The sequence below is a fragment of the Aythya ferina genome (genome assembly GCF_964211825.1).
Source record: "Aythya ferina genome assembly, chromosome: 2".
NCBI lineage: Eukaryota > Metazoa > Chordata > Aves > Anseriformes > Anatidae > Aythya > Aythya ferina.
This window is the reverse complement of record NC_140297.1, coordinates 104,415,994-104,992,709: the sequence shown is the minus strand read 5'-3', so window position 1 is coordinate 104,992,709 and position 576,716 is coordinate 104,415,994. Positions and strand designations below refer to the sequence as shown.

The 576,716-nt window shown below is 37.1% G+C and overlaps 3 long non-coding RNA genes across 3 annotated transcripts; 1 reads left to right on the top strand and 2 right to left on the bottom strand.

Moving 5' to 3' along the window:
- Positions 1-166,069: 166,069 nt before the first annotated feature.
- LOC311431916 lies at positions 166,070-170,125 on the top strand. Its single transcript, XR_014689705.1, has 3 exons — positions 166,070-166,323; positions 167,997-168,171; positions 168,553-170,125. It is a non-coding gene; the product is annotated as an uncharacterized lncRNA (long non-coding RNA).
- Positions 170,126-328,762: 158,637 nt separating this feature from the next.
- On the bottom strand, positions 328,763-331,166 carry LOC311432917. Its single transcript, XR_014690423.1, has 3 exons — positions 330,919-331,166; positions 330,216-330,326; positions 328,763-329,750 (listed from the first exon to the last, which is right to left on the bottom strand). It is a non-coding gene; the product is annotated as an uncharacterized lncRNA (long non-coding RNA).
- A 64,935-nt stretch (positions 331,167-396,101) lies between these two features.
- On the bottom strand, positions 396,102-401,495 carry LOC311432810. Its single transcript, XR_014690352.1, has 3 exons — positions 401,355-401,495; positions 398,444-398,610; positions 396,102-396,610 (listed from the first exon to the last, which is right to left on the bottom strand). It is a non-coding gene; the product is annotated as an uncharacterized lncRNA (long non-coding RNA).
- Between the last annotated feature and the right edge of the window lie 175,221 nt (positions 401,496-576,716).

Sequence of the window (576,716 nt, the reverse complement as noted above, 5' to 3'; positions counted from 1 at the left end):
GAATAGGGTTGTCCAACTATCAGATAGGAACTTTCAGTTTGAGGCTGAAAAGCAGCTGCAGGATTCACAAACAGTACACCTACAGACACAAGAACTGTAGCTGTAAGTCAGACAACTGAGAAATAATTGAGTAGTTTAGTGCTACAAATATTTCAATATTTAATGGCATGAAGGGCTTTTCTTAAAACCTTTTATAATTTCATAGACTCTTTCGGAGCCCCACAAAGTACAGCTGTAGCTGCTATACAACACACACAAAAAAACACATACATGCAATGTGTAGGGTATAAAGTTAAGGCATGTTATCCTGGATGAAACGTTTCCACAGAAATTCTCTGTCAAATTATGTTGCTGTGTTTTGTTTGGTTTGCTTTTTTGTTTTGGTTTTGCTTTTAATAAATTAAGGAAATTAAGTATAGCCGCACTTTACTACTTTCAGAATCATCTGTTTGCCTTTTACTTTCTAAGAAAATCATAGAATCATTTAAGCTATAAAAGACCTTCAAAATTACCAAGTCCAACCACCAACATGGTTCCATCAGTAAACCATGTCCCTTAGTACCATGTCCTCACATCTCTTAAATACTTCCAAGGAAGGGGACTCCACCACTTTCCTGGACAGCCTGTTCCAATGTTTGGCCACCTTCTCCTTGAAGAAGTTCTTCCTAATGGCCAATCTAAACCTCCCCTTAATGCAACTTGAGACTGTTTCCTTGCATCCTATCACTTTTCACCTGAGAAAAGAGACCAACACCCTCCTTACTGCAACTTCCTTTTAGTTAGTTGTAGAGAATGATGATGTTTCCCATCAGCCTTTTCTTCTCCAGACTACATAACACTCCATCACTCCTCATAAGTCTTGTTTTCTAGTCCCTTCACCAGCTTTGTTGCTTTTCTCTGCACTTGTTCAAGCAACTGAATATCTGTGTATTGAGGGACCCAAAACTGAACACATTTTTTGTGCAACTTCACCAGTGCTGTGTACAAGGAGACAATCACTTACTCTTGCTAGCCATTCTATTTCTGATGCAAATCAGAGTGCTATTAGCTTCTTGGACACCTAGGCACACTGCTGGCTCATGTTCAACCATCTGTCAAACAGCACCCCTTTTTTGTTTTGTTTTGTTTTGTTTTGTTCTGTTTTGTTTTCTGGCAGCTTCCCAGCCACTCTTTCCCAAGTCTGTATCACTGCGTGGTGTTGTTATAACCTAAGTGCAGTTATAACCTAATGCTTTCAACTTAACATTGTTGAAAGTCATGTATTTGGTCCATTGATCTTGCCTATCCAGATCCCTCTGAAAAGCCTTCCTACCCATAAACATATTGGCAGTCTCACCTAACTTGGTATTGTCTGCAATCTTATAGAGAGTGCACTTGATCCCCTTATCCAGACTATTGATGAAAAATGTTGAAAAAATATGGCCCTGATACCGAGTCCTGGGGAACACCATTAGTGACCAGCTGCTAACCAGATTGATTCCCATTCACTGGGACTCTTTAAGATTGACCATCCAGCCAGTTCTTCACCCAATGAATGGTACATCTGTCCAAGCCATTAAGGAGCCCTTTTTTTTTTTTTTCCCCTGGAGAATACTGTACGGTGTCAAATGTTTCGCCACTGTATATTGAATAATACTGCTATTGAACCTGGTGGTATTTTCAAACATTCAAAAAAAATAGACTTTACCCTAATAAATTCAATTATATTTTAAAAAATACCAGAGAAAATAACTTATTTTTCATGAACATACGTAGTTTTAGCATACCCTAGATTTAAGTCTACTATGATTTTTATTGCTTTTTAAATGGAAATTCTCAGTGTTATTTGTCTTTGAAACAAATCAAGAAGGAGAACATATGCATTACTTCAAACTGTCTCAAAATGTGGCTTCATAAGCCCTTATTTCAGTTGAGAGAGGATAAAGAGAATCATTTATTTTCATAATGGCTCTATTAGGGCAGACTATACCTCTGCCTAGAAATGCCCTGTTAGCAAAGCTGTCATCCAACAATGAACTCTGGGAAGGTGAATGAAAATAACACAGAATTCTCTTGCATTCATTTTAGAATAGTCAATAACTTCCCCATGCCTCCACTATTTCACAAAGCATCGTAATTTCTTAGGGTTTATTTTTTGTTTAATAATAATGCCCTCTCATGGACCACAATTCGATCCAAAGTGAAAACTTGCCTAAGCATGGAATTATACACTAGAGAAATATTTATGAGATCTATTGTAATTTCCCCTGCAAGCAGTCCACAGAGTCATTTTTCAGATTACTGTGTGAAGCTGATATACTGGATTTCTTCTCCCACTACCCCTGGTCATATTCCAGGGTGATTTATGGCTGCTCAAGACACTAATGGGGTAAGAACAAGGAGATCCAGTTTCAGAAGTAAATTCTTCATAGGACAGTTGGGAACAGGAAATGCTAAGAAGAATAGGCCGAACAGCTGCCATGTAAAAGTGTTACTTGGGAATACTCAAAGCTAAAGTGGTTCCAGGAAAGGATAACTTTTAAATAAGAACCCAAGCTTTATTAAACTTAGAATGTTCTTTGAGCTAAAGGCTGGACTTTGCATTCCATGTTTCACTACTGGAAAAGAATAGTCAGTCAAAGATGGACTATTCATTTTCAAAGTTAAAAAAATGGAAGAACACTTTGGAAGATGTTTGTAGAAGTTTTAGCTTATTGCACCTACTTAAATACAGTTCTCAATTCTTGTTGGGATAATGGGAATCCTGGAAACTGTTTCAAGGTACATCATCAACAAAGAAATTGTCAGGAGTAGTCAGCGTGGATTCACCAATGGGAAGGCATGCATGACAAACGTGATGAGCTTCTATCATTAAATGACCAGCCTGGTAGATGACAAGAAAGCAGTGGGTTTTGTCTGCATGGACTTTGGTAAGGCTTTAGAGAGTGTCTCCCATAATATCCTTATAGACAAACCATTGATGAATTTGCTAAACAAGCAGACAGTGAGGAGGATAGAAAACTGGCTGAATGGCTGGGCCCAAAGGGTGGTGATCAGTGGCACAAAGTCCTGTTAGAGGCTGGTAGCTAGCAGTGTACCCCAGGGGTCAATACTAGGTCCAGTCTTGTTCAACATCTTCATTAATGATCTGGATTATGGTGCAGAGTGTACCCTCAGCAAATTTCTAGATGACAGAAAACTGTGAGATTGTGGCTGATACACAAGAGAGTTGTGCTACCATTTGAAGGGACCTTGACAGGCTGGAGAAGTAAGCTGACAGAAAACTAACACAGTCAACAGATTCTTTTCATTGGTGCCCACTGACAGGACAAGAGACATGGAGCACAAATTGAAACATGGGAGGTTCCATCAGAACATTAAAAAACACTTTTTTTTTTTTTTTAATATTACGAAAGTGACTGAATGGTGGTATATGTTGCCTACAGAGGTTGTGGAGTTTCCCTCCTTGGAGATCATACACTCATAGAATCACAGAATGCTTTGGATTGGAAGGGACCTCAAAGAACATTCAGTTCCAAACCCTCTGCCATGGGCATGGATGCCACCCACTAGGTGGCACAGGGCCTCATCTAACATTGTCTTAAGCACTTCCAGGGATGGGATATCCACAACCTCTCTGGGAAACTTGTTCCTGTGTCTCACCACCTTCTGAGTTAAGAATTTCCTCCTAACCTGTAATCTAAATCTCCCCTCTTTTAGCTTAAAACCATTTCCCCTTGTCCAGTCATTACCTGATCGAGCAAAGAGTCATTCTAAATCTCTTTTATGTCTCCTTTAAGTACTGAAAGGTCATAGTGGGGTCTTCTCTGAGCCTTCTCTTCTTTTCTGATCCCATCCCTGTACTTCTGGACAGCATCCCTGTACTCTTTGCAGGCCACATGTCCCTGCTTCCACTGCCTGTGAATTTCCTTCATGTGCCTCAGTTTGCCCAGCAGGTCCTTGATCATCCATCCTTGTTTTCTGCCCTCTCTGCTTGCTTTCTTACTCAGGGGAATAGAGAGTTCTTGTGCTCCAAGGAAAACATCTTTAAAGAGTTGCCAGCTCTGATCAGTTCCTCTGTCCCTAAGGACAGTGTTGCAGGGGATTTTGTCCACTATGTCTTTAAATAGCTTGAAGTTCAGTCTTTGGAAGTTCAGAGTCTTTTCTTTGCTCTTTGCCATGCCCATATTCCTTGAGATCACAAACTCAACCAGGGCGTGGGCACTGCAACCCAGACAGCCTCCAGTCTTGACCTCTATAATGAGCTCTTCCAAGTTGGTGAGAACCAGGTCAAGTAAAGTTTTTCATCTGGTTGGTTTGTCTAATACTTAGACCAGGAAGTTATCCAAGTGCATCCAAGGTCATAGAACCCAAAACCTTGAGCATGGCACCAACACTCAAGCAATCATTCACTAGATCCATTTGTCTCCTTCTTTGGTCCCAGTCACCTGCAGGGAGGATAGAGAATAAATATGTCCACAGTGGGTTTCATTTCACAATTTAGTGACAAGGAAGGGTGTAACAGGATGCTAAACCCTGTAAATGAAGGTTGCTGTGCTTTTGGCTTCCCAGCTTAGTTGACCAGTCTTAAAAGTGGGAAGACAAGGTTCAAGCTTGTAAGATCTGTACCAGTGCCCCACATGGTCATGTCCTCTGCCATACCTACCCACCCACCTGCAATGCATTGGAGAGAACAGACAAACATCACTTGAGGGGAGGCAGCAGTCAAAAGCACATTCCTCTCAGGGGGCTTTAGCTGCTGAATGGTTCAAACGTGGGACTACTACTGTATTTTTGTTACTGTCTCCAAAACCAACTACTTCAAGTTATTTACTTGTTCTGTGCTTCCCTTACACTTGAGAAATCTTCTAGGGCAAGGATAATGTGTATATGTAGGTGTATGTAATATATATATGTACAAAGCAAAGCAAATGAATACTATTAGGCAAATGTTAGATCAGCCTCATGGGTGACTAGACACTGTGCCCTTTGACAACTAACTGCAGTACTTCTGTAGGCACAAATGGAATTAAAATTGCACAGATGAGGCTGAAATTGTTGAAGAATACAATAGCTTAAAAAAGTTGTCCCTAAAAATTGTTTCATGTGATTTCGGAAGTATAGCTACAAAAGGTTATTTGAAACCTGCGCTTTGATCTATACAACTTCAGGTTATGACAAATCATCTCTGTGGGTTTTTGCAGGTTTTTCTTTTTTTTTTTGAGGATTGTTTGTGTCATTCTTAAACTAGTAATAATAATTAATAATTGTGGATACACAGCTCTAGCCCATTGTAAATATTAGGCAATCTCTTTGCTCAAAGTTTTTCTCTTAGAGCTGCGTAAGTCTTATTATCTTGTGTAGACCTTAACTAAAACAAGTACAGACAGGTAACACTATGGCATAGTCAACAGGCAATAGCTAGTTAAAACAGTGATACCATGATAGTGTACTTCAGTCCCTCTTGAAGAATTGTCTGGAAAAACTCACTGTAAAATCCACTGAAGGTCTCTCTAAGGAAGGAAAAATTAGAGGAAGGAAGGAAGGAAGGAAGGAAGGAAGGAAGGAAGGAAGGAAGGAAGGAAGGAAGGAAGGAAGGAAGGAAGGAAGGAAGGAAGGAAGGAAGGAAGGAAGGAAGGAAGGAAGGAAAGAGCTGGAGAATTTCTACTTAGGAAAATTTGAAGACAGAAGAAAAGGTTTCTTGTGTTCAACAAAAATAGATAATCAGCACCAGAAACTGGCACTTCTCAGAACTTCTGTCTTTAAGCCTCACACTGAACACAGGACAAATGATCATCTAGAGACACATCTGTTTAGCAAACAGCCAGAGTAGATAGGTGAGTGTCTGCACCCAGTGTGTGCTTGTCCTACTTAAAAATGTCAGTTTTGAAGATGGATGATTAACCTACCCTGTTTATGTTTCACCATTAAATGCACAAAAGGAACATGCATTAATCACTGACCTGGTACAAAGTCTGGTGTTGCATCCTGAAAGAGAAAATCATTATTTTAATTGGAACTAATGGCTTGTGGCCATGATAGGTCATGGTGAGGCACAACATTAATGTCACTTTTTCTGGTGACAGAATATCTTATGCCCACTTATGCCACAGTGCCAGCTGATGCAAATTGACACTGTCTTCAGGCCAGATCCACAAAAAAGTCTTTGTTGCCTTTCATGCAAGAGAGACTTGAACTTCTTATGTCCAATGTCACTGAAAGTGACAAATCCAAGTACAAACTAGAACTACTCCTAGTCAACCCTTAATGAAGAGTCAGTAATTACTTCCATACATTTATACTCTTTCCATATTCTGTGTGTTCATGTTAATATCAAGAATAAGTAGATGGACAGTTCACCCAGGAAAATGTACAGTTAAGCATAAAAAGAAAGAGAATTTTACTCCTGCCCCTAAGTGTAATTGGTGTATTAATAAATAAAACAGTACTAGAATATCTGAAGAAAGAATACTAATTTTACTTAGATATGTAAAGATTCTCTTCTGAAACACTCAGAAGTTGTTGGCTTTTATAGATCTGTTGTTGTTATTTCTGTAATTTGAAGAATTCTAAAATAGAGGTTGATTTAACCCTTTACAACTCTCATGGTTTATTATTATAAGAACTGGTGTCTGAAATGACATCTGAACTGGAATTGTTTATTTATCTATTTATTTATTTATTTATTTATTTATTTTTGTAATAGGACCTGGTGGTGGATGTGGTGAGCATTTATTTTCCATTCTTGACTAGAGGAGATGAGACCATGAAGAATAATGGCTCCATGCCATATCAACAAAGTAACAAAGTCCATGCTTAGTAATTCTGGGTTTGAGCTAAAACCTTTCTAAGCCATCAGTTTAAATTCCTCCCTCCTCGAAGATTGATTAGATTTCTCCCAAGAGATTTCTCAGCTCCTGAAAACCTGTTGGTTTGTTTGTTTGTTTGTTTGTTTTAACCACTTTCAGAGTCAAATCACAGATTTAAGAATAATAAATTAAGTTTAAATGCATTGTTCTACAGGAAAATTTTGCAGTTTGGTGAAATAATCAGCAACTAAATCACACAATCAAAGTATGAATCTTAAAACATAGAATTTTTCTTCAGTCTTTCCATTTCTTACCTAAACAGTTACCAAATACTTATGCACACAAGGAAACCCGTAGATTGTGAGACTTCTGAATTCTATCACAGTAGAAATATGTGACCACTAGTGAGTCATAGAAGTTTCATTACCAAGGTATCATGCGGTAAACTTAACCTATTTTTATTGATACTGGAATGTGCAAAAGATATTTCTCATAACAGTTTCAAGCTCGTCAGCTCTTGTTGATATTGTACAGTAAAAAAAAAAAAAAAAAACTTTCGAATTTCAACACGAATCCAAGTAATATCTAACTCTTTCCTTTAACCTTTCCTATCACACTTTTATTACACTTTGAAGTAAATCTGTCTCATTATAATGTACCATCTCATAATCTTCCACATATACAGTGGTCCATGTTAAAGTAATCATTACACTTTTTTTTTTTTTTTCTTTTTTACTTCATATATGTATTTTTTTCATTTGAAAATAAAATGGATGCATTTCTCGACTGTCTTGCAAACAACATTGATCTATACTACTTTTGGGAGGTTTTCCAACTGAAATCCATTTTTCCCCTTCCAGTCTTATGAAAGAAATTTTGTATATATATACAGAATACATGAAAGCTGTAATATGATATACATGACCAGTTATCACAGAATCACAGAATGGATGATCTTGGAATGGAATGCTGGAGACCTGCTCTAGCAGGACCACCCATTGTTGGTTGCCCAGAGCCATTTCCAGACAGCTTCTGAGTATCTCACTGCCCAATGAAGGGGAGCCTGTGGATGAGACACTCTTGCTTCAACTACAAGAAGCATCACACTTGCACACTTTCATCCTGATGGGGGACTTCAACCACCCAGATGTCTGCTGAGAAAGCTACACAGCAGGCCATTAACAATCCAGAAGATGCCTAGAGTACATTTAGTATAACTTCCTGGCACTCAGAGGGTGGTGAGACACAGGAACAGGTTGCCCAGAGAGGTTGTGGATGCCCCATCACTGGGGTTGTTCAAGGCCAGGTTGGATGAGGCCTTGGGCAACCTGATCTAGTGGGTGGCATCTCTGCTTATGGAAGTACAGTTGGAACTAGATATCTGTGTCTCTTCCAACCCTAGCTGTTCTATGATTCTAAGAAAAGATTCTGTTCCACTCTTAATATCACTATATTTTCCTCATTGTGGCAAGATCAGCCTCCTAAATAAGCAGCGTAGTTTTCCCAGACATCTGGAGAAAAAGTGTGCCCAAATTCACTGTCATATAGTAGAGCTGACAACAGATACAAAATTAAGAAAATCTGTACATAAGGTATTGAGAAATGATTATTAGGCACCATCTTTATTAAAATGGCAGATCTAGTTTTACCACATCTGTCAATTAGTATCAGTACATAGCTCATTTTTAGTTCCAGAACCAGACATTTCTCTCTCATTTCCATTCCACTGTGTCCTAATATTTTCATAATATATGAAAAGATGGATAACATCGATCAATAATGCCAGAGACCAAGACTTCCTCCCCAACCCCCCCACCCAAAAAAAAAAAAAAAAAAAGGTTTTAGAAAGAGGCTGTTTACCAGACAGGGGATTTTCTTTATTTGTTTTGGAGGAATGAAACCTTAGTCAAAATTCAGCCAGCAAAGTGAGTTCTCAGGTATGGGGTTCTTCTCCCCAAAGAAGCCAAGAAATGAATCCAACAACCAGGAATTTGCTTTGTCTACTAATTCTCTTGGGAGTTTAAAAAAGAAGGAGGAGGGGGCACAAAATAATCAAAATCCTTAAGGCATGCTACTGGAGAGAGAAAAATTGCTGAAAACTACTCTGCAGTATCTCCCAAAGATCTCTTACATCGTCTCCTACTTAAGCCATTATTTGTTAGAGAAACTGTGGAAGGCTGATCACTATAGTAGTATGCAGAGAAGCACCTGAGTTTTGCTTGTCATGAGGAAAGATGTCATCTGTTGAGACCATTACAGTAACATGCAGTGTATTTGGGCAATGTATCAAGCAGGAGTTTTAATACACTGCTGAGTTCATTTATGGAATACTAAAATCCTCGCAATCTTTTAAATAAAGGAAGGGGGAGAACAGTGGCTAAATACCAATTATTCCAGGTTGCTTGACCTATGCCATCTCAAGCAATAAAAGCAAAGCCTCCTCTTCATGTTTATACCACTATTCCCAGTACCCTCATCTCTTTTTGGATACTTGTGCATGTTGGAGTCTTTAAGAGCAAACTTGTCACACCAGAAGTACTGAACTGGAACTAAAGCAGCAGCCACACAACTGTGAAACAAGATTTCTACACGTACCATTGGTGTTTCCTTTGATAATCTTACATTCCTCAAAAGAGAGTCTTTCTTCCACTTATGAATGGTTCTATTATCAAGAAAGATTTTTTGTTTGTTTGTTTGTTTTCACCAGACCCTCCAGATACATCATTTTTGTCAGTTAAAATATTGTTGTCTCCCAGGATTAACTATAACATTAACAGGGAAGAGCCTTTGTCTTTTCAGGACTGCCTCAAAACAATTCTTTTCCTTCCTCTTCAAATTGACAGAGAAAATCAGGGTTCAGTCCATGCCCACAAAAAAATAATGAATGCTTTCTCTGCTTTCAGTATTTTCTAGCTCAGTCTATTTTCCCCAGTCTTCTTCCTGGACTGTTTCTTCTTGTGGGTCTCTTTTCCTGACACCCCAATATATACCTTTTCTCCCCAAGACAGGTTAGTATACACAGTCTCAGTTACTCTGAAGGAACCACAAGACCGCATTTCTAAATATCTGCAATGCAATTTGCTTTTCATTCCCTTTTTTTATTCTAAGATGATATATGCATTGCTTTTACACTCAGAAAATATCACTGGTTTGAAACCAGACAAAGTAGAATTAATGCTTATGCTAACTGGTCTGCACCTATGCAAGATGATCCTTTAGAAGAAAATGTTGTTTCTTCTCTATAAAAATCCAGTTATATTTTTTTCATCAACTGATGGAAAACACAGAAGTACTCACTAATGCAAATTCTTTCCTTGAAATCCTGGAGATGTTATGATGCAAACACTCCTGTGATAGTACATACAGTATAACAAATTCTTAATTGAAGTGTTTATTCATCAACTACTCAAGTTTGGCATGATATTGTGACTTAAAATTCTCGTCTCAAATATTCTTATTACCATAATTATCTGAGTATGGCAAGGAGGCAGGAAAAGGAACAGCAGAAAGGAAGTAGCTGCCTACTTTCCCAAAGCAGAGCATAATCTGGCTCTTTCAGCAATCCCCATGACTCTCCAGAGTTCTAAGAGTCCCTCAGCCACCAAATATCAAAAGGCTGAAGTGCTAGGACTCTGCAGGGACTGAAGCATCTCTGTTAAAATGAATGAATGAATGAATAAATAAATAAATAAGAAAAACTAAGGCTGTGGTGGCTTAGAGGTTGTAACCAGGCAGAATCAACTGTGGCCACTGCAGCCCTTAGGCTTGGACAGTGATCTTACTTTCTAGTGGTCTGTGTTGAGGGAGTTACTTCTCCTTTTATTTTCCTCCATTGCATTACTCCCTTCTGTACAGCCTGGACAAATAAGCTAATGACAACAAAAATATCTGCTTAATAAGCAAGCATTTTGCATAAGGTACCCATCTTGCTGGAAGAGCCCCAGCCTCTGTCTAGGAGGAAAATATCTGCTCTTGATATGATCACTCAGTTGACTACAGTGGTATTAAAATTGCTTTCATGTAGGCCTAAAAATGTTTGTCTGACTCTCTGATACAAATGTTTTCTATAATGAAAAGGGAATAACCCATTAAAACCTTCACATTTCTGTTTCATATGTACCATCCTTTTTAAAAGAAAGAGGAAGCTAAAGAAATTAAAGAGAAAAATAAATTTTAAAAAGTTTGAGAAAAAATGTTTGCTGATGTTTATAAAATGATTATTAAAGCAGTTAGTATCAAGAAAAATTGCTACTGTATATATACCCATGCTACATGAAATTTTTTTTGTAAGCATATTGAATGAAGACTTTCAAAATTTCCATTTGAAATTGTTTCTGTATGACAATGAAGAATGGTTTTGTTTCAAGCATGGCAACTGGTCATTTTTTTCATGTTACCATTACAAAAAGAAAATTAGACAAACAAATACAGTGAGGTGATTGTAAAAAATGTGAGTTAAAAACATTTATTTTAAAGACTGCTTTTCTACATGTGAAAAAAAAATTATATATATATATATGTATATATATATATACTTTTCATCACATGGAATCTGCATGCCTAAAGATGCCATAAATGCTAAAATAAATGATAATTATGTTAAAGATGTGTTTTGTTTTTGTTGTTTTTAAGATCAAAGTTATATGTTATTAGTAAACAATTTACACTGAATTCCATTCAATGTATTAGTTTCATCACTAGTTTCATCACATCCTCTCTCTATATCTGTTCCACATGTAACTAACAAAAGCTAAAATGTTGCAGACACTTTGCATTTGTGACAGCTTTCTTGTTAGTGTCAAGTGACAGTCTTCTACAGATGAGTAGGAGTAATTGTCTTCAATTTACAGTAGAGATAAGAAAGTTAAGGTCTTCAGTTTCCTGGCAGGGTCTCTGTAAGTGATCCATTGGATCACCGTAGGCTTCAAAGTGATGCTACCTGAAGCCTCCTTGGGGTCCCCGCGCCTCTTCCACCCATTCTGTTATGCCAACCTGTTCTGCTCTTCAGTCTTAGACTCAGCATTCAAAAATTGTGCCAGGATGGGCAGCTGGACCAAAACACAGACCTTAAAGGTTTTCATGTTCTCCCTACAAAAGGACTGCAGAATGTTGCTTGTGCTGGAGCTTGTTTTTCCTTTAGCAGTGCAGGTGTTACAAGCATTTGCTGAAAGAGGGCCAAGGTCAAGCCAGGACCAAGCAGTATGAGTTTCTAAGTAAGTGAGCTTTCTCTCATGTTGGATCTTGCTTTTTGCAATGATGCCATGCAGAAAATGGTTTAGCAAGTCCCTAGACAGAAAAATCTCATGCTGGTATATTTAAACTGTTACCTGTTTATGCAAAATATTTTCCTTAAGGAATTAAAAGGCCACCTAAGTCTCTAATAAAAACACAGCTTAAAAACAACATGCATCATTGTTTTGTTATCTATTGCTGCAATAACATCCCTACAACAATTGCTAGTCTTTTCTGGGCCAAACTTTATTTGCAGTGTAAAGGCTCATGGAGTGGTCCATCTGGCTCCTGGCTTGGAAGAGAACCTTATGTGCCAAAATGCACCTCTGAGACAAAGCACGGGAGATGTGTAATGGGGCTCAAGCTAGAAATGTCAAAACATTTTGCATATCCTCATATTTGTGGCATCAATCATTAAAAAAAATCTGGAAATCCTGTAGTCTTAAAAATATTTTAACGTTATGTAACTATTTATGAGTTCTGTCTTATTCTTTGCTCACAAGCAAGAAATTTCATCTAGCCACCTCAAGCCTCTACATTCAAGCCTGTTGATTTCTGAGTGAACAGACGTTTTGAAGAAAGATATTCTCAAAAATTTGAAAAGCAGGTGAAAACTCTGCCATGTTTTGGATGTCAGTATTTTTTGGGGTGTATGTTGATTGTGACAACAGAACAAGACATGCTGTTATGAAGGAAAATATTAGTTGGAGCAATAGTGTTCTTTAGTTTAACATGAGCAAATATTAGTGCAGAAATCTCTCACGAATCTACCGTCCAGAAATCCACAAAGAAGTTGTATTGCAACTGAGAATCTGAACCTTGGTGAGTTTACTGGACTGAATTTAAGCTTGGAGGTTTGTTCATCACATGCATTGGTGTTTCCTACCTGACTCATGTCATGACACAGAGAAGAATTAGTTAAGGGAAGCACATGTGTGAGGAATGTTTTAACAATTCGTGTCCATAAAGAACAATTCTGTTTGAAATGTTTGAATCCTGTCTGCCTCTGGGCCCTGCACTGGCAATTCAATGCTTGAACCACAGCTGCAGTGTGTCCCAGTCTCCCCCTCATTCCTCATTCTAGCCAATTTATCACTTCTTAAATTTATGAACCTGTTTGCTTTTGTTATTCCGGACTTCTATTTCTAACACTGCTATAGATGTGTCTGTGAATGGCTGGGGAAGAATGTTTTAATTACCCGTGTGTCTGGGAGTTTCAGAACAACTGATAACAACTAGTGACTGTTATGGGATACTATGTGGATCTTTGGTATCTGGTTAGGGGGGGGCCGAGAAAGAAGCTGAAAAGCGGCTGGGAGACAAGATTTGAAGAAGGTGTTTTGAAGAAGGTGTTCTGTAAACTTGGGATGGTGCCCAGTAAGTACAAAGGGGAAGAGGAAGACTGCGAGCCTTCAGCATGGAAGACCCCTAGAGACCCCCAGAAGAGACCCCAGAGGAGACTGCGCATGCTCCAGTAGGAGGGACTGCACCCCGGAAGCTAATTTTAATAATCTATTTTTTTAGAAGTAGTAATGAATATGTATTAGTCTAGGAGCATAAAAATCAGCTGCTTGATGTAACTGGTGTGCGTCCTGGTGGAGCGGAGACTCCCGGTGCACCCAGCGCTGTTTGCTTACCTCTATTCCTTTATATTCTTTCAATAAATCCTATTTTTTATTTAATCCTAATTTGAATCCTGAGCCATTTATAACACATGTATGAGCAGTGGGAATGTACCCTCACTGTTGACTTAAATTAATCATGCTAAAGGCAAAAGCTTATACTATGTACCTGACCCTGAAAAATGTTAGCTGAGAAGAGAAAAATAATTGTTCAAATGAGCAAAAAGTCCCTGTACTCGCAGCGTTTACAGGAAAGAAAGGGTACAGGAAAAAAAAAAAAAAAAAAAAAAAAAAGGATAAAAACTATTAGCTTATATCTAATACCAGATTAGCCAGCATGCTTAGTGTTTATGAACCTTATGTGAGGGGCCCAAAGGTTGCCACATATGGACTGTACTCCTTTCTTAAAAGAGTGACAAGCAGGAAATGTTCTATTACTGCTCCAGCTAGGTCTGTAATGACTCCTCTGCCTTTTCTCCTGCTGTAGGTAATAGCTTACCCATGCAATTACCTTCTTTTGTCTTCACAGAGTTGAGGATAAATTATTTCAACCTCTTTGTGGGGGGCATTTGAAACAAAAGTTATTTTTAGGGAGAAATAAATTCTTTCATGTAAGACGCAGGAGTTGTTGCTCCTCAGGCAGCTGAGAGAAAATGAAAGGCACTTCAAGTCTTTTTAAAAGCAGGGTTCTGATGTTTAGCTTGAGATCAAAGAGAGAACAGAGAAAGGAGGGGAAGCTGAGTTTCTACTAAGCTACCAGTATATACAGCCTCATATATACATCCTTTGAAGGATTTGCCATTATGTTTCTGATCTTTGAACTCTTTCTTATTTTATGAAGGTGAGTTGATTTTTTTTTTTATTATTTTTTTTTCAGTTGTCTTATTGTAAAACTAATGACTATGCCATAGATGGTTCAAGAAGATTGTACTAACCTGAAACAGAAGAACGCAGTGGCTGGAGCTTGATAATTGCCGTCACACTTTTGTTTGTGGGAAAAATGTCAGAGAATATTTAAAAGATTAACAGAGTAAAATAATATTTACCATTAAAAACAAACAAATAAACAAACAAAAAAACAAAACACACACACAAAAAATGCAATTCAGTATTTTGATGTCATACTATAATTCTTTAAGGTCAGTTCTGTTACCTTAGTATATTTATTTTGTATGCAGTAAGCCCATTTATTTTCTTTTCAAGCTGCTTTATTTTTGAAGGTGATACATTTCAAAATCAGAATTTGTTTTGTTGTTTCTTTTGCATATACTTGCAAAGCTACTGCTAGATTGTGTGAAGAATAATATCCAAGCTAAATGAGCTACTAGTAACATTTGTAATTAATACAGATGCTAGAACAATGTTCTAGCCCATTAGAATAACAAAACTTTTTTTTTTTTTTTTTAATATTATTAGGTAAACCACTTTCCGACACTGTGAGGAAAAACATATCTAGTAGTGTGTAGCTGAGGGACTGTCTATTTATCACTGTACGTAGACAAAGAGATTGGTTGTGGAGTTCAGAAGGAAGCTGTATTGATCTCGGCTACAGTACAGTCTTACTGTTTCCTACACTAATCCAATCTGATGCTGTTCACTGGGACCAGGAATCACTTAGGACTTATAGCCTTGCTATGGAAAAATAAAAGATATATTTCTAATGCGATGTGGGATGCCACATATTTGAGGTTCTGACAGGAATGTAACCAGCAAAAATAAACAGGAAATTCTTTTAATAGTTTAATGTGGTAGTAAAAACATTTGTTAATACAAATCTTTTCCTCTGTAGATCTTTAAGATCTTTACTAAGATGGGGAATAAATGTAATTCCCATTATTTAAAGCTTGCAAAATTGATACAACAGAGAGAAGAGCTGCCTTGCTCGAGGGGAAAGAGTTGGTTGAAGTACGAAGAGTGGAAGCACTCTTGCAACAGTAGTTTGAGTGCTTATAAATATTGATGTGATACTGTCTTACATTGTGATGCTTTTTGAGCAGCACAAATTCATGTGAGATTCTTGTTATGTTGTATGGTTTTTTCAATAGAGAATGATAGTTTTTAATACAAAAAAACAATGCACTTGCAAGCATATGGTGGAACCCCTGGAGAGGTTCTGATTTGGATCAAATGAGCTGAGTGATAGAGTCAGAGATGATAACATGAGGAATTTGTTTTTGCTCAGTATGTTGAGAGCTGTTTGTTTCTTCCTGGGACAAAGACTAAGTGGTTGCTCCCTTACAGGCAACCATGTTTATTTGTTGCAGGCCTATATCCCCATTGCAGGAATGGCATTACAACAAACTATTCAACCTACAGACAAATCAAGTTCTTCAAGTAGGTTTTGTTGTCACTGTCACTCAAGAAGCCTCACTGAGGGAAAGTGCAAGGCTGCAACAGAAGGCAGAAAATTTGGCTGTAGGATCAGCACTGATTGTAGCACAGGCAGACTGCTGAGTAAAAACAGAGAACATAATTTATGTTTCTGGGAAACACAGACGGTCAGTTCAACTGATGCAGCTTTCTGTAGGATCTCCTGGTGCTTTCTTGGCATGCATTAAGTGGGAAAAGAAGAGAGGGAAGCTTTGTGAATCTTTAGAAAATCACCCACTAAGCTCTCCTCCTTATCAAATATCCCTTCTTTGTGGGGAACTCATCCCTGGGAGGGAGCCTGGGTTGTGGAACCCTGTGGGAACATCCCTATGATTTCTGGATATATCAGGAATGTGACTGGAAACACCATGGTTTATACAGGTGTGTCCTTCAAAGGTTTCACAACACTTAGACTATTTTAGCTATTGAATCACCTTAACACAGAAGAGAGCAAGCAGTTATAAGGCACAGACACTGGAAACTGAACAAATTATCATACTGTTACTGGATGACAGTGCAAATACACACTGGAGTAAAATAGAGGTCAGTACTGATATAGGTGGATGAGCTGTGGGAAAAAAAAAAACCATCTTTGTGTCATCCATACTCCCAAAGCTCCTGCCTATTATTGCAATAGTCTGGGACCTGGCCTACTTAGCAGGCTGACATAGCTCTGCCAAACAAAATGAAGCCTACACACTACCCATTTCTCTTCCATCTCGTTTCTACTGCACTGTAGGTCCCAGTGCTCCTGAACTGCCAAATAAGACCATTACCTCAGCAAATCTGTCGTGGCTCTCTTTGACTACAGGGCTAGAGATGAGCCATCTTTGCTCCCTAACATCTCAGAATAACAAAAGCAATAATCCCTAGAATCTCTCACTTCCTTCTCCTATTCCCCTCCAGTGCTCCCAGACACTACTGTGACACCCAGGGCTGCCACGGCTCCTTCTGATCCCTGTGTCAGGAAGAGCCCATTGCTCTAACAAGAGGTAGAAGAACCTTTTGGGCAGACTGAATACTCCCTAAGTCTGAACAGTTGCCTTGGGTGATGAGAATTTGTATCCTCCTTGTGGGTTGTATTTTATTTTGTTTTTCTCCCAGTTTTCACCTTTGAGCTCTTCCACCTGGTGAACTGAGGTGAAGTATCTCAAGGTGAACATACTGGATCCTCTTTATCACAGCCCGGTGGCTTTCTCTAACCACTTGCCCAAGAACCACTCAGGACAAGCATAGCTCCCAAACTTGCCTCAGCTATAAAACCAAAAAAACTACCCTAAGCCCTGATGGCATTGGTCTCTGTCTTCTTTATCCCACCAGCTACTCTGAACTCATGGTTTTTAAAAATCCTGGGGAAAATCCAGCTTTTAGTAGTTACCTGCCTTTCTCACCTCATTCTTATTGCTAACACCAAAACAGATATGAGTGAGATGATAATCAAATCCCATGGGTAGTTCTGGAGGCTTTGTGGTAAGCTGCTAAGACAAATTGTCATGAAATAGGCATAGCTAGGGCTGAGTGGAAGAGAGGGAGATTTAATTTTCTGAGAAGTGGGAGCTAATCGTAACAGACCAGGCATGGGTATGACACCTAGGCTGTCAGGGATTGCATATTGTACCTGTGTGATGGGATGCCCCAGTTGTAAAGGTACTTAAAGATGGTACTTACAGATTTGGATGCCAAAAATGCAGAACAGGCTTCTAGGGATGAGAAGTTGGTCAGGGGTTAGTAGAGAGAAACTGCACATAGACTCTTAGATTTAAAACATCCCTAGACATTTGAATAATGGCAAATGAATCTCACTGACTGGACATTTTATGGTAGGCAAATTAAACAATTCAAAGTCTTTTTTATATTGCCAGAACAAAGTTACATCCTGAAGCAAAGAAGGATCAGGCTACAATAGGGAGAAGGAAATAAGAATGAAGGAGACTGAAACTGGTCCAAAAGCTAAAATAACTTGTTCATTCTGATAAATACCATCTCGGCTCAAGTAGAAGACCTAAGGGATGAAGATGAGAAAAAGAAGTCAGAGTTTGCATTTTTGAGTTTTGACAATGATTTTGATTACATAAAAAAGGAGAGGCAGGCTTTATGGGTTCTGTGAAAGCAGCAATCTCTCTAGTTTAAGAAAAATCTGTTGTATGGCTTTTCTACTTTCAAATCATATTTGATCTTTCAAATTCACTTCTATGCCAAAGGTTTTTCATGACCACCAAACAGAGGAAACAATAAATATTTGTCTTCTTCAGACAGTTCAAAACAGATGAGTATGCACATAATAAAGAACGCAAGTATAAGCAGTAAGCAATTTTGGAAATATATAGAGAGGAAAATACTCATTTGTTCATATCAATGACCTGGAAATATATTAGACATAGACAAAATCAAAATTCTTGCTTGTGGCAAGAAATATCATGAGGTCTGTAGCAGAGCCCTGGAAAGTCTGTCTTGTTACTCTTGCAAGTGCCATTATGGGGAGAAATAGCAATGTAGTCACTGCTTCTGAAGGGTCAATAGCGGCATCAAGTTTTTAACTCCCCCAATGTTTTATGCTTCAGGATACAACCATTCAATGTGGTAACCTAACTTAAGTGCATGGATTTGTTATAAAGGACGGCTGTATGGATCAAATCCATCTTTAACCCCAATCTCTTACCTTGAATAATTCATCAAATTTTGAATTTATACCTGTTTTTCACATGTAAAATGAAATCAGACATACCTATCTAAGAAGTTATAATCAGCAAAATAATGTAAGATATAATCAGGTATTCCGACATCATAGTAAGAAGTATTCTGACTATATCAGATGTCACACAGCCCCACATATGCCCCTCAGACTTTACTGTTGGTTTCACTAGAAAGAAACTGCTGTGACTATTCTGGAGGGAAAAAGCAGGATTCCCCTTAGGAAGTCCACACTGAAATATGCAGAAGGAATGTATGACCAAATTGCTTGCTTTGCTATACATGTATATGATTCATATAGAATTTGCAAGTAAGGCTATTTAGCTGTCTGTGTATAAATAAAGAAATGGTTACAATCTGAAGGTCCTTTTTTTTGACTGTAATTCTCCTGGTAAAGAGCATGCAATTAAGTTTCTAGATGACTATAAATTTCTAATCTGTATAGAAAATTTGGATTGAGTTAAAACAAAGAAGACTCTCCGTGCTATTCACACATTCACAAACTGCTGACATATTGAAATATTAAAGACTTTATTCAGTACAAGAAACATAAAACAGTTAAAGTGAATGACCACAACAATGTCCTTCTCTGCATTTTTCCAAGTATGACTAAGAAAAAATACTGGACATGTTGCTAGAAAATCCAGTGCTACTTCAACAGCAGTGCAGCTTCCAAACCAAAATATAACATATATCCAATATATTTTACTATTTTTAAATACTTCTCCAAATCCAATCTCAGTTTCTTCCTAGTGACAGTGTTTTTGATTTAAGCTTTTTCAGAAATTTTGGGTTCTTACTTTCCTGTACTTATAGCTATGGATTTGAAGATTATTTTCTGTGATTGAATCCTGTCTGTACAGAATAAAAACAAGTACCAGTGGATGTAAAGCAGCTGACTAGCAGGCAGAATACACTATTTATTTATTCATTCATGCATTTTACTTCACTGAATTCATATATACTTGTCTGCCTGACCTGGTTTGGCAAAGACTGTATACAGTAGATGTGAGAAACATTGTAATGCAAACTATCCTCAGAACAAGTGTCTATTTCCAAAAAGGAGTGTGTATAATTGCAGCTAGACATCATCATCAAGTAATTTTCCTTAGTTAATATCTCTTTATTATAAATCCAACCAGAATGAATATGTGACATGATCCTATATGTACAAACATCCATTATTATTAGAACAGCACTGTTCCAGAGAGCTTTTTCTAGATGTTAACTGTAGAAAAAGAGCACAGCATTTACTCCTGACATAATTCTCATAGAATTTTTAATTACAGTAGTTCTGTTTTCTCTGTCTTCCACCTTGTTCTTCTTTTGGAGGTGGGTCCTTCAGTATACCAGTAGTGCAGGTATTAACATGGCTGGGTCAAGGCTTCTTGTAATAACATCCACTTAAAACGATAATTAGGGATGGACAAGCTGACTCTTACTTTGCTCTGATGATCTCAGTTCCATGAGATGTCCCCACAAAAGGTCTAATTTCTCTGTCTATGTCACAGAAAACCTGGGCTACAAGCTACACCTAAAATGAGAGATCAAACAGCTTCAGTAAAATGCCTGAAATGTTCTCTGCTTTCCACAGTTTATTTTTTATTACTTTGTAATTTCCCACTTGCTATTTACATTAACAGAGAGCTGCATCCTTGTGAAATTAACCTGAAAACTTTCCTTTACTAGCTTTAGATGTTACTGAGGAGACTGAAGGTTAATTTGGGGATTTTTCTTGGCTTGCTCCATTGCTCACCTTACTTTCAATCCCTTTTCAACCAAAGCTTATTAAACTCAGAACTGAATTTATTCATATAATCATCTCTGCTCTCAGGAAAATAAAGTGGGCTTTAGTCTAGCACTCAAGTTTGTTCAGAAGATAAATGCAAGTGTTTTTTGTTTTTTTCTTTCTTTCTTTCTCTCTCCTTTTTTTTTTTTTTTTTTTTTTTGAAAGAAGACACACAACATCAAAGACCAAAGCAAACAAACCTGTAGCTTCTTAGTTTTCTTTTTTGCAAGTGAACAGTGCAATTCAGATGGCGTTTAGGTTTCCCTCCTTTCCCATATTGAAAGTATCAGTTTGTGTTTTAATTGCTGATTTCTTTGTGGTAACTGTAACATATCAGATGAAGGCTTTGAAGGAAGAATTCTAATGTCATCTTTTCAACTCAAATACTGAACACTTGATCAAAAGCTCTTCCATCTTGTCACTTAATCTGATTAAAGCTCATTTAAAAGATGTGTGCAAAAAATGAGAATTTAACTATCAGGCCAGATACCTGCACTGAATGGTCAAAAATATTTTGTAGTGTCTGTAGGTAGCACAGATTTTACATGTCTGTGCTGTAGATACTTGGTGCATAAAAAACAGATTCAATCCTTGAATCATGTTCTTGTATTCTTATTTCTGTTGTTTGTGCTTTACAGAAAAAAAGACTTTCTGGCTATTTTTTGCACTTTAGCACATCCCTAGTTGAAGAACCTGTGGACATTACCTCTGCTTGGGTGGCCTGCTGCTTCAGATGCAGTCTCATAAAACGTATCTGCTGGACAAAAAAAAAAAAAAAAAAAAAAAAAAGATTAAAAACAAATCTCACAGTTTCAGGACATACCGATAAACTAATGATTTTTTTCTTCCATGTGCTTATGTGTTGAGGGACTTTTCTTCTATCTACATTTAAAAATAAAAAGGATAATTTGTCTCAGTCCTTGAAAATCTGCCTTGGGATTCTGAGTGCTGCAATCACAAGTGCATAGGGGCATCATTCTGGAGGCCAGGGTGAAGGACCAGAAAGGCACACTGCATATGTGAGTTGGCAGCTTACTGTGGGAGTCTTGCCTCTGTCTCCCTGCTGTTTAGGGATGGTGGGTGCCACAGCCCATACAGTGGGGGAATGGAAGAGGAGCAGGCAACCAAGACAGGCACTGCAGCATTTGGCTTAACAACTAGCTTTTAGCTTTGATCCACGTATTTACTCAGTATGCTTCACAGTCCTGCAGCACGAGACAGAGATGAATCAGAGAGGGCTGTGGAAAGCACACTGAATTACCCTTTCTCCAGACACAGAAATCATATTCTCTTCCCCCTCTTCCTCCCACCCTCTTCAGAGAACAAGTGGAAGAATTCAGTTCTTTCTTTCTACCTATGGTTACAGTGACTCTTGGTGAGGCTGCAGAGATGGATATCCCCATTAAAACATTTTTGTTTCTCAGAGTACATTGATAATTTTTTCTCTGCTCATACATTATTAGAACTGTGGGACCAGATTCTCAGTGGGGGCAAAGTGATGCAACTTTGGAAATCAATTAAATTATAAGGATTTAAACAACAGAGAATTTCATCCCTCTGCCTCTTGCATCTTAGTTACTAGTATGATTGTTTTTATTCCAAATACAATTGTACACACATTTCCTAAGAATCATGGCTTACAGAAAATGAGAGGTGGTAGGAAGTATTGCCATATAGAAAAATAAGAGAAGAAAAACAGAGGAGAAAAAACAAAACAAACAAACAAACAAACAAACAAAAAAACAGCAACAATCTCTCAGTGTTTTAGTTTTCCAGAGTAATGATACATAATTTTAACTTCTTTAAAAACAAATCATGGTAATGGAGACCCATATTTATATTTGTTTTATTTTATTTAATAATATGTTTAAATATTTATTGCAAATAAAGACATTTATATATCACATTCTGCAGCAGCCCTTCACTAGCCAATAGCTTCTTGCATGTCATTTGTTACTGTAGAATTACCACTACCACCATACACTAACTAAGGGGCATCATAAACATCAGAATTTAACATTGTTACATTTTCTGCCTCTCAAATGGGATTTGTGGTATGTTCCCAAATTCTATTACTGCATGCATTTCCCTGGCTCGAAGGGGGAGAAAGAAGAAGAAAAAGGGAGAGCGGAAAAAGTATAAGCAACGTTTTTATTAAACCTTTCTTTTAGCTTTACACAAGCTTTTTTTTTTTTTTTTTTCCTTTTCTTTTTGTAGACTGCATGTATTTTTAATGATTTTTCTGTTGCTTGTAGAAAGAAGAGAGGATGAGAGAGAAGGAAAGAGAGAGCACTCAAATAGAATAATTCAATTTTCTACTTTGTGAAGAGAAAAATCTGTCTCTGGGCTACATCTGAAAAAATAATAAAAAATGATGTTTTCCCTTTGTAGCTTCTAATACATTTTATTTTAAGAAAAAAGCCCTTTTTAATCTCTGCCTCCTTTTTGGAAAACGAAGTCATGTGCTTTGCAAAATCACAGTACAGGTGATGCACTTACTTGAATTTATAAGGAAACAGGAATATTTTACACTGGAACAGAAGATAGCTTACAAGAAGCACACCTCTCTGACAAATCAAAGTCACAGAGCCAGTATACTTTGCCTTCTTTAGCATCACATAGAGGAAGTAGGGATGAAGGAAAAAGGAGCTGAGAAAATAATGTGTCTTTCTCCTAGAAGATGTAAGTAGATGGCTTAGTAACCATAACCATGATATAAGTAGATGGCATAGTAACCATTTGCTTAATGACAATTATTTTGGTAAATTATTTGGTGCTATCAACTTTTACAACGGTTTTCTGTGTCTGTCAAAGGCAACATTTTACACAGAGGAGATGGGCTTTTTATCCCTAAGTATATTCAGGTATTAGCTTTTGGTGGAAGTTTGGAGCTGAGGGAACAATACAAACTACTACTCAAGGTGAAACCACTGCTCTCCAGACCAAGTTTGGGAAGGAAATTCTTGGTGCTGGTGATTGCAGAAATCTCGTGTTGCCTATGAGATGAGATAAGAAGTCTACCACTGTCATTGTGAAAGCATATGGAGGGGAAGCAATTGCTGTACCCATTGAAAGGCTCCAGGTGGTATTTCTCCTAACACAGGAACTGCATCCAAAGTGATAGAAATTTGATATCCTGAGGGACAGAAAAACCTAGGCAATTTTCACAAATTTAGTGAACCTTACCTATCACACTTACAGCACTAAAGGAAACATATGTACACTTTTAATAATGTAGAAACATAGGATAGGGGAGAAATTTCCAGGCTACTCCTCTGCGTTGCTCAGACTTGGAGGAACAGAAAGATGTGACACAACAAAGTATAGGATCATCTCTGCTCCACCTATGCTGTTTTACATACTCTTTAGGCTAATGTGAGGGGAGAACTGACTCAATGCACTCATTTGGAAAATTGGAGCAGGAAACATATTCCAGCATTTATCCATGTTCATATTTGGCTTTTGCAACAGAAAGTATAATTATGTTATATGTGCATCTAGAAGTCTTTGTACTGGTGTCCATCAAACCAGTGACAACTCACACAGTGGAAGACTGGTGGCTAAGAGGAAAATCAGATTCAAATCAAGGAGATCACTATTAAATAGCTAAGTAAAAAGAGGTCTGAACTTGATAGAACACTTTATATTTCATAACTTGCTTGATAGAGCTCAACATTGTTCCTAGTTCCTATTGCAAGTAATTCCTTATATGGAAGTAGTGTGGGTAAAACTCAATGCCTGAACCATTACTTGGTAGAAGAGCTGTGGTTTCACTGCATACAATTATCTCATTACATTAATGTTTGTTTGAGTTGAACATCGCTTTTTGCTTAGGGGAGATTGAGAGCTGAGCACTCACAGATATCAGCAGGATTCAATTTGGATGTAAAACCAGATCTGTGCCTGAATTTTGGTATATTTATCCACTACTTAGTGTTACAGGGAAAAACATGCTCAGCTCATGTAGTTCAAATCAAATCAGGTTTGAAAGTTTATTCGTCTTCTAACAGCATGAGATTAACTCGAGAACAGTGAACTATATATTTGGGGTCAATATCAGCAGTGCCTATCATCAGATAAACATTCAGGAGACCTTGCCTTAACTTGCCACACAATCTTTCCATGCCTATGAAGTGTTCTTAGCCAGCTCATGGTGGCTTCTGGTGATGCTGAAAGGGTTTTGATGAAGGGACTCACTGACATCTTAGCAGCCTATGTTTTGAAATGCTGTAGCAGAGAACATGTCCAGGACTAGCTCTGTGTTATGACTGCTGTTGAGAAATGAAAACTCCCTGGCTCCTGACAACTGTGTTTTAGAGAAAGTGAATTGTGCTTATTGATACTTGAAATACCTATTAATTTTCACTACTGATGAAGACCACTTTGAAACTGCAGCCAGCCCCATGCTGATGCTAATAGAACACACAAATGAAGAAGAGTATTTTAATAGCAACACTCAAGGACTAATGCTTTTAGCTGTCATTAGACCTGATAGTTGTTCACATGAATCCATGTATATCGAGAAGTGAAGAAGACCTCACATATAAGGAACTTAAGCTGTCCAATTTAAAGCAAAGTTGAATGGTTTACTGAGAAATGGAAAACCTGTAACAGGATGGCAATTACGGCAATCTTTTTCCAGCTGCAGACTCTCCACTTTTCAAAATATCTACTATTTGCCACCGTTGACAAAAAACATCTAATTTTTTTTTCTTCAGTTGTTTTTTAAAGGGACTCTGATTTATGTCAGCCTGTCTTTTCAGCCAGGAAACAATATGTTTGGTGCTGAACTGCTGCTGTCAAATCTACCTGGTGTCTTAAATACAGGAGGAATTCCTGCAGCACTGTAAACTTGTGGGGTGTTTGGTTGCTACTTTAAGGTATGCTTCATGAGTTCATGAGTTAAAAATAAACTGAAAGGTCTGAAAGGTTCTGTGAGTATTTCTTGGGGGTTAACATAGAGACCCATACTTTTAATGAGGTCTTACCCAAAGGAGTGAAGGCTCATTTTAAATTCTGTTTTCCGTAACAACAAAACAAAACAAAACAAAAACAAAAACAAAACAAAAAATCCCTTCTGTTGGAGGAATTTAAACAGGATCAAGTTAGAATGGAAATCTACAAATCTACTGCTGACCTAAGGTCCTCCTCTCATTTCCTTCTCAAGTTGTTTAATGAAATTAACAATGCTATCAAAGAGGGGGAACTGAGCTCCAAGTTTATTATCTGAATTGATGGGGATTGCCCATTGTTTCTTGTTCAATTGAGTATTTTCATTTTACCTAAGGCTAATAATCTTCTAAAAGATCTGCTATTTTGGGGAAGAGAAAAAATTCCCCAAAAGAGAAATCTCCACAAAGAGAACAAGTGGTTAAGCTGGACTCCAGCTCTGAATTGCCATTTTGAGAGCAACTCTCTCTTCTCTGATGTCTGCAGATGGATCTCAGGGAGAGGTAGCAGCCTCACAAGGCAAAAGTTAACTTATAGAAATACCCACTTCTGTGTCTTACTGGCTCTCTAAAGGGCTGCACAGTAATGCTGTCCAAAGGAGTGACTTTTTTAACTGTTTTTGGCCAAAGGAGTCAGATTTTCTTTAAATATTTAGAATTTGTTATGATGGTCCATGTTGGTTTTTCCATTAAAATTATTTCAATATACTTAATAAATCCAGTTTACTGTATGTTAGGGAATACTTCTCAGGAAGAGCATGACTTCTATACTCTACCAGGTAAACATTTTTTGTTTGTTTGCTTTATTATTTTGGATAGATATTAATACATTGCTTCTGTGCAGTCTTAATGATTTAGCTCCATGTATGTTAGGAATCATTGGGCTAAGCACAGGAGAATGTGATAAATATCATAGTTAGCCTACAAGTAATACTGTTGGAAAGTATGCAGTATACAAATAAGGCAGTGCCTGCTTCAATGGACTTGTGTCCTGAAAGACAAGGTGTTATAGAAAACGATTTGGGGAGAGCCCACATCCGATATATCCACCAAAATCAATGGTAACCCATGAGGCCCTCAAGAGACTGAATGTCACACTGAAAACATCATAAATTTTGTTTCCATCAAGAATGTCTATTCTGAATACGCTTTCAACTGTAGCACTAAAACCACTCTTGTTAGATAGCTAGGAGTAATCTTCTCCTGTTGATGGTCTATGCCCATTTATCTCTATTAATTTTACTGGATGAGACTGCCCTGTTTGATACTATTGACCATGAGCATAAAACTTTTTAATTATGATTCAGGCAATATTTTCTTCTTTCTGACACTGCATATCCTTTTAGGTTCCATTTATTTTTAATTAGGATGCTGGCATTTTCCAGTCTCCCAGCCAAGTGAGTGCTTAGCAGCATGAATAAATAGTGGCATGTACATATTTTGCCATCTGCTGAGCAAGGGGAAGAAGAAGACTTAGTGTAACCTTTATACTTTTACAAAGGATGGATCAGGACACTTAAATAATGCTCAAAAGAGCAGTGAAGGAAAGACCTACACAATGCCCAAATCAGATTTCTACTTCTGTTTCAGGATGCCTGAAAGACGCAACATGATAGCTCATCTGTTTTAATTTGCTGTGTTTTGGACCACATTAGTCTGAGGTGTTTGTAACTTGTTCAGAAAAGAAGCCCAAGTGTATTCAGTCAGATAGTAAATGCAGGATAATAGGCTGGATAGTTTTATGATGGTAGGATAATATATATCTGGTAGGATAATAAATGGCAGATAGCACTCAGCTTAATTCTGTTCCACTCAAGCCAGTGAAAAAGTGTTATGGCTTTTCACCACTGAATAAAGGGTTAAGTCAATGATAAATGAATCTTCAAAATCCTTAGTGTATAAAGTAAAATCATTTGTTTCTTGCATTGTCTGATTCATCTGATTATTCGTACCTGTCTTTAGCAACATGTTATAGCAGAGCTAGCCAGACCAAAAGTAAAACACCTTCCAGGTTAAGCAGTGTTTTAGTCATGAATCAGATGCTTTGTCAGGACGCTATTTGTAGCAACCTAAGTTGTTCACAATTTGATGTGAAATTTTGCTACTTCATAGACTTCTGTGAATTAAATTTTTCAAGACATCTTAAGGTGTTGGCTGGTCTGCAAATGTACTGTTTGACAACTGTAAATATAATGTCCCCAACATATTCTAAATTTGAAAGTATTGAAAGTTTCAGAAGTTATCTAGCTAATAGTTAGTTGTCAAACTGCTAGAGGTTTGGAGTATCTATTCTAATAAGCATCTCAAATTTATCCAAATTCATAAGCTGCAAAAGGAGTCTGTTAGTACTAAAATTAAGTACTAAAATCTTTGTAATTCATTAGCTTTCCGTTTGGCAGGAAATACATCACTTCTAAACATTTTCCATTACTTCTTTGATAAAGTAATGGTTAAAATACAGCAGCACATAAAGTCTAACTCTGAAACAGTGCCTTTTTTCTGACTCCTATGCAAAGTATTATTTTACTCTCAGGAGTTCTTCTAGTCTCAGAATGCTGCCACCAGTACACCTTAGCAAAATGTATTTGCTCAAGTTGTGGTGTAAATGCCTGAAGTAACTAGGAAAATAAAACTAACATTCACATTTTTTAAGGAAAAGGTACAGCATTGAAGAGGCTTTCAGGGTAGGGCATAACTGCTTTATCAGAGCGTTCCCTAGGCTCCCAGCCTTAGATGCTATCGCGCTGGGGAAACTTGGTGTGCTAGCTCTAAGGAACAGCACGGAGCATAGAGTGGAGTGGAGACACCACGGCTAGGCTCTGTAATCAGATGGGACCTCGATTGTTCTTGTGCACAAAGCTGCACCTTTTGCCACCCTAAGCCAAAGACCTGTCATGTTTTGACAAATGCTGTACCCTAGTGTACTTTTTGCTCATTATAATATCATTATAATACCAAAACACACCTCCATCCCAAAAGCTACCCGCCTCCAAGGTGCGACCACCCCTCACTGAGCATGCGCTCTGAATTCCTCGGAGCCTATTACTTTAAACGGAGACGGGAAAACTTTACACCAATCATAACTAAGATATGCTTGACTAGAGCCACTCAAGCTCCACCTAAAAGATAGAAAATAATATAAATTGGCCCAAGAGAAAGGGGATGTTAGGGAAGATACCACCGTCAGGGGAGATACCATCCCGAGGACAACATCCTTAGGACCTCCTGACTCCTGGGATCAGTCGACGGGCTGAGCCTCTCTTCCCCCCCCATTGGGACGCCTTTGGGTGAGATCTAAATACTTGCTTATAAATCTCTATAGAGTCTCTGATCCTTTTTAACGCGTTTATTTCTAGGCTGCGCACCTGCAACATCTATAACATCTGTAACACCTATAACACCTATAACACCTGTGTATTTTATGCATACTAGCTTGCTTTGCAGACAGTCACTATCGCCGGCAATCCAAAAGAACCTGATTATCTGTTGCTGTAATAAACCATACTTGATTGCATTGTGATAACTCTCATTGAGTGCAACGAGGGTGAGGGTGGTTATCCGTGGTAGTTCAGTGTTCTGAATCTAACCAGACCCCCAGGCGGTTAATGCATTTTTGGTGAATGTCCGAACGGACCCCCAGATGGTTAATGCATTTTTGGTGAATGTCTGAACGGACCCCCAGGCCGTTAATGCGTTTTTGGTGAATGTCTGACTGGACCCCCAGACGGTTAATGTGTTTTTGGTGAATGTCCGACTGGTTCAGTGTCCTGAATCTGACCGGGCCCGTAACGGTTAATCAGCTACACCCCTTAACGCGACACAAGTGTCAGGAACCTTTGTTTTTTCATCAGGACATGACAAATTTGGTAATTGAAGTATAGGCTTCTGTTTAAGTGATTCTTCCCAATATTCATGTTCAAAAACACAGAAACATTACTGTTGGAATCCACAAATCTTTTTTTTTTTTTTTTTTTTTTTTGTAACTTTACATTGGATTGCTGAATATGAGATATTCTTCTGAAATGGAACAGAAGCTTATTCTTAAAAGCTGCTTACATATTTCCCATTTCAAAACTGTATTGATGCTAAATCAAGGCTCTAGGCAAGAAGCAGGAAAACTGCAACTCTTAGGAAATGTTCATGTTTTTATTATGATTCAGATGGTTAATATTACTGGTTCTGATGCTGTGCAGACTGTATGGAGGTGACTTGCAGAATCCATGCAGGAAGGAAGCTGAGGCCAGCTGGCAACAGGTCACCGGTGCTGTTCCCCAGGGGTCAGTGTTGGGAGCCATCCTCTTTAATATCTTTATTGATGATTTGGATGAGAGAATTGAGTGCACCATCAGTAAGTTTGCAGATGACACCAAGTTGAGGGGACGTGTCGATCTGCTGGAGGGTGGGAAGGCCCTGCAAAGAGACCTGGACAGGATGGGTCAATGGGCAGAGACCAGTGGGATGAGGTTCAACAGGGCCAAGTGCTGGGTCCTGCGCTTTGGTCACAACAACCCCATGCATCGCTAAAGACTTGGGGCAGAGTGGCAAAGCTGTGAAGAGGAAAAGGATCTGAGGGTGTTGGTCAATCCTCACCTGAGCATGAGTTAGTAGTGTGCCCAGGTGGCCAAGAAGGCGAACAGCATCCTGGCTTGTATCAGGAATTGTGTAGCCAGCAGGACCAGGGAGGTGATCGTTCCCCTGTACTCAGCTCTGGTGAGGCCACACCTCGAGGACTGTGTTCAGCTTTTGGTCCCTCACTACAAGAAAGACATTGAGGCCCTGGAGCATGTCCAGAGAAGGGCTATGAAGCTGGTGAAGGGCCTGGAACATCAGTCCTATGAGGAGCAGCTGAGGGCACTGGGGTTATTTAGTTTGGAGAAGAGGAGGCTTAGGGGAGACCTTATTGCTCTCTACAGCTACCTGAAAGGAAGTTGTGGGGAGTGAGGGGTCAGCCTCTTCTCACAGATGTGACAGGACTAGAGGGAATGGCCTGAAGTTGCACCAGAGGAGGTTTAGTTTGGAAATTAGAAGACTTTTCTTAGAAAGAGCAGTCAGACACTGGAATGGGTTGCCCAGAGAGGTGGCGGAGTCACCATGGGGTGTTTAAGGAAAGTGCAGTACTTAGCGATGTGGTTTAGTGGATAATACTGGCGTTAGTGAGTTGGTTGGACCAGGTGATCTTGGAGGTCTTTTCCAACTTTAATGATTCCATGATTCTGTGAAATGCTAAACCAAGGGAGCTTAATTTCAAGGCAAGGCATTATCCCACGATGATAATATTTTATTACACTGACAAGATGTCTGTTATACTGCAGCATGTCTATGTGGTTGGGTGTAAACAGTTGGACATCCAGTTTTCCCTCCTCTGAGTGGGTGCTGGCCAGCTCTGGCCTGGAAGCTGTAACTGGTAGCACCTCTTTCAGAGCTGTGACCTAGTTAATAACCTCTGCCAAGGTTGCATTGTCATATTAACTGGTGTTCTGAACCATGCTGGTACATTTCTGTGGCTTCTAGACTGAGCTGGGCTCACTTTGACCAGCTGCAAGCATGAAGAGTGCAAGCATGCATCTCAAGCTGTCTCTGTAGACACACCTTGAGTAATTGCATAAAGTTTTTCCTCTGGAAGGCTGTAGGTGCAAGAGCTGGACAGTTTGGTCCAGCTATCATTATTCACATTAGTCTGTTTGGCTCAGATAGGAGGGTAATGTTCTATTTTGCCTAAAAACAGTCCAAGAGGGGTTGCTTGTATTCTGCAGGTTTCTTTATAATGAAGTAGTGTCTAGGACTCCCAGGTGTGGCTTAGCACTCTCTGTACTAGGGGGTGGAATAAAACAGAAGTTCTTTGGTAAACAGAAATCTGACTTAAATTTGATGTTATCACAATTACTAGTCAGTAAATCTCTGGTCTAAACAGCTGGTCCAGATGTGACTTGAATTCTATCTACAGTCTGCACATTTCTGAAAACAAAAGTATTTGAGTACTTCAGAGATTTACTCATATCAGAAAGCTATTTTGATGCATTCTGGAGTATGAGCTAATTAAGCTCAGCTTTGGCTTCATTTAATTTTGATAGAAATGGATAAATTACATGTTCAGAAAGTTTTATTTAGTAAAACTCAATTATTGTGGGTGAAAGAAATATGGGGCAATGATTCATTCAGACAAAAACCTTATCATGCAGTTTAATGTAAAAATCACTGCCTGCTGCCTAGTTAGGACATGAAAAAGCCAACACACCACTTAAAGCATATTAGAAGCAAAAAGACAATATTGCTCAGAAACTCTACAAGAGAGCAGAAACTTTTTTATAGAAGAAGAAATAATATATATATTTTCATCTAATGGAAACTGCAGAACACATCAAAATCATATGTTTTAAATTTTAAATTAGCAAGAGATACAGTTCAGGGTGATTTTTGCCTGCAGGAAATCTTCCAGGCCGTTTTCTGACATTCTAAATATAAGATACACCATGTAAGAAATGCTGCTTCATTCTGTGATTCATGTGATGAATGTTCACCAGGAACCAGAGACTATTGCCTCATCTCAAGCGGAATCAAATCAGAGCTTTCCTGGGGAAAACAGAGATAGACCTCTGAAATTCAGTCTTTAATCTAACTTCTTTGTACACCCTTAATCTTATACAAACAGACAAAGTAAATTTGTCTTCACAGCTTGGTGAGAGATGACCACTGAGAACTGCACAGTAATTCTGTAATTGTGGAAATATGTTAGTGGGTAAACAAGGACAGCAGGTTGTTAGGAAAGACACATTTTTTATTTTTTTTTCTCATTCAAAATATTTTCTCATTCAGAAGAATGAAAAAAATACCTTTTGTTAACTCAAAAGACAGGAGGATTCTGTCTTTTGAATATGATCTTTGGAGAACTGCCTCATTCTTTTTGGAACAGAAATTTCAGATAGATGTCAAAGATCTGCTGTTGAATGCCAGAATACTACAGACAAAAGAACAGGTATAAAACTCCACAGGTGTGCCTTATTTACAGACTATATATGGCCAGAAAACATGCACACAGTCTTCAGCTATTTTGGAATATTACATAGCACAAAAAGAATTCAACTGGGATCCCAGACTGAGTTAAACTTTTTGAAGTATGGCATCATAAACATTATCCTCTGATACAGAGTTTAAATTGCAGTTCGTATCACTAACACAGTGTGTACTACTGTATCACATCACTAAGTTTAAACAACAATAATAGATAACAGCAATGTCTAAATTTGTGATGCTTGCAGAGTTGTAACCCAGCATTCATGCATATATTAACACCTCAAACATTATTTATTTATATATATATATTATAAATAGTAATGCAAAAATGCAAAATACATGCATCTCCTGTTATTTAAGAAAAATCTGGGTTTATTACTGGCTACTGCTTATATTTTATTTTTTCTGAAGCCTCTTTTTCTTCCTCCCACAAAAAGAAAAACATGGGAATTTCAATTTAAAAGGTCAAGTTAGTATTTGTTGCCTTTTAACTACAGTCTTCTATTATAAATCATTACTGAGAAATTATCTGGAAAAAGCCAGGAGGGTATTCTTTTTGACATTATTCCAGGGCTTAGTTTTCAAGCTGTTTACTACAGAGAAAACACCACGTTACAAGTCCTGTCCACATGTAAGATAGCATGCACTGGGGCATAGTGATAAGCAGATGGCATTATTTGCAGTGGAAGTAATAGCAACCAGAAGCATTGCTGCCTACACTATTTTGCAAATGCTTTTGTATTATGTTGTGTTAAAATGTGAAACTTTGTGTGCTTTCCTTTTGCAGGGCATAGGTATTAATAGCAATTGGAGAGAGAGCTGGTGGTGATAAGTAAACAGAGAGTAGTTATTTGGAAGTATGTGGTATTTAAAAAACACAACCACCACATTCACTAACAAAAGACAAAGCAAGACAGAACAAATACTAGTGACATGTTCCAGGAAACGGAGGGAAGATGAAATTGGATGTTAGTTCTGTCATTAAAGATGTTGTTTCTAAAAGTCCTTATATGTATAAGCCATTCAGAAAATCTGAAGCTTCTAGGTTTTATTACCAATAATACTTCCTAATTTACCACCACCATCTGCCTGGCAATTATGGCTGGAAGAAGTGCATCCAAAGCAGATTATTTCTGAAAATGACATGATAGGACATGAGTACATTGTGAGATGTAGTGTGATATAGAGATTTGCAGGCTATCACAGACCCAAGTTAGATAATTTCCATACTACTTTGTTTGTTCCACAAACAAACATATGCAGGTGTGTACATAGATACACAATAAGCACATATATATATACCTATTATGCATGTACAGATGCATAATAGTGTAGAAATGAGACTTAACATTATTCCATTACGGAAGAGCTTCATCAGATTAGGGCAATATTTCCCTCTTGAGTCTAAAATATAGCTCTCCATGATTAAAAAATAACAAAACAACCAATCTATAGTATTATTAAAATTACTTCCTTTGGAAGAAATTTTTGTACAAACTTGGAGTTATAGTTTTTCCAGATATATGCCCTCATTGCCTTTTGCACTTAGAGCTAGACTGTAACTTTTAGAGCCGACGATACATTGAAAGAGATGGTGCAGAAGGGACTTCCATCTGTGGCAAGTCCCAAAGGCATTCAGCCTCCAAAAGCACAAAGAACCATATGCAACAGTGGCAATGATACCTGCTGGAGGACTGCAGCGTGCCTTCCCTCTAGCACTGACTCCAAACAGCTGGTGTGGAAAAAGGATGGGCAATGAGCACAACTCAGACTGTTCCCTGCTGTGCTGTAGAGCAAAGCTAGCTCTTTCTCCTTATCTCTGAAGAACAGGATGTTGTGACTCTGTGGGCTGCAATGAGAGAACTTCTGGCACTGCAAATTCACTGAAAATGCCGGTTAGGAGGAAGGACACCAGAGGTGAGAAGCTACTATGCTACACGTGGCTATACCGTATAGAGGATACAATCAGAAGACAACCATGTTCTTGGGAACTGAGGTTTTGAATGTGAAAGGAAGAATGTACACCCAATCAGAGTGAAAATGAATTATTTGTATCACAGTAATAGCAAGAGATCTGAACACCTAGAACAGGCACTCAAGTAATGCAATGCAGGGTGCAGTCCTTGCACTAATGAGCTTACTGTCTGTCTAACCAGATGAAACAGCCACGAGATGCGAGAAGGAAATACTTTCACTTTTTTTTTTTTTTTTTTTTCCACGTGAAATAGAACTTCTGCCCAAAATCTCAGATTTGCTTATGTCTAGTATTTGTATTAGGATGTGGAAGCACACAGCGGTATGTGCTCAAAACTATGCAGGAAGCTCTCTAACATTGGAAACTGGACCCCAAAGTTCACGATATTTGCTCCCATGGGTTGCTCAGAAATATAGAGGGCAGAATTAGAAATTAAACTATGATCGCCAAAAAACTCAGCTGTAAGATCAACTTCTGAAAGGGTTTCCTCTCTAGGGTTCAGTTAATGTCACTGTGGCTGTAAAATGGTGTACACAAATGTGGGAACTCTAAACTCGTTGTGTTGGGTACTCTTATTCAGTTAGCCTTGTAAACACAGAAAACAACAGTTATGGTGTTTAGCTCCTCATGCTGGCCTTTTGTGCTGCCAAAGCTAGATTTTCCATTCTGCTAACTAGTTTGAAACTAGCTCAACTGCGTCTGCTGCGCACATGTGCCACAATTTCAGCAGACACATTCTGTGGAAACAACAACATAGTCAGAAAAGTTATGCTACAAGGAAATACTAGCTAAAGTCCTGAGGAAACTGTTGCAATCATTCACACTCCTAAGCTAACATGAAGTATTGTCTATGTCTATGTCTATGTGAATGGAACAGCTGCAATCATAAAAAGGCTATTACAGAATGAAAAGAGGGTGACTCTGTTGTTTCCAGAAGAAAAGAAGAAATCAATGTAGAAAAAAAAAAATCGATTGTAAAGTGTAAAAGCTGTACCAATTAGTTCTGTAATATATGGCCTTTTGAAGTGCCAAAGAGCATTTTTAAGTGGTACATTTTTTCTTATAGTTGAATAGATGGACTGCTTAATGGTAAGGAAACAATAAAGTAAAGCCAAAAGACTATCTGAAAAGAAAAAAGAAAAAAAAAAAAAAAGCAAAGTGTTAGAAATTCAATGTACTCTATTTTCATAAAGGATGCTATGCATACTAGCTTTCTACTCTAACCTAAACATTGCTGTTACATTGAGCTTGAAATCAATGAGGGTGCTTCACTGTAAACAAGGGAAATGTTTGACCCACTAAACACAATTAAGTTTGTTTTAGTCTGGGATGTGAACTGAGGTCTGTGAAAATCTTCTCCTCACAAAGCTTCATAGTATGGTACATCTGTTTCTTTCATCCAGTTTACCTCATCCTGAGTAGCCAAGTATTAGGTTAAAAAAAAAAGTTTTTAAACATGTACTATGTTTCAATGCAATAAAAGAGCAAAAAGCTATTTTTCACACATTATCTAGCTAGTGATCTACAGTATGTGATAATGATTAAAATTAGTATAGAACTTATTAACTCATCTGCATATGAATGTAAAAGAAATCTGCTGCACTGGAGATGTAACTTTCATTATACAATTCAGAAAATGAATTAATAATGGCTTTGAAAGCATCTGCATATATGAAGGCACATACAACAGTAAGTGAGAAGACCAGATGAGGAATTAGTCCATGTAGTCCTGAACACCACCATCACTGGGATCACTAAAATCTTTTCTCCCTTGATATCTAATGGAGATACTCAGAAAATTCTGGGCTACCTGTGATTTTCCAGCAATTTTCGTGACTTTCAGAAGATAAAGTTTGTATCCATATGTTCTTCAATTTTTCACTGCAGTGTCTTTTGCAGTTTTAAGTGTAAAATGAATTGAAATGTTTTTTATAGGAACATGTGGGTTAAAACTGGCTGAAAGACTATAAAAAAAAGATTATGATAGCAACTAGGGGAAAAATATCTAGTAGGGTAATGAAGGGTGCACTTTCAGGATTGTTTCTATTTAACATCTTCATTAGCAATCTGGAAGAATGAATAAACAGCATGTTAATGAAATTCACAAATGAAGAGTCACAAAAACTAGTGAGGACAGAAATATAATGCAAAGGCCCCAGGGAGAAATACAGGCAGAAAATAACAAAATGAGCCACAACTTGAAAAAAAAAAAAGGCATACCAATACATTAAAACTAGAGCAGTATGAATCAATATGAGGGAAAATCCACAAAAGTAGTAATGCTGGGAGACAGTTAGTGAGTAACATATTAGATATGAATTACAATGTGATATGCTGTCAATAAAAGCCAATGTACTCTGGACTGGAGTACAAAGGAATAAAGTTATGGAACAAAGAGGCAATAGTTCCTCTAAATGGTTCCGTGCTTACTGAAAATGGAATATTCTGTTATGGCAACAGAGGAGTATTGATACTGAAGGAGACCTCTAAATCAAATCAACACAGCTGTACTTGGATGTAGTGGTAGGTGTGGTGGCTAAAAAAAATTCTGCAAGAATGCACGTAGTACAGCTTAATTGTAGATTAAAAAAAAAAAAAGACATAAAAAAAAGGCATACTTGTGAGTTGTAATAGTATTGTATGATGACACATTTGGTCAATAGACACAAAGACAAAATTAAGCTTTTTTAAGTGCTAAAGCACAGCTGGGCTCTACCAAGAATAGAGAGACAAGAGGGGCCTTTCTCGGCAAAGACAAAATCCAGCAGATGTTCTTGGGTGTGCATAATTACTTCTATAACTTACCATGGGTTTAAGTGTTATTCATCTGTCTAACTTCACTGCCAGGTAGGTGGAGGGGAATGTGTTCCCTGCATTGTGCATCACTGGAAAAATAGGAAATATTGGTTGAAAGCCTTATTTTGAAGGAATGTTACGGATTCCCTCACCCACAACAACTTGTGATGGAACAAGGTCCTCTCATTCCATCTTACAATGCTCCACAAACGTTGAAAATTTTCTTAGAAATATCACATGTTGTTGGTAGGTTACATATATGCTTTAGTTAAATATGTATTACGGTCTTACTTGTCAGGGGAGAAGAACAATTTTAGAGTTAGAGGCTCTTATAAAGGAACAAGTAGCAAATGTATAAAAATAAAGACTTATCTTATGCACAATCTACACTATGTGGCGTGATCCCAGGGGAAAAATTAAGAAAGACATCATAAAATCCAGATTCTAGATTAGTAATAAGAGGTTAGAGAGTTCTTTGAGAATTGATTACCAGGTTATTTAATTATTAAAATTGTTTGCCTTTCTTGCCCAATAAGTCCTGGCATCAGCCATGAACTGTAGATCATAGCAGGTTCTGATTTTTTTGTTTCCTGAAAAGTTAAAGAATTAAAAAAAAAAGAGAGACTGATGTGTACATACTTTATTCACTTGCCCTTTTCAGTTAAGTAAGGAGCAGAAGACAGGGAAAACTTACATAAAATATGTTTATCACTGTTTTGTGATTATCTTATGTACACAGTATACTATAACCATAACAACAGCCACCTCTATATAAATGCAACAAAACTCTGGAGTAAATACATGCTAAATTTAGCAGAGAGATGTAATGAAATAATACCCTTGCAGAGGACAGAAGATCAAATTATTACTCTACTAACTGTACATCTTTTGTTTTTTCTTCTGCTACCTAATTTTCACTACAATTTCTTTGCATTTAGCACATCTACATAGAGTATCCCAAGCACAATGCTTGATACTTGCTCAGTAAGATTCAAATGACACTAACGTATCTATATGTGTATGCAAATTTACATTTAGATAAAATTATGAATAAAATTCTTATTTGTACTTAAACTATTTTAGCCTGCTATAGAATTTAGAGTGATATAACATTTGTTTACTTGTGGTGCCTTTTTCACCCTAGCACAGTGGTGTAAAATTGTATTTGTATTATGTATGTATGTGTAAAATATTGTAAATGACAATCCTGTGTATTGTACCTACTTGCTGAAATTGACTTAATATATTGTTTCACTGTATCAGAATGTTAAAGACATCACTATTTATTAAGACTCAAGAGAGAAGTTGGTCATTTCTTTATATCCCTTCAGTATATTCAGTACCTTTTATAGTCCTTGGGAATTATGCATAGATATGAATGGAAAGATTGATAAGCAAAAATATTAGAAACACATTATCTTGAAGTTTTCCATATGCCTTGGAAATGTATAGCATGTGCAGGTTGGATATGCGGAGAAAATTACTCTCAGAAAGAGTAGTTAGGAATTGGAACAGGTTGCCCAGGGAGGTGGTGGAGTCATCATCCCTGGGGGTATTTAAGGAAAGGCTGGATGTGGTGCTTAGGGACATGGTTTAGTGGGTAATATTGGTGGTAGGGGGATGGTTGGACCAGATGATCTTGGGTGTCTTTTCCAACCTTAATGGTTCTATGATTCTCTGACTGTGTGAAATAATGGATATGCTTTTGGATAGCTTATCAGTAAGAATAAACTAGTCCATAGACGAAGAACAAAGCTTTATATGTTTCAAGAAACTTATCACATCTAAAGTACTATGAGACTACGAATTGTTAGAAATACACTTTGCCAGGAAGTAGACATCCTAAAGTGTATGGATAAAAGCAACCTATAGCTACATGTTGTAAATGTGTAAGTAAAGAAGCACAAGCATACCATTGCTAAAATAAAAATATATAACACTAATAAATGATGTGTAGATTACGAATTTGTAGCAAATTTGTTCTACTAGTTACAGTCTTCAGAGCTGGAAAAAAAAAAATAATAAAACAAACCACTCTTGTGAACTATATCTAGGTAAGTGTAATATATATATTGTGGTTTAATCAAAATTTGGTAAAAAACAATTTGTGCATCTACCTTTCTGTTTCAGTACAACAGGGCTGCTAGTCTATAACAACAGAGCTTAACTCAGCAAAAGTCTATGTTTGCAGCTTATTTAGAAAGCAGTACCAAAGCAGACATTGCACTGGCTTCAAAGGGTATAAATAAGCACATGCTTTAAGATAAGCATGCCTCAGCATTGATAAGAGTAGCATATTTTCTCTAAATTTAGATTAATTACCTGCAATCTGTTAAGTGATATGATTGTATTGTAATCTATTTCCTGCTGTATACATAGCTTAGTGAAATTTAGTATGGTATATTCATAAAATTACAGAAATTAACATTTGACTAATAACTGCATAATAAATATATCGTAATAAGAAGTTTTGTTTGCAGTCCTGCAGATACAGTCTTGTGAGACCCTGATGACACACTGTAATCCTATTAATTTCAAAGGACTTAAGACTTCATTTTGATGTGTATGCTTGTAAAAGGGGGTTCCTTCTTATATATACCTCAAGTACATAGAACCAAATTATCTGTCTGTAAAACAGCTTTGGAAAAAGCCTCTTTGCTTTGACTGCTACAACTTCAGAGTGCAGTTTACAAATGCACCATTTTCCAGAAGGGAAATCCCTCTGCTTCTAATGTTCCAGTATTAATAAAGTCAGTCATTATCAGGACCTAGAGACAGCTTCTGTTTATTATTGCATATCATAGAAACATCCTGTTTATCCCTTTTTGAGTAATAGAGAATATATTTAAAAAGGCACTTAAAATCCTTTGGGTAACATCCCCTCCTTCAATTCATGTGAACAAATCCTCTTCTACTAGGAAAAAATCATATCTCAATGGTTTTGTTACTACATATATACTGGTGTCCAGTCTTCAGATAAGCATGGGGGGATGTTGTTAAATACATCATTCAAAAGTTTCTTTCTTAATGTCACCGTAGAACTATGAAATAGCTGTTCACAGGCATATTTCTATGTAGAAAGTAAGGCATAGATAGGAGGTGCAGAATGAATGGCAAGATCCCATTCCACAGACCAGAAACATTAACACTGAGTTAATCACATTACATTACTATTAATTACATTAAAAGGCAATTGAAATAAAATTGTAGATTGAGAGTAGATGACATGAGGGGCCTTGATGGGGTAGCAATAAGCAAGGCTGCTTGACCCAGTGTGTTTACCAGGATGAGAAATTGGCCTGACTAACGTGAATGGATGAATGTTGAGCACAACTGAAATTACTTTCATCAGCTATTTACCCGGGCAAAGGCATGGTAAAGGAGAAAGTTCTCAAGAGACATTTTTTTAACTGATGTGCAGCTGACCAGGGAAGAGATGACGTCTTGGCACTACTGCCACAGTGTACCCAATAATATGTGCAGGGTCATAATTTGGGGAAGCTACTCTGTGCTGCGTCCTGTAACACTCCCGAAGAGGACTCTGAAGACTCTCTTCCTCCAGAAACATGGGGGAAGTTCCTCTCTCTCTCTTTCTCTGGCAGCTTCAGGACAATATGGTGACCATCTACCCTGACACTGGGCAGAAGGTAACTTCATGGCTATAGAGAAATATTGAATGAAATCCTGGTGATGAACTTGGCATATTCCTATTGCTACTGAGGCATAAATTATCTCTAAAAGCAGATACCTGAAGTTCTTTCTAATACAATGGAAAAACCTAAGCTGAGTGCGTATGGAAATACATACACACAAACACATACACACAAACATCTAGGTTCTTGTGACAGAGACAGACATATCTACAAAATATAGGTAGATTAATATTAATCTCATTAAATAAAAGTGCAATATGGTAATGTGGAGGATTTATGTTACAAAGAAATCCAGAAAATTAAAAGCATGAACAAGAAATGGAGAAATCCATACAGATTTTTAATAATGTTTATTAATCTTTGATACTTGCTGAATCTCAGATACTGCAAACACTTCTGACAGTAAATGTAATGTTATCGAATTCCTGTCAGTTGAATGAGACCGTTTGTCTGGGTACAATTATTTCCATGTATACATGTAAGCAGGATGAGGACCCAACACATACTAAAGTCATCAAGTACACTACTGCTGACAGCAAAACTACTATAGGTAAAGTGAATGAAAAAAATCTTCAATATGCAATAATTAATCTCACAAACATGAAACAGAGCAGATTGAATTATCTGTAGCACAACTCTGTAGAGAATTAAAATTCTTTAGAGATAACTTTGAATGTTGGGATCCTTAAAGGATAAATTTCAGCTCATAACACCAAATCTGGTTAATAGAAAATGGCATTACAAGGTATCACATGATATCATCTGATAGATTATAATAGGAAATTAATTAAATGGTGATTAATTAATTAAAAGCAGAGCAGATGATAGCAATATCTGTAATCAAAAGTGATTACATTATAACAATATCAAATAACACAGTGAAGATATATATTTGAACGAATAATACTGGCTAATAAGTACCATTTCATTTGTCTTCTAAATAGGGCAAAATGAACTCACTGATTTTTTTTTTTTTTTGAAAAATTGGATAAACATTAAAGAAGCATTCTAGTTTTCATCTTTACTGAAGTACATCAGTACTTTAATTTTTTCTGTCATATTAAAGGTATAGCTACTTCAAGCCAAAGGACTTTTGGTCCTTTTGGTTGTTGTTGCTCAACTTGTTTCTGTGCAATTCAATGAGAAAAAAATACATTTTGGGAAAAAAAATAAATTTGGCATCACTAAATACAGGAAACAAGACCTACTTTTTTTTTTTTTTTTTTTTTTTTTTTTTTTTTTTTTCTCCATAAATGAAGGAGTTTGGTTTTGAATTTACTAGTTTTGTGAAATATTTAATCAGTATTATTTGGGGGGCTGTTGGACACCACCCAGATGTGTAAAATTCCTTCAGTCAGAACTGTTATAAAACAGTGTATCACTCCTGGTTTAGGTCTCTTTCAGCACCTTGAAATCATATCTGCTTTCTTACCTTAGGCAGCTCAGCCTAATGACTGCCTTTCCTCTACTGGCACTTGCTTTCCTCTACTTCACACAAGATGACATATATATGCAGCTAGGTAAGCTAGGTAAGCTAGCTATGCAGCTAGGTAAGCTGAGTAAGTCCTTACAAATGCACTTAAATCACCTTGCTCCTAATTTTTCTGTTCTTAAAAAGATCCATGTAGTTACATATAAAAAGCATTTGGAACATATACAGATTTAATCTCTTTAAACATTCTTAAACTGTGCATCCCAAGAGAAACATCTAAAATCACTTTTGAAAATTTTAGGTCAAGTATCTAATTAGAGCCCCAAGTTACCCAAGAATATCAAGTTTGAGCTGTGTAATGTCAGACATGTGTGTTGACAGTTTGGCTATATTCAGTGACAGTTTGAAATTCCAAACACAGGCCTGTGAAAATAGTGGGGAAAATAAATTCCTAAAAATCATGAAACACTTTGTCTGTTTGTTCTCCCTTTGTATGCTTACAGCCAACAGTTTTTACCAGATATATTTAAAAGATATTTTTAGTAAATTTTGTGAACCCAACGCATTCATGACAAAGTACAAACTTGTCATAGTACCCTTCAAGTGTGAAAATGTAAGTGAGAGAGACTAAAGAGCAAGATACTTCTCTAATCATGTTTCTACTTAGAATTCATGACACAAAGTGGAAAGAAAGACAAAAATATGAAAAAAAAAATCTTTCAGTCTCCTGAGATAAACCCATTAATGGTTTGACTGGAGAAGGACTGCTGTGGCATTGTTTTGTCCTAATGCCATCTCTAAGACCTGTGGGCATTGGAAATTGGCATGCCTGAAAAACAGAGCTCATTGAGAAATGGCTTTGGTCCGACACACAGGGAAGTCATCCTTCAAGTTCAGATACAAGGATGCAAAGGTTGACTGTATAACTATTTAGCCATCTTACTCCTGTGACCGTGCCTCAAGTACTTGCTCATTGCATATGTTTAGCATATACTTAGACAAATCTGGCAGCTTAAACTCTCATTTTAATCTTTCCTGTGACTTCTTGAAGACCAACTCAGTATAATAGACATGTTGCTCAACTGCAGTATGGAACATATCTCCCCACTGCATGATAGGAAAGTGTTTCACACCCCAATATTGCAAGAATGAAAGGCAGTGACAATGATTTACTTCTTAAAGCACTGCAACTTTATCAGTGAGAAGTATAATAGAAGTTCTGTGATCAAAAGAATAGAGTGAGGCTTCCTGTGGGTATCTGTCTTAGCATAGGGTTTGTTTCTGTCTGATAAGAGGTAAATGAGAAATGAAGTTTTATCTTGCTTTGATGCAGTTATAAGGTCTCTCTCAAGCTTAAATCTGATCAGGGCTGAGTTATACTTTATCTTTTCCTTAACGTGGGCACCAATAGGACCTCTTTTCACTCTGCAAGCGCTCAGTATTTATACATCTGGTAGAAGTGAGCTGTTTATGACATATCTCCCCTACTGCAAAAGGTGCCTGAATATGGTTGACTGGTTTGAAACCTTTCAAAGGGACTCACATAGACATATGCAGTCAATGCAGGATTACTGAAATCTCATATCTGCAAGGAGCCAGCTAAAAAATACATACAAGGAAAACACCATCCCTGATATGTAGCCGTTCCTGAACTTGTACAGGCTGGCTGTACAAATCAGGTTATCCCATTTTACTGTGAATTTTATGTTGGCATTCATTACCTTAAAAAAGAGACCTGAACTCACTGTCTTCAGTCTATTTTAAGTGCATTGTGAAACAGAAATTTGCTTCTATTTGCAACTTACTGCCATGGAAATTTTCTGCACATTGATTCTAGATGCATGTATTATACACCTGTATCAGTGCCACATACTTCTTCCTCTCTCCATATCCTTACTCCTTTAGAAAGAAAGCCTTTTATATTTCAGGCTTAATCCAAACAATGGCCTTTAGTTGGAGTTTAAGTTGTGAACTCTCTGGTAGGTTTCTGAAGTGAGCAGGAACAGTAAGCAATGTTTCTTCTGATAAAATGCTTTAGATCAAATAAACTGAAGGCTTCTTTTAGGTCAGATACACTTACGTTGTCTTAGGAGGGGTAAGGAACAACATTTTGCATCAGACAAGCCCTCTATTCAGTAAGTACTAGTGAATAAGTGACCTCTGGCTGTCTCCCCAAGCACTCTGCTGATAGCATAACTGAAGCAGGTTCAGATGTTTTTTAAACTTTTATGTTTACATGACCTTTATTAGCCTCTGAAGCATTCTCCACATAATTTACTTTTCCAGGGAGTTTGTATATATACTCACACACAAACATAAAAGTGCACCTTACACAAATGCATATACACATAACTAGCAGAAAACATTTGTTTCTTTGTAATCATTGTCCCATCTTTCCCAGTAGCCTAACTCTACAGGAATGTCTTCTATGACACTTGTGCTTTCAGACCTAATTAGAAAGACTGTTTAACACTTATTTGAAGACTGTTCCTTGGCATATGTCATAATTCTGACTTCTCAAAACAAATTTTAGAGGAATAACTTGATATAGGACTGTCTTTTTGCACTCCAAAAAGTTATGAACACCCATGAAAACTGCTTTGAATAAAACAATAAATTGCTAACTCTAATGTCTAGAAAAAGTACAGCTCTTAACTACAAGAATCTTCAGGAAAAAAATCATCATATTGATCTTAAAAGTGGACAGTGAATTCACATGATTGATTTTACTTAATAAAATCAGTCCAGTGATAAGGTCGAATCCTCCAATCCAAAATCAATAGGATCAACAGATCCAAAGGAAGTAGAGTAGCACACAGTCCTACATAATTTTGATACCCTGAAAATCTGTCTAAATCTATTCTATTCCTAGTTTCCTATTTTCTATACTATTACTAATTTGACTTACAACTTTCTATACAGATCTGCTTCAAAAAGCTGTTCAAAGTAAATTTTGAAGACCACCCCTACTAAACAAGCAAATATTCAGTGTTGCCAAGCTGCTGGAAAAAAAAGTGTAAGTGAATGATAGCCAAAGAAAATGAGTATGCTTCTTCTAGTTGCCAAAGCATGTTCTAAAATACTACCCTGTGCAAATAATTTCTACTATATTTTATTTTGTAACCAGTTCTTAGGTTCATTTCACTTTGTCAGTCACATAGGCTTCAAGTTTAGCTATACAAACACAGAGCACAACAAAAGAACATACTAATCTTATACTGTCAAAAGTAGATCCTATTTCTTACTCCCCAAGGCCAACCAAAGCAAAGCTGGGTTAAAACATATACAGCTAAGCAAACAAACTTACAAAAAAACAAACTTCTTATCTCTTGGTAAAATACAGACCTGAAATGCGAGACAAGATATTCCACATATTTTTTTCTTTCTCACAGCTTCAGCTGATTGCAAAAACACACAAGTAAAAACATTCACTTAAAACCACATGAGCAAATTTTCAGATGTTTCAATGCAACCCATAATTCTGAAATTGGCTGAGTCACCTCCTGCCATTTTGCTGTGCATTACTTATCTAGTAATTTGTGCATTGCATGCACAGTCTAGGAAATGGTGTGATCATTCCTGAATCTAATAACATTCTTTCTGTCAGCTTCAGCAGAGCACGTTGCTTAAATATGTAGTTATTCAGATACCTGATAACTTTGGAAAAAATGTTGGGAAGTACCTCTTGGCTGCAGACTGCCCTGACAGGTAGTCTCTGTTCTGTACACTCATTGATGCTGAGGACATTTAGGAGACATAGGTTCACCAGTAGTTTCTCTACCCATTTGAAACTTTTTCAGTAAGTTTGGTTTCAGTAATTTTTGTCCCAGAATTCATTTTGTAGGGCCAGGTTTCCACTTTGACTTGAAGGTTTGCCTACCTGAATCTCCTTGAAAATGCAAAATAGGCGTAAAGGATTTTCATTTGGCTAATTAACTCCTCAGTAAATGAACTCCTTTGATAAACTCAGGTCTTTTGGACTTCCAGCCCTTTGGCTCACTTTCAAATACACTCACATAAACAATTGTAGGTAGAACTTGGAATGTATTTTTAAAGGCACGCTATTCCTGCTAAATACCACATATAATATATCTTTTTTTAAAAAAAGTATTGCTTTTTCTTTGATATATTTGCTACAGCTAAGTGTAGGCTTGAAATTTGCCTGCTGGACAAATTTCCTAGGAACTATAACTGAAGAACTGGAGTTCTTAAAAACTTATTATCTGCAAAGAGACGCAAGGCTAAAGGACAAACTCATCATTTCAGCTGAAGATCTGTAACTGTTTCATTGTTCTTATTGTCTTTTCAGTATACTAGATTAACACTGTACACTAATTCTTTTGTTTGTTTTTTTTGCTTGCTTTGTTTTTTAAGGGCACAGTTCTATGCCTATAGTCAGGAAAACACTTTCTATTTTAGAAGGTTCGAACAGTTAAAAATGTAGTATAATGGATGAGTAATGACAGTAGAATAAATTTGCTGGTTTTCTTTGGAAAAATAAAACAAAAAAAAAAATAAAGAAAGGGTGAAGCCATGGCAGAACAATTATACACTAGCTCACTCTTCAAAATGGATTTCTCTGGATTCTAAAAAGACCTTTTTGCAATAGAAACCAGATTAGTGGTAAGATTTTGAAATACCATTTGTGCTACTTTACCTATCATGAAGGTGCTTTTTGTGTAGATGTTTCTGAAGGATTTATGAGACATGTTTACCCTTATCTGTGCCAAAACAGTAACATCAGACCTCAAGAGGGAAAGGTTAGCACATAGCACACCATGCAGATAACTTGTGAAAAAGGAAGACAGTCTTCCAAATTTGCCACACAAAAAGAATCCAATGGGTTCGTAACAGAAACACAGATAATTTGGAAAGAAGTGACTGGACTTATTTGGAATGATTTTATTTATGTATTTATTTATTTTTGCTACAACACCTTAGAAAAGTATACATATATGCATTAACAAATACATGCTTTTGTGCACACACCAAAATGGGCAGAGCAGTTTGAAGAGCACTGCTGACATATAATGTGGCATCCAAGCAGAAACAAAATGACTTCTGCTGTTTGTGCATAAATAAGGTCATCTTTCCACCCCCTTTCCCTTTTTCTTTCCTGAAATACTCAGCACTGTTATTGCAATACTCATAACATTAAATCTAATCATTTAGATTAGAAATGAAAGTACTAAAGAAATTATATATATATATATATATATATATTTTTTTTTTTTTGTCTGAGACATATGTGTAAGTATGTGCTCTTTTCACAGTGTTTGAGTGATTGCCACACCAAGTGCCCTATTGTTGCCTGAGTACACATTACGAGTATATTGCTACACTGGCATAACTCAAAACTGGAGGAGTTTAAATTGACAATACCTTTCTTTCTTTTTGCCAGTTGAAGATGATGGGGAAAAGGGAACATGCTTCAAGTGGCAAACATAGTACTTTTTCACAAAACACCTGGAGATTTGTGGATGTCTCTCCAGTTTGTTCAGCTCCTTTGATGAAAATGAAAACAAATGTTTTAAGTTCTGCTTCTCAATACAGATTACACAAAATCAGACAGTGGCTTTGAAATCCTTACAACTATCAGAATATGGATCAAAAATATGTCTGAATTTATAGAGCTAGGGCTAAAACTTCTTTTAGATTTTATCAACTAAGATGTTAAGCAATGTATTCTCAAGTGCTTGAACTTTTTTTGAAACAAAAACAAAAACATTTAAAAAAATGCATACAGTTTTCGCAAATTTAATATCACTGAGAAGAATATTAATTTATCTGCCATAGAAAATAAAACACTAAGAATCAGTAAATTAATTGTATGGCTATAGCCACAGTACTAGAAATTGTTCAAGACAGAAAAAAAAATAAATAAATTTGGCATAACAATGGTTGCCATTTTGGTATACTCAGTGGGGAGAGAAGGGTCAGAAATCTGTTCTTCATTTGAGCACTCAGTTATGACACAAGTTGTTTTGGACATTAAAGGTGATCACACACACCTACAAACTAATAAAGGTTGTAGGAATATGGAATAGACTGAGACTATCATCTGAAGGATAATGATATTTGAAAGTCAGATATTCTCGAAAAAAAAAATAAAAAAAAATAGTTCAATAGTCCTGATTCAGGATCTCGTTTAAAATTCATGGACACGATAGAAGAAGAAAGAAATCTACAGCACATTAACAGTGTTATTTTCTGCTGGTCTGGAATCTACTATCAAGCTGAAGCATGAGCCTTTCACCTGAGAAACAGTTCACAGATGAGTGCATAAAGTGGACATAAACAATTACACAGATCTTAAGCATAAGTGCAGGAGATTTACAAAGCAAATATATTTCTTTGGAAGTAAATTAAAACTGCTAAAAACTAACCTCAAATATGTTAGCTTTGAAATAACTGGGGGAATGAGAGAGAAAAGAGCTGCACTCCTTAGGTCGTGTCCTGAGTAACATTTGATATCGGTCTGTAAGGAATTTATAGGTCAGATGGCAATCTCCCCTCCTTGCTCCCAGTTCACTGAAGGGAAGAGGTGGGTGAGAGAATCAGGTGGCAAAGAAGGATGTACAGGATGCAGCAGAGGAACAGAACAGATGGGCGTGGGAGACAAAATGAGGAGCAAAAGTGACAGCAAAATCATTGCATTCTAGACAACTAAAAATACACAAATACTTTTCTGTTTGTTTCACTTGCAGTAGTTGCCAGAAAGATGTCACATAATCACAAGTAGAAAGAGGAGGCAGAACATGTAAATCATTCAAATAGAAGTAACAGTGAAGGAGATGCACTAACCACTCTTTGCTTTAAATGATGCTCCAGCATCTGAAAGTCAGAAGGCCTGTGGCTTATGAAATTCATGACTGCTGCTGTGGTTTTGTCTGGGATGGAGATAATTTTCTTCATAGAAGCTCACACAATGCTGTGTTTTAGATTTTTGTTGAAAATAGTAGTGATAACACAGGGATGTTTCAGTTGCTGCAGAGCAGTGCTTGCACAGAGCCAAGGACCTTTCTGCTCCTCATGCTGCCCAACCAGCAAGGAGGCTGAGGGTGCACCAGGAGCTGCGGGGGAACACAGCCAGGGCAACTGGCCCAGGCTGTCAAAGGGATGTCCCATACCATGTGGTGTTATGCTCAGCAATAACAGCTGGGGTAAAAGAGGAGAAAGGGGAAGGGTGGGGTAGAGTGGAGAGGAATTTGGAGTTATGGCATTTGTCTTCCCAAGAAACCATTACGTGTGGTGAACTCTGCTTTGTTAGGAGTGGCTGAACACCTGCCTGATGATGGGAAGTAGCAAATGAATCCCTGGTTTTGCTTTGGTTGTGCATATGACTTTTGCTTTACCTAGTAAACTGTCTTTATGTCAACCAGTGAGCTCTCACACTTTTACCTTTCTGATTCTCTCACCCATGCCACCAGGGGAAAGTGAGGGTGTGCCTGTGCGGTGCTGAGCTGCCTGACAAGGCTAAACCACAACAACTCAGACAGAAAAGGCATTCCCTCCAGCTCTCCTGTGACAGAATGTGTGAAGACGTTAACAGAGTTGCTTTGGACAAACTCATCTGTTATAACAGACATGAGGAGAGGAAAAAAAGAAAAAAGAAGAAAATAGAAGAGATATTTCAGATCTTCAAGGTTAAATCTTACACATCAGGAATCATAAAGTTCAAAATTTTATTTTATGAACAGAATCATTGCACATGTCAAAAAAAATAAGGCTTATTTATAGCTAAATGAAAAGGTATTAGAACAACAGCTCAGATGTAAATTGTGTGGCTAATATGGCATTATTAGATAGTTAGTTCCTTCTCTATTTTGCTGCTGTTAGCAGAAGGCACTGAGCCTAAAGGTGAGAAGAAAATGGAACAATAGAAATACATCTTTCTTTTATCCAATGGTTAAAAAAATCATCTGATAAATGTGAGCAGTATCTGTGCTTTAGAGATTGTTTTGATATTTATTGTAAACAGACACTGGATAAAATCTACATGCATACTTGGGAGTGAGGACCAGCATCTAAGCCTCTCTATCCTTGGCTAAACATCATAATGACTAGATGAAGTAATACTCTGCTTCCCATCACTTATTGTGATGGGATGTCCTTCTTCTCTGAGAAGGATTGCTGCTTCAACAGACTTCAGAGGAAACACTCTTTTTGCCTAATTCTGCTAGAAATATAGATTAGACTTGAGAAGTCCAAAAGCCTCTACACAGTCTTTTCATTCCTTCAGGTGCAATTAATTCTCTCCCTTTGCACACTGCCATAACTGCCCTTGCTAGGGGACATTAATATCCCCTCCAGCCGCCTGAGATCAATCACCTTACAGAAAGTAGGCAGGGTATCACCTATAGCCCCAACAGGCCTGGGTAGCAGAGCCTGTATTAGAAGGCATGTGCTGAGTTCCCATTTGTTCTGTGGAAATGAAAAAGTGCATGTAAGCCTGTATGAACACAGTTGGAAATCAACACTTACATAATAACAGTTCACTAAAATCTCTGAACATTGAGTATGTAACTGATGAAGTATTTTGAGATAGATATGTAAACATTGTTATTTATTAACAGAATCATTAACTTCCATGCCCATGTTCCTGTACACTTCAAAAGAGAAATGTTGCTGGCAACTTTTATGTAAGTTAGTCAGCAGCAATGCAGAAATATAACTGAAAGGAGGTATGGTATGCTTCAGTTACACGAGGCAGCATAAACTTGTGGAGTGAAGCATTAGAAATCAAAAATCATATAAACATGGTACAACAAGCAACCTAAATTTGCTTGTTTAGGTGATGAGTTATTTTTCTATTTTAAACATATACATATATAAAAACAGAAAATCAAACTTTCTATAATGTAATACTTTTTTATATGTTTGCTCATTTTACAAATAAAACATTTAAAATAACATTTTAGACAAGCTGTCTATTTTAAACTTATTGGAGGACGTGTGTCACCAAATCCATCCACTCTTCTAGCTGTATTTGTTCTCCCAGTTAAAGAAGCTCTCTCTTCTTACGGAACTTAACTTTCTTATGTCCTTAAACACCCTGGCTAGATGAAAACAATCACTAACTTAATATGTATACTTTAAATATTCCTGTTTGTGTTCTTATTTTCATTTTAAAGAACAAGGAAGATAGGCCAAAGGTAAAGGACTTCTGATCCTTAACTAAGAACTTCAGGAAGTCAATAAAGTTCACAAACTAGGGAAAATATTTGAGCTGGTTCAGGGAGAGTCCTAAGGACAGAAGCATACTTGATCCTGTTTTTCCTCCTGCTCAGTAAATTAAAGGTACAATTCTCTGATTAATTTCACCAAATGCAATTTTATCCCCAGCTATACCCTCAAATGAGCCTGCAAAGCAAAGAAAATTCAAATATGCAATAGAATCAAATACTTATTATTATTATGCATGTTGCAGTTAGGAAACAATTCAAACAGATGAAGGCACATGTACTGGGTTTACATGGTAAGGGTTTGGTAATGGGGGGCTGCAGGTGGCCTCTGTGAGAAGAATCCAGCAGCCATGTTAGATCAGCACCACCTTCAACCAGCTCCAAAACGGACCCACCACTGGCCAGAGCCTAGCCAATAAGCAACAGACTGGGCCTCTGGGGAAGCAGATTTAAGAAACGTGAAAAAAATGCTGCACAACAGCAGCTGGGAGAGAGGAGTGAGGACCAGCCCTGTGGACACCAAGGTCAGTGAAGAAGGAGGGCAGGAGGTCCTCCAGGCACGCAGCAGCAGTTCCCCTGCAGCTTGTGGAGAGGCCCCTGGTGGAGCAGGCTGTCCCCCTGCAGCCCATGGGTCCCCCATGGAGCAGATCTCCATGCTGCAGCCCCCCCATGGGTGGAGGATCCCCTGGTGGAGCAGGTGGATGTGGCCTGGAGGAGGCTGCAGCCCATGGAGAGCCCCCACAGGGGCTGGCCCTGGGCCGGACCTGCAGCCTGTGGAGAGGAACCCATGCAGGAGCAGAGGGTCTGGGGGGAGCTGCCGCCCACCTGTGGGGGACCTGTTCTGGAGCAGTTTGCTCCTGATGGATGGACTCCATGGTATGGAGCCATGTTGGAGCAGTTCTTGAAGAGCTGCTGCCTGTGGGCAGCTCTCTCAGGATCAGTTTGGGAAGAACGGCATCCGCACGTGGAGCAGGGGCAGAGAGTGACCATGAATGAGCAGTGGAGACAAAGTATTACGGACTGACCGCGGTCCCCATTCCACATTCTTTTGGTGCTGCTGAGGGTGGGGGTGGGGGAAACATAGAAGAGTGTGGATGGGGGAAGATTTTTTTTTTAATTATTTTTTTTTTTTTACTTCTCACTGCTCTAGCTTGTTAGTAATAAGCAATAAATTATATTAATCTTCTTACGCTTAATCTGTTTTGCCCATGACAATAACTGGTGGGTGATCTTCCTATCCTTATCTCATTCCTTAACCTCTTTTCATCGCATTTGCTCTTCCTTTTCCTTTGAGGAGAGAGTGGGAGAGTGTTGTGGCAGAGTTCAGCTGTCCAGCCGGATAAAACCACGACAGTAGAAAAGGGTTTCTGTGTAGAACAGAAAGGCTGAATATTGGGGTGGAAAATCTGAGCGCCCTTATTTTCCCATGAACCTGATATCCTCTCTATTCTTATTTTCCAGGCATATGACTATATTATGTATGAAACGCTTCAGTTCTCCACCTATTCAAAGTAAATAAGTGTATCTCAACACAATGGAATTTTTTTTTCATAAAGATAAGAATAATACCACAAAGAGGACTTGTAATGGGTATGAAGTAAAATCATGCTATTCTGGTTTACTGGAGGGTTTTTTTTGCAGTACACAAAAGATTTTTCTACCAATTTTCTACAGATGCAGTGGGGAAAGATGTGATAAGCAAAAATGGACAAATAAGGAAGATGAAATTATAATGGTGTTTTTAAGAATGGATTATAGGCTTAGGTATCATCTCACCAACTCCCCAAACATAGAGGCAACCTTGATTCCTCCATAGAGTACTTTAGTACAGCCACAGGCAAAGACTTGAGACTATACTGTCCAGCTGGGAAATGTTAGCCCATCAGATGACAACTTTGAGAATAATTTAGATGTTTGCAGTGCACAACAAGCAAAATGTGAGTTCCCAAAAGGAAGAGTTAAAAGTATAGACAAGGAAATCTTGTGTAAAACTAGGGAGCAATACCATTTTAGGACAAGTGCAAGCACTACTGGAATGCAGTGCCCTTTGTGGTAGTTGAAATAGGAGAAAGTTTGGAGAAAATCCAGGAGAATGATTAAAAGATTTGAAAACATGCCTCTTTGAGGTTTTAAATCTGCTATCAAAGAGATAAAAGAGAAATTTAAGGTGGGGCATACATGCTTGCTTGTGTGGGTGAATGACTGTCTCTCACACTGGCAAACACTGACTGTATCTCCTGGCAAACAGAACTTTGATCAAGTGTTCTACAATACAGAAGACAAAATTGTAACAAAATCAATGGCTGGAAGCTGAAGCAAGACAAATTTAGAGTGATAGAATAAGGTTCCAATTTTTAACAGTTAAGATATTTAACTAGTGAGTACCTTGACAAAATTGTGGTTGGTTATCTCTGCCAATTTCATTTTTTCTCAGCAAACTAATCTGCTGCAATTAATTCTAGTAAATCCTATAATCCTGGTTATTTATGAGGTCAGTTTAGATTGTCATAATAATAATTTCTGGCTTTGCTATCTGCAAACTTTTCTCCTACGTTGTTAGTTCTTTCATACAGACATTTTAATTCATCTCTTTTTTTCCTAACCCTCCATTTTCTGAACATAGCTTTTCCTTGTCCACTGGCCTCCATTCCCTGGGACACTGTACTCCAGATTTCTGTTCACATGTATGCTGTATTTTTTTTTTTGGCTCAGAAGCTAACACAAGGAAATCAGTAAATTCAAGCTGTAACAGGTCAATAATTTTTTGTCTCTTTGGTCAATAATACTGCCTCCCCAAAGAAAAAAATGGTAACTTGTGTCAGAAAATATACTCCAAGTGCAAATAAACCAAGTAAAATTTAAGACAGGTTAGACAGAAGGTTTATGAACTACAGTCATATTGAAAGAACATTTGGACAGCATTTCTTCCTCTGCTCCCCTGTTCTCTGCCAAGTGATTGCAGATACCTGACTTATATACAGTTTCAGGAAAAAAAAAAAAATGTGAGGAAAAACAATCATTCCAAAGTTAAGAAAGCCAGGTATCCATTGCCAAGAGGGATGGACTCCAGACAATGATATATTTATCACCAAGGCCAGGTGCCCATGCCTGGAAGGGATGGACTCATTATGTAGCTTGTTAACTGCCAGAATTTTAAGAAAGAACCAAGGAGTGACAATAGAGAAAGATGACTCTGTGTGTAACTTGTAGGAGTGGCAAACCCAGAATTAGATGTGAGGGTTGGAAACAGTCACAGTTTTTAGTTTTAGTTTTTATTGGAAAGAAATGTTCATTTAGCTAGAATAAAATTCTTAAGCTGACCCCTCAAATCTTAATAGTTTTACCACCTTGCTTTGTGTTAGTTTATTTAAATATCAAGAGTCCTAAAGTACATGCAAATGAGTAGAAGTATTGTTTGAGCGTGCAAAGCTTTTTTAACGTTTATTTTGTGAAGCACCTTATTTTTTCAGGAGGGTTGTATCTCTGGTATGTCTGTCTCCAGTGGTATCCAATGAACTAGGTTTTTTGTTTGTTTTTCATCTAGCACTCCTGGTCTGGTCTGTTTTCAAATAGAAGAGAAACCTTTACTACAGCAGAAATGCTGGTGTGATGTTTTCCGAACACTAAAGAACAGATCAAAGTGCAAATTAGGTCTTCACTGTGTCAGGGGCAATGGTATCAGTGAAACAAAACTATCCCATAGCCTTAGGTATGACAGTGTGTTAAATGAATCTGTATGCACACAAGAAGAGTCTTTCTGAAACACAAAGATGCCCAAGAGAGAGACTCTGGAAAGGTTTTAGAGACATTTAATAGTTTAAGACATTATTTGTTCAATAACGAAAGAAAAAGGTTTCAAGAGCGATCAGATTTTCATGGACAAAACAGCAAAGCTTTTGTACTGAGGGGAGAAAAGATCATAGGCTATGATTTTTGTACATGTCAAGAAGAAATGCAGAAAAAGAGAATGATAACTGGTGAAGGAAGTGAAGAGAAAGAGCTGCTCATTCTCATATCTCATCTATTTTGTATGCTTTTATATTCCGTTTTCTCTGAGTGTGATTCCTATTTTTTTCTTGTTCTCTCTCTTAAATTGGTTCATTCTTTCTTTTTGCTCTCCTTAAAAAAAGTCTGTTGTCAAATCCCTGAATATCCCTGATCAGTGCTTTTTCTGTCTCACTGGACCACCTATACAACTCTCAGCATTGTACCACATTTCCAAAACTTTTTGCAAGTGTATCCCCATTTTGGTCACATCTGCATTTACAAGACTGCTGTAGTTTCCCTGAAGTCCACTGCAAGCATTTCACTGGTTGTGTAGAAGCTGGTGCAAACTGATTTCAAGCACGAATATCCATGCTCTGGAGGTACCTGCCACCACGTAAAAATAAATAACTTTTTCCCCAAGTAGCATTTACTGAAATCCTCAAAAGGTTATGAATAATAAATCTACCCTAAGAATAACCACCCTAGTAACCACGTTGTGGTGGTGTGGCCAAAAGCTGATCATGCACTGAGAAGAGTGCCTTGAGTTAAGTAAGTGTTTATTGGGGAACTCCAAGAATTATAGGAGTGCCAATACAAAGGGGAAGGTACTAATCTCTAAGGGCTCTCACAATTTCACTAATTCTTCCACCTTAATACACTTTTCTTTTTTTTTTTTTTTTTAATGAAAGTGAGGGGACAAGCCTACAAAACTCTACCAGTTTTGAATGAGACAAGATAACCTCTATCTATTCATCTACAATGCTAGGATATGCAGTTGGACAAAAATAGTGTCACTAACTTATTCATGCCAGTTATAAGTGTGAAAATACCCCCCATCCCTAATCAGAACAATGCTTCTCCTCCTCAAAAAAAACAAAAAAACAAAAAACAAACAAACAAAACCAAACAAACAAAAAACCATAAATGTAACTAGTAACGCTTGCTTGCTTATTTATGTTTTTATTTATTTTTCCCAGATTTTGTTCTTCATGGGACTTGGTTTAAGACAAATAGTTGAACTGAATCTCAGCTGGCCTGGGTTTGCTGTACACACTACTAAATTTTTTTCATATAAACAAATGCGTTTTACATGTTGACATCCATGGACACATTCCAGTCCATGGGTGATGGACTGGAACGTGTATTTTCACTTTTGACAGGGATTGGGATAATTGGAATAAAGGCATAAAGCTTTGTTGGCTTTGCAAAAAAAACCTGAGTGTCGGTCTCTTAAGCATCATGGAGTTTTCATAGGAAAGATTTTTATTAGGAAATGTCAAAGCAAATATCTAAGCATGGGATGGCTCAAGGCTGCCTGTCATACACACAGTATTGATGGATTCTTGGCTGTGTCTTTTGTTAAGTAAATGAGAATACTGGCTTCATGAATTGTCGTTACATATCTAAATGCAAGAGCTACCCACGCAAAACCTGTGTTGGAACTTTTCAAGCTGACATGGTCGATAGAAGTGAGAAGTTCTGATTCAAAATAAAGAATCAGGACATCTGTTTCAAGTTTCATGCTTTTGGGAGGATATGATGGAGGGGGAACATATTACTTTAATGTGACAAATACTGATCAAATTATTTCAAGCTTTACTTTGATGATAAAGATGTAAAGTATAGATACTCTAACATTTGCACTTTTCTAGAAACTAACCCTTTCTTTTACATTGAGGTTAACATTCCCTGAAATGATTCAGGCTTAGAATGTGGAGACCAGGAATAAGATGCAATAGATCTTTCCAAAAGTTTATATGAGGAAGAAGTACTTACACAGTTATGTATAAAACTGACTTCTTGGTGGTGATAAAAAGAAAAAAAAAATAAAGCTGAGTACCAGCATGAATGCTGATGCAACTTCTTAATTGTGCCTGAGTTTTTGAAGACAGAAGTATATTTGTTAAGCCTGCACTCTCTTTGAGTAATATTTAGGTATATATATCAATCAATATCTTGATCTTACAAAACTTGAGAGTTAATTTTTAAAGAAGATACATTGAGAGAAACAAAGAAACACCAATTTTATGTATCAAAAGACAAATCATTGAATGAGGCACTGGAATAATTGAAAATAACATTTCTGTTTTAGTACATTTAGAGTTAAAAAGTGAAATCTTACCTTCCTTTCTCTCTGTACTCAGTTTAAACTCTATGTAATTTGATAAATATCAGTCTCCAGCAAAAGCTATAGAAAAGTGGCATGAGTAATCTCACATTTTTGTCTAGCATTTCATTTGTCATCCAGGTAAATTTAATTAAAGACAAAAAAATTCTGGCAGAAAAATAAGTTGTATAAATATCTCCAACTTTGGAAATGTTTTGAGGGGTTATAATAAGTCTTGATTTTCCTAAAGTAAATTTTGTTACATATTTTCTCTCTCCTTTTCTAATCCCAGATTTGATTGGGGATTTTGCTCTGCCTATTGTGTGTACTTAAACTAGAGATGATGCTGGCTTGGCACTGGAAACAAAGCTCATTTTTAAAAAGACTTTACTTTTTTGTTTTAGTCGCATTGTACAAAAAGTTCTGAAGGTGAGCTGAAAGTGTGTGTCTGTATAGTTGCAAAGGATACACAAACACTGAGCTAGTTCAGACCTAGAATGATGACTTGCTAAACTGCTATAATTTGACTGCATTTAATTTTGTGCCATTAGTGTTGAACTAACATCAGCTGTGATGGGTGTTGTTATCCTACACCTTATGAACTAAACTTGCACAAAATCATTTCATGAGCCCTAAAACATAGTAGAATGTGTTTTTACACATTATTATGGATGTGCTACCCTAACTCCCCAGATGCGAATTAGGGCTGCAATTAACAAATTGCATGCAATTTAGCAATGGGTGCTGAATGTACTTCTATTTCCTTCGGCAGTGGTATGGTATTTACTGAGCATGTGTTGGAGTTGACTCTGGGTGGGGCAGAGCAATTAAAATTGTGGTAGCTTGTCTGATCTTTTCCTCCCTTGAGATTCCTCTGAAAGTATTAAAAATAAACAAACTGTAATATCAGTTCAAAATGGTCCACGGATCTTGTCATCCAGTCCCTTATTGAGGGAACTTTTCTTGGGAAGAGTCATTGACATGTCAGGAGTTTTTAAATTGCCCCCTCAAATCTGCATTACATCTGTAGAAGAGCTTTCAACAATCTGGGTTTACTGTGATAAAAATCCTCCAGCAGGTAGCTGTCTGTCATGAAGAAACTTTGCACTAAAGTTGTACAGTTGTAATTTATAAAGTAGGTAAGGAATTAAGTACACTTCAAGCTGAAGCCTTTAAATAATAAATGTCAAAATTCCATTTCCAATATTAATAGTTTATTGAGAGCTTTATGTTTTAAGATTACATTTATTTAGTTTTGGTCTGCTGCATGACTTTCGCAACTCCCACACTTATGCAAATCTTATCCATGGGATGCAAAATACAGCTGTCATACATATGTTACCCATTGTTCCTGATCTACTTCTGTGTTGAATGCATTAGCTAAACAATAGGACAAGCTTTAGTATAATGATGTTAATCAAGTTATAATATCAAAGTACAAAATGAAATGTGACATTGTACAATGGTGTTTGATTTGAAATATGTCCAAATTGGTATTGCATTATACTTTTTTAATTTTTATTATATTTTTTTTTAAAGGAGTTTAAATAGGCAGAAAGTCCCTTTTCTAAATGATAATGTCAAAAACAGAAAAGTATTTTATCTATATTTTATCTATGGGAATAATAATGTAAGATGCTTTTACACAAAGCAAAATGTGCCCTCAGCAAAAGGCTGCTACTGTGATGAGGCATCACTTAACATTAAACTTCTCAAATCAAGAGTTAAATAGGATTTAAGTGAGGCACAGTTTTTCAGTTAACAGATTTTCATTCACTTAGCAAAATCTTTGGATTCTTTCACCTTCTCATAACAAAAACGAAGGGCATATGTGTTGCAAATAAAAGTCAAGTCATCACACTCAACAGCTAGTATCTGTCTGTTAGTAATTTCACGGGCAATAACTACATCTGCCTGGACTCAACACTGAAGACAAAGATTTGAGAAAGAAAGAGCCTTCAGTGTCACCTTCAAGAAAATGTAAGTATTACATTATGTGGCACACTGAACCTTTAGACCTTGTTGAAGTTTCCCTTTCCATAATGGCTAGAAAGGAGTTTATTTTTACAGTTTGAAAAACAGTCTCCTTGCTTTTTGAGAAAATTGAGAGGAGGGAAGTAAAAAGTAGTATATATTAGCATAATAGAATAAATATATAGAATAATAACAATGTAGAATACTCCATCTGTGTTTGTTCATACCTGTTCAGTAAAGATTGCCTTGAAGAAAGATGCACGGCTGACTAAGCAGGACTTCCAGATTCAGGTGGCTCTAGTTCTTTCACTTAAAATTAATAAGGATGAAAACCCATGAGGTATTCATCGTCAATGAGGTATTGCCCACCAACCTAAAAGCTGATCTTTGCTTAATGCTCTGTCTATTTCCTACTGAGACTGCATTTTGTGTGTGGCCTAGAGAAAGAAAATAAAAAAGATTTTTTCCTCTAAAATGTAACAAGGAAGTATATGTAATGTACAAATGTAATGTACAACATAATTACAACAAATGTTACGATTTTGTTTTTGAAGACACTGAGAACTGAGGTATTACCATTAATATACCATTGATAATGGTATTACCATTCAGAAAGCATTCCCTTCATTTTATTTTTTTTTCTTCCAAATTAGTATAAAATAAATGTATTCTATCTGTACACACAAGATATATTAGTTTTTTAATGCAAGTCATCCTATGTCAATTAATCATCTTTTACTAGAGAAATAAATACTCTAATTTTCAGGATTATACAGCATATCAATTGGTTAGACTTTTAAGTGACAGTTTATTTGGACTGTTAGTAGGCTCTCTACAAAGAAATGATATGGTAATTGTTAATTTATGATGAGAACTATTATTTCATGATCAATATTTGTTCCCTTGAAGCATTAACATTTTAAGATTCAACAGAAATCCAATTGCCATCAAGTTTTTGTGACCATGTACATGAGCTGTGAAAGAATGCTTATTAAAAAGGACTACGGCTGTTTCTTTTAGAGAGAAACACTGCACATTGCCTTGAGACTTGATTAGAAATTTCCTTTAGAATTCTAAAGTTTGTGACGTGTTTGAGCCTATAAAGTCCTAACTTTGGTGGGACCTACAGAAAGATACCACAGGGGGAAAAAAATGGCATTTTAGGCTGGAAAGGTTTGACTTAAAAAAAAAAAAAAAAAAAAAAAAGTTAAGCTATTAATTCTGCAAGCTTTCACCTTTACCGTCTGTGCGAAGCACAACATAGATAATAACTTCACAGATCTACTTTAAACGACAAATCATTCATAGAGAGTGTCTGAGATTCTTGAAGAAAAATATAAAAATGCCGTATACTGCCTGATTTATTAATTTAAGTCATTTCTAAGTGCTGCACGAACCTTTCAGTGTGCTCCCTAAATCAAGTTACTTTATTCTATGAACACCAATAGAATTTGCAGTGCTATTTCAAACAGGAGTGGGATTTCCCAGCTGGCAGATGGTCCACTGCATTTGGAAACTAATGAGCAGAGCAATATGAAACAAATCTTTCACACAGCTGAATGCTGTCATTTAAAAAGTCCTGCTTATCAACAACATTAGATATCTAATATTCAAGTCTCTTGGATGTTGGGCTTTTGAAATACCTTAAAGGAATAAGTGAAATACTAATTTTTATTGAAAAGAATGGCCTCTACTGATCTATGTGCCTCAGGCCAAATCTGATTCTTAGTTATACCTGAAGAATGTTATTCAAGTCAATGGGATAATAAGGACGTAGATGAGAGACCAGGCAGATAATGTTTTAAGTAACCAAAGGCCAAGTGAGATGTACTTTAAAAAGAATTTTAAACCAAACAGCCTTTTCTTCAACTAAAAAGTATCTTTTCTTTCACTTTTTGATCACTTTTATCATAAACAAACAGTTTTTTCTTTGCTAAGTAAGCAGAAAAGTGATTCTTGTTGGACAAAAATGCAATGGCTGGAATTTTAAGTGAAAATAATGTAAGTGATTTCATTCTACTTAACACAAGTAAATTTGCTTATGGAATTTCAGAGGACATTGAACAAATACAGAAGTTAGTCAGAGAAAATGAATATGATAAAAGGAATAGTCAAACAAAGCACAAGTCAAATTATTGTCTCATTCTTGCCCTGGATAGATATGAGGAATTTAGACTTGATTAATAAGATAGAAATGTTGTGATGTTAGCTTGAGTCCTGCAGATATTTCTCACTTTCTACTTTGTCAGTAACTTTATTTTCAGGTGACAAGACATTGTGTTGGAAAATTCCCAACAAGCTCTAGATGCATATTTATTCTGAGATCAGATGTCTTAACTCTAATGAACTGTTGCAAAACCTTGCTACTTCAGGAAACTGCCACTATATTCTGGAGGTTAAATAAGGAATTGGAATCAGCAGAAAGATAATCTTGGGTCTTAACCTTTCTGACTTCCCATATAATTTTATAGCAGCTATTTTTTTGTTTTTGTTTTTGTTTTGAGGGAAAGGAGCTGGAAACGAGTCAGTCTTTATAAAGCTCTAAACCTGGACCAATTTTATTCTGTTTGTCATGAAAATGTAATTTTTAACATTTTATCTTTGTTTACACAATGTTATGTCATATAGACATATTACAAATTCAATGAGGAATATTTGTTTGGTTTTGGAAAACTAGCACTCTTCACCAAAATAAATACAGTACTTTCCACATCTAGAGTACTAAACTTGGCAGACTGGTCCCTTGACAGTTCAGAAAATAGTGATAGTCCTTTAAATAAGCTACTTTGTTCTGTTAGAACATTAGTGATTCTTATGCTGTCCTTCACCTATTGCAGTGCTCTGTAGTATAGTGCATGCTCCCTCTAAATATATATAAATAAAAGGAGGCATGAGGCATGGTGGTAGAAAGGAATTGTATTGCTGTGCTTTTTCTTAGTCTCCAGCTTATCCATGTAGTCCATGCACTTTGCTCAAAATAGATCATGCCTTTGTCATTATTGCTGTTTTGCGGTTTTCGTTTGTTCTTTGTTGTTGTTGCTGTTAAGGGTTTTTTTTTTTTTTTTTTTTTTTTTTGTTCAATTTCAGGAGCTATATATGAAATGACTTAGTAAATTACCCTGTTTTCTTGGATAGATCTGATTCACAAGAATTAAACCACATCCAGCTGAGATCTGAATATGAATCAACATATTCCAATATTTCTGCCACATGGCATATGAACTTGTATCCCTATTTCTCTAGAAAATTGAAAATCACAAGAAAAGCTGCTTTCTAAAATACATATATCCATAAACAGTTTTCTGGTTTAGACAAAATTTTGCTTGTAAGCCCCTCCATAAGAAAAAAAGATGTTTTTAATTAAGAGTTTTTCTAAATTAGTTTCTGAAGGGTAGTTAATGTTATACATGTAATAAAGTATGATATTTTTTTTTAGTTGAGACAGTGATTTATTAATTTCAGCATTAAACTCCTGTGCTATTCCTACTGAGCAGGAAATTTTCTCAGCTTTACGACATTTTATCAGGAGCTAGGGTTTGAACTCAGAGCTCCCTGGTGAATGCCCTGTTTTTCTAGCAGGCTGTAGGACTGGACTGTTTCAAAGGCCATTGTTAAGACGAATTTTTAAAAAATATTAAGTCTGTGTTTTATGTCCCTGCCGTTGAACCAGTTGTACAGATAACCATATATAAAAAAAAAAAAAAGTGAAGCTTTCTGTGTTATGTAAATGCATTAGTGGTTATGAGGGTATATACATCAAGGAAAATTGAGGTTTTATCTGCTGCTGGTGGGTGTTGTACTTGTCTCAGAAAAAGCATTATTTTATTTTCCAAATACCAGAGTTCTAGTTTTGTATGTAAAATCCTGATTAGTTTCTTTAAAAAAAAATAATAAAAATCTGGCTCTTACATATATGTTTCACAATCTGGGTTCAATTTCTCAATAGTTTTATCCTTTCATCAATATTTGTAATGGAGTTTCAATAAACATCTTCCATGTCATACATATGCAGAACTGCTATTGTTGATAGGCAGATCCCTCTTCCCCTCCCCTTGAACTCTTTTCCTTGTCTATCTATGTATCACATACAATAGTTCTAGGGTACCTTCTCAAAGACTAAAGAGTTTAAAGTTAAAAGAAAAAGTTAAAAAGACAAAGAAGAATCAGACAGTAGACTAAGAAATCTTGAAGAGCAAAAGATCATCTACTTCAGTTCTTATTTGAGACACCACATCAGGCAAACTGATACAAACACCCAGTCCTATGTTTTCTAATTTTACACAAACACACACACACAGGAAAAAAAAAAAAAAAAAAAAAAAAAAAAGTGATGATTTCCAGAAAGCAGGGTTCTAGAGAACTTTGTGGAATGTGAAGCCTTGTTCAGAGTGTCAAAGTATTCTTGGCTTTTTTTTTTATTATTATTTTATTTTTATTTTTTGACAAGATCATCTCAGTCTAGTAGTTCGTGCTTTTGGAGCAGGAAGAACTGCAACCTGTTTGAGGCTTGCTGGATCTGTGCTTAGCTACAATCTGGAATATACTAACACAGATAAAAGAGTGCTCATACTATCATTGTAGCAGTATGAAGAGATCCTTTGCTTTTCTGTATGAAGAGCAAGAAAGTTAGTTTTTATAGTGACTGAGGTTCTCAGAGGTCCTTTTCATTCAAATATGTGGTCTGGAAAAATAAATCACACAAGTGGGGCATCTAAAGCCCCCAAATTTAATTGTAAGATGGAGAGAGGGAATTGTGATGAGATCCAGCAAAGCATGACTAAGGAAACAAGGAGTAAGGTCATTAAGGTCTGAAAGGATCAAAGTATTAAAAGTCTTTTGCATGAGATATGTAGTCTTGTAATTGATGTGATTTTTAACACAATGATCAAATCTTTCAGTGCTGAGAAAATATATTCTGATTCAATCCAGTGATAAAACTCACTGTTATATTCTGGAAACTTCAGGACTTCTACAACAATTGCTGTATCAACAGAGGCTTCAAGTGCAACAGTGCACTAGTTCCATCTCCCATATACGAGTAATGATGTGCAAACCTTTGTATAATTGAGCTACAAAAATGGAAGACTGGCTTAAACAAATTAACAGAAAAGTCTGTTAGAGAAGATATATCTCTACTCATTTCAGCTAGCTCAGTCAGAAGAATTTGTCTCTGTGTTTTCCTTACTATGTTCCTAAACTGAAACTCAAAATTCTCATTAGGAGAAGGAAATCGAAACAGAGACACAACAGCAGAAATTATTCCAGTTATTTTGTGTTGCTCACTCTATAAAAAGTAACACAGTGGAGCTAGGGAAAATTCAAGCTTTCTCAAATTTTAGGGGGAAAAGATACAGGGTGAGCATAAAAGTAGAGGAAATTAGCTTGAAAGGTAGCTGGATAGATAATGACGTTATTGAGCACTATAGCGACATGACTCTTGTTTCTCTGCCTCTGTATTTTCTTGACAGTCAGCCCAGTTTATTAGAGAACAGTGTAAAGTATACTGCTGCAAGTGAATAAGACAATTTAGGAATTCACAGCTATTGCTAGCCTTAATGCATTTTGCCTTGGTAAAAAGGCTGAAAATATAGTGTGGAGATATGCAATGTGATAAACTGTTCTATGCTAAATATGTTTTACAAGGCAGCCACATAAAGCCAGCACTTGATGCAATACTTTGAGTAAACACTATTATTACTACCTGTTATGCTCAATTTTGTGTATTCAAGCAGCCCAGGGACCTCATGGTCTAAATTGGGGGGTAGGTGAGTGGAAGGGAACAGGCAAAAGGAATTATTGTCTTTCCTCTATAGATAGGTAATTTTGGCAGGCTGAAAGTAGGTGCTTTGGTGCCAAAGCATAAAATAAAATCAGATTACCATGTCACTTCTCTAAAATAATGCCCACTTTTACTTCCAGTGAAACATCATCTTTGAATCACATGGCTATTATTAGATGGTGCCACTGTCAGTATTTGTGTGACAGGCACTGAATGCTTGATGAAGTTATGGGTACCTAAGGCTGCTTTCACTATGTATAAATTCAATCTAAGTATTTATTCAATCTGAAACACACTTCTGAGCTTAAGTTTTTCTTTATGACATGTTTGTCTCTATATTTACTAAAAATCCATATCCCTAGCACATTTCCAAAATGCTTGTAGAATGAGCAAAAGCCTATTCTATCACAGACTTTTACTAGGGAAACCATTCTGAGAGTGGGTTGGTGAACAGATTCGGTATCAAAACAAGAAGGGTACATAGTTTACACAGACTGGAATACACCACTGGAATACTTCAGAAAGCATCCTGACTTATTTGTTTGGTCAGATTTCTGGGTTTATTCATGTGTATTTCCTACTCACTAAGTCAGCAAGATTGCATGAAGAGAACTTACACAGAGAGAAGGTAATATAGACACCCTAGATGACATTGACTGATATGTGAATGGATTATTTCATTTCAATATTGTGAAGAATATTTGACAAAAGGGACAGAGAAGAGGAGACAGGATACATAACATTTATGGTATTCTTTTAATGAAGAATCTATTTTTTAATTTGTTGAAACCAATAAATAAATAAATAAATAAATAAAACCAAATATAAAATATAGCTACGTTGTTTTCTATTAGCTCTTTTAATCTAGTGTCAGAGCTAAATCTCAGAGTGACTATTTCACAGAAGAACCAAGGAGACAATGACAAAGTTTATCAAGCAGCCTTTTTATAATTTGGACAGCAGATAGGACTATTGATGGCAGTAAAGTCATAGAACTCCCTGAGGCCTTCAGAAGGAAATGTGGTGGAGTGAGCAAGCTAGGAAAGGGATATTTGCAGCAGAGAAATAATTACTACGTAGCTATTAAATGTTACAGTGAAGGCCATGGGATAAACTAAACACTGCCATCTTCAGCACAGGGCTCAATGGCTATATCATCATGAGAATTGCATCTGGATAGGGTTTATTGTATGATCAGACTTGGAGAAAAAATACAGAGAGATTTTTCTCTTGATAAGACTGCATAATAATGAATTGACCTACATGTCAGTAAGGTGAGTGAGCTCTACCTAAGTCACAGAATTTCACATCCAAGAGAGTTAAGAAGGAAAAAGAAAATACTACAAAAAATAGTATTAACCTATCATTAATTTTCAGAGGCATTATGAACTTGTGTTCCCTGTGAATGGGATGTTGTGCATTTCTCACCAGTGCTGTCCAATAGGTGGATGCTGACACATTGCAGTATTGCTCCTTATTTTGTTTTCTACAGCTTAGAAGCCAGTGAAGAAATTTGTTGCTTGAGGAAATTTGAGTAAGTGTTGTTTCTGAAGATGACCATCAGGTTGTCAAGCTGAGATGCATACAAAATGAGCATGCAGAGAGAGTAAACTTAGTGAACTAAGAACAGAATTGCTTTCATAAGGAGAAAATATTTTTCAGTGAAGTGCATATTTGGTTTCACTACTTCTGATGGTCAGTGAATACGTAATAGACACTTCAGTAGCAATTACTATTCCAGCAGGGCACAGTTGATCAACTTCAGGTTAATTCCCTCTTGCTGAAAGTGAAGCCATCAAGGGGTATAATTAACAAGAACAAATTTTATTATACCTCTGTGTGGGATTGGATATATTTAGCACATTATCGGAGAAGATCGGAAGCTACGGTTCAAATTCTCCAAGGCAGAAGGGGAAATTAAAAGTAATCTCCCCCAGAGAGACATTTTCTCTTTGAACTTTGCCTTCTATTTAGTTACTTTTTTTTTGGAACTTGAAGAATTAAGTTCAAATTTTGTCTGTTTTAGTACATTTTAACTAGTATGTTATTCATCACAATAAAACTTTTTCTTCTTGAAAGTTAGTGGCTGGATGAAAGGGAGAGGAGAAACAGATTGTTGAAAAGAAAAAGAAAGTATGCCATTTTCAGTGTAAAAATAAGACACTGTCATTCTGGAGCCGTCCTGCAGTTTTGAAGTACTTGAATTGAAGTACTCAGGTTTAAATACTTGATGGAATCTTGACTTTTGAAATTTTCTGAAAGAAGTACTTATTTCTAGTTTAGTTGGTTCACAGCACCCCAACATTCTTGTTGCCTCTTTTTTTGTTTGTTTGTTTGTTTGTTTGTTTTTAACAAATATTCAATAGTTAAATGTTCCATATGTTTTATTTGAATGTTTAGAGGGGGAGATAAATTATGCCGTCTTACTCTGCCCAGTTTTGTGATTATGCTTATGATTTACTGCAGTGGAAATAAGTGGACAATAAAGCAGATAAAAAAAAAATGTGGGAGCAAGTGAAGGAAAAGGAAAAAAAAAAAAAAGAGGGAATTGTTTATCTTTTCACTGAAATAATTAAGGCTGTGAAATCACTTATTGCAACATTAATTTCAATCAAATTTCTTGAATGAAGGTGACATCTTTAAAACACTAAAAGGCTCCAGGAGTTTATTTCAGGTGCCAGTGACTGATCTTATTTACATTTTCAAAAACAAGAGTTCTAATTGACTGAATTATTAAATTGAAACACCCAGAGCAAACATTTCACTGAGGACAGATCCATGTACTTTTTCTACTTCCAAGAACGCAGGCTGTATTTTTTAAAACCATACAGAAAGGAGAGAGAAAAGAGAGACTGAACTACTGAGCTTATATGTATATGAAAAACAAACATTAAAGCAAAAGTTGCTCTCAGACTGAATCATCTCTGGAAGAAATCAAGCATAAGCAGTGTCAAAGTGGGTTGCCACTGATTTAATGGAATTCCAGATACTGTGAATTTGTTGTTACAAGTCTAGGTAGGCCAATGGTGCTGAAATATCTGTGGATGAATAAGCTAGATAAATGTGCATACCCATCTTGGGGCTGGTAAATAGACATTCTCATGTATTTATCAGAAAATAATGCTGCTTTTTCTCTTTGAGAAATCTCTATGAATGGACCAACATTGTCTTGAATTGTGTAATTTTGACTCACCAGAGGGCTGTGCAGCTATCCAGAGGGACCTTGACAAGTTTGAGGAATGAGCTGACAGGATCTTTATGAAGTTCAGCATGGAGAAGTGCAGAATCATGCATGTGGGAATGAGCAACTCCAGACACCAGTACATGCTGGAGACCACGCAGCTTAAAAGCAGCTTTGCGGAAAGGGATCTGGTGATCCTTATGGAATCATAGAATCATAGAATATCCCGAGTTGGAAGGGACCCATAAGGATCATCAAGTCCAACTCCTGGCACTGAACAGGTCTACCCAAAATTTTAGACCATGTGACTAAGCACACAGTCCAATTGCTTCTTAAATTCAGACAGGCTTCATTCAGTGACTACTTCACTGGGGAACTTTTGTCTTCTGCGTAGCAGGAGACACTTGTGTTGTGGCACACTCGTGAATCTGTCTCAGAGAGGGTAGGGCACACCTCCACCAGTCAATTTCCCTCTCTGACTCCCTTATGCTCCTGAGCCTACTCACCTCCTCCTGAAGCTCTGCTACATGACTGAGCAGCTCTTAAACCTGGGCACATCTCCCACAGGCATACCTACTGCTGCTGCTGTCGGATACCAACAGAAGACTCGGGCACACCCTGCAGCCCAAGACTTGGACAGAGGTGTGTTTCCCTGAGCCCTCTGTCTGAGTAGCCACATTGGTGACTATGGCTGGAGAGGCTGCAAGAGATGCAGAGGCCATGTTTTTTTCTGTCTGGTGGATACCATGGCCAGGTTTCTCGCAAGCAGGTTTCAAGTTTTGATGGGAAAGATAGCTGCAAAAGAGTGGCGAGGGGCCCTCCCTGCTTGCCCTGCCTGCGTGAACTGCTGTGCAAACTGCCACGCCATGCCCTTCTGACACGCCATGCCCTGTTTGCCCATCCTGTTCCTGGTCACTCGTGCTCCCTGCCTTTGAGTGGCCAGGGAAGGGGCACTGCTGGCTACGCCTACGCCTCATCAGCCTCCCTCATGAGGGCTCCCATGTCCTGGCGGCTCCCTCGGCTGCTTTGAGTGGCCTCGATGCTGAAAAAAAGCCCTTCCTGTCTTGATTCCCTGCTCCGCTGCAGAACACATCTGCCCCAGAGCTGATCGCCTTGGCAAGTTGACACCAAGTTAAACACAAATCAGAAATGTGCCCTTGCTAGTAAGAAGGCTAGTGGTATTCTTGGCTGTATTAGGTGAAGTATCACCAGCAGGTCAAGAGTGGTGATTCTTCCCCTCTACTCCTCATTGGTAAAGCCTCACCTGGAGTGCTGTGTCCAGTTCTGGGCCTCCCAGTACAAGAGAGCCTTGGACATACTGGAAAAAGTCCTTTGGAGGACTACCAAGATGATGAAGGGACTGGAACATCTCTCCTGTGAGGAAAAATAGAGAGCTGAGACTCTCTCTGTTCAGTGTGGAGAAGAGAAGGCTGATGGGGGATCTCATCAACATATGTACATAACTGAAGAGAGGGTGAAAAGATGATGGAGCAAGTCTCTTTTCAGTGGTGCCCAGTGCCAGGACAAGAGGCAATGGGCACAAACTGGAATATGAGGGATTCTGTCTAAACACCAGCAAGCATTTCTTTACTGTGTGAATGATGGAGCATTGACACAGGTTGCACAGAAAAGCTGTGGAGTCTCCTCCTTGGAGATCTTCAAAAACCATCCAGAAATGGTCCTGGACAACCTGCTGTAGGTGGCCGTGCTTGAACAGGAGGTTGGACCAGATGACCTCCAGAGGTACCTTTCAACCTCAACTATTCTCTGATTCTGTAATGAGCACTGAATACTGGCTGACTGCTGTGAAAATGTTCTCTGGCTTGTTTGCTGTTCTTTATTAGCTACTAAGTATTTAAATCTCCAGCTGTTTTAATACAGCATTTAGGACAGGTAGGTTTCCTGATTGAGATAAATAGTGCAATTTAGACCACCTCTGTCCTAGAGGTGGTGTACACGAATCATTGTGTGGTTAAATACATCTCTGTGAAGAAAACTAGCACAAATTTTATGCACTGTTTAAATTCAAATTGTAAAAGAAAAATGCACAAATGACCTCTAGGCATCAAACTGTCCTGGTACAGAACTGGCTGTCCTGTACTGTGGAATGCTGGACAGGTTCTTTTTGCCTATGTTTGTTAAAATAATCACCAAAACCAAAGAGATCACAAATTAAGAATTCATTCAAATAATGTCCTCCCTCAGGATTTCAGCTTTATTTCTAACACTGACTGTTAGCAGAGGTCTGCTGTATGACAAGTTAATTGTGTCATCCTCAGCTAACAATAGTCTGATGTCCTAACGGCAAAAGATATCACTGCATCCAGTACATACTTCAGTACATTTACAATGTGAGTAATCTTTTTCAAGTCATCATTGTGTTGAGTTGCAGAGGTAGTCAAAACAGTAAAAATTGTTTCTGTAACTTGCAGTCAAAAAAATAAACAGTACTCAAGGTTGCAGGATGAAATCTTGAATTATGTTATCCCCAGCATTCTTCTGGAAAGAAAACATAGCATTGTCGAAAAACTTGCCTGAAGAGACAAGACTTGATAGTTTCCTGCCTGCTGACAGCACACAATGATGTGTGAACCACAGTGCTTGTAGGGGCAACCTCACTCATGCAATTTTCCAGTTTGGCCTTTCCACTGCCATTTAACACTATTGTTTAATTCCATATTTCCTGAGGTGTGAGGTAAAATTTATTGTTTCTCATTACCACATGCTGTTCCTTCCTTCCCCCTCTAGAGTTATGAAAAATTACCTTTCGGGGCTGCAAATAAACATCTATAACTAAATTTCTTGACCTAGACACCCTCAATGTTAAGGTCACAAACCTTTCCAATTTTAGTCTCATGTAACCTCCACACAGGTATTTCACAGCTTTCAACTTATCGTCAGGCATCAAGTAACCATGTATGCCATGTATGCCATGGGTTGCCTGACAGCTAATGAGCACTCAAGATTAATTATCATTGGCTTGAATTTCCCCTGTTCCTTATCTCCTTTAAAAATCCAATTTAGCTACAGCAGTCATTCTGAAATGAGTATGCCTACTGCTGAGCTTAAAAGACTGAAAAAAAGACTGAGCTTAAAAGATTGAAAAAAAAAACATAACAAAAAAAAAAAAAGAACCACAACAACAACAACAACAATAAACACAGAATTAAAACACCATAAGGTTTTCCCATAGATATCACAGACTTGAAGTTATTTTAGATGCTGAGGCCTTAAAACCTTAAAGATCCTCAAGTCTGGGCTAAAAAGAAAATGTATACATGTGTTTTCATTTGAACACAAGCTGCTGCTGCATCTTTGATTTATCTTTGAAACAGATGTGTTTTGAGATGAAGTTAAACTTCAAAGGAGAAAGTAAATGCTCAATAGAAAATACTTTTCTTATTGAGGGTAGAGCCTGAAAGTGTAAATTTTGCTCTGAAAAGATAAAATTTTATTCTAAATGTTCCATTTAGAAGTTCAGAAATGGTTTGGAATTTTAACTTTGAAAAGTACAGAAAATACAGTACAGTTGTGAGCCTCACCAGCATTTCTTCTACTGGCCAAGTTCACAGTGTGAGGTCAAAACATATAATATCTAGCTGATGTGATAATTAACATATCTTTGTACTTGAAATGCTTAATATCCTATCTGTAAAGTTGTTTAACCAGTTTTACTTCCTTTCCGCTACAAAGAGACCAGAAAGTCTGAAACTTCTCTCTTGTTCTTCAACCCAAACTCTTAACATCCATGCTCAAATTTCTGATGTTTTTGCATTTGCAACAAAACACTGTCCTGATACATGTCCAGATAGTTGGCTACCATGCTAAAGCTTCATATCTTCAGTTAAACTCTAGTTTAGCTCCCACAGTTTTCACCTCCTCCTCAGCATGTGCAAAACATTTCCTCTCACCTTTCAGCTTTGCCCAACTGCTTTCTACCTGCAGATTTGCTTGTGCTCCTTTCTGCTGTTTTACTCTCTCATTTGTGCAAATTGCAAGTTTCTCTTCTTTTCCCTTCCCTTATACTTCCTCAGCTTCACAGCCAATTTCTCCTATGCTCAGCCTTGCATTAGGACCTCCCATTTTGTTCTGTTCTGTCAAATTACTTTCCAGTCTTTCTACTGATGGAAAACATACTTACCCAGAAGCTGGTTTTACCAATAATCGGCTGTATTATTATATATACAAAGGAAATCTGCCTTCTTCCTAAATTGTGGTTTCCAGACACACATCCTGTTGCCTATTAATAAGATCAATATCTTGTATGAGCAACGAGCAGGGTCAGGGCTATGGATGTCAATGCTCAGTTCCATTTTAACTCTCTAAAGCTGTTAGCTACATATTATGATCCAGCTTCATGATCACACAAACTGATGGACACAGAGAATGCTTGATTTTTTTTTTTTTTCTGTGTGAAAAGTCAGCAAGAAGAGATTTATAACCATGAACTTAAAAATATCAGCTTCCTAATCCCTTTGGGGATAGAGAAATATTATGTCTACGTAATATTTGGAAAGACTGATCTTGAGTTATTCAAGGTCAAGATGGAACATGTATTAGGGAAGTGATTGTATGTTTTATCTTTAACTTCACATAGTATTTTTAGTACATTTCCTTCTTTTGTATCCTCACTATGAAGACAACAGTGGTAGTGATACAGAAGATAAAAAACTATCAGGCATTGAGGTTTAACCACTTTGTCATTTAGGACTACTCTCAAGGACTTTGTATAAATGAGTTTTGAAGTGAATTTGACCACCTTTCTTTTAGTCTGAAAGAGTGGAAAAAAGCAGGAATAGGAAGATTTTAGCTATTTTAGCTAAAACTACCTATTACTATATTCATTTGTGGCATACATATTATAAACATAAAACTATACAAACCTAAATAATACTGTATACTGTTATAGTTTATTGTATGTATAAATATGTTATTAATCTCCACCATTTAAATAGTTCACCTATTTAATAATATAGCTGTAAATACTGAAAATAAATTGGATTGCTACTTTATATAAAGCTACACATTTTTGTCTTAATTATGAATAAACTAACCTGGGCTAAAATAGCTGTCAGAAAATAAATGAGTTTGCTGTAAGCTATACGTATAATTTGAGTTTACAGCATACTGAATGATCATGGAATTCTTTTGCCGCCTATCACATCTGCTGTGAGTCCCCGCACCCTCATTTATTTAATGCAAAAGAAAACAACAATAACAACAATGAAAAACACAAAACAACCAACAAACTCTTTCCCCCAACAAACAATCAAACAAACAAACAAACAACAACAACAACAAAAAACACAAAACACTAACTTCTAGATAATTCAGAAAATCTGTTTTTCTGTTGCTGGTTTCATCATCCCTCCTGTTTCTGCTTCCCATGTCTGAATGACTCCTTATTTCTAAAGGCTTTTGGAGTGGCTTGAATAGTATGAAAGATTTCACTTGCAGGATAAATACTTTAAGAGAATTATTGTTATTACTATCTCTCATTATTCTAATAAGGTTTCTGAGCTTTCTGCATCTTCATAACTGCTTTCCATTGCTGTTATGCACAATGATCTAGGAGCAAGGAAACAGTGCCATGTACCAAGACACAAAATTGTGTGTATTTATTCCATAATTAGTGTACAGTAATTGTAGCAGGTGGCAACACTGGCAAAATCGAGATGTTCTCTTGTTTCCCCTTCTTCTTCAACTCTTGCTTTTGTTCCATCAGCATGAATCTCCAGACTGCAATGTCAGTGGCAGGGAGGAGAAGCCTATTACTTAGCTATCTGTGGGGAGCCTTCACAAGGCTGAAGGCTGGTTTTGCATATGCATATGGGATCCTCTCCAGAACTAAGCGGTATGATCAACTATTGCCTTGCAACCTGGATCTGATTCAGCAGTGTGGTGTAAATGCCTGAAGTAACTAGGAAAATAAAACTAACATTCACATTTTTAAGGAAAAGGTACAGCATTGAAGAGGCTTTCAGGGTAGGGCATAACTGCATTATTTGAGCGTTCCCTAGGCTCCCAGCCTTAGATGCTATTGCACTGGGGAAACTTGGTGTGCTAGTTCTAAGGAACAGCACGGAGCATAGAGTGGAGTGGAGACACCACGGCTAGGCTCTGTAATCAGGTGGGGCCTCGATTGTTCTTGTGCACAAAGCTGAACTTTTTGCCACCCTAAGCCAAAGACCTGTCATGTTTTGACAAATGCTGTACCCTAGTGTACTTTTTGCTCATTATAATATCATTATAATACCAAAACACACCTCCATCCCAAAAGCTACCCGCCTCCAAGGTGTGACCACCCCTCACTGAGCATGCGCTCTGAATTTCTCGGAGCCTATTACTTTAAACGGAGATGGGAAAACTTTACACCAATCATAACTAAGATATGCTTGACTAGAGCCACTCAAGCTCCACCTAAAAGATAGAAAATAATATAAATTGGCCCAAGAGAAAGGGGATGTTAGGGAAGATACCACCGTCAGGGGAGATACCATCCCGAGGACAACATCCTTAGGACCTCCTGACTCCTGGGATCAGTCGACGGGCTGAGCCTCTCTTCCTCCCCCATTGGGACGCCTTTGGGTGAGATCTGAATACTTGCTTATAAATCTCTATAGAGTCTTTGATCCTTTTAACACGTTTATTTCTAGGCTGCACACCTGTAACACCTGTAACAGCTGTAACATCTATGACATCTATAAACACCTGTAACATCTATAACATCTATAACACCTGTAACATCTGTAACACCTGTAACATCTGTAACACCTACAACACCTATAACACCTGTAACATCTGTAAGACCTATAACACCTGTGTATTTTATGCATACTAGCTTGCTTTTGCAGACAGTCACTATCGCTGGCAATCCAAAAGAACCTGATTATCTGTTGCTGTAATAAACCATACTTGATTGCATTGTGATAACTCTCATTAAGTGCAACGAGGGTGAGGGTGGTTATCCGTGATAGTTCAGTGTTCTGAATCTAACCAGACCCCCAGGCGGTTAATGCGTTTTTGGTGAATGTCTGAACGGACCCCCAGACCGTTAATGCGTTGATGGTGAATGTCTGACTGGACCCCCAGACGGTTAATGTGTTTTTGGTGAATGTCCGACTGGTTCAGTACCCTGAATCTGACCGGGCCCGTAACGGTTAATCAGCTACACCCCTTAACGTGACAAGCAGCCAGTTTTGTACATGCTTATTTCATTTGCTCATCCAGTTTCAGGCGCTGATGAACTCAGTGCAAGACTTTAAAAAGATGCCAGTGTGTCTTGATGACTATCTATTTAGATAGTGCTTGGCATATGTACTACACATGCTGGAAGGGGATTGCAATATCTGGTCCTAGCTCAACACATTTGCTTGTGAGAAGAGAAGATAATCAAGCAATAGCTCCTTCACCAGCAGTTCTTTTTATGTGCATGGGCCCTGTTTCTTTCCCAAACTGAGGATGGATTTGTATGTATTGTCCTCGAAGCTCTTAGATTCCCACAGTATTGTTTTCAGCCTGGTATCTGTTCTCTGAATGGGTGGAAGGAGCAATGAAGGAATTATCCAAGCTGGAAAGGACCTATACACAGCTTCTGGTCTGTATCTATTAGCCAGTATTGGCTTCTTCCCACCATAAGTCTCACATGTGGTCAGAGCAGCACAAAAGACACACGGAAAGGATACAGTCTCTAGACAGAAGAGTTTTTAGTCTAAACTAACAGAGGAAGACTAGACACACAATTTCACTGTGAGACTAGTAGACAGATCTGACTTCAGGTATCTTCAGTCTTCTGAATGAAGTTAATGGCATGAATCAAAGGATTATTTCAATTTAAACTGTCTTGTGCTAGTGTCTCACTGACCTGAAAGATAAAGAAATGTAAATGGTATTCAAACCTCTTAATTGCTGCCAATAGCAATTCTTTTGTTAGTCTGCAAGGGAAACAGTGGAGGCACAGCTTTTAGAGAACAAAGCCCCAAGTAAAAAAGCAGTAAGTACCTCATTAGCAATACTGTGCTACAAGTATGCCTAAGACCCCACAGACTTCAAGCCAAGTGTTAAAATAGGTTACCTTGAATGGATGACTAAATTGTTCCAATGACAGTCTCTCTTTGATGAAAGGTGCCTCCAGCTAACAGTTCTTAGGTTTGCCTACCATACCCATCTGTCTTTTACCATTCAATATAGTTCACTTCTCTCTCATTTCAGTATCTTCAAGGTATCTGAAAGCTGGGAATTAAAGATTATGAAATAATAGCTCTTGCAGTAGCCACTCACAGTTAGGGATTGTTAAAGTGATTGGGTATTTATTTTAGTGAACATCACAGAGCACTAAAACAAATAAAAAATCCATTACATGTAAGTTACTGAAGGAGACATTTTGAACCATTGAAGGTGGGTGAATCAAGCCTAGAAAATTTAAAATATTCTTTGTGTGTGTGTAGATATATATATATATTACTTTCTAGATATACTCTAAACCAGACTGCAGGCATTTCCCTTTCATCTTCTGTATACTTAATAACTTTCTGAAATGCATTGAATGATATGATAGAGAGAAGCCATAAAAGAAAAGTGCCTGGCCAATTCCTGCTTGCCTTGCTCATGCAATTATGTAGTGCCTGCATCTGTAAATCAAACAATGGTTTTTCAGGCACTAGAGGAACTGATTTCTCAGCTGTCTTCAACAACCAAATGAGAAAACTTTTAGGTCTCTTCCATCTTTAAAATGTTCTAAAGTAAAAAATAAAAATAAAAAAGAGAGTGCTCACTGAAAAATCCCCCCCCCCTTTTCTTTTAATAGATGCAGCAGATGGGACAAGTGAAGGCCAGAATGGTAACTTCTCAGACCAGCACTGTAATTCAAGGCCCAAATTAGAGTTTGTGCCAATAAAAAGTAGTGCATAAAATTGAGTCATAAATTTACAAATGAAAGAAATCATTAAATAAAATGAAATGCATCTAAGTAAAATCCAAGGGTTGGTTTAAAAATAAAACAAAAGAGTCTACTAACACATGTTTTTTCAGCAGAAAGGAATGAAGACAAACTTCATGTTTGATTCTAGTCACATATCATAGCATTCAGCTACTGGGACAAGGAATGAAGTATAGAAATCTAATCAGAAGATTTTTTTTTTTTTTCTCTTGCTAATTCTTTGCTTTACCACAGTCTTTCACAAGCAAGAGCATTCACTGAAGTCATTCAGTGCAAAGTAAGTGGCATTTAAAGGAAGATACCTTTTCAAAATGTGTCTATGCTTCATGTAGTTGTGTAAGAAAAGGAGTTCACTTAAAATATCTTAATACCTATTCCTGAAGCATATGCTCAGCATGGTCTTTCTGGAAGGATACTGCAGACTAAATATGTCATAGCCTACATCTAATCCAGTTCTATCAGTAAAGCTGGGGAAAGCTACTGGACATAGGGACTCTATTCCTTCTGTCATGATGTGATAGCACAGTCCTGCCACCAGCTATAACTCAGGCCAGCTATAACCCTCCTGTCATGGTTTAACCCGGCTGGCAGCTAAACACCACACAGCCATTTACTCACCCTCCGCCCTCCCTCTCTGGGATGGGGGAGAGAAACCGAAAGTGAAGCCCGTGAGTTGAGATAAAGACAGTTTAATATGACAGGAAAATAATAATAACAATAATAATAATAATAATAATAACAATGATGATAATAGTACTACTACTAATAATGTGTACAAACAAGTGATACACAATGCAATTGCTCACCACCCACTGACTGATGCCCAGCCTAACCCCAAGCAGTCCGGCCCCCTCCCCCGGCTAGCCACCCCTATATATTGTTTAGCATGACGTCAGATGGTATGGAATACCCCTTTGGCTATTTTGGGTCACCTGTCCTGGGTCTGTCCCCTCCCAGCTCTTGCTGCACCCCCAGCCTGCCCGTTCGCAGGACAGAGCAAGAAGCTGAGACGTCCTTAGCTTAGTATAAGCACTGCTCTGCAACAATTAAAACAGCAGGGTGTTATCAGCACTCTTCTCATCCTAAGCCAAAACATAGCATTCTACCAGCTACAGGAAGAAAATTAACTCTGTTCTAACTGAAACCAAGACACCTCCCACTGAACCTCTTCAAGTCTATGGACTAAAAGAATAAAATAAAATAAAATAAAATAAAATAAAATAAAATAAAATAAAATAAAATAAAATAAAATAAAATAAAATAAAATAAAAAAAAAAAGTTACTGACATGCATGTTGGCTTTCCAGCACAACTGGTCTTATCTGCAGGGACCAGTGCAGAGCACATTTATAATGATACAGTCGTGCATGGTGAAAGCTGTCCTGTTGCATTGCCCCAGGACAGGTTTTTCTCAAGGGAGATTGTAGTTCTGGCATGTCTTGGGTAAGAATTTTGACAGTGAGTTTGCTATTTGTGGAGAGCAACCCAATAAAGAAAGGAACATTTAAGGTGTGGTCTTTGGCTCCTAAAACCAGATATCTCCTAAAAGCTTGGCTTCCCTTGGCCAGATTTCTCCTGGGATATTGATTTGCCTTGTTGCTACAGCAGTTTAACTGCAGTCAGTATTGAGGTAACACTAAAGGGAGCTACCAGCTCAGATAGTAATGTGAGAAATGTTCCTTCATTCCCTGCTGCCTTCTTACTGGCCTCCTTACCTAAGGCACCACAGTTACTGGCCAAGTGACAGCATGCTCTTGAGCTGCCTGCCATGTTTACATGTCTGTGCTTATTAGTCATGGCTTCTTATGACTAGTGTGGATTTAAGCACTAGCTGCAGCCTGTCCTAGGTCGGCTTGGAGTCTTTACCAATAAACTGTCTTCCACATATACTACTTTTTTTGTACCAAGTTTTTATTTTATTTTATTTTATTTTATTTTATTTTATTTTATTTTATTTTATTTTATTTTATTTTATTTTATTTTATTTTATTTTATTTTATTTTATTTTATTTTATTTTATTATTATTTTTATCTGGTAGGACCAATGTCTGGCCCTTGCATGAAGTGCTTGCTACCAGAAGGTCAATGAAATGTGAAATGGTTGGTACCACCAGTTAAGCTTCCACCAACTTAAAAACCAGGTTGAGAAGATCATAACCTTAAAGGTTACTGAAGGCACATAGAATATATCTGATTGTTGGAATGCATTTTCACCCATACACATAATAACCATTATAATGCATTGCAGTGGTGTCTAATCAATATGCTTGATGTATTTCTCCAAATATGGCCCATCTAAAGGTTTCTAAAGAAATTTCAAAGTTGACCTGTATTGATAATAGGAAGGGAGACAGATAAGATAGTTGAAAATTCAAAAAGAGTGCTGAACATGCTCAAAATTTCATTGTCAGTTTGGTAGTGTTATATATGTGTTATATTATATAGTGTTATATAATTCGTGTCGAGAAAATGGTTGATATTAATGAATCACAGAATCACAGAATTTCTAGGTTGGAAGAGACCTCAGGATCATCGAGTCCAACCTCTGACCTAACGCTAGCAGTCCCCACTAAACCATATCCCTAAAAGGGGATCTCCTGAAGAAGGGGGAGATTTGGGAATGTGGCCATGGGGGTTGGAAAGCCCCATGGTTGAGATAGCATTAGACTCTTAACGACGAGGCCATCAGGAATATAAAAGAGTTTAGAGGGAACAAAGAAGGGCGATTCAGGAGACTCCATGCAGTCTCCGGTTTCTGCAGGCTGGCAGAACGGAGAGCAGGACGGGAACAGGCACTTTCACAGAACCACACATAATCTTTGATTGCCTCATGAAGATAGGTTCGGCCAAACTCAGCAAACTGCTCAGAGAAGCTCGTACAGAAAGTCGCTGGAAATAGGGGCACTGGAGCTGGAGAGAAGCTCGAGCTGGAGAGAAGCGGATCTGTGCACACAACTGCCCCTCTCTGGTAAGCAGTTGCGCATTATGGGGAATCATACGTCCTTAGGAACAAAGACTGTCCTGGTAACCTTGCAGCTTATTCTCCTTAACAATCGGACAATTTATGAGCCTGAAATACGGGACGAAACTGAGGTCAAGGTGTGGGACTCTGCAACTAAAAACGACAAGGTTGCAGTCGGATTGCTCAGCACCTGGTGAGCAGTCTCTGAGGCCTTAAAGAGACGTGTGGGACCACAGTCAGAAGCATGTGGTTTGCCAGATAGTGAGGGAGCTGCGGGCTCCTTTACTGATCTGACTGCTATGCCATGGGCCCCTCTGCTGCTACAGCCATCGAAGGCTTTTGCTGTTATGCCCCCTGTTGACCTGAACGTGCCTTTTGACCCAGGCCTATTGGCCTTGAAAAGGAGATGGATGTGCTTTTCTTCTATCTGGGAAGAACGGGATACATAAGGCCTGAAGACCGAGTTGCTTGACAACTTAAAGCGAGACATATTGTTCAAAAGGAATGGAAAATGGAGACTTGTTAGTAATCAAGAAAATGAATGGAAAATGGAGACTGTTAAGTCATGGAACTTAAAGGATTGTTTGTTACCTTTTCTGATTGTACATATGTATTGGTGTACTTGTGTTTAGTATGTAAAGCAATGTTCTGTATATTTAGATTTTTTTATGTTTGTGTGTGCCTGTTGGTGGAGCGTAGACTCCCCGCACACCCAGCGCAGTTTACTTGCCTTTTATACTTTTTATGAATATTCTTTTTATGAATATTACTGAATTCAGATTGAGTTGAGACTTCATTTATAACAAGAGTGATCAGTAAATATTTTATCACTGAAACAACAAATAATTTACGCTTTAACGTTACACAAGCATAGCATTTTCCAAAGACATACAAGAGTCAGAATCAAAATATCACATATCAAAGGAAAATGTGATTTTAGGAGAAATCATTTTTTTAAAAACAGACTTATGAATTACACATGATCTGAAATTGGATCTTTAAAATCAGAATTTCTGTACATATTTATTTGGTATAATGTGAATAGATAATACAATGTCATTTTGAGGCATATCACTTTTTTTTTTTTTTTTTGTACTGGCAATTTATCTGTTCATTGCTTGGCCAAGAAGTATACTAACTGGTAAATAGATGTTTACTTTTTTTTTTTTTTTTTATTATTATTTTTTATTTTTATCCTGTGCATGGTAAACTGGTTCTAATTAAGCAGGATTAGAGTCGTGTTGATGTTTCCCTGTAAAATAATAATAATAATAATAATAAAATAAAAAAACCTTTACCATCAAGGGCCAATTTGCATTCTTATTATTCAACACATGTGAAAATAGAATAGCTTTGGCATGATAAATGAGGATTCTTTGTCAGCAATCCGGTGTCTGCAATACATTTGGAACTGCTTCCCTTGCTCAAATTGATAACAAATATCTGATCTGAAGAAAATGCTGTCTTTTGGTTTTTCAACATGCTATGCTATTTCACACTGAATTATGTTGCATTAGATCATGAGCCAAGCAGCGGGGGTAGAGGGAAAGGGAGGAGGGGAGAGGGCTGGGGAGAAGAGAGAACGTGTGACATAATCCAAAGTGCTTTAAAATAGCTGGACATACAGAGGAAGCAGCAGTAAATCAGAGGCCCCCGTTGAGTCCTATGTCTTGGGTTAAAAAAGATCCTGACCCTTGTCTTCTTCATCACGTATTTATAGATTTCAGAAACAAGATTACGTAGGTAGGCTGTGACAAAATGCAGAAGCACAGCAGCCACAACTTGATGGCTGGCAGATCCTAAAAGCCCAGCCACAGAGAAGTTCTTAGTGCATGAAGCACTGTTATGAACAAAGAACAAAAAAGCAAATTCCCTGACTGCCCCTCCTCACAGCAACATACATTAGACTAGACAGTTAATAAAGAATGAGAAGAAACTACTACCCAGCACTTTATAGTTTACCACCAGTTTATTATGCAGTTACATGATATGACACTTGTGTAATTTATTTTTCTTTAAAGTTGTATAATGAAACCCTATTTTGTAAATCTAAGTTACTATTTTTATTTTTTTTCCTGCAGAAAGGAAGAAAAAGATTGTTGGGCTAAAAGAGTCTAAATAGATGTTTAACGTGGGTGGCGAGAAGGAATAGTAATAGAAATAGTTGTGGAAACTGGTACAACACCCATCTGCTTGCAGAGATCTCAATTTCTTATAAACTAATGGCTGAAAATATATATATATTTTTTCAAATGCTAGTACAGACACCTATTACAGATTCAGAGTATGACAGCCTATAATAAGTGTGCTAGGCTGGAGGGGGTGGGGGGAGGTGGGGGAGGTCTGATGAGGTTGTTACAGTCTCTCTTTGTCTAGACTCTTCTGATTACATCCCATTTGCTTTCCCTTTTTACTGACAAACTTGACTTCCAAATTATGGTAATGTTATCATGCTCTTTCTCTAACTGGTTGTATTTACATTTCGTTATCTCAGGCTGAGTTTGGAGATATTCAGCTGAAAACAAGTTTTCCTTGTTAAGTTTTTTCATCATCCGGCCAGTTGCTGAGACAGTCGCTTGCTGGCTACTTGTTATTCTTTTGTCCTTACTTGCATCCAGACTTCTCTAAGCAGTATTTAAGAATAGTTAGATAAAAGATTAAGAGCTACACCTTAAGCACTATTGTGTGCTAGGCAAAAGAGGAATAGACAGGAAGTTTAAGACCCAGAGCTCAACTGAAAACTGTTCAATGTTTGTGCATTTCCTCTATTGGAAGTCTGATATGAATTGTTTTAAATGCTAGGAAGCAGTGCTATGGCCCTCATCATGAGTGTTTATTGAGGAGTATCAAAAAGAGGTGTTTTTTGACCCAAGTCTGATTTTCTGTTTCTGTACCTTAGAGCTTTGGTTTCTGAATGATATAAAAATTGAAATTTTCTATACAGCTTATAAAACAAACCGATCTACTGCAATATTATTTTGCAAAAAGGAAACAAAACAAAACAAACACAAAGCCACCCCCCAAAACCCAACCAACCAAATAAAAGACAAACAGCCAAAAAACCTCCACATGCACTACAGTGTACTTTAAAACACAAGGGACATTTTCATCTCACTAAATGCACAAAATGAGAGCAACGTGGCTAAAACAGATGAAGTTCTGAGACAATGTCCATCTCACAAAAATGGCTCTGGTACTTTTGTTACAGCAGAAGATCCCAGTGTTCTCTTTGCAAAGGAAACTCTTTCATCTCTGAATTTCATCAAGGAAATATTTAATATATTTTGATATGTCTGAGACCTCCACCCTACTTTTTGAATTAATTTTGGAATTCACATTCCTCAGGTACACATTTAGAGACACAGAAGGACCCTTTCTCTTTCAAAAAAACAATGGCCCTGGAATGGTAAATAACTGAAACCTTAACTGCAGGTAAATGAGAATACCAATAAAAAATGACACTCATCAAACAGGGAGAAAGAGCAGAAGAGAATTTTCTTTTAGCTAACCTACAATTTAAGTTATGGCAGCAGAATGTCTCTGGCACCTGGCTCATTGAGACTCCAAAGATAAAAGAAAACTTGGTATAATAGAGTGGGGAAAAATCATGATAGGAAATTTCTATTTTTTCATTTTGATTTGGAAAACCCAATCTTTTTCTATTTTAATGCTGACATTCTTCACAGTATGAATATTCTGCCTTCCAGCCAGCTATGCCAATCCTTGAGGAGCCTTTCCAGAATGCCCTCAAAATGCAAATGATATCGTAAAAAACATTTTGCTTGAGTATGCAAATCTGACATACATCTAATAATCATAAGCCAGAAACATATTTTCACTGAAATGAGAAAATCTGTCAGCAATGTAAGCAAAGCAAAAACCTGATTTAGGTCTGTTTGGCTCTAACTGTGCAAAACCAAGCTCTACATTGGGCTAGATTGCTTCAGATTCTTGACTTGTTACTCACATGCTATTTACTTGCTTTATGTAATGTAACTTGCTTTTACTTCTTACATTTCTGCTGTCTCTAGCTTTCTCTGCTTTCTCTTGTGTTGTGGATTGCAACAGACATTTGGACTGCAACAACTTCTCCTTCTTAACTCACTATTAATTATCTTGCTTGTACAAGCATTTACGTTCTAATTTCTACTTTTTTTTTTTTTAATTAATTTTATTTTATTCTCTAATGTTATTTGTCCTATTTCTTCTACAAGTTAAGAAATATTTGTCCTCTTTTTATGATAATGTCACCTGCTTGGTGGATGAAGGGAAGGTGTGGATGTAATCCTTCTGGATTTTAGTAAGATGTCACTGCATCCTGGACAAATTGTTGAACTGTGAAATAAACAGGTTCATACTCCAGTTCAGAGGGTTGAACTAGCTCAGTGATAGAGCTCAAAGAGTTGTAGTGAATAGGGCTATATCTGGTTAATAGCAGTGTTCCCCAGGGCTCAATTCTAGGGACAGTCCTGGAGGCTAGGAATGAACAATAACCTAAATGCTATGCACAGATGGAAACTTTATGAAGTCTTAGAAAAGAATAGTTTCTCAGAGGTGGCCAAGATATAACCATAGTGTCCATTTTATGGTGATGAGCAAAAGGCAGGAAAGGGGAAGACTGTATTGCAAATAACGGATTGAAATCAGACTTTCAATATTATTTACCATAACCTTTGTGTTTTCGTTTGCTGTTATGTACATCTTTCTGCACATTAGTCTGAAAATGAAGCAATAGCATTTCTGTTCATTGTGTCTGATGGCTTTACCTATCAGTTAGCTGCAAATGATTCATGTAGTCTAACAGACTTTCTTTTTATTCTCTAACACCAGGATGTTTATGTTTAATTTACATACAAAATGAGAAAGGAGATTCCTTTTACCAGATGAATGAATTAGATCTGAATGGCAAATCATCTTGCTGGTTATCGGATCTCACTGCCATTGCCCCCTTATGACAAAAGGCTTTTTGTTGTTAATGTTCGAAATTTTAGGGCTTTGAGGCCACTTTTTCTTTTTTTCTTTTTTTCTTTTTTGAAATAATTTCTAATGAATAATTCAAATGTCATGGGAAAGCAAAGCTGTTAGAAACTCACTTTCTCATTATTAATTGTAGATTTCTTCTTCTATTAGTAACACTGAACTGAAAGTTTGTACTGAAAAAATCTAATGAGTGTGAGTTGGAGCATTTTTAATTCTTCAACTTTTACCAAAGGTGCAAAGAAATAGCCTTTGGTTATGTGCACAGACTTTCCCATGAGACATAGACGTAGCTCTCTCCGTTTCTCAGAAAGAATTTATTTTACTTCAAACATGAATAGCAACACCAGGGATTTTCCTTCTTCCTCTGCAAGCACAAACTTAAATTTCTTCATGATTAACTTCAGCAACATAAGAACATTAATCCCAGCACATGAATAGCACACTTTGATGTTGCTCATGGCCAAAATGCACCACCCATTCATTTAAATATCACAGAAGAAATTGTCTATTTTGGGGAACATTAGATTTCTTTTTTTTTTTTTTCTCTGACATTATAACAGGTATGACAAGATTTTAATGAGATTTAAACTTAATTTATTTTATTTTATGTAAATAACTTCAAGCCCATTTTTCTGAAAGATCAACATTATTTGCATATTCTCATCTTCATTTAATCTCACAAACAAACATTTTCATAGGATTTTTTTTTCCCCCAAGCATTAACATCTGAGAGAAATTCCAGAAAACTATCCCAGTCTTCACACATATGAGAGAGAGCAGATCCTCACAAGCTATAAATTGTCACAATATACTGCAAATTTGCACTGGCTGAGGACTGGATATACAATAAATCTGTGTTTATCTGACAGCTTAAACTCAACTTTTCCAGTAGCGATAAGGAATGACTAAAATTTTAACGGCATGTTGCATCTGTACTGAAATGCATGAAGAAATATAGCAATGAGATTAGATAAAATCCCACCTGCTTTTCCCACAGTAGAATAAAAGAAGTGGCCATACTTCTATTAGTATCTACTAGTACATACATACTAGTTGCTATATCTCTGGCAGCTAGACCTTGTTTTTGAGGTACCAGCTGAATCTTTGTGCATGTAGTTGAGTCTCATGGGTTTAGACACAAAGATTTGAAGTCTGTAATTGGAGGCTCATCCAGGAACAGGAATTTATTACAATAAATAAATGAGGATATAATGGAGATAAGTTGTAACAAAATAAGATTGTGCAAAGTTTTGAATGCCCTCCACTGGGAGTTGCAGCTGTAAGTGTCAACTAATTGTAAAGTGTCAACTAACGCCAGTGTCAACTATTGTGAGAACAATAATAAGGCTAGGATTGTAGATTTTTTATATTATTATTATTTTTTTTTTAGATTTCCCTTCCCTGCTTGTTATATTGTTATGTGCTCTATAAATGATATCTAAGCACTATGTACAAATATAAGGATCTTCAAAACTGCATGTGTTCAGAACTCTTATCAGTGCTAGAAGCAGTCCCTGTTTTGAATGGGAAGTTCTAATTTTAAGAATATTTTTAAGAACCTTGAGTAAGCACAAATTTGTTGCCATTTGTAAATATATATATATATATAAAACATATATAAAACTTTTACTGCATTATTAGTGTAAAGTGAAGTAAATCAAAGCTAAACTGTTCATAGATGTCTAAAAGCAAATCCAAGATTCCTGCCTCTAGTTCTGCTGCTCTGATAGATCTGTGACAATGTATTATAACCAGTTAATTTACAAAAAAAAAAAAAAAAGATGGTGTCAGGCTCAACTCATTTCACTATGTACTGTCATTATATGTGCCAGGAAATTACAGCACACATGAACTAGAAACATTGCCTGTATTACACATAAATGAAAGGATTCAGTAAAAGGATGGTTTAGGTAAGCTGGAAGGTGACATGACTGCAGCATTTACTAAAACAACTACTATTAAATATCTGTTTTACATGATAATTAGTAAGTTTGAAAAATTTTGATTTTTTTTCTGACAATTTTGTGGGTACTAGCATAACCCAAACTTTTACACAGTCTTTGTTTAGAAAGGATTTGCACAATAAGTTTTTTTTTAGGAGGTGAATCACTGGTCTGCCATAGGGAATTATGAAAGATATTCATCTAAATGGTTGGAACTAACAATATGATCCATCATCTAATTAACTGTTCCTAAACACAATGATGTTTATGGGATTTAGTGGGTCCTCTTTGAAATTCACCTACCAGCCATTGGATATGGATTTTCACATTTTCACAGCTACCTGCTAGTACACTCAAAGGCATCCAGAATCTTTCACGTGAATGTGTCTTACACAGTGGGCCCTGGCTGCTGGAGGTGCAATGTGATAATGTGAGAATGTGATAACCTCAAGGTTACCTGCCTTCTGTTTCAGCCAGATTTTCCAAAGAAAACATAGGCACCCTGTAGAAGAAGTCCAGTTTATGAACTTAGCTGCAAAGTCCCATCAAGACGGGATAAAGTGAAGCATAATAAAGTGAGATTTACAGATTGTTCTGGATAGTAAAGATGATCACAGAGAAAGGTGTTTTCATAAATCAGGCATCATTAGGAGGACATCCTTGAGCTGAGAAAGAGTTCTGAAGTTAATACAGCTGATGGGAAATGATCAGATACAGTGGGGCACCTCAGAAATGCCCAGATGTCTTTGTGGAGATAACCCAACCCCATTCCCTCCCTGCAGGTGCTAACTTTACTAAATATCACCTGTTCACCCTAACAGTTTCAAAGGCCGTTAAAATTATTTGCAAGACAGAACAGACTCAGCTTCAGCAAGCAGACATTTAGCTGTTACCTAGGTCTTGTTGGGACTCAGAATCCAAGCAAGATTTTCCTACACTGTTATTCATAGTCAAATTAATATATCTAACATGCTTAAATACCAAATTCAGTGGAAAGTCCTGAGGGTCCTAGGAAGCTGGAAACATCATTACTGATTTCTCAGACAAAGCTGGTAGATAGGAAGGTTTTTACTAAGTAGGGGACTTATTGTCGTGTTTCTCAGTAGTCTGAGGGATTTTAAATTCCAGAAAAGGTTTTCTAACATTTAGGTTGGCTGAGGGTGTGCTCCATCTATCCCAGCCTCTGCTTAGAAAATAACACAATATTCCTGGATTTAAAAGGACAGTAAACCAGAAGTGGACTGGGTGTGCAACCTATTGAGGGGGGATTTAACTGTGCAGGGATGGAGGACAGTGCATTTGAAATTCATGTCACTAAATGAAATAAGAAAAAGTCTTGAGAAAGGGAACTTCAAGTCTTTTACTGTAATTCTTATAAGCCCTCTATTTGATCTGAGCCTTGAGTAATGTTTAATATTTTAAGAAACATCTTGACAAAATATGTTACAGCACTATACTGTTAGCACTGCTAATATTAGCTGACACAAGAAAGTAAAGTGATCTTAAGCAACATTTGCTGAAGACTTCTGAAATATTCTAAGGTCAATTGAAAACTGATTGGTGCATTTACAATGCACCATTAAAGTGCTTATTAAAAGGTTAGATATGTCTAAAAGAATAAAAATTCAGTATTGTCACAGAATCCAAAGCTGGCATCACAGCCATGTTAAATCACTCCTACTCCATGTCCACATGACAACAATCAGAAGAGACAGATTCAGACTGCAGGAAAATAGTAATATTTGACAACATTAGCACTAACTCAAAGAGGTTAGTGCCTCTAAGAATTTGTTCACTTCCCAAAGTTTGCTTAATATCCAAGTCTTCCACCAGATAAATAAAGAAGTGGCTATGAGAAGTGTCTGGGAACATGCTAAGAAGAAAGGTATATGGGTTGCTGAAATGAATCATTAATACACATACAACCCAGTACCTCCAAAACAACAAAGAAAAGATCAGACATGGGGAAGAACGTGGAGATAAAAATAGGATTATTATTATTTTCTTTTTTCTCTTAGTAACAGCATGGTAACTTACTTCAGTGATGCATTTGTCTGATGTCCTAATCTCTGCTAGAAATCTTCCAATAAAACTCAGTTAAACTCATAAAAATTTTGTAATGATAACTTTCCTCTGTAGGAGAAAGAAGATTTTCTGGATCAGCATCAAGTGTCCTTTAAAAATCAGGGTCACAGGGACAATTAGAAGCTTCAGTGATACAGTTCTTTGTATGAAAATCAAGAGGCAAGTAGACTTTCAAGAGATATGGTCAACTTTCATATGGCTTTAGGCAATTGATCATTCCATTTTCAGAGTTAAAACAAAATTCACTTGGGAAACAGTTTCCTCACTTTAGGCATTTCCAAATTTGTCTTTCTTTTGGTGGATGTAAAATAGTTCCTGTGAAATCTTAAAATAAACTCCAAGAAATGTTGAATAATTTGCATGAGTATACCAAGAGAGCCTGCAGAGGGTTATGGCTAAATAAAATTCTTCTTCACTCAGCACTAATGTACTACCCATTGCTGCTGTATTTCTTTGGAGCATGATTATTTTCAAAGGAAGAGTTCTGCCCATTGCCTTCAAATCCAAGATGGAGCTATTAAGAAGGTACAGCTGCCACGATGTACTAGCCATAACCTACAGGTGTGCTCTTGCATGCTCTTTTGTTTAACTGCCCTACTAGTGTCACCACTCTTCGAAGCAGGTCTTTGCCATCCTGTTACATAGCTGAGATGGTGTGCCAAAAAAACATTAAACATTCAGGTACAAATGTTAAAAGCTCTGTCAAGTTATGGTACTTTGTGTTGTATTGAGAAAAAAAAAAAACTTATATACAGAAATAAATGAATCTACCATTTTGTCTTCCTGTGAATATACATACTGGATATAAACCAGTGTTATTTATGCCTACACTGTAGTGCTTTAGCACTTAAATATAAATCTATCTAAGAGAGTTAGGGAATTCTCATAGACATGATGTTCAGATATATTTTTGAAAAATGACAATCCAGTAGCCATTTGAGGCTATTTGCGTAAAATGTTATGCTGTTGAAACCATCTGCTTAGAAGTAGATCAGAGGGGAAATATATTTGCATGGCTTTAAATCTACAGAATGGGGCTCCAAGAATTCAGGATACATCAATCAGTAGCTTGCATTGCTACCCAAAGTGTTTTTAACACACAAAGACTTGGATAATTTTTTTGGCACAGACACACACACTAAGCCTGTCTTCAACATAATGCATCATCTGTAAACATGCAAATTACTTGGCTTCCAATGAGTCTCCTATAGAAGGTGCATTCTAATTAAATTTTAAGGCAAACTGGGGTTTTGTAATTAGGATGAATTATAAAAATGTTACTGTTTATGGTAGTGTTCTTTATGCTTTACAGTGTAAGAACAAATCACAATTTCTAAAATTACTTCAAACACTGGTAGCACATTTTATTTATGCCTCTGCACTGCATTAAAGCCATAAATGGTTGGTACTGTCACCAGAATGAGAAAGCGATAAACATTAGTTAAATTAGAATATACGAGAGTGTGAGAATGCGGGTGTGCATGTACTTGTGTGTGTGCATTTGAGACAAAGAGGAGGTCAGACAGAAGATAGCAGACATATGTTAAAATGATTTTCTTACTTAAATGGGCTGTGCCATATTACATTTATTAAAATGTATATATGGAACATTAACTATAATACCCATTTCTGATAATTAAAATAAATTAAAAAATGATCCAGGCTACCAATCAAGAACACTTGTGCCTCTAGACTGTGGAGTGAATTTCAAGTCCCTATTACATTGGTTAAATTTCATGAGACCCAGTGCGTCATTTGAAAATGGGAAATGAAAGGCAAATTCATGGCTTTGTAACATTTTCTATATTATTAACCACTAAAATTCACACTGCACAAAATATATAACCCCTTCCTCTCTCTTTTCATTATTTTGTACTAGATAAAGGTGCAACTATTTTGAGATGTTAAACACCTGGTACATTCAAAGCTTATTATCTATTAACCACATTCTTGCAGTAACCAAAGGGGAAAACAACAACAACAACAAAACAACAACAACAAAATGGAAGGGGTTAGGGAAAGGTGGAAATTGTGGAAAAATAAAAAAAAAATAAAAAAAAAAGGAAAAAGAAAAAGAAAACAACACCAACAACGAAACAAATCATAAAACAACCATCCTTCCCATTTTGCCAAAGCAAATTCCATCAACATGAAGGCCTGCCAGGGTCTTCTGAGTCAGACTCCATAACAGAGCTGGAGGGTGTCATGGGTGAGGCAAAGTTAATTTTCTTTTTGCAGGTTCACACAATGCTGTGTTTTAGATTTCTGATGAAAATAGTGATGATAGCATACTGATGGTTTTACTTGCAGAGCAGTGCTTGCATGGAGGCAAGGACCTTTCTGCTCCTCGTGCTGCCCCACCAGTGAGGAGGCTTGGGGTGTACCAGGAGCTGGGAGGGGACACAGCCAGGACAGCTGGCCCAGGCTCAACAAGGGGATGTCCCACACTGTGTGGGGTCATGCTCAGCAATAACAGCTGGATAAGAAGGAGGAAGTAGAGGACATTGGGGGTGATGGTGTTTGTCTTGCCAGGAAACCATTATATGTGATGATCCTGCTTTGCTGGGAGTGGCTGAACACCTGCCTGATGATGGGAAACAGTAAATTAATTCCTTGTTTTGCTTTCCTTGTACCTGATAAACTGTCTTTATGTCAACCCATGAGTTTGCACTTTTCTTGCACTTTTATCTTTCTGATTCTCTCCCCAACCCCACCTGGGGAAAGTGAGCACGAGGCTGTGCGGTGTTGAGCTGCCTGCTGGAATTAAAGCACAACAGAGGGAAACAGTGGTTTTGTAACCATTCATTTCCCTGTCAGAGGAAATAATGGGAATTACTGGTAAAACATTACAGCATCTTCAGACTGCTAGCTGTAATGGTTATAACACATTTCCCTAGAGGTATGAGGTAGTTTTGTCATGAAAACTGCAGAGGAATTGTGTACTGTGGTCCTGGGTGGACCTGTGAAGACAGTCCAACTTTGTTATGGTTTAGGGAAAAGTAAGTAGGTTTTAGGCTTTACTAACTGGCTTATATATTTAGGATATGAGTTTATGATGTGCTGTATTACTTTCCCTTTATGCCATTTATGTCTTGCATCTTTTGTTCTCATATGTTACAATAAATGTCAGAAAACACACACAATACAAGGTTATCCCTGCACAATACTGTAACGTTTCTTCATTTTTTTTTTAATCTTTATTATTATTACTATTTTTTTAACTGCAGCTTGTTCATTTTTTGCTTCTTATTTAAGTCCTTTGTTTCTTGCTGTATTTTCATCATTGCTGCCATATTTTCCTTAGCACTTCTGATAGGACTGTGAAACAGATTTAGAATTCTAATCCCCATCTTCATGTTTTTTCATGGACTGTTGCGTGTGTTTTCTCTATAGCTCTTTGACAAAAATAATGACCATCACCTTCCCCTTCCTGATGCAGCAGACCTCTACCCTCCAAAGGGAATATGCTACTTGTGTAGGAGATCAATATTCTCTTCTGTTGGTGCCAGATATGGAGTTAATTCTTCCAGAAGGTGCCTTCATAATATCTCACTGTTTTCTGTCCTTTACAAAATGCTCTTCTCTCTGATCTTGCTCTTCCTCAAATAACAATATATATATATATTCATAGGTAACACCCCAACCCTTACCCCAAAAAAGTTGCAGCAAAAACACTGCTGGCATACATTTCTCCTCTGGGGCTGGAGATAAGATAGGAAACAACATATGACAGATGTGATTTGCTTATAGGAAGGTTCTTAGACAGCACTGATAAGCACTATCTAAATCTGTATAGAACGGAGGGAGTAAACCTGAACTTTAACTAATCCCTTTTTTTATCTTGTCACTAATTACTCTGCACAGAGAATAACTCATTATTATTTAAAGCCTATAATATTCAAAATCAAGCAGAACACCTGAAGTAAAACACACAAACAAACAAACAAGCAAAGAAAAAAAAAACATGATTAAGAACTTCCTTTGTCTTCACCCTGTGCTATGTTAATCACTCTATTTGTGGTTATCATATTTATACATTTATAATCATTTCAGTTTAGGGTGTTATAACAACACATTATTAACAAGTTGTTTTCAAATCAAAAAAGTAATCTCTCAAACTGGAAGAGATTACTCAAATGTGTAAATGGAATGGATGGAGGAGTAGAGAGAGTATCAGTGACTATGAAATGGCATGCTTACATAGGTAGGAAACTGATAGGAGATGGAACCACCTGAGTTGTCCTTGGAATACAAAATATGTAAGAATAAGACAATAGGCAACAAGCTCTCCAGACAACCCTGTAAGTCCTAGATTTCCAGGTCACCCTCTGTTTAATACATGGAAACTTATATTTGCACTTGTCAGGTTATGTTGTATGAACAGTCAGGTTCATAGTCTCTTGCACTTATTGCTTTGGATTTTGAAGACCAGATATCCCATAACACTATGGATATTTCTGTCTTCCATTTGCTCTTTAAGACTGGTGTTGGGTGTTATTGTATATTCAAAGCTTCTTAAACTCCATACCCTTGACTTACATATAATGTAGTATTGTTGATAAATCTTCTCAGAACATTAGAAATAATACTGCTAAAATATAATTGGCATGTGGTCTGTTACATTGGGCTGTTCTAAATCCATGCTCCTTAACAATGGACAAACTTGCAAGAATATAGAAAACTAACTCTGCCTCATCTCATCTTCCTTTCTGCTTTTGTGCCTGGGAAATTCTCAGCTTCTGAGAAACTTTGAGGTCATCTCTATCACCCTTCTTGGTGATTGTCTTTATTTTTCACATCTCTCTATCACAAAGATACATTCATCTTTAATCATCTATGACACTTTGCATGTTACTTCAATCATCTATGACACTTTGGAATGGCTTCCAGGTGGACAATTATTACAGAGTCACAGACTCACAGAATGACCTAGGTCAGAAGGGACCTCTGGAGATCCTCTAGTTCAACCCCCATGTCAAGCAGGATCACCTAAAGGACATTGTGCATGGTGGCATTCAGGTGGGTTTTGAGTATCTTCAGAGAAGGAGACTCCACAACCTCTCTGGGCAATCTGTTCCAGTGCTCTGTCACCCGCACAGTAAAGAAGTGCCCCCTCATATTCAGCTGGAACTTCCTGTGCTTCAGTTTGTTCCCGTTGCTTCCTGTCCTGTCATTGGGCACAACAGAAAGGAGGCTGGCTTCATCCTCTTGACACCCTCCCTTCAGATATTTATATGCATTGATGAGATCTCCCCACAGTCTTCTCTTTTCCAGGCTAAACAGGCCCAGTTGTCTCAGCCTGTCCTCATATGACAGTGCTCCAGTTCCCTAATCAGCTTAGTTGCCCTCCTCTGGACTTTCTCCAGTAGCTCCATGTCTCTCTTGTACTGGGGAGCCCAGAACTGGACACAATGCTCCGGGTGTGGCCTCACCAGGACTGAGTAGAAGAGGAGGATCACCTCCTGTGATCTGCTGGTAACACTCTTGCAAATGCACCCCAGGATACTGTTGGCCTACTAGGCCACAAGGGCACAGTTCTGGCTCATGATCAGCCTGCTGTCCACAAGGACTCCCAGGTCTCTCTGCAGAGCTGTTCTTCAGCAGGTCGGTCCCCAGCCTGTACTGGTGCTTGGAGTTATTCCTCCCTAGGTGCAGGACCCTGCACTTGCCCTTGTTGAACTTCATGAGGTTCCTCTCAGCCCACCTCTCCAGCCTATTGAGGTTCTTCTGAATGGCAGCACAGCCCTCTGGCATATCAGCCACTCCTCCAAACTTTGTGCCATCAGCAAACTTGCTGAGGGTGCACTCTGTTCCATCGTCAAGGTCATTGATGAGTAAGTTGAAAAAGACTGGCCCCAGTACTGACCCCTGGGGGACACCACCAGCTAAGGGCCTCCAACTAGACTCCACACCACAACTCTGTGATTGGCTATCCAGCCAATTATTAATCCACCTCACCGTCCAAATACTGCTAATGATAGTTTCCCTTTTGATATTATCTATCTATCTATCTATCTATCTATCTGTGCTGCAGCACAAGCCAGAATATTTAGGTTCCATTTAAGAATAAATTAATTGGAAGGCAGAAGTTAAATACTGTCTTCAGGCATGCCTTAAAACATTGCTTATCTTTATTTTAGTATATATATTATGTAGGATGTATTTGCTAAACTAAAGCTAATATACAAAAATTACAGGAGGGATATTCAGAGATGTTTTTATTACCATAAACTGAAAGAATAAGTGAATCTTTGAAAACCGTAATCAAAGACATTCTTTGGCTTTTCAGTGAAAGCCATGAAATCTTCAGATTTTTCCTTTATAATTTTTCCAGAGTTATAAACACCTTCTTCCTGTATAGAAGGAAAACAAAACTTTCTTGTGTCAGTCAACACAGCCTCACATATGACTTCTGAAATGCCAAGTTAAAATAATGTTCACTGTGGACAAAAACCTACTCATTAGGAAGCATAAAATGATTTTGCTGAAGTGTGATCTTTCATCATTCTGTCACTTTGAAATTGTTGCAGGTTCACAGCTGGACTACAACAACCCGAATCGCATTGTTAAGTGAAAGGAGAAGGCAGGTGACAATTACATGAAAAGTCACTACAAGTAATTTTGTTAGGAGAAAGCTGCTAACAATAAAGCAACACTTATAACTCAATATGAAAAAAAAAAAAAAAAAAAGGCAGGACACCCTGCAGAACTTTCCTTAATCCTCTGATAAGAAAGTATCTCCTAGTATTGGTCAAAACAAGAGATATGCTTAATAAACCAGCTGCTAAAACAAAAAAAAAAAACAACAAGGAAGCTGGAAGACCTAATATTGAAGGATTGTCTTGAGTTATACTTTTACTGAGGCTGAACTGTCTATGTAAATACTTGATAAGTAAGCATAAATAATGCCAGCTTGCACATCTAGTATTTTAAAGACTGCATTCAATAAATGTTGCAAAACATAGTCAGAAATATATTGAGAGTGTTTATTTAGATACATTAAATAATTTATAACCTCTACTACCATAAGTAAAAGATGTATACTATCTTAATTATATTGTCAGATTTTAATACTGCTGTTGAAGTTGGTTGAGGCAATATTCATTTTAAATATTAATGATAGGATTTTTTCAGACTTTGTTTCCATATAACATGTACAAATTGCATTTTGTCTGTGTGACCAGGATATTAATCTGAAAACTGAGGTATGCTAATGTCCCATTTATTTTTGTTCTTCTGACTTGTGTTCTCAATATTCTTTCAGAACTACAACAAACATTTTCTATGTATAGGTTATGCTGTATTATTAGTGCTGACTCCAACATTAATCCAAGGGAATCACCTATTTTCCTAGATGACATGATGGTAATAAACAGCAAAATGAGGCAACCCCTCATTAATCTGCTCTATTCTGATTTTACCCTGTGCTCCTCGCCTTTGTACCTTAGTACCAAATCCAGAAGACATGAGTATTCAAGGTATGATTCACATTAAATTTAGTTGTCAGAAATTGCTGTTTGGAAAACCCCCAATCAATCTTTGTGAAGCGCTTAATTTTACATTGCAGAAACATTTTGTTTTCGCATTTTAAAGACTCCCTGGTATTTAGAGTTTTGCATCTCCGTCTCCCTGGATATTTCTTGTGGCTGACAAGGCTGAGTATATGGAGCTTAGCTAATGTCTAAGCTCTAATAAAATCCAGACACTGTAAGTCTTTAAAAGTCACCTGATTGCCTGCATCCTGTATGTGCCTTTGGAGCAAGTTTAACATACTGTGGCTTCCTCAGTACAATTTTGCTACTATGTTTCCATACACTACAGCTCCATTCAGTTACCTGACTTAGTAAAATGAAATACAAGATAAAATTGTATTTTCTCATAGCTTTTTGTCATTTTCTCCCTCTGATTTTTTTTCTTAGTTTCTCTGTATCTCTATATGCCTTCCACAAATGCACTTATATTAATAATTTCTGTTCAGATTTCTCATTCTTCATTACAAAATAAGATTTGGATATCAAAACTAAATGATAATGCGAAGAAAATACATAATTTCAGAACATTTGGATTGATTTAATTCATTGAAATTCCAAAGGAGGGATTAGATGTAAAGATTCAAGTGTCCTGTCATAACTTATTTTATATGTCTTTTTAGAATCAGAAGGTACTATTATTAGAAATGACAGAAATAAATCTGATCCTCCTTTTGTTCTTGTGAATAAGGGAAACCTTGAGTGTACAGCATTTATTTATTAGTCTACAAGAGAAAAGGCACGTGATAATTTAGCAACATTTATTAATTTATTAATTATATATTTATTTAATTTCATTTATTATATCAATTTTCAATACATCTTACAAATAATTATGTTTTTAGCCCCACTATATGTGCAACCATGTTAGCATTGGATATAGGAGAATTGATGACCTTATTTCTTTAAATACCATGTACTGACATGGATATTTCCAACAGCTAGCCTCTTCTACTATTTGTGTCCAACAAAAGCCGCTGGCTTAGCAAGGTACCTTTCCACACACATTTACCAGCATGTAAAATTGCTATGGCCCCTTTCTTCTCCGGCTATCCAGTACAGCACCACTTTTGTGAAATATTTGATTTATGTCATTTAATATAATTATGCTGCATGTAATGGATGGAAATAACTATACTTTTGGTCTATGTATACATATGTATATGTACACATCCTTGTCCTCCATCCTTTAGAACTTCCTTTTCCTCAGCTGTTATTTAGTGATTGGAGGGGACTCTACTAATTAATCATAATGCTTATCGAGTGCTGAGCATAAGTCTGAATTTGGGTTGTCTAGATGCCATATGGCCTATTAGTAATGAAATTTATTAATGATATATTTTTGAAACTTCAGAATAAGTAAAATGTTAAATATAGATATTCATTTTTCATATGTCCTAGTCAGGAAGGAAAAAAGGAAAAATATCCTAATCACTTCATCTCAAACACAGACTATAACTACTCTTTAAAACATATGTATAAGCAAACATAGAAACAGTAGAAATTACTCACATGCAAAGGGATACTTGTCTATTTGTCCTGAGGTAAAAGAAAACAGTTCTACAACCCTGTGCTGTTATAAATGTATGGCTTCTGTCTTTGTTTTATTTTTTTTTTCCTATATATATATATATGTATGTAAATATATATATACACACACACATATATATATATATATACTGAACTACAAACAGCCAAACAGTTCAGTCAAATTCAATTCACTTTGCTTAGTCTAGAAACTAAGACATCTCTTGGGCTGTTAGTTATTTGGACACAAGGAATAGTTTTTTTTTTTTAAGGATTTGGTATAAAGACTATTAAAGCAGAGTGCTGGTATCTTTCTTGGTTTCCTATTTATTACTGTGAATGAGCAACAACAACTAGTGTCTCAAAATATGTTATTGACATTTTCTCCCTGTCATATCTCACCTCAGAGCTTGACAGGCCCTAGATGGCTCTAAAATGTATGGGCTTCAACCCATCAGCTAACCTGGATTTACTTGCAATACTTGCTTGAATTCCTTGCTGTATTCATGGGTCAATAAGTACCTGCTGTGCATTTACACCACATTATTCATTTATGTTTTCTGCAAGTTGTCAATGTTGGGGAAAGGGAGCTTGCTTTAGGACGTAATCAATTAAAGGACCATCGTGCTCACAAAAAAATCATGACAAACTTTTTTTTTTTTTTTTAATATATAACAGATATGTCATTAACAGTGCAGATCAGACCCGTTAGGTGATTGTTCTCAGTGTATACAAGCCAAGAACTATATTAACTTCTGAAGGCACCTGACAGTGCCCACACAAGTACTGGCACCAAGACAATTCACTACATGTGGGAACAGAAGTGAGACTACGACTACCCCATTGAAAGACAAATACAGGTCATATTTATAACCTCACTAAATCAGCTGAAGACATGGGAATTGCTGAATATATTTTGCAGTTGAAATTGGAAGGTTGTGTATTTTACAGCCTAGCTATTTTTAAATTAATTTGCTCAGTCTATACTTTTTTTTTCTTCTTTTAAATATGTTTTCTTGTTGAAACATTTGAATGAAGTATAGCTATCTCAAACACTGCTGCAATCTTCAAGCACAATTGTTTGTTATCTGCAAGAGAGAAGACACAAATGAGAGTCTCTGCTGAAAGAAAGACAGTACTAAGCTGTGATGTGCTCTGTCAGAAGCTGCCCAGCCAATGCTAGCAGTATATCTGTCTGAGTTAGGACATGTGGGGTTATTATGGGAAAGAGAAAGAAGTGGGACATTCAGAAGAAGGACCCAAAAACTATAGAAAATCAAGTTTAGTTTCTCTAGAGCTTTATCAACCTTCTAAACTGTACTCTGATAGTTAGATTACTTTAAATTATAGGAAAGCACTAAAAGGAAAATATTTTAAATACAACATTGACAAGCTGCCTGGACTATACAGAATGATCAATCTATCATTCTCTTCAAGAATTTTCTTCAACGATTGTTTTCATAATATGTGAGCAGACCTTCACTAATCCCATCCCTTTTGTGTTCTGATCCTTTCCATGACTGTGCAGTCACAAGAACAAAACACAACTGCAACAGTAGAGAATAAAAGTAATCTTGGGTACGCCGTACTCTATTTCTTGAATGTGTCCTGGAAGTGTCAGTCTGTTTAGTTTATGGTGTGTTGAGATAAAGTCATAGTATGCTGAAAGAACAATAGGTCATGACAGTGCTGCACTGTCACGTGCAGCATGATTTTTGACTCATCTGAAAATTGATGTCATTTTTCAGTGGTGGCTTGATTATGTGTAGTGCATAAATTCATTACCAAGTGAATCAGTCTAAATAGGCTGATTGTAAAAGATTTTTTTTTTTTTTTTTTTTTTCCCAGGAGGATCATGATCAACCACTAGTAATTCAAGATTTACCTAAAATTTACTTTGTCACATGTGGGTAAATATATTGACATATGAGTCCCCAGCAATATTAATATTTGTCTTGTAATCAAACAATTCAGGATCTAAGACAGATGTTCAGGCAATATAAAGTATCTCTATGTAGCCTAAAACATGAAAGAATAATACTACAAATGTATTATTATGACTGCTAGTTGCTAGCATGCTGTGACTTTATCACAACTTCAGTGGTAGCTATAGAACAGTACCAACAATAATGCTTGTGCACAACTGATGAACAGGTACTTCCTCAAGCAGGCAGCAGCCATGTTACAGATTTTTATGTATTATTTTGCTTGTGCTCATTCTGAACCTATATTCACTTTCTTAATGTACTCTGAAATTATTTGACAGAAGAATATTTTTTAGGGGTGCAAAGTTTCTGTGGATGCTGAGTATTTGCAAAAAATGCATTTTCAATTCCAAATAACTTTGGATATTATATAAATGCATAAACATAAGCATAGACTTGGAGTATGGGTGAATTATAGTCTTGATCCAACAAAAACCTGTAAGTGCAAAAGATCTCAGAATGATCCACTGCAATCTAATCCATGTTCCTAGGAATGACAGCCAGCAGTAGCTGTATTCAATTTAAAGACCTAAACATTGTTAGATATCTAAACTATAATTATTTTATAAAATATGTAGTCAATTTATTTGCTCTTTATTTGCTACAGAGTATAACACATACATGTTTTTCAGTGAGCTGATATTTCCACATCATGATTTAATTACAACAGCTAAGTTCTAAGACAAGCATCGTCACAAAACTTAAGATAAAATCATTACACTTGACAATATTGCCATTAAAATATGTATTACAATTACAATATCATATTACAATATGGCTGAAATTTGCACTTGCTATTGCTATTCTAATCATAAGAGGTATATGTTTACAGGTCAGAATTTGTTTCCTTAAACACAGTCCTCAGGAAAGGGGAATGAAGCTTGGAAGTGTTATAATTTACAACTCTGTAAACACAGAATTTTACAAATTTAGCTATTTCCTAGCATGTTTTGATGCTTATACAACAGATAAGAAATGAGAGATGGGTAGAACAACAACAACAAAATATTCCAACAAATTAAAACAGCACTTTCTTCTACAGCAAAAACAGTTTCATGGCATTTTGAAATAAGTGAAAACACAAGCAAAAAAAAACTGACCCCCCCCCCCCCCCCAAACTATTTACTTTCAAGAACTTTGTCAGTTGGATACTGACAAAGGAAATCAAGGAAGTAATTTTTTGTTCTCTTTCTCCACAGCAGTCAGAGCAGCTGTGCTGTCCTGATCAGCATCACAGAGAAATAGTCTCTGCTGAAATTTGTGACCTTCTCAGTAGTACGCTATTAAGAAGCTCTTTGTTGCTTCAGGTTATTTCCAGTTCATTTCTCCATGGATATGAGCTTTTTATGGCATTTAATAGACTGAGTTCTAAATACAGAAGTCAGGTTACAGTTCAGAACCACATGGTCACTCTCTTGAAGGGATAATTGCTGGAGAAGGATGGTGATCCCCGTAGCACCAGATGATGAAATGGTGCTTCACCCTTCCCTAATGCAGTTGTTCTAGTCATAGCATTCAGTGCCTTGCACTTGGTTTATGTTCTCTCTGACTGGAGGTCGTTTCATGCTATAAAATTCACATCACTAAAACTATTGTTCATTGATGCAATCATGAAGAAAAAGTCAAGTATAAACACCACAGAAGATTGTTTCCAGTTCAGTGACCCAACATTGGTTAACTGAATATAACTTGACAAGTCATGTTTTCAATTCTCTAACTAAAGACTTCTACAGAAAATGCAGTAGAAAGCATGGAAAAAGTTTTCTCTGTCTCAAATGTGCAGTTTCAATCTTCAGCAAAATTAATTGTGCATATTTCAGCCCCTATAACTGTCAGAATATGTCCTCAGGCTTCGAACATGACATGATTTTCCTGATGGAAAATGCTTTCAAAAATATAATCTTTGTACTTAATTTTAGTGATATTCTGAAAGTAACAAATATCAATCGGAAATTATGTTCTGTTGGAAGTTAAGATCCTCCATGGGAACTTCTGATGAGCTGTTCCTTTAAATAGCATTGGTCCTAGCAACTGAGCTGCCCTTGTAGATGTAGGTGTAATGTTATCCTCAGGCCTTTCAGAAAAGGTTCAGAGAAATGAATGAAGAATAACACTCCTGAATAGAGGGGTATGAGAACTTTTGTGCAAACTGCTTAGATATTCAACTCAGTTCCAAATGAACTTTAGGAGAATTCATAGTAGCCTGATATAAGAAGCATATAGAAATTAATTAAGTAGACTATGTCAATTTTGTTACTGATTGCTTAATATTCATGGGTTTCAAAACCTAAAACCATTTCATTAATATAACACTTTCTCTGGCAACTTCAATGAATTCAGCTATTTACAGGAAGATTACTGTCATTCATGGAAAACTGACATTTTGCAGGGGATCCAGCTTGCTAGATGAGTGCCAAATTTATAGGGGAACAGAAATCATTATTAACGTTGATTTTTTGAAGATTCCAAAAAACTATGCAACATTATCTGATATCTTTTTATGGTACAACAATAAAGAAACATTGGAATAGGTATGGAATGCTGTTAATGTTCATAGTGGTTGAATTTCAAATACTTTGACAAGTTATGGTTTCTTGTAATTAAATTAATTACTCCCCCAAACAGTAAAATTACTTTTAGTTGAATTAATTGTAACACACATCAAATACATAATCACATTCCCAGTTCCATTGCCCTTTTGCACTCATTTCCCCTTGATGTCAACTGGAATTTTGTTTAGAGAGGGAACACAGGAGCAGACCATTAATGTGTTATTAAAGTAGTGATTGAAAAACACACCATGAATTCTTTAGAGTTGTGGAATGCTAACTAAATGTTGTTTTAACATTTACATTTTGTAAATGTAACAATGCTAGGTAAGCTAAAATTTCAAAAGAACACTACGGGTGAATCAATAATTTCTTATTGCATTCTCTCTTGAATACTGCTATGGGATACAGATTTGTTGTATTCTGTTATATAGTTCATGACTGCAAGCACTTCATATCTGGAAGACTTTATGCCAACCCATGAACTGTATTAATGATGTTAAAAATGGTAATTTAATTGGTCTGATAGGAAAAGCTTCATTTCATAAGACTGTTTCATTCCAGATACCTCTTGATGCATATTTTATAAATGCACACACACACACACACATATATTCATGGAAAAATACGTATTTTTCATGGAAGTATTATTTGAAAGAAATAATGAAATTTGAAATGCTATTTAGCTAATATCTTTGATCAAGACCCAATGACAGGGACTCACAGAACTATATAGGTAGTGAGAAATTTTTCATGGGGATTAGGTAGTGCAGAACCTATCCCTGTACACACCTCCACAGAACAAAATATTCCCATATGTTTATATTAGAAGTTTACATGATCCCTTAAAACATTTTAGGTTAATGGACTAAAATGAGATATTTTCTCTTGTGAAATAAGAGTTAACTTTTTATACACATCTATTATCAATTCACTATAAACTTCCCAACTCCATACACAGTGATTCATAAAGATCTAGGATTCAGACAGAACAAGAGATTAGAATATCCTTTGAAAAGTTCAGGTCTGACTGCCTGGCTAGCATAAAGAAATCAGATGCCTGATTTCCTGGTCCTAAAGTGAGACTGTTGTGCACTTCTGTTTTGCATCCACAGATATAACCGGTGTCAGGCAAACTTCTTATGCCTCATTCTAAATCATTGCAACACTCTTTAAATCCTCAGTTACTAACAGGTCACTAGAAATGGGTAGTGATGCTTTGAAATAAGGTTTTCTGATCAGCTGCTTGAATTTTCCAGTGTTGCAGAGCAAATACAAGGAAATCACAAAGATATCAATGATTAGGGTGCTAAAATATCTTAAAACAGATACATATTGATGTGATCATAAATGCAAATATAAAGAGTATGGTCACCTAGGAACTACATTAATTTTTATGTGAAGTCTCTCTGTATATCCATGACAGTAAACCCATTTCAGAACAGAAACTTTTCACCACTTGTATGCTTATTAGCGTATGCTTATTAGTGATTTTAGATTGATGCAGTGGGAGATAAGAAAACCCTACTGTTAGAGATTGATATTTTACATCTCTTTCACAAAGCAGTATTTTACCATTGTTTAAATAACACTCCATCTGTTGAAACACCATCAGTGCCTTCAATCTCCTGCTTCTGCTGAAGAAAATTCTGAGTACTAGGCTTGTACTTTGGGATAAACCAGATCAAAATATATTTTTCAAATACCACATGCAGGGGAACACTCAGATCTCTAAGATTGATCCCTCCAGTATTTCTGCCTCCTTCCTGCATTTTTGCCACCTAACCTTACCCATAAAAGTGGCCTAGAAGAAAGCTGGAGAGGGACTCTATCAGGGAGTGTAGCCATGGACCCAGGAATAATGGCTTTGAACAAATGAGGGGGAGATTTAGACTAGATCTGATGTGAGGAAGAAATTCTTCAATCAGAGCACAAAGCGCACATGGGAATTAGGGCTGTAGATGCACTTTGCTTCTGTTCTTTTCTGTAAAGAATAGAATGAAATTACCTAAAAACCAGTGTTAAAAATAAACCCAGGGCACAGGATGGAAGGTGCAGGGCAGTTTCTTGGCCAAGGGGCAGCCTTTCTCTCTGGCAAGCCAAATGGCCTGGGGGAGCCAACCCCAGAAAAGGGGTCCTCAGCAACCCCAACCCTCCTCCTTGTCCATGTGAAGGCATCTTCCAGGCTGCTCTCAACCCAGTTGCCTTTGGTCATGTGTGGGCCACTCCATCACAGAAGATTACAGTCACAGTGGCCACCACTGCCCTGCCTTTGCTGCGGGCCCTTTGAAACAGGCCCCCTGCAGCTGGCCCACCATTTGCTGAGCATCTAGGCCCTCTGACTGCCAGCTTGCGCGGCAGGAAGAAGACTAGAAGAGCAAGGCGAGCTGCAGACCTCCTTGGTGTGTGAGGACAGTGATGCAGTCCAGTGAAGCACCAAGAAAGAATGCACCTGACCAGAAGGAGAGGTGTTGTGGGTGGAGGAATAGTGCAGGTGGCACAAGAGACACCAGTGTCTAAGGGACCTCTGGCACCCAGCCCACAGACACATACAGGCAGTAGCATTGGCACCACAACGATACAGGGAACAGGCCAGCTCAGTGACAGGGGGCCTGGGCCTTACCATAGGAGCAATGGTGGCATGGGGTGAAGGCGGGAGCATCAGGCAGACTGCCATGAGGAGCAGAGGCATACCCATAGTCTGGAGCACAGTGCAGGACCCAGTAATGGCTGTAAACCAGACGGCAGTGTTGGACCCATGCATGAAAATCAAGCCGACAGTGGCATGGGACCAAGGCGTGGGACTGAACAACCCCCTGGTTCGGCACCCTGGCCTGAGAACATTCCAGACGGAAGGCATCCCACTTGGGCAGCCTTGGGCAAGGACTGGCTTAGCCGTCTGCCCAACACCATGGAGCCCATGGAGCTGGATCCACCAGATGTGGAGGAACAAATGGAAGTGGATCCACCTCTGCCAGAAGACACCTGGGACTACTGCGGCATGTCTTTGTGCTCTGCCATCTGAGAACACCAACAGCATCTCAGGAGTGCCCAGTGAGCCCCCTACTTGTTGCTCAGGTTCCATCACAAGCATTAGCTTGGAGCCACCAAACACCATGGACATCCTGCAGGATTGCCTGCAAATGTCCCGGCAAATAAACTCTTGCTGATTCTCAGTGTTTCTTTTTTTGGAGGGAGGAATGGGCTAAAGTTGCACCAGGGGAGGTTTAGGTTGGATATTAGGAAGAACTTTACTGAGAGGGTTGTTAAGCATTAGAATGGGCTGCCCAGGGAAGTGGTGGAGTCACCATCCCTGGAGGTCTTGAAAAGACGTTTAGATGTAGAGCTTAGTGATATGGTTTAGTGGAGGACTTGTTAGTGTTAGATCAGAGGTTGGACTAGGTGATCTTGAGGTCTCTTCCAACCTAGATGATTCTGTGATTATGTGATTCTGTTTTTAGCCTGCTAAGCAGCTGAACTCCACCACAAAAGCTCTCTCACTCCCTTTTCTCAAGGGAAAAAGGGGGAGAAAATATGATTGAAAAAGCTCAGGAGTTGAGAGAAGGACAGAGATCATTCAACAGTTACTGTCATGGAAAATAAATAAATAAATAAATAAAACATCATGAGCAGATCAATATAATTTATTGCCTATCACTAACAAGTTGAGCAGTAAAATACTAAAAACAAACAAACAAACAAACAAAATAAACTAAGAACACCTCTCCCTCAAATACCCTTCTCTACCTCCTCCCTCCCAAAAGGCACAGGGGAAGGGGGAAAGGAGGCTGCAGTCAGTCCCTGAGGCTTCATCTCTGCCCCTCCTTCACAGTCACTCTCTGCCCCTGCTCCACATGGGATCTCTCCCACGGGATGCCGTCCTTCCTGAACTGAGCCTGTGGGGGCTGCCCACGGGCAGCAGCTCTTCAAGGGCTACTCCAACATGGCTCCATACCACAGGGTCCCTCTGTCAGAAGCAAACTGTGCCAACACAGGTCCCCCATGGGTTGCAACTCCCCCCAGACCCCCTGCTCCTGCGTGGGCTCCTCTCCACGGGCAGCAGCTCCAGCCTGGGGCCTACTGCTGCAGGGGCTCTCCATGGGCCGCAGCCTCCTCCAGGCCACATCCACCTGCTCCACCGGGATCTCCTCCACGGGCTGCAGTGGAGATCTGCTCCATGTGGGACCCATGCAGGGGGACAGCCTGCTCCACCAGGGGCCCCTCCACAGGCCGCAGGGGAACTGCTGCTGCGTGCCTGGAGCACCTCCTGCCCTCCTTCTGCACTGACCTTGGGGTCTGCAGGGCTGGTTCTCATTCCTGTCTCCCAGCTGCCATTATGCACCGTTTTTTTCCCTTCCTTAAATCTGTTCTCACAGAGGCACAAAAAAATGTCTCTCACAGGCTTGGCTCTGGCCAGCAGCGGGTCCCTTTTGGAGCCAGCTGGATCTGGCTCTGATCTGACATGGGGCTGCTTCTCAGCTCTGCTCAGAGGCAACTCTTTCAACCCCCCTGCTACCAAGCCCTTGCTATGTGTGAAATATGTTCATCTGATTTGTGTCAATAATGAACAATGCTAGGGCCTCATGGTGAAATGAACTTCTGTCTTACATACCCTTGTATAACCACAAGTCCAAAAGAAACAGAGTGGTTAGTGCATATAGTTCTTGTATGTTGCAAAAGAATGGTCTAGGAGTTCGTGTTGATAGAGGGTTTGAAGGGTAAACCTTGAGACTCGGGTCTGGGAGATAAGAGAACAGGGGGGAGTTTTTTGAGATAACTGATGACTATTGCACGAGACACAACTTTCTGACATCTGGCCCAGAGACTACTAAATAAGGAGAGGGGGGAAGCTGAAGAATGACCAAAGGACAAAGCCTGGGAGGAAGACTATGAGCCTTCAGTACGAGTGACCCCCAGAGGGACCACCAGAGACTGATACACCTGTGTCTGTGGGATGGTTTGGGTCCCGGGAAACTAATTATAATAACCCTGCCTTTTCCCAAAGTGGTGATGAATATGTATTAGCCTAGGAGCATAAAAACCAGCCACCTGATGTAACTTGTGTGCATCTTAGGGGAGCAGAGACTCCTGGCGCACCCAGCGCTGTTTGCTTGCCTCTATTCGTTTAATAAATTGTAAACTTTAATTGCAATTCTATTTGGGACTCAGTCATTTATTACATATGTAAACCAAATACAGTGCTCTGATATCTAAATGTATTTATTTATTCTTGACTATTTCTGTAGGAAGTAAAGGAAGAGAAAGATGAACATCAAGGTCTACTATTGAGTGCGTCTCCCTGTGATATCACAGTAAGTTATGAAATTTCTCGGGTAATAAAAAGGAAAGGAAATTGTTAATGTGGTAGAAGATTGAAGGAGAGGGAATCTCAGTATTATACAAAACATGTACTGAAGAAAATGCCAAAAGATAGTTTCCTCTTAGGAATTAAGGCAAAATCCAGCATAGTACACCCACAACAATAGTTCTACTAAAAACTGGGATATAAATTTTAGTTGCATTCACCTGTTAGTTCTAACTTTTATCCATCGACTTTGCCACAAGTCTAGTTATGTGATATCTGTATTGAAAATACTACCCTTTTCTACAGAAATGGCCCAAAGCACTACAGAGCACCTGAAGTTGTACAGCAAAACAAACAAGGGCAAAAGTAACTGTATCAACCATGTAGATCAACCCTCTAGAGGTCTTCATGTAAGTTTTGCTGAAAATGTGGAAAATTGAGAACACGTAGCTTCTCACAAGAAGCTCTGCATATTTTGTAGAAGTAACCACAGAAGATTTTGTTTAATTTACTCGGAATGTAGGAGTCTCATGTGTGGTGGAGTAGAGGAGATTTTTCTCTCTCCATCTGTGGTGGGTTGACTTTGGCTGGCTGCCAGGTGCCCACTACTCCACGCTGTCACTCTCAGCAAGACAGGAGGAGAAAATGCAATGGAAAATCTTGTGGATAGAATTAAAAACAAGGAGGTCACTCACCAGTTACCATCATGAACAAATGAGACTCGACTTGTGAAAATATTAATTTAATTTATTGCCAATTAATAATAGAGTAGGCCAGTAAGAAATGAACAAAACTAAAATTCCTTTCCTCCCACTGACCTCTTCATCCCTAGCTCAGTATCACTCCTGATTTTCTTTCATCTCTGCCCTAAGAGCATCTACCCTGAGAGCAGCACAAGAGAGTGGAGGTTGTGTTCAGTCTGTAATGGTTCCCCTCTGCTGCTCCTTCCTCTCCACTCTCTTCCCTTGCTCCAGTATGGAGTCCCTTCCACTGGATTCAGTCCTTCATAAACTGCTCCAGTTTATGGGTTCCTCCTATACAGTTCTTTAAGAATTGCTCTAGAATTCATTTTTTCCATGGTGTGTGCTTCAGGAACAAACTTCTCCAGCATTTGTCTCCCACAGACCACGTTGTTGGTATCTGCTCCAGTCCAGTCTTCCATAGGCTGCAGCGTGGAAGTCTGCCCTGACATAGGCTGCAGTGGGAAAATGTGCTTTACCATGGTCTTGTGGGGATTCACAGGGAATGTCTGCATTGGCACCTGGAACACCTCCTCCCCCTCCTTATTCTCTGACTAGTGTTTGCAGGGCTGTTTCTCTCATCTTTTTCTCATTCTCTCTCACAGCTTTTTTACAGTCTCTCTGTACAGTTTTTTTTTTTTTTTCTCTTTCTTTTTAAACATGTTATCACAGATGCTCCACCAGCTTGGCTGATGAGCTCACTGTTGTCCATTGGCAGGTCTGCTTTGTAACCAGCTGGAAGCAGCTGTGTCTGGCACAGGGCAGCCCCTGTCCTCTGCTTACGGAAGTCATCCCTGCAACCCCACCCCTACCAAAACTTTGTCATGTAAACCCAAAATACAGTCTGAAATTATATCTATCTATATCATCTATCTATATCTATATCTAATCTATGTCTAATCTATATCTATCTATATCTACATCTGTCTGTCTATATATATCTTCAAGCAGTTTCACATCAAGAAAATCAACAATGGCAAATAATATTTTCATCTTTGCATGGCTGAGCAAATTATTTTTGATTGTTGGCCTTAGTTACTTAATGTTCTTTGTAAAATAATTTGGTAATTTTGGTTTGAAAAGCAGAACAATGATTACTTTGCTCATGAAGACAAGTTCTATTTTGCTTCTTTCTACTTCTCAAACTCCTTTTGTCCTTTGCCTAAGCTGTTGCTTTCTGCCTTCCATATGTAAATGATAAGTCATCAAGTCAATCATAGACATACCTGTCCAGGTTTAAATATATGCTTGTAAAAGTGTACCTCTGTTTGCAGATGAACAAGAATTTGTTCAAAGCTCTAAATGGTGTTTTCACTGTAGATATTTTGCATATATAAGTTGGACATGAGGAAAGACACACAGTATGATCTAATCAGCAATTCTGATATTCTTTTCTGATTTCAACTACATTTTTCACATCTGGTGATTAAAAAAAAAATAAATTAATGTTGTATTTGTTAAGAAATAAAACAAGGGGTACCTTAATTGACTACTGTTAATCAAGGATGGTGCAAATTAAAAGTATATTTATAGAATCATAGAATCATTAAGTTTGGAAAAGATCTCCAAGATCATCTGGTCCAACCGTCCCCGAAGAATACTATAGTAGATTGCATATCCACTATGCATTTACTAAGCCTACTGATAATTCAGATTAATTTGATTTACATCAAGGGTCCTTTTGGTGTGAATTAGGTGTAAACAAAAAAAAAAAAAAGAACAAATCTTATGATCATCAACAACACTGACATAAACTGGGCTGAGATATTCACATTTAAGTATATGAACATTATCAGAACCACAGATTTCATTTTCTACGTATCTTACTGTGTAACGACCACATGACCCAAGCATAACCACAATCGCACCCCAGCCAGTGAGCTATTTATGACTCTTAATGCATGTTAATGCAGTTGAGTGTTTTCCTTCTCATGCCATTGCAGAAATGCAAGAAAAGTCTGAATTACTTGCAATGCTTAGCAAATAAAGGGGAGGAAATTCCATTAATAAGGAAAATAATGATATTTGTTGTTTCAAGTATAATTATAAACTAATCAAATCAAACTCCACACAATTTAGAAAGTTGTAGATCTATGATCAGAAATTATTGGCTACAATAACCAGATGGCATAAGGAAAAAAATAAATATAGATACAACTTTAAAAAAAATATTTTTAATGTAGGAATTGCAAAACCTATCCCAGATGTTTGTATAAGCATTCAAACTGAAAAACTGAAGGAACTGATAAAACTGTGGTAGTTACTGATGACAAATATTTTAGGTTCTGTTACTTAAATATTGAAGCATATGTACATACAGTCCATACAAATAGACTAGTCTAGGAAAAATAAAATACAAAACACCACCAGTGAGTGACTGCTGTGGTTGTACACTATAGACACACCTATCTTGGGTTGATAACCTTCTGGAAACCCAACATTTGTTTTACCAACTGAGATGATGATATGTGTCATTTACTGAATTTTACATATTAATGAAGTTTAATAATAAAACATAATAGGACATTCATAAATCTTATGTGTTGCATATTCTTCTTTCTTCTTTCTCTCTTGAGCTTCAATTGTAAAATGTAAACTGCCAGGGGAAAGTGAGCTTTTCCTAATCTGAATTGCCTAATGACTCAAAACCGGGTTAACCGAAATAAAAGCAAATCAACTATTAGAGGTTTTCAGTCTCCAGGTTCCCACATTATCTAGTTGTGTATGCCTAAATTGCCACTGAGTCATGCTGGTTCTTAAAATGAGATGCAATGCTTTTTTCATTTCAGCTTTGGCCATTTTTGAAGGAGAGTGGTACCCTACACCAGTTCACTTACTTGTCTTGAGAGGAAAGGATGTTACACTATTTGCATACATGTCATGGTATTGTGTTTACGCAGTCTTAACCATAAGAGGAAGGCAGAATGGAATGATTCTACTTTTCTAATGCCATTTCACAGTCTTCAGCTTGTAATTTCCAAGTCCATGCTAAGTCTAGTTTTAAATGTCAACCCATGTCAGTTTTACATAATTTCTATCTCTTCCCATTTATAACTGCATGTAGGCTATGAATCTAGCTGTGGAGTTTTGGTGTTTTTCCTGAATGGTACCTTGAAGAAACCTGAGTTCTATGGCTTCTTGACTGCTATCTGTATAGCCTTGTAAAGCAAATATTTGGAAAAGGAATATTCTTCTTCATGAAGATGAATTGACCAAAAGATGAAAAATCACAAAATGTTATTTTGTCTTCAAAGGTAGAACAGAAGAACAAGTACCACACCTCAGATTTAATTCACACTATAAATAAAGAGAAGTGTGTATAAATTGCATTGCACTGTGCCTAGAAGGAAGTCACTCTAAAGAAAATACAGCTGATGGTTTTACTGAACTGCCAATATCCACTGACTATCTTTGCTTGTGTCCAGATTCTCCTGAATCAGTGAGAATACCTGTAGCTTTTGGGAGGACACCTACTATACTCATATACAGGATAGCAGGATAGTAGCAGGATAGGGCTGTGAAAACTTGCGTCCTTTTCTAATCTCAGTCTACCTTTCTCATTGATACTAACATGAATTTCATTCTAGGAACTGCACTTTTTTTTTTCCTCTTTTTTTTTTTTTTTTTTTTTTTTTTTTTTTTTTTTTCCCCCCTCACGTAGAGCAAATAAAAGATCTATATGCACAAGTATGCACCACCAATACCAACACAATGAGTAGGATCTCTCTGCATAGGAACCCTATCAGGTATACTGTTAGCTACTCATTAGCTTGAATAGATCCAAGAGTGTGTACAGATTGTATTTCCGCCTTAGAGTTTAGAGTTCAGAGATTTCAAGTCACTGAGCAGGGTAGGGGAACTAGGGAACTAGGAAAGTCTGAGCCATAAATTCACTTTTGGCATTAAAATTGTTCTACGATATTGGTATGTCTTTTCAAACCAGATTTTACCTCACCTTTCTTTGACTGCAGTAGAGGAGTAGATATGAAATATTGCCCTCCCATGTCATCAGCCTTGGGTTGAATGCAACATGGCTAGGCAGAACATTATCTTCTATGCTGAAGAAATCATCCCCTCCCTGATTTGAGCAGTGCAATACTCTCACTTCCTTGCCCATCTCTTATTTACATCCACTGGCAGGTATGGTGGTGAGTCCAGAAGGTTTTAGGATATACCATGTGGTAAGGAAAAATTAGAAATCAGTTTGGCAAAGCTAAGCAGAATTCCATCTTCGTCTTGTGAGTGGCATCTCTCTTATCTCTAGATAACTGCCCTGTGCCAGACTAATATATGGCACAAATATCTCTTAGAAGTTCTCCAACTCTCTCTCTCAATCTTGTCTTTCAGAAAAAGTAACTAAATTCATTAAAAGTTTATTAATAAAAACTGTAATAATGTCACAATAATCTTGGGCAGAATAAAATCTTTATAAAACATTTAGAAGGTAAAACACACTAAATAAATGATAAGTACTGTAATTCAAGGAATTTTTTGATTTTGTCTGTCTGTTCACCCCCCCACACCCCTCACCCCCCAATGCTAAAACCCATCAATCTGGTGGATTTTATTTTACCCAGACTTTTAAGCATCTTTATTAGTGGTTTTTAAATTATTTTTACAATCTTGATCTAGTTTTATGAGTTATAACACTTACCACTGTATCACTTTGTTTCCCTGTTAGGGTTTCTCACACACATACCAGAAATGCTAGTGGGACCTAACAATATACTAAAACTGTGGGCTCTGTTATACAACTGACCTCACACAAGAAAGTCTGCTTTAAAGCTGACATAATGATATGGACTGTTGTTTTGTCCTTTCTCATTACTAAAGCAATTACTCCACAAATAAATACTGATTCATTATGGTCACTCCATGGAGCTAAACACCAGCTCTGTAATGCTCAGATACAGAATCGGAGAGTCAGGCTAATTAAATTGGCCCAGACACTTTAGCAAGCAAATGGGGCCAACTTAATTGGCACAGAGTGAGATAAGGAAATTCAGGCACTATTCTGTGAAATACTGTTTTAATTATATCTAAGGAAGAACATTGCCCTTAATTTCAGATTTCTTAATTAGGAACATGAATAAGCAGCAATAATAATCTTTGTAGTCTACAAACATGAAAATGTCAGATGAACTTTGCTTTGTCCAAGCCTGTTAACCATTGAGCAAATATGACTATAATTATTATTAGTTACATTTGTCTTACATGTAGACCTATAGCTCCAGATGAACGGTTAATGTGGTGGATACGCATCAAAAGGAAGATAAATCTGACAAATGTTTTAACAAACACTGTGTCTGGAGTATTCATTTGCATTAAGGTGTTTTAACATCAAAAGTCAAGAAAATATATACCACAACCAATGCATTTCTCAATGCAGTTCTGGTTTCAGTTGAGGCACACCTGAAGACATTTAGATTTGGTTTAGGTTTGTCTTCAAACACTTCAAAATATCAGTTCAGGTTTAACTTTAAGAAAAGAACAATAGTTCAGAGCAGTTTTCAGTTTTCAGTTATTTGCCTCTGATTATTAACAAAAGTTTGGAGCAGCTGTAGTAACTACATCAAGTCAGTGGCTCTGTGACCGTTTTTGGCAGCTGAAGAGCTTATCAGTCTTTCTCCACTATTGCTTGACTTTGAAAGGTGCAGACTATAATACTGCTGCTCATGATATTCACCATACAAATGCAATCAAATGATTTACACCTCCCAGTTGGTAAAAATAGTGTTGTTAACTTTATACTCTGTGGTACACACCAAGAAATACCAAGGAGCTGTACAATTTCTAGCTATCTGTTCATGTCATACCTTGCACTAAGAGACTGATTTCTGTATTATTAGGTGTCAAGGCTTTTCCTGTTGTGTAACTTATGGTCTCTTGAGCCTTTCCTGGCAAAACAACCAGTTACTGGTGTTGTGGGTTGGTAACAGGTGAGTGAAACTGTCACTGACTCGTTTAGTTGCACGTGTAAGCAAGGTCAAAATATGTTCAGTACAATTCAGAAGCCATGCACTTTAAACTCCAATAATTATTCTCCAGCACTTAAAATGAATGCTAAAAAGCTATGCATTAAGAATATTAAGAATATGGCAATGAACAAGACAAAAAAAAAGTGTTACAACTAATGTAAGTGTGAAAATTGTCCATATGTTCTCCACTTCCCAGAAGCTTTAAAAAAAAAAAAAAAAAAAAAAAACCAAACCCTCCACATTCTACAACAGCTCCGATTAAAGGACATCCCATTGGGAAAAAGGCTGAAGAATTATGCATATCCTAGTTTTTGGTAAACAAAACCATATTCAGTTTGTTATTAAATTAATTTAGTCTAGATGGATTAATGTATGGACTACAGTGGCAAAATCATGAAAAAGGCATTTAACCAGGCATTTCACAAGCCAGACCTGTATAACACATAAACACATACAATAAATAATTCTGTTGAAAAGCATTGGAAAAATATTGATTAATTAAAAAAAATAAAAAAAAAATCTCATGCAATACTGTAGACCTTAAATGAACCGCTTGCTTTGTATCATATTAAGGTACACAAAGGAATGACTACAGCACTTGATTTTACATACTACATCTTCAGATAGTTTAATTCTGTCAGGCAGACCCATTTCTAACTCTTGTTCACTGGAACAACTATTAAACCAAAGATCAACGAATAGTGGCTCACCTCCTAGCAAAACTAATACTAGCTGCATTCAGTACTCTTTTAAAGAGGACATCTGAAGGCAGCTGAAAGCTTAAGATCATAGCTGTGGTTTACTCATCTTTTTTCTGGTTCCCATTTGACCAAACATCACTTTTGGCCTGAGAATGCATTAGGAGTTTTAAACAGGTCTGGATGTGGCAAATGACTAACGGGAAGCAAGCAGTCACTCAGAGCACTAAGATTGCTATACTGGGCAACCCTACCAGAGCTTGATTCAAGAACCGGAAGAGTTCTACTGAGAACCTAAAATCCTTGCTTTGGTCTGCTAAAACTGCAGAACCTTTCAAGTCAGGTCTCTTCCTGCATGGGTGCTGCCAAGTGTTGACAATGACAACAGCCTGGCCCCTCTCTTCGAATCTTTAGAACAAACATAAGGCTTTGCAGGAAATATTTTCAGAAGACAATTTCAAAGAACAGAATTATCACACAGGGTCTCTCCTTGTCTAACTCCTCTCCCTGTTCCTTCACTAAGGCAGAGTAACCTCAGTCTCAGAGATGACCATGGATAGAGATTAGTCCATTGCTAATAACACCACTTTGGTATTATAAACAGATGAGCAGAGAGGAGATGTTGAATCAGGTATTTTGGAATTATATCAGCACAAGCAGATCTATGCCTATACCTATGCCTATGCCTATGTTTATGGGGGATGTGTTTACATATATGTTTACGTATATGTGTATATAGAGATGGTGATTAAACATAAGTATGTATATAAGTATTTATATGTGCAACTGCATATATATTACATATATACACATATATGTGTAGATCTAAACATCTTTTATCTTTCTGCACATGGAACAAAGAAAATGAATACTATTGATATATTCAGACTTCTGTGAAATGGTATAACCTTATTTATTTATTTATTTATTTAGTAAATGTGAGTTTGGAGCACAGTATAAAGTATGGCTATAAAATCCTGAGAAAAAGGGGTTTATGATGTAAGACTAATACAACCCTCACAATAATGTTGTGAAAGCAGTATTATAATATCAGTACTATGGCTGGTAAAAGTGGAATTATTTTTAGGTTATCTCCAAGTCAATTTGAGTGCACTACCATGTGTATAAATATCTGCTATAAGAAAATAAACTAGCTTTATTTTACAGGACCAGTGCTTTGGTCCTACAGTGAAGTCATGGAATCTGACAGCACTGTAACATGGACCTTTGTAAAGTTATGTCTTTGGCATACTCTGAAAAGTTGTTGCTCTTTATTAGCATGTTTAATAAATATTTGTTTTAACAGAATATACTGATTCAAAATGATGCTTTCAAGGTACAATGAATGAGAGTTGATTTTATATCTGTTGTAACAGAAGCTAATACTTTTTAAATTAATTTCCTCTCTCGAAGAAACAGTCTAAATGAGTAACCAGAGTATTCTAATAAGTAGCCAGAGATGGTCTGGACGTGTGGCACACACATACAGCCTCACAGGAGTGGAATGGGTAAGACTGCCATTTCAAGTTGCTTCCAGCTTACTCCCCTTTGTTTCTCTGAAGTGTGATCTCTAGTTTACAAAGCAGTACAAAATAATGGGCAGAAATCAACATTTTTAAGCCCAGCTTTGCAAATGAATATGGTATTTAAAGAAGCATCTCTGCCCTCTATTTTCATATAATGATGCCCCTTAGAAATATCTCATTTTGAAAAAGAGGGACTTCTCAGGCATATAGAGAACACACAAATTTGAGTGTAAAAGGTTTTTTCACATGTAGCAACTCCGGGGAGTTCCTTAGAGAAGAAACTTTTAAAAGACCAGTAGCAATGCAGCACTGCTTTACAAGTACATAAACACGATTTAACACATAGTAATCTAGACTCCAGGTGTTTTGTGGCTGCTGACAATTTTTCTGAACTCAGAAAATAAGAGGCAATAGATTTGGCCACAGCGGTTAAAATGTGCACTGTTAATTGTTAATTTTGTGGGGGTTTTCTCCCAGTCTCATGCTTTTCCCCAGTAATGTGTCTAATTTCCTTGGATAATGATCTGATGGCACAGATATCCACAGTAGATTTACTCAATTTCCCTGCTTTTTGCTGAGATTCATGGTGTAATGAAAGCATTTGTTTCACGGTGTCCCTAGAGATCTGCTTTGAATTGACCTCTTAGCCAGAGTTTTATTATGGACAAAGCCTAAATGAGGATAATACAGAAATCTTTATTCATTACTACTGCCTTAGTTTCATGTTCAGCTGGAGAGCCACGTAATTATCATAACTGATATATATCTGAAACAAGGCATGGAACACATTTTGAAGAATATTCTTTTTCTAATCACTTTCATCTAGGCAGCACCCTGGCTCTGGGAAGCTGTTTACTAACAACTCTCTGGGAGTGTTTGGGACCCTCTCACACCACACACAAGGGTTATTCTTCTGATCAGGAGGCTTAGCAGGGCACAGGGTCATTGGAGCAGGTGAGAAACAGAAGAGTAATCAATTTCCCTCATGTATGAAGGACTGTAGGGGGGAATTTTCCTCCTGATAAGGCAAGGGAGCACTTTGGTGTCCTCTGAAGGACAATGTTTTTATCTTTGAGCTCCTCTTGGGGTATTGGAGCTGAAAACCAAAACTATCCAAAACCACACAACTATTCAAAGAGCCCTGATTACTGTAATAGGGGTGCACAAACAGAATTATTAAAAAAAAAAAAAAAAAAAAAAAAAAAAGATTCCAGACCTCTTCTGCATGCAGACTTAGTGCAACCCTTGGTATGCCAACTGACACCACCAGCTGAAATTGGGAATTTCTGTTTCACTGGAAATTCCTGATCTTTATCAGAATTCACTCCACCTCCCCAAACTGTGGAATAATTTGTGTTTCCTTTGATGTTTCAAAATGTTTCAGAAATGATCAGAATGTTTCACCGAATGGTGGGAACATTTGCTAGCAAGATTCAAGCTTTCATTAAAAATGTAGTCAGTGGAGGCCAAAGTATAATTTAATATTTATATATTAAAATTTAATATTTTTATATTAAATTTTCTATTTACATATATGTATTAAAAAAGCCTACAGTTAAGTTTGTATCATCTCTAGTAGACCCCCTGTGACATCTTCCATCTAACCGTCTCCTGTTAGTTGTGTTTCTCCAGTTGTTTTATACTTTGTCTATCTCTGTCTTTCCCCTGCTGTGACTGAAGAAAATGTTTCTAATCAGAGGGAGAGAGGGAGGGACCCTCTACCACCTGCTCTGCCCTGCTCAGGGAATCCTCCGTGGGAGGGTGGGAGAGACTGGAGGAAAAAGCCTCACTCACCACTTGCAGCCTTATGTAGATGTGACATTTTATCTGGCAGAAGCACAGACAGCAGGGGCCGATACCTGACTGTCACTCCAGATGAATACTTGGTTGGTGTGTGAGTGAGAAGAGCCTCTCAAGCCTCAATTATTACAACACACACACACACAGTCCAACTGTGCTGGTGGCTCTGAAACTCTCCAGGCTAACCCTCTGGTGCCCAAACACAGACAGAAGGACTTCAGTGTGATGATGATCTGCTTCTCAAACACACAGTCATTAGGCTTTTCCAGTTCAGCTGATTTTATGTAATGTATCCAGGAACTAGTATCATTTGAGAAACTGGTATAATTGGGATCCCAAGGCTTGGGATCCCAATCCCAAAAGAAAAACATGGGTATGGACTGTAAGCAGTACTCCAGGTATGATCACTTCTTAAATGAGTGTCCAAAACTGGCCTGTGCTGTTCCTGGTAAGATCACTAGCACCATGACCTTAGGAAAGAATGCTAGAATGGACTTCTATCCTCTTCATGTTATTGAGTTACAAAGCAGAGCCTTTATTGATATTTTCATGGAACCAAAGCCCTTCTCCACCTCCAGACTTACAAGTTTTGAAGAGTTAAATTCTAGCTTAGAAAAACATTGCCACCTGGCAAATCTTTGAGGAAATGAAGCCAATTTAAACCAAATGATATGGAAAGATTGTCTGAAAATAAGGCATCATAACACAAGAATGCAATGAATACAACTTCGGCAGTTTCTGGGAAAACACAGTTAGACATTACTTGTACTTTCTATTTCTAAAATATATATATATTAATTTAGTATCATGCTTGTAAAGCAGATCACAGATACAAACTTCTGCTCGTTCGAATAAGCTTAGCTCAAAACACTTGGGAAAAAGGTAGGAAAGGATAATGTGTGCCGTTGTCCATTTTACTCTGTTAGTACCTTCCCAGAGTATCTATTATCTGCCTTTATCTGTTTGTAAAATGCATTTTTTTTAAAGATTCAAATAATACTGTAGAACTTTCCGCTAGTTTGTAACAAATATAATACATGGTTTTATATTTTATTGACATACCATATTATTTGCATGAGTTTTAATTTATGGTTTATCCTAAAATTCTTTAAAATATAAAGAATTTAGTAATAACCATATTCCTCAACTACATTCATTACTAAGACTTTTTTTCTGTTGTCATTGAACTGGCAAAATGAAATCAAGCAAAGGATTTCTGTGGTGGTGGTGTTATGATTTATTTTTTCTTCTTAGCTTATGGAATGAAATTTGAATTACCTTTCTCTTCAAATAGGTTTATAACAGACCTGCAAGAGAGTACCATAATTCTATGGCATTAGATTCATGGAAAAAATGAGGTTTTTTTTTTTTTTTTTTTTTTTTTTTTTTTAGCAAAAAGGAAGACAAGTTAAAATCTAGAACTTGAATATTGCTCAACTAATGTAAAATGACAAAAGGCTGATTTAGAGTTCAAAAGTATTTGGAAAAGGTATGAATACAGATTACTATAAGGAAAAGGGAAAAAGAGTGGTGTTTCTGTGCCAGAACTGAATGAGTGACTATCTGCTTTTTGGGAATACTTCTGGTGTGACGGAACACCATACTGCTGAGAACAGGAATCATTGATTCTGAAAGAATCACAGACCTTGTTAAAGAGAATAGGTGTGCCATTCACTCTCTCTTTTGCAGACCAAAGGCAGAACTGATTAAGTACCTTTATCAAATGAAATATCTGTAGATGGTAAAAGATTGCTATTGGAGGCATTAAAACAAATGGCTGGGCCTGTGCAGGCTTAATACAGATAAAATCAAATCATTAAAAGCATGTTTTATTGAAATATGTGAATTAGAGTGGGGAAGGCAGGAGATGGAATTCTGAGAAATGTTTCTGAAGAGAGACAGTTCCTCAAGTACTGAATTTATCGAAGATGCATACAGGAGACTTGTGATTAAGAAAAAGAACATTTTGCTTGCTTTCTACTTTATTCAAGAAAACCAGACTTTGCATACAGAAGGGAGTGATATTAAACCAAGAACATTTTAGTCTTTTATGTAAAGAAAACTGAGTCCAGCATAATCACTGATTCAGCACTCAAATGAAAAGAAAAACTATACTGCAGTATTTTTCTTAGAAAACATATAGTTAGCCCAGAAATATACAGATTAGATCCAAGATATAAATTTAAATTATTCTTAGATCCAATTATGTTTGAATAATTTCTTCCTGTTGACTTTATATAAATATGAAGGAATAAATAGGTATCTGCTCATTTCAGACTCTTCCCTTCATCATAGTACTTAGCTGCATTTGCTTTAGGAACAGTGGGAGTAAGAAAACAAAACCAAAAATAGATTGGCATTATTTATCATTGCAGTGGTGAATTGGAGATTAATTTTCCTCAGGATAACTGTTCTTAAAATAAAAGTAGATGCACTGGCATTTTAATTAGTCACTTCCAGTTAAATCCCCATTGTTTTTGTTTGTTTCTGTTTGTTTGTTTCTTTAGGTGGGAAATTGTATCAGTCATCCCAGAAAGGATACATTCTCAAATGGTGTTTGACTTTGTAAAATGAAGTTATGAGGGAAAGGAAGGAGCCAGTCCTAGGTATAAACTGGACATTTTATATCCTGGCCAAGATCCAAAATGTGGAAATGTCAAATACCCCTAATTGCAGAACTGCCCAAGAGCCAGCTATCTTCTAAACATATTTTTATTAATTCATTTTTCCTTTCCTTTGTCTTGCAACTCTGTGGTACAGAAGAGAAAAAACAGTCAAACAGATGAACTGAAAATATAAGAATTACGAACAGCTAACATACTTCTGCAGTTCTTTTGCTGTATGTGCTCTGTCCTGTGCTGGTTAGTGGCTCCCTTTGAACATCACCCAAATTCTGTCCCTTATTTCATCTACCTGACTTCTTCTTCCTTGGTTTCTTATAATCCTGTACAACTAATTTCCTCCCACTTTTCTCCTCCTCCCTTGGTTAGTTCATTAAGCAACATCCACCATAATTATGGTACTGACACTGCTTGACAACTATCTCTGTTCTTTCAGCATGCATGAGCAAGTGCTTTTCAATAGTCCTCTTTCTGGGGCAGGGACAGTCTAACTTCTCCACATTTTGAAGTACTTAACAGATGGCTCAATTCTCAATTTGTTTATTTATTTATTTATTTTAATCCCTGAAACACTTATCTAAGAACTTAGTATGTTCTTCTCTATGTTCAAAGCTGAACTGAAAGTATCTTTTTACTATATCTGGAGCTTAAATTCAGCAAAGCAGTGAAACACTGACTTCAAACATCACTAATGGCCCTGAATACCATAGCAGTAGTTGTATGAGTAAAATTATAGTTATGGTGCATGTTCTTGAAATACCTACTCTTTCCAGGGAAGCCGTCCTAGTGATTTTGCAGCATGATATGAAACCCACAAATTCATTTCTTAAAAAAGAACCATATTGAAACAGAAACATAATGACATTCTTGATCCATTAATAATGCTTGTATTTTGTGGTCTTTGACACCCATGATATTTTTTTCTTATTTGCTATTATATTAAAACACTATATTTTTCTGAAGAGGTGAAAATCTGCACAAAACTTTTCTAAAATATATTATTTTTAAGGAACTTATCCTGTATTATTTGCTGGAAAGTCTGTTGTAAACAATTATCTTCTCTGAGGTGAGTTACTAAGTTGTTCATTTTTTAAAAGAATCCTTTTAAAATTATTTCAAATCTTGATAAAAGTTATTCAAAGTTACTCAAAGTTTTATAAAAACAAATAACACAGAATTACAGAATAAAATAGATAACCATTAAACTGAAGATATTTTTACTTTCAATGGAAGCTAGTAGACCAAAGGACACAATTAGTATATCCAACTGAATGACTATGCATAAAGTAGGAAAAATTGCAGAGGTAAAATAAGAGAATTAATATTATTTAATATGCATCTATTAATAATTTATTAGTTTGCATCAAAAGGTTTTTGAATGTTTGAACATCTCTAAAAAGGATTCGATACAAGCTAGTAGTCAGCAATGGCTGTAAACTGGTGCTCTGGTGTTCTACATGAGAACGGGATCATTCATTCCTTAGGCACTTGTTTGTTATGTTTATATTACATATTATCATAAAGTAGTGTAGCCTAAGTGGTAGACGGTTGCATTCTTATGATGCAGAGCTTCCTGAATGTTTTAAGAATTACTAAAGAATCTATTTAATAAATTGAAAAGTTTTGCTTATAATCATAAACCTCATACGAACAGAAAAATTGCTGATAAGTAAGCTAAAAAAAATAAAATGGTAGTGTGAGTGAAAGCAACCATGGTTTGTCATGCTTGAGCTGTGAAGTCCTTTATATAAATCCATATTTAAGATGAAAGCTTTAGCAGATACAATGTCACAAAACCATGAAGAATTCTTATCCACGTTTATCATCATTAGAAATGTGAATGATAAAAAAGAATTGTTTAAATATATTTAACTTGACCCTTGTTGTATTGAGGAGGAAGTCACATACAAAAAAAAAAAAAAAAAAAAAAAAAAAAGGAAAACGTTCTTAGGGTTCATTCACAGACCCATCTTTTTTCTGGTATAACAACAGCAGTAGAACTCTAAGATGTCTCAGTCCACAATTTAACTCACGATGTGTGAAAATTAAGGTGAAAAACAATGAAAATTTAATGGAAGAAGGGGGAGCTGTATTTCTGGGATTGAGCTTCCCCCAGACATAGGAGGTGAGCAAAACTTTGCCAAATGCTTGGGGATTAAAAATGCTGACAGAATGAGCTGAGAAACAACAGCTAGATTATATGTATATTATATGTATATAAGTTAAATTGCTGATATGGGGCTTAGGCTCTTGTGTCTTAGAAAATACATGCAGAGCACTATAGTATACCATAAGAAAAAAGGCTGGAGAGTGTGAATGGAGGGGGACCTTCACTGCAAATGCGAGGATATATCATATGCGTTGAAACATGGGAAATCAAACAGAACTACTGGTTATTTTATATCCAGGATGCAAATATTACACACCTAAAATCTATTGTAAATCTGTTTTGCTGTTATATCAGAATCACTTTATATTCAGATAAATATGGTATATAACAACAGGCAAAATGGGGTCACTGTTAGTAGTGAATATAAATTAGAAAATAAGAATGGTAGAAAGTTGATGAAGAAAAAAGAGAAAAAATAAGGAAATGCTTACAACCTACAATATGAAAGAGATTTTAACTACATCAAGGAAAAAGGTAATCCTAACAATATTACTTTTCCCTTACTATTGAAATATTGCAAATAAAACATCTTTCCATTTAATACTGAAAAAATATTTATTCTTTTTAGTTGAAAAAATGAAATAAATCCAGTCATTTCATATGCTGCTGATGAAATACTTTTCACACTGATAGTAAATCAAAAGCTGCAGCTCCTATAACTAGCTATTTTTAAAATAACAGATCTGGCCAACCTCCTGTCCCAAAGAGTAAAAAACAAAAATATGAAAAGCTTTCTTGATTCTCACTGTTGATTTCTAATACAAATTAAAACTGTTAGGAAATTTCACATATTTGAAAAGCAGTTAAAACAAAAACAAAACAAAACAAACAAAAAATAACAACCAACCACCATCACAACAAAAGATGCCGTGTTTTATTTAAAATAAAATAAAATAAAATAAAATAAAATAAAATAAAATAAAATAAAATAAAATAAAATAAAATAAAATAAAATAAAATAAAATAAAATAAAATAAAATGTGATGATTCCATTAACTATACAATTCTCACATTGATTCTGAGCAAACTTGTCTAGGTGAGACTTGATTCATAAAACATGCTAAAGAGAAAACAGTTAGCTCGGATTAACATTAATTTAAGGAAACTAGATATTGCCCAAAATAAAGTAATATCTATTTCTGTTGAGTTTACAAGTTAGACTGATGGAGGGATAAATGAAAATTTTATTTAGCATAGCTGAAAATACTTTTCATATACACAGTATGGAAACAGACTTAAAAACTAGAGGGGTTTCAAGACAAAATTATAAACAATTTGGAAAAGATAGGTATTATGATATGGGTCTCTAGGTATCTAGGATATCTGGAAAGAGACTGATTTAGAGTACATGAAGAACAAAAATAAGATAAACAGAGGAGTCTGTGATATACCAGACAAAATATCTATTGGTTAGAAATAAAGGAGCAGTATCAAGGCAAAATTTTTACAGGGGTTATGCATTTATGCTATAATTTTTTATGTTATATTATGCTTTTTCAAATATATATAGTCCAATAAGGAATAGCAAAAAAATGAAACAGAATTTCCATATCAAATCTAAGTCAAAAGATCTGTGCAAAGATTTTTGGAAGTGTAAGGGCTTTCAAGTGAATAGAGCAACACCATAAATCACAGAGAACTTAACAGAGCACTTTTATTTGAGAAAGCCATGCAGTTACAGCTCTGTGCGGGTATTTGTCTTGTTTATCTGACAGATTAATAGATTTTTAAAAAGCACAGTAATTTGGAGTTTAATGTCAGGAACATATAAACATCCTTACCCCATAAATTTAGAAGAGTCACAACACAGAAAAGAATAAGGGGATGTAGATGTAGTAAGGGAAGGCAGAGTCACCGGTAGTGGAATACAGCCAAACAAATGTGTAACTGAACCAGAGTGTTTGAAAAAGTCACTGGCTTTTATCTCTGTTGTGGGTTCACCCATGTAGTGGCTAAGCACCAACACAGCTGCTCATTCACTCCCTCCACAACCCCAGTGAGAAGACTCTGCTCTTTCACATGCAGTCATCCATCCACACAATTGGACTGCTGGAGCAAAGTTTAAATTTGGCATTCTGGTAATCAGTTATTTCCAAGAAGTCTTACGAGTGGTTTTGCACAGCTAAAAGAGCCTGCTTGAACAATAAAGATCCAATTATGGGGCATTAACAACCATCTTGATATATCTTAGTCTGTCTACCAGTTGCTACTTCTGGCCATGGTAGCTTTTATTTTTATTAGCACATATCAAGATCCTAGTTTATTGTAAAAATTGTCACCATGATGCTGCTCTATATTTTACAAGTTATATATGAATTTACTGTGGGCTGGAAGGATATCTGCTGACTTTTGTACACTGACTTGTAAGCTATAGAATTGATGAAAGATTAGCTGATCTCTGCTATTTCTTGTAATTTAAAACGAACCCTTTCTGAAATTTGCTTTAAACTTGATATGAAAAATATATCTGAGGAAAATGGTTGCCTGATATTCAGAATGTTGTACAGTTTAAAGATGCAGTAAATCTACACTGACTATGCACTTTTGTGTGTGTAATGAAAAGCCAGATTTGAATTTAATTGCATGTTTTTACCAAAACATCACTTTATCATATTACTGAAGGTTATAAGTTAACCTTTTGTTGTTTACTGCTTTGTCTTCTAAACATGCAGGCTTGATTGCAGGCTGCTTTGTGTTGTCATTCTGAGACAAACACTTTGAGCTTGTTTATTCCTATTGACAACAGGTTTGAACAGGTTGGCATAGCTATACTGTGATCAAAGAAGTAATCATTCATGGAATGACAATGCACAGAACATTCACATTATGCACTGTGCTTTTATGGGTGCTGCACATTAAACTGAATATCATACTTGGAGGAGATCATTCAGAATCAGAAATGAAGAATCATAATGTAATTTGCACTGACTGGCTATCAGGAAATTATATGAATGACAGTGAAAGTTGGCACTATAACACTATATAAACCTCAATCATGACATTCATTTAAGCATGACTTCCTGATTGCATGCTGAAAACTTAGGAACAGTGAACCTCCTGAAGCAGAAACACTAGAAAAACAAGCACTTTATAGATCAGAGAACATTTAAGGGCATGTAGGTCTAATTGTTTATTTCCAGCTATTGTTGGTGTGCTTTTTATAATTAAATGACTACATTAGGAGGGAAGACTTCTTAACAGGAATAAAATGAAATTTTATTTGATATATACACAAAATGGTGTGAATTACATTGCAGTCCAAAAAGGACCAGAAAGAAGCATTTATAATGCATCAAGGGAAAACCAAACACAAGTAATTAAATGAAAAGCACTCCTTGGAGCTGATGGTTCAAAAGTTACATGTGGCTTTACTTTGTTCAGGGGTCAACCATTCTTAACTTTCAGTTTGCTTCCCTTTTCTAATCTAAAATTAGCATTTTAACAGTCAGGAAGTTGGTCAAACAGAATGATCTTAGAGCAACTTGTTAGCCACTAGCTGAGAATAAATCTAGCCCCTTTCCCACCTGTGTGATTTGAAAGAAGGGGCTCCTCTGGGAGTATCAGATCCAGTTGTTACTGCTGGAGGTATCTGGCTGTGCTGTAAGTCTAGGAAGTAGTGATAGTTGCTTATGTTTGGGTGTACTTTCCTCTTGGTGCCCAGACTAATGTGCTGTAATTTGAAAGAACTTGCAACCTTCCCTTCATTTGTGCCTCAGTGCATCCACTCTCCAAGACAACAGGTCTGGATGTGACCTTCTTTCTGACTGATGCCCCTGAGGTGTCTGAGAACTGGACTGATACTAAGGCCAGCTTTCTGAAAATGGAGAGAATGGAAGTGTGAAAGACAATCATTTTGTGAAGCATTGAAGTGAAAAGGACTACTCAGCATGAAAAGACTTCTGGATGACAAGGGATTCAGCAATTCCTGACTTTTCCAAAGAAATGACCTAAAGAAAGAGCTAAATCTTTTGGACTGAAATATTCTCTTTTAATCCAGTGCCTCAAAGTGCATCAAACGTGTTCACCTTGGGGTTCCATAGCCAATATGCTCTAAATTTCCTCTCATGGTAAAAAGTTGTTTTTGAGCAAACCCATCAGTATAATTCAAATAGAGAAAATGTCACATGGGATTAGACCAATAATCAATCTAGACTGGTATCCTATAGTGGCCAACAACAGATGTTTCAGAGGAAAATTTCTGAAACCTCTATAGTGGAAATTTTATAATGCAATGCAAGGATTTCTTTCCATCCTAGGCAGGAAATCTTGAAATAAATTGCTCATTTCTTATAAAACACAAAATGAGATTGACATTTCGCCTACTCTGAGGTAGGAGAGACATACAATGTAAAAAGTATTGCATCTTCATTCCCTTTGATCATTCAGAAGGTGATTTTATAAGCATTTGAATATTTGAATGCTACTGAAAAAAAGAAAAAGACAAAAAAAAAAAAAAAAAAAAAAGGCTTTGTATTCTTACCAGCCTGGGACTTTTTATGCTGACTTGCTGAGTTAGATCAGACTTGTGGGAACCTTGAAGCAAGCATGAAGCATGCTCAACTGACATGAAAGGATGCTCCTCTAAACTTGTGGGAAGATGAAATAATATGGTCTTTCTTGGGGTACTGCTAAGTCTCATACTTCATTTTGTCAAACTATTGCAAACATAACCAGTATTCTGTCAGTCCATTTAGATGCCATAGAAGTACTGTGCACTATGTCTCTCACCTTGCTGTCTGACAATGATCTACAGACGTATAAGATGTATGCTTTGATGAAGTTATTACCTCTTTATAATAAAAATCTCATCTGTAATTGTGAGAAGCAAGTAAGCAATGTTTTGATGTAGTGAAGACTAACTCTTTAGTTTAATGGGAAATATAGAATATTTTGACCATTATTTTACACTACTTAAATTGCTGCTACTTAGTGTAATATACATTACCTTGCTGCAGTAACTAGAGGTTAGCCAAACCTGTGAGTTCAGCAAATCTGGGATGTATCCAAATCTGCAGATAGCTGAAGGGCATTTTACCTGTTTCACCCTGAAAAAGAGGCAAAAGCTTTAAAAAGAGTCCCCATTTGCTTAAAATACACCTCTTCTTGAAATATTTGATTTAAATATGTATAAATTCTAGATTTGTTTTAGTCTTTATTAACCTTCAATTTAAATGAACAAGCAAATATGCCACCAATGTACTGTATTAGTTCGCTAGTACAAAATATATAAAATCTTAAATATTAAAGAAATCTGAACTCACTACAAAAGTATCAGGAATTGGTGCTACTGCTTCCAAAATAAATAAATAAATAAAAGCGAGACATAAAGAAAAAATGTTGTGTTCTTGTTTTTCTGGTTACAGAGAAAAAGGCTTCACAAACAGCACATCAAGAAGAAATAGAAGGCTTATTCCTGTAGAGGCATTAGGGGAATTGGGAACTCAAAGGACCAATGAATATGCTATGACACTCTTCCTTGCACTGGATTTTGTTTTCTTGATCAGCGCCATTTTCATATGGCACTAAGGGGAACTCAGAGACAGAAGGAAATACATTTTACTATAGCTTAACTGCAAGACTTTGCTATTCTATATTTTAAGGTCACACATGAATTAGCAGTATTGCTTGCTATATCTTGCTATCTGGAACCATGAGATGCTTCTTGAGAGATTTTATATCAAAAGTATTGAAAAGGGGAGGCCCATGGTGACCTGTAATTATTCTCAATTTTATGTACCCCTTTGACATCACTGTCTGTTATTAATAAAAAGATAGAAATTTTGGAAGATGCTATGATGTGCACAGTCTGTAAATGGAGGTACTTGAACATTGATTCATATTGATTAAACATTGATCAAACATTAATTCAAATGTTTGCAAATCCATTGGTCTTGTAGAAGTACCCTTCTGATTTTCATCTTAAGATAAAGTATGTATTACACACAGGTTTCTAAATGCACTTTCTGGATTGTATTTGATGTGCAGGGACATCAAATAAGTGCAGATTAAGCTGCTCTGATTTTCTTCTATTCTGTCTCAATTACCCTGCTGACTTGTACATTTCCTAATTGCTAGTGGTAGATGTTACAATGTTGTTATGCAGATGCTTTATGTTGTGTTATAAAAGGTATAAAGAAGGAAAAAAAATAAATAAAGTCCTGTATATAAACAAAAAGAAAGGGGAAAATTCATCTGAGGAGTTGCAGTACAGTTTCTCCTAATTATTATAGTTTACAAGGCTTCCATAGGTATTAAACAAATGAAGCCCTGAGAAAGTCCACTAATTTCTGATTTGGGTCTGAATATATGCACAGTGTAGAGATTATTTGGAAAAAGTCTGAAACTTCTAGAAAGAGATTTGCTAGTTATTGCATAATCCCAGTAGCCACTCTTGAATGATATGCTTTAAAATGGCCAGACTATGTGTGAGAAAACAGTATCTCTTACTTCCATCCTACTCTATTTCAGGAATATGTGCAGAGACGGAGAGAGAACTAAGCTAGTCAAAGTGCAATGAAGAGACAATACTTTAAATGATGAAAAGTACCTGCAAATAATGAGCGTGGAACTGAACAGTATGTGCTGCAAAAGAGTATCTCTGATCATTGCCTTTATAATAGTCCCAAAGCCTGTAACATTTTGAATATACCTTACACATTTCTATTTTAACAAAATTTAGGAGTCCAGTCAGCTGTTAACCAAAATAGTTAATGTCTTGTACTGTGGAGACCTCAGCTAGTTTAATGGCAGCCTTCTAATATATTTAGGAATGGATGAAATACTACCAAGTTCTGACAAGACACCCACTGTATGTTAGGAGGTCTTCTGTAAAGGATGAGATACTATCTCTGAACAAAGATAAGTCACAAATTAGTTCATATGCATGTATTAAAATATAGTAATAAAAGTTAATTAAATATATATATAAGAAGAAATGTGCCAATTTGTGTTATAAAATCAATGAGATCTAGTAATAATTTTCCTTACAATTTATCTATAAACCTGTTTATTTTAAAGTATAATTTCAGTGTTTTCTGTATGTATTGAATGTTTTGTTCCATGGAGTAGATTTTAATGTCTGAGAGGATGGTCAAATTAAAAAAATAATTCACCTGATTTTCTTAGAAAGTGAAAAAATGTGAGTGAAGAAACTGACAACCATAACATTTATATGGATATATTTTTGTGTCTGAACACACATGTGGCACATACATAATCTCTAAACATGTTTTATAAAGATTCCCTGGTAAAAATTTTGATTTGCACTGTCCCCTAAGAGTCTGATAAAGCTGCAGGAGAGAGTATGTCACTTTTAATTATAAGGGAAAATGGAGACTGTCAAAGAGCACAAACAATATTATAGTATTAAAAGGGTTTAAAGCTTCCAGATGTGAAACAAAAGGTTGCAATCAGTACTTAATATACTCAGCTGAATTCCTTTGCTTCACTAGACAAAGTGTGCCTCAGGAATTTACAAAAGATGCTTGATGTCATGTCTATGCATGTACATGTACATATGCGTATACATAAACATATATGTATCAAGTCCTCTTCTCTTCTTCATGTCATTTTATGATATTCTCTTTGTTTTCATCCCTCTAGTCAGGAACATAACCTTTAATTTTACTGGAATCCAAATTCTGGTCTTTCTGAAGACTGCCTTGAGTCTACTGTGGGCATGGGTGAAACAGACAGAAAAAGTGCTTTCATGCTTTGGAAATTACAGTGTCAGCTGGCAACTGTTTACTGTCTTTCAGGGGAGCTGATACAGCTCTAAGTCTCTTCAGGAGTTGAGAAATATTTCCTGTCATGCTGCAAAGGTCAGGGTGAGGGCAGACAACACCATTTTTTGGATTCTGAGGAAATATTTTTATGAGTGGAGGTAGAGAAGAGTCTGACTGGTAAAAAATGGGAATGGGCAGAGTTCACATCAGATGTTTTTTCCCCCCAGCTCTCTCTTTTTTTTTCTAGACCATTAGAGGCAATTTCTAGGGCAGAGGATCTACACCCCAGCCTGATCTGAGGAACTGAAGAAAACCTCTGGTGCCTCCCAGGAATTTAGCAGCAGGTGCCAAACACTGATGAGAGACCACTCATCTTAGTGGAAAATATCTACCCTCACAACTGACTTTGATGGCATGCATATTCCTTTCTCCATGCATATTCCTTTCTCCATGCAGGACAGCATATTGATACTTGGGGGAGTGCTCACCTATGCCAGCTTGGTGAGAAGAAAGAACTGAGGTTACCTGAGTTACTTAGCCATTTTATTTGCACTCCCCAAAAAGGATACATCCATTTTAATTTTCCTGAACATTCATTTTGTGCTTGTTTCCCCAACTATCAATCTAAGCAAAATTACAGAGAGCTTTTAAGAACAGTGTAGTTAATGTAAAAAAAAATGCACAGAAAAAAAAAAGTACAGAAAAAAGTACAGTTTATTCTATTTTTCCAATTTTCCAGGCTAGAAGAAGATACTATAGGCAAATATTTATTCCTGCAATTAACAGTGGTAGCGGCACCCTCATACGTAAGAGGTCATTTTTTCTGCTTTCATATTTGCAAGTCCTCATGCAATTCATATTTCATTGGTCTCATTTTATATACACAAGTAAACATACAATTTGGAAGGCTTACAGAAACTGTTAAATAAAAATCTATAGGCATAAAAGAATTTGAAATCACAGTCTGGTAAAGAGGAGATAGCTTGGAAAACAGCAAGTATTTTAAATTACTGAGTCCTTTACTGGTAAGGACTTTGCCTTGCCTCTAAAAGCATTCAACATTAAATTTTTTTGGAGATTCTTGCTTTTGTACTCACACTGATTTCTGTAATTAAGTTACTGTTGGTTTTGTTTGTTTGACTATTACTCAGGAAGCTCTACTGAATTTTGAATTATGTATTAACTTCAAGCAAATCACAATAAATGTTGATAGGCCTAACATATTCTTAATTGTCATCTAAACAACAGATAACTTTATGAAAAATGTTTTAATTAAAATGACAGTGTTACAGAATGTAGCCTTCATGTTTAAGTAATCTTACTCTATGGCCTTTTGTTTCTGAGGGAAGAACTCTTTTTGTTTGTTTATTTTGGCTATTACATTACATGGAGCCCATAAAAAATGGATAGCTCCCCAAATCTAAGGGAGATCTTCATCAGACAGTGACAATTCCTCTAAGGCTGGCCAACTGGCTATTCCCTCTCCTTCAGGACTGTTAGGCCCGCCAGGATAGAGGAAGACCCCTCAGCACTTTGAACATACCCAAGAAGGGATTCTACTATAGAGCTTGCCATACTGGTGAACAGTCTGCTCCAATGGAGTAACTCTAGTTCTGTCACAATCTTGCAAAACATCTTGATCAAAGAGTCTGTCTGATTGCCTGGTCATGACTGGATGGACATGCCAGAAGTGTTTAGGCTAGCCATCTGTTTCTAATTCAAGGCTTGTGGTCCAAATCTTTGCAGGAGATATCTTCCCAGAGATGTGGGTATTAAATGAAAGAAATTGAACTTTCTGTACTAAACTATGTTTGCACAAAATACAGGGGATGGTACTGGTGGCTCTACAGAAAACAAAATTAACAGATTAAAAGTTGTTTTTAGGCCAAAACATATAATTATTTTTTTTTCCCTTCACTTCTTAAAATGCCCATTAGGAAAAGACCAATTATTTTGTAAAAGTAAAGGTAAAATGACTTTCTGATAGTTCAGTTGCAGTTTTCACGGCTACTGTAATATCTACTTCTCTTCCAAACAGCTGACATACTGAACAGCATAGAGCTGACTTTTTCCCTAAGCGCTTAGGCCTAAGTATTCAAACATGACAGCTCTTTGCAGTATTTAGTCCCTTAAATAACCATGATTCAATTTTCACAAGTGCTTAACATTCACAACTCACGTTGACTCTGAGGGGACTCACAAAAACTCCATCACCCTAAAAGGTGTTCTGTATTTAATCAAAGGTACAAATATGCTGCATGCCTACCCAGTTGATCTATTTTGTATTTATATATATATAGTTACACATATATGTACGCTTACATATACAAAAATCAAACAAAAAAAACACATTTACAAATTTATACTAAAAGTAGTTTGAAAACACAATGAATATGATATCACAAAAGAAATCAGATCTGGGTTCTGTATCTTTCATTTTCCCCTGTGAAAATGTAAGTGATATTTGGTCAAGCAATCCATCTGTTGTGATTGATTTCCTCATGTGATGGTACTGGCTGGTATCATTTAGCATGCTTGAAACTGGGGAGCTGAGTCCCCACTGTGTAATCATTTTTCAGTAATAAACAAAACCTTACCGTTTGTTATAGGAACTCCTTACTGTAGTTCTGACTTTTGAGTATGTTGCACATGCCTTAAATTAGAAGAATCTCAGTTATGCCCTGAGTTGAGTAGCCTTAGGATCAGGGAAGTGATCTGTCAGTTTTGAGCATCTCTTGTGCCTTAGCCTTTGCCTGATATCCCCTATCCTCCAAGATTTCTTTCTTCCTTTGTAATATACCTACAAAATATTGGATAAGAATCTTTTGCTGTAAGAATTTGCAAAGTAGACATTCAGGTATGCGGATACATCCAAATAACAGATCCTATATATAATCTTTAAAAATTGTAGGCCTGTAGTAAGAGTATGCCAATTGAAATATGGAGGCCATAAACACCTACTGAGAACACTTAATTTTTAAAAACATTATCATGTAAGCAATGTGTCCCCAGTAATTCTGGATAATATATTTCTGATTACCACTTTGCTTCTGAGCTCCACAATATGAGAATAAATGTAAATATAAGCCTTTATCTATTCTTATAGTCATATGTCATCCTATCCAATTGAGCAATAAAACAGCAGGACTAGGCTGCTGTTAAATAATACAAAATGTGATGCATGGATATGGAGGTAAATGTGTGTTTATATGTTATTTCCATCCGGTATTGTTCTGCTTTGCATTTCTGAAGTAAAAGAAAAAAAAAATGAATAGAATAAACATGTCCACAGTTGGCCTAAGTCAGCATTCTCGGTGACATTTGAAATTTATTAACAGTTGCTCTGTGTCTTCCAGAATTGACTTAAATGCTTGTCAGATTTGTGGTTTTAATATATACATTGTGGCTGATGTTGATAAATCAGGCAAAATGTGACAAAATCAGAGCAGTAATAGAGAGTTTATCAATATTGTATTACATATACTTAGGTACACATATCAAATACACACACACTTATGAAAACCTAGAGATAGCAGGGGGGCAATGATCCTACAGTTTGGTATAATAGGACCTACTAATATACCTAAAAAAATATAATAGTCTAAAATAAATGGGAACTTTTCAGTAACATCTGAATATAATATCTGAACTAGAGAGCTTAATATCTATCAGGAATATAAAGACATCACAAATATACACCCACAAGCAACTCTTTTTCTCTAACTGTCACTAATTATTTTTACATGGTTGTAAAGGAAAGGACATGATAGGTGTTAATATTCTGTCCTTCATATTTTTGATCACCTCTGAAATTTCCAGAAGAGGCTTAGCAATGTATCAAAGCTATTCTATTCAAATCAATGTGATATAACACAATCTTTTGTATGCTCCTGTTTAGTAGTGATTCAGCTGTGTAGTTGCATGACAAAATCTCAGTTATGATAGGTCGGTTTGCATTCACAAAGCAAGGCATAGGGAACACAAAGCAAAACATAGGGGACAACAAAGCTTATGGAACAACAAGAAGTTACAAAGTTTTCTGTAAGAAAGTGCAGTTTTTTTTTTTTTTTTTTAATTAATTTATTTTTGTGAAGATGCAGAATTGCTTTTCACAAAGGTAAGGTAATAATGATTACAAATATAAATCCAGAACTATAATTTATCTTGCAGTTGTATCTACAGAAGTATTTGGCAGGTATGCAATAATCATTCTGATGCTCCATTTATTGTAAGTACATATAAGAGCAACTCACAAATTCTGACAACCCTTCATGTAATGTCTTTCATTTTAGCTTGATGATGATGATGATGATGACAATGCTGATGATGCTGATGATGCATGTGAGGGGGGAACATTGTTTGTAAATATATGAAAAAGCTTTCCAAATAAATTCTTTATAAGGATGAATTAATGAAAATCACTACTTCACAGAACAAAAGACATCTGGAAAGACTGTTAATTCTCACTTAAATAACATACATTACTGCATTGCATCTTTCCAACATGGAATAAACTGGGGAGGCTTGAAAACTGTATTGGATCCAGACAAAAAGGAAACTGGAGTAGGAGTGCATATATATGTATATATACTTATATGTATATATGTCTGCCTAAAAACAAACATTGAAAGACTAGTATTTGGAAGGAGTGTGCCTCGATGTGGTACTCAACAACCCCCCAATTAATGTCTTATTTCCACTCACAAATACCCCCTGCCATCTTCTCCTGTATACCGACTCTGGTTTTCCTGGTACCTCATGATGAACCAGGTCAGCTCACCACACTGGCATAAAACTATTCATGTTTTATATTTCCCCCCAGCTTGTTCAGGGGGCTCTGCTGGCTCACAGGTATGTTAGCACCACCAAAGCTGGCACAAAGGAAGAAATCACACCACACTACGCAATGGGATGAAGGAACTTCACCAGCATGTTGGACAACATCCTGCTGACAATAGGGTAGCCTCTGCTATTTCCACATAGCTCCAGATGCTTTATCAAAGTGCTCAAAAGTCTTCTTTCAGTCAAGATATTGCAATTCTGTCAGCAAGGTCCTGTACAGTGAGTAAAAACTTTGTCATTGACTTCAGTTATGATAGGCTCCCAGAACTACTAAATTTAAGTATGTATCTGAACTTGTGTTGGGTGAAGGCTTAAGTTGATGCCCTGTGTTGGATCAGAGTTGAAGTGCCTTAGCATCTTGCAGAATCTAGGATTTGGAAACAGTGGTGGTCTATCTCTTCTCTATTGAAGGGCTGACTCTCAAAAAGCATGGTACTACCATAGGTATGTGAAGGACATGACTTGAAAATTAGACAAATGCAAGTAGTTGATCATCAGGGATCACCTCAAATGAATTTTAGTTCCATCACTTTTCGGATTTTATTCTCTGAAGGTGGAAAATGTTTGCATCAAAAAAAAAAAAAAAAAAAAAAAAAAAAAAAGGCTTTATGCAGCAGTATGTTTCACCTGCTGCTTGTTTTCTGTGTTGCAGAATTATTTAGTGAGTCAATTTGAGTTTGAAGCCTGCAGAAACAACACCAGAGACATAGTGTTTCATTTTAATATTCTATACTGTGCCTGAAGTCAGCAAGAGCTCAGAAGACCTGAACTTCTGAACCTATTCCTAACAGGAGCTGATTATCATCATTCCTGCAGTGAAACAAAGAAAAGATGTTAACCCTGAACTCAAACAAGAATAAAGGAAGACACAAATTGAGATAAAGAACAGCAAGGTTATGGAAGTAAAACAAAAATAAAGGGAGATGAAGGGAAAACAAAGAAAAAAGAAGCCTTAGTTTGAAATATTGTCTATTGCTGCTTTTCTGTGTGCACTTCCATTTTACAGCTAGTATTGTCCCTGGTGATTCGCTTCTCTCACTTAGGCATGCCAGTACTACTCTGAACACTGACTATAGAGCATCACAAGATGGGTGTAATGAGAAATCTGCCAGTGTGTCACTTCTGTCTCTGCCAAAATAGAGGTTAAAATCTGCTTTCAGGCTGCTCACTCTAAACTGAATAGCTTTTCTGTCCTGCTTCAGAGCTGCATGACACCAAGAGTGCCAAGCACAGCTAAGGAGCTTGGCTTCAGTACTGCTGTTGCTCTCCTGCCTGTTTGCATGCTGCCTGTGGTGGCCCAGCTGCTCGCCATGTTGTGGGCGTTCCTGGAGGGCTCCTGCGGGTAGTGAATAGCCCTCAAGAAAGAATTAAATCCTTGAGAATGTAGCAACACGAGGCCGTAACTCTCTGGATGCATGGGATTTTGCAGAGTTTAATCTGTACATGTGTCCTGCTGATTAGAGTAATTCTTTTTAGCAAGTAGCTAGAATTTGAAGTCTTAAATTAATTTGAAAAGATAATTAAAAAGTCCCTCTAATGCCATATTTCTCTCTATGAAGAGTTAAACCAAACAATCTAGAAAATGACCCAAGTCTAAAGCAAATTGTGTGTCTCAACAGATCTCTCAGGTCTATATATCAGCCACTGATATAATGACAGTATGCTGTGTTTCTCCCTAAGAGGGAGAAACAAAACTCAGATAGCAGTGAACAATGTTTTCCTGTATTCATATTATGAAAAAATCTGAGAGCCTGAGTGGGCAGAATTACCATGGAGAATGAGCTGCATCTTTGGCCTCTACTATTTCAACTTCGTACTTTTAAACCACTATTTGGTAAAAATGTTTTCCATATCTTTAAAAAGAAATTTCAATTAACATCATCTTGTCCATTTGATTATGTGGTGGTAGCATGTTTTATTTCTTACTCTGGTTATGTAATGAAAGTACCCTTAGTGCAAGTCCATACTATTTCCATTTTCTCTTCACCTATTCTTCATGTGTGATTAACACAACTTTAAGAAAATTTTGTCACTACAGAACACCGTATTCTGCGTAAATTAATTTTCTTGATCTAATGTTTTTGTGTGCTTGTAATTCATTGAATTAGATTATTATATTATACTTATTTTTCAACTTCCAGATCACACAGCAAAGCCCCAGGTGATGTTTCATAACATTGCCTGTTGGATGTGCTTGAAGCTTGATATCATTTTACATAAATTCTTCACATTATTTTTAGAAAATTGCTTCTGTGTTATATATGAATTTTTATGGAGCTATATCTTGGACACAGTTCACTATTAAATATAAAAATGTAAAAGTGAATTGTCTCCTTAAACTGAAATGCTATTTTATGAAGTATAGGTCATTTTTTTTATATGGCAGTATTGGCAGAATGACTCATCCTTCTAAGAATATAACTAAATTGTCCTGTTGTTAACTGAGTGTAAGGGTTTTTTTTTTTATTTATTTTTCATTTTTTTCCTGAATGCTTTGCCTTTTACATCCTCACCTCTTGTCTGAAAATGATCTCAGATGAGGTGCAGTGTTTCAACCTATCATTCTACCAACTATGTCTACCAATTATCCACCTGCCACATGTAATGTGAGCAAAGAGCATTTCCCAAATCAAAGTATGGAATGCAAACACCTTACACTATATTCAGCAGGGCAAGAAACAGGTCAAGCTGAGCAAACAATAATACCCAGTGAATATTAGTTCAAACTTGAAAGTCAGTTTTGATATGACTATCTATCTGAACTTGTTATACCCTCTTCAGGAGAACATTTAACCATTTGAGCTCAGTAGTGTGTACATTCAAACAGTAGAAACTTAGCTTAAACATTGACCCTAAAACAGAATTCTGAATTTTGTATTTGATTGCCCATGCACAGATGAAATAAACTTGGTAATAAACTGCTTATATGCACAGATCTACATCATTGGCTGTGTTCAAGATTCTGCATGGATAATGTCATTTAAATAGCCTTCACTTTGAGGTCTACTTCAAGGGTCTCTACAAGGCTATTTCCTTATTAGTTAAGCTGTAAAGGGCTGCTAAAATTAGCTATATTTTTTTTCTGTATGTCACCCAAAACAGCAGAAAAAAAAAATATCTAGGTCCTCCTTCTTCCTTCATTGCTACAAGCTAGGTGGAATTCTTAATATTTGAAGCTTTCTGCCACACAGACAAATGTGGTAATCAGCAAAATAAATTGTCTTTTTTTTTTTTTTTTTTTTTTGAGATTAAAAATTGCTGTCAACAGAAACAGTAATCAAATAGACTGCATACTTAAATGCACAATGACAATCATTCTATCAGCATTGTTTAGTATTTAATGTTCATTATGATTACCACAGTAACAATAACAACAAAGAAATTCTTAGTGAACCTCACTGAGTCTCTTGGATATAGTTTCTATTTGGCATATAAGCTCCATTTTTATATTTGACTTTTACTCTGAAAAAACTTATGAAATCAAATTCCATTAATTTCTCATGGAAATTTGACATTATTTAGCAGTGAAATTTGGGGCCTTCCATGGACAATGCATGAAGAAAAAGAAGACCAGTTTCCTTAAATAAATTAATTGAAAGATACAACTTGCTTCTAATTAGTCTACCAAAAATAGTAGTGGGTGAACTTCCTAGGTCTGTCTCAGAAGTCTCAGATGAATGAGACTCCCACTGATTTTTCACACATAGAGGAGTGCAGGGTAGAACCCTTAAATGAGTTATGTGCCTTTAATCATAAGGGAAGTACCAAAGGACACACAGTTTAACGGAAGATGGCAAATAAATTTATGCTAACACCATCGGTTATTTGGGGGAGACAGTCTGACTAGGACTACAGTAAATCATAAGAAGAATTGCTTTATTACTATATCACTGAATATGTTTATAGTATGGTGCATATATTTTTGCTGTCTTCTACATTTCATGGACCACTACCACTGAGCCATAGGATTCTATTCTAAGAATTTTAACAAATGTAGCATAACTTTTCCCTCATCCTTTTTCTCTGAAGCCTGGCAAAGAAAGACGAGCTTGTTGCCCAAGAAGAAATTTAGTTTATGGTATTTGAATATTTACCAATGAAATTAAACTAATTAGTTATTAGTTTAGTCTTTTATTTTATACTGAATAAAGGTTTGAAGCATGTTGCTGTTTTTAATTTATCTTCTGAAATTTTCCTCCAAAATAATTTGAATATATGCAACTATTTTCAGTCAGAATAAAGATTCATAAAATTGTTTTTGTGTAGTTTCCACCTTTCTCTCTCACTTTTTGTTGGCTATTTGGATTGGCTCTGTTAGCATATTAGAAGGTCACTCTTTTCCTTCTGAACCAAAATGAACACAAATAAACACTTGTAGTTAATGCTGTTTGTATTGCCAAGTAACCATTATGCATACTGAGGGCCTGATGATTTAAAATAGTGAATGAAACCCTATTTTTGCTTTGCTTTCATGCACAGCTTTTGCTTTTCTTATTAAACTGTCAGTACCTCAATCTACAAGTCTTCTCATCTTTGTATTTTCTTCCCATCCCTTGGGAAAGAGAAGTGAGTGAGAGGTGGGGTGGGTGTTTGGCTGCTGACTAGGATCAACTTACCACACAGAAAGATACCATTTTGTATTCAAAAAGTCCAAAGATCCTACGTTCCTACTTTGGGCAGTAGAAAATTGATTTATTTGAACATTAATATGTAAGACAATAGACAGTACTGTTCTCTCTAACATCCCAGAGTTTGCTTAACATTCAATGGTGCACTAGGCTAGGGTGAAATACCAGAAAAGAAAATAGTGGAACAAAGCTTTGTGACAGTTATTTCAGCCACATGCTCTAAGGAATGTATATATATATATATTTACATATATATATATTTGTACTAATAGCTTTCAAATATTTTACACATTAAAAAACAAACAAACAAAAACCACTTGTTTCCTGTGGGAGCATCAGGTGGCATCTGCCCATAATAGCAGAGCCACCAATGAACTGAAGTAGCAATTTGATGAGCTGTTCCTCTCTTATTTTATTGCACCACATAGCCATTTGAAAAATGTATACAAAACTGTTTGTTTTGCAGTGATATGATGTAAATTAATTATTTCAAGGAATCAGGATTAGAATATGAAAACTGTAAAAGAATGTTTTACAGGTAAAATGTGAAGGAGGTCAGGTAACCTATATGTAATAAGAGAGGATTTTATCTTCTCCAACTTATAAAAAAGGTAGGTTTTAATATTTTTAAATATTTTTTATAGGTTTTTTTTTTTTTTTTTTTTTTTTTTTTTTTTTTTTTTTTATAAAAAGCTAATCACATGGCTTTGCCTTTTCATTGGTAGCAAAATAAAACAACATCTAAAAGGGGATTAATTCCACTTATCCCTAATGACAGACTTAAAATTGGATGAACCAGTTTGGGGATTATTTTTTTTATTATTATTTTTTATTTTTTGGCTGCAGAAGATGCTAGGGCAATTTGTTTTATTTAGTTGCTTAAATGACTAAAGTGCAGTGAGATGGATTCTAGCCTACCAAAATAAAGTCTATTGATTTCTGGCATACTCAGAAGACAATAGGTATATAGACATTGGAGTTTCTATTTACTTACAACTTTTGTGCTCATGATCTGGTTCTGTTTTATGCAAGGTGGATATTAAAACATCTGCTGTTCTTTTTTTTGGATCTGGATCCTCATTTTGCACTCTCCAGAGAAGTCAGCAACTGGCAAGATGGAAAGAGAATGCTCATAAATGCTCATTTGAGTGCACCTTCAGTAAGTTTGCAGATGACACCAAGTTGGGGGAAAGTGTAAACGTGCTGGAGGGTAGGAAAGCCCTGCAGAGGGACCTGGAGAGGTTGGATTGGTGGGCAGAGGCCAATGGAATGAGGTTCAACATGGCTAAGTGCCAGGTCCTGCACTTTGGTCACAACAACTCCATGCAATGCCACAGGAGAGGGGTGGAGTGGCTTGAAAGCTCTGCAGAGGAAAAGGATCTGGGGGTGTTGGTCAATGCTTACCTGAACATGAGTTAGTAGTGTGCCCAGGTGACCAAGAAGGCCAACGGCATCCTGACTTGTATCAGGAATAGTGTAGCCAGCACAACCAGGGAGGTGATCGTCCCCCTGCGCTCAGCTCTAGTGAGGTCACACCTGGAGTATTGTGTTCAGCTTTGGGCCCCTCACTACAAGAAGGACATTGAGGCCCTGGAGCATGTCCAGAGAAGGGCTACAAAGCTGGTGAAAAACACAAGTCCTGTGAGGAGCAGCTGAGGGAACTAGGGTTGTTTGGTCTGGAGAAGACAAGGCTCAGGGGAGACCTTACTGTTCTCTATAGGTACCTGAAAGGAAGGTGTGAGGAGCTGGGTCTCAGCCTCTTCTCACAGATAACTAGCAATAGGACTAGAGGCCTCAAGTTGTGCCACGGGAGGTTTAGGTTGGAAATTAGGAGACATTTCTTCTCAGAATGAGTAGTCAGGCATTGGAACGGGTTGCTCAGGGAAGTGGTGGGGTCACCATCCCTGGGGGTGTTTAAGGAAAGTTTGGATGTAGTGCTTAGGGACATTTTTTAGTGGATGACATTGGTGGTAGGGGGACTAGATGATATTGAAGGTCTTTTCCACCCTTAATGATTCTTTGATTCTATGGTTTCCAGTGTATTGTATGACAATTAACTTTATGTTTTTGTATCTCAATTTTCGTATTTTAAATACACCCTACACCTTTTCTTCTGTCATCCTGGCTTAGATTGCAAAGTATTAAGGCAACATATATAACATATAATTTCAAGCTATTCTCCCATTATTTTCAGACTTGTGATTGTCCTGACTTATGCAATGGTAATAAATATTTGTTTCCTGTAGTCTTCTCCTCCTGGCTCACTGTAGACCCCTTTCCCCCTATAAGCAAACTCAGCAGTTTATCTGAGGTGACATGAGGGCTTTTGCTCTTCATCTTTTAGGATGTAGAACCTCCCTTTATAACTCATTTACTGCTGGGAGGAAGGGTAATAAAGAAGCATGAGGATTTTAATCACTGAATAATTACTAATACCGTAGTTGGCAAAACATAGCTCCCTGAAGGATTGGAAAGAAACAAATGTCTACCTGCAAGAGTAGCCAGCGTGAATAGTGGTAGGGTCCTACAAAATCATTTTGACAATAAAATAATTTAAAAGCATTTGGGGGTATAGATGAAAACAGTACTTTATAAACAAATATTGATTTAATACATTGACATTTTGTACATCCTAAAATTATTGAAGTAATAATCTTGAAATGGGGAATTAGGTACCATATGTTGCATTGGTCCTGTTTTGTTCACAAGAGGACTTTTAGACATGCATTGAAAATATATGACCTAACTAATAAATGCTAGATTTTTGTTACACTTGTTAATTCTGATGATTAAAGTTTATGTCCTGAAATGTAAACAGTGACTTTGCAATACAAAAGAACTTCCACATAAACTCTTATGTGTCACATTTAAAACATGTTGGTGTTTCCCCAGAGAAAATTTGGTAGTACAGAGGAAAAAAAAAAAAAAGTATTTATGCTACATTGTACATTTCACACAGAGTACAATAAGGCTGAAACTTTGGTTGGGTCGCCATCCCTGGGGGTGTTTAAGGAAAGTTTGGATGTGGTGCTTAGGGACATTGTTTAGGGTGTGATATTAGTGATATGGGGATGGTTGGAATGGGTGATCTTGGAGGTCTTTTCCAACCTTAATTATTCTGTGATTCTATGATTCTAGAGTCATGTCTAACCTAAGGTAATGTAGGTTCTAGGACACTGACTTTTACCTTGGCCTGGGTCAGAGAAGTGTGGGTTTAATCAGTTAGCCAATGTATGGGACAAAAGGAGAGGGCTTGTCCCTAAATGGGAACTATTTTGACCTTTGCAATTTTGGACAGACAGCTAAAATCAAGGCACAAATAGACAAAGCACCCCAAAATGCAGAATAAATAAATGAAGAAGGAAGAAGAATATATAAATTATATAAGGAAGTGATGCCATCCGTATGGACCTGGGCAAGCTCGAGAATTTGCCCCCTTGAACCTAATGAAGTTCGACAAGTGTAAATGCAGCTAGTAACGCCTGGACTGGGGAAATCCTGGATGTGAGTATAGACTAGAAGTAAAACTCTTTGAGACCAGGACTGCTGGTCCAAGGAGGACTTGGGGGTTTTGATGGATGAAAAGCTCAACATGAGTCAGCAGTGCATGCTTGCAGCCCAGGAGGCCATCTGCATCTTGGGCTACATCAACAGAAGAGTGGCCAGCAGGTTGAGGGAGGTGATTGTCCCCTTCTATTCAGCCCTGGTGAGGCCCCACTTGGAGCACTGCATTCAGGTCTAGGACCCCCAGCACAAGAAAGAAGTGGGGATGTTAGAGCTGATACAGAGGAGGGCCACAAAGATCATCAGAGGGCTGAAGCACCTCTCCTACGAAGATAGGCTGAAAGAGCTGGGGCTGTTCATCCTACAGAACAGAAGACTCCAGTGTGACCTCATCGCAGCCTTTCAATACTTAGAGGGGTCTTATAAAAAGGATGAAGGACTCTTTTTACTTGGACTCTTTTACTCTTTAATGATAGCACAAGGGGGAATGGTTTTAAACTAAAAGAGGGGAGATTTAGATTAGAAATTAGAAGGAAGTTTTTCACTCAGAGGGTAGTGAGACACTGGAACAGGTTGCCCAGAGAGACTGTGGATGCCCCATCCCTGGAGGTGCTCAAGACCAGATTGGATGAGGCCCTGGGCAACATAATCTAATTGGTAGCAACCCTGCCTATAACAGGGAGGTTGGAACTAGATGATCCTTGAGGTCTTTTCCAACGCAGGCCATTCTATGATTCTATGATTCTGATATGAAAAATAAAGTCACTTCAATAAAAATATCAACTGGTTTTCAATATATGCAAGAGGACCTACATTCCTTCCTCAGGGAGTGTAAAAGAAATACTCAGCATCTTATTTTGAAATTAAAAAACGTGGAAAACATACAAATGAACAAACAAAAACAGACAAAAACAACAATAAATCTAGGATTTTTTGTATTGTATTATTTGAAATAAATAATTGCCTATGCAAATACAAATTACAAGATACAAATACAACATTTCCATAGTATCCTAGTACCTTAAATAATTTTACAAGCAACCAGTCATACAATCCAGTTGTCAATTTTGAAGTTATTACTATTTTCCTGATTGGCAAGGAGAAGCCTGCATTTTTCTAAGAAAACTCCATAGCTGTTCTGGGTTAGAACAAATATAATGTGACTTCAAATCTGTATTTATCTACAGATCTATATCTACAAGCTTTAATGTTGTTTTCATTTTTCTTCTATGTTTTTTGTTTGTTAATTATTCATCAAAAGAAAACCCTATTAAGTTATTATCACTCATAATTTCTCTTAACCAATTATCTTACAACAGTTTTTTACTATACTGCTGCTGAAGCCCTGTAAATCTTCATTTATTGTGCTATTGTAGAAATTTCTTTCATTCTGATATTTCACCAATTAATTGGATTTATTTGACTGAGTAAGCACGTCAGAATAGAGAAAAAAAGAGAAAGTATGTCATTAAGTGAGATCTCTCGTCTTATGGACTAGTCTACCAGATGTGAGAGGTTCACTACTGGAGTTTAAAACTTGCTGAGAATCAGCTTTATCATGATACTGATGTTTTGGACTCTCCAAACATTTAAGTTACTCATGTGACACAAGTTTATTTGAGTTTTCAGTTCCTAGATGTTTACTACAGGAAACAGATCCTGAATATAATATTTGCCTTTTAAAACTTTACTAAATAACAGAAGAATTAGTGAAGAATTTTCCATCTGGATTAGGAGATGAGCTCCACATGAAAAAATAATTAAGTATCCACTTTTGGAACAGAGAATCCTTTGCCAGTTGTGTACCTCTGCTTGCTCCAATCAGCCCCATTAACTTTTCAATGATCTGTTGCAACAGCATTGTAATTGGAAAGTGCATTACAGGAGACTAATTGGATGGATGACGTATATTACTTGTTCTAGTCTCATGAATAATAAAGTTTCTTGAAAAGTGAGATGTAGAACTTTTGCATGTAAAAGCAACTTAACTCAATGAAGTTTGAAAGCCACAGCAGAGAATCATGGTCAAGTATTACATGGGAATCATCCTGATCATCACAGAAACCACAGCCACAAAGATGACAAAGGAAAAGCAGAGAATATTAATGCTATTCAGGTGTCAATCTAGGTTTGTCCATAGCTGAGATATCTGGGATAAAATCATCTTAGTGAAAGAAAATAAAGTTTATTTTCTATTATAGAAAGTGAATTTTCCCTTCAAATCTAATACACTAATGGACCAATAGAATTTTCATCAATACTTTTACATCAAAAGCTTTAAACCAAAACAGACCTCCTGGTTCTTTTTTAATGTGATAATATTTCTTCAGGCATTTCTAGAAGGTGGAAACTGAAACTAGAAATAGTGAAAGATTCCAGAATTCACACACATTTACCTATCACTCTAAGTACAATGTACCTTATAGTGAAGTGACAATACTATACTAATATATATACTAATTCTATATATTATATATACTATATATATACAACTATACTAATATAATACTAATAATATAATAATAATTCACCAGAACTGTTGCTGCTCTGTTCATATATAGAAGAGCCAAAGAAACTGTGCTTTTAGTGGCCATTCTGTTTTCTATTTTGCTTTTGTCTTTTAGTCTGTAGGATATTGTTTTGGTTTGTTTTTTATTATCTTGCTAGCACAAGATCCTAGGAAGTGTAGATAAGGCATAAAATGTATCCTCTAAATGTAGCCATGTATCCTCTGGGCTACAGAGGATATACAGAGGATATATGTATGGTCTAGAATTTTACAGCAGTTCTTACAAGCCTAAAATTTATTTTGTCTTATTTGAAATCCATCACTGCAAGTAAAGATGTTAATTGTCCATGTACTGAAATAGATAAGTCAAAATACTTTACAAATGACTATTTACCAAAGTAACTGGAGTCATGGCATATTTATTGTTTCCAGTCTTGAATATAGATGAAGGTCAAGACATTTTCAAACTTGATAGCTGAACCATTTTGTGTGTACTTCACATTTAAGTTCACTGTTAAGTCCATTTGTACTTTGGAAATCATGTTCTCTGAGTTCTTTTCTTATGACAATTCTGTGTTGGTAGATAACTGATATACCTGATCAATTGGCAGTATTTCTTAAGACCGCTCCTTCAGTCCTTATGTTAAACATATCTTAAAGGAAGAAGAGATTAACTTTTATTCTGAACACCAGATATGATACTTTTCATTTGTGTTGACTTTCTCTTTGACTACATTTAACTAATTTGCTTATGCTTCAGTTTCTATACATAACATCACAATTGTTCATTTTCTCAAGTTTTCTGAAGATGCAAAATGTTCACATGCATGAGAAATAATATAAAAAGAACTTGAAATTGTCATACCAAGAGAGTAAACAAGGAAGCCAGACTTTTTGTCCTCAGTTTCTTATGGAATCATTAGATTGTTAGCATAATAATTACCCTAGTATATCTTCCATTCATGAGCAACTTCTAAGCTACCCCTTCATGAAAATCTGTACACTATGCATTCCCTTCTTACAAATTTCCTCATATCAATGGACTTCACAGGCTAGTCTTTACATGGCACTGAAGACACATGAATAAAGTGGCAGAAAATTATTAAAAATTGGTGATGATATTTGATAAGAAAATAACTTTTTATAGAGGTGACTTCATATTGAAGAAGCACCTAAACTAAATCATGGAAATGCTCATAAAGTTACAGCATATTTTGGACAGAAGTATTTTTTTACTATGAGGGTTGGTATTCTTGTAACTGGACTAATGATAAATGTTGTCTTTTCATTAGGTTATCAATATTTTAATTAGGCTAATAAGTCAGTTTTTAGTGCTGTGCTCACTTTTACCCATAACAATATATTGACTGTAACACAAGAGACATAAAGAGGTCATTTGGACCAAGGCCCCAGTCATTGTAGACCCTCCTTAGTTCAGGATTCTCAGGGATACTTAGTCACATTGTGCATATCTCCAAGGCGGACATCCAAATCTCATTGGGCAACCTGTTCCATACTGGACTACCTCCGTTGGGATTTTTTTTTCCCTAGCACCTAAGTAGAATTTGTGTTGATGCAACTTGTGTCTGCCATCTCTTGTTCAGTCACTTTGAATCTCGGATAATAGTCTACATCCACATTATCTGTCAGCACCCATCATGTAATTGGAGACAGCAAGTAAAATCATCCTTAGCTTTCTTTTCTTTAGGCTGAACAAAGAGAGCTCTTTCAACATGTCCTCACACATCAAGTGCTCCAGCCCACAAATCAACTTTGTAGCTCACCCCTGGACTCAGGCCAGGATATCAGTTTCTTGTACTATTGAGAACAAGACTGGACATGGTGCTCTAGACACAGACTTACAAGTAATAAAGATGAAGAATTGCTTCCTTTGGTCGCTGTGCTATAGAACATATAGCCAAAGATGCAGGTGGCATTCTTAGTTACAACGATGTGCTTCTGACACATATTCAACTTGTTCATTAGCAATGCTGCACCCACAAAAATTTTTCTCTATCTCGTCTTGAGAGTGTACTGTTGCATGGGCTTATTCCATCCAAGATGCTGAACTTTACATTTGACTTTTTTCACCTTCTTGAGGTTTCTTTCAGCCCATTTCTCCATCCTTCCATGGTCCATCACAGTGAGCCATGTCCTCTACTGTACAAACCACTCCCACCTCAGTTTGCTATCATCTGCAGATTTGCTGAGAGTGCTCGATACCCCATCATGCAGGTCATTAATAGTGAGATTAAACCTTACTCATACTCAGCCCTCTCCTTTTGTCCCATACACTGGCTAACTGATTAAACCCACACTTCTCTGACCCAGGCCAAGGTAAAAGTCAGTGTCCTAGAACCTACATTACCTTAGGTTAGACCTCTAGTCCTATTGCTAGTTATCTGTGAGAAGAGGCTGAGACCCAGCTCCTCACACCTTCCTTTCAGGTACCTATAGAGAACAGTAAGGTCTCCCCTGAGCCTTGTCTTCTCCAGACCAAACAACCCTAGTTCCCTCAGCTGCTCCTCACAGGACTTGTGTTTTTCACCAGCTTTGTAGCCCTTCTCTGGACATGCTCCAGGGCCTCAATGTCCTTCTTGTAGTGAGGGGCCCAAAGCTGAACACAATACTCCAGGTGTGACCTCACTAGAGCTGAGCGCAGGGGGACGATCACCTCCCTGGTTGTGCTGGCTACACTATTCCTGATACAAGTCAGGATGCCGTTGGCCTTCTTGGTCACCTGGGCACACTACTAACTCATGTTCAGGTAAGCATTGACCAACACCCCCAGATCCTTTTCCTCTGCAGAGCTTTCAAGCCACTCCACCCCTCTCCTGTGGCATTGCATGGAGTTGTTGTGACCAAAGTGCAGGACCTGGCACTTAGCCATGTTGAACCTCATTCCATTGGCCTCTGCCCACCAATCCAACCTCTCCAGGTCCCTCTGCAGGGCTTTCCTACCCTCCAGCACGTTTACACTTTCCCCCAACTTGGTGTCATCTGCAAACTTACTGAGGGTTAATATCAAAGTAGTGTTGGAGTTGGGTGAAGGGGTGGAATCCTGATTCTGGTGACATCACAGATCCTAACTCACCATCTCACCTCTGCTGTAAAGCACTACTCTGCCTTGCTCAGGCATTCATACTGCTCTTTATGGATGACACAAGGCAACTAACTTCTGGTGCAGAGTTCCCCTGATCTTATTCCAAAATTTTATGAAGACTACCTCAGGGAGAAAAGCCAATCACTCCTCAGAGACTTTTACTATGCACTAAGCAATGTCATTAACTACTTACATATGTGTGTGAATAAATATATATAAATACGTGTGTTTGTGTGTGTGTCTAAGGGGGGTCTCAAACTCTTTCCAAAAAAAGTTGCGTTCAAACTTAAGAAAGCCTTTGCAATTTCAAAATAGACTACTTGGGAGAGTAAATTACTTAGATTTGTTAGGAGAGAACTTTCTGGAAAAGAAGGCTGAAAAATGAGCAGTTGAATCCCCAGTGACTTCAGACAGTATTAGGGAATTCTGTAAATAGCTGGTCACAAGTTGTTGTGCTAGCTTGATCATCCCTAGGAGACCTTCTCTGCTTTCTATTTTTCCCATAAAATGTCCGCTAACTCCAAGGACAGTGCATCAAGGGGCAGAACTGTGACCTACATGTATAATACACATGCCAATGTTCAGGCATGATAAAGTTTGTGTGCTTAGTATAATTACTGCAAATAGTCTTCTGAGTCAAGGTTGAAGGAATTAATCACTTCAGATGTTGACTGCTGAGGACATTTTCTATCTTCTGTCAATGATTTATAAAGACAGCTCATGGGTGACAGTGAAGATTTTGCTTTAGATAACATTTGAATGCACAGAAAGTATGTTATATGATAAGATTTTTATTCTTTCCATTTCTTGTATCATTCTTGTTATCTGGGTAATAAAAAGATAGGCAGTATCTATCTACTTATAAACAAAATAGTACAGCAACAGCAACACAAATTCCTCACATTACTTTTTTACAGTAGCCTTAATCAGATAATTAATACCAGCTGTCGTGATGGTCTTTGCATGGTGATTCCCATCTATCTGAGCTACACCGAGGCCAGCAACTCATTAATCATTAAGCCAGTGATTGCAGCTTTGAGCAGGTATCAGCTCTTATAAGGGCTGAACGGAAATGATATGATGTATCAATCTAAGAATCACAGAATCACAGAATCACAGAATTTTCTAGGTTGGAAGAGACCTCAAGGTCATCGAGTCCAACCTCCAACCTAACGCTAACAGCCCTCCACTAAACCATATCCCTAAGCTGTACATCTAAGCGTCTTTTGAAGACTTCCAGGGATGGTGACTCCACCACTTCCCTGGGCAGCCTGTTCCAATGCCTCACAACCCTTTCGGTAAAGAAGTTCTTCCTAACATCTAACCTAAAACTCCCCTGGCTCAACTTAAGCCCATTCCCCCTCGTCCTGTCACCAGGCACATGGGAGAACAGGCCAACCCCCACCTCTCTACAGCCTCCTTTAAGGTATCTGTAAAGAGCAATAAGGTCACCCCTGAGCCTCCTCTTCTCCAGGCTGAACAAGCCCAGCTCCCTCAGCCGCTCCTCGTAGGACTTGTTCTCCAGGCCCCTCACCAGCTTCGTCGCCCTTCTCTGCACCCGCTCAAGCACCTCGATGTCCTTCTTGTAGCGAGGGGCCCAAAACTGAACACAGTACTCGAGGTGCGGCCTCACCAGAGCTGAGTACAGGGGGACGATCACCTCCCTAGCCCTGCTGGTCACGCTGTTCCTAATACAAGCCAGGATGCCGTTGGCCTTCTTGGCCACCTGAGCACACTGCTGGCTCATATGCAGCCGACTGTCCACCATCACTCCCAGGTCCTTCTCTGCCTGGCAGCTTTCCAACCATTCCTCTCCCAGCCTGTAGCTCTGCTTGGGGTTATTGCGCCCCAGGTGCAGGACCCGGCACTTGGCCTTGTTAAACTTCATGCAGTTGACCTCAGCCCATCGGTCCAGCCTATCCAGATCCTCCTGCAGAGCTTTCCTACCCTCAAGCAGATCGACACACGCACCTAACTTGGTGTCATCTGCGAACTTACTGAGGGTGCACTCGATGCCCTCGTCCAGATCATCGATGAAGATATTAAAGAGGACCGGCCCCAGCACCGAGCCCTGGGGGACGCCACTAGTGACTGGCCTCCAACTGGACTTGGCTCCATTCACCACGACTCTTTGGGCCCGGCTATCCAGCCAGTTTCTAACCCAACGAAGCGTGCGCCAGTCCAAGCCAAGAGCAGCCAGTTTCTTGAGGAGAATGCTGTGGGAGACGGTGTCAAAGAAAAACACAACTTTGATTTATTCCAGTGTGGAATCATCTGTAGGGCCTTTATCTTTAGTACTTGCCTTTGAACACAGTTATTACTTGAAAGCAGTGACCAAAAAGTCATACCGGTTCCCTGATCCAGTTTGTTACTTGGACTACTTTGGTGCTTGTCATTGATGCATTGGTGCTTGACATCTGTCTTTCAGTGTTAAATATGTGAAATATAGAAATGTGTTTTAAGATTGATCTGGTTTTAGCAATTTTAAGACCAGTTAACATCCCAGAAATACTGCGTTTTTCTTATTGAAAACTTCTAGGTGTCTCTCTCATTTTCCATACAGTTAGCTGATCATGATGTTATATAATCAACACAGTTTAACATCCTTGGAGAATGAAATGTTTCCACAAACGTGTTCCTTAAATGATTCATTGCCAAATAGAATTTTCTCTTGCGTATCCTAACTTCTGTAAGACAAGGATTTAAACTATAAGGTACATAAGAAAATTTGAAGTCTTATCTCCTTCTGCTTTGCCACTTAAGGATTATTCACTCTGGGGAATATAGTGCTGATTAATCAGAAGTGTGTGTTCTATTCCAGAAACGTTAATTTCACAACAGTGGATTTTTGTGCAGTTACATTTAATCTATAGAGATGACACAGAAGATGTTAATTCAAGTTTCATATATGATTTGAAGATCTTGTCAAAACTTACATGTGACCTGAATTCCATAGATGGAGGATGAAGGATGTTATCATGTGGTCAACTTCCAGTGTTGGGAAAATGATAAACTGCAAACCAGTGAGATACAGTTTTTATGTGGAGATGGAACTTTAGGTTCTTCTCTATTTTCACTATTTTTTAAATTTGTAGCTGCAGTCATCTGCTCAGTGTGAAGAAGAATTTTTTGCAATCTAGCTAAAGCCAATGTTTTACTCTGTGGGTGGTTTCCTTGGCCCTCCCTGTGGGTTATTTATAAAGTAAAACATTATACAGTAGTGGTTAAGTCCTAAAAATGGCAATGTGTCATTGGTAATGATACCTGTTAGCAGTAATCTCTTTGGCAATGTATCACTGTCATTCTTGCCTTGATATGAATAAAATGAGGTTGTCTTTTGACCTGGTTAGTTATTGCTGTTCCAAATGTAACTTTAAAGTCAAAGAAAGGAACAGGGCTATCAAAGCAATGGTTCCTCTTTTAATCATAATGGCTTTGCATTCACTGGTAGATAACTATAAGGTACATACTTTTAAGAAGTTACATGACAGTTATTCAATTTACAATAGAAAGTATGATTGCATATTGGAAACAAAGTCTGAATTTAACATTTTTCCTATTTATAAAATAAAGGCAGCTTTCATATAGCATTAAACTTTTATTGATTGGTATGATGTATTTTTTGGATTAGCAGATGAACAGATACTGGAAATCCATTTTTACGGTAAGAAAACCTTCCCTGGTTGTCTTTTAACATACTCTAGTTATCTTCAGTACATATGAATCTACGTATGCATTTTAATACCCTGGATTACCTTATTTTATTGGTCAATCCCACATTTATATGGCTTTTGCATCACACAGTAAGAATCATAATTATTTCAAATGCTGCCGTTCAAGTTATCTGAGAAACATAATGTTATCTGGCAAATGTCTCAGAAAAATAGTTGATACTAAAATACTTCCATTATATAAGTGACAAGCACTTTACTGCACCACATTAGCACATTACAAGGTTATTTGCTTTAATTGATTCGTTAACAGAAATCACATTATTTATTCTAAGTTAAATATAGAATGTAGTAATGTTATATCCAAAGTCATATCTTTATTTTTTGCTATTGCAAGCATACAGATGCTTTTACACCTATCACAGAAACTAACAACTTTTATCAAGACTTCTCTAAAGCCCAGCAATTTTACATGTATGTTTGGGTAGCAAGTTAGTGAGGTCTGACACAAATAATAAATATTTTAGCTTGGGAAAAAAATTATATTGCCTTTGTTATCTCTCAGAAATCTTTGAGCATATTAAAAAGGAGGCAGTTAAGGAGAACCAGTCAGCAATTCATGCTCATTTCCAAAGTTTTACCAAAATCCACCTCCCAATATCTACTATAGAAGATAAATGGTCCTCAGAAGAGACAATATACTTTTTGATCAAGGCCTGACCAAGTAACAGAATGCAAAATATAAGATTGTGTATGTTTTATTTTTATTTTTTAATGCCTGTATTAATAATCTGGAAAAGAATTTGGATGAGAGCTAGACAGAGCTCCAGATACAATAATGATCTTTAGATAAGTGAGGTCAGGGAGAACTGTGAGAAAGCAGTTGGTGTTAAATAAGGTGAAAGGTTTATACAGCGGCAAGGAAAGTAAGTGTTGGTACATATAAATTAAACTGTCTTGAAGCTGTGAACTACTGTGAACTACTGCTGCACCTCACAGGGGTTCTTCATTGACTGTGGCAACTGAGGAAAGGGAGACAGATACCACGCAGGGAGCCCAATTAAATCCTTTTAAAAAATCGGTGGCCAAGATATGCATAAGTATTGATGTTTAGCACAAAACATATTCTAGTGCTTTTGCATAAGTCCCTAGTAGAAACCCTCATCTGGAATACCACACACAGGCAGCCCACCCCAGAATGGGAGCTGTAGAGAAATTAGAACTTCTATCCCATTCATTAGCAAAGGAACAAGGATGAGTTAAAGTACTAGGAAATGAAAGTAAAAAACTCACTGATGTTGGACTATTCTACCCCTTCCTCCCTACTCCCAGGTCAGTAAATCTTAAAACTGAGAATTTAAGATTTCAGAGAGGAGAAGAGAGGAGAGGAGAGGAGAGGAGAGGAGAGGAGAGGAGAGGAGAGGAGAGGAGAGGAGAGGAGAGGAGAGGAGAGGAGAGGAGAGGAGAGGAGAGGAGAGGAGAGGAGAGGAGAGGAGAGGAGAGGAGAGGAGAGGAGAGGAAAGGAAAGGAAAGGAAAGGAAAGGAAAGGAAAGGAAAGGAAAGGAAAGGAAAGGAAAGGAAAGGAAAGGAAAGGAAAGGAAAGGAAAGGAAAGGAAAGGAAAGGAAAGGAAAGGAAAGGAAAGGAAAGGAAAGGAAAGGAAAGGAAAGGAAAGGAAAGGAAAGGAAAGGAAAGGAAAGGAATTGACACTGAGGAGGGCAAAACCAAATCCAGACTCCATCAAAAACAATCATTTCCATTTAATTAATTTTCATAGAATTATAGAATCACAGAATGGTTTGGGTTGTAATGGACCTTTAATCCAGTTCAAACTCCTCTGCCATGGGCAAGGACATCTTTCACTAGGTCAGGTTGCCCAAAGCCCTATCCAACCTGGCCCTGAACACTTGCAGGAATTGGGGGCATCCACAGCTTCTCTGGGCAACCTGTTCCAGTGCCTCACCACTAAATAGTTTGTTCCTAAGTCTGTTTCAGTTTAAAACCATTACCCCTTTTGCTATCACTACATGCCCTAGCAAAAAGTTTCTTCCCATCTTATAAATTCTCTTTAAATATTGGAAAGCCGCTATAAGGTCTCCTTGGAGCCTTCACTTCTCCAGGTTAAACAACCCATGTTCTCTCACCCATTCTTTGTAGGAGAGATGTTCCAGGCCTTTGACCATTTTTGTGGCCCTCCTCTGGACCAAGTTTAATAGATCCATGTCTCTCTTGAGCTGGGGGTCCCAGACCTGGATGCAGTACACCACTTGGGGTCTCACAAGAGTGGAATAGAAGGGAAGAATCACCTCCCTTGACCATTCTCCCTTGGCCGTTCTTTTTATGCAGCTCAGGATACAATGCCAAGTCCTTCTCTGTATGGCTAGTACAGACTGGTCCCTCAGCCTGTACTTGTACCAGGGGTTGCCTCAACCCTGGTGTAGGACTTTGAACTCAGTTTAGCTGAACAATTTATATGTGCCCTCTTCTCATGCCTGTCAAGCTCTCTATGGATTGCATCCCTTCCTTCTATCATATCAGCTGTGCTACTCAGTTTAGTGTTATCTTCAAACTTTCTGAGGGTGTACTCAATCCTCCAGTCTTTGTCATTAATATAGATATTAAATAGTTGGGATCCCAAGACAGACTGCTGACAGACAGAACTCATCTGGTCTCTACGTAGATGCTGAGCTGTTGACTAGCAACTCTCTGTACACAGCCAGTTCCTTATCCATCAAATAGTTCATCCATCAAATCCATACCTAGTAATGTTTATGAAAACCATAGATTATATTTAAGAAATATGCAGTTCACAACATTAAAATTATTATTATTATTTAATATAATGTATGACTATCTTTGCCAAAAGGACTGAAAATAATTCATCCTGAAGGGAAAGTCAAGACGAAAGAAAGAAAACTAGTTCAGGGCTGTATTCAATCTGTCTGGGATAGAGTTAATTTCCCTCTTAGTAGCCTATATAGTGCTCTGCTTTGCATTTGGGTCTAAGACAGTGTTGATAACATGGCAGCATTTTGGGTATTGTTGAGCAGTGCTTACGCAGCAGCAAGGCTTTCTTGCTGCTATCACCCTTCCCCTCTGCTCTTTCCCTCCCTCCCCCCCTCAAAGGCTGGTAGGCGCATGGTTGACTAGAGGCTTGTTTCATAGCTGAAACAAGCTGATCCAAACAGACCAAAGGGATCCATATGAAGTCATGCTCAGCAGTAAGAGCTAAGGGAAAGGAGGAGGCTTTGGGGACATAGATGTTTATGGCATTTGTCTTCCCAAGCAACCTCCATGAGGCTCTGTTTTCCAGCAAATGGTTGGACATCTGCCTGGCAAAGTGAAGTAGTGGATGAATTACTCTTTCTGGTTCCACATGTAGATTTGTTTTTCTTATTATAGTGCCTTTATTTCAACCCACGATCTTTTCCACCTTATTTTCTCTCTGTGTCCTGTTGAGGAAGGGGACTGAGGGAGCAACTGTGGGTGTCTGGCAGACAGACAAGATCAACACACCACACATTTTATTTTTATTTTATTTTATTTTATTTTATTTTTTTATTTTTTTGGTGAGTTAGTTTGCTCTTCTTTTTGTAGAAATGGTGAAATCACTAAGGGAAGTTTGTGTAGTTTTAATATATTTTGAATTTTGAAGTTTAAATAAACTGAACTTAATTTTCAATTCTTTATTTTGACATTCACCTTTTGTTTCTTAATTGTGTATATGTGGTGTGGTTTTGGTAGTTGTGGGCTGCAGGGGTAAGCTCTGTGCGCAGAGCGCAGCAGCTGCCCCATGTCAGATCAGAGCCAGCTCCATCCGGCTGCAAAAGGGACCTACTGCTGGCCAGAGCAAAGCCAGTGAGCAGTGCTGGGTGGGCCTCTGGGAGAACAGGTTTAAGAAAGGGAAAAAAAATGTGCAACAGCAACTGGGAGAAAAGGGTGAGAAAATGAGAGATAACCAGCCCTGAGGGCATCCAGGTCAGGGCAGAAGGAGGGTAGGAGGTGCTCCAGGTGCCAGAGCAGAAGATACCCTGCAGCCTGTGCAGAGACCCCCAGTGGAGCATGTGGATGTGGCCTGGAGGAGGCTGCGGTGCACGGCTAGCCTCTGGAGGAGCAGGCTCTGGGCTGGAGCTGTAGCCCATGGAGAGGAGCCCATGCAGGAGCAGGTGGTCTGGGGGAAGCTGCTGCTCATGGGGGACCTGTGTTGGAGCAGTTTGCACTCAATGAATGGACCCTGTGGTATGAACCTATGTTGGAGCAGTTCTTGAAGAGCTGCTGCCTGTGGGAAGCTTATGCAGGACCAATTTGTGAAGGACGGCATCCCATGGGAGGGACCCCACACTGGAGCAGGGGCACAGAGTGACAGAGTGAAAGAGTGGCGGAGATGAAGCATTAAGGACTGACCACTGCCCCCATTCCCCATTCCCTTGTGCTGCTTGGGGGGCAGGAGGTAGGGGGGGTGGAGGGGGTGTTTGTGTATAGTTTCCCACTGTTCTAGTCTACTAGTGATAGGTAATAAACTATATTAATCTCTCTATGCTAAACCTGTTTTGCCCACAATGATAACTGGTGGGTGATCCTTATCTCAGTCCTTGAGCCCTTTTCATCATATTTTCTCCCTCTTTTCCTTTGAAGAAGGGGAGTGAGAGAATGGTTGTTGTGGAGTTTGTCTGTCCAGCTGGGTGGAACCACCACAGTTTCTTGCAAATCAAAAATATTATGCCTAGATAAACTTTCTCTAATCCTGTTAATTTAAGGCTTATCTGCTCCAGATCACAGAAGTAATAGTGATTTAAAAGGTTAGCTAACTGATTGGCTTGGTTTAGATAGGGACGTTGATCCTCATTTTGCTTCTGAAGACATTAAGTGATATGCTAAAATACTTAATCCAGATCAACAGATTGTTTCATATATTCAGCCAAGTCTCTAAAATGTTATATTGTCTGACTTCACATAATTTGCATATAATATGGAGAGCAGACATTATTTACCAATTCATTACTATTTTCTGCAGATGCTTCTCTTTTCCGCCCATTGCTCCACTCATTCCTTGGTCTTTTTTGTTTTCTTCTTTCAGAAGACAGTTCTCACAAGGCATTACTTCTGTGTTTCCACACATAATGACACAGTTGTGTCCATAGTGGTGGGAACAGCAAATAGGGAAAAAACCATTATGATACCATATACAAAGAGGTACAAAAATACCTTGGGCTGAAATAGTACATTCCAAAATGACCACTCTCATCATTGCAGAACTGGTCATATCCTAAGTTTGAACTTTTTTTTGTTTGTTTGTTTGTTTTTTTTTATGATTTGAAATGCAGGCAGATGACCAATGGTTGGGCACTAGACTATAAATGATTGTATAGGACAGCAAGACATTTATCGCCTTATGGTGAAGATTTAGGTTAACTGTGAGACTTAGTAATAACTGCCAGACTGACGCAAGGATGGCTGTAGCATGTATAAATGCTGAAGTTTTAATTAAGGCAGAAATGTCCTCTTGCTGGAGTTGTAAAATAAATAGCTTACTAAAGAATCACTTTAATATGAGCATATTTAGGATATATGGAGGGAAATATATCGGACTGCATTAGGAAGAGCATTGCTGGCAGGTTGAGGGAGGTGGTATTTACACTCTGCTTAGCTCTGGTGAAGCCTTATCTGGGGTGTCAGGTTTAGCTTTCCAGCACAAGAGGACAACCTGCTCTTGGTGACCCCACTTAACAGTGGGATTGGACTACATAATCTTAATAGGTCCTTTCCAATGCAGACTACTCTGTGATTTTATGAATCTGTGAAGAGAATTTCACACACATGGACATACATTTTCACACACATGGACACACATTTGCCAGGGAAGCTCATGGAGCAGATTATCTTGAGAGTCATCACATGGCACTTACAGGGCAAGCAGGTGATAAGGCACAGTCAGCATGGGTTTATGGAAGGCAGATCCTGCTTGACAAACATGATCTCCTTCTGTGACAAAGTGATGTGCTTGATGGATGAGGGAAAGGCTGTGGATGTGGTCTACCTTGACTTCAGCAAGGCTTTTGACACTGTTTTCCACAGCATTCTCCTAAAGAAACTGGCTGCTCATGGCTTGGACTGGCGTACGCTTCATTGGGTTAAAAACTGGCTGGATAGCCAGTTGTGGGCCCAAAGAGTTGTGGTGAATGGAGTCAAATCCAGTTGGAGGCCATCCACTAGTGGTGTCCCCCAGGGCTTGGTACTGGGGCCAGTCCTCTTTAATATCTTTATCGATGATCTGGATGAGGGGATCGAATGCATCCTCAGTAAGTTCGCAGATGACAGCAAGTTAGGTGCGTGTGTCAATCTGCTCGAGGGCAGGAAGGCTCTGCAGGAGGATCTGGATAGTCTGCACCGATGGGCTGATGTCAACTGCATGAAGTTCAACAAGGCCAAGTGCCAGGTCCTGCACCTGGGGTGCAATAACCCCAAGCAGAGCTACAGGCTGGGAGATGAGTGGTTGGAGAGCTGCCAGGCAGAGAAGGACCTGGGAGTATTGGTTGATAGTCGGCTGCATATGAGCCAGCAGTGTGCTCAGGTGGCCAAGAAGGCCAACGGCATGCTGGCTTGCATAAGAAGCAGTGTGGCCAGCAGGGCTAGGGAGGTGATTGTCCCCCTGTACTCATCTCTGGTGAGGCCGCACCTCGAGTGCAATGTTCAGTTTTGGGCCCCTCGCTACAAGAAGGACATCAAGGTGCTCGAGTGAGTCCAGAGAAGGGCTATGAAGCTGGTGAGGGGTCTGGAGAACAAGTCTTATGAGGAGTGGCTGAGGGAGCTGGGTTTGTTCAGCCTGGAGAAAAGGAGGCTCAGGGGCAACCTTATCACTCTTTAAAGGAGGCTGTAGTGAGGTGGGGGTTGGTATATTCTCCCACGTGCCTGGTGACAGAACAAAGGGGAACGGGCTAAAGTTGTGCTGGGGGTGTTTTAGGTTGGATATTAGGAAGAACTTCTTTACTGAGAGGGTTGTGAGGCGTTGGAACGGGCTGCCCAGGGAAGTGGTGGAGTCACCATCCCTGGAGGTCTTTAAAAGACGTTTAGATGTTGAACTTAGCGATATGGTTTAGTGGAGACTGTTAGTGTTAGGTCAGAGGTTAGACTCGATGATCTTGAGGTGTCTTCCAACCTAGACAATTCTGTGATTCTGTGATACTGGAGCAGTACCTGTGAAGGCCCATAAAGATAATTAAAAAATTGGAGTGTCTGAAATATTAGAAGAGGCTGTGACTATGCAGGCTGGAGAAGAGAAGGTTCAGGGGGATATTATTAATGTGTATAAATACCTGTGGGGGTAGGGGTGTAGAGATGATGGAGCCATAATTTCTTTGTGGTATCCAGTGACAGGTCAAGATGGACACAGATAGCTATACAAGAAATTTTGTTTAAATGTTAGAAAAAAAAAATACTGTAAGGGTGATTAAATATTGGAATGGGTTGCTCAGACAGGCTGTGAAGTCTCCATGTCTGCTCACCTGATCGAATGTGACCCTGAGCAACCCGTTGTAGCTCATACCTTTGAGTTAGAGGTGTTAAGATCACCTTCCAAACTCAGTCAGTCTGTGATTCTGTGATGCTGTGATGGGAGGAAAAAAAAGAGGAAATAGAAAACCCAAGGAGTCCTCTGATAAGTGGATACATTTGGACTGTCTAATGTGTAGAAAAGATATTAGGGAACTGTGGCGTAACAATACAGGCTTCTGGCAAATGCATATAGGGGAATGGAAATTTATTGGAGGAATGAATAAGAGGAGGGGGAAGGGAACATAGCGGTCTAGGGCAGGGGACAGAGGTAGGGTGCATACACAGAATCTGGATTGTGTGAGTACATGGTGTTTTAGGCATCAGGAAGGGAGTCATGCAGAATGTTATTCTGTTATTAAAATGAAGGAGATAGGTAAGCAGTAAGAGAGAAGTATCTCACTCCTCTTTTGAGAGAAGTATCTCATGTATCTATATGGGTCCAACAGAAGAGTGTGGGGAATCTCTGGGAGGTATTTTACTTCAGCCTCACAAGGCAATGATATGGTTGAGACAATTGTGTATCAGAATATTAACTAACTCAGCCTTCCTGATTAACCATAGATGGAGAAGGGTCATTATAAGAAAGGAAAATAAATTAGGGTAGGAATTTGTCAGGATGAAGGCAGCAGGTTTCATTTGCAGATAGATAAGGAGCTACTGGATGCTAGGCAAGTAATGCACACTATATAGGCAACAGATATACAAACAGCACAGATGGATTAACAGGTGGTGTGGATACAGCACAAGGAAAAGATGAATAGAATACTGATAGAAGAAGAAATAGGACCAGATACAGTAAAAGTAAACTGAATTTTAGTTCAAAATACTTCATTTTGGAAAACAGAATCAGAAATCCACCTGGGACATTTGCTGTTGATCCAGTACAGTTAGTAAGACCTGGTTTAATACAAGGTAAGCAGTAAATAAAACAAGACTCAGTTTTGGCTTATCAAAAATCTTGATGACTGCATAACTTATTCTAGACTTAGAATCACCTCTCAATCTGCTCTGTGCAAATTTAGGAGTGTAGCTTCCCAGAGCTGACAGCTAATGAAGGACATACAGTTTTAGGATAGATATAGTCCAAGAAGCCCAATCACCATTGCCTCTTCTAGCGAGTCAGTAAATAATAGTTTTTCATCTAAACACTGGTCTAACACCTTTAGAAAATGAAATATATTAACTGTAAAGCCTGCTAATGCAATGTGGTCAAGAAATGCCAAAAGCTTTAGACCCCACCCTCACTCCTCAACCCCTCACTCCCTTCAACACACATACACTCTCCTGAATTAAAAATCAACATTTTCTGCAGGCTGGACAAGAAGAAAAAAGAAAGACTGAAAATATTTTTATATGTATTTGCATAATTAGCACATGTTTTCAGTAAGAAACTCAAGTTGGCAGCTGTTTTTTCCCGAGGGGTAAATTTCCTGGCAGCTGCGTTGTGGGACAAACCATACTCAGCTGATTCATGTCAATAGTCCTTTTTAAGAAAATACTTGTGTAGGTTCATTTAAAAAAATTTTCATCCTAGTCAGAATGCACATTATTTGTCATAACCATATTCAAGGTAGCTATCAAGAATAATCCTATGGCTATTTATAAGCACAGTAATAATTTTACCATTTGAATGTAACACAATTAAAGTCAAGTATATGTCCATATATTCCCTGTCACGCAGCATGACATCTGCTCAGAAACATTTGGACGAAAAATCTTTCCACTGTGAAATATTGATTGAATAAACTAACATATTTAATGGGCATATCTAGATTTACTTCATAGTTCAAAAATAATATTAATGAATATTTTGTTTTGAAACAAGAGCACAAAACAATATGTTTCAGGCTTACTGAAATGTTTTGATTTTTTTTTTTTGTATAAAATAGGTACGATACAGTATTGTTTCACTGAAAATATTTTATTTTTTCAAAGTTATAAGTGAGTTAGTACATATTACATAATCATCCAAATGCTGAAGCCCAAAGCAATCTACTTCCAAATAACTTTTTGAAAATACTTTTCATTCCAGTTCAGAATTTCAAAGTTCAAAAGTAAGAGTTTTCCAGGGAAGAGAACCCAGACTGATTGTGATTTATTATAGAAGCAAAATAAATAGGGAAGGGAGACAAAAAGCACACATTATCCATTATTTTTTTTTTCCTGATTGTTTGCCTTTTCCCTTCCCCTATTTAGAACTTGTTGTACTTCACCAGATGCTTCACTGCAGCTCCTCTTTCTTTATGTAATCACCTTTCTTGCCTTTTCTTCCCACTGTATTTTGTTTCATCCTTATCAGGACCTCTCTTTGTTATTGCCTCAGTTGTTTGGTATCTGAAACATATTTCTCATTCTCACAGCACTAATTGGCCACTTTGGGATGGACAATAAGCCCATAAAGCTCTGTAGAAATGCTGTTAAAGTTCTAATCTTCATCACATTTAAACAACAGGGTTCTAAAACTGAAGGTAATGTGCTTTAAGAACACATAGTTTTGCTCTATTTTTATATTTTCTCTATGATTTTATAGTGACCATCTTAGTTATCTCACAATGACTCTTAAACTGCTAAATTCAGACTTACTTGAATTTAAGAAGAGATTTGGCCTACATGTATGTCAAATCTAAGACATAGGCATTATGTTTTAGATCAGCAGCCCATGGCATCAAAAGTTTATATTTTATTTTATTTTATTTTATTTTATTTTATTTTATTTTATTTTATTTTATTTTATTTTATTTTATTTTATTTTATTCAAGCAGCTCCTCCTGTTATCTCTGTTGTCCTGGTGACACGGTGCAGGCTATTCACAAAAATTCATTCATAGCTCATAACAGACAAAACCCTTACTGTCAGGAAATAGTTCTGTTCCAGAGGGTGGATCAGGGAGAGCACAGCATGGTCTGTGCTCTCAACCATGCTGTGTCTCTCTCTTTCCTCCATTCTTTCCTTTTTGACAGCAAAGGATGTACAGGCAGATTACCTGTGATGTCTTTCTGTTCTGTCTGTGCCTGAATCCACAGAACAATTACATTTTCTGCAGTCATCTTTATAATTCTCTTAGGTTAAGCTGGGGTTTTATGGACATACACAATTGTTTGCTGAATTATTATAGCTAGAGAAACTGTTTTCATAATGCAAATGAACATCACTTTTATTTCAGGCCTGACTATATGTTGATTACTTCTTACAAATTATGTTCATCTACAGTTGTCTTGTGATATATTTTCCACAGTACCTTGCTAATGTCCAGATTAGTAAAATGGAAGATAATAGTAAAAAATTGAAGGGACAGGAGCAGGAGTGGACAGATTCATTTAATGAATGAGTCACACAGCAGAATCAACGGGTTAAAAATGTAGCAGCTCCATTACATTAAAAGTTCATGTTTCTTCATATGGAGCCTGGATACATCTAGATGCTGATGCCCTGACAGTCAATTCAATAGTTGCATATAAGAACAAATGACTTTTTGCAAATGATATTTTTACAGCATTTTAAGTCAGCCCCGAAAACTGAATGCATATGACTGCACTGTATATGTCATATATATTAGCTCTGCTTTATGCCCAAATTACCCATTTCCAAGGAAAGAGCCTTTGGCTCTTTCCACTAATGTAGTCATGGAGAGTTTTAGATCATTCCTACTGCATTCATGACATATATGAGTTATTCTCAGCAACTTTTAGACCTGTGATAGTCACTCATTCTAGAGCAGAGAACAATGGATCACTGTATACTACAGAAAATTTCCTGAGAAAGTTGACATTTCCTATTTGAAAATATATAACATTCAAAAATTTGAATTAATAGAGGTCTCATCAAAAGTTATATTGTTATCTGTGGTGCAGATGGGCACCTTGCTGGGCAGCTGAACTACATCACAACTGTTCTTACTCTCCCTCCTTGAAAGAAGAGGGAGAGAAAAAAGTTTGATGGAAAGAAAAAGGCTCACAGGTGATTAAGAATAATTTAATCAAAGGGAAATGAATGAGGGAAAAACAAAACAAAACAAAAAAAAGCAAAAGGTGTATGGGAAAACAACAACAACAACAACAAACAAACAGGGAAAACAAAAACTAAAACACTTTCTCTCTACTTCTCATCAACAAGACCCTTTTTTGCTAAAAGTGAAAAAATAATTGGTGAGGCACTAGAATAGGTCGCCCAGAGAATTTGTTAATGGCCCCATCCCTGCAAGTGTTCAAGGCCAAGCTGGATGGGGCTTTGATCAACCTGGTCTGGTGGGAGGTGTCCCTGCCCATGGCAGGGGAGATGGAACTGGGTGATCTTTAAGGTCTATTCCAACCCAAGGCATTCTATGATTCTATGACTCTAAAAGTTGTGGAAAAGTATGTATTTGGTGATACTATTTACAACAAATTTCTACAATCGCATTGTTTATTGAAATAATTGATTTAATTTTAATTTTAATTTTTAAAATATGTTAAAGGTTAGAGGGTTAATTCTTATTGCCAACAACAATTACATAAAACTAGGGGAAATAAAATAATGAATGAAAGAGTGAACCTCCTCTCATCTGTTCTCCAGCTCTGTCAGGACAACAGCAAACTCCTTACAGCTGTGTTGAGTGCCCTTTGGCTCTCCTATACCTGCCCATCTCTAAATATCCCAGGGGCTCCCCCAACCTGGCTAGGCCCATGCCCCTGTATTAGTCCTAGGGCTGTCAGTCCCAGCCCCAGTGAGGCCACAGCAGGGTCAGGCTCCAACTCCCCACAAGCTGCCCTGATATGGCCGTCTCCCAGCCGGGCTCACCTGCAGGCCTGTGGCTCATTGCGGTCTCCTCCCAGCCCTGTCCTCAGGGAGGTGCCTGGTGGCTGAGGCTGGGACAGCCTGCATGCCTAGTGCCACAGACCCTTCTCTCTAGGGTGCTCCAGGTTGTCAGTGACTGCTCCAGTGACACAGAACCAGCAAAGGTAATATGGTTCAAGGGAGAGAGATCTTTGTGAAACTTCTCTGTAATTTGTTACTGTATCTGCTTTTTCCAATGTGAAAGTTTTTCCAGCTTTCACACTTGGTGTGAAAGAGTGCTGCATGGTTATCAGCTAATTCCAAAACGAAACAAAGGTACTTTTTACTTCTCCAGTGCTCTGAATGATGCATCAGTCATGCAGTTCAAAATAGTGTGGCAACTGGTTTGCATTTTAAGAGAAAATACATATAAAAACCTTACTTTTTGGTAACTGGTTAAGCCTATTCCTGTTTGATAGTGAAGATTGACTTGTTACACCTTAATAATTTAGTATTTAATTAATAAGTAATATTTAATAATTTAGTATTTTCTAAATAAAATTTCTAAAAACTCAAAAGAACACCCCCCACACTCCTCCAATACATCTTCTGTCTCAGTCCTAGTCTTTTTTTTTTTTTTTTTTTTTTTTCCAGATGCTTTTTTCTAGTAGGATTATTTGGTTTAATTTCTGTATTTGTTAACATAAACTCTACCAGTATAGCTAGAAGAAAAGATCTTGTGTCTTTTTGTAGCATGTACAATAACTCTTGCTGGATGTTGTATCATTTTCTCTACCTCTCCCAGTACATATGGTCTCCCTCTCTGTATATGCTTGCATGAATAGATTCTTTCAGTATTCATGTCATATGTGCTTATTTATTTATTAACAGTTGATAGTTCTGGACCTCATAGGGATAGTAGCTCTTTTATGGAGAAGGGATGACATTTGCAGATAGTATAGGAGTGTAACAGGAGTTATATAACGCCTCCTTCCATCACGTTCTACACAAGATAAATATCCTTGGGTCTAATAATGAGGATTTATGCTTACTGAGTCAGAGACAGACCTGAAATATGCCAGTGAGTAGCATGGTCAAGAAAAATAAGACAAAAATTCAAGATACAAACAGCTATTTCAGAAGCAAAACATACTAACAAAGACCTTGCAGATGCTGAGTGGTAGTATAAGGACCAATAACTGCACGACAATTCTCTAGGAAGTCCGCTAAGCTATTCGAAGCATGCAAGCTTTCCAAATGCTAGAGTTAGATAAGAACCAAGAGCCCTGGGAAACAGTCCCAAGTCCTCAGCTTCTTTATAGGGATTTGGGCTTTAGAGGCAACAGCTGAATTCTGGTTAGTACTGGAATTCCTGAAATCCTTGAAGTTCCCATTGAACCTAGAAAAACCGTGGTGGTTGCCTGCCCTGGGGAAACATGATGGGGGAGCATAGCCTGTCTGGCACAGCTTTTCTCAGCCGGCAGACCCTAGAAATATGCCAGAAGTCCAGGCAGGAATTGCTGTCTTCCATCTGTCTGGTTAAAGTCTAGCCATCTGGACAAAGAAACCTTTAGTTTTTTCTTTGTAGCTTCTTTTAAGGAAAAAAAAATAATAAAATGCAGATTTAAATGCTATTAAAAGAAGTTTAAAATGAACACAGCAATGAGCCCATCAACTAACATGCACAACTCAAATTGTGGTACTTGGACTTATGTTTAGTGCCTGTTCATTCTGATATTCACAATGGGACTAGTAAAGTGTTTTTTATTCATTGTTTCTAAAGTGGACATCAAACTTGAGGTCTCCAGAAGTGGAGAAAGAGTTTCTGGATGTTGCACGCATTCTGATTTACCTGCAGGTTTTATGCCTGGCTGTCTTTGTGAGGATATGGGGAGATCTGCCATCATGCTGCCCTTTGACAAGTCTCTCAGGGCCGTTCTCAGGTCAGAAACACACTTACAAAACAGATAGTCCCCTGTTTTGACACTCTACATCAGGATACAAGCAAGGTTGTGAAAGAAAGCTGCTGAGAGGTAGGTGTGTGTGTATTTTTTGTGTGTATTGGGGAGCTTCAGATGCCCATGTTCATAGTTCTAGGGCAGACCAGACTGAAGGCTGTTTTGTGTACCTCAGATTTCTTTAATGGAATGGGGAATCTGGCTGACATGGAGTTTCTGATTCCTCAGTGTGGACCCAGGTAATCTGAAAATGCCAACTGTAGTAATTTGGGCATGCAGTTTTGTAAGGGAGTATTTTTATTTCACAAAACTGACTATGCCATTTCTTTAGAGTATAGCTAGTTTGGATATGCAAATATTATTGTTATAAGTAAGAACAGACATGGGTAGCTGCTATGGTCTAAAAGATAGCTAGGAGAGGAAACAATTTTACTTATTTATTTAATCTGTCCACAGCCTTAAACTTTGGCAGTACTGCACTGCTAAGGACGTGGCAGTACTCAAAAATGTGCACTCCTTGGAGACAGGCATGGTGGACAATTCCTGTGTTGTGGAGAGAAGGAACGACACTTGAAAAGATCAAATCAGCATTATGCTAGAGAAGCGTTGAGATTAGGGTACTGAGGGAATCCTAGCAGCTGACTACTGATTTAGGCCACTAAGAAGACAGATGGCATCCTAGATCTTATTTTTTTCTGTCCCAAGGGGTGAAAGAACTGCATCAGAGCTGCTGATGGTTCCATCATCATTTTCAAGCTGATAACTCATGGGGCTCTAAAATTAACTAAATGCTTCTGTAATTAAGGAGGCTATGCTTACTTTTTGGCCTTTGAGATACAGCATTTCTGGGCCTGTAGACTCAGCTTCAGAGATGAACGTTTCACAAGCTGGTTGAAGCTTGTTATTGTTGTTTCACGGTTATGGATAATCTTTCAGACAAGACAGTTTTGAAAATGATGAAATTCTGGATTTTTCCATCCTTAACAAGATTCTGTTGAATCAGTATTTAAAAATATGACAGGATTGTTAATGTTGTGGACAATTCATAGGAAAGGAACATTCTGTAAACAAAAGGAAATAGTATGTGTATCCATGTCATGCATAGATAGTCATAGAAATAAACTCTGCTTATAACCTCTGATTATTGCATGTATGGCAAGACTTCTGGGAGGATGATGAAGAATTGTACTAGGCTCCTTAAAATGTATACTGAATAACCTCATTGCTTACACTCCTCAACAAAAGCAAGGTGTAAATTCCATTCAAGCAAAGCTAACACTTTTCATTCTGTTTTAAAGCAATCTCTTACCTGGCAGATGGGTAATTTTGTCTTCACTTACATGTGTTGAGGTGCAAATTAATTTTCCCTCCATACTGCAAGCTATCCCTTTTTGTAAGAGAAATTGTGACACTAAGATATAAATTCATTTCTGGGCTAGGACAATACATTTACTGAAAGTAGAAATATGTTGGACTCCACAAATACAGAGCTGTTCTAAGTTTGTGCTATTCTAATACTAAATATACATGGAAGGATAAAAACAATTATATTGGTACAGGTGATTGAATGTTTAATATTTTTTGTGACTTTTCCTTAGAAATAAACTATACATTGTTGTACCATTATATTAATATCACTTAGTATAGTTACTTTTAGGTATGACGTAGCTACTTATAGAAGTAATCAAGCAGTTGGTAGACAGCATGATATAGCTGACTGAAACTTAGAATTCATTTAATAAGAGATGTTAACATTAGGTAATTTTCCTGTGAAAGGAAGCTTCTTTGAGACTGGTGTTCATTATGATTAATTGTATATTTTGACATACATTCTGTCAAAAAGTATTATTATGAAAGTGTAATATGACATTAAAATACCAGTAGATTATATATTTTTTTCACATCAGAAATATCTCCTAGTATGTAGAGATCCCAAATTATTTTCTTTTCTGCTTCAAAATGTGCCCTGTCTTTTCCTCACAGTCTTTGGGAGTAAAAAATGAAATTTCAGAATTTAAACTTCAACTATTAAAACAAGATAAAATATTTTTAACAGAAATAATAATAAAAATTATGTATTTTCACAAGTAATTTATTTTTATTCAAACAGCTTTCTGATACCAATTGTTTTCAAAATAACTTTTATTTATTGTCACATTTTTACCTGTGGTATGGTGCCAGAACAGTATTGCAGGGAATTTAAAAGAAGATCAAATATTATCAGAATGGAATACAAAAACATGTACATTTTTGTCTTTTAACAATAACAACCACAAATTAAAAGTGCATGATCAGTTTTCTAAATTAGTATGAATTAGAAACACAAAATTTGATAGATTTGAAAAGCAACTCTATTTTTTTCCAGAAACTTGCACGGTTTTATAACTTCATGCATACTGAAAATATTAAGACATATATTAAACTTTTAATTATTCTAGAATAACTACAAAAACATTTAGTTTTAGAGGAAAAATGCACTTTGTAGGCCTAACAGCATAGTTGGCACAGGCAAAAAATACACTTTTGATAGAGAGCAACAAGGTTTAGTAACATTGATACCAATGGAAAGCAGTCACAATTTTACCTAAGCATATGTTCTTTCTATCAGAATGAGTGGTAAGATGCAGGTTCTTATACCTGTTAAAATTTTCTGCATGCAGACTACTAAATCATAGAATCATAGAATGATTTGGGTTGGAAGGAACCTTCAAGACCATCTAGTTCCAACCTTCCTGCCATGGGCTGGGACACCTCCCACCAGACCAGGTTGTTCAAAGCCCCATCCAACGTGGCCTTGAACACTTGCAGGGATAGGGCATCCACAGCTTTTCTGGGCAACCTGTTCCAGCGCCTCACCATCCTCTAATCTAAATCTACCCTTTTTTAGTTTAAAACCATTGCTCCTTGTCCTATCACTACACTCTCTGACAAAGAGTACCTCTCCAGCTTTCCTGTAGGCTCCCTTTATGTACCAGAAAGTCCCTATAAGGTCTCCCTGGAGCCTTCTCTTCTCCAGGCTGAACAACGCCAGCTCCCTCAGCCTGTCTTCATAGGAGAGGTGCTCCTGCCCTCTGATCATCTTTGTGGACCCACTCTAACAGGTCCATGTCTTCTGTATGCTGCAGACCACAGACCTGGATGTCTGTGACTTGGACCTTACTCCAGGTAGAGTAAGGTCCTTACTCCACAAGAGAGGAGTACAGGGGGAGAAAAGCTTTATATATATATTTTTTTCAGTGTGTAGAAATGTCTTAAAATTGAAAAAAAATATTAAAAAAAGTATTTTTTCTTAGTCTTTAAGACACATGTTGGATATAGCCAATATTTTTATATGTGTATACTTATTAGCTATATATTGAGCATATAAGTAAATAGTCCACCAGCCATATTACAGATACATAAGATCTTCAAACCAAATTATGCCAGCTATAAGGAATTATGAAATGTTATGTCTGTCTTTGATTTATTGCTTTTTGCTGTTGGAATTTGTTTCAAACTGGATCAATCCTGTCAACAGCCTGTGCTTTATAGGCTCTGTAAATAATCAAGCCTAAATACATTTGTAGCTACCCATCTTGTCATATATACCTAGTGAGCAATCTATTTCTTGTGAGCAATGAAGAAAGAGGATGTATTTTGAAGGACTTCTATTTGGTCTGTATTTGTTGCTGCCTTTGGCTTCAGCACAGCAAAACATTTAAACACACTTCATTGCTTTCCTGAATTAAGGCTTCAGAAAATAGTTTTCCACTTTTGAAGAAGTCTGAAGAAAAAAAGCTTAGGAAGCTTTTTTCTTTTCTTTTTTTTTTTTTTTTTTTTTTTTTTTTTTTTTTTTTTGTTCCCAAACCCACGTGCAAATAGCCTCTATTCATGTTATCCAATTCATGCAGTAAATATGCATGCAATGCATATTTGAAGCTCTTAAATTTGGCCAAACCAGAAATGAAATGAATATCCACACTAAAAGTTACTTATTAAAAATTCTCTTGAAATTTCAGTCATCTCAATCATTTTTATGCTGAGGCTTTTAAAAAATGGGGCATAAGTGTTTTTGTAAGAGGAAAATGAACTCTATTAACTTCTTTGAGAAAAGTTTTCTTAACAACACTTCCGTAGTCATCATTTTTGGGTATGTTTTAGGCCTGAAAAAAGTGCAGGCTGATGAATGCTATTTCAGAAAACACTGAATAACTGAAAGTATTTTCAGTTTGCAATACAATTCTAAATGTGACCTTAATAACAACTGTTGGTAGTGTTTTATCTATAAAATACACTATTTACACCCATTTCTGCTACTGTGTTCAGAGCTGTTATGACTACAGTACCCATTTCGCTCAACAATCCACTTACTTCATTATGTTTTTGTTTGAGGACAAAGAACTTTGACCTCACTATGTAGCTGAAGAATACATATTTACTTTGGTTATTAAGAATTCATTTTTACTTGCAGGAAAATAAAGGTGATTGTGGAAGTGAATATGGCAGATTTCATCGACATGAAATCTGTTCTTTTTAGCCAGTGTCAATGAGTTGTGTAGTGGAAAAATTTTTGGCCTTTCTGTGCTAGCTATGGTCAAATAGACCATAGCTAGCATTTGGCTGATAGAGCATTTAGTATATGTGATCTCTTTGCATTTTCTTTTTGGATTTTTCAATACAGTTTCTTACAGTATCCTGCTGAATGAAATGTCCAACATGCAGCTAGACAGCCATATAATATGATAGGTAAAAAATCGGTTGATGGGGTAGGCTCAAAGGGTTATAGTAAATGGGGTTACATTGGGCTGGTGGCCACTCACTAGTGGGGTCCTGCATGACTCTGTTCAGAGACAGTTCTCTTCAGTGTTTTTATAAATCATCATGATGCAGGAGTCAAATGCATGCTAAATAAGCTTGCAGAAGAAACTAAATTGGGAGGAATGGTTGATTCTCTGAAGAGTAAAGAGGCCTTGCAGAAAGATCTTGACAAATTAGAGAGTTGGGCAATCATCAACAATATGAAATTTAACAAAAGCAAGTGGGGAAACCCTGAATATATGTACAGATGAGGGGACAAGATGCTGGAGACCAGTCCTGCAGAAAGGGATCTGGGGGTTCATGTAGGTGGCAAGTTGAACATAAGTCAACAGCTTACTCTAGCAGCCAAAAGTGCCAACCATATCCTGGGTGCATCAAGCACGGCACTGCTAGCTGCTCAAGGGAAGGGATTGTCCCACTCTGTGCTGGTACAGCCTCATGTTGTGGACTGTGTGAAATTCTGGGTGCTACAGTGTAAGAAGGAAATTAAACAATTAGAAAAACTTCAAAGGAAGGCAATGATGGTGAAGAGTCCAAAGAGCAAGATGTATGAGAAGTGGCTGAAGTAACTTAGTTTGTTCAAACTAGAGAAGAGCAAACTGAGGAGGGGCCTCATAACAGCCTGCAGCTTTCTCATGAGCTGAAGGGCAGGTGATGAGTTCTGCTGTCTGGGGACAGCAACAGGTCCAGAGGGAATGGCATGGGGCTGTATCAGGGGAGGTTCAGGTCTGATATTAGGAAAAGGTTCTTCATGAAGAGGGTGATTGGGCACTGGAACAGGCTCCCTAGGGAAGTGGTGTCTTGTCCCAGTTGGTGGGTTGTGAGAGAGGTGAATCTTCACTGCTGAAAGGGCTATCCCTGGTGTGGAGGGGCTGTGGAGGTGGCAGAATCACAGAGATGACTCAGAGGAACACTACAAACAATTTGTTGGTTCTTTCTAACAACAATCAATAAAGGTGTTTGGCAGAGGTGTTAAACTGTCACCAATTGCTTTATGGGAAAAACTGGGTGGTGTCCAACAGCAAATGCCGAACATTGCAAATAGAGGTATTTAGCACAGGCATTAAATAGGGGAAAGTTAAAGGAAAAGAGAGCAAAGGAGAAACAGAAATAGAGGTAGGAAGGGTGTGTATGTCTTCACCATTAGATCCAGCACTATCATCTCTAGTCAGGGTCTTGATCTGTGGGTAGAGGGGTCAACACTGGCAAATGTGCATGCTCACCTCTATATAGTCTCATTGGTCCAGGACCACCCTGGGGGCAGCAACTGTATTGTGCATGCATGGTTTGTTCTGGAAGCTTCGTGAGGGTTCTTGGTGATTCCCCAGCAAGTTGCCCAAATTGATGTTCCCCAACCAGAAAGGAGATGCAAAGAAAGGTGGTCTGGCATCCTGCCTCCTCAAGGCTCAGTTCATCGATCTCCTATTCAAGTTGCTTAAAGAAAAAAACAAACAAACAAAAAAAAAAACACATCAAGTTCCTGGCCAGTCTTAGACAAGTGGTCACAGCACTGAGCCTGACAAAGCTCAAGTGTTTAGACAGTGATCTCAGACATGATTGCATTTTTGGGTGGTCCCGTATGGAGCCAGGAGTTGGACTTGATGATCCTTGGGGGTCCTTTTCAACTTGGGATATTTTATGATTCTTAACCAACCGAAGAACCAAAACTTACAGTGCAGTGTATGTCTTTCATACAATTGCATCCTGAATGCCCTGAATGTGATTGCATGTAATCACGTGCTACAAAAATCAAACTTGAGAGACACTGCTGGGCTGCGCTTCCTCAAATTGATTTTGCATTATGTTTGCTTTAGAAGATCAAGCTGATTCTTGAAAAACTGGTCAGTAATGCATCAGCATTTTATGCTGAAGTACTCAGAGATAGGACTGCATAACTGGTTGCACAGTGTCATTCCTCCACAGGCTTTTTCTCATATACCACCATTTTGTTAAACAGACATTCAGCCTTACAGCACCTCTGTATATACTGTGAGGAAAAAAAGCAAAAATGGAGTGCTGCTAGTGATGTACACTTGGCAACCAATCTTCTCTAGAAACCCTAAACATCCTCTGAACCTAACATTAGTGGTAATGATCAAGTCAGTAATCAAGACATATAGTACATGATTTGCAGAATGATCATTGCATTAACCTGGATTGCTTATCACATTCTTTCAATATGGGATGAAATGACAAAATGAATACTTACATAATAAATTAGTTGCTTTTTTGGGAGTTTATAAATTATGGGCAATCTGGTTCTTCCCAGAATAGATACAAGTTCTCAGCTCAGTAATATAGCAAGTAACTTATCTAAACTGATAGAAAACGAGGATGGGGGGGGGGGGAACAAACTCCTAAATAATCTTTCTTTTCTACAACATTTTAAATGGGGGAAAAAAAAAGCTATTTCAAAGTACAGACATCTGGAATGGAGGTTTATAGTGTATGTATACATGTACTTTAAAAAAATAATAATATATAGAACTAGTCTTTAAAAAGTTCTCACGGAAAACAAAAAAGAACTGAAAATATAAGTAAAGAAACTTCTGTTCTAAATATTACTTTATTTTATGTATCCATCACAATTTTCTTGAAGTTTTGAGTGTCTAGAAGACACTTCTACTCAAATACTTTCAACAATTCCTCCTGAAATTATTCATTTCAAATTAAATCCAAGTGGCTGCAAAGGTTCGGCTCAGTACTGGGATATGCTGAATAGTATTCTGTCAGCTAAAGAGGAACTTCAGTTTAGCTGTCAACCCCAGCTGTGGTTCAAAAAGTAACAGGATTAGGATGAGAGACAAGGGGCAGTTAAACCATTACCATATTTAATGATTTCCCTTCATGAAGGAGGGCCTATACTATATTTTCTTTACACTTTGTGCTCATGCTAAAAAGACCAAAGAGATTTTACTTTTACTTTGCAAGATATTTTATATAATTGTGGAATCTTCTTAATTCCTCAGGAATATACATATGAGTTATGCTAAAAATTATTAGAATCCATTCCTTTTAGGATTGCAACACAGAAATCTGAAAAAACAGAAGGGATAGAAGGGATTAGTTCCTGCTCAGTTTCACAAGCTGACACATCTCCTGTCATTTATATGGTGTGAGAAGTTAGTTAATCTGTGATTTTTTTATTTTTTTTTTACCCCTAATTGGACATTTAAATTAATAAACGGTAATTACCTCTTCCTGAGAAGACCTCCCTTCTCTGAGCTGCTCCCTGCTCTATCTTGTGCAATGAAGTACCTGTCACTGGTTTGCCAAGATGTGGATGTTCCTACAGAGGTGGAATGTCACCCTTTATATTGGAAGGCAAGGGCAAAAGAGACTGTTGAAGACTACATATCACCAGATTTATTCTGATAGGCAACAGAACGCTTAAAAAAAAAAAAATGATTTAGCCATTTAAAATCTAAAAATTCCAGTACTTAATAATAAAAGCAACAAGAAGAATAATTCTTTGGAAACATGGGGATTTTTAGAGGACTTTCAAGTGTTACAGTTGTATAAAACTCCTTACACACATTCATGCTAAGAGCAACACATTAATGCTAAGAACCAAGCACCAAGTTGAAGGTATGTTCAGAAGATGATTGTGGAGATCTTACAGCCTTCAAAAATAACCACAGGAATCCAAGGGCATTTTGTATGTTGCATGTCACACCTCTCTTTGAACATTATCCATGTTATGTCATCATTTTATTTTTTTTTTTTTGTACTTTTCCTTTACTACTTTCTTACATAGCCTCCTGAAACAAGGTTAACAGGAATGAATTTTTGGATTGTAACTTATCCTTTTTTTTTTTTTTTTTTTTTTTTTTTTTTCCTGGGAGCAAAGCAAACCCAAACAAACAGCATTCACATAAGCCTTTTTATATGTGCAATCTGTTTGCATTGTGATTTAAGCAATATTGAAATGTTAAGCCTCTTTCTGCTAAATCAGAGCTCTAAACACAAAATCTTGGGCTGCAGGGACATCAGGTATTTTTCTGGCATACTACAGAGAGCTTTGTCTGCTAGTCAACTAATACATTGATTATCTATATACCAGCCATTTTTTAGTACTGTAAAACATAAAAAAATCAATAAAATTCATTAGACATTTTCTGCTGTTACCCCTTTCAAGGCATAGATTTATCTGTTCTTCTCTATTCATTTAACTGAATCAGAAAAATAGAAGTTTCTGATATAAGAAGTGAGAAATACTTGTGAGTGGTTGGATGCATGTTCATTAGGCAAATTCTGTTGCTGGGCTATTGTAAATCTTGTTATAAACTTATGGAGGTAGAATAGGATCAAACATGAAATCAGTTTTTCCATAATTTCTTCCTCAGAGACAGCCTTATTTGTGTCAGCTCTGCTCTCAGCTAAAAATATACTTGCTTAATATTTTTTTTTCCAATTATAATATTTATTTATTATTTTGGAATGCAATATTTACATTACAAATATCTTGATACAACAAAATTAGTGATATAGGCTTTTTTTCATACCCTACTTCAGCTAATTGTCTCAGACCTCTGTCTGGTTACAATTTAAAATCTTCCTTCTGAACACAAACTACTCTATGGTTAATAGTTTGTAGGCTAGTCAAAATTAAAGTCTGTTCTAGAAAAAAATCTTAGCTTATTATTAAAAAATCATAGCTTATGTCTAAATAAAGACTTTATAGGTACAGACTGGAATGTCATTTAAGCTGCAAATTTCTTTATCTATATTTTGCTTAGAGACCAAAGGGAAAAAAGTTTTTTTTTTTTTTTTTTTTTTTTTTTTTAATCTCTTCCTTAATCATTGTTAAATCCCCCTAAAATTCAGAGCTTTGCAGACAAACTCAGATGTAAAAGAAAGAAAATATTTAGAAACCTACAAATCCTTATGGAGGATAGCATAAGCATCCTAACTGTGGTGATGATTCAGCTTCTAGTGCTTGCCTCTGTTTACCAAATCACATTGTCACTCCATCTGAAACTGATGGTCCTGATACCCCTGCAGTAGCTGCAGCAACAACTTGCATTCCTGCTTCTTCCTTTCTGTGACACATGGTTGCCACAGCTCTCAGGAAAGCTTTTAAATAGAAAGTTAACAGGAAAGGCATTTTTTTTTCCTTAGAGTCAGTCTACTCTTATTACTGGACATTTCTGCACAACTTTAACTTATGTTAAGTTCCAGTTACACTTCGAGTGGACTGGGTGCAATTCTGGTTGTACAGTTTGATCTTTCTACATTCAAATCTGAGAAATGTATTTCATCTTCAAAGGGTATGTATAATGGATAAAACAGACAGACAGAATGCTGGTAAAAGGGAGTTCAATGGAATACTTCTGGGAATCAAAGCCAGCCTGAACTCAGTAGGGATTTATGTCTACTGGCTCTTGATACTTCATATAGTTTCTTAATGGAAATGGCATCTGCTGGCATCAGAAGGACATGCTCTCATTATAAAATATATACATGGGTAGCTAAGATGTGGGAGCACAGAAAAAAGAGACTAATATATATTGCTGGGAAATCTGGAATTGCTCCCAAAGAACCCATACCTGTATTACAGAACTGGAAGGGAAAAAATACTGATAAAAGTCAAAACAAGGAAAAAAGGTCTGTAGCTCATTTTTGAGACATAGGATGCATTTTTTTTTGTTTGTTTTTTCATTGTGCTATTCAGGTCTCACACTTTTCTTACTGTTCTCTACTTTCACTCAAGACATGCACGTTGTATAAATAAGGATGAATGTCATAATTCAACACAGCTAACTTAAAAGAAAGCGGAAAGGATACTAACGGCTTTCTGTAGATTCACCACAGATACTAAGCATATTGTGTTAGCTGGATTTAGAAAGGCAACTTATTGATGGGGAGTAGATCTGTGGATGACTACTATTTATCTGTTTTTATTTAATGTGACCTGAATTGCTAGAATTACATGAACTCAAATATTCTAGGCCACAGTCTTCCTCAGTTTACACGCTATCGTGAATGATACTTACCTCTTCATGGATATTCATCTGGTTAATCTGGAGAAATTCTCATAAAATAAGAAATATTAAATATAAATTGAATGGGCAAAAATACTGGGATACTGTACAGTATTACTCAGAATTACAAAGAGCAGAAGAAACTAAAAGTAAATTGTTCAATTCCTAGCCCTTCTGAAAATAGCCTAAACATAAAGGATGGAGAGACTTGGTCTCTGAGAGGACACATGGAGTCTCAGTTTTTACTTGTCCCTCTTTTGCAGCACTTGTTCACATTGTTCAGGCATAATCTTCAAGTTCATATGAGAACTGAATGTTCTGATGTTCTAAAGAAATGTGTAAACCCTACATTTAGATCAAAGAAATTGAGATTTTGTGCTTCATAATTCATAATTTCTTAGTTATCCTTGTCTGGTGAAAAATGGGCAGTTTTATTTTTCTGATTGTTTCCCAGGAATTTTTTTGAGCTCTCTCATAGTGCATTTGACATAGACCAAACAAACATGTAAGAATTAAACTTACCAAACAATATTTTTTTCTAAGAATTTCAAATATAGGCTATTTTAATTTTATAAAATGACTTTATAAATGTACTAATTTAGCACAAAGATGATATCTTAATTCAAAACAGCTAGCTGAGTATGCATTTACATCTAGCTTAATGTTTGTAATTGCAATGAAGAACATTTTTCAATAAAATTATGGGATGTGTGAATCACCAAGAAATGATTTTTCTAGAATGTCCTTTTGTAAAACTTGATGTCCTTGTTTAGACAGTATGTGAGAGAGAGTTGTAAGATGTACAGTGCATAATATTTTAGTGGATAGATAAGCTTTCTAAACACTTTTTTTTTTTTTTTTTTTTTCTGATGAAGAAACAAATCCAAAAACCTGCACTTAGATTGTTGGCCATGGCCTCAGCACAAGTTTGTTGAGAAGAATAATATGGTCATGATGTACTCAGATGCATCTTGAGGCTATTGCAAAGATAGTTTTAATCTACTGCTTTGGCCATATCTTTGCATACTTCTAATTTCTCTGACAGCAAAGCTAACGTAATTATCTCCACTCAAAGGACTTCTTATAGGTATTTCCATGAGAGAGAAATGAGCTACCACCTCTGTTGGACCTATGGTACTATTTTCTGTTTATTACTTGCTCATTACTTACCCTGCCTGACAAAACAAACCAGGGAGGGTGGAGAGTGTTGGAGACCTAAAATAAAATTAAATTAAAAAAAGTAAAAGTTATAAAAAGTGAGGGTTCCCATCCCCCTTCTGGGAGCAGGAACTCACAGGAAAGATTCCCTGATACTCACCAAAAAAGCTACAAGGTCCTAAACACACAGAAAAAAAAATCAAATCTGAAGGAAGCCTAAGGACAGGAAGTAGGTAAAGAAAAAATGGTATGTTCCATTTGGTTTTCAGATAAGGATGCTTTCTAATGTAATTCATTACCAGATTAATATACCAGAGTAATATCCTTCAACTACTTTTTATCTTTGAGTTCCAATATTAATCTGATATCACAGAATCATAGAATGCTTGAAAGGACACCTGGAGATCATCTGGTTCAACCCCCCACCTATAGCAGGTACCCCAGGACTGTTGGCTTTTAAGTATCTCCAAGATGAGAGGCTCCATGTCTCTGGGCAACCTGTGCTCAGTCACCCTCACAGGGGCATGTGGTTTCTGGTGTTCAGACAGAACCTCTTGTGTTTCAGTTTGTACCCATTGCCTCTTCCTGTAGTGGGTTACCACTGAAAAGAGCCTGACTCCGTCTTCTTTGAACGCTCCCTTCAGGTATCTCAATATATATTGATGCACCCCTTCCCACCCCCACCTTCTCTCATCCAGGCTGAACAGTCCAAGCTCTCTCAGCCTTTCTCCACAGGAGAGACACTTCAGTCCCTTTATCATCTTCATGGCCCTTCAGTGATGTACTCTAGTCATTATATTCCTATCTCAATGATACTGGAAAACCCAGAACAGGACACAGTACTCCAAGCGTGGCCTTGCTAGTACTGAGTAGGGAGGAAGGATCTTAACCTTCTGGAAACACTTCTCTTAATGCAGCCCAAGACACTGTTAGCTTTCTTTGCCACAAAGGAACATTCCTGGCTCATGTTCAACTTGATGGCTAGCCCAGGCCAGTCCTTCTCTGTACAGCTGCTCTTCAGGTGCTTGGCCCACAGCATGTACTGGTTCCACCCAAGCTGTAGGACAGTATTCATAGACCATTGAGTGGCCTCACAACAGCCAACTCCTTCACCACTTGCAGTTGCATCCCATCAGGGCCTGAGGACATAGATATGTCAAATTTGCTTAAATATTTTCTGATGTGATCCTCTTCCAGGAAGGGTACATCTTCCTTGCTCCATCCTTTCCTGCTTTATCTCTGGGGCCTGGGATTCCTGAAGGCTGGCCTTGCAAGTAAACCTGGAATGAATAAGACATTCAATACCTTAGCCTTGTCCTATGTCACCATATCCCCTTCCCCATTCAGCAGGGAGCTCTTGTGTTCCTTAATCTTCATTTTGCCACTTAAGTACTTAGAAAAGCCCTTCCAGTTACCTTTGATAACCCTCACAAGATTAAATTCTTTTTACATCTACAAGAATGAAAATAGCTGAGGACTTCTAAGTGTGTTGAAAATATAATTTCAGTAGTGCTTATTAGCCACATGGGTACCTCAAAGACTGCAATAATTATTTTGAAACAAAGTAGCCAGGTTCCCTTCTGAATTGTTGCAAGTATGTTGGGGTACAATTTAGGCAAATTAGGACTTCTCAGTAGTAATTAATTTTGTTACTTTTTAGTAAGTAAAATATTTGCCACATAAAGAATTAAATTTAATTTAATAATGGATAGTGAGGTCAAAAAATAGGGGGGCCTGAATTAAAAGAATGGATCTAGATAAGCTACTTTGTAACCTCTAAGGTTGTGAAGAAATGATGGCAGGACAAGAATAGTTCTAGGAGTACATCAGACAAAAGAACTATCATAGAGTTAAATAACAGACTGTAAGATGTAAAAAAAAAAAAAAAAAAAAAAAAAGGGTTGTATAAGGAAGCTGTCTTATGATACTATTGAAATTATCAGGAAATGGCTATCTATCATCCTGGGAAAATAAGAAACATTCCTGCAGAATTTTTTTTTTTTCTCTTTTACTGTGCTTCTTTTGCATAGCTGATGTTACTTGTGTAACTATACATTAGCTAATTGTAAAGCTTCTGCAGAAAAGAAAAGACAGGTTGTTAACAGACTCATTGAACAGGCATCATTGATGCGGAAAAAAAAATACACAGTACAAGAATGGGAGAAACACGTAATTCTGTGTTTGGAAAGGTAGATGATTGGAAAGCCAACTCAGAGGCATCACACAATGAACAAAGGTTCAGCTGTCTCTGAATGGCATTGTTGTCTAAGAGCTTCTGTTATGTTCTCTTATAGATAAACTTTAAAAAAAAAAAAAAAAAAAGCACTACAGCACTGAGATGAATCAAACCTGAGATGCCATCCTTTTCCTGTATCACAGAATTGATGCAACATGCTGCAGATTATCACTGGTAGGACTTACAAAACACAAATAATCAGCTTTTGGTTGTTTAGTCTTGAGAATCTTCTGTTCCCTTCTACCTTTCATCCATGTACGCTGCTTTGCTGTTTCAATTACATATAAATTATTATGTTCTAAAACCTAAATAAATTCTGATTAGGGGAAATGCCTGTTCCACTTCTTTCAGGGTTTTACTTTCTGGCTATTGTGCCTTATTGCACCTGAGCCATAAATAACATTTTTCTTATAAAAAAAAAAAAAAGGGGGATGCAGGAGGCAGAGTTACTCTCATGGCATGCAGTTCAGTAAAAAACAAAAACAAAAACAAAAACAACAACAACAACAAAAAAACTGGCTTAAGTAATATCTGGATTGTACTGGACAGACTGAAAACTTCAAGTCAGGGGGTCTATCCTGACTTGGTGACTTCCCACCTGGACAACGATGTTCAATTTCATGCCCTTTGAAAAGGAAAATAACAGCAACACAAACAACAGAAACAACAACAAAAGACCATTTTAGAAAACTTCCACATTCTACTCTGCTGATTTGCCCTGAATTATTCTGGAAAGAAAAGTTAGAGGAAATGCTTAGGGATTCACCTGAGTGACTTTTTTATTCAGAAAATGATTATGCAAATTTTGGTCTTAAAGAAAGAACTCCTAATAAATACACAGGTTGTAGAAAAATAGAAGCTCAATAGGGATTATGTTCACATGCTGTACTGTATGATCCCTTCTACTCTCCTTTTGGGAATAAATACTTGGATGATTAAAACTGATCTTACGTAATGACCTTCTGAATGGTTCTCAAAAACATGCAGGTGAGAGATTTAAGTGGTATACTAAGTACCTGTAAAAGCAAGCAGAAAGTGGTAATTACACTGAAAGCTATTGTAATTGTTAGGGGATCAATTGTCAAATGCTGGCAAACTTATGAAAAGTTAATGAAAGATCAGTACACAGACTCATGTGACTTCAGTGATTTGCAGATAATTAATTTGCAGGTTAGAAGGTAGTGTGAGCAAAATAAAAAAAATAGTTTACTATCTTAAGTGACGTTTGTGGAGATGCAGGATGTAAATATTTTCTTTAAAGAGCAGTCAAATTTTAAAAATTCCTTCCTTCTCCTCAGTTATGACATTTAGCTGTTAAGAAGTGATGCCTTTTAATTGAAGTAATGATGAACTGCTTCCCCCTTTCACAGGAATAGGAAACCCATTAGAGCTGCTTTGCCACTGGAGAAATTGCATCATGAAGGTTAAGGGACAATCAGCCTCTGATTAGTTTTCTTCATTAGGTTTCCATTATAAAACTTTTTTTTTTTTTTTTTTTTTTTTTTTTTTTTTTTAAGGAGGATGGAGGAGAGTATTTTTTTCCTCTTACAGAAGGGAAATCCCCATTGTGGACTTCAGTTACTCTAGACAGCAGGGTGCCAAATATGTCTGCAATAGGGAATGTTAGGAATATTACATCTTCGCAGTGTGCTTGATCTTTGCTATCTGTACTCAGTCTGGCTAATTCCTGTGAAGGAATTAATATCCTTCATAGCAGCCTGTAAGGGATTGTGCTTTGCATTTGCGTTTAAAACAGTTCTAATAACACAAGTGTTTTGGCTGTTGCTAAACAGTGCTTATACAGCATCAAGGCTTTATTTTTCCCTGACTCTGCCCCTCTAGTGAGTTGGCTGAGGTGCACAACAGTTTGGGAACAGGCACAGCTGGAACAGGTGACCCCAAATGACCAAAAAGACATTCCATACCATACAGAATCACAGAATAATTTAGGTTGGAAAAGATCTCTAAGATCATCAAGTTGAACTGTTAACCTAGCACTGCCAAATATCCCAGTAAACCATGTCCCTAAGCACCACATCTACATGTCTTTGAATATCTCTGGGGATGTGGACTCAACCACTTCCCTGGGCAGCCTGTTCCAATGCTTCACAACCTTTCAGCGAAGAAATTTTTCCTAATATCCAACCTAATCCTTCCCTGGCACAATTTCAAGCCGTTTCCTCTTCTCCTATTAGCTGTTGCTTGTGAGAAGAGATTGACCCTCCACCCCACTACAACCTCCCTTAAGGTAGCTGTAGAGGGTGATAAGGTCTCCCTGAGCCACCTTTTCTCTAGGCTAAATAACCCTAGTTCCCTCGACAGCTTTTGTTGTTCTAAGGCTAGCTGTTCTAAGACTTGTTCTCTAGACCCTTCACCAGCTTCATTGCCCTTTTTTGGACACATTCCAGCACCTCAATGTCCTTGTAGTGAGGGGCCCAAATCCAAACACAGTACTCGAGATGTGGCCTCACCAGAGCTGAATACAGAGGAACAATCACTTCCCTAGTCCTCCTGGCCACACTATTTCTGATACAAGCCAGGATGCTGTTGGCCTTCTTGGCCACCTGACGTATGACCTTGGCTATATGACATAATGCTCAGTAATAAAAGCTCAGGGAAAGGAAGAGAAAGGGGGGACATTTGTGGTTATGACATTTGTAATGTAATTATTAGACAAAGTGAGGTCCTGTTTTCCAGAAAGTGACTGGACATCTGCTGGATGATGGGAAGTAGCGAATAAATTCCTCTTTTTGCTTTTCTTGCACATGTTGCTTTTGATTCACCTATTCAGCCATTTTTATCTTAATCCACAAGCCTTCTCATCTTCCTTCTGTTTTCTGTTTTTCCCACAGGAGAGGGGAGCAAATGAGCAGCTGTGGGTGCTTGGTGGATGGCCATGGTCAAACCGCTACACTCTCCCCTCTCTGCTCCACAGCAATACAGCTCCTAGGAAAGGGTTTTGTGACTTGTTTGATAGTAGGACTTGTCCCTTAGAAGGAGGAATGTTTTAATATTTTTCTTAGCATGACAATATACTGCCTTTTCTACCTGTTATAAATGAAGTCTCAACTCAATCTGAATTTAGTAATACTTATAAAGGAATATTTATAAAAGGTATAAAAGGCAAGTAAACAGCACTGGGTGTGCGGAGAGTCTACGCTCCACCAACACGCACACACGAACATCAAACATTAACATTGCTTTTACATACTAAACCTGAGTATGCCTATACATACCTACAATCAGGAAAGGTAACAAACAATCCTTTAAGTTCCATGACTTAACAGTCTCCATTTTCTATTCCTTTTGAACAATATGTCTTGCTTTAAGTTGTCAAGCAACTCGCTCTTTGGGCCTTATGTATCCCGTTCTTCCAGAATCGAAGAAAAGCATACCCATCTACTTTTCAAGGCCAATAAGCCTGGGTCAAAAGGCACGTTCAGGTCAACAGGGGGCGTAACAGCAAAAGTCTTCAATGGCAGTAGCAGCAAAGGGGCTGATGGCATAGCAGTCAGATCAGTAAAGGAGCCCGCAGTTCCCTCACTGTCTGGCAAACCACACTTTTCTGACTGTGGTCCCACATGACTCTTTAAGGCCTCAGACACTGCTCACCAGATGCTGAGCAATCCCACTGCAACCTTGTCGTTTTTAGTTGCAGAGTCCCACACCTTGACCTCAATTTGGACCCATGTTTCAGGCTCATAAACTGTCCAATTGTTAAGGAGAATAAGCTGTAAGGTTACCAGGACAGTCTTTGTTTCTAAGGACGTATGATTCCTCATAATGTGCAACTGCTTACCAGAGAGGGGCAGTTGTGTTCACGGGTCTGCTTCTCTCTGCTTCAGCTTCTGTCCAGCTCCGGTGCTCCCATTTCCAGCGGCTTTCTGTATGAACTTCTCTGAGCAGTTTGCTGAGTTTGGCCGAACCTATCTTCATGAGGCAATCAATGTGCCTGTTCCTGTCCTAGTCTCCGTTCTGCTAGCCTGCTCCTTTTCGTTCCTTCTCTCTGCTTCTTTATTGATGACATAACTTCATCACATCCTGTTGCCTTTTTTTATCTTGAGGACAGGCTCCCCTCTTATACCCTTCACCCCACAGCAGTTCTTTTCAAAACAACTTTTAATTGCTCAAACAACTTTGAATAAAACAGCAACAGCAAACACCCAGAAACTTCCATGCCTTAACAGCTGGAGAACAAGAAACCTGAGACTGCATGGAGTCTCCTGAATCACCCTTCTTTGTTCCCTCTAAACTCTTTTCTATTCCTGATGGCCTCATCGTTAAGAGTCTAATGTTATCTCAGCCATGGGTCTTTCAGACTCTCATCTCCCCCTTCTTTTTAATATCAACGATTTTCTTGACACGAATTACCACTCCATATATAGCATACTTATCCCTAGAAATGATGGTTAATTGTAGGGATATGCATCTTTTTAGACCTTTCCACTGCCCTCACAGCATAAGAGGAAATTTCTTAGATCCTGGTAAATTTCATAGAAGGAGCATTGACTGTTTCCCCTTCCCTCCAAAAAGCTTATTTTCTACAAAAAGGTAGTTTCCTATGGATGCAAGCATGGATGGCAGTGTGGTTGTACAAGTGGAAGATTCATACAGTTAACACTGGACTAGGAAATATGAATATGAAAGCTCTACAGATAAAGATAGTTAGGGAAATATATATTTGACAATAAAGGATTGATACAGTAAAAACACTACGTTATACGAACAAAAGGATTCTTTTTTTCCTTCCTTCACCTCATCTTACCAGTTTGTCTAATGGACTCACCTTTCTTATTCATAGACGTCATAAAGAAGCTAACACATATGGCAGTTGCTTTTCTTAACAAGCAATATCATGTGAATGTTTCTAGAGCAATCGGATGTCTGTATTGTTAAATGTTTTCTTTCAGTAGAAGAATGCATCTGTTGCCTGTTTAGAAGGCTGATTACTTTTGAAGAGCATTTGACACGTATTTGAAGTGCTATGTGAGAGATTGTCATTTGTATGCAATCAATGTGTTTAGTCTCTTGTCTGTTCCCTTCTCTCATCCACCAGCAGCGTACCTTCACACCCATCCTGATTTCTATCTCATTCTCTTGCTCTGCAGTCTGTGTTGTTTTCTTCCTCTCTCCCAGACAAATCATGTGGTAAAATCATCCCCTTGTCCATAATTTTATGCTTCCACTTTGGTCTTTTCTTTTATCAGTTGCTTTGGTGTACATTAGGTTCCTCCTACAGGTGATTCTAGCACTGCCTATTCCTTTCCGGGGACTGGATCCAGCACCAGTGCCTATGCTTGGACAGCTGCTTGTTTCAGTCTGATTTTGGAAACCTTCAGATGAATAGGATAATATTACAGTAAAAAAAAAAATGTGAATATAATTTAGAAGATGCTGAAACAATGTTACAAAATATTTAAGACAGTATGGCAGAATCACACATCTGAAAACACTATTCAGCACCACATTTTTGCCAGCATTTTCAGAATGAGAGAATAATTTGTTACAAGAATTGAGACAGAGACTGAAACACAGATAAGTTAAAGAAGAATTTCCAGCTAGCACTGTTGCTCACTTTATTGTACCTTTATTAATATGTATGGCTACTTATGGCTGTGCATTTTCCCTAATATTTTATACTAATAATTAGCGTATTATTAATAAGCGTAAGTATTTAGATTGATGACCTTCTTAAACACGGAATAAACCACTGTATTGGATTTACATGGCAAGTTTTTGGTAGCTGGGGGTTCATAACTGGACTGTGGTAGCTGGGAGGGACCCTGTGCTGGAACAGCGGCAGAGAGTGACTGTGAATGAGCCGTGGAGATGAAGAATTAGGGACTGACTGCAGCCCCCATTCCCTTTTTCCCCTATGCCACTCAGGGGGAGGAAGTAGAAGAGGGTGGATTGGGGAAGGTGTTTCTAGTTTCCTTTTTTTTTTTTTTTTTTTTTTTTTTCCTGTTGTTTCTCATTGTTCTAGTCTGCTAGTGATAGTGATCAATTACGTTAATCCCTCAATGTTGTGTCTGTTATGCCTGTGATGATAACTGTTGACCATTCTCCCTGTCCTTATCTTGGCACTTGGGCCCTTTTCATGATATTTTCTCCCCCTTTCCCTTTGAGGAGTGAGAGTGAGAGAGTAGTTGTGGTGGAGTTCAGCTGCCCAGCTGGGTAAAACAACCGTTACCAGCTGTTGGCTCTGCTCTGTTTTACTCCCTTTTCTGTCTTTCATGTGCTTCTGTTTGATTAATTTGTTATAAGTGAACTCTCAACTCAATCCGAATTTAGTAATATTTATAAAAGGAATATTTATAAAAGGCAAGTAAACAGCGCTGGGTGCGCAGGGAGTCTGTGCTCTACCAATACACACACACAAACATCAAACATTCTAAATATACATGTACAGAACATTGCTTTTACATACTAAACCCAAGTATGCCTATACATATGTATAATCAGAAAAGGTAACAAACAATCCTTTCATATAACAGTCTCCATTTTCCATTCTGTTTCTTGATTACAAACACCGGAGAACTCCAGGGCTAGTCGTGGGAACAATATGTCTTGCTTTAAGTTGTTAAGCAATTTGCTCTTTGGGCCTTATGTATCCTAATCTTCACGGATTGAAGAAAAGCATGTCCATGTCCATGTCATCCATGCCTTTTGACCCAGGCCCTATTGGCTTTGAAAAGGAGGCGGATATGCTTTTCTTCGATTCTGGAAGAACGGGATACATAAGGCCCAAAGAGCGAGTTGCTTGACAACTTAAAGCAAGACATATTGTTCAAAAGGAATGGAAAATGGAGAGTTGTTTGTAATCAAGAAAAGGAATGGAAAATGGAGACTGTGAAGTCATGGAACTTAAAGGACTGTTTATTACCTTTTCTGATTGTACATATGTATAGGTGCACTCGAATTTAGTAAGGCATGGAACTTAAAGGTTTGTTTGTTACCTTTCCTGATTGTAGGTATGTATAGGCATACTCAGGTTTAGCATGTAAAAGCGATGTTCTATGTTTAGAATGTTTGATGTTTGTGTGTGCGTGTTGGTGGAACGTAGACTCCCCGCACACCCAGCACTGTTTACTTGCCTTTTATACCTCTTATAAATATTCTTTTATAAATATTACTAAATTCAGATTGAGTTGAGACTTCATTTGTAACAGGAATAACTAAAGGTCAACCGAACAAAAGTACATTTACCAAATTTTTTTATGAAAATACATATATATGTAAATATAAATGATCTGTAACTTTTTAGCCTAGTTATGGAGATTTTGTAAAGTAAGTAGGGCTTATGTTTACTGAAAGCACTATGTCTAACGAAGTTTGTTTTTCTTTTGTCTATGCTATTGAACTAATGAAGCTATGAACATAATCATATTGAGTAGTGCTGCAATAAGCCATAGACAGGAAAGGGGAAATCAACATCTTTGGTTTCATCAGGAATGTTGAATTAAAATAGAACACTCTAACTGAAATAAGGGTTGTTCTTTTATAGAAATTAGTACTGACAACTGGCATTCCAAGTCTTCAAGGATATTCGTTTTATTCTCTTGAATAACTAATTGGACTTTCAGAAATGTTATGTTGTATTCAGAACAGTTGTGAAAATCTAGATCTTACTGAAGCTATAAAATGAGAGCTTAGTACTTCTGCAAACCTTCCTTCCCCTAGGCTGGTTTGATAGCACTGGACACTGGAAAATCTAGACTATGAGAGCATTTATGTACTCATAATTTTGGAATACTTTATTTACAGAACTCTCATTGAAATGAATGGAACACATTTGAAATGGGATCACTTATGCAACCCTAAAAATAGGGCAAGATAATTTCATTGAGAAATTCTGCACTTTGGAGATTTGCACTCAAGTCATGTAAAAGTATATGCTTGCACTTAGCTACTATTGAAGCCAACAGGTTTTCTAAGCCACGAAAGCATAAGAGTCTGACAAAAAATTATTAAATTATTCTTATGACTCATGTTGATTAAATATATATATATATATTTACTGAATTCTGGCTGTCATTAAAGAGTCAAACCCAAGCAATATAATACAGTAATACATTTTTTATTTTTATTTTTATTTTTATTTTTATTTTTATTTTTATTTTTATTTTTATTTTTATTTTTAATTTTAATTTTAATTTTAACAGATACATTGGAGAAAAATGTTAGAGGGAAATCATTATTAGCTGAAGTTGTAATATGTTCAAAAACATATTACTAAACTTGGCAAAAGGCAAAAAACATTGTAACAAGATTAATTTTGCTGCAGCTGTGCTTCCACAGCAAGGATCTAAAATTTTAGACTACAGAGCTGAGCTCTTCTCAGTCACTTTTGGTGATGTCTTTTGATTCAGTGTACCACAGAACTTAAACTTCATTTTTGACCCACCATGAAAAATCACCACCCTCTCCCCTCTTCATCCTTCTCAGTTACACTTTTCCTACAGAATAATTTCACGTTTTCAAGTATCAGGAGATTTTCCTATATCTTGAGTAGTAAGCTAGGTTTTTAAAGGTCTCCATTTGCAATTAAATGCATTCTCCAAATAGATCATTTAAATTTTCAACTTTGCCAATTTCATAAGTGGTTTCTATGGTGATGAACTCCTAACATTCTGAGAGAGATGGATTCAGATGATAGATGAGGATGACAAGTAGATTTTGTATCCATTGCAGTGACCTTTGAAGAGAACCTCTATATTGCTAGCATTCAAGTTCAGTTTTATTATCTAGACTGAATTTTTGGCTGCTATAGGCTTCTTTGCATTCCATTGTGGCTATAAAATAAAAGATAATATATTCTGTCAACAGAATGAAATAATACTGCTAGGTAATAGAGTTTGAAATGTTTACAAACCTATAAATGAAAACTGCTCCATTAATATGAATGAATATAATCAAATTCCTTTGTGATAATTGCTACATGCATAATATTGCACAACAGACCTATTTTTAGCTCATTAGTTGCAGGCTTTATAGACTAAGAAATGCAGTGACTGTTCATGGGTATTATCTTCTGTTATACAAAAGGATGTTCTCTCCCATCCTTTCATTAAGTGTTAAAAGCCTTAGAATCATGGAATCGTTCTATGGTGGGCCAGCTCTGATTTTTAAATGTGTCAGATGACAGTGCAATTTTATGTTTTAAATTATAAACATGTTTGGACTGCTGATCAAAAGGACTTTCACCTCCTTCACAGCACCTAGTGATTTAAAGTGATGACAGATACCTTGGTGCCTGGCAGGAAAAGCTACCAGCTCCTGTTTCTCAGCATTGTAACACAGTGGTTCAACGTGTCCTTTCACAAAGTAGTAGTTGAAGCCTGTTGACAGATCAACTAGCTCAACACACGGGTGAAAGCTGTGTGGTTGCATGTGCACAGGTGCTGATGGCTGCTTTAGTAATTTCCTCTCTGAAGTGAGAGAGGCACGCTGGATTTCAGATTCCTTAGTAATTACTGATCTGCTCTTGCGTGCTGGACCTTTAGCTTATTACCGAGAAAGGACTTGGAATGCAATCTCGAATACTGTGGTGGAGGGATGGGAGGGAAGAATTCATTCATTAATGAGCGAGAAAAGAGAAATAAACCAATTTAATGAGAGAAAACAACCACATAGCACCTGAGTTAGTGTGGATAAAATAGTACACATTAAGTATTACTAATGGACAAAAATTTGTCTCCTCTCATTTTAAATGCTTGTGTTCCTGCTTAAAAAAATCTGACCGCGGTAGGTGGCCATATGGACAAAGAAATAATTGCACTATAAAAGAATGGACAGCACACTGTAAACATTTAGCATCAAAATAATCAGGCAAGATTTTTTTTTTTTTTTCTTTCTGTTTTTAAAGCTAATAAAAAAAAAAAATCCTGAGCATGCACATAAACCATAAGCAAATGTTTCTTTTAGTTAAGTTGGTAAACAAGCTGCCTATTGGTGCTATTTGAAGTAGTTTCTTCTACAGAAAATGCATGAATACAAACATAAAAATTGAATCAGGAAAAGGTGACTGTTCCAAGTAGGTCCTATCATCAGACATTGAATACACACACAGTTATTAGTTTGAGATAAGTATGTTAGAAATAAATCGGTGACTCTTTATAGAAGACATCTACTTCTTTGTGCAAGAAAAACTCTCCTTTGCTCCTTCCCCAAAATTCTGAAAAGGAATGTCTCTAGATTACCAGATGTCATTGAAGACTATGTAGCCTTTTGGGGTTTTGCTGGTTGTTCCTGAAGAAACATGTTAATTTGTTCTGGGAATTTGAAACCACCACATGGAGCTACACAGATATTTTTAAAACACTGTTGTAAAATTTTCACTTTAACTTATGTGCAGCAAATCTGAGAGAAGCAGAGATACTCTTCCCAGAGAGGGAAGTAGTCTGCAACCTAATCAGTCTCTGACAATTTAGTAGGAGATGCAAAAAATACACTGCCAGGGCAAAATGGATCACAATAAAGCAAATGAGCTGATACTTCCTGTGTCTGTAATAATCATCCTGAAGAATATATACAGAAAGTTATATTATTATTTATTATTATATTATTATATATATATATAATATATATATAATATATATATATTATATTATTACAGAATATAATAATAATAATAATAATAATATTAATTATTATTATTATTATTATTATGAAGTCAAGAGGCTTAACAATACAAATAGGACAACTAAATCTGTGCCCAGATCTAATTTACACAGGTCATATACAAGTATGATGAGGAACATGACCAGGAGGCCACATAAGGAAGCCATATAAGGAAAATGACCATTTAAAATGACCATTTTTTGTTAAAATAAAACAGAAAGAATAGAAAAAGCATTAAGATTTTCCTTCTAGGAACATAAACTGCTGTGCTGTTTTGAAGATTTAATTCTATATAATTATCAAATTAAAGATTAGCTTTTGGAACATTTGTTTGTGATGTCTGTTACCTGGTAATCACTTTTGAAAACAAATCCATTGTGTGTTCAGACAAGTTAATTCCTAAAGGCTGAAGGATGAAAGAAAGGTGGTCAGAGAATACTTGGTCAGAGAATTTTGTTCATACTGCTAAAATATATATAGGCTATTTCAACCTATAGTAATAGTTATTATTCTAATGAAGATCTATCGGAAAAGTTTTAAACTACCTGTGGAATTTCAACAGTTAGAGCTAAATTTACTACAGAGAAAAGTTATGGTGTGCTGGAAAAGGTTCTTAATCAAAAATGTAATGATATAGCATATGTAGGATACATCTTTTGTAAGTGTAGGAAGACAGCATTAACTTCAAAGGTTTACCAAATTTCCTGTGATCTTCCTGTCTAATCAGTTGAATTTTAGCAGCCATTTTAGCAGCCTTTTCTCCCAGTAACTATAGGTCTTACTTTTCCCTTGTTTTGGATCATATTCCTAATGAGATCGTTTATCTTGACTATTTCAAATTTACATGAAAATGTTACCCATTTTCTGAAATTTCCTAGGAGAACCAGCTTGTTGCTTGCTAATTTTCATGCTTTAGGAGAAACATTTGGACTATGTCCTGGACACTCGAGTACATTGTCCTTATAAATTTAAGGCTGGTACAGAAAATTTAATCTTTCTATCCAGGATGTAGAACCAAATCTCAAGTAGTTTCAAGCCTCTAAACCTGTCTACGACATACATTTTAGAAGCATATTCAGCCTTGTTTGAGATTTGCATTAGCTGTTTCAACATATCTCTAGATAACTCTTTCTAACTATTGTTTGTATTGAAATCTAATCTTCCTGGTTTCAGATTTCAACCACTAGATCCTCTCTCGTCTTGCACTGGAAGTTAAGTCTAATTCACTTCCTTACATTTCCTTCTGTGGACTAGTACTGAGGCACATTTATTTATTGATTAATAGTACAGACTTTGAGCTGCACAGTATCGTTACAAGTTGCCCAAACCTTTTGTTTGTTTGTTTTTAGTGTTCTTTCATGGCCATCATCTAAAACTCTTGCCAATTCTTTAATGATTTACTGAGAAAATACCCGAGCTGCACACAAGTTCTTTCATTTCAATGAATGCCATTAGTGAGAGTCTCTTTTCTCATATCTGATATTTCCTTGCTTCCATATCCTAGGATTATGCTCACCCTGTTAGTTACAGGATTTCACTCTTCATTTCATTATCTCTCTTGACCCTTAAATCTCTTTCAGCGTTACTGCAATCCAGAATGCATTTCTTCTGATAAATATGACCTACATTCTTATTTCCTAGGGTCTGAACCTGTATTTGGTTACATTACAGCATCAAAGGAACATACAAAGGAATCCACATTTTAGAACAACAGCTTGTCCCAACATTATTTAACATTCCACACACTTCTGTGACATTTGTTAATTTTTAACAGCATCTGAAAGCTTTTTAGTTTCTTTGTCAATATTGCTAATGATATTTACTATTCTAAACCAAGAATCGATCTAAGATACCAGTAGGAAAAACATCCTTTGTGGATGGTTATTTCTTGTGTACATTAACTTTTGTAACCTACCAGTGAAGTAGTTCTTAATCCATTTAACTTGATATTTATATATATTTCTATTCATCTTACATGCACAGATAATTATGTTCAAATTTTGTTCTAAATTTTTCAAATTACTTCTTATTTAAATACAGTGTTTTTGCTTATTGTTTTTCAGTTACAAGAAAAATATTCACTTGTCATTTTGAACCAAGAAATTCACTATATTTTTCACCTTTTTAACTGTTTTCAGATTCTTTTGGTAATATTCTCTCACAGACTAACCATTATTTACATGCAATAAGGATGTCTTTTTCTTTCTTCTTTTTTTACTCTTAGACTTGGTTTCATTTTACAATTTGGTTTTAGCATAGCTCCCAAATCTGCAGAATAAGCTGATTTATTCATCATTTCTTAAGGGCACCATGTTGCTTATTTTCTACAATACAATGAACAAAGACAAGCCAGTGTTTCTCTAAATATGACCATCTTAAAAATGTGAAAAACTGATTATTTCCAACATCTCAGCCTCTTGTATGTCTGTATGTTTCAACAGAATGGAATTAAAGGGAAAAGCTTTTTTTTTTTTTTTTTTTTTTTCCTTTTTGGCAAGGGGATATACAGTTCTTCAGAGTGTCAAATTTTAATAATTACCTTTTTGACTTAGACCTTGACTCCTTGACTACACCAGATGTTCCAGTTTTAGAGGAGGGGCACAATGTGTGTTAATATTTCCATATAAAATGTGAGAAAATGGGAAAATTTTCATTAATCACTTCTGTAAAAATGTGACTCTCTTCAGAAGCAGTCTCCACTCAGGGCTGGGAAAGCAACACCCTTATTCCAGTCAATGTTTTCTTTTCAGAATGATTTCTGAGTGCCTTTATGGTCAGAAAAAATAGCCATGTCCACTCCTACTCTTTTAGTGGGTGTCTGGATGAAGCTATACTTCATATTCAGGATGGGGACACAAAGATTAATCATACTTTTTTTTTTTTTTTTTTTTTTTTTCCTTACAGTGAAATGTAGTGGGTTTTGTTGTTGTTGTTTTCAGGAAAAATAGTACCGGAGATAAAGATAGCATAGCCCCCCCCCCCCCCCCCCCCCCCCCGCATTTATCAAAGTATCCCATACATTTGCCAAAGTATTAAAAAGTCAGACAGCAAATATGTAAACTAAAATAAATCATCTGGGGAAAGAGAGCAAAATATTTTTTCTCTAGTGTGGCATATCACCTGACTGTACAACTATGAAGTGTCTGACTAAGTTAAAAGAGAAAATATACATAAGTCAGAAAAATTCTTTGTCACATTATAAATGCATATCATATTGTCTTGCCTTTCAAAAGAGACTCTCCATTGCCATTCCACATAAAATATGGTTACACTGGGTTATTTAGCTTTGGAGATATTTCATCAACAAGAAAGGTATTTTGAGACAGAGGGACAGAATAACCAATCGAATTGATGCACATTTACTATTTCCTTTGTTACACACATAAATCACAGATTCAAAGGAAAAATGAAGTTCAGTCCAGGCTTTTCTCTGAGCTTTAAGCACAGAATCCTCAGTGTAACACCTTGTGGTCAATGAAAAAGCTTAGCCATTATTCCTTTGTGCCAGACTCAGTTCTTTCTGAACCCATATATCCTAGTGTTTTTTTTTTTTTTTTTTTTTTTTTTTTAAAAAAAAGAGAGCATTAGTTACAGCACAGTTCTGTACTTAAGGAGGAACAGTTTTCCCTTTTGTAAGTGTTACCTCACTTTCTTTTGAGGGTGTTGTTTTTATTAGGACATGATAGCAATAAAGAAATAAATTGTGAGCATTTATCATCTAAGCATTGCATTTATTGATTTTCTCATATACAGTGCTTTGGGTACATAGTGATATATGTTAGTACCAATGAAAAACGAAAGGTTATAACAGCTCACTGACTGGCTCATCCCCCAAGAGAGCAAGAAACTTTGGTAATAAAGTGCCCAAGTTGGGTGTTATCCATTTATTGTGTTTTAAATGCACTCTTTGAACCCTAAATAATGCTGAGGGAGGATTTCATCTCCTGGTGTAGTCCCACTGAAGTGAGTGGAATTGCACCAATTCAATTTGTCTTGCTGTGCTTGTGCATTTCTGCCTGTACCTGTCATAATTTATTGTTTGACTTCCTTCGGTAACTATGAAGTATGTTGGCATCATAATCCAAATTAAAGAGTACATCGTCAAAAAACATCTCAAAGGCCATATAAATAAGGATTCACTGGTCTTTTTCGGCCACAAAGGGAAAACAGTCTCTATCCATTTATTACCTTCAGACTAAGTCTAAAAACACTTGTTTTTTCCCATTGCAATGGGTAGATGGAAAGTTCCTAGCCACTCTATCTGTGACCTTCTTTTCCTTGAGCAATTTCTGTAAATATCAGGCAAAACTCTGGCCAGGAGGTTTCCCATGTGAAGGGAAGGAAGGGTCAGAAATGTCATGGCATGGAAGAAATTGGCAGAACTGTGTTTTTATACATGGTCTGTTCTGAAAGTAGTAGGACTGGCTTTTGCCTGGGCGAACGGGCAGACGAGAGGCAGTCTGCGCGTGCAGGATTGGTGGAGGGGGATATTGGGAACACTGGGAAAAATTGGCTGTCGGCCGTTGAAGAGAGCAGGTCGCTTGTACTGTGAACACCTGTCGAAATGCCTCGTCATGGAGAATCATGGAGCATTTACTGGAGCAGCGATATGCGATCAAATGTTGTGTAAAGCTTGGTAAAACGGGCAAAGAGACTCACGATGTGATTAAGGAGGCCTACGGTGATGCTGCCATGGGTAAATCGGGTGTTTTTGAGTGGCACAAGCTGTTCTGAGAAGGTAGGGAAAGAGTGGAAGACGACGACCGCTCTGGACGCCCTTCAACCAGCAAGACCAACGAAAATGTGTCACGAGTGAAAAATTTACTGAACCGTGATCGCAGGATGAGTATCAGAGTGATTGCTTATGACTAGAACATTCCTCAAACCCAAGTTTTTGAGATGGTAAAAGAAAACTTAGCCATGAGGAAAGTGTGTGCAAAGTTTTTGCCATGAGTGTTGTCAGAGGAGCAAAAGGCCAACCGGAAAGCCAGGATCTTCTTCATCGTGTGAATGAGGAGCCCGACTTTTTGGACAATGTAGTGACCGGTGACGAGACGTGGGTGTTTGAATATGACCCGGAGAGTAAGCGGCAGAGCAAAGAATGGCACACCCCTGCTTCCCCACGCCCCAAGAAAGCACGAATGAGCAAATACAAGCAAAAGTCCATGCTCATTTGTTTTTTTGATCGACATGGAGTCATCCACAAAGAGTTTTTACCACCCAGACAAACAGATAATGTAGTTTTTTACGTGGAAGTCCTCACAAGACTGCAAAAACGCATTGCTCGTGTCCGCCCAGCCATCGTCAACAATTGGCAGCTGCACCATGACAATGCACTGAGACACACAGAGTTCCGCATAGTGGAGTATCTTGCCCATCACAAGGTGGCAACGTTGCCTCAGCCCCCCTACAATCCTGACTTGGCCCTGCCAGACTTTTTTGTATTCCCGAGAATAAAATCGACGCTCAAGGGGAAGTATCACACATCAGTAGAGGTGCTTCAAGAAGCTGTGATGAGGGAGCTAAACAGCATTCCAGTCCAGGCGTTCCTGGAGGCATATGGAAACTGGAAAACTTGCTGGCAGCAATGTGTAGATGTGGAAGGGTGCTACTTCGAAAAATTCTAATCATTTGTTCTATTCTCATGAATATATATATATATTTTTTAAACGAGTCCTACTACTTTCAGAACAGACCTTGCATGTAGAATTACACTGTTATAACAGAAATAGTAGGGATTTTTTCAGCCTGTTCTTCATGACCTTTTGTGCTCCAATAAGCATATCACCACACCTGAATTTTCTAATCCTCCCCCTTAGGAAGCATTGTTTCACACTTTCTTTAGTATACTCCACAGACAAAATGTTCCCCCATAAAATTTATACATGGTGGGCATGGAGCAACACTGCATACTCCCAGAAAGTCCTTGAGTGACAGTTAGTTTATCTCTCTGTTGCCGCTGAGTATGTGTATATGTATGTATGTACATGCAGGACATCACTGTGATGTCATTGTTTAGAAGATGGATAAAGCAGGCCAGGTGTAAACTTTAAACTTTAGTAAATTCATTTATTAATAGTACACTACTTGCAATTTCTTACACATCATTAATCTTCATCACCACACATACAGACAGTTCAATGTAATGTGTTCTAAAATAGGTGTGAGTATACAGAGCTGATGCTGTTTAGTCATGGCTGTGGTCCTTGGTGGTCCTAAGTCACCAGTTTTCCTCACTTAGGTCTGATGTTTTTAAGCAGTTATCCACCCCACCCCTAAAAAATAAATAAATAAATTCCTCTTATTCTCTTGATATTGCTTACTTCCTTTTCTTTTGTCTCTCCTTCTTGAGTATTCATCAGGATGCCTACCCATTTGCATTGCTGTGTGCTCACCTTTTCCTCTGGAAGTTTTTGTTGCTTGAATGCTTTCTACCCTATACTAATCTTCATTTTCCCCATTAGCACTCACATTGCTCACATACACATGTAAAATTCCATTCACAGGGTTATAAAACTCCTCTATATGGTTTTTAACTATTTTAACATGCTTATATTCATGTTCAAAGCAAGCTAATATTAATTATATTCTCATTGATGCACTTTTATGGGTGTCACAGGCTTTTGTTTTGACTGTATCTCAGTGAAAGTGGGTATTTACCATGTAATGATTGCATACTGCATGTCTGTGCCATAGCTTGCTGCAGTTCCATACAAAAGCATGAGGAATGTTGATGGTGAAAAAAAAAAACATATTTTAACTTCATATAGAGATAAGTAATGCCGATTAATTATCCAGTCATATCTGTTTGTTTGTTTCCCTTAAAATGACATTTAAGCCAAAACAAGTTAAATCATGACTTTTCTGGTGTGCAGGTTGACAGTGTCATTCCAGATGAACCTTCCTCAGACAGCTATAGTAAAAAATCTACAGAACTGGTGGAAAAATAGCAACAAAAGCAGACTCAAAATTTCTGCATTTTCTGGCACATTTTTCTATAGTGTGCAAAGCTAAATGATAGGAAAATGGAGACAGAAAACATAAACGTAGGTTAGCAGAATACACACAGTTTGCTGTCATTGAGGCAAACTGGAATTTCTCAGTGGTTGTTATCCTGTCATTCACTTAGATTTTCCTTACCTCTATCAAATAGTATACACTTCATCACCTTTGCAATGCATCTAGCTGTAAGCAAGTTTACCAGAAGGTATGGTTATTTCCTATCTTCATATTTTTCATCAGAAAGAATGAGCAAACCCATCTGGATAAGTATCACTGCCCCTCCAGATGCCATAAGAAGGCCTTGATTTACCAGCGATACTAAACATTTGGTCCCTCCTCTTAACTTGTATTAACTAAAGCAGCTGATGTGGCAAAAAAAAACAAACAAACAAACAAAAAAAAACAACAGCATTCAGATCCAAGCTTTTTTCTGTATTTCTGTTAAATTAATTTCATAAATATACATTTGTATATGTATATATATTTGTATTTGTGTGCTTTTGCTCTCCTTGATTACATCCTGAACAAGAAAAGACAGCCAGCTTTTCACTTCAGAGAAACCATCAGTGTTTCATAGATGAGTGACATCAGTGAAAGACCTGTCACTAAAACATCTTCACTGAGATTTAGCTACAATAATGAGCTTATTTTGAAGGATTCTTAGGCGTTATAGCACAAGGACTACACTGCTCTCCTATTTAAACCAATGTTGTGTTTGTTACAGGTAGACATTTGTATGTACGCATACACAAAATATATTGAGATATAATAATATAAATTCCTGATGAAGCCAGCAGAATTTATATGGTGAGGCAAGAGAGAAAATGTTCATTTAGACTGAAAAGACAGTAGGCTGAATAACCCCTTAAACATCTAAACACAGGTCAGATTTCCCTAACAGCAGCATTTGAAGCTTTGCAGATATCCTGTGTTTCCATAAGATTTTCTACTGTTCTCTCAAAATAAAGAAGGGCTTGCTAAACAAAAAGGAAGAAATCTCTTGGAAATGTTCATGCTTTTTCCTAGTTTTGTTTGAATAGCACCTAATTGCTAATGCTGATTCTCTATAGATTTGTTTCTAGTGGCAGGGCAAATACTATCTCATTTGTGCATGGACACAATTTGCTTTGCCACTAATGTAAACTTTATTCTGCAGTCTTGAGGGAAAATTCTCATTTTAACAAAAATCTAGAAGATCTATTTTAATATTAGTTTTCACATAAAACTCTTTTTGAAAGATACATTTACTAATGGGAATTGTGAAAAAATAGCTTGCAATAAAACCTGGGGAAAACAGAAAAAGTCTTTTCAAGAGGAGACAGAGAAAATAGAAAATACATCATGGAAAAAAAGACTGTTAAGTTTTGTAGCTGGAACTATGTATAGACATTATCCAAAACTAATAATACCAGATAAAGTGAATAACATGCTGGCCCAGTAGATTATTGTCCTGGTTTTGGCTAGGATAGAGTTAATTTTCCTCCTAGTAGTTGGTAGGGTGCTGTGTTTGGGACTTAGGATGAGAATAATGTTGATAACACACATGTTTTAATTGTTGCAGAACAGTGCTTACACTAAGCCAAGGACTTTTCAGCTTCTCACTCTGTCCTGCCAGTGGGCAGGCTGGGGTGCAGGAGAGGGGGAGCCGGGAGGGGACAGATCCAGGACAGATGACCCAAACTGGCCAAAGGGGTATTCCATAACATATGGCATTATGATGAAAAATTAATATGGGGTGGCTACCCAGGGTGAGGGAACCAGCTGCTGGGGATAGGCTGGGCATTGGTCAGGGGATGGTGAGCACTTGCATTGTGCATCACTTGTTTCATACACATTATTGTTATAATAATAATTATTATTTTATTTTCTGACCTCTTAACCCGTATTTATTTCAACCCAAACACTTTCACTTTTTTTCTGATTCTCTTCCCCATCCCACAGAGGGGGAAGGGTGAGTGAATGGCTGTGTGGTGCTTAGCTGTCAGCCAGCTTAAACCCCAATATTTTTTTTTTAATCAATTTGTTTTCAACTTCATTTTTAAAGTAAGGTGAGCTACTAGTAAGAGCAAAAGGGGACTGGATAATGCAGTTCTGATTTACAAATGAAACAATATGCAAGCCCACAGGGTATGAGGTATTATGCCAGTTTAGTTAATTACTTTCTTTGTCTTTGCAAGTCATAGTGTTGTTTGGGGACACAGAATCTGGCAATCGAAATGTTACTGTTGATGGTCAAAAGTCTGATACTTGATGTACCAATGGTAGTTTGCCTCCTATTTGAGCACTCAAGCAGATACCATCTTTTTTCTCTTGAAAACAGACTAGAGAGCCCAGCAGGCAATGACATCTTTGGCAATCATCAGCAAAAAATAATAAAATATAAAAGGCAATGTACATAATATTTCTTATACAAAAACAAAAAAAAAAAACACCAAGCAAGAAAAACTGTTTTCCATGTATGCCATTTATATGGCATATATAATTTCCCTACACTTATGTTTGTTCTTTGTTTTCCCTCCTTCTTTTCCCTAGTTTTCTTCTTTCTATTCCTCTTCCTCTTATTTCTCCCTCTCATCTATCAGCTAAAAATTCTAGATGCTAGTAAGTTTGGTATTAATTATTTGGTCTGTAACCATCAATGTTATCTAAGAATTTAGTAAAAAACTTATTTTTTTTTTTCTTTTCCAGTTAGCTAATTTGATGTTGCTGCTGAAATCATCATATATCTTCAATTTACAACTAATATGGGTATTAACTGTTCTCTTAATTCAACAAAGCAGGATGCAAGAATCCACTGAATTATCTGTTAACACCGCTGGAAAACTTTACCTCCCATAGTTCAAAAAGGGACAGGAAGAAATGATATTTCCTGCCACATACTTTCAGAGAACCCTGCAGACCTCTGCTCTTTCACATCTCCATGTAAGGAACACAGTAAAAACTGCAACCAACAAAACAAAGAAAAAAAATAATTTGCAAGGAACTTATCCTCCAGTTCTCCTACTGTGTTTTATCATTCATGTTTGTCTTCCAAACTGTAAACCTTGATGGTTTTGATATCTGCATTGTGTTCAAAGTCAAGAACAGAGTCATTGCTAAGTAAATAAGCAAATAATCATCAATCACAATTATAGGAATTATGCATAAACATATATGGGTGCAAATGATGTCCAGGCATTCGAAACCCTTGTTCTTTATTCCACCAGTGGTTTGACCCTAAAATGTTATTATGCCTTCTGGAGGAACTTCCCTCTCTCTCTCACTCTTTTTTTTTTTTTTTTTTTTTTTTTTTTTTTTTTTTTGTCATTCTTCAAGGAAACATGCTAATGATGAATCAGTATTAATCCCACTGATTTACTTAGTGCTAGCATTAATCTTGATGAGCCTAGTTGTTTTTAATGAGGTTGGTACCATTTTAAGGTTTCATTTCAAGGACACTTACAATAACATCACTTCATCCACCTACAATTCTACCATATAGATCACTTAACAACAGCAACACAAATCCTGTAAGAGACATTTCCTTTATTATTATCTGAATAATGCATATTTAAAATTGTAGTCAAAAGTTTTAAAATTGATGTATGATTTCCTTGGAGAATACAGTGTCCTTGGAGATTTTTTAGTACCTCATCCTGTGATATATTGTGGCAAAACATGTAAGAGACAAGTGAGATAGAAAACTGATAATGTTAAAGTATGATCATCTAACATCTACTATTATGTGTTTATTCCTCACATAGTGGAAGATGTCTCCTGAGATCATTCTGCAAGAAGGGCAAGAAAAATCAGTGTAAGAATGTACTGGCTGACATATCTACTCCATTTTGTTATTCTATGTGTGATTGGTGTACTATTGTTTTCTGAAAAACCCTCAGAGAACAGTTCATGACCGAGTCACATTTTAATTACTTTCTTTGAAATGTTATATATATAGATGCAGAAGAATTCAGGTTGCATTTTCTTTGCAAAAGCTCAGCCAAACTAATTCAGTTTCACTCTAGTTTTCAGAAAACAAACTCAGGAAAATTTCAATCTCCGTGAAATAAAAAATAAAGTCCTTTGCAGTGCCCTTGAATATTCCATTCACATGCAGACGGATACACATACTATCAATACTATGGTTTTCACCTTTTTAACAAGAAAGATTTTTCATATTTTAGTGGCTAAAGTATTTGAGATGGTGCATCACCTCAAACCTTATAGAGAATAGGGGCTATCCCCATGGAGCAATTGAACAATCTTTTTTTTCAACCTGGGGAATGGAATAAAGGAATGGAATATTTTCTGATAAATGCTTATTTCAGGGACTCTGCACTATGCACTGGATTTCTCTTCCCAGTGATCTTCTAGAGGGTACAAATTAGGAAAATTAATATATAATATTCATAAAGGAAGAGCACACACTGGATAGGGACAAAACAGGATCAGAGAGTCCTCATAAGGGAAGAGAGAATTGTTGTCTAGGATGCAAGCATGACAGAGGCAAGGAGAAGAGGTGGTAGATCAGGTGCATTTGTAAAAGTCATGTCAAGCTAGAGCTGTCTTTGAGCATAATCAATGCGAATGAAGGCTCAGAGCTCTCATTCTCCATTTGCTTTCTCGTTGAGGGTGATAGTGAAGATCTGCTGGTAAGATCTTGGCTTGCAATAGGTTATGGAGATCTTAACCCAGAATATGCAGCCTGTGCCAGTGCTGAATGATTGGTACCTTTGTGAAATCCAGCTTCTCACAGCTGGACTAGTCATCACTGAATACCAGAGGGCACTGCTGCCATTTTTATTAAGGCAATTTAGAAATTTGGAAGTCTGGAACATAAGCTGAACTAAATGCTTTTGTGTTTACTTGTTGGAAAATAACTTCTACTCTTAGGCTGCCAAATAAATAGTCATTAAGATCACACCCTGGAAATCAATGAATTTGTGTGCCTTCTGTCCTTAAATCTATTTTCAACACAAGAAGCAACGCCACTGTCAGAGATACAGAGCTTTCATGGAAGTTAGTTTGGGAATTACAGATCCTGGAATACTTGAGACCTGCTATTCATTATGCTAACCAACAGAAAACTTAGCCTATGTAGAAATTGAAACATAGAACAGATTGGACTAACTATTGGACAGAAAAAAAAGACAAAACAATTCTATTCCTAGTCTGCATCTATTGTAAAAATGATAACAGTACAAAGAAAACGCATTACTGAAATATTCTGGATTTTTTTTTACTAAATACGTGTACAATGATATGGATCAATATATGTCATATGTTATGTACACGCAGAGAAAAAGTAAGAGGTTAATAGTCTATATCTTAATTTATTTGCCCAGAGAGGTTGTGGATGCTCCATCCATGAAGGTGTTCAAGATTAAGTTAGACGAGGCCCTGAGCAACCTGATCTAGTGGGTGGCAGCGGGGTTGGAATTAGGTAATATTTGAGGTCCCTTCTCACCGAGGCCATTTTATGATTCTGTGATTAAACGTACATATTAAATGTACTTAGCAAGAATGAAACTAGCTGCTTGTTGTTGAATTCTGTGGCTGAACTTCCTTTTTTTTTCTTTTGGTACATAAAAATTTTGGTACATACTTCATTTGCTGAGCTGTGTTAGCTCACTCACTTTTCAATTTCCTGGTTTCCAGGTTTCCTGGAGCAGAGATCAGCCTGTATTGTGTTATGTTTGTCTTACTTTTGATGTAGAGAAATCTGCTTTATAGTAAGAAATTCAGACAGAGACAGAGAAAATTAGGTCAAAAAGGTGGTAGATAATATTTTAATGTTCTGTAGGTGTCCTTGGTGGTCTGTAGATTGTCCACAGTTTGTATGTGGCATTAAGATATGCCATTAACATTCAGAGTTGCCCACAGAAAAATATATGATGTTAATAGTTGTTGAACATACTATGTAAATACATATTTCAGAATATCTGTTAAGGAGAAATTGAAACAGAGAGTACATTGTTGATAAGCTATATTGGAAGAACAGGCAAAGACAAGTTCTCTCTCTCTTGTAGTTTGATGATAGAGGATAAACACAAAGTGGCCCACAGCATAGATTAGTTTGACATCTTTTTTATATTTCCCAGTTTGTTGCTTCCTCCAGCACTCTTTGGTTTCATCGTATGTACACTGTGCTAGTACGGAAAAATAATACTGTATAAATAAATAAAAATATAAATAATATATTAATATATGCTAATGCATATAAGTTGCAGTGCATTATTTTGCACACAAGCACTTTTTGGTTCACAATATAAAGCACAGATTTAGGAGCTCTGTTTTTTATTTTTAATATTTTGAAGACTAGAAAAGCACAATTGAATTTTTAGATGTGGCTGCTGCTGTTTCTGTTTTGTACCTACCTTTGCCTACTACAACTACATACAAAACAAACAAACAAACAAAACCAAAACAAAACAGATTTGATTTGCATCCTCTAGTGTCATTCACTGTGGAAATAATTTACCCTACTACTCCAGCAAAACACTTAAATATTATAAAAACAAAAATTATTCAAAGTAATGGAATTGAGTAAAAATACTGGGTAAGTTCTTTTGAGATATTACAACCTCTATGATTACTAGCTATTTAGAATAAAAGGGCATATCTTTACCTTGCGCAAAATAGTATGACTCTCCTGACATTCCAGTAATTGCACCTATTCACACTGTCTCAATATATAATCTAAGATGGAAAATATTTTTTGATAAAAAGAAAATGTACATATTTTACAGAAACCCACAAATATCTAAAAATATTCTAAAAATACTAAGTGAAACAAACCCAGAACTCACATCTAAATATAAGGGAAACAGCTTAAAATATCTTATAAAGTACAGGTCTCAAAGTGGTAAAAGAATAGATAACCAACATTTCTAAGTAAACATGGGCTCATGACCACCTCATGCTTATAAATCTGCTAGTAATGATTTTCCACTTCAGAATATTACCATTTCAGCTATTCGTTGTTCCCATATGTTAAAATGTTGGTGGCAAGGATTTTGTTTTAATGTCTTCTGCACTGGAGTAAGAATGTAGCAGTCATCCTAACAAAACAGATTAAAAAGAAATTCCTCATGTGTGTAAACTCCTACTTTCCTATATGACAAAATTACTTACAAAATATATATACAGATGCTCCAAGTGGCAAACTGCTGAGCTCTGGTATTGCAAAATTACTTTTAGGGGTTAATGAACAACTCCAGAAGACTTTTTAAAACTGCAGTGAGAACCTCCTCAAAAAGTGTGTATTCTTATAATTGTGACATATTTTTTTCTTCCACGTCTTCCACTTGAGAAGCAGATTGTGTTCAGCACAAAACATGTGCTTCTTTGACCATTAAATGCTTCATTCCTTTGCTACAAGAATCATGAAGGGTCCGAAAGCATTTGCAGACAGCTGGTCCTGTAATGACCATCATTTTGCTATAAATGGGTAACACGGGATGTCTAACCTAAAGTCTGAGGTTCAGTCTACTAGAAAAATCTCGTCATGCCACGTTAGACAAAGAACCTTTGGGATTTTCTTAATTTTGCTGGGAAATGACCTGAGTTAGAACTAATCCTCTGATGTGATTTGATCTGGCTCAGGCCTCCAAGCTGTTCAGCTCTGTAACTACATGAGCATTTTTGCTGTTGAAAGGGAAAGAGCAGTAAGGGCATAAGAATTAGGGCTGAAGTGAAAAATGAGACAGCTTCTTTTGATGAATCTAGTATGAATCTATAGCCTGTGTTACCACAGGTATAACACAAACCCATGATTTGGAGTCACATGGAACTGTGTGTGTGCCTTATCTGAGAGGCAAGACACTTCCAAAATCTCTACACAAAATTTCTATCTTGTCAAGGGCAAATTTCTCACTTGGGTCTCATGAGATTCTTGAGAAAACTGAAGATATGTCCCAAGTACTTTAGTTATACTATTACTCCAGTTTGTTCCCCCAACAATTTCTCCTCCATTATTTTCCCTGTTTTTTTTTTTTTTTTTTTTTTTTTTTTTTTTTTTTTTTTCCTATTCGTTGCTTCTTTTGGAGTTTCTGATAAAGAATTAAGCTTACAGTTTATTGCAAGTATATTCCAACATCATGAACATTATTTCTGTTATAAATCAAGATGAAGTCTCCACAGCTACAGCAAAAAGCATGCTTGAAATGAGGTTTATCTGGCCTTTTAACAGCTCCAGAGCTCTCAACAGGAATGTTTCAGTGACTTCTAGTGAGGGGATGTGGCTCTGGTGAATTATTGCTAGAAGGTAGTTTTAAATATAAACTAACTTTTAAACCATCATCCAGGTGGAAGGAAATAAAGGTATTGGATGAAAACCTGTATGCTATCAGTAAAGATTATGGAAAGCCATAATGAAAACCATACATGATTTTTTTTCTGGAGACCAACTGGTTGAAATCTACTTCTGCATTCTACAGCACAGCAGCAACTGTGCTACTTAAAAGGATAAAGACAGAAGGGCTCAGTAACAGTATATTGTGTCACTGTCCAATTAAGGAAAGTAAAATAAAGTTCCTGAAATAGCTTTCAATTAACACTTATTACGTGCCATAGTATATTTAGTTTCTTAAAGGGCCATTAATTGTTAATATACTGCAATTAGCCCTTAAGTATGTGATTAATATTCTGTTAAATGCTTATTTAATGTTAGTTGGCATTCATTACCAATGAATAGATATCTAATTGAAGGCTGCTTCCTCCTTAGCAGAATGGCTGATTTCCTTTTGCCCCTTTCATGATGGCTTTCTGCTATTTGTTTTTCTTCAGACCATTGCCTTTAAGGATGTAGAATTATTCTTCTCCTTGTAGTTCAATCAGCTAAGCAGATAATAATCAGCATTTTAGTTCATAATACTGATTCAGAAAAGTGTGCTGAGATTATAGATGCATCAAAGCACACCAAATTTCATTTAGCGAAATGTATCTTAATCTCCAATGTACAGTGTTTGATTAAACAAGTTAAAATTTTCATAGCCCACATTTTTTTTCTGCTCCTTCCTTCTTTGTTCCTTTCCTCCACTCCCACCTTTGCTAGCCTCACCAGCTGTAATAGATGCAAGCCTGGCAAACAACGCAGAGAAAATACAACACAAATAAGTATGGTAATTTGATTGCTTGATGGAGAAAATTTTTGAATCGCTTTCCAACAAGATAAACCTGTTTTATTCTGATGATACAGACAGCAGATGCAAAATGGAGTAAGTGTGAGAGTTATAAATCATTCACCTTTCATGAGGCCAGCACCCAATGGTTGATATTCACATTCAAAATTGTCCTTTTTCAGTTTAAAGTCAGATAGTATAAAGGAAAATTATAAAGTTATTGTTGCATTCCCAAACTGAGGTACATAAAAGGAGCCCAATATTCAACAGCAGCAATACCTATACCTTGAAAATCCAACAACTTCTAAAGTGCTTCTTGGTATGTAGGCAAAATAGCTAATTACTAAGCACAAAAGTTTTGAAGGACCTGCACTCAAGTGAGTGGTCAACAAACAAACAAATTCACTAGTATGTATTTCAAACCATTGAATGAAGTTTGAATATGTAATCTTCTCTTTTAGATCTTTTGTTCCATTCAGAAAGAAGACAAGTAATGAAGAACTATGGAAGGAATAAGATGATATAAAAACATTCCCAAGTTAATCATATTAATTTCCTTTATCCAGCACCAGCAGATAATCTCTAAATAATTAATAAAAATATCTATATGTTATACACCATAAACAATTACAATGCATAATGAATTTATTAAAATTGTAATTATATAGATTTGTTCTTGAACAGTAAAAGCAAAAGAGTTGTTTTTCCACTTTGGTTCTCACGCACTTCATGCACATCCCTTGCACTTCATGAAAATAAAATGTCTACAAGAGGGTGAAATAATCTTTCCACTGGCATTTAAAATTACTTTATGATGTACTCTAGTTCATTCCTGAATTTTAAAACGATTACAAAAAATAAAACCAACTTAATTAGAACTCTGACAGAATGTGTTGCTTTAAGAAGGTTCTGCATTGACACTTTGCAAATTTCTCTGCCCATTTTCTTTGTTGTTTTCAGAGTATGCAATACTTCAGTATGTTTAATTTCACTAAGCTCAGCTGTTCAACTGAAGAAATCTCAGAAACATTTCTGAGAAGATTCATGGGATGCTAGAAGTCAAACATTATGTCTATCTTTAAAGAGGCCAAGGGGTGAGGAAAAAAGAAAAGTCAGAGAACTGACAGCCAGTCAGGTTATTTTCAGTTCCTCAGAATCTGGAACAAATAATTCAGCTAACTATTTGCAAGATAGCAAGGAACTGAGTAATGCCAACCAATATTTTCATTCAGATTCTGGATAACAAGGTTAATAGTGAAAACAGGAGGTGTTACACATGACGATATTTTGCAGTCACAAGCCATTTATAAAACAAATCTAAGGAAATATTGTTTTGATAAAAGTAGTGTTGTGTGGGGTTAAATTGCACTTAAAATTGTACCTACTAATTGCTCATTGTCAAAATGGAAGAAACCATTGAACAGGATTAATTCAGAGTGTCCTTTGAGCATTGAATATCTTCACTAATGATATCACTGATTAAAACAACATTTGTTAACATCTCCGAACTCCATGATGATGGAAGGGAGTGAATGTAGGTTGGAGAACAAGATCAGAATTCAAAATTGTCTTCACAAACTAAAGTCTCAAAGGGTAGAATGATATTAATTAAATAATAATAATAAAATATTACTGTTAGGCAGGAATAATTGGTTGTAAAATTGGAAGCAGCAAGAGGTCTGTAAACAAGCATCAACAATAGCACCACCTTGTGAAAACAGTGAACATTTATCTTGGATACATATCAGATGTTTTGCATTCTACAGTTTCAATACAATCCTCCCACTTTGCTCAGACTTGATGAGTAGTTGGGGGAAACATTAAACAGACTTTGGGCATTCTGCTTAGGAAAGGATGAGGACTGCAAGAAAAGCATTCAAAGACATCAGGGTTATGATAGGGAATGTAGCACCCAATGTAGCATAAAAACAAGTGAAAGGATCAGGATTGTGTAGGTTAAAGGTGAAAAAATAAATAAATAAAGGAATACATTGTTTGAAAAAAAGGAAAGGAAGGGAGTGTTTTCCAGGTCTAAAGTGAATATGGACCTATGGGCCTCATAGTAAGCCCCCCCCCAAAAAAATAATCTTGGAGGAAAAATCTAATCCAAGTCTAATCCTAAAGGTAGTAAAACAGTAATAGAATAGACCACCTAGAGATATAGAGTCTGTAACACTGGATGTTTTTAGGAACAGGCCGCTGAAATATGAGTTAGTGGAATACCAGTAAGGACATGTACAAGATAAGTCATCATAGCACCTAGTTTTTTATCGGTAATCTTACATTTGGATGAAAGATTCAGAAAATTTATTACCTGTGTGATCAATTATACCAAGAATGCTAACGTGAGTCATAAGGCACATGACAAATTTGAATGGAAGTCTAGACTCCAGTTCTCCTGTTTGCTGACAAGAAAAAAAAAAGTATGGTAGCATGATGTGAGAACTTTTCTGTTGGACTAAATCCAGAGCTGTTAATTAATACTTAATGTAGGTACATTTCTTGAAAAAAAATATCAAATTAATCTTGTAGAGGAAACCTTTCAAAAGGTAAGGCTACAGTTTGTTAGATAAACATCCAAATCTGTTTTTCATTGAAATTCATAAATCATTCATGTTATTCATGCAAGAATACATGGTTAGATGGGGTTACAGATTGAGTTCTGAAGTTTTCAAAGCTGGTCCATATTTCTGTCCATACAATCTGGCTATATAAAACCAACCAAGGTTAAAATTCTGTCCAATTCTTCTGTTGGTGTTTTGTTCTCTGAACTCTTTAAAGCATGAACGTTTCGACCTTGAGCTTCAGATTAATTTAATCACCAACATCCTGTTAATAGAGAACAACATGGCTTTGGGGGTCAGTGCAGCCAGAACTACTCTTGCCTGGCTACATATTCATAGCCAGTTTGTTTGCAGGAAGATTGGTTCTGCAGTGCTTTAAACAGGTCACTCTCTTTGTGTTTCTGATTAATGTCTGCCTTACAAAGCTTGACCTAAATACATTGTTTTAAGCAGTTTTATCAAAAAAATGCTTCAGTTTCTAATAGTACATCACTCACGATTGATTTGTTGTTAATTGTGATTACCCCTCATCAGTAAACAGAAGGCAGTGCTGTATACATTCTGTTGATTTGTACCTGTCTGCTGTGGGTTAACGGCATGATTAAAAAACATTTCACACTGAGTTTCCAGCATTAGAAAAGCAATATTATTCAGTGGCTGACTTTTACCTTAGGCTTAATGTTCAACTCATTCCTGTGTAGCTTATCTGGAAAGAAGAATATTAACATTAACAAAGACAAGTAATTATATCTCAGCAATGCATAATATTAAAATGATATTTATTTGTCTCCTCACTCCCTTAATAACTTCCTGCACCTTAACTTGGCATCTATTTTTTAAGCTTGTATTTGACATTTAAATATCTTTGAGAATTCAAAAAATGCCCCAAAAGGTACTGATTTCAGGTGCTTAGACATTTCAAACTAGGACTTCCAAACGGCTGCATGAGTTTTGAATGATCTCATGTCATTACTTTATAGCTTCCTCTGACCCTTATTCTATTTTTATTATATGCTTCATGGCCAAATTCAGCACAGCAATATAGCCTGTACTTAATTATAGCAGTACTGAATTGGATTTCAGCATCCTTTGACCTACCATTGTAATGATTGTTGCCTATTACCTTTTCAAGCTTTTACCTTAGGAAATTCAGTATTTACTATGGAACCTTTTAAAATTTGCCTGTCCTATATAAATGCATTCCAACAGAACTAAATTCCACATTAAATTATTAAGCAAACTAGGAATGAAAGAATCTTGTCGAGGCTGTACCAGTCATGAACCCTTACTTCAAAATTGTGATGAAAAAGAACCTACAGAAGTTAACAATTCTAATTTTTGATAGAGGATGCAGATTTTATTTTGAAAACATTTAAGAATATGAGTGTTTTTGCATGTTTGCTTGCTTTTTCTCTTTAGGGAATAAAAATGTTTTAAGATGTTTAGGTGTGACAAGGTGATTCTGCATAAATTTGCAAAATATGTGCAACAAAATGAAAAGTCCCTGTTTTCATTGCAATTCCTATGGAGACATCATAGTTGCACTGACAGACAGTAAAGAAAAATGGGGGTTATTGCATATCCTACACTTCAGCTGACTATTAAGCCCTGCAGATTCCCACATGAAAAACATTGTGAAAGGAGAAAAGAGAGAGAAGAGTGCACAGGAGGCAAAAGAATACATTTCTGAGCAATATACTCAAGGTAGGATATGCAGTATTTTATTGTACTTCAGTTGGTCTGTCATGTTTTTTCTATATAAAAAAAAACAAGTTCAGAATAAGCTAAAAAAGCTCTTCCAGCACGATTGGCTTATTTTCTATAAATGCAGAGAACAGATATATGTATACTCTCAATGCAATACTGCTCATGTACTAATAATACTGATGTAAGTTTTCACCCATCTCTATCCTTCATGATGTCAGCATACAACTCTCACTTTCCAAAGGGTGATACTCAAAAGCAGCTACCAGCTTGCTCTATGCTCTTCTGATCAAGGACTTATCACTGACATTTGCTTTATGCACCCAGCAATCCCAAGGACACCTTTTCATTTAAAAATCTAATCAACCACTGTGGCCCACCTTCAAAGTCAGGTTTCTCACAGAGACACAATTAGCAATGGACAGGAGACAATAGCATTAGAACAAAAGCAAAGATGGAAGCTAAAACCTGCTTAATGCACTCTTTATATATATATATAATATATATATATATATATAAAAATTATATTGGCACAGTGTGGAAATCTTCAGCAAACAACCCCCAATATTACCTTTATAATACGAGATCAATAACAGTAACAGTTTTTTAGGAAAAAACAAATTCAGGTGTCCTTTTTGAACTTGAGAAAGTGGAAGGAGTTGAGCATAATTCGCATTCTCTCCCACTTCACATTCCTAGCCTCCATACTTCTGTCTGGCTGTCTGAGTAAGCTCTCTGGATTTGATGGCAAGTGTAAAATACAAGGTCAAGCAGAGATGATCATTTGGCCTTTATTTTATTGTAGATTGTTCCTAGAATGTTTGCCTTTGTTCTGTTGTTTGCTTTTGGTTAAGAGCTGAGCTCTTATGGTTCACCCAGATGTGCCCTGGAGTCTTCTGTCCCTCCAACTCATCACCTGACAGCAATGATTGTATAGTGTAATTAGAAGTCAATGCTAGCTTTTGGGATATACGCTATAATAAAAGAACCATCTGAAATTAGGACTTAAATAATGAAAGGTTCAGGGATATGTAGGCTGGTATTTGTTATGCATTTTAATAGAGGAACTTTGTAGCTAATTGGAGGCTAACTAAACCCTTTGGACACATTTCAAGTCACGTCAGTGTTTTTTTTCTCCCCAAGGAATCTCATAGGCCATGCAGCTTAATACTGCCTTTTTCTATCTTAATTACCACATTGAGTTGTGCTAATGTAGGTTTACTTTAGAGGCATGTTGTATGATTATAACCTAAGCAAGACTTTCTACTACAGGAATCAGAATCTAGTTTAAACAGTACCTCTATCTGCAAATAGTAGAAGAAGAACAAAAATTAAAGACCGATTTGCTTCCGAGACTAATCCATTGTAACTTGTGCACATATATATAGAGAAGGTAGGTAATATGAGTTACTGTGACCCAAACTTGGTAACTCACAAAGTCTACATTATTCTGTATTTAAGGCATTATTAGATCTGTTTTTGTACAATATTACACATTCATTGGGCTGCAAAAATTGCCCTTGCCGTGAACACGTATTCTTTTTGGTGGCACTGAACAGACTCATCAGTTTTAGGTCTGTTAAGCTGGTGAATGGAAATCTATATAATCTTATATATATATATAATCTTATCTATCTATCTATCTATCTATCTATATATATATATATCAGTGTTGTTTCAACTGCAAACATGTGTCTAACAAACAAAAAAACAAACAAAAAACATTATGGCAATCCCATTTATTTTCTGGTTGTGGAGTTTCTGCAAATCTTGTTCATTAAATCCAGTTGGCTGACCTTCATAACTCAGATTGAAGTTAGGGAGGAGAGGCACTTTTAAAGGAAAATTGAAATCCAGACCTGTTGAGTTTCATAAATATCTATAGGAAATGCTGAATAGTGCAAAAATCACTGTCAGCAAAAAGTTCATTTACTTTATAGTGGTATGCATGCATGTCTTTATTTAAGGAATTAAGAAGAGAATTGAGCTTTTTTTTTTTTTTTAAAAAAAAGAAGATTTTTTTTAAAGAAGAAAGAAGATTAAAGAAGATTTTTTTTTTTTTTTTTTTAAAAAAGAAGATCATTACTGGGAGGTTAGCAAGTTGATGAAAATACTGTATTTATCTCTTCTTCCCCATTTTTCCATGTGCTTGGAAGCAAAGTGGTTTGTGTGGTTTATGCAGAGAGAAATCCCACATTGGGGTATTTCTCTAGTCAAAAGGGATGTTGAGACTTTTTTGATTAAGAATTCTACTAGCAGTATTCATACAACTCTCACCGATGCTATATCTTTCTCTACCTGCTTCTACTTTTTTTTTTCCTATTTTTTTTCCCTGCTTCTCATTTTTGAGTTCATTCACATATTCTTTGATGTGCTAAGCCAGTTAACACAAATGTGTTCATGTTTAGTAGTTGCCATCACTCTTACTGTTTATTTTCCTTACTTTAGCCTCCTGTGCTTTGTCCTTCCTATAAATTTATAAACTCACAATTCTGCAATAATTTATGCTTCCACTATTTGCATTTCTTTATATGTCCCATCTGTCCCTTGAAAGGACAATCACAGTCTGACTAGTTATTACATAATTTTAACACTGATTTGTAAGGTATAGCTATAGAAGAATTTATATTTAGTTATCCTGTTCATCTATGAGCTTAATATTTAGAAAAGTTTTGCCAAGTTTTGTCAATTTAGTTATTCTTTTGAAGAATAAGAATAATTCTTCTTTTTTCAACTCTCTGAAGACTAGCCAGCTTGTTAATATACAATTCCTGTATTTTCTAACTTTTCAGTACCTATTAACATTTACTTTTTGATTGGCAGCTCATGCCTCCATCTAAATTCTCAGAAATAACTGGAGGATCATGAGAATCAAAGGTAATGAGAATGGCAGATATGACACCATACTGTGATTGTGTCTGAGCTGTGCACAGAGGTCATCTTGTCAATTCATCTTTACTTGGATTCCTTTTAACTAATCAGTTACCCTGTCCACCAAGTACCTACATTTTTTTCTGATATTCAAACTTCATTCTTTTAATTGTCATAGTTTGGAAAAGGGTACTTTTTCCTTTTCCCTTTTTCTACTTGGGAAACTCTCTTCCTCTTTAAATATTATTTATTTAATTTGAAAAAAGTTCAGACAGCAAAGAAAACACTAGAACATTTTGTAGTTATATACATTTATGAAGTTATATCACAAAAGTGTTTGTTGATAAGAAACTACTCCACATTTTAACTATTAAATAGAATAACGTTACGGCAGTCTTATTAAATGTTTTCTGACTACATCTACAGCCTTTTGAAAGAGCCACTCCTAGAATAATTAAAAATATTGCACTATAATTTCCTGCATCACAGCCATTCTGACAGGTGCTTTATATACTTGTGTTCTCTTTGGGGTTTCTTCAGTTTTCATAACACAATTTGCACCATTAGGTCCAGCTTAGAACATCATCTATGTCTAACAGGGATTAATGGAAATCTTTAAATAACCCTTACTGGATTCTTTTTCTTGTGTAAAATGATCAGAAAGACAAAGGCCTTTTCCTTAATCCTAGGAAGCAGGAAAAAAAAAAAAATAAAAGTAGAATGTACCTCACACTCTCTTTCTCTTCATTGCTCTCCCCTTTTGTGATCACTTCCAAGTGACTGGAACAGAGATGATTCCAGTTACGTGGAACAGAAAAGGAAGAAAAAAGAGCAGGGTTATGCTATCTGATGATCCTTGCCCACTTTCTACCTCCTATTTGGTTAAACTTTGAGAACTGGTTGAGCAGTCTTTGTTTCTCCTCTCTGATGATACACAGGTTGAATCTCTTTTTTTCCAGCTGAGCAATGGCAATGACAAAACGATTCTTGTTGAACTTTTAAGCAGTTTTGAAAATACTATTGCTAAGCAAAATGCTGGATGCTGTTTTTAAAAGCAAATTAAACTGAATAATATTAAACAAGAAGAAGAATCAGTAAAATAAGTTATTACATATATATATATATTTTTTAATCCTAGTAGGATCAAAAGATCCAAATGTTGCAAATACCTCTTTGGAGAATATTCCAAGGCATAGTGGTATATCACTTTGAAATCAGATGATAGATATAGCAATGTTTATCAAACCAATATGATTCAATCTCAAGTTGCCATGCAGAGCTTTATATAAAGACAACAAATACAACATGCTCATGGAACAGGTCACATACAGCTTTATATGCAAGAAGTAAGATCTGAAAAAAGTTAATTTCATGCTTCATGATCAGAAGCAAATGACAAGAGAAAGAAAGAGAAAGGAAGAAAAGAAAGGAAAGAAGAATGAGAGGGAGAGAAAGAAAGAAAGAAAAATAGAAAGAAAGAGAAAAGAAAGGAAGAAAGAAAGGATGAAAGAAAGGAAGAAGGAAAGGAAGAAAGGAGGAAAGAAGGAGGGGAGGGGAGGGGAGGGGAGGGGAGGGGAGGGGAGGGGAGGGGAGGGGAGGGGAGGGAGAGGGAGAGGGAGAGGAAGAGAAGGAAGTACCCAAGACAGGCAGAATATGCTGTGTATATTTGAGATGAACAGTAAATTAGACTGGTTCTATCAGGCAATTTAGAGCAGTAACATTTTTTCACAGCATGAAGTGAATGGTCAGGTTCCCAGATATGAATAATGATCACAACTTTGAAATATTGTTTTTGCAAAGAAAGAAGGGGAAAATCAAACATACAGAGAAAATGAAAGAGCAACATCAAGAGCATTGATGGGTCAACTGCTGGAATAAGGATCATTGATGTGTCATAGCTGCAAGATGTCCTAGAAGCAGAAACATAACCTCTGCTTTTTAGCTGCTAAAAAGTGCTTTCTTCTCCTTTCAACATGTGGGTAGAGTACTGTGTGAACCAAAATGCCCTGTAGAAGTGAAAGTTTGTGCTGAGTATGGTACTGCTCTTAGCATAGTATTGTACCTATTATTGGTGATGCCAGCAGGTTCTGCATCTGGGACAAGGGCTGAACTATACCATTCATTTCAAAAAGTTGAAGCTCTTAAGGTAGAAGAATGTCCCAGAGAGCCAAGATGAATGGCTACAACTTCACCTACTCTCAAGCTCAGATGGCAAATTTTTGAGAGGGTACACAGTTACTGACAGTCTCCAAGCATGTTGGCAAATTAAGATCTGTAGAGTGGACAGCTGTAAAGACCGGTAAGCAGTCTTTACAGATCTGCATAATTCAATTCAAGGATTATATACAGTTTATACATAAAAGTGACAGATAAAGCATTGAAACTTGAGGATTAAGAAACAGTACAGTGAAATTCGTCATCACAAATATTAACCCACTCTATCCTAGTGACAGGTAGTTTGCTGATGATTTCCTAGTCAGTGATATTAAACAGTACACTAACATTCAGGGGAGCATGAAGCTCTATGTCATGTTATTATATGGAGGTGGCTATTTCATAAGAAAAATATGATGTTATTCTTCAGCAGGACAACCAGAAGCTAGTTATAAATACAGGGAAACTTTCCAAGACAAAATTCCCAACAGAAATTCAATAGTCTTAAAGATAAGAAGTTAGCTAAAACTGAGACTAGATCATTCAAGTTTTGTCAAGATCATTCATACACGCATAGCTGCGTGTAAGAGTACTCCAAATTTGTAGACACACGAGTAAACTTGGAGTTGGTTTTCAAAATAATTGTTCAGTCCTGCTACCATTTGGACAAGTACACATTTATTTATCTATACATCGTTTCACCATGCCCCACTCCACCCCCCCCCCCGAAAAAAAAAAGAAAAAAAAAGAAAAAAAAAAAGAAAAAAGTGTGTAATCTGTGGCATTTTGGGGTTAAAAAGAAATGCAATAGATGTCCTGAAAAATTACATGGACTAGCAGTTTGTTAATTAGATACATATAGCTGGCAAGTTTAGAAAATTCAGATCTAGAGCCTCTAGTAACATATTTACAAAAATGAAATAACAAATACAATCCTGTACTCGTTAAGCTGCTACCCTGAATGGAAATTAGTCAACATTACTGTAGTATCATATTTATTAATGACTGACAACTAAGTCTGTTGGATTAAGGTGAGAAGCTGGCTTCTTTCAGATTCTGTGTATTATTAGTCCACTTATCACACTTTAAAATAACAGCATGCCCATCTACTGAGGAGTGGGGGGATAGAGAGACTGTCATTTAGAATTATATACTAATAATTAACATTTGTAGTAATAGAAATATTTTTGTGCATAGTCCTTAAAATGGTATCTGGTACCTAGAGAACAGATATTACTTCCATTTTACAGACAAGGAAACTGACAAATGCTCCGAGTTATTAATATTAAACCTATATAGTAAGACACTATAAATGAGAAGAAATTAGATTTTTTCTTCCTTGAGAAAGAACATTGCCAAATGAAGAATCTATGCAACCATACACCAAAATCCATTAACAGAGAACACAGGAAAGACAAAGACATTGCTACCTCCAGCAGACACTCATAGCAAAGAAATAAAATCCCATGTAGTGAAGAGTTATCTCCAGAAGGATTCAGTTATTCTCCTTTCTGACCTCACCTCACAGCTACATAATTGAGGATGTAAAAGGAGCAACAGCTTCCTAATACTACAGTTAATTTCTGAACAAGATTTCAGTAGCCTCAGGCAAAGATCAATTTATTAAAAGGTAACATTTAAATGTGATTTTTCCTTTAGTTTCTGTACAAGCAGTAGAGACAGGAAAGAAGTAGGTTTTTTTTTTTCAATATGTCATTATGTTTTTCTTACTGAAATGGCACTGGTCTTCGGGGCACAACCTAATTTTTTATTTTGTGTAAACATCTTTGTATTCTGACCATTAGCCAAACCACTGGGTACTAACAAACACTAATGTAGCCCAAACATCGGATGATAATTCATAGTAATACCACCAATAATCATATAAAGAACAAAATCTGTACAGAAGTTCTTTAACCAAAGTTTCTATTTGATTCACTCTCTCCCATATCCCTCCTCTGGGAGGATACTGTAGCCACTTTTGTTATAATTTTCTTCCTGAAAACCCAATGATTTAAGTATATTATATTTAAGTTCCTGTGCTTTATATTAGAATAGATAAGGTCAGAATGGTAATTTTAAGCTTTGGAGGGTAATTATTAAGCTTTGTGACAGCCTGTACCTTCAGAAGGAGTTGTATCTGTAGTGCTGAACCAGTGTCAAATTTGCCTTTTGCAAGGATGACCAACTCTACAGACAAACCTGCATCTTCAAACACCTTTAAATTGGGATTTTTCATTCTAAAATATCCATGGAAAAACATATATGCATAGTCCACATACATGTTTATGCTGAACACGGGAAACAACTGCAAGGTGCAAGGAAACAGGGAAGAATTGAACTGGAGACTGACAGCTTCACTCACTCATTGTTCTGCACAGTATGATAAGCACTCCAGGCCATGCAGTGGCAGTGAATGCAACTGCCTAGCCATCTAAAACTTGTTATTTACTAGAGAATTTGAACTAACAGTGTTCTCCACTGGTGCTGGTGTTCACCTAATCCCTCTCCTTCTGTTCCTCAGCAGAGGGAAGGGAGTATTACAGGCATTTCTTTTTTTAATGTCTGATGTCTTCCTCAAAAAAAATACCTTAAATCCATTAAAATATAGTCCTTTTAAATAGCCAGTTAATTGTTAGCAAGTATGTTTGAAGCCCATTACTGTTCTTTACACCACTCTTTCCACCACTGTTATGGGTGTATTTTAATTTCCTCATAGAACACAGATTCTCAAGTGAAATGCTACCGAGTAAGGAAAAAAAGATGGCTCATCTGAGGTCCTTAACTGATTTCAAACAATCCTTGCCAGTGCTTATGAGACCTGAAATAGTCTTCCTACCAAATTTCATTTCCCATTGTCATGTATGATAAGAACAGCAATAAAATGAAGACTTTTCCTCAAAGTTATAATGACACTTTCACAGTCTGTCATTTGGTGTTGCTTCAAAAAGCCAAGGACACTTTTTACGATCCTCAGGTTAATTTATTGTTTATAATGTACAGAAGTTCATTTAATCTCCGGATACAAGAGACATAAGTGCCTGGGTCTTTTATTATTTTATTTTATTTTATTTTATTTTATTTTATTTTATTTTATTTTATTTTATTTTATTTTATTTTATTTTATTTTATTTATTTTATTTTATTTATTTTATTTTATTTTTTTTCCCCTTTTTTAATGACTTTATTTTAAAATCAAAACTTCTAGCAGTGTGAAATGTTACATCTCACATCACTGCATGCAGAAATAGCCAGCAGAGCTTAGTTATTATAGATGATGCACAAATAAATTTTGCAAAGCAGCTATTATGAGGCTTATGATACAGCTCTCAGGAGGAGGGCCAACTGTCATTGATTTCTTCAGTTATCTTTGTGGGACACAGCATTAATCCATTTACAAATCCAACTTTCCAGTTGTCAGGTTCCTTTCAAATGTGAGGATAAACAGCAGCAGAAAGGACAGCAAACAGTAATGAAGTGTAAGACTGATATACCTAGTACAGATTCCTTATGATAAACAAACACACACTGACCTGCCACTTCAAGACCAGAAGGAGTTATTTGCATAGCATTTAACAGAATTAAAATCACTGTTGGCTTGTTCCCCAAAACAATCCAAACTTTTTGGATTTACATTAGGGACATACTAGAGTCAGTGCAGAACAGTAACTACAGCTTATTTTGCATCTTTGAAACCATTTCATGTAACTGAGGGAGAGAAATGAAGGCAAGTGGGAGCCATAGGCTTTGAGCTAGGATCACATATTCCTCATTAAAAATCCATTGTGGTTAGAGAGATGCCCCAATGTAACATCAGTTCATTTGGATACAGCTTGTTGGGGAGACTATGAGTACTGTCACTAAAATATTTTTCCCAGTATGGGAAAAGGCGTACCACTGAATGTACTGAATCACTTTTATCCTGGGAGTCTTTCTGATTAGATAGTTTATGCCAGAATAAAAAAGAGTTAAATAAGGTCTGTGCAAAACTCCATTACCCCTTTGTCTCCTCCCCTCTTCCCTAAAATGTGTAAATAACAGAATGGCTCCTTTGTCTTCTGGACTTGCAACTACTTACCTAGAACTTTGGCTACCTCTTCAACAGCAAAAGGATGGGTTATTGCAGTGAGGTAAGGCACACAGTCTAAGTCCCTTTGTGAAATAAAGTAGAGGCTTTTACAGATCCACCACAGGCTTGAGGCAGTTCTAAGACTGCTTGGTTGTTTCATGGGAAAGATAGGCATAATTATTTCTCACATTTGTAACACCCCGTTAAAGAAACTAATGACATATCACTTTTGCTTCAGTAAAAGTTATGACCTTTCTAGTCCATGCTTTTATTAGGCAGAAAGCAGAAAGTCTACACTTAAATCTGTTTGTATTGGCCTGAGACCAGGGAGCTCAGTTTTGGTAACACCATAGAGTAAGGTGGCTTTGAGGAAACAGGAGCTTCAGAAGTTCCATGGTCTCCCCATCCTGCCTGCACTGCTATTATTCTAGAACTGCTGGGAGTAGGTTTGCCACTGACCAATTTACTGTTTTCAGATTTCTACTTGCACTTGAGTTTCCTTTAGGGCAACAAAGTTTCAGAGTGAAGATGCAAAGAGTTTCATGGAAGTCTTATTTCTATCTGAGTGTTTTATGTTCTTCCATGCTTACATATGTTTTTTCTGTGTGTACCTGCACATATCCTTTCTATTTTCCCAGTATATGCTATGCATATTTAATGAAGTCCGTTTCATTTTACTGAAGATATAACAGTATGCCTGTGCAAGTGGAAAAGGCTATTGAGAATTCAGATGGTACTTGGGTTAATACCAGCAGCAACTGTATATTCTTAAAGTCTAGTGTTTGCAGTTTTAAGCTGATTTGTTTTTAAGTGGGTTCTCTTCCATTCTTTTAAGAACTGTTCATAATTAATAGATAGAAAGTCATTCAGTGGAGCTGGTTCTGCACTTCCAGAAGTGCATAATCAGAGAGAGAGAGAGGGAGAGAGACCTCCACTGCCTATAAAACTCTTCTTTACCTACTGGCTATCTAATAGATCAGATAAAATGTGCTGACTTAAAAAGGAAGGGATAAGTTATAGGAAACATAACTAGAATCTACTTTGTATTGTATCTCTAGTGGGGACTGTTTCTGCAGGTAATAAAAACAGACAGTAGCATATGCACATAGATTTCCTACACACACAACCATTACCATATTTCAGGTGTTAAAATGGGCTTTTTCCCCTCTAGCATTTTTTTAGGATGCTCAGTAAAGACAAGAGAGGCCTCCTGCTGCATACAACTCAGTTCTCCCACTGAGACCCTGAACTCTTCAGGCAAAAACCCTTTTATATTTAATGGGTCACTTGGGCTTGTCTGCCGAGTCTGGTGCTGCAATGCTTCTGCATTTCTCCATGAATATATTTTGAGTCTATAAATGCTCCCTGACTGCAGACCCCATCAGAAGATAGTGTCTTCCTGCTCTGGGTGATGAAATCATTCCAGATTTCATCTTGGATGGCTAGTGTGTGTCACTCACAGCTCACAGAGTAAGCACTTTAACTCATTTTCATGGTTTTGGCTGGGATAGAGTTCATTTTTGTTGTAGAGGCTCACACAATGCTGTGTTTTGGATTTTTGATGAAAATACTGGTGATAACATACTGATGGTTGTTGCAGAGCAACATTTGCACAGAGCCAAGGACCTTTCTGCTCCTTATGCTGCCCTGCCAGCAAGGAGGTCCAGGAACTGGGAGGGGACACAACTGGAAAAGCTGGCCTAGGATGACCAAAGGGATGTGGCATCATGCTCAGAAATAACAACTGGGGTAAAGAAGGAGGTGGGGAGCAGGGTGGGGGATGACATCAGAGTGATGGCATTTGTCTTCCCAAGTAATGGTTACACATGATGAGCCCTGCTTTCCTGGAAGCAGCTGAACACCTGCCTAGTGATGTGAGTAGCAAATGAATTCCTGGTTTTGCTTTGCTTTTGCTTTACCTTGTAAATTGTCTTTATCTCAACCCACGAGTTCTCACACTTTTACTTTCCTGAATCTCTCCCCCATCCCACCAGAGGAGAGTGAGTGAGCAGCTGTGTGGGGCTGAGCTGCCTGCTGGAGCTAAACCACAGCAGGTATGAAGTGCTGTATTTGAGAACAGGTAGGTTAGGGGGGTCAGGCTCTATGGCTTGCTCCAGTGGGTCCTTCAGTGGTAAAAGACATCTCTGCATCTTGGACATAAATGCAGAGAGGTTTGAAATGAAATGAACTGGACCTTTAATTTGGTATAGAGATAACAGGCAAGACAAATGTGGAGAAAGGGAAATGACAGGAAAGGATAGGTAGATCCACTGATTTCAGTATTAGGATACCAGGCAAGCAACACGTGGGTAGTGTCTTTTTCATAGGATCCTGTCTGCTTTAATTTAACACTTTTCTTCCACAGGGATAGAGTTGCAAAGATAGGAATAAAACCACATGGAAATGGTGTGAATGAAACAGCTGATTATTTTGCAAAGTGCAGTACAGATACTCAAGAAAAACCTGGAAATTTTATGACACACTGAAAGGTAGGTCATTTTGTGCTGAAAGCAAATGGCCAGCCAGTGATAAAATGAAACTCAACTGCAGTTTAGGCTGAAATGAAGTGAAAACATCATCAAGATTTCCCTAACACTCTCCGTAAAATACTCATTAAAGAGAATCACATGGTAGCACTGAGGGAAAGAATACATTGTTTCATAGTTCCAGGAAATAGTTTTATTTTCTGTGTGTTTCAACCAGCTGAATCTACAGTAGGACCCAGTCCAACCAGTCTGGAAGCAAAGCTAAAAAGCACCAATCTGGGCAGCCCATATATTCAGGAGCCATTCTATGGGATGCCCTGGGAAAAGCTCTAGTCAGAGTTTAAATATTTTTATAAGCCAAACATAATATAAAACCTGTCCTCCTCCAAAAATGAAAACCCATTTAAGTTTATGATAAAGTCTGTGAAATATTCTTCTTTCTTCATCTGGAGTGAGATGAGCTTTGCAGCATGTGTAGCTCTGAATAGTAATCTACATGTAAATCAGCAGCAGCCCCAAGACCTGAAAAACCTTCTGTGTGTCAGTAATACTGTATTATCTGAAATGAACTGTCTTCAGCCAAAAGATGGGGGAGAAGATACATATTGATACAATTGTAGATGTATTTTTGGCAGTACAAATGTTCACTGGAAAGTTGGAGGCTGACACTGAGAGAATGTGGCTCAGAGATCCACAACCAGCACAACATGACATTAGGGCTGCTCTCTCCCACCTTCTGTGTTCTCAAGTAATGATTTTAAAGTTAATATTATAGTTTAAAATTAAGTATTCTCACCTCCCACAAGACTACATTCTTCTGTTTCGGTGTGTAAAGGTTGTTGCTATTGGAGATTTTTTAAAATATTTTTTACAGCACATGCTCCACATTGTTTTCTTTACTCTAATTTCATCTGTTTATCAAAACACAGGCAGGTTTGAGGGATAGTTATTTATTTATTTATTTTTAAGTTTTAAAAGGGAAAGGGCAAGTTTTGTTTTGGAGTTTATGAGCTGGAGTAGACAGTACACCATGTTAGTTTCTTCCAGTATATGTAGTGCCTTACCAAGAAAGTAGTATTTACCTATTGACAGAAAAAAGTAATTTTCCATTTTTGAGTAGGGAGTGTTTTTATAAAGTTATTTTTCTCTTACACTGTAGCTTTGCAGTTAGCAGTCCTTTTTTTCTGTGGAATAGCATTGACACATTCTTGTTACTCACTACAGGGGTTATTCACAACTGTCTATTCCAGGCATATAAATTAGGCATCTTTAGTTTATCTGAATTGCCTTCCTGGTTATGTTGACCTCATTTCATAGACTGCAGAAAGGAGCTTTGGCTTTTATCTTTCATTCTTTGACTGGGGCCTACCTTAAATGTCCTAGGCAAATGGTTCGAGCATCCATCTCTCCCCAGGTGAGTTAATTAATATCACTTGTTACTGAATGGAGTGTTCACCCTCAGCGAACTTACACATTGTTCAAACAGCAGCCTGTAGACACTTATTTCTTGGGGTTGCTCATACAGTCATCACACCATGCCTTACAGTGTTATAATGGCATCAGAGGTTCCTGATGGTGAGTTCCACAGCTGAGGTGGGACTCCTGCACCCCATTCATGCCAGGACAGAGAACAGGAGAGGGCCTTTGCTGGAGAAACATACAGCGCATGCATCAGCCTGTTGGATCATCTGCTTCTCACTTGTCATATAAGGAAACAGCAGTACTGCTATCTAGGATCATTTCTGAAACAAATCAAGCTTTGCTTATGTATGCATTTTAAAAGACTGTGTTTTCTTCTTCCTTTCTTTTTCTTCTCAATACTAGAGAATGTTTGTTAAGTTCAGCCTATATTCTTAAGTGGTTCAAAAATTGTGTGGTTAAGTGATCATATGGAAGCGGGAGTGTCTGGAGGATACACAAGAGGATCTCTTCTTTCTTAAATCATGGTCCACAGTTTCATCTTATGATCAAAATAATACTTTATCTGATTTCATCTAATTTTATAAGAACCATGGTGTTTCGCTCTTTTTCCCTTAGTATTGCCCCATTTAGTGTCTAATCTTGAGCCAGCTCAGGGAGAAGCAACTGAGCCTCAAGATACACTAGGGAAGGTTTAGATTGGATATCAGGAAGAACATATTCACTGAAAAGGTGGTAAGACCTGGTCCTGGTGAGGACCGGGAACAGGCCACACAAGAAAGTGGTGGAGTTCCCATTCCTGGAGGTATTTAAGAGATATGTGAATGGGTGTGCTAAAAGTGTACAGGTCTTCCTCCTTGGTATTGTGTCTGTATTTATTTATAAATTTGGGGAGACTAAAAGAAAACAAATTCTTCTTATCAATCTACATAGAAAAGGAGGTCCATTCCCTTACTTATCCTAAGTACAGATGTGAAATAGCAAGTACCTTATATGTGAGTTTTTTTAATGATATCTAATGAAAGCTCCCAGATAACAGTTATTTCCTAACATATCCAAAAGGTTATTGCACATCCAAATTCATGCCCTGTAAATAATTATCTGTTTAAAGCAAGGAATATCTTTAGCCTATTACTCTAAGAAAAATCAAATGCAACTTTCTGGAAGTCACTGGAATTACTTTTCTATTAAACATGAGCAAATGATATCAGATTAGAAACCAATTTCTAAGTTATCAATAAACTGCTGTGACTTTTAATTTCGTAGTAGGAGAATTATAAGTATGCCATTTACACATCTGAGAACTTCCATCGTATTACTCATGTGAATACTCATGACAGTACTCAGCCACACAGTTGCAGAAGCTATACATGTTTCAATATTAATTATTTCTTAAAGACTGGCTTAGCTTATTATGGTTATAATCTAATCATTGGAGAAAATAGAGTAAATGCAGCCATTATAAATGTTCTGGGTGAGAGGAATTAGACAGAACTTGTTAGTTTGAATAATTGAGATAATTACGTGAAGCTTCTGAGGTACCTGATATTTATAAAATCTTAAATCTTGTCTCCCTAGCAAGCATGTTTTTTATATTAGGTCTTCCAGTTCATAAAGCATGGGACGGCCTGGTGATATAAGGTATTGTAACAGAAATTTTAAAAGGTAACAACTTCAAAGGGAAATTATGCTAAAATGAAAATATCTGCTCCATCATTATGCAGTTGTTACCAGGAGAAAATAACTAAAAGGTAGATTTTCCTTCTAATTTTACATTTAAGAATTTGAAGTCACCTAATGCCGCTGGAGATGACCAGTGGTGGCTGTAAGTTATTTACAAGTGAACTAATTTTAGAATATTTCAGCAAAAATCAGATTTATGATACAGTTCTGGATTTCTTAAAATAAAAGCAGAGTCCTAGCTCTCCCTTTTATACATACAAATACATCTACACAGAAAGAGATCATATGCTTATATACATAGACATAGTTATGTATATATCACTGGTGACGTAAACACAGACACATGTATACAGATACATATATTCGGAGTGATAGAAAGGAAAGCAAGAAAGGTTCTATTTGGTATTACAAATAGCTTGGTCAATACAAATATTTTAATGGAAAGTGTCATCTTTCATTAAGAGTTGATTGCAATAATATATATATGTATGACACTGGATTGGGAGGAAGAATTAGGGGAAAATAATAATTACTCATTTTTAGTAATTTCTTCATTTAGCAGAGGCAACATATTCCTAGGGATACAAGCTGGGGGTGATGCAGATCTATTGACATCTACAATTACTATCCTTAAGATTGCAAACTTAATTCCTACATGCCTTTGCAGTAGAATCCAGTACAGAGTGTTATCACTATCACCAGAGAAATGGTACTGTCAACAATTGCCTATGTGATTAGGCACTTATCTTTTGATGTTCAGTTACCTTCTGCTTGTTAACCTTGTCAAGGAGGGGCAGGGAGGAGAGCACCAACCAAATGAAACCTGTGGTAATTACTGTAATTCGGAAAGAAATATATTCACTGGAGGCAGGCAGTTCCACCCTCACAATCAACCTTTCTGCAACTCAAGGAAAACACAAACATGGCCTGGCTCAGACAAATTAGGCATGAACAAATGTTGCACATTAAATGAGTTAAAGGACCTTGCTGAAAATTACAAGGGCTGCTTAGGGAAGCAACGAATCCCATTAAGGCAGAAATAGGCTTAAAAGAAAGTGGGCTTGTAGAGAGACTTGCATATGTATTTAACGTATTTGGTTATCTTACCCAAGGCAATTCTGGGCACAACACTGCAAATGTATCAAGATAATAATATAGAGTTCTCTGGTTACATTCAGGGGAAAAAAAGAGATTATCAACTCAGTGCTGTAAAATTACTACTTCTAATAGCAATACCTGCCTTTTCTATAGCACCTTCCATCAATCTAATTTGAAACGTCTTACAACAGTATTTAGAAAAACACAAAACAATAAGATAATTTAGAAAGCTAAGAAACATTTAAAGTTAACTTGTAAAAAAAAAAAATCTTCAATCAAACACACAGAGTTCAAAGTAAAAGTCACATTCTAGTTTTGTTGGCTTTCCCCAAAGTGCATTCCTATTGCAAAACATATGTAAACATCTATAGTGAAGGAATTGTTCTTACATTACTATAACTCCTTTGGTTCATCAGTACAGCTAAATGACCCTTGCTGCAAGAAGCTCTCCGTTTTAATATGCATGAGCCTTTCCTCCCACTGCATTTATGTGAGAACTAGGGGAGGTTATTTTACTTAAGACTGTAATGGCAATGGGTTTGCTCCATTTCCCTTTTTCCTCAGCTTTTAAATTACTGCAATTCACAAAGAACAATGCAGTGATAGTTTTGTTGTCGCTTTTTTTTTTTTTTTTTTTTTTTTTCCTGTCTTGGTCCTTGTTCCATTCTGAAAGAAAAACTAAAAACTGGAATGCATTAAAACCCAAAGGGCTTCCAGCATTCTTTGAAGGTGGAGGCAGCAGGCAAAGGGGCAGAATGCCATATGAATGTGTAAAATATGCATACTTGTAAATATGTTTTGAACGCAAAGGTTAAAGAGAGGACAAGCTGAGCTAAGTCACAAAGGCATTACGAAAGGATGGTGGAAATACAGATCATAAGGTGTCATGTTCAGCATAAATCATGCTGTATGTAATACATAATAAGGGTTATTCATTGAGAGCTTTGCTGCAGCCTGTAACCTTGCTGCAATCAAGACAACAATAAACTCCACTAAGTGGGACCAATTTCCATCAGGGTGAGGGTGTCTCCCTCCCCCTCTTCTTTATTTTTAAATGCATGATGAACACATGCTAATTGTGTAGACCTGTTACTGTGAATGACAAATAACTATTTCCAAAAGGACATTATGGCTAACAGCTCTTTAGGGGTCGATTTTGTTCCCCATCATTAAAATCCTTATTCTGTACAGAATTAGGAAATATAGTCTTGCCACAGTAGCTCGTTGTCCAAAGAATAAATGTGTATGTTGAATTAGGGGTGAGCAAGTGCTATTGTGAAAGCAATCTGCACTGCACTGACTGAAAAAGGTAGAGAGGGAAGCTGCTGCTTGCAGACATGGTAAGGGAAGAAGAGGGCTTCAGCATGGCCAGTCCTGCACTGCAGGGGCAGCTTTACTGGGTTAATCCATCTCCAAATTTACTCTGTCTTCATCCTCATATATATGACTACATCTACGGTCTGTTTTGTCCTGTGCAGAGCCCACTCTGCCTCTACTCTGGGACAGCAGAAAGCTGTGTGCTTTTTGACTGTAGTGCAGACTCTTGTCTAGTGAGGCTGGCCGGATGCTCTGATAGCAACACCAGCAAGCCAGCAGTTTAGGGAGGACAAGATTGCATCTGCTCACATGGAATACTGGCAGAGCCAGTATTGTGTCTGTCGGGAAGTGACAAACAGCCATGCTTCCCTGATTACATCCTTCTTTTAGCAGTATCTGTGAGAAATCTTGGAGCTGCCCAGCCACTTCAGGGACCTGCTCCCATGGATGTGCAAGGCTTTCACAGCTGCAAGACAGCTGTGCTGGACTTTGCATATGAGAGGCCCTTGAAGGAAGATCATGCTGTGCTGCACAGGTCCTGTCCCTGCTTTACTAACCCTTTGCCAAGCTCCTCACTTCTGAGGGATATCTGAGACGTATAAGGAATGAATAAAGCTAAATGAGGAGGTAAGAGACCAAACTGGAAAAAAAAAAAAAAAAAAAAAAAAGGCAAAAAAACCCAACAAACCACAGTTAAATGTCTCATTATAGCTGACACTTGCAGCAGCAGGAGACAGTGTAAGGAGGCCTTGGGCAACTGATGGTATCAAGTTAGGGGATACTAAAGCAAGTTAGGAGATACAATGTCTCAATGGTTTTTCTTTAAAGTCAAACAGCAGAATAAACTGGAAGTTGACAAGTGAGTATCATCCCCAGAGATGTGTTTATACGACAAAGTTCATAAAAGGTGGTGAAAACAGAAGATGTGACTAAAACAAGTCTGAAGAGCTAATCTTAACATTTAAATGGCTGATGAAGGTCCAGTTTATACGTGAGCTCTGGAACAAAATAGTATTAATTTTTCAATTAATCCATGACAAAACAATTAGAATTTGCAATAGGACTAAAGTCCTTCAGTCCAGACTGAATCTTGTAGAGGTTGAATGTTTCTATGTATTTATTTGTTTATTTATTCTATTTGAAAGGAAGAGCATCCAAAATAAGGGGTAAAAAGGAGCCTTCAGCAAGTGGGTGCAGAGTGCTGAGGCACATGTTCTGCATTGTGAAATAGAAGTCCCAACACAGAGGCTACAGGATCAACAGATTTAACGGCATGCACCTATTGTTGCTGGACATGGAGAGAATGATGGTCTGTATTTGTGAAAGAAGGGAACAAATACATGTTTAAACTATTAAAGGAAAGCACCTGAACTGATCAGTCAGATTCAGGTGTCTAGACTGTGCTAGCTAGGTAGACTCCTTACATAGCCAGTGGCAAGAGAGGACTATCTGCAAGTGATTCACCCCATCCTATGACACATGATGTGTGATACAATCTTATAAGTTCTAATTTGTCCCATACTGGCCTTCACCATAAAATGCATTCAGGCAATGAACCATTCTGAACCTGATTATCAGGCAGAGATCTGTGTTTTTACAATATTTTTCAGTCCAGGTTTTCAGAGCTAAGGTGCCTGGATAAGGATGGATAAGTGTCTGGATACTTAAAAAGTTTACAAAAAAATACTATTTGACTAATCTGTACGGTTAATTTCCTAACGCTATTCATTAGAATGAGTGCAACGGCAATACTTCCATTACATATTTTGTTTCCTGAAATAAGATGTAAAATCATTAGGTGCCAGTTATAGCACTGAAATGGGAGCTGGAAGGATGACAATACTTTTTTTTTAATTCTCCAGTCTCTTTTTAAATTATAACAAATTAAGTATAGTTATTGATCTAAAGTTCTGCTGTCTTTGGCAGAGTAACATATATGTAACAGTGAGTACCTAGGGTTAAAATTTTAGGAGGGTTTTTAAATTTCAGTCTTTTTTAAACAGAAGAATGGGATTCAATCCCACTTATTTTTCTGAAGTTCTAAATTGCTGCAGCACAGGTCTAGTGACAACACTGAAATACTCATGTGGCAGTGGATTTGTTGCACTATTTAAAATGAAAAGTAGAGTTGTCTAATGAAGTAAAAATGCAGTCAAATGTAGACCTTGTCAATCACATAGATTAACAAGGGTAGGAACAGTGCCTTCAAAATGCTGTAAGTAATCAAAAAGACAAGATTCTTTTGAACATTTGACTACTCAGGAAAAGCTGTTTTCGTCATGGGAGAAAAGATTTCTTTAAAGATTCTTTAACTAGAGATCAGAAACTGGTACATATTTTATTCATATTATATGTAGAGCTTGTCATATTTGTATCCACATCTTAGGAGCCTTCTCTCCTCCATTGAAACAGTCAAAAATGCTGGACAATATTTTTCAGCTGACTTGAGGTCAATAAAACATGGAATGTAGGAGAGGTATATTTGTATAATAATAGGTAGCAGACCTGACATGTTAGGGTCACTGATCACTGTACCAATTTCCCTTATGGTTTCACTGCTACTGCAGGACTGCTTTGTGCATTCAGCTGCATGAAGTCTCTCTAGAGTGTGGTAGTACAATGTTGTTGCCAAAAGCTTTAACTCTAAAACAGTTTGCTTTCTGCTTGACTTCAGCAGCGCCAGTCATCAGGGACTCCCCTTAACTTACACTTCTCTTCAGTGTTTCCTCAGTGAGGAAATAGACCCGTACATTTACTGTGTTTATTTTCAATGCTTGACATGAAAGCTGCTGACTACTTGAGAGTCTACTTCTCTTTCTAGCTCCATGACCACAGCTGACAACCTGGAAGAATGAAAATATTATAGAATTGTAGTGTACTTTGAGTTAGAAGGGACCCACAAGGACTGTCAAGTCCAACACCTGACTCCCCACAGGACCACTCAAAATTGTGCAATAATAACAGGCCACAGAGCAGACCTTCCTAGCAAAATCAGGAATATGGAGTATACACTGCTAGAGAAAGGATGTCCTGTCTTTTCACCCGACTTAAAGCAATTCTTAATTCTGTAGCTCTCTAACAAAAGTACTGTTATCCAGACAAACAAACAAACAAAAAAGATAGAGATCTTCATGAGAAAAAAAGTGTAGAGTGAATCGGACTGAAAGAAAGTCATTAGATTTAGATTAGATTAGTTTTTCTGAGACTGGAGAAAAAGGGCATTGTTGTCTTGAAACAGATGCTCAGGTATAAAACTGAAGAAAGCTTTATATGGGTAAATAAATTAACATAAATAAATTAATTAAAACATCAGTATTTTATATATTTTCACTGGGATATTGTTCCTTGCTACACAAGGAGAACAACAAATCTCTATAAAACAAACAAAAATGTTGGTAGCATATGTGATTACTGTTCTTTTCTGAAATGTTAAATCCTAGAATGAAAACAAACACAGAAGATCTATCCTCAAAAGATCTTATTTTAATTCAAAACTGAATTAGAAAGCATATCAGAGTACTTCCTGTAGCTATATGTTCTAATAATGCAGCAAAGTTTCCTTGAATAGGAAAGTATTAAATTGTGGTAATGTCAAATGAAAGAATATATGCAAGAATCTATTTCCCCCTCAACCTAGTTTTAAGAATCTCTTTGTAAAAAGCAAAGTGTTTAAAGTGAGCTTAAAAATCCATAGGATTTCTTTGTTGTTAACAAAATCAATAATGTAGTAGTGCTTTTGGATATCAGAAACAAACAAACAAACAAAAAATAAAACAGCATTAATTCTTGTGATCTCTCAGTTCTGTAAATTGAACTGTTGAAATTAAAATCTCCTTCATGGAGAAATGTAATTGACGGAGATTTGTTTGTTTATTTGTTTTGTTGTTGTTGTTGTTTTTATTATGGTGATACTTTGAATACTTTCTAATATCATACAGCACAGAATTGTAACCCATAATTACATTGTAAAAATGAATGTAATTAGTAAGGAGACTGATCATTTGCCTTCTTCCCGACATCAGTGTGACACAATCACAGAATTCACATTTGGCAATGGACCATTTTTAAACTAGTCAACGGTCTTTGTTTACTTAGAAAAATATTTATTTATATTTGTTTGACACAAATTTAGTGCCAGTTCATGTCTGGGTTACTGAATTTGTTAAGTCTGGATGACTTTCAAACGGATTTAGACTTTGGCTTGACTTTTGAAATCATTGTGCCCCATAACTAAATTACATGTATTTGTTAACATGAATGCCACATTGGAAGATTTTTATGTAAACTCACCTACAGAAGTGAAACTGGTGCTGCTTGAGGGGGATTTTTAGGAGGTGGACATGCAGTCTTCACAATCATCAATCTGTTGCTTGGTATTGCAGAATAAACATAAAGAAAAAAATGTGGATAAGTTTTTTACTTTTTGTTTTTGACACTCAAAGCAGATCCACAGGGACTGTTTGGCTGCTGTTCCATGGCAATAGCTTACAGTATCATCGGTTTCCACATGAAGTTATGCCTTATTCAAACAATCACCAAGATTATTAATATGCAGAGCAAACAGTGAAAGACACAATATGAATCTCTGTAGAAGTTCTCTGGGAATTAATAGATATTCAGAGTAAATATTTGCTGGCTTGATAGTTTGGTAATTTACTTATGTGATGTGAAAATGCATCCAGTAGATCTGTACCAAAATAAAAATCTCTTCTCAGAGATTTCTGATGCTAATGACATTTGACTAACTCTGAGGTAGATTCTAATCAGCAATTAAAAGGTTAAATGTTTTATGTCATCCTTCTAAGCTATTTATTCCCCAATTTTTCAAAGTCAATTGTGATTCATGTGAAAGAGACCTGTTGTCCCTGCCTGGTTAAGATTCATGTCAATAATATTCAAGTTACTTCATGACCTTGTTCACTGCTGATCCTATGTCACATCAAAATTTCGGCAGGAGATCAATGTCAAGTACATTTTCACCTTGCCAACCAGCTTTATTTGCTTTAGTCTCTGATCTGCTGTCTACACTTCCTGATATTTGTAATCATCTCTATGGAACTTTTTTTTTTTTCTTCTCTGCAACTTCTATATCTTTAGGAACGTTCTACCACTGGTGCATTGAAAGACCTTGTCACAAGCAAAGGTGCACCATCAAAAGTTGATTTCATTGCTTTAATGCATTCAAAACTTGACATAAATGAAATAGGTAAGTAGTATATGTTAACTAATTAGTTTGATGTTTCTTTAGCCTTGGAGAAAAAAAAGGAAATAAGTATCATCCCATCTCATTTTTTTAATACTACTTCTGGAGTCCTACAGAGGAATATTTATAAAGGGAATCAGTGAAAGCCTTATTACCAGAGCTAACTGAAGAAATTTTTTGATATCCTGGGAAGTCTAATAGCTACCTGTGAAACCTAATATTGTGGATATGTCTGTCTGTTTGTCTGTCAGTTTTTCTTTCCCAAAGATATTTATTCCATTAATCTTCAGATCTGTTGTCTCTGGACAAAGTGAACACTTTAAACAGGTTTAAAATGTTAGGTTGGCCTTTAATATATTACATGTATGTAAGTCCATAATCAAACATAATGGTGTCTAGAGCATGAGTAGCATGTTTTCTCTATTGGAAATTTCCTTAGGAGATCCTTTGGTGTTTAAAATATTAGCAGACCTTGCTGTTGTAAATGGAGCAGGGTTTTAGGTAATCATCTGCATTTGGTAACTAAAAGAGGCTGTTTAGGTGGTGAGAACACAGGAATCATGTCAAGAAACCCATGTGCTTGAGAAGGAATGTAAGGAAACCATGCTGACCGTTTCTATTATCATGAGAATAAAAATGATTTCATTGATGCTTCCAGCACAAGCCATCACTAGGAGAAAAATATCCTTATTATGCAATACTTCAAAATATTATTACAACTCCCTTAGTGTGTATAAAAACATTTCTAGTGATTACCACCTGAGGCAGTGGTGAGAGAAGGAGTAGAAGGAAGCAAGGTGATTGAAACAATGTTTTAAATTTGCACTAATTGAATGAGACTTTTAGGACCTAGGCCTCCACTGTAATAAATGGTCACTAGTTATTGCTCAAGTAATTTAAAGTAAGAGGTATCAGTAAAAGGACAAACATTTTTAGAAAAGGTACTAAACACAATGATACATGTATATATTTTTAACTGCAGTGACTCCAACTCTAAAACACTGTACTTATAAGTCACATGAAGAAACTTTATTGTGTTGACTGTATTCATCCTTTGGGCCCTGGCTGTCAGTAGAGGTCTGGAATTTCTCCCTTGGGAAGGGAGAAACAGTGGTTAAGGTTCTCACCTGGGGAAAGGCCATGGAATCCACTGAAATTCAGAAGGGCAAAGACTGGGTTTCTGTTCCTGTATAAGATAATTTGGTTTTAGTACCATAAACAAATGAGACATAGGGGAATACACTTTTACACAAGACAAGATTTTAGTCTTGAGAATAAGCAGAATGGATTCCTCCTCTTCTCAGGTTCAATTCCATTACTCATGCATGATCTCTGAAAAATCAGTGAAGCTTCACTAATTCACATCAGCTGAGAATCTTGTCCCTGTGTTTGTGGTACAGAAAGGAATAATGCAATTCAGAGGTTCTTCACATTACAAGCAAGACCTCCCTGTAGTTAGTTCAACTAAAACATTTTACAATAGCTATGCTTTTCTTGTCAATCAAGGTTTCTCCCCAAATAGGTATTATCTCTTACTACTTCCATCTGCCACTTCCGTAAAAAGTCCATTGAATTTGCATCCCATATATAAGAAAAATATTAATTTTCAAAATACAGGGCAAAGAGAGAAATGAGTGGGCAACATTTTTATACTGAATTGCTTATACTTGGCAGACCTAATGAGATAGTTACCAATTTATACATAAGGAAAATGTATCCAATATGCCAATGTGTATATTTGTACAAATATCTCTATATATATGTACATCCATATATATATATATATATATCCTTATACAAACATAGAATATTTGTAGCAAGGTGTATACTTCAAGTTTATTTCTTCATCTTAGTCACCCTGTTTTATGTGTGTAAAATCTGGAACTGCCATATTCTCAAATAATTTCCTACGCATTAATTTTCTATTTTTCTCTTTGCTTTTTCTAACATTTTTCTAAAGAAAGTCTTTTTTTTTTTTTTTTTTTTTTTTTTTTAAATAAAATATATGTAAAACCACATTTCTAAATTCAGATATTTATTTATGAAGTAATTACTATATATTAGATTTTCTTTTAAAGTGGCTCTGGTAAAGTTATGATATATCACGTTGTACAAATAAGCCCCAGAAACTATTTTGAAGATTCTTGGACCTAGTCATATTCCTGGTGTATGTCTGAATTTTAATATATAGACAATGTTTAAAACACAAAGTGGTTGCTCACAGTATGTATTTTGGCACAGTTTTATGAAAGAATGCCAGAAGGGTTGTTTGCTTGCGTGCATTACCCATACTTTCTACTTGTACTTTCCTCATCGATCCATATTATAATGCAAATCAATGATGACTGTTTAGGGTGGATTTAGCAGAATTAGCCTTAACAGCTACTTTATTTATACACAATTAGTTTAAATGGAGAAGAAAATGAGGTAGGCTAAATATGGGAATATTTTCTAGTCCATTTACTTGTAAGTCTCCTCCACAGGGTGCTTCAATGAGGACAATGCCTATCTCATTACTATGGGTATTGATTTCCTGTGTATTTTTTTTTCCTGGCCATCCCTATGGTTATTGACATTCTACCCTGGGTGTCTGGAACAACCCTATCCAAATCAGGATGACCTGATAAAGCTTTAATATTACCTTTACACTTAAGTATGCAGTAAGTAGAGGAGATGGGTGAAATGTCCTTTCTTTTGTTTGAGGCCTTCTTTGAAACTTTCCTATTTGCTTAGAGTGTCTTTTGTATTTGGCCAGGTATTGGTTTGATTAGTGGGTCATTATTCAGCTGAACATCTACCATCAATAGTAAGGATATAAATTTTATCTTCACATAGGGATGTAGGGAAGGTAGTTTTTAAAATAATAAATGCTGTTGCTGCTCATCATCATTCCTAAACCTGGAAATTCATGTGGTATACCATAGAAAATCTCCCCTCTCCTCCTCTCCCCTGCCCTCCCCTCCCTTTTCCTTCCCTTTCCCTCCCGCCTTCCCCTCTCTCCCTCTCCTCCCCCTTCCTCCCCCTTTTCACTCCCTCTCTCCCTCCCCCCTCTGCTCCCCTTCCCCCTTCCCCTTTCCCTTCCTCTTCCCTTTCCTCTTTGTCTTCGTCTTCTCCTTCGTCTTCCCCTGCTTCTCTTTTGTTTTGCACTAATCACTAGGTAACACTTAATAGCCACTATTTTCCTCTTATTTTTCCATTATCACAGGATGAAAGGTGAGAAAATCTGAGGTAGAATAGGACAGAATTTTTTCAAGAAAACATTTTTTCTCCTCAAAAAATGAAATTAATTTAAACTGAGAAAATTTATGAGAATCAGTTGACATGAAGGATTTATTTATTTAGTTATATATTCATGGGAAAAGTTAAAGTCTTAGAATTTATGAAACCTTTTCACATTTTATAAGTGAAAGATTCTGTTTTTACAGAACAAACCACAATTTTCTGTGGAAATGTAATCTAATTATACTAGCAGCATTAAGTACAAACTGAAATAAAACCCAAACCCTTAGTTTATTAGAAATTGAATATTTTTTTCTTATTATCAGGGCGCAAATAGTTTCAGTTTTGATCTTAGATTCAGATTCAAAGCAGAAAACGTTGGTATTGCAAAAGTATTCTGGGTTGGAGACAGATGTAGAATTCAGGTGAACAGGGTCAGAAATATTACATCACCCTTCCCCATCTCTAGTGACATCAGTTTTTTATTTTATTTAGGGTTTCTCCCACTGTAGCCTAAAAATGTTCAGGGAAATGCATAATGTGTAGTAATCATATCCATGCTTTTGTTTTGGATCTGCTCATGCTCCTGCATACCTGCAGTTCCATAATTTCCAACAAGACAAAATACTTGTGCTGCTGTCTGCATTTGCAAGTTTCAGAAAAAGATGCCTGAAAATCCTTGTTTATAGCACCACTCACACAAGGATGTTATTCCTTTACATGAAATGAATTGCCTGAAGTGAGCAGGGTTAAGAAACACACACTTATTTTACCTGTGAAATAATGTAGAACTATCAGAAACATGAATATGGCAGTTGAGCAGTATATATTTCTGGAATGCAAACATGTTTGTTTCCATGAGACAAATGGCCAGCCACAACTCTGAAGTTCAGACCATGCAGTTCAGGAAAGAAACCTAAGGCTTTTCAGTCAGGGTTTTGATGAAAGCAATAACATTTTAAAGACAAAACCTAGATTTTATGAGTATCTGACACACAACAAAGACTACCTGCTAAGACCAACAATCATATAATGAAGACCACATAACATTCCCTGCATTTAAAAATATTTAAACCACCAAAAGATAGAAAAAAAAATCCCCTATATAAATATTATAAAAGGCTTTAAAAGCTCTGCTAATTATAAGAACTGCATGGCAACCAAAGAAATATGATCTGAACAGCTTGCTATTTCAGTTGGATTACTTTAAACTTTCACACACACACACACACAAAATATATATATATATATATAAATCTGTAATTAAAAACAATTGAGTTAGATGTTACAGAAGAAAATGAAGATATATATATTCTTGAACTACATTTTCAAGTTACAACCTTTTGGCTCAGCAGAGTCTTACTAATGTATAAAATAGGAAGAATTAAATAGACTGTCAGATACATTCTACTCATTAGTAACAATGTTTGAAATACTAGATTAGATTGATCAAGGAGAAAACTTATCTATCTATGATCTATCTATAATTTTAAGAGTTTAAAGAAAGCATATTTTTTTCAAAACTAAACATTAAATGAGGAGCTATGCAGATTTATATATATATGTATTTATTACCACAAGAAACAATGCTAAAATTATTTAGCTTACAAAATTAAGAACTTAACAAAAAGAAGACCTAAATTTAGAGTTGCTCATGATTATGGTGTCTCTATTTCTTATGCACTAAACATGACAGTAGTCCTGCAGGACTATTGGCCAAACATTCAACTAAAAACAAATCATACTACGTACACACAGAGGAACTTGGAAGACTGAATCATATTCTCCACTGTTACTTCTTTCAAAACCCCTAATTCCTTAAGAGTCTTGTGGAAATAAATAAATAAATAAACGAGTCCCAGCTTGTTTGTAACACTGATGTTATCTAGCCTCAGTAATATCTCTATCCCTCAGCCTTCATCATTATGTGGCATAGGCTTCCTTCATTTGACTCATGTTTTTCAAGACCTGTAGATAAGATGGCTTTACCCAACTTCTCTCCTTTTCCATTCTCCAGTCACTTACTAAAGTAGCCATAACATTCTTGCCTATTGAATTTGATTCCTTACTCTTAATATTGTAACATAGATAGAATGATGGTAAAGTTCTATTCAATGAAATAGTGACTTAAGAGAGAAGGTATTGATTTAACATATTGTTTCAGTTTTTAATTTCAATATTTCAAAAGATTTTTTTTTTTCTCAATAAGGTAGCGATTGAAGAACTTATTCTCACCTTACATGACCAGAAAGGAAACCACCACAAATCAGTTGCTACAGTTGGATATTCATTTTGTAATGAATATTGGGAACATAACTTGTAAGGACAAGAGAAGCCTACTAGCATTCATAAAATGGCAGTGAGCCCAGAAAGCACTTAGGGTCTAACCTTGCACTATTAAAGTCATTGACACTCCCACTGACATTAACGTTGCAGGGTCAAGAGTCTTGATACAACTTTTACTGGACAAAGCTGATGTCTGTAGACATCACATATTTAAAAATGAGGAGCTGTTTTAAAAAAAAAAATACTATTTTCTTGCAATGCTTGTATGTGTGACCAAATTTTGATAGTAATATACCTTTCTGGAGGTATTTGATTTGATCCCTGATGTATTAGAATTCCAGCAGTATTTTTCAAACTGGAAAACAGGTGTTAATGTTGTTACACTTGGAAAGCACACTAAAAATGATCAATGTATATTGGAAATGTATCAAAAAATGCTTTTGAATATGTCTGTGTATCAAAAAGAAGACTCTTTAAAAATACAGTTTAAGTATTTTACCACGGTGTAGATATAAAAACTAGAAATGTCTTATGGCTATTTTACAGTAAGGTTGGCCAAAGCAGTTTTTTAGAAGACCGGTGAAAATCACATTATTGCCGGTCCTGTGAAAAATGAAACCAGTGGATCTGCTTCATGTTTTTTATTCTTTCCACACAAAGAAAATACATAGTGATATTTTTTCCACTCTCTTCAAGTGAAAAATAGTCACTGCTGTGAAAATGCCAACTGTTCTCTGCAAAATTAATGATTTTTCATGTGGAGAAGAAGAATGAAAATAAGTGATTCTTCCAGCAGGACACTGCAAATATAGGATAGTTATTAGTTGCTATGCTTAGTTATAGACCATTTTGTCCAGTGAATCTGCTGAAAAAAGGAAAATTATTGAAATATTATACATAAGAGACATTTACATATTCGTCTGAACAGTCCCAGAAACTGCTGTTGACAGTCTTATTTCTTCATTTACAATATAGTTATTAATGATAATGTTTAAAACACAGCAAAGGGGAGCTGTGCAGCTCCTCTACTCTTGATGAAGATTAATTGCCATTTTTGTTTTTCTTGCAGTTATTTGTTTGTCCCACCACCCCAATCTCTCCAATACAGGTATAGGGTATCTTAGCAATGATGTTATGATGTTCAGAGAATGCCATGTTGGGCTGGCTGCTCATTCTTCTATTTACTTCTAAAACGCTGGGGTTCTTCATTAAAAAAAAAAAAAGGCAAGGAAATAAAAGATAAGCTTCCAAGGTACTTTCCAACAAACCTTTCTTGTAGTTGCCACAGAGATGCTGCACAAACATAAATGGGATTTTGATTGAGAGGGTAGATCGCCTGTACAATTGCAAACAGGAAAAGAAGTTCATTTCATTAGAGGATAATTTTGACATGGTCATTTATAATAGAACTCTTTGTACAGAAGGCAATAAAATAAGTAGTAGACATGGCAACAACTACCATCCATTTTGTAAATCAGAGAGAAGAATGAAATACAATTTGGAAATTATCTTTAAAATGCTTCAAGAAGTGATTAACCTTGCAAAGAAAGGACTTTTCTAACCATTTCTAATCCAAATTGTTTAGATCTGCAATACAGACTTGTGCTTTATGCCTGTAGTTCTCAGTCTGTGGTTCATGCAGAGTCACATTGTTTTGTCCAGCTCGATCTCCTTTGACTGAAAATAAAATAAAATAAATAAAATAAAATAAAATAAAATAAAATAAAATAAAATAAAATAAAATAAAATAAAATAAGTAAGCTTTTGCCTTAACCTCTTTGCTGTCTTTCATTACTCTACAAGAACAACAAGGGTAAGTGAAATGAAATGAAAAGAAACAATCTCTCGTATGCCAAACTACAGTAGTACTAAAGTTCTCAGCCTTATTTTTGTTCAATTTTGTCGACATCCATTTCCATGCACTTTTAATTATATTTTTTTTCTTTTTTTTTTTTTTTCATTGAACAATACTGTATTAGCTGTCTCTGTCTAGCAGAAAACTATTAAAAGAATCAAGTATGTCGAAACTTGTTAGTCAAGACAAAGCATGTCAAAAGGTAGCATCAGAAAAAATGGTACCTTCTCTCTGTCTTCTTGCTGTCACTTTTAAAATGGAAATCCAGAGTGGTGTTTTGATTAAATCTTATATAATTATCCTCTATATTCCTTTTAACCTCTCTGCCTTTCCAGTCAGGGCAGGTTTTTTTGTCTACTTTGCTATGAAATTGTTCAGAAATTGTCAGGAGCTGCTATGAAGTCTTCCTCCTTCATGCCCATATTCTCACTGATTGTTTTACAGTAAAATACATTTATATATACCACAGAAAATAGTGCTGACTGGCCTGGTTAAGACCTTTAAAAGAGGCAGATCAGAGTCTTTTATACATCTAATAAATACGTCTAAATGGTCAATTAATATTATCTAAAAATATATGTATTTTTGTAATTCATCAAATAACTTGTCTTTGGGTTATTTAATAGATCCAGACTATAACCCTGCCAGCAACCATATATCATGAAAAACTTACCAGGAAGTGCTATCAATTCTTCTTAGACACTGTTCATGTTACTTATTGCAAGAAAATAATAATGTCACCAAAAATATACGTTCCTGATCTAAGTATCTATTTTATTTTTCTTATGTAATTGGAGAACCTCAATTGCAGTTTTACTTCCTGACATATTTCTAAGCATAAAATCACTCTACAATCAAAAACAAACAAACAAATAATAATAATAAAAAACCTCCAATCAACTAACCAACCAATCAACAAACCAAAACCAACCAAACAAGAAGATTCCTATTAGTTAAGTGCCAGGTTCTGCACTTGGGGTGCAACAACCCTATGATGCAATACTACAGGTTGGGCAAAGAGTATCTGGAAAGCTGCCTGGTGGAAAGGGTCCTGGGGATATTGGTCGATAGCTAGCTAACTATGAGCCAGCAGTGTGCTTGGGTGGCCAAGAAGGCCAATAGCATCCTGGCTTGTATCAGAAATAGCATGGCCAGCAGGACTAGGGAAGTGATTGTCCATCTGTACTCAGCTCTGGTGAGGCTGCACCTCGAGTGAGTACTTTGTTTACTTTTGGGTCCCTCACTACAAGGAGAACATTGAGATGCTGGAATGTGTCCAAAGAAGGGCAAGGAAGCTGATGAAGAGTCTAGAAAACAGGTATTATGACAAGCATCTGAGTGAACTGATGTTTTTTAACTTGGAGCAAAAGGGGCTCAGGGGAAACCTTATTGTACTTTGCAATTACCTTAAAGGAGGTTGTAGCAAGGTGGAGATCAGTGTTTTCTCCCAAACACCAAGTGTTAAGATGAGAGGAAATGGCCTCAAGTTGTGCCAGGGGAGGTTTAAGTTGGATATTAGGAGAAATTTCTTTACTGGTCCAACCATTGCCCTACTACCAATGTCACCCACTAAATCATGTCCTTAAGCACAAGGTTTAACCTTTCCTTGAATACCCCCAGGGATGGTGATGCCACCACCTTCCTGTGCAACTCGTTCTAATGCCTGACTACTCTTTCTGAGCATTCAGTGGGAGAACTATCAGCAGAAAACATTATCACACTACAGCTCTCTAAGTACCTTCAAAAACAAAGTGTCTAGTTTTAACAAAAAAGAGACAAAAAGATAAAACAGAGTTAGTAGCTGTCAGCTCAGAATCATAGAATCATTAAGGTTGGAAAAGACTTTCAAGATCACCTGGAAATGGTTGTTCATTCAGTTCAATTGGTTGAACTGGAGAAAGAGCTCTATTTGTCTTTTCCTACTTGCTGTGCTGTAGAGTTAACCTATTCTTTTCTGCTAGGGAAAAAATCTAACAACAAGAAAAAAAAATGCAGTAAAAGATCTGCCTCAACAGTATTCATCACTGTGGTGGTTTTACTCGGGTGGGTGGCCGAGCTCCACCACAACTGCTCTCTCACTCCCCCTCCTCAAAGAGAAACGGGGAGAAAATATGATGAAAAGGGCTCAAGGATTGAGATAAGGATAGGGAGATTGCGCAGTAATTATCGTGATGGGCAAAACAGACTCAGCATGGGGAGATAGTAAAATTTATTGCTTATTACTAACAAGCTAGAGCAGTGAGAAACAAAAGAAACCAAAAGCACCTTCCCCCCCCCTACCCCCCATTCACCTCTTCCAACTCCTCCCATCGAGTGGTGCAGGGGAAGGGGGGAATGGGGGTTATGGTTGGTCTATAGTGCTTCTTCTTCACTGCTTTTTCTCGGTCACTCTTATCCCCTGTGCAGTGGGGTCCCTCCCACAGAATGCAGTCCATGCTGAACTGATCCAGCGTGGACTTCCCACAGGCAGCAGCTCTTCAAGAACTGCTCTAGATATGGGTCTGTACCATGGGGTCCATCCATCAGGAGCAAACTGCTCCAACCTGGGTCCCCCATGGGCAGCAGCTCCTGCCAAGTCATCTGTTCCTGAATGGTCTCCTGTCCATGGGCTACAGGTCCAGCCTGGAATCTGCTCTGGCACAGGCCGCAGTCTCTGTCAGTGTAGGTCCATCTGCTCCACCGTGGTCTCCTCCACGGGCTGTAGCGTGGAATCCTGCTCCACTGTGGTACTCCACAGTCTGCAAGTGGACAGCCTGCTTCACCATGGTCCTCACCACAGGTCACAGGGGACTTCTGCTTCATTGTCTGGAGCACCTCTCCCCCCCCTTCTTCACTGACCTTGGCACCTGCAAGGCTGTTCCTCACTCCTCTCACTCTCTCAGCCACTGTGTGTCACAGCATTTTTTTCCCTGTCTTAAATATGCTCTCACAGAGACGCAAAACAACATTACTTATTGGCTCAGCTCTGGTCAGCAGTGGGGCCCTTACCAAACATGGGGCAGCTTCTATATCCTTCTCACAGACGCCACCCCTATGGCCCCCTGCTACCAAAACCTTGCCACATAAACCCACTACAATCATATTGCTTCCTAAACCGGGAACCTGTAATATGTTATCCACACAACAGCTTAACATCCCATGGAATACCAAAATCTAATAAAGAGTAACTAAATCTAAGATGATATGAAAGAAGGTTTTGGCTATGCCTCTAGGCACTCTGACCTCTGTCGTGGTTCCGCTCGAGTGGGCAGCCGAGCTCCACCACAGCCGCTCTCTCACTCCCCCTCCTCAAAGAGGAATGGGGAGAAAATATGTGAAAAGGGCTCAAGGATTGAGATAAGGACGAGAAAATCACGCAATAATTATTGTAACGGGCAAAACAGACTCGGCATAAGGAGATAGTAAGATTTATTGCCTACAACTAACAAGCGAGAGAAGTGAGAAAACAAAGGAAAAAAAAAAACCAAAAGCACCTTCCCCCCCATCCACCCTTTTCCACCTCCTCCCCCCGAGCGGCGCAGGGGAACGGGGAATGGGGGTTATGGTCAGTCTACAGCACTTCTCTGCCGCTCCTTCTCGGTCACTCTCGTCCCCTGTGCTGTGGGGTCCCACCCACGGGATGCAGTCCCTGATGAACTGATCCGGCGTGGGCTTCCCACAGGCAGCAGCTCTTCCAGAACTGCTCCAGATATGGGTCCGTACCACGGGGTCCATCCCTCAGGAGAAAACTGCTCCAACCTGGCTCCCCTACGGGCAGCAGCTCCTGCCAGATCACCTGCTCCTGCGTGGGCTCCTCTCCACGGGCTACAGGTCCGGCCCGGAATCTGCTCCGGCAGGGGTCTTCCACAGGCGGCAGCCTCCGTCGGTGCAGGGCCACCTGCTCCACCGTGGTCTCCTCCACGGGCTGCAGCGTGGAACCCTGCTCCACCGTGGTACTCCATGGGCTGCAGGGGGACATCCTGCTTCACCATGGTCCTCACCACAGGACGCAGGGGACTTCTGCTCCGGCGCCTGGAGCACCTCTCCCCCTCCTTCTACACTGACCTTGGTGCAAGGCTGTTCTCTCACTCCCTTGACTCTCCCGGCTGCTGTGTGGCGCAGCGTTTTTTCCCTGTCTTAAATATGCTCTCACAGAGGCGCAAAACAACATCGCTTATTGGCTCGGATCTGGAAAACAATGGGGCCCTTCCCAAACATGGGGCAGCTTCTAGATCTTTCTCACAGAAACCACCCCTATGGCTCCCTGCTACCAAAACCTTGCCACGTAAACCCACTACACCTCTCAGCTGTTTCTGGGCTGTATCTGGGAAAAAGGAAGGCATCATTCCTTATGGCCTTCAGTACTTAAAGAAGACTTATAAAAAAAAGAAAGGAGAGCAACTCTTTGCTCAATCAGATAATGACAGGACAAGGGGGAATGGTTTTAAACTGAAAGAGGGGAGATTTAGGTTAGACGTTAGGAGGAAATTCTTCACTCAGAGGGTGGTGAGACACTGCAACAGGTTGCCCAGAGTGTTTGTGGATGCCCCATCCCTGAAGGTGTTCAAGACCAGGTTAGATGAGATCCTGAGCAATCTGATCTACTGTGTGGTATCCCTGCCTATGGCAGGGGTTTTGGAACTACATTGTCTTTGAGGTCTCTTCCAACCTAATCCATTCTCTGATTCAGTGATTATAAATATTTCTTGGACATGTCTACCAGCTCACCAGTCTTTGTTTTATCTAAACATTTTTTATTAAGATCCGCAGGATTACAAGACTAAATATAAATAGATCTTGCAGGACAAGTTTTGCAGTGAATGAATGATGGAATATTTTCACTCTCTTGCTGAGGGATAATATTTATAGGGAAATGATTGCATTTTACTAAACGTGGAACTACCTCAAATGGTGTTTGAATGACAGCATCAGCATCTAGGAAACAGGTAAATAAATGTTAGAAATGAGGCTGAACAGTGAATTTGTTCTGACATGGATGTAGCTGAGCCTTGGAAGTCTAGACAGTCACTTACATTTGACAGCAATGTGCTCTTCCTTTGACAGCAATAGTTGCAAAAAGATATTATAGTATTATGTCACATAACAATGCAATGGCATTCTCCTCCCGCCACCCCTCCCCATTAATTACATAGTTAAAGACCATGCACAACATACAGATGATCACCTATGTTATAGAGAACTTAGCTCTTTGTTTCACGAAGCTTTGAACATTTGTGTTATTATGAAGTACTATGTGGTATTTGACAGGAAAAAGAAGTCTTGTTCAAAGACACCTTGCAATGGTGCAATCGCATGACTGAGGAGAAAAAAAGAGAAAGAAAAGTCAGGCATGGTTGCTATAATTAAGAGAGAGTTTTTCTGAATCTTAATGTAGTCTGTGCATGTTCAAATTTCAGCAGAACTGCAGAGTATTGGAATTTCAATGCAAAAAAAAAAAAAAAAAACACAAAACCAAAAAACCTGGTGAAATAATTTTGCAATTATATAAATATTTAATAAATCTATCATCTTCAATGATAAAGTTTGCAAAAAGAAACATATTTAATAATCTAACCTGATATACAATATCAAGTCTGACTGGAAAACAAGCACTGAAGGAAGAAACAGGAAGATGTTGATATTTTTCTTATGCTTACTACAAAATCATTTTAATAAGAAAAGTTTTATGCAATTATCTTTCTAATTAAAGCAAATTACACTTAATATTGCCTGCTTTTTCTTAAGTTCATTTTGAAAATATTGAAATATTTTGAAATATTCTATTTGATTTTTTTCATGTAATCTCTCATGAGATTTTCTCATGTAATCTTTTATCTAGTTTTTAGATGGAAAAGTGTTAATGCAACAAAGACCATTTTTCTCATTAGCTGTTATTTTTGCCCACACAGCAAGGAAATTTTTAGGCCATGCTGACTGGAGTGTCTGACATATGAGGAGAGTCTGAGAGAGTTGTATCTATTCAGCCTGGAGACAAGAAGGCTTAGGAGGGATCTCTTCATTTTGTATAAATGTACGATGGGAAGAAATGAAGAAAGAGACAGGATCTTTTCAGTGATGCCTGGTGACATGACATGAGGCAGTGACCACCAATATAAATACAGGAAATTCCTTTTGAAGTTTTTTCTTCTGACATTGGTGAAACACTGGAGCAGGCTGCCATGAAAGACTCTTCATCCTTGTTGATATTTAAAACCAAACTGGACACTGTGCTGAGAGCAATGTGCTGTAGCTGTTCCTGTTGCCAAGCAGACATTCAGGATAGGTTATCTCCAAAGGTTTCTTCCCATGTCAACTATTCATAGAATCTACAGTTTTGTGATTTTATGAAAATCATTTTGGCACACTTTAAACTTTTTTTTTTTTTTTTTTTTAATGTGCAAAAAGCATGCATCACTATCTATATTGTTAATGTTACCTGAGGTGCTGCAATGTGGTGATTTTTCTAGGCAGTGTTTGCACTATTACAAAACTTCAAACCTGAGACTGAATTTGTTGAAGAAAGAATATTGAATGTAAAAGATTTGACTTGTGAGTTCACTGCATCTGTTAGGTACAACAAGTCACAAAGATGATATTATGCTAGAAAGTGGCAATTTTGCTACTATTTAGAAACTCTAGAATTTTACAAATTAAATGTAAGAATATGTAGGGTTGGCATTATAGGCTAGAAAAGAACAATATCACACCATAGTGACAGATGTAAAAAAAATCAGCAGAGTTTAGATTTGCATACACAGATAAGAATATCTCCATTAGCAAGACAATAAGCAATCTTATTTCCTAGCAGATACCCCCTGACTCTGGACTAATTTGGTATAAACTCTCATTGCAGTTTGCATGGTATATATAATTACATATGCATTTGTGTGTATTTATACATACACACACATTTGTATGTATGATAATACTTGTATGAATATACAGTATAGAAGATAAAAGCAGTCTGCACTTGTTTCTGCTACTTAACTTGCTCTATTTGTGCAGGAACAGCATCTTGGGAACCTTGGAGGAAAAATAATAATTAATGTTTTCATTACTATGCTTCATTTTTTTCCAGTACTTTGTGGCTGTTAAGCACTGGAAGAATGATGTCAACCTGCTTTTTCATTGCAATACAATAGTGGACAGGTGTGACTACTTTCCTTGTTTACAGCAAAGCATAGAGCCCATACTGGGAAAACATGCGTGATGCAGCATGCTAGACAGAGACAGGCTGATATTCTTAATACTAAAAGCACTTGTGATCATGTTTTGGAAGCAATAGTTGAAAAAGTTTTGGTATTACTATGCTGAGCTCAATCCTTTTCTTTAAAGGACTTCTGGCACAGAAAGATTCAGGTTCAGATTAGGAAGAAAGTGTCACAACAGAAATATGAAGTTAAGAGGAGAAAATAGAACTCTTTGGGGCTTGCTGTGTAAGTTTCTGTCAGTTACTTATTATAGTCAGTTACTTATTATATCCTGAGGATACTAAGGGGAAACATCATTTGAACATTCATCAGTAATGAACAGCATCATTGAATCATAGAGCTCTGTGGAGGATTGATTTGTACATCATAAAGCTTATTATTTTATATTTATTTTATATTTTAGATTTCTTTTATTTTAAGTTGTATTATGATATGTTATATTTGTTTTACAAGTCCTCTTTCAGACAGAGCAAATTAAGAAAAAAGTCATACTGGTTCTTCCATTCCCGTTCAGCCCATTATAATATATTTATATATATTTATGTATTTTGTCTTGTAGACCTAAAGCATACTGTACCATGGATTCCTCTATAAATAAATTTGCTATTCTTAAACTTTATGAGATAATACAATATCCTGGACTTAGATTTTTCAAGCTTCTATGAATTTGTATTATTTTATTTTTGAGGCCAAAACGAATCTGATGCAAACCATCTCACTTCATTAATTGCAGCTTAAATATATTGATTTGCATCAGCAGACCATGAGGCTGATAAGATTTACTTGAAAATTCTTTTCATAATGCTTGTGTTTGTAAAATTTATGTATTAGCACCATAACAAAAAGTGTATTAGGAAAAAAAAAGAAAAAAAATATAGATCAGGTTATGAATATCATGTGAGATAGATTGAAGGTTAGAGCTGCTTTTCTGTAGAAGGTTGAAATCCAATGAGACTGCAGAATATCAGGCTGAATCACTCACTGTTTCCAACCCAATATGAATTTCAAGAGACATAAATGGAAATGAGAGAAGCTAACTTCCAACAGATGTTAGCAAGACTTTTTTCACTTAGCACATAATAAACATATGGAATGGCCTATCAGGCACTATTGCTGAGGCAAAACACAGGGATCGTTCAAGAAACAATTAGATGCTGTTCTAAAGAAATGGAATACTTAACATGGATGAGCCCTGATGGGCTAATAGTCCTGATGGGTAAACCTTTCCAAATAAAACATTTTATTTTCTTATATTCATTTGAATGTAAAAATCACTTCAGTAACATCTATCTACTTCTTGGCTTGGTGGGAAGACTTTTTCATTCTCTCTTTCTTTCATTAAGGAAAACAAACAAACAAACAAACAAAAACAAAGAAAGAAATTTTTTTTTTTTTTTTTTGGTGCAGTTTTAACAAAAGAAAAGCAATATCTGCAACACAGTCTTCCTCAATTCATTTTCCCCATATATAAATGATTTACAAGTCACACGTCAAAAGCGTGGGAGATCTGAGATGGCACCAAATGACTTGCTTTTTCATACCATGTGATATGATCTGATTCACTATGTTTGAGGAAAGGTTACCTGTCTCAGTAAAAGTCACGCTTTCTCTTGCTCATGCTCTTTCTTTCTAGAATCCCAATACCTTACCTCTTTTCATATCCATATCTCAGTAGCAAACAGAGCAGCTTATCATAATGCTTCTTAACAGACAATATGGTTAATACAGGTTCCTCAGCTGAATTATTTTTCATGTTGGTGTTCCAGTCAAAGATTTTGGATACATTTCTTCACCAATTTCCTTCCTTCCTTCCTTCCTTCCTTCCTTCCTTCCCTCCTTCCTTCCTTCCTTCCTTCCTTCCTTCCTTCCTTCCTTCCTTCCTTCCTTCCTTCCTTCCTTCCTTCCTCTCTCTCTCTCTCTCTCTCTTTCTTTTTCTTTCTCTTCTGTCCCTTCCACTCTTCTTTCCTTTATTCCTTCATTTTTATTTTTTTTTCTAAGTTTTGCTTTGTGCTCTCTGCCAGAAGTAAGAAAGAAAGAAGGCAGATATTGACATTTATGTGAGTTACAGTAGCATCTTCACTTCCACTAGAACTACTACTAGTAGTACAACTACCATATTTATTTTTTTCTTTTCAAAGAAGATCACCATTTGATTTATAAAAGATTTCCTCCCAAGTTGTATTACTAACAGCCAGGTGTATGACAGAATGGGATAGTCATTGAAACATTTGCCAGTTACTCCAATCAGCAGCAGGTCTGACTTCAAGGAGCATTACTCTGTGGTAAAACTATATGCCCCATGTTCTCATCCTCAGTGGTTGCAAAGAAGGTCACAAAATTCTAGTTTGAAAATGGTTGGAAAGTATTCAAATACAAAATACAACTTTTTTTTTTTTTTTTTTTTTTTTTTTTTCTCCCCCTATAGTATCTTACAGCTAGTGAGCTTTCCACTTGTATGTAAGATGTTGCTTTGCTCTGGGTTTACAAATTTTAGGTTTGTTTTATAAACCTTATAAACCTAATACAATAACAACCTACAATTGTTAACATTTATTTGCCTTGTAAAAATACTAAGAAAAAGTATTTTTCTTAGTACAAAAAGAAAAAATTAATTTAGTTATTAAAAAATTAAGTGAGAAGTAGCTGCTCCAGAGTAATTAAGAGCCAAATAATTAGGCCACAAATGTAGAAACAAAGGAACTGTTCAAAAGTAATCAAGCCAAGTGAAATTTTAAATATTCCTAAATTCTAGATATGTATTTTTGATTATACTACACACTATTACCATTTTTTCTAGGTTTTATATAATGGCATATTAGACATCCTGACTACACATCACAGATTAAGTTTCCCTTTACAGGTTCCTGTAAAAACTATCACTGAATGAGCAATCTTCTCAGACATTCTTTTTAGAAGAATTTAAACAACACCATTAATTGTAATTGGAAGAAACATCTTTGTGGACTTTCCTGAAAAGTTATGTAAGATAAGCCATTCACTGCAACCAGTGACCTTAAAAACTTCTGTGTTAGTTAAAACAGATCGTGATATGGGGAAGGATATTTCTGTGATATAGATGTCAGAAGCAAAGCCAGAATATTCAGGCGGTCCTGTCTTCCATCATACTATTATAAATAAAATATAACACAGCCTTTGAACACACCAACCCATTAGAATTTAGTACTATATAACACTGTTTGGTTTGTACCCTCCTGGTTATAGCTTCTCCGGGAATTAATATTATTTTTTGTTGGAAGACCCATGCCAACATGTTCCTTAACTAATGTTATCATTGCTGATTCACTTGATTTTATGATATTATGGGATATCTCACTTTATTTGAAGTATTGCTAGCAGTTGACGGGTGTGGGGTGGGGTATCAGAGTGGGGAGGAAGAAGATGTGTTTCTTCTAGGGGTTATAAGATATAAATTTTGCAGTTCTTAAGTAGGCAGTGACCTTTGTGCCACTCTCTAGATCTGCTAGGTTAATGTGGATTAGACATTTTGTTTTCTAAGTGTGTGGTATATGAGCACCATTCAGCAGTACTGTGATGAACATAATAAAGATACCTTAGTGCAAGCCCTGATGTATTGTAATAAAGTGTTAGAAAATATGTTCATTTTTAATGGTTTCATTTCTGGGATTATGTCTGCCCAAGGCAAGAGAGAATTGAGTATGTATTTCTCTGGTATGCGAAGACATTTATTCAGAATATATGCAAATCAACCAAACTCTCATAAACAGCAGTACTGAGCTGATAGTTAATGAGAGTAAAAGCTGATAACTTAATGATGAAAAAAAAAAAATGCTATACCTAATTAATAGGCTGTAGCATTTTCAGGAGAACTGACAGTCTCAAAGAGAAATCCTCTTTAACTCTTAGGAAACTGTTTCCTGGGCTTGAGGGGTAGTACGTTTTTATTTCATGACACAGGAAAGGGACCTTGCAAAAGGAAGGCACAACAGGTTAGGACAGTTATCATTTCTACCTTTTGTACACAGAAATTTCTGCTTCAAATATATTTTAATGATAATACAAAAGTTTCCTGACCCCCACAACAGGCCAGGACCTTCTAGCAAAATTGGTTAGTCTGTCCGTGAAGATACATCATGTAAGAACAAGCAATATGGTAACAGGAATCAGATAGATGGGAAAATCACAAGAATGGTTTGATATGTGAAAATTTTGAGTAACAGGAAAGAGATAGAAGAGCAAAGCCTTTTAGGAAACTTGAAGGAAAAACACATAAATGAGAAAGTATGAGTTCTTTTTGAAGAGGGAGAGTATGTCCTTTAACAGATGTTTTTCTAAAAGGGAAAACTCACTGTGGAAAATACTACTAAGTTGTTAATCTTGCCATCACTATTATGTTCCTTCTCTGTGCTAGCAAAAGCTTTTGGGAGACATTTTTTTATTTACATGTTTCCTTAGTCACTTGAGTGAAACAGCATTGTGTGTGATCTTCAAGTGCTAAAAATGCATGGAGATCCTATGGCTGTCAAATCACAGTTGTGTGTTTCCTTATAGAGCCAACAGGCTCTCCAAACAGATTCAAAATGAACAGACTTGGAGAAACATTAAAAAATAAGGTAGTAACATAAAGAACTGGAGAGGAAAGTAGTAGCTGTATGCAAGAATGTTTCAGGATTAAACAGGGTCTAAATGAAAAACAACAAAAATTTACTGCATCTTCACAACAGCCTACATCTTTCCCATGTTTTTATATGATTGCAGCTCATATAGATCTCATATTTGGAGATCTGAGCTCCAAAACTGAGAGCTGAAATAGCTTCTTCTCAGTCAACTCTGACTGTTTTTTTCTCTTACTTTAATTTAGTGGAGGTGAGTGAACTGAAGAGTTTTTAGCATACTGAAAGTTAATTAGCAAGGGATGATTCTCAAAAGTTTAGGAATTTCAATGCTTGGAATTTATCAGAGACGCTTCAGTTGCAGCATCTCACTAAGAGACCTTGTAGAACAAGTTTCTTAGATTTTTTTTGTGCTTCCTGATTCACCTAGATAGAAAACACTTTTTTTTTTTTTTTCTTTTTTCTTAAAACATTACAAGGCAGATCATTGATAGTCATCATTAAAAGGGACAGGTGTTTTATTTATTTATTTATTTATTTTTCTGGCTGTTTTAACAGCTGGCTGCATAATTCAAACTGATTAATATGTAAGGATTCACATATGGGTGGGCATTTTATGGATGGCTGGAACAAGTGACAACATTTTACAAATGACCTAATGTAGGTCTCATGGTGTTTCTGCTTCCAGCCCTGAGAAATCTGAAGGCTTTACAAACTGATAAGCTTGTATTTGGGGATTAACTTTCAGAGATATGTTCAAATTTATATTTCTTAATAAACAGGTAAAATTTGAATTTTGTTGTTCCATCAAATCAATATTAAAAACATTAAAACATATTAATAATTTTTTTTTTTTCAATTAAAATATTATGTAAGTTGAAAACTGCTCCAAAATAAGAAAAACAGTCGCAACATCCTAATTACAATCAAAGATATATGTATATAGATATATTTCAGCAGATGGTCATAAAAAGATTATTTTTGTTTTTTAGAAACTGAGAAAATGCAGAATTACATATAGTAGGCTTGATCTAAAGACTTGCAAAATTAGTGCAAATAATTCTGCGTCTTGGGTGAACAGTATGAAAGTAAGAGAGGAAGGAAGACCTCTCCTCAGTAAGAGAGGATGGAAGACCAACCCAAGTATCTTTTAATTATCTTATGCTTCTTTAAAAAAGCAGAACTAAAAATCTCTCTAAACAGAATTTTCTCAACATGAGAAACTGAATGCATTACATCTACATATTATCTATTTTATAATGCCCATAAAACTTCACACAGATGTTTACTTCCACATCACTACAATGTCTTTCTGAGTACTCCTTCAGAAAGAAGAAACAAGCTTATTTTCCTTCAACATGGCTTTGCACACATCAGTATTGTTTTTAAACTTTGAAACTTCTACACACTTGTGGTCTGAGACTTGCAGACTTTTACGTCTTTCCCTAGAATGCTCCAAACACACTTGGAGAATTGACATGCTCTACATGTGGGAAAGCATAAGTTACATGCTACACCCATGAGAATGAAGAGCAGCTGCTATAGGCAAATGTTTGTATGCACCTGAGCAGTCTCTCATTTAAGGACCTCTCCAAGTGAAGTGTGGGGTTTGGCTAATCATTTTCAGCACAAATCCAGCTTTAAATTTTTGTCTGGATTTACTTCTCCAGCTGCAGAATAAACTACCTGTTTATAAATGTTAGCTATTAACTATGGCAGTTAGCCCAAGGAAGATTGCACTCATATAACAATACAAGATAGAAACTACTACTTCTCACCTCTGTAGCATCTACACAAGCCATTAAGAACAGAGAAGAATTCAGCACTTAACCTCAAGGACACGGAGATTGGTTGGTTTGTGTCCTGGCCTTCACAAGCTCACATCTCTTTCCTATCTTATATAGTATCAAAAGAAGTAGGCATTGTGAAGCCAAATGGGATTTTGAACTTAATTGGACCAAAAAAAAAAAAAAAAAAGAAGAAAATTTCTAATTGAGGTGAGCAGTAACATGAATCAAGCTGAGAAGTTAATCTTAGTCAGTTATTTTCAGTGGTTTTTGACAACCCCCACCCCCAACTCTTTATTGTATTTTTGTAAGTACAATTTTGTAAAGTGTAAGCTTTGATTAATTCTTTTAAAGTATTTAAGCTTATTAATTTAACTTTTCAGACCATATTTTATAAACATAAATTATAGAAATAAACTTAAAAATAAAATATTAGCCTCATAGAACAATTGGTTTTAATCATTATTTATTTATTTATTTATTTTTGCCTGGCAGCCGAGGTTTCTAAACATACAAATCATGTATGGATGTTGCAGTGACTGAAAAATAAATCACTCTGGTCTGGACCAAGAAAATTAAGAAAATATTGGTTAAAAAAAAAAAAAAAAGGCATTTTACTTTGAAAGACTGAAATATTTCTATTCAAACAAGATTGAAATTGCATACAATACTTCATATAAAGATTGATATCTGAAAACCAAATGTAATACTTCTCTTTCAAATTACAAGAGCATAAAAGAAGCAAAGTCAGGTTTCTTTCTTCTTTGTGGACAGAGGAAGCTATGTTAATTGTCTCCTTTCTTTGTTTTTACTCTTGATAACTAAGGATATCTTCCAGCATTTTTACTGTTTGCCCAAACCTCCCTGTTTTGACTCAGAATGAAGTAGTGTTTTTGTATGTGCCAGACTCTGCTTTCTCTGCTTTCCTCTAAGTAGTACTAAGTAGTTCAGGTCAAACTGGTTTGACCTCAGGGATCATTTGGGAAATCTTGAAAAAATAAAAGAAAAAAGTTGTTACGACATTTTTGGGAATTTCCTCAATAATAGTCTGTCTTCTCATTAAATACATGTACAGACTCATTTTTGAGGATCCTGTATGTAATTTAGACTTCCAATTTCTCTGTATCTAAGCTCTTATTCTTTGTCCTTAGGTAAACAACAACAACAAAAAGCAATGGGCATTGAGTTTCATGCTGGCATTTCATTCAAAATATCTATCTTTGTTTGGAGTATTTTATCAGTAATATCAGAAGCCATTTCTCTTCAACATTTTTTCCCTCTGTTTTCACATTTACTCAGTGATATCAGTGAAATGTTGTAATGCTATGGAAAAAATGGACAGTCAAATATTATAGAGATTTGGAACTGCATATTATTCATTCATACTATTATGAATTACACATCAAATCTGGAAGTACATATTAAGCAAAAAGTCCCATGGTTTCAAGGATTGCCTGGACTGTGTGAAAGAAGTGAGAAGGAAGGCTTGATTTTCTCAGTGATAATGGTATCACCAGGAGAAGGTGGGAAAGGACAAAGTTCTTCCTCAGACTACTTTGAGAAGAGTCCATAAAAGGATGACTGCTTTACGGATTGATAAGGACTGATTGTTGTACCAACATGAACATAGATTTGCAAAGACGTGAGGAACAGTGCTGGCATAGCTTTATTTAACATCTGTCCTTCCATGAAATGAGTACAAAGAGAATGAAGCTATATGCCTGAAGCTTTGTCTTCAAGAGTGCTTTATGTGGACAGGTGTGCCAGGAGTACACACACAAAAAAAAAGGCTGAACTTTGAGTGGCATTACATCAAAATTCTCCTTACTGCTCACAGTGCCTCCCAAGAACAGCTCAAGCCCGTGTGAAAAAACTAGTGTTTGATCACAAAGATTTTAGAGTAAATTACAGACTTGTCATAAAAATGAGAACTGTAATTATATCTACAAATATATACCTCAACTTTAAACAGAGCTAGCCAATATTTATAATTATCCTATAAATTAAGAAAGACTATACTCTGGAGTATAATGAAAGAAACAAAACAAATTATAATGAAAATATCTTAATAACATACCAAGCTTTATTGTTCAAGCAAAGGCAAAATATCAGTGAATTTCAGATTGCAATAAAGGAAAAAAATACTACAATATTTTTGCAGTTAATAATACTTTTAATTATTTTAAAGTGTTCATTAGAGCAAAAGAGATCATTAAGAAATCATGTCAACTGGCAAAATCCAAATAACTTGGATAATCTTCATTTTTTATATGATAGAAATTTTGTAACAAAAATAACTAGAAAACATTAAAATATTATTTCAAAAAAGGCTATTTTGTGTTGATTATTTTAATTAAAAACAAACAAACAAACAAACAGAAAAACTGATGCGAAACAGTAAATCCTTTTATTAAACAAACAAACAGCTATTAAACCTCAGTACTTATCTGTATATTAAATATTAGAGATGAATTGATTAGTCTATGATACTGATGGTTGAATAGAAATTTTTAATAACACATTCCTTGGTAACACATTCCTTCATTTACCTTGGTAAACTATACATATATTTATCACAGTACAGATAAAATAACATTGCATATTTACTGAAATAACCAGAACTTTATGCCATATTCATCACAGCAGTAACTGGTATCATGTTGTCTATTACAGTCATAGATGAGTAAGGTTGTCAGATATCAAAATTGAATTGAATCAAAAATTCAATATTTGCTGGGATAAATATCCCATTATTTCTCATCTCCAAAGTATTTCACAAAGCCTTGTGGTACTGCTTTATAATATGCAAAACAGATTATTACAGGACCATGGTCCCCAGGACTGTCAATACAGTAGTTCCCTGCAGTATTAAAGTCCACAAGATCTGACTTTTAATATATTCACGAACAATAAAGAATATACACGTTGCATGTAAAAATAGCTTTGCATTGGAAGGACACCCTTTGGAAGGACAACCAACCAGCTGCTTTCATTTCCAGGTTGGCAAACATGGGAATTAAAGAAAAGTGAGGTGTTAGTCCTGGGACTTTACACCTAGGATTTTTGGTAATAAATGTTGATGTGTCAGCAGTAAGTATACAGTTTTTAAAAAGTTTCCCTTTCAAAGAGATACTTTTAACTCCTAGTTTAAAGCTGAATGTTGCCTCATACATGCCTATTTTAGGTAAAGGTATCCATGATGAGGTATTTTTTTCAGATAAAAAATGCTTTGTATTTATTCAAATATCAAATCTCTTTTAAACCTCTTTTATGGAATAAGACTGTTAGAAAATATTTTGCTTCTGTTCTATGGGGCTATGATTCTCCAGTACTCCAAAGACAAACTATATCAAGCAGGCCACAAGGCTCCCTCATGGATGCAAGAGTAGGGAAACACTCTTGAAACCCATGAAACAGAAACAACTGATTTCTTATCTGTGCTAAGTAGAATCAGACTTTGTATAGTTTTTATGCTATACATGTATTTTTCTTTATATACATTACAGAAATCTGTCTCAGAGTTCATTTCCAATGAGAAAATAGCATAACTGGACCTTTGCAAAGAATGTAAGTGTAATCTTGCTAAGAATTTCTGGAGTAAAAGACCAAGTGGTCTGTACTGTAACATGTCAAAACTCAAAGGTGTAAGGTTGTCGATGTGTCGTTGTCTTTCTTTGCTTTCATTTATGTTGCTGTTTGAACAAAGAAAAATAACAATTCAGAAACAGAGCTGTAGGACAAATATGAAAAATTAATAACTGATCTTATGAGACATGGAAAATTTTCTGATAGAAGTGTTATGAAAAAATATTATTTGCTATTTTGCATTATTTCAAAATAATAATAAAACCACAACAATAAAAACATAGCCAAAACAAAGCCATTAGAAGTTGTTAAGCATGATTTCAATAGTTTTGCAGAATTTAGTGTTAGCAGATGCTGCACTAAGCCTTTTGCATTTCTCAAATGAAATTAAGACTTTAACAAAACCTATCATTAGTCCTTATTAGTGAGGTCTCACTTTCTTAATGAATGGTGAGTGTCAGGGTGGATAAAGATAGCAGAATTAGTTTCTATTGATTGAATTATCACCTTTTCATTGTAAAACTATTTTTTTTTCCCACTGCAAGATTAACAGAGAAAATTGTGCTGACTACAACTTCTGTTCTATTTATACATATATGTATACACACAGAATTGGTATTGCAACTTTTTCTGTCGTTAAACTATTGTAGCCTGGAGCAACTGAAGGAATCTGTTAAGTTGTGTAAATTCCACATTGTATAAATTACTGTGTCTCTTTAATGGAATTAATAGGTGGCTAAAACCTGAGGGCTGGTTGTTTGACTTATATGCGTATTTTTAAGTCTAGCATTCATTGAAAGAAACAGCAATTTCTGTTATATCGTGTTACATATCAAACAAGATGTGTTGATAGAAATATGTATTGCAATCTAAGCCATTTGACTATTCAGCTCATAGACAACAATAGGCTAAGTGAGTTCTATAAATCAAAGTGAATTAGTTATGTACCTTTAGGAAACTTTAGCACAGAATCATAGATTCACAGAATGGTTGAGGTTGGAAGGGACCTCTGAAGATCATCTAGTCCAACCACTCTGCCAACCAGGATCACCTAGAGCACATTGCACAGGATGGCATCCAGATGGGTTTTGAATATCTCCAAAGAAGGAGACTCCAAAACCTCCACAACAGGGCAACCTGTTCCAGTGCTCTGTCACCCTCATAGTAACGAAGTGCTCCCTCATATTCAACCGGAACTTCCTGTGCTTCAGTTTGTGTCCGTTGCCTCTTGTCCTGTCACTGGGCACAACTGAAAGGAGACTGCCTCAGGGGTGACCTTATCGCTCTTTGTAAGTACATTAAAGGAGGCTGTAGCAAGGTGGGGGTTGGTCTATTCTCCCATGTGCCTGGTGACAGGACGAGGGGGAATGGGCTAAAGTTGCGCCAGGGTTGTTTTAGGTTGGATATTAGGAAGAACTTCTTTACTGAGAGGGTTGTTAGGCATTGGAATGGGCTGCCCCTGGAAGTGGTGGAGTCACCAACCCTGGAGGTCTTTAAAAGACGTTTAGATGTTGAACTTAGTGATATGGTTTGGTGGAGGACTTGTTAGCGCTAGGTCAGAGGTTGGACTCGATGATCTTGAGGTCTCTTCCAACCTAGACAATTCTGTGATTCTGTGATCCTCTTGACACCCTCCCCTTAGATATTTATATACATTAATGAGATCTCACCTCAGTCTTCATTTTTCCAGGCTAAAGAGGCCCAGCTCTCTCAGCCTGTCCTCGTACGACAGGTACTCCAGTCCCCTAATCCCCTAGTAGCCCTTCTCTGGACTTGCTCCAGTAGCTCTATGTCCCTCTTGCACTGGGAAGCCCAGAACTGGACACAGTACTCCAAGTGTGGCCTTACCAGGGCTGAGTAGAAGGGGAGGCTCACGGATCACCTCCCTTGACCTGCTGGCAACACTCTTCCAAATGCACCCCAGGATACTGTTGGCCTTCTTGGCCACAGGTACGCATTTCTAACTCATGGTTAACCTGCTGTCCACCAGGACTCCCAAGTCTCTCTGCAAACCTGCTCTCCAGCAAGTCAGCCCCCAGCCTGTACTGATACCTGGGGTTATTCCTCCTGAGGTGAAGACCCTGTGTTTTTCCTTGTTGAACTTCATGAAGTTCCTCTCAGCCCATCCCTCCAGCCTGCCAAGGTCCCTGTGAATGGCAGCACAGCCCTCTGGGGTATCAGCCACTACTCCAAGCTTTGTGTCATCAGCAAACTTGCTGAGGGCGCACTTTGTTCCATCGTCCAGGTCACTGATGAGTAAGTTAAACAATAGAGCTATTGTCATTATGTCAGACTACCTTACACTAAAAATCTTTCTAGTATGAAGTTTTATGGAAAAAATACTATTATTTCTGTTATTGACAACCTGTTTTCACAGGGGATCCTGTAGGATGTGGGAAAGTTATGAGAAAATGGGAAGATATTTCAGGCACAGATCACTGTATGAGCTGAAATGCTGAACCCAAATACCAGGAGAATGGGTGGAGATTTCTAGTCTACTGAACATTGTCTACTCCATATACTTGGAGGTCCTTATACTGCTAAATATACTTTGGGTGACCTTCTCTCCCACAAGGCTATCTTTGACCTCCCCTTTAACGTAAATTACCTTTGGTGACCCATTGCTTCACAGAAGGTCTGTACACTTACAGCATTACTCCTGGTCTTCTGTGATCAGTGTCCATAAATAAAGCCACTTTCACCTTTATTTGTTTGTCATCTTACGGCGAAAATATTTTCAACTAGGGCAGAGGGTGGAGATATTTTTTCACGTCTTCTTCCTAATTTGAGATATTCTATTGACCTTGAAAAGTTGTAGCTTCTCTTCTCAGTTTATCATGGATAACACTGAGTTCCTGAGGAATAGATGGTAATGTCAGAAATTACAGCCCCATAAAGTCCTTAATTCTCATCATAAAAATAATATATAAAGTAGAGAACTATGAGGGTGCCTTACATATTGCAGTGTCAGGTTTAGGAGCACTACAATAAAATTTACAATGCCTTTTTATTTGATGGTGGGTAAGAAAGTGGAAAAGTATAGCTTAAAAACTGCAATGTTATAAACAAGTGAGGTTTGAGAGGTTAGAGGAAGGGAAGTGGGGAGCATGAAATGCTGGGCTTTGACGATTTTACTGCATTTTTAAAGCAATATTACTAAGCATCCCAGATGTTCACTCCAGGTTAAGTTTTTAAATACATGATGGGCAAAAGGTTTTAAATTCTGCTCATTATTAGCTCTACTCCAAGTGTCTGGGAATAAAAATAACACAAATAACTCTAGGAGCTTATGACAGCACAATTAGAGAGCACAGAAAGAGTTCATTTTGGCAGGAGGCAACAGATGAAAGCCCAAGAGTATTGCAACCAAGGGGAGTTTTCTGACTGATACTAATGAAGGCAAGATTTCTTCCAGTTTCCCTAGGATAATGTCATCACCTGCATTCTGATCATTAGTAATCATCTTCATGGTTACCACTTTCCATTTTGACTGTGACTAGCTTTCATGGCTATAAGTTTAACACACACCTCTCTAAGCCCTACCCACAGAAGATAGTTCATTTCATCTCCTGCCTGTAGGAATTGTCTCTCTAGCTTGAAATAGGTAAGATCAGATTTCTCCTTCCTGTGGTTGAAATTATATTTGTTGTAAAATCACAAGTATTTCATATGTGAAATAGTAAACAGGTCTAAAATAATACATTTTTCAACTTGGGGATAAGAATGTAACAAATGTTAGCTTCATTATTTTCTTAAAAGACTCAGTGAAGGTGCTTTTTGTGCAAGACACTGCATACAAACATATGAATAGGAGAAGAGTAAATAGGATATTGAAAGCACACGTAAGTACAAATATTCAAGGTCAAAAATGAGAGGTCAAGATGCATACAAGGGTGATTTAAAAATAAATGAGAACAAATTTTCTTTCCCGCATAGCCATCCATCTTCAAAAAAATTTTTGCCTAGGAGGGACAGACAGTCTTTTCACACTCTGCACATGATGCTGGCCATCAGGAATTGCTGAGGAGTTAGGAATCTTGCAGAAGCACTTTTCATTCTGACCTAGCTCATGGTAGACTTCTATTACAGTGAAATTGCTATTGGATTCTGTGAATAGATACAAATACATGCAGAACAGAGGCCATATATCTTTAGGACAAAAGCACTGGAATGCTGTAGTACATGAGAGATTTTGAAAGTTATCATTCATATTTGTTTACTTGCAAAACTGGGGCTTATAGAAATAGCTCTGTTTTTTTTCTTCAGAGCTTCACAGTGCTCTGGTAAATATTTTCATACATGGTTAATCATTCATGCATCATTATGTGGGCACAAAGTTAGTCTCTCAAAAATTTAAAACAACCAGTTGTTGTTCTGGAAGGCAGCAGGTGCTGAATATTTCACAGATGCCTTCCTCCCCTTTGTATGGTTTCACCACTTATATAGATATAACTGGAGATAACTAAAACAAATTTTCCAAACCTCTGCTGTGCACTTGATCAGCACTCTGTTGGCAGATGAGCTCCACCACAATAGTGTCCAACAGGTGTAAAAGTGCAGATTTTTTTTTTCTTTCTTCCACTGGAGTGTTTTATGGATAGCTGCTAATTGCATTCCACTCCTCCCAACACTCAACGGGAATCTCACACATTTGTCATCTCTACATCACATGGTATTGGCTGGGAGACCTAGCATTTGAAGATGACTGACCTTTTCCTTTTTCACAGCCTGAAATTAGTTCATTCATGGTCAGATGGATTTGCTCCCAAACACCAGCAAGCAGCTTTCAAAAAATATATATTTGTATTTCAATTATGAAATTTTTTGAACTTATACCTATTTTTGAACTTATACCTATCAAGGTTTTGTTTTTACAGCAGAAGCTGTTAATTAGTCCTTTTTATGTTTGTTATTCTAAAAAAGGTCATTTGTTCACTTTTCATATGGATTAGAATTTCAATAATTTTGGTCCTCATTTTACCTCTAGCATGTTTAAAATGGTTTACAGAAGAGATTTAATCACAAACTTCTTCCTTTGCCTGTGAATTACTGGTATGCAACTTGTTTAAAGTTCTTAAGGTTTTAGAGTAATTGAAATGTTGGGTTGGATCTTAGGAAGAATTAACTACTGATATTTTTAGAAAGTAAATTAAAGCTTTTCTACTTTTCAGTAGACTAGCCTTCTAAATATCCTTTAAGAGTTGTATGCAGCATCAATTTTAGAGTATTCTCACTAATGTCAGCTTTTTGAGTTTCCTTCACAAAGTAATTTTGACTGTAACAAGTAGAAAAAAAATCCCATCATTTCAGTTGACAACATTCTGCTATACAGTTGTTTTATTTAAATAGAGGCATGATTTTACTGAATAAATATAATAAATCATGCAGCACCTTAGGCAAACATATTTTATGCCAGATATTGTCCCTAGAGAGATATTTCAGTCTGATAATTCCTTTTGGTCAAACATAATACAGCTGTCATTGTATTTTAGTGAGAAACAGAGAAACATTTTTTTTTCTTGTTGAGTTTATGGCTGTGATGCACCCACACTGAAACCTATAAGTTGTGTGTTAAGAGAGTGTGACTGCCCCAGGATACAAACCTTCATGCAGCATCAGAGCTCTGTCCCATCCATACAATACAATTTCTTCCCTGTGATGCTTGTGATGAACATAAATATCACAGGAAAAACAAACAAAAAAACAAACAAAAAAAGCATTTCTAGTCTTTTTACTTTGCTATAAAATGAGTCTTATTTCCTTTCTCTGGTGGCCAACTACATGAATTTCATACTGGTAGGATTATTATAAGAAAAACTCCTTGTCAACTCTGTCCCTTTGAACTCCTCTTTAGGGCTCAATTCAAACTAAACGAGTAGCAAAAATATTTCCAGTCATCCTAGATAACAACATCCTGCCATACTGGGAAGTTTGATCTAAAATGGGACTTACTAGCTTACAGGAGAGAGAACACACGCAATGAATTATTCAGAGCTTCTAGTCAACAGCCTTTTATACCATGTTCTATCCCAGGATAGATGGTTCAGGCTCAAGTACTATATTTGTCAACAGTAAACTAAACTTGCTGCCCAAATCCCACTCTGACAGTGTTAAACTGCTTGTATATTGTTATGGCTGTCATGTAAGACAGCTAGAGCACAGAAATTCAGAGCAGGGATGTCCCTGTATTCTTAACTCATCCCATTGTGTTTTCACTTTACATTAACTCGGAAAACTGGCAACCCTGCAGGAATTACTGGGGCTGCAACAACACCTAGGCACAGGGGAATCCATGAAGAACAGCATCAGTGATGCAGCCTTAGCTCTAGATTTCCCTTATTTGTGCTTAATCTAAAACAATTCTTGCAGTCTTTTATTTCAATGGGAATGTTTTAGAAATTCAAATCCTATGGCCATGGATAGGAGATCATAAAAAAAAGTCTTCCCTGATGTGATACTTCAGGTGACCCTACTGAATTTAAATCAGAAGGAAATTAGCATAGTATTTTTGTTACATACCCTGAATTTTTGCTTTTCTGTAATTTCTTGTCTGTATAAAGACAGTATTTACAAACAAAACAATGAAGAAAGACAAAATCTACTCAAAAGATCTTAAATTTGCTCCTTGAATTATGTTATAAATATCTGGGAGAGTATTTAGATGTGTATTTTGTGTGCTTTAGTAATTGGAAGTTGGGTGTCATTCTGCTATATCAAATAAGGTCTAACTTGAATTGTATCACACATTGGGTGCACTAATCCACTCATCATAATTACAGTCCTGAAAATATTGATGCTTTTGAGTGTGTCACTAAATCTCCCGCCCTTTGAAATCAGACATTTCTGAGGTCATCCAACATTTTTTTTTTTTTTTTAATAATAAAAACAGAGTCACAGATGGATGCAAAGTAAGATCAAAGCATTTGTCCTCTTGTGAAAAGGAATGGCCTTACCACATTGTTCATGCCTACATTTGTCAATGACTAAATTTCTATTTCTCTTTTGAAACATCACTCTTTGTGAATTCCTTTATTCAGAATCAACCTCCCTATTTCATATCTTAATAAATATTTTCCCTGTGCCCGAGGTTATTTTTATTTTAAAAATATATTTATATATACACGTGCTTTTGAAGCCATGAGTTACTTCACCAATCAGTTCTTAGCAGATATACTTATCTCAGGCACTCAAGTGGTTACTGTGTTAAAACAAACAAACAAACAAAACCATAAATGAGACCAAATCCGTATGTATTACTGCATTGTGGCATCAGTCTTATAGAAGTTTCTGTGGTGTGAAAGTAGAATTGATCAAACTGCAGAGAACCCCAACTTTTTTCTTGTGCAATGGAATCCCATATACCTTTATCATTTCCATGAGGTGCCCATTACACTGTCGGCAGCTCTTATTAATGACTAGGATTTCACTTTTCCTCAAAAGTGTTTCTGTTCTATAGATGACTGCTTTTTGCGAACTTATATCTGACTTCTGAAAATAGCTATTTATAGATGGATAAATTTATCCCAATTTTATTGATACATCTTTTTTTTTTTTTTTTTTTTTCATTATTTTCCTGTAGCAACCCAGTATTCTAATGTCCTTAAACAATAAGATGCTCAAATGCATATTACTCTCAAGAAAACAATATAAGTTTAATTTACATTAAATGTGAAAAATGTCCATGCCTGTCTATCCCAAAAGAATGCAATTAGTTTTCCAGTAATTAGGAGATGATTAGGAAGCAACAGAGTTGACTCTGCTTTATCTCTATGTACACGTTACTCTAATTATATCAAGATTGTACTTAATAAAAATATTTTATAAATACCAGTCAGTCTTCCATGTGCCTGTACCTCATGTCAGCAAACAGGGATACAGCAATTAGAGACCAGATGGCCTAACTAGGAATGTGTTGTTTACAAGCACTTGTGTGATTTCTTTGTGTGTTGTGAATATGTTAACCTGGTTCACAGGCCTACAGGCAGCAGTTACCCATTTTTGTCTATTTTTTCAGTAGTTAGCTTGCACTGATGGTTTTAGTTTCAGGATTGATAACCGTTATTAACATGATCAATTCCCATGTTGTAAGAATACAAATTAGTTTCAATGAAGCAAACCTTTCTCCAAACTTTTAAAAGCACTTTTTATCTTTCTAAACTGAAGCAAATATCCATTCTTGGCTTATACTTCATGCTTAGTAAGAAATCAAGTCACAGTCTAGATTGGTCTTCTGTTTCAGTTCTTATCATAGAATCACAGAAATGAGAAGTCTGAAAGGCACATGTGGAGACTGCTTAGTCCAATGTTTCTGCTCAAACAGGGTTAACTAGAGCAAGTTGCTCAGGACTGTGTTCAGTCAAGCTTTGAATGTCTCAATGCATGAAGAACCCACAATCTCTTGCCTGTTCTAGTGTTTGTCATTGCCATTGAAGAAAAAAAAAAAAAGTTGTTTCCTATAAGTATTTTTTTTTTTAATTTGTGCCCATTTCCAGTTGTCTTTTCAGTGATGACCACTCAGAAGAGTCTGGCTTTTTCTTCTTCATTTCATTCTATCAGGTATTTATAGATGTGTCCTGACCTGACAACTCCCCCTCCCCAATCCAAGTCCAGGCTGAACGGTCCTGTTTTTCTCAGCCTCTTCATATGGCTTGTCTTGCCTTCTTGGTTCTGGGAATCATTTCCAGGATTAGTTGCTCCATCACCTTCCCAGGAATCAGGGTGGGGCTGGCCAGCTCTAGGTCCTTTTGAGGTTGCTGCTGCAGCATATAGAGATGCCATTCTTCTTGCCCTTCATGTCCCTGGCCAGATTCAATGCCAGATGAATTCTGGCTTTCCTAATGTCTTCCCTGCACTCTGGTATCCCTGTATTCCTCCCAGATAACCTATCTTGCTTCCATACCTTTTATACCTCCTTTTAATGTTTGATTTTATCCAGAAGCTCCTGGTCCATGCCTTCAGGCTTCCTGCTGCCTTTGCTTGATTTTGTCTTTGCTAGGATAGACCATTTGCCAACTTGGAGGAGGTGGTCCTTGAAAATCAGCCAAGTCTTCTAGACACCTCTTCTTTCCAGGACTGTACTCTATGAGATTCTTCCAGGTGGATACCTGAAGAGGACAGAATCTTCTCTCCTGAAGACTAGGGTTGGATCCTGTTTTTTAGCTTGCTTCTTCCTCTCAAGATCCTGAACTACACCATCTCACAGCCATTGCAGAAAGGTTGCCTCTGATTGTCACATTTCTGATGAGTTTGTGAGAATAAAGTTTAGCAGAGCATTTATTTTCTCTTTCTTGTTTCTTGATCACCTGTATCAGGAATTGTTCTCAGAGCACTCCAGAAACTTCCTTGATTGGCTGTGCTGTGCCGTACTGTCCCTCCAGCAGATGCTGGAATAGTTAAAATCCACTATGAAGACTGAGGTACGTGAATGTGAGGAGGCTTCCTCCATTTGTTTGAGGAAGGCTTCATCTGCTTCTGCTTCTGGATTAGGCAGTCTATAGATGACACACATCACATCATTGCCATGTCATTGTGCCAGCTAAATTTGACCCATAAACTCTCAAATGCTATTTTATGCTCTTTAATTTTATGCCCAGATTCACATGTACTACCATTTACAGAGATGGAAGCATTCCTTAATGACTTCTTGCTTTTCTTCATGACTTCAACAGTCTGTAAACACTCTTACTATGAGATTGGATGTGTGGAGTACCATCTCTTCTTTAATTGCTGTACCATCACTCAGAATGAAGATGGTACTATTCAAATTGCAAAGAAGCTCACAAGTCATCAGCCACATTAGAGGTTTCCTAACTGCTGTCTCCAATGGTATATATCTTCTGTTTGATATAGGAACATTATATTGAATATTATATTATATTATATTATATTATATTATATTATATTATATTATATTATATTAAATTTATTGCATTTAACATTTGGATAAGAACTGATTATTTTAACTGTCTCAGTGATATGCAGTTCCATAATAGATCCTGCTGACTGTATTTGTTTGTGTTTCTTGTCTTTGCTCCTATTTTATCACTCAAAACAAATTATTTCCTCTGCTTGTAATTTGTAAGCTTTAATTGGCCTAAGATCAGTTTTGTATGACCTATAAGAGTTACTTGTAAGTAACTTATTTGCACTTTGTGAATCCAATTACAGTAACTAGATTTTTGGTAATCATAATTAGTACTATATACTAATGATAAAATTGCAAGTTAAAAGGAAATGAAAAATGGTAATCTAAAAGTACCAGATTAATTAGAGATTTAAAAATCAAATTCAAGTTATGTTTTGGCAAAATAGCATGATGTATAATATCTCCATATTAAGGGAATATTCGTTATTAATAATTAACAGAAATAAAATGTGTCCCACTCACTGGCTTCAAAGTAAGAATGAAGATGAGGCACAGTAATAAACAATTTCATGCACCTACAAAGAACAAATATTTTGTATAGGTAAGTGTGTAACTGGTGTAGCAATAGATTTACTTTGCCTCTTTTCCAGCAGCTGCCCTTCTTATCCAATTACCAGGAGCCATTTTACAATATGTTAAAAAACATGGTGAGGTTCTTTATCTCCGACAAATAACTTACATGTTCATTGCAATGACAGAGTGAGCATCTCTCATTTAGTAGGTTATCTCTAATCAGGCAATCCAGGAGGTTCCTAGAACACAATGATAGCTTCCTTTTCGAAGTGATAAAGGAGTGAATGAAGAGAGGTGCTATGCATTCATTCTCACCAACAAGGAGGGGCTGATGGGGAATGTTAAACGCTTTGAGCAACCTGGCCTAGTGGGAGATGTCCCTGCCCATGGCAGAGGTGTTGGAATGAGGTGATCTTTAACATCTCTTTCAACACAAACCATTATATGATTTAAGTGGTTTCTCAAAACCCATAAATTTTTACTGCTTTCATATATTGACAAGAATCATTTTACCCTTAACCTAAAATAAAATGATCCAGTCATGATTTAAGGTAATAAACAAGCTGCTCTAACTTAGTTGTCACACAGTGTGAAAATAAACACTACAGTAATTCAGCAATTCAGAGATGTTAAGTGTAACATGTGATGGAAGATAAGTGAGGTTCTGGTGATCTGAAAGAATAAAAGAAATAAGAAAAATCTCACAATCTCATCAATGGGTAGCCAGAGCTAGCTCAAAACAAATGCCAAGAACCCAGGCTCTGCCTAAATTCTTCTCTTCTCTGAAGAACAACTTTGGAAGTTGTAATACTCATTAGCTGTCTTCAGGCTCTACACAGCTCCAGGGTTCCCTGATGAATTGTTCTAAAAGTAAGTTCCCCTCTCTGCACAGAGCTCAAACTTCTTATAAGACTTAGATTGTCCTCTGTTTTTTGCATTTTAGATAACAAAGTAGATACTCTGAATCTTTCTCTTTGAGAAGCAAGGAAGCAAGGAGGGAAAAGACAGAAGAGACAGGAAGGAAGGAAGGAAGGAAGGAAGGAAGGAAGGAAGGAAGGAAGGAAGGAAGGAAGGAAGGAAAGGAGGGGAGGGGAGCGGAGGGGAGGGGAGGGGAGGGGAGGGGAGGGAAGGGAAGGGAAGGGAAGGGAAGGGAAGGGAAGGGAAGGGAAGGGAAGGGAAGGGAAGGGAAGGGAAGGGAAGGGAAGGGAAGGGAAGGGAAGGGAAGGGAAGGGAAGGGAAGGGAAGGGAAGGGAAGGGAAGGGAAGGGAAGGGAAGGGAAGGGAAGGGAAGGGAAGGGAAGGGAAGGGAAGGGAAGGGAAGGGAAGGGAAGGGAAGGGAAGGGAAGGGAAGGGAAGGGAAGGGAAGGGTTGTCATGTCCTAGGAGGAATTAGATGTACCCTTGAGCTCCCTAGCCACCTGACTGTAGAATAGTATAGAATATATCTGGTGACCACACTAAAACTGGGCCATTGTGCTACTAGGAATTGAAATTCCATCAAGTAGAAACAGAGCCCAGAAGGTGCAGAGGCCATATCTCAAAAGCCAAGGTGTTCAGTAGAAAAAAAGAAGGTCCTGAGATCAGAATATATGTAGGTGTCTCAGCTGATACGCATCGAGAATTTTGCTGCTAGGGTCTAGATGACATTGAAAGCAAAGGCATTCTTCATTGTTCACTATTATTTCTGTTCCCAGCCTCTAATCATCTTGAATTCAGTGCCACAGTTGGTTATCTTTATCTTTCTTTTATAGGAAGAAATGTTGTCAATGGCTTTCTAGTGACAGAGTTGAAAGAAACAGCATTTAATGTTACTTGATTTTTAGCAGACTTTTCCTCTGAAGAGACTGGGAGGTAAATTGGAAATTGGAGAAGCAACTAGAGCTACTAGAAAGGAGAAAAAAAAAAAAAAAAAAAAAGGAATGATATTGCTATCCCCAGTCATCAGTCAAGATGTCTCAGACTAATCCTGTCATGTGTAAGTATTGCCTGAAGCAGGCAACGGTCTCATTTTTGCTTTCACTACCTACATTGATTGTTAGTGCTACTTATTGACTGCTTGATATTATTCTTTTACATCAACACACTATGTCTTTGTAGTTTTGTTATGAAAAACTGTTGCTTTTCTTTTTCTCCTCATAATCATCATTCAGCTGCATCTCCCATTGTGGTTGAAGGAAGACAAACTTCAGAGGTAAGGTAGAACAGGTTTAGAAGACAGATCTTTAATGCAAAAGGGAATCTGAAATAGTCAGAGCAAGTGAAAGGTTCTAAAGGAACAGGAAAGCTTAGAATGCAGTAAATCAGAAATAGAATGTAAAAGAAAATCCAGAAGAGACAAAATTTTACTTTTGTGGAAACTTAAAGAAAGGAAAAAAAAATAAAATGGAAAATGTGGAAAAATGGAAGATATCAAAGATAGAAAAAAAAAAAAAAAGACTGAACCAGGAGAATCAGGAGGACATGAATTAAAGAAAAGAAGAAAAAAGAAGATATAAAGTGAAGAAGAACAGAATCATTTACAGAAGAAAAGACTGGAAAAACAAACAAACAAACAAACAAAAACAAACAAACAAAAAAAACAGTGGGAAAGAATAATAATAAAAAAAAGGAATTAAAAGATGAAAGCATGACACAGACCAAAGAGAATATTGAAGGACAAGATGTGAAAATTGTAGTTTATGAGGAGGAAAGAGAGTCATTTTTGAGTCACATGAAAAAACATGACACTGATATTATAATAAATAAAGAACGGACTCTCGTATGTTGCAGTTCCCCACTACAGCTCAGTGATGCGGTATATAGAGAGAGAGTATATATATTCCTATGGTATAGGAATAAACCTCCCCAAAGTTAACCTGCCCCATTCCACAGAACACTTTATCAGTTTGTGTCACATAAGTATTGCAGTCAGTATGTTTTTAATCATATTATTCAACTGGAGATACTCATTGATCCAGAAAGAGATCAACTCTAAGATATTTACCATAGAACTAATGTGATGTTTTTATTATTATGACAGACAGAGTTCTTCAGAAGCTGTTATTATATTACATATATATATATATATATATAGTTATTTATGGCCTGAAAATGTGCTAAATTTCTATAATTGTCTGACCAGGATCAGAATATGAAGAGGAGTTATGAAGTAGCTTATTTAGTCACTGTTAAGTAGTTTTGCATTTGCATTTTGAAAACCTCACTCTAAATGCCAATGCCAATAGGCTGTAGATATCTTAAGGCTCTTCTTAATAGTAATGCTTATTGAAAAGTTAACATAAAATAAGGTCATCCATTAAAAAACACCACATTTTTTAAAAGGTTTTCAAAAGCTGAACTTCTAAAAGGAAAAAAAAGTCAGCACTGTTACATGTTGACCTACATTACTTTAGAAAACTTGTTGGGTTTGCTAAGAAACCTTTATGAAAAGAAAAAGAAAAAGAAAAAGAAAAAGAAAAAAGAAAAAGAAAAAGAAAAAGAAAAAGAAAAAAGAAAAAGAAAAAGAAAAAAGAGAAGGAAAAAGAAAAAGAAAAAGAAAAAGAAAAAGAAAAAGAAAAAGAAAAAGAAAAAGAAAAAGAAAAAGAAAAAGAAAAAGAAAAAGAAAAAGAAAAAGAAAAAGAAAAAGAAAAAGAAAAGAAAAAGAAAAAGAAAAAAGAAAAAAAAAAAGAAGAAGAAAAGCAAAAAGAAAAACACAGTAACCTTCAGAAGACATTCAGTAGAACCTGACAAAGTTTTGATTGAAGAGAGATTGATTGTCTAAAGTTTGAGTGGTCAGACATGCACCAAATTTACTGAGGTTCATTGCTATATCCCAGAAAGTATTTTCAGCCCTTCTATCCTAATGAGCTTATTAGTAAAAGGCTGAAAGGATCACAGATTGTCTATCGAGTGAGATTGTCAGTCACATGCTGTTAGTAACTATGCAGTGATTTATATACCATGCTTACAGAAAAGATAGGTATGAAAAACTGAGCCTTATTGTGTCCTATGATCATTGTGCTTAGGGAATGGGAAGGAAGGTATACATTCTGGATAAGGAAGTCATAGAAAATTAGCTGGAATACTACCCCTTTCCTCCAGTGATAATTATATTGAATTGGATAAAGTGATTTACCTGCAGCAGGAATAGTTATGGTCAAAAAATATGCTATTAGATGCGATTGAAAAGTGCGGGGGGGAGGGGAGGAGGTGGGAAATCTCAAACTCAGCTTGGCTGCTGTTAGCAACAGGCATTTTTTAGCTTCTCTTACTCAATACAACTAGACACAGCTGATTGTCAGTGCAGTTTTATGTCCAACGGAGATTTTTTTTTTCATATCCTTACTTTATTTTCTGTATAGCAGCAGGAACTATTGATAACTTCACTTATAGAAGAATATAATTTAGGGGAAAAAATGTTACGATAATTTGGTTATTACTGAAAGATTTTCAAACTGTTAAAAAAGCAGGGTGATTGTAATATAATGCTTCTCTGTGAGGCTTGTACCTAAAGGGATTGAAAGTGAGGCTTGTGAAAATTACAGATAAATTAGCAATTAAAGAGAATTAGATACTGGCTGAGCTGAGCCCCATATGCACAAATAACTACTACCTAACTCATACTTTCTGTATATTTTAGGCAGGCTGGAAAAGTCCCAATAACCCCAAGAAAGTCTTTGGGTCACAAAGTTATACTAAAAATAAAAGAAGACTTTATTCCTCCTGATATGTGTTGCTTTTCTTCCCACTCAGTAAGGGCTTTTCTCTTTCCAGACCTTTCCCTGAAGTGACCCAGCTCTGCCAATGGCTCTCTGTTCACCATTCCTGAATCTTGATGCTAAGGATGTTTTTCATAAGCTTGTACAAGTTTTCATACAAAAGGGAAAATCTAGACCTCTTCTCTGATACCATTTTATCCATGGGTGCAGTTTCACAGTGTTACTGAAATCTTGCTCTATTAACCTCAAATAGTTTTCCAACACACTTATTTTCAATCAATTAAGACTATAAATAGTTTTATAGTTTTTTTTTTTTTTTTTCAAAAATATTTTGTTCATTGTTACTGGTTAGATTGAGCATGACTGGTATTAATGAAGAGGACCTTTTAACATGCTCCCCTCTGAATGCCTGCCACAGCTGGGGAATGGCTGAATACAACAGCTGTGTGCAAAAGGGATATGGTAAGGAATGGTATCAGTCAGCTGGAGTTGATTAGATTGTAGTCTAGGAATTTACTACACTCTGAATCAGTGGAAATATTTTGGAGCAACTCGGCTCTGTACCACTTGTTTTAAAGCCTTAAGTAGGCTTTGATAGAAAATAATCTATGTTCATCATTTGTCCCATTATAGGAATGTAGCTGTTGACAATGTAAATTATAGCCACCTTCAAATACAGCCAATAAACTCATTCCCAAAGTATTTAAAATAGATAGCCACTTAAAATAAAGCTTCCTAAATCTATGTGTAGTCCAAGCATGCAGAGAGAAATTAATGTGAGCCAGAAAATTTCAAAACATCAAACTCAGTCTGCCTGCTTCAACAATGTTATGAAACTAAGACAAATAGGTAGAGGGAACGTTTCTTTGTGATATGCCAGCTTTGCTGTCTGCTCCCACTACCTACCTAACAAGGATATTTTTATTTAAAATTAACATACTGGCTATTCTGAAACCACAGAATGAGAAACCTCAACTTCTCTCCCTGACAAATAAAAAAGGACAACCTTAAAAATTCAGACAATCAAGAAAATTATTATTTCCAAGAAACACTCCTAAAAATTATCAAAGCACTGTATTGTTCTGGGAAGTTGGTCAGACATATTCACAAAGTATTAATATTCAGTGTCTGCTATATGTAAGTTAGATTTTATTGTAAAGATTGGTTTCATCAGAACCCTAGCTGAAATAGAAAATTTGTATCAGGAAATTCCAAGTGAATAAAAAACACCTGAAGTTAAGATTTCATGTATATTTAAAATATTTTTAATAAAATGAACAGTGAATGCTTCAGGCCATGCAAAAACACATCCTGTTTAAGAAATTCTGTTTTACATATCAAATATGTGTTCTGTGTTGTGTTATCCTGTTGTCAAGACAAATGGTCATTACTTTCTATTTGTCTCCATATCACTCTTACAAAGACTTTTGTTTTGTTGTGTTTTGTTGTGTTGATTAGCACAGAACATTTATTACAGTGAGGGTATCTAGTTCAGCTCTTTTTAAAACAAAATAGGAATGAGGAGCATAAATTATAGGAATGTAACACTTTTTATCCTTATTTTGGAAAGCAAGGCATTTAAAATGCTGCTCCAGGAGTACCTCTTACGGAGGTAGAGGATATAGGCTTAGTAGATATTAAAATAGATAAGAGTAAATTAAAAAATAATTCAAAGTATACTATTTTACCAAGCAAATATCTTAATTAAAACTATAATTAATGATTATTCTTATCTTTTATTGGTGGCATTAAAGCCACAATATCTGACCCAGATCCCACTATAACCAACATTTGCAAATAGAAAACATTTACAATTTAAGATTAAAGCATAATGGGACAGGTAAACATATGGTAAGGGCAGGTATAAGGCAAAAAGACAGGTTGAGTTTCACACACAAAAAAATGTGTAAAATAGTTATAAAACTGATGCCTTTCCAGAAGTGATGCAGATGTTGTTTATCAGGCCAGATAACATGGCTTTTATGTATCATGGTAAAAATAATCTATGGTCTGCTTGAAATCCATGCTTTCATTAGTGAGAGTTAATTACAGATTACTTCTTAGATGAAGATCTCAGAAAGAAGTTTTTTGAAAATTTATTTAAAGTTTATTTTAAGAACATATTGACAAAGCAGTACTGTATTTACAACAGTCTCAGCCTTTCTTAATTAAGAAGTCTAGAGACTTCTTTTTCATTTCAAAACATTTCATTTAGAAATTGGAATGATTCATTTTATGATGGAAATCATAAAATTTATCATTATCACAGTACAAAACTGAGGGAAGAGGGAGATATTTCTGTGGGAAATGAGAAAGTAATTTAGTTTTTGCATTGGACACAAATTAATATTTTGTATCTTTTGGACTAGCCAATGGCTTGATTATTATTATTATTATTATTATTATTATTATTATTATTAATTACTATTTACATCCAGATGCTACTCTTGAAAGCAAGATTGAAATTTACGTTAAAATCAATGCATTCACCCTTCAGATCTCAGTACCTTTGATTTTCAGGACATTGGTTGTGTATATTCTCCACTGTTATTTTTTCTTCCATAATTACACACAAAGACTATAGTTTTTCTCCTCCTCTGCTATCGGAATATTGCCACATATGATCTTGTTTTGTACTATTCTAAGCACTTGCAGTTCCCATTGTCCTCAATAAGATTTGATTATCAACATTTCTGCAGATAAAATTATTTATGACCTCTGCCTGAAAATCTACACCCAAGGGAATCCTGCTGCTACTCATTTCCCTTTTTGGAGCCTTCACTAAACAGTTTTCTCTTTTATGAATAATTGAAGTTTCTTGCCTTTTATTTTGACTTTGTTGAATTTCTTGAAGCACCATGAGCACACAGTGAGCAATGCTATATAAATCAAATAATAATAATATGTATAATGAAAAACAACAAAGGAGAAGAAAATGTTTCAAGCTGGTAAAAACAAATTACAGTTAGATATTGGAAAGACTGCCCACAGTTAATGATTAGACTGTAATATTAACAGAAAAAACATCATGCAAGTGACTTGCCTTTATTCAACATGATAACAGAAAAATTTAAGTGTCTGTGGAACTCATGCTTCAATTGTATTAATTCGTACTATTTATTTATTTATGTTTAATCAGGAAATGATTAAAAGGATCTGATGGAAGAAAATGATATATATATTGATATATGTATGTATGTGTGGCGTGCCCCTGTTGAACACTTGCTTTGCTTTGTCATTTGTTATGTTATTTTGCTCCTGCCTTTGTAACACAACCAATGTTATTTTCTCTGAATCCTTGAACATACACTTAACTCTAAGCGCATAAGTATATTTAGGCATATGATGCTTAAATGCTTTGAAAAAAAACAACACATTTGTTCTAAAGAATAATTACATATTTGCTCTATGCTTTACACATATAATTGATCTATGACCAATTTTATAAGGATTCTTGTCTAGGAGTACAACTAGGGAAAGTTAGAGCTGGTTGACTGAAAAGCTTTACAAGACATTGAAATAGCTGTCGCAAACAGATAGTCAACATAACTCGATCTGCATGCAGAAGAATATTTCTTCCACTTGAAGAAATAGAGCTGTAGATTTGTTAACTAGACTTTGTCTGATAATATTATAGGACTCACAGAACTTCTTGTCTGGGTGATCTTCAAAAGTCACTTTAGAACTAAAAAGATGGTAAGTTGATGATATATTTCAATGAAATATGAGATTTGTGGTTTATTATGCGTATCAAAATTGCTGTTTGACACCGAAACTTGAATTTTCAGATCTCCTTCTTAAAAATATATTGAGGAACAGATTAAAGATTCTGACATGTAGATAGACAAATACAGATGTGAGCAGAAATAGATGTACATAAATATATACCTACCCAAATGTAGTTGTCATGTTGACTGGGGAGACTTGCCTCAGCCAGTCTGCAGTCCTAAGTCTTTTTTTTTAAGCGGAAGAATCACCTGTGTTGCCTACTTGAAGATTTCTAGGCTTTTAGGACATGTCTTCAGACACAGTTCTTACACTGAAAATGATTTTTTTTTTTCTGTTAGCATTAAAACTACTAACTTCAATCATAATGGGCCTGTTAACAAAAATCCCCTTTAATTTGCATTGGAATATCTCTGAGAAATTCTGAATTTACATGCAAACTATTTCACTTACTGCCCATTCTTACAGAAATATGCAAGGTCTTGAGCACATTACAATGAGGAGAGCTATATTTCCAGGTGACTTGGTGCATTCCCTTTTATAAATGTCCTAGAGGACACAATTGGCATGTAGGATGAAAGAAAGCATTTTATGCTCATTATAATTTGTATGTGAACATCTACTGACATCTTAAGATGTTTTTAATCTTTCAATAAACAGAGGGAAATTCACTGACTATCTCTTCCTGTAGCTCACTCCTGCTATATCCCTCCAAAACTATTACTGAAGTGTAAGGTGCTTCATAAAGACATCTAGGGGATAGATGGGGATAGCTCAGGGAATAGCTAAGGGGAAAAAACACTTCTGAGCTTTTCTTAAATGACAGATTTTCATTACTCATTTAAAAATAATAATAAATTTATTGGCTGTACAAGTATTTGTTCTGAAACTTGTTCTCGTATCTTCATGAAGCAGTGGAGTACTAGTTGTCTCCTGAATGAAACAATATGAAGGAATCTTATCCAGCATTTCAGTTTGGGTGGCTGGAGCACTTAGGGTGAAGAGTAGTAAGATTAATCGTAGTATCTGAACTGCATTAATGTGATTTTTTTTTTCCTGAAAAGTTTAATAAGTATTGTTAAAAATTGTCATTTAGACTAGGCTAAAGTTTATTTTTTAAAACAGGTAAGATGCTAAGTTCTGTGTCTGAGGTAAACTGATCACCAGTTCATCAATTACATTACATGTTATGTTACCAGCCATGCTTGTAGGTCCATCTGGGGGACCAAAATAGACCTTACCCTGCACCATCATAGTGTACAATAGTAGTTTACTTTCCAGCCAAGAAATGGATGCAGCTTGTCTTTGAGCACAGGGTCTATATATTTCTGTTTTAGCTAATATACAACTAACTATAAAATTCTGTTTCTGTCCTTGACTACTTTTTGGTTAAACTTATGGAGGAAAAGTTTATTAATTTTAGTTTCAAGCAACGCAGTTCCAATCCAGTACTCTGCAGAGCTGATGAAGGAAAGAATAAAAATTGGGCTAAGAGGTGTTTTGTTGTTGTTTTTGTTTGTTTGTTTTATTTCTTGTTTTCAGACATGGATGCTCTTTTGTGGAGAAATAGTAGCATCTGAGATTCTGTTTGTTGTGGTCTAGGTTCTATTCTCAACTTTGGTTCAAACTAAAATGAACTTCACTAAATGCAGTGGGAACAAAAGTAAAGTTCATGTCTTTGAAACCTGTAGCTTGTATTTTTTCTCTCACTGAGATTTGTCACCAGGCCCTGATCTTATTAGTTCTGCACGGAACAAATGTATAATGGAAGACTGACCAAGAGAATGAGAATGGGAGAAATAGGAAGGGAAAAAAAAAAAAGGAAAAACAAACAAACAAACAAACAAAAAAAAACGCACAACTTGGTTACCCTCAGGTTTAGTAATGTTTATGAGAAGTAAGAAAATCTAACAAAGAAAATGCTGTTAAGGAAATCAGGAATAAGACAGTAATAATAATAATAATAATAATAATAATAATAATAATAATAAAGCAGTACTTTTAAAAGTAGGCTTCCTCAACTCCTAAAGATAGCAAGATCAGCTTAATATCATATGATGATTCTGTAATAAGGAGAGCTGTGCATTATAGGCTGAACTCAGACCAACAAATGTTGCTGATACAAATGTTTAGTGTACCCTCCTGTTACTTGAAGACAAGAGGGCAGTTCCTCCATGCGTCTTTGTGCTATCCCTGGATCACTATGCAGAAATTAGGTCTTACTATTAAAAATAACCATCTGTCCAGTCGGGATCTGTTTATAGGACCAGCTTTTTGCATCAAAGAGCTTTATCCCTTGTCACATTTGGATTTTGTACTGCTAAGGAAATATGTCAGGAGCATTTTGAGGAATTTGAAAGATGTTTTAATACACGGTTAAACTGACTTAAAGGTTTAAAGAGTATATGAATAATATCTGAATAATCTGTTTCTTTATAAAAAAAAAAAAAAGCTGAAAAATGAAGTGTGCTATATTGAACAAGTGCTGTTGGCAATACCATGAAAACTGCTAAGTTAATCTGAAGATTTGTGTTTAACAGAATTGAATTTCAAGGAAAACCAAGGGTATGCCCATGTATATATATATGTGTGTGTGTGTATGTGTGTGTGTGTATATATATGTATATACATTTTTTAAAGAATGATATTTAAGTTTCTGTGTTACAAAACAAAAAAAAATATACTAGTTAGTATATTCATTCATATACTAGTGAGATCTTGCCTTTTCCTCTTTTCTGCATGAGTTGACAGATCGAACATTTGGGGTATCCCAAATGGGTAACCAAAAGAGCTTTAACTTTTAATTCAGAAGATTTAATATAATTGGTAGTTTTAAAGTATCTAACAGGTAGAGCCTTTTTGCCTAAAGGCTGATGTCATAACTTATTTTTGCATGTTACCGAAGTCTTTTTATTTATATATTTATTTATTTTTCTTTTCTTTTCTTTTTCCAAGAGAACAGATTTCATATATTTCACTGTCTTTGTCATAGCAAGTAGTGACAATTAGTTTACTGGGTAAGATAAGACCAGCTGTAGCATAAAGCATCTGGTTGCCATAGACTACCAAAAGCAAATGGATTAGCAACTAAATAATGTTGCAGTCCAGAAGAAAAAAATGTTAATCTTTTAATTTGGCAGCAGAAATTTCAAACTATATGAAATCTGTTTCTCAGTTAACTAAAATATCTCAGAAGAACTGGAAAGCCCTACTTATTATGAGCCTGATTTGAAATGCAATAAACTCAATAGATCTCCGTATTTGGATCTTTGGAGAACATGGATCTGGCTGATGTCAGGAGCTGAAATACTTCCTAGGGTCTTGTTTCAGCAGTCCATGTTTGTTCAACAAAATATATAATCATGAATTTATCTAAGGAATGAGTTGGGATTTATATGTACCCAAGAACTTGGTTTAACAGAGATTCAAACAAGCAATCAGAGAATCAGAGAACGGTTTGTGTTGGAAGAGATGTTAAAGATCATCTAATTCCAACACCTATACAGGGACACCTCCTGCTAGACAAGGTTGCTCAAAGTCAACTTGGCCTTTAAAACTTCCACAGGCGGGGCATCCAAAGCTTCTCTTGGCAATTTTTTCCAGTGCTCCACCACCCTCCTATTAAAGAGTTTCTTCCTATTATATAATAAATACCTATTTTTATTTTTTTTTTCCCCAGTTTAAGCCATTACTCCTTGTTTTATCACTACACTCCCTGACAGAATCCCTCTCCAGCTTTCCTCTATGTCCCCTTTAGCTACTGGAAGGTTTCCCTGGAGCCTTCTCTTCTCCAAGCTGAACCAGCCCAGCTTTCTCAGGCTGTCTTCATAGGAGAGGTGCTCCAACCCTCTGACCATCCTCATGGCTCTCCTCTGGACTTTTTCTAATACTTACATGTCCTTGTGCTGGAGGCCCCAGAGCTGAATACACTACTTCAGGTGGGGTCTCATGAGAGCAGAGGAGAATCATCTCCCTTGACCTGCTGGCCATGCTTTTGATGCAAACCAAGATACAGCTGGCTTTCTGGGCTGCAAACACAATACACATTGTAGTTTATATCAAGTGTCTGTTGCTTAATCTCTGATGATACTTCAGGCCTGTTGTTGATGAATTAAAAATATTATTGTCCACAAAGAATCTTTTTTCCCTATGTGTATCAGAGAACATGAGCATAGGAACATATTGTATTTTTGGGTTTACATGGCAAGGGCTTGGTAGTAGGAGAGGTATCCTCTGTAAGAATAGCCCAGTGGCTGCCCCTGATAGATAAGAGCCAGTTCCAGATGGAACCTGCCACTGGCTAGAGCCAAGACAATGAGGGATGCTAGTTTTGCCTCTATGACAGCATATTTAAGAAAGGGAAAAAATGCTGGAAGAGTGAGCAACTAAAGGAAAAACAACACTGCAAACACCAAGATCATTAAAGGGGGAAGAGACTAGATGTTCCAGGTGTTGGAGCAGAAGTTCCCCTGTAGCCTGCAGTGAGGACCTTGGCAGAGCAGGCTGTCCCCCTCCATCCCATGGCATGCCATGGTGGAGCACATCTATTCTTGGGCTGCATCAGAAGAGGAGTGGCCAGTGGGTAGAGGGAGGTGATTGTCCCCCTCTACTCTGCCCTTGTGAGGCCCTACTTGGAGTGCTGCGTCCACATCATGTGCCCCCAGCATAAGAATTATGTGTATCTGTTAGAATGGTCCAGAGGAGGGCCACGAAGATGATGAGAAGGCTGCAGCACCTCTCCTACAAAGAAAGGCTGTTCAGCCTAAAGAGGAGAAGGCTCCAGGTGACCCTATTGCAACTTTTCAGTATTTAAAGGGGGCTTATAAAAAGGATGAAGAGCAACTTTTTGCTCATTCAGATAAAGACAGGACAAGGGGGAAGGGTTTTAAACTAAATGAGGTGAGACTGAGAGTAGAGGTTAGGAGGAAATTCTCCACTCAGAGGATGGAAAGGCAGTGGAACATGTTACCCAGAGAGGTTGTGGATGCCCCATCAACAAGGTTGTTCAAAATTGAGTTCAGTGGGGCCCCGGGCAACATGATCTAGTGCGTGGCATCCTTGCCCTTGGCAAGGGGTTGAAACTAGATGATCTTTAAGGTCCCTTCCAATGTAAGCTGTTTTATGATGTGTTCATAATGTGTTCAAATACTGTGTTCAGTTTTGGGCCCCTCGCTACAGGAAGGACATCAAGGTGCTTGAGCAGGTCCAGAGAAGGGCGATGAAGCTGGTGAGGGGCCTGGAGAACAAGTCCTATGAGGAGTGGCTGAGGGAGCTGGGCTTGTTCATCCTGGAGAAAAGGAGACTCAGGGGTGACCTTATAGATACCTTAAAGGAGGCTGTAGAGAGGTGGGGGTTGGTCTATTCTCCCACGTGCCTGGTGACAGGACGAGGGGGAATGGGCTTAAGTTGAGCGAGGGGAGTTTTAGGTTGGATCTTAGGAAGAACTTCTTTACCGAAAGGGTTGTTAGACATTGGAACAGGCTGCCCAGGGAAGTGGTGGAGTCACCATCCCTGGAAGTCTTTAAAAGACGTTTAGATGTAGAGCTTAGGGATATGGTTTAGTGGGGACTGTTAGCGTTAGGTCAGAGGTTGGACTCAATGATCTTGAGGTCTCTTCCAACCTAGAAATTCTGTGAAATTCTGTGATTCTGTGATTCTGTGAACTATTTTTAGAATTTTCAACAAATTCATCGACACTGTGTAACTATATACTTTGGTATTTCAGTTCATCATTAGAGTTCAGTCCTTCAAAGGCAAGGCAACAGCTAGAGACAGGATTTAGCTGTTATGTTGCTAATGACATTAAACTGTTCAGGCAGTGTTTTTCAATATGCACACATATTATAATATCCCATTCATCATCATTCTTACAAGAAGCAGAGAAAAACGTTGTTGACCTGTAATTTATATTAATTTGCTTTGAGCAGACTGCTTTGTGTTCAGATGTCTGTCTGGCAGTGGAAAGCTAGCAAAAAAATGGAGCAAAACATCAGTTTACAAAAGGTAATTTGTATTTCCCTATACTAGTCTACAGGAAAGAGATATATAAATTAAGAGAAATATTCTTCCAACTGCAAGCATCCTATTGTCATATCTTCACACAAACCAGAGTTTAAACATGCAAGGTACTTATGACTGGTGCTTAGATTTGTCATGTTTAAGCCAAAACAAATGCGATTCAAGGAGCCTAATCCAACACACAAAGGTTCACATGCAACTTAAAGCATAGGGACTTTATTGGTACTAATTAAATGATAAAGTTATATAAGATCAAAGATATGAATAATTGCAAAAGCAGTCAACTGTTGCAGGATTGAGCTTTCTGATCTGAAAGTGAATGGAAGCATTAAGTCTAAGTTCAGTGTATGCAGTAGCAAAGAGCTTGAAAACAACAATATAGTATACTATATTTCTGCAGTGAGTATGTATAGGAAGAAAGATTTGAATGTACTTGGAGCCATCTTAACAGTTTTTAAAATGTAAGAGCTATGTCTATACAGCTTTGATTTCATTTGCTATATTCCTATGCAGATAAAGAAGACATAACTGCATTCATTATTAATGAACAGTAGAAGCTTGTATTATTATCTCATTTAGAATTTATAGATAAAATTTCAAAGTCCTATTTCAAGCAATTGTGGTATATTTTAGTCTGATCAAAAACTCCAAGATGCTTCACAAGTTTAACCCATATGGAACAAAAGCTGCACTCACAGCACAGCACAGCCTTCATTTTCTTTGAATGCTGCCATTTCTTAGATGGAAAGTGATCAAATAACATGTTTCAGCCATTGACTAGAACACAAAATAAAGACACTAGAAGCTGTTGAATCTGTGAAGAAAACTCTGTATATGTACAGTATTATAAATATTATAATATATTAAATGGCAATTTAGGCAGTTAACAGTACTACATATCTTAAATAAAAATGGCCATACACAATTAAGGTCTCTCTCCATAAAATACTGTCTGGGAAACCTAATACCTCTAGTTGCTGTGCTTGATTCAGCATTGGCCAAGTCATAAAATCTTGGTCATGGACCAAGACTACCTGAATCACACAAATTTCAGGAACAGTTTATGTTCCTGAAAAGGTAACAACAGCAAAAACAGTCTCCTTATTCATATAAGTGAGTCTAGCTTTGCAAAGGTCCATCCTCTCCATCTGGAAGATGAAAATGAGAGGTTGAGAGAGAATGGTGAAGGGAGGCCTCAGTGAACAGGAAAAAAGGGGTGCTGAAGAATGTGAAATGGGGGTGAGCCTTCCACAGCAGAGGAAATTGAAGAAGCATTCCAAGTCTGTTGTGTCCAAGTTTAATTGACTGCGGATAGAGATCTCATGCAACTCATCCTTGGCTGCACCACCACTTGGCTTCCTGCTACACACCAGCATTGCCAAGAGATGTTAAACAGTCATATTTGAAAACATTTTGCAGGTGCCAGCCTGTACTCTCCCCTGTGTTAATGAGAATTTGATCATCTACTGTAGATGGGAGGAGGAGCAGAGTCTGTGAACCAGCCATTTTTGCACTGAGTGTGGGTGGATCAGTGGCAGAATCATAATCAGATGTCTCTGCATTTTAATAAAAAAATCACTGAACACTGGCCCAGTCTGTTAGAAACAGGTATTTGTGTAAACCAATTGAGACATCTGGTCCCTTTACCTTGGTCACTGATGAGAAAATAAAGACAGTTAGGCTTGGAATCTGGAGAAACCCGAGATCAAATGTTTCTACTTTAGCAGTTTCCTTATCAGAAAATTATCTGGTTGATAACTAATCTAAATATATATTAGATTTGAAGACACAGCTATGTGAATTCATTTCTCTTTTGGAATGCTTTATTTCATTCACTTTTTTTTTCTTTTTTTTTTTTTTTTTTCTTTTTTTTACAATTCTGCGTGGGAGAAATACAACGATCAGTTCCTTTCAAGAATCAAAAGGACTCTGTCTTTTCCCTGAATTATTCCCACTCCTTTCCTTCCCCAAGGCTTGCTCCCCCTGTCCTCCCTCATTCTCCTACACCACACACACAGCCTCTTTATGCTTGTGAGCTGCACATTAACCCAAAAGGTTAATGATCAGAGGGCTCAGGTGCACTCCATACCCTTGCAGCATTACTAATGCTGTGGTCATGGGCTTGGAATGGCATTCTGGCAAATTAGCTCTTTTGTGATCTCTGTGCTGAGAGCCATTCTGCTGTTTTCTGTGTTCTGTAACTGCGTTTTTATGCTGAGTTTTCTGTCTCTATGAGAATATGCTTTTTTGCCCATTCCATTACCCTGGGAGCACAACAGAATTATTTGTGAGATCAACACCAACTGCAATATGGTAGATATATCAGTGCCAATAAACTTTGTTTAATACTCCTGTGAATTTAAAAGCAAAAGAAGTGATGGCAAAGGAGCAAGCAAAAGCGTTGAATGGAAACCTGTCCATCTTAACTCCAATTAGCTAAGCACTTAGATGAATAAAACTCACAAACGTCTAGCAACAATTCAATCACCTTACTTCCAGGAGTGGTTACCACATTAGACATCTATAATATTGAGACACCTCTCTTCTTTATTAAAAGTCTCCAAATACTTAAACATCATATCCCCAAGGAAATATGAGAAATGTTCATTCTGGAGAGATGAACATTCATCTTCCAATAAAAGTATGGCTGCAACTCAGATATAAGGGATCAGAAAGGGCAGGCTGGTAAAGCAAAGAAGTCAACTCTAAGTTAAGGTTCCTGATTGATTGAGTACATGGCCAAGCACAGACACAGCTGCAATACAGCTGTAACCTAGTTCAGGTGACACCACAGGTCAGAACTTCAGTATACAGGCATTTCCCAAGCTTAGACATCCCTCATCACAACTCCAACCAGTAAGCCAGTTGTCAGCAGCCAGTTCAGCTCTGATGGTGGGGAATGTGTCGAGTGCCTTGGCATCGGGTTTGGGAAGACAGTGACTTAAAACAACATACTAGTTTAATTTAAGTGCTGGCTGATGGTAGCCATATTTTGTATTGAACTTATTGTATTGCCAAATTTGCAAATGGTTAATTTATTAATATAGAAGTTAAAATACAAGAGGGTACATTCTTCATAATGAAGTCAATTGGCCTTGACTTTCCTGACAAAACATAGATTGAGTTTACCACAAGAAAGCATGCTAAAAATGACCTGATGGAGGATCTGAAGTGGGAGCATTGTAAACCAGTCTTCTTGAGCAGGAACAAATAATTCCAGGCCGGCACTACTTATAAATTACAAGAGTGATCGAAAAGGCGCTTGACTGTAATGCACAGAGTTCACACTGGAGGAAGAGAATTATAGGTTTATGTTTCCTACTGGCAAATTTCTTTTTTCTTTTCACAGAAGTCAGGACACGTTTCACATACAGTTACCATATCCAGATGGTTGTTGTGTGAAGAGTAGCTCAACCTGCCATTGAGGTAATAATTCACTAAGAATTAGTACTGCACCCTGCATTAAGGCAGTGATTTAGTTTGTGAGGGGAAGAATAATACCTGCCTGAGACACAAAACTTCTGGGGTGATGAGACTGCTGGTTTTCTGCTATAGTGGGCCATGAAGATTTGGGGGTGGGGAGGGCATGCAGGGTGGGCAATGGCCTCCCATCATAGCTTGGTGTGCAGCAACTGGTGGGTCCAAATACATAAAGATGTGGAAAAAGCGTAATAATTGTCTTTTTTGAAACATGCATTTGGATGCTTTAGTATCACATAAGATAAAAGAAGCAGTAATTTATATAACTATACTGCCTCAAGCTTACCGTTGTGATAGCAGCTGTAGCCTCTCTACCCCAGGATCTTCTGGCAGCTTGAGAAAAGAAAAATGCCCAAAGATCCTGTGTTCAAAACAGTTCCTGGGTTCTGCTCACAGGAGCAGAATTTGGCCTTAAGATTAATCACCAGGAGGCACTTGAGAAGATAAATGCATGCATATATGTTTCTTTTGAGTCATTTGTTTGCAAATACATCAGTAGCTCTGCTTTAAAGTTTTGCTGGATGTAAAGGTGTATGAATATTTCAAAAAATTAGAGTGAAAGACAGAGATTAGGAATAATCAAAACCAGAAATGGTAACTGGTACTATGCAGAAGTACAAGCGTATTCTGTATTGATAGGAACTTTGTTGGAAAATAGACAGCCAGCAGTCTTGCACAGTGCTCTTGGAGGAACCATGCACATGGTGACTTAATCTGCTGAGGATCACAGTCAAGAAAATGAGCCATGCAAAAGAAGAAGTTCAAGAAACTTTAACAATAAGATTCATTTTTAGTATATATTTAATACTAAGGTTAAGGTTCCCTGAAAAAAAAAAAAAAAAAAAAAAAAAGCAGTGTAGCATATGTATGATTATAAGAAACTAGCAAATGTTTTTGTAAAAATACACATCATAATTACAGAAGCTACCAGTTTTAATGATAGATCAGAATACATAGCAATAATGAAGTCTTTTAAGTGACATTATTTTAGTGTTTGCCTCATCCATGGGAGCAGTAAAGAGCTTTGTAAATTGACCTGAAAATTGATTGGTCTCATCTGACTAAACAGATGAGAGAAAGTCTTTTACAGTATATGATCATTTTCTGTGAATGCCCTATATTTGATTCAGTCCTTGTCTGGGGGAGATACTGTCTCAAATGGTACTACAATCCTGCAGTCCCAAAACTAGTCTGCTTCATATCCTCTATTTAGTGACTTGACTGGAATCTAAACATGTTTCTAGTGATGATTTTTCCTGCTGGCCCTAAAGGTCCTATTTCAGAAAGGTTTGGGACTCTTCTAATCCCAGGTGAGAAGACATTCAATGCAGTATACTCATAAAAACTCTACCACCTTACAAGGATTACTAGATCATGTCTTTTCAGCAACCTGTAGCGTCCTGCCTTTGTGGTGGTTTTACCCAGCTGGGCAGCTGAACTCCACCACAACTGCTCTCTCACTCCCCTTCCTCAAAGGTTAAGAGGGAAAAATATAATGGCTCAAAAATATAAAAGGCTCAAGGACTGAGATAAGGACAGGGAGATCACTCAAAAGTTATTATTACAGTCAAAACAGACTCAGCGTAGTGAGATTAATATAATTTATTACCTATCACTAGCATACTAGAGCAGCGAGAAACTGAACAAAAATAAAAACAACTTCCCCCCATCCACCCTCTTCTACCTTATCCCCCTGAGCAGTGCAGGGAACGGGGAATGAGGGCTGCGGTCAGTCCTTAACGCTTATCTCCACCACTCCTTCAGTCACTTTCTGCCCCTGTTACAACGTGGGGTCCCTCTCATGGGATGTCGTCCTTCCCGAACTGATCCTACATGGGCTTCCCACAAGCAGCAGCTCTTCAATCATAGAATCATAGAATCATTGAGGTTGGAAAAGACCTTTAAGGTTATCTGGTCCGACTATCCCCCTACTACCAATATCATCCATTAAACCACATCCCTAAGCACCACATCCAAAGTTTCCTTGAACACCCCCAGGGATGGTGACTCTACCACCTCACTGAGCAACCCATTCCAACACCTAACAACTCTTTCTGAAAAGAAATGTCTCTTAATTTCCAACCTAAACCTCCCCTGACACAACCTGAGCCCATTCCCTCTAGACCTGTCACTAGTTATCTGTGAGAAGAGGTCAACACCCATCTCCCTACAAGTTCCCTTCAGGTAGTTGTAGAGAGCAATAAGGTCTCCCCTGAGCCTCCTCTTCTCTGGACTAAACACTATTTCCTTCAGCCACTCCATAAGACTTCTGTTCCAGACCTCTCACCAGCTTTGCAGCCCTTTTCTGGGCATACTGCAGTGACTTGATGTCTTTCTTCTAGTGAGGGGCCCAAAACTGAACACAGTACTCAAGGTAAAGCCTGAAACATGGGTCTGTACTACAGGGTCTATCTGTCAGGAGCAAACTGTTCCAACACAGGTCCCCCATGGGTGGCAGATCCCCCCAGGCCCCCTGTTCCTGTGTGGGCTCCTCTCCACCGGCTGCTACTCCAGCCTGGGGCCTGGTCCTGTGGGGGCTCTCCATGGGCCACAGCCTCCTCCAGGCCACATCCACCTGCTCCACTAGGGGCTTTTCCATGCGCTCCAGTGTGGAGATCTGCTCCACCATGGGACCCATGGGCTGCAGGGGGATAGCCTGCTCCACCAGGGAACTCTCCACAGGCTACAGGGGAACTTTCCTGGAGCACCTCCTCTGCTGCCTTCTTCACTGACCTTGGTGTCTGTAGGGCTGTTTCTCACTCCTTGCTCTCCTAGCTGCTGTTGCACAGCATTTTTTATTTTTATTTTTATTTATTTTTATTTTTATTTTTATTTTTATTTTTATTTTTATTTACTTATTTTTCTCCTCTCCTTTCTTAAATTTGCTCTCACAGAGTCCCAACCAGTGTTGTTCATTGACTTGCCTCTGGCCAGCAGTGGGTCTCTTTTGGAGCCATCTGAAACTGTCTCTTATCTAACATGGGGCAGCTTCTGGGCTCTGCTCACAGAGACCTCCCCTGCAACTCCCCTACTATCAAGACCTTGCCTAGTAAAGTCAATAGAGTCTTCCACTCATGCTGTTTTGCAGATATTTCTGGATTTGGAAAAAAAGAGCTGAGCCTTACAAAACCACCAAAAGATTGCTTCTTCTTCTCTCCCACCTTAAATCAAGGTTTGCCACAGATCTGTGCATTCTTTTTTAATTTTATTTATTTATTTATTTTTAAACTCAGTCTTTTCATGCATTTCTTTAAAGGTTTCTATAGGTTTAGTTTCTGTATATGGTTAAGTCCCTTCAGCTTCTTGAACTCCAACACTGAGGGTAAAGTTACTTCTTACATGACCTCTTTGTCAGAGATAAGTCTAAGTGAAATGCAGAATTCCTCTTGTAAACAGACATGGTAACAACTAACTGTAAGCCACGGCTAGACACAACTGTAAGCCACAGCTTGTTTATTTTTTTAAATAAACTGTCCATTAAGTGCAGCCATGTATAGAGAAACAAAGTTATTGAATCAGAATGTCATTTCTTTGTCAGTTAGAGCACAGAAATAACCATCTTTCTTCCTGAAATTTTAAAAACATTTGTCAATGTCCCTCTGCTTCTGATAGACTCCATTTCATTGAGCAAGGTCCTGCATTCATTCTTTCCTTGCCCTGTCCTCCAACAGGCTTTTTGAGCCACTGGAAAGTGAGAGAGAAATCATTGATAAATGATAATGCCTGGTGAATTATATTCCTCTTTCCTTTTCAGTGAATATCTTCCCTCAGGAACAAAGCCTTTTCCGGCTCTGAGGGGTCATTACACTGTAGTCCAAACAATGGAAATGTCCCTGACTTCTTGTCTCTCAGGGGTTTAATGCATTCATCCTCCTAGAGACACCACACTTGCAAGTGAAAGAACTGAAGACTGAGCAGTGAACATGAAAATACCACAAAAATCTAATCAGTCTCCAAAGGAGACTATCCAGACTTCTAATCAGATTGACATGGAAGTGATTCAAGATCTCTAGATATTTTCCACTTCAAGTAATTCATGAAGAAGAGGGTGTGAGGAATGAATAGGCCTTGACCTGTTTTCCTTTGTACTTTTCTGCCTGGTGACCCAAATGAGCCCTGTATTGATCCCAAACAAAAAACACTATGGCTGAAATAGGATTCAAAAAAGTGAAGTAAGGCAATATAATTACTAACAGTCTGTGGGTTTACAGAAAACAAATCCTGTCAAACTAACTTAATATTTTTTTATGAGATTATAGATTTTGTTGATAAAAGTATTTCTACTGATGTAATATTCTTATATTTCTGCAAGGCATTAGGTAGAGAAACAGGATATTTCTAAGACAGTCTGAAATACTCCAAATGGTCTTAACACTGAGAAGCCAAAAAGTCTCAAAACAAGGTAGGAAGCCAGCAAAACAAACAATATGTCTTTAATTGTAGTGAGACATAAAGCCATCGAGAGCAAAGATGTGTCAACAACAAACATTCCTTTCTGGGAAGTGGTGACAAAAGGTTTAGCAGTTGAACCTTTAGTTTGGACAGTCTAAAAGCCAGATATCTTTGTTTTCGGTGTCATGTACCAGCATTTCTACTGCCATGATTAATAAAAAGCAAAAAAGAAACTGGGAAGAGCTGAGCCTTCACAAGGTTTTCTTCCTTAAATGAAAGTAGCATTGGCCTATGTGTTTATTAACCTTCCAGTATCTGGTCTGGACTAGTCCTGTTTTGCAGTTTATACACATTTCTACAATTCAATAAAATCTTTCATTGTTTTTGCCCTATTTTACTTGTACTCTACCACCCACACATGCACTGACACTGAACATTATCCTCGAAGTCCTATTGAGTTACAGAATTAACAGCTAATGCTGTTTCATGTCCACATCCCTCTGCCCACCCCATCACTCAGTGTAGGTAGGTGATGCTATAACTTCTGCGCCATCAGAAATAAAGTGCAGAAAAATTTTGCTTGCCCAAGAGAAATACATTTCAGGGCCTTGAGATCTGTTGTACTTCCATGGTTAGAGCTAAACTGAATTTGCAGAGAAAGGGGAACTCCCACAATTTCCTTACTCAACCTTCTACTACATAAACAAAAAATCACTCATGTCCAGTGCTGGCACTCATTCAACATGTATTTCACACTACTATTTCACACTACTATTTCATGTAATAGACTTTTCATGCAACTGTTTATAACAGATGCATTACAGGTTTCTCGTGCTTTTGGAGAGATGTCTTTGTGGGAGCTGTCAGAGACAGTACATAGCAATGGCTCCCTAGTAACAACGCCCACTGCAGGATGGAGTTGTCTGCCACCCCATCTAGAAGTGACATCAGGATAGGGAGCTCAAAGGCCCCTGAAAGTTCCTTTCCTCCTGCATATGGGGATCTGTCGTCACTACCTGCATCCATCAGTCTTGAGCTGGTGGTAAACAGAATATAATACATGCAGATGTGTACTTAGAAATACATTTCTTCTATCAACTCTACTGCCTGGGCAGTACACCCTTCTGTTGAAGCTCTTTTTCTAACTATTCACTCAGTGTATAAAAATGGTGTGGTAGTGCATTTTATTTTATTTATTATTATTTTTTGCTCCTAATAAGAATTTGCATGGAATGTTGTGTTTGATTTCCACAATACCCTATTCAGAATATCTTCTAGAAAAATGGCTGGTGAACTGTCCAGAAAGGTGGTAAATTTCAGTTTGTGTTCCATCTACCAAAATTGTGAGCTTGGGTGCTGTAGTCTTTTATTTCCTGAGCAGGTATTTAATTAAGCTGTACTATGGAAAGGAACACTTCATCCACTTCTTTCTCCTGGGCTTCTGAAAATAAATAAATAAATAAATAAATAAATTTTATGAAGGAAAAACAAACAAACAAACACATGAAATCACAAACCCAAAACAAAATAACAAAAATTGTCACCTACTTTCGGTAGGAAATTTGAACTGGTGGATTTTAAATGGGTTAGAAGTGCTTCTCAAACTCCCTGAATGCACAATCCAAGCCCAGAGAGAGTCACATCTTGATCATGCTAGTTGTTCCCTATTTTCTAAGTTCAGTGCAATGGCTTTTGAACACTGTACCATTTACATCCTATTTAGAGCAACTGACTTTTCTCATTCCAGTGTACAGTCCCAGTGCCCAGAATACATAACTTGATTCTTCTCTGGGGACCAGCAACCTAAAAGTTTTCTATCTTACTGGCCTCATAACCCCTAAGATTGTTTACATTTTCTTGCTAGAGTTATGTTCAGGGAACTTTAGGATACAGGTCCCATTAAGTGCTGATATTGAGCACATGCTGCTGACACCATCTGCCCTATGGGTTTGTCCTTTGTTTCAGTGAAAATGAGAATGGAAAGTGATTGGGAAGTGCTGTTATATTTGTGGACTTTTATTGGTACAGATTTGGGGTGGAGCCAAGATGCATATCTGAAACCAGGAAATTGAAAGTGCTCTAGAGGTCTATAATATATTCATAGTCTTGACATATCTTCACTGTCTGGGAAACAGAATCCCCTAAGAAGACTAATGAAAAGTGTATAAAATGTATAGTCCCTTAATCTCTTCCTGTATCATAATAGAGTAAACCAATCTTTTTTTTTTTTTTTTCTTCAAATGGAGTTGAAGCACAGTCTTTACAGACAAGAAAATTCTGCCAAAATTTATATAGTGTTTCTTGTGTTTTGCACCTTTGCTACTGAACCATTCAGCAGTTTCTACTAAAACCAATTTGTTCTTTTGTGACGTGGCACGTTTTCTTTCGGTAGCAAGATAAGAAAGTCCAGATGCTTCCAGCTTTTTCTTTTAACATCTGCATCTGTATTTTGAAATACCCCACTTGTGTATTTTAAGGAAGAGGACTGACAATCCTTGAGACTCATGAGACAGTAAAAACCATGATGGCACTAGAAAATGTACTTAATCACAAGAATTCCATCTTCCACAAGGAAATTTATAAACATATACATCAGTTAATATAAATATTCCAGTAATATCCCTGTGGTGTGTTGGCTTTGCCTGGCTGCCAGATGCCCACGAAGCTACTCTCTCACTCCCTCTCCTCAATAGGACAAGTAAAAGAGAAAAAGAGAAAAAAATCCCATGGGCTGAGATACAGACAGGGATCACTTACTAGTTACCATCACAGGCAAAAAATACAACTTGAGGAAAGATTAATTTAGTTTATTGCCAATTAGTAGAATAGTGAGAAATGAAAACAACAACAACAAAAAAACTTTTTCTCTTTCTTCTTCCCAAAACCAACTCTTCTGCTTCGTTCTCCCACAACAAGTAGTGCCAGGGGATGGGGAACAGGGGTTGCAACCTTTCAGGATTTCCTCTCTGTCACTCCTTCCTGCTCACATTCTTTCTCTGCTCCAGAGTGTGGTCCCTCCCATGGGGTACAGTCCTTCAGGAACAGGTTGCTCCAACATGGATCCTTCCGATATGCTGCAGTTCTTCTGCAGGCAGAAGGGACACTCAATAGAAGGGTTTCCCTATCCTCTCTCCACCTCTCTGAATGCACTGACCTAGAGCATAAGGGGCATTGGCAACAAATCCCTGCAGGTGCGTCCCCTCAGGAACTTCCCCACCTTCTCAGGTGCCCATGCACAATAGGCATGATGCTTTGCAAGTTGATCTGAATGATATTGAGGAACATGGTATATCTGGCTTGGAGGTGATGCATTAAAACAGCTCCCACCAAGAAAAAAATATGTGTCATTGTTGTGGGAGACTCCCTTCTGAAGGGAACAAAAGGCCCAATATGCAGACAGGACCTTTCAGCAGGGAGGTCTGCTGCTTCCCTGGGACCTGGATTAGGGATGTGAAAAGAAGCTTCCTGCCCTTGTTTGGCCCTCAGACTCTTACCTTTTTTTTTTTTTTTTTTTTTTTTATCATGGGGTCATTTTACAAGATGTCTCTAAGGGGCTCATTGATAGGGTTTTTAACTATATTTGAAGGGGGAAAAGGATAAAACCAGGCTTGACAGACAAACCTAGTGGTGGTAGGACAATGGTTAAGGGATGGTGTGCTAGCAAGTTCCATCAGTCTGCTGCCCCTATTGAGATAGGGGATGGAGAGCTATGTGACACCAAAGACACAAGGGATATTTATGGGTTAGAAATCACAAAAGTGCCTGGGAAAGGTCATGTAGGAATTAGAGTTTCTCCTTGCAAAAAGGTGGCAAGATTGATAGCCCAGCTGAAGTGTATCTACACCAATGCATGCAGCATGGGCAACAAAGAGGAGGAGCTGGAAGCTATTGTGCATCAGGAGGGTTATGACAGAGCTGCTATCTAGAAAACATGGTGGGATGACTCACATGACTGGAGCACTGCAATGGATAGCTAGTAACTCTTCAAAAGAGATATGCTAGGAAGGAGAATCAGTGGGGTAGTCCTGTATGTTGGGAATGTTTGGATTGTCTTGAGATTATAATAATTATAAAGATTATAATAATAGTGATAATAATTATGATAATAATTATAAAGATTATAATAATAGTGATAATAGGGTTAAAAGTTTATGGGTAAGAATCAGTGGGGGAAGCCAATGAGGCAGATGTCATAAAATCATAGAATGGTTCAATTTGGAAGGGACCTTAAGATCATCTAACCTCCCCCTATCTCCCCCACACCCCCCTTTCCATAGGCAGGGATGCAACCCATTAGATAAGTTATAAGGCCAAGGCTCCATCCACCCTGGCCTTGAACACCTCCCGAGATGAGGCATCCACAGCTTCTCTTGACAACCTGTTCCAGTTCATCTCTACTCATACAGTGAAGAATTTCCTATTGTCTAGACTAAATCTATCCTCTTTTAGTTTAAGACCATTCCCCCTTGTCCTATCATTATTTACCTGAGTAAATAGTCCTTGTCCATCTTTCTTATAAGAATCCTTTAAGTATTGAAAGTTTGTAATGAGGTCTCTCCAGAGCCTCCTCTTCTCCAGGATGAACACTCCCAGCTCTCTCAGCCTTTCTTTATAGAAGTGCTTCAGCCCTCTGATAATCTTTGTGAACATCCTGCTCAGATGTTCAAGAAGGCCAATAGCATCATCCTGGCTTGTATCAGAAATAGCATGGCGAGCAGGACTAGGGAAGTGATTGTCCATCTGTACGCAGCTCTGGTGAGGCTGCACCTTGAGCGAGTACTTTGTTCACTTTTGGGTTCCTCACTACAAGAAGGACATCAAGGTACTAGAGTGTGTCCAAAGAAGGGCAACGAAACTGGTGAAGAGTCTAGAAAATGGGTATTATGACAAGCATCTGAGTGAGCTGGGGTTGTTTAGCTTGGAGAAAAGGGAGCTCAGGGGAGACCTTATTGTATTTTACAAGGCGGGGATTGGTGTCTTCTCCCAAACACCAAGTGATAAGATGAGGGGAAATGGCATCAAGTAGTGCCGGAGGAGATTTAGGTTGAATATCAGGAGAAATTTCTTTACTGAAAGAGTTGTGTGGCATTGGAACAGGCTGCCCAAGGAAGTGGTTGAATCACTGTCCCTGGAGGTCTTCAAGAAATGTGTAGATATAGAACTTTGTAGCATGGTTTAGCGGTAGACTTGTCAGTACTAAGTTAAAGGTTGGACTACATGATCTTAGAGGTCTTTTCCAACTTCAATTATTCTGTGATTCTATGATTCTTCAAGAACTGTTCCAGCATACCATGGGGTCATTCAGGAACAGACTACCCCAAGAGTGGGTCCTTCAAAGGTTGGAGTTCCTGCCAGAAAACCTGCTCCTTTGAGGACTCTCCACAGGCTGAAATTTCCTTCAGGGTACATCTACCTGCTTCAGCATAGTCTCCTCCACAAGCTGCAGTGTAGAGATCTGCTCCAATGTGGTCCTCCATGTATAGCAGGGGGACAGCTTGCTCCATCATGCTCTTCTCCATGAGCTGCAGGATCTACTCTGATCCAGTGCCTGGACACCTCCCCTCCTTCTTTCTCAACTGACCTTCCTTTCTGCAGGGCTGTTTCTCACTTTTTTTTTTTTTTTTTTTTTCTCACTCTTTTCTCCCAGCTGCTGCACAAAGTTTTTACTTCTTACATACATTTACCCAGAGGCACCACCATCTTGTCTGCTGGACTCAGCAGTGCCTTGTGGAGGGACCATTTGAGCTGGGTGGAACTGTCTGTGTCCTACACTGGACAGCCCCTGGCCTTTTCTCACAGATGCCACCTCTACAGCTACACTCCACTGCCAACATCTGCATTTAATACAGTCCCAGAGGTGACTGATGAGAGATCCTTCCACATTTAAACTTCTGTTGAGTTGCCTCAGCACCAGCAATCTCACATTGCTGTTCAGTGGTCAGGTAGTCTTCCTGTATTTGTTCAGTAAATGAAGAAAGGAAAATCACGAGTATTCACACAAACTCTTAATTTCCCTAATCAAGTTGAAAACTAGCATGTAGAAATATTAGGTTGGGAGGACAATTTGTCATTTGCAAATTAGCCCTTGTAGTAATGGAATTGGGATCAGTCTGAGTTATTTCTCTCTCCTTTATCACAGAGTATACAAGACCATTGTAACACAGCCTGTGGAATTTGATTTGATCCAAAAAGACTAATATTTCCATCTCTTGAGTTATTTGTTTCAGTGTCAACAGGAGACATATAAGTGGGTTTTGATTTGGGTTTGAAGCACTGTGAGGCTGGATTTGTAATAGGGACATGTTATAATTTCTGCTTTCCTCAGCTAACTTCTTCCATCTAATTATAGACAATCATACATCCTGTTAAGTAGGGCACTCTGTTCAGCCTGAGTTGTGTTATCTAATATATCAGCTGTTGCTTTCCTGGATATTGACTGTGTTAAAAGGCTACATGTATAGGCTAAATACATGTATGCTCACATGTCTTGAACGGCTGAGGTCACTGGGCCTGTTCAGCCTGGAGAAGAGGAGGCTGAGGGGAGACCTCATCACAGTCTACAACTTCCTCGTAAGGGGGTGTCGAGAGGCAGGAGACCTTTTCTTCATTAACACTAGTGACGGGACCCGCGGGAACGGGGTTAAGCTGAGGCAGGGGAAATTTAGGCTTGACGTCAGGAGGGGGTTCTTCACAGAGAGGGTGGTTGCACACTGGAACAGGCTCCCCAGGGAAGTGGTCACTGCACCGAGCCTGTCTGAATTTAAGAAGAGATTGGACTGTGCACTTAGGCACATGGTCTGAACTTTTGGGTAGACCTGTGCGGTGTCAAGAGTTGGACTTGATGATCCTTAAGGGTCCCTTCCAACTCAGGATATTCTATGATTCTATGATTCTATGAAGTATGACATACTTCTTGTATTCTACCAGCTATTCGCATGATGCCATAAAATGTATAGTTACACAAAGTGAAACTAGCTTTCTGTAAAGACAAATGTGAAGTAGAATTTAATATTTATATTTTTGTTTTACATTACCTTAAGTAGAGTTTTCTGTTATTCCATTAAAAAACACAAAGAGCAACCTGAAGCTCAGAGAAGATTTTATACTTTTCACTCTGTTGTAGATAGAAAGTGTTTAGAGATTAGACTAGTACCTTGTGGAAAAGTGAATATGTCATATATTGGTACTTAATTTAAAGTTTAGATCTGCACAAAAGAGTAAAGGAAATAAATGACTTACTTAGTAATATCATAAATGAAAAAAAAAAAAACAACAAACAACAAACAATTAATGTATTTATTTTACAATTCATACTATCAAGTTTATGCCTGATCATTTTATTATTATTATTTCAAATCTCCTTGCATCATTTATCAGTTTACGTTTTGGTTATGATCTGTATATCCTTATACTCCTGAATCCCTCTTTCTTATTGATGAGTTTCTTAACAGCTGCAGTATTCTGTGGTAGTTATCCCTTTTTAAGCTTATTACCATTTGTGGCAACTTGTACATTAATTGAAAAATTAATAGTTATATGTTGTGCAGAGTTAATTGTAAACAAATCTAAGTTCACCTATTTCTCTGACTATTTTTCATAAAGAAGACACATACTTTTTTTTTCAGTGTATTCAGTTGCTTCTGAACATAAGGGAGATCATTGATCAGAGAAGGGGAAGCACTAAATCAACCTGTTAGATGAAATGTCTTTGTATTTCTCCTTTAGCAAGTACTCCCTTGTATTACATAAGTACACAAATAAATGATAACCCCCCCTCAGATTTCTCTCCCTGAGCCTTTCAGTCTTATCATTTGTATATTCTGGCATTATCATAAAGTGATAAATGACTCCTCTGGCATTGAATTTATATTGTCATTTTAGTTGCTTGAAAGTGAGCTTCCATATAATGCCTTCATAAAAAATAGCAGTGTTAGATAAAAGAATTTAGCTGCTTGGAGGAAAGGTGAAGTCACTAGGTCCTTGCTTAAATTTTATTTGGCATATAAAAATGGTGACATCACATCTAAAAAGGAGAGGAAGTAAAATCAATGAACCATGCAGAAGCATGTCCTGCTAGCAAACCACTGGCTTGCACTGTGGAGACAGCTGGTCTCCAGCCCTCCTGGCTGAATTGTGCTGGGAAGTGTTTTTATACAGATGGGAAGGAGGGAACAAAGGAAAAAAACAAACAACAACAACAAAAAGAACCAACCAAACAACCAAAACCACCAAAACAACAACAACAACAACAGTGGCAATAACCAAGAAAACTACATTCATGTTTATAGGCAGAGAAATAAATGTAATAAATTGTGTGTTAGGCAAGGACCTGCATTTATTGAAGATAAATGGCACAAATGGGAGAAAAACATCCTCTGGTTCTCTACTTTATCACAATAGTTCTCAAATTAAACTTCAGATATATCTCCTTAGGAATACAGTAAATCTCCTATCCCATATTCAATCTTGCATAAAAATTTAAAGTAGGACAAGAACTAAATCTTGAATAATAAAGTATAGATGTTTGCCCTGTATGTGCAGGAACATAAAAAGTTCCTATGACATATGTAATCACATTTTTATTCTTGTAGGACAGTTGATATCCATTCAGTATATATATTCTACAAATAGATGGATTTGTTTCCTTTACTCCTCTCTGTCTGGAATTGCAAGACTTCCCTGTCTTAACACTAATCTCTAAACCTCAGCTTCCCCATATAGCAAGGAGTTATACACAATAAGTTTCCTTGTGGTTGGCACCAACAGCTTGATGGATTTGTGTACAATAAAATAGCTAAAAAAACTTACGAGATCCTGAGGTTAGTTTTCCGTAAAGTGGACATTGTTAGGTTAAAAGTGTAGAGAAAAGGAATCTACCCTTCATTTTTAGTTGAACCAAAGTCTACTGAAGTTTGAGTAGCCTTTATTAATATCTGCCTCACTAAAAGCTGTGTTAAGCATCTTAGCACTGTATTATAAAGTTTTACTGTTAGAAATTCAAAGCTTCTTCCAGATCAAAATTTTATTTACTATTTTTCCCCAATGCAGGGCACCTAAAGAACAAAGGTACAACACAAGAAACTGCATATTTACCTTACCTAATCTATAGTCTGTCACTGATGACTTGCTTAATTTTCATTCAGCCTATTAATCACTCTCTGTGCATTGGAATAAGCCCTCTTGAAACATGCTTCCCTTTCCAGGAGGATTTTGAGCACAGGTACCAACAAATGCATTTTATGAAGGCTCAGACACATTAGCCTCTTTATTTTTTGAGCAGTGAGAAATGTCTTCTGCTGCCTGTGTGAGTGTTTTGCCATGTATCCCATAACACTTTGTGGCATGGTTGTATCCCATAACACATGTGACACAGATGACATAGGGCAGATAAGTCAGCCATGCTCCTTTCTAGAGGCATCTGACATAAAATTCAGGAAGGTACTGTCAGGTATGTAGCTTGCTGAATTGCAGTCACACTAGAGCTGGTTATGTGTATGAAAGGAGTATACATAAAGGTGTATTTGTTATACTTTGGTATCCTCTCCCTCATGTTACTGTGACCACTACAAAATAATGTCAGTCCCTTTGTGTCACTACATCTCCCTGTGAATCTTGCTAAAGTCTTTCTTTTATTAGTTTTACATAGTTCAGTTTTTATTAGTATCTTGATAACTTGGCCATTGTCCATGCTGTTTCATATAAGCATATTTCATATATACCTGTATCTACACACACACAAACACACACACACACACAAAAACACACCCCTGAATCGCTGCTGTTTGGTGGAGCTTCTTAGCTGAAACCCTATAGCTACAATCCTTTCAGAGAGGTACAGGAATGGCTCACAAAAGGGCAGAAGAGCAGCAAAGAAGAAAAGCAGATCTTATCTTCTACAACCCCCAAAATATTCATTTTTCAGAGAAAAAGATTAAAGGAAGCTTTGCAAATGGAAGCTCACAGAATTTTATGTGCCCTTTGGCTCATTCCCTATGAATATCTGTGCAGGAGGTAACATTTGGCACTTAAAAACTAAGCAAATGGGAAGAGCTTAAGTGATTGCTTTTCTCTTTGAGCTAATGTCAGGCTGCTCTTATTAACGACATAAAATGGGTTCCGTGATATGAATGTACAAGCTGTAATCAAGTTCATTGATCGCTGAAGCTACACAGTGGTAAAACATGTAGAAAACAATTCTTCATTTCAAGTAGAATTTAGCATAGGATAAATCTTGAAAGCTTATGGGTATAGTCGGGATTAGGATCCAGAGACTTTGCTTTTCATCTGAATCATTCTCATACAAGCACAGATGATAAAAAGAGAAAAACAAAACAAAAAATCATCATCATCATCATCAACAAAACACAATACAATATATTGCAAGCAATATATTCAGGGTTTTCAGGTAATTCAGAACTTTTTATTTGCCTGTTTGAAACAACTTGATTAGAGTTCAGCTCTTTCAAAAGTATTTAGAATTGTTTCTTGTTTTATTTTTGAATTGTTGGGTATTTTTCTACCCATATTTCTTTCTTTCTAAACTTCTTCAAACTTGCTATATTTTCTTCTTGTAGCTGCTTCTTCTGCCTGAACAATGACAGGCCAATAACCTTTATTTTGGGGTGACAGCAACAACTGTTTAGAAAAATAAGTTCCTACATTGTCACCTTAATAGGCATTCCTATTTCTTCCTCTATAAACTTTCCTTCTTTTTACTATATTTGTTATCATTTTCTTATCACTCCTACATGTGATCAGGACCTCTATGCATATTTTCAGGTTAGATTAACAAAAATGCAATTAGTAGAGAAGTACATCCCTTATAACCATAGCTTTATAGCTCGGCTTTTTGCTGTCTGAGTAACATTAATGTTGTTAATGATTTCAGGGTTCACAGTCCTGGCCTGCTGATCTTGAATGGTCCATCCACATTTATGACCATTTTTGTCTTAAATCCCTTAATAAATAATAAATCCCATTTTGTCATATCCCTTTAAAAAAAAAAAAAAGACAACCAAACATGACTGACACACTTTGTTTCAGAATTTTAGGGTGCTGCAAAATTCAGTTACATACAAGTTTCCACAATGAAAGGAATATGTGCACAGTACCAGCTAGTCTCTAATCCCCATTTAACATATGCAGATATTCTGCTACAGATGTTTCCATTGTGAAATCAGAATATTATATAGGCATGCTAGGAAAATGTTATTTTCAATAATACCCTTGTAGCACATTTGTTGAAAAATATTCCTTTTGGAGAGCATGCTCAACATTCCAATGCTACCTGGATTCCTGGATTATAAGAAAAAAAAAAATCACTATTTTTGGAGAAAGAAAAAAAAAAAAAAAACAACAAAAGAATGAAATCTGGAGTCTGAGAATCTGAAGACTCACATCCAAGAGAATGCACCATTCTCCAGGTAGTTTTAAAGTGCAATTCACCAGTTTTCAACAGCAGATCACTTCACTGCAAATGCACTAGTCAGACAGAAAACTTAAAAACTAGGCTGTAATTATAGAAAATCTAAACACTGTGCCACCTGTGTACTTATTAAAATATGCCTTTTTATTTTATTTTATTTTATTTTATTTTATTTTATTTTATTTTATTTTATTTTATTTTATTTTATTTTATTTTATTTATTTTATTTTATTTTATTTTATTTTATTTTATTTTATTTTATTTATTTTTTAGTGTATGGATCAATTAATTTTTGGATGATGAAAATGTTTGGACTTGTGAGACCTAACACCTCTAATTTTTCTGTGGAAATATGCCTTGTAAAGAACACATACGTAGGTTTTCTTGGATGAATATAAGCCTAATTACTTTAAAACAGACGGTAAAGGCATTGTGGCTCTCGATCTTCTGTTTCAGCACAAACATGTATTATTAGATTTGGTATGGCAGATCTACAGAAAATATGATACTATACTAGCTGTTTTCCTCATATCTGGTGATTGTTTTAAGAATGATTTTTAAAGGTTAACTTAATTAAAATACAATTCTATGTATTTTTTCAATAAAAGTATAGTTAAAAGGCTTTAGCGGGAAAATAAAATTTAGACTGGTCTTGACAGATTACTATTAACTGTACATTGGAGTTTGGTGCACTATGATGGTGCATCAGTCATAGTTCAATAAAAACTTGACAATGCATAATGTCCTTTAGTTTGAGTTACTGTAATTTGCAGTAATATAAATGTAAAAAATATAAAAATAGAGAGACTTTAGAAAAGGAGAATGGCAAACTACAGAGCTTCAAACTGAAATGTAGCTTGGAGAATGAGGAAGAATATAGCAGCATATGAACTTCTTAAAAACCTGAGAAGGCTTGTGGTGATTATTTCAACATTCTGAAACATATCACTAAATATATTGCTCATTAATTCTTATGCAGTGACTTTGTCAGAACAGTGGAAAGGCATTTCAGCAGAGTTTTGCTCCTTGCTTATTGGTTCACTGTGGTTGTCTCCTGCTGACTTCACCCCTGCACATCTTCAGTCAATTCCCTTTGAGGCAACAATAATAGCATTACCAAACTTAGTGCTTATTTGATACCTCTATTTAAATGGCTCTGAAATTGAGGAACTCTTTACTCTGCCTCACCAACTTTGTCCAAGTTAATATTGTCTTTATTTTTCAAGTGAGTGAAGTAATGCAGGGGAGGTTAAGTAACTTGCAGACAACTATCTGAAAAGTTCCAAGAAGGCTGGGAAGAGAGTTCTGTCTCTTGGGTCTTCAGTCAGTAACCACTCAGCTGTGTCTCTGTAAATTTTTCACACTGCATCTGAAATCACATGCAGTGGTTATATAAAGCTACTGGAGAATATTATTATTATTATTATTATTATTATTATTATTAATTAATATAATTATTTATTTATATTTATATTTATATTTTATATTTATATTTTATTTATAATTAATAATAATAATAATAATAATAATAATAATAATAATAATAAAGAGCTGATAAACAGTAATTTGTATTCAATATTATACTATGCAGCCGGGTAAATAAGTACCTTCTGTCTCTTAATGGTTTCTGCTGCCCCATGAAAAACAATTTTTATGCAGAACATTATGTATAGTAATAGAAATGCCATATAATCCTTTAAACACTGAAAAGGGGATATTTAATTTACACATGGCTTAGAACCACGGGTTCAATTTGTGACTTTTTTTCTGTCTCACAGGGGTAAGTGAGACACCAGGACACATTTCACAGATACTCAGTTGGATGACATAGTAGGCGTGGTTGTCTCTTAGCCTGATTTCTATATTATGCAAAAGAGTAAAAGGAATTTGCAGTCTCTTAACATGTTCCCCTTTTAGTCCTGAAAACTGAAGCAGAACTTCACTAAATACTATGTCCCCGAGACCAAAGCTGTACATCAGAAACCTTATCAGAAATCTCAGAAAGCTTCTTTTTACTTGAGAAGCCCATCTCCTGATCTTCTGTCTACTTTCAACATAAACATTTTCAGGAGGTGGTAGTTTTGCATTGACTATCTCAAGGTACAAGAGGTCATGCTGATGAAGTTGGACCAAATCTCTCAAATGGAATGGTGCAATATGTATGTGTTTTGGTTTGGCATCTAAGCACCATACAGCATACAACTGTTTGTTCAATCAATCCCCACCCTTCCTCCTCATCACTCTCCCCCCATCAGATGGGGGAGAGGAGAATTTGAAGAAGAAGAAAAAAAAAAATGTAAAAAAACATGTGGTCTGAAATAAAAACAGTTTAATAGAACAGAAAATGAAGGGAAAGTGATGATAATAATGATAAAAAAATATACAAAGCAAGTCATACACAGTGCAATTGCTCAACACCTGCTGACCAATGCTCAGCCAGATTCTGAAGAATAGCAACTAGCCAACTTCCTCAGTTTTGTTATTCAGCATAATGTCATATAGAGTGGAATATCTCTTTGGCCAGATTAGGTTAGCTGTCCTGGTTCTGTCCTTTCCCAGCTTCTGTTCCAGGAGAGAGAAATAGAAAAAGTCTGATGGGAGAAGTTAATCATGAGGGTGCTTAGTTGGTAGCAGGAGATTTAGGTTATATCATCTGCTCCCAAGAGACATTCCCTTCTCTTTAATCCAATGAGTCACTTGAAAAAGACTGTTGACTCTGGGAGCAGGAGTTGGCACATAGGATTTCCTTGTTTTCTGGGAGTTCCATGTATTTTATGACATTTTACTGTTTTTTGATGTGACATTACAAAACACGTGCCTATGTAGTCACCTGTTTTTCCAAAAATGTCCTTCTTGATATGAAAAAAGAAAAGCTATGCTTATCTTTCATTTTTGTCATATTTGACCACACATTTTCCTTGGTATTTTTTTGCATGGTATTGCATTGTTCACTGATGACTGCTATCAGTGAGTGAGTTCCTGAACACATGGATTTCCAGAGTGAAGGAAGGAGGCAGTGTGCTGTTTGACCTGCGTACTGTTACTTGTTTTGAATAGCTTTGAGATAATTTTCAATACAGGTGTTTTTACTTGGGAAACAAGAAGTTAATTCTTCCCAATAGGAGGTGTGTTCCTGAAATGAGCAGAGAATCTGGATTTTATGAAACTAATTTGCTAAAAATACAAGCAAAAGAAATAAATTTGCATCAATCAAACAGAATCAATTTGCAGAGAAGTCGTATAGGGAATTATAGCATTGCATATGCTCTATCTTCTCTTCCTTCAAAATAAGGCAAATAAATGTTTGTACATTTCTACAATATACCTGTAAATGCAACAGATTCAGCTCTGGGGACTTGATATTTATTGCTGGTATTGCACCAACATATGGTGAATTGAAATTAACACCAATGTATTAAGCAAGTTTAATGGTAGCACATTCTAATGAGGAAACAGTTTACAATCTGCTTTCTGTATGGTAATAAGGGCCAGCTTTTCAGAATCAGCTACTGATACTATAATCATATTTGTACATGCATTTATTTCATATATAAAATTTGTAGCTGTGTTTGTATACAGCCATTTAGATACACATATTACTATGAATGCTTTTATGTACTAAAGTCTGAAGAATTCCATAGATTCTTACATTAATTTAGCACATACCTTTTGGGCAGCATCCATGAAAATAATTAACTAACTAACTAAATAAATAAATTCAATTTTCCCATACGTATAAAACAAATACCTAAAGATGCTGTGGTATCTGTTGTGATAATTTACATTTTTATAATTTTTTCTTTCTCACAACTGAAAACAGTAAGTCTAAGGCAAGGCTATACATATGTGAGTTATTGACTATATTTTTTGGGTGATTTAAAAAAAATAATTAAAAAAGCAGGTTATACTATGTCATCACATAATTCCATGGTTTTTAGAGGAAAACATCATCTCTGATGTTGATGATCATTGTCTCTGATGATGAGAACTGTCTTTTGTCTGATTATTTTTGACTTGCACAACTTGTGTGGTTGACATTTCCATAAGGCCTCACACTCTTTTCTGTATTTATCCCCACATGCCACAGAAAATTTCAATTTAATTAAATCCATTATATTGATGGTGAATTGAGATGCACCATGTGATATTCAATATTATGTTATTCATATCATAAGAGGCTGGATGACTGACTGTTATTCCTCATTATTGTCTGTTATCATCAAAAGAATGAGATAGAATGGAAAAAAATATTCAGGGAAAGATGTATAGAAGAAAGCTTGTCAGAGGTCCATAAACTGAGGAGTGGCATGAATAGTGCAGATAGGGATTAACTGACCACTGCCACTTCTAACAACAGAATGAGTGAGCATTGACTAAAGCAAAGAGAAACCAGATTCATTTATTTTTTATAAGAGAAAAATAAAAAGCGAGACAGTAGTTCTTCATGAAATGCGTACACTACCTGCAGATATCCTGGGTACAAAAGCTTATGGATATAAAATTTTACACAAGTTCATAAACAATTAATGAAAAAATAAGTCTCAAAAGAAGGTTTGTTTTGCAAATTAGAATATCACAAAGTCCTGGACAATACCTGGTTTGCCGGTTCTCATGTTCTCTTCTTGGTGTTTTTGCTCAAATACTTTTGGATCTGTGCATGAATGTGTAGACTAAAAGTGGTGTAGAACATCTGTGGGGCAGAAAGAAGTTAAACACTGAAGGGATTGAAATCTAAATACTAAAATTACTAAAGAACTTTTTCTTCTTATGTTCTACTCTCTTACAAATGGAGAATGAAGCATGAGATCCTGTTGATACTGTTACTTATACTGCTTTTTTTTTTTTTTTTTTTTTTTTCTTCCCTTCTTCTCCTTATAATTCTCTCTTATCTTTGTACTTTCCAGTTTCTTTTCAATAACTTCCCAGGTTGTTGTGCAATTACCATACTATGTTCTGTTAGAGTGGTGGCTAAGAAATCCCCCAGACAAGAAAGCTCTGTGTATCTTACCCATCACAGAATGAGGCATCAGGTGTGGACTACAGAAAACTAGGTCCTTCTAGAAATAGAATTCAGTTCAAAAAGAACTGTGTTGGGAATGAAATTCCCAACTAGATAATTTATTATGGAGCTTTGTACCACTCTACAAGAGTTTTTTTTAGGAAGAATATTTCATTCTACTTAAATTTTAAATACATGATTTTCATGTGAGTTATTTGCAATCCTCCTGAAACAAACCTCATAAAAAGTATCATTCTTATCCATATAACATTCCTACTTTCAAGAGAAAAAGGAACACATCTTTTGCTTCTGTCTGAATTTTCTTTCATTGAATGTGTTTTTAATTCTGTATTACAATTAATGTTGTTGTGATTATGGTCAGAGCAGAATGCAACATTGCTAAAATAAGTAAAAACTACAAGCCATTCTCCTGTCCTACAGCATAAAATTAACAATAAGAAAAATAAATTAAATAATAATAATAATAAAAAGTGCTGTGACCCGATAACTACTAGCTGCCTGCCAACTAGTCAAGTAACAGTTCACATCAGAGATTCACTGGACCCTCTAGTTTTTCATCTCTGCTGGTGAAACAGAATGGAAACAGTCTATTAGTACAAGGAGGAAAGTTATCAATGTTTGAAGCTCACATATAGTGTTTGTGACTGAGAGCTAAAAGAAAATCAAGATGTTTACAGATCAAACACCTTATGCAGTACAGCAATCTGAACATCTTAACCAAAATGAACAGATTTCTTCCTTCCTTCCTTCCTTCCTTCCTTCCTTCCTTCCTTCCTTCCTTCCTTCCTTCCTTCCTTCCTTGAAAAAGATGTTGAGACATCATTTGTCTCAACTTTCAACAGAGAAATGGTAAAAGAGATTTAAGTTTATGTGTTTATGTTCTATAATAGTGTCTTTTGTGACAGAGCTTCTGTAAATCAAAGGTAGATAGATGGTTGTCAGCATTCCTGCATCAGTTGCAACAGAAAGCATCATATATCATAACCTGAAAGCTATCATCAAGTGCATTGATAAAGTCAATTTGGTGACAATTTCTCAAATGATGGAAGACCAGTCTAACCTTGTGTCTGGGTATGTGCGTGTATGCACCTCACGTGAAATCTGAGAGACAGAAGAGGGGATTGAGATTGGTACACATTTTATAGAAGTGGTAAGAATTCAGGAAATTTGTTCATGAGAAAAATTATGAACATGTTAAAAAGATTAATAACAGACAAGTTTTGATCATTTTCTGAATAGTTCATTTGTCAAGTAGATTTGCTTGACCAAAACCAGCTGTTAATTTAGGTTGAAATTGGAAGCTTCTTTTGAGATAAAATAAATAAATAAACAAATAAAAGCTGCATTAGGCAGCCCCCCCCCCCCAAAAAAAAAAAAGAGAGAGAGAGAGAGAGAAAGAAAATTTGTCTTTCCTTTTTAAGAGCAATATGTGTAGTTTTGATAAAATATCCAAATCAAAACATTAAGGTTGGAAAAAAACCAAACAAACAACTGAAAGGTAATTCCTTCGAATGTGCTTTGAGTTCTGATTTTTTTTAAAGGAAGAACAAAAGCAATTTTATTTGTAGCTCTTCTCAAGAATATAACATTTATAGAAATTAATTGACAGATAAGGAATACCTTATGAAATGCCTGATAATCTTTCCACATAATGATCACTTCCAATTACCAGGTTAAGAATAGTTTCAAGATGGTTTCAAGTTTTACATGGCCATAGCACAGTGTATGTAATAAAAGGATAAACTTACATAAGTAGATCATAAAAAATTTTGAATATATCATTAAGATTTGGAAATTTTTCATTCACATAAATATTTTTTCACAGTCTTAGATAAATTACTGGTTTTCATTTAGAGAAAAGAAAAGAAAAGAAAAGAAAAGAAAAGAAAAGAAAAGAAAAGAAAAGAAAAGAAAAGAAAAGAAAAGAAAAGAAAAGAAAAGAAAAGAAAAGAAAAGAAAAGAAAAGAAAAGAAAAGAAAAGAAAAGAAAAGAAAAGAAAAGAATGTGAACAAAAGAATGTGAACAAAAGAATGTGAACAAAAGAATGTAGGATAACTGCTCAGTTTAGCCATTATAGTTTCACTTAATACAAAACGCTTTATGAATACTCTTCAGAATCCATTAAAAAATGTTCTGTTGATTTATTATCTATTGATAAACTTTATTTATTCTTTTTTTTTTCCTCTCTGGTGATAAATTAAAAACAAACCAACAAGCAAATATGATAGCTGAACATAGCAAACACATTTTCTTTTCAGTACTGTGTTTCTATCAGCTTTTTAGCTGGCTGACTGGATTTATTTCTGTTAATGGAAAATATTTCTCAGAGCAATTTTGATGTAGAAAATACTTTCTGAAGATTACAGTATGCATTCTGCAAACAGACAGAAAAAGTCTTAACAAAATATATCTGGGCAGCAAAATGATCTGAGATGATGAAGGAAAATTACACTGTTGTCAAAACACTCTTCAAGATTTGACAGCATTCATTTTAATGGTAGAATAGAACAGCTTGTTTGACCAAAAGCAACAGAAACTTTTTAGCTATTTGACACATTATTTTTGCCATAAACTAGCTTTGAGCAAGTTGCCAATCAGTTGTACTTAATAAGAAAACAAGCAAATATCTCAGACAACAGTGAAAGTCAAGCCTTAAAGTCTTTCAAACTAAGCTGTTAAAAAACAAACCAAACCAACCAATCAACCAACCAAACAAAATATTGTTATGGGACTCTGCTAGAAAGATTCTTTATGTTCTGTATGTATAGGGGATGCAACCAATACAAATGAATTTATTCCTGGATGTGAAAAGAAAAAATTGTGGCTTGCATGCTCAGTAACCTAAGCACTTAACAGAAGATCGACACTACAAGGAAATCTGCTTCATTTGACCCATTAGGCATCCTGTGTTCTGCTTTGCAAAAGCATAGTCATTATTCTATTCTATCATAACATCAACCAGAAAAGAGTGTCCCTAGCACAGATACTGCATATTTATCCAGGGAGCCTGGCAGTTTCATCTGCATTTTGATTTTGGAGACCTCCTGTCAGAATGATTCTTCTGCCTGTAAATAATGCAGAAATGGCTGCCATACCTTTGCATTAAAATTTAGTGCTACTGTACCTTCACTTGGTCAGCTAATCCTCTCAGCTGCACTACAGTTAGGAAAATCTTAAATAAATGAAGAAAATATTAGGGAAATTTGTCCATTTTTCTTTATCTTTGTCATTTAGCATTACATTCATAATAATGTTCACAATATAAATATAAAGCTATGTGTGTGTGTATGTAAATAAAATTCTAGATTGCAAAATGAAAATACAAAGTTTTCCTGATAGTGCTTTCAGAGTATAGGCATCCAGCAGATGAGAGGAGCATGAGGTAATAATTAGAAAATTATGAGCAGCAGCGGTGATAAATGATAGGCACAGCTGTCTAGCTACTGTCAAGCTTTTTGTGAGAAGCAAGACTAAGGTATGTTTTAACAAATTACTTGGCTATGAATATTTTAAATAGCTGGAAAGGAGAAAACGTCACTTGGAAGTATTGCCACCTTTGAAGGATAAGAGAAGAAAGAGGGGTTATTTACGGAAAGTGGTCAAACAAGATGGGCATAAATCAGCAAGAAGTCCACTGGTTCAATGACAAAGAAGTCTAGAGGGAGCATTTCTTATTGAGATTAATTTATCGAGGAAATAATGAAGAACGTGATCCTTACAAGCCTACTCACAAACAGGATTCCCAAGGAGGGATTCTATTGTGAAAGTGTAAAGAACTTATGGAGAAGGGCATACAATGATGCTCTCAAAGATGCTGGCAAGATTTTTATTAGGAGTTAATTCTATATCACACAAAAATTGTATATTAATAAAAGCAATCAACTCTCCTCTCCCGTTCCTCTTCCTCCCCCACTTCCCTCCCCCTCCCGCCATTATATTTTTTTTTGTTCTAAACTAATTCTGACTGTGAGTGAAGCACAAAGAGATGTACCTTTATTGTTTTCCTGGAGGTCATCAAGTTAGCCAATCTCTATATGTAGCTCCAAAGTCTGTACTCTTACACAGAATGTCTGGAAAGAATGAGTATGTATTTAGAACAACAGACGGTAGGCATTTTAGTAGGGTCTCCAAAGGTAGTGCACGTAGTGTACAGACCTCATGTATGTTCCCTGAGAGGGCAGGGTTGGGGGTAGATCTAGCCAAGAACATGTCCCAGGCATTTCTGCAACTACCCTGTAGGACCTGCTGGGAAAGAGAAACATTTTTGGTCAGTCATAAAGAGCTGTGTTAGGGAGTAGAACTGGATGCACAGATTACACCTAAAATATGTTAAGTGACAGGATCCACCCAAGTATACTGAGAGAACTGGCAGAGGAGCTGGCCAAGCCACTATCAATCCTTTAACAGCAGTCCTGGCTATCGGGGGAGGTCCCAGTTGACTGGCAGCTAGCAAACATGACGCCCAACTACAAGAAGGGCCGGAGGGCAGACCCGGGGAACTACAGGCCTGTCAGTTTGACCTCAGTAGCAGGGAAGCTCATGGAGCAGATTATCTTGAGAGTCATCACGCAGCACTTGCAGGGCAAGCAGGTGATCAGGCCCAGACAGCATGGGTTTATGAAAGGCAGATCTTGCTTGACGAACCTGATCTCCTTCTATGACAAAGTGACGCGCTGGGTGGATGAGGGAAAGGCTGTGGATGTGGTCTACCTTGACTTCAGCAAGGCTTTTGACACCGTCTCCCACAGCATTCTCCTAAAGAAACTGGCTGCTCTTGACTTGGACTGGCGCACGCTTCGTTGGGTTAGAAACTGGCTGGATAGTCGGGCCCAAAGAGTCGTGGTGAATGGAGCCAAGTCCAGTTGGAGGCCAGTCACTAGTGGCGTCCCCCAGGGCTCGGTGCTGGGGCTGGTCCTCTTTAATATCTTCATCGATGATCTGGATGAGGGCATTGAGTGCACCCTCAGTAAGTTTGCAGATGACACCAAGCTATGCGCATGTGTCGATCTGCTTGAGGGTAGGAAGGCTCTGCAGGAGGATCTGGATAGGCTGCACCAATGGGCTGAGGTCAACTGCATGAAGTTCAACAAGGCCAAGTGCCGGGTCCTGCACCTGGGGTGCAATAACCCCAAGCAGAGCTACAGGCTGGGAGATGAGTGGTTGGAGAGCTGCCAGGCAGAGAAGGACCTGGGAGTATTGGTGGATAGTCGGCTGAATATGAGCCAGCAGTGTGCTCAGGTGGCCAAGAAGGCCAACGGCATCCTGGCTTGTATCAGAAACAGTGTGACCAGCAGGGCTAGGGAGGTGATCGTCCCCCTGTACTCAGCTCTGGTGAGGCCACACCTCGAGTACTGTGTTCAGTTTTGGGCCCCTCGCTACAAGAAGGACATGGAGGTGCTTGAGCGGGTGCAGAGAAGGGCGACGAAGCTGGTGAGGGGCCTGGAGAACAAGTCCTATGAGGAGTGGCTGAGGGAGCTGGGCTTATTCATCCTGGAGAAAAGGAGGCTCAGGGGCGACCTTATTGCTCTCTACAGTTACCTTAAAGGAAGCTGTAGTGAGGTGGGGGTTGGTCTATTCTCCCACGTGCCTGGTGACAGGACGAGGGGGAATGGGCTTAAGTTGAGCCAGGGGAGTTTTAGGTTAAATGTTAGGAAGAACTTCTTTACCGAAAGGGTTGTTAGACATTGGAACAGGCTGCCCAGGGAAGTGGTGGAGTCACCATCCCTGGAAGTCTTTAAAAGACATTTAGATGTAGAGCTTAGGGATATAGTTTAGTGGGGACTGTTAGCGTTAGGTCAGAGGTTGGACTCGATGATCTTGAGGTCTCTTCCAACCTAGAAATTCTGTGAAATTCTGTGATTCTGTGATTCTGTGATTCTGAGTTCATACAGATATATGTGTTCACAGAAATTAAGACAGAATTTCCATTCCTCTGGATATTTCAATATTTCTTCTTCCTTTTTTTTATTATTATTATTATTATTATTTTTTAATTATTATTTAAATGCAAGAAAATGTCCATATTTTCCATTGAAAAAGAATTCAGAAATAACTTTAAACAGACGTAACTGGAAACAAACAATCACATTTTAATCAATGGCAAAATGAAATACTAAATTCTTTCATTTTATATTTATTCCAAAAGCATACTGAAATCAACTCTATCCCATGGAAAGAGATATATATATATATGTGTATATATAACATATTCATACACACACACATATATATAATATAATATGAATATATTGCATATAGATATTATATATATAATATATATATACATAAATATATATTATATAATATATATATATAATATATATAATATAATATATAAATATATTATTTCAGTTAAACTAGCATTTCCCTTAGAAAATTTTATCTACAAATTCGAGGTGTTTTTTGCACATAAATTTATGATCATTTGGATCACTTTGAGTACTGAGTCCAGGTCTGGAGCTCCCAGAACAAGAAGGGTGTGAACCTGTTATATAGAGTCCAGAGGAATGCCACAAGGATAATCAAGGGTCTGGAGCATCTCTCCTACAAAGAAAGGCTGAGAGAGCTGGGGCCTGTACAGACTACAGAACTGAAGGTTCTGGGGTGACCTCATTGTGACCTTTCAGTACTTAAAGGGGACTTATAAAAAAGATGGAGAGCTACTCTTTGCTTAGTCATATATTGACAAGACAAGGGGGAATGGTTTTAAATTAAGAGAAGAGATTTAGATTAGAGGTTAGGAGGAAATTCTTTCACTCAGAGGGTGGTGAGGCACTGGAACTTGTTGCCCAGAGAGGTTGTGGGTATCCCATCCCTGGAGGTGTTCAACCTGGTTTGGTGGGTGGCATCCCTGCCCATGGCAGAGGGGTTGGAACTAGATGATCTTTAAGGTCCCTTCCAATTTAAGCCATTCTATGATTCTATGAATGAAAAGATAAATAAATAATAAATTAAAAATAAATAAAATGAAATTCCATCTTTTGAAGAACTTTCAATCAGTAGATCATGAAGAAAAAAATGAAATTTTATTGTATTCAGAGTTCCTGAAACTCTCAAGATTTATAAATATGTAGTAGACTGATTATGGACAGGAATTCCATAGGAAAAAGATTTCTGATAGACCAGGTATTACAATTTTTAAAATAAATTAACATGATACCTATGATACTTTCTCACATATCATCAGCATCAGTTATTCCCTTACATACGCAGGATTCTTTATTGGGTTTTGGCTCTAGAAGTAGAAGATTTTAAAGTAAAAGTCTTTAAGTTTGCTACTGTAAAAAAACAAACCAAACCAAACCAACCAACCAAACAAACAAACAAAAAAATGAGTGTTAAGCTAATAGCTTGATTTTGTTTTATGCTTTTTTTTTTTTTTTAATATATATATACTTTACCTCACCTGTGTTACCATCTCCACAGTAGATTACAATCTTTAATAGACATGCCCTTTTAAAGTTTGCAATTGGAGATATATATTTTTAAATTTTTATCTTTTTAATACGAAATGATTCTGAGTTCTCACATCATGCTCATCTTTGGAAGATATAGTAGAGACTACAAATTTTGTTAAGTGCTTTGTTTTTTATAAACGAGTGAAATGGCTTTCTAACAGTTTAATACAGCCCTATCTTTGCAGTACTACTTACAGCATCAGAAATATTAAATGAATATTTAGAGGTGTCTTCATAAATGTGTAAGGGAGGATACAGTTCAATACTTTTAGCAGAGCTTAGCTGCAATCATGAGAGTATGTGCTGTCTTCAGATATGAAACTGAAATGGTCCTAATATAGTCAAATGCTAATGCAATGATTTTTGCCACATTCTATTATTGGCAAAATGTAAATAAAGGATTCAAGGAAGAGGGAGGAGAGGATGAATTCTTACACAAATGAGAATCATTTATATGTGATTTCAATAGTTCATGACATGAGCTAATTTTCACCATTACAGAATATAAAGTAATGCAATGGTAGATTACCTGATAGATATTATTATTGAAAAAGAGGTATGGGAATTATAAATTATCTCACCACAGAAGACAGATTTTTTTCGAAGCATTTTCTTTCTCTATTGTCCTTGTCATTATTTTTCTGTGTGCATTGTAATATTTCATGAATTTTACAAGAATCAGCCCACAGAGCAGAAACAGCAAGGGACACAAAATTACATTTCCTGGAATGATAATCACACTTCTGTTGCTGAAGCATAGTTAGGTGTTTTTCAGAGGTGCATTTGATAGATAGATGAGATAGGGATAATTTTATCCATGAATCTAGAATATTTGCAAATGGACCTTCAAAGTATGAAAGAAAAATATAAAAGAAAAATAACAGATGAGATCTGAGTGGGATGCTGTAAATGAAGGTGGAAGACAAGACTTTTTTTTTTTTTTTTTTTTTTTTTTTTTTTTTTTTGAATAAGTGTGATTATTTCTCTGTGTTTCTTTCCAAACCTAGGAATTCTTTCCCTTCTCAAGCAGAAGTTAGGGGAGGGAAGAACACATTTTATGAAATTTCCAAATCAAGTGAGAGCCAAATATTGGCCTGCTATAAATTAAAAATGAGGGGATGCATAATACAGACTAATAATGGATATACTATTAGAGAAGGTTAGGTCTACATTTATTAATACAGTCCAATATATGCCATATGTTCATAATTTACCATGGAACACTATTAGTAGTGATTGGGCAAGCAGGGAACTCTGAGAATCTGTCCATTTGATCTAAAAGAGGAAATGCTGGGTTTGCGATGGGTTTGTAAGGTAGAATGATTCCTAAAGGAAAGTACAAGGAAGGATGGAATTTTTGCTGAATTAAAGGGTTGTAAAAAGGCAAAGACTATCAGGATGATGAGCATCATACCAAATTTTATGAAGCTTCATTTATTGTGATAGAATTTGAGACAAATTCACATGGTTAGAAACACTCAAATTATGATAGAGACTGAATTCTTCTAATCCGACTTCTATAAATTGATCATGCATATTTCTCCTACTTCTATGCAGATACAAAATGAAACATGCCTCTTTATATGTTATAAATGTGTTCACTTTCAAGCATATGATTTGCTGAATAAGACTGGGCTTGGTACAAATTTAAAGCTCAGCACAAATAATCATTTTCTACTGAAACAAGGCCTAAATTACTAGCTGGATAGTACAAGATGCACCATTGCATTTTTTAAAACTGCTTCTTCTCTCAACCAGTCAAATTTATATTTATCAATGCATATACATAATTAATGTGTTTTTCCTTTGTCAATTTTTGAAGATGTGTCATTATTCCTTCCTGTTGATGTAAGGCTCACTGTGCCTTTGCAAGTGACAGCAGTTGACACTGTACATTAGTTTCATTATTGGCATAATGGTGGTGTAGATTCTCTATAGGAAGCTGCCTTTTTTTTTTTTTTTTTTTAATTATTATTATTATTATTTTTTTATTTTTATTTTTTTATTTAGCTTTCTATGTTCTATTTTTATATATGTGTATGAGAAAAACAAAACTAAACAAAATAAAAAATAAAAGAAATGGATAATATGACCACTAAATCTAAAAGTAAAATAAAATACATCCCCTTCATCAGGTTAAGACATGACAAACCTAGAGCAAGTGTAGGGACTAAGTCCTCAAGGGAGGGTATAAGGTATCATATGTACCAAGACAAAGGCCATCATTCCCAAAGTAAAGTATTATCTTAAAGCAACCATATCAGCTAAGCAAAGGCTGAGTTCTTTTTGATGTGAGGTGAATGCCATAACAAACATGGTGGGCTTCATCCCCTGAAGTGCTGAGCATCCCCATCTCTTGTTGATTGGTGATCAAGCTCCTACAGAATATGGCACCTGGGGAAGATTTTCAAAGGCAGGAATACCAGCTTGGTGCCTAAGAGCTACTCTCTTCCACAGAATGGGATTTGGGCTTCTGACTGACATTTGTGCCTTTGAAAATCTCCCTTCTGAGGGTAGCCAACACCGAACAGCACTAGTACAATGTAAATTTCCTTTCCACATTGTGATAATTCTTAAACTTCATTTCTGTTAAGAAGGATCCCTGTTGTAACCTACAGGAATACATACTTTTTGGCAGTCAATTTATGCAAAATGCTCATTTTTCCTCTTGCTACTTACCATGCCATCTGGAATTATGTTTAAGATAGAAGTGCATTTAAAATCAATCTATTAAAAGTGACCTTTTTTTTTTTTTTTTTTTTTTTTTTTTTTTTTTTAATATATTGAAATGCTCCATGGCTTCATGACCCCATTACTCAAAGTTTGTTTTTGGATATCCAGCATTTCAGAAATCTGAATGACGATTACCCACTGCAACTGAGTTTATAAAATATTTATTTTCTTTTTAAGAAAATGTGTCTTTAAGATTAAAATGTAAAATAAATAACCTACACAGATAATAAATTATTATTAAATACATTTTAAATTTATTTTTCTTTTATCACTTCAAATCATGCTTTTTTTAAGGAGAAAGAGAAAATTTACCTTCTTTATCACTGGAGATACATTTGCTTCAATGACATTTTAATTTCCTTATAGTGTAATCACTGCAGAAAATAAAATTCAAGTCTAGGTAATAGGGAATGGTAAATGCATACAAATTCTTTTAAATCTAAGTAGATAGAAGTGGTAGATTTGCATCTTATTTTTATTAAGATAAAATAACTGTTTGTGGTACTTGTTAAATACCACTTATTTAGAGAAACTCTACAAAGCTCTTTTTCCTTGAAAACAGGTGAATCATACAACAGGAATGATGATCTACTAGCTGGTATTGAATTTGCAAGTTTTCTTTCCCTAAGCCTTTCCTTGAGGCTATGTTACAGCTTTGATTTTTCCTGCTTCTATTTTTCTTTGTCATAAATACAGCTATGTTTTCTTCAGCAATAATGTTTTGGGGAAAAAGGATATTATTTGCTGGCACATGCCTCTTTTTTTGGGTTTTAGAGTATGCCTAAAGACAGATTCATGTTATTATTGTTTCAGCTGCAGTGGTCATACAGAGGATTTAAATTATTGGACATACTTTTCATGAAAGAAAAGTGGACATTGGATCCCACAGTTTACACAGATTTAATTCAACCATGTGATGTGGATCAAAGGCCACTTAATTACCTCTAGTACAATCAATTTGTAGGCCAAATTGAATGTTTCTGTATGAAATTGTTATGAAAACCAAACCTAGTCTTTAGCAAGATGCATGTCCTAATCTATCCTTAGTGAAATCAAACCTAATACAGGCCTAATGTAAATCATGAGGTGGAGGTGATGACTGGGATTAAGGCTGTGCAAATAACTGATTCTTAAATTTTTGGTATATGTAAGTATTGCATCAGTCTCAGATGTAATATTTTATCTATTTATCCTGGATGATTCAATCATCTTATACAATATAATTAAACATATATAAATGATATAATTAAGAACCATCAGTGGTTCTACACCATCAGTGTAGTAACAATGCTGTATGGAAGGAAATGCTGAAGGAAGTCTTCACCTCTTCCAATGCCAGTTCTGTGACTAGGCTAAAATAGAATTAAAAAGTCATTAGGAACAGAAATGTTCCTTACAGTAGGAACTTTGCCTGAAAAGACAACAATTTTTAACCTGAAAACTACTACCATTAATTCTGTGTTGCCAACTTGTTATTGTGCTATATGCTCTAGGTGATCCTACTCAGCAGGGGAGTTGGACTAGATGATCTTGAGGTGCCTTCCAATCTCAACCCTTCTGTGATTTTGTGATTCTGTGAAAATTTATGTCAGAGAAAACAATTAGAAAAATTATATTTACTTTTCCTGCTAAATGTTACTCAGAGTCTGGTATTTTTAGTTAATTATTGCTAAAAGAAAACACAAACAGACTGTCAGACCCATACTTATAAAAGATTACTGCTTTGTCAAGGAAAAATATACAGTAATTTTTAACTTTACAAAAATGCTTTAGAGTAACTACCAAGGGGAAATCTATAGAAAGTTATTGCAGGACAGAGTTTATTCATAATAATAAAATAGTTTGGGTAGGCAGGGACCTTTAAATTCATCTAGTCTACCCTCCTGCCATGGGCAGGGACATGTTTGATCAGGTTACTCAAAACCCTGTCCAACCCAACTTTGAATGTTTCCAGTGATGGGCTATCTACAACTTCTCTCAGGCAACCTGTTTCAGTGTTTCATCACCCTCATAGTAAAAATTTTATTCCTTATATCTAATCTAAATCTACCCTCTTTCAGTTTTAAACAGTTTAGCCTTATCCAGACATGACAGGCCCTAGTAAAGTATTACAAACACCCTATAAGTATCAAAAGGATGAAATAAGTTCTCCCTGGAGCCTTCTCTTCTCCATGTTAAAAAAAAATCCAACCTTCAACCTTTTTTTTTTTTTTTTTTTTTTTTTTTTTTATGGTCCTCCTCTGGATGTGCTTTGCATCCCTTCTTTACTGGGGATCCCAAACTTAGGATCCCCAGACTGGGGATGCTGTGCTCCAGGTAGAGTCTCATGAGAGTGGAATATCAGAGGAGAATCACCTCCCTCATCTTGCTGGCCACACTTCTTTTTATGCAGTCAGTGATATGAATGGCTTTCTGGGATGTAAATTTTTCATCCACCAGTATCTGAGTCCTTACTCAGACATGCTGGTCTCCTGCCTTTTTTTCCTGATATCTTAAACTTGCGAACTGAGAACTCTTGTGCTCAAGAAAATTGCCCTTAAAGAGCTGCAAGCTCTGTTCTACTCCTTTATCTGTGAGGGCAATTTCCCAGTTGGTCCTATCCACTAATTCCTTAAACTACTTGAAATTCATTCTCATAAAATTTAGGGTATTAAATTTACTTTTCATCTGGCCCATCCAGGATTATGAATTCTACCAGAGCATGACTACTGCATCCCAGGCTGCCACCAGTCTTAACCTCTCTACGTTCATTGGTGTTGGTAAGTGACAGGTCCATTAACATTTCTCCTCTGGTTGAGCTTCCTATCACTTGGATTAAGAAATCATCCTCAATGTGCTCCAAGAGTCTTCTGGACTGTTAACAGCTTGCTGTGCTAATTTTTCAGCAGATGTTAGGGTGTTGAAGTTCCCCAGCAGGATCAGAGACTGTGAGTGTGAGGATTCCTGTATTTTCAGTAATAATGTTTTGTCACCCAACCCCTTAATCAGGAAGTCTTCAGTAAACACAAACCATGAGGTTTTCTTTGTTGGCTTGGCCCCTTATATTTACCCATGAATTCTCAACCTACTCATTGCTGTTTTTGAAAGACAGCTCTGTGTAGTCAAGCCTTTTCTTAAGATAGAGGACAGCTCTTCTGCCACTGCTTCCTTGCTTGTCCCCTCTAAACAGTCTATAACCATTCAATGAAGCACTTCAGTCATGTATTTTTTTTCCACCAAGTTTCAGTGATAACAATCAGACCATAGCACATAGACAAGTTAGCTGCTCAATGGCTTCCTACTCCTCCTGTTTGCTACCCTGTTATGCACAAGTATGAAGGCACTTTAGTTGGGCTATCGACGATGTCACTATTTTAATTCCTTTGAGGAATTTTGCAGGTTTCTCTGTTGGTTCCTAATACATCAGCAGTCTCTGGCTCTTCTCTGTTACTCAAAACTCCATCCGCTGTCTCCCCTATGTCCAGTTTAAAGCTCTCCTTATAAGTCTGTCCAGCCTTTTGGTGAAAACTCTCTTGCCCCACCTAATCAGGTGAATCCCAACAGCTCCCAACAGACCTAGCTTCTCAAAGGTAGACCGTATAAGTCAAAATCTTTAGTATGACACTAGCAAGGCAACCAGGCACTTATCTTCAATTTGGCTCTGAAGAATTAATATTGGATTAATACCTTTAGGAACTATTTCAGGGATACTTGTAGTGACAGGGAGACAACTTTTTATAATGCATTATTAATAACAGTAAAAGCAGAGTTGTGTTGAATTTTATTCCTAACCAATTTTCTAATAAGTTAGTTTTAATGTTATACATTCATTGCCAGTTCCCTAGAGGACCATCTATTTTTAATTACCACATGATTATAATTTAGTGTACATTATGATCTGATTTATGGTATTTAAGCAGAAGGAGGAGAAAATGAGTAGTCCATCACTATACTGAAGTTGTTTGTTTACAATGTTTGTTTAATTCATGAAGTAATGAAGATTAAGAGGATGCATAGAGATGATATTGGCTGGCTGTAGCCACAATTTTAACAGCCTCAAGAAACAATACTTTTGAGATAAAACACTTCAAGCACACAGGAATATCTTCCCCTTTACTTTCATAACTGAAAGTTTTGCCTTTCAGCAAATTTTATATAGAAGTTTCATTCATAGTTAAAGAATCAAGGATTAATACCCATTATAAACATGTTACAGATATGAGTTGCATTTGTTGTTGAAGATTGCAAAAAATTCTCCGGGGGGAATTCTGTAGATAGCCATAATCATTAACATCTTATTGACTTTATCTCTACAGCATTCAGTTAAAATGTATTAAAAGACTTATTTGTCCTAGTAACCCCTCAATAATTCTATTCATGTTTCTCAATCTTTAATATAAAGCCTAACTAGCTTTTTGAGGGAAGATGTCTCTCTTAATGTCAGTTGTGTTGTATTCTTTTTCCTTGTTTTTCTTTGTTTCTGTTTTTGTTTCTGAGGAAGACAAGATTCTAACCATACTTGTTTTCCATAAGCTATTACTGATGAGAAACACCTCAATGCTTGGGAAGATTATTGAACAAATAACAGATAACCTCCTAGAGGTTACATTCAGGCATATGGAGGATTAGGAGGTGATAAGGAGGCCTTCTATGATGAGCTGAATACATCAGTGGACAAGGAAAAAGCAACTGATGTCACCTAATCTGTAAGACCTATAAGACCTTTCACATGGTCCCATGACATCCTTGCCTCTAAATTGGTGAGATATGGATTTGAAGGGTGAACTACTCAGTGGATAAAGAATTACATTGGTATTTCCCTGTTGCTTTCTAAAGCATCAGTTTTCCCAGGTTCTGTTTTGTCACTCAGAGGTACGTCCCCTTCCCCCATTGAATCCAGTTTAGTTTAAAGCTCTGTACTCACAAACACGTTACACTCTACTTTTAATTAATTACTGAGCCACTCATCAAAAGACAATGTCTATTTGCTTCTGCTTTTAGCTTCTTGAGTAAAAGAAAAAAGACAGGTGTGTTTATTCTACATCAATTGGCTTATTGTTATTATTATTACTATTATTATTCTAATTCTATAAGTTATTGATGAAATATGATTAAGGACAATTAACTTATTTCAGTGTATTATTAATATAATACTTGGGCAATATTACTGTAGAGATGCAACCATAGTAACATTTCAAGTAATTCAGTGATTTCATGTTGTTGTGGTTTAACCTGGCCAGCAGCTAAGCACCACACAGCCATTCACTTACCCTCCCTACTCCCTCTCTGGGAAGGGGGAGAGAAATGGGAAACTGAAGCCTGTGGGTTGAGATAGAGACAGTTTATTAAGACAGGAAAATAGTAATAATAATAATAATAATAATGATAATAATACTGCTAATAATAATGTGTACGAAACAAGTGATGCACAATAAAATTGCTCACCACCTGCTGACCGATGCCCAGCCTATCCCCGAGCAAATGGTCCCCCTATCCTGGCTAGCCACCCCTATATATTGTTTAGCATGACGTCAGATGGTATGGAATACCCCTTTGGCCAGTTTGGGTCAGCTATCCTGGGTCTGTCCCCTCCCAGCTCCTGCTGCAACCCCAGCCTGCCTGCTGGCAGGACAGAGCAAGAAGTTGAAAAGTCCTTGGCTTAGTGTAAGCACGGCTCTGCAACAACTAAAACATCAGCGTGGTATCAACACCAGCAACATGCTCAGGTAGCCAAGAAGGCCAACAGCATCCTCTCTTGCATAAGAAGCAGTGTGGCCAGCAGGGCTAGGGAAGTGATCGTCCCCCTGTACCCTCTGGTGAGGCTGCACCTCGAGTACTGTGTTCAGTTTTGGGCCCCTCGCTACAAGAAGGACATGGAGGTGCTCGAGCAAGTCCAGAGAAGGGCAATGAAGCTGGTGAGGGGTCTGAAGAACAAGTCTTATGAGGAGCAGCTGAGGGAGATGCGATTGTTCATCCTGGAAAAGAGGAGGCTCAGGGGCAACCTTATTGCTCTCTACAGGTACCTTAAAGGAGGCTCTAGCAAGGTGGGGGTTGGTCTGTTCTCCCACGTGCCTGGTGACAGGACAAGGGGGAATGGGCTAAAGTTGTGCCAGGGGAGGTTTAGTTTGTATATTAGGAAGAATTTCTTTATTGAAAGGGTTGTGAGGCATTGGAACGGGCTGCCCAGGGAAGTGGTGAAGTCACCATCCCTGGATGTCTTTAAAAGACGTTTAGATGTAGAGCTTAGGGATATGGTTTAGTGGAGGACTTCTTAGTGTTAGGTCAGAGGTTGGACTCAGTGATCTTGGAGGTCTCTTCCAATCTAGATGATTCTGTGAAATTCTGTTGCAGTCTTCAAGCTCAGAGCCAACCACCTATTAGTCTGGCGCAATGGATTTTTGTGTTCCTTGCACTAGCTGTTCCTTCAGCTCCCCTTCAGAGACAAGGACACGTGTCTCTTTCACGCTCCTTCATTAGTAAACAAACCAGGACAGATTAAAACCCCTTTCTTCACGTCATTAATATAATTGCCTTTGGTTTCAGTGAAAATTCAGGCCCTAACAACTGAAGTTATGACAGCTACAACATCATTGGGGTAAGCAAAACCTGGTGGCATGAGTCCTGTGCCTGGTGTGCTGCAATAGATGGTTACAGGCTCTTCAGGAGGGACAGGCACGGTAGGCAAGGGGGGTGGGTGGCGATGTACGTGAAGCAGGGGCTGGACTGTGTGAACTTCAAGTTGGAAATGACAAAGTTGAGAGCCTCTGGATAAGGATTAAGGGACGAACAAATAAAGGGGGTGTCATTGTGGGAGTCTATTACAGACCACCCAGCCAGGATGTCAACGCTGATAAATTATTCTTTGTGGAACTGAGAGATGCCTCAAGATCAACTCCCCTTGTCCTTATGGGGGACTTCAACTTGCCAGACATCAACTGTGATTACCATACGGCCGACATGAGCAAGTCCAGGAGGTTCCTAAATTTCCTGCAACTTCTTGGTGCAGGTGCTAAGGGAGCCAACTAGGAAAGGTGCCCTCCTAGATCTGTTGCTGGAGAACAGAGAGGGTCTTGTTGGGGACATGGCCAATTGGCAGCCATCTCGGTCATAGCGACCATGAAGTAGTTGAGTTTAAAATTTTTGGTGACAGAAGGAAAACTACCACCAAAACTTCAGCCCTGGATATGGGGAAAGCAGGCTTCAGGCTGCTCAGGGAACTAGTCAGCAAGGTCCCCTGGGAAACTGCTCTTGAAGGCCTCGATGTCCACCAGTGCTGGTCATTCTTTAAGCACTGCCTCCTAAAAACACAAGATCAGGCGATTCCAAAATATCAGAAGTCAGGCAGGTGGGGCAGAAGGCCGGCCTGGCTGACCAGGGATCTTCTGCTGGAGCTTAGGCGAAAAAAGAAAATGTATGGCTGCTAGAAGGAGGGTCAGGTGACGTGGAAGGAATACAGGAATGCTGTTCATGTTTGTAGGGAGAAAATTTGTGTGGCCAAAGCCCAGCTAGAGTTGAAGCTGGCCACGTCTATGGGAGACAATATAAAGGGTTTTTTAGATATGTGAACAGAAAAAGGAGGACCAAGGAAAACACAGGTCCGCTACTTAATGGGGAAGGTCTCCTCACAGACAAGGACATAAGCAAAGCAGAAACATTTAATGCCTTCTTTGCCTCCATCTTCAATGCTGATGATCGGCTTTGGGACCCACGGTGCCCTGAGCCAGAGGACCAAGACAGTGGGAATGACAAACTCCCAACTGACCCTGAACGTGTGCGGGATTTGCTGCTCCACCTGGATCCATACAAGTCCATGGGTCTGGATGGGATTCATCCCAGGGTGCTTAAAGAGCTGGCTGATGTCATTGTGGGACCTCTCTCAATTATTTTTCAATGGTCTTGGGAATCTGGAGAGGTCCCAGTAGACTGGAAGCTGGCAAATGCTGTACCAATGTTCAAGAAGGGCAAGAAAGAAGACCCTGGCAGTTACAGGTCTGTCAGTCTCACATCAGTGCCTGGTAAAATTATGGAGAAGATAATCCTTGAAGTTATTGAAGTGCACGTGGGGGAACAATGAAGTCATTGTGGGTTCAATGAACCCAATGTGGGTTCATGAAGGATAGGTCCTGTTTAACATATTTGATTTCCTTTTATGTTAAGATCACCAATCTAGTCGATCAAGGAAAATCAGCTGATGTGATCTTCTTGGATCTCAGTAAAGCTTTTGACAAAGTTTCCCATAGGATCCTATGGGACAAAATGTCCAGCTTAGAGCTAAACAAAAACATCATACAATGGGTGAGCAATTGGCTGACGGGCAGGGCTCAAAGGCTTGTAGTAAATGGGGCCAGATCTGGCTGGTGGATGGTCAGCAGGGGGGGCACCAAGGCTCCATTTTAGGGCCAGTCCTTTTCAATGTTTTTATAAACAATTTGGATGTAGGACTAGAAGGTATTTTGAGCAAATTTGCCGACAATGCTAAACATGGAGGTGTTGCGGACTCTGTTGAGGGTGGAAAGGCCTTGCAGATAGATCTGGACAGACTGGAGAGCTGGGCAATCACTAACTGCAGGAAGATTAACAAGAGCAAGTGCTGGGTCCTGCACCTGGGACAGGGCAACCCTGGCTTTACGTACAGACTGGGCAATGAGACACTGGAGAACAGCCCCACAGAGAGGGATATGGGGGTTGGGGTTGACAGCAAGTTGAATACGAGCCAGCAGTGGAGGCAGCGAGGAGGGCCAAGCATATCCCGAGGTGCATCAAGCACAGCATCACTAGCCGGTCGGGGGAGGTGATTGTCCTGCTCTACTCTGTGCTGGAGCGGCCTCACTTCAAGTGGTGCAGTTCTAGGCACCACAGTACAGGAGGGACATGAAACTGTTGGAGAACATCCTGAGGAGGGTGATGAAGATGGTAAAGGGCCTAGAGGGGAAGATATAAGAAGAGCAGCTGAGGTCAGTTGGCCTGTTCAGCCTAGAAAAAAGGAGGCTGAGAGGAGACCTCATCGCAGTCTGCAACTTTTACAGGTCTAAGTTTCTTCTGGATGGTGTTTTTTTCTGAATAGGATAATTTCATTTCCCTTTGGAAGACTTCCAAGGATGTAGTAACAAAAGCAAAGGCATAAAACAGTACCTGAGGCATAGGCTACTGTTGAACCTGCAGCAGACTGTAGGTACAATATTACCATTTCAGACAATTATGAAATATCTAATGCGAAGTGTTCCAGCATGCTTACAGACTACCAAAAGTCAGAAAACATGACCTTCGTTTTAAGACTGTGTGGAAAAGAAAACAAAACAACAACAACAACAAAGAGAAGGAACTTTTCCTTCACCTAAATTTTATTATTTTGCAACTCCTTCAAGTGTCCACAAAGATTTGTCCACAAAGATTTATGTTGTCCATGTCCCCCCCCCAAAAAAAAAGACATTGTGGCATAGAGGTATAATTTCAGTTCACACCAGAAGACATTCTTTCTCACTGAAGTACAGTTAAGCCACAAAAAGGGCAAAAAAAAAAAAAAACAAACAAAAACAAAAAAAAAGAGACAACCACACAGAAGTTTGGCAAATAACTTTAGCAAGTTATGTACAAGTTAGTTTTACATGTTGGCATTATTTACTTGTCTGGTCTTGCATTCAGGGCTTGAACTATCTCAGGGGGAGGAGGAGGATGGGGGACATGTAATGCCATGCAAGGTTGCTTGGTTGTATGACTGACAACATAACTACATTTTTGAACTGTTTGTATGGAAGTAGAATACAGAAGCGTACCCTATCCCCAAGGGAAACACAAACTGCCTGTTGCTTCTCAGGTTTAAAGTTTTCCCTTAAAAGGTGTAAGTGTCTGTTAAGGTGTAAGAGAAGGTGTCATCAGCCATTCAAGTACAATTGTTTCATATAAGTGAACATTTTCCTCTCCAATTTCCAGCCTTGAGTGCAACATTTTTCATCATACGCTCAGATCAGGATTCTGATTCTAACACTGGTTCCTAGTGCAAGTTTCCAGAGAAGAGAGAAGCAAAACAGTCCCAACTGCTTTGAATGAGATGAAGACAGCAAACAAATGTAAATGAAGAAAATAAACCTGTAGGAGTGTTTTCAGATAATTGTCATTGTCCAAAAGCTTTAAATTGGTTGAATCCTTGAAAGTTAATTAATGGAAACTCCGGGTGCATCACTGAATATGAAGTAGTAAGATAAACTTGCACCATTGCAGAGCCTCAGTCACAGTTTAAAGCGGCAAAGCCTCTAACTTCACAAGAAAGAAAGAGAAAGTAGCGTCTTTCTTCCTTGTCAGCTACTGGCAGATCTGGAGAAAGAAAAAACAAACTGTTAAAATTAAGAAGTAATGTTTTTTTTAGGACATTTCACTGAATATGTAACGTTGGAGTAGTAACCAGACAACAAATGAAAGGGAATGTGAAACAGTAGAAGGTACTTGCATGGCCATAATTTACGTGACAGTTGATAAAAACCACAAACTGCAATGATTTCAAAGTGCCTTACACCATTCATGTTTGAGACAGAAAAATGGGTTTCCCATGTTATGTAAGGGGAGTGCAATCCCTCTCAAAATACAAGAGCCTGGTGTACACTACTGAGCACTGAAAATGTTAAGACTAGGAGGTAACGAACTCAAAAGACAATGGAGGATGAGCCTCTCTGGCTGTTCACGTAACAGAAAAGAAACTCAGATTTGGGCCTGGGAGCTGTGATTTTAGGGAATGGGGCCACTCCCCAACATGAAACAACTCTACAACCCAGGAACACTTACTTGCCAGTTCCTGAACTTGAGGCACTTCCAAGCTACTTCCCAGTCAAGTCGCACCAAAAGGCTTTTACTGTACTGAGAAGGCACCACCAATGCCGCTAAATCATAGAGTCTCTAAAAGTAAATCACAGAGATGGTAGAAAACACAAAGAATAAAGCAGCCTAATGGGGAACACAGAGACCATTCCACCATGACAGTAGAAAAGCACCCTAAATAACAGACCTCAAACTCCCCTTAGGAAGCAATTCCCCCCATGTGTCCTCTAGCTTCCTACATAGCAAAGGTCAAGTGATCCCCACCTGGCAGATTTCACTTAAAAAGGATGGAGCCAATAAACCTTGTCAAATAGGCTCATCTAACTGGTTTCAGTGTTTTCAGGTCAATTGCTCCTTATTGCTAAGAGAAGTCACCTGACAAGGGGCTTAGTTGTTAGAGTTGAACTAATGAATTAACTACAAGATGCGCATAATAGTCATGTTTCTGCTAGTCATTCTGTGAGGAAAACTAGTGCAGAGCCCATTAAAATAAGATAAATAAACATAAATAAATAAAAGAAAGAACAAATAAAATGAACTTAAAAGCAAAATAGCTCTCACATTTTCATTTGTCTAGTCACAACAGATAAAAAAAATAAACAGAATGGCTTTTCTTGAAATTAATATTATTTAAATTTGCTTTTCTGGGGGCCCAGGAACTCTTACTCACCATCTCCTTAACTTGAGGAACTTCCAAGCTACTTTCCATTCAAGTCGCACCACAAGGCATTTACTGTGTTGAGAATGCACCTCCAGCACATCTAGGTCATAGTGTTTTAAAAAGTGTTTCACAGAGTAGGTAGAAAACACAAAGAAAAAAAAGCAGCCTAATGGGGAACACATAGACCATTCCACCATGACAGTAGAAAAATAGCCTAGATAACTGAGACCTCAACTTGCCCTTAGGAATTAACTCTCCTCCCATCTGTTCTCATGCTTGCTATATAGCAGAGTGTAAATGAACGCCACCTGGCAGATTTCACTTAACCAGGGTGGAGCCATAAGACCTTGTGGATTAGGCTCATCAATCTGGCTTTCAGTGTTTTAAGGTCTCTTGCTCTGTCTCTTTCTAAGAGAAATCACCTGACAAGGGGCTTAGTGCTTAGAGTTGACCTAAAGAATTAACTACAAGAGGCAGGTAAGGATCATATTTCTGCTAGCCATTCTGTGAGGAAAACTAGTACAGAGCCCATTAAAATAAAATAAATAAATAAAAGAAATAAAAAAGGAAATGACCTTAAAGGCAAAATTGCTCTCATAGATTTTCACCTGTCTAGGCATGGCAGATAAAGAACAAAACAATCAGAATGACTTTTCTGGACATTAATGTTATTTAAAGTATCTTTTCTGAGATCTCTTCTTTATGCAAGACTTTTCAAAATCTAGCCCCATGACCTCTGACTCCAGTATTTACTTGGGCTGCATATAAACTTCTATCACGCAGAAGTGCCAGGATCCGGATCCTCACTTCCTATTCAGGTCAAGGACCCGGATGAAAGTTTTGGCTTTAATTTGGTTACATGACTACATTGATTTTGTTGTGTTTTTCCCCAACCAGCAGCTAAGCACCACACAGCCATTTGCTCACCCTCACCCTTCCCTCTCTGGGATGGGGGAGAGAAATAGGAAAATGAAGCCTGTGGGTCAAGACAGAGACAGTTTAAGACAGGAAAAAAAATAACGATAAAAGTACTGTTACTACTAATGTGTATGGAATAAGTAATGCACAATGCAATTGCTTACCACCTGCTGACTGACCAATGCCCAGCCTATCCCCGAGCAAATGGTCCCCCTATCCTGGCTAGCCACCCCTATATATTGTTTAGCATGATGTCAGATGGTATGGAATACCCCTTTGGCTAGTTTGGGTCAGCTGTTCTGGGTCTGTCCCCTCCCAGCTCCTGCTGCACCCCCAGCCTGCCTGCTGGCAGGACAGAGCAAGAAGCTGAAAAGTCCTTGGCTTAGTGTAAGCACGGTTCTGCAACAATTAAAACATTCAACATTCTTCTCATCCTGATCCAAAACATAGCACCCCACCAGCTACTAGGAGGAAAATTAACTCTATCCTAGCTGAAACCAGGACACATGTTTACAACTCACTCCCATTCTTTCAGTTTTAAGTAATTTAATCTTCCTGGATGAACCACTTAAACTCATTTTTTAAAATTTTATTTTGAACTCAAGTACTTTTGAATGAATATAAATAGGAAAAGTATATATTTAATTTATTAAGTAAAAAAAAAGTTACAGAGGTTTATGTTCCCTTAAGACCAACACTGCTGTTACTGAGAATACAGAAGTGAAATAGTGATCCAAAATGACTTAAGCATAAGCATTCTGGCCTCAAAATTTTGGCCTCTTAATAGTATCCTGCTTTCATAAGTTCAGTAAAATTTTAACAGTGATAGGAAGAAGTTTACAAGGGTCATGTCTAGGAAGCTTTCAGCTCACACATTTGATTTGGTGACTTTCTTGATACTGAAAATACTATTAAAAGTTCATACAGGATGAAATACAACCCTTGAGAAACCCACTGCACTTAGATAGAATATATATTTCTACACAAAGAATCTCCTGCCTTAAGGATAATCAAAGCTCAATTATTCACTGTCTCTGTATCTTGAACCTACCTGTGTACCATATATACCTGTGTGGTATATATGACACATTGGGGGCTGTGGTCAGTCTATAGCACTTTGTCTCCACTGCTCCTTCTCGGTCACTCTCTTCCCCTGTGCCGTGGGGTCCCTCCCACGGGATGCTGTCCTTCCTGAACTGATCCTACATGGGCTTTCCACAGGCAGCAGCTCTTCAAGAAATGTTCCCAATATGGGTCTGTACCACGGGGTCCATCCATCAGGAGCACACTGCTCCAACCTGGGTCCCCCATGGGTAGCAGCTCCTGCCAGGTCACCTGCTCCTGCATCAGCTCCTTTCCACAAGCCCCAGGTCCGGCCCGGAATCTGGTCCAGCGGGGGTCTTCCACAGGCTGCAGTCTCTGTCGGTGCAGGTTCATCTGCTCCACCGTGGTCTCCTCCATGGGCTGCAGCGTGGAACCCTGCTCCACTGTGGTACTCCATGGTCTGCAGGGGGACAGCCTGGTTCACCATGGTCCTCACCACAGGCCTCAGGGGAACTTCTGCATCCAACACCTGGAACACTTCTCCCTCTCCTTCTTCACTGACCTTGGCACCTGCAAGGTTGTTCCTCACTCCTCTCTCTCTCCCAGCTGCTGTGTTGCAGCATTTTTTTCCCCTTTCTTAAATCTGATCCCACAGAAGTGCAAACATAACTTATTGGCTTGTCTCTGGTCAGCAGTGGGGCCCTTATCTAACTTTGGGCAGTTTCTAGATTCTTCTCACAGAAGCCACCCCTATGGCCCCCTCCTACTAAAATCTTGTCATGTAAACCCACTACAGGACACTACTGAAGGGGAAGGTGAGTAAAGTCAGTTTACAAAGGTAAAAGGCATACAGCTGGCCCTAAAAACTGCTGAAAGAGACTCAAGGATGGTAGTACCCTGTGGGGTTGGCTACACTAGTAGAAGCAGAGCAACTATCAGTGCAGATGTAAACCCATCTAGGCTGCTGAATAGTGGCAAAACACTGCCACTCAAATAGAAAACATTCATGTAAAAATTTGGCAAGTAAAATCTCATATGCCCAAGAATCATACTACTGAAGAACATCAGAAAAATGATCAAGTAGACCAGGCTTCAAAAACTGAAATTGCTCAGGTGGACCTGGACTGGCAATATAAGGATGAGCAGTCTGTAGCTTGATGGACCCATGAAACATCAGGACATCTGGGGAGAGATGCCACATATAGATGGGCCACTGCCACTAATTAGTGGACCATTGCCACTAATCCATCAGGGCAAGCACTTCATATTCACCATGGCAGAAGGAACTACTGGGTTGCTGGAAAAATACCTGGTAAAGCATGCCACTGCCCAAAACACCACCTTGTGCCCAGAAAAGCAAGTTCTATGGCATCAAGGTATTCCAGACAGAATAAAGTCAGTCAATGGGAGTCATTTCCAAAATAACCTTGTAACTTTCTGTGCCAAGAGGCACAACATTAAGTGGGTGTTACACATCCCATTTAACCCACAGGCTTCTAGGAAGGTTGAAAGGTATAAAGGACTGTTAGGGAAATGGTTTAGTGGGGACTGTTAGCGTTAGGTCAGAGGTTGGACTCGATGACCTTGAGGTCTCTTCCAACCTAGAAAATTCTGTGATTCTGTGACTGTTAAAAGCTATACCATGGGTACTGGGTGCTGGGGCCTGGAAACACTGGGATATGAAATTAGGAGAAGTCCCTTGGCTAGTTAACACCAGAGGATTTGACAGCCATTCTGGTCCTGCTGAAACAAAGCCCCTAAACAATACAGGAGGAGATAAAGTCTCCATAGTGCATGTGGCTGGGGAAGGCAGTATGGACTACTCCTACCTTGGGAAAAGGCAGACCCATTTTTATGTTTGTCTTTAACCAATGACTTGGGTACACTTATTGGGTCATATGAAAGGATGGGGATATCAGGTGTGTGCCTCAAAGAGATTTAACTTTGGAAGAAACTAACCTTCAATCTGAGTTATATGTTGTAGGAAGACACATGTAGGAAGACCAACAGCAGGTGTACTTTGCAAGGAACCAGGTGAGTGAAGCAATAACTCAAGCTAAGCTGGTGCTGGCATCCAGAAATCCTACTTTTTCTGTCCTGAGCTGACTCAGCCTTGGCAGATGAGTCCTAACTAATCACTGGTTCTTAGGGACATTTTGGGAGAGGACAATGGAATAGGTTAAATAGTTTCTATCTATCTGTTAAGGTACAGGGAACAGTGGTGATGAGAGTGTGCACATCTGTATGTTGGATGTAACAGTGATCAGAGAATACAAATATACTAATGTATGACCCAAGTGTTCATTGATAGTATAGTATAAGGGGTGTAGGTTTTACTGTGTCTAGCTAGGATGGAGTTAACCTTTCCCACAGCAGTCCATGTACTGTTGTGCTCTTCACTTATAGCTAGAACATCACTGATATCACACCAATGTTTTTTCTATTGCTGAGCAGTGCTGGTACAGTAGCAAATCTCTCTCCAAAGTCCCCAAAGCCAGTAGGCTGGGGGTGGGCAAGAGGTGTGAGGACACTGCCAGGGCAGCTGACCTAAACCAACTGAAAGGATATCATATGATGTCACACTCAGCAACAGAAGCTGTAAAAGGGGAAGGAGAATGGGAGCTTTTGTTATGAAAACATCTGTCCTCCTGAACAACCACTAACTATATTTATTGAGGTCCTACTTCCCAAGACATGACTGAACATCACTTGCTCATGAAAAGCAGAGAATAATTGTTTTCTCTGTATTTGCTTTCACGTGTATGTTGCTTTCCTTCCTTCCTTCCTTCCTTCCTTCCTTCCTTCCTTCCTTCCTTCCTTCCTTCCTTCCTTCCTTCCTTCCTTCCTTCCTTCCTTCCTTCCTTCCTTCCTTCCTTCCTTCCTTCCTTCCTTCCTTCCTTCCTTCCTTCCTTCCTTCTCTTCCTCCCTCCCTCCCTCCCTCCCTCCCTCCCTTTCTTTTCCCTTTAATTGAATTAAATTATCCTTATCTCAATATGTGAGCTTTTGTCTTTCCCATCATACTTTATTTCCCCCTTTGAGTGGGAGTAAGAAAGCAGATGTGGTGGAGTTCAGCTGTCCATCACAGTGAAACCACAACACTAGAGAAGCTTCCCCAGACCTCTCTGCTCACCTAGTGCTTTTCAGTACTATGGGCTTTTCAGCTTTTCAGCATATGGGCTTTGTGGTACTTGGAGAGGATAATGTCAAGAATTGACAGATTATTGAGGGCCATCCAAACTGCACTCTTTCACCCTGATTTGGACTATGCTACCTCTCTTCATTTGTTGAAAAGGCCTCTTGGAAACTACCATAGTGTTAGACATGCTACAATAATAATTTTAATACAAAGCCAATAGACTCTCTTGTTAGAGAAAGGTTGTATACCTGTCATGATGATATGATCTCTCTTTAAAGCAATGTGAACTTTACTTATATTAAGTTTACTTGAAGAATAAATTATTAGTGTTGGATTGGCTTGTTTAAATGTAAGAGAGTAGTATCACTTTACATGGTATTCCATGCTGGTATCATTATATATTTAGAAATGGTTAGGTTTCTTGTAAATCCCATTGTCCTATTTCCCAGTCCTGTGTGGGTGTCTGATATCCTAGATCATGTCTAAACTGCACTGCTAAGTAAGATAGTAGAAGTGTGGGGAGCATATGTCCAATCTCATGTCTCGTCACATCCTGCTGGACCTTATATGACAAGGCTAGAGAGCCTTTCTCTTCTTAGTTCTTTATTGGCCAGCTCACATTTAATTATTCAATGTGATGTGAGTACCTTCAGTCAGAAGAGATGGAAAGCATCTCACTACCTGGTAAATGAAATGTTTGACTTAGAAATAAAGAGATGCAATTTCATATCCTCCTATGCAGAGTAAGGGTTTGTGTTTCTCACATCTTTATTTTGTCAACGTCTGAATACTCTGATGATTGAACTATGGAGAGAAATAAATAAAATAATAATAATAAAAAAAGAACATCACCTCCGCCACATGTTTTTATGACTCAAGCTAGAGAGATCATAACAACACCACTTGATACCTAAACTCTGTTTTACTGTCCTTGCAGCTTTTGTGGATCTTGCCTCACATTTCCTATTGACATTTCAGACTCTTGTTAGATTTTGAAAACTTCCTGAAAAGCTTGCTTTCTCCCATCCATTATTTAGGTCACTCTAAAGTAAAAGGCTGTTGCATATGTAGCATGTGCAGGTGCAAATATGCAGGTGTTGCAGAAATTCAAATGAACAGTTTTCAGTTAAAGAATGAAACACCAAGGACTTCAAGAGCTGTATTTCCAATGGTTTATTTTTAGTGTTCTACAACAAGATCTTCATAAATGTGTTTGGTAAGAGACTAAAAGGGTTTTGGGATATTAATAATTCATAACAGCAAGCAGAATTTGTAAGTAATTTATCAGTTGTGGGTCATGTGGAGACGGTAAGTCAAGTTCTGAAGAAGAAAGTTGTAAGTGTATCTAGTATAGAGTGCAAAAATATCTTTGATTTAGTGGAAGTAGAAAACAGTCTTAGAAGCTTTGTAAAGAACACTGTAAAAGCTGCTATGGACACACTTAAAAAGTTTATCCTAATTTGAAAGATAAGCCCCTTTTAAAAATTATTGGTGACATCTTTTCAATGAGCAGAACCATGTCAAATGTGAGCTTTTCAATAGTAGCTGTTTTATAAGAATTTTGAAATAAGCACAGGATACATAGGAATTATCGTATGCTTATACTCAAACAACAATGAAAACCTCTTATTTATTTCATAATTAAAAAAAAAAAAAAAAAAAAAAAAGAGAAAATTTTAAAGCAAAGGCTTTAGAGGAGGAAGAACGTTTATCAGGGTAAACAAAATGCCTTATTCATTTAAGCTTTGTAGACATTTTTGCCATTCTTTCCCTTTAATTTCTAAAAATATTAAAACAGTGATAAAAGAGTGCAAAGACTCAAAGAACAAAGAATGTCAACTCAAAATAAATATACAGAAGATTAGACACAATGATCAGATTAACATAAAGGAAAGGACAAGTACAGTGGCATTTAATTTTAGAAGTTGTAAAAACAAATTAGTTACCTTAATATGGCAAACATATCTAACAAAACATAAAAGGTAGATATTCATAAGTAAGATGTAAAAAACAAAACAAACAAACAAAAAACAACACACAAACAAAACACAAAACAGACAAGCAAACAAACAAAAACAACAATAAACCTGTAATAAAATGCATAAGGCAAAAACTTAAGACATAGTACTATATATTCATTTATTTTATTTACTTATTTTTAATTCTAGGGAGTTCAAAACAGGTTATGATACATACATTTCCTCATACATTTCTCAGTTTGTGTTACTTTGTACTTAAGAAAAGAACAAATTAAATATTAAAAGATGGGCTGTGTAAAAGATTGAGATCAATATGCCATTTGTTTTTGAGCAAGTATGAGCTTATATTGAAAGATGTTGAGCATCTCTAATTTGTGTTGTAATGCAACACTTGTCATAATAATATTAGAGAATAGAAAGGAAAAGACATTGGAATTTGTCTCCTGGAAGGTATCTTGAGTTCAAATAGTTTGGTTTTGGTCCATAAAAAATCTGGAAAGGATTGTAAAGGGAGCACAGCAAGAGAACATTTAAGTGAAAAAAATATGGGCCAATTTGTTTTCCATTTACATTTCTGGTAGATAATTCTCTAGAAATCCAAACTCACTCTGTCCATAATCAATGGACTTAGAAAACAATCAAACAAACAAACAAAAAGCCTTAGTTCTCATGCTGCTTTGTACTTTCTCCTCCTTTAGCAAGGACATCAAATGTATATTGACTCATAATGTAACTAATGTTTTCAGCCCATTCAACTCAATGTATAGGAGAACTATACAACAGATACATTTTTAAAAAGCCTTACTCAGCAGTTTTGTGAGACAGAATCAGAGAATCACAGAATGGTTTGGGTTGGAAGGGGCCTTACAGATCATCTAATAACAACCCTATTACCATGGGCAGGAACACCTTCCACTAGAGCAGGTTGCTCAAAGCCCCATCCAACCTGGCCTTGAACACTTCCAGGGTTGGGGCATTCACAGCTTCTCTGGGCAACCTGTGCCTTCTGAGTGAATAATTTCTTCCTAATATACAAGCAAAATCATTTTTATTTATTTATTTTTAATTTAAAATCATTACTCCTTCTTCTATCACTACACATGCTGACACACCCCAGATTTCCTGTAGGGCCCCTTTAGGTATTAGAATGTAACTAGAAGGTCTCCCTAGAGACTGCTCTTCTCCAGGCTGAAAAAACTGAGTCCCTCAGCCTCTCTTCAGAGGAGATATGGTCCAGCCCTTAGATCATCTTTGTTGCCCTCCTCTGGACTTGTTCTAACACTTGCATGTGTAACACTTCTCGTGCTGGGGGCCCGAGAGCTAAATGCAATAGTCCAAGTGGGGGTCTCACAAGAGCAGAGATGGAGAATCATCTCCCTTGACCCACTCACTAGTCATGCTTCTTTTGATGCATCCCAGGATACAGTTGGATTTTTGGGGTGCAAACACCCCCAGGTCCTTCTCCTCAGGGTTGCTCTCAATCCTGCTCTCAAACCATTTTCCACCCAGCCTGTACTTATGCTGGGGATTGTCCCAGCCCAGATGCAGGACCTTGGCTTTGTTGAACCTCATAAGGTTTGCACAGGCCCACCTCTCAAGCCTGTCGAAGTCACTCTGGATGGCATCCTGTCTAGCCTGTCAACCATACCATGCAGTTTGGTATCCTCAGCAAACTTGAGAAGGTGCACTCGATCTCACTACCCATATCACCAACAAAGATGTTAAATAGTGCTGGTCCCAATACTGACCCCTAAGGAACACCACTTGTTATTCATCTCCACCTGGACATTAAGCCACAGCTGAAACATTTTGAGTACAACAACCCAGCCAATTCCCACCAAGTGATCCATCCATCCATCAAGTCTGTGTTTCTCCAGTTTAGAGACAAGGATCAAATACTTTGTGCAAGTCCAGGTAGATGATGTCAGTAGCACTTCCCCTATCCACAAATGCTGTAACCCTGTCATAGAAGGCCACCAGATTTTTCAGGCATGATCTGCCCTTAGTGGAGCCATGTTGGCTGTCACCAACGACCTCCTTCTTTTCCATGTGACTGAGCATAGTTTCCATGAGGATCTGCTCCACGATCTTGGCAGGCACAGAGGTAAGATTGACTGGTCTGTAGGTCGCCAGGTCTTCCTTTTTCCTTAAACTATATTCACAGGGCAGTGAGGTTCATAGAATACATGCAGAGAACATTCAAACTTAATACTTGCATTCTCAGACATGGTACAGCAGAAACAGAAAGACTTGTACACAGTTGCCATTTTCAATTTTGTTTCCACCAGAAACCTCATTGGTGAAAATAGAACAGACCATAACTGGAACAACTAGGCATGACAGTGTGGTAAATGAAATTGAAGAAGATGACCAGACCAATTCAGAACATGCACTTGTCTTCTTTGAGTGTTCAAAAAGGCAGTCAAGAGAAGCTGGGCAACATTTAATGAAATAGAGACATATATATATATATATGTATATATATATATTTAATTTGACTTATACAATACACAGATTATGTGAAATTTCATACCACCAGAAATTTAAGATTAAAAAATAGGAGTAAAAATGCTCACAAAGATAACATAACCATTAATTTTCTATTACAAAGTGTTTTGTAACACTTGTTGTTTGTTTGTTTGTTTGTTTGTTTTCTCTGATTTGAGAGCATTTCCTACCCCTTAAAGCACACTACAGTCTAAAGTTCCTGGTGTTAAGAGGAATTTCTTACATTGTCAGGTCAGGTCATTTGTGATTGCTCAGAAAACTGGATTATTTTTTTTTTCAATTTCCTCTTTTCTTGACTGTTATCTGAGAAAAGAAACTAGATTGGATGTGCTAGTTTTCTCATCTAGTGTGGTTACTCATAAATTCTTGACTAAAGACAATGATACAGATTCTGCCCAAGGTTAACTATGTCTGAGCTTACAAATCAGAAGAGCTTAATAGTTTCAAAAAGTAGTCTCTTAGGAGCTCTTAACCACATTGTTGAAGAGCAATGCAGGTCAGCAGTTAGTTTCGACTGCTGGACAGATGAAAACACTATAATAACAGGGAAGTGAGAATAAAACAGCAACTGGAAAAATATATGTAGCATGTGCCTGCTTAAACAATTCTATCAACTATTTATTTTTGCTATGCTTTAAAGGAGAACCAGCTTGACAAAATAGACCAAAGAATATTCATGATTATTAATCATAGTGCTTGACAGTATTAAATGCTTAATGATTATGAGCTTGAATTTATCTTCTCTCCAGTTCTCTCCAGTGGAAACCTGAGATTTCCACTATATTTATATATTTGTTTTCAAATATAGTAAATAAATTTGTCTGTTCTATGGCTGTGATTTTTGTTAATCTTTACTGTGAATAAAGAATATGCCTTTCTAGGTCAACCCTCACACATAATTACCCCCCACTCCCCAGCCAGGATCTAGTTGTTTAAATTAAAATTGCATGATATTGTAACCATGCACCTGATTTTGATACTATTTACATTAGAGCAACGTAAAAATGAAGCTGGATATTGTACTGATTGTAACAAGATAAAAATCAGGACATCTGTATCCACCATATGTGCACTATGAAACCAATTTCATTGCATCATGTTTGGTGTGAAAAAATGGCAGTCAAGAGACCAAGACAGAGGGTACTTTCTGACCTAATCAAGAATACGAAACATTTATGAAATATCCTTCACCGAAAGGCACAGGATGATTTATGGTTCTAACCAAATTAAAAGGAACATCAAAAGATTATTCATTTTTAGTTTTTAAACTGGAACACATTCTGTTTCTGATTATGAACAGGGAGCTAATCCCTACACATGACACATATAGGCTAAAAACTTCTTTTCAAATGACACCTAAGACCATCAGTCATCAAACCTCCACTCCAAGTACCTGCTATATACCAGGGTGCAAAGGATATAGTCCAGAGGACATAAAATTTTTGTGAGATGGACTCTCACTATCTCTCTGAAATCAGGTTACCTGCTTACTGATGTCTTTTTGTTTCTTTCTACATTTTTTCTTAAGCTGTTTTTCAGTATAATTACTGTAAATGAGATACAAGATTACTCATTTATTTCAGGAAGTCACATATATGTTTTGCTTTATTAGGCAGGGCAAAGTACAAAAGGCTAAATGCCGATCAGCTCTTTGGGTTATGAAACCTGCTCCAGCAAACGGGACAGGTTCATTTAAACCCACTGAGTTGCAATTCTACATTGTTTCATTCTGAGAAATAATCATAGCAGAATTTAATTACTTATTAAAAAGCAAAAAAAGAGCCTTGGGTTTGCATGGCATAATTTTGGCAGGGGGAAGCTATCAGGAAAATCTCTGTCAGGAGAGGCCGGGTCTGCCCTGTGCTGGTCATAGGCACCATCTGGCTCCAGTGGCCTCACAGCAGGGCATGGCTTGGTCCAGCATTAATTCAGGGGGAGCCTTAGGGATAAGGCTGGGGAAGAAAGGGTTAAATACTATACAGGCAGTGAGGAGAATGTGAGAGCAACATTCAACAAGGTCAGTAAAGAAGGAGGTGGAGGAGGTGCTCCAGATGACACAGCAGAAATTTCCCTGCAGCCCATGGAGAGGACTGTGATGAAGTAGGCTGTCCCCCTGCAGCTCATGGCCACATTAGAGCAGATGTCCATGCTGTAGCCCACACACCAACAGGGGTATGTGCAGTCAGTGGAGAGCACACTCAGGGTTAGGCTTCTGGCAGGAACCAGGGGGACCCACACTGGAGAAGTCTGTTCCTGAAGAACTGTCCCCATGTAAGAGACACCGCACTGGAGCAGAGGAAAGATGTGAAGAGGATGGAGTAGCATAGAGGAGCTCCAATAGACTGACCTTAACCCTTATTCCTTACCTTACTGTGCTGCCCAGAGTAGGGAGGAGCTGGGAATGAAAGAGTGAAGTTGTCTGGGAAAAACTGGGGTTGGAGAAGATATCAATTTTTTTTTTTTTTTTGGTCTTTGTTTCTCACTATCCCACTTTTAATTGTCAGTAAATTAAATTGATCTTCTCCAAGCTGAGTCTGTATTACTTATCATGGCAATTGGTAAGTGATCTCCCAGTTTTTATCTTGACCCACAAGCTTTTCCATGCCACTTCCCCCCACCCCACCCCCCATCCTGTTGAGGAGGTAGAGTGGGAGAGTGGCTGGGTGGGAATCTGGGAGTAACAAAAGGTCAACCCACCATAGTCTTCAGAAAAAAACTAGTAGTATATTTATGCCATTGAATAATGTTAATATTTCTTTTGCACTTGGAATAAAAAGATTTTTAAATGACTTTTAAACAAGATTGTCATAAAATATATGATGAATATTAGATGATTTCCCAGCTGGTGTTTGTGTTTTCAGCTTCATCATAATCCATAGAACTGCATCTGTTCCTATCAGTACAAAATATCATAGAATCATAGAATATCCCAATTTGGAAGAAATCCACAAGGAGCATTGAGTACAACTCCTGGCTTCACACAGCACCACCCAAAATTAGACCATATGCATGAGAATGTTGTCCAAATGCTTTTTGAATGAGAGCATTGTCCAAATTCTTTTTGAACTCTGACAGGCTCAGTGCCATGACTGTTACACTGGGGAGGCTGTTTCAGTACCTGAACATCCTCTCAGTGAAAAACATTTACCTGACATCCAACCTGAGCCTCCACTGTTACAGCCTCATGCCATTCTCTCGTGCTGAGACCAATTGGTCATTCTGACCAATGCTGATCACCAGACCGAACAGAGCAATGGCTGCCCCTCTGCTCCCTCTCATGTGGAAGCAATAGCCTGCAATGAGGTCTCATCTCAAGTCTTCTCTTCTCTAGGTTGAACAATCCAAGTGACTTCAGCTGCTCCTCACACGCTTTACCCTGTAGACCCTTCAGTGTCTTTGTAGCCCTTCCTTGGATGTTCTCTAAGAGTTTTATGTCCTTTTATATTGTGGTGCCCAAAACTGCATGAAGGGTGAGGCTGCACCAGGGCAGAGAAGAGCAGGACAATTGCTTCCCTTGGCTGGCTAGCAATGCACCCCAGAATTAGGTTGTCCTTCCTGGCTGCCAGGGCACACTTTTGATTCATATTCATTTTGTCACTGACCAAAATGCCCAGATCCCTTTCTGTGGGGATACTCTCAAGCCTCTTGTCCCTGAGTCTGCATGTATAGCCTGGGTTGCCCCTTCCCAAACACAGCATCTAGCACTTAATCTTGCTAAACTTCATATTGTTGGAAATTGCCCAAATCCCTAATTTGTCAAGATCTCTCTGCAAGACCTCTCTACCCTCGATGAAGTCAACAGCTTCTCTCAATTTAGTGTCATCCAGTTTATATAATACTGAGAAAACTCTGTATTCCTTCAAGTCCTGTGTCCAAGTCATTTATGAAAACATTAAAGGGAACTGGCCCTAAAATGGAGCCCTGGGGAATACCACTAGTCATTGGTCACCAGCCTGATGTAACTCCATTTACTACAACCCTTAGAGCCTGTCCCATCAACCAAATGTTCCCCCATCACATTATGATCTTATCTAGCTCTATGCTGGACATTTTGTCCAGAAGGACACTGAGAAACTGTATTGAAAGCTTTACTGGTGTTCAAAAAAATTACACGGCCTCTCTTGGTCAAATAAAGGGGTGAAATTGTCATAAAAGGAAATCAAGTTAGTTAAGCAGGACCCTTCCCTAGTGAACCCATGTTGGCTATGACCAATGACTGTGTTGTCCTTCATGTGTTTTTCAGTAATTCCCAGAATAATTTTATCCATACCAGGCACAGAAGCGAGACTGACAGACCTGTAATTATGAGGGTCTTCTTTCTTACCCTTATTGAAAATTGGGCCAAAAATTGCCAACTTCCAGTCAACAGGGACATCTACATATTCCCAACACTGTTGAATAATAATTTAGAGAGGTCTTGTGATGACATCAGCCAGCTATCTGAGTATGCTGGGACTGAATCCCGTCAGTCCCATAGACTTATGTTCATCTTGGTAGAGCAGCAAAGCCCACACAAGTTTGTGGTTGACCAGGTGTTTATCCTTACTGTATTCATGGTCCTCCAACTCACGGTCCCCCTGGGGCCTGGGGTCACAGAACCTATCACTGGTGTTGAAGACAGAGGCAAAGAAGGCATTAAATATATTTGCTTTGTCTATGTCCCTGTTTCTGAAGTAATGGACCAATGTTTTCTCTGGTCATCCTTTTGCTGTTAACATATTAAAAACAAAACAACAAAACAAAAACTTTTTATTGTTCCCCATAGTACTGTCCAGCTTCAACTCTTATTGAGGTTTGACTATGTATGTCTCCTCTATCTTACCTGACGTGCACTTACCAAAAAACTTTAAGGTCATCTCTCTGAAATGGGGAAGGACTTCAAGAACAAATCTAGAAGCCTATAAAAGAGTCAGTGACTTTTGGGAACTAGAAGTGCAGGCATTTTCAAACACCATAAATATTACTAGACAACTTACAATTTGTACCATTTTTCTAAATGGTGGTTTCTATTTCAGATATTTTCATTTCTGAGCACAGAATGTCCATCTTGGTTTAAAGTAGAAATTACCTACATTTATATCACATATGCATAAATCACATACAATTGGTCATTTCTAAACTATGATACAAATTGACACTGGAAGATATAATAGACAGACACAATAGCAACACTAGTTCAGATTGATTTCAATTTAACTAAATACAGTAATTTTAAAATAATATACATATATTCCTATTACAGTTTTGTTGACAGATGACATTGTGCTTAGACTTTCAGAGATAAAAGAAAATTGTCATTGTTGCTTAAATAATTATTGTTAATACACTGATTTAGATTTGATTTTCAGATCACTAAAAAAAAAAAATACATTAAAGAGAAGACTAGATTGTTATTTGAACTTGTTAGCAGTATTCATAGCTTTCAAGTCTTGCATTTCATACAGTCATGTATATAGGATCATCCTATTCATAAAATACTTTAACTTTTATACTGTGGTATGGAAGAGAAGAGGGAGAAAGGAAGTGACGCTGTAAAGTTAACAATTTTCCACGTCCTTTGATCAAACTATAGCAAAATCATATTGTATATTGGTAACACAGCTACAAACCATGGGATGATTGAAATCAAAGCTTGTTTCAGAAGCTTCTAGACCGGGGTCCTTTTCTCTATATAACAATTAATATTTCTCTTACTAAATCAATAAATTTTTGATGTTATTTAATCAGCATTTAAGAGACCTTGCAATGAGAAGAAGCACAGTCATTTCTTCAATGGCCTTCATAACAGATTCATACACGGATTCATACACAGACATCAAAAGAAAACTTATTTCACAATGACACTATGTAATGATCAGCACCTTAAAAAAAGAGAACGTATGCACTGTATCTCCACTTTATTATTAAATAATTCCTGAACTGGGTTATTCAGTTCAAATTTTGTCTTAAAGCCTTTAGAAATAGCATTCAGTCAAACAGCACTTAAATGTATTAACAGGCAGTTGTTCTGGGTGTCCTTGCCCAGGAAAAAACAGAAGAAAGAAAGGAAAAAAAAAAAAACAAACTATAAAGTTGCTTTGCAAATATAATGGATACTATATTTTCTATTCTTCCTTTACTGAACCTTTATTTCTTTGTAAATAACTATATCTGAATAAAATACTGAAGGAAATACTTTTCACCTTGACAACTGATTTAAACATTGTGGCAGTATTTTAGTATAATAACTAAATGTATTTCTGTAACTTGTGATGATAAGCAATGTATACTACCTGCTCAAATGTCTGGATGTTCCCATTAGGCCATGTAGCTTTTAATTATTATACTGAAATTGAATTGTCTCAGCCAATCAAACAACACCTATAAAGGCATGGAGACCTAGGAATACCATATACATATATTTTTTTCTCTCACTTCTGCAAATCCCTGCCCACTGATTAGCTAATGAGAGCTAATTTACCTTTTCTCTGTACATTTATTTCTCAAGAATTACAGAATAAATTTGCATATTTCTATTCTCTTGGCTATGCCCATTTCCTCCTAAACAACCTAAACAACATATATAGATACCTTAGACTATAATTTGATAAAAAAAAAAGAAAAGAAAAAGAAAGGAAAAGAAAAAGAAAAAGAAAAAGAAAAAGAAAAAGAAAAAGAAAAAGAAAAAGAAAAAGAAAAAGAAAAAGAAAAAGAAAAAGAAAAAGAAAAAGAAAAAGAAAAAGAAAAAGAAAAAGAAAAAGAAAAAGAAAAAGAAAAAGAAAAAGAAAAAGAAAGGAAAAGAAAAAAAAAAAAAGAAGAAGAAAGGAAGGGAAAGGGAAAGGGAAAGGGAAAGGGAAAGGGAAAGGGAAAGGGAAAGGGAAAGGGAAAGGGAAAGGGAAAGGGAAAGGGAAAGGGAAAGGGAAAGGGAAAGGGAAAGGGAAAGGGAAAGGGAAAGGGAAAGGGAAAGGGAAAGGGAAAGGGAAAGACAACCTCTCTGGGCAGCCTGTTCCAATGCTCTGTCACCCTCACAGTAAAGAAATGTTTCCTCATATTCACCCAGAACTTCCTGTGCTTCAGTTTGTGCCTGTTACCTCTTGTCTTCTCACTGGGCACCACTTAAAAGAGTCTGACTCCATTCTCTTGACACCCTCCCTTTAGATATTTATATGCATTGATGAGATCTCCCCTCAGTCTTCTCTTTTCCAGGCTAAACAACACCCAGCTCTATCGTCCTATCCTCGTATGACAGGTACTCTAGTCTCCTAACCATCTTAGTAGTCCTCCTCTGGACTCGATCCAGTAATTCCCTCTTGTCTGTCTTGTCTGTCCCTCTTGTGCTGTGGAGCCCAGAACTGGACACAATACTGCAGGTGTGGCCTCACCAGGGCTGAGTAGGAGCAGGATTACTGCCCTCAACTTGCTGGCAACATTCAGCCTAATGCAGACTAAGATACCATCGGCCTTCTTGGTCACAAGGGCACATTGCTGGTTCACAGTTATCTTGCTGTCTACCAGGACTCACAGATCCTTCTCTGCAGAGCTGCTTTCCAGCTGTCTATTTGGGCCGTCCACTTGGTTTGTCTTATCTTATAATATATTTTATCATATCTCTTATGGTGTCTTTTATTGCATCTTTTATCTTATCTTATCTTATCTTATATTGTCTTATTTTACCTCATCTTACCCCACCTTATTTATTTTATTTTATTTTATTTTATTTTATTTTATTTTATTTTATTTTATTTTATTTTATTTTATTTTATTTTATTTTATTTTATTTTATTTTATTTTATTTTATTTTATTCCCATGGCTATGTTACAGAGAATTTTCAGAATTTTAGAAGGCAACAGAGAAGTGGCTTTGATGAGATTGAGAGCTGGCTTACTGTGAAATTCACAAATATGAGAGACTGCCTGAGGAAACACAGAAGCATTTGTCAGACTGTGCATTCAGAAGGTAAGAAAGGCTGCTATCACTGTTAGAGACAGAAGTCAAAACTTTAGTAGTATATAGCAGATAATGAAGAGTAGGGAATGAATGGGATGTGAAGGGTTCCTAGGTAGTCAGGAACTGCTCTGAAAATTTAAGCATATCTGCAAATTTAAGACTAAATCCCTTTCTGCTAAACACTCCTTGGCACTGCTAATTTAGTAGAACAAGCATATCTGAAGACATCTTTTAGGACCGTTTCATGGTGATGAGAAAATTTCTATGCGTAGACGTGACTGACTATGAAATGGAGGACAACCGGTTCACATCAGACAGATATTGTCCTTCAACTCCAGTTTGTCATCAGCAATACAATAATGGAAATCAAGTATGCATATAAGAGCGTACAAAAGAAGAGTCTGGAGTACTATGTCTAACATATTATTCATCCATACTGGTTTTGCCAAAAATCAGCAAAACAGAACACATACGTTAATGCAGTTTGTAAGCTTAGCCTTCTGAAAGAGTCACTAAAGATCTTATTGTATATTTTTGAGTTTTATTAGATTATCGTCTGAAAATATTAAAATGACTGAACGTCTGAATATTAGTATCCTTTATAACGGATGTCCTTTAAAAGACACAGTCCAAAACTTACTGTGTTAGGTGCAGTGATGCCTTTAAATGTCAGTGTGTTTGGGTGGAATTTTTAGCCTGAATATTTTGAAGCAGTGTGCTCACTTACCAGTCTTCTCTAATGTCACCTTGAGCAAATATGCCCAAAGGATGCAGATCATTCAGTGAGCCTAAATTAAGGTTGGGGGTGGAGGGAACCCTCTTAAGAGCTGTCATTATTTCTTTTTTAAATTGAATGGCCTCCCCATGGAAATAGTGGAAGCCATATTACATGGAACTCCTAAAACAAAATTGAACAGAGGACTGAAAATATTACAATGAGAAATTCTAAGCTGGCAATAGTTGGACTAGAGAACCATTAGTTTATCTCCCTCCCACTATTTAAAAATTACTATGATTACCTAAGAGAGTAAGGATCTTCACAGAGAAGATCCTTACATTATTTGTTTATCAGTCGTGAAATATTGGGTTGGGTGACTGCAATGAAATATAATTAAAGTGACACTGCTTCAATTTATACATGAAAATACTGACCCAGCCTTGGGAAAGGCACAGACTCTCGCCAGTTTACATAATAATTTTAGTGAAGTCAAACTTCTATACTATTAAAGAAAGTTATAATGCTATACAGTGAAATGAGTATCTTTTCTGGATGGATCAGTATCTCTCAGATATGGTGCCCACTTGTTTTCTTCTTTGATTATTAAACAGAGTGAGGATAACATGGATCAGAGTGAGTATGTTCCATTTGCCACTGTATTACATCTGGATTATTTTACACTTAAAAGTAGCAGTGCCAATGGGCTTCACATATATTGTTGTAGCAACGTGCAAATACCATTAATCTTATGAAAAGATTGTTACTGAAAACTAATTTCTGTTAACATTGATGTGTTGGAGAATACTCTTTATTTTTTTTTTAATTATTATTTTTTTTAATTCAATTTATTCATGAGAAAACACACTACTCTTAAAGGAAAAAAATACAGTTTGTATTCAATATTTTTTTTTCTCACATATAGAAACAACAACAACAACAACAACAACAACAAAAACACACCACATTAGGACCAGTTTGCAAAATACTAACTACTTCCAGACGTATAAGTTAGTAAAAATCACTTTTTTTCAGTTTTTCAGTTTATAAGGAAAGAGTTGCTTGCATATGAAACACTTCTGTAAGGTTCACAGATTTCTCTCCAAGCCAGTAAATCAGAATTGAATGCCCTAGGGAATATTAAGTTAACCTGAAAAAGGAAAATAATTTTTCTGTGAAAAGATTCTTGTGTGCAAAGAAAATCAGGACCAAAGGCAATATTAGAAAATGCAGAAAGTTATATCTAGGTGAAATAAAAATAAAAATAAATAGAAGATTAAAAAGTCTCTCTCTCTCTCTCTCTCTCTTTTTTTTTTAAATTTTTTATTTTTTAACAGAGTCTATGTGCAAAAACATATGGAGAAAATAAAATCTGATAAAGCAACTTAGCATATAAAAATGCAGAGAATGAGTTTTATACATTTTCTTTAAACTCCAGAGGGAATAAAGAAAACATTAGGAGTAAGAATCAACGTTGAAGATTCACTATTTTACATTAAAACTAATTTTCTCTTGATAAACATACGTCTAATTTGTGTATCTGATTCCTTTTATGTAACTGTTTTTGATATGCTCCTGTGCAGTTCTGAGTCTGTGCACCTTTCTCTGAATCATTTTTAACTTTCTGGAATCTACTGTAATTATTTGTTCATGCTTATATGTTGATTTATGGTGCGATGCTTTTACTTTTATTTAATTCTTCTCTCTCATTTGTTGAAGGTGTTGGCACAACTTATAGCTTTGATCTAGGTAGACTACAGTTGGATGCAAAATACTTCATGTTGACATCCTTATTTTGTAATTTCTAAAAATATAGCTTCCACATTGTCTTGTAAAGGGAGTTTTAGAGGAATTTTATGGTAACAGATACAATTAACATTCTGGAAGACCCACTAACATACCTACTTAAGCCAAGTTTTCATAAAATACAGTCATATTTTGCTTACATTTCACTTGCCTTCTAGACATAGTCACCCAAGTCACCCAACTTTACTGTAGTAGATTACAAGTAGTGAACTGGATGTTCTAATTTCTGTGAAAAAGATAATTACATCTTCTATAACATTTTATTGTAGCTCTCAAAATTACTAAAACATTACAGGTGAAAAACAAACACCAGAAGGAGTGTCATTTTCTGTTCCAAGAAGTAACAGACTGAGATTTTTCATAACACCAGATTAAAAAAAAAAAAAAAAAAGCACCCAGGCGTTATTTTTTGTCTACCATTCCTATGAGCCAGGTGGAATATGTGAGGTGGGACACTTCAAACCTGTCTGCCTTCAGGTGTTACCCTGGTTAGCTTTTTTTTTATTCTCTAGTATGTGCTGATTTTCAGTGATGAACCACTTCTGCTTAACAATTTCAATGTTTTTTTTTTTTTTTTTTCCTGAAATTTTGGTACTTTTGCCATAAAGTGCAGAAAGATTTCAGGACAAAAGTGAAAACAGGAAAGAAATCCATAATCTGTTTTTTAGAAATTTCAAGAAACTCATTTGCCATTGGGAAGCCTCTCCAAACACTTTCTAGAAAAAAAAATAAAAATATATATATATATATATACACATACAAAACCAAACAAACAACAAAAAAGGACTTAAATTCACACTAGCTATTCATTGGTGAAATTTAAATTACTTAACAAATTTTTTTGAGGCCAAAGTCTTCATTTTCAAAGAAAGAAGAGTATGTGATGTTCAGCTCACATGCAATGCTTTATAATAATATTAATGTAGCATTTTAGATGAAAAAAATCATAGTAGCAAATAAGTTTAAATTCTTTTCTGACTGTCCTCTAAATCTCTCCTATCCTTATATTCTAAACATTTGCTGAAGATTTGTTCTGCCAAAAGCAGTGCTAACATTAACAGCTGCAGGCTGACAGTTCACATTAACTGTTGAAACTCAGAAGAGCGTGACCCCTGTCTTAGATGTCTCTTGTTCTTTCTTATCAGACATAATACAGAGGAAAAAAGTGTGCTACCACAAGAATCCCAAGGACCAATAAAGTCATCATCAGCAAAATTGCTAACCTACATTTTCAGTCAGTCTTATAGAGGGAGAAGCAAAAATAATATTCAATAACCATATAAATCCTAACTACGTCTTTGTGTTCCTCCTGACTCACTGGGAGAAGTGCTGAAGTAGCTGACTCATTACAAGGAACTTGCCACAGTTGTGCTTTCCACTGGCCAATTCTCTCTTAAGTGAAATTTGATCAAAGGATAATAATGTAGCCCAGTAAATATGTTTTTTCCATGGTTAATAACAGGTTGGCTTTGCACTGCCTCTCTATGGCAGGGTCTCCAGACTCATCTGGGCTTGCCATAGCTTCATCTGTGTTCAGTTTGGTTTAGCAGTTGCTGAGAATAGCAGTGCTTATGGGATACCCTGTTTTAGTTCTACTCTGTGATTCCCAATACAACACCAGTCTGACCAAGGTGGGGAGTCTGTGGGTAATGCACAGAAAGCCTTTATAACAATGTCAGCTGCAAATGGATAGGAAGACAATGAACTGTGATAAAAGAAGGTTTAAAAGTGACTCAAGACTGAGGAAGAGAAACCTCCTGTCTTCATAGTCATTCACATAAGGATCTCAGAATGCAGATAATTTGTCGTAAACCCTGCCCTTGTACCAACAGCCCCCCCACACGTACCCCATTCTTCCTGAGAAAGAATAAAACTGTCAGTCTTGGGGCTGAGTGGATCACTGGAAGGGTGAGCATCACAGCAGAGAAAAAGAAGAGAAACTGGTAAATGTTCTTTTAAAATAACTTTAAGTGTATTGTTAATGAGGCTTTTCAGAGTTAATTCGGACTGTAAGTGATAGTACTGTCATAACTAGATGAATAATAGCTGTTGTGTTTTGATTAGGTTGTTAAGATTTAAATTAGACTTAAAGTAAATTCTTAGCTCCATGTGATAGTTCCCTCTTTCCTGTAACAAGAATTTGAGTGTAGTAATATCAGTCATCAGATGTGTCAGGTAAGAGAAAATAGTAATCAGTTTAAGTGTGGATTTACAGGTAGCATTTATATTAGCTTATTTTATTATGCTTGAAGAGGAAATAGGGTTGAAAGAAAGTCTGGACATGTTGAAGGCATAATGTTAATGTTTGTCATATAGGATAAAGGGTAAAAATCTGCAAAACTATTTTATGTACTAAAATTTTTGAAAACAATCTGTAGCATGATGCAAACCTGGTAAAAAGATCCCTAAAATAAGCTCTACATTAACACTGACATCCTATTTTTCCTCTGCACAGCTGGCCAGTAATGACTGAACTCAGATATTCTGTCTTTTTCAGGTGATCCCTGCCCTGCCCTGCCCTGCCCTGCCCAGCTTCCTTCTCTCCCTCTACCTTCTCCCCCTCCCCCTTCTCCTTCCCCTTTATGCTGACCAGGATATTTAGAAAGGAAAAAATGGCTGCTGAGAGCAATGTTTGTGTTTTATTGTAATATCGAGTGAAATGCACATAGCATTATTCACCAGACCTGGTAATAATCTCATTGCAGATTACTTTTCCATTTTGGTTTATTGTTGTTATTATTATTATTATTATTATTATTATTATTATTATTATTATTAAGAAGAAGAAGAAGAAGAAGAAGAAGAAGGAGAAGGAGAAGGAGAAGGAGAAGAAGAAGAAGAAATTTATTTCCATCCATACTGTTTTCCTCTTTCTTGATTTAAACTTTTCTCCCTGGACCACCCTACACATTTGGCATTTCATTGTGACCTGCTCAAAACATGGCACCCAGCATCACTTTTGCTGTCCAACATTCTGCTCGTCTGCTCATCTGGAGGGGCAGACTAACATCACAACCAGGAACTTTATGTGTATCTTTGTATCGTTATATCATATCCTCCCCCTCCCCAACCTCCCCCACAAGGTTCTGTAGTACTTATCACAACAGGTGGATGAATAGATGATGAAGGGATGAAGGCACAAATAGAGATGGATAGTGTTTTCATTATTATTATTATTAAAAAGGGAGGGGGTTAGTTGCTGAAGACTCTTGGCTGGATGCAACAGTTTTCTCTGAAATAAGTAGGAGATATGTTAAATTCATAGTCCTAAAAGAAGGGTTACTTGCTCGCTTTCTTTTCATTGGTTAGGTAGCAAGTATATTTGCAGTCATGCGATTCACTTTTAAAAGTGAGTGCTCCAGGCTACTCTGAGAAAGCTTGTTTTCAATTACTTCTTTCTCCTATTAAATATATATACATATATTATATGGACTGAGAGGAAGAACATAAATATCCTACATACTAGGTATGCTTAAACTGTTAGCCACAGACTGTATTCAGTTAACCATTATGAACAGACTGAAAGACATTTACCAGAGAAGACAGTATAACATATAGCAATATTGCTTGAAGCCTAGAAGTAAGCTTTTCTAGGAAACAGAAAATGGAGGTTCAGATCTCTGAAAATAGTAAAGAACTGATTCTCTACCTTCATTATCCTGCCTGAGTTCTGTACTCATGCAATTATTGGCTAAATTAAAAGACTAAATAGACTAGATTTTACCTACTGGAAAGTTAAATCCAACTCTCATCTTACTACTTTGCTGTCTTCTCTCAAGCTTTTCAGAAATGACATCAAGGTTACTTTTTTGTCAAGTAAAATTGGTGTCCAATGAACTTATTCTCTTGCATTACATGAGTGAAAATCTGAATACAAAATATTACAGAACAAACCAGAAAAGAATAAAACCATAAATAAGGTAGAGAAGTGCTACCACCTCAGGCAGCATTTAACATTTTTCTTTGCTCTCATTTTTATGTGTGAGTAGTTCCAGGAAATGCAAACTATTACAAAACCAAGCTTTATGTCTCACGAGTTGTCTCTAGGAACTCTAACCTACAAAAGACATGTACTAATCATATGAACAGTGTGTATATCAGAAAGCTAACCAGTATGCTATGTTAAATCTGTCAACTTAGTCTATTTCTGCTTTACATAGTCTCAAACAGCACCAAGGCCATCTTCATCATTGGTGTGAATTTTCATCCAGGCTAGAAATCTTAGCATGTAAAAGAAAGATTGAGTGTCCAAGCTGGGTTAACTTCTCAATCTGAGAGAATTTTTTTACTGGATGTAAAGAAATGCCTGCACAGATGCTGCATATGAAACATTCATCTTATGAAGCAACAGAAGATTTTTTGTGATGGTCAATCTGAAATTTGTACTAGAAGTTGCCTCATTTTATCCAAAATACGTGGCCTACTGAACTGTGCAGGAGTTTCTTGGTGGTTAGGATGTCTCTTTAAACTCATGAAGAAATTGATAAAATCAAAATTATAAAGCAGAATTTGAGGAGCTACATTTTGTGTTGGTCCCGATTTAGGAAAGTTTTCATATAATCATAGAATGGCTTGGGTTGGAAGGGACCTCAAAGATCATCTAATTCCAACCCCCCTGCCATAGACAGGGATACCACCCAGTAGATCAGGTTGGCCAGTGCCCTATCCACCCTGGCCTTGAGCACCTCCAGAGACGGGGCATCCACAGCTCCTCTGGGCAACCTGTTCCAGTGCCTCACTACCATTACCGTGAAGAATTTCTTCCTAATGTCTAATCTACATCTATCCTTTTTTTTAGTTTAAAACCATTCCCACTTGTCCTTTCATGATCTATAATTTTTATGTGTCCTTTAAGTACTGAAAGGTTGTAATGAGGTCTCCCCAGTGCCTTCTCTTCTCAATGCCGAACATCCCCAGCTCTCTCAGCTTTTCTTCACAGAAGAGATGCTCCAGACCTCTGATCATCTCAGTGACCCTCCTCTGGATTCACCCTAACAGGTCCACATTTTTCTTGTGATAGGGACCTCAAATCTGAATGCAGAACTCAAGGTGGGCTGTCTCATGAGGTCAGAATAGAGGGGGACAATCACCTCCCTCAACCTTCTGGCCACACCTTTTTTGATGAAGCCCAGAATGCAGTTGGCCTCCTGGGCTACAAGTGCGTACTGCTGTCTCATGTTGAGCATTCCTTCTACCAGAACCTCCAAATCTCTCTCCTCAGAGCTGCTCTCAATGAGTTCTTCTCCCAATCTGCACTTCTTTCTGGGATCGCCCCAACCCAGGTGCAGCACCTTGCACTTGGACTTGTTGAACCTCATTCAGTTCACATGGGCTCATTTCTCCAGACTGTCCAGATCTCTTTGAATGGCATCTCCTCCTTCTTTGGTATCAACCACACAACTTAGCTTTGTGTCATCTGCAAACTTGTCGAGGGTGCACTCAATCCCATCATCTATGTCATCGATGAAGACAGTGAAAAGCACCAATCCTAGGACAGAAGAACCCTGAGGGACACTGCTCATCACCGGTCTCCATCTGGACATAGAACCATTGACCACTACTCTCTGGCTGAGGCCATTGAGCCAATTCCTTATCCAACATATGGTCATATAATAGAGAGTTCTTGCACTCCAAGGAAAATATCCTTAAAGAGTTGCCAGCTCTGATCAGACCCTCTGTCCTAAGGACCATGTCCCATGGGATCTTGTCCGCTAATTCTTTGAACAGCTGGAAGTTGTCTCTTCTGAAATTTAGGGTCCTGACTTTGCTCTTAGCCAGGCCCATACCCCTTGAGATCACAAACTCATCCAGGGTGTGGTCACTGGAACCTAGGCTTCTTCCAATCTTAGCTTTTTTAATGATCTAATTTAATAATTTAATTTAATCTCAGCTTCTTTAATGCTCACCACATTGGTGTGCATCAGGTCCAGTAATGCTCCTCCTTTGATTGGTTTGTGTAACACCTAGATAGAGAAGTTGTCCTCAGTGCGCTCCAGGAGTCTTCTGGATTGCTTAGTTTGCCATGTGGCTTTCTCAGCCACATGGTTAAAATCTTCAAAGAGAATGAGAGCCAGTGAGAGTGATGATTCTTGTAGCTGGAGCAAGAAGTCCTCATCAACAGGCTTCCCTTGGTTGGGCAGCCTGTAGCAGACCCCAGCCACAAGGTATCCTTTGTTGCTCTGATTCTTAATTTTTACCTACAGGCTCTCAACTTGCTCTTGGCTCTTTCTGAGGTAACTCTTCAGAACACAGATTTCTTAACATAGATGGCCATGCCCCCACTGTTCCTTCCCTGCCTATCTCTCCTGTAAAGCTTGTAGCCCTCCATTCCAATGTTACAATTGTGTGATTTTTCCTACCATGTTTCTGTGATAGCAATTAGGTCACAGTTTCTTAATTGCACTGTGACTTCCCACAACTCCTGCTTGTTTCACATGTTGTGTGTTCATGTAGAGGCACTTCAGCTGGGCTACAGATGGCATTGCCTGTTTAGAGGAGTCCTTCCTAATTCTTATTCTATGATTCACTGGTGTTTCCCTGCTGTTTTCTAAGCTATTGTCATTCAGTGGCTCTTTTATGTCACTTACAGGTAAATCTCCTTCCTCTGCTGAATTTAAAGCCCTGCTAATGAGTCGGGACAGCTTGCTGCCCAAAATGCTTTTACCCATCTTAGTCAGGTGCACCTGTGTCAGCATGCCCAGTCTTTCAAAAACACACCTGAGATCTCAGAACCTGAAACCCTGAACATGACACCAGTTGCGCAGCCAGTCATTCTTCTAATCCATATTCTGCCTCCTCCTTGGGTCCCAGTCTGGGACGACTGAGAACACTACTTGTATTCCTGATCCCTTCAGCATCTTTCCAAGGACCATAAAGTCCCTTTTGGTGTCTCCTTGCCATGGACTCTATTGTCTTTTCATGAAAAAGCAGGAATAGGTGATAGTCCTCTGTCTTGAGCAAGTGTGGTAGCCTCTTTGTGATGTCAGGAATGTAGACACCAGCCAGGCAACAAACCTCTATCTTGAGATAGCTGTGGCAGCACATGGGCACCTCAATGCCTCTCAGACAGGAGTCTCCAATTACCATCACACTCTGTGCTTTTTTGTGGCACTCTTTCTTCTACAAGTAGTTTGCTAGTCCACCTTTTTGCAGTTGCCCTTTCCTGGGTCTTGACCACTACCATTGTTTTTGTTGACACCCTCTCCTTTTTTGAGCCCCAGAGTATCATATCTGTGGTGTAGAGGCAATTCAGGGGCAAGAGGGATATTCCTCACTCTGCTTCAAGCAGAGACAAGAGTCCAGCCTCTCTTGTCTTGCGAGTCTGTCAATTCTACTGGTTTCAGGCTGGAAACCACCTTACCACCCCCTTGCTAGGACTTGAGCCAGGGCTGTTGCTTAGCCTGCACCAGCACATTACCACGCATCAATCTCTCACTTGGATTCCTGGATAAAAGCTCCTCTCACAACATGGCAGCTTGCTCAGAGAGTTCATCTAGCTGGTTACACTTGCACCCATGACACCCAACTCTGCCTTCAGGCCCTAGGAGGACCTCCAGATTCTGGAGTTCCCTGCAACTGACGGTCTGGGCAGATCTTGCAGTCCTTGGGAGGTGTGTCTGGGTAGAGGCGTCTGCCAAGGGTAGTTGTGGCCCCTCCATCTGGGTTTCGGTCTCAGTCTGGCAGGTGTGATGGGTGGACACCATTTTTGCCTCACTAGAAGGCTGCTTTGTGTTGTTCCCAGAATAGAGAGTAGAGAACAGTCCACCTCCTGCCCTCCCTGCATGCACTGCTACATTGACTGCCCTGCCATGCCCTGTTTTCCTGCTGTCTTTGCTGTGCCTTTGAATGTGTTGGGGGGGGGGGGTAGAGGTTGGGTACTCGTGACCCCACCCATACCTTGTCAGCCACTCATGCAGGCTGAGGACTGCAAGCTCCCTCGGCTGCCTTGAGGGTCTCAATGCAGGAAACCTCTTGCATATTGCGATCCCCCACTCCACTGCAGGATGCATCTGCACCAGAGCTGATCGCCTCAGCGAGTTGAAGTGTAAAAGTGTCCTAATCAAACTGTATTTTACATCATTAATATATGTAAGTCTGATAGCTTATTTTGTTTTGAAGAATGATAACAGGATATACAACCAAAAATACTCTGTACCTTATAACACTAGCTAGTGGGAAAACAAAGAAACAAACAAAGAAATGTAAAGAAGTTGAGCTGGATGAAGATAGAAACACATTTTTTTAGGCTAAGGAGAGAAAATAGACACGTTTCTTCGCATGTGTTTTCACACAAACACAAACAAAGTCTTTCAGTGATAAAAAACAGAATTTTTATCACTTTAAATTGTATTGGAGCAAATTGTGTGAAGCAGAACACATGACAAATTTCAACAAAGGATATGAACTGGAAAAATATGGAGAAGGGAGTTTTACTGTTGCCTAGAATGATAGTAAATGCAGCTATATCTTAACAGGCCCTCCACTAATACTTCAATAAACATGCTACATCTTGCTACTACCTTGGCAGTTTCCCTCTATCCTATACTTCATACCTTTTTACATTTTCTTCTTAATTTACTATTTATTGTTATTATTATTATTATTATATTACTTGTAGAAATACTTCAGTGTTTAGGCAGTTTATTGTCTACTCTTTTATTAACTTGTCACTTTATGGAATCTAGGAACAGGAGAAATTAATGAAAACATTGTTTCACTTGAAAAAAAAAAAAGAGGAGGAAGAAATGAAATATAAAAACTTTTCAATTTGTACAAAAATTATGTAGCAATTTTCATTTCTGTTATTTATAAAGGAAAAGGCCCAGAGACAAAGCACAAAGAACAAAACAATGAATCATTAAAGAATATGTAGTTGGAAGTAAATGTACTTTTGTATTGTTCTCTTATTTTGACAACATTTGAGTAGGGTATGGGAGAAACATGTCTGATACATGAAAACATTTTCTAGACTAAGCTAGAGAGAATAGGTACTCTTCTATCTTCTTCTTTATTAGAACATATTCACAAATAAGATGTTCTGGAGGGTAAAGACACATTAAACCTATATAAAAAAAGCTATAAACCTTTACCACATTAAACCTATAAAAAAATATAAGGAGGTGTTTTGGTTAATCGGCACAAGACAAATTTCAGTGAAGTGAACCCTATGTAGCTACCCCCTCTCAACAAAAAACAGAAACATCTCTTCCTAATCAAACCAATATGGACTACTATCTAGTAGGATAGTATGCTGTTTCTTTTGCTTCTACTGTTACAACAAATATAGCATAGAAGATGTTGAGGATCATTTAATCTCCAAGCTTTGTTCTTACATTTCAGGCTCCTTCAACTACCGTATTTTACCTCTTTGCAGCCTGGTTATCAGGTTGTTTTACAACCAAAAATGAAACAGTCAACACTGAAAGAATTACTGCTTAAACACATATTAGAAAACAATCACTGCCACGGGAGTGTTTTAAATGGCAAAATATCATCGTTCCTTTGCTACATTCCTTGCTGTACCTTATCTTTTCTGTGTTTCATATCTGTATTTTCTTTCCTTTTAAAGTGTCTTGTGATTTAATTTTTCTCAGTCAGGTAAGTTATTATTGAATATAGAACTTGCTCCATGATAATGCTTTAAAGGATATATTGTCCCATAAAACACTCACAAGGACACTTCCAAATCTGTGGCTAATGAAGGTTAGGCACCTGCAAAAGAGATGTTGGGTTACTGTCTTCTGGTTCAGGGTTGTGGAAAAAAGGGTTGTAGAACATGTTGAGAAGTTAGCTAACCTGCTTGCCTTCCTAGAATGCTCTCAAGAGTTGGGTGGTTTTTTTTTGTTTGTTTTCTTTTTTGTTTGTTTGTTTGTTTGTTTGGCAGATTATTCCAGTACTTGGAAAACTTTTTTTCTAATATCAAACCTAAATTTCTCCAATTAAATTTCTACCCTTGGAATTTTCCTCTGTTTGTTTTTCCATACTCATTTCACATCTACTAAACCAGGAATGTACATGGTGAGATCACTTCAAACTGACACAAATGTAATTGTGCACTGTATTACATGCCTCCAACAAAGGAAAATCTTGGAGAGAGTTGCTCATGGCTACTCTCTCATGAGCTACCATTTTCTGAACTTTAATCCTTTGTGCTCTGGGGGCCAATTAACTTGCTATTCTTAGCAAACCGTATTAAATAAGTAAATGTTAACCTTCACATAGCAGCAGATCAGATATTTATTCCTAATGGAGGTAACGTAAAAGAAGAAGACTGAAAGTTAAGAACATTCTCTTCATAAGCAGCTCTTATCTGGTGGTCAAAAACAAACAAACAATCAAAAAACAAAACAAAACAAAAAAAACAACCAACAAATATCAACCCTTCTTTTTCAGTGCCTTCTGAGGTTGGTGAAGTCAATACTATTCTTCATAAAATCTGTACACATGTATGCTACCTTGTTCGCATATAGTGAGAATACTGCATGCACAAATATACAATCTGCTACATTTTTCCCAACTCAACAAACACCCAAATCTTACTAATTCAGAATGAATCAGATTAATTTATCTTTTCTCCAGGGCTGTCTTCTTAATGCAAGACTACTTTTATTCCTTATGGCTTGGTGCATTTCATCCTCAGGGCTTTGTTTAGCATTAGTGACCCTTCAGAAAGCTTAGTTTTTAAACATTAATTTGGTTGTCATCATTTTATTTTTATGAGAAAGTAATATAGAATTTAATAGAAAATGGTAATTTTTTTTTTTTTCTTCTTCTTTACTACCTTTGAAACATACTAGAAAATTATGTGCATGCACAAGTTTACAAGTTTGGGTTTAAAAACTATAGAAAGAAAATCATCCTTTAGTTAGTTCTATACATTATTTTAAGAGCAATTCTGTAGAAATCTATTAAAATTATTCTGCATTTTAAACTCTATAGGTAAGGGAAGATAGCAGAATCCTCTATGTTGATTATAATATTTCAGCATTTTCAATTGTACAAGTCTACTTGTAAAAACAAATAAAATTGAAATGGTTTGAATGATACCCAAATAACCTCAGTTTTTAAGCTTTTTGAAAATCTATATTAAGAGGGAGTATGCTGTGTCATGACAAAGGAACATCATGAATGAGAATTCATGACATTAAAATGAATTAAAAGAAATGATTTGTGCACTATCTTCACTCCCACTCATGCAAGCGTTAAACATTTATGACAATAGATCTGGGACAATGATGAGTGCTACAGTTTTAAAATAAGCATCTTACATCTTAAGCCGTAACCCACTGCAGTTAAAAAATAAGCAAACAAACAAAAGTAAACTTACAAAAGGTGCAGCTCTTTGTGTTGAATGGTATCATTGGGAATTGACCACTTAAATGCTGCTTGAGCGGGTGCAGAGAAGGGCGACGAAGCTGGTGAGGGGCCTGGAGAACAAGTCCTACGAGGAGCGGCTGAGGGAGCTGGGCTTGTTCAGCCTGGAGAAGAGGAGGCTCAGGGGCGACCTTATCGCTCTTTTTAGGTACCTCAAGGGAGGCTGTAGCGAGGTGGGGGTTGGCCTGTTCTCCCACGTGCCTGGTGACAGGACGAGGGGGAATGGGTTTAAGTTGAGCCAGGGGAGTTTTAGGCTAGATGTTAGGAAGAACTTCTTCACTGAAAGGGTTGTGAGGCACTGGAACAGGCTGCCCAGGGAAGTGGTGGAGTCACCATCCTTGGAAGTCTTCAAAAGACGTTTAGATGTAGAGCTTAGGGATATGGTTTAGTGGAGGGCTGTTAGCGTTAGGTTGGAGGTTGGACTCGATGACCTTGAGGTCTCTTCCAACCTAGAAAATTCTGTGATTCTGTGATTAATTCTAGCAGCTGAAAGGAGAAAGATCTGCTGCTAAAGCAATCTTTGAGAGGGTCCCTGTGATGATATTGAGTCTTGACCCCATTGCTCTTACTGGGCCTGGCTGAATTCCTTCTCAAAAGAAGGAATTTAATTTGAATTTCTTCCTCCTATTTCTTCAGACCTAAAAGGATTAAATCTGCTTACCTTCAGGACACTTCCTGGTAGAATATGTGGAAAGGAAGTGTTGCTGTGGAGGAAATATTACAAAAATAGAATATTTTTTTATTATTGGTGTAATTAGATACTGATGTCTGTCATTGAGGCTCAGACTCATTTTGTCTTTGACCATACTCCAGAATAATTTTTGTACAAAATAAATGAAGTAACACAAAAGAAATTTCTTGAAGATGACGTTCGTTAGTATTTAACTTTTTTTTTTTTTTCACAAGTGAATATTGATAGAAAGAAGAGAAAAAATATATTTTCCCAGCACTAATGCTTTTGTGTGCTTTTTGTTTATTTGTTTAGTTTATTTGTTTAGTTTGTTTCTATTTTTTCTTTTTATTTTTTTTCTTTTCACAGAAAAGAAACAGTTTTTTGAATTTGAAATAAAAAGTTTTTGAATATGATCTAAATATGATATGAATATGATTATTTTATTAACTGCATATCATAGAAGAATGGAGAAAAACAACTTTAAAAATAAGGATATAGTGCCAGTTATTTCGGTAAGCTTTTATAAATATTTTTCAGGTTAACATATACCATCAACACACTTTTTTGTCCTCTTAAATATCACAGAAGAAGGACTAGTTTGTGTATTTTCAACACAGTCATACACAAAAATTAAAATGACTCAGGTAGGTGTAAAAGTTTCTAGAAAACAAATCAAAAAAAAAAGAAAAAAAGCAGAGGAAAATATGTTTGATATATATGTCACCCATGCTTATAGTAAGGCAGCCTAGAAACAATTGCCACTTATACCTATAGGTTAAATCTTCAAACACTGTAATCGTGACCTTCAAACTACTAATTTAAATGGCTTACAGAGAGCCTCAGTGTGTATTATTCAATGTGCCCTTAGGTTTGTATTTCTATCTGAACAGAAACTGCCACTAAAGTCAGTCAGATCATATGCTTACAACACTTGCTTATGCATATTATTTTAAAGGCAAAAACAGAAATAATTTTAAATTAATTTTATCATCTGTTACTCCTTCCAATATATCCTTATGTAACCTACCTAAGCTACCATTTGTGATTGGAGCTTTGAGGGATTTTTTTTTAATCCTTTATTTTTATTTTATTTTATTTTATTTTGTTTTATTTTATTTTATTTTATTTATTTTATTTTATTTTATTTTTTGCTATTGTAACATCTCTCTCAACTAATTTTATAACAATGAAATATTAGGAAATTTTGATGGGCCTTACTACCATTTTTTTTTTTCCTCATGCACTGAAATAAACCATTCTCCTAAATTATTTCCTATCAGGAAATATCAGAATGTTAAAGTCACATGCAGGTTTAGTTGAGATGGCAGTGGGATTCTGTGATTTATCTAAGTAACTCAGAGTTTAAATCCATTATCAGTATTAAATGCTACTGTGATTTATTCAATAATCTACTCATTAGACAGTCTTCTCTCACAAAGCAAATCCCAGATTATCTCTTCACATCATTTTGCCAAAGGGCCAAGTCTTATAAAATCATTTAAGCATAGAATGATCTTTGCTTTCTATGGCAAGATCAGAAGGGAAACACTGATGCCTGTTTGATTCATAACTTGTTGCAACTAAGACTGGTGATGTCTTTTCTCTGTTACAGTCAGTACATGTATATAGCAGAATCCTCCAGCAAGATGCTACAAGCATAAACCTAGTATGTGGTTTCATTGACTGAAACGTAAATGAATGAATACCAGTTTATACTTCAAAATCCAGAAGTTTGGAGAGAGAGAGAAAGAGAGAGAGAGAGAGTACTGCAAGTTTGATAGATGCTGCAGGAACTAGGATATCCGGATACATTTGAAGAACAGAGTTCATGAGGTTAGCCAAGTTCAGAGAGCAGTAGTTGTCTGTGGATTTAAAGACATATAGATCTGTTTAAACTCAGTGAAGTCTTCAATGAATTAATAAATTGTCTACACTTTTGTCTATACAGGCTTATTCAAAATTACAACATAATGAAGTTCAGTGAACTTTTTCTCACATGAAGTGCATGTTTTTCTCAATGTTTTGTGTACATTTTAAACATTTGTTAAATACAGTAGATATTTGGGTATCAAAATAATTATCTGGCTATGAATACTTACTCTAAAGTATGTATAATCTTCAAGATTAATGAATGCATTTTTTTTTTAAAGTATTTCATATTACTTATTATCTACACTTGCATGATGATTACAGAAGTCACCTGGAACCTAAAATCAACATTAAGCCTGTGGTCTTTAAGAAGCAGTGTGGCCAGCAGGTCTAGGGAAGTGATTGTCCCCCTCTACTCGGCTCTGGTGAGGCTGCACCTCGAGTACTGTGTTCAGTTTTGGGCCCCTCGCTACAAGAAGGACATCGAGGTGCTTGAGTGAGTCCAGAGAAGGGCGATGAAGCTGGTGAGGGGTCTGGAGAAAAAGTCCTACAAGGAGCGGCTGAGGGAGGTGGGATTGTTCAGCCTGGAGAAAAGGAGGCTCAGGGGTGACCTTATCGCTCTTTGTAAGTACATTAAAGGAGACTGTAGTGAGGTGGGGGTTGGTCTATTCTCCCATGTGCCTGGTGACAGGACAGGGGGGAATGGGCTTAAGTTGCGCCAGGGGAGTTTTAGGTTGGATATTAGGAAGAACTTCTTTATCAAAAGTGTTGTTAGACATTGGAACAGGCTGCCCAGGGAAGTGGTGGAGTCACCATCCCTGGAGATCTTTAAAAGAAGTTTAGATATAGAGCTTAGTGATATGGTTTAGTGGAGTTAGTGTTAAGTCAGAGGTTGGACTAGGTGATCTTGAGGTCTCTTCCGACCTAGACAATTCTGTGATTCTGTGAGCTCGCGCTCCCTAGGGGCAGCTTTTGAATGGCTGGGGAGGGGGTGCTGCTGGCTCCACCTATGCCTCATCAGCCTCCCTCACGAGGGCTGCCGGGTCCTGGCGGCTCCCTCAAGTAGGCTTGATGCCGGAAAAATTAGCCCTGCCTGGCCCGATCCCCCACTCCGTTGCAGAACGCGTCTGCCCTGGAGCCGATCGCCTGGGCAAAATTCCTTACATAACAAGGCACCTCATAAAAAGCATATTACCCTCATCTTATTTTGAAATAAAAATTAAATATTAACAATTCAGTAATTTATTAAAATAAATATTTTTTTTTGGATTCTAGAAGAATGAGAACAACTCATCTAGGACTCTGTATTTAACATAACATTGTGAATTGTTATGCAGTAAAGTGGACTAAAAAATCCACTTTTTAGAAAAACACATCATTGTTGAGAGAAAGCATCTCAACTTCATACGAAGACAATGGTTTTGTGGATTGGTACTTCATTTTCCTTCTGCCTTATCATCAAAATTTATACAACCATACATGAGAATTAGGATAGTGTTTTGTTACCTAAGGGTTGCTGTTCATTGATGTGTCACCTTTGTAATTTCACTTAATAATCTCCTGATGATTTCATGGGAGAAACAAAGAAGCAAAAGACAGGAAAGTAGACATATCTGCACAAAAATACATGATTTTTTCAATACTAGAAATAAAAACTGAGAAGAAACAAGGTTCAAGCTTATGGCCCTGATAGTTTTTCTGTTATTTATTTATTTATTACAAAAACAGAAACAACACACACACAAAACAAAACAAACAAAAATAAAAAACAAACGAAACATTCCCTACACACACACAAAAACAGAGATGTTAATCGAATACTTACCATCAAAAAAAAAGTGAGATGTTCTCTGCTATCATATATTTGTTAGTGATGTTTCTAAAAATTAGTGACTAAAAGTTATTTTTCTATTTTTATCCTTTCTTCCATGATTCCAATGTTGTCATTCAGAGAATAGCACTTCATGCATACTTGCCTAGGCTGTAGTTCTCCATCAGAAAAAAAAAAAAAAAAAGAAAAAAGAAAAAAAAAATGGATTTTCTTCTCTACAGAATCTGATTTACCTAGATATAGAAGGAAGAACTGACAGGGTGGGCAAACAAATATGTAGCCCATCTAGTAATGTTCCCCAGAATGACACACGTTTTTTGTTATACAGTCCAGGGTAAAGTGAAAGCTTTGTTATCCCACATTTCCAGACATCAGTGGCACAGTTACACGCACCCTTTATGGAAGATATACAAATAGATTAGCAATAGAAACATTCCAAGTGAGTATGAGTTACCTGGCAGCCAAAGTATCAGACAGAGTTGATGCTGATACTTTTGTTATATTTTGAATGATGGAGAACAGAAATCTTACACCACTTAGAGACAATTGATTCTCTATATTTGGTATTTCCAGATATCTTTCTGTAAGAGAAATATTGATTTAGGCTTTTCTTGCATATTTATCAAAAGTTCTTTCTTTGTAGCATCAATAGTATTTTACACAGTGAAATTGAAAGGAACCTATACCAAGGATGAATCAAATGCAATTTCCATCCAGCTGCTACTTGTGAGCCAACAAGTCAGTATCTGGGAGCCTTAAGATCATCTTTTTTGATTATTTCTTTTTCTACATCTTAAGTTACTGTCTGGGACCATCTCTGAAAGGTCATTTATGGAAGTTTTATCTTAAGCTGTTGCATCCAAAGAAGACACCAAAGTCTGAACTAGTATTGATTTTTTTGAACTACAACATTACTTCCAGGAGTAAACTATTGAAAAGGCACTCTTGATAAAATACACCATGTGTGAGTGACCACATAAGGTAGAATCAAAGGCAACCTAATTGTTTAATAGCACCTGTCCTTAACATGCAAGGAAACTGGACAACATCAACACAAACCTCTTATCTGAGATCCAATGTACAATATAATGATGTACAATAGTCTGCATGGGCCAATGCAAGGTCTATTGAATCAAATACACAGTGCCTGCACTCTGATGCAGTTTTTGTACTTTAAACATGCCCTGGATAGTTGTTCCTTGGAGGGGTCTGGGTGGGGTGGGTTGGGGTGAGAAGCAGAGTGCTACCCCTCAAGTTATTTTAAAGTACTGAAAAATAAAAACACCTCATACTATTCCCAAAATGTTTTCAACAAGTCAAAATAATTTAAGGGTTTGCACTCATCTGATATTTGAACCATGCTGACAGCTGCAACTTGCAGAGAGAAAAAACAAATTCACCAATTCAGCCTGATCTAGAGTCATCCTCCCAAGTATTATTATTAGCCCACTGTTGCATTATAATTTTCTGAAGGAGAGAGAGTTTGCTAAGTAAGCAACTATATCCACTAATGAAAGTCCCAGTATGCTGCAAGTAAGGCAGTGCAGAATGAACACACAGAATGAATTTACACTTTTTGACACCTTAAAGGCTTGTCAGAAGCCATGGCAACTTCAAAAGCGTCTGCTTTGTAGCAGTACATTTAACTGTACAACTTTTTTGTATTTTTTTTTTCTCTTTGTAGTTTTGCTGACTGCTAACAGCTTTCATTCCTGAGACATATCAAAGAAGACAGATAACAGAAGTCAGAAGAAAGTAAATTCATAATCACATTTAAATGTAGTGTGTAACAAGTTTTTTAAAATTATTTTTCTTATGGAGAATTTATATTTTCTCATCCAGTATCCTATATTTTTTTAACTTGATAGCCTAATTGCAGATGAATTGAGAAGGACCGATCATTGTTTAAACACAAAAAAAGGTTAAATGAGAATCACTGTTGCCTCTGAGGACACGAAGCTTGAGCATACAAATTAATCAATTTTCCTCCCCAATGTACAAAACATATTGCTTATGAAGCCCAAGTAGAAAAGATTAATTTATTCTTTCTATCTCAGTTTCTAGGATATGTTTAATTTATTTTTGGGTATTAAAAAAAATAAAAATTCAATAAAATAAAAATACAATGGATGTGCAGCATGAATTACTGACTACTAAAGCCATTCACATATAGAAAGGGAGAATCTTCAAACTGAGAACATATGAGAAAAATACTGTCATTAATGCTAAATTCTTTCTCATTTGTTTCCTACAATACCTTTTCACATTTTATGTGATCTCTGAGATGATCTTTTGAAGGCTAGGTTTGTACCTGGCTCTCCTTGTGAACCATGGACTATAGACAAGGGAGCTCCTTATGAACAGAATTTTTATAATTTGTCATTTTTAATACATCAATCAGTCTTGACAAACAGGAAAGGTCATGCCAGACTCCCCTACTAGCAATCCTGATGGGTAGGGCAGGGATTTTCAGAGTCAGGTCAAAAACCCTCTCTGACTTGCACATATTAATTCTCCTCTCAGCAGAACAGAGCTCAGGCTAACACTCCCTGCTGCCAGCACCCAAGCTTGAGCGTAGGGGCATTAATTCAGTCCATAGTGTTCATCCAAAGTCAGAATGACAACCTGGTTATAGGGACAAGTTTCTCTTGGAGGTCAGGGTTGCCCACTGAGAAGAAGGGACTGAGGACTGTAAATTAATGTCTCTCTTCACTGCATGTTGATTAGAAAGGAAAACACACAGAATGCTACAGGAAAGATCTTGATCTACACAATGACAGTTCAGTTGAGTCAAAACTCTTATGGTCAATCCCACCTAGAAATATAGTCTATAGTGATCTTCTGATGTGATTGAATTTGTTCTGCATTATTATTTCACTATTTTTTAAGTCTTCAGTTTAGAAAATATTCTTAAGAAAGAACATACTTAATTCTTACCAATTTTGAAACATGAAGTGAGAAATTGCATACAATCCTGCTTGAATTTGTTTAGTAACACAAGCCAGAGTTGATTTAGATGCAACAAAAGTGTAAGCAGCAAAACTGTGTTGTTTGAATTAGATTAACTTTGTGTTTTTGACACAGGAAATACCTTAGCATATTTAAAAAGAAAATAAAACCTTCTGTGGAAAGAAAAACTCCCCCCTCCTCTCCCCTCTCCCTCCCCCCCCCCCCCCCAAGATGTCTCCAAGCACCAGTAAAACAAAAGGAACAGGAAATATCAAGGGATTTAGAGTTTGCTATCTACAAATATGAGTTGTAATCTTTTGAACATACATTATTCTGATTCACTGCAGTATTTCTTAGATAATTTCTATGCCTTTAGAATAGGCAGAGTTGAAGGAAAGTTAAATTATAGTATGAAGGAAAGTTAAATTACAGTATGAAGATATCTTCTTGATGCAAATGGTGGATGTGCCAACTAGGAGAGGATCACTGCTGGATCTTGTCCTCACTAACAAGGAAAGGCTGGCTGAAGTGTTGAAGGCTGAGGGCAGGCTCGGTTGCAGCAACCATGAGATGGTGGAGTTCAGGATCTCACGTGGCAAGAACAGAGTACCGAGCAGAATCTCAACCCTGGACTTCAGTAAGGCCTTTTGGCCTTTTCAAGCATTTGCTAGGTGAAATCCCATGAGACAAGGTACTTTAAGGAAAAGGAGCCCAAGATAGCTGGTTAGTGTTCAAGGACTGCTTCTTCCAAACTCAAGAAGAGAGCATCTCAACAGGCAGAAAGTCAGGAAAGAGAGCCAGGAGACCTGCGTTGTTAAACAGTGAACTGCTGGGCAAACTCAAGTGGAAGAAGAGAGTATAAAGATCATGGAAGGAGGGGCTAGTCTCTTGGGAGGAATATAAGGCTGTTGTCAGAGGATGTAGAGAGGCAACTAGGAAAGCTAAGGCCTCCGTAGAATTAAACCTTGAGAGAAGGGTAAAGGACAAAACAGCTTCAAATACATTGCAGATAAAACTGGCACTAGAGGTAATGTAGGCCCGTTAATGAACGAACTGGGTGCTCTGGTGACAGAAGATACAGAGAAGGCAGAGTTACTAAATGCCTTTTTTTTCTCTGTCTATAATGCCAGAGACTTGCCTGAGGAGCCCTGTACCCTTGAGGCCCCAGACAAAGTTGGAATAAAAGAGGAGTTTGCCTTGGTTAATGAGGGCTGTTAAGGACCGATTAAGCAAGCTGGACATCTATAAGTCCATGGGTTCTGAAGGGATGTGTTCATGGGTACTGAGGGAGCTGGTGGAAGTCATTACTAGGCCACTCTCCGTAATCTTTGGGAGGTCATGGGCATTGGAATGCTGGTAATTTTCTTCACAGTGGCTGGTGTGGTGCCATGTTTTTAATTCTGGATGAGAATAATGCTGATAACACCCTGATGGTTTAGTTATGACAGAGCAGCGGATACCCAGAGCCAAGCACTTTTCAGCTTCTCATGCTGCCTTGCCAATTAGGATGCTGGGGGTGCAGCAGAAGCTGAAAGGAGAGAGAGCCTGGACAGGTGACCCAGACTGGACAAAGTGATATACATTGCTAGGCCACTCTCCATCATCTTTGGTAAGTCGTGGGTGTCAGGAGAGGTACCTGAGGACAAGATAGAACAACAGGCAATGGATGCAAGCTGGAACATAGGAGGTTCCACTTAAATATGAGACAAAACTTTTTTTATGGTGAGAGTGACAGAGCACTGGAACAGGCTGCCCAGGGGGGTTGTGGAGTCTCCTTCTCTGGAGATATTCAAAACCTGCCTGGACATGATCCTGTGTGACGTGATTTAGGTGTTCCTGCTCCGGCAGGGGGATTGGACTAGATGATCTTTCAAAGTCCCTTCCAATCCCTAACATTCTGTGATTCTGTGATATTCCCAACCATATGGCATCATGCTGAACAATAAATATAGGGGAAGTTGGCCAGGGAGGTGTAGCCACTGCTTGGGATCTGTCTGGGCATCAGTCAGAAGGAGGTGAACCATTGCATTGGGCATCACTTGCTTTGTATTTCCCCTTTTTTGTTCTTCTTTCTGTTCTTCTTCCTTCCTTTTCTGTTCTATCAAACTGTCTTTATCTCAATCCATCAGTTTTTACTTTCTTTTTTTTTCCCAATTCTGTCCTCTATTCCACTGTTGGGGCTGGAGGGCAGTGCAGTGGGTGAAAAGCTCTGTGGGGTTTAGCTTCCTGCTTGATTCCACCATGATGCCTTCTGAACCAGTGCCTGGTTTTGGAGTTCCTGATTAGCATGTGTCTACCAATGTGTCTCTCAGTAGGGCACAATTCTTTTCCTCTAAACTTCTCTTTCAACTTTCCCCTCCTCTGAGCCAGTGCAACAGAGGGAGTCTGTTGGAGGACCCATGAGGTCCTCAGGGCCTGGAGGGAGGAAGCTTCAGGCTGAAGCTCCTTCCCAGGCAACACAGCCATGTTTGGCTACAGGCGTGGGCCACCATCACAATGGCCATCACATTGGCCTTCTTATGTCACAGCAGCCACCACCACCCCACCTTTCCTTCTGGGCCTTATAAAACAAGAGCCTTACAGTCGGCCCACCACTTGCCAGGCTTCAAGGCTTTATACACGTAATATCAAGCATGCACAGAAGCAAGAGGAAGCAGAGCAGGAAGACAGGTGGCTGCCCATCTTGGAAGGAGATGATGAGGAGACTGGTGAGGTTGTCAGCATCCAAGCAGATGAGCACCCATGTCATGGGTGCTCACACAGCAGAATGAGAGGAGGAAGAGCTGTTTTGTCACAAGAGTGATGGCCAGCATTCATATCTCTGCTGGCATGCAGAGCACAGCTGTGAAGCCAGGAGTGAAAAGCACGAGGCCACAACATGTCCTTTGGCCAAAGAATGATGTAGGATCATGGCACACCAATTTTCATGTGAATGACCAGGAACACAGATTGCCAGACATGGGTGGAGCCCATGGACGTGGATCCACCAGCAGAGGAGGAAGAACCCATGGAGGTCGATCCACCTCTGACAGGGCAGGCATGGAGCTACCCTGGCATGTCTTTGCTGTCCACCATGAGAGCACAGCAAGCTCATGGCAGGAGTGTCTGACCAGCCCTCTACGTGCAGTGTAGCCTCCGTATCCAGCATTTACTTGGGCAGAACCACCGCTCTGGCTGTCTTGTGGGCTTGTCTGCAAGACATTGCAGAAATAAATAATTCATTTGTTGATTGTTGAGGGTTGTATGAACTGTTCTTTCCCAACCCCCATCCCTCTTGAATAAATGGCATTTCTTCTTTGTGGAGCGCCAAGGGAGAGGGGAGGAGAGGACCTGGCTGCTGTACTGGTGTTACAGGAGGAGTCCCTCAGAGGATCACAGTGGGCCTGGGGAGGGGGGATGCTGGGAGGTGTCTCAGTCTGTGGATGAGAAGGCTAAAGAGAGGGTGCTTGAAGATGCAGCCAGAACCTCTGTGGCAGTGCCCAAAGCATAGCAGCAGACTGAGCAACGAACTGAGAGGGGCAGCAGATCCTCCGGAGAAGGAAAAGGCTTCAGGTCTGCCAGGAAGGGGTGCTGGAATTCAGTGCTGAGTTCCCTTTGAGATGCTTCATGAGAAGGCAATAAACAAGAAAACAACCACCACCACCTGGTAAAATTCTCCTCCCCTCCCCTGCCCTCCCCTGCCCTCCCCTCTCCTCTCTTCTTCTGCACTTTGGGGACTGCGTGCAGGCTCATCTCCTCTTCTGGTTGTGGTAGCCCTGCTGTGCCATCCACCAGCCCTCGTGAAGAAGTGGCATCCTGTCCTGGTTTTGGTTGGGATATTGGAAATTTTCTTCACAGTGGCAGGTGTGGTGCTGTGTTTTTAATTTTGGACAAGAATAGTGCTGATAACACCCCGATGGTTTAGTTATGACAGAGAAGTGTATACCCAGAGCCAAGGAGTTTTCAGCTTCTCATGCTGCCTTGCCAGCAACAAGGCTACATACTATGTATTATGAGTACCATGAGTACTATGAGTACTGTGATTTTTCTTCAGTTATCCACAAATCATCTTTATTTTGATGAAGAATATCTAGTTTTATTTCAGTAAATTTCATCTATTTCAGCATTTTCTACTGCTGTACCAACATGTTCTACTTGACATCTATTTTAAGACATCATATGAACAATAGAATTTAACTACTTTATTTGTTACAGCTTTTCTGTCTTAGGACAGAGTGGTGGAGGAAATTTAGATATTCTGTCCTCCGTGACTCTAGCTTCTACCAAACAAAATTCATCATCTAAGGGTTACAGTGAAAATGGTGGGAGAATAGAAGAAATCTCTCCCAATATCTTCAAAGCTTTGAATAAACATTTGCAAATCAGTTCTCTCCTGTGAGGCAACTGATTACTAATATTTTGATTTTATATGCCAAAGAAAATTCAGGAAGGTGATATGAGTGCCATAAACTCAAAAAGATATTTGATAACAGATCTAGAAGTGATTTTCAGGAGCTTTTTTTTTAGTCACTAAATAGTAGATCTCATACACACTTAAACACTAACTTCCTATTGCTTTTACTTACAGGACCTGACTTTATGAACCAATATGTCTTTGGTGTGTAAAACTGTAGAAAGTTTTGTGTAAAACTGCCTAATTTGGTTAGGAACCTGTGAATGTAACTTCCGTATTTACTTCCCCCCCACTGACACCTTTGGTTTCAAAAGTAGTGTGTGTCCATCTGTCAGTGTCCTACATGCTCTGAAGAGTTCACGGCATGTTCTATGCTTTTATGTAATGCTATAATCCTATTATACTGTAAAATAAAGTAGAAGTATAATCTTAAACCACGGCTCATTGAACCCATTTTAATTAAAACTTTTTGAGATATATTTTATAAATTTCCTGATTTCAGCTGCAGATTAGTTGCCCATTTATAGGATGAATGCACTAAGTATTTTTTGTTTTGCATACTTAGAGAGTGCACCCTCATTTTGTCCTGAAGGTATTTTATTTGATGAAATCCATTTTAAGCAGCCTAATTCATGAATTAGCTGCCAACGTAGGGCATACACCCAATCTAATTTGAGGTACCCATATAATTTATCCTGCATGATGCAATCTGCTAATGAAGCAGCAGAACAGAAATAAATTCCACCAGTATAGAAGAGAAAGGCACAAAATCATAATGAAAATAAATAAACAAATAAATACTAGTGCATGATGCTTAGCACAAAATATTTAATCCAAAAAACATACGCAAAATGATGATTAAATTTTTTTCAAGGACGCCTTAAAAGTGAGTAATATCCATACAGGGTATCATTACTGTAAATCACAAGCATCATTTCTAAAACTTTCCTGTGATATAGAGGCAAGTAGGAATTTTGGAAAGAGCATCTATCTAAAACCATCCAATCTGGACATAAAGGTAATTCCTCACCCTTTCTGCCACATGGAACTAATCAAATTTCATGCGCCGTCTGATTGTTACAGCCGCTTCAGATGGACTTGTTCCCTGTGGAATTCAAATCCAATAAATGCAGGTGTATAATTGTACATCAGACTTTTGTTTTATTTGTTTTGCAATTCATCTATGGCCTGCAGTAGCTTTCAAAGGACCCTAAGTCAAAATGGTCTGAACCTAGGCATTTTTACTTAAAGGGCTCCATGCAATCTTCACTCTCTCTTTTTTAAATTTTTCTGAATTCAAAGTAGAGAACAATATGCTGCTACATGGGGCCTCCTTTTTAACTGAGAAATATCAAAATGTAAATGTTCCATGAAGTAAACCTTTGCTGTTATCTGATGTGTATCTGAACCTTTGATGTGTATCTGAATATTCAGCAGTGTTACACTATCCACTGATGCTCTTGCAGGTAAGTGCAACTTTGTTCGTCCATTTATGAAGGTTAAACTTTCATGGGTTTTGTAGAGCTTGATACTGTGAATGGTAGTATCTCTCTCTCTCTCCCTCTCTTTCTCTCATCAATCTGTGTAGGACAAGGTCCAAATATATAAGGACTGCAAAGCTAGGTCAGATTCAGGTGTTTTGGTAGCCATCGTCATTATGTCTAGATGGTGATCTGGCAGGAGCCAGCCTGTAAATGAAGCTGATGAACAAAGCAAGAACATAATGATTCTCCATCACCCTGTCCTTAAAGCTTTTGCTAATAACTACTTAATGAAGTGTATGTTCAATGCAGACTCCCAAGTTCAGTACCCTTGGCTGAGTATGTTTCTTCATTAACTTCTAAGCCTCTCGGAAACCCTTCATCTTTCATAACAAACAAACAGTAAAATAGATAGATAAACAGATAAATTTTGTGGAAACCTTTCTCCCAGCATGAACAACAACAACAACAAGAAAAACTGGGTGAAAAATATTTCTATTACTTTGTTCTAAAAATACTCCTTGTTTCCATGGTTTTGTTTGTTTGTTTCTACATCTCACACTTCGAGAAACAGGAAAAGGTTATTACCTGATATGTTTTGCTCTTTTCCAAATGTAGTAATTTTAATCTATCACTTTTGTTGTTATATGGACTATTCTGTATCTTTCTCTATGTATTTTTTAGTTATCTTTCAGAATTTATATAGTGAGTAGGGTTGCTACCCATAAAGATTTCAAGATCCTTTTCCTGAATGGAAATTTGTAACAATTAATGTGCTCCTATATATAATTGAAGTGTTTCTCCTGTGAACATTACATTGAATTAATTGTATTTGCACTCCATATGCCATCTTATTGCCTGTCCACTCAGGATCATGGTAGATTTTTGCACCTCTTTGAATTTAACATTAAGTGACAAGCCGAAACACATTAATTTCAAAGAACTCTGTCCCCTCATTTTTAATCCGTTCTCTGCATTATTTAGTGATATGTTAGATGTCAGAGAACCTACAAAGATCATTAGGGAAACTTGTTTGGAACAACCCTTTACTCTGAAAATGGCTCATTTATTCCTACCACTTTTTTAGCATGTTATTAATTTATGATGGGGTTAACTACACAAAGCTGAACTATACTGCAATTTGGTTGAAAAGTGTTGCACTTTTTCATACTAATTCCAACTTCTCTATTAACATGCTTACAATAAATGTAATGTGGAGGTTGTAAAGTAAGACACATATCTGCAGAAGGTAATCTATACATTAAATAGAAACTCCAAGAGATTTATTTATTTATTCTGGAAAATGTGTAAATATTCCCTCATAGAAAAGTTAGTTCCCAGAACATAAGAGCAGATCATAGAATCATAGAATTATTCAGCTTGGAAAAGACCTCTAAAATCACCTAGTCCAACTTTTAACCTAGTACCAAAGTTTACCACTAAACCATGCTACTAAGTTCTACATCTAGATCATATTATGTCCATGACCAGCTGACCATTGGAAAAACAGTGAAATTATAACAAGTGTTTGGTTCCAAGGACAAAGAGTTAAACATGATTAGATCATGTTTGGCTTTGAGGGACTGTAGGAATAGAGAGGGAGAAAGTATGTGATTGGGAATAAGATAAATCTTACAGTACTGCAAATCATAATTTGATATGTCATTGTGAAGGAGACAGAATCCTAGATTTTTATTTTCATTTGTATTTTTTAATTATTATATATATATTTCATTTTTTATTTATTTTAAAATAAGCCACTATCTTACGGAATTATTATATTATGACTTCCAATTTATTTTATTATTATTATTATTATTTATTATTTTAATAGGAGTTTCATATAACCTTTTAAACTACTTCTCTTTGGTAATCATGAAATACTTTGCCTTTCATAGCATAAAGCACTGTGCCTAAGAATTTCTTATCTGTTATAAGTGTGTAAATAAAGAAAATCGTGAAGATGAAGGGCAAGTCTAACATTTTGGGAAATATTGAGTTTATGATAATACAGTAACACATTAACAGTAAAAAATAATGGATACTTTGAAAGCATTGGCATGAAAGAAAAATTTAAGGCTTAAAAGCTTCACAAATTAAGAACTCGTGTCTTAACTACAAAAAATAATGCCTTTCTCCTTTCCTCCCATCACACTAAGTAAAAGAAATTGCAATATTCCCATATAGTCTTTACAATAACTCATTCTTCTAGCAATCTAGTAGCAAAAGAAGCAGGCAAAGACTGTACATTTTGCTGTTACTGAACAAGGAAAAAACCTTCATTTTAACTAGGATGAGACATCTGTTGAATCTGAAAGAGAGTATTTTAAATCAGTTTGGTCATATTACACAGAACCAAGAAATAAAGAATTAAATAATTGGGTAAATTAAACATTTTTCACTTATTTATTTTATGATTTGCTAGAGACAAACAATATTAATGATGTTGTTGCCCCATTGGTAGAACACTTAGGCATACAATCCATATGTACCTGTACATAATGATCTTGTTACAATGTATTTCTAAAAAAAAAAAAAAAAGAAAAGAAAAGAAAATCAACTAGAGCATCTAATAGTGGTCCACTTTACACTACATTTATTTATATTGAACTATGCTTATTCCTGGGAAGTATATAAAGTATTTAAACCTCCTTGGTTAAAGGGAAGGAAATGATAAATGTCATGCAGCCATTGGTTGTTACCCTGAGGCATGAATTTTGTAAAAGTGTAGGACCATGTCTGTGATCTCCAGCTTTATTAAAACAAACAAACAAACAGGAAGTACAGATCTTCATTTTTGTCATTTCCCTTTTGATACAGTTAGCTCAAAACATATCAAAATACTGCACATAGTGTCAAATGCGTTTTGGTTGGTTGGTTGGTTTGGTTTGGTTTTTGTGTGTGTGTGTGTTTGTTTGTTTTGTTTTGGAAACAAGTATTACCCCCCCTCCTCCCCCCCCAAAAAAAAATAAATAATAAAAAGTTAAAAATGTAATTGCTGTAAAAAAGTTAAAAGAATTTCATTGCTGTTCAGTAGTTAAAATGTTTGTTAAGTTAATTATGCAGTAACAAAGGACTATAACAAGTTGTCCCACAGCTAGTTTCCTACAGAAACACAGATGCAGATTTACAAGCACAATCCTGAAAAATCATCAGCAACCCTTCTCCCCTTCTTTTTTGGAAGTAACAAGAGAGCAAGAAAAGGAATGTGATACCGCATATTTCTCAACTCACTCTTAGTGTTTCTGTGATTCTGTTGTAAATGTTCATTTTGCAGCTTCACAGCTCAGCAAAATGAAGAACTGAGGAGAATTAAGTGTCACCTGTATATTGGACTTTACTATACGGTGTAATCAGAACCAGTGCCCTTCTTTCCCTGAGTTGCAGGTTGAAAAGCAAGTATTACAAGCAAAAGGTGGTGCTTTCCTGAAGTCATCAAGCAGGATGCTGAAGTAGGGGTTACATATCTGGCAAAGTTCTCTTCTTGCCATCAACAGGGCATTGACAGGGGCTGCCTACTGCTCTACCAGCAAAGTGACTTTTGCCTGTTCTTGAAGTCTCCTGGTGCTGCTGCACAGCTGCAATCTCACCTGATAACCTTCAAACTCACCCCACAACCAGCTCAGCCTTGCCATCTAGCCAGGGGGAAGAACTAGAACCCTGAACTGCACTGCACCACACTGCAAAAGGAGAAGGTTGAATTGGTAGGAACCATCAAAGATAGTTTTACAGGATTTAAATCAAAATCCAGTGAAATGATGGAAAACACAGTTTAAATGTAGTTTGTTCAAGAACCTTAACTATTTGCAAAGAAAAATAAACAAAACCTCTTGCTTAGCTTCTGCTACTGGGGAATTTTTATTCACAATTACAATTCACACTTTGAATTCCAAAGTATATCACGATCCTGTAAACTATCCTTTCTTGAAATAGAGGGAAACATATTAAACATCTGATATCACTGCTGGGAAAGAAAAAAAAAATGCAGTAGGATAATTATTAATTATTAGTTAGAACAATGGATCAATATATGAGAAAAGAATTAAGACATCTTGGTTTGTTACAATAATATACATTTCATAATACCATGGCATAACAGAAGAAACGTTAGCATTCAGTAAAAAGTAAGCTAAGGGAGGCACATGCTGATTTCTCTGATGTGTGAACAGTAGAAAGTAAAAGATTTAAAAAAATAATTGTACAGTCTATGAAAACATTCAATTTCTAGTTACTTAAAATGGGCAAAGAAAAGGTTTGTGATTTTCTGTTTACATTTATGTGTTTATGGGCTTTTTGTTTAGAAAGGGGATTAAGTGCTTTTGTTTGTTTGTGGCTTATACTGAATTTAAATATAACTTCTTAACTCTCAGAATTCCATGTGCATCTCTCTGTACTGAAAGGAATGGAGTATTCCAGGCATTTAATTCATATTGTATTAAGTCAAGCCAAAGCCGTGAACATACCATGGTGCAATTTAGTGAAAATTTATCTTTCACTGGGAATAATTCAATTACAACTGAAATGAGACTGGAAATAATCTTCTCTTCTATAAACCTTACACCTGCAAGACAATACATCTGTTTAATATCTTGCCACTTCTAACATTCTGTGATGTACTTGAAACAGTCTGTTCTAGTGACAGTCACATGAGGGTTCCTTTTTTTTTTTTCCATGTGTATCATGGTTAGTTTACCTCAAGCTTCAATAAATTTAAGAGCAAGAGAAATGTGATTCTAGTTAACTCAAGACTAATAGCAAAATGTGATTTTTCTGTTAGCAAACTACTCTATCTACTATTTCTAAACATTTTCATATTGTGCTGGTTATCACTATATTAGTAATAAAGCATGAGCTAATTTAAAAGCATTTAAAAGAGGACACCTTAAAAACCTATGAATAGAAGGGTACTTTCTTTGTAAGTTCAGGTAATATATATGCAGTTATTCTACTCTTCAGTACACAGTTAGTTAGTTACGCATGAAAATTATTACTGTGTTCATACCTTATTGATACTGTAAATAAATATATCATAATCTTTAGATGACTAATTATTTTCTCATTTTGCTAGGCAATCAGCAGCTACACATCAACATACAAATTAGTGAATATGAATGATTGCATCCATTGCACCTCAAGAGGGAATTTTCCAATATTTTAAAGTGCATATTTATTTCTTCCAATTTTCACTGTCATCTTTGTTTGGTCCGATTTCCATAAGATGTCAGAGAAATGACATCTCCAAGTTGCTAGGGGTTTATGAAAGACCAGATTATTTTCAGAGACTTCAGTGCTCCTTACATCAGACCCAAAGCTATGGTCCAGTGTCAGCAACAATTCATTAGCTGTTGTATACTAGGAGTGCATATTAAGCAAAAGAGCTGCACTGCAAATATGATCAATTTCATCATCTGTCTGTATGGAGTAGTCCTATGATTACTAAAAAGCATCCTAGAACCAGAAGCATAAATTATGCCAGATATGAATACGAATGATTAGGTCATTTAGTTTTAAAAAGAAATTTAAAGAAAAATGAAATTTTAGAAGGAAGAAAGATTATACATGGACAAATATTTTCACAAAATTTATTTTTTATAAATGTATGATTTTTTTTCTCACTCTCAGTCAAACATTTTTTATTTTTTTTTTTTAATAACTGAAAGATATGAGCGGTTAGAACTGAGCTGCACTGCAAATATATTTAAGACAAAATCATAGAATCATAGAATGGCTCCAGCTGGAAGTGACCTTAAAGATCATCTAGTTTGAACCCCCCTGCCACAGACAAGGATACTACCCACTAGATCAGGTTGGCCAAGGTCCCATGCACCCTGCCCATGAACACCTCAAGAGATGGGGCATCCACAGCTTCTCTGGGCAACTTGTTCCAGTTCCTCACTACTTTACACTGAAGAATTTCTTCTTAATGTCTAACCTAAATCTATCCTTTTTTTTTAATTTTAGACCATTCCCCCTTGTCCTATCATTATCTACCCATGTAAAGAGTCCTTCTCCATCTTTTTTTATACAATCCTTTTAAGTATTGAAAGGTCTTAATGAGATTTCCCAGGAGTCTTCTCTTCTTCAGGCTGAATATCCCCAGGTCTCTCAGACTTTCTTCATAGGAGAGGTGTTCTAGCCCTCTGCTCATCTTTGTAGCCCTCCTCTGGACTCACTAACAGGTTCACATCTTTCTTATGCTGAGGGCTCCAGACCTGGACACAGTACTCCAGGTAGGGCCTCATGAGGGCAGAGTAGAGGGGAACAGTCACCTCCCTTGATCTGCTGGTCTCACCTTTTTTGATGCAGCCCAGGATGCAGTTGGCCTTCTGGACTGCAAGCACACTGTGGCTCATGTTGAGCCTTTCTTCCACTAGAACCCCCAAGTCCTTCTTTGCAGGGCCATTTTCAGTGAGTTCTTCTCCCAGTTTCTACTCCTGTCTGGGATTGCCCTGACCCAGGTGCAGCACCTTGCACTTGGACTTGTTGATCTTCATTTGGTTCACATAGGCCCACATCTCCAGAATGTCCAGTTCTCTTTGAATGTCATCTGTGGAATAATTGCCTAAGGGGAGTAGGAAATTAAACTGATATTCACATTTTAAAGAAAATATACAGCATTGAAGAAGCTTCAGGGTAGAGAGTAGCTGCACTCCCTAGGCCTCCAATCTTAGATTCTGTCACACTGAGGGAACCTGGTATGCTGTCTCTAAGGAATGGTACAAAGTGTAGAGTGGAGAAGAGAGACTGCGGCTAGGCTCCGTGTCATGATGGGGACTTGATTGTTCTTGTGCACAATGAGACTGATAAGCTGCACATTTGCTACCCTGAGCAAATGGCCTGTCATATTTTTGGCAAAATGCTGTACTCTAGTGGACTTTTGTTCATTATGATGTCATTATAACACCAAAACACACCTCCATCCCAAAAGCTACCCACCTTTAAGGTGCAACCACCCCTCACTGAGCATACATTCTGAATTTCTTGGAGTCTATACCTTTAAACAAAAGTGGGAAAACTTTTCACCAATAGTAACCAAGATATGCATGACTAGAGTCACTCAAGCTCCACTTAAAAGATAGAAAATAATATAAATTGGCTTAAGAGAGAGAGGGTGTTAGGGAAGATACCATCCTCACTTCCATGATCAGTCGACGGGCTGAGTCTCTCTTCCCCTCCCCCTGGAATGCCTTTGGGTAAGACTTGAACTTTTGGTTATACCAGGTGTCTCCACAGAAACTTAGAAATCTCTAGAGTCTTTGTGCCTTTTAATGTATTAATATCCAGGCTGTGTACCTATGCATTTTTGGCATACTAGTGTGTTTTTGCAGACAGTGAATTCATCACTGGCAATCCAAAGAACCTGTGCACCTATTGCTTTAATAAATTACACTAGATTGCATTGTTCCTGGCTGTGATAGGATTCCATAGAATTTGTTCCATGATCTTACCAGGCACAGAGGTGAGGCTCACTGGTCTGTTGTTCCCTGGGTCTTTCTTTCTACCATTTTTTAAAAAATGGGAGTGATGTTTCCCTTTTTCCAGTCACTGGGAACTTCACCTGACTGCTATGATTTTTCAGATATGATGGTGAGTGTCTTAAAAATTGTCTTATCAGCCAACTTCCTCAGGACTCTGGGATGCCTGTCATTAGGTTCTGTAGACTTGTAGCTGCTAAGCTGTGTCAGGAGGTCTTGATCTTGGTCTTTGCTTACAGTGGGAGGGACTCTGCTCCCCCAGCCTCCTTTCCTGCTTGATTTATTACATATGGGAATAGAGAGCTCTTATGCTCTAAGGAAAATATCCTTAAAGAGTTGCCAGCTCTGATCAGACCCTCTGACCTAAGGACTATGTCCCATGGAATCTCATCCACTAATTCTTTGAACAGCTGGAATTTGGTTCTTCTGAAATTCAGGGTTCTGACTTTGCTCTTAGCCAGGCTCATATCCCTCAAGGTCACAAAATTCAACCAGGGTGTGGTCACTGGAACCTAGGCTTCCTCCAATCTTAGCTTATTTAATGAGCTCTTCCACATTGGTGAACATCAGGTCCAGTAACACTTCTCCCTTGGTTTGTTTGTTTAATATCTGGACAAGGAATTTGTCCTCAGTGGACTCCAGGTGTCTCCTGGATTGCTTACAGCTTGCGATGTGCTCCTCTCTGTTTCAAAAACTCTATTTATAATTGTTCATATCAGGTCATTCCAGAAGCTCAGCTTGATTCAGTTCATATTCATCCAAGGTGCCTCATCAACGTGTAGCACAGTAACTCATTACTATACAATTGGAGCTTGTGTTCAGGTCAATAACAAAAAATCACACAGCAATAAAGTGAATAATAAGAAGGCATGATGTGAACATTGTTTCCAGATGGCTTTTTGGAAAATATTTACTTTAAGTTTTAGAGTATCTATTGTGGATATCTTACCCTTACAAGAGTCAAAAAATACATTTTTCCAAGTCTACTGTGCTATTGCAGAAACTCTCTAAGATATGACACACACATATTTATATATATACCAGCTAATAATTGATAATTGGATGGAAACTTGAAACTATTGCCAAAGTGTTAACCCTTCTTACTGTGCAAAATGCAAAGCTCTAATTTTATTATTAGTTTTTTATTTAGTTAGTTAGTTATTTTTTCTGTCAGATGAAAAGGAAGGTTTAAACTCCGTAAACTCTCTAGGACATGAGCTTAAACACATTGTGACTTCATCAACTGATGTTGTTATTCCATATGTGTGTTGATTTTCAGAAGTAAAGCTATAAACAATAATGTTTTGATGTATATGAGTCAGTTCTCATGGGTTTTAAACATATTCTTTAAATACAGTTGTTTATACAACTTTCACCTTCCAACCAGAAAAAAAGACCTCCAGTCCCTTCGCGAAAGAGAGCGGCCTCTGCAGAACACTGATGGGCCAGAGTTACCCAAGATAAAAGCTTTTATTCCATTCATAATATCCTAATTTTCTTTTATAATCAACATAATAAGCATATCCAAATCAGGTGAACACATGCCAGCTCTCACTAAACATTAAACAACAGTAAGCAATTCTAGTGTACATGCTTAAGTCTCTGTTATCATTTTAATCATATCTGATTTGGCATTGCAGCATCATACGGGATTGCTCCTGATTTACAGATACGGAAAATGAAAAGAGTACCAGAAATGTACATTGTTCATTTATTCTTATTGTGTGTGGGCTTATATTTGCCATGTAAGAACAAGAATGCCTAATTACAGTCTCAAGATTTCCCAAGCTAAGGAGACAATCCAAACAAACTCTTTCTGGTTCTTATCTATTCTGTGCCATGTGACACAGATCTTTTTTAGAGTTTAACCCTAAAAGCTGTGAAATTTCTTTCCACTGACCAGAGTTTCATCTTATCTAACTGAATAGCATATCTTAGCAATTACAGTTCAGATGTGGCTATTTTGGAGCAAAACCTCTGAACTTTGAGATTTCTGCAATTCATTTTCTGCTTGTTCTTTTATCAGATTTGAATTGCAGCTCCCTATTTTGTTTATTTTACCTAGTTCTTTGAAGACACTGTTGCTACTAATGAGCAACTAATCAGGTAGAAGTTATTTCTGGCTGGTAGCTGTTTTCTGACTTTCTTTAACATATCTGTGTAAACCAACGGCTTTTGTCAAGATAATTTGTCACGAATAGCTGGCTACTTCAGAACTAGCATATGAATTAGATCTTCTAATTTTGTTTACATTTTAAATAATATTCTCCCCTAGTCTTTGGCACATTTTGAAGGAAATAAAAAATATATTTCTTAGTACCAGCAGATAAGATTACAAATACAATAAAAGAGACTTCAGTGGAGCAAGGAAGGAGCAATCTGAAATGTGCTACAGAAAACAAACAAACAAACCATAATTTATCATTATCCATAGTTTGAAACAAGCTTAAATTTTTACAGCAATTTTTAAATTTTATTAATTAATTAATTAATTAATTTATTTATTTATTTTTTCTGGAACTAGTGAAGCAAATTTTTAAACCCAGATGTATTATATACAAAATACTTGAAATCCTTGGTGACAAACTTTAAAACTTGATATTCAAAATGTTGCATTTGAATTACTTAGTATTGTAATAGAACACTGATGGTGGATATTTTATGTAAACAAACAAAACAACAACAACAAAGTGTTCTTAGTAAAATATTTTAAGGTTATTTAACCCTATCAATAGTGAAATACATAGAGTGTCTTAATGCCTACTCATATGACATAGAACTGGTTCAATTAGTTTCAGGGCTGGTCAATTTTCTTGAAGTTCGGTAACCAGATCAGAGAGTCAGAATCTTTCTTTCAACCCACACTTAACATAATGCCGTTATAATTTTTAGAAAACCCCAAGAACTGGACATTGACACTGCCATATTCAAGTACCTTGTTGAAGGCGCTCTCCAGGAAAATCCTAATTTTAACCCTCATTTAATGCATTGGGTTCAATGGTATTCTCCTATCATGTGTTTCTTGTATACTTTTTTTCTGGAATCTTGATAGACTTGAGAAAATTTCCAATAAATTGTGTCACTTGCTACCGACAATTTTTCTTTAAATATACACATTTCTTTTTTTTTTTTCTTTCATTTTCTCTTCTATACATTTTCAAAATGTTTAGATTTTTTTGTAATTCACAAGAAAAATTAATTTTGTTTTGTAAATGACCCTATCTTTCAGTAATTAAAATAATAGATTTTGATACAGCCTTCAAAAAAGATAGATATTGTTGGTTTGTCTTCTTGCATTTCTTTCTTTCTTTTTTTTTTTCTTTCTTTTTTTCTTTTTTTCTTTTTTTCTTTTTTTTGAATTTGTTTCTAGGAATCTTTCAGACTTCATTCCTTTAATATCTTTTAAAATATTTTTCTCCTGTGATTTCCACTTTCCTATTACATTTTGACTTTATACAATTCTTTCTTATCCATTGCTATTTTCAATGGATTGTTATTTACTTCAACTATATACATACATATAAAAATATTTGTATATCATTGTTTTTCCTTAGGATACAACACTTCTTGTTTTTTAATAGTACATATTCCTATACATGAATCCAGAAACATATTTTACCCCTGGCTATTTGTCATGACATTTCAGTTACTTTATTACTGTATTTCTACTGAAAACTGGCCACATTTCACAGTGAATATTCCTGGAAAATATTTTTGCACAAAAAAAAAAAAAGGCAAATATTTTTGCTTTTTTTGGTGCCATGTGGCTCTTAATTCTGAAACTGATGTTATTTCACAAACAGGGGGGATGTAGGCTTATCTTTGCACCTGTTTGTTTGTCTTGACTTCCAAATGAAGAATTCAAAAAGGTAGAAATAAAATTTCTAGAACCAAAAACAGTACCCAAAACTTGAAAATACAAAGCATCCTCCAGTCAACATTGTATAATTAAAAACATCGTTTTATCTTTGTCTTTTTCGAGCCATTCATTCTGAATATATGTCTTTTTTCTCAACAGCATTCTTCCGTTCCTCTGGAAAGAAGGTTTACTTTTTTGGGGTATCATTGTGGGGTATCTGTTAGGACAAAAATTTATTACTGCAATGTAATAAAGGATCATGAAGGAAGACTTCATTTATATACGGTTGGAAAGAGGCTAAAAATGCTAGGTTTAAACTGGCAGCTTCCCTCACACTGAGCAGAATCTAACTTGTCTTGATAGTTTACTCTTCTATAAATTGTACTGTCAATATTAAGACAACATAAGAATCAAATCCTGAAATATCAGTCTCATTATCAAGTCAAAATATCAAGTATCATTTTTTGAACGTATTCTGGTTCTTCTTAATTATGAGAAGGTTTATAACACTTGTTATGTTGTATTTAATTCATCCTAAGTAACTAATGTGAATCATTATCATCATAAGAAAATATAAACCAAAGATCAGATTTTTCTGTACTGTATTTTATGATCCCCATAACAACATTATACCTTCTAATTTACTGAGGTAAAAATACCAGTGTCTTTTGTAGGGTATGTTTACGAGTAATTAAGCTAATATCGCTGCAGTAAAGGTCCTGATCTGCAACATGATTTCAAATATTAACTTTTTTTATTTAGAAGACATTTATATATTACTTTTAACTAATTCTAAGCATGTTTATATTTGTCTGAATATAAGGTATTTCTTGTTGATATATGGGGCTCTTATTTATTTATTATCTTTTAACTATATATGTTTGCTTGTTAGTTCACTTATAAACTATCTAAAGTCATTATTTCATAGGAATCGGAGTATCATAGAATCACAGAATGGCTTGAGTTGGAAGAGACCTTAAAGATCATCTAGTTCAAACCCAATGCATTGGGCAGGGATATCAACCAGCAGATAAATTGCCCAGGGCCTCATCAAACCTGACCTTGAACACCACCAAGAGTGGGGAACCCACAGCTTCTCTTGGTAGCCTGTTCCAGGGCCTCACCATCCTCTGAGTGAAGAAGTTCCTCCTAACCTCTAATCTGATCTCCCCTCATCCAGTTTAAAGCCATTCCCCCTTTCCTGTCATTATCTGAATGAGCAAAAAGTTGCTCTCCTTCTTTTTTTTTAAGCCCACTTTAAGTATTAAAAAGCTGCAATAAGGTCACCTTGGAGTCTTCTCCAGGCTGAACATCCCCAGGTCTCTCAACCTAGGAGAGATGACCCCACTCTCTGATCGTCTTTGTGGCCCTCCTCTGGACTAGTTCTAACAGCCCCACATCCTTCTTGTGTTGGGGGCCCCAAACCTGGATGCAGGACTCCAAGTGGGGCCTCATAAGGGCAGAGTGGAGGGGGGACAATCAGCTCCTTTGACCTTCTGGTGACTCCTCTTTTGATGCCACCCAGGATGCAGTTTGCCTTCTTGGCTGCAATTTAGTCTGGCCTTCTTAACTTGGGCACATCCAACTAAGCAATTCCTTCACTGTAACCTAATTCCACAGTTTCAGTTCATGTCAATTTTAGATGAATGTCAACTGAATAACAGATCTGCTTAAGAATGTAGAATCACAGTCATTCAGGTTGGAAAAGACACTTAAGATAAAGTCCAATCATCAACCTAACACTTCCAAGTCCATCACAAAACCATGTCACTAAGTGCTGTATCCACACATTAAATTTCTCCAGGAATGCTAACTCAGCCATTTCCTTGGGCAGCCTGTTTATGGTGATTTTGCCCAGCTGGGCAGCTGAACACCACCACAACCATTGTCTCACTCCCCCTTCTTAGAAGAAGAGGGGAGAAAATACTATGAAAAGTGCTCAAGGATTGAGATAAGGGCAGGGAGATCACTCATCAATAATTGTCATGGGCAAAACAGACTCAGTGTAAGATTAATGTAATTTATTACATATTACTAACAAGCTAGAGCAGTGAGAAACAGAAATAGATAAATAAATAACCACCCCTCCCCTCATTCAACCTCTTCTACCTCCAAGCCCCATGTGGCACAGAGGAATGGGGAATGGGGCCTGCTCCTGCAGGGGTTCTCCACATGTCACAGCGTCCTCCAGGCCACATCCACCTGCTCCACTGGGGGCTCCTCCATAGGCTGCAGCGTGGAGATCTGCTCCATGTGGGACCCATGGGCTGCAGGGGGACAGCCTGCTCCACCATGGTCCTTTCCACAGGCCTCAGAGGAACTTCTGCTCTGGCACCTGGAGCACCTCCTGCCCTTATTCTTCACTGATCTTGCACTGATATGCTCTGTCTGCAAGGCTGTTTCTCATTCCTTTCTCCCATCTGTTGATGCGCAGCTGTTTTTTTCCCTTTCTTAAATCTGCTCTATAGAGGCACAAACAACAGCGCTTATTGGCTCAGGTCTGGACAGTATCAAGTCCCTTTGGAGACAGTTGAAACTGGCTCTTATCTAACATGGGGCAGTTGCTGGGCTACCCCTGAAGCCCCCTGCTACCAAAACTTTGATACATAAACTCAATACACTATTCCAAAGTCTAGACATGTTTTCCATGAAAAAAAATAAAAATAAATCTTCCTGACATCCATTTTAAATCTCCCCTTGTGCAACTTGAGGTTGGTTTCTCATGTCCTATCAACACAACAACATAAAACCATAATAAAACAAAGATGCTCAAATGATTTCAAAAATGGATTCTTATAGGCAGGACTGGGATACTGGACTACTCTCCATAAAAAATGTAAATATAGAAAAAATCTTGTATCCACTTCTGAGTTTTCAACTCAGCTTTTACTCATATAAAAAATTAAACTCAAAAGTTTGACTCCTGAGCCTGAATAGCTTTTCCTTCCATTTTCTTTTCATAGAATCATAGATAGTTTGAGTTGGAAGGGATCTTACAGACCATCTAGTTCCAAACCCCCTGCCATGGGCAGGGAGACCTCCCACAATACAGGGTTGCATAAAGCCCCATCCAATCTGGCCTTGAACACTTCCATGGACGGGGCATCCACAGCTTCTCAGGGAAACCTATCCAAGTGCCTCACCAGTCTCTGAGTGAAGATTTTTTACCTAAATCTCCCCTCTTTTATTTTGAAGCCATTATCCTTTGTTCTATCACTATACTCCCTTAAGTATTGGTATTTTTCAATGTTTAGATTTCATTATTTGTGGTTTGTATTTACTTATGCTTTTGTTAAACTTCTATGAACATTTCAACTTAGTTCTGATCTATGTTTTCTCAAAAGTATTTTGGTTCGTGATGAGGTACAGGGACTCTAACTGACGCAAAAAGAATTAAGCTAGGTATCCTCTTGAAAATACTTATTTTGACTGCCCTAGGGGATTTCAAATGTCTATGTTCAGTAAACTTTTCCACACTTAAAAATGCCTATGAATTCAATAAATAACAATGACTTTTCTGTTAGCTTTGTATTTCACCGTGTATTGTATTTCACCATGTGAAAAACAGGATGACTGAGAATATGCAGACAAAATGTGTCTGATTAGAAAATGCAACTGCCTAGGAGCTGTTAGAATAGATTTTAACTGTTTAGCTAAATCCCTGCCATTTCTGTCAAAAGCACTGACTATTCAGATGGTCTGTTACAGTCTCTTCTCCCTTTTTTCATAAAAGTCATTGAAAGGTTTGCTGCATTTTGGTTCATGAAAAAAATCAAAATAAGAACAAATCTGATCTAGGTAAATACGGACTGGTGAGTCTCATCTCTGTGCCTGGCAAGATCATGGAAAAGATCCTACTGGAAGTGGTGTTAAGTCAAATGCAGGACAAGGAGGTAATCCAAGACAGACAGCATAGCTTCACCAAGGGCAAATCTTGCCTGACCCATCTAGTGGCCTTCTATGATGGAGTGACTGCAACAGTTGACAAGGGAAGTCCTACTGATGTCATCTACTTGGAATTCTGTAAAGCCTTTGACACAGTCCCACATGACATCCTAGCCTCTAAATTGGAGGGATTTGGATTTGAAGGGTAGACCATTCAGTGGATAAGGAATTGGTTTGAAAGCCACACCCAGAGAGTAGCCTTCTCTCTGGCCACTCTCATTGACGGTCAACGGTTCTATGTCCAGTTGGAAGCTGCTGGCAAGTGGTGTACCTCAGGAGTCTGTTCTGGGACCAATATCTTTATCAATGACAATGGCAATGGCAATGAGTGCACCTTCAGCAAGTTGGTAGACAACAGCAAGCTGAGAGAGGCAGTTGATACAACAGAAGGAAGGGATTCCATTGAAAGGAACCTGGCCAAGCTTGAGAAGAGGGTCCACATTGTGAGGCCTCACTTGGAGTTCTGCATCCAGGTCTGGGGGCCCAGTGCAAGAAGGATGTTGATCTGTTAGAACTAGTCCAGAGGAGGACCACAAAGTTGATCAACGGGCAGGAGCACATCTCCCATGAAGAAAGGCTGAGAGAACTGGGGATGTTCAGCCTGGAGGAGGCTCCAGGAAGACCTTATAGAGGCTTTTCACTACCTTAAAGAGGCTTATAAAAAGATGGAGAACATTTTGCTCAGGCAGGTAATAATAGGACAAGGTGGATTGGTTTTAAATTGAAAGAGGTGAGATCAGACTAGATGTTAGGAGGAAATTCTTCACTCAGAGGATTGTGAGGCACTGGAACAAGCTGCTTAGAGATGCCCCATCCCTGGAGGTGTTCAAAGTTAGGTTGAAGGAGGCCCTGGGAAATCTGATGGGTGTTATCCACGCCCATTGCAGGGGGATTGGAATTAGATGATCTTTAAGGTCTTTTCCAACACAAGCCATTCTATGATTCTATAAAAGAGTACTCAACGGAACTTTCAAATAAAATAGCTTTCTTATGTTCTTTTTGCTTCTTATTTCTTATCCAAAACATCCAATATGACCTTGCTGTCAGAGCAATGCAAAAAAAAAAAAAAAAAAAAGAAATCAGTGGCATGAAGTACAGCTCTGCATGTCTTGCTTCCTCAGACAATTGCTAAACTTTTGAAAAATAACAAGCATATTAAACACGACATCACTTGAGAAGAACAGTAGCAAGTAAAGAATAATTTATAAAAAAAAACCTGGTCATCATCATACACTTAGCAAGCACTTAAGTATCCATTCTATTGAGAATTATGGAGTAAACTCTGTGCTTGTCATAACGAGACTAAAAATAAAATTAAATAAAATAAATAAAATAAAATAAAATAAAATAAAATAAAATAAAATAAAATAAAATAAAATAAAATAAAATAAAATAATAAACTAAACTAAAAAAAATCTGCAGCTGAATTTAGTTATTGAATGTGGAGTGTGTTTTGTTTGGGAGCCTGAGGTGTTTCTTAGAGGCCTTGTCATAAGCAGAACAACACTGAGGTAAAGACATTTTCCCTCAGACAAATATACCCTAAAGATCTTATCAGTTTTGTGTTTTCTCTATTCTGTTTAAATATAGCATTCTCATGGGTATTTAAATAAAAATGATATTGCTCGTATAGCAAAATTAGGCAGTATGTTAAGCTTTCTGTTAGACCTGTGTCTCACTTAAAAACCAATAAAAATGCTTTTTTGCATATAGAGGTTGTAAGGCCCATTCCCATCATAATTTGCATTTTTTTTTTTTTTAAATTTTAATTTCATAGGACTTGCATTGATTGCTTCTTTATTTCTACAAAGTATAGCTGTTTATGGGTGATGCAAAATACATTGCCAAAAATTTCAATTTCCGAAGTTAAGCAAAGATTTATTTGGACATATTTAAAATAGCAAACAAGTGAAGTAAATATTTATATATATATTTAGAAACTAAGCAATCAGTTTCTTCCAAAGTTAAGTTAAATGCATAAAGGCTCAATTCTTCAGTTCAGACTAAGTTTTAAGTTAGTCAATAGAGCTTTATTTAACCACATGGGCCCTGCTTTTCAAGTCTTGCAAACAAGGAGTCCATATATTGAAGTATTAATTAAACAAATATAAATGCTGAGAAACTGAACTAAGCATGAGCAGGAGAGTGTTTGTAAAGTCTTGGGAAAGTTTTATATCTCTAGAATCTAATAAAATGATTTACATAGAATTTAATTCAAACTGTAGCGAGCCGTTTCTTTGTGCTAGAAACTACGTGTCTGTCTTCCCAGTACCAGCATATTTACTAAGGCTATTGTGCACTACATTTAAAGCAAAACTGACAATGACTTTCCAGATCCTTTCAAATGACCTGAAAGCTATCCTCACTTTATTTCTTCCCTCTGGAAAAGCATCAGAGAACAAATGCATCTTGCATCGTGCCTGAGAAATCAGCAGTTCCAGGTGCCAATGAATCAAGGGAAGGAACAAATCTTGCAGTTAAGGACTCATCATTGATTATGCCCTGACTCCAGCCCCCCTGTGATTAAGCCACAAGGCTGTTACCTTAAGCGTGCTGGATGATCTCAACTGTCATGGTGTCATTTTTTAACACACCAATGCACACCTTCCCAGCACAGCTTGACAGGGACAGGTGTTATTGCTGAAACCATTTGTATTCAGAAGACTGTAAATGTTGCACCAAGGCATTTGCAGCCTAATCCTCCAGGAACTGAAGGGACAAACAATAAGGTATTGCTTTAAAATAAGAACAATGAGATTTTTGTGGATCAAATAATTTCTGATCTGCTGTAAATTTTGCTACTTTCTATAAATCATTTCTATAAATGCTCATATTTTACATTTATAGCATTTGTATAGCTGTTAGCACTATAGCATCAGAAGGGAACTGTTGCATAGGGAAGCTGAATTGCATCACAATGAAAACTAGTATAATAAAACTGTCTGAAGTTGAACAGGCTACACCTTGCAAACCTGCAGTTTTGTTGGACTCAGTTTTGGGCCCCTTGCTACAAGAAGGACATTGAGGTGCTTGAGTGAGTCCACAGAAGGGCGACGAAGCTTGTGAGGGGTCTGGAGAACAAGTCCTACGAGGAGTGGCTGAGGGAGGTGGGGTTGTTCAGCCTGGAGAAAAGGAGGCTCAGGGACGACGTTGTTGCTCTCTATAGGTACCTCAAAGGAGACTGTAGCAAGGTGGGGGTTGGTCTGTTCTCCCACGTGCCTGGTGACAGGACGAGGGGGAATGGGCTAAAGTTGCACCAGGGGAGTTTTAGGTTGGATCTTAGGAAGAACTTCTTTACTGAGAGGGTTGTGAGGCATTGGAACGGGCTGCCCAGGAAGTGGTGGAGTCACCATCCCTGGAGGTCTTTAAAAGACGTTTAGATGTAGAGCTTAGTGATATGGTTTAGTGGAGGACTTGTTAGTGTTAGATCAGAGGTTGGACTCAATGATCTTGAGGTCTCTTCCAACCTAGAAATTCTGTGACTCTGTGATTCTGTGATGGTTGGGAGTCTCCCAACCTGTACTACACAATGCTCAGTGACATGTGAACACAGAGTCACTTCAATCCTATGAGAAAGGGTCTGAAATTTTATATGCATATGCAGGCCTTCAAATGGTAATACTTCTATTAAGAAATTAGAACATTTATTGTTAAAAGTGGGACAAAGTCCATGTGAAATTTACATTTATTTCCAGAAAAAGAATATCTACTAAAGTTTCAGCAACAGCCCAGATTGTTAGTCCTTAAACAAGTTAAAAAGCAGAAGAGAAAGGGGCAGGGCAGGGCAGGGCAGGGCAGGGCAGGGCAGGGCAGGGCAGGGCAGGGCAGGGCAGGGCAGGGCAGGGCAGGGCAGGGCAGGGCAGGGAAGGGAAGGGAAGGGAAGGGAAGGGAAGGGAAGGGAAGGGAAGGGAAGGGAAGGGAAGGGAAGGGAAGGGAAGGGAAGGGAAGGGAAGGGAAGGGAAGGGAAGGGAAGGGAAGGGAAGGGAAGGGAAGGGAAGGGAAGGGAAGGGAAGGGAAGGGAAGGGAAGACTGTTCAGGCTCAGGAGTCAAATTTCTGAGTTTAATATTATGTAAGAGTAAAAGATGAGTAGAAAGCTCAGAAGTGAATCCACTATTTTTTCTATATTTACATTTTTTATGGAGAATAGGTCAGTATACCTGTCCTGTCTGTGATTTAAATTATATTCACAGAAATTAAATTACACATTAAATTATATTCACAGAAAGATACATTAAAGGGATTATTGTGATTTAGTACATCTGTAAATATACCAAACACTAATTGCTTCTGTGTAAGTAATATTATTATGTACTCCTTCAATTTCTTCAGAAAAACTCTTTATGAGATTCTATATTACCAATACAATGCCATAGAAACACAGTAAGAAAAGCATGGAAAACTCCTTACATTTTATTAAGATTTCTAAATACGCACATAGACCCATACCAGGCTGTAATTGTTCATCAGTTACTTATTTCCTTAATACCCATTGGTCAGTCTCTACCTTGAATTGTTTCCCCTTCTCTCTGTGTTGTTTTCCCATCTGATTCATGTCACAGAATGAAGCCTTGGTTATTAGTATCTTCCTCAAATATCTTTACTTTTATTACTGATTTCTGAAATAGCCACTTTGCACCTTGCAATTTTGTCCATCAACACATTCCTTCCCACAAAAGTTCTTCTTAGCTGAAATACACTGCTATGCATTGAACACCAAGCCATATAGGGAAAGGTGTTTAAGTACGGGGACATATACACATTAATCTCTGCATTTTTTTTATGTTGATGCGAAAACATATAAGTGCAAAAAATAAACACTAAAAATGAAGATAGACAATAAACATTAAAGTTAATACTTTTGAGAATCTTTCCCATTACAGAAGTAGGTATTCTTTTTGTGTATATATACTGTCCATTTCAAAAATCTGTAGTATTTGGAATACCAAACTTGAAATTGGAAGGATTATTTGTAATTCTCAAGTATTTCATCCCAAGAACTAATGACTTGCACTTTACCTAGTAATGTAAAGCTCAAGTAGGGCTAGATGATGACTGACACAGTCATTTGCTCAAACTTATATTATTATTTGTCATTCTGCTATTTGAAATTATTTGACTTGCCAGTAACTTTTAAACCAGAGACTGAAAAAATAAATAATTTTCTAACAGAAATTCTGAAATTACCTTTTACCTTCCAAATCAGGAAGGTTTAAAGTAACCATCTAAAATAGGTGGACTGATTCAAGAGCTTGTTCAATCAGCAGCTCCTTTGATGAATATTCAACTTCTTCTTACCTTCAAATTAAATTTTAAAGCCATCTGTTGCCCACTGCTTAGAATAACTGAAGCACTCAGCATAATCTTCTGTTATGTTTGCACTTTTGGGGGACTAAATTCAGCCTTTTGTTCATAATCATGAGATGCATTGCCCACTGCTGAACCAATAGTCTTCCACTGTGTTCTTCAGGTGGGAGAATGAGGTTTCTCTGCACAAGAGGATGGAGTGCTATAAAAAAGACTTTCTGAAAGTACAAACATTATATCTATATCTATTATATTTATATTTATATATATATAAAAGTATATCAGTCAAGTGTAAGAATTTTATCCATTATAACCATTGACCACATGAATCTGCCAACCAGCCAATCCACACTGGGAGGAGGGGCGGAACAGGTTGTCCTCAGGATTGGTAGTATTAGCATACTGCTTGGCACACATCTTGTGTCTCTGCTTCTTGTATGTGAAGATCTACAATCATATCATATGATATTTGTATTTGGTTTATTCAGCTAAGGAGAATATGAGAAAAAAATTGCCTTCAAAAGAGCAAGAGAGAGAAAGAGAGAGAATTAGAGTGATCCAGTGGAGTACATTCAACAGTAAATGTCATGCAAGAAGAGCACAAAAGGCATAGACATTAATACAATATTGTTTACAATTTTTATAGTCCTGAACAAACATGGATAGAGTATGTCATTGAATTAGGTGATGCTGGTAGTTTTTTCCTAGCCAAATACAGTTAACCTTAATTTTGTATTGCTCTTCCATGCTTATTAAAACAGTGAGTCCATGAAAAAGTGATATTGTTTTAATGGATATGCTTCTTTATGGTAGACTTTAATAATTTGCTGGAGATTCACCAGCATTGACTGAAAAGCCATTAATTAAAATTGATGGAACATCTGTCCCAGATCTGGTTCCTTGTTCATAGTTGTGTCCCCTGTATAGCTATTAAAAGAGAGGAAGAAAAAACTTGAGGTGTATTTTTATGTAACAAAAGTAACCAGTTGTCTTGTGTCTGAATATTCATTGGTATTAATTACCCAGACTAACATTTAGATTTCAAATTGATTTGGAGGTGTCAAGTTTAGCAGCATTTCAAGTAGTATATTAAGCCGACTTCCAGTTAAGAACAAATATTTTTTGATATTAAACATGGAAACTCTCCATGATTTTATTCAGCAAAATTAATGAACAATCAATTCAAGACCCATCTGCCCCCCAAAACATTACTAATTTTGACTAGCTAGAAGATTAAAAGATTATGTGGGACCTGTTTATTTCCTTGCAAAAGAACAGTACTTTTCTTCACATATATTGCATGACTCAATCCTGTACTGGATTCAGAACTTGAATTAGCTCTGCCACTTCCATATAAAGAGTGAGAGTGGTTGAGGAAACATATGAATTGAGGTGGTATAAAATCTAGACAGTTATGCTAATCCTATTTAAGCTTTGCTTCATAGGTAATTGATCACCAAGTTTTAAATCTCAGCACTTTTCTCTGCTGGGTCTTACAACCATTTTTATGTATCTTACTATTATAACCATTTGTATGTATTTTACTATCATTTTAGATGTATGTTGCTGTCTAGTCTTTCCTAAAAAATGAAAGATGAAAATAAAATAAATAAAAATAAGGATCTCACCCTGGTGTCTACAAGACCTTTTGTTCATGAAACATTTTATTTATTGTTTTACTGGGAGTTGGCATAGAAACCATTCATCAAACAGAAGAAAGCATGAACACGTAGCTATGAAACCAGGTCACAACACTTAGGTCCATATCCCAGCAAAAGTCAGATTTTTTCTGAGTATATACAAAGGTTTAATCTCATCAGTCCTAACTCTATACATTAATTCAAGTTAATTTAAGACTATTTTAGAGCTGGAGAGACATTAAATGTCCAACGCTCTGACTAATTTCTGTGTCACAAAACCTACATTTATCTCAGCTAGTGATGAGAATTGTCTGATTGATTTATTCCGAAACTGAAAGTTTTCCCACCATTTCAACTGCAGTTATATATTTTTATTTTTTCTAATATTTTAAAAAACAAACAAAGAAAGAAAGAAAGAAAAAAAAAAAAGGAACAAACAGAATATTAAATAGAATGTTCTTATTCAATTCAGTAGTTTGAAAGAAATAAGATATGGGGTTGTAAATTAAAGTGCACACTTTTGCAGTAAGTGGAGAATTAATGTTTTTAAGCCAATATTGATTCTGGTGATATTAAAACTGCAACAAACATTCCTTATTTTTAGCATAAGAAATTTCAAAAATCAGTAACAGTCCTAAAATGAACGTACTTATAATGAATGTTAATGGTGTGCACAGTACAAATCAGAATAGAAAATCAAAAGCTTACTTTCAGATTGATTAATATGAAAAATGGTTCCAGTTAGCTTTGATTCATCATCACAACTTCCTGACTTGGAAACACTTTACATGTTCAAAACTGGTCAATGATTCACTCCACAGTCATTAAGCAAACTCAACTGCATAAGAAGAAAGCTAATTTTCATTTGTACCAAGCTGTAACAGAGATAAAAGAGCAAATTTTTAGGACTAATAACACATCAAAATAAGTTGTATGTCTTTATACTCAGTGACTTGTTCTAATTCTAGCCTACTGACTGCTTCCATGGTACATTTCTCGATGCTGTCCATCTTCATAGTGTGTTACTCTTGCAATATATACACTTCACTAAAGTGTTTAAAAAGATTCTCTTTGTTGTAAGACAAAGATGACATGTTATTACCATTATCTAACTACTCTTTGGCAAACTACATCCATGATGAAAAAAAAAAAAAAAAACACAAAAAAAAAACATTACTAAAAGCAAACATATTTTCTCCCTTTCTAGATCACTGTAACTTCTTACTATGGTCATAATCAGAAGTAGAGAGTGTCTATACCCAACAGAGACAGGCAGTAAACATCAAATATTACTCAAACTAGGGCTGAATGTGTGATATAAGTTACTGTTAGAAAGCATGTCTAACTTTTTAACATAAAACAAAAATAGTGTTTTTTAACAAATGCCATACGAAGTTCTACCTTAATAAAGAATATGTATTCTTATTCATTGCTCTTTTCTGTACTATAAGGCTTGAGATGTGAAGACAAAATATGCATCCCCCAAATTTAAAAAATATGACCATTTTTGATTATGATTATCGTTTCAGATGTAGCAGTCTGGGTAATAAAGGATTGTTTCCCAAAACTATTTTGCGAACCTGAAGGTCCACTCATATATGTCCTGAAAGTGTATTGCCCCAGCAGAGCATTTAGATTTTTACAGTATAGTAATTACTGTTCTTTCAGGTTAATTTAGTTTAGTAAGGGGAGGAAAAAAAAAAAAGTTAACAATGTGAACATTTCAAACTGTCATCATTTCACTTTAGGATGAGCATTTTGTTGAGATATATGGGCCATTCTATTTCTCAAAGTAAAATATTTGCAGATTGTTTGCACACCAGTGAATTTATATGTAATGAAATTGTCATATGGACACGTTATTTAGGGACAAACTAAAGTTAAGTTCTTTCTATCTTGCTTTTCAGCAGAAAAAGATGGACTGCTTTAACCAATGCTGGCAGAAATGATACAATGTGGGCATTAATCAAATAATAGTTGCAGACAGAAGGAACTATATATTGGTTCTGATGGCACGAAAATAATATTCAATGCTTCCAATTTGTGGAAAAAAAAACACATGGTAATCTAAAACTGTGTTCTTGATTTTTTAGTGTCACAGTGTAGCAGTGACAGAGCTAATAAGAAGATGTGAATCTTTGCTATTTCTTCATGGAAGTTATAATAATAATACTTTTTTGTATGCACTCACCAGGAGACCATAGAAATATTACTAGTTATTCCAAGTGCTTTGCAAAATGCAAGTAGAAAAATTATTTCAACATAAACATTGATAGAAAATTCTTTCTTTCTTTTTTCTTTCTTTATTTCATTCTTTTTGGAAATAATCTCATTATTCGTACTTCTTTCTACACAGATCTGGAAAATAGAAGACACCCATCACTATGCCCAATTTCTTCTATAGAGTTTTAGAAGCCAAATGATAAGTAAGAAAGTGACATGTTAAAGTACAAATTCTCTACTTTTAACCCTCAGACCTTCCATAAACCTGTAAAAAACATTAATGTTACATAACTCATGTGCTGTCCTTATGCCCATTTCCTGTACCTGTCAAAGGAAATTTCTCTGCAGTGATATGGCATCTACTCTTATCAATACTGGAAACCTTTTATTTTGGTGAAGACTACAATGGAAAAGACTACATTTTCCAAAATAGAGTGGCAAATGTATGTTGTTGCTGGAAAAAAAAAAAAAAAAAAGAAAAAAAAAAAAAAAAAGGATTATATTGATTTGCTTCTTTGAAATCTGAAAAATCTGCTTTTGTACCTTGGCATGCTAGCAAAAAAATGAGGCTGGAAAAATTCTACTTTCACATATATTGTAGCAAAAACTGTATAAATCTGTACATTAAATTTTGTTTGATTTTTTTTTTCTTAATCATTAGAAATCGAGAACTCAATATTTGTATTTTATTTCTTTAAAATCTCTTTTAGTACAAAGGTTCTCTTGGACACATTTTATATTAAGGCTACATTTATAAGTAGCTTATCAATTTTCAGCAATTGTTACTGCTGCTGGCTAATTGCATGTAACAACATCTGACTGGAAAAAGTTTGGTTATAATACAGATTGATAAGCAGTTGCAACACATTGTGCTGATGAGCTTATATGTAATTAAAGCACATGAGCTCAAATCCACAGTGTGCTTATTATAATTTGTGTTAATTATTTATTAACATTTTTCAAATTGTACTGTTTTAATGAAGTTTAAATTGCACCATTATTCACATATAGTGCAAAGGCTATATGCGCAAATTTAGTTGCCATGCTTAATTTTTTATGAGTTTAAGGATCTTACTGTCAATTACAAGAAAATTATTCTTAATGTGTAACCTTAGTGATATTTTATTAATATAAAATATTTGTTTTGAACATGAAAGTGAAGGGACCCTGCACTTCAAAGTTGAAGGATACATGTATTTATTAACAGCTTTCTATATCAAGAAATTGAGATTTTCTCACGGAGTGTAGGTATCTTATTATTGTAGGCAATGGAACAATATTATTGAATTATCTGTGCCAGAATCACTTTCCTTTCATAAGCATTCACAATTCATGTAACTTTGTTTACTTTTCAAGATATTCTAATATATAGATTTTCTACTTACCAACTACTTACCAAATTTTCCATTCTGTCAAATCAACTCAGTGGAACATAACCTTGCCAAAACCCTTTGAGCAGGTTTATTTTTGGATCTGTGGAAAAAGAAAACAGGGAGTCACAATGATCTTCCTCGTTCTGAGAAGAAAATACGTATTTTCAGCCATTTTTACAATTCTAGTCACTTCCTTGACAAATACAGCTACTATGGCTTATGTGGCAGAAGCCTGCTATAAAATCAACTCAGACTCTGCTACTGTCTCCCCAGAAACAAGAAGGGAGGGTGTTGCAGTTCAGGGAAGAACTGATACTTTTCAGTGGATATTCTTGTATAACATTCTTACTGCTTTCTTCACAATCATTAGGTGGTGTTGATCTTGCACAAAAATGACATTTAAATGCTTTTGTAACACCTGGATTATATATATCTTAAAATCTGAGATAAACCAATACAACAGTGATCTAATCTTCCTTCAAAATGCATGATAGTTTATGTAGTTCCACAGAGATAAAGGCCAGCCATGAAATCCATTAAATGCAGACATAAACTCCCAAGACATCTGAAATTATTCAGATATGCATCATTGTCATAAGTTCATCTCTAGTCATATTTTAATTAAGGATTTAAAACTGAGACAAGAAAGAGGGAAATATTTGTTTAGAAAGCAAACACACAGATATTCAGTCCATGGTCAAGAGAAATAATAAAAATGAAAAACAAACAAACAACAAAACAAACAACAACAACAAACAAACAAACAAACAAACAGGTATTCCCAAGAAAACTTCAGCTATTCAGATCGTTATTGAAACCCCAAATTGCTTCATTTGATTTACGTAATGAATGTAAGACATCTTCCACAATCAAAGCAAAATGAAAGGCAAATTGATCTCAGCTTAAATCAAAAAGGCAAAAAGGCCAAAGGCCTGATTTCCTGGAGCAGAAAAAGTGCAGTCATCACAAACATTTTTATTTTTTTCCTCCCTCTCCCTCAAGAAAATAATTATTTTCATAGTAAGAGTGATTCTTAGGAAAAAAAAAAAATCGCAGTAGTCATGGTAACCTGATCTTAACAGTAGGACATGTCGATAAAAAAAGATAGACATAACAGGAGGCAAGCTACAAAGCTCTTCCTTAAAGCAGTTCAGAAATAACTTATCTGAGGTAAATGATGATGAAACCTTTGTTCCTGCTACATGGCTTGAGCTATTTCTTTGTGTGAAAATCAAGTATTTGCTCTAAAATCATTTGAAAATGTTTATTTTGGCCACATATTTCTTTTAGTGGAGATGAAATATCAAAAGCTAGGCACTGAAAGTTAACTCCTACAATGTTTGACTAATTGAAAGAAGTTTGATTTTCCATCCTGCTGTTTACCCCCCTTGCATCCATAGGTTTCTCTACAAGAGAAAAAAAAAAAAAAAGAAAAAAGATAATGAAGTGTATGAAGTGTGTGTGTAGTTATGATTTCTAAAAGTATTTCCATTTCTTTCTATGTGTCCAATTAGACAGTAAAATGAAGTAATTAGTTACCTTATTTCCAGCAAAGCTGTGTGGAATTAGACATTTGGATATCTTTGAAACACTGGGTTAATTTACTTAACTGACAAAGGGTCATTCCTAAAAGGATTTTGGTTAATGGTGCTGAGGTAAGAAAATTTTGGCCTCACCAGCCATCTAAACAATACCCCATCTAAACAATAACCCATAAGTTTTCACTTCATTGATGTTTGAACATGAGCTCCATTTAAATCTTTAAAGTTTTGTTGGTGTTTTTGTTTGTTTGTTTGTTTGTTTGTTTTTATCCACAAGATGGTATATTATTTTTAAATCTTTTTAACTAGAGAAATCTCAGACCTTGAGGCTAAAGGGAGTCGTTAAAAACATTCAGGCAATATTGAAAATATTAATACAATCTTGAGCAAATGCCTTTCTTTCAACTGAAAACTCATATATTATTTGATGATAGTAGTTGTGATGAGCTGATGCTTGAATGAATCTATATGTATCAACTGAAGAACCTGAAAAAGCTGAAAATTATTTTTTTGGGGGAAGGCAAGGAACAAAGTAAATCAATGTGCCTGTAAGTGTAAACTGTACAGTACCCAGACCTAGGCTAATGATAATGTTTTGGTGTTTTGCTGTGGCAGACTCTTTACCACATTCATTGCAACAGAATATAACAAGTCATTGTAAACTGATAAACAGTTCTCTCTATATGTGCATATATGTACAGAGAAAGGGGTAAAAACAAATGTTTTCTTCGTGAGGACTATTTATATAAGAATATAAAAAGTCATGTAACCATTTCCAAAAAGATAACACTTATTCAATGTTCTACTGGAGCAGCAGGGAGAAAAAGGAGCATGCAAAAGATAGAGGTTGACGTTACCTTTAATTGATTTCAAACAAATAAGCACAGCATTCTCAGATGCATCAGAAGCATCTAGAAATGAGCCCCTACAACCATCAGTAGGTTCCTATATGTGTGGCCTCTAACTTACAGACAAAACCTCAATAATTTCAAAGAAAACTGAAAGTGAGGGGAAAAGACTGGATAAAGTATTTTAAGTTAAAAGAAATTTAATTGACCCACCACCATCATCTTATAATTAAACGGGAGGAACACTAGAATGAAAGGAGTCTACAGAATACAGTTTTCTGTAGTCCTAGCTCCATTTCCCTGTGTAAATAGCAAATGTCAAAAATATTCATGATTTTTGAGTCAGCTTTCCAAAATCCTGTTGACTGCTGAGATTTTTTGAATTTATAAGCCAGTATCATAACTCTCCTTCAAGACACAAAGCATATTGCTTTGAACATCTGGTGCCTGTGATAGAACATTACAACAGAGGAGTATTTCATATTTCTGTCAAAGATATTTGGAGTTGCTGATGACCAAATGTCAGTATGTAATAAGAAGTTATTGAAGTAGGATGGATGAATGGTTAATGTAAGAATCAATAAATTAATAAATATCAAAATGACAGCATTCTAATGTTAGAAGAAGTACTGGTATTACCAATAATCTGGTCTCAGTTGGATTGTTTCATGTCCAACCTTCTTAAAGAGATCGTTTCTGATTTTGCATTACTATCTGAAGACCAGTGCATAAGATGTACATACATGTATATAGACACATATGCACATATTATGCACATATATGTGTGCACAGATGCACATATACAGACACAGATATATATACACATAAGTGATCTGGTGATAATATACACTGTCCAGAGGGGGTTAGTAAATTTGGTAGTAAGCATAGATGATAATGTCTGCCAGTGTAGAAAAGACTTTTGAGAACACATTGAATACATTCTTTGAATGGCAGTTTAGGTATGAAAGGAAGAAAATGTCAGAAAGTTTTTTAAAGAAAAAGAAAATAGGTAAAATGTATCTGACCAATGACAAGTTAAAACAAAGTGAACATGCATTAAATAAATAAATGCATAAAAATCAGAAGTCTCTATAACATTTTTGCATGGGATAGCTACCATTCCATTTCTGTTAATGAGGTTGATGGACAGAAAAGAACATTTATGTCTATCCAATTCAAACATCTTTGTTCAATAATAAATATGTTAACTACAGGCAGTGGTTGCTTCAACTCAGTCTCCAGTACAAGGTATATTCCAGTTAGTCTCAATTGTTACTGGATGTGTATAGTAATACTACTAATAAAATAATAAATTAATAGGGATTTTTTGTCATTTTCTTTTTCCTTTCCTTTTTCCTTTCCTTTTTCCTTTTCCCCTTTTTTAGGTGTTCTTAGTAACTGCCTCTATCACATTGTTTCCATGAATTAAGTTACTCTTGGAAGAAAAGCATTTGCAGAATCACTAGATTAGATAATAAAATCTTCAAAGCATTGTTCTGTTTGAGGTAATTAGGAAGAAAATAAAAAATAATTAAATTCTGTCTTTACTTTTTGATGCAATCTAATGTCTCATTCAGAAAATCACTCTGTGCATGTAGACCTTCTGTTCCTTACAGTGAACCCTTTCAGCTCCCACTGAATGGATATTAAGACTTTAAACACTCTGTGTCATAAACAGTTCGGGTCAGGGAGAAAATGGGATGAAAACCTGACTTCCTGTTCCTCAAACTTTGCAATGTCAATACCATTATTCTTTAGAGAAGCTGGACAGTTATCCTGATTTATACCAACTAGGCACAAGATCCTAAGATTAGACAAAATTGTTTAGGGTTATCTTTTCCATTTGTCAGTTTCATCTTTTGGAAAGGAATACAAGAATGCCCAAAGCATGAGTTTTACTGTTTCATATAATTTATTGGTTTTTCATGAGGTTGAGTTATCAAATGTATGATTAATTATTTTAAGTTATTGTACTGGAGGACTTCATAGACATAGATTTAAATATATTGTAGGCTTCTTCTTCACCTTTTAGCTGGACAGACTCATAAACAGATAACACTATTTTATCTTGCCATGTGACTAAATAAAATAAATAAATAAAAAATGAATAAAGTGATAGCTAAAAATTGAATGGGAAACCATGTTTACTTAATGTGGAAACATGTTTTTGTAGCTAAACTTTCCCTGGGAATAGCACACTACACTTAATGTGCAATAAAAATATCACATAGAAAACAAGCTTGCAATTATATATATATATAGAAACATACATAAATATATATATATGTGAAAAAAAAAACACAAACACAACTCTTTAGTTTTTACCCCTAACTTTGAGAATAAGAACACAATCTCATGCCTTTCACCATACCTTTTTATTACTGATGTGCTGCTCAAAGAAGAAGAAAAAATGTACTTGCAGCTTCTAGTCTTAAAAAAAAAAAAAAAAAAAAAAAGCAAAAAAAAACCCACACAGCTTTCCCTGTTCAAAGATAAAATATGTATAATGTAAACCTTCTTTATAAATAGGTGCCACTGTGTTTCATGTTAGTTCAGAGACATCATAAAATAAGGTATCAGAAAGCAAGTTAGCATTGCTAGGAAGCAAGATGAAGATCTGAACATTCTATTGAGATAATCTGATTAAACATCCTGATTTCATCCTCTTTCAGAAAGATGAAAATGCTCATAGGGTTAAAGATATGTCCTGCATTGATGAAGTTGTACTATATGTCATGTACATACTAGACAATTCTATCTCAGTGGCTGTCCCACAGCAAGAAATATAATTAGTGATTTCAGTGCACTTGAGTACCTCATTTCAATGGACCTTATTGAAGATTAATAAACTCTGCCTAAATACCTTGAAATCTCTTAATCTTTAAGCAGATGCACAATGTGAAATATTTAAATAAACATTGTACAAAGTGATGAAGTAGTACAATATACAAGGTTAAATCTCCTTTTACACTTACATTATAAAAAAGCTTGGGATGTGGCTTCCTTTTAGCTTTAAAGCTTCAAACTCATGTTTAAAAGTTCTTGTTTGCATACCAGAAATTTGTCTCTAACAACTGATTAGTGCATTTCACAAACACTAGATAAATCTCTGCTTTCTGACTGAGATGTTTGTGAATGAGAAACTGGCATCACAATCAGACTTGAATGTACTTTAGTGAAATATACTATAAACTCATCTGAAGTGACAATAAAATAATTAAACAATATATATAACTTTTTTTTTAACCATCTTTAGGTCTGACTGAGCCCTTAAAATATCTGGAGAATTTCAGCAGGATGTTACTTCACTTAAGTGGAGTGGGAAGCAGCAAGGAGAAAGTTAAAGTTGTTTCTCCTACATAGAAACATTTGATGGCATAGGGAACTAGTTTGACTATTAAGACTGCATTTTGCTGTGGGTAGTTCTATGGGTTCCTACCCTCAACCCTGTGATTCTCCTGTCCATTTCATTCTTCATCACCAGCAAGAACTATTTCAAGAATGCTGCAACTGTGTTGAGATTCTGAAATTATTTTCTTGGTGACAATATATGATGTAAGAACATGGCAGCTTGATTCCTGGGACTACCAAACTTTGGCAGAAAGAAGGCAGAAGAAGAGGGACACATGAAACACTGCAATTTAAATTCTGGTGTTGGTCCAAGATTGCTTTAATTTTATTCGCCTAATCCCAGGAATAGGAAAATACATATTTTAAAAGCCTTTGGATGCTGCTAAGTGGCACTTTGGGGATATACAATTATTATCTCACCCACAAATTTCTCTGTACCCTGTATCCATGTTTTACTACCTGAGTTTTATTAGTCTTGAACTTGCTACTTTTACCTTAAGAAAAATTGTTATTTTACACTAATTGCTTTACCCATTACAAATAACAGAAAATAAAAATGCAATGTTTTCTTGTGATTTGACAAATGTTTAAAGAGCTTTGATGGTAAAATATAAAACCAGATAATTTAGAGTTGGTTTTGTTGGGTAACTGTCATATTGATAATTGTCTCTGAATGTAAAAATGATAAAGGGTTTACATTTCAGTGTAACATTTCTTAACAGAAAGGATCCTCACATGTCCTATAATGTTCATACATATATAAGAAAAACATCATACATCTATATATATACCTAATACATATAAGCAACAAAATTTTGTGTTCCAAGCAAGTATACAAATTACTCAGTAGTAAACGGAAGATAAAGATATTCTTCTATAGGCAAACTGCAGGAAAATCCTAAGTAGAACACCATTTTAATATTTTAATTCATTAAAATAACCAGGTCAATATTACCATGAAATATTGAAAAGTCATGAAATAGTGAAATGTACCACTGTCTTTTTTCTACTTACTAACTGAAGACTTCACTCAGTGGAGTGATACTAAGGGTCAACAAACAGGTGGCAGAGCTGATTTAGCTCAACTGTATTTGTATTTTCCCCCAGAGCTTTCTGAGTGACTAGTTATCAGTTGCTCTATTCAGTTCATCACATAACTGGGCTAATTCTTGTTATGGTGGAGAAGTTAGTGGCAAATGGACTGTTTCTTATCATAGAAATGAGAGTTAATGCAGGTTTACAATACTTTCTTAGTTATGTCTCCTATTATTGATCCACAGAGAAGTAAAAATGATATATATATATATATTCAAAATATGGCACTGTCTTTCAAAAATAAATTTAAGGTGTGATTCTGATACAGAAAAAAAAAAAAGTGTTTAAATGTATTCAGCTCAAGACATAACTTTGAGAAATTAATATCAAACAATAGAGAAAAAAACTCTACGGATTGCTTTCAGACTGGGAGATACGTAGTACTCTGGGATGCCACACTACCAGTAGCAGTCATCCCTAAAATCATGATTTTGCTAGGCAAGATGACCAGCTTGCTGTCACAACATGATTTGTATACATCTCTGTTTTATCTCTTTGCGTCTCCTTCTGGTGCTGTAGAGATCTGATTCTGCTTCATTAACTGAGCAGGACCTCAAGTGTTAATGGTGGTACTGTATCTCTTAGACTGAATTCCAATACACATACACTGGAGTTCTTGTTTAAGAACTTGCAGTGAGAAAAGGGGACTTGAATTTGGATATCATGAAATAAATAAAACAAAATATTTTATTATAAAATATAAAACATTTCATTATAAAATATAATAAAAATAAATTATTTTATTCTCTTTATTCCATCATCAAAAAAGAATTCATAAGATTTAAGCATCGTTGATGTTCTGTACTATTTCTGGTGTTTTAGCAGAATATTAATATGTCAGTATTCTATCCAGTGCTACAGCTGCATCTGTTACGTACCATAAATGCCACAGGACAATACCGTGTCACCCTGTTTAAGTAGCAAACAATGACTTAATACCATCACAAGCAGTGATAAGCAGTGTATTCTTCCTCTCCCAATATGGGCTCCTTGTGTATTTAAATAGGAAAATAAACTCAATTAATTCAGTGAATACTAAAAAAACACGCAGTAGTGGTGCCTGTCAGTATTCACTGACAAAGTCATCAGCAAGATTTTCATGAAAGAGGGTAACAGAATGAATATGTTATAAAGTTCATTGACTTTCAGCCAATAAATTACAGAGGAGAGTCGTGGGAAAAGGAGAGTAAAAAAAAAAAAAAAAGGAAAATACAATGCATGTGCCCCATGTTTGCTATGTTTTTTTGTTTGTTTGTTTGTTTGTTTGTTTTGGTCAGAGCAAGAAACTAATTGTTTGATGAAATAGGAAGAAGTTTATGTTTCTGATGTTTTTGCTACTGATATCCAAAGAAAGTTTTGTCATTACTCTAAAATCAATAGATCTGGCTACAGAGTATCTAACATAAATAAATATTTAAACAAACAAACAAAAAATATCTTTATGGTGTGCATATAGCTTATTTTTTTTACAATCTCTCAATGCTAGTGAGAGGTAGAAAAATGGTATTACTCCTCATTTAGAGATAATACAGTGCACCACAAAGCTAAAAGACAGATTTTTAAAGATGTCTAAAGATAAAAATGTGAGGTTGGTCAAAAACAGATGACAACTAGACATGCAGCTCTTAAAAGTATTTCAATCATTTGAAATCAATGGAAATTTTATGTGTAAATGTGTTTTAAAAATACCATTAGTTAGATCATTAGTCACAGACTTATGTTTTAGAAACCTGTCATTAGGTGACTTTCTGGTGTCACAGAGGAACTCTGGAATGTAAATAGTAGCTGAAACTAGGCCGTGAAAATCTGCATTTGAATCCTTTCCTGGATACATTAGTAGCATAACTAGCTAACTAAAGTCAAGGATAATATAATATTACTTCATTAATTTTTACAAATATATTTAGCTGAAAACCTTACTGACATAAAGAATCTTTGCAAGAATGTTGTCCCACCTCTACATGTGATTTTATCAAGTCCTGTGAGTTAAGACTTAACTCACATAAGACTTGGCAGAAAAACATTAAAAGATGTCCCATTCCATGAACAGAAAATATCATGGAATAATTTGTCCTAAGGATCTCAGAATTAAAGAAATCCTGAATTTAGAAAGCTGTATTTTTTTCTTTGTAGTGTGTTTTTGCTTGGTTTTATTCATTCCTGTATTTCTGAGTTACTCCTCTCACATTTCTTGCCACTTGAACTTCTCTCCTTCATATTTTTTTTTTTTTTCATCCTATAATCTAGCTCTCTGGTGTCCTGTCCTGGACAGGAGTTTTCTTGCCTCTTCCCCCTGCCATTTTCTGCATGTTCTACTGTTTTTTTTTTGGCCTCACAGTGATTACTTTTCCCTTTCCCCTATATTCATAATCTTTTCCACAAGCCATAAATGGCAAGGATGTCTGAACAAACCCATTGTGCCTCTTTTATTCTGGAAGTAGTCTCCACAAAACCATCTGAGCAAAAAAAAGTGACTGTCTGCATTTCAAAAGGACAGAGAACACTATACTCTGTGCTCAGAGGAATAGGTTATGGCTTATTTTACTTTAAGTAAAGAACTTCATTGAGAGTGGCAGGAACCGAAGCACCTTAGAGATTACTGTTTGTTCCAGTTGAATTGTCATTGCCACTCTGCAATCTGTGACCTGTCTGTGCTTCTTTACTGAAGTTGTCTCATAATTACCAAAGCTACTGTGTTCTGAACCTTGTGAATACTGTCATAAAGGGCATTACTTGTATTGTCCAGCTGGCAAATAGGGTTTGGCCCTTGCAGGAGCCTTGAGTGTCCTGTTTTGCAGGTGGTATTGATTAGATGTGTTGTAAGGAAGAGAAGACATTTAAACTGTTTGAATATGCAAATGTGTGTGTGTTGTTTTTTTTTTTTTTTTTTTTTTTTTTTCCCCACAGAAAGGATAGTCTAATGTTGCAGAAATGTCTCCTACAGCTAAAATAAAATAAAATAAAATAAATAAACAAAAATAAACAACCACCACCTCCCACATACTCTATTTCCTCTATTTCTGAGAGAAGGAACAATCAAGAGCTAAAATTGAAATGACCTATTGTGAAACTATATGTTGAAAACTATCTTGACTGCTTATATTTTCTTTGTTTTTAAATGAGTGCAGACTGATTGACTTTTATGTGTTAATTGCGTGACTGAAACATTTTAATAAGTTGATACAGTTATGGATGTTGGCAGGCCCTCTACCCTCCTCCTGTCTAGAGGCATACAATTAACAATTCTAGTCTTTCCCATCAGCAGATTTCTGCTGGCCAGCAGGTTTCTGAGATTTTGGGTATCTCACACACCCGCTTCTCCTGTCACTAGCAGGAGTGATTAGCAAGCCTCTCCTCTGCACTGAAGTTCATCCCAATGTCCCCTTTCTTCCCTGCTGTGCATAGCTGCAGACCTGTCAAATCCCACTGAGTGACAGAATCATGTAGCTACTTCATTCCTTGTGTTTTCCTACTGCCAGTGTTTCATGGCTGTGAATGGTCAAACCACAGACATTTATTTTGTGGGAGAAGTCCTCCTGAAGCCTTTGCATAGATCTGTGATCTGTTACCTGCACTTACCTGTTCCCTGTGTATCAGGTAATGGAAAAAAGCAGAGTCTCTGTACTGCATGTAGAGATGTGTACTGAAGTCAGATCCTGTCAAAGAAAGGACCACCTATAGATAACACCCCCCAGAGACAGCACAGAAAAAAAATGGTCCCTCTTTGTAACAACACCTGTGTGTGGACTTGTTATATGATTTTGTGCGTTAGCATGTGTGGTGGTTTTACTCAGGTGGGCAGCCGAGCTCCACCACAACCGCTCTCTCACTCCCCCTCTCCTCAAAGAGGAAGGGGGAGAAAATACAACACAGAGAACTCGAGGTTTGAGATAAGAAAGGTTTAATTAAAGGGAAAGGGAATGGGAGGAAAAAACAGAGACAAAAGAAACAATCAGTCCGCATGGAAGCACAGAGAGAGAAAAAATTATTCTCTACTTCCCATCAGCGAGCGGTGTTCGGCCACGTCCTGGGAAGCAGGGCCTCAAACGCGTAGTGGTTGTTCAGGAGGAACAGCCCCCTCCCCCACGAGAGCCCCCCCCTTTTATTGCTGAGTGTGACATCAGGTGTTATGGAATATCCCTTTGGTTGGTTTAGGTCAGCTGCCCCAGCAATGTCCCCTCCCCATCACTTGCCCACCCCCAGCCTGCTGGCTCTTGGGGGCTTGGAAGGAGTCCTGATGCTGTGCCAGCACTACTAATAGACACAACACTGGAGTGATATCAGTGCTGTTCCAGCTACGAGTGTGGAGTACAGCACTGTGCAGGCTGCTGCAGGGAAAAGGTGACTCCAGCTCAGACAGACCCAACACAGCATGTTCAGAATAAAGTTGATAGATGAGGAGCTAGATGAAAAGCAAAGACAAAATCCCAACAAAATATAAACTTGTTTTCAACTCTTTGCAGCAATAATGAAAAATTATAAATCAATTTTTGTGTCAGGTATGAGCATCCAGCAATCTACTCCATTTTCAACCAAATTAATCACTGTTTTCCCTTGCAGAAGTAGCTGGCAGTATTATATGAAAAGAGATGGGCATTTGGAGGGAGATGAAACATAGCCCTCATGAAATCCAGCTTAAGAAACCTTAATATTTAAGAAAAAAAATCTCCATTCAGATAGCTGATACTACTGTGAGTCAACAGCCATAACACACTCATTCTTCCAGCTGAAGACTCTTTCCCAGATTTCCTCCTAGTAGTAGCCACCCAGCAGAAAATTTTATATTCTGCCAACCGTCAGCTTTGTAACTTTATGTTTTTCTTTCTTCACTCGTTATTTAGCCATCTACATTTTGGACTCTGATTCCAAAAAAGCATCAAAGCATTGCATTCTGCTATTTTAAAATAATTACAGCAGGGAGACAAAAAAAAAAAAAAAAAAAAAAAAAAAAAAAAAAAAAAAAGTGAAAAAAGGGCTTTTCTTGGATGTTTCTTTGCACCTTTATAGGAAAAGTCCTCACTAGATCTTAGGAGGCTGCTTTCTTAATATTAGTTCATTGTTATCTTCTCTCATTTAGTGATATCAAAGATGTCAAAATGATAACTCTGAAGACTAATATACGGTCTTTTCATTAGGCACCAATATTTTTGTAAGTGAAATGCTGGACAGACCATGCTGGTGTTTGAATATCAACATTTTCTGCTGTGTGTCCTAGCTGGGTGTTTTGTTTGGCAAATGCTGAATCCGAGACCGTACAGACAGAATTTTGAGAAGCATTTTGGTTCATGTGAACATGGGTTCTAAGGGCTGAACAATTTTTCAAATAAAGCTTTCATTTTGGCAGCTGGAGTTAATGAACACTTCTGAAAAAGTAGGCTTAAATGATCAAAAGAACGAATGCAACTGACAGACAAAACTTCGCTGTACCACCTTGGAGGCCTGTCTCAGATTGTAACTAGAGACATCAAACGAAGAGAAGAGAAAATTTCTACCCTCTCTTCTGTTATTGCAACCAAAGCCATCAGGGAGTTTAAACAATCATGTGTGTTCTTTTATATCTTCATCCAGATGAAAAAAAGTATTAAAGATGATTCATGTGTGTTTGTGTGTGTGTATCTGTATATATAGGTTACGTATGTAACCTGTACATAAAATACAGTAGTATATGTACACACACGTCTAAATATAATAGTTTAAACTTGTATACAGTTTTTATGTTTTTATATGCATATATGTGTATACAAGTGCATAGGCGTGTATGCGTATGTGTATGTATAAACTATGTACACAGTTTTTAATACCACTCATACATAGGTAAACTTGATTTGAAAACAAAACAATAATAATAATAAAAAACAAACAAAAAAAAACACTACAACTGGATTCAATAAGAGTAATGAGGAAAAAAAAAAAGTAATTTCCATGTTTTCACTAAAACATCATTCCTCCAATATTTTAACACCAATATAGTTAAAACTAGAAATCTGTTGTACATTTTAGGGTTCAGTTCAGTGTAAGCAAGATGCTTCCATGCTTCCAACATGTAGAATGGAAAAGTAAGATCTTAAATGAAACATCAGAAAGAGAGAATTTATGCACACTTACTCTCCAGGAGTAAGCAGAATTTAGTCATCTTTGCACTGACTTTAAGACTTCACTGTTAACTAAAGTTCATAGTATGGTAATGAGCTGTTGATTTTTGTCTTCAGAAATGTTTACATCCAACAGAGAGGCTTTAGACATCTGGCATGTGTAAGCAAGGTAAAGGGTTATTGCCTAAGGGATAATAAAAGAGGGGAAAAAACAGCTTTCCAAAATAGACACAAAAAGTGTCTGGTATTTCTAAGATCAGAAATCATACATCATCTGTTAGGGTTACCTCAAGTTCCTCTCATTAGAAAACACATTAGAAAGTAGTTGTCTTAAAGCAAATAAGCAAATATTTTAATAATCAAAATATATATTGTGACTTTAATTCTAGCTGTCTACATACGTAAGTTGCAAAATGCCTCAGACACAGAACAATACAAGACTGTAAAACATACATAATCACACTTTAATATGGAATGCCACTTCTTAGGACACTCCAGTGTACTGAGATGGACTTCCGGTATTTAAGTCCACAGATTAATTTATTTGTCTTTCCAAAACTAAAATGGTTTTGTATAACAAAATGCCATGCTTTGAGTGAAAGGGGAAAGGGAAATGGGAGATCTCTAGAGAATACCTCTGTGTAAATCAGTGTGAACATAAGCACATTCTCACAGCAGATATGCAGCACTCCATTGTCCATTGGTTACCTAACTTGTGGTTAACAAAGGATTGGCATTAATGATTTTTAGCATATCTAGCTTTAAATCCAGTGACATATTAAAAAGCATACCTTTTTATGGGAAGAACAAATATTCATTTCTGATTATATATATATATTGTACCTCATATGCAGAAAGCAGCAGGGAGAGAAGACAGAGGAAACTAGTTTGAAAAGAATGAAATGTATTATATGTTCACAATCGACCTCAAAACCATGGTTTTAAACAAACTTATTTCCTCAAGGAGCATAATGAAGTATGTTAGAAGGGTACAGACAGAAAAACACTCCCACTTTGAAGCAGAATATTTTAATGATTTAGTCAATAATAAAAATAATAATATAATAATAAATGAAAGATCTAGTCACTGGAATTAAGTATCATGAGTGCTGTCATCTCTAGTTAGTTTTAACTCAGCATCATGTCTCACTCTAGCTGTATTATATAAACAGAGTAGAACAGTTAAATCCAAAAGCCATCAGGGCTGTCAGAGCAGTGATTACAGAAATACAGTTCAGAATTGGATTCCACTTGCTTTTGCTAAGTCTGTATTTTATTTTATTTTATTTTATTTTATTTTATTTATTTTATTTTATTATTTTATTTTATTTTATTTTATTTTATTTTATTTTATTTTATTTTATTTTATTTTATTTTATTTTTTAATAGATTGCTCTTTACAGACACATTTTCTTCAAACTTACTTAAAAAGAGACTCTCTTATATTTCTGAAAACATATGTTTGATCTTCATGGATAAAACTGAGGTCTCCAGTGACATTTTTTTTTTCCCTACAGTGTTACAATGCACCATTACAGGTAGACAAGAATAATGGAAATATCAGAAGTCCACTGATGAAGTTGTTCTGGTTAGGATGCTACAGACATCAAGATTTCACATTCAGACAGGGCAAAATATCCCATTATTTTTTATGACAATCAGTAGCAAAATTAATATCAACAGACATTGCAAAAATGGATTAAGAGACTATTAAACACACTTGCACTGACTGGTGTGGAAAGTAAAATATTCCATTGGACAGTTGGAGCAGCTTCAGTTGTGCTTGCACAAAGGTACTGTGAAAACTTTTATAGACATATTAATCATTAACAAAAAATAAGCCATTTTTAGATTTACTAAAGCAAGTTCCTTTTGATGTCTGTTTAGTTCTGAGATTTTGTTCAAATGACAAAAGAGAAATATTGTTTAACTAATGAATAATTAAACAATATACTTGGGTTTATTTCATAAACTGAAACTTTTGTTTGTTTGTTTGTTTGTTTTGTGGTCAGAAAATATCACATTGTCAAAGTAAAACAATAAAAGTTGATCTGTAGAAATCAGTGTGCTCTCAAGAAATGGCAGAGAAGTCTGCACTGGTGTCTGTAACTCCCAGCTAAGTTTCTGGTTTTCAGGTCTGCTCTCCAGAAGGTCTTTTGTTCAGGATCATATGAAGAAATATGAAGAACTGGGGAAGACCAGTGCTGGTCAACTGATATGCAAATGTTCAAGTCAAAATTCTGATGTTGGATAAACTGTGATTTTATAACAGAAGCATTAGTCAACAATAAACAATAGGGAAAATTAATTATAGTATTTTTTGCCTCCTAGAAAACTCATGATTTTTCTTTTATATGGACAATTTCAAATACATTCTTTTAGAGGGCAATAATGTCTTCAGAGATGTCATTCTGTGTCAAACTCATCTGCCTCATGATAAATTTCAACTACATCCACGATGCTCTACTTTATTCTCAACCAATCATGCAAGAAGAAACAAATATATATATAAAACAAACAAACAAAAAAATAAAATTACAGATGGATAATGCACAAACCTACAAGGATTGCCAGAATATCAGAGAAAAGCAATGGCTAGTGCCTCAGTAGCAATATGGAAGTCAAAATCTGTTTATTATTCAAATTTACTATTAACCATAAGGGACTGGTAATGATCATAGACAGCGACCATGATTGGTAAAAGTCTGGTCTCTGGAAAAGAATACCCTGTTTTCGATTCTCTTACTATACATGCAACATTTGGAAGGAAAACTTCAGAGATTTTCACAAAACAAAACAAAACAAAACAAAACAAAACAAAACAAAACAACATAGTTATTTATGTAAAAAAATATAGATATTTTCTTCCTTAGGAAAAAAATTTAAACACAAACAGGTAAGGTGAAAAGTAGGTGGAAGAAATCTGGTGGTATGGTGAATCTGGTGAAGATGAAGAAAAAAAGTGAAAAGCAGTGAGTGAGTTAAAGACAGTAGGAGAGGAATGAAAAAGGCAAGTGGAACAAGATGTGCATGCAGTGAAGCAAACCTGCCCTAAAAAAAAAAGTTACTTTACAATGATGAGTTCATCTCTGATCTATTCTGAGCAGAGAGTAGGAATTCCCAAGCCCTCTGGTTCAACCCAGAGCTTTTCTCCTGAAATTTCATGAATTGTGTGTGAGAATATATTATTTCAAGTTTTGATGCCTGGCCCATAGAATTACATTGCCGTTTTCCTACAGATTTCTTTGGGTTTTGAAACAGGCTGCAACTTCTCAGCTCTGGTGAGGCCGCACCTCGAGTACTGTGTTCAGTTTTGGGCCCATCGCTACAAGAAGGACATCGAGGTGCTTGAGCGGGTGCAGAGAAGGGCGACGAAGCTGGTGAGGGGCCTGGAGAACAAGTCCTACGAGGAGTGGCTGAGGGAGCTGGGCTTGTTCAGCCTGGAGAAGAGGAGGCTCAGGGGTGACCTTATCGCTCTTTTTAGGTACCTCAAGGGAAGCTGTAGCGAGGTGGGGGTTGGTCTGTTCTCCCACGTGCCTGGTGACTGGACGAGGGGGAATGGGCTTAAGTTGAGCCAGGGGAGTTTTAGGTTAGATGTTAGGAAGAACTTCTTCACTGAAAGGGTGTGAGGCACTGGAACAGGCTGCCCAGGGAAGTGGTGGAGTCACCATCCCTGGAAGTCTTCAAAAGACGTTTAGATGTAGAGCTTAGGGATATGGTTTAGTGGAGGGCTGTTAGCGTTAGGTTAGAGGTTGGACTCGATGACCTTGAGGTCTCTTCCAACCTAGAAAATTCTGTGATTCTGTGATTCATTTTTTTTTTTTTTTTTTTTTTCCTTTCAATTGCCTGCAAGAAAGTATTTTGTTTTTAAAGTGTCATCCTTTTGCAGAATGCATTAAATTAACAGCTTAGTAAAGATGATCTGTAGTAGTAAAGAAAAATAAAACAACATAATCCAAATTTCTGTCATTTATTATATAGTGCTACAGTAATTACTAACATCTGTTTATGTGCTAGGGGACATATACTTTCTGTGCTGGCTAACTACCACCATATCTTTTACTTTTTACTCCTCTTCACCAACAATGCCTTTGGGAAATAGCTATATTTTTGTATAAGAGTTCAGCCTTAAAACCATTCTTTATTCTCCATAGGTAAAAACTGTCATTTTCACTCATTTTAAAGAACATATTTTTGTTAATTAGGTTCCTTAAAAGATAACAAAATATGGTTTAAAATTAATTGATGATAGCCTGCCATTTGGCCAAAAGAAGTACCATTGAATTTCTAGAAATGTTCTTATCTGAAATAGAACTAGTGATCTCAGGCAGCACCCATGTATCTGAAGTACAGGCTGTGTCAGCTCTCATGCCTATGTAAAAATAAGTTTAAGTGCAGTTGTCTTTGACATAAAGAGAAGAATGAAAACTATTTTAGCCAATGTTTCTGCTGTATGTTAGGTATGTTCAAAAAAGAACAAGAGAGTATACAGCTCTGAATCCTATCAAAAGCTGTTTCAGTATGGTTGTTTTAAGACTAGAGAAGCATATAGATGGCCAAGAGATTTTCTGCCGCAGAAGATCCAGTTTTTACCCAGCCACAAATACATTTATTAATCCACTATCCACTTTTATTTTACTCTAAAATATTTTAAAATTAATTATACTTTGGTAAAATATATATAGGAGAACTCTGTCTGAAATACGATATCAAGGCTCTTTCGCACAGACAATACATTAGTTTATTTAGCATTCCAAAGATCAACTGCAACATACTCTGTCACTGGGGAAAGTCCACAAAACACATCAGAAAACTGTGAGTTTCTACCCTATCTTAATAGTGAACTGAAAACTGGTAATTGAGTTATAAATTAACAGTCATTTTACTCTACTTAGTTCTTCATCTCACTATCTGAAATGAAGGACATGTCCATAACGTCTTGCTAAGGATTGATTTCAGACAGGGAACTAAGTCTCTACTGATATACTAAGTCTATACTAGATACTATCAAGAAGCCATAGGGAATGCTGAGACATACAGTAGGACTGCTTGATCAACTTCCTCTATAGGTCTTGGTCCTACAACCATCACACTTTCTTTAGAAATTTGAAGTGTCTAGCCATCTCTACGGCTGTAGAAAACAGAATTTTATTCTAGTTGCTGAACAAAGTACAAAAATACTTATTGCCATATCTGCAGCCCTGAAGTCTGTATCTATGCCTTCCAGAGAATGGTAATAACTGAAAACTTGAACCAAGATAGTAAAGGTGTGTTAGTCTTCACTAATCAGGACCACACACAAAGAAATGCAAACATTTTTCCACCAATAAATCTCTCGGAAAACATTTGCTTCTGGAAACTTTCAAGTGTTAGTTTGGGAAGGATGAAGGATAAAAGCAGACTAAATCTGTACATAAGTATTCTTTGGCACTTGCACTAAAATTAAATGTATCAGGGTTGCAATGCTAAAATTTACTAAGGAGAAACTGTTCATAGCAGATGAGGTTAGAGTGATCACAGGGATCAATGTGCTCCTGGGATTCTTCAGGTAAAGCTTGAGTCTGGATGAAATAGAATACTGAAAGTTCAGTAATATTCAAATGTCCAAATAGATATGACATAAGCTGAATGGGGTTTCCCTGAAAACTACAAGGAAAAATATTTTAGAGTAGACCTAGAAAACTGCTATTTGTAATCATAAAATAATAGGAAACAGGTCATTTTTCACTTCTTTCTCAACACATCTTGATGGATGCCAGTCAAAAACATATCACTGTTTGGATTGGATTCAGTCTGCATTTCATGTTTGCATTTGAATTTAGGTCTGTCACAACTGATAAAGAGTGATAAATGTGACATTACTGCATCTAAAGATCATTAAATGTCAGCTCATGCACTGGCAGCAAAATGGCTGGCAGAAAGTCAATGATGCAAGAACTGTATGGAGTGTGAAGAGCGGAGATGGATCTAGGGCAGCAGGGAGCCATGCAAGCTGTTAGCAATCAATCAATCATTTTATACTGAGGAAGAATGAAATGAGATGTAAAGGCAGTTCTGTGTACAGGTAGAGAGAAAAAAAAATCTTATTTGTAAGTGCTTTGATTCATGTCTGTATGCATCCAGTAACCATGAAGAGAAATGATAGGTCAGTAAAAAGCATGTACTTTGCTCCAGCCAATTTCTTTTGATAATTTGTATAACATTTGATGTCATTATGTGGGTTTCATAAATAAGTTATTTTACCAGTTTTGTGCAATGGTCTCTCCCTTGGCTTCCCATTTTTCATTTTTAATAGCTTGATTACAAATAATTGCTAAATATAAAGTGTATTTTACCAGAGAAAAAAAAAAAAATAAAAAATTTCATACTTAGAATTTCTAAAAATGATTTCCAGTCTAAGTTCTGTGCAGTGTCATTACCTGCAAAGACTTGGATAAATAATACAATTGACTCTTAATTTAGATAGAAGACAGAAAAATAAATAAATAAATAAATAAATAAAAATAAAAATCCAGAAAAATAAGATTTAATAGACATTGACTCTTACCCAAAAGTCTGCTCTTCACAGTTAATGAATATTTGCTAACACGAAGACATAGGTCCAAGCTTTGTTCAAATAATGATTACTATTTTTAATTCCAAAAGTTACTCATTAAGTAAAGACCAATATGTTACATGCAAAAGGCTCCTGTGCGCACACACACAGGATGATCAGCCTATATTAGGCCTGTCTCCACAAACACAAGGAGTATAGAGGCAGGTGGGAAATCCCAATAACACTCTTGGAGAAAGAGCCCTACTAGTATACTAGTTATTTGAAAGAATGTAATACACATCTATAAGAAGCAAAAATATACATGTTGAATAAATTTTGTGTTGTTGGGGTTTGGATTAACCTGAAAAACTTAAGCAGTTTTAGGCGCCTCTGTCTCCCATTTTCTATTTTAGTTTGAATGTAGAGCTTAGGGATGTGGTTTGGTGGGGACTATTAGTGTTAGGTCAGAGGTTGGACTTGATGATCTTGATGTCTCTTCCAACCTAGAAATTCTGTGATTCTGTGATTCTGTGAATAGGAAAAAGACAAAATCCTGATGAACTTGAATATTTTGCTTGTACATGGTTCTGGTGTGTTTTCCAATTCAATACTCCATAGCTGAAAACAAAATGTTGATATTTTCCTGAAAGAAACAAATCTTTATCTTGGAAATACCTTTTCAAACTCCAGTCAAGGCCGAAAATCTTTTGAAAGCTCTAGGGAAAATAAATAAATAAATAAATAAATAAAAATCAATTTTAAATGTAGTAACATTTTTTTTATGTAACATTTAACATAGTAATATAGTAACATTTTATGAACACATACATGAAAATGAACCATAAATGAGATGGTTTGTGTGTAAAATAAATCAGTCAAATCATTAAATCACACACCTTACACGTGAGATGCAGGGCCTTTTCCTGTTTCATTTCAGGAAGCTGAACATGCACCTCTGCCTGGTGGTATTCCAAGTGCAATATTATTTTATTTAGGCTATCCTGCATAATCTCTTTGCTGGCCTATAAACATACACTATCACATTAAATACTAGTACAGTCAGAAATGTGAAAATTGAATTCTATATATGTTCTTAATGTGAAAGTGGCAAAAAATCATTTGCCATGTTATCTGATCTCATGTTTGGTGTTTAAACAATATTAAAATAATGTTAAATCAATATGACAAAGTCTGGGAAGATGTAGTAAATATGACTTTGGGTACATACTTTTGCTTCTTACAGGTAGTTCAGAACATTTAATAAATTTTAATAAAATGCTTTTATTAACATTTCAAGAATGTTCAGATCTGGCAAAGAGTCTTGAAAATGTATAACATTGTTCTTGTAGAATTTAGCTGGACATCAGTGTCTCATTCCCCCACCTCAAAAGAAGAGGGGGAGAAAATGCAATGAAAAAGGTCTCAAGGGCTGAGATAAGGACAGGGAGATCACTCACCATTTACTGTCACAGGCAAAACAGACAGAGCATAGGGAGATCAATGTAATTTATTGCTTATTACTAATGGACTAGAGCAGTGAGAAATGAAAGCAAACAAAAAAAAAGAACTTCTCTCCATCCAACAACTTCTACCTCCTCCACCCAAACAGCACAGTGGAATGGAGAATGGGGAGAAAGGACAAACATCACACTGTCTCCACTGATTCTTCACAGTCACTGTCTGCCCCTGCTGCATGTGGGGTCACTCTCATGGGATGCTGTCCTTCCCAAACTGATCCTGTGTAGGCTCTTTAGGAACTGCTCCAGCATTGTTCCGTACCATGGGGTCCACGCCCCAGTAGCAAACTGATCCAGCACGGGTTCCCATGGGTGGCAGCTCCTGTGTGGGCTCCTCTCCACAGGCTGCAGCTCTGGCCCGGGGCCTGCTCCTGCAGGGACTCTCTATGGGCTGCAGCCTCCTCCAGGCCACCTCCACCTGCTCCACCAGGAGCTCCTCCACGGGCTGCAGTGTGGAGATCTGCTCCATGTGGGACCCATGGGCTGTCGGGGGACAGCCTGTTCCACCAGGGGCCTCTCCACAGTGTCTGCAGGGCTGGTTCTCACTCCTCTCTCCCAGATGCTGTTTCACAGCAAGTTTTTTTCCTTTCTTAAATCTGCTCTCACAGAGGCGCAAAAAACATCACTTATTAGCTCAGCTCTTGCCAGCAGCAGGTCCTTTTTGGATCTAGGTAAAAATGGCTCTTATCTAACCTAGGGCAGGTTTGGGGTTCTTCTCACAGAAACCACCTCTACAGCCCCTGAGCTACAAAAACCTTGTCAAATAAGGTCAATAGAATTACTAATTAATACATTTTTTTAATGTTGTCATCATAAAAGTTAAATAATTCACAAATTAGAGAAAATATTACAGACTTCAGTCATACCTTCTGTAGGTAGAATTTCTTAACTGGCAAAATTTAGTCACAAATATAGGAATTACAGACAAACAGGCACTCATTGTCCTCATTGTCTGTTACCGCAAACACAGACACCTTTTTTTTATTCTTTTTATTTTTGTTTTTTATTTTTTATTTTTTATTTTTAATTATTTTATTTCTTCGCTCCTTAAACAAGTCAATCCTAGCAGGTGTTCTGGATGAGTCATCTTTATTTATAGAAGTACTTAGGATGTTTGGTTAATAGGTCATTGCCTTTCTTCCTTTCCCTTGCAGGGGAATGAAGAAGTATCTTTCTTAGTGTTTGCTCTAGTGACCTTCACTCTAGCTGTGCTGTGCTTCACCAGTGTCTTTGGGGGGTGCCTGTGCTCCCCACGGAGTTTGCCCCTTCCCCCCACCCCCGCACTACCACAAGTAAGCTGCTCAGAGACTGTGAACCCTGCTTTCAGGCCAAAGATGAAAGTCAAGTTGTGTTCATTTGGGCACCTTCTTAACCCTCTTATTGTAGTCTGTAACATTTGGAATTTCATTTTTGCAGAATTGTTATGTTCTGTTAAACAGATGTCTTTCCAGAATTCACACGTCTTTGTCACTGGAGCTATTCCTGTAGTGAAATTAGAAATAATTGAGTACAATGAAAAAGAGAGAAGAGATATGAAAAAAGGCACTAATTACTAAATATGAAGCTGGCCCCAGCTCTTCACTTAACTGCTGAGACAGATATCAACTGCACAGTTGAACACCTACCTGTTTCCTCCCTAAATGAATTACATTGAAAAAAAAAAAAAAAAAAGGTAAAAAAAGTGAAAAGAAGAAAATGCAAGAATCTAAAATCTAAAGACTGAGTTATCTTTATCTATTTTGACAGGCCCTTTCTCTTTTCACTTATACTTTGAAAATCAGGCAGAACCTTTGTCATGTGCAAAGGTAAACTGAACAATAATTAAATATGAAAATCTGTATTAAAAGATAATTAGGTAAGTCAAGCACCTAGAAGTTATGAAGTACCAAACTGTGCAACTATATACCACAACATGAAGTTAAGAATTACCCAATAATAAGCTCATGAGCTCTCCATTAACAAAACATTCATTAATGAAATGTACATAGCAGGTCTAAATTACAATATAGAACAAATATGAGAGAATGACATAAATATGTAGGGAAAAAACATCAGAAAATTTAAGGAAAAAAAAAAAAAGTGCTGTGAGAAAGGACCATGCAATACAATAATTCCTCTGCTGGGCCAGTAAGTCTAGACACAACCCCAAATTTCAGGAAAGATGTTGACTTTCTCCAACTCATCCACAGTAAAGTGACAAAAGAGTTCCAAATATAAAAGTTTTCTATGAGGAAAAAGTTAATTAGTTGTGTTTGATTTTATCTTAAGATTAAGTGGAAGGGAAAATCTAAGAGTTTTCAAACACATGAGTTACTTTCTAAAAGGATGGACATAATGCTGTGACTACTGTGGATAGAAAAAGATGTAACAGGCTTAAACTTTAGTGAGGAGATTTGGGTCATGAGTCAAGAAAAGAAAAAAAAAAAAAAACAAACACAAAACACCACCACCAACAACAAAAAAAACTTCTAGTGGTACAGGTACTTAAACTGGGAAATGGATTGTCTAGGAAATTCCAGAAATTAGTCTTGTGAGTTTTAGAAGAAGTTGGACAGATGTCTGCAGGAATGTTTAGATACAGTTAATACTGTTCATGGCAGAGGAATGGACTGAATTATCTCTGAGAAATATACTTTAACTATGCCTACATGCAATTAAAATCTGTATCATTTCGTACAGGAGATAAGATTAAAGTGTGATTTTTATCATTTCTATCCAAAACAGATTAACAATATCTTTACATTCCTCGGAAGTTATAGGAAAACATTTACTTATTTACCATGTTTTGCAAGCTTCTATTTCATTATTTAAAGGTAATGAAATTCTTCACTGTGATGCTAATAGTTATGAACACTGATGATAAAATCTTTAATGTGTCACTCAGTAAGGACACCAAGAATTCCAGTACTCTAAGCTACTATATATTCACCATAAACTATACTATATATTCACTATAAAGTGAATATGTATAAAACGGAAGCAGGAAACCTGTCTATAAAAAAAAAAAAAAAAAAAAAAAAAAAAATCTAGTTAGCATTGTATCAAAAACACATAGAAAAAAATAACAACTCTTTTTTTCATCAGATAAATCAGGTTTTAATCCATAGGTACTAATGAAATCTTGTAGAAAAGTACAGAAAAAAAAAATCCTTCTTGTTAATATGTGACAGGCAAACAGGAAGGGGGTGAAAAACAAAGGCAAAATAAAACTTGTCAGTTAACTGCTTTTGACTAGTAAAATATGTTTTTACTGATACTTTTACGGAGCACCAAAACCATAGACCTATGCAACTGTGAAAAGATCATTTTTTAATTTTTCACAATTTCAGCAGGCATTTTTTTTTCCTCTGTTCTCACCACATCTATATATCCAACGGTTTAGTTTACCCAGAAATTTTCTTCTAGGTCTGTCCTCTGAAAATGTCTGTACTTTATGAATATATACTTTAGATTTATTCAGGAATAGGAACAACTGTTTCCATGTTCTCATTCCCAAAGTATTTCCTTAATTCATTAAGATCATTGAGTGCACTGATCAAGAAACCAAGAATTTTACACCTCTCTTCTAATTATCTCTGTGTTGTAAAAATATTTATATTTGGTTGTTATAGATAATTATGTCAAGCCTTTAACATATTTTTGAAGATTTCCTTCTTACTACTGTCTATTTTTTTTTCAGTTAACACAAATGACACCAAGCTAGGTGCGTGTGTCGATCTGCTTGAGGGTAGGAAAGCTCTGCAGGAGGATCTGGATAGGCTGCACCAATGGGCTGAGGTCAACTGCATGAAGTTCAACAAGGCCAAGTGCCGGGTCCTGCACCTGGGGCGCAATAACCCCAAGCAGAGCTACAGGCTGGGAGATGAGTGGTTGGAGAGCTGCCAGGCAGAGAAGGACCTGGGAGTGATGGTGGATAGTCGGCTGAATATGAGCCAGCAGTGTGCTCAGGTGGCCAAGAAGGCCAACGGCATGCTGGCTTGCATAAGGTGCACATGGAGGTGCTTGAGCGGGTCCAGAGAAGGGCGACGAAGCTGGTGAGGGGCCTGGAGAACAAGTCCTACGAGGAGCGGCTGAGGGAGCTGGGCTTGTTCAGCCTGGAGAAGAGGAGGCTCAGGGGCGACCTTATCGCTCTCTATAGGTACCTTAAGGGAGGTTGTAGCGAGGTGGGGTTGGTCTGTTCTCCCACGTGCCTGGTGACTGGACGAGGGGGAATGGGCTAAAGTTGAGCCAGGGGAGTTTTAGGTTAGATGTTAGGAAGAACTTCTTTACCAAAAGGGTTGTTAGACACTGGAACAGGCTGCCCAGGGAGGTGGTGGAGTCACCATCCCTGGAAGTCTTTAAAAGACGTTTAGATGTAGAGCTTAGGGATATGGTTTAGTGGGGATTGTTAGCATTAGGTCAGAGGTTGGACTCGATGATCTTGAGGTCTCTTCCAACCTAGAAATTCTGTAATTCTGTGATTCTGTGAAATTCCCAAAGATTTCAATGCCTTTCTCAGAATCTCAAATATTTCAGTTGCTGTTTTTTTGACTTGTGATATCAAGCCTGGTGTGTGAGTGAGCACAGGAAGGCAACAGGAGTGACTACAGACTCACAGCTAAAATGCAGAGTGGATTTATTCTATCACCTTGCCAACCAGGGGATCCCCAAAGCGGCACCTGAGTGGAGGTACAAGAGCACAGGCACACAAGTGGGAACACAGGAACTGCTAAACAGGGTCCATGCTAGGAGATCTCTGTCCTGCTCGTTTCACCTGTTTTTATTAAGATTACACTCAGGTGCAGTTTTTACCACGATGCTGTGATTCTCACTGAGCTGCTTTGATCTTCTCTGTACCAAGGCCAGGAGCTCAGTCACCTCCAAGTCCACCAAACACCTATGTTATCTTTGCACAGATGTGCTACTTGTCAAACATACCGAACACAAACAGAAGTAGACATAATTTATATGTTTTTCTACATTGCTGCTCCACAGACTTTACACATTCCCAGCTGCAAGTTTACTTGCGTGTATTTGCAATCTTCCCTGCCAGTCTTCCATTCTGATCATATTTTCCCTGCCAATCTTCCACTTTTAACCCATTCCTCCCCTATATCTGCTTATACGCAGAAGCCATTAACTATGTGTCTTCTTGTTAGAAGCTCTTTCTATCTGTAAAGCTCAGTGTGTGTACACAAGCTAACACTTTAGGATTAAAAAAAAACAAACACAAACAAAACACACACACAAAAAAAAAAAAGTCATGATTCTCTTTCTCAAAAATGGCCTTATGAGATTTCTTCATTTACTATTGATTTTACAGTTACTCAGTTGTCAATGTACATTGTTGATCAAAGCACTGCCAGGAGGGAGGGCTGTTTGCTGAAGGAAGGAGAATCTTTTCATGATATCTAAGTTAGATTTATGGAGTAGGGAAGTTATTTTCCTCTCTTAGGCACTTGAAAGAAGCTGCACTGCACTCTGTATGAGCCTCTGTGTTCTCTGTGTTTTACAGCTACCCAGATGAATATGAACATAGGATGCGCATGTGTGTGGGAGGTTAAGAGAGAGTTTCTTTAGAGCTTTGGATAGTCTTTTTTTTTTTTTTTTTTTTTAACTCTGTACATATGAAGAAATCGGTTCACTAGTTTTCATTTGAAAGAAAATGTATCACTTCTGTTCAGTATAGCAAGAAGGAAGTTTCAAAGAAAATACTCACTTTCCGACCAGCACAAACTGTGAAATGTATTAGAAAATAAAGGTTTTGATGTCAATTATCATTAAAAACCTTATTTTCAAAAGCACTTCACGGTTTATTCATGCTGAGAAGTGCTTCTTAGCTTTGAAATTTTGAGCCTGCTACACTGAGCAAAATGGGTGCAATTTTCTTTTAATTGTTTTGAACACCATGTGTGAGAGAACATGACAGAATGCAAATTGCTTCTACAAGTTTTAAGAGGGAGAGAAGGCTGTTGAATTTTGTGGCATCTCTCTGTGAGCTGAAAGCATGAGACATGCACCTATTTTAACAATAGGTCAGAAACAAATGGCTTTGTTTTCAAGATAATGCATGCTCTTACTCTAGTTTTAGTTCACAGTACCAGATGAGACAGTGAAACTTTCATGGGCATAGTGCACTGACTGGTCTGTCCTCAGTAGCAATAGTTCAGACTCTGGGTCACAAATAAACAAGACTCATGGCATTTGTTTTTTTCCCAGAGCAACCTGTCTGCCTCTCAGCTATGTACATGGGAAATATGGACTGCAAAACAACCTGTTTTCTTACCTTTTTCTAACTGATCTGACTGAACTCAGGCAAGAAATCATTTTGAATTAAGCCGCATTGATGTAGTAAGCATAAAGTGGTGCTATAGAAAAATGGGCCATGGTATTTTATAGGACAGAGTGCCATCTCATGAGGAAGTGATAATTTTCCTGTGAAAATTAGATTACAAGAACAACAAAATAAATAATGAACTGTAGTGACTGTCAGTAGTTTTTTTTGTTTGTTTGTTTTCCAGAACCTCTGTAGAGCTAAACATTTCTATTTTGCAAAACTATTAGAAACCTTACCCAACAGATGTACTATAGTAAAATCAAAATAGAAGAGAACAAAACTTATAAATTAGCAACAATGAAACAAGTGCTTTGATATTATCTGTTATGAACAATTATGTTAGTCTAGCAGAAGATGTAACACTCTGAAGTACTTACCTGGCTTTGTCTAGCTAGTTTGCTTTCTGTAGCATTGCAGTATAAGGCACAGAGGTCAGATTTGTCTTTGAAAGCGTCTAATGGTCTGACAGAAGTTTTCAGTGGAGCCAGAAGAGAAATTCCCTCAGGATAATTTGACATTGCATTATTATTGCAATAGTTTCTCCAGATATTCCAAAGACAAATTAATATAATTTGGAGGGGGGGGGAAGGAGGAGGAGGATGGTGCAAGTACCTTCTGCAGTGTGGCTTCTTTGTTAATTGTGACAGAACTGAAAGAGTTTTTTTTGTTTGTTTGTTTGTTTGTTTTTGTGTGTGTGTGGCTTCAGACCTTTTCTACTTTTCTTTCTTCCTCTAGGAAAATAAATAAATAAATAAATAAATCCTGGACACCATCTTACACTTCAGCTGTTCAGGATAACTTTAACTTTATGAATTTTCCTTCAATTTCTGAGCTTCATCATGGAAGTTTCATGTGCATTTCCTGGTCCTAATGTTATGAAGTTGACTGAAATGGCACAAATAACAGTACCCAATTGTAAGAAAATCCACTGGCCCTAATATAATCTAGAGCTTCATACACCTAAAAATCTATGTTTGAATCCTTTTACTTTTAAAGGATAAATTTGAATGATAAAAGGAAGAGTAGGGAAATTGTGAGCCCTGCCTGTAAGGAAACAGGAGATCTGGTTACCCAGGATAAGGATAAGGCTGAGATACTCTGATTTTTTTGCCTCACTCTTTACTGGAAAGTGCTCTAGCATTTCCAGTAAAGTTTCCTGCCCAAGTCTCAGATGGCAAAGGCAGGGATTGGAAGAAAGAAGAATCACCTACTGTAGATGAAGATCAGGTGCAACTCCATCTAAAGGATCTGAATGCTCACAAACACATGGGACCTGATAACGTGCATCCAAGGGTCCTAAGGGAACTGACAGATGAAGCTGCTAAGCTTCATATTTCAGAAATTGTGGCAGCCCAGTGAAGTTCCCAGTGACTGGAAAAGGGGAAATATAATTCTCATGTTTAAACAGGGAAAAAAAAGGAAGACCTAGGGAACTACAGGCCAATCAGTCTTGACTCTGTGCCCAGCAAGATCATGGAGAAGATCCTCCTGGAAAATATGTTAAGGCACATGGAAAATAAGGAAGTGATTTGTAACAGCCAACATGGCTCCACTATGGGTCAGTCATGCCTAACAAACCTGGTGTGCTCCTGCAATGGGGTTACAGCACTGGTGAACAGGGGAAGAGTAACCAATATCATCTACCTGAATTTGTGCAAAGCATTTGACACTGTTCCCCATGATAATCTTGTCTCTAAATTGGAGAGACATGGATTTGTTGGATGGACCACTCTGTGGGCAAGGAGTTGGCTTGATGGTCACTCTTAAAGTGTTGAAGTCAATGGATTGATGTCCAAGTGGAGATCAGTGATGAGTGGCATTCTTTAGGGGTTAGTACTAGGACCATTGCTATTTAACATCTTTTTCAGCACCATGAACAATAGGATCAAGTGCACTTTCAGCAAATTTGTTGATGACACCAAGCTGTGTTGCAGCTGACAAGATGGAAGGAAGGGATGCCATCCAGAGGGACCTTTCCAAGTTCAAGAGGTGGTCCCATGTGAACCTCATGAAATTCAACAAGGCCAAGTGCAAGGTCCAAGGGACAATCCTAAGCATAGATAGGGTCTGGGCAGAGAATGGATTGAGAGTAGCCCTGAGGAGAAGGACATGAGGTTGTTGGTTGATGAGAAGCTCAACATGAGCCAGTAATGTAAGTTTACAGCCCAGAAAGCCAAACATATCCTGGTCTTCATCAAAAGAAACATAGCCCACAGGTAGAGGGAGGTGATTCTTCCTCTCTGCTCTCATGAAACCCCAGCTCAGGTATTCCTTCAACTCTGGTGTCCCCAGCATAAGAATGACTTGGACCTATTGGAGTGAGTCCAGAAGAGTGCCACAAGGATGATCAAAGGGCTGGAGCACCTCTACTATGAAGACAGGCTGAGGAAATCGGTGTCATTTAACCTCAAGAAGAGAAGGCTTCAGGGAGACCATATAGAAGCTTTTTGGAACCTAAAGGTGGCCTACAAAAAAGTTGGAGAGTGATTGTTAAGGAATGCAGTGATAGGATAAGGAGTAATGGTTTTAAACAAACAAACAAACAAAAAAAAACAAAAACAAAAACAAAACAAAACAAAACAAAACAAAACAAAAAAAAACAAAAAAAAACAACAAAAAACAAAACAAAACAAAACAAAACAAAACAAAAACCCACTAATTTTAGATCAAATATTAGGCTGGTTTACTCACAGGGTGGTGAGGCACTGGAACAGGTTTCCCAGAGAAGTTGTGGATGCCCCACCCCTGGTAGTGTTGAAGGCCAGGTTGGCTGGAGCTTTGGGCAACCTGCTCTGGTCAGAGCTGTCCCTGCCTGTGTCCAGGGGCTAGAACCTTAAGGTCCCTTCCAACACAAAACATTCTCTGATTCCATGGTTCTATAATTCTGTGTTCGTGAGTTCAGACCACAGAGCTTTCCTTTCTTCATACACTCTCAGACTTTTTGTAACAAATAACTGGCCACTTCTCTCTGTGGTCTGTCTTTTAAGTTCTTTGGAGTGAGAAAGGGAATGAATATTTCACTTTAAATAAAATCTTACTTTCAAGCTAATCAAAGAAAAAGACGTCCTGGTGGCACATCAAGACAAATGATACAGGAAACTGCCATGGATGAGAGCATGGCTGAAAAAGAAAACGTAGCAGAGTTTTAAAGGCTCTGTATAACCTCACATATAAGTGCTGCTACATACCTTTAAGTGGTGATAACATGATCTTCGTGTTACCCTTCCAGATCATACCCTTGCTGATCATTTGCAATGAAAGAAATTAGCAAGCTTATGTTTCCTTTATACTTTATACTGTACTCTTCAGCATCTGAAGCTACATTGAGATTGTTGCTTTTAATAAAAGAGAAAGTGTATAAGACCACAAAGAAGGAGATACAATTTATTCCAAATAAAGTCATCTAATCAGATACCAATATATCACCAGACATAACTTTCAAATTTGTCATAGAATTATCAACAGCTTTTAGCATGTTTTATGACAAATATTTAACCATAAATATTGTGTTATTAATCAGAACTCTATATCATATATAATAAATCATCATCATTAATATGAGATCCAATCACATTACACATACAATGAGAAGCTAAGTACAATATGGGTTCATCTTGATGCACAGATATGAAAAAAAAAAAAAAAAAGACAAAATATTGTGTATGTATATATACCAACGCATGTATCATGTTTTTGGAGCAGGAAGTGAACATGAGACTTGGGATTTCCAAATACTGAGAAGTGAAGACAAAGCATAAAGTAAGATTGAAAACAACATAAATGTTGTCTCTAATGCAAATCTAACTTCTGTGACAGTAGCTGGCATGTTTATCATGTTTTACAAAACCACCATTCTCACCAATTACCAACAAATAATGTGGATATGAAGCTTTGTAAGTAGCTCATGTAGCATTTATACATTGAACAAATTATTCAAGATTTGGTAAAGTATGTATGAATATGTAAACTATATGTCCAATTCTACTAAAGCATACTTGAGAATGTGTGCTTTAAGAAGAATGATGATTCAGGGAAATTTCAACATAAAAATATGCCCTTGATGATGGGAAGCTGAGCAGTATTCAGTGTTTCCATTGCTGCGCACACCTTAGAGTGTCCTTCAGTTCAAATACCTTCTTAGATCACTAAAGGTCTAAACGGTAAGTGACAGCACTGAACCTCCTATACGTGCATGAATTATTCATTTCCTAAATAGACACATTAAAAGGAGAGCTATTTAAAATTTAATGAATATTAATAAGACCATTCACCAACATACCACATATATCTATGCTAAAGAAATCAATATGCAGGGGTAGTTTATTACCAGTGTGCCTGGAAACATACAGCACTGTTTCAATAATGCCAGAAAAAATCACTTTCAAGACTGAAGTTACTTCATCTTCAGTATTCTGAAGGCACACAGGGATTTTACTGAATCGAGAACAAATATTATAAAGAGAGAAACAATGGTAAAAGAAAGGCCATATTTGTTTACACCTTGTGCAGAAATTAGTCTCTAAAGGAAAATTTAATTTCAAAGTAAGTCACACTCATGATAAGATAAACATCCTAAACTACAGACTTCAGATACAAATATCCAAGTCACAGTTTTTCAGATCTAGAATTTTAGTTTATTTTACCACAGTCCTGCATCCCATGCACTGAAATTGTCTGTCAATCAGACCATAATGATTACTAATTATTTAGCAAAATATTGGTCTCTAGAAATACACAGTGAATGAATTTTAATAGTGATCCCAAATAAAAGAAATATAATTTCTCTGTCAACTCTTTATAAAAACTTAGTAGAGTGGAAATTGCCCTTGAATCTGCACAAACATTTGTGACATTTTTTCCGCTGTTCATTCAGAACACCAAGATGCAGAAATCCCCAGCCTAGCATTTATTTTTCTCCTGAGTTAGACACAGTGCTTTGAAACACTTCTGCATCCAAACAAAATAGTTATATTAATTAATACTGACACAACTTTCCGTACCATTTTTGAACATAAATTCATATCAGTGCAGTTACATGAGCTTGATGGAAATTCTGTAATTGCTCCATTGGAGGTGGTTGATTTACCCATCAAGAAAGTGTTTGGCTTAGCAAATCTTTCTCCTTACTCCCTCTCCCGGCCCCTCTCTTTTTGTTTCTCTCCCTGCTCCAGTTTTAAGGTCACTGTTTTTTCTTTGAAACTGATGCCTTCTACACTTTTATCTCAGATTAACTTTTGTGTCTTCAGGTGTAGTAGCTCACTGGCTCAATGTCAAGATGTTAACAGATTCATCTAGTTGTCTGGACTTCTTTATTATTGTCAGCATGGATTACAAGTTTGTCCCTTGCTAGTGACCATTAAACAAGCCATAATTAGTTATGTAGCACTCAGATTGACTCAGATATGATGAACTACATAGACTAATTTTATTGATATGCACACAGTAAGAAATTGTTTTTGTTGTGATCTTAGCTGAATGAATGAAACTGATTAATGCAAAGTAGCTGATTAGTGCAAAGTAGCAATACATGGCTACAATAAAAGTAACTAGGATTCATTTAAGTGCTGTCATGGTTTTCTTAAAGTGACTCACTCACCTGTCAAAAAAGGATGAGATCTCAGCAAGAAAAGATCACTTCATTCATCAGAAACTCTTACACTGTGCTTTCAAAATCTGTCACAAAGAGAAGAAAAACGATCAAATAGGAAGTCCAGCACTGTATCAAGGTCACAGGTATAAATCTTTCTTGCCAAAAAATTCTGTTCAAGCCCCTGCTGACATTATACAGGATAAAAGTGAGGAGACTTTTGACAGGATCAAGAGCACTCCAGATGCCATCTAGAAGAGCATAGTTATTTATTTATGAAAGAAAATATGAACCTTTTATTTTAAACAAATTCTCACCTTTAATAGCCTCTGGAATGAAGCCTCTGGAAGCCTCTCAGTTGTTTCCAAAATCTGCCCACGTATTGCCCTCTCTGTCTTTGTGCAAATCATATAACACTAATTTATAATCCTGCAGTTAGTCCCTAGTCAGAAATCTGCTGCTTAAGCATCCAGAGTTTAAAACACCTCTCCCTTTTACCTCATTTTAGATAAAAAGAAAAACAAGCAAACAAAAAAATGTAAGGAGTTTTTATTTTATTGTTCTACCAGCTCATCTCCAGCTCAATGCAAGTGTAGGCATGGCTCTAAAGTTGTCTATACTCAGATCTGGCAAAGGCAATGACAGTCTGTTAGCACACCTCCTTCCATGTACACAGGTTAGTAGCATGAAGTAGAGAGGACTCTGACTCCATTTCTTGCCAACGTGTCCGGTTATGTCTGTGCCTTTGGGTGTTCCAAGTCAAATATTAGCTGTATGTAGAAGAGACATAACAACATGGCTTTGAACTATGAATGTCCTCAAGGTGCTTTAAAATAATAAATGTGAAGCGTTAATTACATTCCTTTTGTAATAAATCACTCAAATTTGGATTTAAAAAATCCTCCAAGGAAAACATTGCTGTTTCATTTAATCCAGAATGCCTAGAGGAGATTCCATCTCATTGCTCTCAGTTACATTAAGCACTTGTTCTAGAAAACCGTGGGGAATTTATATTACACAGAATATCGAAGTATGTGGGGTTATCTCCAAGTATATTGGATTAAATGAAACATGAAAATATATGAATGACTTATACTAAAGTATAAATAATGATTGTTCATTTAATGGTCAAACACTTTTTTTTTTTTTTTTTTCCTGCCACTAAATAATTTCAAGGCTCCCAATTGATTTAGATCACAATTGAATGAAAACTGAAAAACAAAATGTTTAATGAAGCTAGTGTTGTCTTTTCTTTTACAATAGTTCAATTTTTCCTTGGTTTAGTGATATGAATACATGTTTCTGTCTTGCTGTGTCCACTTAATAAACATCAGATTTTTTTAATTTTTATTTATTTATTTTTTTTTTAATGGGGGAATCATTAGTAAGCTATTTTTCTTTGGTGTAATATATTTCCACCATTTTCATTTATTCAAAAACTGATTCCAGCTATGGCCAAGATATTTTGTCCCCCTGTTGGCATATTCCCATCAGGTATTGCAACTCATCTTAACAGAACCATCGCTGACTTTTGTTCTCCAGTTGGACTCTGGACAGTGGTCAGATAATCACTTTCCTTTTGAAAAAAATAGACTGCTCATACAGTCTCCTTCTAACATGTTTTTTGTTTGATTTTTTGTTTGTTTTGTTTTACTTTCAAGATATTTTGCATATTCCATAGAGAAAATATATATATCAAAAGCATTTCACAAAAAGTACTTGACTGATTCTAAAAACTTAGACTTAGAGAAATTATTATCAATATCTTTGGTGTTTCTTACTCAACTGAATTTTCTCAAGGAATGATCAAATCAAGTAAATAAGAAGATCATATATTTCAGTCTAGGTAGAATACTAAAAAAGTTTCTAATCAAATGCATATCATGCAGAAGGTTAAGTGCCTGTGCTCAAATTTTAACTCATTGAACTCGTGCACTCTAACAGAAGCAATTATGCAAACGTGTATATGGAAGATCTTTCACTTTATTCTGTGCCCCAAGACCACTTTTTAAAATACATTACCTTCTTTTTATTTTATTATTTTCAAGGCCATATTGATATGTCATTAGGATGTTAACATGTATTCTACAGTTAATATATTTTTGTTAGAATTGCAAAAAATACAGTTTCACCGACATACTGAAAGCTAATATCTACTGTTTTATTTAAACATATTTTGAAAATTTGTCATTATATCAAGGTTTTAAAATCATGGATTTGTTGGATGGCTGATCTTGAAAAGCATTGCATGCTTGTATACAAGGTAATTCATAGATATGTCTGGAAAACTGAGCTGCAGAAGCTTTAGTTTCCAAATGTTACTTTAAACTTATTGAATTATTCAGGACAGGAGCTGAATGAAATGGTAATTACTTCTATCATCATCATTTCACATCAATACAGAAGACTTTGGAGATATGCTTCTTTTTATTTTATGTTGAACCAAAAAAATTAGTGTGTTCAGAACGAGGCATTGCTGGAGTCCTAACCAGCAGAAATTAGCTTCTATCCACTGTATGATATATATTTAGATTATATATATATATATATATATATATATATATATATATATATATATATTATCTGAACAATGGACAAAAGATCTGTTAGGGAAATAATTATATCATGTCTTTGAATCTTAAACAGTATGGAGAGATCTACCAGAATTCAGTAGAAATGCAGAAAAGTTGATGCATGAGTGCACACAATAGTGTGACCTAGGTATTATCTTGTTAACTGTCACATTGATCAAGGCCTTTGTTAAGTTGTGATGTTTCTCTAAGATGACTAAGAATGACTCTCATGCTATAGTTTCCTTTCCAGGGATACACATAAATAGGAAATAAAATTCTTGCAGAGCTGTCCTGTGCACACAACAAGGATTTTCCAGGGCCACATTACCTCAGAAATGTCCCTAGGTCCTGTAATTTGGCTTTATCCACAGTTTCTATCTCTGCCACTAAGTAACATTAGCTAAACCTAAATCGTTATGCAGTCTGTGAAAAACATTATTTAAATGAATTAAGTTATTGGTGATGCCAGGGAAGCTTGGTGTGCTGACTCTAAGAGATATAGTATGGAGCAAAGTGAAGATACCACGGCCAGGCTCTGTGCTATCACTACAGTCATGGGGAACCGGATGGTGTTGTGGAACTGATGGGCTGCATGGCCAGCCCTGATTCTAACTGATAACCAAGTCATGTCCTTTGTGTCAACTTTGTTCATTGTAATCTCATTATAATGCCAAAATGCACCTCCAGCCCAAAGCCTGCATTTCTCCAGGGTGCTACCACCCCTCACTGAGCATGCACACTAAATTTCTCTGAGCCTATACCTTTAAACAAAAGCAAGAACAAATGTATACCAATCACAATGAAGACATATATGACTAGACAAGCTCCACCTAAAAGTAAGAAAACAGTATAAAAATATCCCAACAGAAGGAAAATATGAGGGAAGACACCACAACAGACAAGTTGGAAGGACATCGCTGACTCCTGGCATCAGTAAATAGGCTGAACCTTTCTTTCCCCCCCCTCCATAGGGATGCCTATTGGGTGAGATTTGAACTCTCAGTTATAACAAGTGCTTCGTTGAGAAACCTAAAAGTCTCTATAGATTTATTTCATAAGTTAGCATGTGTAGTTAGTTGTGTTTGTCATATTCTTGGTATTTGCATGTGCTTTGCAGTGTAGTTATCACTGGTAATCCAAAAGAACCTGTACTCCTGTTGTTTCAATAAACTACACCAGTCATTTACTAGACTGAAAGTGTATTGTGAATCTGTGATTGTGATAATTCAATATACATTGAATGAGACCAGATTTATAGTGCCAAACTGGGCATCACTTAAAATCTAAGCCCAGGCACACTCACCCTCTCTGATATCTGAGGACAAGATGGAATGCAAGGGGACTAGGTCGTGCCAAACTGCCTTTAATGCAATGATGAATAAAATAAAATAAAATAAAATAAAATAAAATAAAATAAAATAAAATAAAATAAAATAAAATAAAATAAAATAAAATAAAATAAAATAAAATAAAATAAATAAAGGAAAAATAACAGTGTAATGAACTCTAAGCTCCCTTAAATTGTAAGAAGCCTCCTCATGTGAGACCATTTCTATGGTAGTGTTATTCTTCAGTTCTTTAGTTCTTTCAGTTAGCTCAAACAATTTGATGAAAATGTGGGGTATATCATCCGATTGGGTTTATATTATAACCTCATAAAATTAGTATTGATCTATTTGAGCATATTTTGTACATGTGTTTGGTATGTGTACATGCAGAGTAATTTCATATGTATTCTGTTAAACTCCCTATAAGGAGGCTGTAGAGCGGTGAGGGTTGGTCTATTCTCCCACATCCCGGGTGACAGGACAAGAGGGAATGGGAAGTTGCACCAGGGGAGGTTTAGGATGGATATTAGGAAGAACTTACCTGAGAGGGTTGTTAGTCATTGGAATGGGCTGCCCAGGGAAGTGGTTGAGTCACTGTCCCTGGAAGTCTTTAAAAGACGTTTAGATGTAGAGCTCAGTGATACAGTTTAGTGGAGGACTTGTTAGTACTCCACTTGTTAGTCAGAGGTTGGACTAGATGATCTTGGAAGTCTCTTCCAACCTATATGCTTCTGTGATTCCATGATAATGTGATAATGTGGAAATATATAATCTGGAAATAGAGTGGTGCTTGCCATACACCGTAAAAGTTCAGCAGTTTCCTCCTGCAGAATAGAGGTCTAGGTACATAATATGCAGCACATAAGTTCGATTTTATTCTTACTGCATCTACTTTTCTTCCTACATTTACTGGAGGAAAGTGTGACATTTTTACAATAATAAAGTATCTGCACCTGGCACTTATTAAAATATTTATTTTTCTGAATAAATTTTTACTTCCTTGTTAACATAGTTTAAAAATTCTAAATCTTACTGAAAAAAAAACTTTTAAACAAATCAAATATTAATGCTTAATAAGAGGTAAGAAAATACTGAAAATTACCAAGTTTAATTTTTAAAAATTATGAAGTGTTAAAACCTAATTATCATTAAATATTCATGGCTAAATTATTAAAATCATTATTAAAACCAAAATGTCTAAGTCATCAATTCACAGACTGTGCAACATAACTTCACAACCTTTTTTTTTTTTTTTTTTTTTTTTTTTTTTTCCAAAGGAAGGCCCAATAATTGTACAACTTGTTGAACCAACTTGCACTTGCTACAGGATGAGGGGCAGCTTGGTTTAAAGTAACCTATTGCCTGATTCATATAGAACTATATCTGGATTCACAGTCTAACTGTTTAAAACAACACAGTTATAACCTTAAGGTACCAGAAAATCCATATTTCTTTCCTGAGTTCTTTCACATGCATCAGTGTATAGAGCAGAAATAAATCCTATTTGTATTTAGTCAGGCCTCCTGACAGCTGCTTCCACTTTCTGGTAATCTATATTACTTGTGAAATAACTACAATGAACCATTATCCAAGATATTGACAACACTTTGTTTTCTGAAAATGATATAACAAAGCAGCAGGAGAGTTACCTTTTGAATTTAACTCTCCGAATGAATAACAGAAAAAGGTTGTGAAGCAAATTCAAAAAATGCATGTAGAACTCCCAACACAGCTTTTTCTTGATTTTATTGTCCAGTATTGTCCAGCTCAATTTAAAACAAAGACATGGGGATCTGCATATGCCATTTTTATGTTTCAAGAGCATGGCAGTCTTTTCCAATGGGAATTCAATGAATTCTAGAGTCACTTCAAACATCAGCTACATGAATACACAGCATAAAAGAGACTGCTCACTGAATACAAGAATTAGATTAGAGGTCATTAACAAGATGAGGGTATTTAACCAATGTATGAATGTTTTCCTTTCTTGTCATAATGTAAACTTCTGCTGAAAGGGGGGCGTGGGGACACACAAGGTATGTTTTATCTGGCCTACAAGTTTTTATCAGGAAAAAAACAAAAAACAAAAAACAAACAAACAAAAAACACAAACAAACAAACAAAAACCAACAAAAACAAAACAAAACAAAAAAAAACACTAAAAAATCATTACCTTTAAGCTGTCTGGCACATGACAATTTTTACAGTGACACATTAGCACAAAGCAGTATTTGCAGTCTTCCTGCACAGTGCTCATTAAACTTTAATGAAGCAAAATATCCAAAATTCACTGCCAAATGCACTTAGCCTACAAATGTCACTATCAGCAATTTTGCATACCTTCCTGGCTCAGGAAAAAGTATTGACATACTTTTTATTTTAAACACCTGAGAAAGGTCAGCTACAATATGAGTAGTCCCAGTCACTGGGACTTGATTCTGCTTTTTCTGCCCTTGATTCTGACTACCAGTTAAGATAATTTCATCAAATTAAAATTTAGTTGGATTTAGTTGAAGTACTTCATGACAACTGCTAATGTAGGCTCCTACATGTACTTCAGGGCCTCCAGGAGTGGCTGCTTCTATATTTATTTGTAGGGGTAAAAAAATACTTGATGCTTCACACCTTTTTTTTTTTTTTTTTTCTCTTAATTTTTATTACTAGCTTGAAATGATACAGTGACCTTTCATCTGTACTGCACATACATAAGTGGTGAAAAATTACGCTGGGGACTTAGCAGAGAATATTCCAGTCCATATAGACACACAAAAACATGGCTTAGTAAAGTGCCTAATGGCAGCTCACTTCTCAACATCTTTCTCCTGTACATGTTTTTTCCCAGTGATAATTGCCAGGTCCTTCTTAAGACCTGAGAAATAGTGTCTGACATTAGATGTTCTGTTACTCATTTCTGCAGTAGCATTATACCCAGACATGATCTACAGAGAACCCGACCAGTTCAACAGGAAACTTTTATATTTGTGCAAGTTTTCTTGCATGTACAAAATATGTGACTATTAGCCTGTGTCAGGAATGGTGGATACAGGAAAAAAAAATCTGTTTTTTTTTTTGTTTGTTTGTTTGTTTTTTTCAGTGATATAAATGCTAATTCTATCTGTTTCCACTCTTCAGTATGTGGCACCTGAGTAGACAGAGTGGTTGCAAATTTTACTCAAATCTAAAAGACTAATATAGATATGAATCCCCAAGAAGACTCAACAAAATGCAAGGTATAGTTCTTTGTATAGCAGTACTTTGCTATTTGAGAATTATGACATATGTCTTCTTTCTTTCTTTCTTTCTTTCTTTCTTTCTTTCTTTCTTTCTTTTTCTTTCTTTCTTTCTTTCTTTCTTTCTTTCTTTCTTTCTTTCTTTCTTTCTTTCTTTCTTTCTTTCTTTCTTTCTTTCTTTCTTTCTTTCTTCTCTCTCCCTCTCTCTCCCTCTCTTTCTCTCTTGCTTTCTCTTTCTTTCTTTCTTCCTCTCTTTCTCTCCTTTTGAAGAGAGTTTGAAGAGTAGAACTAAATGCTCAGTTCATTCATTTTTTTCTACAAGGTATTTAGTGTGCCCTGTATTTCTTGTAAATCTAGCTAGAAAAATAGTTTTTTTCCCCCTTCCTGTTAATTTCCCTCTAAGTTGGTTTAAATGAAACTACCGAAGGGAGCATATTTTGTACAATATGCCTATCTCTTTCTCCCTTGCAGCTTCAAGTTAAACATCAGAGAATGTTTTCTTTCAGTTTCTTTATGCATGTGATGAGATGAAGACAGAATTTGATCCCTAGAACCTAGCGTTCTTCTTCACTCACACTCTCTGTTTTGTTTAGTGTCATGTATTTGACAGTTCTTGGTTTTGGCCTCATTACGTCTTGAATTTTAAACACTGAATTGCATAAGGCACTAAGCATGCTGTCACTCCTAATTTTTATTCGCTTTCTTAATATAAATACCATATGCATTAGAATAGATGCTTATGATGTTTCAGCACTTTTGTACCACCATTACTTTACATTACCTTACTCAGCATAACTTAGCAGCAGAAGCAGTATCATTTTAAGTCCCTAATGTCAGCCATGTTACAGTAACAATTCGTTTGCTGACTCCTTGAACCAATAAATAGAAAAATCTCTTAATATCATCTGGCATTCCTTTGTAGAGTAGTCTCCTATTACTGCTATCAGATCTGCAATTCATATCAATATAACTGCAATTAGTTTCATAATTTAAAAGTAGTTCTCAGTGTACATGTATTAGTAATACAAAGTGATATTAGAAATGTTTCTATATTAGGTAAAACAAACATTTCTATGTGGTGAGCTTTTTTTTTTTTTTGAGCTTTGTGGTCAGCTTTTTTTTTTATTTTTTTTTCATAAGCAAGTGCATAAAAATAACTGCTAGTTACAATCCTATATTGTTCAAAAAATAATAATTATGCCAATGAAAGTATAGAAAGTGTTCACATTCTCACACAAAGATGAAATACCACAAAGATACTAACATAAAAATATACAGTTTGAAGTCAGCTTCTAATATTCACCAATCATTAAAATATTTTAAGAAAATTCTACAAGCTTTTTATCACTTAATGTTCATTCTTCAAACTAGATATTTCTTTCAAAGAATAAATACCAAAATGGAGTAAAAATGTATGCTGAGACCTTTGCAAGAAAGAACAGCATTAAAATGTGAACACAAAGAGCATCATTTACACTCATCACCAGCTCCATGACTGGGTAAAACATAGGTCTCCATCTCCATTGTCTACATTAACATAATTTGTACACTCCCTAAACTCACTACACCAAGCTGAGAGACACTCTCTAAGGAGGTAAAGTACTAAACTGGAATTAGATTTAAGTGTTTAGAACTTACAAAATTATCTCAAAAATAAAAGGAAAGAAAGTCTCATCTTTACAGGCTTGCCATCTGTAAGTATGTATAGTTAACATACCAATAAAACAAATAATGTTAATGGGAACACACATCCCTGTATAAAATGTAGCTTCCTTTTATGGGAATGTCAGTGTTTTATATTCATAGACAACTCTTACTAAAGTTGTTGTAATAACTGCTACAGTAGTACTTTGCATCAGTACAGCGCGTTCTGAATTTTCATCAAAATCAAGAGAACATAACCATGAAAAGTGTAGTATCTGCCTTTACATCTTCTACAGGTGAATGGTGAAACTAAACTAGTTCAGTATAATCTCTCTTCTCAGTGATGCATTTGTAGATTACCCACTCGACTTGACATAACAAGGTTTTACAGCACAAACAATCAGAGCTTCATGAATTGTCCTCTGCTTTTTTCACTTCCATGTTCTACTATTGGCTAAGAATTCTTCAACGTCTCATCTACCTGTCCAATATTATAAATAAAATAATTTTTCATTTTATTTATCACTTTTGAATTTGGCACCACCAATGTCAATTAATTATTAGAAAATTCAGGCCAGGTTTTTCTTTTAAAATTCCTAGAAGTATTTCCTAGGTAACAACCTATCTCTATCCGCTGTATTAGTATGGTATGCTATAATAAATGAAATATTTAAGGATCCATTAATGATCCAGATGTTTAAAATCCACCCACACACAGGTTTTCCTGTTTTTCCCAGGTAGAAGACATCTCTTAAATTGCTCTCCTTTTGAAATGAAAAGATTTTCATTCATTTGCATTATCTTTGAGGCACAGTTTTTGTTATGTTGGATAACAATACAAAGGGGAAAACAAGATGAACTCATTTACTTTCAAATCAGAATTGTTAAAGACATTCAAGTTGTTGGAAACATGTATGTATTCTTCTTGAAGTGATTTATACTGCTTAAGTTTTGTTCATTCTGTACATTTTGAAATAAAAATTGGATTCACACTGAAACCTTGTTACAGATTTCCTGAAAACATTCAAAGGTAAGTGTAGATATTTGCATCTTCCTACAGCTAGAGTTATTTTTTATGGCTTATAATGTAAAAAAGCTGCTTTAATAATTCCCTTGTTTTGCCTTCCTATCTCAATAAGAAGATGGCCTGTGTTATGTCATTTAACCTTCTTTTCACATGACAGACAATTCTTGAATGGTCTGAAAGCAAGAGAAAAGGTGTAACCTTCAACAAAAATCACAGAATCACAGAATCACAGAATTGAAGGAGTTGTAAGGGACCTCAAAAGATCATCAGGTCCAACCTCCCATGCCAAAGCAGGTTCCTTAGAGCAGGCTGCCCAGGTAGGCATCCAGATGGGCCTTAAATATCTCCAGAGAAGGAGATTCCACAACCTCCCTGGGCAGCCTGTTCCAGTGCTCCATCACCTTCAGCGTGAAGAAGTTCTTTCACATGTTGGTGTGGAACTTCCTGTGCTCTATCTTGTGATCATTACTCCTTGTCCTGTCCCTGCATACCACTGAAAAGAGGTTGGCCAAATCCCTCTGTTTCCCACACCTCAGATATTTATACACATTGATGAGATCCCCTCTCAGTCTTCTTTTCTCCAGGCTGAAAAGACCCAGGTCTCTCAGCCTTTTCTCATAAGGAAGATACTCCAAGCCCCGTATCATCTTTGTGGCCCTCTGCTGGACTCTTTCCAGGAGATCCCTGTCTTTTTTGTATCAGGAAGCCCTAAATGAACACAGTACTCCAGGTGATGCCTGACCAGGGCATAGTAGAGGGGGACGATCACCTCCCTTGATTTGCTGGCCACACTCCTTTTAATGCACGCCAGGATCCCATTGGCCCTCTTGGCCACAAGGGCACACTGCTGGCTCTTGGTCAACCTGTCATCCACCAGGACCCCCAGGTCCTTCTCCTCAGAGCTCCTCTCCAGCAGGTCATCTGCCATCCTGTACTGATACATGTGGTTGTTCCTTCCCAGGTGCAGCACTCTACACTTGCTCTTATTAAACCTCATTTGGTCTCTTCCTGCCCATCTCTCTAGCCTGTCCAGGTCTCGCTGAATGGCAGCACAGCCTTCTGGCGCGTCAGCCACTCCTCCCAGCTTTGTGTCATCATCTTACTTGCTGATGTCAGACACTATTCCCTCATCAAGGTTGTCAGTGAAGATGTTGGACAAGACCAGACCCAGCAATAATCCCTGGGGAACACTGCTAGTCACAGTTCTCCAGCCAGACTCTGCGCCACTGATCACCACCCTCTGAGCTGAGCCAGTCAGCCAGTTCTCAACCCACCTTACTGTCAACTCTTCTATCCCACACTTTCTCAGCTTTGCTATCAGGATCTCATGGGAGACAGTATCGAAAGCCTTGCTAAAGTCAAGGTAAATGACATCCACTGCTCTCCCCTCATCTACCCAGCTGGTGATGAAGGCAATGAGGTTGGTCGAGCATGACTTCCCCTTGGTGAATCCATGCCGACTACTCCTCATAACCTTCTCCTCTTCCAATTGCTTAGAGATGGCAACCAGAACAAGGTGTTCCAACACCTTTCCAGGGACGGAAGTGAGACTGTAGTTTCCCAGATCCTCCTTCTTGTCCTTCTTGAAGATCGGAGTGACATTGGCTATCCTCCAATCTTCAGGCACCTCTCCTGTTCTCCAGGACCTTTCAAAGATGATAGAGAGTGGTTCGGCAATCACCTCTGCCAACTCCCTTAGCACACATGGATGCATCCCATCGGGACCCATGGATTTGTGTGCGTTGAGCCCACTCAGATGCTCCCGAACCATTCCCTTGCTAACAACAGTGGAGATCTCCACTTCCTAGACTCTTTATCCTCCCTCCAGGGTGCAGGAGTCCCGGGGGGGAGTCCCTGAAGCAAAGACTGAAGCAACGAAAGCCTTCAGTATCTCCACCTTCTCAGTGTCTCCCATTACCAGGACACCCTCCTCATTCAGCAAGGGACCCATATTATCCCTAGTCTTCCTTTTACTATTTACATACTTTAAAAAAAAAAAGACAAAAAAAATCTTATTATCTTTTATCTCTTTTGCAAGCCTCATTTCTAGTTGGGCTTTAGCCTTGTCGCATCCCTGCAGGCCGTGACAACACTTCTATACTCTTCCCAAGAGGATAGGCCCTTTTTCCACGTTTCATAAACCTTCCTCTTCCTTTTGATCTTATCAATGAGCTTCTTGCTCATCCACGCAGGTTTTCTGCTCCCCCCCTTCCCCGATTTCCTACTCTTAGTGATGCACCGATCCTGAGCTTGGAAGAAGTGCTGTTTAAATGTAGCCCAGCTCTCACATGCACCCTTGCCTTCTAGCAACCTAGAAGGGACCTAGCCTTCTAGCAATTAGAAGGTTGCTAGAACCATGAGATACTCCCAAGCAGGTCCCAGAAGAGGTTGAAGTTGGCTCTCTGAAAGTCCAGGGTTGCAATTCTGCTTTTAGCCTTCTTCCACCAAGTTCCATTCCAAATAGAAGTTATTATTTTTATTATTATTATTATTTTTATTTACTTGTTTTTTTTTGAATCCAGTCAGATTCAGGTTACTGAACTATCACAATCATAGATTCACCAGTAACACATTAACCTTTAGGTGTCTGGTTGGATTCAGAGCACTGAACTACCATGGTCACAGATTCACCAATAGCATATAACCACCCTTACTTTAGTCATGTTTAACGAGAACTATCATGGCTAGGAACAATGCAATCAAGTGCAATTTATTACAGCAACAGGTACACAGGTTCTTTGGAGTGCCGGCAATAGTTACTGCCTGCAAAAGCAAGCTAGTATGCATGAAAAACACAGGTGCACGGCCTAGAAATTAACACATTAAAAGGGACAAAGACTCTATAGAGATTTCTAAGTTTCCGCGGAGACACACAGTATAACCAAGTGTTCAAATCTCACCCAAAGGTGTCCCAGTGGAGTGGGGAAGAGAGGTTCAGCCCACCAACTGATCTGAGGGGTCAGGAGGTCCTCAGGATGGTGTATTCCCTCAGGATGGTATCTCCCCTGATGGTGGTATCTTCCCTGACAATGGTATCTTCCCTAACATCCCCTCTCTCTTAGGCCAATTTATATTATTTTCTATCTTTTAGGTGGAGCTTGAGTGACTCTAGTCAAACCTACCTTAGTTATGACTGGTGAAAAGTTTTCCCGTCTCTGTTTAAAGTAATACGCTCCGAGAAATTCAGAGTGTATGCTCAGTGAGGGGTGGTTGCACCTTGGAATTGGGTAGCTTTTGGGATGGAGGTGTGTATTAAAATGATATTATAATGAGCAAAAGTACACTAGGGTGCAGCATTTGTCAAACCATGACAGGTCCTCAGCTCAGGGTAGCAAAAAGTGCAGTTTAGCAGTCTCGGTATGTGCAAAAACAATCGAGTCCCCACCTGGTCACAGAGCCTAGTCGTGGTGTCTCCACTCTACTCTATGCTCCGTACTGTTCCTTAGAGCTAGCACACCAGGTTCTCTCAGCGTGATACCATCTAAGGTTGGAAGCCTAGGGAACACTCAGGTAATGCAGTTACACCCTACCCTGAAAGCCTCTTCAATGCTGTACATGTGCTTTAAAATGTGAATGTTAGTTTTATTTTCCTAGTTACTTCAAGCAATTGCACCACACAAGTTAAAGATGAAATTCAGTTCACCTGAACTATTAGTAGGCTGGAACAGACACTCAGTGGATATAAACTGACACAGCTGAATCTACTCTAAGGGAATGTACTTGTTTATAGTATGAAACAACATTTTTTTTTGAGCATATGCCAGTATATATAAAGGACTATAAGGTGATGAAATACACTTCACACCATAAAAAGTAGAAGCAAAGCTATATCACAACCTTTTAATTGCTATTCAATAGGCTGGAAGGATTTATAAGTGTATTCCAGATAAGACATTATTGACCGCGAAATTTATATACATGAACAGCACATAAGGAAAAAGAATTTCATTGAATTTCAAATTGCAATTTGAGTCCTACCACAAGAATGAAGTGTAATTTTGTATTCTGAATAACTTAACGCTTATTACACTAATTTCAAAATATAGAGATTTTATTTCTAATGCAAGTTTTGACAGAAAAAAAAAAAAAATGGAATCCATGTTTATACATGGGCTGTAAGTAAAGTAATAATCAAATTACAGATTGCAAAATAATTATGCAGTGAGTTTTTGCAGGTGCCAATGTAGAGATATACCTCTGCAATGTACGTGAGGCTTGCTTTTAAAGGCCAGAAACAGAAATATAACAAGAAATGAAAAAAAAAATTTGAAATTTTTTGATCTTCTGATAGGACTTTAGAGGATCTAGGTTTCAGTCAGCAAACATCTGCTAGAAAGACTCTATGACATTCTCAGGCTGACAGAAAGATGAGTGTGTTCACCAGCTGGACAATCAACCTATTCCTGTAACTGCGAATAAACTTCTCCTGTCATTTTCAGGATCCTTTCCTAACTGCTGCCTGCAATATTTTATTGCGTATAGCATATTGTGTCTAAATTAAACAGCTTATCTACCATGATATGTACAGAAGACCAAGTCTTTTCCCTATGGAGGTTAGCATAGCCAGTGCTAAAGTCAACAAGTTTCAGTTGTGTGCTACAAAGCCCTGTTCAGTCTCAAGGCCTGAATCCCATACATGATATATAATATTTAAAGGGTGTTGCTGATACCAGCAACTACATTTAGGATATATCCTTTTCTAAGCTGTGGAGGGAAGGAAAAGTAATAGTAAGATTCCTTGCGGTTGAAATAAAACCTAGAAGAACTTCCTGCGTGTGACATATAATGTGAATATATCATGAAAAGTTCTGTTGCTGTGAACAATCATCTATTCTGGATGGACCTACCCACATGGCCTAGGGACGGAGAGACGAGTGGGAACTGTTGTTGTTGCTTTACTATATGTGCCTATTGTAGACTCATTTTTCTCCAGGGTAGTTACTTTGACTATTCTATCAACAGTAGCAGTACAACTCTGTAATTCTGCTCCTTTCTGTTACTTTTTAAAGGTTGATAACCTTTTAAAAATTAAGCCAGTAATGATTTGGTATTGTAGATGTAGCACTAGACAAAGTTGTAATGTAAACAGTGAGAAATCGAATACAGAAGTTTGCAACTTGGCTTGTGTTTTTGTGAAAGAGAAAAAACAACAACAACAACAGCAACAACAAGAAACAGAAATAAGGGGTACAAAATTCAGATATTCATAGGAAGTAAAGCAGCTCTAAAAATTCCGAGTTTCATTTGTTTTTAAATACATGACAGTAACCAATTATGGTTATGTTTTGTGATTTCAGAAAAATTGTTGAAGGTGTAGATTCCAGTTCAGACAGGAAATGTTATGCAGGATACCTGTAGATTCGTCAGAAATGATGTTTAAACAAAGCACTCTTCTTCCAATTTGGAAAGCAAGATGTAAAGACTTAGCCTTCAACTACAAGTAAATGCTAGGTCTTCTTGTTGAGAATACTACAACACACAGATGAACTGTAAACTGATACACCTTAGATTTTACAAGTATGAAAGTAGAAAAAGAAGGTAAATGGAAGGAATTAACAGGTTCCTAAAAGAATGATACAATCAACTAATACTAAGATTTACTTTTTGTTTTCTACAAATGTTTCAACCTAGATTTTGTAGAGGATATGAACTCTCTTCTAATGAGTAGCAGATGACCATATGTATTGTATACATTTATTGCACATAAGAACAGTATACAACCATGCTTAGATTGCAGCCTACATTTGCTGTTTCTACAACACCAAGCACAACAGAATCTCTATTGTATTAGCCAGTCACACATTTTGTTTTGTAGAGAAGATATAATGAGTAATCTTGGAACTGAAAATCTGAAAATGAATATGTGCATAATTTCGGTGTACCCTGGGTATAAATTGGATTTTGCCAAGTCCAACTACCCAAAGTTGTTTGTAGTACTTGACAAAATGGTTTGGCCAAAATCCTACAACTACCCAGAGCATTTCATAATGATCTGTTTGATCTGTTAAACTATCCCTCACCTTCTGTTTATGCTACAATTTCTGCTGCAAAACCTATGTCTGAAATGCATTGTGAGATGTAAACTAAATGTACATATTGATACAATTTTACAGTGGCATTCCTTGGTATGATTTTTTTTTTTTTTTTTTTTTTTTTTTTTCACAGAGACTTTTAATTTGCCTGTTTGACCTTTGCTAAATACTCCAGAGTAGTGGAGTAGAGTTCAAGTCAGCACCCGTGACGATACACAAGGTAAATTTGACAGCTACCAAATTCATAAGTACTCAGATCAACCTTTCATGGCCCCACAGTAGATATTTATAAGACCACACTTATGACATTTATATTCTGAAAAAAGAAGGAGAAAAGTGATTACAAAATGACAGTTTCTCATTAAAGCTGTCTGTTTTTGATTGCTGGGAAAAAGGTATGTAGGTCATTCAGAATTCAGTGCAAGTGAAGCAGAGCAAAATCCTTCGCAGTCATTCCTTGTGACATGAAATATAATATCTAATGGGTGTTGCTGATACTGGCAGCTACACTCAGGATATATCCTTTCCTAAATTGTGAAGGGAAATAAAAAAGAACTGTAAGGTTCCTTGAGGATGAAACATTAGCTGTGTCCTGCTGCAATACAAAAATCTGACATATTGACAGATGTAGAAATATTATTTTATTATCAAGAGAGGCAAGTGGGCTCCCTGGGGCTCACCATATTGCCTAAGGAGGGGTGAACCGGCCCAGGTCAGAAAAGGTGACTCCAGCTCAGACAGACCCAACACAGGAGGGGAAGTGATTTTTGCATAAAGGTGAACTCCACTAAGCACAGCGTTGAGTCCAAAGGAGAAAAAACACAGAAGCGGGACACAAGTTATTGTCCATCAACATGTCTCTCAGAAAACCTTTGCTAACAGGGCTTCTCATCTAATAAATCATTCAAGTCTCTTACAATGCTATAATGACTATACATTTCTTTCTTCCTTCAGATGGAATTTCCAGAAAATATTAGTTATAGGTCAAAAATAAATAGTATTTTCCTAAAACTGTTATATTTGTTGTATTAATGCATAAAAACAAAAGAGCAGACAGTCCCTGACTTCAAAGATGGAGTAAAAAAAAAAGAATTTTTTTTCTTTTTTTCTTTTTTTTTTTTTGTTTTAGAAATTTGAAATATAAACTCAGTTTTCTGTGAACTACTAAAAAATGTCTCTCATAGTCAATTTTTAATTCTAAGGCTACCTTTTGTTTTGACAATGCATAACAGTGAGGGCATGAGTACTTTTGCTTAATCTATGAAATAATGTAAAATACATCTATTTATATAATTTATCAGATGTGGCAAGACCTACAATTGCAAAATAATTCTAGTTTTCAATATAATTTAAAACTGCTTAAACCTTCAACCTTCCAATCCCATCTTTATTTTCTCACCAAAAAAAATAAAATAAAATAAAATCCTTCTTCAACACATATAAATTTCACTGTGAGGTGATGGCTCATCAATGTAGTCAGAGCAGGTAAGTGAAATAAGTGACTTTTTAATGTGTTCTTAAACTTGTCAGCTTGTGTCTTGAGCATCGATCAACAGGATTTATATGGCTTAATGATGGAAAAACTGATTTTAACAAAAATTCCCATCTCGAATTCTCACAGGTTCTATTTGATCTTTTCAGTTATGAGTTGGGAAATTCTCTTACCTCTGCATCTCTTAAATTATCCTACTCTCCAAACAATGGGTTTTAATCTTAGCACTGAAATGTGAGGATATTCAAAGCTCCTTACTGGGAAGTTCTTCAAAATCTTATGCATTTGGTCCAAGCTTTGTTTTCATTATTAGAAATAAAGTTACTGCATTAAAATAAACTAGTAGTTTTCAGCTCAGAGGAAATGCTTTTGGACAAGGTAAAAAGTTCTGAATTAGACATATATAATAAAATTGCTGAGACAGAAGTGCCATTCATGATATGGTCTATGTTAAATAAACTGTTAAATAAACTGCTGCTGTGGGCAGTTCAGGTTCTTATATCAAAGTTTCCTAATGCTGCCTAAGGCTTATTATTCTTCATATCTTAAAATCAAATCAATCTATGTAATGTAATATGAGGAAAACAAATAAGCAAAACTCTTTTTCATTGAAGTCTGTGTAAATGTTGAAAACACTGAATGTTTATATCTGATCTTCTGACGAGACAGCTCTTCCAGTGACATATTTGCATGAGTTTGCAGTTCTTAAATATAGAATTTCAATATACTTCATGCTGGGTTAGGAAGAAAATTTGTATCATGTTCATTTATTTAAACTCTCAAAGTTGAGAAAAAGGCTATACAGGCTTAAATATCCGGAATGTGGTCCAGTCAAGGATATGTGTCATTGAGCATTTAACTGTGAGTGTTCTTATGCAGAGATGGGAAGAGTTGGGGATATATTTAGCAGAAATTATTTTATCTCAGTTGTTATGCCCAGTGTTTTTTGATTCAACCTGTATTTGAAAGGTTTAATAACATAAACCTTTCCTCTGACCTGCCACTTGGCTTAAAAGGAAGCAGTTTGAGAAAGGCATGAGGTTGTGCTTGATTTTTTTCCCCTTTATCTATATTCCTAAGATTATAAACAAAGTGGTGAAGTTATACTATTTCAGCAGTATTATGTTTAGTATTATGTTCAGATTTTTGTTTGTTCATGAGTGAAAGCTGGAATCATGGCATTTTGTACTGTAAGGTATTAGTTCTAACCATAATGATAAATTTTCATGTTGCAACCTTTAATGCCTCCAGAGGAATATGACTACAGCTCTACCCACCTCTGTCTTTTCTTTTTCTACCTTTAAATCTCTCCTGGACAAATAAATAAATTATATTAGATGTTAGGAGGAAATTCTTCAGTCAGAAGATGGTGGGGCACTGGAACAGGTTGCACAGAGAAGTTGTGGTTGTTTCATCTGTGGAAGTGTTCAAGGCCAAATTGGATGACTTACCTGGTCTAGTGGGTGGCATCCCTGTCCACTGCAGGAGGGTTGAAATTAAATGATCTTTAAGATCCCTTCCAACCAAAACTATTCAATGATTCTTTGGTTCTATGAATTGGAACCTGTAATTGCCCAGTCGGTATGTGAAATGACTTCTAACTGGTTCTATTCCAAACACGTAGCATTTTGTGTCATATGAGTATATTTCAGTTTATTTTTGATAAAAATTCATTGAAATGTGTGTTATCTGTGTTCTTAATGAAAGTGTTAAAAAAGCGCATCCTGAATTCTCTGTATGAAAAGTCATTCAGAAAGAGTTCTAGATTGGGTGTTACATAAATACATAAATACATGCTTTTTGATTCTCTGGTAACAGTGAAAAATCAAAACCAATTTTGAGTTGACTGCATATCTTATCGATTTAAAACAGAATATAACATTTATTTTAGAAGGATAATCATTTTATTATTTCTTTATGTTGTTCTTGCTACATACGGACAAGTGTTGAAACAGTTGTATTGAAAAAGAAAATTTGAATGATTTATGTCTAAAATGTCAAAATGAAACTTTTTTGTTTGTTTATTTTTAATTATTTGCCCTTAAATAATATGCTTTCTTCCTTACTTGCTCTATTTAATGCCAACTTTTGGTCAATGATTTATGATTTTTCATCTAAGTCTTGTTTATATGTGATTTTATAGGCAGGGAAAGGTAAATCAATGTTTTTCCTGTGTACTGCATGAAGTGGGATATCCAACCCTATAACTTAATTTATTATTTTTTTTTTTTAATTGGGAAAGCAGATGTATAAGACATCTCATGGCTAAAAGTAAGAACCATATTGAATGGGGCATTGAACTATACATTGCTATCTTCTGGTTCTCCTAAAACTAAGGTTGGTCCTAAATTTAATTCTCATCTCTTTTTTTGTTGTTGTTGTTGTTGTTTGTTGGATTGTTTTAAATCACTATGCATAACCTCAGCAAATGCATTTCTAAATAAACACGAAGCTATTTTTCCATCCTTTTGAATGTGAAGTAGGGCTGTTCCAGGTGATATAAATCTTATCATCTAACTTAAGACTGATGAATTCACATAGTTTTATTTTGCCTATCTATAAGAAAATCTTTGTAGTCTTACAGAGACTTAAATTCACAACCACAATGCTATTTATAGACAGATTTACTTCTCTATAAACCTTTATTTTTTTCCCTGATGTACATCCATGCTTGTGTACTGTGATAGATAAAAATGTTCGTATTTGGGAGGATGTTTTGTCTTTGCTTTTGGTGTAAATATACAAGATGTTTAAATGGATAACTCTTGATCACTGCTTAGGAACTTAGTCTGAAATCTCTGATTTTTACAAATATTTTCTGTCAAATTCAATGTCAACATTGATTAGAAAGAGTTGACATCCATTGATCGAGTATAGGATTGACAGCAATAAATAAGACAATACGTAACCTACTTTTTATCCCATACATGTATGATTTTATAATCTATTGTATAGGATAAAATACACAACTTATCAATCACTATAAAAATTATTTAGCATTTCTAATCTGTAGTTGCATAAATCAGTTGCTTGAAGAAAGAGCCTCAAGGCATTATAGTGTTAGACATTGCTACAATTTGTGAGGTAGAGAAAGGTAGAGAAATAGTTTTACCTTTCTGTACCCTGGGTTATTGAATGCATAAATAAATAAATAAAAATAAAACCAGTCCAACAACAATAAAGCAGAATTTCTATGTAAAATATATTTAAAACTTCTTTTTTTTTTTTTTTTTTTTTTTTTTTTTTTTAATCTATTTGCTCTTGGAATATATACTGGTTATTGGCATAAGTTTCAAAGAGCAGGTTTTCAGAGCACTATGAATCCTGTCTACGATTAGGAAGATGAGACTGTTTGGCTGTCAGCAACTGAAACTAGAAATCCTTGTTTTTAGCATTCTGCTAATCACAATGCCAGGATCAATATATTAGACATCTCCAAAATATTTTGCTAGATGAACTTTAGGAGAAATAACCATATATTTAACATGTGTATGAAGATAAAACAGGAAAGAAATACTGTTATGATAAATTCCAGCTGTTATATCTACCTTTTGTTTTTCCCAAATAATGCCAACAGCCAAATACAAAAAAAAATTAATAAGTATGGTGCCATGGAAAAGTACTTCTATAAATATTTTTGTAAGAGATTGCATATTAAATCGTCAAAAAGCATTTTTAAATTTCTTTACTTCTGTAAATACTCGTTTGATAAATGAAAATACTTTCAATGTAAAAAAAATATATATCTTTTAAAAATTACTTCCAATTTATTTTATCTAGAAAGGAATATATCTAATAGTCAAATGCAGGAAAAAATACTAATTAAGGAAATTTTGCTATGATATATTTATTTTGTTTGCATGAATAGAATAAATAAAGAGGAATAAATACTAGAAGCTCAACTAAGGGAAGTCAAGTGCTTCATATTTATCAGCGCTGTGGACAGAGATGTTGAACGGAGGTCGTTCTGTAGTGTGCAGTATCCTCTTATTCTGCTATGGGTAAATGGCTCTTTTAGAACAGTATTTCCTTTGCCTCATTAAATCGTGTGTTATTTTACATTCAAAACTATTTTCAAGTGCACCTGTGCAGATTTTTGGGGTGTACCCTGCTGGCAGAAACCCTAAGTCAATATACTTACTTTTGAAAACACTGCAGCAGTGAATCATAGAATCATAGAATATCCCAAGTTTGAAGGGTTGTGAATTAATGTAGCTTCTTCTTTGGTTAAGGAAACTGATTAATTCTGCCTGCTAAATACCTTTTAATTGATATAATCTCTTCCTTTATGAACAGTGTTTTCTGGAATGATGACACTAGTATATCTATGCTGACAAATCTCTTTAGGACAACTTTCTGAGTAATTTAGTTAATGCCAGTGAGACTTCTCATAGACTAACTTGCTATCAAGCAGGTATACAGGCAAAAAATCACAATAGAAGGATGAAGAATCAAGAGGAGAGGTACTAAAAATGTTGTGTTTTGGAGCAAAGCAAACTGTTCACCCGACAAATAACATAGCCAAGTGACCAACTTAGAGGAAAATGAAGCTGTCAGTGGAACAACCTGAAAAGTCTGCCAAAAAGCCAGATGCTGCTACTGAAAAACTACCTCCCACAAATTGGCATGGGTATCTTACAGAGCTGGCACTCAGTATTACCTGATTTGCTAAACCACAGTCTGTCTTGAACACATTGTTTTACTACCCTTGCCTGTTATCAATAAATGGATAATATTATTCTGCTTTCACTTATTAAATTCTCCTTGGCAACTGTTGTTCTTGTTGTTCTTTTGACAAATGCAAGCAAAAAGAAAGTAAATTTGAACGCTTTTTTTTTTTTTTTTTTTTTTTTTTTTGTGGGGAAAAGGAGGGTGATTTCATTTAAAAACACTGCATGGGGCATATGATCCCCAAACCTCATTGTTTGCTTACTGGTGTAATTTATTTCCTCAATATTTTGACATTATCCAGGGATGACTGCTGGCACTGGAGTTGTTACTAGTTGAAGAAAATGAGCAATTTAATGAATTTCTGTTCTCTGAGCCACTGACAATTATGGTTGTTGAGTCTGCTAGATGTGGAAAGGAAGTTTATCTATTTCCCATGCATATAAAAAGAATGAACTCCATATTTATGTTGTTCTTCATGCAGAAAACTTATAGAAAATACTTGTGAAGGAAAAAATTACACATGCAAATAGGAAACAAACAAACAAACAATCTAGATTTGAAAGAACTCCTGTATTTTATTGAGAAGAGATTTATTTGGTCTCTTCCAACCTAGAAAATTCTGTGATTCTGTGATTCTGTGTGATTTTTTTTTTTCCAAGTAATAATCCTTGCTAATGTGAGGCTAATTTTTCCAGTCATCATGAAGTTCCACTATGTCAAACAGAACTCTCATTCATAAAACATATATTGGTCATATTTCATTCCTCTCTTTCATGCTCCAACAACCAGAGCTATTTCTAATGCATCCATGGATATTTCTTTTATTTGAAAAAGTCACTCCAGTGGAATATATCTTCTATTATTATTGAAAATAGAGAATATTTGATCTTTGCTGAACTAAAGTGAAGCTGTCTGAATTATTAGGCTATGATACTTACCCTTGTACTTTGTTAACCCTGGGAGAGCTCAGGTACATCAGCACAAAGGGATTCACAGTAGCATTTTTTTGAGAGACCTCCTAGTTTTCTACTCATAAAGCTATTCAGAAACCTTCAAGAACAGTGGTGGACATAAGGTGGACATGAGTAGCTAAATTTTTCATGTTGGAATACAATTAATCAAACTAACTGCTTACAACACAGCTGCACTTGAATATTTGAGAAAAACAAAAAACAAAAAAACAAAAAACAAAAAACAATGAAGATTCTTGTCTTACTTAGAAGAGAATTTGTCTTAATTTGTTTTATTTTGAAAAGAAATGTTGACCTCTTTTTTACAGTGCCTGTCAGTCTTAATTTTGAATAATTCATTCTTTTTGATATGTCAAAAATATCCTGGTAAACTTAGTCATTGTACATGCTTTTAAAAGCAGTTTAGATGGTCTCCTCCTAAAACTTATTCATAAATGTTTTTATTTATTTATGTTTATTTTTTTTGTACAGAATACTGTACTTCTGATAATGCATTAAATTTCGCTTCTAATAATAAAAAAAAAAAAAAAAAAAAAAAAAAAAAGCAGATACCCAGTTACAGATTGAGTTAAAAAAACTATATATGTTTTTCCCCATTGCTACTGATGTCTCAATCCACAGCCATATTAAAATTCTTCTGTTAGTAGTTCATTATGGAAAGGGAATATCTGGTGCTTGCTTCATTATTTCCAATACATCATTGGTATTGCATTAGGAATACAAGAAATATGCTATAGTCAAAGATTTCAAACTTTGCCATCTTATTTTAAATTAACTGAAGATCCTTCATATATGCTCTGCTGCTTTCCATGTTTTGTTGGGAGTTCCCATGCACTGGGTGACCTTGGGAGATGATTTTTCCACTAAAATCCTTTTGGGCAGTGTGTGTCAGGAAGCAACAGGGGCAGGTGTGTCCAGGAAGGAGGAAAGCTGGCAGTCACAATTCATCAATTGTGGCAGGGCAGGGACATCACTGAGGTGGTATACACCTCATACAGCTCCAGAGCGGGAGGGGAAGATCAGTGCTGATGCTGATAACCAGGGCCAGAAGGAGCTGTGGGATGGCTGCGGCTGGTTGGAGAGAACAAGGTGGTGCGTTAAGTTGGTGGCTTCAGTTAATGAAGAGATCATGCACTACAGGTACCTCAGCCTGAGCTCCAGCAGTCCCTCTGGGTGGAAGAGAGACCTCCACAGAGGCAGCTCCCAGACCTTGTTTTATTGGTTCATTGTCAAAACTACCACTTCACAGAACTGGCCCCACCACCCACACACCTAGACCAGAAGGGGGAAAATGTAACTTGTCATGTGAGCTTAGAAGTTAGGAAACAGTTTTCCATGTCTCCCGAGAGGGTCTGAAAATCACAGGTTACACTTTGTCATCACAAAACTGAATGAATCAAAATATTGGAGTATGTTCCTAAAGAATCTTCATTGTTACTTCTTTCTTTCCTTTTCTTTCTTTCTTTCTTTCTTTCTTTCTTTCTTTCTTTCTTTCTTTCTTTCTTTCTTTCTTTCTTTCTTTCTTTCTTTCTTTCTTTCTTTCTTTCTTTCTTTCTTTCTCTTTCTTCCTCTCTCTCTCTCTTTCTCTCTTTCTCTCTCTCTTTCTTTCTTTCTTTTCCTTCCTTCCTTCCTTCCTTCCTTCCTTCCTTCCTTCCTTCCTTCCTTCCTTCCTTCCTTCCTTCCTTCCTTCCTTCCTTCCTTCCTTCCTTCCTTCCTTCCTTCCTTCCTTCCTTTCTCTCTCTCTCTCTCTTTCTCTCTTTCTCTCTTTCTCTCTTTCTCTCTTTCTCTCTTTCTCTCTTTCCTTCCTTCCTTCCTTCCTTCCTTCCTTCCTTCCTTCCTACCTTCCTTCCTTCCTTCCTTCCTACCTTCCTTCCTTCCTTCCTTCCTTCCTTCCTAGGAGGGTCACTAAGTTGTTCAGAGGGCTGGAGCACCTCTCCAATGAATAAAGGCTGAGAGAGCTGGGGATGTTCAGTCTGAAGAACATGAGGATCCAGGGAAAGAAGCCTCATTGCAGCCTTTCAGTACTTAAAAGGGTCTTATAAAAAAAAAGTTGGAGAATAACTTCTTGTTCAGGCAGACAATAACAGGAATGGTTTTAAACTAAAAGATGGGAGATTTAGATTGGATGTTAGGAGGAAATTCTTCACTCAGAGGATGGAGAAACACTGGAACAAGTTGCCCAGAGAATTGTGGATGTCCCATCCCTGGAAGTGTTCAAGGCCAGGTTGAATGGGGCCCTGGGAAACCTGATCTAGTAAGTGGAATCCCTGCCTATGGCAGAATGGTTGGAACTAGATGATATTTAAGGTCCCTTCTAAGCCAAGCTGTTCAATTATTTTATAATATATTTATTTTTATATTATTTTTAAGAGTGTTCTAAAAGTTTCCTCTGCTTCAGTCTTGAAATTAAGTAGTTAATTCTTGTATTGGCTAATGTTTATGGTGCTGTCCATTAGTTGAAACATGTTCTTTAACATGCTTAAAAAAAAATGTAGCTAATTACTTAATCATAAATTATACCTTCATTTTCGCATAGTCAGTCTTCTTGTGTTTGGATTTTGTTGTTGTTGTTTGGAAAATGATAAAACTTACTGAAAGATTAAAAATGACATTTCTATGTGATACAGAGCAGTACTCGAGTGCAAATATGTTTTGTGAATGTAGGAAATAGGAATAGGAAATTGTTAGAAATTTGATCTTCAATCTTCCTTCAAAGAAACTGATAGTATTATGTGCAGTCACACACCTTACACAGTATAGAAAAAAATATTTTCTTTATGCATTCAGATAGAAATCTATTTTGTTGTAAATTCATTGAATTTTAATAAATTTATTGAATGTATAAAATTAATTTAATTTAGAAGCAAACATCAAGTCACATGCAGTATTTGATGACAGTGAGAAATACACAGAAGAGAAAAACAGATGTTATGCCAAAGTGAATGGAATTTTCTTAATGCATCCCACAAGGAAATTGTTGTCTTTTAATGTAGATTTCATTTATTTCATTTTCTGAATTAAGACTTAGAAGACAAAAGTATGTATGCCACAAAAACTACCTTTTGAGCATTTGCAAATAGTTTGTATTGAAATGCAGAATGGCTTAGCACCATTTCACTATATTTATTGGAAGAATTATTCTGTAAAAAGTAGAAAAGTATTCACAATCTATAGCAGTGTGGGAGAAAAACAAATAAAGAAAAAAGCTATGTTTAAAGTTCAATTCTATTAAAAGTTTAATATGAAAGTGTTCTACTATAGTTCCTCAGGCATTTTCTACAACATTCATTTTCTTAAGAAAAAGACAGACAAACTAACAAAAACAACCAAAACCATAATTTTCACATTATCATCTTCCAAAAGAGATTTTAATTTCATATGTGTGTTTTCATTTTCCACTGGGAAATAGAAAGTGAAATATTTAACATATTCTGATAACATAAACTTGGATTATATTTTGTAAAACAAACAAACAACAACAAAAAACAACTATTACTTCTAAAACAATTTTGCAAAACATAAAACTGTATTTCTTTATGTTTTTTTTGTATACTTTGTGTTATGGAAATTGTTCTGAATTTAATTCTTTTATGTAGGTAGATTTGTGTCCCACAATAAAGTTTTTTCTGCATTTTTCTAATTAAATGGTGGGGATTTTGTTTGCTTGGTTGTTTTTTTTTTATTTGTTTGTTTGTTTTTGTTTGTTTGTTTTTTGTTTGTTTTTTCCTTCCCCCATATTATTCTGAACCTAGTGCTAAACTGTAGCATATTATGGCAAACTGCAAGCTTTTCCATTTTCCAGCAGTTCCTAGATGCTCTGCCCATATAATCCTCCTGCATGTTCTGTACTGATAAACACTTTCTCAGCATATGATGTAGGTCAGGGGGGTAACTTACAGAAAGCAAAGACGAGAATCATGTGCTTGGAGGACTGAAAGAATAAAATATCCCTTTGTACTTATCTGCTCTGACCCTTACTTCCACAGCAACATTAAGTAATCAGTGTGGACTAGTAGCACTTAAACTAGCTATTTAATCTTGTGCCAACCCCTCTCCAGGAGAAATCAACTGTAAATTATCCACCATGAAAGTTATAGGAACATTAACTGGAAAAAAAAAATGTAGGAGAATTTGTTTATTTGTCTATTTGGACCAGAGATTCACACAAATTATAGCACAGAGACTGTTATCAGAAAAATATTTGTGTCACTACTACAGAGGAGGTTTTTATCCAGAAAGAGATTATTCTGCAGTTTGAAAAGTAGTTACCTGCAGTACTGACAGCAGATTGTGTTGATAATGTTAATGGAATGATACTCAACAGAAGAAAATTCAAAAGCACAGTAGATGTGACTTATATTATTTAACTTAAATTAAAATATTCACTTACATACAGCTTTGTATACTTCACTTATGTGGCTATATATAGCCAGACTATATGAAAATACAACACAAATCAATTAGTAAACCAATATACAGATCTCAATATAAACAGTGAGCATGTATACAACTTAATTATTTAATATTCTGAATATCTTTTATCCACATAGACATATGTATGAATAAAACAGATGAATAAAGCAGATGGTCAGCTTCTTCTTAGATACACACTGGACTGAATTTCTGAATGCAATGTCAACTTATAATTAAGTTGAAAATCTATAATACTATTTTTTAAAGGAATCTGTTTCTTTCTTTCTTTCTTTCTTTTTTCTTTTTTCCTTCTTATTATCATTTCCTGATTTAAGTTTCCAGAAAATGGTTCCCTGCAGTTAAAAAAGAAGATATCCCAAAAGAAGATATTAAGATAGAAAATTTCCACTGATGCATAGAATGCAATTTGCAATATACTGTGATCTACAGTTAAGCAGAATATTATTCTATTTTCCTCCTGGACATCCTGCCATCTAGTATTTGTAAACTCTTACCACTTAAGTAAATGTATAAATAGCTTTAGTATGTGGAATATGTCAAATAAAAATGCTAGAAAATGGGTAATTCTGATTGGAAATTCAGGATTATTTTTCAGATGGAATTATATATGAATTTAATCTCTCCCTCATCCTGCATGATAGAGCTTAGACTGCCAACTACATACTTTGGAGAAGACATACTTCAGAGATACTCATGGGCATTTTGTTTGTCATTCTATGCAAATTAAGGTTGTGATGTCCTCTGAACTAAGATCTATAGGCAAGGCATTTAAGACAAGTTTACTCCTTTATTTTTCATTGTGCATCTGGTATGTCTACTGAATTATTATCTTTTTCCCACTGTTCTGTGTTTCTGATTTCTTCACATCAGTCAAGGATAACTGGTGTGCTTCACAGGGGGTATAGGTTAATTAGTGGCTTAAACATCAGTTCTATTGCACATGATGCAGAGTCACAGTGTCTGCTCTGCAATTTCATAAAAATGCAGCAGGCAACATGTAGCGTCATGCTGAAGTAATGGTCTAAAACAACAGAAGCACCTGCTTCATATTAGGTATCTCCTGGATATGTTACTGTATACATCAACTGAAGTTTGCTTTAACTGGTAATTGTCCATTTAATACCCACATAATCAGCATGGGCCTCATTACCACTGGTTGGGCTCAAATCAGTGGCCATAGGCCTTGGCATCACTTCCAAAATTAAAAAAAGTTGCTTATATTGGCTATCATTTATGTCCTATGGGTTGCCATCTGTCATTCCTATATCAGATGCAAATTTATTTAGTAGGTTACTTTGTCCATAAACTAGGTACACTTTCAAACTTCAGTCACAGAACAATGTACAAAGTTGAAATGCTACATTTGGACAATTCCTGGCTTGCATTTCCTCACAATGCCATCATTGTCTTATAAAGATCTCCTTTGGTTCTATGTTAGACTGTATACATACAGCTCATTATTCTCATACCTAGCTGCTTGAAAACATTTACATAAGCACTGTCCCATTGCAATGATTTTCCCAGCAATAATAGGTCACATTTTAATATCTAAAAGCTTTCCAGTAACTTCTTATCTAATGACTGTCTTATGTACACTTTAATTTTTAAAGGCCTTTTCAGATTTTAGAAAAGGTACTTTCTTTGAGAATTGGCCGAAGTACTTGAATTTTTGCTACTAATGTTGTTATGCTGATGAGATCAATAATGAAAAAATAAAAGAAAATTACAAAGATTACATTCTTCAGTGACTGGCTATACAGCAGTAGCTTTCTATAACTGGAATGGAACAGAAAGAAAAGTTGGTTCCTCATTTCTGTCCTTGATTCTGTGAATGGAAACATTTATTTTAATGTACTGCTGACACAAAATATTGTAAAGTAGATATAGACAGAACAAGTCTGGATATATGCTTTAGATCAAAAAAGCTGAACTTTCTACTCTACAGAGATTTTATCACAATTTGATCTGTTTGCCTGTCAAAAATCCTATTTTCTTTTTTTTTAACTCTTCTTTTCATGAAGCCCAGGATACTATTGTTTTCTTGAGCTGCAAGTGCACATTGTTGGTTGAAGTCAAGCTGCTTATCCACAAGTCTCTTCACAGATGTTCTCTATGCACTCATTGAGCAGCCTGTATTCATCTGGCATTGTCCCAGGCCAGGTGCAGGACCTTGTACTTGGCTTTGTTGAACTTCATGAGATTCTCACAGGCCCACATCTTGAACTTGTCAAGGTCCCTCTGGATGGCATCCGTTTCCTCCAGTGTGTCAACTGTACCGCACAGTTTGTGGTCATCTGCAAATTTGTTGAGGGTGCACTCAATCCCACTGACCATGTCACCAACAAAGATGTTAAACAGCACCAGTCCCAATACTGAACCCTGAGGAATACCACATGTCACTACTTGGACATCAAGCAATTGACCACAACACTTTGAACACAAACAGCCAGCTTTTTCCTTATGCACCAAGTGGTCCTCCTGTCAAATCCATGTCTCTACATTGCAGACAAGGACATCATGCAGGACAGTTTTAAATGTTTTGCACAAATACAGGTAGATGATGTAAGTTGCTCTTCCCTTATCCACCAATACTGCAATCCCATTGAAGAAGACCCCAAATTCCTAATTTTAAAACATAATTTTAAACCATATATGTTTATGTTTTTTGTTTCCTTTCAAGTATGAGCACTAAGGATAACATTTATTTTTTTATTTTTTTGTCTTCCTCAAAAATAATGTGATAAAACTGAAAGAAGGGGTCAAGGTAACTCAGTTTTAAAGATGAATAAAATGTCTTCATATATATATATGGGCTGTGAAGATTCGACCTAAGAAAAGTTTTTATCAGCAAGTGGAAACTATATATTGATAAACCTAACTGAGGTACAGACACTGCAAAAGCCTGGCTGCCTTCAAGGACAGTAATGAGGGAACGCAACAGCAGTGAATACTTACCCTGTAAAGCTCATAGACAAAATTTTGTCTTTAGGATATATTCTTCAAAATTCTTCTGCTGCTTCTAGCCCAAGCACCTCCCACAGAAATAGCTGTCCCTATATGACATGAGCATCCAAGTCCCTTGTGTGAGATCTTTTGATCTCATCACACAAAGGGCAAAACATTAATGGGGGTAGTTAAGCTTATGAAAAGTAGTTCATATTTTTGAAGAAATCAGACTGTATCATCTCAGTGATATCTTTCAACATTTAAGTCTAGGGCTAAATTAATACTTTCAGATATTCAGTCAAAATTCTCAACACCACCATGTGTCCCAAATACTTTGAAAATGAAATAGTATTTCATATTTTTTTTTTAAATGCTTTGAATTTTTTAAATCCAAAAGATACTTTGAAAATTCTATCATTAAATCCATGAAAAAACACTGACATTTGATAGCTCTTGTATATGCCAGTAACAGGTGATATGGAATTTAACTTTAATTTTTACAATGTCCTTTGGAAAGTTTTGTGGTTTTGTTTGTTTGTTTGTTTGTTTGTTTTTCAGTTCACTGTGGGATACTGATGTCAATATTTGCAATAAGACACTGAAGACGATTAATTATCAGATGTATATTTTTTATTTTTTTAGTGAATTACTGCATATTTTAAAGTGGTACTGTGGTCCAACAGAAAGGGCAAATGAAATTCTACCTGTTATACAACCTGTTCTAGTTAGTTGGTTTTGATAAGCCAACATCACCTTGGGATGGAATCTGAATGCACTCCATCCCTTCAGTCCCTTCAGTCATAAAGTTATGAATCATTCTGGAGAATCATAACTCGTTATGAAGACATCTGTCCTCCCAAACAACAGCAACGTATATTGAGGCCCCACTTTCCAGCACGTGGCAGAACACCACTTGTTGGTGGGAAGTAGAGAATACATATATTTTTCTCTGTACTTCTGCACAAGTCTTTGCTTGTTTTGTATTTATTTTTTTTCCTCTTCCTTTTGCCTTTAATTAAATTATCCTTATCTAGACCCATGACCCCCCCCCCCCCCTTTTTTTTTCCCAGCATACTTTTTCTTCTTCCCTCTTCTTCTGAGGAGAGGGAATGAAAGAGCAATTGCGGTGGAGTTTAGCTGCCCAGCAGGGTAAAACCACCACAAGAGATTAAATATTTATACCAACTTTGGTTTGCTCACATAAACACTGGCCAGTTGAGGATTCCAAGGAAGGTAGGGTGTACTTTTTTGTCATTTACAAGCATTGTGTAAACTTTAAGGCTTAAGCAATTAAATTAAACCATAAAACATTAAGTCTTTCTTGATAGGATGTTATTAGAGAGAAAATGTTGAGGGCATGTCTGTAAGATTGGAAGAAAGAGGTGTTCAAGTTTTTAGTCTCACTAAACTGCCACAGTCCATAGGCTAGATATTAGGGGAAAAGACCCTCCTTTTCCATAATGTCAGTCTGCTTTTACTTGACAACCCTTCATTCATTTCAAATACAGCAAAAGTAGTGAAGTTCCATATACCTGATAAGATTGCCTATACCCTTACCAGGAATTTTTGCAATTTATCTGAAATCTCTGCAACAACACATAAGTGTTAACAGCTAAGTTGTTAAACAGGTTACATTGCTTTCTAAGGTGAAAATCTACATTATCTGTGAAAACAGTTATCTTATGAGATCTGTGAAGAAATTCACATGAACTAAAAACCTTTACACTTAGTAAAGCTTGTGGAAGGTATTTAATCTTTATTTTTTTGTAAAAAATAAATAAATAAATAAATAAATACAGCTGATCAAATAACCCATGATTGAGTAGATTCTAGTGAGACAAAGGATCTTACTGAGTTTCAAAAAGAAAACACTTCACAAAAGAACGTCACGTGGAATGAAATATAAAATCAAGAGAAAGGATATATAAACATCTTGCAATGATAAATATTAATTGCAGACTTTGCAAGCCAAGGCAATAGAAGATATTTACTCTAAAAGAAAATGCAAGAAAGAGAAGGGGAATGAGGAAGTGAGGGAAGTGCTTACCCTTAAGATTATTTTTTTTTCTTATATTGCAGTTTTCTGGGTTTAAATTATTGTATGGCAGGATGAAAAACAACAGAAATAACATTTTCATACATTATACCACTGAATTGTGGAACTCTGCCACAGAATGATGTAAGGGCTGAAGCTATAAACAGATCAAAACAGATCAGACAATTTTATGAAAGATATCAGATACCTCATACATATAGAATCATACAATGATAAAATCACAGAATCATAGAATGGCTTGGCTTGGAAGGGTTCTTAAAAATCATCTAGTTCCAAGCCCCCTTCCATAGGCAGGGGTGCCACCCACTAGATCAGGCTGGCCAAAGCTCAATCCAACCTGGCCTAGAACACTTTCAGAAATCATCCACAGCTTTTAGATGTACAACAAAGTAAATGACATCAGTCAGTCTTCTGCTGTCGACTGATGCAGTCACTCCATCATAGAAGGCCAACAGATTGGTAAGGCACAATTTGTCCTTGCACAGAGCTATGCTGGCTCTCCAGGATCATCTCCTTCTCCTGCATATGTCTTAACATTGCCTCCAGGAGGATCTGTTCCATGATCTTACCAGGCAAAGACATGAGACTCACCAGTTTTTTTAAAAACAGAAGTGATGTTTCCGTTTTTCCAGTCACTGGGGACTTCACCTAACTGCCATAATTTTTCAGATATGATGGATAGTAGTTTGGCAACTTCATCAGCCAACTCCCTCAGGACCCTGGGATGCCTGTCATCAGGGCCCCTAGACTTGTAGTTGTTAAGCTGCATCAGGAGGTCCCAAAGTTGCTCTTCACTTACAGTGGGAGGGACTCTGCTCCCCTAGCCCCCACCTACAGATTTAGGGACTCAAGAGTTGTGGAAGCCTGGACACCAGTGAAGACTGAGGCAAAGAAGTTTTTAAGTACCACTGCGTTCTCCACATCTGTTGTTACCAGTTCTCCATCTTCATTTGTCAGATGTGGTATGCTCTCCCTAGTCTTTGTTTGTGGCCAATGTACCTGTAGAACCCCTTCTTGTTATCCTTTGCATCCCTCACCAAGATTATCTCTGTCAGTGCCTTGGCTTTTCTGATCACATCCCTGCACATCTGGACAGTGTTTCCTAGGCCACACAGCCCTGTTTGCACCATCTGTGCATTTCTTCCTTTTGCCTAAATTTGACCAGCAGATCCTTTTTCAGGCATGCCAGCTTCTTACCTTCCCTTCTTGATTTATCAGATCTGCTGTCCCTAAGGACAGTTATATACAAACTAGTAACACTGAGAAGCCAAGTGGATATATCATTGGTAAATAACCTTAACATTGGTAACCTTGCCATTGGTAAGGTTATTTTAAATGCTTAAAAAATTGTATGGCCATATTGGGAACCAGATATCAAGCAAGAGTTTTGGTGATACTGTTTCACAGAATCACAGAATCACAGAATTTCTAGGTTGGAAGAGACCTCAAGATCATCGAGTCCAACCTCTGACCTAACGCTTTTGTTTGTCACTTTTTGTTTGTCACTGATCATATATTAGTGGATCATGGTCTGGTAGATTACAATAGATTATAGCCTGGATTTAGAGGTCACAAGCTCTTGAGTTTTAATGCTGATTTTTCTCTGGAAAACTCCAATGGAATTTGAAAGGAATACATTTGAATATAATTACTTCCAAAATATATCTTTTGATGAAGAAATCATAATCCTTCTGCTGAACTTTTAAAATATGAAACAAAATTTCATGGCAGTGACATTGTTCTAAAGTGTCAAAGGTGATTATTTTGTATTAAATTAATGAACTTAATGGAAAGAAACAAATGATTTTAACCTAGTGGAGTAGCTAAACTATTAAATAATATATTCTCAGATGACTTTACAAAAATTCAATTCAAATTTGGGAGTTGCCCAAATCCAATGAAGCCAAAAAGATACTTCTGACTGATTGCACCTTGGGGTAGGTCTACTATGTCTCCAATAATGAGATTTATCATAGAATAATATAACCTTAGAATATCCTGAGGTGGAAGGAACTGAAAAGATCATTGAGTCCAACTCCTGGCTCTACACAGCACCACTCAAAAATCAGACCCTATGACTGAGAGGATTGTTCGAATGCTTCTTGAACTCCAGCTGGCTCAGTGCCATGACCACTTCTCTGGGGAACCTTTTCCAGTACTCAATCACCCTCTCAGTGAAGAACCTTTCCTGATATTCAGCCTGAACCTCCCCTGACACAGCTTCATGACATTCCCTTACATCCAATTGCTGATCACCAGAGAGAAGAGATCAGCACCTGTCCCTCCACTCCCCCTCATGAGAAAACTGTAGGATGCAGTGACATCCCCCCTCAAGTCTACCCTTCTCTAGGCAGAACAAACAGACTTGAGCTGCTCATCCTATGTCTTCCTCTCTAGACTTTTCATCATCTTTGCTGCCCTCCTTTGGATAGTCTAATCGTTTTATGTCCTTCTTATATGTGGTGCCCAAAACTGTGCACAGTACTCAAGGTGCAGCCACTTGCAGAGTAGAGTGAGACTGTCACTTCCCTTGACTGGCTACCAATGCTGTGCCCAATGTACCCCGGGATATGGTTGGCCCTCCTGGCCACCAGGGAACACAGCTGACTCATATTCAACTTGTCATTGACCAAAACACCCTTTCTGTGGGGCTGCTCTCCAGTATCTCGTCCCCCAGACTCTACAGCCAGGGTTGCCCCAGGTGCAGAATTTGGCACTTGATATTGTTAAACTTCATATTGTTAGTGATTGCCCAGATTTCTAATTTTTCAAGATCTCTCTGCAAGGCCTCTCTACCCTTGATAAAGTCAACAGCTCTTCCCAATTTAGTGGTATCTGCAAACTTACTCAAAACACATTCTAGTCCTACATTCAAATCAGTTATGAAAACATCAAAGAGAACTGGCCCTAAAATGAAGCCCTACTAGTGACTGTCCTCCAGCCTGATGTAACCCCTTTTACTATAATTATAGGTACATTATAGGAGGCTGTAGCAAGGTGGGGGTTGGTCTATTCTCCCATGTGCCTGGTGACAGGACGAGGGGGAATGGGCTAAAGTTGCGCCAGGGCAGTTTTAGGTTGGATATTAGGAAGAACTTCTTTACCAAAAGGTTTGTTAGGCATTGGAATGGGATGCCCAGGGAAGTGGTTGAGTGTCCATCCCTGGAGGTCTTTAAAAGACATGAGGATGTTGAATTTAGTGATATGGTTAAGTGGAGGTCTTAGTTAGGTCAGTGTCAGGTCAGAGGCTGGACTCGATGATCTTGAGGTCTCTTCCAACCTAGAAATTCTGTGATTCTGTGAACCATCTGAGACTGATCCCTCATCTGATTGTTCACCTATCATGTTATTTTATTATCTGGCTGCATGCTGGACATTTTACCCAGAAGGATACTATGAGAAACTGTATTGAAAGATTTACTGAAATTGCCCAAAAAGATTACATCAATTGGCTTCCCTTGGTCAACTAGAAGGGTGACCTTGTCATAAAAGGAAATTAAGTTTTTTAAGCAGGACCTTCCCCTCATCAACATGTTTTTGTTATGACCAATGACAATATTGTCCTTTGGTGTTTTTCAGTAACTCCCAATAATTTTAGCAAGCATTGAAGTGATACTGACAGGCCTGTAATTACCGGAATATTCTTTCTTGCCCTTCTTGAAAATTGGACCACTGTTTGCCAGATTCTGGTTAACTGGAACCTCTCCAGATTCCCAACAGTGAATTCTGGATTCATTGTTGAATATTAATTGAGAGAGGTATATTGCAATGACATCAGCCAGCCCTCTGAGTAGCCATCAGTTTCCATAGACTTATATGCATCCAGATGGAGCAGCAAATCCTGCACAGGTTTGGGGTTGACTAGGAGTTTATCGTTCCTGCAGTCATGGTCCTCCAACTTAGGGCACCCGAGGTCCCAGATCCCATCATCATTGGTGTTGAAGACTGAGGCAAAGAAGGCATTAAATGGTTCTGTTTTGTCTATGTCCCTGTTTATGAGGTGACCATCCTCATCAAGTAATGGACCAATGTTTTCTCTACTCCTCCCTTTGCTGTTAACATATTTTAAAAAAAAGTAAACAAAAAACCTACAACTTTTATTCTCCCCTTACAGTACTGGCCAGCTTAAATTCTCATTGAGCTTTGGACACATAAATTTTCTCCTTACAAACGCAAACAGCAGCCTGTAGTCCTGTTGCCTGACTTCTTTTCCAGAGGCCTTACACTTTGTTTTTCCACCTAAGCTCTAGAAGATCCCTGCTTGGCCAAGCCAACCTTCTGCCCTGCCTGTTCATCCTCCAACATTTTGCAATTGCCTGTTCTTGTGCTCTAAGGAGGTGACACTTAAAAATTGACCAGCACTGAGGGACTCCAAGGTCTTCAAAAGCAGTTTCTCAGAAGACCTTACTAACTAGTTCCCTGAGCAGCCTGAAGTCTGTTCTCCCCATATCCAGGGTTGAAGTTTTGCTGGCACTTTTCTTCCTCTCAGCAAAGATTTTAAACTCGACTACTTTATGGTCACTATGGCCAAGATGACCACCAATATCTACTTCATCCACAAGACCTCTGTTTACAAGATCTAAGAAGACATCTTTCCAAGTTGGCTCCCTAAGTTATCATCATGGTGTTTTAGGAATCTCCTGGACTTGTTTGCATTAGCTGTGTGATATTCCCAGTTAATTTCTAGCAAGTTGAAGTGACCTATAAGGACAAGAACAGCTGATCTAGAGGTATCTCTTAGGTTCTTGAAGAGAAATTCATCAGTCTTGTCATTCTGCTTGGGTTGTCAGTATTAGATTCCCACAATGACATCTGTTTTATTTGCTTGTCCCTTAATCCTTAACCAGAGGCTCTCAACAATGTTATCACCAGCTATAAGCTCTGTATAGTCCATCCCCTCCATTACATACAGCACCAACCCTCCAACTCATCTGCCTTGCCTATCCCTCCTGAAGAGCCTATAACTGTCCATCTTAACACACCAATCACAGGAATCTCCCCACCAGGTTTCATTTATGCCAACGATGTCATAGCTTTGACATCATTGCTATGATGGACCAAGCCAAGGCTTCTAGCTCCTCTTGCTTGTTCCTCATGCTGTGTGCATTGGTGTAGAAGCATTTCAAATGTGCTCCAAAAAGGACGTGCCACTGGCCAGAGCTGAGCTAATAAGCGATGTGTTTTGTGCTTAAAAACCTGCTGCACAACAGCAGCTGGGAGAGAGAGGAGTGAGAACCAGCCCTGCAGACCCCAAGGCCAGTGCAGAAGGAGGGCAGGAGGTGCTCGAGGCAAGCAGCAGAAGTTCCCCTGCGGCCTGTGGAAAGACCCCCAGTGGAGCAGGTGGATGTGGCCTGGAGGAGGCTGTGGCCAATGGAGAGACCCCACAGGAGCAGGCCCCAGGCCAGAGCTGCAGCCCATGGAGAGGAGCCCATGCAAGAGCAGAGGGTCTGGGGGAAGCTGCCTCCCGTTGGAGACACAGGTTGGAGCAGTTTGTTCCTGACAGATGGACCCTGTGGCACAGCCCCATGTTGGAGCAGTTCTAGAAGAGCTGCTGCCTGTGGGCAGCCCCCGCAGGATCAGTTTGCGAAGGATGACATCCCATGAAAGGGACCCCATGTGGAGCACGGACAGGGAGTGACCGTGAAGGAGCATTGGAGATGAAGTATTAGGGACTGACCACAGCCCCCATTCCCCATTCCCCTGTGCCACTTGGGGGAGCAGGACATAAAAGGGGAAGGGGGTGGGGTTGTTTGTGTGTAGTTTCTCACTGTTCTAGTCTGCTAGTGATAAGTAATAAACTATATTAATCTTTCTGTGCTAAATCTGTTTTTCCCATAATGATAATTGGTGGATGATCTCCCTGTCCTTATTTCAACCCTTGAGCCCATTTCATCATATTTTCTCCCCTTTTCCCTTTGAGGAAGGGAGTGAGAGAGTGGTTGTGGTGGAGTTTGGCTGTCCAGCTGAGCAAAACCACCACAGTCATGTAACCTGTTTTAATCTCTAGAAGACAAATCTCTGAAGGCCATTAGAATTTAACAGAGATTTACATACCTTCTTCAGTATTTTAATTATCTCTAGTTATGAACAACCTAAACTAATGATAAAATTCAGCACTTCATTACACAGGGTTTTCAACAAAAGATGTTAAATCTTGACAACTTTGGTTAATATTAGTTTTAATAATAGTCCTTAGAATAGTTGCATACGGGCTAACTGGAAAGAGAAAAAAAATGAAATGAAAATTAATAACATATAACATAACATAACACAATTTAAAGTCTCATGTGACACTTCTATTTAAAACAGTGTTGTTATCCAAAGAAAATGCAGTTTTCTTTCCGTTAGCAGTAGGTTTCTCTCTGCGATCTCCAGTGTGTCTTATCCTATGGTGACTAAGACTGATAGGAGAATTAAGCAAAGAGAACATTAGAATACAGGTATGGTAGCCTAGGGCTAGAAAAAAAGTAAACTTCAAATTCCTTAATTTGGATGGAAATGACATCTCAACTAAGCCAGGAGCAAAACCTCCTCGATGAACAAGAGCTGAATGAGCAGCCAGGCTTCCGTGTTTGTAATATATAATGGCTGTTTAACAAATAGTGCCACTGATTTTTGTTTAGTAATTTTTCTTGACTCCATAAACTCCACTAAACTCTGCAGTCCTTCATCATGATTGTCGTGGTTTAACCTGGCTGGCAGCTAAACACCACACAGACGTTTGCTCACCCTCCCCCCTCCCTCTCTGGGATGGGGGAGAGAAATGGGAAAGTGAAGCCCGTGAGTTGAGATAAAGACAGTTTATTAAGACAGGAAAATAATAATAGCAATAATAATAACAACAATAATGATGATAATAGTACTACTAATAATAATGTGTACAAAACAAGTGATGCACAATGCAATTGCTCACCACCCACTGACCGATGCCCAGCCTAACCCCGAGCAGTCCAGCCCTCCTACCCCAGCTAGCCACCCTTATATATTGTTTAGCATGACGTCAGATGGTATGGAATACCCCTTTGGCTAGTTTGGGTCAGCTGTCCTGGGTCTGTCCCCTCCCAGCTCTTACTGCACCCCCAGCCTGCCCATTGGCAGGACAGAGCAAGAAGATGAAACATCCTTGGCTTGGTGTAAGCACTGCTCTGCAACAATTAAAACATCGGCATGTTATCAGCACTCTTCTCATCCTAAGCCAAAACATAGCATTCTACCAGCTACTAGGAAGAAAATTAACTCTGTCCTAACTGAAACCAGGACAATGATTCATTTTAAATACTTTTTTTTTTTTTTTTTTTTTTTTTAATGGTCAGAATTGAGAAGGTCATACTTTTTCTGTTCTTTGTGCTTGTCTGTGAGAATGCATACTGTGGACAAAGAGAAATATGTCTTGCATTTCTACAAGAGAGTCTTTTTCTTTACATCAATAAGGAAATTTATTCTTCATCTAAAGTGTTTGCACTGGAGATGAATTTGACTGTGGTGTTTTGCAAATAAAATGTAGCTGAAAATTAAGAATTGCTGATGACTGTTCAACATCCAAAAAAAGCAGCACATTTTAATGTGATTTTGATCCATGTCTTTTTTTTTTTTTCTTTCTTCCTTGTAGCTTGTGAGATCCAGAGCTTTAAAAGTAAAAAGTAGTAATAAAAAGATGCTATGTAACTTTGTACAATTCCATTATATTAGTATGGTAAACAGTTGGTTGCATTTAAAAAAAAAAAAAAAAAAAAAGAGAGAGAGAGAGAGGGAGAGAAGGGATCAATAAAAATGAAAGTGACTGAACAGTGGTAGTTTAATTTGTTTGCTCTATGAATATGAAAGAAATCCACTCGCTATTTTTCACTTCAAGAGCATAAACAGTAGAAAGAAGAAGGCATGATATGAATTTACAGGTATGTTTTTTGGTGGGAAATTGGATATTTTTTTGAGCGATTGAACTATACAACTATATTATTTGGTTTTGTAGAGATCTTTATATTAATTACATGTTTGGTGCATTTTGGGAACACTATTATGTATATAATATATATATATATATTTTTTTTTTTTTCCTACTGAATGTGTTATTGATTGACAAATAGATTTTTCAACTTTATATCATATTTTTAGTAAAACCTTGCTTTGTTGCCTTTTTGAAAAAGAAAAATAAAAATCTGGTCAGTTTTCAAAATAAAACTGCTCAGTAATGTTGGCAGAGTTGAGACCAAGATACTCTTCTTCCTGTATAGCCTTACTTTAACATTCAAGTTTCATCACAACTTCGGTAGCTGAGAGATGACTAAACAAAATCATGTAATGAGATTTTGGGTAGAAAACTTTAAAATGAGATTTCTAGTAAGCTTTCCAAAAATTACATTTTGTCATTGGGGAAAGTGGCTGAAATTGGTATTGTGCTCTTCTGGCTGGTGTGACTGGATCATAATTTCTATCTTAAGGTGTTGTGTGAGCAAAATATATGCAGGTACTTTACAAAGGAAACAAGGTATGCAAAGTTAGGCAAAGGAGTAAATGTCTTAGTATTTGTTACTTGTATTCGTGTGTCCCACGAGTGTATTTAAACATGTTATTCACTTATACTCTGTTTAACTGTACACTACTGCTTCTGTGAGGTAGACATAGAACGCTGTCAGTTTACTGACATATCCAAACTGACAAATATATTAGTAACCTTAATTAGTAAACTTAAATCATTTTTGTGCTTCTTCACCTGAAAAACTTGCCTAAAGTCATGAAGGAAATCTGAGCAGGCAACTGATTCTACATTCACCAAGCTCCACAACCTCTTAACAGAATTCCCTTTTCCTCTGATCCATAAGCTCCATTTGAGAGTGCCACCTATATTTGCATCATATGAAACTGAAGGGAAAGCATTGAAACATTTGCTCATTCAGAGCTATGTTAACAGAATTCAAGTGCACAGATAAAGTAATTGAAAGGGGTCACTCATACTGATGGATGCAATTTTGTCTGTTAAATTGACTAAATACTCATGGACACCTTGCTGAACAACTGATCAGTTGTAAATGGTATATGAAAGCATTATTGCTTGTTCTTAAAATCTGTCACTGTCTCCAGAGATTTTACAGCCAAGGTAGGTCAAAACCAGTGAGAAGACACTTATAGATGGTCCTACATCTGCTTTGGGAAAAACACAAAATGAGAATTGCTGAAGATGTGTCTTTGTAATCATTAATAGTGTTCACGGCTACCCTGCTATTCCTGAAAAATATAAACATCCCCAATCACATTTTAAACGAATTTCTTTCAACTTGTGACTTGGGAACAACTGTGAGAAATGCATACTGCCAACCCATAATTCACCTGATTTATGCATGTGATTTTTTTTTTTTCTAATGCAATATTTTTTAATGCAAAACATTCCTCGCATACCATTCAGTTCTTTGTATTTGTTGGAATATCAGATGATCACTAAGCCTCTGCTACCTATGAGGTACAACCCGCATGAAGTTTTGGAGCACTTCTGCTGGGGTGGTCCTTAATGCAGATGGTGAGAGTGATACACATACATATTATTCATTAGATTAAGAAAAAATAAAGGTCACATAAGCCACAGATAATCAGAGAAGCATATTATACACCATAATTTCTCATTAAGTAAGTCCATATGGCTCTGCTTTTGTTTTACTTTTCTTCCAAAAAATAATTGTGACTAAAAATTTGTTTCTCTATTGGTGCTGTTTGCTAATTCATATGCTGCTCACTGTGAACTGGAGCAGTGTCAGATTTCTGTTTTTCAAAAGTGTTTTCCAGATTTATTTAATCAAACACCTCAATATGTATCCTTTAATTATTTAATTATTTATTTATTTTTTCCCCTTGCTAGTAGGAGACAATGTCCTTATGGAAAACAGATATCTCCTGGGTACTTCCTAGTATCACATTAGATATCATAGTCCATACAATTTGTAAGGTAACAGTCAAAAAACTATACATACATGTATTACAATGTTGGTTCAGTCTTGTCTGTACTGATCATCTGTACATCCACTATTAAAGAGTGTTAAGCAGCAGGGGCAAAATCCTGACTAAGTCAGTGGCAAAATTCCCACTGAGTTAAGAAATTCCAGGATCTTACTCTCAATTTTTATTTCTGTTGCCTTTGCCTATGTAGAAATAGGCATAAAGCTGAATGAGCTAATTAAGTCTAGCAAAGACTATAACAAATAAAATGTAACTGATGAGTTACAGGAGATTTAGGAATGTATAATGATGACCATTCTTATATGTTGAATATGTATACTAGTTTCTCAGCTTTTCTTAAAATGATTTGTGTGAGAAGATGGCTGCACAGGTAGGCTTCACATCCTATTCAGGTTTTCTGATCTAGGCAATGTCCCAGTAGCAGTTGCTATTTTGTTTTCTCTTGCTGTGTTTTTTTCTGCATCAAAAGTTTATCAGCTGCAAATGGCCTACCAAGGGAAGCAAGAGAGAGAGGATGAAAGGAAGCAGTGGAGAAGGCCAGTGGTAAGTATTGCATTGTTCCATCTTTTGATTTATATATAAGAACACCTTCCACCAATCTTTACCTGCATTGGAAGAAAATACGGTTTTAATTCTGCCCTAAAAATGTTGAAGTAATTTTGCCAGCATGTTGTTGGTGTCAAACATTTCACAGACTCAGAGTATGTATGCAGTTTAAAAACTTTCTAATAGCAATAAAAAGACATATTTTTGCTTTCATTATCTTTTTTGTATTGTTCAAGTAAGAGGTATGGATTTTTATGAATCTGTACTTAATTTCTTTTTCTATTTAAATAAAACAAATAATTCTACCACATTCCTAATAAAATATTACATTGAATTTATGTTACTACGTAGTGGTCTGCCTCAGATCCCTCAGATCAGTATTGCATAACAGTTTGTGCAACTGTTTTTTTGTTTGTTTGTTTTTGGTGCATCTGTTTTTAAAGCTTTTTTTCCTAGAATCAACCTCAGTATGTCTCTAACTGCTTGTTGTTGTTGTTGTTGTTTGTTTGTTTGTTTGTTTGTTTGTTTCCTTTCTTCACTATGTACATAACTGGAAATTCTGCAAGATTTTTAGAAAATGCATTTTTCAATAATGTAGACAGAGTAAAAATTACTGCTACTAGTGACACTTTCTTGCTATTTCTTTTTATATTAAATATATATATGTATTTCATTCAGTGAGATTGCTGCTGATGTTGTTGTTACTGAGGTGGGGAGCAATGAAAGAAATGATGCTCCAAGTCTTTTCTTTCTGAATCTAGTTCTTTTATTTATTTTAGTTTTGTTTGAATGTCTTCAAACAGTCAACAGTTGCTTAAGAATTCATTTTAAGTATTTAATTGAATCTTCCTATCATTCAAATTTCTGTAAACCAAGGGAATAAAATGAACCATTTAAAACAAACAAAATAAAGAATTGCAAATGGACAAAGCAAGTTTTACATATCAAAAAATATATTTCTCATTTCTTTCAAACATTATATACACTTTTGATTTTGTTGTATATCTCTTCAAACTGCAACCTTACCTTACAATAATTGTCCAGAATAAGTTGTATTTTTTAGAGAAGAATATTAAAATCTTGAAATACAAGACATAAGTTTCATACTCTAGTTCATATATATATGTATACCACTACATATATAGTTCTGTGTATTAAATATGGCCCCCTGAGCTCAAACTTCCCTTTGTTTACTCAGTATTTTAATTATTTTACTGTAGGAATTGTGTAAGTAGTTCTAAGTTGGAAAGCTTTTGCCAAGTGAAACAGTTCAAAATGATGAGCCCTGTTAAAGTATGTTCTACAATATGTGCTAACAGTAAGGGCTGCACAATCCTTTTAAGGTTCAGTATCAGAATAGGAACCTGAACCTGTTTCTCATCTGTATTTCTAAGTTGTTGCTTTTCTGGGGCGGGGGGTCCGTTTCCTGATTGTTCATGGTATAAAACTGAAGGAAAACACAATTTTCTTTTACATTTCATTTTTATGTATGAAAGATAGACTTTGAAATCCCTTATTGGAATAGGAAATCTTACTGAAAGTGCATTACATATACAACCCAGTGTGGGCAACTTTTGGAAAACTCCAGTTTCTTCCTACTTGCCTAGAAGGGCAAAAAAAATGAGTCTAGTACAATTTCAAATACAAACATGCTAGGGAAAAGAAACAGAACTAAGGAGTTTAGAAGTGTTCTTTTGTTTCAACATATTTTGCAGAAGCAAAATCAAAAGAATGCTAAAATAATAATAATAATTAAAAAATAAAAATAAAAATCAGTGAAGCAGGTTATCCTTCCAACCACTGAGAATATGAGAGGGATGGCATTTTACAAATAAAAAGGAAACACAGAGAAGAGCTGATCTCATCATCTTTGGCTATGAAAGGTACCTTTGCAGTCACACCCACTATTAATTTGGAATGGAGACCCCAGCAGAGACAGAGCTGGAAGATACAGAAATCACAGAAAACAGACAAGTTTGTAATTACCTCATGAAAGTGATTATCTCAGATACTCAAAACCACTTGCTACTCCCACTTTGTAATGAGAGGTGAACTATGTGAGTAAGTGGAGAAAAGCCTCTCTGGAAAACCTGGGAAACATTAGAGAGCTCTCAGCAAGCCTTCTGCAAACATCTGTGAGTGACAACAAAGTCTACCCGGCTTTTCAAAAGGCTTTTAACAAGGTATCTCATTAAAGGGACCAGTAGTATAGAAGTTACTACTGCATAGCTCCCACATGAATTGGATAAAACTTCAACTAATTAAATCGTGTATCTTGCCTCTTAGTTTCCTTGTTATGTATCAGAGGCAGTTTGCACCTGAATGTTATTGCATATTGTAGGCACAACATGCTGAGGTACATTTAATTTCATCTGAAAACAGCTGAAATACTTACGAATACTTGAGGTTTTATTTATTTCATAGAATCATTAAGGTTGGAAAAGACTTCCAAGATCATCTAGTCCAACCATCCCCCTACCGCCAATATTACCTACTAAAACATGTCCCTAAGTATCACATCCAACCTTTCCTTAAAAACCCCCAGGGACAGTGACTCCAACACCTCCCGTTCCAATTTATTTATTTTTGTGGAAACAGACATATGTCTATTGCATTTTCATTCACTTTGGGCTTAGTAAAAAATAGAAATCAGAAAGTTTGCAAGGGTGATGATTGCACTGTGTGTTTGTAGCCTTACATCCCTGTGAAATGTTAAAACGTAGTCAAAAATAGCATAGTGAGAAAAATACAGAAGGTATGGTGTAGTGAAACTTTGCTCAGAGTGTAGGTGGTTCTGTAAAACTAAAAGATATGGTTGGGAGACCATTGTAAAGGATCTTTATGCTATCAGAAATGAGTTAAAAACAAAAGCATAATTCATGGCAGAAGTAAAACTAGATCTATCCTAAAGACTAATGGGAATATTTCTACCTCATCCTGGATGGAGAGACAAAATTAAAAGAGATATGGATTAGACTTGTGTATCAGGGGGATTATTTGCAACTTTTTCAGAAAAGCAAGTATCAACAATGCCTATATAAGGAGTGTAGTTTTCAGCTGTTCATTAGTAACATTCTACAGTCTTTATTTGCTGTTCTTCACAGAAGACTTATTCAAATAAGGAATGATGTATCAAACATCATATAACAGTACTATAAAGATTCACTATATTACTAAAAATCATACTTAATAAAAAATGGACTGATTTTAAACTCTTAACATGGCACATGTGTATAAATTTCTATGAACAGGAGCTTTGTTAGCTCATATATGAGCTATAAATTAAAACCCTCTAACATTCACAAAAAGAAAAAAAAAAGAAAAAAAAAAACACCCACAAACATTTCAAACTAGAAAACAATCCATTTAATACAGATGACACTAGCTTATATTAGCTTGAGGTAGAATCAAAGCTTCAATAACAGCCTCAAAAATCTGTATGAGAATTTGAGGCAAATGAGAATTTGAGCCAAAATTAGGAAATCACATGGTGAAACTTGAAACTTCCTGCAAAATAGAGACAAAATCTTGTGTAAAGATTCTTTCTGTAAGATTTGTAAAATCTGGTATAATCTTATTTTCATCCAAAATGAAACTAGTATACTTTTTGGAGTACATATTTCAGTATGAAAAGTAACTTAGAGGAATAGATTGTGATTTAGAATAGACTGAGTTTGTTTGGGATGTGCAAGAGTACTGATGTGTGAAGGTAATTTTTTTTGGTTCTAATATCTGCATTATCTGCATTGCTGAGACAGACACATGTTTCACTGCTGGTCTTTTTCACTTTATAAAGTTACTGATTTTTATTTATTTATTTATTTATTTATTTTGTATATGTGTGTTTGGCAGATAGAATATATCATTTTTAGAACAGTTAAATTTGTAGTGACTTGCATGTCTTTCCAATAGCTAGCAAGCCTAATTCCTAACTGCAAAGAATGAAATATCCAGAGACTTACTTTATTAAAATACAATAAATAAAAAGTCCCCTGATACTACTCAAATACTCATTGAAATTAAAGTTCATAGTCTGATATTCCAGAGAGTGAGAAAACAGAAATCCATAGTCTGAATAATGCTAGTTCTCACTAGTAAATTTGGAACTGAAAATATTTCAGTTCCAAATTTTTCACATGAAATTTTTCATGTGAAAATTTTGGAACTGAATTTTTGAAATTTTCAAATTTTCAAATTTTCATGTGAAAACCTTCTCTTTATTTCCAGTAATAATCTGTTGATTTGTTGCTGAGTGAAATGAATAACATTATTTTTTGAGGTTCTACAAACTCTTACTCCCCTTTAGTCTCTTCATCACTATATGAAGCAGTAGAATAAGATGTGCCACTCAGAGTTTGTCTCTTTATTTACTTTTTTCTTCCATTGTAAAGCAAAATTAAAAATAAAAAGCAAGTATGGGGAATCATCTCTAAATGAATCAGTGGTAAAAACTGAATGGAAAAAATGTGTTTAAATGTGTATAAAATTTGTATTTCACCTATAGAATTTATCTATTTTACATCAAAAACATAACCCATTGATTTTTGCATAAATGACAAAAAAATACATTTAGAAAAAAAAAAAAAAAAAGATTACAAAAGAAAATTTAGAACTGTTAATTATACTTTGTCAAAACAATCAAGAAAATTATTATTCTCAGAGACAATATGCATCTCTCATATCTCCCACTGCAAAATTATATGAATGACTAAAATAAGAATAATCTAAATGAATCCACTCGGAAAGAAATATCTGTTGTTAAATGCATTGAAATATCAGTGGGACAAAGCAAAACTTATTACTAACAGAGTAAGAGTGAGAACCCATACATCTCTTTCTGAAGTGACAACAGACTGCAATATAGGATGAAGAAAGACAAATATTTTAATACATAAAACCATGACATCTTTCCTGATTCTTTCTGAGTTAAGGGCTCCTTAAAATCCTCAGTGCTTCAACTTCTTCCAGAATAAATGGATGTAGTTTAGATATCTCTACCAGCAGGCCTGGAATTTGTTTTCCTTGCTCCCAACTGTACTAAATTGTGTCCTGCCAGCTGTGAGCTGGATGTGGACCTCCGAGGCATCCCTAGGAGCTTGGTACCTTCACACCCTGGAAATCTACACCCACAGAAGCTCTTCAGACAGCACACAGAAAACTTGCTGACAGATTAAGAAGAAAGGCTGTTGTTTCCAGATGAAGTACAGAAATTAAACAGAGAAAATTAAATATGACCAGCACATCAGCTTTTCCAAAGCAAAGCTATGAAACCTTTAATGACTGTGAGTGGTCAAAACCTCAATTATACACAGCCCATGAGAAAAGAATAAAGTCTGTTCAACAGAGCATTTTCTTTTAACACCATGCTCTGGAATTTCACCAGTACTGACAAAAAGAAGCGTTACATACTGAATCACAAACACCTGTGGTACCTTCTTAGAGAGTTTATTATTATTATTATTTTTACCTGAGGTATTGATCATATCCAGACTAATTTTGTCTTGTGAAATCTGTAAAGATCTGAGGGAAATATCCTTTGTTAATTACAATGTATTGACTACATTATTTTAGAAATTAAGAAAGAGGATTTGTAACTCAAAATAAGATATTAAATTAAATAATTTCCAAATGCCAGGATTTAGTCTCTTTAGGATTTGCTTTACAGCCAGTGTTAGTTGTATTTTTTTTATTTCATGTTTTAAGTATGTGTTTTGAAACCTGATGTCACGAGGTGATCCAAGTGACTTCCTCATAATAACATCACTTCTCTTTCTACAAGCTGGAGAAATCTTTTGCACAGAGTATGTGAATTACTAATTTTATGCATGTGAGTTTCCTTCAGTAGGATTAAGCACATCTTTTATTGTTTTACTGAACTGGGCTAGAGGCAGCTTCTTACAGAATGTATAATGTAGATATGTCAGAAATGTTTGATATACATGTATTTTATATACCATATTCCTGTAAATATTTGAACTACTATCTTTCCTTTTGTTTACATGGCTCAGAGGTTTAATTAATACAAGAGAGTTAATCTGGATTTGCACAAATAGGATAAATATCAAGCATCAAAAAAAATACTTCATTTTTTTTTACTTGTTTGCTTGTTTCTTTTCCTTCTCCATTTCTTTCTTTCTATTTCTTTCTATGGTTCATATTAAACTCTTTGTGAGCCTGATTTTTTTTATTATTATTACTACATGAATCTGTTTCTCCATTTACTCACAATGAGACTGGAATTTAAGAATAATGTATACATATTTGTTTACTCAACTGTCATTATAAAGATCAGCAAATATCTTTCAAGCCCTTTCAAAAAGACCACCAATAAGCTACTAACAGCCAAGAGATGGAGTCAGACAGGCTCATCAAAACACTCCACAGCCTCTCTGGGCAGCCTGTTCTAGTGATCTGTCACCCTCGCAGTAAAGAGGGTGAAAAGTAAAGTGCCCCCTCACATGCAGCCAGAACTTCCTGTGACTCAATTTGTGCCTGTTGCCTCTCCTCCTGAAACTGAGCACAACTGAAAAGACCATGGCTCTTGACACCCTCCCTTCAGATATCTATACTCATCGATGACGTTACCCCTTGGTCTTCTCTTTTCCAAACTAAACAGGTCCAGCTCTCAGCCCATCCTCATACGACAGGTGCTCCAGTCCTCTGATCATCTTAGTAGTTCTCCTTTGGACTTGCTCCAGTAGCTCCATGTCCCTCTTGTACTGGGTAGCCCAGAACTGGACACAGTACTCCAAGTACAGACTTACCAGGGCTGAGTAGAAGGGGAGGATCACCTCCCTTGACCTGCTGGCAACAGTCTTCCGAATGCACCCCGGGATACCGTTGGCCTTCTTGGGCACAAGGATATATTTCTAACTCATGGTTAACCTGCTGTCCACCAGGACTCCCAGGTCTCTCTGAAAAAACTGCTCTCCAGCAGGTCAACCCCCAGCCTGTACTGATACTTAGGGTTATTTCTCCTGAGGTTAGGACCCTTGTTGAACTTCATGAAGTTCCTCTTGGCCCCTATCTAAAATAAGTTCTGAGTAGTTACATTTAAGTAATACTTACATATATTTTTTAAGATTCTACTCAATTTTATGTCTTTACAAGTGATCAAATGTGCAACTTTTTTGATCATACCTGTGAATATCTGAGTATCTACAGATATGCACTGAGCATTTATTTTCATTAAGTATCTTTCATTAATGCTTGATTAAATCTTCCCATCAGTCTACCTATCTATAGCCAAAAATAATTGGAATGGATTGTGAATAGCTAAATATCTGTATTATTTTATGTATTTATATTTCACTTAAAAAAATTGCCTATGAAATTTATATACCTGTGGATAATTATTGATAGAGTAAATGCTATTCTTATTAGACTTCTAAACTGGTAGTGATTTATTGTTTTCTTAAGGCTGCTATTTGCCTCTTAAATATCAGAGAAGATATTTTCAGTAAGGCAAAAACTAACAGTTGTTTTCCAAATGTACTCCGAAATCAGCTAATGTTCATAGGCTGGACTCAGAAAGCATTGTATTCCACAGCAACATTTTTGTATTATTATTTTGGTTGGTTTGGCTTCAACAGTTTTCAGCTAAAACAAATAATTCCTTTAGGCAGTTCTAGTGTTATTCACCCTGTCATAGCTTCTTTTTTTTTTTTTTTTTTTTTTTTTTTTCTTTTCTTTTTCTTTTCTTTTTAACAAATGTATTTATTTATTTATTTTTCCTCAATGTCGGCACTGTGATCCACATGAGAACTGATGCTAGTGGAGAGAAAGTGAGACTTTTCAGCAATGAAGAGCAGAACCTTAGACCTAAAAGTTGTTGGTAAATTCAAGTGAATATGACTTGGTTGGTCTCTGCCTCTCTTTTCTGCATCTTCTTACCTGTAAACATCAAAACAACCTAGACAAATATCACAAGTTATTGCACATTTATGATATCCTACTTCTTGAAGTTAGTTTTATTGCTTTTCTAAATACTCATTTTCCGTGAATAACAACAACATTTGCTTGTGACAATCCTGACATCCTCAGCACTTAGTCTATGCAAGTGATGGGTGATGCAGTGAATGAATCTGAATTGCAATGATCTCCTTGACTGTTTTGCTCAGTTAAAGTAGAGAGCACAAAACACATTTGCATTAAGCATAGTCTCTCTCAGAAGAAGAAATGAGCATTTGGAATTTGAAAACTGTCAAAAGAATATTTTGTTGAAAGAAAGCCTTTTGATTTTTTGTATGTTTCACTGATGGTTTTTACTAACAAAGTTTCTTTCTGAGAATCCATTTTATACTTTTGAATGTCTTGTCACTTGGGCTTTAAATCTTTCATATTGTCCTTTTCCCTGAAGTTAGAGATTTCAGCTACTGTTGGCTTGGCTGTTAAATTTTACAGCTCATTGATAATAAAATATCAAAGAAACTATTTCATGGCCTTTTAACAATATAGATGGATGGATTCAGATCAGAGAAATTTGGTCATAGAACTTACCTAACATATTCCCTTATTTAACTGATGATAGATCTATTAGCTACAAAATACAGGACTGAAAATTAGTTTTGCACGTTAATCCCAGGTATGTCTTTTTATTTTTCTTCTTTTCCTGTGACTGAAACATTTAAAAGATACTGCCTCTTAAACCACTGGTCTTACTTTTTTTTTTTTTTTTTTTTTTTTTTAAGGTATATTACAGGGCTTTATTTATTTATTTATTTCATCCTTTTTAAACAAAAATACTTTAGATTTTTATTTTTACCATACAGCTGTATCTTTTGGACATTTTGAAGCAAGTGGCCTTCACAATTTATTTTATCCTCCATTTAAGTCTAATAATATCTTTTCTCTATGATATATTTCATATATCAGCATGCTGAATATAGGGAAAACAGAATGTATATTGAAATAAATGTGTCTATGACAATTAAGCCATTATCTTTCTGACACCTCAGAACTTTGTGTCCATATTTTAGGAATCAATGCAGCAATATTACTCTAAAAATAAAAATCACTGCCCTCTCTCATCATTTGATTAAAATGACAGAATCAAGGTTAATATTGGTAACATTAGATCCTTAGCACATTTATTCTGGAGGGATTGTAACTTCACTTTGAAGAAATAGTCTTTAAGTAAAATCCAATGAGAAGGTACTTGAAATTAAAAACATTCACACTTTAGCCTTCCAACATGTATGCAGGGGAATTTTAAAGAGAAAATTAAGGATTAATTTATTTCATGTGTTACCTTTGAAGTATTGTGACATCAGCAGGAACAAATGTTCTACTTTCATCTTTCATTGATTTTTTTTTTTTTTTTTTTTTTTTTACATTCAGCATGGCAATAAATATTAACATAAATAAAACAATCTGGAATTTTCCTATCTCTGACATCTTCATAAAGACACACTTGCCAATCTTACCCAATCTTACTTTTTTTTTTCTTTTTTTTTTTTTTTTTTTTCTTCCTGATGTATTTTAACAAAATATTATATATTGATTTCATTTGGAACAATGTCTAGAAATTTCACCTTTGAGGAACTGACAACTTCCAAATGAAAACATATTTCACTGCAGAAGTACACAGGTCTTCACAGCAGGTAAAATGTAATTTAAAGTACATTATTTGTAAGGTAGTATTCTTCATGTGAGTGAACAAAAATGCCACAGGCACTAGGCCTGTGCATAGTTCTCTTTGAGGTGCAGCTAGTGAAATTAAACTGACCTCTATTCTGTGTTAAGGAACAATGTTTTATGAAGTTGCAAAATTCTTTAGTTAAAAATGCAATGCTAATAAAGGCCACAACTTCTCCAGGCTTCACAAAGAATAACTGATGACACCTTAGTTTTCAAAGTTGTCTTATCAAATACAGATAGATTGCTTAGATATTAAGCAGGTTCCTTCACATAATAAATTTTATATTTGAAACCTGGTAGAAACAGGGTATATTACAAACAAGTGCTAGATGTATGCTAATGAGGGCAGGCAAATAAGAAAATTAAGGAGTTTTCATGACAATCTTGTTGTCTTGCAGTTTAACAAAAAATCTTCCACAGTTTTTTTCCAGAGAATTCATCCTTCCACCTCACTGTTTTGCAACCTTTAGCTGACAATCTTACCACTCTTCAAGAATAGGAGGCAGGATTGCACCAGGTTATCAGAATCCCAAGTGTTGAAGTATAATGAGAAGTATGATGTTCATTGTGAGGTTTTCTTGATCTCTATCTTATCTCTGCTTGGAGCTATTATTATTATTATTATTATTATTATTATTATTATTATATTTTATTTTATTTTATTTTATTTTATTTTATTTTATTTTATTTTATTTTATTTTATTTTATTTTATTTTATTTTATTTTTTCTCTCTCAACTCCTTTCTAAGTGGAGTTGCTGATTGTCACCTTCTGACTCCCCACCTTAGGGATTACACAGAAAGCTGAAATGGGAGAGCAAACAGGAACTGCTTTTCTTGGCAGTTGTTAGAGCTTTCAAAACAAACAACCTAGATCAGTCTTAGACAAAGCCAAAAAAAAACAGAGATTAGCATTGTCAGATCAATACACAGACCATAGCCTTTGACCAGTGAAGGCAAAATCATATCCAAAATCATATATCCTGGGCCCTTTGTAATTAATCTGCTGCAGATTAATATTTTATTTATTTATTTATGAGACTTCTCATATCCTAATATGGAAGAAAGTTCTGTGCCATGAAAGAGATTTCTTGTATTCTTCTCATTTCTTGTTTTCTGAAACATATTTGAAAAACTGCAAAATTAGTAGATATTTTGACAGATATATTCTTTTGTTTCTTTATTTTATGCAATTTTAAACCTAAAATCACAGCTTAGTCCAAAGGCATGTAAAACAGATAATCAGAGTAAGAAAATAGCTGAATGAGTTCCTCTGCCTACCACTTAAAACAGTGGTGTCTAGAGCCATACTTCAGCATTTTGGATGGTTCCTTGAATCACTTCAAGTTATATATTTCTGTATTTCTTATTCTTGTCAAGTTTTCAAATAGAAAAGGAATTGGCTTCTCAACTAAATAAGGTAATTGAAGGTTTTGGGACTTTCAGAAATCAAAAGAATATTTACCGAAGTTAGTCAGTAGTTTCAGAAACAGCATACAGGGAGAAATCTTTGCTTTGTAACTGGTACCAAATGAATTTTAAAGAAGTGTTGTAAGCATATTACTTTTTGTGTCAGCCCAAATCTGTGTCAGTGCCAAAGGTTCACTGCTTCTGCTTCACAGATAGTAGAATCCTGTGGATCCCAATTACAGGCTTTTTCCGTAGGCTAGCATCACAGAAACCGAAAATTGGGAGTCACCTACTTTATCTCTGCTTTGAATCTCGTCTTTGAACTACACTAATAAAGGCCATTTTCTGTCATTATTTCTTAACAAGTGTCTGCAGAGTGTAGGAAATTTTTGAAGACAAGTCAGTTTCCTGTAGAGTTAAATAGAATAATTCATCTGCAGAGTCTGTACTGTGAATATAGATGTACACATTTTTTTCTTGGTGCAGCTTGGTGAGAAATGACTGAAACTCAAAGCTTGGTAACCTCATACTAGCTTGACAAGTGCTTTGGGTTTCTATGGTTGCCCAAATTAATTAAAATAAGAAAAAAAAATAGAAAAATGTGTTGAAGACAGCAAAATATTGAACTGTAGTGGATCTTCATCATCATAGCCACTCGGGTCTTTGCCAATATCTGCATGAATCTTTCTCACAAATGTGTTCAAGCTACAGTAATTTAGTATTGCTATGCATCTGTAACTTTTAATTATCTGTTTAATCAGGCTGTGAATAAACTAAAGTAGGTTAATTTGAAAAATCCTACTTGGAGCAAGTGGCTCCTGACAGAGCCAGCACCCTGTGAGATTACAGAAATAAGAAAAGATGGAAAGATGGATACAATATCTGAAAATTGTAATTTTCACATTTGGGTATCCCACAACATCATTTTGCATATATCAACAAACTCACTACTATTATTTGCAATTAATGTGTCACAGTATCACATGCACACACAAAAACATAAAATTGGTGAAAGTCTAGACATGACTGAGAGATATTTATCGTTATGTATCTTTCACAGTCTTGCATTCCAAAAATTTCTCTTGCAAGATAGTCTGCTAACTGAATCTGTGCTGTGCATTTATCTGAACAAGCACTGTATTTTTCTAATACAGTTTATAGCCTTGAGAAGTCCATTATTACACAGCATCTTTTGACTACTTGAAGACTATTTGTATGCATGTCATTAAGACGTAATAATAGCCTGGTGTCTGTAATGTGTATTGTTAATCTTGGTGTTCATTATCTTGACTGCATGCCTCCAGGGACTGATATTTACACTGTTATGGAAATGCTAATTAATTTCTATATTCAAAGTGTCAGCAACTAGCTGACACTCCCCCCAGCCCCCCCAAAATAAATAAATAAATAAATAAATTGTACCACTCACATTGTCTTGCAAGAAAACTAAGGAACTAAGAAGATTGTGGGGAAAAAGAAGTTTTCAGAACTGCACGGTGGAGAGGAATACTGAAGTTTAAATCACTCTGCAGTATGTTTAAATCTACACTATGCTGAGCATACAGTACAGTACAAAATGCTGTGAAGCTCTATTTTTGGATTGAAGACCATCATGCTTTCCAGTCACTTTTCAGGCTGCAGAAATTGAACATGCTTCACTGAATATATCTGTGTGTGACTGTAAATTTATGAATATAAGAAAATGGCTGGGAATGTGTATCAGCTAAATGCCTTCTTCCAGTCTTAGAGACTACTCTCATATTTTTTCAGCTACCACTGGGTATATCAAATAATGATAAAAATCCACCTCAGGGTTGAGATAAATAATCCACTCAAAGTATTGGTGTGTGCAAGTATTTGGGGAATAGGGATTTGTAGTTTTTGGGTATATACATGAATAGCTTCACTGGGCCATTATGCAAAAAATTAATGTTCTTTTTAACCTTGAAAAGACTGGAAATTTGTTATTTCTCACATCACTACAGTTGTATCTTATAGTTTTTCCACAAAGAAAGTTTAGAGTTTGCAAGCCAGGAAGCATACAGATATTTAAAACTCTAGGCTGAAAAGAGAGAAGACAAAAAAAAAGTTTTAAAATATTGAAACAATCTCTCTTGATATTTTACTATCAGATTTGCAAAGAGGATTAGCAGAAACTTTAAAAATAGAGACTTCACAAATGTTGCAAGGTAATCACTATAGAGCTGAGTAACTCCAAATTCCTGGGGTTTGTTATTTATTATAATAACAATATTATTTATTATTTATATTTACAATATAAATATTTACAATATTTTTATAATAACAATATATGTATAATATTATATTATACATATTTGTAATATGTACAGGAATAACATAGTAATGTACTAGCTTTACTAGCATATATTTGTGATTAGCGAAGATTTGATGTCATGTATATTTTTTTACTCTACTAGATGTAGTGATATACATGAAAATCTCTGTTATGAAAATGAGAAGCAACACATGCGAATTGAAATAATAATGAACACTTCTGATATAAGTTTTATCAAACACAAAATTTACAAGCTATATTCCAAGTTAGTGTATAATACAGCTTGGTTTGGTTTCACCTACATCACCAGGACTGACTTAGGATCCTTCTGGCTAGAAATTTGTTTCTGGTGGTTGGTTTCTTATGAGAATGAAATGCACAGAATGAAATGCATGGATGGGATGTCAGACAAGGTAAATCAAAATTTACTCTCTTCTAAAATGATTCAAAGTCTTGAATATGCAAGTAGCTGTGAAGAAAAGGAATCTAATACCTTTTTTTTTTTTTTTTTTTTTTTTTTTTTTTTTTTTTCCCTAGCTCACAGAAGTGCTCAGTGATGGAAAGGGTTTGATGGAAGACAAATACCACTCAAAAAGTCAAAAAGACACTCTGCAGTATCAATTCTTGTAACATGTAACAAATTGAGGAAGGTTTAGACTGAGGAAGTTTTTGGGGCATAAAACGGGAAATAATTTTGGGGAACAAACTCATATACTATTTTACAACCCTTTTAAGTGTGACTATAAAATAGTTGCATAAACAGGACCATAATTCATATGTGCATGATTTTCAAATGTACAGAAGTGGAGGTGGGCGCTCAGTTGATACTGCTTTTCACTAAATGACCTTGTGAATATAAAGAAAAAAAAAAATGTAATCATCTACAGAAGGTAAAAGTAAGTCCAAATATGTCCTATATGACAGTATAACAAAATAGAAACTAATATGTAACTCATAGACAACTGAAAAAAGAGACAGCTTTTCTCCAGGTACTGTTAGTTTTGAGATACTCTCATAGTATAGAATGAAATGCTTTGCTGTGACCTTATCTGTGCAGGAAAGAAAAAAAGTATGTGTGATGTTATGAAAAAACATAAAACGCTACATCATGGAATGCAATAGATATGGACCACATTTGAGTTCTCTACACATAGAAGGTGCCTAATACATTAAATTGAGAGAGGAAAGAAAGAGAGGGAGAGAGAAAAAAAAAAAAATACAAAAAACTACATAGTGTAATCTGATTCACATGCACTTTAAATGCTACCTCTCCATAGTATATGCAATTCTGGCATCCATTTTTCTGAAATGTTATGTATTATGCATTTTTACTTAGCCCATTTTCTATTGTGTTGGTCCATAATGGAAAGGTTTTACAATGGAATTGATTAATCCAACATAGAGATGCTTTACGAAGAGGTTTTAAGAAACAACAGCTTTACTGAATATAATTTGCAGCTAGGTCTGCTGTTTGCCTTAAGAGGTGCAGTAACTGATTTGTGAAGAAAAAGATTTTCCACAGTTAAAGTTAACGATAGTTTATGATCATTAGTTGAACTTGGTGTCTTGTGTATCTGAGCAATTTTCTCATCTCTGCAAGGTGATGGTGTTATGACAAACTGATAGGATAAAGAACATGAAGAAAATCAAATTTCAAATGCTCATATAATCCTCCAGGTCTCATGTGACTTCAGAAGCTAAGATTGGCTGAAAGTCATCTTCAGTGTTGGCTTTTAATAGGACTTTTATACATGGAGTCTAAAGACACAGTTTTAGTAAGATTAACTGTCCAGACAGTTTGATTTAAAGCTTCTGCTTTACATGAATTCTTTCTCTGACAATTTGCAGTAACTTCTCTGACATTAAACTGTCAGAAAAAAACATTTACACATTTTTTATTGAATCATACAGCTGCATTTGCTTTAATATTTCAGACATCTTGTTTAAAAAGAATTGAACAGTGTAGGGAAAATGCAAAACATAGAGCTTATTGCCACAAGGGAACCTGTGGCAGTTGTTTTTATCCTGTCTTTTAATGTTCAAGATTAGAATGTAACAGGAAGCTTTGAGTGTTTGTTTCACTACAGCTGTATGCATCTAAATCATATTCAGCAGTTGTCACATTTGCAGAACGCTAGATTGAATATGAATGTTCATGATGAAATATAGACAGAAAGGACTGGCTTGGTAGGGCTATGGGGGGACTTGGGAACCTGCCTGTATATGGCTGAGTCATAGATTTTGTAGTAGAAGGAATGAAGTGAAGAAAGTGGTTGGATTTCAGAAGGAGGTTTGCTATGATAACTGAGATTAATAATGGTGACAGACTGTGGTAGTTTTACTCCTGTAGGCATCTGAGCTCCACCACAACCGCCCTCTCACTCCCCCTCCTCAAAGAGGAAGGGGGAGAAAATACAATGCAAAGGGCTCAAGTGTTGAGATAAGGACGGGGAGATCATTCAATTATTGTAATGGGCAAAACAGACTCAGAGTAGGGAGATAGTAAAATGTATTGCCTATTACTAACAGGCTAAGTGAGAAACAAAGGAAAGAAACCAAAAACACATTCCCCCTCTCTTCCGCCTCCTCCCCCCGAGCGGTGCAGGTCCAGCCTGGAATCTGCTCTGGCAGGGGTTCTCCACAGGCTGCAGCCTCCTTCAGGGTGGATCCACCTGATCCACTGTGGTCTACTCCACAGGCTGCAGCATGGAAATCTGCTCCGCTGTGGAACATCAGGGCTGCAGGGGGACAACCTACTTCACAACAGGCCACAGAGGAACTTCTGCTCTGGTGTCTGGAGTACCTCCTTCTGGTCCTTCTTCACTGAACTTGGTGTCCGCAAGGCTATTTCTCACTTCTCTCTCTCCCAGCTGCTGTTCCCCAACAGTTTTCCTCTTCTCTTCTCTTCTCTTCTCTTCTCTTCTCTTCTCTTCTCTTCTCTTCTCTTCTCTTCTCTTCTCTTCTCTTCTCTTCTCTTCTCTTCTCTTCTCTTCTCTTCTCTTCTCTTCTCTTCTCTTCTCTTCTCTTCTCTTCTCTTCTCTTCTCTTCTCTTCTCTTCTCTTCTCTTCTCTTCTCTTTTCTCTCCTCTCCTCTCCTCTCCTCTCCTCTCCTCTCCTCTCCTCTCCTCTCCTCTCCTCTCCTCTCCTCTCCTCTCCTCTCCTCTCCTCTCCTCTCCTCTCCTCTCCTCTCCTCTCCTCTCCTCTCCTCTCCTCTCCTCTCCTCTCCTCTCCTCTCCTCTCCTCTCCTCTCCTCTCCTCTCCTCTCCTCTCCTCTCCTCTCCTCTCCTCCTTTCTTTTCTTTTTTTTTTTCTTTTTCTTTTTTCCCCTTTCTTAAATATGCTCTCACAGAGGCACAAACAACATCACTTGTTGGCTTGGATCTGGCCAGCTTGGATCTGGCCACTTATCTAACATGGGGCAGCTTCTGGATTCTTCTTGCAGAAGCCACCCCTATGGCCCCCTGCTACCCAAATGTTGCCATGTAAACCCACTACACAGGCACAGTCCTAACTACAAATAGAATACCTAAGAATATAAGGCATAAATGTTGCTCTGTCTAACCCTGAATTCTGCCTCAGACACTTGCAATAGAAAACACTATTTAGGGAGGGTGTGCAAGACTGACCATTTTCTGTGGTCCCTTAGCATCTAGATGTGATATTTTGTGGACAGTCTTTCAGTATTTGTTTTCAAACTTGTCTGCAAATTTCTCTTGTCCCTTTTTGAGCCTGCAGGTATTGCATACCTGTGCAACGTCTTGTGGAACCAAGCTCCAGAAATTCATTACACACTACGTAAAGAAGTAATTTCTTATATCAAGTTTAAACTACTCTCCAACTAGTCTTCTAAAGGGCTTCCTGCTTCTTGTACATTATGATTTGGAGAACACCAGTCCTGCATTCATCTTATCTGTTGTAATAATGATTTTGAATACCTCAGTGGACCATGCTCCCTCTATCCTTTCCTTTCTAAACTGCAACCTACCTACCTATTCTACCTACCCACGTATTCATCCTTGTGAAGCTACCCTTCTCAGTATCTTCTCTACTACCACTGCAGGATGAGGTCACCCTGAAGGATGTTGTCATCCTTCCCAAGCTGCACTCTTGAAAGGTCCATAACTCTGTTTGTGTGCATTGCTTTTAGTTAATTGGCTTTCCTGAGTCAGATATTTACGATATGCATTCATAGGGCTCTTCTTATCATAGAAGGTTGTTCTTATCATAGAGACTAGTAGCTGCTGGCACAGTTATTAATTGAATATAAGCCTCTTAAGCTTATGCCATCATCAGGGGCTCATGTTCCTGTAGCCAAGTAAATATGATTTTGTCATTACCAGGAGAAAGACATAGACCTATTAACCTGGCATCTTAGGGTTTTTCTGAACTTTTTTTGCCTGACCTGATTTTCACTTGTTTTCATAATTACCTAGTCATTAAGTGGCTCTTTTCCCACCTGTTTTAGCTTAACATCTCTAAATACCTTAAATAGTAAGGGCTTGGTAGACCTAGGTAGTTACTATGACAAAAATGCCCTTTAGGACTTTAAGAGATTTAGGATTGGAAAAGGCAGCTGTGTAATTATAAAAGTTATAAAGGGCTATCTGGGAACCATTGAGAAGAAAGAAGACTGTGTTAAGACAAATATATATATATATATATATACACACATATATACACATATATACACATATATACACATATATACATATATTTATAAGCCCCATGCAAACTCAATGTTGAGAAAAGTGGTACTAACAGAACATCCCATTCCTCCTAGCAAAGATGTTTGTAGGAACCCTTCTTCCTTTCTTTCTGAGGAAGACTGAGACTGTCAACCTTGCACTGGGGAAAGTGCAAAGGTAGGCAAAACACCAGAGAAAACGGGGAGGTGCTAGGAATTTTCTGAATAGCAACCATGTTAATAAAAAGAATTTTCCATATTAATTAGATAATGTAGACCCTTAGACTATTAATATATTAACTGGACTATTCAGTGTGTAATATTGCTTTCTTGACGTGGATTCCAGCATCAAATAATATTTAGCTTTAATTGGCTTTAATCATTAAGTCTGGCTAGAGCCATGTATATAAAATATGTGTCCACCTTGATCACAAATTCTAAATGAGTCTGACTGTAATTAACTTGTGATATTTGAGTGATACATGACTAGCTCTAACTGGTGGTGTTGTAAGCAGTGTTTGCTGTAGTTTGTAGTTTTAGATTAGTTTTGGAAACAACATTTTGGAAATTGAGTGATTCCTGAAAATCAATTGAATGAGGTATAAATTCTGTTAATATGATTATCCTGCTACATAAAGGGCTCAAAGTTGTGACTAATTAAAATCATATGGCTTACATTTTCACATTTTTGAAAAGCTCTACCCGAGATTAAATTCTATGAAACTATCAATTTTTCAGCTACATTGCAATGCCAGCTCTCTGATAAGTTAAATTAACAAATTGACAGTTATCTTAACAAATTGTCTCCTGAAACGGCAGAGCTGATGTATCTCAAGCTTTCTAATTTACAGATGCTTCCTGTAGTTATCTGTTACTCTGACAAGAGTGATATATGTCCAAAGGTTAGTGGTCAAAGATGAAGAAGGAGAAAAAAAAAAAGGAAGAAAGAAAGAACAAAAAAAGAAAAGAAAAGAAAAAAGTATTGCATTAACTTTATATCTTTCTTATTTATGGTTCAATAAACTTCATACTCTGGTGTTCCTTTGCTGTATTGGGAGTATTCATAGTAAACAGTAGAATAAGTATCTTTTGAAATCTCTTACTTCATAAAATACCTTTCCACAGTAACAATATCTTATAAATGTTAGTCACATATACTGTCTTCATGGACATTGAGCCCTCTGATCCATTTTAAGTTGATAAGTGTTGACCATTCTGAATAAATACTAGGATGATGTACCTTTATTTTTGTAGAAAACTAACAAAAACAGTAAAAGTAATAATCAGAAGCACAGCTTACCTACATTGTCAGGCAGATACTGAGCTATTTGGTCTGGAGGCTTTCTGTTATCTGACAGAGTTGTATAGGTGCAAGCAAAGAGGAGTCACAGAAAATATTCAAGAAAATTAATAGGTCTGGTGTAGGACCTAGAGTATCATTTCTGTATTGCAATCTTATTGACAGCTGGACTCCTCAATAGGGTCTCTCATAGTTTCTGAGTTCCTCTTCACTTAAACAAAGTTTCTGATTGGGCTTTATCAATGTATTTGAATGATTAATGAAGTATTTGACCTAGTTTGACCAAGCTGTAAAGAATCTTGTAGACCAAACTCAATATTAATTTTACAATGAAAAAATGTGACTGTTACCACCAAAATATTCATTTATTAATTACTTATTCATTTATAGTATTTACACACCATGATTATTAGTGCACTGTGATGAATAATATCAAAATCCATTGTCATGGAGTAACCATCTTAAACTAATGGAAATACTGTCCTGATCATCATTCAAAGTTTGTTAGCCCTGTTTACTTTGGCATAAGCATTCTTTTGAATAAGGCATATTTCTATCTGATCTACTATCCTATTGAACATGCCAATGTTTTAACATGTGGTGTGTACATATTGGATTAATTTTCCTACAATTATAATGCAGTCAAGGTTATTAGATTTTGTTGTTGTTGTTGTTATTTTTTAAACTAACAATACACAAAATACAGTACATTGACTCTAAAAAATTATTTATGTCTGAAACACTATTTATATAATATAAAGCATTTTTCTCTATAAAGATTTGGAAGTTGACTGGTATGCTTATATTTTAGTATTTCTTCATTGATCTGGTTGTTGAACTGATTCTTTCTGGAAACTTCAAACCTTTGTTCATTAAAAGTGTGAATTGTGATGGCTTATAAAGCTTTCTGGTTCTACTCAGGTTTATATGTAAATACAGAAGCTAAGGATTACATGGACTGCCTTGTTTCTCAGACATACATTTCTTTTGAGCTCTTATATATTGAAAGGCCTTGTTGGCATTTTCATGTGGAGTAGTTGAAAGGAATGCAAGCTGAAAAACAACCACAACAGCAACAACAAACAGCACACCAAAAACAGTAGCTATTACGATTCTTGTCATTTTTATGTGGAAAAAAAATATCCTTTAATATTTCATAATTAAAATATAAGGTGAGGGCACAGGAATCACAACATACATGTATAAGACAGTCTTTTAGTTGGCTTATGAAGAGCAGAAACTGCCCTGGTAAATCTCTGGGACTATCTTAATTTACTACCTGGAGAGCTCTTCTAATAATAATAATTATTAAGTTCCTTCTCAAGTGGGATAGGAGTCCAGAGAGCCTATTGTCTTCAACCAGACCATTGTTTTGTCTGTGCAGACAATACTAGGGATGTTCCTGCACTATTCAGGAAGTTGGTAACTAAGGGTTTCAGGTATGCACATAAACACAACTTTGATACACAGCTTTATTATAACTGTAAATTCAGGGCAAACTGGAATTTCAACATTATATAGTAAATATGCCTTAAATTTCACAGGTCTTGAAACCCCAGTGAATTAGGTTTTCCTTTTGATTAAAGAGATATAGCGGGTTATCTTATTTTCAGAAGTAGAAAATAAATAAATAAATAAATAAATAAACAAACAAATCCAATATTTTCAAGTGAATTACTTATCTTGAAGCTCTTTTTTTTTTTTTTTCTGTTTATTCCACCATTTTTTATCCCTTTTACATTTGAAATGTTTGACCAGAGAGAGTGCATTAAAAGTTCGGTATGATATATGCTAATATTTTGTTATATCTCTTTTCTATTAGTTGTTAGTCAAATAAAAAAAAATAAAATAAATAAAAAAAATCCTTCAGTACATCTTTACCTGCTAATATACTGAATAAAAATGTGTTCCTTTAAAATATAAAGTATCTACAATAATCTTACCAATAGGACCCTTTCATTTATTTACTTTGCTACTTCAAGATTTTTATCCTTACATACAGTAAGTCCAATAAAGGACAATGTTTTTAGAAGAAAACAATCACAACTTGAAAAGCAGCCAAATCAAGACTGTGAGGTACTTTTCTATATGATGTAAGGCAATATAAGACAATAAAATATACTATTAGATGTCTAACACTCAAGTTTACATATTCTTTTTGCTGTGTTCCATCTATGTTAAAAAAAAAAAAACAAAAAAAAAACAAAAAAAAAACACACAAAACAAAAACCAAACAAACAAAAAAAAAACATTTACCTTGGATATCTCACTGAAAAAAAAGTGTTTTGTAGCTTGAGTATTTGTCAATGGAAAGAATTTTCCTCTCCCAACTTTGATTTAATTTTAGGAGCCTAGCCTGGTGATTCTGAAGAACTCATTTAGGAAACATGACCCCCAGCACTATCCCCTTCATCTCTTATCTGAGGAACCTAATCCTAGACATTCCACTCCTTTACTCATAATAATTTTTGTTATTATTATTATTATTTTAGTAACAAAAATAAGCAAAGTAAAAACTTGGCATATGGGCAACAAGGCATTAGGTTTAGGGAACCAAAATGCAAACTGTATATAGAGAATGGTCATAGAATCATAGAATCATAGAATATCCTGAGCTGGAAGGGACCCTTAAGGATCATCAAGTCCAACTCTTGACACCGCACAGGTCTACCCAAAAGTTCAGACCATGTGACTAAGTGCACAGTCCAATCTCTTCTTAAATTCAGACAGGTTCGGTGCAGTGACCACTTCCCTGGGGAGCCTGTTCCAATGTGCAACCACCCTCTCTGTGAAGAACCCCCTCCTGATGTCAAGCCTAAATTTCCCCTGCCTCAGCTTAACCCCGTTCCCGCGGGTCCCGTCACTGGTGTTAATGGAGAAAAGGTCTCCTGCCTCTCGACACCCCCTTACGAGGAAGTTGTAGACTGTGATGAAGTCTCCCCTCAGCCTCCTCTTCTCCAGGCTGAACAGGCCCAGTGACCTCAGCCGTTCTTCATACGTCTTCCCCTCCAGGCCTTTCACCATCTTCGTAGCCCTCCTCTGGACACTCTCCAACAGTTTCATGTCCTTTTTATACTGTGGTGCCCAGAACTGCACACAGTACTCGAGGTGAGGCCGCACCAGCGCAGAGTAGAGTGGGACAATCACCTCCCTTGACCTACTAGCGATGCCGTGCTTGATGCACCCCAGGACATGGTTGGCCCTCCTGGCTGCCAGGGCACACTGCTGGCTCATATTCAACTTGCTGTCTACCACGACCCCCAGATCCCTCTCTTCTAGGCTGCTCTCCAGCGTCTCATCGCCCAGTCTGTATGTGCAGCCAGGGTTTCCCCGTTCCTGGTGCAGGACCCGGCACTTGCTCTTATTGAACTTCATGCGGTTGGTGATCGCCCAGCTCTCCAACCTATCCAGATCCCTCTGCAAGGTCTTTCCACCCTCATTCGAGTCCACAACTCCTCCAAGTTTGGTGTCATCAGCAAACTTGCTCAAAATACCCTCTATTCCTACATCCAGATTGTTTATAAAAATATTGAAAAGTACCGGCCCTAAAATGGAGCCTTGAGGGACCCCACTGGTGACCGCCCGCCAGCCTGATGCAGCCCCATTTACCATAACCCTTTGGGCCCTGCCCGTTAGCCAATTGCTCACCCATCGTATGATGTTTTTATTTAGCTGTATGGTGGACATTTTGTCCAGTAGGATCCTATGGGAAACCGTGTCAAAAGCCTTGCTGAAGTCCAAAAAAATCACATCAGCTGGTTTCCCTTGGAACACCATACGGGTGGTCTTATCATAAAAGGAAATCAGGTTAGTTAGGCAGGACCTACCCTTCACAAACCCATGCTGGCTGGGACCAATGACTGCTTTGTCCCCCAGGTGCGCCTCAATAAGTTCGAGAACCATCTTCTCCATGATTTTACCAGGCACTGACGTGAGACTGACAGGCCTGTAATTGCTAGGGTCTTCTTTCTGACCCTTCTTGAAAATCGGCACAACATTTGCCAGCTTCCAGTCTACCGGGACCTCTCCAAATTCCCAGGATCTTTGAAAAATAAATGAGAGAGGTTCCGCGATGACGTCCGCCAGCTCTTTCAGCACCCGGGGATGAATCCCATCCGGACCCATGGACTTGTAGGGATCCAGGTGGAGTAGCAAATCCTGCACACGTTCAGGGTCGGTTGGGAGTTTGTCATCCCCACCGTCCCGGTCCTCCAGCTCAGGGCACCCTGGGTCCCGAAGCCCATCATCAGCATTGAAGACAGAGGCAAAGAAGGTGTTAAGCGTCTCTGCTTTGCCTATGCCATTGTCTGTGAGGAGACCTTCCCTATCAAGGAGCGGCCCTATGTATTCTTTAGTTCTCCTTTTTCCATTCACATATCTAAAAAAAACCTTTTTATTTTCTCTCACAGACACAGCCAGCTTCAACTCTAGGTGTGCTTTGGCCACACGAACTTTCTCCCTACGAACATGAACAGCATCCCTGTATTCTTTCCATGACACCTGGCCCTCCTTCCAGTAGCGAAACACTCTCTGTTTCCGCCTAATCTCCATTAGAATGTTCCTGGTCAGCCACACCGGCCTCCTGCCCCACCTGCCTGACTTGCGATATTTAGGAATTGCCTGATCTTGTGCTTCTAGGAGGCATCGCTTAAAGAATGACCAGCACTGGTGGACATCGAGGCCTTCAAGAGCAGTTTCCCAGGGGACCTTGCTGACTAGTTCCCTGAGCAGCCTGAAGTCCGCTTTCCCCATATCTAGGGATGAGGTTTTGGTGGCACTTTTCCTTCTGTCACCGTAAATTTTGAACTCAACCACTTCATGGTCGCTATGACCGAGGCGGCCACCAATCACCACATCTCCCACCAGACCCTCTCTGTTTTCTAGCAACAGGTCTAGGAGGGCACCTTTCCTAGTTGGCTCCGTTAGCACCTGCACCAAGAAGTTATCATCTAGGTGCTTCATGAACCTCCTGGACTTGCTCGTGTCAGCCGTGTGGCACTCCCAGTTAACGTCTGGCAAGTTGAAGTCCCCCATAAGGACAAGGGGAGTTAATCTCGAGGCCTCTCTTAGTTTTGTAAAGAATAATTTATCGGCGCTATTGTCCTGGCCAGGCGGTCTGTAATAGACTCCCACAACGACATCCCCTTTATTCGTTCGTCCCTTGATCCTTACCCAGAGGCTCTCAACTTTGCCATTGCCGACCTGAAGTTCCACACAGTCCAGCCCCTGCTTCACATACATTGCCACCCCACCACCTCGCCTACCCTGCCTGTCTCTCCTGAAGAGCCTGTAACCATCTATCGCAACACCCCAGTCACAGGACTCATCCCACCAGGTTTCGCTTATGCCGATGATGTCGTAGTTGCGGGACTGGGCCAGGACTTCTAGCTCATCCATTTTATTCCTCATACTGCGTGCGTTTGTGTAGAAGCACTTCAGGTGCATCTCCTTATACTCAGCACCTTGTGGATCTGACCGAAGGACCTCACTGGCACACAGCCCCTCTGATTCTAGCGTTCCATCCCTTAGGTCTTCACCGGCGTGCCTGGTTTTAGCCCCTTCCCCCTTCGACTCTAGTTTAAAGCCCTATCTATCAGCCCTGCCAACTCCTGACCAAAGATCCTTACCCCTCTCCGAGAGAGGCGCATCCCATCCGGTGCCATCAGGCCCGGTGTAGCATAGACCTTCCCGTGATCAAAGAACCCAAAATTCTGCCGGTCACACCAGTCTCGAAGCCACGAGTTTATGTGAACAGCACGCCTTTCAGCTTCGATCCCCCCTATCGGAAGGACAGAGGCAAACACAACCTGCGCCCCTGATCCTCTAAGTAGTCGCCCCAAATCCCTAAAGTCTCTTTTGATCGCCTTCGGACTTCTCATTGCTACTTCATCGCTACCAGCCTGAAAGACCAGTAGTGGGTAGTAGTCAGTGGGCCGTACCAGGTGCTTTACTTTCTTGGCAAAGTCTCTCACCCGAGCCCCAGGGAGGCAACAGACTTCTCTGTGGGTTGGGTCCAGTCGGCATATCAGTCCCTCTGTCCCTTTCAGAAGGGAGCCCCCCATAACAATAGCCCTTCTTTCTTTTTTGAAGGATGATGTGGCAATGCGATGTGTAGGTCGCCTTGTCTTAGGCGCCCCCTCCAACTGGGATGGGTTTTTATCTACTTTGTCATTCAGATTGTCTTGTTCTAGTCCTTCATATCGATTATTTAAGGGTAGATGAGAAGGTGAGGTGGGCAGAGAGAGGGCTCGCCTACCACCCCAAATAGGCACCTGCCTCCATTCCCCCCCTTGATCTAGGTCTCCTCCCAATGCCTGGCATGAGGAGGGAACCTCTGTCTTCTGCATAACAGGAGACGCCTGTGCTGTGGCAGGCTCGTGAGCCTGCCTCAGAGAGGGTAGAGTGCACCTCCACCAGTCAATTTCCCTCTCTGATTCCCTGATGCTCCTGAGCCTGTTCACCTCCTCCCGGAGCTCCAATACCTGGCTGAGCAGTTCTTCAACCTGGGCACACCTCCCACAGGCATACACACCACTGCTGTCGGAGACCAACAGAAGGCTGGGGCACACTCTGCAGCTCAGGACCTGGACGGCTGCGTGTTTCCCTGAGCCCTCCGTCTGAGTAGCCACACTGGTGACCGTGGCTGGAGATGCCGCACGAGATGCAGAGGCCACGTTTTTCTGCCTGGTCAATACCATGGTCAGGTTCTACGCAAGCAGGTTACAAGCTATATTCACTATATGGTCACTATATTCAAATATAATGGTCACTATATTCAAATGACCATTAAAGAGAAGCATGTGTTTGTAGAAGGGCAATCATAACTGTCCTCTTTCCCAGCTGCTGGTATACATAGTAGTGACCTTCCTTTGAATGACCACTTGGATAGCAGGCTCAGAACTTTTTCCATGTTGCATGACCAGTGTGGCTCATGTATAGTCTCTTGGTGATTGTAGTTTTTACCCAGTCTTTTCCCAGATGGAAAAGGTCCAATGTTAATCAAAGTTTCACACTTATATGGTGCCTTGAAGCACCTCAATCCCAATGTTCTTATTCCTGTTGCACTTTTTCTTTTCCTAATTTATCACTGTAATAACTTATTACTGCATTTATTGTAATTTTTCATCACAGTTTCATGATTTTCATCGATATGGCCAACAGCAGAGCTTGACCTTAACAGATTAGTTGTATCAGTACTTTAGAAAAGTACCACCATGACCAGGAGTAAGAGAGCTAACTCCATACTGGTTAGTGAGAAGTTACATAAGATGTTTAAAGCATTTTATTCATTACCATTGAAGATAATGAACTGAGCTAAAGAAAAATACTAGAACAAAGAGGTTACCAACCTTAATAGAAACAGGTCTGATATAACACTGTACTATGTTATATTTCTACTAACTGTAGTTTGGTAGATGTGTACAGTGAAGCGTTGCACAAAGGAGATTTTTCACTATTTATAACCTAACACATACAAATAATCACAATACATAAACTGTGCTGACTGGTGTATATTGAAAGGTGGAAGTAGACTTCTAGTATTACTCTAAGTTGACAATAAAATCTACTCCAGAGGAAAGAACATTACTTTAAAGAAAAAAAGAGAACAGACAAATCACTTTGGAACCTAAACACCAAAATATGCTTTAACATTTCAGCTTGCTTAATCTTATGGCTATTGACTGCTAAAATGTCCTGCTTCTAATATTTTTTCCTCTCCCCTCTACTTCTTTCTGAGTTTGTTCATTCTTCTGCCTTCCAACTAACACCAACAAGGTAGTTCATGGGCTAAAACTTATGCTTTTTAATCTTAAACTTCCTGTGATAGATACATTCTGTCTGTGTAGAAATCAGAGGAAATGTGAGAGGGAATCCTAACTAATAAATTATCTATAAAGTGTGATGGAATGGGTGAGCAAATGATTCACAACACTTCATGGAGCACAAAACATAGCAGCCACATTGATGTAATTTACTAATAATACTGGTGCATATTTGTTACCCGCGATTGGCATACCACACCAGTAAGTAAAACTTATATATATGAGAAACTGTTGAGTCTATTTCATTCAAAGTCTTCTTTCTGTGCTCTACCCAATAGCTATAAACTAGGCTGGGAGTTAGGGGTTGGGAATATGCACGTAGGTATGTGAAACCACAAATCTAGAAGGAGTGTGAATCTGAGAATATAATGTCTAATGAGGTGCCCCACTGGACCTTCTGTTCACAAACAGAGAAAGACTGGTGGGAGATGTGGTGGTCAGGAGCTGTCTTGGGCAGAGTGACCACGAAATGGTAGAGTTCTCTATTCTTGGTGAAGTCAGGAGGGGGACCAGTAAAACTGCTGTCTTGGACTTCTAGAGGGCAGACTTTGAGCTGTCAGGACACTGGTTGGCAGAATCCCTTGGGAGGCAGGTTTGAAGGGCAGAGAAGTCCAGGAAGGCTGGGCACTCCTCAGGAAGGAAATCTTAATGGCTTAGGCACATGGAAGCATTAAGCTTTAAAGACAAGCCGGCATGGAAGAAGACTGGCCTGGCTGAACAGAGAGTTGTGGCTAGAGATTAGGAAAAAAAAAAAGAGGTTTATGATCTTTGGAAAAGAGGGCAGGCCACTTATAAGGATTATAAGGATGTTGTAAGGATGTGTAGGGACAAAATTAGAAAGGCCAAAGCTCGTCTGGTGCTCAATCTGTCTACTGTTGTTAAAGATAACAGAAATGTTTTTATAAATGCATTAACACGAAGAGGAGGACTAAGGAGAATCTTCATCCTTTACTGGATTCAGGGGGAAATTTAGTGATGAGAGATGAGGAAAAGGCTGAGGTGCTTAATGCCTCCTTTGCCTCAGTCTTTAGCAGCAAGACCAGTTGTTCTCTAGATACCTACTATATAGATATTAAACTGGGTTGGATTGTCTCATACAGAACAAATATGTTTATTTCATATAAAGTTCAATATCAGGATATTATAAACAGCTCTCCATTATTAAAACACACACATATTCTCCATAGGAACCACGGTTTAGGTGTATTACAAATATCAATGCATTTTCTCACAGTCCCAATTAATTGCTATGTACTGGGACTTTTTGAGTTTTTATAGACCCTTACATGCAGCAATCATTGCATGGGGGAGTTTGAGTGCTCACCTGAAGTCAACAATACCAGAAAAAAAAAAAAAAAAAGAAAGAAAAAAAAAAAAAAAAGAGAGCTGTTGTAAAAAAAATACTCCTACAAATTTGAATCTAGAAATGCATGAGGCTGAAAATGCATCACATAGATATATTCATTCCTTGCTCCCCTTACTCTTATTAGCAGAAAAACTGATAACTAAATGTTGGCTTTGATAAACTAATTGCAGGTGTCTAATCTCAGAGTAAATATAAGAAACAAGTAAATATTCTCTTTTCTTCATGTAATTTGCCTCTCAGTCTGGTTTCTAGTGATTCTCTGAGAAGGAAGAAACATCTACCGTGTGCTAGCTGTTATGTTTTATTTTCAAAATGATGCAAAGAAATGCAATATAAGGACATCCTGTAACATGGTCAGGCAACCACACTGAATATTGTAACAAATATATATATTTATATTTGTTCTGAGCATCCTAATGTATAACAGCTATCTTTCTATGTGGAATACTCATTTGAGAGTTGGAGGTGCCATTATTGCAGCAATAAACCCAGAAAACACTACAAACAGATTTTCAGCAGCTGGTTCCTTATTCCCCCAGAAGTCTCCTGTGGGACAAGGAGCAGAGAAAAAGGGAAAGAGGGCTAATCAGTCATGACTAGCCCTCAGAGAGGGCTGAAACAGGCATGCTGTTTCACCCATTTTTGCTTTCGTATTTTCTGAAAAGGTACAACCCAACCACTTGCCACTAACTATACTGAATGTAGTTTAATGGCTTCAAGGAAGAACAGTCTCCTTTCCCACCTAAAATAACACCAACAAGTTCAGGATTATTACCGTTGCTCTTTAATCAAACCAGAGTCCAAATCTGGAACTCAGTCAAGAATGATGAATAAATGATAATCAAACTGACTGACCAATGGAAGGAAATTTGAATCCTATATTTCAATAGTTTTTCTAGTCGGAAGTGTTTCACCACAGATTGCTTACATCATCTATAGTACTATTTAAGGCTGTCATTACAGAGACCTTGGCAGAAGTCCAGTCCCACAGAACAATAAATATAATTCTTATGTCAGAAAACTAAGAAAATTAACAGAATAGTAAAAATATTATATTTCCTCTCCTAAACTTGTCATTAATCATTACAGTAAAAAATTAGTCATGCTTCTCATCTGGACAGCTACGAACACTTGAATCTTCTTTTTAAAATTCTAACTTTGAGCCATTCTATAATTGCTCTAAGACACTCCAAGGCATATGTCACTGTGCCTCTGAGATGCACATTATCTCACGGTAACACACACCTTGTCATGTATTATTTATTCTGCTAAAGTGTCTTGTAATTTTCATTAACAGTTAGATGCCTAGCTTTAAGAGACAGGAAGATACTTCATTTTAACTGTTGCAGTGATAAAATATCTTCAAACTTTTTATGCAGATAGAAACTTCAGGATATTGGCATCAGAATGTGCCATTCTCACTAACATGCTGCAGAAACTGCTAAACAGATTAAAAACAAACAAACAAACAAACAAAAAACCTTCCTTCACCAGGAAAGGAGAACAATTCCCTCCCTCCTCCTTCCTCTCCTACTCCCCCCTACACCCCCACCATCTAAGTGAATTATGCTAACATTTCCAATGGCTTCACATACTGTGCTGTCCCCAAGGTCTCATTCTTGTCTTTTTCTTGTGGTTTGACAGATGCAATGTCTGATGTATGACTGTTGACTAACTATAAGCCAAAATTCACTTAGAGAAAAGCAGGTGGGGGAGTGTAACTATGAGGAAAGAAGGTGACAATTAAACCAAAGAGAGTTCATTTCAACTGGGAATTTTATGTCATCACAGAGGTGAATGAAGCAAACCAAAAGAGTCCGGTATTTTAGTAGAGAAATATTGGAAATTGTGGAACAAACACTACATGTATTGCAACTGAAAGCAAACAAAAGATTATTTGAGCTGTAGCTTAGGTACTAAGTGAACTGAAGACCACATTTGTTGTTGTTGTTGTTGTTGTGTTTTTTTTTTTTTTTTTGGTTGTGCAGGTTTGTTTTGTTTTTATACCTTCTTTCTATATTGCCATAGAATGCACTGTGTATTCAAATGTAATTGTAACATTATTAAGGTGAAAGATCCTCTAGGTTTAACTTTTGTTGTCTTTGAAACAGTAAAATAAAATGCAAGAAAAAGGGACTAAACTTAAAATTTTCCACATGACAAAGTAACTTAATAACTTTAGCTTCTTAATTATGTCAGCACTGTATGGAAAAACCTTCTATACAGATAAATTATGGAGCATTACATTAGTTTCCAGTGCAGAACAGCTTCCATCTTGTATATAATTAAACAGATTTGTTCTCAGCCATGCAACCAAAACATGAAGCCATATTCCTGTTCATAACAACAGATGTTGTTTGAAAGAGTTACAGGAACAAAAGTATTCTCAGAATAACTATTGATCTGTGATATCTCCCTAGTAGCCATTTAGCTGATAAACAAATACGCTTTATCTCTATCTATGTGTATCATTAGAATTACAGTTAAAATCTATTTTATGGCAAGAAATATCTCTGCCACCTAAATACTCTAAAGAGGTGAGAAAATATAATTTTTTCTTTCCCGTAAAACTAACAAACAAACAAACAAACAAAATCAACACAAATATATGGGAATGTAAATATTCTGAGAGTCCACTTTCCATTCTCCTTCATAATCTGTATTTGAAAGCTGTCCCATTGATAGATTTACTTTGGTGGCAGAAAAACAGTCATATTTTGCAATAATAGTATTTAGAACTTAAGTTTAATTGTTCATTCAGAAAATTATACCTATACATTCCTTATCTATGCAAATGAGATTAAAGAAATGCAAAATTGCATTTAAAATAATTAAATTAAATTAAATTGCACTTAAAATAATTAAATATTATTTAGTTTCTTTTACTATTTATTGTTTCTTTTTCTAGAGAGGAATAGCATAATGATAAGTTATTTGGTAGCTGGAAATCATCAGTCATATTTAAAAGCTTTAAAAGGGGAAATATTAGTAACATGTTAACGTTTACTCTTAAATATCATCTCTCTTGAGGATTTACATTCATGTACTTCTGTGGTGCTTTCACACTGATGGGTAGCTGAATTCCACCACAACTGCTCTCTCACTCCACTCCTTAAAGAAAAATGGGCAAAAAATACAATGAAATAGGGCTCAAGGGTTGAGATAAATACAGGGAGACATAAACACTGGACAATTACTGTTGTAGGCAAACCAGACTTATCATGGGGAGAATAATATAATATATTGCCTATTGCTAGCAGACCAGAACAGTGAGAACTAAAAGCATCCCCATTCCCCCATCCACCCTCTCCTACCTCCTCCTGATGAGCAGTGCAGAGGAACAGGGAATGGGGGTTGTGGCCAGTCCTTAATACCATCTCTGCTGCTCCTTCATGGTCATTTTATGTCCCTAATCCACTGTGGGTTTCATCCCACAGGATGGCATCCTTCCCAAAGTGATACTATGTGGGGTAGGCTTATAATATCAAACAAGTGTTTTATATTATTGCCCCTCAAAATATCCTGTAAAAGGCCTAATATTAACTCTGTAGCATACAAATAAGGCAGCTATGCAATTCAAAGAGGATGTGTAAGTCATATTTTTATATTGCTTAAAGGATAAATATAAGAAGGAATTCATAAAATTTGTTGACAGTATAAAAAAGTGTGTTCAAATATTTATTTCTAATTTCCTGAGCTAGAACTGCCTGTGAAAATAGGATTTTCTGATCTTAATAAAAACTTCACAAGTGAGAGAAGAATTCAAAGATAATTAAAATCAAAAATCAGATTAATTTATTTGAACTTTTTTCTCTATGGAAATAAGTTAGGTCACTGATTATTAAAGGAGAAATAACATTCCATGATACAAATGAAAAAAGCAACACTTTTCTTAATCTTGATTTACAGTAATTCAAAATTTCTATGCACAAAGTTGAACTGATGATCTTTTCTTTCATTACTTATGTCTGAGCCCTGTAATGTGCTACAACCTATAATATCATCAGATATCTTTGCAATAGATTATGTGCTTCTATAAAGATTTCTAGACAGTTTTCAAATATCATCCACTTTATCCAGAAGAGACGGATTATTGCATTTCCCTTGGAACAACAAAATTCCAATCTGAGAGAAAGTATGCAGACTGAGATATTCATTATTAACAAATGTTAAGAGTTGGATCTCCTCCTAGGCTTGCACCTGTGGAGTGGATGACTTTTCTGACCTTTTTACATTTTGATGTAATGAAAGTTTGAGCTCTTAACTGTGTGACTGGAACCACCCAACAATTGTAAGACATTTCTATGACTAAAAGGTAGTTAAGAAATAAATTTGCAGGAAAAGAATTTGGGTGACCTTTTGTTCAGCTTGAAATTACGATAGTTCCCATCAAGTGTTTCTCTATAAAAGGAGGGCATTCAGTCATACATCTTCTCAAAGTTTCTCTTCAGGGATGGTTTTCTTGATATTGTAGTTTGCGGTCCTAATAGCAGAATCTTTTCAAGAATGATGTTACATATTTCAAGGGGATGATGAAGAACGTTTTCCTCTTTAAGCTAGACAGTTATGGCAAAAACAACAAGCAAACAAAAATAGCTGACTAAAAACTGCTCAGATTTGTTTCAACTCTAATATTTTTAATATATTTTTTATAGGTTTATAGATGACAAGGAAAGATCTTATATGATGTCCTCTGCATCTCTCTCTCTCTTCTCTATATTTTCAGCCCAACAGTCAGATCTTAATCCTTTAAGGAAATATGCCCTTTGGTATTTCGGAGATTAACGTCTGTTATCACAAACTTGTTTTGAATACAACCCCAGAGATCAACAGGTTAGGAAGCTGCTGAGACATGAAGAGCCACCTTTGTAATATCTATTTTGTATCTGTGGCAGCTGAACTCCACCACAACTGCTCTCTCACTCCCCTCCTCAAATGAAAAAGGTGAGAAAATAGGGCTCAAAGCTTGAGGTAAGGACAGGGAGATCAACAGTTATCACCATGGGCAGAATAGACTCAGCACAGGCATATCAATATAATTTATTGTTTATTACCAACAGACTAGAGCACTGAGAAATTAAAGCAAGCAAGCAAACAAACAAACAAACACCTTTCCCCCATCCACCTTATATACATCCTGCCTCTGAGCAGCTCAGGCCAATGGAGAATGGGGGCTGCAGTCAGTTTTCTCCACGGCTCCTTCATGATCACTCTCTGCCCCTGCTGCACATGGGTTCCCTCCCACGGGATACAGTCCTTCCCAAACTGATCCTGCATGGGCTTCCCACAGACAGCAGCTCTTCAAGAACAATTCCAAAACGGGTCTGTACCACAGGGTCCATCTGTCAGGAGCAAACTGCTCCAGCACAGGTCCCCCATGGGCGGCAGCTCCCCCCAGACCCCCTGCTCCTGTGTGGGCTCCTCTCCACGGGCTGCAGCACTGGCCCGGGGCCTGATCCTGTGGGGGCTCTCCATGGGCTGCAGCCTCCTCCAGGCCACATCCACCTGCTCCACTGGGGGCTCCTCCATGGGTGGAGATCTGCTCCATGTGAGACCCATGGGCTGTAGGGGGACAGCCTGCTCCACCAGGGACCTCTCCACAGGCCGCAAGGGGAACTTCTGCTCCATGCCTGGAGCGCTTCCTCCCCCTCCTTCTACACTGACTGCTGGGCTGGTTCTCACTCCTTTCTCTCCCATCTGCTATTGTGCTTTTTTTTTGTTTGTTTATTTGTTTGTTTGTTTGTTTTTCCTTTCCTAAATCTGCTCTTTCAGAGGCCCAACCAGCATCACTCACAGGCTCAGCGGCTCAGCTCTGGCCAGTGGTGGGTCCCTTTAGAGCTGACTGGAGCTGTCTCTTATCTGACATGGGGCAACTGCTGGGCTCTGCTCACAGAGGCCACCCCTGAAGTCCCCTGCTACCAAACTTTTGCCACATAAACTTAATACAATATCACTCTTAAGCTAATGTGATAAAAATGTTCAAAATTTATTTTGAAGGAAATACTTTAAAAGAATTCCAACATAGTGAGATAAAGACATTATTTAAGAACACTTGCTCTAAAAAGATTAATAATAACTATTTGTGTTTGTTTGTTTGTTTTATAATAATGAGAGTATAATAATGAGGGTCTGCACTTGTAAGAGGTCATATCTTACAGTTATTAAAAATTATTTAGGTAGGAATGAGACGTTAGACACTTCTTGCTAAAGAGGGATTCAATATGAGTATAAGTGAGTATGTCAGTATAGATAACAGCATTGCCATGGGAAATATAATATCATTGCAGAGTAGGGAAAGTATCTGGGAAACTCAGAGAGGAAGGTATTTTATGGCTTTGTAATGAGGGCTTGAAGTGAATGTACAGGACTATTTCCAATTTATCTTGAGATGGTAAAGTAAATCTACATTCAAATAATGCCATTAGGGACTTAATATCTTTTTGTCTCTAGTGGGTTGACCTTGGCTAGCAGCCAGATGCTCATCCATTCTTTCTCACTCCCTCTCCCCATGAGGAAAAAGAGGAAGAAAATAAGGTAGGAATAAATAAATAAATAAATAAATAAATAAATATATAAATAGATAAATAAATAAATAAATAAATCTCATGGGTCAGGATAAAAACAATTTCATAAGGAAATCAAAACCTGTGTAAGAAGCAAGGCAAAAAGAGGAACTCATTTACTACTTCCCATCAGAAGGCAAATATTCAGTGACCTCCTGGAAAGGAGGGTGTCCTGATTTTAGCTGGGATAGAGATAATTTTCTTCCTAGAAGCTGGTACAGTGCTGTGTTTTGGATTTAGGATGAGACTAATGCGTGATAATACAACAATGTTTTAGTTGTTGCAGAGCAGTGGCTACACCTATACTGCTGTCCTGGTTTCAGTTAGGACAGAGTTAATTTTCTTCCTAGTAGCTGGTAGAATGCTATGTTTTGGCTTAGGATGAGAAGAGTGCTGATAACATGCCGATGTTTTAATTGTTGCAGAGCAGTGCTTACACCAAGCCAAGGATGTTTCATCTTCTTGCTCTGTCCTGCCAATGGGCAGGCTGGGGGTGCAGCAAGAGCTGGGAGGGGACAGACCCAGAACAGCTGACCCAAACTAGCCAAAGGGGTATTCCATACCATCTGACGTCATGCTAAACAATATATAAGGGTGGCTAGCTGGGGGAGGAGGGCCGAACTGCTCGGGGTTAGGCTGGGCATCGGTCAGTGGGTGGTGAGCAATTGCATTGTGCATCACTTGTTTTGTACATATTATTATTAGTAGTACTATTATCATCATTATTGTTGTTATTATTATTGTTATTATTATTTTCCTGTCTTAATAAACTGTCTTTATCTCAACTCACAGGCTTCACTTTCCCATTTCTCTCCCCCATCCCAGAGAGGGAGGGGGGAGGGTGAGCAAACGTCTGTGTGGTGTTTAGCTGCTGGCCGGGTTAAACCATGACAACTATTCTGCAAGAGGGGAGGCTGGGAGTGTACAAGAAGCTGTGAGGAGACACAGCCAGGACAGGTGACACAGGCTGGACAGCAGGTTACTCCATACATGGCTTTATCTGGAATTTCTTATCCACCAAATAGTCCACCCTTCAGAACCATCTCTCTCCAAGTGGAGATAAAGATGTCATGTGGGACTGTGTCAAAGGCCTTCCAGAAATCCAGCTAGATTACATTGGTTTGTCGTCCCTTATTGACTGATGCAGTCATTCCATTGTAGAAGGCCACCAGATGGGTCAAGCACAATTTGCCCTTTGTGAAGCCATGCTGGCTGTCTCAGATCACCTCTTTGTCTTCCATATGGCTTATCATTGCTTCCAGCAAGATCTGTTTCATGATCTTGGCAGATGAAGAGGTGAGGCTCACCAGTCTGTACTTCCCTAGGTCTTCATTTCTACTCTGTTTTAAAATAGAAGTGATGTTTCCCTTTTTCCTTTCACAAGGGATGGCTGCCATGACTTTTCAGATACAAAGGAGAGGGACTTGGCAACTACATCAGCCAGTTCCCTCAGGACCCTGGCATTTGTTATCATGTCCCATTGACTTGTAGCTGTTCACTTTCATCAGGTGGTCTCAAACCTGCTCTTTGTTTACAATGGGAGGGACATTTCTCCCCCAGCCACTGCCTACAGGTTCAGAGACTCAAGAGCTGCGGAAGCCTGACTGGCAGTGAAGACTGAGATAAAGATGTTGTTGAGTACCTCAGGCTTTTCCATGTCTGTTGTTACCAGTTCTCCCTTCTCATCCATCAGAAGGGGTACACTCTCCTTGCCCTTTCTCTTTCTGACCAGTGTACCTATAGAATCTCTTCTCATTATTTGGCATCCCTTCCCAAATTAAGTTCCGTTTGTGCCTTGGCTTTCCTGATCCCATCCCTGCTCCTCCAGACAGCATCCCTGTACTCTTCCCAGGCCGCACGTCCCTGCTTTGACTACCTGTGCGTTTAATTCTTATGCCTTGTTTTGACCAGCAGGCTCTTACTCAGCCATCCCAGTTTCCTGTCTTCCCTGCTTGATTTCTTACCCATGGGAATGGAAAGTTCTTGTGCTCTAAGAAAGCACAAGAGTTGCAAGTTCTGATCCGTTCACTTCTTTTTGCATTTGACATCTCTCACCAGATTCAGTTCTAGTTGTGTTTTGGTTTTCCAGACTGTGTCTCTCTAAGTTCGGAGAGTGTTTCCATATTCCTCTCAGATTACCTGTCACTTTGTCTACTTTCTGTGTATTTCATTCTTTTGTTTGAGTTTTCTAGAGCTCCTTGTTCACCCATGCTGGCCTCCTGGCATTTTTGGCTGACTTTCTGCTTAGCGGGGTAGAAATTCTTGAGTTTGAAGGAGGGAATCCTTGAATAATATTGAGCTTTCTTGAGCTCCTCTTTCTTCCAGGGCCTTCTCCCTTGGGAATGTATCAAGAAGATTCTTGAAGAGACTAAAGTTTCTTCTCCTAATATCTAGTGTGGTGATTTTGCTTTTTACTCTCATCCCTCTTCTCAGGATCCTGAACTCCAACATCTCATGCAGAAAACACCACCTAGAAAAGGGTGTCTTCAACGTTCACATCCATAGTAAGCCCCTTCTTTTTGGTGAACATGGGTAGTAGCAGCTCTTCTCATTGGCTTTCCTGTTATTTTGAGGAGGAAGTAATCTTCAATGTCCACCAGCAACCTAGATTGCTTATGCCCTGCTGTGTTGTCCCTACCTCAGATATCAGGATGGTTAAAGTCCACCATAAGCACCCAGGGTCTATGAAAGCAAAACTACTTCTTGCTGTCTGTAGAAGCCATTATCTGCTTGCTGTTCCTGATAAGGCCATAGCATAAACACACAAAACATCATTCATACCTGTCAGACATTTAATTATTATCAATAAACTCAATTGCTTCTTCATCCTCCCTCAGGCTGAGCACCATACATTCCATCTGTGTTCACATGCCAATGGCAACTCCATCTACTTATCTTTCAAGCCTGGTTCTTCCTAAAGAGCTTTCCAAGGAAAGAATGAATCCCAAAATTCTGTCATGGTGTTTGTTTGGGCAAATAAGCTTTAGCTGAATGATTAAGCTGATATAAAGATATGCTTACAGTAGTATTCTGAAGCTTTGCACAGGCACAAAATTTGAAAGCACTAAAAATTAAGACCGAGAACACTAATGGTGGGTATGGTTACCTTTTGCTTTAGAAAGAGCTGTGGGCTGTTGCGTATTAGTAAGTAGAGTTATAAGATGTATTTTTGTACTTACAGTCTCAAAGGTCTTTTCTTCATGCAACTAATTCCCATATTTTTTCCCTGACAAATGGTAAATACCAAACTATATGTTTCTCCTTTGTAGAGAAAATAGTACATATTTTTCATGTAGACATGAGTCATAATTCTCCACAGTTATGACAGTAGCAAAGTCAGAATACAATTCAATACAGAAATGTTTTTTGAAAAATTGGGCATAATTTCACTGCACAAGAACCATAATATTAATTCCTTATAAAATTAGGAACAGTTTCTTTAGTTTTGAGAGGATTTCCTCATATTCATTTGAAAAAGAAAAAGGAATTACATTATTTCCTTGAATCAGAATGAAAGAATTAACATATTGCAAAGCAGTGAAAGATCTGGGGTCTTTCTCTAAACTAAGAAGGTCTCTAATTAAACTGTTGATCAAGCCATCTATGAAACTATTATGAGTATTTCTAATATAATTATGAATAACACATAATTCATCTCAAAATTATGACAAACTGAGACTCAATTAACTGTGTGATTAATCAACTTTTTACTGTTTATTTGCAGTCAATAAATACTTTGATTATGTTAGAAAATATATATTGGCATAACTAGAAATGATGATGCCACACAAGTGCAAACCCTCATAAAAGAATATTGAAGCAAGCTCAGTAGTCCTTAGCCTTGTCAATCTAACACCATATTGTTAAATTTATTCAGAAAGAGATTGTTTCAATGACTTACATTAATACAACCCCATCTTTTTACACAATCACAATAAGTTCAATGCTAAGATTAACAGTGTATTTTAGCAAATGCAGAAATGGAGTTTCCTCAAGAAGTTTATCAGAGAAACCTGGAAGATTAACTAATGGAATTTAATGATAGATTATATGATTGTATGATCTGGATTCTTTTAAAGTAGGAAATGGTATTGTCATCAGTCAATATTAAGAACACATGCAGCTCTGTAAGATTTACTTGGATTTATTTATTCAAAATCAAATTTCGTCACATGGTCATCGAGCATTTTGTTTTTATTTATTTATTTATTTATTTATTTTTGTGCAATACAGAACAAATAATTTAGTGACTTTATGAGGTGTTCTTTTTCTACTGAATGTATATGAGTTTGCATAGATAGCAAATTCCATTTTCATGAATGGAATTCCATCAAAATTCCATTAAGTTTCAATTGTCCTTAGCAGTCCTAACTTTTCTAAATAATACTGTACGAACTGATTCAGTTAGGAGGTATGCTCACAGAGCATAACTGAACCCTCCTCATCTTGGCTTCCTTAAAGCCAATAATTCTATTTACAAGGAAATGAATGTGTTAATATTAACTGTGGAAAGCTCGTGCCATTTTAGAAATATCAGTATCAGAAGGTTACAGATATGAGTACCAACTGAGACAAATTAAAGACAAAGTTACACAGTTTGTGGTCTACATGACAATAGTTAAGAAATATGAATGCTCAGTTTCATGTCAGTCAGTTTAAAGACCTAATTTCATTACAAACTTCAACACTCATTTTGAGCATTAGGATGTGGAAGTCTAAGATAAAATGTGCTTTGTGTGTATATAGTCATCAGTTTGACTCTATTCTTAGGTATAGAAATTAAAAGTAAGTAACTGAATGAAAAGCTTGACATGAGCCAGAAGTGTCCACTTGCATACCAGAAGGCCAACTATGTACAAGGTCTGCATCAGCAGAGGCATGGTCAGCAGGCTAAGGGAGGTAATTGTCCCTTTCTATTCTGCATTTGTAGTGCCTCGCTTAGAATCATAGAATTATAGTCATTAAGATTGGAAATGACCTCCAAGATCATCTGGTCCAACCATCACCCTACCACCAATATCACCCACTAAACCATGTCCCTGAGAAACAGATCCAACCATTCCCTAAACACCCCCAGGGACAGTGATGCCACCACGTCCCTGGGAAACGCATTCCAATCCTTCATCCTGCATTCAAATCATCAATAAAGATATTAAAGAGCCCTGACACCGACCCCTAGGGAACACCACTGGTGACCAGTCGCCAGCTGGATTTCACTCCATTCACCACCACTCTCTGGGCTTGACCATCCAGCCAGTCTTTAATCCAGCAAAGAGTGTACCTGTCTAAGCCATGGTCTGCCAGCTTCTCCAGGAGAATACTGTGAGAGACTGTGTCAAAGGCTTTGCTGTAATCTGGGTAGACTACATCAATAGCCTTTTCCTCATCCACCAGGTGGGTCACCTGGTCATAGAAGGAGATGAGGTTGGTCAGGCAGAATTTGTCTTTCATGAACCCATGCTGACTGGGACTGAGCCTCTGGTTGTCCCACACATATTATGCAATTGCATGCAAGATGACCTGTTCTGTCTCCTTTCCTGCCGGGCCCAAAGAGTCGTGGTGAATGGAGCCAAGTCCAGTTGGAGGCCAGTCACTAGTGGCGTCCCCCAGGGCTCGGTGCTGGGGCCGGTCCTCTTTAATATCTTCATCGATGATCTGGACGAGGGCATCGAGTGCACCCTCAGTAAGTTCGCAGATGACACCAAGTTAGGTGCGTGTGTCGATCTGCTTGAGGGTAGGAAAGCTCTGCAGGAGGATCTGGATAGGCTGGACCGATGGGCTGAGGTCAACTGCATGAAGTTTAACAAGGCCAAGTGCCGGGTCCTGCACCTGGGGCGCAATAACCCCAAGCAGAGCTACAGGCTGGGAGAGGAATGGTTGGAAAGCTGCCAGGCAGAGAAGGACCTGGGAGTGATGGTGGACAGTCGGCTGAATATGAGCCAGCAGTGTGCTCAGGTGGCCAAGAAGGCCAACGGCATCCTGGCTTGTATTAGGAACAGCGTGACCAGCAGGGCTAGGGAGGTGATCGTCCCCCTGTACTCGGCTCTGGTGAGGCCGCACCTCGAGTACTGTGTTCAGTTTTGGGCCCCTCGCTACAAGAAGGACATCGAGGTGCTTGAGCGGGTGCAGAGAAGGGCGACGAAGCTGGTGAGGGGCCTGGAGAACAAATCCTACGAGGAGCGGCTGAGGGAGCTGGGCTTGTTCAGCCTGGAGAAGAGGAGGCTCAGGGGCGACCTTATTGCTCTTTACAGATACCTTAAAGGAGGCTGTAGAGAGGTGGGGGTTGGCCTGTTCTCCCACGTGCCTGGTGACAGGACGAGGGGGAATGGGCTTAAGTTGAGCCAGGGGAGTTTTAGGTTAGATGTTAGGAAGAACTTCTTTACAGAAAGGGTTGTGAGGCATTGGAACAGGCTGCCCAGGGAAGTGGTGGAGTCACCATCCCTGGAAGTCTTCAAAAGACGCTTAGATGTAGAGCTTAGGGATATGGTTTAGTGGAGGGCTGTTAGCGTTAGGTTGGAGGTTGGACTCGATGACCTTGAGGTCTCTTCCAACCTAGAAAATTCTGTGATTCTGTGATTCTGTGATTCTGTGACAGGCCAATAGTTCCTGAGGTCCTCCTTATGACCCTTCTTATAGATGGACAACACATTATCAAGTCTCCAGTCATCTAGGACCTCTCTGGATGATCATGACCACTGACAGATGATGGAAAGTGGCTTGGTACTTGGAGTGCTGCATCCAGGTTTGGGGTCCATACCTTTTAGAGCAGGTCCAGAGGAAATGCTACAAAGATGATAAGAGGGCTCGTTCATGGAGATGTTTAAGCCTTTCAGGCATATTGAGGGAAGTGATTGTCCCCTTCCAACTTAGGATATTCTATGATTCTATGATTCACTACTTAAAAAGGGGGCTTATAAAAAAAAAGATGGAAAGTGACTTTTTGTATGGGCAGGTAGAGATAGAACAAGGGGAAGAGTTTTAAACTAAAAAAGTTGAGTTTAGATTAGATATAAGTAAGAAATTCTTCATGGTGAAGATGGTGAAGCACTAGAAGAACAGGTTGCCCAGAAATGTTGTAGATGCCTCCTCCTCTCCCTGTGGAAGTGTTCAAGGACAGGTTGGAGATGGGGTCCTGGGCAACCTGATTTAGTGGGTGGTATTCCTACCCATGGCAGGGGGGTTGGAACTAGATGATCTTTTCCAGTCCAAGCCATTCTGTGATTTTATCTATAATTCTATGAATGCTCACCTCATTGTTCAAAATAAGGTAAAATAAGACATATAATTTCATTTCCATGAACATCTGTAGAATTATAACTATAGGTACTGTAAAAAACTCTCTCGGGTATTTTTTCCTCATATTATAGTCCTAAAAGTATTGACTTCAAGTCTATGAATGCCTTATGAGCAACTTCAGTGTAAAATCTGATTAATTTTTGTTTCTGTTTGTGTTTGCAGTCCTATGTTAAGTGCATACTTCCTCTAACATCATACTTGTTTTAGAAATACTTCTGATGATTTTAAAACTGATAAAATCTCACTATGGAAGCAGAAGAAATGAGATCAAAAGAACTGTTCCAACGTCAACCTCTGTGACTTTTTGATAAGAGCATAGTCTTTTGCAACATGTGAGTTATTAAGGAGGAAAAAAAAAGTCCGTCCGTCCATCCCTCCCTCCTCCCCCCACCCCCCCGCCCTTGTTTATGTAGCACAGAATGATTTGCCTCAGAAAGGACTTTTTCTTTGACTCCACTTTGATACCAATGGTTCTTTGCCAGTGTTGGCCATACATGTAACAACAATTATCAGTCATTCAATTTAGCCTGTAATGCAGGCCCCAAATGGAAAATAGTGATAAGAGAATAGGAGAGCATTAGTTTAAAAAGTCCTTCAGTAAAAGGAAAGCAACATTTTTACAGGTGTGTTCAATAAATCCCATGCTAGAAAATGGAATGTTGAGTACTTACATATCTAGTTTGTCTTTATCACTAGAGACTTCAAACTGCTTTGTCATTCTCATCTTCACACTTTTTAATTGCTTTTGTTCTGAAACTTGTCCTTTCCAACTTCTCCAGTCCCTAGGTGTGTACTGTTGGTCTGTGTCTTAGAAATCTGAAAGATGATAAAAGGGAAAAAACAACAAAGGAACTTTGGCAACAATCACTGGGAGATATTCTGTTTAAATATAGACTGTACAAACTTTTGAATGTTACCAGAATCAAAAATTGGAAATTAAATGCACTGAACCTAAGAATATGACTGGTTGGTAGAACAAGTGAATTTTCCTTTATGCATAAAGGCAGCCCAGGATGAAAGCAAAGACAAAGAGCCAGACCATTGAACTAAATGATCTGCATGAACAAGCAAAGGACTACTAGAATATGATCAGACAGGTAATAGGAGAGAAATAACAGCTTTATCATTTTGGAAATGATAGTGTTCCCAATCTTTTTATCAATGCATTTATTCAAATATTATTATTTTTTTAAATGATTTTCTCCTTTATTTGTTTATAGTCACTCTGACTTTCTTTATTGTCTCTTTTTTTTTTTTTTTTTTTTAATTATTATTATGGAGATATAAATGAAGGTACAGCTACTAACGTATTCATAGTGTTGACATGTAACATGTATGTTTTAATGATTCTTCTTTGCTGCTTTTATTCTTCAGAAGCCTCCTAATTCCATATTTCAGAATCTTCAAGAGCCCAAGTGTGCTGTATATTCAGACCTCCAACTGATAAAGTTGATGGAAACTGCAGCTTCTCTCAAATACAATTTATCTCAAACTTCTACAGGGTGCCTCAAATGGATGGTTGAACTGAAATTTAATATTAATGTCTGGAAATACTGATACATGCTTTTATGCTTTAATCATGTCAGTGTGCCAGCACTTCCTTGAAGAGATTCAGTGCATATTGATGACCTGAGGTATATGTTCTGACTTTTTTTTTTGCACTGACATTGTCCATTCAATTGATCTTACTTGAGGGGATTATCAAGTGTGCTAGAGGCAAGAATTTTCAGTGAATATGAATTGCTGTCTTCCACAGGATTTCTGTAATGTATGAACCACAGATAAAGTATAGAATAATAAGAAAATTATATTTTACAGTTTGTAATCACCAAAAATATAGGTTCAAATATTTTCATTGATATTATTATATGAAGCAGTACAGGTATTACAAGTTAAATCAAAGAGATAAAGCAAAATCATCTGCTCTAGAACAATCTTTCTAAACATCCTATGTGGATGTTATTTACTTAATAAAATGGAAAGTATCTTGGCAGTTTTGTATTGTGTTCCCAAATTCTCATGAAGAGGCTGTTTGGTCTGCTTTTTAGAAAAACACTCCCTGTAGAGTATCAGTGAAAGCATATGTTCAGTAAAAGATGTTTTTTACAATAAATCTTTAAATAATTTTCTAAGTGAACTTCTTTCACTTAGAAGTTTTTTTCTAAGGAAATTAAAAAAGAAGACAGAGAGAGAGAGAGAAGAAAATACTGTATTCAATTTTAAAAGCCCTTTAAAGTTACCTTGTGAGTGTATATAATCATGAGATGCTTTTTTGAGGGATGATAATTATGTTCTTTATACAGTGTTTTTACTTGAAGTTACTGCAACTAGTCAGACATAAATATCAAAGTGCAGCATTTGTTAGCCCAACTTAGTAAGCTAAAAAGCTAGAAAGCTGGTGACTGTAAGGACAGGCTTGAGCCATCACAGGTACATAATCAACTGTGCGTGATTACATGGGTCTGTCCATAGGATGTATTGATCAAGTTGTCATTACATCAGGAAATGAATGAAGTAGATAACAATAACTCCAGTGCATTTTAATTGAGTATCAACACTGGATGTGAATCAAAATGAAATTCTAAACTGTCCTGGGAAATCGTTTTGTAACACCCAGCCCTCAAGGAGATCTTTCTGTGTCTCCACTTTAGGTGAGAATTTAAAGACAACAAATCCCACCTGTACTCTATATTTCTTCTTTCCTTTTGTGACAGTTAACTCAGAAGATTCACAACTACTTTATATTACAGTGACTTATTGTTCTGCTTCTGAAATTCATCAGTTTAATTATATCCTGAGATATCTCAAGATCATCATACCTGTCATAATTCTTTATTTTTTTTCAGTGTATAAAGTACATGGCACAACACTGCTTAATAGGACATAAATCAAATGAGATAAAGTAAAAAAGGAAAAAAATAGAGAAACCAAGAATTAGAAATTAAAAACATTTTATTTTATTTTATTTTATTTATTTTATTTTATTTTATTTTATTTTATTTTATTTTATTTTATTTTATTTTCAGACTCCCGGTATTTCTGAGGTCATCAAGATAGAAGAGAAAAACATTGGCTTTCTCATAATTTGTCAAGAATATTTAGCTGTGAAGTCCTTTTATTTTTTATTTTTATTTTTGGCTTAGCAACTGAAGGTAAAATATGTATGTTATACATGTTTGGAACTCTTCTGTCACATTTTACTCTTTAACAAAGATGGAGGAATGAACAAAAACCTGAGACCCACAAATCCAAGCCACAGGCTCTATTTTCAGCATCTGCAGGGCTTACCTTCATTTTCAGCTCTGATCTGGCCAGTATGCAATTTATGTCTCTCAACTCTTTGGGAAGAATTAAATTAATGACAATTCTTCTGATCTGTTTCTTTATTCACAAAGTGTTGAGACCAGCCCATAGGTTCCCTTCCCTTCCCTTCCCTTCCCTTCCCTTCCCTTCCCTTCCCTTCCCTTCCCTTCCCTTCCCTTCCCTTCCCTTCCCTTCCCTTCCCTTCCCTTCCCTTCCCTTCCCTTCCCTTCCCTTCCCTTCCCTTCCCTTCCCTTCCCTTCCCTTCCCTTCCCTTCCCTTCCCTTCCCTTCCCTTCCCTTCCCTTCCCTTCCCTTCCCTTCCCTTCCCTTCCCTTCCCTTCCCTTCCCTTCCCTTCCCTCCCCTCCCCTCCCCTCCCCTCCCCTCCCCTCCCCTCCCCTCCCCTCCCCTCCCCTCCCCTCCCCTCCCCTCCCCTCCCCTCCCCTCCCCTCCCCTCCCCTCCCCTCCCCTCCCCTCCCCTCCCCTCCCCTCCCCTCCCCTCCCCTCCCCTCCCCTCCCCTCCCCTCCCCTCCCCTCCCCTCCCCTCCCCTCCCCTCCCCTCCCCTCCCCTCCCCTCCCCTCCCCTCCCCTCCCCTCCCCTCCCCTCCCCTCCCCTCCCCTCCCCTCCCCTTCCCTTCCCTTCCCTTCCCTTCCCTTCCCTTCCCTTCCCTTCCCTTCCCTTCCCTTCCCTTCCCTTCCCTTCCCTTCCCTTCCCTTCCCTTCCCTTCCCTTCCCTTCCCTTCCCTTCCCCAGTAACTAGTCTAGTTACAATGTCCAGTTGTGTCCTGCTAAGATTTTTGAATCTAAAACATGACCGAACATTACAAACAGCAGGATACAAGCTGGACAAGCAGGACATCCTAGTATTAGATACTGCCATTAAAATAACTGTGAATTACCTGTGTAACCTTATTTTTTTTTTCTGATCTCTGCTCACTTTTTAGCATTTCTAATGCTGTTTGGCATCTCTGTAGTTGCAGAATATCAAACTAAAACAAACAAACAAAAAGTCATCTTATTAGTAATTGTAAATCTATGATAAATCTTGATTTTTCTTTGAAAATTCAAGGAAAATAAAAACCATTTCTTACATTTTAAAGACAATGGTGGTATTTCCATTAATTTCCAAACTCATCACCACCATTAGCAGCAGCTTGTTATACCGTTTTTTGTTTGTTTGTTTGTTTGTTTTTGTTTTGTTTATTTGTTTGTTTCTTTGTTTGTTTTTTCTGAAGAAAACAATGAAATCTTTTTGCTCTTTCTTCGCCAACAGGATCTTCTTGGACAGGGTATAACAAAATTAGTTGGTCTTTTGTAAATGAATATTGAATGAAATGAATTCAGCTGCAGAAATTAAAAGATTCTACTCCAAATGGAGAATATTTACATTTTACTACCTACCATGAATGCTTCTGTAGTTATAAAAAATATAGTTTTGTTTTTTTGCTTTTTTTTTTTTTTTTTTTTTTGGGGGGGGGGGGAGGGGAGTAAAGTGAGAGGTAATATGTTATGTACAAAATGTGCACCAGAAAACTCATTTTGCAGAAATACAGATCGAACAGTGGCATCATACTGTAGGACTAGGAGTCATAAATGAGACAAGCTCAGATCTGTAATCTAAAATGTTAAAATTTTACCAGGTCAAGACACCTTGAAAAGTTAAGGTTTAAAATAAGATTAAAGTAAGTTTGTTGCGGTTCTTGGAGGTGTAGGTTTAACAGAATAAAGACCTACAACACAGGAAGATCAAATAGCTTTTGGTCCTAAAACCTCTAAACTGTACCTGTAGCTGCAAAGCTAACGAATAACTAAGACCAACAGATAGTATTCTCTCAGGTTTATCATAAACAGGTTATTTATCTGAAAACCACAATTTCATAAAAAGATCATAAAAGATTCTCTTAGATATTGTGACAAGCAGGAACTTGAAGATGACCTATCTTCAGCCCTAAATTACAAAGTCTCTGTTTTAAGCCTGTATTTGAGCAATACATATGCAATCATGAAAGGATTAATTGGATTGTGTTTGTTTTGCTTCTAGGAGTAAGAATGACAGGTGTGTTAGCGGGAAGTTGTTGCCGTTGAACCAGTTCACATTCTTCATTCACAACAGTGAATACAGTGAATTAATTCCTTTCTACTTTGTTGTATTAATTTCTTCTAGAGGTGCTGACAAGGACACTATTTTACTGGGAATGGACATCACAAAGAACTAATCAAAGTTACAAAAGGTAAAAGAATAGCACACTACAGCTGCTATTCTGCTCAAAGTAATTTAAAAAGACCTAAGAAAACTGGACACTGTGAAATTGTAGGACTTTAAAAAACTGCATAAATAAACATATATCCTCTTAGTCTTATGGTAATCATGTTTTCATAAATATCAGAAGTATATTCAATGAATTTCACCTACACAAAATGAGCCTTATTGTCTTATTATAGTTACTCAACTGCTTTCTTACTTTTCATACAATGAAAAGGAGAGTCTTTGAGAAGGTGTAGATTACACTGAATTTTTCCTTATGATTCACGGAGTAGGTTTGCATGTAGTTTGTTTTGAATGTTACATATGCCCTTAGAGTAATGCGCTCTGAGAGTCAAATAAATTTGCCTCAGTCACCCCCATCCACTCACATCAGAGGAATAGGGCTTTTGAACTGAACATAAAAAGAGGCTGGGAAATTTAGTAAATATTATCTTTATCTGGCAATAATCAGAAATTGAACTAAAATATTAGCTGATGGTAGATTCACCTGAAATGAATAAAGAAAATTAATGTCACCAACAAGTTATGAGTGCTTAAAAATGGAGTTATAAATCTTGACATAATCTTAAATATTGGATCTCGTTAGAAATGCCCATTGACATACTTTATGTTCTATGTATTTAATATAAATTTGCTATGACTCAGTTTTCAGGTAATGCTCCCAAACAAACTTCGCAGCCATTCTTTCACCAGCTCTGATGATTTAGTTAGAAAGGAATCAGGTTTCCAAGCTGACAAAATATACCACAGGTTCTTGAACCCAGTTTTTGTAATTATTTACAATGGTTAGTAGTTCAATCTATGGCTCTTAAACGTGCTTTTTGAGGGAAGTGCTCATGAAAGGGAGACTAAGTCTCCCTGAATAAATAACAGTTCTCCTGTAATCAAATAAAAGCTGCTTTTTTATACTGTTATTTTCCAAAACAATGCAATGAGAGGTCTAGAGGGGAATTTATATGATATAAATGTGAATGAGTTTGTTTTCACTTTTTTTTTTTTTAAACTTTTCTGGCACATTGTCTTTCCCTTCCTATGGTAGAATCCCAGAGTGTCTCATAAATTAACAAGACAAAGACAAAGTTATGGACATATTGTCCAGTTTTTTGAATCTCATGACCTTGTATCAGTCTCTGGAAATCTATTGTTTACCTTTTCTCTGAAAACCAGGGACTGTCTTTTGCTAACACAGCTCTCTGAAACAAAGTGGGTGTAACCAGACTTCTGATGACTCTGCTAACCAACAAAATTTCTATACCCTCTTTCAAATATGTCAAATTTTGATAGTCAGCATTTAGTTATTGTAGAGGAATTCTTCCCCCACACGTGCGTATGTCCTCCTTCCTATTTAAATTTTGTTCAAATCAATGTGTCTCTTTGAAGTCAATTTGCTTGTGGGCACTATTCACTTGGGCAGAGGAGGAGGGGCAGGGGTAGGTGGATCAATAGAGCTCTCTCATCCGGCTCCATCTTTCTCCAAAAAGTACACTGGATAACTGTTTGAAAATGAGAAAAGAAAGGATAAATGCATTATTCCTTTAGAACTTTGCTTTCTTGTTGTTTTCCCCAGTGCAACAGTAAATGATTGTAGCACATCATGCAAAAGTAGATTTTCAATTTGAAACTTCACAAGGCTCTTAACTGTGTACAAAGCCATATAAATAAATAAATAAATAATCTCTCTATTATTATTTTTGTTCTTAATAAAGATAACAGTAATTTACTGCAGATTACTTGTTTTCTTAGAATATTCTACAGATTTCATTAGTATAATTATACAGATCTAGTAATGCAAAACTGTTTTTTGTTTTGTTTTGTTTTTTTCTTCCTTCTTAAAACAAAGAAGTAACCCTAAGACTTTGGACATGTGCTTTACTTCCCAATTTCGATGTCATTAAACCAAAGCATTCATAAAAAAGCATGAATGAAGGCAGTGGTACCTTAGAGAAAAATATTTTTCTTTACAAAACAATAGTGCTCTGAATTTTTTAGAGGGTCTGTATCTGATATAAAGTTTATTTTTATTCTCATGACAACACACAGTACAAACAGTAATATATTATGAAGGATTATATGTTGTTACAACTGAATATATATGTATATACATTTCAGTTAAGGGATTAGAGATTGCTGTGATGGGAATGTTTAGAAAACTGATAGGTCAGCTTCAAACTTCAGGAACAAAACTTTAACAGATTCATGTATTAATTAAAAACACACTACAGATTAATTTTTTTTTTCCCCCTACATATTTATAACTATTACTGCTGTGTACTCACTACTTACACAGAACTCTTAGTCCTTAAGAATTATGTCTGAAGTTAACAGTGAGTTAAATGTCCTGGAGCTGGATCACATGGTCCTTGGTGGTCCTGAGTTGCTAAGCTCTGGGTGGCTAGGCCAGAGAACATTTATATGAGAACAGTCAGAGAGGAGCCTTGTGTCTTCTTCATCCTTCCACAGTCACTGTTGGTGTTTTACCCTTCCCACTCTCCTTTTCACCACCAAACATTGCTTGTCTTGCCTTTGATTTTGCCATTCATCCTTCTTGGATATTTGGCAGGATGTTGTGCCTATTGATAATCTTTGCTGCTTGCCTTGTTCTTCATCTTGCACCTTGGATGCTTCTCCCTTTAGCTACACCCATCTTTCTTAGATCCCTTAGTGGTCAAAATGCTTTCACTCTTACATAAAATGCTTATACATGGCCTCTGGGTATGCCATCACAGTGTTACTAAGCACTTATGAGCTGATGTTGGTTAGACCATTTTAGTACACATATATTTGTGTTAAAGAGAAACTAGTTTTGAGTGTATCCTGATTATGCTCGAGTTACATGTAAGGCAGACAAAGCTCTGCTAAAGATGAAATATCAAGGAAACAGCTAGATCTAGTTGTGGAATATAAGGTGAATTATGTCCTTGAAACACATTTAACTTATATTGTGCATTGAGTTTCCATTACCTAGAAAATGACAAAGTTTTTGTGAAACTTGTCACTATTTGAAAATCTGTAGCTCTGTTTTTAAATGTTCAGCTCATCAATAATTCTTAAATATTCTTAAATATTCTTAAATATTCTACTGCATTCTTAGAATGCAGTAGAAATTAGAGTTAATTTATGTCTCTCAGCAGTTCCAAGAAAGGTACCATGATATATTAGACTATCCAAACACCTTGGACACTTGTGTTTAAAGGAAATTATGCAGCAATTAGTCTATAAGGGCAGAAACAAAAACAGATTTAAAACAAAAACTTTAATAATCAGAAAAGGTATATGAGTATCTCCTTTTATTCTTATTTTGTCACTTGTAGATATATTCTACTATTTAGACTTCATATTATATTCTGATTTTCAGGGGTATAATTTCTGCAATGACAGATCTTAAAACAAAGGATATTTTATAAATAAGACATAATCCTAGTGAAAATTAGACAATAATTATATTTATACTACAAGATATGAACTGATACAAATAGCAGTCATGGTTTTAGACCGAGGAAGAGCTTTTATAAAGATATGAAAAATACAGCTGTATTGGCTGTCTACAACATTCTGAATTTGGAACACTTTTTCATATTTGACCAGTCTTATGTATTCTAATTATTTGCAATTAAATGAAGTTCACTCTTAATTTGTTATGTTTATTTCTTTTAGCTTTTCTCCTGTACTTCCTAAAAAGAAAGAAATAAACACACACACACCCCTAAAGAAAATATTTTTTTTTACATCGTTTCATTTCTACCGGCAGATAGAGCAAACTGCCAACTATTTGTCCAAGTATATTGTGAAAGAACTTCTGAAAGACTTTCAAGGTTTTGGAATTGATTAGTTCAGATAAAATATGCATATTTATAGTTTTTAATCTAGCCAAAATAATGGGAAGTACTATATATTTCATATGGAGATAGGAATCCAATAAAACAGAAATGTGATTTCGTCTGTTTTCTCAGTTAATTTGCTTATTTGACAGCAGCTAGCATTGAATAATAATAATAATAATAAATAGTTCATTATTTAGATGTATAATTATTAAAATCTTTTCTGGAGAAGCTCTAAAAGGGCTTATTAGTTAAGTAAGGTTTATTATAACTGAAGAAAATTACCTATTTTTTTTTTTTAAATAGTATTTCTTTAAATGGCATGCAGTTCAGACTAACAGTTAATTGATCATGAAAAAAAAAAAAATGAGCCTGTTTCTGAGGTAGGGAGTGTGATATAAAATCCACTGATTCCCTGTGTCTCTTCATTTGAACACCTCAATTTAAAGCTATTGTATAAGCCATTGGAGTTGAAAGTCTCCCTCTCTCTATGAAGTAGAGGATCCATCCTGTGGGAAAGGAAGAGCTTCTAGTTCATGTACTTCCACATAAGCAACTTTTATTAAAAAGTAAATTCAGTTCAAATATATATTTCTGAGAAGATGAAGAATATACATGTATATATATATATACTCATGGAATCATCTGGGTTCAAATTTTGCTAAATTGAATGGTTTGCATCAGACTATGAATGGAAAGCTACCTGGGTGCAAATTCTGCTAGAATTTGGATTTTGTGGATACTTCTAATTGCATTGCTTGCCAGATGCTGGAAGTGCATCAGGAAAACTGTCTAAACCAACTTGTAGGCACCCTGGATGTTATACCCAAATGATACTTCTAATAAGGAGCATTGCAGCACTAAAACATACAAATTACCACCTGCTGTGGCATCATTACTGCAAGTACAGAGGTGGTAATTACTGAAATTATAGAAAATAAATATGGAAGTCCTGCTGCTTCCAAATGCCTGCTGATAGGTAGAATGCCTGCTGATATTTTCCTTTTAACATCACTTTTTATTTCCATCTTTAGAAGTAAGCAAACATTGATGAGTGTAGCTGGGGAAGTGGTAGATCAGAATAAGAAGCATATTGCAGAATGTGGTTAGATTCTTACCATTTAATTTTAATGTAAACACAGCTTTGAAGATGAGCATGCAATGAAGTACTGTCCAAACAGAGGAAACTTCCCAGGCTCAGAGAAGACGAATGCCAGTGAAACTTACTAATTTGTGAATTAATAAAATACTTGTAAATAGTGAAATTCAAGTGAAATTTCTAGTTTGTAATCTGAATTAGTTACACCTATGGTAATTTTTTACAGCAGAGGTTCAAAACAAGATAGTTGGGAAGTAGGAGCATTAACTGCATGGCAATATCATCAATGTAGTTACTGTATCAGCTTTACCTCTTGCATTTTGCTGGTCTTGATAACTTGATAAATTATTCTGTGAACTACCCATGATGCAAAATACATTGAAGGGTGTATTCCTTACTGTGAATTACAAAGCTCCTGTCCTCACACAAACCTTTACTATTTGCCTTTCTGTGTACACATTTTACATAAGAACTCATTCAAATTAAAAATATTTATAAGCACTAACTAGATATGTTCAAGGTGAAGCACAAAACTGGAAGAAGATGCAATTTCAACACACTTAGCATTTTGTGTGTGTATTTGTCTAGAGTTTTTGTTCATGAGAAGTGATGAAATAAAATGCAGGTCCCTTCAACATTATTACAAAATTTCAGTTTCTTGAAATTATCTGAACTTTTTTTTTTCTTTCAGTACAATAATAAACTGTCTTATGGAATTTATCATTTCTTGGGTTTGTCTCCTGTGATGATAACATTTTATAAATTCATATATATTTCTGATGTTGCAAAATATCGTCTATCACTTAAATCACTGTCTATCATTGGAAATATTTTTTCAGAGCTTCCAAGAGCTAAAGTGCAATAACAAGAAGATACTGTTGGAATTGCATTGATGTAATGTCTGAGCTGCTAATTATTTTGGAAATAATGGAATAGTCTTTCTTGTTAACATAGTATTTATTCCCTGCATCTATATGTCTATTGGATTAAGAAATGCTGAAATATATAGTAATAAAGCCTTATGAAGAGTGTGTTTAATAGTAAAAATTAGCTAGGGAACAAAAGTATCCAACATAACAGAAGTCAATTCAAGTATTTTTCAATACCTGAAAAAGTTCTAGTTTTAATGATAGGCAGAGTAGCAAGGATGTTTTCTTTTGCTCTCAGATGTTTGATGTTTTATGTTGTTTTTTCTTTTCTTTCTTATTTATTTGACAGGTCTCTAATTGCCCAATATGCCCTGTTAGAAATAAACTTCCTACTTCCTACAGACCATTAAGCCTCAATATTTGTCCCTGATGGCATGCCCTCATTCATTCTCTCCCCAGCATTTTCTGCAGTGTCTCAAGTCTCCTGTAATGACTATGGTAGTACCAACTCATTATCAACTTGTTTTGCCCATTCTTTGCTCATTATATTGTTACTGTTTCCCCATAAATGTCCTTGGAATATTAGTTCTCTGTTTTCCCAGCAGAACATTTTTATGTGTGCAGCTGGTGAGCTTCCTTCAGAAAACCTCAAGCTTCCTCTTTGTTGCTGCACTACTCCAACAGTTTATTCCCTATTTTGACACGAAACAAGTACACAAATAAAGGTACTCTGCTGGGGCTGCCTGCTGCCTCTCAACTGGAGATGTAAAAACTCAGCAGGAAAGGAACACCAGCTTCAAATTTCTTTTTGTTGCCCCCAACTGTGCAGGATGTTGCCATGCTGTTAAATCCAGCTGAATTTCTGGGAGATGTAAATTTGCCAAGATCTGAGGGGGCTATGATCATCCAAGTTCCTGATGCTACATTCCATGGGAAGTCATTCCTGTTCTCATGGCTTGCCAGTCTTGCTGGCTCTGTTCCAGCCCTTCTCATTTATTCTTACTATGACCACTAGATACATTCTCTTTCTTTCACTTTCAAAAAAAAAAAAAAAAGCCAACCAGCCAACCAAGCAAAAAATAAAAAAAAAAAGACCAAAACCAAAACAGTTTGACTCCAATTTGTTCACATATCTGTCAAAAAAAATGTCATGTAAGCTGCAGAAACACTTCTTTTCACCAGACCATTTTTATTTTGTTGTCATTGTTGTTGTTTGTTTGTTTTGCGTCGTTGTTGTTAAGTTTTCAATTTGTATAAAATTATCCCCTAGATCAGTGCTTAATATAAAGCATTATTTCTATTAAGCATTTTACTTTGGCACATTTGTAAGTTAAAAATGTTCTTATGTCTGTGCTTTACATAATATGACTAAACTGAAAGGGTTTTTGATAGACATAGCATGGTAGGATACACGTTATAAGACTAAGAGTGAAAGCTTTGGTCAGCTTTCTCCTTGTAATGAGGTATTTTTATTTTATGGTCCTAAATGATGTCCTAAACAATGGTCCTAAACAATGTTGGAGACCATCTAACTTTCATACCTCTTTTTGAACTGGAAAACAAAGCCAAACAAAAACAAAACAAATTCTTTGTTCAAGCTCCCCTCCCCCCCCATTGTTTGACAAATGCCCTAATAATCACTGATATCTTACAAAGTGACGATTAGTGAGACTCCTCTCTCTGCTCATTCATGTTGTTCTCTGAGTGATTAATTTGCTTCTCTGATAAGGAAACATTTTTATTTATTTCTTTCAGATATATTTATATTCCATTGCACTGAAAGCCAGTGGAAAATCCTTGTGACTTTGGTGAAAATGGAATTTATCCCCATGGCAACAGATTTTGCAGCTATTTGACAAAATTCTGTACAATTTTACAAGTATTTTCTCTTAGATAGAATAGGAAATCAGAATTCTGAGTGTTATTTCTGTATTCTTTGTTAATTTCCTGTATAATTTTTTGTGTCTTTTTTTCTGTGATGCTTTGAAGCCTAAGATAAAAGTCACTGTGAAAAGTGGAATATCTATATCATTATTACCACCATTGCTACTTACACTAGCTTGCACTATAATCTCTCTGTGGGAGTTTTTGACTCCCCCTAAAAAGAAAAAAAGAAAAAAAGAAAAAAAGAAAAAACAAACAACAACAAAAAAGACACCTCACAGACCGATTATACTAAGTAGATTATGTGAACAAGATGTATACTTCATAGTTTTTCACACTGCTTTTGTACTTTTTCATCAATTTGATACAGGAAAACATCTGTTGCTACCTATAACATCTCCTGCCTCTTTCCATAACCAAAGTTTTCTGATCTTCTGGCGCCTATATCCCCCAATGGTATTTTTTATTTTATCTCATCCTTTGTGATTTAATTTCTAATGTCTTGCATGTACTTCCCTCAGTCACTTGCTTATTTTTATTAGATTTTTCATTTTGTTGTCATTTTGTCACAATTTCACCAGCCATCTGGCCTGCTAATTTTCCTCTGATTGTTAGTACTTTCCCCATCATTGCCTCATGTACGTTGGAAAGAAGTGATTACATCCTGCTGTCAGGTTTGAAATTTCTCTTCACCAAGAATACATTTTTCTTTCTCTTGTTGAGCTTTTCTTTATGAAATTGAAGTGATCAGGAAGAATAAGAAAAAAATGCTTTCAAGAAACATCATCAGTTTTATAACTGAAAGAGGGAAAATGTAAGTTAAGTCTAGTTTCAAGACAAAAAGGATAGTAAGTGTGTATTTTACTTCAATAGAAATTAAGTCTCCCTTGCAGAAATCAGCATCCAAGGAACTAATTTGAAAGGAAGTAATTTGAAACTATCTTTAATATTCAATGTAGAGAAACAGTTATTTTAGGCTGTGAATTAAATTATTTATTTTAAACATCTATGCAAGCATGAGATAACTTATCAACCTGTTCCAGCTAAATATGCAAGGACACTTCTTTACTGTGAGGGTGACAGAGCACTGGAACAGGTTGCCCAGAGAGGTTGTGGAGTCTCGTTCTCTGGAGATATTCAAAACCCACCTGGATGCCATCCTGCACAATGTGCTCTAGGTGATCCTGCTTGGCAGGGGGTTTGGACTCAAAGATCTTCAGAAGTCCCTTCCAGCCCCACCTATTCTGTGATTCTGTGATCTGTGTGATTCTGTTTCTCTCTACTGACTATAATAACTGTGTGGACTGTTAGTTTAGATGAAAAAGAACTATACTGCACCAGAAGAACACCATATTCACATTCTGTGTTCAGCTGGGGATACCTTATTGTATTGATGGCTGGTAAGTGTTCAGAGAAGCACTGCAGGAATGGTTACAAACAGGGTCAGGATTTTCAAGGAGAAAGTAACTTAAGGAATTAGTATGGTCTATATGATTTTGTAATCAGACTAAATTACCACAGTAAAGCTTTCTGACTTCTATAGTTTTTGAAGTTATTTATTTGTTTCAGAGATAGCAGCTATTTGGGGTGTCTCAATTTTGGTTTGCTCAGGCATAAACACATTAGTCTTTATTTTAAGAAAGCTGAATAATTACAGTTTCATCTGATGCTCATGGAAAAAAATCTTCAACTGCTTCAAAGTGAGTTTTGAAACCTGAAAGTAAGGAACACCTCAGTCTGCATATATCCCAATATATGTTTTGCTTTCACTGACAGTGAGGACCCTGATTCATTTCCTGAGGCCATCTGGACATTTTCACATGAAGCTTATAATATTCTATATAATAAATTTCAGATTCTTACAAGATGATACCCTTGTTTCCTTCCATTCTCTTAATATAGTCCATTTTAATTGAAGATTTTGATTTTACTTTTGGGGGGAATTCAGAAATCGGTGTGTTCCCACAAAAATCAAATCCCACCGTACGTTCATATGTGGTGCATATTTCAGGCCAGAGACAGTCTGTCCCATGGTTATTTACAAATTAAGTAAATATTAATCAGAATTTGTGACGGGAAAAGATAGAAATCAATGAACTATTGTTCCTTCTTACATGTAGCAGAAAACCACTAAACTTTCATTCTTATAAAATCAGTTGTACCATCTTCCCTGGAATAATGATTTGTAGCCATCTGTGTTGATGTCAATCAGCTAACTACAATTTCCATGGCAGTAAAAACAAAGGACGCTGTTTCCTTCCTTCCTTCCTTCCTTCCTTCCTTCCTTCCTTCCTTCCTTCCTTCCTTCCTTCCTTCCTTCCTTCCTTCCTTCCTTCCTTCCTTCCTTCCTTCCTTCCTTCCTTCCTCCCTTCCTTCCTTCCTTCCTTCCCTCCCTTCCTCCCTTCCTCCCTTCCTCCCTTCCTCCCTTCCTCCCTTCCTCCCTTCCTCCCTTCCTCCCTTCCTCCCTTCCTCCCTTCCTCCCTTCCTCCCTTCTTCCCCCCCTCCCTCCCTGCCTTCCTGCCTTCCTGCCTCTCTTCTTTTCTTTCATTTCTCTTCTTTTTTAGATAGGTATGAGTAAGCTCTATCAATGCAGCAAGCCAGTAGGACCCACACTTGCTCTGACCCAGAAAACACATACCTATGGAACTGTGATTGATTAAGGAAAGCCTATTTAACAGGTTTATTTGCTCAGCCACTGTGCTGACTGCAGTTGTACAACAATTTGTGATCAGAGATGACCCATGGCTTGGATTGTGAAGAGCTTGTGTTCTCTTGGAAAAGCATGACACCTTTCTCTTTGACATAGTTTACACTCTTCACTCCAGCAAGTGACTCAATTTGTTGGGAAACAGTCACAGGACTTATATTGTAACAGATTGGTGTTGACAGGAGGCCAAGAGGGGAGCATTTGCATCCAACTGGTAATGGCTACTCTTCTCATAAAGTGCAAGTGGGAGTAATTACTGTATCTAAGGAGACAAAAAATGGCTTATACAGTTGAACCTGCCTTGTACCACGTGCATTGGCTGTTGGTTCTGCTTTAAAATTAAGAAACTGTATTTAATGAAGGGGCAGGATGAAGTTAATTTCTCTAAGCATCCTTTCACTTTAAAATCAAACATACACTTATGAACAAGATTTGGTATCTGTCATTCATAGGTCAGAAGACAAAAAATATATCTTTAACTTGAGCAGACCTTGGGAAACAGGGACAGACAAATCCAGGAGACAGCTGTGATCTGGCTGAAGTTTGTAGGTCATATTACTTAAATTACCATCAAGCACTTACTTTGGCATTTACTTTGATCCTGAGACATAACTGTGATTTGATTGCCACTATAAAACCTGGGTGATCCACCTGAGGATTTGTCACAAGGATTTTGCTGATATTTGAAAGCTATATTAATAATTCTTCAATACATCTTGAGCTGTTGCCATGGATGTTTGTAATGAGATGTGATGATATTCACTCCTAACTTTAATATCATCATCAATAAGTTGCTGCTGCTCCAGACATTCCTATAATGGTATATGTGAAATTGTCTCATGTGCCAGAGGTTGTTTGACTGATTTCAGACTATGTGGTAATTATCATTGTTTGATGGAACAGCTCTTTGCTGTTTAGGTCTATGAAGCTGGAATTGTTTTTATCTTAGGAATATCTCATAACCAATGTAACTCCTCTAGTAAGAGCTGTTTTTCCTCAGTGATTTTCATTGCTGTTCACTTCTTTAAAAAAGTCAAAAAGATATATTTATATATTTGTGTGTGAAATGTCTCAATAGCTGATTCAATCATCACATTTAAATGATACGGAGCAATGTAAATAAATGAAATGCTAACGTAACCCCAGGGGGAAGGAATGTTCATAGCGTGAACAGAAACATCCTTGACACAACAGATAAATTCCCAGTGGAGTTTACTTTATATATATATATTAGTGACTAGACTGTCTGTAATACATTTCCTTTATTCTTCACATTTTACTGATTTTTGTGATGTTGAGATATGAGCTAGGATTTATACTGCTGTTCTTTATCAGTATTTGGAAATCATTCAGTATTCATTTTATGTTACTGAACAGAAATAAGTTTTGATGACATAACATTTCTTTTTAAAATTTGGAGATGTATTTGCTATCCATAACTGTGAATTTTTCAATCCCTTAAAGATACTTTTAAAGTAATTTTAAGTAACTCTGAAGGATATTTTTTCCTTAAAGATAAATTTCCTTAAGTGATAGACATATTCTTGCTAGGAAAATAACACAAGTACATATTAGGCACTGTCATTGCCAACTGATGACATTAATGTATATTACTTTGTCATATTGCCACCTTAATTTCCTGTCTCAATACACCCAGGAATGTCTAAATTTTCTAAAGCTGCCTTTACTTTTTTTGTTTTTTAATTTTATCATTATTTTTTTTTTCTTATTGGTTGCCCTAGCTTTATTTTGCTTTAATTTGCAGTAGAACTGGGGAAAAGCATTAGGAAAAGGAAAGGCATGCTCACAAATTTTTCAAAGACTATATGCTGCTTGACTGGAGTGCCATCTGGACACATGAGATGTCTCAGATGTCTTTGTCTCACAGTTGTTTGTAACTCTTCCTTGAGTCTGAGGGAAGGAGGGAAAAGATAAAGCCTTTTGATAGTCAGGGGATGTGTTGCTGATGTGATGCCAGGATTAGGCAAGTATCAAGAGGAATACTTGTAAAGAGCAGTCAAAGCTCAGCCTTTACGTGCAAAATATGTGAGGACAGTTTGTTTATTTATTTATTTATTTATTATTGTTATTGTTATTGTTATTGTTATTATTAGGACTTGCATCCTTGCATCCACAAAAAGAGAAAAAGAGAATTTGTGATGACTAATGATTTTTAATACAAGGTTAGGTACCTCAGATGTTAAAACAAGAAGTTTTCTATGCTGCCTGTGACTAGATTAAACTCTTTGTTTGTATTTGTTATTTATGTTAGGAAGTATGATACATGGAGGTCAGAAAGAGGTGAAATATTACAGCACAGATTTATACCTAAAGCCTGATTGGTATAAGAGGTCTAACAGGCTAGTGGCAAGTGTGCAGAGGGACCAATAAAAGCTGGGTGGCTGCTTCCATTAGGCAGGTGGCTGCTGAGTTCCTATGCTACAAATTAAGAGAACTCACCTTTAAAAGTCCATTTATCGTGTCTGAATAATGACAAGGTGATCTGTGCAGCTGACTCACTTAGAGAGAGTTTTCAAAGATCCATTCAGAGATTTAAACAAATTAGATTTGTTTTGGTTTGTTTTTAACTCAGCTAAATTCCTTATGGTAGTTCCTTTCTACAGAACTCTTTAAGCAATGATGAAAGGTACCTATTTATAAAAAAGACCACATTTATAGATTAATGTACTGCTTGAAAATAGGGTTCATAAACAATGAAAACACAGTGAATCTGTGAAATGCAGTATTTATTCAGCAATCTGAATATGAATAAGGAAATTAGATGACAACCTCTAATAATACTGTTTGTTGTGGTTTTGTTTGTTCGTTTATTTAATGTTTTCTTGGATTGTTTTGTTTTGTTTTGTTTGTTTTTGTTTGTTTGTTTGCTTGTTTCTTTTTGTTTTGTTTTGTTTTCCTCCAGAACTTCAAGCAGAATGTAGGATCTTTGTAAAAATGATTAAGGTCCTCTCACTGTTGACATTTGGTTCTTGAATTGTTTTGCAGTACTGGTGTGTCTGACCTTAATTGCAAATGACCTAAAAATACCATTTGGGGCTATTTTCCTGACACCAGACATAAATTCTGTGAATGAAAATATGAACACTTCTTACACAAATACTGCATTGGCTTTCATAGATACTTTTTTGTATCTATAGACATTTTGTGCTAATATTTCAATGCCTGCTTAAAAAGCTATGTGTTTTCCATTCAAATTCACTGTAGTTTTTCTATTTTTAGGTACATTTTAGTAATCTGAGAACAGCATGAGTATACCAGAAAGAGAATCATACTGCATCTATCCTATATGAAGGAAAATATTTTTGCATGTCTATAATTACATTTTCACTTTGAAGCTGATCTCTCTGGCTACTAAACAAATATTTATTTAAAAAGAAAAATAATTTTAATCATAGTAAAAGTAGTTTTGGATGAATTCATAAAACTTTTCAATATTTGGACGTAACATTATTTTAAAACAAATATATCTCTCTATATATATTTATGTCTTAAAATGCTCTATATAATTTTAAAAGCCAGTTTTGCTACAACAATTCATATTAAATTTTATGCTTTTTAAAATAAAGTCACCTTGAAATTAATTCAGTTAGCTAACTCATAAGGCAGAATCACAGAATCACAGAATTTCCAGGTTGGAAGAGACCTCAAGATCATCGAGTCCAACCTCTGACCTAACGCTAACCGTCCCCACTAAACCATATCCCTAAGCTCTACATCTAAACGTCTTTTAAAGACTTCCAGGGATGGTGACTCCACCACTTCCCTGGGAAGCCTGTTCCAATGTCTAACAACCCTTTTGGTAAAGAACTTCTTCCTAACATCTAACCTAAAACTCCCCTGGCGCAACTTTAGCCCATTCCCCCTCGTCCTGTCACCAGGCACGTAGGAGAACAGACCAACCCCCACCTCACTACAGCCTCCTTTAAGGTAACTGTAGATAGCGATAAGGTCACCCCTGAGCCTCCTCTTCTCCAGGCTGAACAAGCCCAGCTCCCTCAGCCACTCCTCATAGGACTTGTTCTCCAGGCCCCTCACCAGCTTCATTGCCCTTCTCTGGACTTGCTCGAGCACCTCCATGTCCTTCTTGTAGCGAGGGGCCCAAAACTGAACACAGTACTCGAGGTATGGCCTCACCAGAGCCGAGTACAGGGGGACGATCATCTCCCTAGCCCTGCTGGCCACACTGTTCTTATGCAAGCCAGGATGCCGTTGGCCTTCTTGGCCACATGAGCACAATGCTGGCTCGTATTCAGCCGACTATCCACCATCACTCCCAGGTCCTTCTCTGCCTGGCAGCTCTCCAACCACTCATCTCCCAGCCTGTAGCTCTGCTTGGGGTTATTGCGCCCCAGGTGCAGTACCCGGCACTTGGCCTTGTTAAACTTCATGCAGTTGACCTCAGCCCATCGGTGCAGCATTTCCAGATCCTCCTACAGAGCCTTCCTACCCTCAAGCAGATCGACACATGCACGTAACTTGGTGTCATCTGCAAAATTACTGAGGGTGCACTCAATGCCCTCGTCCAGATCATCGATGAAGATATTAAAGAGGACCGGCCCCAGCACCGAGCCCTGGGGAACGCCACTAGTGACTGGCCTCCAACTGGACTTGGCTCCATTCACCACAACTCTTTGGGCCCGACTATCCAGCCAGTTTCTAACCCAACAAAGCATACGCCAGTCCATGCCAAGAGCAGCCAGTTTCTTGAGGAGAATGCTGTGGGAGACAGTGTCAAAAGCCTTGCTGACGTCAAGGTAGACCACATCCACAGCCTTTCCCTCATCCACCCAGCGCGTCACTTGGTCATAGAAGGAGATCATGTTCGTCAAGCAGGACCTGCCTTTCATAAACCCATGCTGACTGGGCCTGATCGCCTGCTTGCCCTGCAAGTGCTGCGTGACGACTCTCAGGAGGATCTGCTCCATGAGCTTTCCTGGCACTGAGGTCAAACTGACAGGCCTGTAGTTTCCCGGGTCTGCCCTCTGGCCCTTCTTGTAGATGGGCGTCACATTTGCTAGCCGCCAGTCAACTGGGACCTCCCCCGATAGCCAGGACTGCTGATAAATGATGGATAGTGGCTTGGCCAGCTCCTCTGCCAGTTCTCTCAGTACCCTTGGGTGGATCCCATCCGGCCCCATCGACTTGCGCACATCCAAGTGCCGTAGCAGGTCACCAACCAGTTCTTCGTGGATAGTGAGGGCCACATCCTGCTCCCCATCCCCTTCCACCAGCTCAGGGTACTGAGTATCCAGAGAACAACCAGAATTGCCGCTAAAGACTGAGGCAAAGAAGGCATTAAGCACCTCCGCCTTTTCCTCATCTCTTGTAACTAAGTTTCCCCCCGCATCCAGTAAAGGACGGAGATTCTCCTTAGTCCTCCTTTTTGTGTTGATGTATTTATAGAAACGTTTTTTGTTATCTTTAACGGCAGTAGCCAGATTGAGCTCCAGATGAGCTTTGGCCTTCCTAATTTTGTCCCTGCACAGCCTCGCAACTTCTGTATAGTCCTTCCTAGTTGCCTGTCCACTTTTTCAAAGATTATAAACCCTCTTTTTTCTCCTAAGCTCAAGCCACAATTCTCTGTTCAGCCAGGCTGATCTTCTTCCCCGCCAGCTCGCCTTTGGGCACGTGGGGACAGAGCATTCCTGGCAGTTATATTTATTAGTGCAGAGACAGGTTTTGATGGGAAAAAGAAACAGACTTATGCTTATATAGTAGTACAACCCTTCTGTGTACAGGTGACTTTGCTGTACTGAGTAAAGACAATTATGTTTATAGATGTCCTGTCCAAAGTACATTTCCTTTATAATATTCTTAGAGTATGTTATTATCATGTCTAATTAGTAAGGTTGTCATTTTTTATCTTGAACGTTTATTGATATATTTAAAATGAAGTGATTTAATGAAATCATGTATTTTAAGGCAGAACAACGAAATCATATGAAAAAAATGTAGTAATTTCTTGTGCTTCATTACTTTAGCATTCTTGTATATACTTTGCCATATTATCCCCTCCCCTCCCCTCCCCTCCCCTCCCCTCCCCTCCCCTCCCCTCCCCTCCCCTCCCCTCCCCTCCCCTCCCCTCCCCTCCCCTCCCCTCCCCTCCCCTCCCCTCCCCTCCCCTCCTCTCCTCTCCTCTCATCTCTCCTCCGACAGTATATGATTTACAGTAGAAATATGCCTTTCAACTCTACTTCTTTTGCCAGTGTTTTCTATATATATTGATCAAAATATATAATGGCAATGGAGTCATATCCACATTCAGGTGTTTTAGGTTTATGTGGCAAAGTTTTGGTAGTGGAACTGGGGTGTAGGAGTGACCTCAGTGAGCAGAGCCCAGCAGCTGCCCCATTTCAGCTCAGAGCCAGCTCTAGCTGGCTCCAAAAGGACCCACTGCTGGCAAGAGCCAAGCTAATAAGCCATGTTGTTTGCACCTCTGTGAGTGTAGATTTAAGAAAGGGAAAAAACCTTGCTGTGCAACAGCAGCTGGGAGAGAGAAGTGAGAACCAGTCCTGCAGACCCCCAGGTCAGTGCAGAAGGAGGGCAGGAGGTGCTCCAGGCATGCAGCAGAAGTTCCCCTGCGGCCTGTGAAGAGGCCCCTGGTGGAGCAGGCTGTCCCCCTGCAGCCCATGGGTCCCACACGGAACAGATCTCCATGCTGCAGCCCCCCCATGGGTGGAGGAGCCCCCGGTGGAGCAGGTGGATGTGGCCTGGAGGAGGCTGCAGCCCATGCAGAGGCCCCGCAGGCGCAGGCCCCAGGCTGAAGCTGCAGTTCCTGGAGAGGAGCCCACGCAGGAGCAGGGGACTTGGGGAGAGCTGCCAGCAACGTGTCAGTGACCATATTGGAGTAGACCTTTCCTGAAGAACTGCACCCTGTGGTATGGATCCATAATGCCTTGAAAAACTGCAGTTTTTCGGAAGCCTTTTTACGATTGGTTCTGATTCAGCCTCTATTCCCCATTCCCTTGCATGGTTCAGGGGGGATGACACAGAAGGAGGTGGATGGGGGGAAGGTGGTTTTAGTTGGCTTTTACTTTCTACTGCTTTTTCACTGCATAGTTTGTTAGTAATAGTCTACTAATAGTCTGTTAATAATTATGGACTGACCACAGCCTTCATTCCTTTTTGAAGGCAAAGGAAAATCAATCTTAAAAAAACATTGTCAAATGTTAGAATCAATCTTTTCTACAGGGAGATAAAGAAACATTCTTGTCACTCTCAGCAGTGCTGTAGATTACCAACAAAGTTGTATATTGTTGCTTTGTCTAAAGATAGTTCCAAAGTGGATGTTTGTTGGAAAGCAAAACCAAACCAAACAAACAAAAAACACCTTTAAGTATTCTAAATAAACGCTTGCATATTACATGTATTTACTGCTACCTTTGTTATCATGATGTTTAAAAGGTCCATAGAAGACTGGTGTACCCCTGTAGAACAAGATAGTCATCTTGAAAGTGACTAGACTGATTTAGCATTGGTAGTAAGGTTCCAAGTGATTTACATCTGATTCCTCAATTTTTTTCCTCAGTTTAGGTTACTCTAAGGTTTTCTCAACTATTTTGATAATGATAAATATTCTGTCAAGTGGCAGTAAATGTCAATTTGGTATTAGCACTAAAAGTTCTATCATGACAAAAATGAGCATGCTCTGTGAACAGCATTAACAACAAGAAGGTCTGACTCATTTAATTAGTTACTATTCCCTAAAGCTTTGATTGTGTGAAAAGTTCTATAAGCAGTGTAATATTTTATTATTCCTTTACACAATGTCCTAGATAGGAATATTGATAGACATTCCGATTTTCTCACAGGAAATTGGACCAAAAAGTTGCTGTGAACCAGGAATCCTGGCAGTTGAGCAGCTAAAAAGATTAGAAAACCCTAAGTCTCACAACTTTTACCGTGGAATTATAGATTTATTTTTTAATAGACTTTGGCTCTAAATTCATTAAAAATGTTAATACAGGAAACAATTAAGAGCCAGCAGAAGGAATTGAGCAAACAAAGAGATTAATCAAGGGTTCTTCAAAATGAAAAATCTCTTTAGAAATTATATGAAATATCATGTGGTTGCAGAATGAAATCCTAAATTGTTCTCAAATGTACTGCAGAATAACAAAAGTCCAGATGGAAGAAGGCTTGAAGTACTGCATTCATTAGGGCTAGTAAATCATGCATTCTTTTGAGATGCATTAAATTGTGTTGGATCACAGTGTATATTACATTGTAAACTGAGTCTCTGAGAATATACACGCGTAATCATAACTTGATTGGCTACAAAATTTATGTAGCTTGGCTACATAAATACTGAAAAAACTCAAACATTACATTTCCTCCTTTGAAAATATATAAGTGAAATGTTGTAAAAAATAACCTATCTTCTTTCTTTCCCCTTTCTGATGAAGCTACTGTTATGAATAATTCACAATATTTTCCTCAGAGACAGGGAATGAGGATCATTCATTGGATTGTAACTGCGTACATTTCCTTTCTGTAATCAGCTTGGGACACTGAAGCAGAATGATGAGGTTGACTTAGGATCCCCTTTTGTATCATAGATATTAAGCAAATCACTTCTACTTGATATCCCAGTTTGTATTCTATGACTTGGGAAAAAGAAATGTGTTCTGAATTTTCAGTTTGGCTTTACTAAACAAAGCCCTTATGCCATTTTACAGAATCAGTAAGACTCAATCACTGAATCATTTTCACCAGTTTTCATTGAAGAATATCCAATGTTCAGAATATTCTGAACTTTGATTTTATACTTCACTGCTTTTTATTACTAAAGAAATAAATGATGCAATGTTCTTACTTGTTTTTTTTTTTTTTTTTTTTTTTTTTTCTCCATGGTATGGCTTTTTCTAGTAAAGTTGTTATTCTCTCTTTTTATGATGCTGAATCACTTCTCAAAGTAAAGTCTCAAAGTATTCCCAAATGATACTTCTAAACTAATCCTTTACCTAGGGTGGAAACAAGGACTGTGTATTTTACTCCTATGCTTTTTAAAAATTGCTTTGCATGAAAATAGTATGCCTTCCAAAAACAAATAAAAATTATTGCTTTCAACTCTCCTAGCAGATGCATTATAAACATCAAAGAAAAGTTCATGAGTGAGCCACAGTTACAGTAATAATATTATCAGAGAGGTTAAGGAGAAAAAAAAAAAAAGAAATAAAAGTCTGAGGTGTCATTTTATCTTATCTTCAGGTATTCTGACTTCATTTGATTTTTGTAACCTCAATAATTTGCTAGGAGATTAATCCCTTAGATTCTGATGTTAAATTTGAAAACGGGAACACGTCTGTTCATTCCTCATGCATTTTGAGAAACAAACCATTTGTCTATTTCCCTGCCAATACAGCTTTCTATTTCAGTACACATTTATTTTTATTTTAGTTTGGTGTTTTACATGTGACACGACTGCTTTCCCTAGCAACTCTTCCCAAATTTAAAGAATGTTATTGCAGGAAGTTAATTGCAAGACTCAGCTAAATTCTTTCCACATATATTTTAAGGTTATTTTACTATAATTGCAAAGTACCAAAATATCACACTGTGTTTTGCAAGAACAGGTGAGATGGATCCCCTGGAGAATTACTGAGAGCATTTGAGAGGAAAAGGGTCCCAAACTGACTATACAAATAGCCAAGAGAAAGTGATGTGTTCTACAGTTATGACAGTGAGTAACAGGGGTCCTCTGGTTTATGAAGAAAAACTTCAGGGGTGAGGTACACAAATATTTTTATTTTTGTTCTCTCTTTGGTTCTGTTCAGTTTGCTCTGTAGAAAAGAAAAAAGAAAAGAAAAAAAGAAAAGAAAAGAAAAGAAAAGAAAAGAAAAGAAAAGAAAAGAAAAGAAAAGAAAAGAAAAGAAAAGAAAAGAAAAGAAAAGAAAAGAAAAGAAAAGAAAAAAGGAAAGGAAAGGAAAGGAAAAAGAAAAAAAAAAGTTCAACTTCTTTTCATTCACGTTATTTATTTATTTATTTATCTGTCCATTTATTTATTTATTTATTTATTTTCCCAGACATTTCTGGAACAGGTTTGTAATTAAAAAAATAAAATGCCTGTGATGAAACTCCTTAAATAAGTTTCCAGTGCAGAGTAAGACAAGTGAAAAGGGTCTGCTAATATTTCAGAAAATCTGGTAGTGGATATGAGGAACTGAAAGGAAAAAAACATGCTTCAATCAAGTCAGAGGTGTAATGTTATGTGAGGTGCTACTATTACTTCAATCCTTATTTGATTTAAGCTGTGGCTTTCTGCATCACCAAAGATCAGATATGCTAGTTCCATTTCCATGGAATGAAATTTGGAAGACAGAGGGCTTTGACAGAAGGGTCATCATGGGTAAGGGATACTGAAAGGGATACTCACTTTCCCACTCAGTAGTGTCATAAATCCAGAAATTATTTTATTTTATTTATTTTAATTATTTTATTTAGAGAGGCTCTATTATTTTATTATTATTATTTTATTTATTACTAAATTATTTAAAATTATTTAAATTATTTAAATTATTTTAAATGATTAAATTATTTTATTTAGAGAGGCTCTGCTTAATGCTGATTTATTCTGAAGTCTTTCGCTTACAAGATATGGCAAAAGGAAATAAAGAGATCTTTTAAAACATTCGTCTTTAAAATGTTTATTACATATTGTAATTAACATTTTCTGAGATGTACTTAAAAGTATTAAATGAATAAATAAATATACACATAATTTAAAAACAAACAAACAACAACAACAGCAACAGATCTTGGAACTGTGTTTAATCAGAAGACAACTGAGAAATGACATAGGAAAGCAAAGAAATAGTGCTTTAAAATTATCGGTCAGTATATGTAATGAACAAATTTATCAAAATCTGCAAAGGTCCTATGCTGAGCAAAAACTATAATGGGACTATTATTACTAATGCTAGCTGCCTATAAGAACAAAATTTTCAAGGGCAGTTTTACAGATAAGAATTCAAAATTGTATGAACAGCTCATTATTAGTATGAATGTGAAATAAACACTGGAACACCAATTCTGAAAGGCTATTGCTCAATTACTTTATTGATTAGGACTAAAAAAACCTAAGTGATCAATAATACAGTATATACTGTGAAATCTCTGGCTGTTGGAACATTTAGGAAGAGAGGACAGCTCAAGCATGATCTTAGACACTGGTATTTATAAATCTGTTCAACATAATTAGAGTTTATAGCTGTATAGAATTACATAATCTCCATCTGATCCTCCTGAAACACTAAAAAATTGTGAGGACACCAGACATGTAAAATATTCCTTAATAATATTAATTTGAAATTCTTGAAATAAAAAGTACCAATAATAGGAAAATAAATAAATAAATAAATAAATAAAACTTTAAAAGTCCCCACAAAATTTCTCGGAATGAAGGTATGAATCTGGAAAACAAACAAACAAACAAACAAACAAACAAACCTTTATTGAGCAGTTAATTATTGAAACAGGTATGCACATATATGGGCTATAAACAGTGAAAGAAGACTGGGCTTTCAAAGCCAGATATGAGTTTAAGAGAGAAAGCTGATAATTGATAATGATACATATTTGTCTTTGAGAAGAAAGAGAGACCCTAATGATGAAAACCTCCAAATGATGTGTAGGAAAATTAGAAAGTTGAAGAATGAAATATGTGGATGATAGATTTTATTACAACTGTCCAGATACAATAAAGTCTGCATAAGGACTCACTAATGGGATTTTTTGTTTCTGACCCATACATCCGTTATCTGTTATAAATTGCATATTTACTGTGGGTGAGCCTCGGTTTAGCCTAGCTGATACTAGAACAAATTTTACTGCTTTTCTATTCAAGTTCTTATTTATAAATTATCTAATCATTACTTCGGTTGTTAGAAATGCTAATGTCTGTTTTGATCATCTCTTTATCCTCTTTATTCTCTTTCTTTCTTTCTTTCTTTCTTTCTTTCTTTCTTTCTTTCTTTCTTTTTCTTTTTCTTTCTTTCTTTCTTTCTTTCTTTCTTTCTTTCTTTCTTTCTTTCTTTCTTTCTTTTTTTCTTTCTTTCTTTCTTTCTTTCTTTCTTTCTTTCTTTCTTTCTTTCTTTCTTTCTTTCTTTCTTTCTTTCTTTCTTTCTTTTCCTTCCTTCCTTCCTTCCTTCCTTCCTTCCTTCCTTCCTTCCTTCCTTCCTTCCTTCCTTCCTTCCTTCCTTCCTTCCTTCCTTCCTTCCTTCCTTCCTTCCCCTCCCATTTCCTCTCTCTCCTCCTACCAACCTTCTTTCTTTTTTGGACAGTATATCTGTTCTCATATCTATTTTCAATTATTTGAGTTTAATTTTATAAAAAGGTACATTAGTATACTACCTGACCATACCAAGAAATATCTGATGGAAATAATTTAGAAAGATTTAGCAATACCAAATGCAAAGATCTCATAAAGGTTATTAAAGTTATGGTTGATTGGTATGACTCACAGTTCTCTTCATAGCATGGGAGAAAGGAAAAGCTCCATCCACTACATTCAGCTTTGATCATTTTTGACTTTTCCAAGCTACTACTAGCTATCTCATTTTCCTGTGTCACAATGTTTTTGTTTATTTTTGATAAACATCTTTCAAATTTTTGTCATTCTGATAACAAAAAATAAAAGTTAAGTAGAAAAAATATAACTTTTTTTTTTAATAAAACTTGAACTTACATAAAATTGTCCAGTACCAGTCATTTGTATAACCCACCAAAATACTAAACATATCATACTATGTTATTTTGTATTGTCCAGTCTTTGAGATTTAAGACAGCCCATTTTATTGGGCTTTTAAGACAACCCATTTTATTATTATCATGGGTTACATCATAGCCTTTTTTTTTTTTTCAAATTATTTTTAAATTATATATATATAAAACAAACAGCTCCTCACCATTAAAGTGCAATTTCGCTACTGTTTTTCATTTCCTATTCTCTTTCCCCTTCTCCTCTCCCTCCCCTTTCCCTTCCTCCTCTTTCCTGTCAAGAGGTGAGCAAAGGTTAAAAATTTATAAATTTTACTCATTTTTAAAAGCTTATGTTTTAAATGCCATTTTGAATTGATTTTTCCATCTCATTTTTGAATAGATTTATGGTGATGATAAAGCTAATGCATGCATAATGTTTAGATATTCAAGCAGGTTAAATGTTATCCGACTCTTAGCAGAAGATGTATAGGATATTATCAACTTTTTTCAGGTCTTTCATTTATCCCAAAGAGCAGTTAGTTTGTGTAAGACCACACTACCAGTCTGTTTTGGGTTTTCTAGAAAGTCACAATCCACTAAATGATCATTTGGCTTGGACATAATCCTGCTGTTCATGGTAAATACATTGATCTGCTTGTGATCAATCTCTGCTCTGACTACTGCACTACCAAACTATTTTTGGAGCAATTGTGACAGTTTTGCACCCCATGAAGCTTTTTTTCCTATGTTTTATAGTATGCCTTTTAAAACGTATTTATATTGTAGTTAGAGTTAGTATTACTACCTTGGAAAAAACATTAAGATTCATAATAATTAATCTCGTCAAAACTCTTGAAATCCAATTCTGTGGCTGCTCTTCCACTGTTCTGTGTATCCTTTTCAGAGCACTCTCAAGGAAGAACTTGTGTGTTCTTCCTGCCCCATGCCAGCTGCTGGTGCAGAGCTTTGCACTTGCCTTCTTCATGACACTCCTCCCCAGTAGCTAGTTTGGGAGCAAAAAAAAACCAAACATACTCCTTGGAACATGCATACACATGGGACACAGGTCCCATGTATATTTCTGTATATGAGTACACAGAGAGTTAAGAAGAGATTTAGTGAGAAAATGTAAGATTTCACCAGGCCATGGTGACCAAGCATAGGGATCAGCCAGACAAGCAGATTGACTGGCCCCATTCTATGTGTTACCAGACCTTTTAAACATTTTTCTACCTATCACCTTTGTTCCTCCTGCTTTCCCTTGTCCCTGAACGCCCACGAACAGGTTTGCAGAGCTCTGCAGTTTCTGTACCCTCCCATTCTGCCCCCTTTCCCTCCTGGTTCAGAGTCTTATCGGTCTCCAAGTCCAGGACTGTCTTCCTGGAAGCAGTGCCTGTAGTTTGATATAACTGCGACTAGTGCAACTGAGAAGTTTGTTTCTTGTCTCCATTTTTGCTTTGTTACATCTGTATATCATCATTTTGCTTATTGTTCCCCCTTCTTTATTTCTTATTGTCCTGATCTAGCAATCCTCACAACCTTGCTTGAATTAACATTCCCAAAATCTGTCTCTTTCCTCATCAATTAGTAAAACTGATCAGGTTTTTCTTGTCACTGTCTCCCAACTTAGAAGTCCTCCATCAGATAACCCTGCTGGAATTCCCACATTCTCACATACTCTGATTAGTGCAACTGAACAGACATCTTTTCCATCACTGCTTCCCTTTCTTTTTATCCATTGTTGCTTTGGAAAAGGTCCTTGGCTAGGTACCCTTAAAGGAGCAAACATTTTCCTTCTATGCTTGCACCAACAACAACAAAAAAACATGCCATTTTAATTCAGTAGTTTAACCTGTCTGTCCTTATTTGAGATACATTTAATTCATTTAACTCATTTGTTCATCACAATCTAAAATCAAAGCCAGGAAATAGAATTTGTCTTAAGTAGTCATCATTTTTGGAAAGGAAATGTGGACATCATATTTCTAGACAGGATTTTCACAAAAAAAAAAAAAAAAAAAAAAAAAAAAAAAAGCTATTTCTTGTAAGCTACATGTCTAATGGCATGTAATTCAATTAAAAAAAAAAAAAAAAAAAAAAGAAAAAAGATTTCAATTATCCAGCTATCTTCTAGTGTTAAGTTCCTGTATTTTACTTGTTTGGTCACTGTGATATGTGATGTGGGCAATTACAAATAAATGCCACAAATAGAAGAGAAGAGGCGACCTTGAAAAAGGTGTAATGAATGCACCGTGCAAAGACTCAACTGCACATTTAAACACAAGCTATAGTCACCAATGCTTCTTTGTCAGTTTTTATTTGGAGTTATGTCTACAAATAGGCTGCACTAAAATAGTCACAAAGAAGATGGAGAGATTTACTATTCAGGCTCCATTCATTTAAATATACAGTGTATTAGACAGTCCAACTCTTATTAGACAATGTCCAACTCTTTTATTTATGGGAAATTAGCCTTTCCAACCTTGTTTGCAGTCTGAAGAAACTTGATTTCCAACTATTGCAGTAGGCATGCTTAAAAGGTAAGTAGTAAACTGGGCTTCCATGAACTTATTTTTGAGTTTTATCCATTCTGAAGCCAAATAGTTACACATTTCTTTAGATACTTTTCCTTCAAATTCTTTTTACAGATTTTGGAAGTCCCAGAATGCTGTTAGTCCCAGAGGTCTTCCAAAGAGACATCAGAGAATAAGACACAAAAGGCACTTGGGAGAGAACCAAGTAACAGAAGGACATAAATAAGGTATGGAACAGGTTTATGGAACCTATGGAACCTACACATCTTCTGAGCTTTATACCACATCTGTTAAATCTGCAACTGGAAGTGACCTTCAGTTGCAGACAGCCCCAGGAGTATGACCTGTATTCTCTGAGTCCCTTTGGGTGTGAATGAATCTGTTGTGTACAGAATTTAACTCCACAAAAACAATGACAAAAAAATAAGATTTCATGGCCAAAGGAATAGAGAAACAGTGAATCTGTTTTTCTATATAAATCCCCACATTTTGGCAATATTATTAAAAATTATTCCAAGTGTCTTAAGTATAAAAATTTTGGAGATCATACTCCACAGGATTTTGACAGTGGCTGCAAATTGTAAGAAGTTATTTGAAAAATCTGATATTCAATGTTTTATTTCAAATCCCAGATTGTTAGAAAGAAAAGGAAAGAAAAAAAAAAAAAAAAAAAAAAAAGATGGCTTAAGAATATTGGCTTTTTTGGGGCTGTATTTATGTAATTTTTTTTGTGTGATTCCACAAACTCAAAAACTTGAACTAAAGTCTGCCAGCAGTGTGCTTTTAAAGAAACAGATGAATAAAAGATTTCATAACTTTTTGAGTGATTTATATCAAAAGTAAAATTGATGTTTAGTCTTTTTTTTTTTTTTTTTTTTTTTTTTCTTTCTGGATTAGTGTCAGAATAATGTCGGTTAAGCTTTATGTTTCTTTTAGATGGCACATACTTTTTATGCTTTACATTCACTTAACTAAATTGCTTTCTTTTGCATGGCCAGTCATTTCTTCTGCTGGTATGAAGAACCAGTTTTATCTGGGAATCTTTACAACACTACAAAAACTAAGCATTCTGTATATTGTCCTTATTGTTCTTGAGATGCAGAGATCCTTAAAGATTCCAGTGTTCATCAGAGGTATGTAGGGGCAAGAGTTTTAATCTTGTAGGTGACAATCTTTCTAACTGCACATCCAAAGAGGTCTCTTGCTCCTTATTGTTAGGAGGCTCACTGACACGGTCTTGACCTGTCCTAACCAGTACTGTATGTGACAATTACCACAGACTGTTCAGGAAGTGGCTCACAGCAGCATTCACTACAATTAAGCAGTTTTGAAAAAAGTGCTGTAGATCATTTCCTCCGACTCCCTTCAGAACACTTTGTACTCTCAGATGCTGTCTTGTTACCCTTCAACATTCGTAATCCAATCCATTTTCAGTGTTATGAAAACAGTATTCTGAAGAGCTGCAGCACAGCCTTTGTCTCACATAAGGCATTTTGAATGGCACATGCACAAGATAATACTATTTTAGAGACAGAAATACATTATATAGGGTCTAGCACAGACTCAATACCAAGGGTTGTTGATGATGCCAGTCTATGCCAGTTGGTCTTAGAACAACAGAATGTTTCCAGGCTTGTTATTTTTAGTAGAATATATGGCCTTTGAATGCAACTGTGCTGATAGACTTAAGAGTACATATGAAAAATATTATTTTCATAAAGGTAATATTACAAATCATATATATTTTGAAGTATTTACTTTTGACATTTTGAGTGATTGTGATATTGTGACTGTGATATACCAGATTTTCTCATGGAGCTGTGAAGGGAGTGTGGGGAATGGAACATAACAAAAGGCTTTAAATACAAAAAGCATTAACCTCAGACAAAATCCTACTAATGTGTTTGCCCTGAATGAAAGATGGAAGCCAAAACTACATTATCTAGGAAGAAAACAAGAAGAATATGAGACCTTGCAGAAGTTATTTGAGAAAGGTTTTTTTCCTTGAAATTTGGATCCCTGTCTCAATATACTAGTATGTCTATAATATTTACTGCACAAGATTTCCTGCTTTTTTTTTTGTTGTTGTTGTTTTGTCTTTTTTGGTAAATAATGTTCTTATGTAAAATGTTTGATTTACAAGTTCAACATGCAATTCATGGTTTGTTTGAATATCAAATCAAACTCCAAAATCCATATATTTTATCTTATTCCATCCTATTAATTATTTTGCCACTTCGTGGCTAATAACAGATTATTTATTTTCTATCATTAAAAAGAATACTTAGGTTAAGAGGATAATGAGTGAATGGGTGAAACCAGTAAACAAAATATGTACTGCTAACATGGAAGAAGGTTGCATCAAAAAAGACACTGAAGGTATCAGCGGAAAATACCTATTTTTCAGAGATGTGCTTACAGGTTTGGGAAGCACTTGCTGAAAGTTTGCAGAAGGTCAGTACCAGATGCCAGTTTTTTTGGAAAAGCCATCTCTGGCAGGAAGCCACCAGTTTTGCTTTAGAAATGGACAGGTGATGCAATACAGATCATGAATCAGATATCTCCTAATGAATCAAGTGATTCAAGTATAATAATGTTTTTCCTTTCCCCCCCAGATAAATGCATGTTAAAGAAAAAAAAAGAAAACAAACAAACAAACAAACAAAACTTAACATTCCTTAAAAAAAAAAAAACACACTACAACTTTCTCTAAAGGAGTTTCTTAAATCACTGCATTAGTTTACTCCACCTAATTAGCTTATGAAAAGTAGCTAATTAGCTTATGCAGTATAATCAGCTTATATAATGCCAACATTCTGCCTTGCAAAACACATTTTTTTCCATTGTGCTTCTAACAATTTGGTAATGATATGGTAGTAAAGACAGTTTATTAATGTATAGAGTGTGATTGTATCTGATAGCAACTTTCAGAAAAAGATTTTCCTTTTCTTATAGTATCTATACTCACCTCTCTATTTTTAATTGTAATTAATACAAATACAATAGTGCACAATAAATATAAGGGAATGCAGAAACATAAATAAACTTCTTTACTCTTTTTACACTTAACATATAAAAGGCTGGATTGTTTGAGAAAAGTAATTGATGTTCCTCTTTATTGTGTCCTGTGTATTTACAGTCCTATAAATTCTGTTCCCTGTTAGCTTTTTCTTTTTAATGTACTGGATATCATGCTAGTGAAAGATAGCAGGTTAGGAAATCTTCACCTATATCACAGACCACTGTCTCTCCAATCACTGCTTTTCGTTGCATGAATTAACCTTATTTGAAAGGAAATGCTTCATTTTTCATTTCCTTTTATGTTTCTTGTATTTCAGTTGGCTTTATCTCTCCAGGCAACCTGCACACCTTCCATCATACCTACTAGAGGGAGCTCCAATATAGATATAAATCTGTTAAGCAGTTTTATTCAGACACCTGCATCAGGAATTGTTAGCAGATGCAGGGTTTTAAGACTCTCATGATCATATGTCATTCAGACATATGTTCACATCTGTTTACTTAGGGGCTGTCCTAGGTAAACACATATTTGAAAGCTTTTTTAGACAGGACCTAGGGATACATTTTCAAGCATTTCTGGATTATTTTACCAGTAGAACTTTGTCAGCTAACTTGGTATAATGGATTCATTTCTAAAGCTGAGCTTCCAATTTGTCAGTTCTATGTTACTGAACATCTCATCCCTGTATATCCCCCCAGAAATGAAGAAATTTTCCTCGGGAGCATGTTTTTTTGTTTTTATTTTTGTTTGTTTGCTTTTTAATGTTGAGGGTGAAACCACAAGCATTTTACAAGACAGTAAAAAAAACACACAAAGACATTTCAGTATTCAGAATCCTGTCTTATTTTCTAGACTGACTGCTCTGAAAGCTCATGGGGTCCAACAGCTAGATAATGCTTTATTTTTAAAACACTTATGGAGATATTGCCAACTACTGTGTAATCATATAGCAGAACAGCAGTAACCCAAGAAGTGAAAGATCTTGCTTTTTTACCATGCTTGTACTGAAGCATTAGAAATTGCATCATATCAGAAGAGTATGATGTTCACCAAACTGGAGAACATTTTATATAGGGACTTTCTTTTATTATACGTCACTGTATTCTCAAGAAAGTAATAAACCGTGACAAAGATTTTCATGTTTTTGAATTAAAAATATTTATAGAATCAAAAAATGTTGCCTGGTAAGTCAACTAAGCAATTCAGTTCAAAATGAAAAGAAATTTCAGACATTTAGTATTTACTTTTAGGAAAGAACTTCACATTCAATGTAGCAATGGTATAAATGAAAAATTTCACAGAGTATGAGTTGGAAAACTAAAATTACTGTATAATGGAATACAATGCTTATATTCTAGGCATTCTAGATGGTGATTATTTAGAAAGGTCCTAACATGATAGCCGCTATTGATTTTAGGCAATAAATAAATAAGTAAGTAAGTAAGTAAGTAAATTCTCCTGGAGGGGTTGGAAATAATTTTGAATGAAAGAACCAAAACCAAAATATCCTGCTAGAAAAGAAAATGAGGCTGATGTAACAGATATATCATAGAAGAACAAAGGAATAATTTCATATGGAAGTTAGTGTAGAAACAATTCATACACCAAAGAATAACACAATTTTCCTAACACTTTATAGCTGTGTCTCAACATTGGATTATTAGTTAGCATCTCTAATGACCACCCTCCATCCACAGACTTCAAATACTTGGCAATGAATCAGGGGTCATTTTTTGATTTTTTGCTTTTACTTCTTTAATCTGGTTAATCATTTTCTGGTTCCTCTTTACAGGCAGAATTAGACTCCTATGGAGAAGTTATACAGAAGATGTTGTATCACCCAGTCAGGATCATGTAAGAAAGTTTAATACAGTATGCTACTTGTGCTGAATTCTAGCTCCTTCCTAGTACCATTAGGTACCTTGCCATTTCCTTTTACTCTTTATGTCAGTCTCGTTTTAGTTGTTCTAAGTCAGTTTGAGGTTAAGTACATGTTTGGAAATCTGGCTCAGCTGAGACTCTTGTTACTGACCTGAAATTACACATTTTAAGTAGTAAAAAGAAGAAATTTGCAATCAATATAGCAACATCTGCCAGACTTTGTAATAACAAACTTAGTAAGAACATGTTCAGTAGTGCATGACAGCAACAGAGGAAGTGTTTAGCTTAATTATATATTTATGTTATGTTATGTTATGTTATGTTATGTTATGTTATGTTATGTTATGTTATGTTATGTTATGTTATGTTATGTTATTTATCTGCCTTAATGCACTGGCTTTCTCATTGCAACAGTAGTGTTCATTTACAAACCACCAAATTACTATCAGATGTTCTTAGTTCTACAAAAATTCTAAACATAAACTTCTAAATAAATCATTGTTTTCAAGTGTCACAGATGAAAACACTTATAATTATACAGAATATCAGATTAAATGTGATTTTGAAATCTAGATTTCTGCTTGAAACACACTAAAATATGTATTGCATTATTTGATGAATAATTAACCATAAAGTTAGGTTAAGCTAATAAAATCACACCAGTGCAGAATGTAACAGAAAAGTTATCCTTCCCCTTCCTTTCCCTTCTTGCTTCCCCTTCACACTTTCCATCACCCCTTCACACTGCAGTTGAAAGCTTGCTTTTCAAATTAGTCTGATGTAGCAACAAAAGTCAGAGTATGCATTTAAATGAAGATGTCTTGATAAAGTGAGACCCAGAGCTCTTAAATTAGGTTTCAGCAACAGATTCATTTTAGACTGAATTGACATTTCATTGCTAAATTAGTCCTTTTTCTGTCATGGTGGAACTGAAAAGGTTAATGAGAACCTGTAATTTACAGTAGAAAGTTACTTGAAATATTGATTTTTCCTTGTTTAAGAAACCCTGTGATGCCTAGCAGGGGTTGTGTTTCTAAAGCACATTTGTTGAAGCTGTCTACCTATGGAGCATGTTTACCAAGACAGTACCAGCATCAATCATAACCGCATGTGGAGTGCTCTTAACACTCTGTAGCTGTGTAGCAGCAGCGGGACCACCTGTTTGCTGCTCACCACCTACAGTCTGCCAGTCCCATTTTTTTCTGAGGAAGCATGTTAGTAATTCTATGGAAAGAAAGGCAATTCTGTTGGAAATTACCCTCAGAAATGGCAGACCAGCCTTCCTCCTTGACAAATGCTTCTTGAATGACTAGGTAGGGTGGGTTAAACAGGAGTGACTAAGTCTGTGAAAATTATATGTAAAACTCCAAACAGGAAATAAAGAGAAATATATATATATATATATATATATATTTAATGTTCATTTTGAACAGAATCCAATCTGATGTTAATGTGAAATATTACATTATTGGCTGATCTTGCAGGCCATATTCAGAATGCATGGATTGAGTGTGAGTAGGGCATCTAACACTTCTACAGAAAGCCAAGCAATTTAAGATGAGCTAATGTCCTATTTTTAACACTAATCTCACAGTGAATTAGGAGGTAAAACAAACTCCTGAGGATCTGAGAAATTTAAAAAGTCCCAGTTGTTTTAAATGTAAAAGTGCCTGTTCTAGCAACCCCCTTCAGTTTTAGTCAATCAAACAGCAGTAGAGCTGTAGAAACAAGGAATCATCAAACAGATCAAGTGTAGAAACACATGAACTTTAAAGTCTATTTTTTTTGTTTGTTTGTTTGCTTGTTTGATTCATATTGTGACAAGTGATTCATATCAGTTATAATATTTTGAAACTGGCTAACTAGAAAAACTTCAAAACAAGAGTAACAGCTCAGTTTCCTTTTGAGTCCATGACTCAAAAAAAAAATAAAAAAAAGTTAAAAAAATTACATGATTTTTAGTTCAGAGATTGGGATATAAGTATCTTTTCTGAACACTTTTTTTTTTTTTCCTCCTTACTGAATCAGAGCCTAATACAGTTATCTCAACTCCATAAGATTACTGTCAGATGAGTGATCAATGGAAATGATTGGTTGAAAGAGATGTTTACTAAACCCTACTGCTTGATTTGCAAATAGATTCTTATTATTTTTTCTATGGCAGTCTGTGGTGCTCAGGTTTCATTAGGTTTCATCATCTTTCATGACATTTTATCTATACATATTTAAGTGTTTTTCTACAATTAAGTAAATTTTTCTTTCTGGGATGATGATACACCTTGATATTCTATTCCCAGCTTTTAGTGCTGGGGAGTGAAGTTTACAAGTGGCTGGAAAAGTCATAGAGATTACATTAGAATCTACAATTACCCAACTCAGTGTTTTATGCATTTCTCAGTTCAATTTGTCCATATGATCAGGGCCTAAATATTATGCAGCTTTATGATAAAGATTTATATGCTCATGTGAATAACAACAATTCTGTTCAAAGTGTCACTATTCAAAAGATTATGAACTCAAGAATAAGAAGATAAAGTAATACACACAGTTGTAATGGATTGGATATGGGGCAAAATATCTCTGTTAGTTTTATGCTTGCTGTATCATTTTAGATGTAACAAAAAAGATCTATAATAAAATATATCTTTTCAACTTTTGTGTCTGTTCATTAAACTAAAATTCAGTCTAAAAAATGCAGAGAAAGTATTCCAAAAACACCATACATGGCATCATGGTTTATTTTTTTTTTAATTTGATTTTCAATGATTTTAGAACTTTGTACCCTTTTCTTTGTACAGTTTTGGACACTTTGTTTATAATGAGCCATTGCAAGTCAACATATATCAGGATATTAAACACTAATATTGTTTAAAAAAAAAAACAAAGAGAGAAGTGTGAAAGAAACACAAGAAACTAGTGTCTAATTCCTCTGTTTTTTTTTTAGAAATATATGTGAAATATATGTGAAGACAAGGGAAATATGGAAAGGTTAAAACCATTTTGGAACTTTTCATTTATGCCAGTAACGATTTTCAGGAAGGGTAAACACAAGTTGAGTAATAACAAGAAATGAACTATTACAAAATTAGATACAAACACAGAGCATTACCAGCATGTTTTCTTGCTGTCTGCATTTAATATATATTGAGCATTCCTTTTTTTTGTTGTTGTTTATCAACTTTGAAGTGTGCTGAGGAAGTACTAATAATGCATACCTATTTTACAAGGAAGTGTATTTAAGAAAGAAAACTGTGAAAAGGACAGTGGTATTTCATTAACAAAAAAGTATTCTGTCATCCCAAATCGTTCTGTTTCAGTTGATATTTAAAGTACTTCCAATGCATAGGTGAGATATGACTCAGACATGCATCCCTAATAAGTTAAAATACACGTTCAAGAAAGAAATGGAATATTTAAAATCAGACAAGCAAACAAAAAGAAAAATGCTTGACAGCCTGAATGTTAGGAATTGGTTTAACTGCTTATAAATAGGAGCCTATGAAGTTCTATTATAAACATAAGATATTGAATAGCAAACATATATATGTATCTGCACATATATATGAATATACATATCATATACTTATCTGGGGAGAAGGTCAAACGAGCAGGTTTCAAAATATATCATCATCATCATAGAATCATCACAGAAAGACTTGGGTTGGAAGGTACCTTAAATATCATCTAGCTCCAACACCCTGCCATAGGCAGGGATGTCACCCACTAGATTAGGTTGGCATCAACAATTGCTCTTGGCAACCTGTTCCACTGCCTCACTACCCTTAAAGCAAAGAATTTCCTCCTACTCTAGTCTAGTCTAAATTGATCCTCTTTTAGTTTAAGACCATTGTCCTATCCTTATCTACCTGAATAAAGTCTTTCTCCATCTCTTTTGTAAGACCTCTTACAAGTCTTGAAAGGTCACAATGTGATCTCCATGGAGCCTTCTCTTCTCCAGGCTGAGCATCCCCATCTCTCTCAGCCTTATAATTTTGTTTTTTCTAAGATTCACGTAGCACTAACATCAATCAAAAATCAGAAATTTCTCTAGGAACAGCATTCATCAGAACTCTGATGAACCTATGATGAACCTGGGCATGACATGACATATTTTCCACCTCTACTATATGTTAAACTGTTAGGGTGAAAAGAATTCCATTACTGAAAAATAAAGGACTGAAGAGCATAGCATTGAAAAGCAAAATGTTAAGATACAGCTTTCTGAGCAGAATTGTTCTTTAAAAGTAACTTTAAAAAACTTTATCTTTATTTATTTATTTTAGTTATTTTACACATCATCACATCTAATGTTATGAAGAATTGAAGTTAGTAGTGAGACATGTTCTCAACAATGAAGCAGAAGAACATAGTAATTTTGTCGCTCTATGTCCTGGTTTCAGCTAGGATAGAGTTTTCTTGTTAGTAGCTGGCATGTGTTTTAGATTTAGGATGAGAATAATGATGATAAAAAACTGATGGTTTAGATGTTGCAGAACAGTGCTTACACATAGTCCAGGACTTTTCAACTTCTTATACTGCCCTGTTATTGAGGAGACTAGGAGTAAACAAGTAGCTGGGATGTTAGATCTAACACCGAACTTGCATTTTTTGGTCTCCCTCATATGACTAGTTCTCCAGTCCTAAAATGGTCCCATCAAGGCGTTATAGAAAAAAAACAAAAACAAACAAACAAGATTACATTATGAATATTAGCCACAGCTAAATATTAGCTAAAACTGAACCTTTGAATTTCCAGATGGAAGCCTGCTGCTTGCTTGCTGTGACCAGGACAGGCTGGTTGTAGGTTTTGATAACACCAAGATTAAAAACAAGTGGCATGTCCTGAATGTTCCAGGTAATTCAAAGACATGAGAGAATCACCAATTTGAAGGCTCATCGTGTGTTGTGTTTGCATATACTATTTAGACCGTGAAAAGTGGGGTCTCTTGGAGACCTAGGAAAAAACAAAACAAAACAAAACAGAACAAACAAACAAACAGAGATGATGCTGAAAAGAAGGGTTCCCCAGAACTTATTTCAGAAAGACAAAGCCAAATCTCCCAGTAGATTTGGTCTAGAAATGGTCCTAGAAATGGGGAAAGCTCATGGAGATGGGGGAGATGAGCAGGTATCAACACAGACTCAACATGAGTTGGCAGTGTGACCTAGCAGTCAAGAGGGCAAACCACATTTTGGGATACATTAAATACAGCATAGCTGGCCTCTCAAAAGAGGTGATTCTCCCTCTGTATTCAACATTGCTGAGGTCTCATTTTGAATATTGTGCACAGTTCTGGTCTCCACAATAAAGGAAAAGGATGTTAAGGTACTTTAAATCATCCAGAGGGCAACTCAGCCAATAAAAGGGCTGGAAGGGACTATGAGGAGAGGCTGAGGACACTTGAGCTGTCTAGTCTGGACAAAAGGGCACTGAAGTGTCCTATGCTCTCTACAACTTCCTGAGCGGGGTAAGTGCCAGTCTCTTCTTCCTGATAGGATGAGAGGGAAGGCAGCACAAAGCTGCACCAGGCTTCAGTTTGAACATTAAAAAATATATATCTTCACCCTGGTGGTGGTCAAAAACTGAATCAAGCTTCTGAGAAAAATGATTGATGTCCCATCCTGTCAGTGTTTGAGGTATTTGGATAATGCCCACAATAACATAACTTTTGTTTAGTCCTGAAATGGTCAAGCAGTTGGATTAGATGATCTATAAAGGTCCCTTCCAACTGAACTATTCTATTCTATTCTATTCTATTCTATTCTATTCTATTCTATTCTATTCTATTCTATTCTATTCTATTCTATTCTATTCTATTCTATTCTATTCTATTCCATTCCATTCCATTCCATTCCATTCCATTCCATTCCATTCCATTCCATTCTAGGGCAACCCAGGGGCCACAGCATCTGATGGCTGTGGAACGGGCAATGGCAATCAGGAACAAACGAATACCAGGAACAAATACAACTTTTTTTTTTTTTTTTTTTTTCTTCCCAGATGTCCTAGAGCATCAGCCACTTCCCCATTGAAAGTAGAGGGAGCAAGTGAATGAGATATGTTAGGGTAAACAATCATCTTCTTGGTTCTCAGATAAACTCCCATCAGCCAAACAAGATGCTAGCATTCAAGAGTATATCTTGAAACAGTATATCAACCCAAGTATATCAAACAAAAGTATATCAAACTTCATCACCTCAGCTGTTGTTACGGTAAGTAGAAGTGCATCAGTAAGAAGACATTAAGATTAATTTGTTTGTTTGTTTTCCTCCAGTCAGTCATTTCAGATTCCCCAAAGTGTGTCTGGAGGAAGCACAGGTCTGCCTTAGTCACTGCAGGACATTATCTTTGGAACTGTCAAATTCTCAATTATTTATTTTAAAAGATCTGCTACATTACTTCCTACACAGGAAAAAAAGAAATAGTGTTGTGGCTATTAAAAAATGCAGCTTAGTAGTGATTTACTGTTCCATTATTCTTTAGGACACTTCCTCCCTGGAAATCCCATAGTCCATAATATCCTTTATCCTTCTGTCACCTACCCCAACACATACACACACATATGTGCACGTGCACACTGATTTACTGATTTTTTTCTTCCCCTTTATTCCTCAACCCTCAAATGGCAACTTTATTCCTGCTGATTTTCCTAATTCACGTCCCCTCATAAAATTAACACCTCGATATTAACACTTTAATTAAGATATTTCAGAATAAAAAATGAAATCCATATGTCACAACTCCAGTCTACTTTATTTCTAAATTATTCTTCTGTGCCAGATTTACATTACAATAGGGGAGGGGCACAGTTTTTAAACAGTTGTGGTAAATCTGGATTTGTCTGTGTGAAATACTCGCTGAATTTGTTTCCACTTTTCCTGGCAGAGATGACTTCTGAAAAGTCCTAAGCTTTGCAATATAAGTGTGTTGTTAATATATCTTCAGTAAACTCTTAACTGAATCTGGCAGTTGGTAGTGATTATTAACCTTTCACTGAACCAGTAATTAATCTGTTCAGGCTGCAGAGAAAGAAAAAAGAAAGAGAGAGAAAGAATGTGAGAGCACAAACTTGCCTGCTCTGGCTCAGTGATTCTGGTGAATCTGAGTACCTTGATCTGATATTGTTTAAACTCATTAGTATTCTCTATCTAATCTGCAGATTTAATTCATTACATACATCATTTCCCCAAAGCCTATACAACCATTTGTAATTTCCCTGACATTTTTCATCTGCATGCTTTAGCCTTCTCAGAGAAAACATTCGATAAATACTTACTTAGTGGTGTGTAAAAGCAGTAACAAAACAAAACAAAACAAAACAAAAACCATACATTTTTCAGCCATGCTGCATTCTGCTGCATCATGCTGACTGGACAGGAAAGAAAATTTGGCTTCATACACCTTTAAAATAATTTTACTGCTGTTTGTATTTCATTGAACTTTAAAGAAGATGCGTTACTGCATTATTGTCACAGCAGATATGAGTAAACACAATTGCATTTTCCAACATTATCAAGGTTATGTTGTGGGAGAACTACTATTTCTAGGGTAAGTCATCTATGACTGCATCTTCACATAGTCACATAGTATTTGTGAGCTGCAGGATAAGTCAGTTCCTAAAGCCAGAGAGCAAACTAACGAAGCATGCAGGAGTGGCTGGATGGGCTGTGTACAGCACAGAGCTCTGTCTCTTTCACCAGCACCAGTTGCCCACAGAAGAGCAAAAGGGAAAGACAAGAATATACAGCAAGACAATTTTCCTGAGTATCATTATCATACAGTAAGTAGCTCTTGACTTTCCTGACCAAAGGATTGAGTTCTCTTCCATGAGTTTGTCCAGTCCATCTCTGCACCTATGTAATTTTTTAGCATCTACAGCACCCTGTGACCAGTTGTGAAACACAATGTGAAGATTCCTCTGTGTTTCTTCATTTCAAAAATAGCACTTGCTAGTTACTTCATGCCCTTTTTGTAAGATGGAACAAAAAATGATTCCCTCTCTTCTGACACCATACCTGTCTCAGTATTTATACAGCTCTATCATAATACCTCTTCAATCATTCCTTTCCCTGGCTGAGAAGCCTCGGACTATTAAATCTTTGCTTGTCAAGAAACTGTTCCATATCTTTTATCTTTATTGTTGCAGTCTCTGAGCTTTTTCTCATTCTACTATATTCTTTGCGAAATGAAGGGACTAGAACTGCATGCAGCATTCAAGATGGTGACACTTCAAGTTTGAAGATATAGTGGATGAATGTGTTATTACATCCTTTCTTCCCCACTTGCTGCAAGTTTTTCTATCATACACAACTGGCCTAGCAGTGAGAAAATAAACACCTTCCAAGGGTAATGATTTAGGTACTTTGTAAGACTACTAAAACCATTAGGTATCTCTAGGTCTCACCTTACTTTATAGGCAGTAAGCCTTCAAAATATTCTACCATGATATGTACTTGTATTCTGCACACTTTGTGATAGATTTTTTTTTATCACAACATTAAAAAAATAAAATAAAAATTGTTTCTAGGCTGATGATTTTTATTTTTTCCCTATAATGAGCTATTTTCTTCAGTTTTGGTAATGAACTTTTTGTTTCTAAGCCTTGGAGACTTCCAACTATACTGAAGTCTTCCACATTACAGGTCTAATGAAAAAATCTTCAAAGCTAGTCATTACCTGAAGGATTTGCTAATCATAGTTTATCATATTAAAATTGCATGAAAATTATTTAGAAAACAGATAACTGAGAAAGTGGTTCAGTACACTGAATTCATTAAAAACAACAACAACAAACATTATTTCAAATAATTTCTTATGGTTAAGTGGCAAGTGGGGTCTTATCTAAGAGTAGAAAATAAAATAATTTATTTAGATGTGAAAGATCATTTTTAGGGAGAAGTAATGTCTGCAATTTGAAAATATTTGTGCCAAAGATCTCAGATAGCATGACCCATAACGGATTTTAACGGTTGCTATATCTTGGAACCTGAACCAGCAAAAACTGACACAAATATACACAGGTGTGTATATAAATACACAAATAACTCCCAGCATCCATTATAACCTTGAAGACAGTATTTGTTTTTGGGTTCAGACATCATTGAATCAGTGACTTTCTAGTCATAAAAAATTCTCCTCAGTCTTTATGGTCCTTGGGATGCCTACTTGATCACTCCTCTCAATGCTTGCATCTCCCAGAGGATCCCAGCTTCCTCTTCCTCTCATGCTGCACATAGCTGCCAGAGCCATCCCTGTAGCCCCCTTCAAGTTTCCTCACTCTGTAGATGCTACCTGAAAAAATAATTCCTCAACAGATCTTAATATATAACTGGAAAGACATTAACAAATAAATAAATACTGTTCATTAATACCAGTAGGTAACGGTAATGGAAATATGGCAGAATAACAAACCAGTGCAATGACTGGCTGAATGACATTAAGTACATCTGTTGCTTTCAGCTTGAGATGTTATGCCTTAACATCTACACAAGCATGCATACACATATCCCTATTCCCAGGGTCGGCCTTGTCGCTTCTCTTCTGCAATCAATTGTCCTATATATGAGTTATTCCATCAGCTAATGTCTATACCAAATTGCCAGTATGTTTAGGGAGCAATTCTTTTATGAAAAGCAGGTATCTCACAGACAGCCTGCCTTGAAGAACACTCCAAAGCAGTGTAATGTTGCAATTGGCTCCTTCTTTTTATCAAAAGGATGTGGGGATTCAGAAGCTGCTTTGTTTTCAAATTTAGATGCAGTAACTTTGAGTAGAAGTATATATATATATATATACACTATATATACTTATATATATATATATATATACATACACTATATATATAGGACTGTTTTCCTGTAGAAATATGGCAATTAGGCAATTATATGATCTATCTGCCTGTTATTTGTCCATTTCCACTTTTTTTTTTTTTTTTTTTTTCCCTTATCTGTCTGCCAGTTTTCCCCTGAATTACTTCTTTAATCAATTTCTATCAGATCTGAAAAGACCATTACATCAAATAAGTTAGCTGATAAGTGTGCATAGGGGAGTGAAATTAGCATACCTATTAAGAGACAAGTAGGAAGAACAAGTAGCTGGAGCTCACCTTTGTGCCTTTTGCATCAAGGCATTTTGGGGGGCAAAGAACAGACTACTCATATCAGGGACAGAATTGGTTGGTTGTTTTCAAGGATACTTAGCCTCTCAAGCTGTGTTCCTCACAGGTTGAAAAGTCAAAAAAAAATTCCTGAGCTTTTCAATATAGAGTGAAATCTTCATTTAGTTTACAATCTGTTACAGAATAAAATCAGGTAAGTCTGCAAGATGTAATATTTACATATGTACATGCAAGTACTTTTAGACTACAGTGATGATGAGAACAAACAAACAAAAAAAAAAATCAGCAATGGAAAAGCAGCATGGCACTGACATTGCTGAAAAGGGTTTGCTGCTGCCAAATTCTATGCCATTGTGCCCCATCCTCACTTCAGCCATTCCAAATTACTTGTCTGTACAGCAAATCTAGCTCACTGAAGCTTCTGTCCTCCTCTTACCTCTTATTTTGCTATGCATCATGTAGCTTCTAGGCAGCTTAATTATTTCTTCACACTATGTAAACCACTTAACTTCTCTGGCATCCTACAGAAATTAAGATCATCATGGACCCAGTGGCCCAGATGACAGTACTTTTCCACAAGGTACAGCAGGAAACTATATTAGTGGTAAGACTTGCAGAAAGGAGTACATTGTCTGTGTCACACAGCTGCAAAAGGAAAGGAATAAGAAAGGAATTTGTCAGGTTTTGATTGTAATGGCCAAGTAATAGTGTTACTAATAATGATCAAGAATCTATTGTCAGTAAAAGTGGTAAGGTTATTGTATTCCATTATTGTGGGGAAAAAAAAAAAAAAAAAAAAAAAAAGAAAAAAAAAAAGAAAAAAAAAAAAGAAAAAAAAAAAGAAAAAAAAAGCATCCTCATACTCCTCATACTTAAGGAATCTGCAATTCTTATCCTTGATTCCTTGATCCTAAATTAAAATGAAATAACAAAATAATTTAAACAGTAGAATAAATATAAAAGAGTAAATCAGAAAGGAAAAGCCTGGCTTTTTATATTCAGTGGGATTTTTTGGACAAATAATGATAAAATTGAGTCAATGACAGAATTTTGTCCAGTATTTGTTTGCTTTTTGGATTAGAGACTGGTGTTAAATCTGAGTATTCTAAAATGTGATTCAGAACGTGATTTTATCTAAATATACTTGCCAGAGGTAAATGTAATAATTTACGGAGTGTACAGAAAATGTTTTCTTCAGCTGTTTGTTATTCAGAAAAGGTTTTCCGTTACTGTTACTGTTAGGCACTTATGCTAGCGGTCTTATTAAGGTCAAGCCATATCAAAATATTACCTCTGGGGTCAAAAGGGTAGTGTAGTTCTTCCCAAGGCTATTACACATTTTGGTGATCAGCTGCTAGAGGGCACTTAAGAGAGATCCAGAGCAATGCACCAGCCCCTGGAGAATGAAACAACATCTAGTTTTTGACAGCTTCTTGTAGTCATGAACTCAGAGATTTATGAGGTTAGATTTGATCTCTAGTCCTGTCTAAAGCCAGGTATGCCATATGCTGCATTACTAAACAGGCTGCTAGGCAAAGCTATTACAACTTCCTAAAGGTGAACTTGAAAGGCTACTTCTAAATCTCTAGCTAGCTAGCTGACTCCCCTTTAATATCATCTGTGAGAAGTAATGAAATGTGATCTCAGTGGTACATTTGATTAAAGGAAATTTTTTTATTTTTTTTTATTTTATTTTTTTATTTTTTTTATTTTTTTATTTTATTTATTTATTTATTTATTATTTCTTTTATTAAATTAAATATTATTATTTTATTAAATTAAATATTATTTATTTATTTATTTATTTATTTATTTTATTTACTCAGCACCTGGCCTGATGGCCGCAGACGGGTCCCTATCTTTTAGGGGAAAAAGGATCCTGGGCCAGGAGCTGGCAGGGCTCATTGAGAGGGCTTTAAACTAGGTAGGAAGGGGGATGGGGCTGGAGCTAGGATTGTTGGGGCTGTGCCAGGGGGAACAGTGGCAAGGCTGGAGGATAAGGCAATGGCCCAGCTGAAGTGCATCTACACCAATGCACGCAGCATGGGTAACAAACAGGAGGAGCTGGAAGCCATTGTGCAGCAGGCAGGCTACGACTTGGTTGCCATCACGGAAACGTGGTGGGACCACTCATGACTGGAGTGCTGCAATGCCTGGCTATAAGCTCTTTAGAAGGGACAGGCAGCACAGAAGAGGTGGTGGTGTGGCTCTCTATATTAGAGAGTCTTTCGAGGTTGTAGAACTCGAGGCTGGGAATGACAAGGTCGAGTCCCTTTGGGTTAGGATCGGCAGGGACAACAAGGCTAGTGTCCTGGTCGGGGTCTGCTATAGACCGCAGAACCAGGATGAGGAGACGGATGAGGAATTCTACAGGCAGCTGACAGAAGTTGCGAAATCTTCAGCGCTTGTTCTCGTGGGGGACTTCAACTTCCCTGACATATCCTGGAAGCACAACACAGCCCTGAGAGAGCAGACTAGGAGGTTTCTGGAGAGTGTGGAAGATAGCTTCCTGACGCAGCTGGTTAGTGAACCTACCAGGGGTGGTGCCCCGCTAGACCTTCTCTTCACAAACAGAGAAGGACTGGTGGAGGATGTGACTGTCGGGAGCTGTCTTGGGCAGAGTGACCACGAAATCTTGGAGTTCACTATTCTTGGCGAGGCCAGGAAGGGGACCAGTAAAACCGCTGTATTGGACTTCCAGAGGGCTGACTTTGAGCTGCTCAGGACACTAGTTGGTGGAGTCCCTTGGGAAGCGGTTCTGAAGGGCAGAGGGGTCCAGGAAGGCTGGGCGCTCTTCAAGAGGGAAATCTTAATGGCGCAGGAACGGTCTGTCCCCACGTGCCCAAAGACGAGCTGGCGGGGAAGAAGACCAGCCTGGCTGAACAGAGAATTGTGGCTTGAGCTTAGGAGAAAAAAGAGGGTTTATAATCTTTGGAAAAGTGGACAGGCCACTAGGGAGGACTTTGAGGACATAGCGAGGCTGTGCAGGGACAAAATTAGGAAGGCCAAAGCTCATCTGGAGCTCAATCTGGCTACTGCCGTTAAAGATAACAAAAAACGTTTCTATAAATACATCAACACAAAAAGGAGGACTAAGGAGAATCTCCGTCCTTTACTGGATGCGGGGGGAAACTTAGTTACAAGAGATGAGGAAAAGGCGGAGGTGCTTAATGCCTTCTTTGCCTCAGTCTTTAGCGGCAATACTGGTTGTTCTCTGGATACTCAGTACCCTGAGCTGGTGGAAGGGGATGGGGAGCAGGATGTGGCCCTCACTATCCACGAAGAACTGGTTGGTGACCTGCTACGGCACTTGGATGTGCGCAAGTCGATGGGGCCGGATGGGATCCACCCAAGGGTACTGAGAGAACTGGCAGAGGAGCTGGCCAAGCCACTGTCCATCATTTATCAGCAGTCCTGGTGACTGGGGGAGGTCCCAGTTGACTGGCAGCTAGCAAATGTGACGCCCATCTACAAGAAGGGCCGGAGGGCAGACCCGGGAAACTACAGGCCTGTCAGTTTGACCTCAGTGCCAGGAAAGCTCATGGAGCAGATCCTCCTGAGAGTCGTCACGCAGCACTTGCAGGGCAAGCAGGCGATCAGGCCCGGTCAGCATGGGTTTATGAAAGGCAGGTCCTGCTTGACGAACATGATCTCCTTCTATGACCAAGTGACGCGCTGGGTGGATGAGGGAAAGGCTGTGGATCTGGTCTACCTTGACGTCAGCAAGGCTTTTGACACTGTCTCCCACAGCATTCTCCTCAAGAAACTGGCTGCTCTTGGCTTGGACTGGCGCACGCTTTGTTGGGTTAGAAACTGGCTGGATAGTCAGGCCCAAAGAGTCGTGGTGAATGGAGCCAAGTCCAGTTGGAGGCCAGTCACTAGTGGCATTCCCCAGGGCTCGGTGCTGGGGCCGGTCCTCTTTAATATCTTCATCAATGATCTGGACGAGGGCATTGAGTGCACCCTCAGTAATTTTGCAGATGACACCAAGTTACGTGCATGTGTCGATCTGCTTGAGGGTAGGAAGGCTCTGCAGGAGGATCTGGATAGGCTGCACCAATGGGCTGAGGTCAACTGCATGAAGATCAATAAGGCCAAGTGCCGGGTCCTGCACCTGGGGCGCAATAACCCCAAGCAGAGCTACAGGCTGGGAGATGACTGGTTGGAGAGCTGCCAGGCAGAGAAGGACCTGGGAGTGATGGTGGATAGTCAGCTGAATACGAGCCAGCATTGTGCTCAGGTGGCCAAGAAGGCCAACGGCATCCTGGCTTGTATCAGGAACAGTGTGACCAGCAGGGCTAGGGAGGTGATCGTCCCCCTGTACTCGGCTCTGGTGAGGCCATACCTCGAGTACTGCGTTCAGTTTTGGGCCTCTCGCTACAAGAAGGACATCAAGGTGCTTGAGCGGGTGCAGAGAAGGGTGACGAAGCTGGTGAGGGGCCTGGAGAACAAGTCCTATGAGGAGTGGCTGAGGGAGCTGGGCTTGTTCAGCCTGGAGAAGAGGAGGCTCAGGGGCAACCTTATCGCTCTCTATAGGTACCTCAAGGGAGGCTGTAGCGAGTTGGGGGTTGGTCTGTTCTCCCACGTGCCTGGTGACAGGACGAGGGGGAATGGGCTAAAGTTGAGCCAGGGGAGTTTTAGGTTAGATGTTAGGAAGAACTTCTTTACCGAAAGGGTTGTTAGACATTGGAACAGGCTTCCCAGGGAAGTGGTGGAGTCACCATCCCTGGAAGTCTTCAAAAGATGTTTAGATGTAAAGCTTAGGGAAATGGTTTAGTGGGGACTGCCAGCGTTAGGTCAGAGGTTGGACTCGATGATCTTGAGGTCTCTTCCAACCTAGAAATTCTGTGATTCTGTGTGATTCTGTGAAATTCTGTGATTCTGTGATATTTTATTTTATTTTTTTTTCCAGAAGCAGTTAAAGAAAAAATATAGAAATTACTACTTTTCATCTGTGTTATTTAAAACACTTAGCACTGTCCTGTGCTGAAAAATAGTCAGGATCCTCTTTTCACTATTTTCTGTTAGCCCTAGCTCAAACCAGCTTCAGGAAGCAACAGGGCAACAGGAAGAAACCGGTGAATTGCCCCAAAGGAATTAGGAAGGGCTCCTCTAAAAAGGTGAAGTGGTTGATAGCAAAGCTCAAGTGCCTCTACAACAATGCATGCAGCACAGGAAACAAGCAAGAGGAGTGGGAAACCATGGTGCGGTTAGAAAATTATGACCTGATTGCTATTACAGAAACATAGTGTGATGAATCAAATAACCAGAATACTTTAGAATTTTGAATTTTAGAACAGTGAACATCCATCCATTTAAAGACCTGGTGGATGAGATCCTTGAGACACTGTCCTTAGGACAGAGGAACTGATAAGAGATGGCAACTCATAAAGAACATTTTTCTTAGAGTACAAGAGCTTTCCATTCCCATGGGTAAGAAATCAAGCAGGGAAGGCAGGAAACCGGCATAGCTGAGCAAGGATCTGCTGGTCAAACTGAGGTGTTAGAAGGAAATGCACAGGTAGTCAAAGCAGGGACGTGTGGCCTGAGAAGAGTACAGTGATGCTGTCTGGAGGAGCAGGGATGGGATCAGGAAAGCCAAGGCACAAACGGAACTTAATTTGGGAAGGGATGCCAAATAATGAGAAGAGATTCTATAGGTACACTGGTCAGAAAGAGAAAGGGCAAGGAGAGTGTACCCCTTCTGATGGATGAGAAGGGAGAACTGGTAACAACAGACATGGAAAAGCCTGAGGTACTCAACAACATCTTTATCTCAGTCTTCACTGCCAGTCAGGCTTCCACAACTCTTGAGTCTCTGAACCTGTAGGCAGGGTCTGGGGGAGAAATGTCCCTCCCATTGTAAACAAAGAGCAGGTTTGAGACCACCTGATGAAAGTGAACAGCTACAAGTCAATAGGACATGATAACAAATGCCAGGGTCCTGAGGGAACTGGCTGATGTAGTTGCCAAGTCCCTCTCCTTTGTATCTGAAAAGTCATGGCAGCCATCCCTTGTGAAAGGAAAAAGGGAAACATCACTTCTATTTTAAAACAGAGTAGAAATGAAGACCTAGGGAAGTACAGACTGGTGAGCCTCACCTCTTCATCTGCCAAGATCATGAAACAGATCTTGCTGGAAGCAATGATAAGCCATATGGAAGACAAAGAGGTGATCTGAGACAGCCAGCATGGCTTCACAAAGGGCAAATTGTGCTTGACCCATCTGGTGGCCTTCTACAATGGAGTGACTGCATTAGTCAACAAGGGAAGTCCAACCAATGTTATCTAGCTGGACTTCTGGAAGGCCTTTGACATGGTCCTAAATAACATCTTTATCTCCACTTGGAGAGAGATGGTTCTGAAGGGTGGACTATTTGGTGGATAAGGAATTGCCTGGATGGCCACCGCCAGAAAGCTGTGATCAACAGCTCTATATCCAGGTAGAGTCCAGTAAGGAGTAGTGTCCCTTAGGGTTCTGTCTCGGGATCGGTGCTATTTAATATCTTTATCAGTGAGATAGACAGTGGGATCAAGTGCACCCTCAACAGGCTGTCAGACACAACCAAGCTGAGTGGTGCAGTTGATACAACAGAAGGAAGGGATGCCATCCAGAGGGACCAGGTCAAGTTTGAGAAGTGGGCCCACATGAACCTAATAAGGTCTAAGTCCAAGGTGCTACATCTGGGTTGGGGCAATCCCAGAAGTGAGTAGAATGGGAGAAGACATCATTGCGAGCAGCCCTGTGGTCTTGGGGGTTCTGGTACACTGGATGCAATCCTGTGCAACATGTTCTAGGCAACCCTGCTTGGTAGAGGAGTGGGACTACAGAAATATCTTCCAAACTCAACCATTCTGTGATTCGGTGAAAAACTCAAAATGAGCCAGAAGTATGTGCTTGCAGCACAGAAAGCCAACTGTATCCTGGGGTCCATTCTGAAGAGTGGTCAGCAGAGCAAGGGAGGTGATTGTCCTTCATACTCTGCCCTTTTAGGACCACACTTGGAATACTGAATCCAGGTCTGGAGCTCACAGCACAAGAAAGATGTGGACATGTTAAATAGGGTCCAGAGTTGTTGTGGTTCCGCTCGAGTGGGCAGCTGAGCTCCATCACAGCCGCTCTCTCACTCTCCCTTCTCAAAGAGGAATGGGGAGAAAATATGTGAAAAGGGCTCAAGGGTTGAGATAAGGACGAAAAAATCACACAATAATTATTGTAATGGGCAAAACAGACTCAGCATAAGAATATAGTAAGATTTATTGCTCATTACTAACAAGCTAGAGAAGTGAGAAACAAAGGAAAGAAACCAAAAGCACCTTCCCCCCCATCCACCCTCTTCCACCTCCTCCCCCCGAGCGGTGCAGGGGAACTGGGGAATGGGGGTTATGGTCAGTCTACAGCACTTCTTCTCTGCCGCTCCTTCTCGGTCACTCTCGTCCCCTGTGCTGGGGGGTCCCACCCATGGGATGCAGTCCTTGATGAACTGATCCAGCGTGGGCTTCCCACAGGCAGCAGCTCTTCCAGAACTGCTCCAGATATGGGTCCGTACCACTGGGTCCATCCCTCAGGAGAAAACTACTCCAACCTGGCTCCCCTATGGGCAGCAGCTCCTGCCAGGTCACCTGCTCCTGTGTGGTCTCCTTTCCACGGGCTACAGGTCCGGCCTGGAATCTGCTCCGGCAGGCATCTTCCACAGGCAGCAGCCTCCGTCGGTGCAGGTCCACCTGCTCCACCGTGGTCTCCTCCACAGGCTGCAGCGTGGAACCCTGCTCCACCGTGGTACTCCATGGGCTGCAGGGGGACATCCTGCTTCACCATGGTCCTCCGGCACCTGGAGCACCTCTCCCCCTCCTTCTACACTGACCTTGGCACCTGCAAGGCTGTTGCTCACTCCCTTCACTCTCCCAGCTGCTGTGTGGCGCAGCGTTTTTTCCCTGTCTTAAATATGTTCTCACAGAGGCGCAAAACAACATTGCTTATTGGCTCAGCTCTGGAAAACAATGGGGCCCTTACCAAACATGGGGCAGCTTCTAGATCCTTCTCACAGAAACCATCCCTATAGCCCCCTGCTACCAAAACCTTGCCACGTAAACCCACTACAGAGTAGGGCCATGAAAATATTCAGATGGCAGGAGCACCTCTACTGTGAAGAAAGATTGAGAGAGCTGAAGATGTTCAGCCTGAAAAAGAGAAGGCTCCAGGGAGACTTCTTTGCAGCCTTTCAGTACTTAAAGGGATCTTATCAAAAAGACGGAGAAACACTTATTACATTGGTAGATAATGATAGGACAAGGCAGAATATTTTCAAACTAAAGATTTAGTTTAGTTTCAAACTTAAAGATTTAGACTAGAGATTAGGATGAAATTCTTCACTCAGAAAGTGGTGAGGCACTGGAACAGGTTGTCCAGAGAGGTTGTGGATGCCCCACCACTGCAGCTGTTCAAGGCCAGGTTGGTTGGGGCCCTGCACAACCTGACCTAGTGGGTGGCATCCCTGCCCGTGGCGGCGGGGGGTTGGAACTAGGTGGTCTTTAAGGTTCATTTCCAACCCAAAGCATTCTATGATTCTATGAATATGATCTGACTTGGAATCTTTAGATTGCAAGGAATGCCTAAAACTTTTATATTTTTAATGATATATCACATATATAAAATGACATGTTAAAGTAAAAAAAAAAAAAAAAAAAAGTCTAGTAACCTCCTCATTGAGACTGAATTTTGGAAGATAAATTGTTAAATGAGACACTTACACTTTGTATGATGTATGTTGTGATGAAGGTAAAATGCAAAATGTTGCATGCTTGACATGCATGAACATCAGTCTCAGTATGTTACAAACATAATAAAGTTGCTGACATAGGAATGAATGGTTCCATGTATTTGACAGGAGCATTAATTAGAGATACATTTGAAGATTTGAATTTCTAGTGCCCTAGAATTGAATATTCAGTATCAGCTTTCCTAGACCTCAAAATCTGTTAATAAATCTCATGTCAATCTAATAAATCTTATGTCAATCTAACTGCTGAATAATTTCATGGAAAAGAGAACTGGAGAATCCCTTTAAGTGAAACAAGAGTTTTTCTGTTGCTTGCAGAAGAATAAGAAGAGCAAGAAGAAAAAGAACAAGGAGAAGAAGAAGAGCAAGCTAATCTTGAAAGATCCCAATCAATGTAAAAGAAAGATCTATGAGGGGTGTGTTTGTACAGCAGAGACAATGAAAACAGCCCTTAACTTAATGTTTGTTACTGTCAACTTTCATTCTTACTGTGTAAATCCTTATTTCATGAACTAAACCCACAACAAACCATGGGCATCATAATCTTACTCTCATCAGTAATAATCAGATTTTCATTAAATTTTAGTTTGTAATTGATATTTCAGTAGGTACAGGAAAGTTGTTTAGTTTCTCATAGCATTTTTCATCTTCTCTCCATTTCTTAGTTATACTTATATTCCACAAGGCTTTCTCACCACATTGTTTTATTTGCCTGCCTTTAATTGATATAATTTCATAGGAGATATTATCAACTGTGAAGATGATAAATGGCTAGTTGTCTTTCTAAATCTGCTTCAGCAAGCTTTTGGTGAGATTTATTCACATGCCTTAAGGTTAGTTTTACCATCAAAAAGGAAAACAAAACAGAAGAGTAAGACTTACATTACTTAGAAATTGTGCAACTTGTCAAGTATGATAGTGTGTTCTTACTTGATAATTAGTTCAAAACAAGCTTGTAGCTGCTTCAAAGAACATTTTAAATCAGACCACACTGAGGAGTCTTTGGAGATGCATCAGTAACAATTCAGTGGAAGAATGGGATGCTGTGAATGCTTGTTATTCAAGTATTTTCTTTCCTTATGCATGAGGAAGCAATAAGAACATATTTCTTCTTTTCCCTTCCCTTTGATGCAGATAAAAATGCAAGTCAACCTAAACACACAGTGATTTAAGAAATGTGAAGCAAAAATCTCTGCAGACTTAAACCCAATTCCTCGGTTACCAGAGAAGATGATAATAAAAATAACTAAAAAGAAAATCCTAATATTGCATATTTCAAAACTGATACTATTCTGGGAAAAAAAAAAAAAAAAAAAAAAAAAAGAAGGAATTTAAGGCTGAAATTGCAACATCTTTGGGATTTTAATTGAGTTTGTAAAATACCTTGCATGCTTGATTATTGGTCAAGGAATGAGACTGTGAATAACATAAAAAAACATAAAAGTAATTTTCTGTTATCATTAAGAAATCAAGAAAATACTGCATTAAGATTCTATAAAGAAATAAAATGTTTTTTTTTTTAAAAAAAAGTAAATATTTAGTACCTTTAAATACAAAGTTTATACTGCATTATTTTATTTATATCTGCATTCACTTCATACAAAAGAATTAGCCATTTTTGAAGATCTATTCATTAGCAGTTAAGTGGGGAATATTTTTCTTTTTGTCTTGTCATTACCTTGAGGTATTTTATTATGTCTTATGTAAATCGTTGGCTAGTAAGACTATATAAATGTAGTTTTATCAAATGCTGACAATCTGCCTGTCATTTTTGTGACATTAAAGACAAGTCTTACTTTGAATTTTGCTAGCTTACTCTGACAATTCACTGTTATAAATTTTAACTGGAATTTAGACTGACCGAAGCATTTATGTATTTCCACACTGGTCATGGAATCACAGAGTCACATAACCACAGAATGGGTGAGGTTGAAAGGGACCTCTAGAAATCATCTGGTCTAACCCTCTGCTCATGCAGTGCCACCCAAAGCTGGTTGCCCAAAGCCATGTCCAGACAGTTTTTGAGTATCTCCAGTGAGGGATACTCCACAACTGTGGTGGTTTTACCATGCTAGGCAGCTAAACACTACAACTGCTCTCTCACTCCCCCTCCTTAGATGAGAAGGGGAAGAAGTAAAGAACAATTCACGGGATGAGACAAGGATAATTTAATTAAAGGGAAAAAAATAACAATAATAATTATTAAGGAAATCATTTGACTAAAGGGGGGAAAAAAA